The sequence below is a fragment of the Maniola jurtina genome, chromosome 2 (genome assembly GCF_905333055.1).
Source record: "Maniola jurtina chromosome 2, ilManJurt1.1, whole genome shotgun sequence".
NCBI classification, from domain to species: Eukaryota; Metazoa; Arthropoda; class Insecta; order Lepidoptera; family Nymphalidae; genus Maniola; species Maniola jurtina.
Genome location: NC_060030.1, coordinates 14,252,902 through 14,817,500, shown reverse-complemented (window position 1 = coordinate 14,817,500; position 564,599 = coordinate 14,252,902). Strand labels below are relative to the sequence as shown.

The 564,599-nt window shown below is 36.8% G+C and overlaps 23 protein-coding genes, 4 long non-coding RNA genes, 1 other non-coding gene and 1 pseudogene across 41 annotated transcripts in view; 16 read left to right on the top strand and 13 right to left on the bottom strand.

Annotated features, from left to right (window-relative positions):
• The window catches only part of LOC123878069 (solute carrier organic anion transporter family member 74D), an 87,547-nt gene extending 65,396 nt beyond the window's left edge, over window positions 1-22,151 (bottom strand). Inside the window, exon 1 of the mRNA XM_045925115.1 lies at window positions 21,731-22,151. The gene's annotated coding sequence lies outside the window, so the exon portion shown is untranslated. The remainder of the gene's footprint in view (window positions 1-21,730) is intronic.
• A 7,698-nt stretch (window positions 22,152-29,849) lies between these two features.
• LOC123871697 (deoxynucleoside kinase) lies at window positions 29,850-36,834 on the bottom strand. The gene is made up of 6 exons (XM_045915615.1): window positions 36,646-36,834; window positions 36,334-36,512; window positions 35,815-35,948; window positions 35,187-35,305; window positions 31,320-31,474; window positions 29,850-30,547 (listed from the first exon to the last, which is right to left on the bottom strand). The coding sequence occupies exons 1-6, from the start codon at window positions 36,680-36,682 to the stop codon at window positions 30,371-30,373; spliced, it is 801 nt and encodes a 266-aa protein (XP_045771571.1). The 5' UTR covers window positions 36,683-36,834; the 3' UTR covers window positions 29,850-30,370.
• A 563-nt stretch (window positions 36,835-37,397) lies between these two features.
• LOC123876242 (protein disulfide-isomerase A6 homolog) lies at window positions 37,398-47,984 on the top strand. Its single transcript, XM_045922436.1, has 8 exons — window positions 37,398-37,583; window positions 37,677-37,870; window positions 38,379-38,603; window positions 41,522-41,674; window positions 43,809-44,018; window positions 45,080-45,234; window positions 45,694-45,852; window positions 46,400-47,984. The coding sequence occupies exons 1-8, from the start codon at window positions 37,562-37,564 to the stop codon at window positions 46,554-46,556; spliced, it is 1,275 nt and encodes a 424-aa protein (XP_045778392.1). The 5' UTR covers window positions 37,398-37,561; the 3' UTR covers window positions 46,557-47,984.
• Window positions 42,416-43,526, bottom strand: LOC123876249. Its single transcript, XR_006798292.1, has 3 exons — window positions 43,361-43,526; window positions 42,689-43,052; window positions 42,416-42,622 (listed from the first exon to the last, which is right to left on the bottom strand). It is a non-coding gene; the product is annotated as an uncharacterized LOC123876249 (long non-coding RNA).
• A 7,318-nt stretch (window positions 47,985-55,302) lies between the features above and the next one.
• LOC123876215 (dolichyl-diphosphooligosaccharide--protein glycosyltransferase subunit 1) lies at window positions 55,303-57,241 on the top strand. Its single transcript, XM_045922399.1, has one exon. The coding sequence runs from the start codon at window positions 55,346-55,348 to the stop codon at window positions 56,753-56,755; it is 1,410 nt and encodes a 469-aa protein (XP_045778355.1). The 5' UTR covers window positions 55,303-55,345; the 3' UTR covers window positions 56,756-57,241.
• A 1,226-nt stretch (window positions 57,242-58,467) lies between these two features.
• Window positions 58,468-70,797, bottom strand: LOC123876181 (translation initiation factor eIF-2B subunit delta). 2 transcript variants are annotated; one of them, XM_045922352.1, is made up of 10 exons: window positions 70,763-70,797; window positions 64,325-65,314; window positions 63,690-63,860; window positions 63,045-63,181; window positions 62,493-62,592; window positions 61,866-62,045; window positions 61,425-61,552; window positions 60,649-60,826; window positions 59,802-59,982; window positions 58,468-58,758 (listed from the first exon to the last, which is right to left on the bottom strand). In XM_045922352.1, the coding sequence occupies exons 1-10, from the start codon at window positions 70,775-70,777 to the stop codon at window positions 58,553-58,555; spliced, it is 2,286 nt and encodes a 761-aa protein (XP_045778308.1). In that variant the 5' UTR covers window positions 70,778-70,797; the 3' UTR covers window positions 58,468-58,552. The 2 variants fall into 2 exon arrangements, with proteins under 2 accessions (XP_045778308.1, XP_045778317.1); XM_045922361.1 differs by having other exon boundaries at window positions 63,690-63,836.
• Window positions 70,798-72,343: 1,546 nt separating this feature from the next.
• On the bottom strand, window positions 72,344-74,671 carry LOC123876202 (N-acetylgalactosamine kinase). Of its 2 annotated transcripts, XM_045922380.1 has the most exons (3): window positions 74,585-74,671; window positions 74,301-74,441; window positions 72,344-74,189 (listed from the first exon to the last, which is right to left on the bottom strand). In XM_045922380.1, exon 3 carries the CDS (start codon window positions 74,122-74,124, stop codon window positions 72,667-72,669), a length of 1,458 nt encoding a protein of 485 aa, XP_045778336.1. In that variant the 5' UTR covers window positions 74,125-74,189; window positions 74,301-74,441; window positions 74,585-74,671; the 3' UTR covers window positions 72,344-72,666. The 2 variants fall into 2 exon arrangements, with proteins under 2 accessions (XP_045778336.1, XP_045778344.1); XM_045922388.1 differs by lacking the exon at window positions 74,585-74,671 and having other exon boundaries at window positions 74,309-74,571.
• A 1,743-nt stretch (window positions 74,672-76,414) lies between these two features.
• LOC123876224 (zinc finger protein 32-like) lies at window positions 76,415-83,702 on the top strand. Of its 3 annotated transcripts, XM_045922408.1 has the most exons (9): window positions 76,415-76,790; window positions 77,359-77,487; window positions 78,396-78,571; window positions 79,035-79,197; window positions 80,466-80,690; window positions 81,408-81,563; window positions 82,223-82,340; window positions 82,993-83,276; window positions 83,357-83,702. In XM_045922408.1, the coding sequence occupies exons 1-8, from the start codon at window positions 76,671-76,673 to the stop codon at window positions 83,265-83,267; spliced, it is 1,362 nt and encodes a 453-aa protein (XP_045778364.1). In that variant the 5' UTR covers window positions 76,415-76,670; the 3' UTR covers window positions 83,268-83,276; window positions 83,357-83,702. The 3 variants fall into 3 exon arrangements, with proteins under 3 accessions (XP_045778364.1, XP_045778372.1, XP_045778380.1); XM_045922416.1 differs by having other exon boundaries at window positions 76,419-76,790; window positions 80,466-80,546; window positions 82,993-83,702; XM_045922424.1 differs by lacking the exon at window positions 80,466-80,690 and having other exon boundaries at window positions 76,424-76,790; window positions 82,993-83,702.
• Window positions 83,703-85,057: 1,355 nt separating this feature from the next.
• On the bottom strand, window positions 85,058-90,386 carry LOC123871547 (oocyte zinc finger protein XlCOF6.1-like). 2 transcript variants are annotated; one of them, XM_045915423.1, is made up of 6 exons: window positions 90,338-90,386; window positions 89,463-89,727; window positions 89,256-89,322; window positions 88,506-88,617; window positions 87,307-87,540; window positions 85,058-86,592 (listed from the first exon to the last, which is right to left on the bottom strand). In XM_045915423.1, the coding sequence occupies exons 1-6, from the start codon at window positions 90,350-90,352 to the stop codon at window positions 86,116-86,118; spliced, it is 1,170 nt and encodes a 389-aa protein (XP_045771379.1). In that variant the 5' UTR covers window positions 90,353-90,386; the 3' UTR covers window positions 85,058-86,115. The 2 variants fall into 2 exon arrangements, with proteins under 2 accessions (XP_045771379.1, XP_045771370.1); XM_045915414.1 differs by lacking the exon at window positions 90,338-90,386 and adding an exon at window positions 90,093-90,314.
• Window positions 90,387-91,322: 936 nt separating this feature from the next.
• Window positions 91,323-112,707, bottom strand: LOC123871422 (probable peroxisomal acyl-coenzyme A oxidase 1). 6 transcript variants are annotated; one of them, XM_045915242.1, is made up of 15 exons: window positions 112,607-112,705; window positions 111,333-111,400; window positions 110,994-111,145; window positions 105,580-105,739; window positions 104,117-104,285; window positions 102,821-102,944; window positions 98,832-99,076; window positions 97,505-97,665; window positions 96,850-97,012; window positions 95,998-96,188; window positions 95,584-95,736; window positions 94,861-94,966; window positions 94,374-94,526; window positions 93,954-94,070; window positions 91,323-93,606 (listed from the first exon to the last, which is right to left on the bottom strand). In XM_045915242.1, the coding sequence occupies exons 3-15, from the start codon at window positions 111,109-111,111 to the stop codon at window positions 93,463-93,465; spliced, it is 2,004 nt and encodes a 667-aa protein (XP_045771198.1). In that variant the 5' UTR covers window positions 111,112-111,145; window positions 111,333-111,400; window positions 112,607-112,705; the 3' UTR covers window positions 91,323-93,462. The 6 variants fall into 6 exon arrangements, with proteins under 6 accessions (XP_045771198.1, XP_045771189.1, XP_045771226.1 ...); XM_045915233.1 differs by lacking the exon at window positions 111,333-111,400 and having other exon boundaries at window positions 112,607-112,707; XM_045915270.1 differs by lacking the exon at window positions 111,333-111,400 and having other exon boundaries at window positions 110,994-111,135; window positions 112,607-112,707.
• On the top strand, window positions 99,790-108,068 carry LOC123871639. The gene is made up of 3 exons (XR_006797307.1): window positions 99,790-99,816; window positions 107,409-107,466; window positions 108,035-108,068. It is a non-coding gene; the product is annotated as an uncharacterized LOC123871639 (long non-coding RNA).
• A 592-nt stretch (window positions 112,708-113,299) lies between the features above and the next one.
• LOC123871611 (60S ribosomal protein L19) lies at window positions 113,300-115,934 on the top strand. Its single transcript, XM_045915523.1, has 5 exons — window positions 113,300-113,403; window positions 113,601-113,707; window positions 114,459-114,622; window positions 114,936-115,126; window positions 115,746-115,934. The coding sequence occupies exons 1-5, from the start codon at window positions 113,399-113,401 to the stop codon at window positions 115,879-115,881; spliced, it is 603 nt and encodes a 200-aa protein (XP_045771479.1). The 5' UTR covers window positions 113,300-113,398; the 3' UTR covers window positions 115,882-115,934.
• Window positions 115,935-117,353: 1,419 nt separating this feature from the next.
• LOC123871419 (probable peroxisomal acyl-coenzyme A oxidase 1) lies at window positions 117,354-128,142 on the top strand. Its single transcript, XM_045915209.1, has 13 exons — window positions 117,354-117,640; window positions 120,347-120,506; window positions 120,693-120,861; window positions 121,589-121,712; window positions 121,963-122,207; window positions 122,709-122,869; window positions 123,042-123,204; window positions 124,071-124,261; window positions 125,288-125,443; window positions 125,795-125,900; window positions 126,213-126,365; window positions 127,343-127,459; window positions 127,919-128,142. Exons 1-13 carry the CDS (start codon window positions 117,523-117,525, stop codon window positions 128,060-128,062), a joined length of 2,007 nt encoding a protein of 668 aa, XP_045771165.1. The 5' UTR covers window positions 117,354-117,522; the 3' UTR covers window positions 128,063-128,142.
• A 1,609-nt stretch (window positions 128,143-129,751) lies between these two features.
• Window positions 129,752-138,344, top strand: LOC123871449 (probable peroxisomal acyl-coenzyme A oxidase 1). The gene is made up of 13 exons (XM_045915283.1): window positions 129,752-129,935; window positions 131,442-131,601; window positions 131,967-132,129; window positions 132,627-132,750; window positions 133,165-133,409; window positions 133,760-133,920; window positions 134,417-134,579; window positions 134,928-135,118; window positions 135,612-135,761; window positions 136,053-136,158; window positions 136,500-136,652; window positions 136,909-137,025; window positions 138,144-138,344. Exons 1-13 carry the CDS (start codon window positions 129,815-129,817, stop codon window positions 138,288-138,290), a joined length of 2,001 nt encoding a protein of 666 aa, XP_045771239.1. The 5' UTR covers window positions 129,752-129,814; the 3' UTR covers window positions 138,291-138,344.
• A 2,200-nt stretch (window positions 138,345-140,544) lies between these two features.
• LOC123871401 (probable peroxisomal acyl-coenzyme A oxidase 1) lies at window positions 140,545-157,273 on the top strand. The gene is made up of 13 exons (XM_045915185.1): window positions 140,545-140,783; window positions 142,793-142,949; window positions 143,621-143,789; window positions 144,667-144,790; window positions 145,715-145,959; window positions 146,700-146,863; window positions 147,155-147,317; window positions 147,837-148,027; window positions 148,395-148,544; window positions 148,746-148,851; window positions 155,308-155,460; window positions 156,236-156,352; window positions 157,064-157,273. The coding sequence occupies exons 1-13, from the start codon at window positions 140,648-140,650 to the stop codon at window positions 157,205-157,207; spliced, it is 2,019 nt and encodes a 672-aa protein (XP_045771141.1). The 5' UTR covers window positions 140,545-140,647; the 3' UTR covers window positions 157,208-157,273.
• Window positions 157,274-158,838: 1,565 nt separating this feature from the next.
• LOC123871620 (probable peroxisomal acyl-coenzyme A oxidase 1) lies at window positions 158,839-179,570 on the top strand. Its single transcript, XM_045915536.1, has 13 exons — window positions 158,839-159,025; window positions 172,071-172,230; window positions 172,560-172,722; window positions 173,221-173,344; window positions 173,749-173,993; window positions 174,343-174,503; window positions 174,986-175,148; window positions 175,495-175,685; window positions 176,349-176,498; window positions 176,727-176,832; window positions 177,819-177,971; window positions 178,211-178,327; window positions 179,398-179,570. Exons 1-13 carry the CDS (start codon window positions 158,905-158,907, stop codon window positions 179,542-179,544), a joined length of 2,001 nt encoding a protein of 666 aa, XP_045771492.1. The 5' UTR covers window positions 158,839-158,904; the 3' UTR covers window positions 179,545-179,570.
• An 805-nt stretch (window positions 179,571-180,375) lies between these two features.
• LOC123871383 (probable peroxisomal acyl-coenzyme A oxidase 1) lies at window positions 180,376-194,214 on the top strand. Of its 2 annotated transcripts, none has more exons than XM_045915179.1 (13): window positions 180,376-180,442; window positions 184,458-184,614; window positions 185,728-185,896; window positions 186,541-186,664; window positions 187,774-188,018; window positions 188,752-188,915; window positions 189,182-189,344; window positions 189,913-190,103; window positions 190,462-190,611; window positions 190,804-190,909; window positions 191,666-191,818; window positions 192,737-192,853; window positions 193,525-194,214. In XM_045915179.1, exons 2-13 carry the CDS (start codon window positions 184,583-184,585, stop codon window positions 193,666-193,668), a joined length of 1,758 nt encoding a protein of 585 aa, XP_045771135.1. In that variant the 5' UTR covers window positions 180,376-180,442; window positions 184,458-184,582; the 3' UTR covers window positions 193,669-194,214. The 2 variants fall into 2 exon arrangements, with proteins under 2 accessions (XP_045771135.1, XP_045771127.1); XM_045915171.1 differs by lacking the exon at window positions 180,376-180,442 and adding an exon at window positions 182,106-182,364.
• An 894-nt stretch (window positions 194,215-195,108) lies between these two features.
• Window positions 195,109-206,878, top strand: LOC123871629 (probable peroxisomal acyl-coenzyme A oxidase 1). Its single transcript, XM_045915549.1, has 15 exons — window positions 195,109-195,330; window positions 196,085-196,250; window positions 197,304-197,472; window positions 198,247-198,370; window positions 198,856-199,100; window positions 199,525-199,685; window positions 200,619-200,781; window positions 201,766-201,956; window positions 202,139-202,285; window positions 202,367-202,472; window positions 202,743-202,895; window positions 203,515-203,631; window positions 203,986-204,083; window positions 205,928-206,015; window positions 206,370-206,878. Exons 1-15 carry the CDS (start codon window positions 195,207-195,209, stop codon window positions 206,511-206,513), a joined length of 2,196 nt encoding a protein of 731 aa, XP_045771505.1. The 5' UTR covers window positions 195,109-195,206; the 3' UTR covers window positions 206,514-206,878.
• Window positions 206,879-209,314: 2,436 nt separating this feature from the next.
• Window positions 209,315-223,295, top strand: LOC123871411 (annotated as a pseudogene).
• Window positions 223,296-223,804: 509 nt separating this feature from the next.
• Window positions 223,805-226,304, bottom strand: LOC123872832 (cell wall protein IFF6-like). The gene is made up of 3 exons (XM_045917394.1): window positions 226,287-226,304; window positions 225,239-225,425; window positions 223,805-225,027 (listed from the first exon to the last, which is right to left on the bottom strand). Exons 1-3 carry the CDS (start codon window positions 226,302-226,304, stop codon window positions 223,805-223,807), a joined length of 1,428 nt encoding a protein of 475 aa, XP_045773350.1.
• Window positions 226,305-231,172: 4,868 nt separating this feature from the next.
• LOC123871537 (fibroin heavy chain-like) lies at window positions 231,173-232,944 on the bottom strand. Its single transcript, XM_045915392.1, has 2 exons — window positions 232,871-232,944; window positions 231,173-232,643 (listed from the first exon to the last, which is right to left on the bottom strand). Exons 1-2 carry the CDS (start codon window positions 232,938-232,940, stop codon window positions 231,256-231,258), a joined length of 1,458 nt encoding a protein of 485 aa, XP_045771348.1. The 5' UTR covers window positions 232,941-232,944; the 3' UTR covers window positions 231,173-231,255.
• Window positions 232,945-236,613: 3,669 nt separating this feature from the next.
• Window positions 236,614-236,693, bottom strand: Trnal-uag. Its single transcript has one exon. It is a non-coding gene; the product is annotated as a tRNA-Leu (tRNA).
• A 6,495-nt stretch (window positions 236,694-243,188) lies between these two features.
• On the bottom strand, window positions 243,189-553,986 carry LOC123871599 (syndecan). Of its 3 annotated transcripts, none has more exons than XM_045915500.1 (5): window positions 553,738-553,986; window positions 249,038-249,224; window positions 245,980-246,098; window positions 245,458-245,584; window positions 243,189-245,040 (listed from the first exon to the last, which is right to left on the bottom strand). In XM_045915500.1, the coding sequence occupies exons 1-5, from the start codon at window positions 553,801-553,803 to the stop codon at window positions 244,868-244,870; spliced, it is 672 nt and encodes a 223-aa protein (XP_045771456.1). In that variant the 5' UTR covers window positions 553,804-553,986; the 3' UTR covers window positions 243,189-244,867. The 3 variants fall into 3 exon arrangements, with proteins under 3 accessions (XP_045771456.1, XP_045771447.1, XP_045771466.1); XM_045915491.1 differs by having other exon boundaries at window positions 248,831-249,224; window positions 553,738-553,983; XM_045915510.1 differs by lacking the exons at window positions 249,038-249,224; window positions 553,738-553,986 and adding an exon at window positions 247,417-247,842.
• Window positions 284,471-300,843, top strand: LOC123871644. Its single transcript, XR_006797308.1, has 3 exons — window positions 284,471-284,608; window positions 291,086-291,090; window positions 300,833-300,843. It is a non-coding gene; the product is annotated as an uncharacterized LOC123871644 (long non-coding RNA).
• Window positions 298,749-310,818, bottom strand: LOC123871651. The gene is made up of 3 exons (XR_006797310.1): window positions 310,807-310,818; window positions 305,213-305,216; window positions 298,749-299,046 (listed from the first exon to the last, which is right to left on the bottom strand). It is a non-coding gene; the product is annotated as an uncharacterized LOC123871651 (long non-coding RNA).
• Window positions 383,515-389,683, top strand: LOC123871568 (lipase 3-like). Its single transcript, XM_045915444.1, has 5 exons — window positions 383,515-383,947; window positions 387,181-387,388; window positions 387,921-388,294; window positions 388,565-388,696; window positions 389,283-389,683. The coding sequence occupies exons 1-5, from the start codon at window positions 383,840-383,842 to the stop codon at window positions 389,649-389,651; spliced, it is 1,191 nt and encodes a 396-aa protein (XP_045771400.1). The 5' UTR covers window positions 383,515-383,839; the 3' UTR covers window positions 389,652-389,683.
• Window positions 392,471-399,511, top strand: LOC123871579 (lipase 3-like). The gene is made up of 5 exons (XM_045915453.1): window positions 392,471-392,689; window positions 395,836-396,043; window positions 397,090-397,463; window positions 398,318-398,440; window positions 398,942-399,511. The coding sequence occupies exons 2-5, from the start codon at window positions 395,848-395,850 to the stop codon at window positions 399,323-399,325; spliced, it is 1,077 nt and encodes a 358-aa protein (XP_045771409.1). The 5' UTR covers window positions 392,471-392,689; window positions 395,836-395,847; the 3' UTR covers window positions 399,326-399,511.
• Window positions 400,964-404,692, top strand: LOC123871560 (lipase 3-like). The gene is made up of 5 exons (XM_045915435.1): window positions 400,964-401,112; window positions 401,784-401,991; window positions 402,610-402,987; window positions 403,603-403,760; window positions 404,214-404,692. Exons 1-5 carry the CDS (start codon window positions 400,966-400,968, stop codon window positions 404,592-404,594), a joined length of 1,272 nt encoding a protein of 423 aa, XP_045771391.1. The 5' UTR covers window positions 400,964-400,965; the 3' UTR covers window positions 404,595-404,692.
• Window positions 553,987-556,418: 2,432 nt separating the features above from the next.
• Window positions 556,419-562,371, bottom strand: LOC123872826. The gene is made up of 7 exons (XM_045917380.1): window positions 561,927-562,371; window positions 560,125-560,373; window positions 559,544-559,693; window positions 559,465-559,490; window positions 558,876-558,933; window positions 557,684-557,810; window positions 556,419-556,807 (listed from the first exon to the last, which is right to left on the bottom strand). Exons 1-7 carry the CDS (start codon window positions 562,349-562,351, stop codon window positions 556,673-556,675), a joined length of 1,170 nt encoding a protein of 389 aa, XP_045773336.1. The 5' UTR covers window positions 562,352-562,371; the 3' UTR covers window positions 556,419-556,672.
• Window positions 562,372-564,599: the final 2,228 nt, after the last annotated feature.

Here is a 564,599-nt window from a genome sequence, read left to right as displayed (position 1 = left end):
TGATAAATGTTGCCAAATGTTGGTAAGGTTTTTAAAAAAATAGTTTAGACCTTCTCGAATGCTTTTAGGCATTCCAATCGCTGTTTTTATTTTGTGAAAAGTTGTCTACTTTACAAAGACTTCTCTCTAGGAGAATTTACCTTCACTCGTCCAGACCCAGATATTAGAAGAAAAACTCGTGGCTTGTCAAATCTCTTTCTGAATTTCAGAAACGTTTGAGACTTCGTGTTTCCATAGCGAACTTTTCTTTAGTAAATCGGTTAAACACTGCTACACTTTTTGCAAACAGACTTCGACAATCGATGGTTTCTTATATGGATGGTTTTTCCTCATAAGTATAACCCACCTGACAAGCCGGTTTTGTCTAAAGTCAACACAATATTATAGAGCCAATGAGAGCACCCAAAGATGCAGCACATCTAAATATAGATTCTACTGTGATCAATAATTCTTTCGTAAGCAATACTTTAGTCTAGCAATATAGATATAGACTGTATATACTATACGAAATAAATTATGGCAGCAATGGTTTTCATATACAACTTGCTTTACATTACATTTTACCAAAACATTAAAGACATGGATACACTAAACGCGCGCTGCTGTTCCTAGAAATTATACTTCATCTAGATGACACCTGCGATTTCGTCCGCGTAAACTTCGGTTTTTAACCCCCGACCCAAAAAGAGGGGTGTTATAAGTTTGACGTGTGTATCTGTCTGTGGCATCGTAGCTCCTAAACTAATGAACCGATTTTAAATTAGTTTTTTTTTTGTTTGAAAGGTGGCTCGATCAAGGGGGTTCTTAGCTAAGTATAATTCAAGAAAATCGGTTCAGCCGTTTGAAAGTTGTCAGCTCTTTTCTGGTTACTGTAACCTTCACTTGTCGGGGGTGTTATAAATTTTAAATTTACACTTGTTGAAAAATCATTAGTAGATATCCGTCTTCGGGAGGCAAGGTAACTCTGTACAAAATAGATAAAATGCGTCCAATCAGGATTTGAGTTTTTAAAAATACCGTGGGATCTCTTTGATTTTCTGGGATAAAAAGTAGTAGATTATACTATATTATATATAGATTGTACTGTATTATTATACCGTAGTAGTAGAACATATTCACAGTACATACAGATCGCGTGAAGGAGTCTACTACAGTAGAATCATATGCCACCGCGCCACTTCAACTTGCTTTACAATTCTTGTACAATAAAGGTAAAGCAACCACAGGCGCACGCTCAGTGATCTACTGCAGTTCAATTGATGTAACGTTTTATTTATTTATTTATTTTTTATTTGTACCAGAAAGTTGTAACAATATAAATAAAAGGAAAGAAAAAGTGGACAGGGAAGCACTTATCTCTATAAGAGATCTCTTCCAGTGACCCTTGGCAGTGCGAGAGGTTGTAAAGGGAGTAGAATGTTTTGTTTTGTGTGGGTCTGAGCCTTATAATCGCTGAGAGGAATCTAATTTTGCCGATAGCGTAGTTACCTGTTACCTAAGATGCCACTCCATCTACCTTATATGAAGTAAGATGTAGATACTTAAGTGATCTTGATCATTACTCAAAAACCGGTTAGTTAGGTATAAAACTAGGTAAAATCTAGGGTACTAGAATTAAATAGACGCCCTGATTTAAATACAGAGACAAAAAACTAGGACAAAAAGACTGTTGTGAGTTGTGAGAGATTTTTAGTGTACTAACTGTAAGTTAAAATTGCTAGTTGGGTTCACTGTAACCTACTTTGAAACAAGTTGTCCTTAAACGAACGAAATCGCTTTTAATATGTATGCTTATATTGCTTACTTAACTTATCGGCCATTTTTCCTTTTGCAGTGTAAATACAAGAGCGACGACGTGCAATAAAATGTGTTTTTGATGCATTTCAGGGAAAGGGCTTTTAGATTACGCGACAAGACTACGGTTCGGTCGCCACTCGCCGAACCGATATCGACCCGGTAATACACAAGGTTAACTTCTAGAAAAAGAAAGCTTGGGAATGAGTTGCCTTACGGCTTCGATAGTTCTAATAGTTAAGTTTAAGTGATTTTGTGAAGTGGTGATAGTAAAAAGAATACCCGGCTGAGTTTTTGTGGCCTCTTCTCAGACTTAGGTGCATTTAGAACCCTCGTAGCTTTAGTTTTAAGTTTACGTAATAAATTATCACCACTAAGTATCATCTTACAAATCCAATAACTGACGAATTTTGATTTGATTTTCTATATATTAACATTAATTTAGAGCCGTGGTTTAGCGCTAATATGAGAGTAGTATCTCTGGTATCCTCAATATCGGACTATTTCCTAGAACTAGGATTACGCTCCAAACATTCGACACCACACGGAGAGGGCAGAGTGAAAAACTTAAGAGAAGTTTCAATAGCGCGCTCCCCAGTGCTATCTATACAAATGTACCTAGCTTGGTTCCCATTTGAATACTAACCAATCAAAATCGACGAAATTTTGTAGACAGGTGAAAACTTATATAATACGTGTCATTCGAGCACCTTGGGGCCCCAACGTTCATCCGTTTTCAAATTATGTACCCTGCCCATTCCCGCTTCAGCTTTATAACCCGTTGAGCTAAGCTACGGATCTCCGTAGGAGAACCAGAGTGACCGAATCCAGAGGAAATCGTCACTTCGCGATTTTATACGTAGAAAAACTCCAAGAATAGCTCTCTCTAACACCCCCTATGCTTTCTTATGAGAATTAATGAGTAACTTTGTAAAATTGACTATTCATGGATCAAGGTAGGTACTACGAAGCCAATTAATTCAATTAAATTCATACATATAATTGAGGAAGGAAATTTTTACTCGACCTACTTTGACTTATCGTAATCCTGTGCCAAATTGTCCACTTCGCTTTTTGCATAGCAAATAATTATGCGATTTGCCTGTCAACAGCTTGTCAATAATAAAAGTACTTACATACTACCTTGTTCCATAAGTAATCGGTAAGTAACACGCCTATACTTATTACGCGTAACTAAGACGGGATTATAACTAACTAGACGATGCCTCTAACTTTGTCCGCGTTGATTTAGGTCTTTTATGGTTACCATCTCTGTCAAAGGAAGAATTCCCGCTCATAATCAATTTTATCTCTTATGATTCTATTAGCTGATCAGATTGTTTACTAGTGACAAAAACATAGTTAAATCAATAAATAATAACATATAAGAAATTAGTTTTAACTAACGTATAACTTAATGGGGAAATGCCTGCAAGTGGTGATCAGCAAACCATAACAAAATAGGTTCCCACAAGAACAATCCAACTTGCTCCCTTCAAGGAAAGTCTCTCTAAACTATAGACATAGACAAATGGAGGATGTGTAAAAAATCATAATGAACGCTAGCGATGCTACGAGTGGCAACGGAGCGATTTCAGCCATCTTTTTATTTATGGCGACTGAATTTTTTATTAGAGACCATTTACATGTACCGATACGGTGAGACAGCAATGGTCGGATTGAACACATTATGTTTTTCGTGGGCATTAGACAACTAAGTGCATAATATTATGTTGCCATTAAAATATTCTTTAGGTAAAAGTCAGAATGTTCTATCGATTTTTTTTGTCTCAAAGGCCAACAAAATGTTGAAAATTAATGCAGTTCTACAAAACAATCCGTAAGAAATGAATTGAATACGTGGGTAGATACTCAATTAATTTGATAATTTTTACTTAATAAATTAGAGTAAGAAGGACTAGGTATATTTTCTTGAACTTTTATTGCAACCTCTTTTTCCCCCGTTCCAAGTATTGACCACAGCGAGTTCTTGTTTGAAGCCCATATTTGACAAACTACTAGTTTTTACAAGGACCTAATTACACTTCTGATGTTTTAATTAACTAGCTAGGACATTCATTGAAGTGCTCGACCCTTAGTATATATTATAATATTATATAAGCCAGCTATAGAACGCCTTTGACCTTATGAGCCGTTATGCCAATCATTAGCAAATGTTCTATCTAACTTACGCGGCAAGACCATGAATTTGGCGTGAAGTTATCGTACACGAATCGTATTAGGTTTTCGCCTGAATGCTTTCGAACTTTCATAACGACAGCAATAAAGAGTAAAGCGATCATACCGTGCCTACTGTTTCTATTAAGTTTCTTGCCGGCTCTTCTCAGTAGAATCTTCTTTCTGAACAGGTGGTAAAGTCTTGGCTTATCATAAGAGCCACTTGTTGGTCTATGTGGAATAAAGCTATTTGAATTTTGAGTTATTTTCTCTTTGTTATCTATTAATGATTTTAGGCTTATTATGCGTGGTTTGAAGACAATGTAAGGTAAATAACGGGTACTTAGCACGATACATACAACGATTTTAAATATCGTTACTTCATCCCAGTTGCACCACGATCCATGCAACTGGATCGAAATATTGATAATGTAAAATTATTGTATTAATCGTGATATGTAAGCGTTATTTACCTTATATCTATTGATATTTGCGCTCTGTAGCTATCCTAGCTATTACTCTAGGCTCAGGCACTTTCTTGGCGAACTGTGGGTGAACTCGTTTGTCAAATGCACCTGCCGAGTGCCTAGGATTGTATATACTCGTAAGTACATAAACTGTAACACTATCACAGAGTACAGATTCCCACAGAAGCCATTCAACCCGCTCCCTACAAGGCAATACCTTCTAAACCAGACATGCTGAGAAATGTGAAAAAAAGTTATAAAGTCGGCCAACACGAGACCGATTCGAGCGTTCTTTTTTTTAAAGTGCGATAAGTTACTCTAAATATAAATTAGAAGTCTTCTACATTTACTGATTATTGTACTTTATTTTATTACTTGCCAAACAGCAACATTATTAGGTAGAGATATTTAGTCTGAGACGAGTAGATAGACTTGTGCTGTGGCCTATTCGTGGATTTTTAACAACCTAAATCCACGCAGACGAAGAAGTCCCATCATCCAGAAACCTACAGATCCTATCCTAACCTATCTAATGATTGATACCCGTCAGCAATAAAGTTACAAAACTGATAAACGATAGGGTGTGTTAGATATTAAATATTGATACATTTGTATTGAAAAATTGTATTGTAAGAAAATCAAAACATAATGTAAAATACCTACAGTATCACTGACGCACACATAAAAAAAAAATTTTAACGTACTTTTTGCTTGCGGTGTGTAATAAATTTGACACTACATACGAAACTTGACCAAGAATGTGTAAGCTTTTATGCGTGCCGTCATTCAGAGGTAATGTAAAGGCCTATTATGAAGTTTACCTACTTAAGAGGAGTTTACTCTTACAGTCGAATTTTTAACCAAATACGTTTTGACATTTACATACAAATCTTTGAAACCACACATTTTTACAGAAAATTTCATATTAGTAGTCCACCTATTTTTTTTTCTTTATTGTGTATGTAGTCTGAGGTCAAGATTAAAAAAAATTGTCATGTGATTACCCATTAAGCAAGTAGGTACCTACTTAGTTTAAAGTTTTCAAAAAACCTCAATTGCAGTTTTTTCAGTCCGCACAAGCGCACAAAATCCGCCTTTTTTTAAGAATTGTATGTACCTACCCAGTGACACTCGCATCATCAAGACGAATCTGATGACGTATCATTTATCAAAATCGGTTAAACCGTTGAGTAGTTACGAGCGGACATAGGAACGGACATACTATACATACAGGTCGTAAAAACATAACCCTCTTGTTAGGCTTCGCGCAGTCGAGTAATAAGCTATGGCTAGGACACCTAGTGTGATCTCACGTGCCGTCGGTTGATGTAAAGGGGCCCTTAAGGTATTTACGGCACCAGCAGGGCAGAATTATTGCCACCTTACCGGCGTATTAGACGAGTTATCTAGGGAGGCGAACACTAAACCACTTTTTGTACCAGACTCGGCATTACATAGTGAATGTGGTCAAAGACTTGCCTCGTTGCAGTTTTTGTTCAACGTGGAACTGTTGTGCGTTTAAAAAGGATATAAAGTATGAAACAAACGTATGGCTCAGGTACTGCTAGTACTAAAGCTGTAATTCCAAATTTTAACAGGGCTCTCTCCGTCACTCGTTTCCACTCGTTTCATACAATCGTAGTTCCAATTTCATTTGAATATTAAGCAACCAAAGTCCATGAAATTTTGCAGACATATTCTAGAAACTAATATCTGTGTCTGTGGTGTTTTAGATTTTTCTAAAAATATGTAGTTTTAAAATTACAGGGGCTCCAAGATTTGTATGAAAATTTTAAGACCGCGTAACTTTGAAACCGAATATTTTAACAGAAATCTGGAAAACCACAGACATAGATATTAGTTTCTAGAATATGTCTGCAAAATTTCATGGACTTAGATTGCTTAGTATTCAAATGAAACTGGAACTACGATTGTATGAAACGAGTGGAAACGAGTGACGGAGAGAGCCCTCTTAATAAGGATTATAGTTGAAAAAATAAGAACACAACTCTGCCCTGCCACAATGTTTTTTTTTTAATTTATAGCCAGTGTTACTCGGTATGTTGTAAGGATTCTAACGATACCCCAAACGAGTACATCCAAATCTGTTCAAGCATTTAGAAGTTATAATGGAATCAAGACAAAACAAAGAAACCAAAAACTAAAAACATAGGCCTTACATAGTGAAGCGGCCTTATTGCTCAGTGCAATCTCCACCAGGCAAACTTTGGTGTAAAGAGACACTAGGTAGTATTAGTTAGTATTGTGTAATAATATCATAAGTGTCATTTTAGTCGACTTCTGCATACTTGTTCCCTGATTTGTATGTAAAATGATTACATATCTTCGGAAAGACTTTCATTTCAAAACAGAGTTATTTCCATTTGAAATGTAATAGGTACTCTATTTTTGTGTCGGTTGGTTTGAAACAGAGTTATTTCCATTTGAAATGTAATCCCACCAAAAACATTTCATGTAAAAAGGTAGCCAAGACTCACAAGTTCATAATGTTTTCACTGTTAAAAAGTTATGAGATCTCTAGTAGAGCCAAGCCCCTAGCTGAGCTTAGATTTGTGCTGGCTATGGGACCTTTCCGAAGTCCAAAGTAATATAGCTCTTAAATGTTCTTGACTGTATCACATTTATAACAATAAATAACAAATCACTCTACTTACAAGCTCTGATTCTACAAACCCTACATTTTGGTAAAAAAAGGACGGCTTGGCCGTTTACAGTTCGTGGATTTTTTATCTGAAATGACATTTAAGCCCGGAATAGCTTCTGCGACCATCACGAAGTACAATACAATACAAGTACAATAACGACCGAAGTTATGACGGGTTGAAAATACGGCGAAACACTTCGAGAAAAAGGTACGTAGCGCCCCGGCCACCGCGTTTGGCTCGTCTTGGCGGGGGCACTGCCGTGCCCCCTGATAGGTACTCTATTTTTGTGTCGGTTGGTTTGAATTAGAAAACAATGACACATAAGCTACAACGGAAAGTATACAACATATTAACACGTATAATTAATTCACCCTCATCAAACATACGAAAATCTCCTTGAACTCAAAATGTTGCGCATTAGAAATTCATCCAAACGGAAACATTATATTGCTATTCTGATGGTAGTGGGTTTCGTAGAAATCGATTTCAAATTATTATTAGAAATTCATTATGAATAGAAATGTTTGTTTTTCACGGCCACAGCCTGAAAACTCGTTTTCCTGAATAAGTTACAATTTTTTTATGGCCTTGAATGGATGTTCGGAAAATTACTATGGTATATTGGTATATCCTGGTTGTTAGCCCGACAGATCGGAGACTCTAGTGTAGGTATTCAAGTTAACGTTAGGCAGCAGTGTCTCCGTCCCTCGCTCCACACAAACGTGGTTTGGTTCTCATTTGAATATTAACCCATAAAACTCGATAATTTTTAATTAATAAGGAAAGGGGTTACGACGCCGCAATGAGGAATACGACGCAGAAAGAGAGAGAAAATTGCTGAGATAAAATTCAGGCTCTAGCTTCTTGAACAATATCGATACTGACTAAAACAACAGAAACCAAACCGACCCACCTGATCTGATGATAAACACATTCAGCAAAAAACGAACCATTTGCTTAGCATACAATGAATTTTAAACGCACTATGAAAGTCAATACGTGTCAGTTAAGAGATCCACAACTCTGCGATTCAAATATTGAGCAATGACGCAGTGCGGTGCGCGCGGTTAATATTAATGCTGAATATAAAACAGCTGAAACTGTACCCACATCTCATCAGCATCTCATTTGGGTTAGCAACAATGTGGCACAAGTTTCTAGGGAAAAATAAAATAACATGCATTTTGCTCGGTATAATGCATACATTTTGAGAACTCACTCGCCAAAGCTCTGTGTCAACTGGCATGTCAAAAGTACGATTTACCCTTAAGAGGGCTCTCTTTGTCACTCGTTTCATACAATCGTAGTTCCAATTTCATTTGAATATTAAGCAACCAAAGTCCATGAAATTTTGCAGACATATTCTAGAAACTAATATCTACGTCTGTGGTTTTCCAGATTTCTGTTAAAATATTCGGTTTCAAAGTTACGCGGTCTTAAAAAATTTCATACAAATCTTTGAGCCCCTGTAATTTTAAAACTACATATTTTTAGAAAAATCTAAAACACCACAGACACAGATATTAGTTTCTAGAATATGTCTGCAAAATTTCATGGACTTTGGTTGCTTAATATTCAAATGAAATTGGAACTACGATTGTATGAAACGAGTGACGGAGAGAGCCCTGTTAACAGGGCTCTCTCCGTCACTCGTTTTCACTCGTTTCGTACAATCGTAGTTCCAATTTCATTTGAATATTAAGCAACCAAAGTCCATGAAATTTTGCAGACATATTCTAAAAACTAATATCTGTGTCTGTGGTGTTTTAGATTTTTCTAAAAATATGTAGTTTTAAAATTACAGGGGGTCCAAGGTTTGTATGTAAATTTTTAAGACCGCGTAACTTTGAAACCGAATATTTTAACAGAAATCTGGAAAACCACAGACATAGATATTAGTTTCTAGAATATGTCTGCAAAATTTCATGGACGTTGGTTGCTTAATATTCAAATGAAATTGGAACTACGATTGTATGAAACGAGTGACGGAGAGAGCCCTCTTAAAATAAGGACTAAAATCGTCCTTTCTTAAACGTGTCTCGTAATTCCACACGCCATTGGCGAAGCAAATTGCGCCCGTCTGATCGGCCGCACGCCATAAAGCAAAGAAGACAGTTGACACACACAGTAAATATGGCGAGTGAGTTTTCAAAATGTATGTACTATATCACGGCATAGACACGAACAATCTCACTAGAATCTATGGAAAGCGACGATGTGGTCGAAGGTGGTCTACAAGAGCTTTTCCTCGTGTTTAAAGATACTAGTATATAATAAGAAAAAGGGAAATACAAATTCCGAGAGGGTACTGCAAACTTTAGCCACATGTGTAACATTACAAGTTCAATTTTATATATTCACTTCGATAGTGAAAACTATTTCAAGTAGTAGAACTGTAATGAAATGATTATTATTTGTGATGTGGACATGGTACATTTGGAAGAATCGGAAGGATGTAGTTTAATAGGTCCTCATATCGTAAATAGGATGAAATAAAGGAACCTTAACGCTGTAAATGTTCATCTCAACATCGTTTAGAACAAAAACTCTATGGGCTCTATTTTTTTTAAGACAAGAAACTCTGGATTACAAAAATACTAGTGCAACTCCAGGTTAACGATCAGGAACTTGCTAACGACAAAGAAGAAGAATGAAGACACTAACTGTTTTTAATTCACAAACAAATAAATCGCTACAAAAGAGAAAATAAGAAACTTTCCGAGGACTGAATTCCTTGCGATTTAATTTAACCTCGAAACAGAAATCACAAGCCTACTCCGAAACGTGAATTACACTTTAAAGTCGCAATTTATTTCAAATATCCGTCTTAACAAGTTTATAAATCTCACAAGTAGGTGCTTGTACTAGTAGAAGTTCCGCGACATCAGTAGCTAAATATAACTAGCTGATGCCCGCGACTTCGTCCGCGTGGATTTAGGTTTTCAAAATCCCGTGGGAAATCTTTGATTTTCCGGGATAAAAAGTAGCCTATGTGCTAATCCAGCATATTAACTATCTCCATTCCGAATTTCAGTCAAATCCGTCAAGTAGTTTTTGCGTGAAGGAGTAACAAACATACACACACAGACACACACATACAGACAAACTTTCGCCTTTATAATAATACAAAGGTGCGTTTATTTGTTGGTTTAACCTTCAATCACGCCGGAACAGACTAACGGATCGACATCATTTTTGCAATAGTGACATAGGCTACTTTTTATCCCGGAAAAGAGTTCGTACAGGATTTTTATAAATCTAAATCCATGCGATCGAAGTCGCGGGCTCACCTAGTTGTGCATAAATTGTCACCTGCCTTAGATAAACCTTCTTAGAACCAATAAGAATATTAATTCCTATCCAATGTAGGAAGTTTTTTGCTTCCTCGTTTCTAATACTCGAAATCTTATTCCGGCATCTATCTTGCTTATGATCCTTCTGTCTTATACGCACTTCTAAGCCACTGGATCTCCTTCCAGCATCTGCCGACTTCTAGGAGAGGTAGACATCAATCAACCAATCTGGTAATCAATCAATCAAGACGTGTTCTGGAATGGAGACCGCGTACCAACAAGCGTAGAGTGGGATGACCTCCAACCTGTTGGACGGACGACCTTAGGAAGTTAGTGGGAAGTGGGTGGATGAGGAAGGCGGAGGGTCTTGTGTGGCGGCGCGCTCTTGGGAAAACCTTTTTCCAGCAGTGTGACATATTATATTTTATTGATCACTAAAATTGGTGTGAAATATTAAAAACTGGGGTTGGGAAAATGAGGCCCTCTAGAGGAAATTAAAAAGCTATGTGGTGCTATGCTTACTCTTGATTTTTTAACCCCCGACCCAAAAAGAGGGGTGTTATAAGTTTGACTTGTGTATCTGTGTATCTGTCTGTGACATCGTAGCTCCTAAACTAATGAACCGATTTTAATTTAGTTTTTTTTTTGTTTGAAAGGTGGCTCGATCGAGAGTGTTCTTAGCTATAATTCAAGAAAATCGGTTCAGACGTTTGAAAGTTATCAGCTCTTTTCTAGTTATTACTGTAACCTTCACTTGTCGGGGGTGTTATAAATTTTTTATTTACACTTGTTATGGAGACTATTCGGGTCTTAATCTTTATTCTAGAATATCTAGACTTTACGCTGCAAGCAGTGAAAGTCGATATCAGTACAGTTTTCGTTAAAATATTTGTTATTGACAGACAAACAGATAATACCTGAATAAACATAATATGGAAGATAAGCGCAGTCATTACGCTGTATGTAGAGTCGTAAAACAGGACCAACTTATGAGATCGGATGGATTTAATAACAATTTAATGGGTCATTTTGGATATAAAACATGCGTGTATTCGTCTTTTTACCCAGCGTACGTGATGGGGCACCAGAGTTGCGTTTAACGTTCCGATATATATGTTGTAGGGTTCCGTAAACAATAATAAAAATAGGCAAACTGAAAATCTTAATAGGCTCGCAACTCCTGCACCAAGAAGAAAGTACGAAAACCTCTTGTGGGAATAAGAGTAATGTTTCATAATAAAACTCCACATTCAATTTTAGATTTGCTTTTGCACAAGTTTAAATTGTATACTAAAAAGTAAAAAAACCTATTACACAATCAAAGATTATGTAAAAGAGCGTGAAATTGACTCGCATCTTGTTATAGTAATGCGCGAGATTGCAATTATATATACAGGCTACAATACTGTAAATTGAATATTGGAAACGCCGCCGAGTTTCTTGCTGGTTCTTCTTCGGCATTCCGAACCAGTGGTAAATGTAGTGACGATCAAAATCTATTTCAACAATCTTTATATTCCTATCTCAAATATGGATAATCCTCAATCCACCACCGAAGCTATCTACACTAAGTACCTATCTGGTTAAAATTGCCTACGAGCTCACCTGAAAAAAACATGCAAACCTGAATACGACATTTGGTAGAAACTTACCAACTTTAACTACTTAACTAAAAATTTGAATGCCTAGTATTTATTCGTCTATCTTCCATCTTATAATATTCATCATGATTAAAAGATTTCATTAACCCCCGACCCAAAAAGAGGGGTGTTATAAGTTTGACGTGTGTATCTGTGTATCTGTTTATTTGTGTATCTGTGTATCTGTCTGTGGCATCGTAGCTCCTAAACTAATGAACCGATTTTAATTTAGTTTTTTTTGTTTGAAAGGTGGTTTGATCGAGAGCGTTCTTATAGCTATAATCCAAGAAAAACGGTTCAGCCGTTTGAAAGTTACCTATCAGCTCTTTTCTAGTTACTGTACCTTCACTTGTCGGGGGTGTTATAAATTAATTTACACTTATACTTTTAAAGAAGGAACCGTCAAGTAAGCTAAACTCGCGCTTCACTGGTTTATTTTGCAATCAATTTAGGGTCGTAACTCGTAGATACATTACTCTCGATCGCAGGAGCAAAATATAACGGGCTATAATGACCGCAGTTACAAGGAACACCGCTCGTTAAATATCACGAAACAAAAAGTTTTTAATATTTATAGCCTTTTATGCCATTGTAATATTAATTTGAGAAGTGAATACAGTAGAAATCGGTCATGATGGTGTCCATTTATCATGTATCCAAATCAGTGGAGAAATAAATTTAATATTCACTATCACACAAACATTGGTTTATTTGAACTTACCTACACTGTTATCAGTTTCGACAGCCCCAATATTATTAAAGAGCAAATAATTGTGTAACATTTCTCCATTTAGGAACAAACATGATTGCCAAGTAGGTATGTACCTACAAAAGAAAAGAGCGCAATCTTTGAGCTACCTTTTAGTGTTCCTATAGTACTTAAAATCACACTCATATTATAAAGGCGAAAGTTTGTATGTGTGTGTATGTTTGTTACTCCTTCACGCAAAAACGGATTTGGCTGAAATTTGGAATGGAGATACGTAATATCCTGGATTAGCACATAGGCTACTTTTTATCCCGGAAAATCAAAGATTTCCCACGGGATTTCGAAAAACCTAAATCCACGAGGGCGAAGTCGCGGGCATCGGCTAGTTATAGAATAATTTCTGGTGTTCCTAGAGAAGGTATTTATTGATCTTTCAAGAGAAGAAGGGACTTGCCTGTTCAGAAGTGGGCTTCGGCTTAGCTGCCTTTAACGTTTTTTGAAGGATAGATTTGTATTTAGTGCCTCCTTTATCGGATTTGATAATGTAGAGTCACTCTTGTTAACTCAATTGCATGTAGACAGTAGTTATTCATAAAGGAAAACAAAAGTAATTGAAACAGATTGACATTCCATAAATGTAAATGACGAATTGATCACTGTCCTTTTGGAAAACCGTCCGCATCCAATGGAGCATATTGGCTCTGATTGGTTTAAGTGATTTTTTGTTTAAAGTCATGTCATGCATGTCATGCATGCCTAGAGGACGACCAACGAAGATAATGTTAATATTCTGGAGCCAATATTGGTATAATGAATCGGATGAAATTGGTTGATTGGCACCCAATCAAGTCGTTATCATCATCATCATCATCATCAGCCTGTGGAAGTCCACTGTTGAACATAAGCCTTCCCTATAGAGCGCCACCACACCCGGTCCTCAGCCTTCCTCATCCAGCCACTTCCCGCCAGCCGCTTTATATCGTCGGTCCATCGTGCTGGAGGGCATCCCACACTGCGTTTGCTTAAACGCGGTCTCCACTCAAGGACTTTCCGGCTCCAACGGCCATCGCCTCTACGACAGGCATGGCCAGCCCACTGCCACTTCAGCTTGCTAATAGTTTGGGCTATGTCAGTGACCTTGGTTCTCCTGCGGATCTCCTCGTTTCGGATCTTATCCCTCAGGGAAACTCCTAACATAGCCCTCTCCATAGCTCGCTGAGCAACTTTGAATTTGTGGACAAGGCCTTTTGTCAGTGTCCACGTTTCAGCACCATAGGTGAGGACGGGAAGGACAAGTCGTTATATTTAGACCTTATTAGAAAAAAAACCGGCCTAGTGCGAGTCAGACTCGCGCACCTCGAGTTCCGTACTCGGGTATTTTTTTCGACATTTTGCACGATAAATCAAAGACTTTTGCACGATTATGCATAAAAATAAATAAAAATCTGTTTTAGAATGTAAACGCGGCTGCCTGAACTGCAGACTCTCCTACCTACGAGTATTCGAATTCTGCTAAATCACGCTAGGCGTAGAAGAGCAGAGCTAGAGCCCAGCAATGCAATGGTTGCTTTTAGATAGATTTTATCTATACTAATATTATAAAGAGGAAACCTTTGTATTTTTGTATGTTTGTATTGAATAAGGCTCAAAACTACTGGACCGATTTCAAAATTTCTTTTACCATTACTTAGAGGGATTCTTCCGAATCCGTATAGGCTATATTTTTTCCCGGAAAATAGAAAAAAAAAATGTCCACCCGTGCGCAACCGGGGCGGGTCGCTAGTACAGGATATAATTATTAGGATGAAATAGAAAATCTGAATCATTTCAATCTTATTCCTTCTTAACAGGACTCTCTCCATCACTTACTCCATACAATCGTAGTTCCCATTTCATTTGAATATTAAGCAACCAAAGTCCATGAAATTTTGCAGACATATTCTAGAAACTAATATCTGTGTCTGTGGTGTTTTAGATTTTTCTAATAATATGTAGTTTTAAAATTACAGGGGCTCAAAGATTTGTATTTTTCTTTAAAAAAAGGCCCAACTTTGTGCTCGTTTTTCTAGACAATGGAGCAATTTAATGAAATTTGGAAAAACCACAGACCTAGAAAATTTAATGAATATTATGTAGTAAAAAAATTATCGTTATATATTTTATATTGTTATAATTGTGTGGGAACTACGAAAACCAGAAATTACACCCAGAAATCTTGAAAATTTCGTGCTGTCTCGATTTGTGCAAGCGGGGTGGTGAAGTGCGGGGGACGACACGTGAAACTGACAGAAACTGACAGTCTAAACACACGGGCCACATTTAGACTGCACCCAACTCCAAACTTGTCGATAGGTCTAACTAAATACACTGGTACATTTCAACTTGCGTTAGACGTATGCGTTACCTACTCAGACGTTGCCTGTAGATAAAAATATGTCTCATGTTTGCTGGCAATAGCGCATGCATCAAACCCTGCAAGTTGCACCTATTCCTCACGCAATACGCAATTCCTCACGCAATACGCATAGCTTTAATATTATAATTTTTGACAATGTATACTATATGTAATGCCATATCACAGGTCACTCTCTGATTTATTGCTAACAATTTACTTCCAAATGCAAAGAAATCTAAGTGTGTTGAATTCACACTGCCCAATACCAGGACCTTAAATGACATAATTTCATTGATAAATAATCATATGTTGAAAATAAAGGAGAACCCCGTGTTTCTCGGTATAATGTTAGATGCAAAGCTTCTATGGAACACCCACATATCAACACTTGATGGTAAACTCAGCTCTGCTGCTTACACTGTTAGAAAAATTCGACAGGTACTGACGTGGAAACTGCAAAAATTGTATATTTTGCCTATTTTCACTGTATTATGTCTTACGGACTCTTGCTATGAGATAAAGCGGTAGATATTGAAAAAAAAATGTATTACAGAAAAGGACAGGACGTGCAATTTATAATTTAAAACCGCGCGCTGCCATACAATAAAAATATAAGGAAATAAGTACCTTATCTATTATCTTATAGTAGCTTTTAAATATATTTACAACTAGCTAATGCCCACAGCTTCGCTCGCGTGGATTTAGGTTTTTAAAAATCCCGATCCTTTCATTTCCCAGAACAAAAGTTGCCTCTCCGTAATAGCCCGTCCCCGGGATTCAACTTGTTTCTGTATCACGTAAGAATATTTAAACGGATGATCCTTTTCAAATCCCGAGGGATCACCAGGATTTAGGAATGCAATTTCTTACAGCATCCTATACCTTCAATATCAATTAATAATCGACACTTTTTAAATCCCATTAGCTTTAGTAGTCAGGTCCCCTGCAACATCAGGATTGAGGAGTTGGAATCCAAATTTTTTATTGAACAATGTCGCAAACTTTCTTTATCGATTAAAAAAACTACCCAAAATTACGCAGTTAGGTTACCTGCCAAATTTCATGGTTTTGAGTCAACGGGTACCCTAGAGGTTTTCTTGACACACACGACAGACAGACAGATAGACAACAAAGTGATCCTATAAGAGTTCCGTTTTTCATTTTGAGGTACGAAACCCTAGAAAACGTAGGAACGGCATTCCGAACCAGTGGTAAATTTGTCTGACCATCCAAAAACACTTTGAAGTTTACCTAAAAGTTTACAGGAATAAAAATTTATCATTGTATTCCATTCCATTTCATTCTATTCCATTCTGTTCAAAGATAAATAGATAATAAAAATATTTGTCACCGAAACAATAATTTACGATACATCAACCAATATCAATTTTACTGATGACAATCTGACTATTACCAAAGTGAACGACTACTATAATATCTATTATATACGACTAACATAATATGTATTATAAATTGTGTGCCGTTTGCATTCTCACTAGGTTCTCATTAAGTTTGTTTTATTTGGTTAAACTTTCTGGCATTTATATTGTTATGACGTTTAATTGGCAAACAGTCTGTTTATTGGCTCAAACTCAAAAATTCAGCCAATCACAACAAAGAAAATATTGTAATAATGATTGATGCAGCTTTCTGTAATTGAAAACAAAATATTTGACATTAACTTGAATGTGACAGTGTTTTCCGAATAGGGTTGCCAGAGGCCCCGTATTTTACTGGTTACCCCGTATTTCGGGATACAGAAACCTGGCTGGCGAAATCAAACACTGACGTTATGTCCAGTAGAAAGAATATTTTCCTTTTGCGGCAATGCGTAGCCGAAACCCACTCGATATTGATCATGGTCGTAGCCAAGGCAGCGGGGCTTGGTTTGAGGATGTAAGCCTTTTTTTATACAAGTTAGCCCGTGACTTTAATCTTTTCTAGTGGTAAGTGATGATGCAGTCTAATTTCTTGGCCGTTAGGGCCATAGTAACCATATAACTAGCCATGACCGAAGCCTCCCATCAGACCAGAAATTTAGAAATGGCGACTGCGCCTGGGAATCCGTCAAAAACCTAAGCCTAAAATAATACTTACACTATTTCTTGCATTTGCTTACCAATTTTTTTTGGAAATATATCAAACATTTCGCGCTCACTTCACTCGCGCTTTGAATTTGTATTACTTGGTGTAAACTCCGCAATTTCGTTTGCATGAATTTAGATTTTAAAAAATTCCGTGGGGGATTTTCCGGGCTAAAAAGCCGCCTAAAAAAAATGTCTGGGATGCAAGTTACCTCTGAATATTAAGTACCAAAATTTTGGTAAAGAAGATGGGCCGTGAAAGGGTAGATAGGCAAATAGATATACTGTCGTATTCGTAATATTAGTATGGATAGGAAGCTTTAAAAATATAATCTTGCTATGGCTAAACTCGTTTCCCTTTCACTTTAATTTTTTCTGTATTGAACCAAAAACACTTACGCTCACTGCGCTCGCGCTTTTTTATTGTTGTATTTTATCTCACTGACAAATTGAAAGGTGAAATTTCACTAACCAGGTAATTAGCCCATAAAGTTGAGCGAATGTTTTTTTCCTCATGACAGGATTCAGTTCCGGCCCTGATAAAACCTCTCCCGCAATCGATTCCTGGCTACGGCCATAGTATTGATACTGTGAAGGTGGAATTACAAATTAAATGTAATTTTAAGTTAAAATGAAAAGATTGTATGCATGAAATGTATAACATTTTGCTTTACAAAACTTAAGAGTTTTTAAAAGCTATTTAAATAAATAAATCTTTTATTTAAAACCACATTGCAAACACAGTTCACTAATCAAGACACGGCAACATACGGAGAAAAAATACAAAACTTACAAATAAACTAAAATATCTAAATAGGCTTTCCATGCATTTCAGAGAGAACCACCACCTATTTCTTTAAATACTTCAAATTTTCAAATTTCTTCAAATCTAAACCCCGTATTTTTGATGGTGGTAGCCTGTAAATCAAAAAGAGGCAGGTGGCAACCCTACTACTTCCTAGACAGAATTTAAAAATTGTTTTCATTACTCGGTATGCCTACTGCCATAGTGTGACAGAAAGTGTGACGGTAGTTGTGACCTCTGATTGGCCGACTCTCTTTCACTATTTGCTAAAATTGATGATTGAAACAACAATTTTTTCTTTTTTGTAATCGAAAACAGAACACGGACGTCAAACAGGTTGACTAATTGCAATCATTTCTGACCGGCTAACATTGTTCCGCTAGTGGCTCAAACTCACTGTCGCAGCAAGAACATGGTAAATTCAGCCAATCACAGCAATTTCAATTGGTTATCACAAATGTACCGATCTAGGAACCGAGAATGCACGAACCAGGGCAAATAGAGATAAGAACAATAATATCATACGTAGGAAATCGACGGGGGATCGTTGACAACGATAGCCTTAATGATTTTGCCTTCAAATCGAAAGGTGCGAAGCTTTAGGTTGAAATCTATAGCGCGCACTTTAGTTTCAGTTAAACCGAGACAGATTTATGCCAGCGGTATAACGCTGTCTCGTTTTAACAGTGTCTTAAATCTGAGCAAAGTCAAAGTGCGCTCTATAAATCCCAGCCTTAGAGCCTTACGTAACTGAAATTCCAAGACCAATAAGTAGGCTTAGCGTCCTCGTTTCTAATAAGCACTGATGTGGAATTTCCTTCCGGCATCCGCCTCTCATGCAACTAATACCTAAATAATATCATAGTAGTACCTTTGAAAGTCATATTAACTCCTGTAGGCCTTCACTCGTTGTTGTAAATAAGTACCTACTTAAAGACTTAGCCATCCTATATTTTCTGAATGTGTAGTACCTACATTCTCAAAACAGCTCTTGGAAACTATCTAGGCTGTTTAACGTACTGATAGTAGAGTAGTTCTTCTCTTATTCTTTAGACTATAAAAGGTTCATCACTATCTATAATTGATGTGAAAATTTTGTTGGTTTATTGGTTTGTGCTTCAACCACACCGCAACCAAGCAACGGATCGGCGTGATTTTATGCATGGATGTAGTTTGAAGACCTGGAGAGTGCTAGGCTACTTTTTATCCCGGAAAATCGAAGCGTTAACACAGGATTTTAAAAATCCTAAATCCACGCGAAGTTACGGGCATCTGCTAGTAATACATATAAAGTACCGAGGTATCAAAAGATTCCTGAAACATTAATTGACCAAAACAGCCAACGCGTCACAGAAATATTATGTCAAAATAAAAATTATTCTAAAAAGCTACGTCTAAAAATTGTGATCTGAATGAAAAGCTAGCGTACAGTAGTCAGCAACTATACGCTTTCTGCTTAGGAAAGTGAAACAGCCGAGTGGAGTGAGGTTACGTAGGCGCGGAGTTCGCTAGTGCAGTCCACGCAACTCCACTCACTTTCGTTCGGCATAGATATAGGCAACTAGACACTCAAGTCGCCGAGTGCGAAAGTGTTTCTAGATTTAAATATTTAATACCTAGGCTATAACCCTGTTGAGTCGAGTGTTGCGTTTCAGACGCACTGCCAACTCGGAAGGGCTAGTTCAGACATAGTGAAGTCCGCGCGAAATCAAATCGCAGTGGTGGGCGATAAGGGGTATGGGTTTAATAAAACTGCTATACCCCTTTCAAGTTACCTCACTTCCATCTTAGGCTGAGATCTATAAAGCGCACTTTGACCTTGCTCAGACTTAAGACACTATTAAAACGAGACAGCGTTATAAGGCTGGTATATATCTGTCTCGTTTTAACTGAAACTTAAGTCTAAGCAAAGTCAAAGTGCACTCTATAGATTTCATTTTCAACCTTAGACTGCATCCTATGTGAGATAGAAATTAATTCTAGTATCGACTATTCTCACAAATTGGTCGATACTAGAGCTAATTTCTTAAACTGGACCCTTTCAAGTAAAGATCGTTATATAAACCTGTGAGGATGATACTGCCATTGCCGCAATTAAAATACCATAAGCCTACGTTGTCGTATTAGTTTACAAATTGCGAAAAACCAAATTAAATTTGAATTTCGCGGGCAGGCCCGTCGCTTCCACCTTAACATGTTTTTGAGTGCACAAAAGGTCCGCATTAGCACTGCGCTGCGCGACACGAAACGGCGCCGCGTCACTCAAGTGCGCGTTGCTCCATACAAAACTCATATTTAAACTATATTTGCAAGCGCAGCAATGCAGCTCAAGTGTGTTGAGACCTTTAGAGTTTAGGGAAATTCGAACTACAATGTGGAGGGTTGAAATTAGTGAACCTAAATCTTGTAATTAAGGAGTTTGAATATTTCAGTATATGTACTGCATATACATGTCCGCTATTTCCTTTTTTTTCAAAATAGCGGCCACACAGTACCAGTATTAATCAATAGCTGGCATCGATACAAACAAGTTTAGTATTGTACGAGACAAAATCTTCCAAAGTGCCATGTTTCTGAGAGATAAGCTATCAAAGTTACACTGTACTGTGTGACTTGACTGTTGTTCCCATAAATCTCTACAAGAGACCTATGTCCAGCAGTGGGCATCTATCGGTTGACGATAATGACTGATTAATAAAGGTTTTATGTGTGACTGCTATTTGAGCTTGGATTTGAGTAGCTCCAACAATACATGGCGCTGCAATTGCTTGTATACAGTATGGCATATTATTGTAAATTGAATACTTGAAAAGAGCAACCGCCGAGTTTCTTGCTGGTTCTTCTCGGTAGGAACGGCATTCCGAACCAGTGGTAGATTATTTTGACGAAACAAAAGCACAATTAAAAGTTTAATTGAATAAAAATATTTTGAATTTGAATTAGAATTTTTGAAAACTACCCATGTTATAAATTAGGTGTTTTTATTTGTTGGTTAGCCCTTTAATCAATCTGCAAGGGAGCAATTGATTGATTTGACTTTTTTTTAGAGATCTTGGGAGAGATATAGGCTACTTTCTATCCTAGGATATAGGATATTCTAGAATTTAAAAAAATCTTGATCCATGCGAACAAAGTCATACGCATCAGGTAGTTGGTAATAATTTAATTTTACAAATATGAATAGAACAAATAAATAAAAATATAATACAAATAGAAACATGTAATAAAATGTTATTTGTTTTGAAGAGCAACTAACTAATAATAATAATAAATAAAATTTATGATCAACAAACTAAAATAAATAAATTTTAGTACAATTTTTATTTTAGTACAAACAAGTTATTACTTATTTGTACTACTTAATACTATAAAATTATGGGAAAATGTAGCTACCTGTACATTTGTTAGCTTTTTGTTTAACTGATTTTGATGAAATTTGATACACACTTGCAAGTTGAAGACCGCAACACAAGCGGCAGGATTGTGCATCAATATCTTAAATAGCTAAAGATTTTACTGTTTTTATAACTGATTTTCTTTTATTATCAAACAAGTAAGTAAATATTAAGTAGGTACCCAATTAATTAATCGTAGATGAGACAAACATTTCAGGTATCGGCTCAAAACCTTTAATGCTTAATGCTCCAGCAATGTTTGCATTTAATGATAGCATTACATAATATTATGAAGCGAACTTACCTACAGAACTCGAGAGCTCAGCAATGTGTAGCAGAATATTATGCTCTATTTACTTTTACTTTCCTAGTCATATAGATAAGAGCTGTCTGTATCTTTGACCAAAGTGATGGTGTATCTTCGAAACGCGACTACACTTACACAAACTACGATAACAGTAACTAGAACAACACAATAACCAGTAAAACTGTTCTCAATATTCACTAAATTTGCTATTTGCGCTAAATTGCTGTTCACTACTTCACTAAGAGCAGAATTGAAGATTATTTCATTACCACAACAAGAACTCATTACAAACAACGATATAACATTTAGTTAGCAACAAAAGTTGACAAAAACGAATAAACTTAAATAGAATTGTGTATGTTTTATATTTAATTTAATAAAAAAATTGACCTAAATTTATTTTTATCGGCATGTAAAATTGAAAATTGTAAACATCTGTGAAAATGACAATGACATTTTTTGACTTTGACAGGTAATATCAAAATGAAAATTGCCAGTTTTACATATTTATTTGCAATTTTTAGTGGTAATTGGAAGCGTTACATTACAAATGGGTATCATTGATATAGCAGTGGAAGCTGTTAAAAAAATTATTTCAAAAGTATTTCGTAGCACCTGAGTGTTCCTCAAAGATCTCTGAATAATTTACAGAACAAAAGAAAAGCTAAATCACCGGAGATTTTTTAAATTGCACAAGTCTGTGCTATAACAATGTTACCTCACCTTATGGGGTAACTTTGTGAATTTGTTAAAAATTATTTTAAAAATTAATTATTACATCAAAATATTTTGTTTTACTATTTATTATTATCCATCTTCTTAAATTTTATAATCATTACCATTCATTAACGCTAATAAATTTAAAAACGCACATTACGTCACATTAAATTAACTGGCGTGCATAATGATGTGCCAACGATCTAACAGCGCATTCAACCGCAAAGATTTACGCAGACTATAATATTTTTTAAGGTTCTTTTGCAGAAACTTAGTAGTATTTAGCTCATCAGCTCGGTATTCAAAATAAAGGTAGGATTATAAATAAAATGCTATTATTACTTATGGTATTTTTTTATTATTCATCACATATTATTTAGTAAATGAAGTATGTAGTAAATGAAAACTGTCATACCATACAATATCTACAATTTCTTTACAATCTAAGGTTCACATAACTTGGTACGAAAAGAGATGACTCACATTGGACCAGCCAGCCTCCACAAAAAATAAGCCAACAGAAATATTATGTTTTTGTAGAACTTTAGATACACTTATGACGCCACTCTAAGAAACTTGTCAGAGCTACAAGTAGTTCCTTGCAGATAAAGACAGCACTTCTTTTAGATCTGTCTGATATTGAGATTTAAATTTTTATAGTATTTTACTAAAATTATTTTTATTTTCAAACATCTCGTTACTAACAATTCTTTTACATCTGTATATTAAAAAATATTAAGATTAATATTTTAACATCAACTTCAGAACAGTTTTGATTCAAAAGATTCGAAGGGAGTTTAGTACCCCCAGGTGCGATTTAATAATAACTAAATAAATATTTCTAGGAAGAATTCCTATCGTTAAAATTAGGGCAAAAAATATATTGATGACTCTCCTTGTATAGTGAAAAAATTTTTTGTAAGTGCAACACAGTTAAAATACACATAAAATAAATTGATCTGTGCTAATGGTTGTGATTGAGTTATACACCACACAGCTCTCATTTAATGGATCTCAAAAAAAATCGCAGTACTACTTTAACAATTTTGTCTAGCCTACATAATATGGAATTATGGCTCACATTTTATATTATATATTTATTTGCTGAAAGCTATGCGCAGTACTAGCGGAGAAGCGTAGGTGAGCGACGACCTTTATATGTATTTTAAATCAAAATATAGATGGCCAAAATCATTAAATATTTTAGCAAAATTAGATAGTAAAACCGATACTAAACTATAAATACATAATACGTGAATAATATAATTATTCAAAAGCAATCATTTAATTATAATCAAAGTATAATAGTAGCGTTTTACCTGAAAATAAAACGCATATTAAAATACTTACCTCACTGGAAGCTTTATATTGAGAGTAGCATTTCCGTTTCCGTCGATTTCATGCCAGTTTTCGTACTTTTATTGATGTCATATCCGGTTTTGTGGCGCCACCTGGCGGGGTCGCGCTCAAAGTTTTCGTAAATTGCTCAGCGCGGCCATGGCTTCATTGGCTCAATATCACCAGGCAGGAATTACTGAAAGCTTCCAGTGAGGTAAGTATTTTAATATGCGTTTTATTTTCAGGTAAAACGCTACTATTAAATAACTTGACCGTAACTGGAAGCTTTATATTGAGACCCTGTTTGTTTTCGCCTGGTGACGCCACATAATAGATATTAGAATTCTATGCCAATGTGATAACATTTGTACCATAATGAGTACTTATATGATATTATGTTCTTTTTCATAAACAAAATTTTGTTTATTTGAATACAAAATCAATAAAGAAAAGAATTTTAACTATCAGTCATAGAACTGAAGAATAGTTAGTTGAGCGATACCACCTGGACTAAGTACATTGCCTTCAATCACTTTACATTTAGAAAAATTTTGAATTGTATTAGCTGATTGCTAATTTTCATGGGCCATCTCATCATAAGAATGATTTTCCCTGAGTTAAGTGTATGCTACGAGAAGTAGCAGATATGCTTGCTTCTTTCAAAAAGGTTTTTACCCAGTCTGCTATACCTACTGTACGAGAGGCACGTTTAATCCGTTAACCATTATAAAATATAGAGCATTATATTTTGTAGCATATCATACTCTGTCGTTCAATAATTAATTACCAATTACACATATAAATCCAAAAAGAGGGTAAAGATAGCCGTTATGACTATTCCTATTACAAGCAATTTCTGATTGGTTGTCTATTTCAGATTTTGAGCTGAATTTAGGGCAAATGTCAGATTTTAATTTTATAATCATCAAATTTTATTAAATACACATCATTCGTTCTAAGGTACGATTTTGATGCAATATGAAGTTATCTGAATAGTAAGCAGTAATAAAAACGCAGATATTACAAATGATTAGTTAAGTAATAAGTTATTATTAGCACCCCAAACGGGTGGATTTCAAATCTCTCTGAAGAAATCGATTTTAAAACATGCTTGGACATGAGTACATAATTGAGTGAATTTGCTTTTATTCATTAATATAGCACATATAAAACACGCGCATTAACAAACATTACTTGACTTTTATTTCATACATCCAATAACAGATCCAATTACAGATTCGTGTAAGAGGAATGAAAATTCTAAATTATGTCATTTATATTATGTGCCAAAACTGGTGCTCATTGTGATACTTTAGGTTCGTATCAATATTTTTCTTTAAAGACCATGATGATCAACGTTTTCAAGCTTATTCAATAGTTTCAAGATAGATTTCCGCTTGAAATTAAGCAGTGATTTACTGCTTAGGTTTTATGTGTCTAATGTATAGGACCACTCATTATTTCTAGACTTCTTAAGACAATGACAGACCCATTGCGAGTCAATGAGGCTGTGTTTTATATAAACGGTCGAGGCCCGCCAAACACTTTCGATCGGAGTAAATTATATAAACTAAATCAACTATTCAAAAAATATTCCTTTTGACCAATTGAGATGGGTCAAGAGTCAAGACGAAGAATTGAAAATAATGGCGTAAACCAACTATGCCAATGGAAACTTTCATGAGATACAGCATCGTGAAACAGGACTTGATGGTCCATCAAATCTAAGAGTGCATAGTTGTGTACTTCGAATGCTTTCTCCGAGGTGAATAGATCGACCTCCAGGATTACCCACTTTGCAAATATTATTTCCACGCAAGCTCGTATTGCCACTCTGGGAGGTTGGCTATGACATTAGATACAAATTATTTACATGATTACTATACATACCGGATATAATATTGTAAGCTATGGTGTATTTGTCAAGCCATAATTCCAGTATCTGGAATGTTTTATTCAATAAGGATAACAACATCCTTAAACCTTGTAAATATGCTTTATTAACAAATGAATGAATGAAAGAATGAACATCATTCCTCTTTTTCTTAGTAAATGAGAGAGTAACGTCTCGTTGTTACTTTGAATGAGACTTGAACTAAGGCGTAAGAAGTGAGCCTTCTTGAAGCTTCTGAAGGGTAAATTAGACTATCATTTTGATAAGAGTAAAGCATTTGTTCCTTTCATGTCAAAGAGCATGATAGATGAAGATTGTTTATTAATGCTCCCAAGCCTGATCCAAAGCATCCGTTACTAGAACATGAACTAGTGGAGGTAGCTAATATTTCTCCTTTAGCCCTTATAATTTATTTATCGCATCTGCCAGCTTGGAGTGCAGCGTGGAGATCGCTTGATGGATAGACGACATTTAACGAGTCGCAGGGATCCATGCAGTGTAATTACGTGGCATGTGGTAGTCTCTTTATGAGACCTATGTCCAGCGTGGACGTCTAACGAATGATAATAGTGATCTACCAGTATTGGATAGATCTTGGATTATCCAGCGGTCATTGGTTTGTTAACTAGCGTTTCTAACTGTTCTTACATCCATCAGCCCTCTTTGGAGGCATTTTCTAGGGTCTCCATAGTATTTCTAAATAGTTAGACTCACTCTTTCGTGGTCAAAGAACCAATTCTCAAATTTTATATACCAAAAACAGTAAGTTCGACTGTAGTAGATATTAACTTAATGCATGTAAAAAATGTACATGTATTAAGTCTCTTGTACATTTAGCATGTAGTTACTTGCCTTAACTTGCTATGACAAGTTGATAAGTAAAATAGGACTCATATTTCACCATTCTCTTAATATCACCCATAGACACCGTGGTTAGTCCGAACGGCAGGTAGGTTATCATCTAATCTATCTAACTTTCCCGTATGGCCTCAATAAGAAGCACTGACACAAGACTGTTTCACTACATGAAAACAGACTTTGCATGTTTATCAAAATGAAATGTTCTGCCATAACATACATAGTTGTTTCGTACTTTAAGATGTGATCTTGGTCGGGATGACACTTCGGAGTTCGGTACCAGAAACAAGGTGAAAAGGAAGCTTGGCGTGCGGTGCAAGCTTCATGATTCATTTTACGCACTATTGCGTACAGTTCCTTGGGAAAAACAATAGGTGGCTTTTTAAATGTTGGTATGCGATACCATTGAAATAACCTTTGTATAACCTCTGGTGCCTCTATTTTCTTTCATTGCGAAAGACAGTGCACTAAATAACCTGCTTGGAACGAGGTCGGTTTAGTTTCTCTGATTTGTCTTGGAGAATTCGGGTGCAAATAATCATGCTGTGGCTTACTTACCTTTTTGGACCTCCAGTCCTGATTGAGGAACGATAAGAACTTTTTAGATGACCTTTGTAGATATTACCGGTATGTTCGTTTCCACCCCGCGAGGGTGTATGATATAGATCATGTTGGCATCCACCCCGCGAGGGTGGATGATATTGATCATACTGGTATTCACACCGTGAGGGTGTATGAGATTGCTCAAACTAGCATCCACCCCGCGAGGGTGGATGATATTGAGCATACTGGTATCCACCCCGCGAGGGTGTTATAATATTGCTCATGTTAGGATCAACCCTGCGAAGGTTGAATGATATTGATCATACTGGTATCCAACCCACGAGAGTGGATAATATTGATCATTGAATAGGCTCAATGCACGGCAAAGGTAGTCATGGCAGCTCTATGTATTGAAATGGTAACATTTGAAATGCATGGCCCCTACGAGGGGCGGGTGACCATTTTTCAGAAACACAATGTGCATGTCGAGTAGTTCCACGCGATGGAACGGCAACAATTATAATTTTCTGTGCTTGTGAAGCGGCGAACGCGTTCAATGTGTTTTCTATTTATTGCTGGGTCAAATAAATTTATCTTATCTTTATTCAAATACACTTTTGCAATTGCTTTTGAATCGTCAAAATAATTTACCATAGTGTATGCAAAATAGTTCCACGCGATGGAACGGTAACATTTTCAATGCCTTGCCCCCGCGAGAGGCAGCGGACTAATAATAATTGATTTTTGACTGAATAAATGTGTTCTTTTCGACCCAAAAAATATTAACAAACTCCACTCGTTTTTTCCCATATGGATGTAACCAAAAGACCCACCTGGCTCGTGATAATTTCGCAGCGCATCGCAATACCTTCTATGCTGTAGCTACCCACTAATTGTGGAAAGACCCGACGAAGTCTGATTATTGATTTTAGTCAATATTTTAGTTAATTTAATATTATTATTTAAGTTAATATTGATTTTCAGTTAATTTATATACGAATAAAAATAAAGTCAAGAAAGCACAATTTTTAGGAAAACCTAGGCTTATTTTTGTTTATGCAGTATGTGATAGCTGCATAAGCTTTATCTGCTAGAAATTGCAAGGTATCATACTTTTTTACCCCTTTGTTTGTTTCTAGGTCTATGAACCTTGAGTTTTATCAAAGACTTTTTAATGTACTGTGTAGGTACACGTAAAAACCAAGATGCGCTAGCTAAACCTGAAAAACCTGGAACCTGGTTAATTAAAGGTTAGAACCTGTTGAAAGTAAAATCTAAACACGAACTTTGTTATTCGATTTCATCCTGATGATCGTCAGGTGTGATATTTTTATTTTTATAAAGGTTACCTGTAATTTCATTACTATTCGATGTAACAATTTGAATTAACAATAACAATAACTAGAAAAGACATATCATAATCTTAAAAGAATTTCTCGTATAAATCCGAGAGGATTCATTTCAAAATGCAATCGGGGTCATAACTATCGTCATGTACCCTCTAAATAAAATGAGCATATTGTAACAGACTTAAAAGGTAAATTTTAGCTAAATAATATTAATTTCAAATATTTGAAATTCATTTCTAATAATCGGTTTCTAATTGTTACATCGTCTCAAGTACGAAAAGTTTTTAATAACTACCTTCTGGCAAATAAATATAAAGTACTGTGATCCGAACGGACAAACCGTTAAAAATATTGATCACGTACATATTATTATATTTTACATTTTACATAATGTAATATAAATTAAAAATAAGTACTTACTGCGAATTATTCACCAAATTCACTTTATAAAGTACCACACAATAAAATAAAATATCTTGCAACGTTTCGTGTTGACTGATTGCAAGTTGCTTCGACGGCAAACAAAACGCCAATGAAGCCATGGCCGCGCTGAGCAATTTACGAAAACTTTGAGCGCGACCCCGCCAGGTGGCGCCACAAAACCGGATATGACATCAATAAAAGTACGAAAACTGGCATGAAATCGACGGAAACGGAAATGCTACTCTCAATATAAAGCTTCCAGTTACGGTCAAGTTATTTAATATTATGGTATAAAATATCCCATACAAAATCATTTCCACACAAAACATAGGAATTATGAATATCTTACACATTTAATCATAAATGCAAATTTTATGGGAAAAGTAAATTTTAATATTATTCAATATTTGATAAAAAACAAAAGGCAGTATTAAATGTGAAATTAAAGGTACTTATTCTTTAAAAAAATAATTTTACACAAACATTTCTTTATCATTTCAGTAAAGATTTGTGTTGTGATACATATCATAGCAATGTTTCACTGTTTTAAAATAAAAACAAAATCACATACCAATTAACTATTTCAATCAGTTTGTTATGAAGTAACACGAAACTAAGTAGGTTTAATATGCCCAAATTAAAATAAAATTATTTTGAAAATCTGAACTTCATTATTTTAGTTATTAGAGTTATTAGAATCTCTTCTGTTTTACGAAACATGGTTTCAAAGTATTCTTTGAGATTAGGTCCTTCACAAAATGCTTATTATATGTATGATATAATTTATTTTTACAAAAATAAATAAACTTATTAGGCAGAATAATCTTTCAATTCAGTGGTGTGCACTCTACAAAATATATAATAAGGTACTGCCTTAAAACTAACTATACTTTAAAAAAAATTAAAGGTTGTGTATAATTCACAAAATGAATACACAGACACAATACATATTATATAAATATTATAATATAGACAAGACACACTTATGGTTTCTAACTAAACACGTATACACGCAACAGCCTGTATTGTGAGTCAAAACGCATAACCACTGCGCCAGATACAAAAACCAAACAAAAAATATATTTTTGTATTCTCCTTCATTGCTTCTGATCTGTTAGACGATATTCATATTTTCATATCTTGTCACGATAATTTTTCTAAAGTTTATAAGACTGTGTGCCATCTTGTCCCTTACTTAACCAATTGTCTATATTGTCGTATGTCTATGCGACCAGACAAACAAGGTCTAATATGACTGTCTCTCTGCCAGGCAGAATACTTAATCTAAGGGAATCTAAGGGCCAGAGACTCTGGCTTTGTCTAACCTAACAAGAACCTAACCTATAAACAGGGTTAACATCTTTTAAATAAATGTTTAAATTAAAAAAAAATCAAACATATTTTGTTTAGAAAAAAAGGCTTTTAACCCTGTCTATAAATATATGCACACCACTGAATATGTTAACAGTGTCAACATAAAGCGAAAAATGCAGTAAACTAAAAAATACTGATCTGTTATAGACTTATCTGGGGCACTATTTTGATAGCGGAGCCAGTGATGGGTTTCTTTGGACTGAGTTTGTTTGGAGACTGCATGACTACGTCAACAGCTCGTCTTAGTATTTGGTGCTCGCTTTTCTTGTACTCTTCTGTTATTTGGGTGAGGTCCAAATCTGCGTCTATCATTAACACCTGGAATTATAGAAAGAAAACTAGTTATTTTCACCTCACTAGCTCGAAAAGTGTGCCTTCATCAGGGTAATCGGACCAAAAATAATATTGGGGGTTTTCTGTCAAAAAAATTTCAGTACTAGACTAGTTAAAAGTGTTTCACCCTTGTGCCTTTGGGAAGCACATAAAGCCGTCGATCCTGCGCCTTATCTTTCCGGTCGTGTCGGATTTCAGTGCCATCAGTTTTGATTTTTTTATTACCATGAGAGTAAGGGAATAGAGAATACATTTGTGTTTGCATGCACTACAATACTTGTCGCATAGATGATAGCTAATCTGTAGTGTGTGATGATCAGCCGCAGTGGCCGCAACTCGATCGGGAAGACATTATTATGTATAGTACGCGACGGGTTGAGATGGCACCCGCGCTCACCCGCGGCGTGTTAGCGCGGGGTCCTGCGGGGCGTCCCCACCCCGATTGCCATTTCAATCTTCACACACTATACAGTACCACCTTTATAAGCCGCATCGGCAAATTCGTTTGCGCGGAAAACCGCTACGTAACGTAAACTAAAGCTGAATGTACACCAATGAAATACAGACTTGACGTTAAACCTTTAAACATAAGAACAACAGAGACACGTGCTATCTCGCTCAAATTTCGCGCATACAAAACATGGCGCGTAGGCAACAACCACTAGCGAATGGGCGCGCGCTATGATTGGGTGAGATATTTTCACGCCATTAAAAATTAGATTTCTGCGCAGGTACATCGTCATACAATAATACTTACAGGAGCAGGGCACTCAGCAAGTGTCCTGTTCACGAGCCAGTCTTCATGAAGCTTGTGCAGCTCCTCTATATAGCTCAGCGGCACACACTGCTCCTCCGAGCGCGCCCGCCGTTTAATCCTCTCATAAACCACTGACGGTGTTGTTTTGAGGTACACTGGAATAAAGTACATAACTTCATGATAAGTTATTGAGATAATCCAAAAGGCTAACTTATTGCAAAATTGTTGTTTTTGAAATGGCCAATCCAGTGATTTATTTGTTTGCAAGAAACAATGTTGCATACATTGTCATAAAAGATTGTTGGTTTCTACACTGCATGGTCTAGGAAAGTCATCAAAATTAACTGAATTTCTTTTCAACTGCAGTCAAATGAAGATAATTTATAACAAATTTTGACGTGACAACGTCTTATAATTCGATAGAGCCGGCTGCACGCACGAAAAACCGTGACTCATCTTCTTCTTCTTCTTCTCTCTGGGCTGGTTTCCGCACTTAAACGTTTCCGTCTGTTGTGCGTGCGTTGCCCCTCCCCGCCGAAGTCTTCACTCCAGCCATCCAAGCTCGCTCCAGAAGCCAAGTAGACCGCCCAGGTTGCCGAGGACTTCATGGAGTGAGGTTGGGGAACCCAAATGGCGTTCTCGTTGTTCTGCCACGACCATGCACTCCAGGAGCACGTGTGTCGGCGTCTCATCGACCTCCATGCAGGCCCTGCACAGAGGACTGTCGGTAACACCTATAACGAAAAGGTGTTTGTTTAGTGGGCTATGCCCTGTTATGAGTCCCACCACCTTCCTAAGTTTACCTTTGTCCAGGCGGAGTAGTTTGTTAGTTTGTCGTATATCTATGTTAGGGAAAGCCTCTTTGGCTTGCCTGCAGTCAGTTGCGTTTGCCCATAATTGGGAATGCTCCTTAAGTGTTAGTTCATGCAACCAAGTTTTATACTCACTGAAGGGTATGGGTACAATAGGCTGAGGCCCTGTCACCTTCAGCGTCGTGGCCTTGCGTGCTAATGCGTCCGCTGCCTCGTTTCCCTGGTCCCCATCATGTCCTTTGACCCACCGTAGGGTGATATCATTCGACATGGCGAGTGTTTCCAGAGCCTTATGGCAGTCTTGTATGAGTTCGGAGGTTGTCCAGAATTTAGCCAAAGCTTTGAGAACAGCTTGGCTATCTGAGTTAATGTTAATCTTAAAGTTTTTTACCTGTCGATTTGCCATTGCTATGGCTGCGGTTGTAATGCCTACACACTCTGCTTGGAAGACAGAGTTGTCCTTACCGAATGCGTGACTTATTTTCATGTTTAGTTCTTGGCAGTAGGCCCCTGCTCCTGTGCCAGTTTTTGTTTTGGATCCATCGGTGTACACTTCTATTGCATCCCGTGTTGACTTCGTATCTATGTTTATCTCTGGATATATTTTGTATGGTTTGTCCAGCATGTGTTGTTTCCTGGTTCTGTCACATTTCCACTCCAGGCGTGGTTCTTTGGTTATGCTTTGCACTAGAATTTTAGTGTGCCTTGTGTTCTGTTCTTTCCATAGACCTGAGGTTTTCAGTCTCAAGGCTGCGAGCGTTGCTTCTTCTCTGATTTGTAAGTGTAGGGGCGGGATCCCCAGTATGATTTCAAGTGCTGTTGTTGGTGTGGTACTCATGCAGCCTGTAATGGCGAGGCATGCTTGTCGTTGAAATTTCTGTAGTTCTTGCTGGGCGGTCGTAAGAAGAGTTCTCGGCCACCATATCAAAGCGGCGTATGTTAATGAGCTTCTTACTACCGCTAGGTATAACCACTTTATTATCTTTGGTTTAAGCCCCCATTTTTTCCCCAGCATGCGTTTACATTGGTTTAGTATCGTAAGCGATTTATTAATTTTATCTTCTGTATGCCTTTTCCAGCTGAGCTTGCTGTCCAGAGTCACACCAAGGTATTTTACCTCAGTTGACAGTTTGAGGCTTGTGTTGAACAGAGTTGGTGGTTTGGTTAGCTCTATTTTCCTTTTGTTGGTAAACAGAATCATCTCTGTTTTCTTTGGATTTACGGTGAGTTCATTTTCATTGCACCATCTTTCGATTACGCGCAATGCCCGTTGCATGACTTCATATAATGTGTTCTCTAGTTTTCCACTGATTAAGATGGTGAGATCATCAGCATAACCAATGGTGTAAAATCCGCTTGTGTTTAGTTTGTTTATCAAGTCGTCAACTACAAGGTTCCACAAGATTGGTGATAGGACACCTCCTTGAGGGCAGCCTCTCGCTACTATGCCTTTTGTGACTCCGTTGATATCTAGTTGTATGATTCTTAGTTCTAATAATGCTCTTATCCAGCTGCGTATAGTTCTTGGCGCCCCGTATCGTCCCAAGGCCCTGTCTATGCTATTAAAGGTTGTCTTGTCGAAAGCTCCTTCAATATCAATGAAGACACCCAGTGTTGATAGTTTGTTTTCTAGATCATGTTCAATTTTGCCAACAACGGAATGCAGAGCGGTTTCCGTTGACTTGCCAGTGCTGTAAGCATGTTGGTGTGAGTGTAGGGGTACATGTCTTAGGGTTCCATCCCTGAGGATACCGATCAACCAGTCTCTCGAGTGTTTTTAGTAGAAATGATGTAAGGCTGATAGGCCTGAAGGACTTTGGTAAAGTGTAGTCACTCTTTCCAGGTTTTGGTAGAAAGACTACCTTTACTTCTCTCCAGGCTGTTGGGATATATTTGTATGCTATACAGGCCTTATATATTATTTCCAGCCATGGTGTCAGTTGAAGTTTTCCCCATTGTAAAAGTGCAGGGAAAATTTTGTCGGTCCCCCCTGATTTAAAAGGGTGAAAGGTGTCAATAGCCCAGCTGATTCTATCTCGCGTGACTGTGTTGTTAGCAAGATCCCAATCCTCATCTGTGGGATGGTGTCCTAGGTTGTGTTCCCAGTCTGCTGAGTCTACTATTCTACAGCCAGGGAAATGCGTTTCAATGAGCGTTTCGCTTATTTCTTTGTCATCCTTCGTGTATGTTCCGTCAGCTTTCCTCAGCGAGCCGAGTGTGCGGGTGTTGTCGTCTGCTAGAATCTTACGTATGCGGGCTGCAGTGTCGTTCGACTCTATGCTTGTACAAAACTTTTGCCACGCGGTTTTGTCTTTTTCTCTGACGCGTTTGTTGTATTTGTATTGGGCTTCCTTGTAGTTGTCCCAATCTTGTTCTTGTCTGGTGTTTTTTGCTCTGTTGAAAAGATGTCTGAGGTTTTTCCTCATTCTTTCCAGATCTGGGCCCCACCAGCTGTTTTTTGGCAGTCGATTTGTGTTGATTTTCTTCAGAGGACAAGCTTGTTCATAACTTGTCTTAATGCACTCCGTTAGTTTGTTTACGTTTTGTTCGATGTTGTCGATATCGTCGATGTCGTTAGGTTTGTTTGTACCTATCTGATGCGTTAGCAAGGTTTTGTATTTTAGTCTGTTAGTTTTCCTTGGATTTCTCTTTGGTGCGTGTTGGGTTATCATCAGATCTAGCTCATAGCATATCCGCCTGTGGTCGGAGAGCGAAGGCTCGTCGCTGACATGCCAGTTCGTTACTTGGTCTGCAGCTCTGGTTGACGCTAAGGTTAGATCGATTATGGTTTGGTACCTACTCGACACGAAAGTCGGTTCCGTGACTCATGCGGCGTTACCTCGCTCTGAGGCGTTCCATGTAAGGCTTGAAGTGCAAGCGAGAGCGCGGAACGAGCGACAAAGAAGCACAATCGGCCTTTGTTGTCACGTTCAACTATCGTCAGTAAACCAACTTTACAGACAATAAATTTTTTATTATTATTTTATAGATCCAAAAAACCTTAATACATAAAAAGTTGCAGGCATCTTCTAGTTATTAGATACAGTAAACTTACCAATCAAATCAGCATCAATGGGTATTTCCCTCTGGATGAACCTGAACCATTCGTCCAACACTGCAAACTGTGCGGGATGTAAAGTACCCTGTCTCATCATGTGCTCCACAAAGCAATACCTGCAGAAAATAGACATGTATTGCATATTATCAGAAAATTCTAATACACAGCGGAAAACACATTGCTCATACATTTTGTACTAGATACATACATGCAAAATGTCAGAATTTTGCCATATCTGGGTTATGCTTATGATGTTGTAAGTATATAATTTCTGATAACATGCAGCTGGCCTAAACTGTTAATTTAAACTTTTCAATAGTGTAAACCCATAACATAAAAATCTAACCTAAACCTAAACAGTTTTGTCACAAACACAAAATATTAGAACAAAACTTTAAACACCTTTTTGTTGAAACTATTTTTTCTGATTTATTGCCATTTTGTATACTATAGCAGTGACTATAGGATGTATATTTGGCCTACTTATATAGGCTACTTTATTTACTAAAAGAAAATATCTTAGTTCCATAGGAAACCAATGGTTCAACATTATGCAATATGAAATTATTGCTATACTTTAACAGGATCTATGGACAACTATGAAAATAAATGAACATTGATATACCTTGCACTGTATAAAGACCTCTCCATCAGTTTCACAGGGGTGGTTGTCGGCCGTCGGTGCATATCCAACATTGTCATTGAAACATACGCTTGGAATGTCATTGCCCATTTTGATGGGTCTTTGTACATTAGGTCCTGAGAAAATGATTAATATGTATTAAAGCAATAAACAAGCTGGAAGGCAAGAAGTTTTGAATAGTTCGGTTTTGTATGTAACACACAACAAAATACAAACTGAAAGTTAATAAGTTAATCTGCTCAGTTTCATCATTGATCAATTAAACATCCACTGTTGGACATATTATGCATCATGTACAGATTTTGTGCAACAATCTTGCACCGCCTGAATCGGCCTGAAGTATAGAGTGATGCGCGAGGCGAACCCGCGATATAGATCCCGCGTGCCTTGTCTCGCCCCGTGAAGCCCTAAATGTAATTCTGCCAACGTTTGCAAGTGTCGATTTACGTGAGTATTATCTACACTCGTAGTAGTTGTTGTCTTTACCATGTATTTACTTACCAAAAGATTCCATCCCCTCAGATTGCGCCACTCCTCCACTGGCTCGGTCAGCAACGTTATATCTTCAAACTGTCGAAAATGTTCCAGAAATGTCGTTTTGCCGCTTCCAATGTTACCTTCCACGAGGACGGTGAACGGCTTTGAATTTAGTGCACTCATTTTATGAAATAGTCTTTCCACTGGAATTAAATTAAAAAAATGATGAACGTCTGACGCGTTTCGCTTGGAAGGTTTCCCGCCGAAATTGACCTGACTTGTCCACCAAAAATAATAAAAACATAACCTGCCATACAAAAAAGTAAATAGGCGCACCTTTATTACAGAAATTCAAGAGTTTACTTCTTATCATAGTTCATAATATTGGACATTTCACGCTAAATCAATTCTTTTTTATTTTCATATCACTTTTTCATTGCTTTTCCGCTTTTTCTCAAAAATATTGCGAAATATTAAAAAAAAAACTAATTTTTCTTTTTGTTTTTCGATGCTGGCGTACGGCTCTGGTTTCTAGCTTTAGTATTTTTTTTGAAAACCATAGACAAGCTGCATGCGATTGAGAACACTTCGATTCGGTAAGTTATCGATAACATACCGAATTGAGTACGTATTCTTAAATGTCTGAAGTCTGAAATCGGCCAGCTGAACGACCTAATGGCGGCGCCACATGCTTGCGACAAACAGCAAACAACAAGCGACAAACAAAGAAAATAATCACTACGTTTTGCTGACAAGCAAGGAACATATTTTACTCCAGGGTGCTGACAAGCGTGTGGACGGATGCTTGTTTGTGTATGCTTATTGCCAATATTGCCAAAACTTGGCGAACGCTTGCCTTTCGATCCGAATGGCAGGCAAGCCAAACTTGAGCCAAACACTGTTGACTATTGTAAAAAAAGTACTCTATCCGTGATATAAGGTGTTTGTTGATGCTTGCTGTGTGTGGTGTGCCACAAGCATGTGCATGCACCTGGTTGAGGTCATTAACACTTTTAAAGGTCAACGCTCAACCTACACCATTGCGCGCGAAAGATGAATCAACCAATGACGAAAATCCACGAAATCCATTGACAATTTTCTAGTATCTTGTCCATGATATTTTGGTAAAAGAATTGACGTGTTGTTTTCATTTTCATTATTCACGGCTTTTTATTGCGAACTAAACGTTTTATACTGAAATAAACGCGGTAATTTATTAGTACTAGCGTAGGATATTTGTTTAACTATAGAAATGTTGCATTTAAACTTAATAGGTAAGTTTGAAAACATGTAATATGTGTGAAATTTACCTTCACGGTTTTCAACCGGTGTTTTTAATTATTATACGGTTTTATGTGTTGTTTCAGGTATTATTTTATTAGTAACGAGTTCGTATGCTTTATACGACTCGTCCTCGGATGTTGTTGAGCTAACACCTAGCAATTTCGAAAGGCTGGTCACAAAATCTGACGAGGTATGGATCGTGGAGTTCTTTGCCCCTTGGTGTGGACACTGTAAAAACCTCGTTCCTGAGTATAAGAAAGCAGCCCGAGCATTAAAGGTACTCCTTTTTTTTAAAGCATTTTTACTTCAAACTTTTAATGTGATCGTGTTAAATAGTGTGGGTGGTTATGACTTAGAGCATAGTGTTTTTGGTATACGCGCTTTCTAAATGCAGTTAGATTCTTGGAAAATAATTTTGAGGTGATGCATAGGGATAAACACACTTTAAAATCATCATAATAAACATATGGACAGAATAGTTGGCCAGTATGAAAAATAGGCCAGAAAAATGAAAGCAACTTTATCTACTACAAAACCAATATTAACACTAAATGATCTCTGTCACTTTGTCAGTGTGGATTTAGGTTTTTATAAATCCTGTGTTAACTGTTTAATTTCCTGACCTAAAATGTAGCCTAGCCTATGTGTTAATTCAGGGTATAAATTATCTCCATTCCAAATTTCAAATCTCAAATTTGTTCAGTCACTGTGATGTGACTAGTAACAAACATCCAAACTTTCACATTAAAATATTATTAGTAAGATTTGTTTTTCGTATTCTCCAGGGCATAGCAAAAGTAGGAGCAATAGACGCAGACCAATACAAAGACTTCACACAGAAGTATGGAGTCACAGGTTTCCCCACAATCAAGGTGTTTACGGGGAGCAAAAGCAATGACTACCAGGGCCAGAGAACTGCGGAGGCATTTGTTGATGCAGCCCTCAAGGCAGCCAAGGAGAAAGCATACGAGAACCTTGGGAAGAAATCTAGTGGATCATCCTCTGATAAGGTAAACTTTATTAATAAAATGCTAGAGATTTTACATAACATTAAAATAGGCAGTTCATATTCTTATTATGAAAATAAGTTTTATGAATACCTTAAAAATTTTTTATCATCAGTGAAAAATACTGCAGTTTTTTAAAAAGTCTTGGACAATTATTTAGATACCATTAAAAAATATTTATTTATTTTAATTTTCAATTACTTTCAAATAATTGTAATGATTAATAAATTATGGTTTTATACATCTTGAAATATGTAGTATTATGAGGAATGACAGGTATGAAGTTATCTTTTTAAAGTAATTAAGAAAGTTTTTAAACAGAAATGAGATATTTTAAATCAATTAATAATAAATAAGATAAGATAATAAAGATTTATTTATTTATTATTATTTATTAATTTTTTTTAAGTTTTTAATGCAAAAAGTCCCTTAAAACCTTAATATACTATGCTGTCGCTCCACATGCAAAATTTTCTATGTATTTTAGAATTATCCTTTGAGATGTCACTTTGTTTGGTTTTAAAAGGCGCGTATGTACGCCGAAACGCGTTCTTTAGCGTGTGTGCTAGTTTAAGAGATAACCTTTGTTCCATGTTATTTTGATCCAAAAGTAAAGCAATTTATTTCAAAATTATTAAGTGTTAAAATTTCTCTGGAAAACTTGTGATTTTCCACATAGCGGAATTTTCATGCGCAGTGATGATACAGTAATCCCTTAACACCTCCTTAATATACAGAAAGCTAAGACAAATCTATATGGTCATTATATACCATGGAAACCAATTCAAAGAACACAAGGGATAGAGCAAATCCATACTCCTTACAACACTTCACCCATTAAGAAAATCAGGTTTAAAGCATTGCAAGCCCACCTGTTTCGTAGAAGAATCTTTGATGAGGAGGGATCTAATATTATTAAAGCTCCCCTAGAGAAAAGGGATTATGTTGAAATCTATTGATTAAATATGCATTTTTCAAAATGGTTTTATTACTCAACTAGCTTATGCCAGCGACTTCGTTCGCGTGGACGTGTAGTCCATTTTGAATCCCTATTTTACCTCCTTAGAAGTTGAATTTTCCAAAATCCTTTTGTAGCTGATGTTACCGTCAAAATATCTAGATAGCTGTAGAATGCCAAACAGCCCGATCTGTGAAGTAGTTCACAGATCAGTCAGACACCATTTCCTTTAATATATCTAAATATATAAAATACCCCTCCCTTGATCCACTGTTTTGTTCTGTTGATTCCATCTATACTTAATCTTATTATCATCTTGGGATAGGGGAACATACCATTCATACACTATGGACATTTTATAAATCAACAGAATAAGTACATTTTGTTAAATATTTGCCTTGAACTAATGCTGTGACCAGGAACTCTGGTATTAATTTACATCTATCTAATTGGGAACTTGTTTTAAATTAATTTTGGTTTTCTATTCATAGTTAAGATTGAGTATCGGCATTAACATTTTAAGAGCACTGATGGTGTATTAAATGTTTAAATTATTTCTCATTTTTATTAATTTCAAGTTTTAAGTAAAATCTCATAAAAAAAATTAAAAATCGGCCAAGTGCGAGTCAGACTGGCTCACAGAGGGTTCCATACTTGGGTATCAAATCCTATTATGCTTTAAAATAAAGTCTGTTTTAGAATATACAGGTAAAGCCCTTGCATTGGTAAAGTTATCTTACTTTGAAAATTGAAACACACTTTAATTTTTTTTTAATGATGTAACCACAAATTCACAGTTTTCGGATTTTTTCCTTTACTTGTGCTATAAGGCCTACCTACTCGTACCTGCCAAATTTCATGATTCTAAGTCAACGGGAAGTACCCTATAGTTTTTCTTAACAGACACGGCAGACGTACAGACAGACAGACCACAGAGTGAACAAAGGGTTCCCTTTTTCCTTTTGAGGGACGGAACCCTAAAAATGAGTATACCTAAAAAACTAAGTAGGCATTTGCGGTGTCGCCTACGAGCTACCCACACGTAAACTATCACTTTACTAGAGTTTCGAGAGCTGAATAAGTTATGGACACGTCAGTTTGACCTTTACGCACAAACTTGCGTAATTAAAGTCTGTGTTTTCAGTTCGCCCACACTTAGTTACTAAATCAGGTATAATATACGGGCTAGGCATGTTGTAGCCTCGCAAAAAGTTACAAGGTAATGGTAACAGGTTCTGTATCATATATGGAACTGTTTAGACTTTAGGTATCATAAAATTGTAATTGTAAAATTCAAAAATCGGTCAAGTGCGAATCGGACTCGCACATGAAAGGTTCCGTACCGTTTAAGGGTTCGGAAGCCTTTTTATTTTTTATTTTTTTAGAAGTCTTTATTGCACACACACATTACAGGAAAACAATACATACTTAGATACTTAAGAAACTATACAAAGCTGCAACGGCGGCCTTATTACACTTGTTATTTTAATTTTTTTTAATTTTCATGGCGGCCACTTTTTTAGCATTTGTTGGCAATAGAAATTCACATTTTATAATCAACTCTCTGACCCATAGAGTTGAAATGGCAAGTGAGAAGTCATTTTGTATGGACTATAAATAACTAGATGATGCCCGCGACTTCGTCCGCGTGGATTTAGATTGTTTAAAATACCGTGGGAACTCTTTGCATTTCCGGGATAAAAAGTTGCCTATGTCATTTTCCGGGACGCAAACTACCTCTGTACCAAATTCCATAAAATTGGATAAACGGATGAGCTTTTAAGAATCCCGAGAGAAATCTTTGATTTCCGGGATAAAAAAGTAGCCTATGTCCGTCCCCGGGATGTAAGCTAACCCTGTACTAAATTTCATCAAAATCGGTTAAACTGTTGGGCCGTGAAAAGGTAACAGACAGACAGACACACTTTTGCATTTATAATATTAGTATGGATATTTGTTCCAGTCGGATGTTGTTGAGCTAACTGACAGCAACTTCAAAGAACTGGTACTAGACAGTGAAGACATGTGGCTGGTGGAGTTCTTCGCGCCGTGGTGTGGACACTGCAAGAACCTCGAGCCGCACTGGGCCAAGGCCGCCACCGAGCTGAAAGGCAAGGTAAGTTACAAGGCTACATGTTGGGCCATCTTGACGGTCTTCCCGGCACATTGGTGAGCGCTATGGTCTTATTTGTTTTGGGCTCTTCTCAGACCTGGGCGCGTTTGGAACCCTCATAGCTTTAGTTTTAAGTTTACGTGATTAATTATCACCACTATATTATCATCTTACAAATCGAACTATTCTGATTATCAAAGGGCGTACAAGAGTACATACTTTGAATAAATGAATTTGTTTTGATTTATTAGTGAGAAGGTTCAGGTTCGATTCCCAGTAGGGGAAATTTGGGATTTTATAATATCAAAATTTTCTCAGGTCTAGTCTGGTAGGAGGCTTTGGCCGTGGCTAATTACTAACTTACTGGCAAAGCCATTCCGCAAAGCGATATAACGTTCTCGTACGATGCCGTGTAGAAACCAAATGGGTTTTTAAAAAAAAACTGCCAGACCCCTCCCAGGTTAGTCCGTTCCATCTTAGATTGATCTCACCAGGTGAGATTGCAGTCAAGGGCTAACTTTTTTTTAAATTCATCATAGGCAGCGCTTTACCACAATCACACCTGATGGAAAGTGATGATATGGCCTAAGATGGGACGCGTTTACCTAGAAGATGTCTATCTGTGTATAAAAAAAATACCTTTTGTCTTTTAAAACGTGTGTCCGCCATTTTGAAGTTGAAAATGGATATCATATTCATGACTCCAAAAAACCAGCACCCCAAAAACCTTGTAAATGACACCCATACTGTGAATTTATTTAATGTGTGTCCACTATTTCGAATTTGAAAATGGATACCATTTTTGTGATCAACACACTAATAAGTTAATCTAATTATAAAAACTCAACCATAAATTAGGGTCTCTAATTTCGAGGACAAAATATGTGGTAGTTTTAAGCTGGGTAGCGGTAGCTGTGCGTTTTGGATTTTTTCGGCATCCTGTTCATGTCACTGCAAAAAAAAATGCAAATTTTATGTGGAGATACTAAGTATAAAATATACATGTGCAAGTTTTACCAGTTTCTAAAGTAGTTATGATAAGAAGTTGTTATATACCCAACCGTTTCGCAAATGTAATCAATAAAAGTGCAATAAAATAAATTTGCATACAAATAATATATTGAAATTTAGCAGTTATAGGTTAAAATAATTTTATTTTCCTTTCACAATTTTCCGTCTTGCGCATAACCAACTCGATGTATCGTAAATATTTTAAACTAAAAATTGCGTCTTTGTTTTATATAACAAAGTAATATGTAAATGACATTCGTTTTTCTTGTCCTACTTTAGAATTTGGCTCACATTCAAGACTAAATATAATTTCATATTTGGCTAAATATAATTTCAAAAGGCCAACTAGGTTTCCCGAATTATAAAATAACTAGAGGATGCCCGCGACTTCGTCCGCGTGGATTTAGGTTTTTAAAGATCCCGTGGGAACTTGCCTATGTCAATCAAGTACAGGGACGCAAGCTACCTCGGTACCAAATTTCATACAAATCGATCAAGCGGATGAGTATTTAGAAATCCCGCGGGAACTGTTTGTTTTTCCGGGATAAAAAGTAGCCTATGTCCTTCCCCGGAATGTATCCTAAGTCTGTACAAAATTTCATTAAAATCGGTTCAGCGGTTGAGCCGTGAAAGCGTAGCAGACAGACAGACACACTTTCGCATTTATAATATTAGTACGGATGTTCAATCATTCAGCTACTTCTGGACATAGACCTTTCCGAGAGCGCGCCGCCACACGCGGCCTTCCTCATCCACCCCCTTTCCTGCGATTTTCTTAAGATAGCCAGTCCAGTGGGTCAGAGATCGTCGCTTGCTGGTACGCGGTCTCCACTCCAAAACACGTCTGCCCCAGTGACAGAGATGACCTCTGCTCACTGTTACTTTAGCTTGCTAATTGCACTTAAACGTATCGAAATTGCGATGCTCTGGCAGGGCGTCATGTACCTATACTTATTTAGCTTTAAGTTAACTAAAAAATGTACATGACAGCAATAAATAAATGAAATGAAATCGGATATTGGCACATTATCTATGTAATGCTAATATTAACTAATTCCGTACTCTGCTATGGCCACTTACTATGAGCAACTTGGGTTAACATTTGCGTAACCCCTTATATCTTTAGGTAAAACTTGGCGCCGTTGACGCGACGGTTCACCAAATGATGGCCTCGCGCTACCAAGTGCAAGGCTACCCCACCATCAAACTGTTCCCATCGGGCAAGAAGACCAGCGACAGTGTAGAGGACTACAACGGGGGCAGGACATCTAGCGACATCGTCGCTTGGGCTCTCGACAAGCTCGCCGAGAATGTGCCCGCGCCAGAGATTGTTCAGGTAAGCGAATGTATGAAGATTATCCAACTATTCCCTTTAGATAAGAAGACCAGCGACGATGTAGAGGACGACAACGGCGGTAGGACCTCGAACGACATCGTCACATGGGCTCTTGACAAGCTCGCCGAGAATGTGCCCGCGCCAGAGATTGTTCAGGTAAGCTAATGTATGAAGATTATCAAACTATTCCCTTTAGATAAGAAGACCAGCGACGATGTAGAGGACGACAACGGCGGCAGGACCTCGAACGACATCGTCACATGGGCTCTCGACAAGCTCGCCGAGAATGTGCCCGCGCCAGAGATTGTTCAGGTAAGCTAATGTATGAAGATTATCAAACTATTCCCTTTAGATAAGAAGACCAGCGACGATGTAGAGGTCGACAACGGCGGTAGGACCTCGAACGACATCGTCACATGGGCTCTTGACAAGCTCGCCGAGAATGTGCCCGCGCCAGAGATTGTTCAGGTAAGCTAATGTATGAAGATTATCAAACTATTCCCTTTAGATAAGAAGACCAGCGACGATGTAGAGGACGACAACGGCGGCAGGGCCTCGAACGACATCGTCACATGGGCTCTCGACAAGCTCGCCGAGAATGTGCCCGCGCCAGAGATTGTTCAGGTAAGCTAATGTATGAAGATTATCAAACTATTCCCTTTAGATAAGAAGACCAGCGACGATGTAGAGGTCGACAACGGCGGTAGGACCTCGAACGACATCGTCACATGGGCTCTTGACAAGCTCGCCGAAAATGTGCCTGTATGTTGTTTGTCGCAAGCATGTGGTGCCGCCATTATAATTCACGTAAGTTCTAGTCATTGATAATAATAGTTTATAATAATGAAGTAAGCCATATTATGTATTTAAGGACTAGAGAAAATCAACTCAACTTCTGGGGCTAAGGTTGGTAGATAATGAAGAATTGTTGTCACTGAATCCCCTCTACATTCAAAAAATGATACCTTGCGACTTTCGTAATAATAGTTTTCAAGGACCGTTTTAATAAAGAATAATCCAAGATTTAATCCATTATTTTATTTTTGATCGTCTAATTACAGGTGGTAAACGAAGAGACAATGAAAGCGTGCAGTGAGAAGCCGCTGTGCGTTGTATCAATATTGCCTCATATTCTGGATTGTGATGCAGCGTGCCGTAATGACTACATTTCCATACTGGCGCGCCTCGGGGAGAAATACAAAGCCAAGATGTGGGGGTGAGTAGCTCTTCTAGTATACAGGTTACCTTCCTGATGAGTTTCTTGCTGGTTCTTTTCAGTAGAATCTATTTTCCGAACTGGTGGTAGAGTCTTAACTCTTGACATGTCATGAGAGCCAAATAAACGCAAATGAAATAAAAAAATAAAGAACCTCTTGACTTATGAAATATTAATTTTTCAAAGATTTTTTTAAACATTAGGGCTTTTTTTATTATTATATTGGCTAAATAGCGCAAATGTGTGAGTGAGATAGTGTCTATAAAAGAAAAATGGTCGATTTATTTTTAATCAATTATAAGTAGCTGGGTAACGTATATTACTATCCAATGTGTAAGCGAGACAGAGCGCATTTCTTTCGAGTGTCCCATGAGCCCTAACTTTTTTTAACCTGGGTAGGTTAAAAAAGTTAGAGTTCGTTAGCTCTGAGTTCCACTGAAGTTTTCTTGATTGTTTCAGATGGGTGTGGTCGGAGGCCGGCCAGCAGCCCGCGTTAGAAGAAGCTCTGGAATTAGGAGGTTTCGGGTACCCCGCGATGGCCGTAGTCAACGCCAAGAAACTCAAGTTCTCCACCCTTCGGGGATCCTTCTCAGAGACTGGCATCAATGAATTCCTAAGGTAATACATACTACTAATATTGTAGTACCTCTCACTACCTGGTGTAGGCTATTCATAAGAGGTGGCGCCACTAGTAGTTTACTTCGCGTGGTAAGTATTTTCTAACGTGGTAACTTTCTAACGACGCGCGTGGGTTATCTCTAGTGTATGGGACGGATAGGTCTTGATATCTTGATATGAGATCACATTTGTTATTAAATTGTATCTGCTAAGTGGTATTTAATACCTCTATTGTTAATACTCATATTATGTGCTGTGATTATTGTAATATAAAGGTTGAAAATAGAGCGCACGTTGACTTTGCTTAGACTTAAGTTTCAATTAAACGAGACAGACCTATGCCAGCGGTATAACGCTGTCTCGTTTTAACAGTGTCTTAAATCTGAGCAAATTCAAAGTGCACTCTATAGATCGCAGCCTAAGAATACTAAAATCTAAAGTTGTGTCTCAAAAAGAAGGGAAATAAGTTGTCAAGCTCATATTGTACTATTGTACATACTAGTACACAAAAGTTAATTTCATTACTAATGGTACTCATTTTCCAAAGGGACCTGTCATTCGGTCGAGGCCAGACCGCCCCAGTCAAAGGCGCAGAGATGCCAATCATCCAAACCACGGAACCCTGGGACGGCAAAGACGGCGAGCTCCCTCCTGAAGAGGACATTGACCTCTCCGACATTGACCTGGAGAAGGATGAGCTGTAAGACTGCAAGTGAGAAAAGTGGAGTGAAAGAGTGAAGTGGTGTTAGTGTTTTGAAGTGTTTACTAATGTCACGTTCCTGTTTTCAATCTTTATGCAATCTGTCAATAAGTTACCTAAAATTATGCTATCTGTCAAAAAAACTATACAATTTTTGAGCAACATCGCTAATTGCTGAAATTGATTAGTATCAATCTATCTCTAATTTTCAACAAATTACTTAGCGATTATGTAACTTATCGTGTATCGACTACACATAGGTAGATTGAATATAGGAACGTGACATAAAATTATTCATGTCAAAAGTTGATAATAAAATCACAATTTTTCGATTATTATAATATAATAAGATGAAATCCATATTGTTAATTGTAAACTGATATAAAAGTTAGAAACCAAGCAGAATTTTGAACTGGGACAAACCAGAAAAAATGTACATGTAAATTATTTATTTAACTTCAGTAAATGCACAAGTTTTCCGTGTTTTTACTGAAAAAACACAGTGTACTTTCTGGAATATGTTTTATTATGCTATTTTATTTTATTTTTTTATGTAACTTTATTTATTTATTTCAAAACTTTTGATATATATTTCATCTTATTATAAAATCTTGTTCAACATAGGTTAAAAAAATAAAAAGATGTGTTAACTTAGTCAGATTCAGCTAGATTTCGTGTAATGTGGTACTTATTGAATTGATATGGTAAGGTTATAGTATAATTTACTTTTGGATGTACTTTCTTTTATTAAATGTTCAGACAAAGTAATAAGATATTGAATGTATTTATTAAACAGTTCATAGAAATATTGCTGTCAAAATATTCAAGCTATAAATTAAATATTTGAAATGTAAATCCAAGTACATCAATGTGGAATATATTTAATAATAATAAATATTATCTATTATATGAATATTAAAATAGAGGAGTTTTCATAAATATTTATTAGAATTTAGTTATAAAATCCAGAGATCACAGATGATATTCCAAGTTTAGTTTACAATTGTTCTCTTCTATGAAAATAAATGATACTGTACTGAATTAACATATCCATAACTAATTTCTTATTTACTTAGATATAATTATGCTTTATTTTTGTTATGCTATTGATAATAATCTGTAATATCCACACATTATTTAGTTACATACTTATAACCAAGTTAAACATTTTAATATTAAACTTTATAAGAATTGTTTCAAAATATTTAGGAAATCTTTTAAGTTGGATGAGTGTTTTAATTTAATTCCTAAATATGATGAAAGGCGAAAGCATAGCAACATCACTTTTTAGCCATACTTACCAACTGAAATATGATATTTTTTGTATGTATAAATCTTGGCTGCATATCTTCCATAAAATTAAAATTTTGAAGCATTTACTGCGGCAAACTGATGTTTTTTAATAAAATAAATGTCTAATTAAGTATATCTATGCAATCGTTTTATTTATACAGTTTCTTGAAATCTACCATCAGTGAAATATTTGTTGAAAATATTCAAGTTATCAAAAAAAAATTAGGGAAATGTCAGGGAAGTTTCAGTACAATTTTTATCAAAATCATTTTATCTTTGCATTGCCAGTGTTTATTGTATTATGGCACCAAAAGTACTGATTAACCAGAGAGAGTATGAAAATAGGAAAACAATAATTTTAGATATATGAAAATATTTATTGTAAAATTGAGCATTATTTTCTAAAAAAAAATACTAAGAATTATTACACTAAAGTTTTCGAGCCATGTTTACAAATCCTTCTGCTTTTACTGAATTTTAGGCCTATTGTATAAAACTTCACTCTGATTACTTGACATTATCAATTACTAAAATAAATAACCACCTAAGTATATATTTAAAAAGCAATTAACAATTCAAAGAAAATTATGATCAATATTGGCAATTTCACAGAAATCACTCACAGTTTAAACTATGTATTGATTTAAGTATTACATTACGATTATTTGTGCACTTTTATTACTTTCATATAGGAATGTTGCATAAAACCAGTCTTCATAGTTTAGGTAAAATTAAGGCAATGACATAGCATAAAATCTATCAATAGTAATTTTAGTATATAACCACATTTCCACTGACAACCATTCTAGCACATATTTATACATCTCTTAGGCTAATTCTTTAGAACAATTCTTAACTTATTCGTAACTTTTATTCTCAAATCTAGTGTGGCTTTCTTTGTTTTAACATTGTTGCTATTTGCCACATGTTTTTTTTTTCTAAAAAAGAATATTAGTCACGTTAGTCATGACTAATATTCCCCTTTCCCCCCAACTAAGCGTAAAGCTAGTGCTAGGAGTGGGTACGACAATAGTGCAACGGGTGAGATTTGAACCGCCAACCTTTCGAATTTTAGTCCACTCCTTAACTGTTGAGCTATTGAGGCTATAGTTATATTTAACTAAAATAAACTGGAGTAGGCATAAAAAACTAGCACAAAGATAAATATGTAGAGATTATACTACTTTAGTCTCATTCTCATCAATCACTTTATACAGCACCACAGGAAAAAGTTTATCAATTACTTAGTTATCTGATAAAAACTTATCAAATCATCAAAATTTTTCATCAATTCTTCAAAATGTAGATGGTTTATCTTAGTACCTAGTCACAATATTCCAGTAATATGGTCTACTATAAAATTCTTAGTAACAAAAGGATTTCCTTCATTTACTTCTATTTACTTTCCATTACACGGAGATTAATTTATTTTACTTACAATATTAATATATTTAAAATATATTGTAATATTAATATATTTAAAAATATTCAGTCAAAATCACACAATAATCATTATGTGCAAATTTTGTGCAAAAAGCTTGAACACTGATTTTTTGTGCACAAAACAAAATACACGAAACTGTATATTTGTATGGTACCATCAGTTCTATGGCAACCTTTTATTTCATATCTATTTTATTATATTTTATTATATTTTATTATATTTTATTTATTTTGAACAATACTCAAACACAGGATTATGGCTTTACTTTTACTTATGAATTAATCAATTTGTTCAAATGCATAGGAATAGTATTATCAAAATATATGTTCTAAATAGTATTTGTAACACTAAGACTTAAGGCATATTGGTCAAATGTGGATTTGCTTGAGCATAAGATTGTTGAGATACATTTTCATAAATATTAGTACTTCAGTTTTCCTTTGCCAACTTGAAAGATAAACAAATCTCAGAAACCACGGAGAAAGACGTAAACCACGCGATTTCGCGTTTGCCCAGCGCTTTAGACCTTCTCGCGTTAAGTTTTTCACTCATAATATTATGATTTCATTGTTAGTTTGCGGTAACCAGGCCATATGAGCTGCTTGTAGTGTGGCTCTTATGCATTTCACCAAGGAGCTAGTTGTTTATCTTTTAAGTCAGTTAAGCGAAATTATATTATTCTTGTATACAATATTCACAACCTAATCAGGTCATAACTCATAAATTCTTTTGATAACATAAAACAGCAGTAATTTAGGTAAAATTCCAGATGAAACTAAAGAATAAACATTACTAGTCATATTAATATCATTATTGCTTTATCTGTGTTTGCTAGATAAAATTTAACAGTTGTGACTAATTCAAATGTACACACTGCTTAATCTTAAATACATATTGAATGTATGACTGTGATTGTGTATATTGCTGTGTTAGTTTAAATTAGTCAAACTGTAAATTGTACGTATTTTGGAACATGTCTTAATTTACTTTTATACATTGGAAAATATTTCATCATTAAAAATCATTCATTCCTTTAACCAAGAATAAGTAAATGCTTAATTAAAAATTACAAATTTGCCTCTCATGGCTGCCAGATCAAATCTTAGATACAAAAGCCAAAATCTTTTGTTTTTAGGGTTCTGTATCTCCAGAGAAAAAAAAATCAGGATCACTTCGTTGTCTGTCTGTGGTGTAAAAAAACTAGCCAATGCAAACAAATTGAGTTGCAATATGGCCACATATTGTATGTTATTATATTACTATGTCAGAATCCTTTCCACAAGTTCCAACTGTGCACAGTTTCAACTCAATTAGATGAGTGATATGGGAACATACATAAGTAACAAACAGACAGATAGGTAAACACTAATTTTTAGGGTGCTGTACCTCAATGGGAAAAAAATGAACCGTTATAGAATCACTTCAATGTCTGTCTGTTATCAAAACACATAGCATACTTCCCGTTGATCTAGAATCATGGAGTAACAATGTATTCTAGCACAAGTAAAGGAAAAAATCTGCAAACCATAATTGGTGGTTTCTGATATAGTAGCAGCAATGTAAAAAAGGTTGCAAGGTAGTCTTTCATACAAATAGGCATTGCAATGCCAGGCATTAACTAATAACTACAAGCTTTCTATCACTTGAGAAAGGCACATCACGTAAAACCTATAAGGCAGATATACCTTTTACATACAAGATAATATGCATTTGATATTCAATATTATGTGATAAATAATACTTAAATAAAATTCGATTAAACTGGGGGAGGTAATCCCATCATATCATATTTTCTTGTCTTCTTACATAATATCGGGTAGCATATAGAGAAATAGTACATGCCTGCTATGGCTAGGATTATTGAGACAATGACAGTAACAATACCCCAGGCGGAAAGACCTAGGCCTCGGCGAGTTGACGTCGACGCAAGGGCGGAAGCGCCGGTTACTGATGATTTCTGTCTCGCTGGTTCCTTATACCCCCTACTTTCGTATTTACTGCCATAGCCACCTCTGTTGCGAAACCCTTCGCACGATATTACGAAAACATTGAGTACTGTAACAAAAAATGTCCTCAATTAAATGGTTGTTTTAATAAATCAAATGTTAATTAGTTTTGACAGACAATTTTACGGTGTTGATAAATTAATTACGCAAATTGAGTGCTGAGCTGATTATTATCAATATATAATGTGGCCATGAATCAAAAGTATTTCCTTTTAAGGAATTAGACAGGAAAAGGCAAAAGCTTACCAACTAGGACGAGCCCCAAACGAACGAGTAGCTTTAACATTTTGAAACCATCCGATACTGTTAGTAAAAATCGGTGTAACGATCACTCTCTAAATTGTTTTTTGAACTAATGAATGTAAAATAAAGTACATCAGTATACAAAAATTAATTAAAAGAAAATAAATCTTAAAACCAAAATTCACTCCTACCCCGGCTTCAACCAGACACCAACTGTCAAAATCAAAATTTAAAGTGTCAATATGTCAATCTCATTCCGTAAATTGTCTATGGTCTTATAGTCTATGATCCGCCAAATGCTTACATTACATGTGACAAACAGCAAGCATTCCGATTGGTAGGCAAGTCATCTTTGATGTAAGCCGATGCTTGCTGAATGTTGTTAGATAAGCATGAGGCGCGTGGAGTCCAAAAACACCCCCATGCATCGGCATCCTTTTAGACTATTTAAAGGCAACACAAAATGATAAACTAGATGTATATCTGTGGTATATCCGGTTTAGAATGCTGGCGTGGACTTCCGTTTCATGCGATGATGTTGATGTGTCAAATTTTTTTTTTTTTTTTTTTTTTTTTTAATGTCAGTCGTTGTAAATATTACAATAAAACTTAAAGCTAGCCTTATCTAATTACTGTACAAATCATGCCCGCGTGGAATGGTGCCAAGAATACTGGCTGCATTTCCGCGTTGGACAGCCAGGCTGATCCGTTGCGCAAAAAATGAGCCAGCCCTTCTGTCACCCGATGAGGCTATTAAACGCGGTGAAATGTCTCGTAAAAATTTCTTTGCACTAAGACTCCATGGCCCCAGGGTCTCCACGGCAAACGGAACAAAAATGTAACTCTCAATAAGAGAGGCATACTTGCGCCGCTTGCCGTTTTCAGCCATTTCTGCTGCGGCTCCCGGTCTTGATACTGTCTCCCTGATATGACACGGGGCCAATGTGTCAACGCACGTTGCGTCCCACATTAGCGCCCGTCCCCGTTCCCAGGGAACCAGCGTCAATCCATCAGGTCTCTTGCCATCATCCCGACTAATCCCTGCCGGCTCAATGAGCGCAGGAACGTCTATGGTGGCAAGAGCCCTTTTGATCGTGTCGTTAAGAGAGCCATGCCTAAATAGCCTACCAGCGCTCCTTTGGCAAGAGAGTCCGTGAATTCCAAATTTATCAACCTCTTTTCCACACGGACATCTGTGCTGATGGCACAGCGGTGTTCCCAATCTGAGACCTAAAGCCACACGAAAACTTTCATTATCTAAAAGGGTGCCGAGATTTTTGGATGGCAAGGCATGAAGCCAATACCCAGATTCCTTTTCCGATAATGCTAGGAGCCTGGCTTGATCTCTGTCACTTGTAAGATTTTGCAGCAAATTTGAATGTGTCAGCTGAACCAATGGCAAATCCCAAAGTTTTTGTGTAGAACGTTCCTTTGGAATATCGACATTGGGACATCTGACCTTCCAACTCTCTAGGGCCTCTGTGGCATAGGTCAATGATATTGAATTTGATTTGAGAATTTGAGAGCTAAGCTCTCTTATACTATGCACAGAGGACAGAAAAGCTGGAAGAGCTACACTGGAAATTTTCCTCACGCCGATGCCACCGTACTTGACCGGTAAAGTAGCTTGGTTCCAGGAGTGCTCATCAAAAGTTAAATTTAGAATTTGTTCTAGTGTACTTTTAAGGGTGGCATCCATATTATCGAGTAGTCCAGGAAATTTCCAAATTGGGCTCGCGCGAAGGATATAAATTAATTTAGGTACGAAAAGGCAATATTTTAGGATCGAAAATGCAATGTGAGAATTTAGAGCGCCCAATTTGTCGGTATTAGCCGAAAATGTTCTAATTTTTTGATCCAAAAGTGGTTGTATGGATTCATTATAAAGAGGAGCACCAAGGAGGCAAAGTGAATGTTTATCGAGTATCTTAATGCTAGGGGTAATTTCGTTAAATAAATCAGAGGCCAATCGTATTCTATCTTGCGACAGTTTTTCTGTGAAAAACAATTCGCATTTCGAAAAATTTAGTTCTAAACCAATTTTGCCAAACTGTTGCTTAATATGGTTAAGATCTTTTAGAACGTCATCCACGTTGCCCCCAATGGTTCCATCATCAAGATACCATATGTTAAATTTAGATGTTAAATTTGAAATATGGTTATGGATCCCTAAGCTGAACAGGGCCGGACCTAAAGGATCCCCCTGCTGAACGCCTACAGAAGACTTAATATCGCTATCTCCAAAAAATAATTTTGAAGCTGAGCTGTAACATTGCCAGACATATGGATAAATTTCAGGAAGTTGCGTTGAGACTTCGGTCAGCAAAGTTGCCCTGTCCAAAGAATTAAAGGCATTCTTTACATCTACTTTCAGCAGTACTTCAACCTCGCCATTCGCTAAGAATGTACGAGCCGAATGAACTGCTGCTTCACAACCTCCTTTACTGCCGAATCCAACTTGAATAGGTTGGAATTTATCCTTTAGGGTAGAGACTATGTGTTTACACGCTAATTTTGACGCCAAACGGCGAAACGTACAACCAACAGCGATGGGACGGATGCCGCCATCTTTCTTATTAAAAGCACAAAGCCTCGCACCATAAAGGAATGGTAAAAAGGATGAATTTACCTCGCCAGATAACATGAGATTACAAAGTCTGGTAATGTCGCTCAGTAGCGCCCTGCCGGCGTCCCCAGCAGTAACTCCCACAAGATCCTTAAGATGTTGTGGCGTTATGCCGTCCATGCCGCCAGCAGAGCCACTAGAAAACGACATTATCGCAGCGTAAGTATCTTCGTCCTTTATCTGTAAGTGAGAAGTGTTAGAAGGTGGGTCTGGCAGCAAAGAATCGATATTTGGTAAAGGATGCTTTTCACGTAAAGCTTCTAGCGTTATATCATTGAATGGAGCTAGTGTATCATTAGAAAACAAAATGCGGGCAGCGTTTTTAAGATCCCCATCCATAACTTTGTTTTCCACAATTTTCTTCAAATTATAATTTTGTGTACGAAAAGAGCAGTCAGGAATTGGAAAAACGCGATTAGCCAAACTATTTTTTTTTAATTTACTACATAACGACCCGCTTTCTGTTTTATTTACATAGAAATGTCTGTATGCGAAAAAAAAGAGGTTTTGCCAATCCAAAAGTGAATTTGATAGTACATTTTGGATAGTATGCGATAAGGATCTAGCTAACGATATCCTAGCTCCTCGGGGAATGCGTTTTACTAATGGGATATTTTGACTATATTTGGATAATACAATTTCAAATGGTACCTGGTTATCGCTTCCTGATTGGGTTTGATCGCACATTAAATTTGGGCATGTAAGAGGCCGTGTAGGCGGTCCGTGACAACGTGCGATGTGAATATTAAGGCCTTTGCGACCCTTAAACCGCCTGCCATCGCTACAGTGGGAGCATTCTAGGTATTCACCTTGAGAAGCACTGGGGTTCATACTTCAAAACACGTAAAAAGAAAAACACTAAAACACTACACAATAGCGTCTATAAGCGCGCGGAGCCCCGACTGCGGCAACCAGGAAGCCCGCAGAGCAGGCGCTGCCCGTTGAGGCCCCTGAAACAAAAAGTGCTGTTAGTATCGCATATCAAAGGTGAAAATAATACCACGGGGTATTTCGCGAATAAGAGCCAATTTGATGCCAATATTACTCCAAAATAACCGCGCCAAATATTAAATAAATAAAAATTTTGAAACGAGACAATTTTTCTCATTGACCAAATCAATTTTATGTGTCAAATAATGTCAAATCCATTCATATGTCATTTGTCAGTCACGGAACGGAAAATGATGCCGGCAATGGCGAAATTACAGTTTTGTGTTTTATTTCTAGTTTATATCGCTACACAATGCGGCAGTGTAAATGTGGATACAGTTTCTAGCGCAATAAATATAAAGAATGTTGACCGAACGATCGATATCTCATCTCAGCTCGTTAAAATCACATCAAAAGTAACCTTTGAGAACACAGGCAAGTCACCGGTTAAAACCTTCCTATTAGCAGTAGAGAGCTCGAGCAAAGCGAATTTAGCCTTTATAGGTGCCAAGGATGCCAATAGTAAAGATCTTCGTCTAGTGGAGACCACCGTGAAAGGTTATGAAGATGCCAAGTTTTGGCGTTTCGAGTTCAAAGATTCCATCAATGCGGGTGCCACGGCGTCGGTAGTTGTCGAAACTGTGTACACTAAAGCACTAAAACCGTATCCAACTTCGATAACACAGCAAGAAGAGCAGTTAGTTAAATACATCGGAAACTTATACTTCTACTCTCCATACCCTGTGACAACACAGAAAACCAATGTGATTCTTAACACGAAATCGGTAGAAAGCTTCACTAAAGTCAAACCATTCTCGCAGTTAGACGGCACAATTGCATATGGACCTTATTCCAATACTGCTGCGTTCACTGAGAAAGAACTGCTTGTGCATTATAAGAACAACTCTCCATTCCTGACTGTGACACGGTTAGAGCGACTGATCGAAGTTTCGCACTGGGGCAACATAGCTGTTGAGGAAACAATAGAAGTTGAACACACTGGTGCTAAGCTGAAAGGGCCGTTCTCCAGATATGACTACCAACAAGACCACCACAGCGGCCCAGCCAGTGTGCGATCGTACAAGACATTATTACCAGCATCAGCCTCAGATGTCTACTACAGAGATACCAACGGCAATATCTCTACCTCAAACATGAGAGTTAAGAAAGACTCTGTCGAATTAGATTTAAGACCAAGGTACCCCTTATTTGGTGGTTGGAGAACACACTACACTCTCGGATACAATGTCCCAAGTTATGAATACTTGTACTACTCTGGTAACTCATATTTATTGAAGATGCGAGTAGTTGACCATGTGTTTGACGATATGCAAATTGATGAACTGGTCACAAAGATTATTCTGCCTGAAGGATCGACAGATATTAAAGTAAACTTCCCATATGCAGTCACCAGGTTTCCAGACAGTTTACACTACACATATTTGGATACTAAAGGTCGTCCCGTCATAACTTTCAGTAAGAAAAACATTGTGGAAAATCACATACAAGACTTCCAACTTCGTTACACATTCCCTCGCATCTTGATGTTGCAGGAGCCACTATTGGTTGTTGGCTTCCTTTACATGCTGTTCTTGTGTGTTATTATTTATGTTAGATTAGATTTCTCTATTCATAAGTCTGAACACCCTCACAAGGATTAAGTTTAAATGTAATGGCTGGCTTATATTATTCCAGTCCAGTATCAACTAAATTGCAAAGTAACTCCAGTAGTTTCTTTAAGCTCTGGAATCTAATCCAGTGAACAACCCAGTAACTTTTCAATGTACCACAACTGGAATTTGATAAATGCCCAGTCCAGTGTGAACAATTCATAGGACTAATCACTTGTAATTAGACACATTACCATCCATTCCAGTCCAGCACTGGAAAGTAACCCACATTTGCTGGATTCAGTATGTATAAGTGGAATAATTTGAACCAGCCATCAGATCAATTCTGAAGCATGTATTTGTGATAGTTCACCATTTTACTTTTATCAAATAATTTAATCTCTTCAGTCATGTATGTTTGATTTGGATTCAAGAATAATGTGAAGTGATTCAGTGTGGATTTGCATTTATATTTTTTAACTAAACCTGCACTTATTATCTTTTAATGTTGAGAATAAAATTATCATATAATTTGAACAGTTTTTTTAATTTTATCCTGTTTATTTAGGAAAATGTAAGTAACATCATAAAATAAAAAGATAGTCTTATAAAATATGACTTTATTTAAATATAAGGAATTATAGTAAGAAAAACCTATATGCAATTATTTGAAAGAGATATAAAAGTTTGAGCATTTATTTAAAAAGTTCATTTGCTTACAGATAATTTATTAATCTTTGAAGATGTATTATTTTGAGGACAGTCTGTTATGAGAATATGAGAACTATTTTGTTTTATTACAGTCAAGTTACAAACATACACCTTTATACACTTTAATAGTATTTATTATATACAATTCAAAAGTATTTACTTTACATAAATAGGAAGTATATTTTTACAGTAATAGGGAGCTCCATTTTACATAGTAATCCAGAACAAACGCAATTATGTATTACTATTTTATACATAATATGAAAACTATAAGATCACTTAAATGGTCCTCCAATAAAAAAATCAATTATATTACAACACTCAAACTAAATTTTATTAGCAGTAGATAATTATGCAATTTAGAGTGTAAATAAGGCTTTTATAATAATAATATGAAGTACTGACTTTTGTAATGGAGTAGGCAATTTTTTATTGTTAGGTACTATTTATACAATTTAGTATGACATATAATTGGATGACAAATTTGTTGTGGATGTGACTGCACAATGGTACTGTATTTTCCTACAGCGCGGGCAGCGTAAGTTTGACTGACGAACCAATAGTGTGGCGGTATAGACACCAACTAGCGCGCCGCGCTAACTTTCGTAAATCCTGCATAGATCGATTAGTCGATCGATTAGAAGTCGGATGTCAAAGTTTTTATTATTATTGCTTTAAGTACGTATTTATAGTAAATCAGTCCAAAAATCTATACCCGGCTAGTTTGACTCTTAGAACAACATGAGCAATAGTGACGAGATAGAGTGACGTCATACGTCAAGTTCAAAAGCGGCAATGCAATACTCAGTATAGTCTAAGTACTCTAGGTTTGAAATCTATAGAGCGCACTTTGACTTTGCTTAGACTTTTGCAGTTAAACTTCTGCAGTTAAAACGAAACAGACTTATGCCAGCGGTATAACGCTGTCTCATTTTAACAGTGTCTTAAGTCTGAGCAAAGTCAAAATGCGCTCTATAGATTTCAGCCTAAGAGTAGCCGATTTTTAACAGACTTGCAAAATAGTCTGAGGTTCTCAATCTAGCCTGTTCTTATGTTAGCATTAATAAAAGTTTGTATGACAGATCATTGGATGATTATATCCTATTTACATTACTTTATGTATTGGGGTGAGTCAGTTCACAATCCGTACTCAGATAGTTTGAATCTTAAGACAACAGGCGCGCTGGTGCACGGCAATATGGCGAGCTCGGTAACCACAGCGGTGACCAGGCTGGGCGGCGTGACGTCATACGTCAGGTTCAACAGCGTCAGATTGGGGTTGGACCGCCAATCCTTCAACGGGGAATTGTCATCGGTTTTGTCTATTATGTCGTCTGGGTCGCCTGTGAAAAAAAAGCTTTTATACTTTTTGCCATATTTAGTAAATAATAATATATTACAAAACGTGGGACGTAAGTAGCACATTGCCCAATTGCACATTTGCGCAACTGCACAGCATGAGTTTGTGCATTGATAGATTTAGTAGATATATGATACTCGTATACTAAATCATATGAGACTTGACTTAGTATACAATGCACTTGCATAAGTCACGAGTATCGTATACTATTTTATAGCTCGTGTGATCTAAATCTGAGCAACGCTTATCTGTTGTGACTTAAATAGTCCATTTTTACACTGTAAAAATAATTACTATACCACTTTATCTTTCTCGGTATGCTTAGGCGCTAATTCACGCCGTGCAAGAATACATTACTGAACAGCATACTTTTTTTTTCTCGTCTGGCTTTACAAAGATTAGCCAATGTCAAGTTTGTGTTATTTACATGTTAGGGAAACTATATAAGTATGAACTTTGTCTGTGCCGGCGCTCGTCGACACACGCACGGCCTCCCCCTAGAGCGCTTCCCCAGTCAGTTCCAGCACCAAAAAACACCAGTAAAACACAAAAATCGGCCACTTTTAACAAAATAAACACTCCAAAAAGGCACAACACGCGCGCCAACAAACGCCAACACAGACGAAGTCCAACAGCATACTTTCAACTACATAAATCCTTTTCAAATCCAACTACATATTTAGAAACATAACTTTATGTTTATCCATATTTCATACTAAAAGTTAAATCAGTAAACCTAATTGGAATTATTAAAAAAAAAAAGGAAACCATTCTTTTTTCTGAAACTTATGCCCACAAAAATATTTTGGGAAAAATTGAACTGTATAAAAACACCAAGCTAATTATTCATCAGCTCTTAGGCTGAGATCTCTAGAGCGCACTTTGTCTTTGCTCAGACTTAAGGCACTGTTAAAACGAGACAGCGTTATACCACTGGCATAAATCTGTCTCGTTTTAACTGAGACTTAAGTCTAAGCAAAATCAAAGTGCGCTCTATAGATTTTAACCATAATCTATAACACTCACCGATCTCGTTATACACAAAGGCGTCAGTCTGCACGTTGTCCGAGAACTTGTGCGTCTCGCACGCGACTAGCAGCGGCACGTTGTGCGCGCGCGCCACGAGCGCGGCTTGCAGAGAGCCCACAGGCGCTAGTACGGCGCCGTTTGCGAGCAGGGATGCTGCTCCTATCAGCACTTTGGACATCTGTATAACAAGTAGTATTTATATTGCAAGTGCGTTAAGTGGAAAATTACAGTCTACCACCGGATCTAGTCATTATGTTCCAAGTGCGCAAAGAAGGAAATTATAGTCAATCCACTTTTAATACCCGAGTAGATATTTTAGCACAAATAGTTTAATCTACAACATAATATTTTTCATCTAAATATATAAAAGGAAAAGGTAATTGACTGACTGACTGATCAACACACAGCTCAGACTAGTAGACAGATTAGGCTGTTTAGCATGCAAATTGCCATTATTATACAGATATCCTCTAAGAAAGTCCTATTGAAAATTCAACCCCTAAAGAGATTTTAAATTTGTGTAGTCCACACGGACGAAGTCGCGAGCATAAGCTAGTCACACTAATATTATAAAGCAGAAAGTTTGTATGTGTGTGTGTATGTGAGTATGTTTGTTACTCCTTCACGCAAAAACTACTGGACGGATTGGGCTGAAATTTAGAATGGAGATAGATTATACCCTGGATAAGCACATAGGCTACTTTTTATCCCGGAAAATCAAAGAGTTCCCACGGGAATTTTAAAAACCCACATTCACGCGAACGAAGTCGCGGGTATCAGCTAGTAAACAATAAAAGCATGAATGCGCAGTAAAGCGCAGAGCCTCGTAGAGCGCAGTACTCACGTCCCGCATGAGGAAGCTGAGCGCGGTAATGTCAGCGTATGTGCACACCACCCCGCGCGACACGAGACGTCGCAGCATCTCCCTCGCGCCCCGCTGCACGCGCGTGCCCACCACCACTGCGCGGAACTGCACGCCCGCCTCGTGCGCCTCACACAGGATGCGCTCAATTAGAGACGAACTGCAGACAATATTGACGATTTCATATAATTCGCATCCATTCAAGTAAAGGAAAGTAAAGTTTGATCGTATTTAAAATTGAGTGATGAGATTTTCAAGAGAGTGCTTGAAGACACCTCCAATACACTCAGTGTGAAACATTAAGAGAAGCCAATTTTCTGGGCTTTCGCGTATGAATGAACCCTTAATACCGGAAAAATAATCATTTTTAAGATGGTATGTTATTCACTGTTATCAAACGGCATTTTATCGATTTTACAAAAAAAAAAGATTGTGCTAGAAATAAGAAAATACCGCAAGCTCTGATTTCAATTAAAAAATAACTAATGCTCAATTTGCATTGAAAGGGTATGGAAGCGAATTTCTAAAATATCACATAGCATATTGACTTCTATCTCCACACTATAAAGCACCAATTTCTACCGAGAAAGAAAATTCTTGCACATTCCCGCGAACTTTTCAGTTGGGGAAAAAACTTGTGTTTTATGTGGAGATTTTTTTTTTTGGATAAAAGTCAATATGCTATGTAGTATTTTAGAAATTCGCTTTGATTCCCTTTCAGTGTAAATTGAGTCATAACCTAAAATATAACTACAAACCATCCATAAGTGAGGATGTTATCCCCGGTTGAGATCTTGTTCCTGACGGCGATGCTAATGGCCTCGCCCGCCATGTCAATTTGTTCGCGGATGTAGCGGTCGATCTCCTCCTGTAGTCGCTTCTTTGCCTGACAACAAAACATTTCATCATCTATCCACGGAAAGAAGTTAGTATAGGGCTTTCTCTGTTACATAATCCCATACAAATGACAGTTAATGCACTTGCTTGTAAAGTGGGTCTTATTAGAACGATGTTGTAACTGTAAAGGAGATTATTACCGCACAAGTGCGATAAAAATGTTACCCTACAGTTGGCCAGTTTTTAAAAAAAACTTATGTTATTATTAGTAGGGGTATAACTGTTTATAGGGTATTTAAAGAATAAAAAATACTTTAATATGGCCGCGACCGCAATGAGCGCTAGATGTTTGTTTAACTTACATCGAACTCATCAACGTTGTTGGGCAGCTGAGTGAGATGGTGTCGGAAGTATTTGAGCGCGTTGGTCTGCGAGGCGGCGGGCGGTCGCATGCTCCACAGGAACTCCACACTGGCCGCTAGTTGCGACTCCAACCCTCGGGCAAACTCTGTCCGCGCCGGCAAGCTGTAGTCTCGCACCATCTGAATAAAATGAAACAATTTACATAATTTTAATGTTTGAACTATCGGGAATCATTCGGCTCTAATATTGGTATTCGGTAAATGATTCGGGATATCACTAATTGTGTGGCCAGCGGCAATCGTATCGCACCGCACATACGCACTAACTAATCCGAATTTAGTTAAAGAGATATTGTACAAAGCCCGCGGGAACTGTTTGTTTTTCTGTGATATATTTGATACACCACAGGGAGAACTATTCGCTATTAAAGTACATTTTTATTATTATTCCAGTACCCTTGGCTACGATCTCACCTGGTGGTAAGTGATGGTGCAGTCTGAGAAAGTAATGCAGGTAATGGAGAAGCAGATGAGATGGTAGCGGGCTAACTTAAAAGGGATGTGGTTGTTCACTAGACAATCAAATAATTGAGAACCTATTTTGAGGTAGTAAGAAATGCAACTAACCTTTTTCAATGCATCCAGTAAAGCTATGCACCTTGCATTGGAACCGGTCACTACGTGGGATGCCAATTGAATGCCAAGTTTTATTACAGCCGGGTGTAAGCTAAAAAATGACATTAGTAAGTATATTATGACTGAATTGTGAGAGTTCAATTAATTTTTTGGGGTTTTTTTAAAAATGTTTTATCACACAAAACTTTAACATACGAAGCAGCACTGTTTAGCGTCAGTTTAAATCCTATCTGAGACTTTTATATTAAAACTAGGTTTTGCATCTCTAAAAGTCAAAATACTGGTACACATAAGTAGAGACACTTTGATATCAATTCACATAATTTTAAACATTTAGATAAATATTAAACAATATTTAATAATTGTAAAAATAAATAATAGACAAAAATTAATGCAATACGCAGAACAATACTAATAAAATATTTGACAGATTAAGCTCCTTTCTCATTGGATTACCTAGGCAATCCTAGTTATATCATAGTTTTGAATTTTGACTATAACATAATGGAAAAAATATGTAATAATTGTAACTGTTGTTCATACTTTGAATTGATTTGCATTTGCTTGAGCGCTTGTTTGTCGTGTTCCATATACAAGTGCTGGAACCAGTTCATTTTCTGCATACCTTGCGACTTTGGTTTAATTTTGTCAACTACTGCTTTTGGTTTAGCAGATTTTTCCTGGAAACACGTAAAACTTGTAAATAGAAATTAAAGTTGCTCTTATTTCACTGCAGCTAAAACTGTAAATTAGACTATTACCACACATGTGCAGTAAAATTGTTACAGCACAATAAAAAATTGCTCATATTAAAAGTCAATATTTTTACTACATTATATGAGCGGAAATATTTCTATACAATAATGTATAAAATTACATTAATATGTGATCAAAATAGCCGCCGAATAGAACATCAGTTTAATACTTTGTGTTACAATATCATGAACCATAGATGTCAAACACATTGTACTTACTATGTGAAAAATCTACACCTATATTATAATCACCTAATATTATACCAGGGCATAGCCTAGGGCTCTGGTATTATAAGCCATAATATTCTACTTTACACTCTTGGGACATAAATGATACCAAGTATTGTACGTACACATAAATACGGAAAAACTTTCATAGATATAAAAACCCTGGAGAAGAAATTATGGAGGAAAAGCTAGTATGAAATATTACTTCTTTAGGTAAGGAAGGTTCTTTGCTTGATTTTTTGACTTCCACAGCTTTTTGCTGCTGTGCTGCTTGTTTGGCAGCACGCTGCGCTTCCTGCTTCGCGCGTCGTTCTGCTTTTAGATCTGCCTTGCTTTTTGTTGACTCTTCTGCCTTGCTTTTTGTTGAGTCTTCTTCCTTGAATCACATTGAAATAAAAAAAGATTTGTAAAAATGTAAATTTTTTATTTTTCATGAACAGTTTACTAAATAAATTTTGATTATCCAAACACTCTAAATACAGAAATTTATATCAAAATTTTTCAAATGATAATACTATGTACATATTCTTTTTTGAGTGACTACATAAAACATCTGATAAAATAATATAGATGTTAAAAGGGTTAACAGGGGTTTTTGGATTTAAGAACACAGTTCCAATAAGAGTTGTGATCTAGTGACTAAATTGTAGTTCAAGAACCTTATATCTCACTATTATAACTCTAATGGTTAAATTAGAGGTCTTTGAATCATCAAGTGAATCTATCAGTGGGTTGGAATGCACTTCCAACTAAGAACCAGTCTTTTTCATTTGTATTTTTTCAATGAAACTACTCTAGGCCTTAAAAACTACAATAACTAATATTTTAAATATTTATTACCTTTGTAGGTCCTATACTAATAGCTTTCACTTTATCAGTGACTGTCTGAACATCTTTAGCTACATTAACAATGTCTTTTAATGTTTCCACCATTTCCTTTACAGTTGCTTCACTAAGAGGCATAGTTTTAACATCTAATTCAGTCTGAGTTTTAGTGATATCAACATTTTTAAGTATAGTTTTAGGCTCACCAATAATTTCAGTTGTTTCTATACTTTCAATTTTTGATTTATCAATAGTTTTAGTTGTTTTACTTGCCTCAGTGCTAGGTTTATTCATTTCTTTAGGTTTTGCTTCAATATTCTGTGAGTCGCCACTATCTAGTGCTCCCTTTTTCTTAGCCTGTTTTGCTGCCTTTTTAGCAGCCCTTTCAGCTTTAATATGATCTTTAGATGCCTCTGTGTTTAGTTCAGGTTCAATTTTAACTGCTTTGTCAACTTCATCTCTACCTTTAACTATACTTTGCTCTTTACTAGATGAACTTGTTTTGTTTTGTGTTTCAGGTTTTTCACTTCCAAGATTTGTATTATTCTTTATATCATTACTTTCTGTTTTGGACTCTTTAGTGGTAGGGGAATTGACATTTATTTGTGGAGTAGCATTACTTTCTATTGGTTTTTTATTTGCCTTTTGCTTAGACGATTTCTTAGCTTGCCTCGCTGCCATAACTTCTTTCGATTTTTCTGTGTCTCCTTTAGAAGACATATTATAATCTTTTTTTGCCTTAGCACTACAAATAAAGCTATGTGGTATTTTTTCTTCTGTGGTTATTTTGTCTTCATTTGACTGTGCATATGGGCACAGACTTGGACTGATATTTTTTGGCACAATTCCTAAAATATTCAATATATTGGGTGTATTTTGATAATCTGTTTTGTTATTAACTTGGGTCAGATTTCTTGCAGCTTTTAACTTCTTACGCCTTAATCTCCTTTTTTGGGCGACAGTGATTGCTGTAGGCTTAACTTCTTTGCTGATCTGAATATGTTCCTTTAAGATTTACAAATGTTTGAATTAACCACATACAAAAAAGAAAAAGGATATTACATAGGATTGTAGGGTAATATCAAATAAGTATGCATGATTCTTTTTACAATTTGTATCATTTGTGATCCAAACTATATTATAAATTATTGGTTAGCAAACAATGGTGCTGATTCTGACCCCTCAATTTTACTTTACAAACTTTGTAACTTTAGGTGCCAGTCATGAGCCCATTGTTTAAATTTGTAGAGTGCACTAAAATTTTAATTCATTTATTTTCCATTCTTTTTTAGCAATACCAAAATGAAATAGATGCAGATACTCTAATTTTAGTTAAGAGAAAGACAACAGAATCATCGCCAATAAGCGATAACTTTTTAAGAAAGACAAAAACTGTTTATGATTTAACTTTTAATTTGGCAGCTCCTAAACCCGGAAAAACAGTATGGCAGGACTTGTACAATTAAATCAACTACTGCTGCGTTATAGTTTGTAGATTAATGGCTGTTAATTAGTTGAAATGCTTGAATCTGGTGGGTAGATTGAAGTATGAGTAATGCTTGCATCCAATAATATTTAAATGTTATAACCATCCAACTTTTATTTGAGCAGTATTGTTTTGTAACCAATGAAATGAGAAAGTGTATCTGTCTTTCTGTCTGTTACCGTATCACAGCTCAACCACTGAACTGAGCTTGATTATATTTGGCACAGGGATAGCTTGCATCTTGGAGGCAGACATCAAAAAGTCCCCATGAGACTTTAAAAAACTTATCCAACCAGCGAGTAATTATAACAGAAAAAAGCAAACAGTGAATTTCAGATACAGACTTTATACAGTGCATATCTCTGCATTCGAAAATAAAGTGAACCGAACTTGATAATCGTCCAAGGCAATAGACGCAGTCGCGGACAATAGCTAGTTAACATAAATTATATATATTGCAACATAACCTAAAATTGTGACACATCATAGCACGTAATGTTGATGACAATTTTATGTTTCTTTAGTCTGTGTAAACGAGTACATTACTCTATGTTTCTTCGTGAGTCTAAGACTTGTGTGTGTATGTGTCATGGCGTCTTTGTCCGATTGTGTAATTTGTAACTCTAAAGATATTAAATACAAATAGTTATGATCTCAAGTTGTTATTATTTATTACGGTCTACAACATTCCTCTGGAGCAGCAAGAATAGGTTATGGGCCCAGACACGTCTCAGCGGTGAGTTCATTGCTTGATTATTGCTTGCTCACATCGTCACAGGAGGAAAGACCAGGAAGACATTTTGTGTCTAGAAATAAAATTTGAGTGAAAACGGAATATTTGGCATCAAATCATGGAGAACTTGGCAACAAGAGGAATTCCCATGGGAATAAAACCATTTGATGGAACAAACAGTTACAGTAATTGGCTATTTAGAGTTAGGTTGGTGCTCGAACAACATGAGGTTATATCGGTGTTGAGCGACGCGGTGCCGTCGGATGCCGTGGGATTGGCGGAATTTAACAAAAATGATGTTAAAGCCAGGAATCTCATTGTGCAGTGCTTATCTGACAGCATTTTGACCATGATTAAAGACAAAAAGACAGCCAGGGAAATAATAGACACACTAAGTGCCACTTACGAAAAAAAAGGCATGAAATCATTAGTAACAGCTCAGAAAGCTTGGAGGAAGCTAGAGTTCTCTAAAGACAAACCTCTGAAGGATTTCATCCAGGATTTTGAGTCTTTGGCATCTGATGTCAGGGTTGCTGGAGGGAGATTGGAAGAGGATGAAATAGTCAGCCAACTCTTGGTAGCAATGCCTTCTGAATTTGACAGTGTGGTTTCTGCGATGGACATTCTTTGTAATAAGGATAAATCTGCGGTTACACTGGAGTATGTAAAGAACACTTTACTTGCTGAGGAGGAGCGGCGTACTAAGAGAGATATGGTTTCAGAAACACAGTCGCCAGGTGCTTTTGCGACAGGGCGGTCAGTTCCTGCCAGGGATAACTACCACAGGTCAAGGAAGAATATTAGGTGCTTTTTTTGTAAATCTGTTGGACACAAAAAGAAGGACTGCTTCAAATATAAGGCTCGGTCAAGTAACAAGACAGGTGCTGTTGCCAGAGAGAGTGGTTCTGCAGACTGTACCTTTATTACAAGTGAAAACAGTGCATTGAGTGCCGGTCAGTTATGTCATGAAATAGTATTCGTTATAGACAGTGGCGCTAGTTCTCATATTTTAAAAAGTGATTATAGAAGCTGTGTGTATGACATTACCAATGTGAATGTTGACATTAATGTAGCCAAAGCGGGTCAGTTTGTGACAGCGAATGAGAAGGGTACTCTTAAAGGTATGACAGAGCTGGGTAATACAATAACTATTAAGGATGTATTAATTTGTGACAATATTTTGTTCAATTTGTTATCAGTTAAAAAATTAGAAGAAAAAGGTTTCCAAATAATTTTTGAAAATTCTGTTGTAAAGATAATGCGAAATGGGGTAATAGTTGTATCTGGTCACACATTTGGAAATTTATATGTAATTAAATTGTCAGCTATATCAGAATGTGCAAATGTTAATGTGAGTAACAGTATTACAGATTTGTGGCATAGGAGAATGGGTCATTCTTGTAGATACCCGTCTAAGAGTTTATGCGAAATATGCTTACAGGGTAAACAAACTAAGTTACCATATCTTAAAAAGTTGCCGGAGGATAGAAAGGCAAAGAGAGTTTTGCAGTGTATTTCAACTGATGTTTGTGGTAAAATTAGTCCACCTACTCATGATGGATATAACTATTATGTGAGTTTTATTGATCACTTCACTAACTTTTGTGCTGTATATTTAATAAGAAACAAAAGTGAGGTTTTTGAAAAATTTAAGATCTATGTGTCATTAGTTGAGGCAAAGTTTAATTGTTCAATAGAAAATATAAGATGTGATCAGGGCGGTGAATATAGGTCAAAAGAGTTCATTGATTTTTGTAAAGAAAAGGGGATACGGATCAGTTACTCTATGGCTCGTAATCCACCTCAATCAGGTAAGGCGGAACGCTTTAATAGAACCATAGTAGAGATGGCTAGATGTCTTATTTTTGAGAGTGGTATGTCTAAGGAGATGTGGGGAGAAGCGGTTATGTCTTCAGTGTATTTAATAAATAGATTACCATCATCTGTGCTACCTAAACACACCACTCCTGCCGATCTCTGGTACGGTTTTAAACCTGATTTGACTAAAATTAAAGTTTTTGGTTGTCCTGCTTTTGTGTATATTCATAAAGAGGATAGGATTGGAAAGTTAGATGAAAGAACTAAGAAATTGTATATGATAGGTTATTGTGACAATGGCTATAGATTATGGAATCCAGAGACAAGAAAGGTAGAGACAGCGAGAAATGTTATATTTGATGAGTTTTGGAATAAAAGTTATAAAGTTGATAAACAGTGTAATAGTGATGATCAGTATAACATTATCGATGAACCTGTAAATGAATGTCGGGCTGGTGATGAGCCAAATAATTGTGATGATAGAAGTAATCTGCCTTCAGTATCATCAGATGTCATAATAAATAATGATTGTGAACCTACACCAGGAGCTAGTAGTGAGCATGCTGTGTATAAAAGATCTAGAGTGCGAAAATTGCCTAAATATTTAGAGGATTTTGAAGTAGATGTGCTGGCTCTAGCTACTTGTTTGGGTGTACCTGAGACATATGATGATGCAGTTAAGGAACCTGAGTGGCAAATAGCAATAAATGAAGAGTTAAAATCGTTAGAGTCTAATGGAACATGGGAAATTGTTGATGTGCCTAGTAATGAGGAGATTATAGATTCAAAGTGGGTTTTTACGGAGAAGTTAGTAGATGGTAGGTCTCGCAAAAAGGCTAGATTAGTTGCACGAGGGTATCAGCAGTCGAGTGTTGTTGATGAAGATATTTTTGCCCCCGTTGCACGCATGACAACTCTCCGAATCATGCTTACTATTGCAGTAGAAAGGGAATTGCATATTCAGCAATTAGATGTACGCTCAGCTTTCTTAAAGAGTAGATTGAAAGAACCTGTTTATATGGAAGTTCCTCAAGGCTTAAAGAGTAATAAAAGTTTCAATGGTAAAGCTTGCAAGGTATTAAAATCTTTGTATGGACTGAAACAGAGCCCAAAAAGCTGGAACGATCATATAAATCTAGAATTACTTAAAATAAACTTTGTTAGGTCAAAGATAGACCCGTGCTTGTATTTCAGGGGAAATACTTATATTTTAATATGGGTAGATGATTTCTTTATGATGTCTGACAGTGTAAAGGAGTTAAAAGAAATTAAATTACATTTAATGTCTAACATGGAGATTCATGTGTTAGGTACTGATTCAAAATTTCAATTTTTAGGTTTAGAGATTAATAAATGTGAAAATGGGAGCATTACTGTAAGTCAGAGTAACTTAATAAAGAAAATTTTGATAAAATTTAATATGTCTGACTGTAAGACAAGTAAAGTTCCTATGCAGCCTAAACTTAATTTAACTAAGAGTAATGAAACTGTAAATTGTAAGTTGCCTTATAAAGAATTGGTTGGAAGTTTAATGTATTTGATGATAGGATCAAGGCCAGATTTGTGTTTTGCGGTATCATATTTTGGTCGTTTTCAAAATTGTTATAACAATGTACATTGGTCTCATTTGAAAAATGTTTTAAAGTACTTAAAGTATACTGTTGATATGACTTTGAATTTTGTTAAGTCTGAATCTGAGTCTCTTAAAATTAAGGCTTATGTGGATTCTGATTTTGCATTTGATATCAATGATAGGAAGAGTATTTCAGGCTATGTTATAAAATTAAATAATAATGTTTTAAGTTGGCAATCTAAGAAACAATCTGTAGTTGCGCTTAGCAGTTGTGAGTCTGAATATTATGCACTTTCTAGTTGTTTAGTGGAAAGTCTTTTTATAAAGAGTATATTAAGTGAAGTTTTTCAGTATAAAGAAATGATTTATGTATTTGAAGATAACATGTCTACGATTAAAATGGCCAAGACATTTGAGACGAAAAGGTCTAAGCATGTAGACATTAAATTTCATTTTGTGAAAGATTTAACAGCTAAAGGATTAGTAGATATTTCTTATATTGAGTCAAATAAACAGTTGGCTGATATAATGACTAAGTCGTTAAGTGCAAATAAATTTAGATATTTTTGTAATGAGTTGAATCTCTTGTAAAATTGGAAGGGGGTGTTGATGACAATTTTATGTTTCTTTAGTCTGTGTAAACGAGTACATTACTCTATGTTTCTTCGTGAGTCTAAGACTTGTGTGTGTATGTGTCATGGCGTCTTTGTCCGATTGTGTAATTTGTAACTCTAAAGATATTAAATACAAATAGTTATGATCTCAAGTTGTTATTATTTATTACGGTCTACAACATTCCTCTGGAGCAGCAAGAATACATCATAGCACGTAACACTAAAATACCTTTGTTAAACCCATAGCCGCTTGTCCTTTGCAAGCTATAAAATGGGTAGAAGAAGAAATTTTAAATAAAATTTGCCAAATACATACTGATTTGATTTTAAGATATATGAAAACACTTACCTACCGAATATACTTTCTTTCTGAAGACAAATGGATCTCTACGAAATGGTATTTTGTTTTAATATTTTTATTAAACCCTACAGCTTTACAATTCCTTAAAAGTTTATCAGTAAATATTGGGAATTAAAAAAATTATCCAATTTTAAATTTTAAATTGATTGGATTTGACAGTTGACACTACAACTTGACAGCACCGACAGCACTTGACAGCGAAGGTCCCAACATAGAGTATGTATAGTAGAGTATGTAACTCGATGTATGGTCGCAAGACAGACTCATTTTTTCTGGTTGGTGCACAGACTAAATAATAAATTCAGTATCATCATTTATCAAATCAAATCAACCCGCCACCTATGACCTAACCACGCCAAACTCGCGGACGGCGTGCAACTGCTGATGGTATATTATATTGTACTTAGCGACTTCTTAATATGTTCCATATTCTAAGGGATGTACAAGCGGGTGTCCACTCCGGACGTCCGAAGCGGACACCCAGAGTCCGGAGTATTATAGGTAAATTGATAAACAAGTCATGTTTCATGCTTCTTGACGGGCGTCTCTATAAAAAGTTTATTTGCCAAGTTCCATGTCGTCCCCTTAAAGGGGCATCACCTCGGCGCTTCTAAAACCAATAGGTAGGCGTCGATGACCAGAAAAAAGTCCCTATCGATGTTTATTTTGTGCACAGCTGTACACTTACCCGCTGTACCCATAGCCTGCACCTTCCTTCGACGCGTATAGCCCGCAGCCAGCTTAAATAAAATTGAATTGAGTACATTGAATATGATACTCTCGATAGGTTTATAAAATAATGTCTAATCCTTGTCATTCAGCCATAGCTTCAGCTACCAACTATTTTTCAATTCATAGATGTCGCGTACACTCATGCGGGTGCAGAGATGAGCTGAGGCTGAGACCTCAAGCATAGTTCACTGTGCCTCAAGTATTTAATCTATTTAGAATACTCATTACTGAAAATTCCAAAACTCGAAAACTCCTCGAAAGATTCAAAAATCGATGATGGCACCACAGAGTAACTTTGCTTCGAAAAGTTTTTCGTTTGTTTGGTTTATTTAATGTAAAGCAGGTGATTCAAAAATAAATAATATATCAACTTTCTTAAATGAGTAATGACGTCAGGTAACTACTAATGAAATGAGAATACAGAACCGTTCTTCAATTTTATTGATAAACAGGTAGGTATGGCAAAATAAATTTTAATTTATCAATTAATAAATTATAATCTATAATAATTTAAATGCCTTAAATCACTATGAACCTAAACAAATGAAAAGTTATAATATGCGCCTAAGTAAGCAATCACTCTGAAATCTCTGTTTATATAATCATTTGTGGTTTTGAATTTAGATTTAGGACTAGGTAGGTAGTTACCTACTTAACTGATACAAAACTTATTTGAGAAAATAGTAAATAGATAAGTACGTATTTTAGTATTGACCTGACTATGCTTACTTAGGTAACAAATCAATACAGTAAACCTAAATAATTCATTTAATAATTAATATAAAATATATACCTACCTATTAAGTTAAGTACCTAGTGCCTACTTTTATCATTCAGCGTTGGCACTTTTTATGGTACATATATAAGTAAAATAATTGGTGCCTATAAATGCTTATCTACCAGTTGTAGATAATAAAATAATATTCATATTCGCGGACTTTAATATACCTATCTACTCAATGCTCGCCCAAATACGAAGACAAAAATAAATGAATTTGTATTGTAATGATAATAATTAATGACAAGAAATGCTTAATTTGTTATTGATTTACATAAATAACGGCACCATAATTAGGTGTAGTGGCAAATATATACGACTTTGCCTTATTCTTGTCGATATTACAGTGCTCGACGTAATATTCATTTTCCAACTTTTCTATGTAATTTTTAACTTTTTCATTAGGGCATAATGCAACGATGCAGCCTCCCCAGCCAGCACCCGTCAGCCTGGAGTGCACGTTTAGTTTGCTCGATATCTCTACCAATAGATCTAGTTTTTTGTGGGAACATTCATACAAAGATTTCAAACTTTCATGGCTGTTCGACATGAGTTTTCCCAAACGAGTTAGTATCTCGTTTTCGTCACCAGAAGAACGAATTTTATCATGAATAGAACCATTGCTCTTGCCATTCATATTGGATTGCAGACATATTTTGCGAAATTCTTCAACTCTCAAAGCCTCTTCATATACGTGCAAAGCTCTTTGTTTGAGTTTGAACTCGGTTATATGCCTCGTGTTTGAAGTCAGGTACAACTTATCAATTTCTTCTTCGGAAATCTCTAACATCTTACACACTTCATCTTTTGTATAGATTGATTTCGGCAACCGTTCATAAACTAGAGTTACCATTTCTTCTAAGGTTTTATCTAGTAATTTCTGTACTTGACTTAACGTGATTACACTATGATCTTTACTAGTCTCGGGAGATAAAGCTAATATTTTACTGGCTAGCCGACATTCTATTACTCTTCTATTGTAATCGTTAGTTGCAGCTTTATTAATCTCTGCCAAGCTGTGAGCAACAACAAATGATGCATCTTCTGGTAAAACAACTTTTGTAGCTTTCAGAGGATTCCACGTTATATATTGAGCGCAATATTTTTCTGCTAAAAATGCAATCGCCTGATCCATTCCGCCTCCCTGTGTTCCGATGTACCGTTCACATCTCGCACATAAAGATGCTATTTCGGTTCTATTTAATGTAGCATTTTGAGCATATAAAAAGGCAAGGCACGCTGCACTTACTAATGCTGAAGAACTGGACAAACCGGAAGCAGGAGGAATATTTCCATCTATATAAAGTCTAACACCGCTAGAAAATTCATTGTTTAAGTGTTCCAGTGCTCCTTTTAATCCACACAATACGTAATTATACCAAAAGGGTTTTCCATCTTTATCAGCTGTGATTGTAATGTCGTCATATGCTTTGATTTCTAATTCGAAACTCACGTATTTTGGATTTGCGTTTCTGATGCACACTTTATGTTCCTCAGTTAAACTTCCCGCCACTAATATATCTTGTTCCAGAGCCATTGGTAACACCGGATAGCCACAATAATCAATATGTTCACCGATTAAATTTACGCGACCGGGAACTCGAGCTACAAATGCTGGGTGGCAACCAAATTCATCGTAGAATTCTTTAATAATCTTTTGAATTCTTTCACTGGAAGTGACTTTTCTTATCGGCACTTGGTCAATGTTATTTCCGTTCATTTTTCAACTCTCACAATATATTGTAAACAAATGCAAAACTGCGCTGCACGACTGCGAAGTTGCGACTGAAAATTGTTCAATTGTTATTATTATCAGTGTTATGATTACAATAAACGAGGTTTCGTTACGCTTTGAAACGAAAGCAACAATGTAAAAACCAGCGTTTGTTTACTCACAATCTCACTATCATGAAAAATTATGTTTTCAATAGGTATTTAAACTAGTTTAAGATTTTGGTAAATGCTGTTCACCCGTAATTGTTTCAATGATCTTTGTATATTTATCACAAAACGCTTTAAATTGTGCTGCACTTAAAGCTGAAATAAATTACTGAACTTGAATAAACTTAAATATAACCTTAAAGTTAACAATGATTAATGCTATTAAGGTCGATAATCGACCACTGATCGTGATCAATGCTCGACGATCAAGACTCTACTATTCAATCAGAAAAAATTACAATGCCAAGCATAGGTGACGTTGTTGGTTGTTCCGCGTTGCTTCAGGCGTCCGCCCGGCTGCGCTGTGAAGTTTGCCGTTCTTCGTATTTGTGTCGACGTACAGTTAGATCATCTAATACGCTTAATAAAATTGATATGCTTGAGTTTCTTTATGATTCAAACCGGTTGATGATCAAAATATTTTCTAATTCTTACAATAATAATAATTTGTAGTAGGTAGGTGGCTAAATAGTCCACATACACAATTTTACATTTCTATTTATTTTACTATAATATACCACTAATAATAGCTATACCTATTTAACGTACCTACACATTTACGAGTCGTGATGGCCAAATGGACAGAATATCTGTACCAAGGGTACATGGGTTCAAATCCAAAGCAATTTATAGGTATACCTTGCTGTTTTTCGGAATAAACGACCATGAAATCAGTCTGATTTCTTATTGGAGAAAATTTTGGTATCTGTCGTAAAAAACTTATTCGCACTTGACTAGGAGTCGTACGTAGGTGAAAAGTGAGTTTCTTATCTTGTAATTAACTAGTTACATAGGTAGGTATATATTTTTATGAAAAAAAAAAGTTTAGTTGAAAGATTAATCAGCTTGTTACTTATTTTATTTTATTGAGTAACTACGTAAGTAAGTAATATAATACCATTAGAACATCAATGTATTAGGATGTTGATAGGCTCTTTTCTTTATCATTTATTTAAGTGCGTGATTTCGAAAGATTTAATTAACTACCTACTTATGTACCAACTGTATAAGTGGTAATATTGCGACGTTTGGTTTGTCAACTAATTGAAGGTTTTGTGATACTGATATGATAACCTATTTTATGAGTAGCTACTTACCTAGTTAATCCTCACACTTTCAAGTGCCCATTAAAATATGTAGGCATACCTACCTTATATTTTGATAATGAAATATGGTGCAGTTTTTCAAAATCCCATTGACTGAGATATGTCTGGTGAAATGAGAAGACTCCAAGTCTGTATTGGTGAATTTGTAAAAATTCCGAAATATTAGTAAGCTGAAATTAAGTTAAATTTCTAGAAAAGTCTAGGCACCTTACAGAAACCAATGTTTTGACTCTACTCAAGCTTTAGACCAGCATAGGTACAGAACATTTTCATATGGTTGTAACTACCTAGAAAGTACACGGTCAGTTAAATGCAAAAAATATGATAATTATTTTGGATCAAATTCTTCCTAAAAAAGTAGGTACCTAACTAGCCCAATTCGGGTAATTATTATATAAAAAATTTAGTAAGTTTTAAATAATAATCATTCAATTTTTAAATAATTAGCTGATGCCCGCAACTTCGTCCGCGTGGATTTACGTTTTTCAAAATCTCGCGAGAACTCTTCGATTTTCCGGAATAAAAAGTAGCCTATGTGTTAATCCAGGATAACTAACTAGTTATAATCTATCTCCATTTTAAATTGCAGCCAAATCCGTCCAGTAGTTTTTGCGTGATTGAGTAACAAACATCCAAACGTCCACACTTTTACATTTCATATTATTATTTATATTTATAGGTAACTAATATTATTATAATTATGAATATGATAACTATCCTTGTAGATCTCTGAGCGCATAGTACTCTGTATCTCTACGGAAAAAAGGCGGGACGAAACTAGGACAGAGTTTTCAAGTGGTTTTCAAAAAGGACCTTTGATTGTTTTTGAAAGTTTTTGGCAACTTTTTTTGTTATATCAAGGCAATATGCGGCCGAGGTCTGTCTAGGCAGGGTGAGGCAGGGCAGGGCTTGGCCGTCGTAATAAAATTCTCGGCGGTTGATTGGCTGCGGCTGCCATGCGGTGCGGCTGCACCTAGGTTGGCAATTGGCACTTGGCAGTAACCATAGACAAAATCAAAATGTCAATCGAAACAAAAGTCAAAAAAGAATTTGTGGAATTTGTATTTTTCTGGGAACGGGAATTTGTAACATGATTTTGTTGTTTGATAATAATTATTGATTGATTTTGAATGTGAATTTGTGACTATTGGTATTCATAACAAACCCTGAAAACTAATGTATATGTGAAATAGTGCTAGGTATCAGAAAATATATAAAAATGGCGCACATTTTAGACTTTAATAAAATATGTCGCGCTTGTTTATCCGACACAGGACCTCTCAAAGACTTGTTTACTGCCTGTTCTTCAGGCGTTTTCAAGTATTGTACTTCTGTCGAGGTAAGAAAGATGTTAAAGTAACAACTACTGTTGGTAATAACTACTTATGTATTGTATTTTCTATGTAGGAGCCTCTGGTGGCCTTGTGAATATAGATTACCTGCGAATTGTTTTTTTTATTTGTTCGGACCTCTTGTACGAATGTTTATCGCCGCTGAAATACGTTGCTTAGCTTTGTACTCCTTTCTAAAGAGTAATGGATATGAAGCATACAACATACAAACGATCATTGAAATCCCAAAAAATACAATGTAAAATTGGATTTTAATGAGTACTCAATGTCCAAAGACAACCATTAAAATTTCAGCTTCTACACATATGTATGCTAATGCGACCTCGCTTGTCTTGTGTTCAGAGTACACCATAAGAAAAATTTACTATTTTGCCATAGCTGACTTAAAAAGTAAACAAATGACAGCATATTTCTTGGAGAAACAAGGTTGTAATCAGAAAGTCCCATAAGCTGTATATTGTCACATGGGTTTCTGCAAGAGGCACTTTGATTACCTATTAACTTGGCTAAAGAAAAATAGATTGTATTGGTATGTAATCCAAAATTTTAATTAAGATTGCAGCCACAGATCCCCTTCCGAAGCTGATCTGCCAAACATGCCTAGACTTGTTGAACAAGCTGTATTACTTCAAGCAAGTGGTTGTGAGATCCAATGTCATATTAAAGCAGCAATGCAGATTACAGGTAACTTTCTAATACCCTAGACTGCAGCTCAGCCGTTTCTGAAAATGATTATAAAATCTTAACTAAGGATAGGAAAAAACCCTGCCATATTGCTAGAATCTTAGCTAGAAATGTATATTTTGATCCAATAGATTTTTATTATTAATATATTTTCGATGGATTTTGTAGAACAATATGGCTTTCCTATTTTTGGTTTGTATGCGTTGTTTATTTTTGGATGCTCATTTGTTTTTGAATGCATCACATATTACAGCCCTATGTATACTGCAGATATTGCAATTATTAATAACTTAAATAAAGTTATTTTGTAAATCCCCTAAAATGCCACTAACATATTTGATGCTTTATATGTTTGTTGTGTTTGGGAGATCATCCAATGCTGTGCCCTGGATTTCTACTTCAGCTGCACAAGCCAATGACTGGCAACATGCTGTAACTGGGCAGCAGACAGGAAGCTTCAGGATGTCTTGTACAAAATTGCTCAGCGCAAGTGTGACCATGATCGTGATCACACATTTTTAACCCCCGACCCAAAAAGAGGGGTGTTATAAGTTTGACGTGTGTATCTGTGTATCTGTCTGTGGCATCGTAGCGCCTAAACAAATGAACCGATTTTAATTTAGTTTTTTTTGTTTGAAAGGTGGCTTGATCGAGAGTGTTCTTAGCTATAATCCAAAAAAATTGGTTCAGCCGTTTAAGAGTTATCAGCTCTTTTCTAGTTTTCTTGTAGAAAAGAAGGTTACATAACCGTTAGGTTCATAATATTATGTCAATTGACAAATGTCAAGCTGTCAAGATGAACGTTGCCTAGATATACATAATTATTTATTTGAAAATGATTTGTCGGGGGTGTTGAAAATTTTTAATTTACACTTGTGTCTGATGAGCTTTATCCTGATTTGTTACAGAATTTACAAGCAAAAAATGATCAACCCACAAGTGAAGGCAATGATAATAATATGGTAGAGGTGAACATTACGGAACTGACTGATGAGCTTAAGATGCATGAGAACAACACCACTGGTGATTGTATGGAGAGCTCGGATAAAGCTGAGAAGCCTTCGGCTGATGCCATACTCATTAGGTAAGTGTTAAAAAGATAATCTAAATTCCAGCATCAACTTCTGTTGTGTTTAGGTAAATGTAACTACTTCAAAACTGAATTTTAAATGAAGGTTCAAATCTTCATTTAAACTATTGTTTACTTATCTATATACTTTTTATAAATAAAATTGAGTGTGTCTATGTGCATATATATATATACACATAGACACACTTAATTTTATATATCATATTAAGCGCATATGGTTTTTTAAACTGTACCATAACTGAATCAAAGTTTGTCTGTCTGTCTGTTTGAGCAGGCTAATCTTCGGAACGGCTGAACCTATTTAGACGGGAATTTCACAGACAAGTAGAGGATTAACCAAGGAGTAAAATAGGCTACTTTTTGATATGACTTTCAAAAATGGATGAGTTGTGTTTTCCACCTATGTACACTGATATCTCTGAGATTTCTGAACTGATTTGTGTGTTCTTTGTTACAGTCAGATTCTACAAAGGCGAAGACGGCGCGGGCCCGGACGTCCGCCCAAAGACCCGGACGGACCTAAGAGAAGACGCGAGCGTATGAAGTGCATGAAATGCGGCAAGAGCTTCCAGAAGTATGAAAACTTTGAAGCACATATGCGTGGACACTTTGGGAAGAAGGTAAAGAATTGAATAAGTTTTCAGTAAATTTCTAGAGCAGATGTAAAACTGAACTTATCTGATTGAGATCATATCAAATTGCACAATACATTTTTGCTCGACATTTCTTTTTTTTTACTTCGAGGCAAGGGTAAATTACACACCTCCAGACTAAGCTTGTATCTGGCATTTGGTTATTCATCTGCTTTAGAACCACTTTAGTATTGCTTATAACTTGTTGTGTCAATGTTGCTTGTATGGACTCATTTTAGTGTCTATTTATCCTTGCTCCTGGGGATTGTCATCTGTAAGGTAACCCCTTGAGAAACTTCGAGCATTCAATGTAATATTTTGACATTGATATCAAACAAAAAGGTTAGAATCATAAGTAATATGTCATTTTGATATTGGTCACAAATGAAAGAGGTGAATAGAATAATAATAATAATAGGTATAAATGGTATAAAAGCATATTAAGCACATTTTGACATTTGTATCAAGTGAAAGGGGTTAATAGAATATAAAAGGACTAGCGACCCGCCCCGGCTTCGCACGGGTGGACATTTATTTTTTCTATTTTCCAGGATAAAATATAGCCTATACGGATTCGGAAGAATCCCTCTAAGTAATGGTAAAAGAAATTTTGAAATCGGTCCAGTAGAATAGAATAGAATAGAATAGATTTTTATATAGAATAGAATAGATTTTTATTCAAATAAACTTTTACAAGTGCTTTTGAATCGTCAAATAATTTACCACTGGTTCGGAATGCAGTTCCTACCGAGAAGAACCAGCCAGTAGTTTTTGAGCCTATTCAATACAAACATACAAAAATACAAAGGTTTCCTCTTTATAATATTAGTATAGATAATTAAAATCTTCATCACTTTTACTACTAAACTTTGTGAAGTTAGGTATTGATGCACTGTTTGGAGAAAAATGGCAATTTTACTTCTTTATTTTACAAAAAGTTCTTTTGTAAAAATTTAATGCTCGAAATTTTTCAATCTGAAACCAAACGTATTGTCAGCCGCAGTTCATTTTTGTCTCTTAATTTTAAGCTTATAAATCCCACCTCAGCTCTTCTGCTAAACTCGTAGGTCGGCAAATGCCAAGTGACAACTACGCTCGCATGCAGATAATTATTTGATTGATGGGGTGATCGGTGATATGGCACAATCCCTGAGAGGGAACGGTCGAGCATCCGAGCGCAGTTTGTCGCTGGGGGGGTTTCGGCGGCTGGCCACACGTTTGTCGCTCGCGCGGCCTACAGCGTAGCTCCCTTGCAGCCGGACATCCAGTGCGCGCACTGCGACAAGACGTTCATGTCGCTGCGCAGCCTCAGCTCGCACGCGCGCATCCACTCCGCGGTACGCAAATACCAATGCCTCGCGTGCGGCAAGAGCTTCGCCTACCTCAACGTGCTCAAGAACCACGAGCTCATCCACGCGGGCGTGCGCAAGCACCAGTGTCACCTGTGTGACGCCAAGTTCGTGCAGGCGTACAACCTCAAGGTTTGTGTCGCGCGACGTTCCTGTCTCGCGCGGCCCACAACGCGCACCCTTCACGGGGGCGTGCGCATGCACCAGTATCATCTGCGTGACGCCAAGTTGGTGCAGGCCGCCCACCTCACGCGGCTGCACGGCCACAGCCACGCGGGCGTGCGAGTCACCAGTGCTACTATGCGACGTTCTAAGTTCAGCACAACCTCGCGCAATATTGCGCACTCTGGGCGAGACAATATAGGAAAGCGGGCTTCACCTAGGTGAGAACACTAACTCGAGGGATCATACCGACGGCTGCGGTTGTCCATCATCTCGCGAGCTAATACTGAGTGGCGTTTGACGCAGATGCTGCTCAAGCTGCAACAGGCTGTGTCTATACAGCGCGAACGCATTATGTCTGACGCAAAAGTAATCTTTGTCACCCTCAAGACTACAAGGTTAGTGAGCTTATTCAATGCATGGGTGCAGTGTATTTGTATCGCCAAATGACGTTAAGGTTAGTACCTATGTGAATTTCAATTAGTATTTATTTTAAAACAGATTTTTTTTTTGAAAATTTCTTAACAAAGCAAATCAACGTTTCATATTACTCTCGAGCATGCAGGTTTCCTCATGAGGTTTTCCTTCGCCATTTAAGCCTTTCACTCTTCAATAATAAATACGCCTAAACCTGGGTACCCATCTACCCGGGAGGTAGTCTCCCACTGTACCCGTGGTTGTCTGCAGGTGCACCTGGAGACTCACAGCGACCAGAAGAACTACAGCTGCTCGCAGTGCGGCAAGAAGTTCGCGCAGCCCGGCAACCTCAAGATACACCTCATACGGCACACGGGCATCAAGAACTATGCGTGCACCATGTGCGAGATGAGGTTTTATATCAAGGTTAGATGAACAGCCATACTAATATTATAAATGCGAAAGTGTCTGTCTGTCGCTTACGTTTTCATGATATTTGGTAACCGATTTTAATGATATTTGGTACAGAGTTAGCTTACAATCCGGAAATTGACTTCGGCAACTTTTTATCCCGGAAAATGAGTTCCTACGAGATTTTTAAAAAACTTAAATCCACGCGGACGGAGTCGCTGGCATCATCTAGTACTCTATAAGCTACAACACGAAAGGGAAAGATATTTACTGGAATTAAAATTTATGAGTAAATGGCTAGAAAGTCAATGCCAGATAGGTAAATATTGTATTGGAAAAAAATCAAGGTTAGTACAGGGCCACGAACAAGAAGAACTGTAACAAGCTGTAGGGTGATTTTTTTACAATCATTAGATGCATTTTGTTCAGCATTAGACTTAAGCTGCGATGAGATGGTACAAGGATGGATTTACGCTGTATTTATATCGTGAAGTTTTGTATGTGGATTGGAAAAAAACAGTGCAATTCAGATTTTTTCTTTAGCAACACCACATTCAAGGGGACAGTGTGACACTTCACAAGATGGCGGTGTTAGTTCCGATTTTGGCCACGCGCCAAAAGATCCTTGTCGCACTGTATACATGTAGCCTCTCAAAGATGTCATCACCCCACAGGCGGACCTGGTGAAGCACATGCGCTCTCATTCGGCGGAGAAGCCGTTCTCGTGCCAGATGTGCGACAAGACCTTCAAGAGCAGGAGCTTCCAGGCCATACACATGCGGACGCACACTGGTAAGTCGTGCTATCCTTTTCCACATAAACTCAAGAGAGTTTCAGGATGTCAAGTGGAATTATGTACAACTATTATTTGGTCCAAATAAAGAATTAAAAAAAATTGGAAATGTTGTGAAAGAGACAGCACTAATTGTTTTATCCCTGACAATTTACGTTTGCTTTATATTATTCAATCTTAATAATAATTTAAACGCGAGAGTTTGTTTGTATGGATGTTTGTCACGCAAAAACTGAGTACTATGCGCTCAGAGATCTATAAGGATGTTTATCCTAATCCAAATTATAATATTATAACTGTGAAAGTGTGGATGTTTGGATGTTTGTTTCTCTTTCACGCAAAAACTACTGCATGATTTGGCTAAAATTTGGAATGGAGATAGATTATACCCTGGATTAACATATATGCTACTTTTTATCCCGGAAAATCAATGAGTTTCCACGGGATTTTTAAAAACCTATATCCACGGGAACAAGTTTTTAATATGTCCATAAGTTGTGACGATATTATTAGTCAAAAAAGACTATCCTTTCTCAAAGAGAACATGTCAATTTATTTTAGTTGAGATTGTGTGCAACCAAATTACCATATTATAATTAATTAGGTCTTTAGGCATATTTTTATAAATATGACGTTTTTGTTCTTTTAAAGGTGAACGACCGTATGCCTGCGACTTATGCCCGAAAAAATTCATGGCAAGAAAAGACCTCCGCAACCACAGAATGATCCACACGGGGGAAAAACCTCACAAGTGCCAGCTGTGCAACCAGGCCTTCATACAGAAGTGCGCGCTTAACAGGCACATGAAGGGGCACGGGAAAAACAACGAGGACGCCCAGACTCTCATACGAGCACCCTTGCCGCCCGTCAATATCAACAACACTCCGCCGCTGGCTATGGCGTACGCGCAGTGGCATACTAATTAATTCATGTAAAATAGCTTAGATAAACAAAAACATTCGATATTATGTTGATAAAAACCCCTTCCGACGCGATGTCGTACCAATAGCAAGTACTGTGTGCATTTACAACACGCGACGCCACACCCGCAATCGCCGTAACTACACTCTTCGTGTACTATGTGTTTTATAACACTCGACACCACTCTTGCAATTTCCCTATTGACACCATACACGGCAGAGAAACCTCACAAATGCCAGCTATGCAACCAGGCCTTCATACAGAAGTGCGCGCTTAACAGGCACATGAAGGGGCACGGGAAGAACAACGAGGACGCCCAGACTCTTATACGGGCACCCTTGCCGCCCGTCAATGTCAACAACACTCCGCCGCTGGCTATGGCGTACGCGCAGTGGCATACCAATTAATTCATGTAAAATAGCTTAGATAAACAAAAACATTCGATAAAAATCCCTTCCGACGCGATGTCGTACCAATAGCAAGTACTGTGTGCATTTACAACACGCGACGCCACGCCCGCAATCGCCGTAACTACACTCTTCGTGTACTATGTGTTTTATAACACTCGACACCACTCTTGCAACTTCCCTATTGACACCATACACGGCAGAGAAACCTCACAAATGCCAGCTATACAACCAGGCCTTCATACAGAAGTGCGCGCTTAACAGGCACATGAAGGAGTACGGGAAGAACGACGAGAACGCCCAGACTCTCATATGAGCACCCTTGCCGCCCGTCAATGTCAACAACACTCCGCCGCTGGCTATGGCGTATGCGCAGTGGCATACCAATTAATTCGTGTAAAATTGCCGAGTAACGTACCTAGATACACAAACACATTCGATCTTATAATTTATTGTGTAATTTTTTCGATTTTTTAAAATTATAACTAGCTGATGGCCGCGACTTCGTCCGCGTGGATTTAGGTTTTTCAAAATCCCGTGGGAACTCTTTGATTTTCCGGGATAAAAAGTAGCCTATGTGTTAATCCTCCGCGTGGATTTAGGTTTTTCAAAATCCCGTGGGAACTCTTTGATTTTCCGGGATAAAAAGTAGCCTATGTGTTAATCCGGGGTATAATCTATCTCCATTCCAAATTTCATCCAAATCCGGTCAGCCGTTTTTGCGTGAATAACAAACATCCACACTTTCACATTTATAATATTAGTGGGATTTATAAATGAAATTAACGTAACGGAAAGGCTTGAACTATCAAAATAATTCACGTCTTAGGCCCAAGGAGTCATTAGTGCAGAAATATAAACTCAAAGCTGCCAATAGGTGGCGCTGTAGCACGTTTTATCGCGACTAAACAGCATGTAATGTGTGCGTATGAACTAAACGAATCTAGATAAATGAGACACACTATTTAACAAACGGGCAGAGTTTCACTTACAAAGTTACAACTCAAACGTCAATTTTTGGAATTGATACCCTTTAGGTATCAATAATTATGTAGTTAGCCAACGCCCGCAACTTCGTCCGTGTAGATTAAGATTTTCTAATTCCCTTGGATACTTTGATTTCCCGTGATAAAGTGTAGCCTATGTGTTAATCCAGGGTTATAATCTATCTTTGCTCCAAATATCAGCCAAATCCGTCCAGTAGTTTTTGGTGCATGAAAGAGTAACAAACAGATAAATAACACACTTTCGTCTTTATAATATTACTAGCGACCCGCCCCGGCTTCGCACGGGTGGACACTACCACGAAAAATCCTATCTATTTTCCGGGATAAAATATAGCCTATACGGATTCGGAAGAATCCCTCTAAGTAATGGTAAAAGAAATTTTGAAATCGGTCCAGTAGTTTTTGAGCCTATTCAATACAAACATACAAAAATACGAAGGTTTCCTCTTTATAATATAATTATAATATTATTATATTATGATCCTATCCCTAAAGAGTCTTTAAATGGACTACGCCAGTAGACTCGCTTCGTCGTCTATTCATTAAGCTTCGGGGGCTCGGATTTCGTACATCGATGTTCTGGATAGGGTTGCCAACATTTCTTCAGTGTAATATAGTATTTTTGAGACTAAGCTATAAAAAAATATAGTACACTTAAAAAATATATAGCATTTTACGCAAAACGTAGACGAAGATATATTTGTTACTTATTTATTTTTATAAAAACTATTTTTTTGATTGAGTAACAAACATCCAAACATCCACACTTTCACACTTATAATATTAAGTAGGATTAGTTATGCTAGTCTATGAAATATGGAAAAAATCTTCAAACATGTTTTAAAATTTGTAAATAAGATATTGTACAAAGTAGGCTAAGGAATCGTGTAAAATATACAAATATTAGGATAAAACGTACAACTTACGAGTATGTTAAGTCAAATCAGATCTTAGTATTAAGTCATAAGTATGTATGTTTATCTTTAAGGTCAATCGATCCGTCATTTTAGAGCAACTAATGTTACAGATCTCTTTAATTATTCCTAAAATAAATAAATTTCATATGTAAAAAGAAATCTAAACTTATTTACAAATATCTACTGTGTATGTCAAAATATGTTTTATCCAATTTCAAAAAAAAAAAATTTTACAAAATGTTACTAATTAATGCTTGTGATATATTAAGTTCGCTGAATAAATAAAACAATTTTATTCGAGATTTAATCCTGGATTTTTATTTCTTAAATTTTATGTGCCTGTCTAAAGTAAATACTATACGGACACAGCCGTGGTCGTACACTAATCATACCAGTCATACAAAAATAAACTGAAATAGTGCCAGGCGAAAGCCTCAAAGTGTGGAGTGCCTCGGTTGACTATTGAGGCACTGTTTCTATTTAAGCCACGGTAGCCTGTAGTGGATATGGGTAACAACATCTTTATTCATTAACTGCAGGAACGATTCTATAATGAACCTTCATATGTCGATTCAAAGTTCCTCGCTGTGCAAAACTATGCTCACACACAGAACACTTATGAGGTTTCTCTCCAGTGTGAATGCGATGATGCTCCGTCAACCTCTTCTTAGACGTAAAAGACTTCGAACAGTAACTACATACAAACGGGCGTTCTCCAGAATGCATTCTCTGATGTTCTATGTATGAAGTTCGCGAAGTATACGACTTGTTGCAATCTTCACACTTGAAAACTGTGCCTTTGCCGTCGTGGTTCAACAAATGTTTTGCCAAGTTGTATTTGTCAGTGAATGGGAAGCTGCATACTTGGCAGATGTATCGTTTGCCCGTGTGACACTTTTGTATGTGCGAATCCAGGGTCTTGTTTGTGTAGAACTTTTTCCCACATTGGTCGCACGTGCAGTGACGTTCCCGATTTTCTTTGTGTGTTTCCAGATGGGCCTAAAAATGAAACTTTCTGTGAATTAAGTTCTAAGCCCTAATTCACACGAGCGTTAAAAAAGCGTCGCGGTAAACCCCGGCGTTGCACTGGATATACAACAGTGCGCGATAAAAAAGCGTTGACGTGTGAACAGATACTTGGGAATGCATTTGTTCTATTTGAACGCTTTTTTAACGGACGGTTATAAAACTCTCGTACGAATGAGACCTAAATGAGGGCGGAACAGTACAGGGAACACAGTTGACAAGGAATTTTTGAATAGCTAAATTTTTGTATGAAACTTGTCATGAATTCCATCGGCCTATATGCTGGACATGGCTTTTTCGAGATTGTGCCACCAAATCATCAAATTACGAAACTTGTCAGATATACATTGACAAAATCACGCTTTGACGCTACATTGCATATAGATAAATTCCTCTTTCCGTGTAATTTCTCGTGCACACACAATATTTCACAACTTTTCGTAATTGTGCCCCATGTTACACTATATTAATTTATTGACACTTATATTTATGAACATATAAAATTTGACACTTATACAATAAATAACAGCTAAACTCAAGCGAACTTTTGGTCTGTGTATGCCTGACTAGTTTTAAACTGCTTGAGGCCCTTAGCCTTGAGCTTGTCACGACTCGGGACAAAAGTAACAGGACGAACGGGTCCGAAGCTTGTCGGGCATACGCCAACAAAACCGACGTTATAATCACCTTCAGCACCCCACTAGTAGTGCACCCCTTGCCGCACACATTGCATATAAATAAATTCCTCTTTCTGTGCGCTTTCTCATGCATGCGCAAAGATTCGCGGCTCTTGGCAATTTTGCCGCAAGTGCTACACTTCAGAGTTTTCAGACTGACGCGTTCGTGGCAGCTCGCGTTGTGTCGCCTCAGCCCGCTCCATGTTATGAAGGTTTTCTCACAAGGCGTACATTTTAGTGACTTCTGAAAGGATAAAATATTACAAGTGTAATTTAAAAATTTATAACACCCCTGACAAGTGAAGGTTACAGTAACTAGAAAAGAGCTGATAACTTCCAAACGGCTGAAACGATTTTCTTGGATTATAGCTAAGAACACTCTCGATTAAGCCACCTTTCAAACAAAAAAAAAACTAAATTAAAATCGGTTCATTCGTTTAGGCGTTACGATGCCACAGACAGATACACAGATACACACGTCAAACTTATAACACCTCTCTTTTTGGGTTGGGGGTTAAAAATACCGAACATATCCCATAATTTGTTTTTAGGGTTCTGTTTTTACCTCAAAACGAAACCCTTCTAGGATCACTTTATTGGCTGTTTGTCTGTCGTGTCTGTCAAGAAACCTATAGGGTACTTCCCGTTGACCTAGAAACATGAAATTTGGCAGGTAGGAAGGTCTTATAGCACAAGTACAGGAATAAGTCTGAAAACCGCGAATTTGTGGTTACGTCATTAAAAAAAAATTAAAATGTGTTTCAATTTTCAAAGTAAGATTACTATACCAAGTGGGGTATCATATGAAAGGGCTTTACCTGTACATTCTAAAACAGATTTTTATGTATAAAAGTTTTTGATTTATCGTGCAAAACGTTGGAAAAAATACGCGAGTACAGAACCCTCAGTATGTGAGTCTGACTCGTACTTGGCTGGTTTTTATTAACTATTTTCCGTACTACTCTATACTCAGCAACAAGTATGTACAGAAAACATAGGCTTGTTTGTGTTTGGTTGGTCACTCAAAATAGTAAACGCCCACTAACTTTTTGTCTTTGTCATGTTTATGGGATTGTGTAACAGAGAGAACCCTTTTTTAGAATTTTTTTATGTGTGCTCTAAAACTACACTTCATTAAAAATTATTTAGAAAGAGCCTTATTATTATATTAACTTCTCTCCGTAGATAGAGTATAGTATACATACTTACTTTCGTTTCATGTGCCAATTTGTGAACTTTGAATCTTTCCTGAGAAACAAAACATTTGCTACACAAGTCACATTTTATCTTTTTCCTTCCGCTTGCTGTTTTTACTATTGCACTGCAAATAAATGCTATAATAAATGTTGGTGCTCCATAAAATTGAATTTATCACACTAATATTATAAAGGCGAAAGTTTGTATGTGTGAGTGTGTGTGTATGTTTGTTACTCCTTCACGCAAAAACTACTGGACGGATTTGGCTGAAATTCGGAATGGAGATAGATAATATTCTGGATTAGCACATAGGCTACTTTTTATCCCGGAAAACCAAAGAGTTCCCACGGGATTTCGAAAAACCTAAATCCACGCGGACGAAGTCGCGGGCGTCGGCTGTCGGCTATTACCTAATAAATTGAAACACTAGGTGATGCCTGCGATTTCATCTGTGTTAATCTAAGTTTTCAAAATCCCAAAGGAACTCTGATTTTCTGGGATAGTCTATGTGTTTGTTCAGGAATTCAGGATACAAGCTATCTTTTTACCAAATGGATGATGCCCACAACTTGTTCATGTACATATATTAAGGATTCATAAAAATCCTGTGGGAACTCTTTTCTAGGGCCTTCTCTTCTCTGATATGCAAGCTATCTCTACCAAATTGTGTCAAATGAATGGACAGTGAAAAGCTAGTAGACAGACAAAAACACACACTTTCGCATTTATTATATTAGGTTTAGTATGGATTTAAGAGCTTACTTTTTATGTGATCTATTTTCTTTAACTTTAACATCCACTTCAATGGGAAGCTCTGTTGAATCAAAATCTGAAAAAACATTTTTTTTGTGAATAATAATTACATATTCAGAAAAGGGATTTGAATCAAAAAGGGTCACTGTATTGATCATTATATGCAACTTAAATGGATTAGCAGCTTTATATTAAGATTGAATGCAGCTCTTTTACCATCATAATTTGCATCAATGTCCTCGACTTTGACTATAACAGTTTCAAGTTTTACTTCAAACTTATGTGAAACATCTTTCTGTGTATCTATTTCTCTAGGGTCATTGTTCAGCCAATCAGGCTTTCTATTTTCTAGCGCAGCAGAATAATAGTTCAACAGAGTATTCTGGGATTGCAAACATGTCTTTTTGAATTCTGAAAACTTTTTAATTAGGTTGTAACAGGTTTTGCATATTGATCTTGGCAGATTGTCGTCTTTAACAACCTGAAAGAAGAACTTAAGTATTAGTGTTTGAATCACTGGTTTCTTCTTTTGCTTTCACTGGGGCTTATCTGACAGAATTAGTACATATAAGTAGTTTTAATTGCAGCCTGCAGTTTTAATTGCAGCCTGCAGGCTAAAACAAGACTATTAAATGATTCAGTACTTAATAAAGTTAACAGGAAGATAGAAATCCGAATCTATTGCTGTTTGAAAATATTTATAAAAGTTATATTTTAAATATGACTTAACCCGGCAGACTTTTCCGACACGTAGAACCTTAAAGAGATTTAAAAAGCCTTCTTTCGTGTTCTAATCTAATAATTACACAGCTCTACACTATAAAGTTACTTTTTGGAAATAATTACCTCAACATTAGTACAAAACCAATAAACATCGGGTGAAACATTCTCAAATAAATTATATATAATAGTATCTATAGCACTAAGGCAAGCACGACATAATTTTCTAAAATCAGGCATTATACCTATTTAATTAAAAAAATAAACAACAACCACATCAAATTAAAATCAAAATCACAAAATTATTTATATTGACAATGTCAATGGCCTTTTTTTATATCACACACTCACACACTCAAAATGGTACTCACAGAAACATGAAACATCAAAGTCACCAGTCACTGTCACTGAATGTGAATTGACGTGAATTTGACAACTAGATTCATAGACAATTATTGTTGTTTTTTCTGGCTTTACACAGATAAGCCAATGGCAGGTTTGTAGAGTTATAATAGTTGTAAACACAGACCCAGGAATGGGACTTCGTCTGTGTTGGTGCTAGCTGGTGGGCGTGCTCTGCCTTTTTGGAGTGTTTTTTTTTTGTTAAAACTGATTGGAAAGTGCTCTAAGGGGGTGCCGTGCGTGTGTCGGCGAGCGCTGGTACAGACGGGGTCCATACTTATATAGTTTAACTAACTTGTTACAAATAACTACAAACTTGACATTGGCTAATCTTTGTAAAGCCAGACGAGAGAGGAAAAAAAAAATAGAAAAGGGCGGGAAACTTCGCACTTGGCGGACGTATAATTTTCCCGACCAATCCTTTTCTAAACCGAATTCTCAATTCACTCAAAATCAAAGCAAGACAATTTCACGTCCGCCAAGTAGGTACGAAGTTTGCCACCCTTTTTTTTGTTGTTTTACTACCTATATCTTACGATTTACTTGCAAAAAAAAGAAAAAAAAAACACAGGCTTGTCATTTATAATAAATAAATAGGTCCGGACTCCAAAATCCGTATTTCATTTAAAGGGCATGAGACCGGCTTGCCCGCGAAATTCAAATTTATTTTGGTTTTTCGCAATTTGTAAACTAATACGACAACGTAGGCTTATGGCATTCTGATTCCGACAGTGGCAGTATCATCCTCAGTCCTTACAGGTTTATATAAAAATCTTTACTTGAAAAGGTCCAGTTTAAGAAATTAATTAAAGTATCGACTAATTTGTGAGAATAGTCGACACTTTAATTAATTTCGCCCTTAATCGATCTCTTTTAAAAAGGCTCAAAGCGTGCTTTTTCTGGAATCTGGAGACATCACTAATGGGAGGAGAGTAGATTAGATAAAACACAATATAACATAGTAAATAACAGTATATTTTATTCATTAAGTATATATTTTCACAAAATCTCGTAAATCCCAATAATAGTAATCAATATAAACTAATACTGTGCAATCTCATTCTACATGTGTAATGGAATGTATTACAACCACCACCTACAATATGGATACTCAATATGCATACAAAAATATGATTACACATTACGAGATCTTAATATAATGGTATTTTATTTTATCATTTGTGAATGAAATTATTTTTAACTTAGAAATTAAATGCCTAGTCATACAATGTAAATCGATATAAAAATTAATATTATGCTTGACAATCTCATAAACTTAGGATCAAAGGAGTAGGTAACCTAAAAATAAGTTTATGGGCCATCTAATGTTATTTTATTGCACTTATTAAAAAAGGTTTTTTTTTTCTCTCTCATCTGGCTTTACAAAGATTAGCCAATGTCAAGTTTGTAGTTATTTGTAACAAGTTAGTTAAACTATACAAGTATGTACCCCATCTGTGTCGGCGGTTTTACATAATAAATGATATCCATAGACTAATAACAGTTTTACATTAAATGGCCTTAAAGTACTTTGAAATAGAATCTCTAAACAAAGATAGGAAAGTAAAAGGCAACAATCAACGATTTACCTCTTAAGTACTTATCACATATTTGATGATAACTAATATTGTCAGAAATAAACTACACGATGTTAACACACTTATTATATACATTTTCAGTTCATTCATAATATTATAAGTCATTTTGTCATGTAAATATTTACTTAAGTACATACCTTATAATGCATAATTGTGGCCATCACTTATTTCTACCCGAAGTACCACATAAAAGAACAATTATAATAATTTTATTCACTGAACAAAAAAAAGTCAACATTATCAAAGTTGTAAGGTATCACAAAGATTTCTAATATTTTTTATATTCTGGTCTCGGTCATACCATCTTTTGATTTATTTTAAGTTTAGTGCAATATCTGATTTAGCACTAATAACATACTATATATAAGATATTGTATTTTTTAAACATTCTGCATTTTGAGTTTGGCATAATGCTTTTTGTTTTAATGTTCGCTCACTGAACATTTGCAGCTGTTAGGGGTCCACCAAACGATAGGTTTTTCTTTTTAAAAAGAATATTACTAGTTATTATTAGCATGGTTTTTCCCCCTACAATTAAGCGTAAAGCTTGTGCTAGGAGCAACGGGTGTGGTTTGAACCGCCGAACTGTCGGAATTCAGTTTGCTCCTCAACCATTGAGCTATTGAGGTTCAAAGGAATGTAATATGGATAATTCTCTACTTCCATCAATCGTCACTCACCCTATCGTCCAATGGACTCCTTATGTACATTAAGCTAAGAGATAGTAAATATCACAATATCTCTATCGTAATAAACTTTGATAATGTGTCAACTGCTCACAAATCCCTTCCAATAGGGTATTTTACACCAAGTGAGAAAAAAATCTAAAAATGTATGAACAACATAGCTAGTAAGTAGTTAGTTGAAAAGTGTTATTTAAGTTTATAAACATAAATAATGAATTTTAAAACTCATTATAAAGATTTCACTTTTTTATCTGTTCTACAAATATTTGAAACGCACCGCCGCCATGATAAATTGAGACTGTGACGTCATATGGATTTCAAGTGTAATGTATTTCACTAAAAAAAATGCAGGTGTCTACCAATCTATCAAAAAAAAAAAAAACTGTGTGACGTCATGACACCTCACGAACCTAAAAAAATGGCAGCCAGCGTTTGCGCGGGGAAATTTAAAATACAAAATCTAAATGCATTTTCATCACAGTTATCCATCGAATAAAAATTTCGCGAATTTTTTGTTTCCGTAGGAATTCCGAGCCAGTGGTTGATGCTTCTGACGGTTCAAAAGTACTTTTAAAAGTTTAATTGTATAAAAATATTTTGAATTTTGTTTTTTTTTTTTTTGAATTTTCGGTAGTTTTATTATCAACTTAGGATCAAATTAAGACACTTTCCAAAAAAGGGTAAATTACCCTATTGGAACAAACACCTTTCCACTAGATATGGTCTCATATTCACGATCACTCTGTCTGGAACTCCAGACATCTCTGTTGGTTGTATGTACTGGTGTAGAGGTGGAGTAGTATAGCTAGATCACAGCTTGCCCTGCATCAAAGGCTTGAGGTACTTGTGGAAGCTCTGGTTGACGGGCTCCGCGTTGAGGGGGCTCTTCATCGCTTCCTCCATTAGTCGCTCGTACGCGCGACCGTCGTATGCGCCTAATGCCGAGTTCAGGATCTGTTCAAATTATTAAAAATTGTAAAGCATTTATTGCATACTAGATGGTTTATTTAAAATCCCGCAGGAACTCTTTGATTTTTCGACGTCTATTTGTCAAGACTAGGGAAATCAAAACATAGTATAGGGTACTTCCCGTTGATAAGAAAAATCATGAATTTGGCAGGTAGCAATATGTCTACACAAGTCCGTCCCCGGGATGTAAACTAACTCTGTACCTTTCATCAAGATCGGTTTAACTGTTGGGCCGTGAAAAGCTAGCAGACAGACAGACAGACAGATACACTTTCGCATTTATCATATTATGTATGGATTCATAAATATTTTATATATTTTATATACATTACCTCGTCTCTGATGTCAAAGGCGTCGACGAGTCCCACAGCGTTGGGCCGCACCTTGACCAACAGGTCTTCGTACCAGTTCTGCAGCTGTTCGATGTCGCGCTCCGATATAGATGTGAACTGTGGGATAAAACATCACACTATACAAACATTCGGGAAACAACTCAAAAGTCTGCAAAATCTTGAAGAACTGCGCGAAGATAGCTAACTATGCTTGCTTATGGGTATGAGTATGCAAAGGTATGTGCGTATACCCATTGATATAAGCGCGCATACGCGTGTGTGTGTGTGTGCGTGTATGTACGGGTGTGAGACAGAGTGTGCGTGCGTGCGTGTGCGTGCGTGCATGCGCATGCGCGTTTTTGTGTGTGTCTGTGTGTGCGTGCGTGCGTGACTGAGTAAGTGAGTTAGGCGAGTACACACCCTCAGCAAGTCTCCGATGCGTTGCAAGGCCCAGTACACGACGTATAGATCGCAAAGTTGCAGCAACACTTGCCGCAAGGCCGGCGATACTGTCTTCACTTGCTTCTCGTTCTCCTTGTAGTAAGTCGACAAGAGCATTGCGCGGCAATGGGCCTGCAATATAGAAAAAAGTTTTACTGTTTTCATTTTTTTGTAATCTTAAGACCAGCACTTGCAGGCAAGTAATGATGCAGTCTAAGGTGCAGCACACTTTCCTAGAAGATGCCTATTCAGTCTTAATTTGAAGGAAAAGTTGGTTATAAGTGAAGGGACAGACAAGCTGGAAGGGCATTTTATATCCTAGCAGGAACTCAGGAACAAGGAAGCATAATCATTTCCTGCCCATGGAATGTATAAGTTCAGAAAGGTTTTTAGAAACTTTGTGCATGCAAAAATGTTCTATACATACAGCTACTAAATTATGTAAATAAAATTATTATAGGCATACCTCAGATGCTGAGGCGAGTTGAATAGATGTCATGTTCCACGCATCTTCATATGACATGCCGTTGTTCTGGCGCTTCTCAATCTGTGCCACGCATATTCCGATTTTTCTGTAAGATTAAAAAAAAAGTTAATCACTAAGACGATTCATAAAGGTCGAGTTATACGTAACGTACAAGGGATGGGATGGGAAGATTTCTTTATCTACTATTGGATAATTCAAAAATGGACGGGATGGGCTGTTCTAGTTATCCAATAGAAGTTAGAGAAATAGTCCCGCCCAGTGCACGTTACGTATAACTCGACCTTTACTTCAATAAATAAAAATATAACCTTCAGGTCCATGGGATTTTCTTAATCAAAAATTAATATTGGCAATTTCCAATGGGTTTGAATTGATTTTGTTTTTTTATGGAAAACTTCACAATATCAATTGTCTGGCAATACGCACTAGGCTAAAGCGGACAATGGACGAAAGCCTTGTCGGCAGACTGTTCCGCCGCTTGCTGCCACGCCTTTACCAGGTACCTAGTAATTTTTTTTAAATAAGAATATTAGCCATGCTAATCATGACTCCCCTTTCCCCTCCAATTAAGCGTAAGCTTGTGCCAGAAGTGGGTACGACAATAGTGCAACGGGTGGGGTTTGAACCGCCGACCTTTCGGAATTCAGTTTGCTCCTCAACCGTTGAGCTATCGAGGCTCAATGTAAACAAGCTAGTACGTACCCCGAAGCGACCATGTGGAAGCCCTTAACAATGCCCTCGATGGTGTTGTCCCAGGGCGGGGAGCGTCTCCCGGCGCGCAGCTCCCCGAGATACGCCACCGTGGGCGGCAAGCTGTTGCCCGCCGCCGCTTGCTGCCACGCCTTTACCAGGTATCTGATCAGTGTAAAATAAAAGTCAAATAACCCCGACACATGAAATGTATGGTATAATGAAAAAAACAGCCAAGTGCCAGTCAGACTCGCGCACCGAGGATTCCGTACTCGGGTATTTTTTCTGTCATTTTGCACGATAAATCAAAAACTATTATGGATCCTATAATGGATCCGTTTTTCCTTTTCAGGGACGAAACCCTAACAAGTAGGCAATGGCCGTGAGCGCAGTGAGCATACAATTTTTCTTAATTTCATACATTACCTGGCAGTCTGCAGCAACATGACGGTGTTCTCGCCCTCGTACGTGCAGGCGGCAGTCACCAGCCCGTAAGTGAGCGGCAGGTTGGACGACAGCATGTAGCCGTGGCCTCCGCAAGCAAGCCGACATCTCTCCACGCACTGCGCCGCGTCGTCCGTGCTCACTGCCTTCAGGCAACACGAGAGCGCGTGCAACTGACAATGGAAACAGTCGTGCTAAAATCGTGATTTAAAGCAATCGATATGGTTGTAAACTTAGAAAGATGGTGGGACTGAAACCAGTCATAGGTGTTACCGACAGTCCTCTGTGCAGGGCCTGCATGGAGGTCGATGAAACACTGACGCACGTGGTCCTAGAGTGCACAGGCGTGGCAGAACAACGAGAGCGCAATTTGGGATCCCCAACGTCTCTTCATGAAGCCCTCGGCAACCTGGGCGGTCTACTTCGGCGGGGAGGGACAACGCACGCACAACAGACGGAAACAGTGCGGCAACCAGTCCAGAGAGAAGAAAGAAAGAAAGAAGATGAGTGTCAATTTCAGTTTTTTGGGGTGCTGATAAGGAAAATAACCATTTTGAAATTTACGATCGCCGACTTTCTTTTAAATTTATATATAATAGATAAGGCTGTAATTTTCAATCTCGGAGTGCTTATTAAGAAAATTCTTCAAATCCAAAATGGCGAAATTTTTTTGTCAAAAGCTGAAGTTTCACCATAAAAGACTTGTCGCCTGTTAATAACATCATTGGTTTAATCATATAATAATAATATCTAAGCAGACCCTTTATCAGTTTCTGTACGTGGAGACCACGAAAAAATACCAGGAACCTATAAGAATGAAGGAGGTTTAGTCACCTCAGGCAGTCTCTCCATGTCCCCCGCCTCCAGCTCCGCAGTGACGTTGTTGTACATGAGCCACAGCCAGTCCGCGCTCATACGGAACGCGTGCACCGTCGCTATGCCCACTAGCAGCTTGTGTTGTTGGGTGAGGTAGTCGATGATTTGTGGTTCAGGCTCACTGGCAATAGACAAACATAAATATAGTACAATAACTAGGGAAATGACGATAAAGGGTAACAATAGATCTATAGAATATTCTATCTATTTATCCTTGCTCAGAGTTAAAATGGGACAGATTTATGCCTACCACAGTACGCTCTTCTTTCTTTATACTTTCTTTCTATCGTATCTTTTATACTGTTCGTAACTTTTGGATCCGCGGAAGACCTGCGCTGTGCCTGCGTTCCCGATACAGGAGCAGCAAATGCTGAGTGGAGTCCATTTTGGTACCACACACCACGCATCTTATTTCGAGCAATTATTATGATATTATTATTCTATCTGTACTTTTTGTGGCACCAAATAAACAGTTTTACTTTCTCTCTCTTTCTTTCTAATTGAGATTAGAAAGAAAGAGAGAGAAAGAAATGCCTAAGGACAGGTGCAGATCAGTATACTTAGTATAAGTTTTGCAGGCGTGCCATCCTGTGGGGAAGGGGAAGTGTCTCACTTAGGTTTGGGCTGCGACTGCCTGCGCACGGCGGAGTAGCGCACGGCGATGGTGACGGCCTTGGCCATGTACTTGCACACGTCATTGACCAGCATCACTCGCACGAACATCATCGTACCGTACGCCAGCTTCGAGCTCGGCGCGTTCACGTACGTACCGTCCTGTGGACAAAGGACATCGTGCGTACAGACTTGACTTACTGCAAGGGGGGATATGACTAACGCTATGTAGGGATTTATCCATTCTGTAAGGCTAGGCGTATGCTGAGACGCACTTGTACTAGCTAGGATGCGAATGTCAGCAAAGAGTATGTAATCACTGAATGTCAGTTGCGTCGCAGCATGCATAGGGGGCACATGTCTGCCTCAACTACCCTGCCCTGCACTGTGCCGTGCTGTGCTGTGCTGCGTCGCCTGCTTCTCAGCATATGCCTAGCCTAACGGAGCATTGTGGACTGGACAGAGACATGTTCACCTCAAGCTCCAAGACACGGATATGTGTAGACTCTGTTTTTAAGAGCGGCCATAAACCGGTAGATCATGACTGCTTTTATATATCTATACAAAAGCAGTCATGATCTACCTCTTCAAGCTGCGACTAATGGCTTATTCTTTCTTAATGTGTCAATCAGTCAGTCATTATATCTTTTCATATGTATAAATGAAATGACATAACATTTAGTCTATTTTGAAAAAAATGAGGATAACAAATTCAAGACCTTCGTTTAAAATGAATACTGAGGGATCATTGACTTGCCTTGAACTTGTATGCCTAATGTGGTTATGAATTTTATCATTTGCGAACCGAGTACGATAAAAAAAAATTGTGCGTGTTATCTTTTTGCGTAGTTGAAATAAAACTAAATGCGCGCGGGATTACATTTTTGGAAATTAGTTTTTTTAATCATATTGTTAATAAATAAGGCTTTTTTTCTAAGGCTCCGTCTTGCCTGAGAGCTTACCTGCACAAACCAGTTTGCGCAGTTAAGTGCGTGCGTGTCGACGGCAAGCCGTTACACTACGTACTTTAAACCATCTCGATAAAAGATGACGGCCTCAAAACAGGTGTTGTTTGATGTCCATTTTCAGCAGAAATGAATCTTACTTTCGTCCGAATAAGATCTGAGTTACTCTCAAATTCAGTTTAAGAAGATTCAGTTAGAAGAAGTTTTCAATTCAATTCAATTCAATTTTTTTTTTTCAATTCAATTCTTTTCAAATGCAAATTTTTTAAATGCAAAATTCAATTTTTGCATTTAAAAAACTTGAAAAAAATATGTAAAAGTGAGCTTGGACAAAGTTGACCATATTCTTGCAAAGATACTCACCTCCAAAACTTTAGAATTCTTCATCAGCATGTGATCCCTCGGTATCCTCACATGGTCGAAGCCAAGGAATCCGTTGTTGGTGCCGTTCATACCAAGCTTGGCGCCAATCTCGCCAACCTTGATGCCACGGAGCGGCATGTGAGTTTCTTCTTCGCGCAGTTGAACGATGAAGGCGTGGATGCCGTGGCATTTGCCCTTGGTGTACAGCTGGGCCATCACGATGCAATAGTTGGCCGTGTGTGCCACTAGGAAAAAAATTGTTCTTTAACTAGGTATTACTTTTCATTTTATGAAATTACTATATATAAATATTCTATATTAAGATTAACATTATGTTATCTATTTATCCCGCAGTATAATAAGCTCGGTACAAAACCACAGTCATTAATTTTAAAAATATGATATTTAAGTGGGTATTTTCCACAAAAAATATGCAAAATAACAAATAACAATTCTAAGTAGATAATTATTATTTCTTTTACTACCAATTGTGTTTACGAAATACTATAATAAGAAATCTTTATAAAACTAGATGATACCTGCGACTTCGTTCGCGTGGATTAAAGTTTTTAAGGCCTTTTAAGAATCCTGCGACCAACTGACTGATCTATCAACGCACAGCTCAAACTACTGGACGGATCGGACAGAAATTCGGCATGCAGATAGCTATTATGACGTAGACATCCGCTACGAAAGGATTTTTGAAAATTCAACCCCTAAGGGGGTAAAATAGGGTTTGAAATTTGTGTAGCCCAGGCGGACAAAGTCGCGGGAATAAGCTAGTAAAAGATAATTAAAAAACAGTTGCGTGACTAGATCTTATTTACTGCAGAAACTTTTGTTCAGAAGTAGGTCTTTGACTGATATCTACTACCCTGAGTGACCTTTGATCTTACATATCAGTCATTATTACATTACGATTTGTAAAATGAGAACAAATACGATTATAAAGCACTACTTAGCGACCTGCCCCAGCTTCGCACGGGTAGCTTATTAAAAATTTCGCAGGGGTTTCTAATTTAAAAAATATATAAAATATAGCCTGTCACTCAGGAATAATGTAGCTTTCTATAGTGCGTTTCATCGAATAGTACCTATGGCGTTATGTTGGCTCCCCTGTCTGTCCAAGTCATTGGCACCATATTTGCATAAGAAGGCGCAGATTTTATTTATTTCATTTGATTTTCCTGAATGAATGAAATGAAAATAAACAAAATCTGCGTCTTCTCATGCCAATATGGTGCCAATGACCACCCAACAGACAGGGGAGCCAACATAACTTCATAGGTACTATTCGAAGAAACGCACTATACTGATGAAAGAATTTCCAAAATCGGTTCAGTTGTTCCAGAAATTACTTCCTACAATACAAACTTACAAAATTTACCTCTTCTATAATATTAGTCTACATTAAAAACCATGGACTTGGAATAGCTAGAGGCTGCACGCTCTTTAAATATTATGAAAACCGTGTCTATTTTTTCCAACAAGTACTACAATGACGTCACGCAAGGAAAGAAGTTAGTATAGCGCTCTCTCTGTTACGTAATCTCATACAAATGATAGAGACAAAAATCTCAGTGGGTGCTAATCATTTTGAGTCACCAACCAATCACAAACTGAACTACGTTTTCTAATTGAATTTCGAATGTTTTTGAAAACATTTTCGAATGTTTTATTAGCACCTAGTACTATATGTATAGTAGAGTAGTAATAATAATAATTATTATCGTAAGACGAAGATAAATGAGCTACTTTGATTATTATAATCTAGACGAATAGGATTATTTTGATTAATGATTATAATTAAAATAGGTACCTATTGATTAAACTGCTGTGTAAAAAAGGTTTAAATAAGTCGAATCTACGTGAAATACTTCACGCAATCTGAAGAGACACGCATGCACATGCAAACTGTGGAATCAACTGCCATCGGCGGTGTTCCCACTAGATTACAACATGGGGTTATTCAAGGGGCGGACCAACCAATTGCTGAAAGGCCTGCAACGCATCGACGGTTCCTTTGGTGCTTTTTTTTTATCGCTGGGGAATGCATTTACGCATCCCTCCCCGGAAGCCAGCCAGCCAGCCAGCCAGCTGAGGGAGGGTATGTGGGACTCACCGGCCGAGAGCGGTTCATGCGGCCGGTGATTACCGCCGCCCATGAACATTTTTCCTTTGGTGCTGAAAATGTTCATGGGCGGCGGTAATCACTTAACATCAGGTGACCCGCCTGCACGTTTGCTCGCTATTTTTATTAAAAAAAGACAGCAGAGTCGAGACGCGGTGTATTTCTTGATAATTCAAATATGGTTTAAGCCATAGTCTACCACGCTGGCCAATGCTGATTGACAGACTTCAGACACATTTGAGAACATTATGGAGAACTCTCAGGCATGCCGATGCCCGCGACTTCGCCCGCGTGGATTTAGGTTTTTCAAAATCCCGCGGGAACTCTTTGATTTTCCGGGACAAAAAGTAGCCTATGTGCTAATATTACTCGTATCTATCTCCATTCCAAATTTCAGCCAAATCCGTCCAGTAGTTTTTGTGTGAAGGAGTAACAAACACACACACACACACACACACACACACACACACACACACACACACACACACACACACACACACACACACACACACACACACACACACACACACACACACACACACACACACACACACACACACACACACACACACACACACACACACACACACACACACACACACACACACACACACACACACACAAACTTTCACCTTTATAATATTAGTGTGAAGTGTGATAGTGTGAAGTGTGATGTGAAGTGTGATGGATGTTCCTAAATATAACATTAACATGCTATGTATCTAGTTAATAGGTTTATGAATACCTAGATCTACCTATACCTAGATACCTATATCTAGATATCTATCTGCATCCTAAATTTCATCCAAATCCGTTCAGTAGTTTTAGCGTGAAAGAGTAACAAACATACACACAGACATATACACAAACTTTCGCCTTTATAATATTAAATAATAATGTGTTAATAGGTATGAGAATCTTGCTTGTCGCAAAATCAGGTCTTTTTTAATTAGCAAGTCACGGTGACTACCTACGAATGAAGATATTTACGAATACATAGAAGGTACTTATATACATAGAAGGTAGTCCTTGGTAAACAATGTGTTTGTTTGTCACACTTGAACCTGCCGTTATGTAAACTTGCGAGTAACATACAGTGAATAGATTTGTACCTATTGTGATTTTTGAGGTCAGAAGTCAGAACGATGGATTGGTGTTGCCAAAGACTGTACCTATCTTTGAACGTTAATTTTAATAGGAAGAATAGGTAATTGCGTCATGTGTGAAAAAGACTGATATAAATAGAAGCGAAACGAGCGATAAATGTTAAAGAAACTGCGTGATCCGATATACCTAAATATAATAAGTAAAAAAGCCTTTATTATCTAATACGTATTCCAAAATACATTGATGATTATATCGCGTTACAATAATTTATTTATTTTACGTCATTTTTAACCCCTGACCGACCGAGAGAGTGGTTTTATAAGTTTGACCTGTGTATCTGTGTATCTGTCTGTGGCATCTTAGCTCCTAAACTAATGAACAATTTTAATTTTTTTTTTTTTGTTTGAAAGGTGGCTTGATCGAGAGTGTTCTTAGCTATAATCCAAGAAAATCGGTTCAGCCGTTTAAAGTTATCAGCTCTTTTCTAGTTACTGTAACCTTCACTTGTCGGGAGGGTGTTATAAATGTTTAATTTACACTTGTTATTCATAAATTCTTCATAACCAAAACAATATCAATTGACAGTATCAGTTCATTCATCGTCATATTAAAAATTAATGTTAGCGAACGAACGAGCAGGCGGGTCACCTGATGTTAAGTGATTACTATCGCCCATAAACATTAATATCAAAAATGTTAAAAATATTTTAGTCTGTGTTAATTATTATAGACACGATTATAATTTACTTACATCCTCCAGGCCACCACTTGTAGGAAGTGAGCGTGGGGCTGTGCAGCACGAACTCTTTAGTGGTAGGGTCGTAGGTTGCCGTGGTTTCCAGCCCTCGGATGAACGTGCCGTGGCCCAACTCCGTCTAGTATACACAAATACGAATAAATTATCACTCACATACTACGCATTGAATGCGAAACAGCGTTTGTTTGTTAGTTTGTCCTTCAATCACGTCGCAACGGAGCAACGGATCGATAATTTTTTGCATGGATACAGTGCAGTGGATGGATGTATCCATGCAAAAATCACATCAGGATACATATCAAACAGAGAAGATCTGGACTTGCATCCCGGACATGGATATAGGCTACTTTTTATCCTAGTAAATTCATTCCTATAGGATTTTTTACAACCTAAATCTACGCATACGAAGTCTCGATTATAAACTAGCATGATGCAAATTTTATTTACATCATTGCATCATATAAATAAATTTCAATAAATTATGACTCATATTATGCAATATAGGTACGTTGACGAGAGCGATAAAAAAGAAATCTTCATTGACATGCCAAACTAGGTACTCGGAGTACCAAAGTTAAAAAAAATATTTCACATAATCTGGCTAATTCTGTTGTACACAATCTTGACAGGTCTAAATCTAGTAAAGGTTCAGTGCCCATTATGTTCGATCACATACGTTCAATAGGATCCAGTACGCCTGTTGGTCAACAGTCCCCTGACCCATAATGGTGGATATAACAAGACGTAGTGCAGTGTAAATGTAGCATTCGGTTCTTCGGCGACCACGACGAGCGACTGCGACCAGCGACTACGCGACCATGGTCGCCTGTCGCAAGGCGACCCCTCACTTTCGGATGTCAGCGACCGCGACATCGCCAGTCTTCCCGCAGTTTTTATGTGTGACGGTTGTGTTCTATTGTAGTAGTATTGATATGTCGGACAATTTCTCCGGAGCGAAAAAAGTTATTCAACAGCTATTGGAGGATGAGGAAGATGATGATAATAATCTTATCATGTTATTATCTATGCCTCCGGAAAAAAGGATGAAGAATTTTCAAATCGCGAGAAGAAGAGTGTTGCTTTCAGATACTCATAAAACGACATTTAATTTATAAAGAAGAAAAGTTCCGAAAATATTGACTGCGTCGCGCGACGGCACTGGCTCCGGAGCGACCGGGTCGCGGGATTTGTTTAGTGCTCCATATAAATTAATACACTATTACATTGTTACCATCGCCAAGAATGGCCACTCCTAAATTACCACCCTTCACATTAAACTCGCAATTTTACCTGAGCATAAGTGCCAATAATGTCAAGGTTGAACGCCCTTCCGATCCAATACGCCTGTTGCTCAACAGTCCCCTGTCCCATGATTGTAGGTATGAACATCACATAATGCAGTGTTAGCGGGTTACCATCGCCGAGAATGGCCGCTCCTAAGTTACCACCCAGGACTGCTCTGTGGGAAAAATTATGAAGTTATTTTGACTGCGTATATTGTGTGTATTAAGTTTTTGGTGTGCTCTTTTCATCTTAACTGCATTATCCACGTCGGAAAAACTATCCATACTATTATAAATGCGAAAGTGTGTCTGTCTGTCTGTCTGCTACCTTTTCACGGCCCAACAGTTTAACCCATTCTGACAAAAGGTACAGAGTTAGCTTATATCCCAGGGACGGACATAGGCTACTTTTTATCCCGGAAAATCAAGGATTACCCACGGGATTCCTAAAGATCCATTCGCTTGACCGATTTGTATGAAAGGTACCAAGATAGCTTGCGTCCATGTAAATGACATAGGCAACTTTTTATTACGGAAAATCAAACAGTTCCCACGGGATCTTTAAAAACCTAAATCCACACGGACAAAGTCGCGGCCATCCTCTAGTACAGTATAAAGATCGCTTGGGTATCCACAGTTTTTCGGTTGCATTTTTATTATATTTAATTCACGAATTAATCGTAGAAAAATAGACATAGCGTCGGGATTTTTTAGATATATTTTAGAAGAACAACTCCTCAATACATTATTATTTATATGTATATGTAAATATTGTACACATTATACATAGATGTAGATTTTAATTAAATTCCGTGGGAGCCCTTTGATTTTCTTATTAACTTGGTGATGTACCTCAGTTATCTCTATGCCAAATTTCATCATAATAGGTTAAACGGATGGACTGTGAAAAGATAACACACAGACAGACGCACTTTGATAGATGATATGGATTAATTTAATATGGATGTAGTTACTGTAGTAATGATATTTTTCTATTACATTATAATTATTAAATAAAGGTTTTGAAAGAGTATACCTATAAAATACGTACGAGACAGGTCGAGCTAGCCTCGCACTAACCCGGTCGGGTGAGTGCGGGTGTGCGGAACGCCCCCCCCCCCCCCCCCCCATACCCCGATTGCCATCTCAACCTGTCGCGAACTATAGAAGTCTACTATTACGATTGATGCAGTGTTGAATAAAACTAATCACACTAATATTATAAAGGAGAAAGTTTGTATGTGTGTGTGTGTGTGTGCGTGTGTATGTTTGTTACTCTTTCACGCAAAAACTACTGGACGGATTGGGCTGAAATTTAAAATGGAGATAGATTATACCTTGGATTAGCACATAGGCTACTTTATATCCCGGAAAATCAAAAAGCTCCAATGAGAATTTTAAAAAACCTATATCCACGCGAACGAAGTCGCGGGTATCAGCTAGTAAACAATACAACAAGCAAAGGCTTACAAGTAATTTTCCATGCCAGCGTTTTCTTCCTCCTGCAGCTTGCGTATCATTTTGAACAGCAGGCATGCCTTTTTGACGGCCAGTTCATACTTCTCTTTGTGACTTAAATACACTGACGGTACTGGTTCTATATGTATACCTTCCTTGAGAGCCATTTCCTCTGGAACAAAGAGAAAACAATGTATTGACCACCGCGATTATGACCGCGTGGATTTATGTTTTCGAAATTCCGAGAAAACTTTTTGATTTCCCGGAATAATCCTTATTTTTAACCTTCGACCCAAAAAGAGGGGTGTTATAAGTTTGACGTGTGTATCTGTGTATGTCTGTGGCATCATAGCTCCTAAACTAATGAACCGATTTTAATTTAGTTTTTATTTGAAAGGTAGCTTGATCGAGAGTGTTTTTAGCTTGGATAACCCAAGAAAATCGGTTCAGCCGTTTGAAAGTTATCAGCTCTTTTCTAGTTACTGTAACCTTCACTTGTTGGGGGTGTTATACATTTTTAATTTACACTTGTTATTGACTTTTCGGAGTTTGTGAGGAGATCATCGTGAGGAAATTGGATTATGAATATATCTTGCGTTAACGCAGTGAAGGAAAACATCGTGATGAAACCTGCATGCTTGAGAGTTCTCGACAATGATCTCAAAGGTGTGTGATGTCTGCCAATCTGCACTTGGCCACCATGGCAGCCTATTTTTTTTTAATTATCAAAATAGGGAATGTTTAGCAAGTCTGCTTTTGACACAGCGAAAACCTCTAAGGTTTACATTATTGATTGATGATGATGATGATTACAGATAATAAAATAATATTACATTAGGTATTGCTTAGTTTTCTTTTGATTTTTCTACGGGGATAATATTATAGACCATTAGGTATTGATTGATTTACCTTTGATTTTGCTATGGGGATATTTTATAGCAGTAAAATGTAATGCAATACAGAGGAAAATGTGCATGAATTCTATTTTTCCTGTAAAACTATGAAATGCACTTTATTGCCAACTGATTCATAGGTATTGCACATTTATAGCTTACTAGCCGATGCCCGCGACTTCGCCCGCGTGGATTTAAGTTTTTTGAAATCCCATGGGAACTCTTTGATTTTCCGGGATAAAAAGTAACCTATGTGCTAATCCAGGATATTATCTACCCCCATTCCAAATTTCAGCCAAATCCGTCCAGTAGTTTTTGCGTGAAGGAGTAACAAACATACACACACACACACACACACACACACACACATACAAACTTTCGCCTTTATAATATTAGTGTGATAGGTAAACTAAACAATGTTAAGTACATAACATTATATTTATATTTTATTTCATACTAGACGATGCCTGCGACTTCATTCGTGTTTTTCTATTGCCGCTATAATAACAAATAAAAAAATTGCAAAATTGCATCAAAATTGCCACCATGAATATAAAAAAAAATTAGTATTATTTCTTGTAAGATGGTATGGATAACGGAACCCTTAATGTGCAAGTCCGACTCGCACTTGGCCGGTGTTTACAAAACGGATTGCGTCTAATGGTCTAAAGCAGATTACGATTGACAAGAGTGCGGACAGCGTTGTTTTTTAACCCCCGACCCAAAAAGAGGGGTGTTATAAGTTTGACGTGTGTATATACACAGATACACAATCTGTGTATCTGTCTGTGGCGTCGTAGCTCCTAAACTAAAGAACCGATTTATTTATTTATTTTTAGATTAATGTGGTAAAAAAACTTAATAAAAGGTTTAGAAGTTTAAAGTTTTTATTGACTGTTCATATTCAGATATTATGTTTCTCATTTATTATTTTTTTGATTCGCACAGGTAGCTTGTTACAATTTTCGTATGGATTTGAAAAAAAAATATAGCCTTTGTCACTCAGGTATAATGTATCTTTCTACTAATCCAGAGATTACTTCCTACAAACAAACTTACAAACTTTACCTTTTTATAATATTAGTATAGAAATAGATATGTCTAGAACTGTGCCAATTAATATAATAATTGCCTGATAACATATAATATGTAAAGTTCTTTTAGAGCATGATAAAAACTGAACTTTGAGTGATTGTGTATGAAAGTACTTATAACAAATAATATAGGATGTTGGCTATTTAAAACTTGGCTCTTATTTATGATAATCTTCAGAATGGAGATACAGTGACCTGATTATATCAAAACCCAAATATCCCAAGATTTTTCTTACCTAAAGTCTGTTTGTTTGTTAGGCTAATCTTTGAAATGGTTAAACTTATTTGGACATCACATTCAACAGATAGAGAGTACAAGTGATTTTGACTGCTTTTGTTTTTTGGGAAGAAAGGTTTCTCATGAGATTTTAAAAATAAAATTCTTTGAAGACTTATGGTAAAATATGAATGAATAAACTGGTTTATAAACACTAGCTTTTGCTCACGTCTTTGTCTATGATTATTTAATTTAGCACTCAGGAATAATGTAGCTATCTATCAGTGAAAGAATTTTTGAAATTGGATGATTAGTTTCAGAGATTACCTCCTTCCTCCAAACTTTGTCTTTTTTTATTAGTGTAGGTACACATAAATTTTTTGAAAAATCTCAAGCATACCATAAATTATGTTTAATTTTATTAAGTGTTCTTAATCATCCAATCCCCAATATATGTTCATAGAAATTAGTATATGATTTCAGTAATGGAAAAAATAACTATGTAAAAAAGTAGGTTAATACTAGAAGTTGTATCTGAACACATTACACAACCATTAATACATAGGTAATAGGTATATAATATTATGTATCTAGGTATACTCTGAACATTGAAAATTTTTTTAGTACTACACTAGCGGCACGCTATGATGGCCGGTTTGACACATTACAATAGTGATGTGGAATGTCAATTTATTCTCGAACAAAAAACAATTAAGTTTTGTTTTTGTACCTGATTAAATAGGTTTAATAAAACAAAAATGTATATGTTTATTTAATTTATTTGAACGAACTGAATATTTGAACGAAAATGAATATACATACTTTATATGCACACAAGAAACATATGAATACAAAAGATACCAAAAAAGGTGCCACAAAAGGCCATAATTAATCAGATTCGTCCATACTACTATTTTCACTGTCGTCACTGCTATCATCACATACATTAATAATTATATGTTCGTTTTCTATAATATTATCTATTTTCACATCTCTTTCATAATCTTCCCTTATTAATTTAACAGTTCTATTCACAACCTTTTCCCAGTCTCCTTTAGTCACATGTTCACAAGCTTCTTCTAATAATTTTAGCATTTTTTTTGTGGTAAATGGGGGTTCTGTATTGTGTCTTGCAGCATATCCCTTAATTTGAGCCCACACCAACTCAATCGCATTATACTCACAATGGTAAGGCGGTAACCGTATAACTCTGTGCCCATGTTCTAATGCTATTTCGTCAATGACGTATCGGATCTTGGTTGGTTTGTTTTCTTTTAAAAGACGTACTAATTCCGCTTTTAACATATTCATGTTTGCATCTACGCCATTTTTACGAAGCCATGCGACGATATCAGCTTTCTTTTGGGATTGGGCAGGTGGCTTGTCAATTTGCATCGAGTGGTATGGGGCGTTGTCCATAATTATAATAGATGGTTCAGGGAGGCTACACAACATTGAGGTAAACCATTCAGTAAACTTTTCTCCATTCATGTCTTCATGATAGTCTCCAGTGGTTTTTGACGCAAAAGCCATGAGAGAACCTTCGACAAACCCGTTGATGGTTCCGGCGTGACAAATTATAAGTCGCGATCCTTTTCCTACAGGAACTTTGGAAGTAGATGCTGCTGTGTCATCGTTCCAAGAACGGCCTACAGTATGGTTAGCATTAAGCCATGTTTCATCCAAGAACACAACATTTTGCCAATTTTTGATTTCTTTCACTTGCCGTAAAAAAGTATACCTTGCCATCGCTATATCAAATCTTTCCATCAATATTTTGCGTTTGTTACATTTTTTGTATCGAAATCCAATGGTCTTCAAAATCTTCGTTAAAGAACTTTCCCCACCGAAGAATAATCCAGCTTCCTTCAGTGAATGCACCAACTTTTTTCTTGTTGGATACTCCTTCTGTAAATAGTAGCCGTAAACATGTCTTCGGATAGCATCGGCATCAAAGCTATCGATGCCTACGACTGGTTTTGCTCGTTTTCTCTTTTTTGGTGTGTGAAGTTTATTTTCTTCTGTGCCAGTCTCGCCATATTTTTTTTTAGTTATCCGTCTAACAGTTCGTTGTCCAATATTAAGCGCATCAGCTACGCGTTCAACCACTGACGTTATAGGTAAAATTGGCCCTCCATTTTGAGCTTCACGATCGAAATAGTTACGAAGGCGTATTACGAACTCACGTGTCTGACTATTTAGAACAGTTCTCTGCGTACGTTCGGTCATATCGACGAAATCCACAACAAAGGGCTTGAACAGAGTCCAAATTAACGAGCAAGGGTCAACAGTAATGCAGTATCAATATTTGAAATCCAAAGCCAGGTCAAAACTATATCACAATCGCATTGCACTGACAGTTTATACTTTTCGAAGCAACGTCAATTCGAAACTGCTTTGTTTTGCATTGAGCATTGACGCGAGTTTGCCGGAGGTAGTAGTTGTGCTAGCCAGCGATCCTATGTGACGATCGTATTAGATTCCATTTTTAAAAATTTATTGATATTTTTTTGCGATTTCAGAGGTTTGTCCACATAGTGAAAATTGTTCATATTCACAAGTACATTCACCCCTTAAATGGTGCAAACTGATTTTTCTACACTTGTATACATTTAAGAAATCAATTTAATAAATAAATTTTGAGTCCTAAACCTAAAACTACATTCGATAAAATTTATGAATCTCTGCACATCACTATCGTCAATAAAGTAATACAATTATTTCCTTCAAAGTCGTTATCAATTAATACGGAACTTCATGAGCGGACAAACGTCAAACCGGCCATCATAGCGTGCCGCTAGTTTAAGTTACTAAGTTTATTTAGAACTAGCCGATGTCGCGACTTCGTTCGCGTGGATTTAGATTTTTTGAAATCCCATGGGAACTCCTTGATTTTCCAGGATAAAAACTGGCCTATGTGCTAATCCAGGATATAATCTATCCCAATTCCAAATTTAAGCCAAATCCGTCTAGTAGTTTTTGCGTGAAGGAATAGCAAATATACACACACATATACACACAAACTTTCGCATTTATAATATTAGTGATTATTATAAGTATAGATTGGTGTGATGTTGAACTTTTGGTAATTTGAAATAACTGTGTAAAATTGAGGAAATTATGCTACAATTACATCAGTAAGCAGCAAAAAATTCCAAGGTTTCTCTTGGCTTTACATAATGATGATTTCAAATTGAATAATATAGCATAATAATTAGTTACCTCTTTTTTTCCTCTCTTCAGTTTTGTCAGTACCTCCATCAATCCAATTTGTTAACTCAGTTATGTTGAAACTGCAGGAATCCCTTTCTCTTTGCAAATCCACATTTACTTTTGTCATTTTTACTAGATTATTGGGACTTTTCTAAACAAAACTATAATATTTATAGATAAAATATTAAAGTTATATTACAGTTAATAATTTATCCCGTAGCATAAAGTATTAAGCACACTTAAAACACTACTATACTACACTGTAGTCAAGCACTCACTGATTTTGTCATACTTTAATTGATGAGAAAACTTGCTATACAAGTGGAAGCTAAAGTGGAAGTTAGGTACCTCAAAACGAAACAGGCTTTATGACGTGCGTATTACGTATTGCCACAGAACATTATATGCTGCGACTGCTGCTCAAATACAAAATACAAATCAATTATCAAACTTAGTTAAGTAGGTCGTTTTAAGCAATTATCAAATTAATTAAGATTTTATCTCAAAGGACATTGAAATTCTTGATAACAATAAGACGATTGTAGTTTTACATCAGGGTTGCCAACCAAAAAAAAAGATTCCTCGTACATGTGTAGCTGAAAATCTCGTATATTGACTTTCAAACCTCGTACATTAAAATTTATTAAGGGCCAATATACCCCTGAGAATTACCGATAATTTTGCTTGACGGGTTTTCAGCCTTAATATGAAAATAATCGTTCGAAACTTTACAGATAGATTATTTAGTGAATTCTCGTAAATTAAAAATATATGGAAACAAATAAAATTACAGTTTTATTATCATCGTGAAATCTGCAACACATGAAATTAATAATATCAATAATGAGTTGTTAAAAATAATTCAGGAAGGAGATTTCACAGGTTTTGACTAAGACCATTCATGATGCGGATTAAATATTCTTTGGTAGTGAATCGAATTAATTATCTTGTCACAGCATAAATAATGATAACTTTATCATTTGCATGACTCTGTAAAATGAAGTACCTATACTATTGAAATTAACTTGCAAACATAACTACAGATGGCGATATAACAGTATTCAATACTGATGTTAAAGAAGGATGCTCATTATGAAATAATAATGAATCAATAGATGTCAGGCTAATATCGCTGAAACAAAAATATCTTTTTTGGTTGGATCGGAGCTTCCCAATATCGTGTTATTTTTTATACTCTACTCACTACTACATAATCCATTAAAAAAAATCGCATGGCCATAATGTTATCAAAATCTCGTACATAATTGTACGAGGTTGATAGCGTCCTCGTACCTCGTACGGAAGACCACAAATCTCGTATTTGTACGAGGAACCTCGTACGGTTGGCAACCCTGTTTTACATACGCATTAAAGGTTCCAATTCAATTCATTTTGTTAAATACCTAGATCATGTTTTAAAAAAAAATAGCTGTACCAGCTGTATGTAGGTCTGTGAGTGAATATTTTGTATAAGTACTTAATAAATGTAGGTACAATGTACATAATTAATACCTCTAATCTGTTTATCAACAACAAAGAAACTTCACAAAGATTCTTCTTCAACAAAGATTCTTCTATTATTAAGATTTCACTAAAAATTATTTTACAATCAATAAAATTACCTATTTATTTTAATAGGTACTTTCCGAATTACGAAATGAAAATTTCTTTCTGTGATCAAAATTCAAAATCATCAAAATATCAATTATCAACAACCGTAAATTATTGTATTGTCAACATTGTCAAGTGTCAACGTCAATTTATTGTCAAAGTCGCGATTAGTGGTATAAGTGCGTTACATTATGTTGGCTCTCCTGTCTGTTGCATGGTCATTGGCACCATATTGGCATGAGAAGACGCAGATTTTGTTTATTTTCATTTCATTCATTCAGGAAAATCACATTTGATTTTCCTGAATGAATGAAAATAAACAAAATCTGCGTCTTCTTATGGAAATATGGTGCCAATGACTTGGACAGACAGGGGAGCTAACATAACGCCATAGGTACTATTCGATATAAATTATAACAGGTAAAAACAAATTATTTAGTCCAGACCATGTCCAGACCATTGGTCACCACAGACTTCTCTTTGTCTGAGCCACAGATCAATAACATAGGTAGATCTCGACTCATAGTCCAGCAAGCCACAAGTCTCGGAGTCACGTAGAACTCTCAGATTAGGAGCATATTAGGAGGCTCTTTTCAGAGAGTGTAAAAGATGAGCCTTGAAAAGCAGATTGTTCAGATTATTTGTCTGTGTTTTTATAATCTATGCTCTATGGTTAGGTTAAAAAAGCTAGAACCCAGAGCTGGAAAGCCATTTGAAAAAAGCTCTATGGTCATTTTAGGTTATCATTCTGTCAAAAGACCGCCATATTTCTTTCTTATGTGCGTTGGACTCACCGTGTCACGATGAGGTTAGTTTTCTAAAATAAAAATAGTTTAAATGATGATTTAACCATAAAATATCATTTAATTAATTTAATCAAATGTTAAACTTTTAAATAACTATACATTTGTGTACTAGAAGTTGTATATTATCCTCGACAATTTGGTCAACACATTGGGTAGTAGTAAACCATGTGGTTTACTAAAGTTATTGTTGATTTTTCAGTTCGTTAAAGCTGCAGAAGAGGCTTGCAGCCTCTGTTATGCGATGTGGTAAAAAGAAAGTGTGGTTAGATCCAAATGAAATCAATGAAATCGCCAACACCAACTCCAGTAAGTATACTCCTGTTATTTCATACGTTATAGTATTACTAGATAAGCGTCATTTCTGCGAATAAATCAATATAAAAAGTAGTAATAGCCTAGTGGTTAAGTCGTCGGCCTCCTATTCGGGAAGTCTGGGGTTCAATCCTGGGCATCCACCTCTACTCTACGGAAGTATGTGCACTTTTAAGCAATTAAGTCACAAATGTCACCTGCTTAAACGCTCCATAATGATCTCAAAGTCTGCCAATTGCACTTGGCCAGCATAGTGGACTATGGTCTAAAAGCTTCTTATTCTGGTAGGAGATGTGCCCTGTAGTGAGCCGGCTATGAGTTGACATGGATGTGGTTTCCACTTTGAACCGTTCAGTCCTCATTCTGCACTTTTGTTGCTATTAACACTAATAAAATTATTGTTAAATTAACCATGCAGCTTAAATCATCATTATAATCAACCAATAGCAAATAAATTATCTTATCTTAGACATCTACTGCTGGACATTGGTCCACTTCCACATGCCACTGTCTTCTGTCACCTGAATCCAGTGGCCGTCCACCTAGGGAGGGGGTCTTCCAACCTTGGGACTCCGCCTATCAGTTTTTGAACTATGTGCCTTACCCATTATCGCTTCATCTTCTCAACCCCTTGAGCTATTTGCGCTACTCTACTCTAGTTCTATGGATCATTTCTAATTTTATCATGTAGAGAAACTCCAAACAGTCTCTCCATCACCCCTTAAATATTGCAATGACATTCCAGGACAGAACATCCGTAAGATGATCAAGGATGGTCTTGTCATCAAGAAGCCTGTTGCCGTGCACTCGCGCGCCCGCGTGCGCAAGAATACTGAGGCGAGAAGAAAAGGGCGTCACTGTGGCTTCGGTAAAAGAAGAGGTACAGCTAATGCCCGGATGCCGCAAAAAGTGAGTTGAATTATACACTTTTTAGGGTTTCTATCTCTTGTGTACGTCAATTTGAAGAAATTAAAACCTATAGGGTACTTCCTGTTGACCTAGAATCATGAAATTTAGCAGGTAGCAATGTTTTATATAACAAGTAAAGAAAAAGATTATATTAGAAAGAGATAGCCTTCAGCTTCAGCTTTGTACAGTATCATCTCTGTGTGAAAAATTTTGTCAGTTGCAAGTTTGAGACAACACTGAAACTAAAGCTCCAAATCTCTTTCTAAAGTGTAATCTTTCCTGCTGGGTACTTTATATGTGTATATCTTTCCAGGAACTATGGGTACAAAGGCAGAGGGTGCTCCGTAAGCTGCTACTGAAGTACCGCACAGCCAAGAAGATAGACCGGCATCTGTACCACGCCCTGTACATGAAGGCGAAGGGTAATGTGTTCAAGAACAAACGTGTCCTCATGGAGTACATCCACCGGAAGAAGGCGGAGAAGGCTAGGACTAAGATGTTAAGGTAAGCTGGACTACACTAGTACTGTTTCTGAGAACAACTAAAATTTAGAGTATTCACGTCATCTTTTCCTTACCAATGTAATTAGAAAAGGACAGACAAACCTATTTAATTTAGAACTGTCAAACCTCATGACTTTATGTGCCAGTTGTGAGCATAGTGTCCTTGTGTCTTATTTCTAAAACTAGGTCATAATATAGTGATTTATCTGTCCATTATCTAGCAAAAATAACATTTTAGTTACCTGACTACAGCAAAGTCAAAATGAAGGGTTATGATTATAGCAGTCGTACGTATGTATGTTTGTAGGTGTATATTTATGTGTGTTTCACCGTTAGCACCTAAACTACTGAGTGACAGAAAATTAATTTTATACTATTATCTATCGGCAGTTCGCGGGTAGAAATTAATGCTGTTTATGTTTATAACCCTTCAAGCGGTGAGATCACCTCCACGGGCTACTCAACAAAGATGTGAATACTCTAAAATTTAGTTGTAGGCCTGTTTACGGGCTCGCCTTTTTTAAACGACAAAGATGTGTCTCTCTACTACACTCTAAAATTTTGTAGTATTAGAATTTCCCACCAAAACCACTAATGAATTTTTTATTGTCTGAATGCAGCGACCAGGCGGAGGCGCGGCGCAACCGTGTGAAGGAGGCGCGCAAGCGGCGCGAGGAGCGCATCGCCGCCAAGAAGGAGGAGCTGCTGCAGACCTTCGCGCGCGAGGACGAGGCCGCCGTCACCGCCAAGAAGTGAACCATAGACTAATGTTATTAAAAAAAATGATTCAATAAACATATTGAGTCCAATTTTGAGTTTTTATTTTGTGATTCAATTTACATTGAAAGGGAATGGAAGCGAATTTCTAAAACATTATATAGCATATTGAATTTTATCATCACCACTTAAAACACAAATTTTTTGCCCTAACGAAAAATTCGCGAGAATTTTCTTTCTCGGTAGAATTTGGTGTGTTTTTTTTTACAATAGTATGGAGATAGAAATCAATATGCTGTGTGTTTTAGAAATTCTGTGTATGCTATATGTGTTTTAGAAATTCGCTTCCATTTCCTTTCAATCTAAATTAAGCCTTATTCTACAGCCCTATATCTAAGAGCAGTTAAATGGGAATTTTCGAAGTTTCTAAATACATACATTTTGCCGCCATACTAAAAACGTTCTTTTAAGAACGTAAGTTTTTAAATGCTCAAGAGTAGAAGTAAGGGAAAAGGAACCATATTTCTAAAGACTGCTGTAGTCCTCCATCTGTCCGTCCGTCCGTCTATCAGCCAGGCTCTATCAAGTGAACAATAATGGGTAGAGACCTGTTTTCACAGAATGTGTATTTTTAATGCCGCTATAAAAAATACTAAAAATTTAAAATTTATAACCAGGAAAATTTAAAAAATAGTTTTATTTCTTGTGCGATGGTACGGAATCCTTAGTGTGCGAGTCCGGCTCGCACTATTTTTATTATATTTTATTTTGATGTCAGCCATTTTATATATATTTTTATTATATTTTGCTGTCATAGCGCCAATTCTGTGAAGATTTCATCTCTCTAGTTATTACGGCTCACGAGATACAGCCCGCTGACAGACAGACGGACGGACAGGAGGCTTCCGAAGGATCCCGTTTGGTACGGAACCCTAAAAGTAAGAAGGAATCATGTGGGAATGAATTATTTATAAAATGAAACAATATCCTACTCGCGGCTTGCCAATGGTCGATAACTTTACCATACCTACCTACGGACTACATATGTACATACAGAGTGAGCATTATATTGGCGTCACTCAGAAAAGCAGGTATTATTTAAATATTTTTATCGAATTATTGGAATGTCCTCTCCAAAACCAACACAAAAAAACACAAGTTTAATGTGCAAGGTTATCCGAGAGTTTTAATCTAAACAAACTAATGCCAAAATAAATAATTTAATTAGAGCGTGATTGCTATCACAACATCTAATTATCCAGTTCACAACCCAAATACCGAAAATATGCGATATCGCTCCGAATCTCAGAAGGAGACTGAACTAAAACCTTCAATACACCCGTATATAAGCAAGTTCAATCTTGTTGGCCTCCTAGTAACAGATTGTATGACATCGAATGAGCCAAATATCGATTTTACCAAACTACCTTCATCAGCTAAATTAATAATTTTATATTTTTTTGACAACTCAAATCAACTTTTTAAAAATAACCTTACAATTAGGTAGATCCAAAGAGTAGTCGCGTGGTCGTCGCTACGTAGAATATTAGTAGGTAGTGGTAATGGTACGCTCTCAGCAGTCAGCTCTCAGTGCCCAACTAGTAATCTAGTCGCAGTCGGCGAATGAGACCGCGTATTCAAGTGAACGCTGCGTACCTAGATACTAATAAACATTAATAAATGGCAAAAATAAACGGAGATCTTAATAAGGAACGTGAGAGATGCAGTTTCAATATCAGCGAGTTGACGATCCTGATGGACGGTGGTCCAGAAAAGACGAAAGAAAGGAGAGAACGAGGTAATATTTTTAGGATTTTTAATACTTACTACTATTGACATGTATTGATGCTGTGTCCGAGTTCAAACTTCAAGATGTTATCTGTGTCAGTGGTGTCAACAACTTATTTTGAGGTCTGACACCGCGGCAATTTAAACTGATAACTTTCCATTAACTTTCTGTATTTCTTTTAAATATTGGGTTGTCCTAATCCTAAAAGGTTTTTTTAATATCATCTATGATTCGTATTTACAAATAATCGTTATAGATCGTTAAAAAGTAGATGGTATTATTTTGTAAGGCTTACCTATTCATCAAAATTGGTTCAAAAAAAAAATTCAAAGTAGGTGTGTGTACCTCGATAAGTAGGTAGAAAGTTTTTAGTTATTTTACACATCGTTTATTTTGAGAAAGTAGGTGGGTATTACAATTTTGTCTACATTTACATTACACTAAACTAGTTAGGAATATGAAATTTCGGTATATTATGTACCGTATTTAAACAACAAATACTGAAAACAACGATCTATAAAACAGTTCGTATGCTGTGACAAAAGCAAACGAACATTTATTGAGTTTTTCTATCACGGTTTATTGCAATGTTCTAGCTCGGAAAAGAATTAGGTAATATTTGATTCACCCAAAATATGGTTTACATAATTATGTACGGAACCCTAAAAGAGCGAGGCCCGACTCGCACTTGACCGGTTTTTTACAATGCCTTGACAGATTCTCATACTGATTAGATTTAGGTCAGCATGCAGTTATCATAATATTGTAAGTAGCTGGTAGGTACCTGAAGAACTATACTTACTGTCTTATACCTAGACTAGCTGATGCCCGCAGCTTCGCCCGCGTGGATTGGTCAGATCCCCTGCAGCATCAGGATTGAGGAGTTGGACTCCAAATTTTTTATGAAACAATGTCGCAAAGATCCTCTATCGATTAAAAAAGAAATGACGCAAATCGGTTCAGAAATCTCGGAGATTTCGGTTTACATAGGTAGAAAAACACAACTCCCTTTTTGAAAGTCGGTTAAAAGTAGCCTATGTTACTCCCTGGTCAATTCTCTACTTGTCTGTGAAAATCCAGTCAAAATCGGTTCAGCCGTTCCGAAGATTACCCTTTTCAAACAGACAGACAGACAGACAGACAGAAAGACAGACAGACAGACAGACAGACAGACAGACAGACAGACAGACAGACAGACAGACAGACAGACAGACAGACAGACAAAAATTTTAAAAACGTGTGATTCGGTGTTGGTATCGTTCAAATAACCATATGAGCTTAATATGAGGTAGTTATTTCGAAATTACAGACAGACACTCCAATTTTATTTATTAGTATAGATTAGTATAAATACCTACCTATCTATTATCTACCTAGGGTTTAATCGTTCATTATCTTACTAGCCGATGCCCGCGACTTCGCCCGCGTGGATTTAGGTTTTTCGAAATCCCGTGGGAACTCTTTGATTTTCCGGGATAAAAAGTAGCCTATGTGCTAATCCAGGATATTATCTATCTCCATTCCAAATTTCAGCCAAAACCGTCCCGTAGTTTTTACGTGAAGGAGTAACAAACATACACACACACACACATACACACATACAAACTTTCGCCTTTATAATATTAATTAATGTGATTACAAAACATGTTTTCTATTCCGAGTCGTAGATAGGTACGCCCTTGCCACAAAGCTGTGTTATTACATAGTTTTATAGATCGGTGGCTATTACCTACCTACAATGATATTCAAAACGGAAGCTAAGATCACACAGGTCAAAGAACTCACCGCAACTAAGCGGTCCGACCTACCAACAATGTACAATCCATGAACATTAATATCATAATAATTATTCTGTGTCTTTACTACAATGTGCTATAATGTAGCAAGTAGTAACTAGCTCGAAGTTTGAAATTTTATTACTAGAAGATGATAGTAGGTACCCGTAACCCGCGACTTTGTCCGTGTGGAATAAGATTTTTAAACTCCCGTGGAAACTTTAAATTTCCTTCCTTTTTCCTTAAATCTTTGATTTTCCAGGATAAAAACTACTAAACTAGCCTATGTTCATCTTCGGGATGCAAGCTATATCTGTGCCAAAGTTAGGCAAAATCGGGTAAACGGATGGGCAATGCATGTAAAATCCTTTGGAAACTGTTTCATTTTTTGGGTTAAAAAGTTCCTAAAATAATTACTCCCGATGAAAGAGACTATTATTATTGTCTGTCTTTCTTCGGGAGTAAGCTATCCCTGTACCAGATTTCTTTCTTTCTGAATTCGGTAGAACAGGTGGACCGTTAATAAAAGGTATCAGACAGGCACATTTTCAGTAACAAACGGCTCTGACCTTAAACTTGTGCAGTGGATGATTTATCGATCCAATTGGTCGGGAAAGTCGGGAGGGGGGGGAGGGGGTCTATATTGCCTACCTAACCACCTTCATTATTATCGACGATGGGCTTAGACCGGGATTAGGCATTTGGCCGCGGGTTGGTAGGCCTCACAAACTGTTGAGAACATTATAAAGAACTCCTAGTTGTATAGGTATCCATAGCCACGAATATGCTTTTTTCCGTACTAAGGATGAAAAGTTAGAGGTGCGATGCGTGTCCGCCATCGAACCCCAAAGCCCCCGAGTAGGAGGCAGAAGTCTTAACCACTAGGTTATCACCGCTTCAACCTATACCTACCTTACCTATTACCTATTTTTTTTTCTAGAGAATATAATGATAAGCAAAAAAAATTTTTATGACGGTATCCCGGAGGAGTATCTGAGCTATAAGGAAAAATATGAGCAAGCTGTTAAAAAGTCAGTTATTGTCTTTGGCCTGGTGCGGCGACTGCAGGAGGAGGGGAAAACTACTATTCACAATTACAGGTAATTACTAAAGCTGAAATCTATAGCGCGTAGACGTATACTTTGCAAAGGCTCAGATTTAAGTAAGAGACAGATTTATGTCATAAATCTCATATTTCATCTGCATACTTACTAGGTAATTTTACTAGGTAGTACTTACGAGCGAAGCGAGCTCAAGGTCCTTGATAGTAATTTCTTTCGTTAAAGGGACGTGTTGGCAAATCTCCTCCGTGCATCCGATGTGTCCACCGGATTTCCTCTGGCCTTGCATTACATCATGTTCATGCCAGCGATTATAAACCAGGGCACCAAGGAGCAGCAGGCGCAGTGGCTGCCCAGGGCGTGGGACTGTAACATCATCGGCAGCTATGCCCAAGTATGTACTAAAGACATGCGTTTCGAGCTTTAAGTAGGTATCTTCATCTTCATCGATTCATAGAAGAGAGTACCGTAACTGACCACAACGTGATAGACAACGCAAAACCTTATAATCCACGCGGACGAAGTTACGGAAATCAGCTTCTCTATAGACTGTCTTGGTGTACAATAAACAATATTTTACTTTTACAGACTGAGACTTGATTCAAAAACTTGAGGTTTTGCATCACAAAAATTAAGTAGGTAGGTAATATTTGTGTGATTTAAGAAAGGATCTGAGAATAATCCTTCCCCGAGTGAAGCTGGGGCGGGTCAGTTAGTTACCATAAGAACTTTTGACGACTTTTATAGACCTCTTCGAGGCAGAAGTGAGCGCTGTGGTCCCATAACATAACAGCTCATAAGTGAGCTCCCGGGTTTTATTAAAAGTTGAATCAATATAGGAACTCATAATTGCTAAATAGACTCAGGTCTGGTTTGATTTCGGCCGAGACTGGTTGCCATCCTGTCGGCAAAGTCGTGCCACCAAGCGATTTAGCATTCCAGTATGATGCTGCGTAGTACCGCATTCCAGTACCTATCTATGATACTGCGTAGTACCTCATGCCATATTGCCTTCCAGGTTAGCCCCACTCTATCTCAGACTATCTCCAACTTTGGACGATGACTACAACGTGCAGACTCCCGTTCCTTTTCTGATCATATAAATAATATAAATTTTTTAGACGGAGCTGGGTCACGGTACATTTATCCGCGGCTTGGAGACGACTGCAACTTACGATCCAATCAGCGAGGAGTTCGTGCTTAACAGCCCTACGCTCACTTCTTACAAGTGGTGGGGCGGTGGATGTGAGTCCTTATTTTGAAATTTATAAATACAACCCTCATCCTCCTCGCTTACCTACTAAGTAGGTACAAAGGGAACAAGATTTTCAAAAAGATTTGATATGACAATTTTCCGTTAAACTCTTCATCCTTGCATTTTTCTTTATGTGTCGTCGAAAATAGACTTATCTTAGAAGTAAATATCGCCTAAGAAAGTACCTAGGTAGCTTTTTTAGTAAGTTTATATATTTTAACAACTAACTTAATATTTCAGTGGGACAAACAGCGAACTATAGCATCGTAGTGGCACAACTGTACACCAAAGGAGAATGTCACGGAGTCCACTCGTTCATAGTTCAAGTTCGAGATGAAGAATCCCATATGCCTCTCCCTGGTATTAAGATTGGTGACATCGGTTCCAAGTTCGCTCTGAATGGAATAAACAACGGGTTTTTAGGGTTCGATCACTACAGGATACCCCGGAATCAGATGCTGATGAAACACGCACAGGTTTTAGAGGTACGATAAAGTAATATTTATATAATAATATCTATTCCTAGGCATTGCGGTCCCAAGATGCCGGAATGGCGACCTTGCACCAAAAAGTGCAGCGTTGGCAGTCCCTCCAAGGAGGATAAGAGCCCACGGCCGCGGTACGCCCTACAAGAATTATGTCCTGCAGTGGAGTCTATCAGCTGATGACGAAAACTGCCCTTCTGTTTCAGCTCGAGCAAGGTCTTTTATTCGTTGATAATTTTGCGCCTCAAGACGAAAGCTATAGCAGCTTTCGTCTTTCGTCTCACTTCAGATGAAACTGCCATGGGAAACTGCGATCGGTAGAGCCTCTAGGTACTTTGATTTCAGGTTTATGTTAGAGACATACGAGTATTTTAACAAAGCATGCGGTATCGTACAGAAATTTTAATCTTTTTCCTAATTAATCGTAGCATTGACCTTCTCCCTAATAGCACAAAGAGCTTGTGCTTCTACTTTAATTAATTAAATTAATCTGTTTTTAAGGATGGCACATACGTAAAATCACGTAACAGCAAACTGAACTATGGTGCCATGGTGTTCGTCAGAGTGGTCATAGCTTTTGACATGGTGAATTATTTAAGCAAAGCGGTCACAATAGCTGTCAGATATTCTGCGGTTCGCAGACAATGCCAGAGAAAAGCTGGGTGAGTTTTAATTTATATCAGAAATATAACTTTTTTGTAAGTTAGTAGTTAACTAAGTATTTGAAACTTTTTTTTAAAGAATGATACGCAAGTCCTGGTTAGACACTGGAAATATACTAGAACGAAAAAGAAAGACTATAAAAATAATATATCCCTCTTTGTTTTATTCCAGTGAACCAGAAAGTCAAATCCTAGACTATTTGACACAACAGCACAAACTATTTCCCGCTTTAGCCGCTTGTTACGCGATGAAGATAACTGCAAGCAAGCTGTGGGACACCTTCAATACTGTGAACGAAGAACTGCTCGCTGGTAATTTGGAGAGGCTACCCGAGGTAAGGCCACAAGAACTATTTGGTCAAAAACAAAGGATCCTTACCGGAACCTCAGAATACATAATACATGGTACAGGTACCGAAACCCTGAACACCTTGGTGGTCATTGTAAAATAGCAATTTGTGTAGCGTACCTAGTGTTTCGAAGCCCACGCTTTTTGATAAAGAAATAAAGTGTGAAAATGAATTCCACGAGAGAAAATCTATAATTTATGAAATGGAGCAGCAGAACCCACTATATGTTTGAGATACACACACACGGGGTGTGTGTGTGTGTGTGTACACAGATAAAAATCATCACAATAGTAATGGTTGTAATAATTCTACTTACATAGCATATTCTTCCAGATAACTAATGGCGCAAAGAACTCGTTGACATGAACATACGAGTAGGCATTGCACTAATTATCTATACATATAATAAAATTGTAGAAAAGTGGTGTCTGTACAATGGAAATATATAAAAAAAAGTAGCAGGGGTTGTTATTATATCGATGCCTAACCCGAAATTGTAATTAATATTTTTTTTGTCTGTTTGTCTGTGTGTTTGTGCACGCTAATATCAGAAACGGCTTATTCGATTTAGATACAATTTTCACTAATATATTGTAGTAAGCTTCACTTAACATTTAGTGTTTATTTCATGTCAATCGGTTCATAAATAAAAAAGTTATGTCAATTTAAAGAATCACGGCGAACATTTTTAACGTACATGCTGCCCGAAAAGTCACTATTCCACGCGAACGAAGTCGCGGGCACAGCTAGCTTGGAATATTTTTTCGAAGTTGTGGAGCAGAAGTCTTCAGCATCAATAGAAGCGCCCGTTGGCGTTTGTCAAATATGCTGTTACCACCAAATTTTTCCAGATCCATGCCCTGGCCTGCTGTCTGAAAGCCATAAGCACGTCAGACACGGCTAGCTTCATAGAGACATGTAGGCTGGCGTGTGGCGGCCACGGGTACATGCACTCCTCTAACCTGCCTTCTACGTATGGCAACGCTGTAGCTGCGTGCACCTATGAGGGAGATAATACTGTGCTGTTGCTGCAGACTGCCAGGTTTGTCTAAATACTTACCAGTTTCTTGAGGAAAATATTTAAAAAATACCTAACCGACCCCAAAGGGCAAATAGGATCACGTTTGATTTCTACCCACAAATCCTATCACTGGCTACCCTTAGATTTCAGGTACATACCTGTTTTTAACCGACTTCCAAAAAAGGAGGAGGTTCTCAAATCGTCGGGATCTTTTTTTTTTTTTTTTTTTTTTTTTTTTATATGTATGTTCCCCGATTACTCAAAGACCCCTGGACCGATTTGGAAAATTTTTTTTTTGTTTGAAAGGGTATACTGTGCAGGTGGTCCCATATAAATTTGGTGAAGATCTGATGAATGTCTTCGGAGATGGAGAACAGAACTCCTCAATGGATAGGAGCAAATTGCTCGCGATCAGTGTAATAGCTTAGTAAACAGTAGGGTTTTACTGTACAGTAGGGCCACTAAAAATTGTGAAATAAAAAAATTTCAAAAGAAAAATAAAACCGACTTCAAAAACGACAAACACTAAAAAGTAAAAAATAACTTTTGTTTAGCTACACGTGTAATGCACCTAGGTATGAAGTCGGGCGAGCTTCACTCTTGGATTTCTAATTTTGTTTTAATATGCTCGCTCGACTTCATACCTAGGTGCATTACACGTGTAGCTAAACAAAACTTATTTTTTACTTTTTAGTGTTTGTCGTTTTTGAAGTCGGTTTTATTTTTCTTTTGAAATTTTTTTATTTTGGTTCGTAGAGAGAATCCTCAAAAGTCTAAAGTAACCTCTTGGAACAGCAGGTTCTCAAACCAGAGCCCCAAATCTGATCATTTCAGATTCTGCTTCCTGCATATCATATCGTAATGAAGTTAAGCTGGCCAAGCATGAAAGTTGTATAGTTTTGCGATATTTTCATGTATTAGTGACTCAAACAACACATCTTTTAGGTTGCTTACTTCAGTTATTTTGTGCTTATTCAATCAACTTTCGAATTTGGTACTTAATTGATATCAATTTTCCTTGCTTAACCAATTTTTCAATTCCTTCAGGTTCTTAGCAAAAACGTGGCAAGAAATAGAGAATGACGGCGGAAAACTAACACCAACAGTAGAATACTTGAGAACTGCCAAAGTTAGGGGTTACTCTCATAAATGGGTGAACTCGGTCGAAAATATCGTTTATGGATTCCAAGTTGTTTGTATGAGGTTTGTTTTTTTTGCACGATATTTTATTAGCTCAATGGTGATAAGGGAGGATGGAAATTGGTGATAAGAAATTCGAATGGTTGTGTTTTGTAGACCTTTTATACGTGGGCGCTTGACGAATTTAACCTTGAAGCTAACACTTAGAGTGGAAACGATCCCTTTTAATCATACTTTATGTATAAGTTGAAAACAGAGGGCCGCGAACATTTATTTGTACAGGGAAAAGTTGTAGAATTCTCGGACGAATTAAGGAAATAAACTGTTATAAAATTTAATAACCTTATCTCAAAACTGTTCAAATATCAGGTAAGTGTGAGACAGTCTCAGAAACAATTCTGTTATTATTTGCAGGAAAATTGCCACATGCGTTCAAGACATGCAAAGGAGGGTTGCCTCCGGTCTAACATTCGAAGATGCATGGAACTTATCATCCGTCCAGTTGGTCGCTGCTGCGGAGGTAGTGTTTCAGGATATTTCAGATTCCTTTTTTTTTTTTTTTGGTTCGTTTGCTAGGTACATTCGTAATGATCCGAGAAAAAAATTGTCTCTTAGTTTTTGATAATTGAACCTTCTAAAGAATGGATGACTGTGATCTTGAAATTCTAAATGTTTGCTCACTTTTCCAAAAACATACTAGATTTTCTGGATATTTGACCAGGCTAATCTTTAAAATTATGGATTGATTGACTTTCATGGACTTGCAGGATCTTCCACGGTAAAACAGAATTTTTCAGTGTTCAGTTTTGAAACCATAATTTTCCTTTTCTAGGCACATTGTAGAGTAATAATACTGTCGACATTTAGCAGTGAAATCAGAGGAATGACGGAAACAACATCACCAGAATTAAAACAAGTATTAAATCAAGTTGTGGAACTGTATTCAGTGTACTGGGCATTGGAGAGACTCAGCGATTTACTACAGGTAAGACTTATCTTACGCAGACTAACCTATATACATAAAAGGCTAAATGCCCATTAAGGACATATCAAACCAAGAACAGTTTAAAGATTTTTATACAATCTTTGAGCCTGTGTAATTTTAAAACTTCATATTTTTACGAAAATTCAACAAGATACAGATACAGACATTAATTTGTAGAAGATGTACAAAATTTCATTACCTCCACCTTCCTAACACCAATACCTCTAGCGCTTCTAATGCACTCCTCCTAAACCTTTAAACCTTGAAATCACAAAGCTTAAAGGTGTGAGTATGTTTTCGAGAAAATCTGCTACAAAATCTCGCATGCAGATTTCCTTGAGAGAGAATTTCTAAACCTGAGCAAACTAAGATGGGTTTGCTAGATTCACAAAATAACTCTGTAAACTTTTGAAAACAATTAGGTATACACCTTCAAAGATTTGTTGGTATTGAAGGTGCTTTTGGTAAGTCTAAAGTGCGTTTATCTCGGAGCCTGTCTGTTATAAACATTACCACTTACACTTTTGAATTCAACTGCAAACACAAAAAAATCGGTACAGGCCATAGCTTCACTGAAAAGTGCAATCAGCCGCAGTGAATTTCATAAGCTTTCGTCGAGATTTGATTTGAAAATGATTCAAAAAAATATTAGATGTAAAAATAAGAGATTGGCTTCTTCTTCTTTGTCGTTACACTCTTGGCAGAGCGGTCGTGGTCATCATGAAGTGACGTTTTGGGGGGCAGATGTTACACGCCTCACGAGCATTCGCCACTTCTCCCTGCTGGTCGACATTCTGGTACACTCGTGCACGGCACCACCCACAGCGGACTTAATTTGGTCGGTCCATCGCGTAGGCGACCTTCCTCGCCCTCTGGTACCCTCCACCTTGCCCTGCACGACAAGACGCTCAATGGAGTCACTCTTTTTGGAGATTGGCTTAGATTTATATATAATGTCTAAAATTCATTTTTTTCAGTACACGACAATAAATCAAAAAGATGTGGATAGTTTGCGAGTGTGGTATGAAGAGTTACTCGCACAGCTGCGGCCGAACGCTGTGGGTTTGGTAGATGCGTTTGATCTCAAAGATGAGGTAAATATAAGGGTAAAACAGGGGTTTGAAAGTGTAGTCTACTAAGTAGTACTATAAGTAGTGTGGTAGAAGTCGCGGACATAAGCTAGTTATAAATCCATACTGCCATACTTAATAATGCAAAAGTGTGTCTGTCGGTCTGTCTGTCCGTCTGCTAGCTTTTCACGGCCCAACAGTTTAACCGATTTTGATGAAAGGTACTTACATACAGAGTTAGCTTACATCCCGGGGACGGACATTGGCTACTTTTTATACCGGAAAATCGAAGAGTGTCCACTGGATTCTCAAAGGCTCATCCGTTTAACCGATTTATATGAATTTTGGTACAGCTTGCGTTCCGGAAATTGACATAGGCAACTTTTTATCCCGGAAAGCAGAGTTCCCACGGATTTTAAAAGACCTTAATCCACGCGGACGAAGTCGCGGGCATCATCCAGTATAAAATACTTGTTTGTTTAGATGCTACAATCGACACTGGGTTCCTATGACGGACGTGCCTACGAGAGGCTGATGGAAGAAGCTCTCAAGAGCCCTCTCAACGCTGAACCGGTCAACCACACCTTCCACAAGTATCTGAAACCCTTCCTGCGGGGGAAACTGTGATATTAGATTAACATTAGTTTAAGTAATTAAAATAAATTAAATGTAAAGCTATGGTAGGTATAAGGTATAATAAAATAAATAATGTTATTAAAAAAAATGTTTTCTTCCAATATAATTATTTCTTAAGTCCCGTTTACACCAATTAAAAATTGCGTTTTCGATCACAATGGAACTTATTGATATCAAGGCTGAGATCTATAGTGACTTGACTTTGCTCAGACTTAAGTTTGAGTTAAAGCGAGACTTTATGTGAGACATATACATCTGTCTCTTTTTAACTTAAGTCTAAGCAAAGTCAGTGTGCTCTCTATAGATCTCACCGTAAAGGTGCCCACGCACTCGAACTGAACTGCAGCTGAACTGGGCGTCGCGTCAGCGCCCCGCACGATATTCTCTCGTACATAATATCGTGCGGGGCGCTGACACGACGCGCAGTTCAGCTGCAGTTCAGTTCAAGTGCGTGGGCACCTTAAGTGACATAAGACGTATCTAGTACGCGACGGGTGGAGATGGCAATGGGGGTGGGGACGTCCCGCACACCCGCACAGTCCCCTCACTAACCCGGAGCGGGATAGCGTGGGTGTGCACTGTGCAGGCCCCCGCCTCATACCCTGATTGCCATCTTAATTGTCGAAGACAAAGATTCTTATTTGTTCATGACATAATAAGTAATACGAATTAGCTCAGCGGAAGCTGAAGTGGCAACTGGTTCGGGGTTAGGAAACCCGATAGACGTTAAGGTCCCAAGGTGCTAGAAACGGCTGAACCGTACCGAAAAGTAACTAGCAGGGAGCCTCTGGATTCAGGCGGCGCGGCGGTGGTGGCTTAATATGGAAGTCGCTACAAGCAGTGACGGATTAAGACTACATGATGCCCTAAGCAATCCATGCCTGTGGGCCCCCCTATCCGTATGTCAACTAGAATCGCTCTTTAAACCTTTACCGCCTAAAAACATTAATATTTGTACGATAAGATGATGAGATGTAACGTACTTTAGAAATGGAGTAGGTGCGACAACAATAAAAACCAAAGCATAATTTATTTATTTATTGAAATGCGCCTTGCGGCTTTCGAAGGCATTTGAATAATGTCGAATGCACAAGCGGGCAGCGAGTGGGCAAGCTGGAGTGGGGTTATGACTCTAGATCGGACTCTATGTCAACTTAAAACGCGCGAATTTTCAAATTAGTCCTAGAAACTTTTTTTGGTGTGGTTTTTGGTGACGTGAGAGTGAGACGTGATGCCCTAAGGACGGATTGTTTTGTGCTACTTCTGGTGCCCCCTCAGACGTGATGCCCTAGGCATTGCTTTATTTGATTAAGGGTTAATCCGTCACTGGCCACAAGAGACCTATTTCGAACGGTGGACATCTATTGGCGATAATGATGATGATGATGATTACTTTTAGCTGCAAAGCCCGGTCTCCACCTAAGCGGAGCTGAGAGATGTGTACGGCCAACCAATCAGATTTTTAAAAGATGACGTGATAATTTTTTTGCGTCATCTATTGAATTGTGAATCTGATTGGTCGACTGAACACAATCTCTTCTCTCCGCTTAGGTGGTAACCGGGCCTAAACGAGATGCACAGCACAGTCAGACAAGATAATTTTTACCTATATTACAATGTGGAATCATTTAACAGTTCATTAATAATAATTAATTTACATGGGTTCTTCATGTAAGAAAGGTTAAACATGTAACCTATTTATTACGTTTTTTTTATTCGTGTCGTGAACAAGTATTTTTAACAATGAGTGCAAAAATTAATGAAGATTTGATAAGAGAAAGAAAAAATTGCACTTTCGATGTGCAAGAGTTGATACATATTATTGATGGTGGTGAAGAAAATACTATGCAGAGAAAGCAAGTCGGTTAGTACCTACCTACCTAGACTTTTTTTTTGCGTCGTCATCTTGCTGATTCCTTTAGTCTTAAAGATTTGTATCTGCAGTGATAATCATCAGTAGGTACTTGAAGACAAAAGTCTTAGAACAGGGGTGTTGCCAGGGATTAACAGGGCTCTCTCCATCACTTACTCCATACAATCATAGTTACAATTTCATTTGAATATTATGCAACCAAAGTCCATGAAATTTTGCAGACATATTCTAGAAACTTATATCTGTGTCTGTGGTGTTTTAGATTTTTCTAAAAATATGTAGTTTTAAAATTACAGGGGCTCAAAGATTTGTATGTGAATTTTTAAGACCGCGTAACTTGGAATGGAAACCACATATTTTAACAGAAATCTGGAAAACCACAGACATAGATATTAGTTTGTAGAATATGTCTGCACAATTTCATGGACTTTGCGAGAAAGCTCAGAATCACTCAGCGGGCTATAGCGAGAGCCATGCTTGGAGTTTCTCTACGTGATCAAATCAGGATCAGAGTAACCGACGTAGGTCAGCGGTTTGCAAAACTGAAGTGGCGATGGGCAGGGCTGAGGTCACATGGTTCGAAAAACCGATAGACGCTGTGATCCCAAGATGCTAAAATAGCAACTTCGCAGTGTCAAGCGCAGGGTTAGAAGACCTTGGTAATAAGGACTTCAAATACTTACGTATGTATGTGTACTAAGTAAGTACTTCAGCATTACTATATGATTGTAAAATATCATAAAATTTACCTTGGACTCATAATATTCAGCAAATAAATTAAAAGCACATTATTTTCATTTTGTTTTTCAATTTGTTAGCGCATTTACGTAGTTTTTTCTATAAAAGCCTGTTGAAAGCCTTGCATAAGCATAAAAGTTCATGTTAAGTAAGTATATAAGTAGGTAATATTGTTATATATTATACTCGTTCTTGAAATGCAGTGTTAACAGTCATGCATTATTATTATCTAATATGAAATTCAAATATCAAGTGTTCTACCTGCAGTCATCGACTTGAACCTTTTGTTTTAATTAATAAAATCATATTAAAAACTTATGTACCTATTGCTCGCGACAGGTCGAGATGGCCATTTTCTAGTGAGCCATCACATACTGGGTATATCCGGGTATACCGGGTAATCGATGTCGATAATTTTTTTGGTACCTACGCAATACCTTTTTCACCTACACAAAAAAAATCTTTGAAAAGAGCAACCGCCGATTTTCTTGCTGGTTCTTCTTGGTAGGAAAAGCATTCCGAACCAGTGGTAGATGCTTTTGACGATTGAAAAGAACTTGTAAAAGTCTAATTGAATAAAAATACTTTGAATTCTGAATTTTGAATTTTAGCCTCACCATTTTATTCACCTTGAATTAAAAAAAAAAGATGGGTGGGTGAAGAGTTTCCACGGCACTTATCTAAAATCTAAATCCACTATCCGGGCGAAATGGCTGGTTTAGATTATAACAATAGTATTATTTTTGTATTTGGTTGCAGAAAATTTTGTTTTAAACCAAAAGGAATTGTGGGATGATGTGCCTGAAGAATATTTGAGCCACAAGGAAAGATATGAAAACGCAATAAAAAAAGCCTCGTTTATCTTAAACTGGTTTCGTGAGTTCAATCGAAATAACATTGAAAACTCCGATCTTAGAGCGTAAGTTTATTATTAGATGAGCTTAACATGAGGTAGTTATTTCGAAATTACAGACAGACACTCCAATTTTATTTATTAGTATATGTAGATGTAGGTACTTACGCAAATAGAACTCTTCCTCTCCCGGTAGAGCTCTGCGTGAAACGCACTCGACGAGAAGGCCTAATTCGGACCTCAAAAACGGTCACCCATCTGAGTTACTGCCTGACTTGGTTAAACGTTACTTACTTAGCATTTGTTCCTATTGCCGTTTCGTAGATTATTTAATAAACCTTTTATTTGATACCAAAACCGTTCATATTTTTGATATTAGCTGTCCTAAGCGGGCTTAGGGTTACGAACTATATCTCATTTTCTTTTTGTAGCCCTTCGAAAATTTACTCGATTCAAGAGGGAATCTTTCGCAATATCAACCCGCTCCTCATACACATCGGGTTGTTTTGGACTCCCCTCAAGAATCAAGCCTCTGCCGAGCAACAGGCCGAGTGGTTGAAGCCAGACTCCAAAATGATTGGCACTTATGCCCAGGTACTTCAAAAACTAACAACCTAAACTAAAAACACAAAAGCACCCAAAAACTTACCTCCCTCCTACCGAGTTCCCTTCCCTCGCCATTTTACTATCGAACAACGAGGCATCACCACGATCTATATGGGACATAAGTAGTCGAAATCCCATGGACTCGAACGAAGCGATTTGCTTCCTCGATTCTAATACGCACTGCTAGAATATGGAATGCCCTTCTTCCTTCCGTTTTTCTCGCTAGCTATAAGTAAGTAAACGATTTGCAAGGGTGGATTTACACTAAAACGAGCTCGTTCTATCTCCACTCTATCAACCTTCTTTGGATAAACAGAAACAACCATTATTCTATCTCTGTTTATGCAAAGTGAATTTGGCAGAATGGGGATAGAGTATTGCATTTATTATCGAGTGAGCATTTGCCCATTTGGCCAAATCCACCTTTAGGTAAAGATGAATGTTAATGATGATTCTTGATACAATATTTTGTAATATCATTCTAGACAGAGCTGGGTCATGGTTCATATCTTAAGGGCATAGAAACCACAGCCACGTTCGACCCGCAAACCGACGAGTTCATACTAAACAGTCCTCAAATAACTTCTTACAAATGGTGGCCTGGCGGTTGTAAGTAGAATTTACTATTTAATCACTTCACAACCTTAAAATTCACTGCCCAGTAATGTAAGTGATTTTAGACAGAAGAGTTGATCAAAATTACCTTTAGCATTTTTAAAAGTCGGCGATCATTAGGGCAATCTGAACTTTTGGCCCAGCAACTCTCGCACAGATTATTCTGCCAGCTTATTTTCTTAGTAAAAATAATACACGTTTCTAGTAAGCAAATACGTTATCGGTGTAAACTCGAGTAAAGTTTCACTTACCAACCGACTAACCATCCAACCAATTCATGACTAAGGGCTCCGAATAGGTTCGAAATTAGCCTTCTCAGGTTCTTCAGGTCAGGTTCTTTCAGTTTTCTTATTATTATGGCTTGTTCACGATAATAGATGGTTCAAATTCTTCAAATATATTTTTCAGTGGGCAAAACTGCGAACTCCTGCTTGGTGATGGCCCAGCTCTATATAAACGGGACGTGTCATGGTTTACATTTATTCCTGGTACAGATTAGGGATTATGAAACTCATGAACCTTTGCCCGGGATCACGGTTGGCGAAATTGGACCCAAAATGGGCTTTAACACTGCAGACAATGGATTCCTTGGTTTTGACAATTACAGAATACCCAGGACGAATTTGCTGATGAGAAACGTGAAAGTTTTAAGAGTAAGTAGACTTTGTTATCCCATACTTCTGAGGGTTGCAAAATATGTTTTTTTAGTGCAAGATTTGCTTACGCTTATCGACAATCATAGAAAACAATCAGTCTAGTTTGATCTTGATTGAAACGCTGTTACCTAGATGATGCCTATTTACTCTGGCTTGGAAGGTGTACCAGAAACGTTGAATCAAGACGTTTCGTGAGAGTCGATTGGATGTTAACTACATAAGGATGCCAATCCTCATGGCTTCTTGCTTTTCTGTTGGAGAACGATGAAGGAGCGATAAGGTTGTGAAGTCACCAAAGTACCTGCATCCTGTAGAAGACTGTAAAGTAGGCAACATTTCAATTTCAGGATGGCACATACGTAAAACCGAAGCACTCCAAGCTCACTTATGAGTCAATGGTTTTAACACGAGTGACTCTTATAACAGACTTGGGGTTCCAGTTGTCCAGAGCAGCCACCATTGCAGTCCGCTACTCTGCCGTTAGACATCAGTCACAGATAAAATCCAAGTAGGTATACAAGGAATAGAGCTATGATAGCCAGGTAGTCCGGGAGTTCGAACTTGGGTACGACCCTCTAACTTTTCTTAGTTATTGTGCGGTTTTACCAATTAAATATCACTCGATTTAATTTGATGGCAAAGAAAAACATCGAGAGGAAACCTGCATGCTTGAAAGTCCTCCATAATGTTTTTAAAGGTGTGTGAAGTCTGCCAATCAGCCCTTGGCTAGCGTGGCGAACAGTGGCCTATACCCTTTTCATTTCGAGAGGAGATCTGTGCTCAGAGTAGTAGGCCAGTGATTGGTCTTATACCCTTCTCATTCCCAGAGGAAATCTGTGCTCAGTTAGTAGCGATAAGTAGATCATGACACGGCACCTCAGCTCAGACAGCGTCTGTCTTCTTCTATCTTGGGCTATTTTTTTTTACTAAAACTTGCCGTTCAAATAAAACAGCTGTAACAACAATTATAATAATATTATCTATCTCCTTTTCAATTTTTGCAGTGAACCCGAATGCCAAATATTGGACTTTGTGACTCAACAACACAAGCTATTCATATCAATCGCCTCGAGCCATGCGCTCCGGGTGATAGGACTTTGGATATGGAATACTCACAAGAAAGTCACCGCTGACATCCAGAAGGGAAACATGGATGAACTTCCTGAGGCAAGTGTGGTCACAAATGCAGCGAACTTTGCGACTTTTGAAAGCTTACATTAAGCTGAAAATTTTAAAGAAACTAACTTTGTTAACACGCTTTTTGGGTAAAAAAACTCACAAAAACTACTTACTCCAAAAATCTGAATTTTTAAAAATGACACCCTTTAATTTTCCGGGATGAAAAGTAATCTCACTCTCTAGGTCTTTAGCACGCTAAAATCACGACGATCCGTTTCTCCGTTGCGACGTGAATCTTGATCGAAGGACAAACTAACAAATCAATAAACAAACACACTTTTGGCTTTATGATAATGTGGGTAGGTAGTGATTTTATGAATGCGAAATTTTCACCAGCTCCACGCTCTTGCCTGCTGTCTGAAAGCCATCTGCAGTCGTGATGCCGTTTGTCTGGTAGAGCAGTGCAGGCTGTCTTGCGGCGGAAACGGTTACCTGATGTCTTCCAACCTACCTCAGATATATGCCAACACCACAGCTGCTATCATTTACGAGGGAGAGTATACGGTGTTATTACTGCAGACTGCCAGGTAATCTTATGGCATTTGCTTCTAAAAACCAGCGGCATTTGAGATACTGTTAGTTTAGTATATCAGTGCAGGCTAGCATGTGGCAGAAACGGTTTCCTGGTGTCTTCCAACCTGCCTCAGATAGATGGCACCACCACAACTACTATCATTTACAGAGTATACGGTGGTGGTGGTGGTGGTGGTGGTACGGTGGTGGTGGGACCTTTACTTTTGTGCATTAGTTATCTAGTCCTCATATACTTGCCATAGAATATAGGCTACATCATAGCTGCGAAGTATCGGAAATGTAGGGTCGTGAGATCAGAAAGAAATGGGCCCCGGTTTTTCGGCGAAATTTTCGATTTCCAAAATCGTTAAGTAGGTACTAAAAAAGGTTTAAACTTAAATGCGTAGGGCAATAATATTTTCAAAGAATCACTTCAGTGTTCTTTTCAAGTTCTTTCACAAATATACGTTTTTTCAAAACGAATCTTTTTGATTTCTATAATTTTAGGTATCTGGTAAAATCTTGGAAGAGTGCAACGGAACATAAACCTTTGCCACCCAATGTCGCTTATTTAGCCGATTTTATTGACAGAAGATATGGACAGTGGCAAAATTCACCGGAAGGAATCATTCACGGATTCAAAGCTGTTGCTGCTGGGTAAGAACTAACTAAGACGTAACAAGTTAATAAATAAGCATATTCATACATGCACCAATACTATAAACTAAGTATCTTCGTAACAATGTAGGAAAATTTTACAATTTTGGCAGCTCTTGACTTTTTTCAACTAGTGGATACAATATTCTATTTTTGCTAGACAATAATTTATTGGTATTATACTTTCTATAGTACTTCATTAAGGGCACAGTACTTCTTCATTGTCCAAAGCAAACCTTTCTAATTATTACTTTCCAGTAAGGTCTTTTATAATACTTTCTAATTATTCAGGAAAACGAAAACAGCCTACGATACCCTTCAACGATATTTAAAAAATGGCAGAGAACTTGAAGAAGCCTGGAACTTGACTTCTGTGCAGTTGATCATTGCTAGCGAGGTATTAAAAAAAATTAAATTTTATTGTCATTGGCTCCAATGTCGGCCTTAGGGGGTGGCAAGCAAGGTAACCACCTGGGGCCTGCTCTTGCAGGCCTACGACATCAACAACACAAGTAAAAAAGTCATAAGGAAGTCCGTACTCGCAAAGATCTAGAGCCCAGAGCCTCATAATGGCTAAGGTCACCCCTGGTTAACGCCGCCTAGTAAGAAAATGCTAAGTCAAAAAAGAAAATGCAAGCACACTCATCTTGTCTCTCCTTTTACTTTCTTGTGGAAGAGAAAAAAATTGTATAAGTCAAACATTTGAACCATAATACCTGCCTATATTTGTTATTCCAGGCTTATGCTCGTTCACTGTTATGTGATGTATTCTGGAGAGAAACCAAGCAACTGTCTACAATTGTGTCCAGAAACTTGGCTACAGTGTTGGAACAGCTGGCTGAATTGTATTTGGTTTATTGGGCTTTGGAGAAACATGGCGATTTGTTATTGGTGAGCATTTTAGGAAGTATGGCAGTTTAATATTTTTGGAGTTTTTATTTTGAAGGTTGAAATGAATTTTGAAAATAATTTTCAAAGTTTTCTCCCGAATACTTCGAGGTACATACAGGCACTTAACTCGACGATCCGACATGTTGGAAACAAGGATATTATATTAATTAAATTATTATTATCTGACCATCCTAACCAATTAGATACATTTACTTAGTAATAGCTACTCGAACTTTTAGCCAAAATTTGGTTTCAGTATTCAACAATATCAAGAGACGATATAGACGCACTTCAGGAGCGCTATGAGGAACTGCTCGCGTTGATCAGACCCAATGCAGTTGGACTTGTGGATGCTTTTGATATTAGAGACGAGGTAACAACGCAACTGAGTCTAATTCATCAAGGTTTTGTAGGTTAATTATTTATTTACAAGTAAGTAAGTACTAGGTGCATATAGTTACAAACTGAGAGGTGGAGTGTGTGGCTAATTTTTTGCTTGAATATTAATTTTGAGACGAAAAATACCATAATATGTATACCTAGCCACAATTTGAGAAAAAAATTTTTTTTACAACATATTTTATTCCTTTAGTATAATATTTCTACAATATTTACAATTTTGCTGTGTTAAAGTGTTTTACTTACACTTGAAGGAACCTCCGAATTTTTAAATTAAATAAACAAGTCAGAGGAATCAGGTTTGATCTGTGCCGGTTCCGCAATTTTTTTTTGAAAAATTTATTTCAGTAGGTCCGACGAAGGTACCTAGTCTACTTATTTTAGGAATACTATAACCTGATCTATTGTAATTAAATTATATTTTACATAGAACCATGCATAGAACCTTTAGAATATGCCCATCTCTCTGAATAAGTAGGTAGATACTTATAGTTAGGTAAATAATAATTGCAGTGCATTGTACCCACAACTGAGTGCAATTTTTGCAATATCCTGGTGCATTTACTTTTCTACATAACTCGCAGATTAGATTTATTAATGCCTGATATAAAATTATCGTCTTTGTAATATTATGGATTGATCCTTACTACTTGGTACCTACCTACTGAAATGTTATCTAATACTGACATAATATATTTATCTATCCTGATATTAATCACAATTGCATAGAAATGGTGATGTTAGATAACTTTCTCTGATAACATTTTCTTCAAACTCACACGCCTAATCGGTTTCTTTCCATCGATGTTTCTATCCGACGTATCAGAATAAGTGCCGATTTTTCAATCGTCAAGTAACTTTTATCAGGAGAATATTTTGAGGAGATGACAGTTTTTGAATAGAAAATCTGTCAAGACGTCAAATTTATTCCTCCTTAATAAATTCCAAACTTTCGCCTGGCGAAAATCAAACCCGCAACCTTCCGCTTATAAGACAACACAACTCAACACTACGCCAAGGTGTCAAGGCATTTGAAGTCGGGTTTTTTAAAAGACTTTTTACATAAATGTGTAAAATAGTTAATCCTTACAGGTTTTATGTTCAACGCTGGGAGCCTATGACGGCAGAGTGTACGAGAGACTGATGGAGGAAGCCTCCAAGAGTCCGCTCAATACTGAAGTGGTCAACGAGAGCTTCCACAAATATATGCGGCCTGTGTTAATGAAAAATAAACTGTAAAAACTATATAATAAATAATTTATTTGAATAATATAATAAACTGGTAATTATATATTATTTAGTTATCATTTTTATACACGAAGTTAAACAAAAAAAGACAAAAAAAAAATACCGACTTGGTCAGCGTCAGCGGCAACTTCAAAATACATACCTGCAATATACTTAAGTTTTTATTTGTAGGATCGGTTTGAAGTTTGAAAGTTATTTAAAAACTGTTTTATTTTTTCAGTGCTTTTAAACTCAGTTTACTTTTTAAAAAAAAATGATTCTTAATTTGAACTCATGTAGAATTACATGTAGATAGAAAAGTAAGAAAAGCCATTCAACTTTACACGAACCACCTTTACCTGTAACTTCACCTTCATTTACCTTAACCTTCACTTAAAAAGTGTGAGGTAAGTACTTTGCATAACATCGACTACTTTTAATATCTTCAATTACTTACAATAAAAAACCGGCCAAGTGCGAGTCAGACTCAGTCCGACAGGTTCCGTACTAAGGTATTATTCCGACATTTGCACGATTAATAAAATACTATTATGTATAAAAATAAATAAAAATCTGTTTTAGAATGTAAAGGTAAAGCCCTTTCATATGATATCTCACTTGGTATACCTAGCTATCTTACTTTGAAAATTGAAAATACTAATAATCCAGTCATCTAAACTCTCACATAACAACAAATATGGTGAAAATTCATTGCTATTCTTAGTTTGAATGCATTATATATGCAATCTATTGTGTAGATATAACAATTCCGCTCGTCACTGCATTATGTACAGCAAGCTGTCCAAAAGATCAACTCGCTTGATTGAATAAGTAGTGTAAGACCTGACTAGCTGGTTGGTGTGGTTATTCATACGGATACCAGTACACGAGGCAAACAATAATTATCGACAACTTTGCTATATCCAAGTCTAAAACCACTCTTAATTTAGGAAAGTAGGTACTTATATCTTTTAACAGGGCTCTCTCTGTCACTCGTTTCACACAATCGTATTTCCAATTTCATTTGAATATCAAGCAACCAAAGTCCATGAAATTTTGCAGACATATTCTAGAAACTAATATCTGTGTCTGTGGTGTTTTAGATTTTTCTAAAAATATGTAGTTTTAAAATTACAGGAGCTCAAAGATTTGTATGAAAATTTTTAAGACCGCGTAACTTTGAAACCGAATATTTTAACAGAAATCTGGAAAACCACAGACATAGATATTAGTTTGTAGAATATGTCTGCAAAATTTCATGGACTATGGTTGCTTAATATTCAAATGTAATTGGAACTACGATTGTCTGAAACGAGTAACGGAGAGAGCCCTCTTAAATAAATATGACTATACTATAACATCATCATCATTGTCAACCGGTACGCGGCCCCAGCTGGATTCTTGTAGACTTCCATATGCCTCGGTCGCTTGTGCCGCCTAGATCCAGCAGTTTCTGCAACTTGTTTGATGTCGTCTGCCCACCTTGTGGGAGGTCTGCTAACGCTGCACTTTCCGGTGCAATCTTCTTATTATACATAGTATATAAAAGAATAAACTGATTAACAGACATATCAAATTATTATTATATAGAAGCAGGTATACTTTGGAACGTAAGCTCTGAGTCCTCCGAGTTTACAGGAATTGGTAAAACAATGGAAGAATTTTAGCGAGCAACGTCGAAGCGGATCAACTAATCTGAAAATAATTGACCAATCAAATGTATCTTTTTGTAAAAATTAATGGTTTGTGTATAATTTATGCATTCTCAATCGGTTGAAACTTTGTACCAGTTGTTGCTGGCACTTGCGTGAAATTCTCTGATAGGACGTGCCAGTCCTAAATTGAAAGAGGCATTGCAACATCGTCAACAAATCGCTGCCTAACTACTGAGCACAGGTTTCCTCTCAGAATGAGAAGGGTTTGTATGGAGAACTTCAGGCATTCAGGTTTCCCCACAATGTTTTCCTTCTCTGTTAAAGCAAATGAATACTCCGAAAAGTTACAGGTGCGTGCCCGGGATCGAACCCCGAATCCTTGATTAGGAGCCCAACGTTTTAACACTAGGTTATCGCCGCTTGCAATTTGCAACGCATGATTGTAAATTACTAGGATAATGACGTAGCTAGGTTCGCCTTGCACAGTCTCTATATTATAGTTCTAAACCGAAACCCTAAAATTGACAAGACTTTACAATGTTTGTAACTATGACTGGAATCCTCATCAGCTCTTAATGTCTGATGTGCATTAGCATTGTTTGGTGAGCACACAAAACGTTCGCGCGGTTTCAGTACAAACAGCTCCACCGGCCGGTGTGACTGTGCATTTTCGCGCACAATACCTACCTAGACTTGTTTATATTTTCTGTGGCCATGAAGGCAAATAAAACCAAATACGATGTCAACCCGGACCTAGCTAAAGAGAGGCTAAAATGCAATTTTAACATCGAGGAAGTTACGTTCATAATAGATGGAGGAAAGGAAAAAACTTTGCAGAGGAAAAAAATTGGTATGTTTTATTCGCGAAACTTTGTGTCGTGTTTAGAAAAAAATGTTAGGTATCATTTACAAAGAAATAATCATTTGCCAAGAACATTAATACCGAAGTAGGTACACGAAGACTTCTAGTTTCCTCTCGACATCTTTTCAAATTACTTTCTTTACTATTTTCACACTTACCTTTATATTCGTACCTAGGTAAAGTAATTTTGGAAATGCTAAACTGAAAGTTTAGGAAAGAGACCACACTGCATACACCTTTAAGAGGGGTCTCTCCGTCACTTACACATAGATATTAGTTTCTAGAATATGTCTGCAAAATTTCATGGATTTTGGTTGCTTGATATTCAAATGAAATTGGAACTACGATTGTATGAAGCGAGTGACGGAGAATGTAAGAACATTATGGAGAATTCTCAGGCATCGATGTTTTCCTGTCCAATTCATAACTCCGAAAAGTTAGAGGTGCGTACCCGGCATCGAACCCCTGTCCCCGACATACCTACCAGTTAATTACGATAAATAAAATAATTTACAATACATATACATAATATGTAGCTAACACACACTAGACAGGTATGTAAATATTTCGCACTTAGGAGGTACCTATACCTAATACATAATGGAAAAATTGCTATGACCGATCGATTCGATTATCGAAGTCGAACAGGAATGAATCACATAGGTGTTGAAATAATACCTATATCTGCCTAGGTCTTAAGGAACTACGTTACAGAATATATTACAAATAGTACCAACTGTCTTCGAAACGCATAACGAAGGAATTACCGACCAAGATTTACCGATCGATATTCCGGCTAGAATAAATATATATATAGTTCCTGCTTTCTATTTGGCTTCAAAATTTGAGACTCTGGAATGCAATTATAAGGTAAATACCTTATACCTAGGTATATAACATGATACACAACGTACCTACAATTTCGACTGCATTATCACTTACTATCAGATAGTCTACTATGTTGAGTGGTGCTGGTAAAGACTACGTAAGGAAGATAGCACAGCAGTGGCTATTTAATATTTTATGCATAAATATGCAAAAGAAATATGTAGGTAGCACAGTAGGTAGATAAGTCTGCGAAAGGTTGAGATGGCAATCGGGGTATGAGGCGGGGGGACGCCGTGCACACCCGCACGTCACCTGCATCGGGTAGCGCTGGGACTAAGGGGGTGTGTGGGGTGTTCCTTCTCCGATTGCCATATACTAACGTGGTCTATTCTTCGTTACAGAAAAACAAGATAGGTAGGTACCTACCTACTTAATACCTACCAAGGTGGGAAACGGAATATTGTAGGAATGGTAAAACCGATTCAAATTCCAATTCAAAAGATTTTTATTCAAATACTTACTTAAAAACTATTACAAGTGCTTTTGAATCGTCAAAATAATTTACCACTGGTTCGGAATGCCGTTCCTACCGAGAAGAACCAGCAAGAAACTCGGCGGTTGCTCTTTTCAAGTATTCAATTTACCAGTAATATGCAGTATACAATAATAATAATTCAAAAATAGAGGTGTCTGTCTCTATTATTAGCATGCTTATTACTTAGTTAGGTCAAGTTTTTATAAAGTCTGTTAAAATGTAAATTCCTTGAGTAGGTATTCTTTTTGCAAGTCAAAAATTCGTCAATTTCCATTTTACTTCAGTAATTGTGTAGGTATAGTCTGAAACTGAACCAATCAACTGAACCCACTTGAACTCTGAGTGGTCAAGAAATGGAATAATGCCCATTCAATTCAATGACACGGCTACAGTCATAATATATCTACCTACATATTTAACCATTGTCGTAGGTAATCAATTTTAATAGGTTATACCTATGGTGTCAATTTATCATTCCTCCAATTAGGTAGGTACTTTACTCATCACTTCGTTGTAGGACAGACAGACAGACAACGAAATGGTCCTGTAAGAGTTTCTTTTTTTCTGGAGATACGAAACCCTAAAAATGTAAATCCAAAGCCTATAATAATACAAATGACTCTTTATGTGGCAGAGGACATCGCCCTCAACAATGGGGACTCACTGGACGAAGTCCCCGAAGAGTGCCTCAGCATCAAGGAGAGATACGAGAATGCCGTGAGGAAGTCCTGCATCTACTCCAACAAGGTCCGGCGCGAGATGCTGGAAATTACGGGAATCGAAAATTATGCGTACGTTATAAAATGACTTATGTTAGAATTTATCAGCAATAGACAGAGAAATGCCCGTTTAAATTAAAGAGCTATTATAACATTGTTTTTTTTTTTTTTTAATATCATAAAGTGCTGAGGACAGTAGGTACTTTACTAACATTACAATCGAGCCTACGAATAGCGCTAATAAGCAATATTATATTAACCTAAACTTATAAAAGTACTTATATCTAAGAATCGGTCCATTAACTTATCTTAGTTTACAGTTAGTTTTCATTGAAAGACACTTTGTTCTTGTGTTCTTTGAAAGATAACATTGATAACGGATGGGTATACCACGATGAATTTGATGATTTTATATCATATTTTGACCCAGTTATATGAGTCGTGGTCAACCACTACTGATTATTATTTTTTAACTCAGAATACAAAAACCTCTATAAGAAAACTAGAAAAGTGCTGATAACTTTCAAACGGCTAAACCGATTTTCTTCGATTATAGCTAAGAACACTCTCGATTTAAGCCACCTTTCAAAGAAAAAAAAACTAAATTAAAATCGGTTCATTCGTTTAGGAGCTACGATGCCACAGACACAGATACACACGTCAAACTTATAACACCCCTCTTTTTGGGTCGGGGGTTAAAAATGAACTGTTTTTTGTTAACTGTTACTATTATTAAATTTAAGGTCTCCAGTCCTTCGGCGCACCGCAGATGCATTCTTCAAGGACATCTCGCCGTTCATGCTGCACCTGGGCATGTTCGTGCCAGCGCTCATGGGGCAGAGCACGCCGGACCAGTTGGCAGAATGGTTGCCCAAAGCCCTGGACATGCAGATCATCGGAGCCTATGCACAGGTACTTTGTGTACCAGGGACACTATTTTTAAACCCCGACCCAAAAAAAGAGGTGTGTTATAAGTTTGACGTGTCTATCTGTTTGATTGTCTATCTGTCTCTAGCATCATAGCTCCTAAACAAATGAACCGATTTTGATTTAGTTTTTCTGTTTGACAGGTAGCTTGATTGAGAGTGTTCTTAGCTATAATTCAAGAACGTTCAGGCGTTTGAAGATAATAATATCTTCAAACTACATAGCTGATAACAGCTCTTTTCTAGTTTTCTTATTAGACCGGTAATTTTACTATCCGGCCAGTTACATAAATTAGTATCCAACTAAATTTTAGTTAGAACTAATTCTAATAAGGCGACTACCATGCCAGTGCGTAATATTTTTACGCTATTTCTCCTTTTTGTCTGTCTGTATCTAAGGTTTTGATAGCTATATAATAACTAGCTGATACCCGCGACTTCGTTCGCATGGATGTAGGGTTTTTTAAATTCCCGTGGGAACTCTTTGATTTTCCGGGATAAAAAGTAGCCTATGTGCTAATCCAGGGTATAATCTATCTCCATTTTAAATTTTAGCACAATCCGTCCAGTAGTTTTTGCGTGAAGGAGTTACAAACATATATACACACACACACACACACATACAAACTTTCTCCTTTATAATATTAGTGTAATATAGCGCCTGTGTAAAGACGCCTCTATAGGTAAATTCAGTAAGGAGTTGCGATGACTGCAAACTATAATGCTTGAGTATTGTTTATTACTCAGAGTCTAAGCTAATATAGAGTCGTTTGATAATAATAATAATTTCCCAAGAAAACTTATCGCTGGTGCACTTGCAGAGTGCTTTACTAGATTTCAAAAAATACAACGTTTGATTACAGACAGAACTCGGGCATGGAACATTCATTAGGGGTCTGGAGACTACAGCAACGTATGACCCCGAAAAGGAAGAGTTTGTGCTTCACAGTCCCACACTGACTTCCTACAAGTGGTGGGCAGGAGGGCGTGAGTACAATCCTTTATTGTTGCTAACATAAATTAACTTTTTGGTAATATTATTACTTCAAAACCTCGTGAGGTAACCTGCATGCGCACCAGTTAATAAATGGTCTCAAAAGTTTGTGAAATCTGCCAATCCACATTTGACTACTGTAATGAACTATGACCTACATACACCCTTCTTATTTTGAGGCTGACTATGGATTGATGAATAGGAATGTTCTCAAAAGTGTGTTAAGTCTGTCAATCTGCACGTATCCAGAGTACTAAGACCAAACCTTTTTCTTTCTGAGAGAAGACGAGTTTCAATAGTGACCCGGCAGCGATGGGTTGTTGTGCTTAATGATGACGATCATGATTACTAATAAAAAGGACAGTTGAATCCAAAAAGGGATGGTTAATAAATCTGAAAGACTAATTTTCTATGCGTCACGAAAAGTGAAAAAGAAAACGGTTATGTGCAGGTTTGTGTAGTGAGGGTCCAAAACTATGCTCTTGAAGGACTCCGCAGAATGCAGTTCAAAAAAGGCTACTTCATAAAATGTACCGATACACAATTTCAACATTCGTGACAATACTTAGTATCTTAATCTTATATATAAAAATCAATGTTTGTATGTTTGTGTTCTATAGGCGGCTAAACCGCTGATCAGATTGTTATGAAACTTTGGTAGGGTGTTCTGAGGGCGCCGGAGATAGTTCCTGCATCAAAAAAACTATACATATATATATGAATAAATAAAAAACATGTTTGTTTACGACATTGCAACGCATGCCGGGTACAGCTAGTTTAGAATAGGAATAAGAAATATTGCTAGTAGGGAAATCTTGAATCTGCCACTCAGATTAGACACCGTAGATTCGTTAGTTATTTTTTTTTAATATGAGACCCATTAAACAAATTAAAATCTTTTAATTGCATTGTTTCAGTTGGTACAACAGCAAATCATTGCGTAGTGATGGCACAACTATACACCAAAGGCGAATGCCACGGAACCCATTTATTCATCGTCCAAATTCGGGATCTGGATACGCACATGCCCCTCAATGGTATAAAAGTTGGCGAAATAGGACCTAGAATGGGGTTTAGCAGTGCGGACAATGGCTTCCTAGGCTTTAATCAGTTTAGGATACCAAGAGAGAATATGCTGATGAAACATGCCAAAGTTGAAAAGGTACTTTTATACCTTCACTAAATAAAATTGTAAAACGTGAATTTCATTTTAAATGCCAGATTTTGAATGGTTTTGTGAGAACCCCAGACGTGAAACATTTTTAGACATTCTTCTTCATCTTTAAAAAAAACTTTTAAAAAATCTGAATAAAAAAAAGCAACTTTATTTATTCCCTGATCTAATTGAAGTTGTTAGTTAACTCACGATCTTTATCTTCAACCCATGCACCTTCTTCTTTTATTGTGCTCATTATCATCATCATCGTCAACCATTAGATGTCCTTTGATGTGATATAGTTCTCTTGTAAGAATTTTCATACGCCAAGGTCTTGCGCTGCCTGAACAGCGGTTCCTTTCAACCCGTTTGATGTCGTCAGTCCACCTAGGCTACCGACACTGGCACCGGCACTGGTAGATGCTTTTGACGATTCAAAAAAACTTGTAAAAGTCTAATTGGATAAAAATATTTTGAATTTGAATTTGAATTTGACTGCGCATTGCGGTTCGAGGTCACTATTCCAGCAGATTGGGATCCCAACGTCTATCAGTTTTTCAAACTATGTGTCCTGCCCATTACCATTTCAGCTTCACAACTCGCTGAGCTATGCTGGTTACTTTGGTTTTCCTACGGATCTCTTGATCACGTAGAGAGACTCCCAGTATATCTCTCTACATTGACTGCTGAGTGCTCCTTGTCGCTCATTAACATTAATTGATTCATTAAAATTATTATTATTTCAGGATGGCACCTACGTTAAATCAGCTAGGCATGGGAAACTGACATATGGGACAATGGTATTCGTGAGAGTAACCCTCGTGAGCGAAATGTCTTTCAACATCTCAAAGGCTGCGACTATAGCAGTTCGGTACTCTGCTGTAAGGAGACAATCTGAACTTAGACCCAAGCAAGTATTTTGCCCTACACTATACTTAGTGGTCTATATTTCGCCTTCGCCATACAATTCTAACGATATTTAAACGGAGTTTGGAAGTGAAGTATGTAAGTTTGTATATTAAGTTTGTGAGGTAATGATCCCATTATTGAATTCTTTCACCGATAGATAACTTCATTATCTCTAGGTATAGGCTACAAAATAAGCGGTCGAAGTCGCTGTAAATTTTTGTAGAAACACGTCGTTTTACTCCATTTAAAAAAATCATAATGATTTTCCAAATGATGTAATATTCTTCTCCAGTGAGCCAGAGCCTCAAATCTTGGACTACCCGACACAGCAGCACAAGCTATTCATATGCATAGCGACAGCACACGCGTTCCAGCTTACCGCCAGCTGGCTTTGGAACACCTACGAAGTTGTTATGGCTGACATGAAAAAAGGAAACGTTGATGCATTGCCTGAGGTATCATTATCATTTTTACTAGTTTTTGATTTTTCTTACTATCTTTACAATGCTTTTACGTCTTGAACTGGTAAAACCTAGCAGTCTTTACAAATCTGGGTCTCTTACTAATTAGTCTTGAAGAATATTCAATTGGTGTAGGACAATTTTCCAGAAAATTTTATTGTAGAGCTAAGCCAAAACGAGAGGAGGTGGGGGAAGGGGATGTTTCCGGGACCTGGGAAGTGGTATCCCAAGGCCAAGACCAAAGGCGTCGGACTACTGCATTTCTACTTATACTGTAACAATGCCAAGATCTAGTCCTGTCTGGCTTTTTTTGTTCGTATGGAATTCCTCATGGATACCATCGCGCCTGGAGAGGCACTGAGGTTATGTCGGACTCTTATCGACTAAAACCCAATCAAATCTCAAGCCGGTCCAACGGTCAGCGTCCAACGTGGTCTCCATTTTAGAACACGGCTGCTCCATCAGCCGTCGGTACTGCGACAGACCCTAACGTGTAGTTTTTCATGATTTCAGCTTCACGCATTATCAAGTTGTCTAAAAGCTGTGAGCACATCAGATGCACTGTCACATATAGAGCAGTGTAGATTCGCGTGCGGTGGTCACGGGTACATGCTGTCTTCGAACCTGCCCTTCCTCTACTCCTTCGTCGCAGCCACCAGGACCTATGAAGGCGATTATACTGTACTACTTCTGCAGACTGCGAGGTAATCTGAAACGAAAACCGTTTCAAATTCCTACTCTATATAGTTTTTTCTTCTATGAAAGCCCTAACTTCACATCATACGAGTAGATACATCCTTACTTGGTAGTATTTGATGAAAGTGGGTTAGCTTGGAAAAAAATAAACTCCTATTGGTTTTCAACAATAAATCGCTTGGCGAGTCTTTGCCGGTAGATTGGCCTAGCAATGAAACGGTTGAAACCTCCCGTAAGACTAAAGTTATGGTTCAATAACTTCTGATGAGTTGAGTCCATGTAAAATTTACTAAACCAGAAACTTTCCGAGGGTTAAATGTTTAGATACTATTTTTAGACTAGATTTTCTGTCTTATAACTTGCCGTAATTTTCAGGTTTTTAGTAAAAGCCTGGGAGCAAGCGGAAGCTGGCAAAGGTGTAACCCAAACGGTGTCTTACTTGAATCAGTCCGCAAATAGCAAAAGAGTGAATTGGGACAACACTCACGAGGGCATCATTAAATCCTTTCAGGCAATTGCTGCAGGGTATGTAGCTTTTTAGAAAATCCTTGAATCTAATCGTTAAGATCAGCAAGAAGTACTTAGCTCGTACCTTCTTTCAAAACAATTAAACCAAGTACGTAAATCAATTACTAATTACTATTATTACTTGCAGAAGTAGGAAATATTTAATTCGAAACCAAGGCGGATAAAAGTTTAACTTAGAGATATTTCTTTTGATTTCAGTAAAATAGCTCAATGTGTGAAAAGTATACGAGATCGAATAAAATCAGGAATGGACTATGAAGATGCGTGGCTCATGACGACTGTTCAGCTAGTTGGTGCGGCTGAGGTAAGAACACTCATTATAAGTTACCAACAGTACCACACCATGACCAGTTCCAGGGAGGCGCTGGATTCAGGCGGCGTAAGACCGTGGAGTGAGGAAGTCTCTACAAGAGCCGTATGCTCAACTGTGGACGTCTATTGGTTGATAATGAATCAGTACAGAGTTTATTTACAGAAAGGGATGCTTTTTTACATCTTTATGTAAAATATGCCGTATCGAGTTCTCAAAATAAATGTTCGTCTCAAAGACATAATAATGTAATGTTCGCCCGTCCGTATTCTAAGGTTGGGTACAGGAGGTGTAGAAAAATGAGTGAACGAGTCGATGGTTGTAATAGGACTGACTTTTATTTCATGCCACATTGGTATATATGAATGTGCTTATAAACTATTGTTACACTGTACACCTCCCATGGGGTGGTAAAAAAATTATTAATGTTATATTACATAATTTTTTTTCTTAATAGCTAAATATAAAATACAAAAACATTTTTTTTTTAAATCGTAGGGAAACAATATATTTCTTACATCTAATTACAATATTGTTATATTTTCTTACAAATACATACAGTTAATCAGTTAAGTATAGTTTAGTTCTATTTTTATGAATAACATCTATTTTTCCATTAGTATATTCTATTTTTACATTCGGTGACAAGTCTTCAATTACTTTATATGGTCCTAAATATAAATCTGATAGTTTATTGCCTGTTTCATTTTTAATTAAAATTAAATCGTTAGGCTTATATTTTATAGGATTAACATATTTGTCGTATCTAAATTTTTGTCTATATTTACTATTTATTAAATTGTTACGCGCCTCTGTTTGTGAAACTTGTAAGCGATATCTCAATTCTTGAGGATAGTTATCGTGATTGTAAAGAGGTTCTATTTTCGTTGAAAGATTGCTTGGTAGGTTACACTTTTTACCATATACTAGTTCAAAAGGTGTAAACTTTGTTGATGAATGTACAGTTGTGTTATACGCAAAACACCAAAAAGGAAGCCATGTACTCCATAAATCTGGTCTACCTTCGGTCTGAATTCTTAGAAAACTCCCTAAACTCTTATGTGAGTTTTCTAAGGCACCTATACTTTCATGGTGGTATGCTGTTGAATTTAGTTTAGAAATATTGAGTAACTTACAAACCTCTTGAAATGTTTCCGATAAAAATTCAGATCCTCGATCTGTTCCCACAATCGTTGGTATTCCATGAACAAGGATAAAGTTATTTACAAAAACACGCGCTACTTCTGTGGCTGTTTTTGTAATCAATGGGAATGCGCATACATATTTTGTTAGTTCGCATTGTAGCGTTAAAATGTATGTGTAATTATTAATATCTCTATCTAAGGGTCCAACTATATCTAAAAATATTTTTTCAAAAGCTGAATGAGCTGTTGAAGTAATTACCATGGGTTCTTTCACCGTGGTGGTATATTTTTGTTTTTGGCATTTAGGACATTTTTTTACAAAATTAATTATGTCTTTTTCCAGTCCTGGCCAGAAATAATATTTCTTTATGTTATTTAACATTCGTCTAATGCCCGCGTGGCCACTTGTGGGCAGAAGATGAAAGTCGTTTAATATAACTTTTCTATCATCCATGTTATCTATTCTATTTACGTCCTCTAAAATACATAAACGAGGTCCTTTCCATTTAATTGTATTCTTTATCTCCTCTACTAACTTCTTAACAAATATATTATTGTTATTACTTTTAATAAAATATATTTCTTCTACATTTATTCGTTCACAAAACTCACCTAGCTCTCTCACAAATGCGGCTCGCGTCAATTGCGATTGAGAAGCAGGGTTTATAAATATCGTCATTTGACCTCTGTCATATGAAAAAATATTATTTTCGCAATTAATTTTATTTTCTTGTCGCAATTTATTTAAAATTTTCGCGTCTATAAATCTTAACTCAACTGCGTTCTTTGGTTTAATATGACTGTCTACGACTATTGGCTGATCAGACCTGTTGTCGGTAGAGATCATATTATCCGAAGAAGCACTTGTATCTAACCGTTTCCTCTGTGCACGCGTCATCACATTTACACTATCACACATCTCTTTCAAATCTTTAGAACTCATAATCACTCGAGATAATGCGTCTGCAGCCACATTATCTTTACCTTTCACATACTCTATCAGATAGTCATACTCTTCCAAGGTTAATCTAAATTTAAGCAACCTACTCGAAGGGTCCTTCATACTAAACAAATAAATTAAAGGTTTGTGGTCGGTAAGAATTTTAAAAGTCCGACCGTACAAGTAAGGTCTAAAGTATTTTATTGCCCAGACCACAGCTAAAAGCTCCTTTTCAATAGTTGGATAATTCTGCTCAGCTTTGTTGAGACTTCTACTTGCGTAAGCTACTGGACGTCCATCCGAGTTTGATAAAATTGCACCTATCGCGTAACCTGATGCGTCTGTGTGAACAATAAACTGATTGCTTTTCGAAAAGTCAGGGTATTGTAGAACTGGTGGTGTCATCATACATTCCTTTAAAATATCGAAAGATTTTTGACAATTACTATCCCATATAAATTGAACCTTTTTTCTGCATAAAAGATTTAAGTTGTAAGCTTTTTCGGCAAAATTAGGTATAAACTTTCTATAATAACTAGCTAATGCGACGAATCGTCTTACTTCGTCAGCAGTTTTTGGGATGGGGTAATCTTTTATGATACTAACTTTCTGAGGGTCGGGTACGATGCCATCGCCTGACACTACGTGTCCCAAATAAAACAATTCCTTTTTGAGAAAATCACTTTTTGCTGGATTTAATTTTAAGTTAACGTGACGAATTCTTTCAAACACTTCAATTAAATTTTTGTTGTGATCTGATAAGTTTCGTCCAAAAATAATTAAATCGTCAAGGTAACAAAGACATTTTTCATAGGATAAACCAGCCATTGCCATATTCATCATTCGTGAAAATGAGCTTGGGCTTGTTTTAAGACCCATAGGCATTCTGGTCATTTGATATTGGCCTGAACTAAAAGCTGTGTATTTTCTGCTAGCTGGATCGAGCTCAACATTATAAAAACCTTGATTCAAGTCTAAGTGGGTAAAGTATATACATCCTGATAATGAGTCTAATATGTCTGTTATATTCGGTAGGGGAAATTTGTCATCAATAATACAGTTATTTAATTTTCTATAGTCAATAACTAATCTCCATTTTTTCTCCGTACTTGAGTTCGATTTTTTCGGAACTAATAGAACAGGGCTAGACCATTCACTGTTACATGGTTCTATTATGCCTTGTTTAAGCATCTTATCGATTTGTTTATCCATTTCATTCTTTTGTGAATGCGGAAGTCTATAAGGCTTGGAATACACTGGTGTCGTATTGGGCTTTAAAGAAATTGAATGTTTATAAAGCTTAGTAGTGGTAAATTGGTCACCTTCAAGGTAAAATATGTCGTTATATTTTGCACATATATTTTCAATACTAGATTGCTCCTCCAAATTTAAATGGTTTAAATTTAGTAATTTGAATAAACGTTTCACTCTATTTGAGTCTCTACAGGGATTTTCAAATAAACAAACATCATAATCACTAGCCTTGTGTATAATAGGCTTTATATCCTGTAAATAAAAATCGGTTTCAGTAGTATTCAAAACTTTTATAGGTATTTTTCCGTCCTTAGGCATAACTAGCATGCTCGCGATAAAAATTCCATCTTTAATTTCGGATGCACAGACTACGCTCTCTTCAGTCATACTAGTAGTAATGTAATGCGTAGATTCAGACCTAGCTGGTATAGTCAAAAAGTTAGGTTTCTCAACTTCAATATTATTTAACAATGGTAGTATGAATTTTATTCCATTAAAGTTCAATGTTAAAATGCAATTTTCTAAGTCAATATGAGCTCCGTACAAAGAAAGAAAATCTAGACCTAAAATTCCATTGGCCATACACGGTAAAGAATCAAATACATAGAACTCATGCGGTAATTGTACACCACTTGGAGCAGATAGTGTTAAATAAACAGAGCCTTTCGCTTGGATTTGACCCCCCACGCCGTTGATTAGAATACGGCGGTCGGCTATGGGTGTATTGTTACATACTATTGTTTTGCAAACCGCTGAAATGCTTGCGCCGGTATCTAATAACCAGAAGCATCTTGTATTGTTCAAATATAATTCTACGTATTTTACATTTTTCTGTAAGGTTAATATAAAGGGTTTATTCTCGAAAAAACTGATTTTGGTTTTCAGGGGAGGATTTAATCTGACAATCCGATTCTGATCCGCCCAACATATGCATGACATTTCTAGTCTGTTTAGCTCCTCGATTTCTATAATAATAATTATTATTATTAGAAAACTTACCTCCGCGACCTCGTGTCATCCCACGAGCGCCGTTCTGTTTTCCTCTCGAAGAAGAGTAGTAGTGCGCTGAAACCTGATGCCCTAATGCTCGCCCTCTGCCAGGTACATAATATGATGGCCGTGAACCTGTATACTTACTTGTATTCGATCTACCTGAGTAATTATTAAAATTCCTAGTCTGGTAGTATGTACGCTGTTTCATGGTTAATAAATCACCTGCTGAAGGGGAAGGGTTCGAGATTTCTTCATCAAGGGCACCCTGAATTGCATCCTTAAGCGAATCGTAGTTCCTAGCTGTAATTACTGTGCTAAGTGTACGATTACGCAACCCGTCGGCAAACTTTTTAGTGACAAATTTTTCATTTAACGGCTTAAGTACCGCATAAGCATTTGAATCACCTTTTGACTGCGATATTGTAAGGTCAACAAAAAGTTCTGACATTTCTTTCCCATAATCTTGTACAGATCTATTATTTTGCCTTAACTGTTGTATTTTATTTTGGATAGCTATAGGCGATTTTTGTGGCAGTAACACACGCCGCATATCGCTAACCAAGTCATTGATGGCTGTGTAATTTGGCTGTAATTGCAATTTAGCATTTTGTGACAGTCTACTTTTTAAGATGAATTGAATGAGATTATTTTTACAGTCGGGACTTGTAAGCAAAGAATCATAGTACTTAAATAATATTATCGATTAATTGCTTCACAGATATTTCAGAGTCATCGATGACTGGCAGTAATTGTAATGCTACTTTTAATTCGAATTTTGCCATTTTGTTATAATTTTCACAAGACTCGGTATTACACAATTTTAAAATAGTATCATATAAATTGAAAAAATCATTACTTAACTTGTCAAATCGTAAGCATTCATCACCCTTAAAAGATACTGGTATTGAAGCTAATTCTTCTAAAATCGAATTAAAATTACTTACTAAATTGTCCGCTTCACTTAACTTTTTAGATATAATTTCACCTTTTCTCCGACTTGGGCCGATTTTCACTAAATATACCTTTATCTTGGAAAGTTCGTTATATAAGTTCAATAAATCGTCATACATCACTGTCCATCTTGCACTTTGCACTAATTGTAATAGTTTTTTCTTGAATAATAAAATATCACGATCCACAAGGTTTAGCACGGCAGTTCTCACACGAACGCTCCAATGCTGGTCCTCGTCCTGAAGATCGGCGCGACCGTCGAAGCACGTGCTGGGTTATTTGGCTTCTCATCCAATTTTCGTGGCATTTTTTGTAAAATTTGAAGAATATGTAAAGTACTCCCAGTAACAAAATTGTGCATATAATAATCACAATTACATTGATTGACGAAATATGCCAATGTAATTGTTCTATATTGGCATTGTTTTGACCATTTTGATTGATAAAAATGTCTTCTTTCTCCACCTTTGAGTTGCACATTATACAGGTGTTTTTATATTTTATAAGTATTTATTTATTTGAGTCCGTTTGGCAGGGTCGCCATCTAAGGTTGGGTACAGGAGGTGTAGAAAAATGAGTGAACGAGTCGATGGTTGTAATAGGACTGACTTTTATTCATGCCACATTGGTATACATGAATGTGCTTATAAACTATTGTTACACTGTACAATAAACTGTTATAAAATTAAATAACCTTATTTCAAAACTGTTCAAATATCAGGTATGAGACAGGCTGAAACAATGCTGTTATTTATTTGCAGGAAAATTGCCATATGCGTCCAAGACATGCAAAGGAGGGTTGCCTCCGGTATGACATTCGAAGATGCATGGAACTTATCATCCGTCCAGTTGGTCGCTGCTGCGGAGGTAGTGTTTCAGGATATTTCAGTTTCCTTTTTTTTTTTGGTTCGTTTGCTAGGTATATTCGTAATGATCCGGGGAAAAAATTGTCTTTTAGTTTTTGAAAATTGAACCTAATTGATGACTGTGATTTCGAAATTCTAAACGTTAAACACTTTTCCAAAAACATACTAAATTTTCTGGATATTTGACCAGGCTAATCTTTAAAATTATGGATTGACTGACTTTTATGGACATGCAGGATCTTCCACGGTAAAACAGAATTTTTCAGTGTTCAGTTTTGAAACCATAATTTTCCTTTTCTAGGCACATTGTAGAGTAATAATACTGTCGACATTTAGCAGTGAAATCAGAGGAATGACGAAAACAACATCACCAGAACTAAAACAAGTATTAAATCAAGTTGTGGAACTGTATTCAGTGTACTGGGCATTGGAGACACTCAGCGATTTACTACAGGTAAGACTTATCTTACGCAGATTTACCTATATACATAAAAGGCTAAATGCCCGTTAAGGACATATCAAACCAAGAACAGTTTAAAGATTTTTATACAATCTTTGAGCCTGTGTAATTTTAAAACTTCATATTTTTACGGAAATTCAATAAGATACAGATACAGACATTAATTTGTAGAAGATGTAAGTACAAAATTTCATTACCTCCACCTTCCTGACACCAATACCTCTAGCGCTTCTAATGCACTCCTCAGTAAACCTTTAAACCTTGAAATCACAAAGTTTAAAGGTGTGAGTATGTTTTCGAGAAAATCTGCTACAAAATCTCGCATGCAGATTTCCTTGAGAGAAAATTTCTAAACCTGAGCAAAGTAAGATGGGTTTGCTAGATTGTAATATAGTTAGTCAAAACATTCACTTGGGTACCTACTGAACCACATCTCAGTTCGAAACTGAATCACAAAATAACTCTGTAAACTTTTGAAAACAATTAGGTATACACCTTCAAAGATTTGTTGGTATTGAAGGTGCTTTTGGTAAGTCTGAAGTGCGTTTATCTCGGAGCCTGTCTGTTATAAACATTACCACTTACATTTTTGAATTCAACTGCAAACACAAAAAAATCGGTACAGGCCATAGCTTCACTGGAAAGTGCAATCAGCCACAGTGAATTTCATAAGGTTTCATCGAGTTTTGATTTGAAAATGGTTCAAACTAAGTATGATGTGAGAGATTGGCTTAGATTTATATATAATGTCTAAAATTCATTTTTTCAGTACACGACAATAAATCAAGAAGATGTGGATAGTTTGCGAGTGTGGTATGAAGAGTTACTCGCACAGCTGCGGCCGAACGCTGTGGGTTTGGTTGATGCGTTTGATCTCAAAGATGAGGTAAATATAGGGGTAAAACAGGGGTTTGAAAGTGTAGTCTACGTTTCGTGGACTACACTTTCAACACAGACATAAGCTAGTTATAAATCCATACTGCCATACTTAATAATGCGAAAGTGTGTCTGTCGGTCTGTCTGTCTGTCTATCTGTCCGTCTGTCTGTCTGTCTGCTAGCTTTTTACAGCCCAACAGTTTAACCGATTTTGATGAAAGGTACTTACATACAGAGTTAGCTTACATCCCGGGGACGGACATTGGCTACTTTTTATACCGGAAAATCGAAGTGTTCGCACGGGATGCTCAAAGACCCAACCGTTTAACCGATTTATATGAGTTTTTGTACAGAGGTAACTTGCGTCCCGGTAATTATTGACATAGGCAACTTTTTATCCCGGAAAGCAGAGTTCCCACGGGATTTTTAAAAGACCTTAATCCACGCGGACGAAGTCGCGGGTATCATCACACTACTAATATTATAAAGGTGAAAGTTTGTATGTGTGTGTGTGTGTGTATGCTTGTTACTCTTTCACACAAAAACTACTGGACAGATTGGGCTGAAATTTAGAATGGAGATAGATTATACCCTGGATTAGCACATAGGCTACTTTTTCTCCCGGAAAATCAAAGAGTTCCCACGGGATTTTTAAAAGACCTAAATCCACGCGGACGAAGTTGCGGACATATATCTAGTATAAAATACTTGTTTGTTTAGATGCTACAATCGACACTGGGTTCCTATGACGGACGTGCCTACGAGAGGCTGATGGAAGAAGCTCTCAAGAGCCCACTCAACGCTGAACCGGTCAACCACACTTTCCACAAGTATCTGAAACCCTTCCTGCGGGGGAAACTGTGATATTAGATTAACATTACTTTAAGTAATTAAAATAAATTAAATGTAAAGCTATGGTAGGTATAAGGTACAATAAAATAAATACAAATATAAAAAAAAATTGTTTTCTTCGAATATAAAATAGTTTCTTAAGTCCCGTTTACACCAATCAAAAATTGCGTTTTCGGTCACAATGGGGCTTATTGATATCAAGGCTGAGATTTATAGAGTGACTTTGACTTTGCTCAGACTTAAGATTGAGTTAAAGCGAGACAAATTTATGTGAGAGATGTACATCTGTCTCTTTTTAACTTTTGTCTTAAGTCTAAGCAAAGTCAGTGTGCGCTCTATAGATCTCACCGTAAAGGTGAACTGCGCGTCGCGTCAGCGCCACGCACGATATTCTCTCGTATATAATATTGTGCGGGGCGCTGACGCGACGCGCAGTTCAGCTGCAGTTCAGTTCGAGTGCGTGGGCACCTTAAGTGACTAGTACGCGACAGGTGGAAATGGCAATGGGGGTGGGGACGTCCCGCACACCCGCACAGTCCCCTCGCTAACCCGGTGCGGGATAGCGTGGGTGTGCACTATGCAGGCCCCCGCCTCATACCCTGATTGCCATCTTAATTGTCGAGGACAAAGATTCTTATTTGCTCATGACATAATAAGTAATACGAATTGGCTGAACCGTACCGAAAAGTAACTATAGCAGGGAGCCGCTGGATTCAGGCGGCGCGGCAGTGGTGGCTTAATATGGAAGTCGCTACAAGAGACCTATTTCCAACGGTGGACATCTATTGGCGATAATGATGATGATGATGATTACTTTTAGCTGTAAGGCCCGGTCTCCACCTAAGCGGAGCGGAGAGATGTGTACGGCCAACCAATCAGATTTTTAAAAGATGACGTGATAATTTTTTTGCGTCATCTATTGAATTGTGAATCTGATTGGTCGACTGAACACATCTCTCCTCTCCGCGTAGGCGTCAAATTTGGTACGGTAGCATCATTCACTCTGGTAGCCTGCATGATAATAATCGAACTTTTGCCCTACATTTGTCACTAAGTACGTAGTGAGTGCTTACGTTATATTATGCGAATTCTTAAAGGGAAGCCGATTGGAATCGGGTTACATGGACATTTCGCCACTGCTAGTGATACAGGATAAGAACTCGGTCTCTAAAAACTCGTTACTCAATGTACGCACAAAGGAGTGACAGGCAGTTAGATTGCATGATACCTCACAACAATGCCGCGTGTACGTAACTATAATCACTACCTACCCTCCATTAAAATATATTATTAAGACTTTTTATTTTTATTGGTACACTATGATTGATTATAACGCTGTTGTATTGGTACGGTTTTGCATGTCCGACCATCAGCGCACCATATTAACACATTTAAATTAAATTCTTAGGAACGGGAGAAGTCAACCCACTGTAATACAGTGTTTACTAGCACAGGGGTTGTCAAACCTATATTTTAAGAACTAAGAATGAATAAATGATATTATTATTATTATTATTAGGTGGTAACCGGGCCTAAACGTGATGCACAGCACAGTCAGACAAGGGAATTTTTATATTATAATGTGAATAATCATTTAACAGTTCATTAATAATAATTAATTTACATGGGTTCGTCATGTAAGAAAGGTTAAACATGTAACCTATTTATTACGTTTTTTTTATTCGTGTCGTGAACAAGTATTTTTAACAATGAGTGCAAAAATTAATGAAGATTTGATAAGAGAAAGAAAAAATTGCACTTTCGATGTGCAAGAGTTGATACATATTATTGATGGTGGTGAAGAAAATACTATGCAGAGAAAGCAAGTCGGTTAGTACCTACCTACCTAGACTTTTTTCTTTGCGTCGTCATCTTGCTGATCCCTTTAGGCTTATAGACTTGTATCTACAGTGATAATTCTATAAGTCCTCCAGTACTTGAAGACATAAGTCTTAGAACAGTGCGTGTTGCCAGGGATTAAATAAAATTATGGATCCGAGACATAATCGCTTTCTTGTGAGCCCCATAGCTTGTCAGGAGGTAGCGCGCCGTGTACCGGGCGCGCTTCTGAGACGGATCTGGTAGCAGCCAGCCTAGCGATGGGACCCCTCCGCTTGGCGGCGAGTCAAGAGCTGGCCGGGAATACTACCTTAGTGTACCCGCGCAACCGCCAGTCCGTTGTGGAACAAACACAGGTTTTAGTGGGTGCAAGTCCCACATAACCTCTCCGTTTCCCCTGACGGAAGGGTATGCGTTAGGCATTTCGTGTGTAAAAAAAAATCTAGCTTATGGGGCTCACGAAAAAACTCAGAATCACTCAGCGAGCTATAGCGAGAGCTATGCTTGGAGTTTCTCTACGTCATCAAATCAGGATCAGAGTAACCGACGTAGGTCAGCGGTTTGCAAAACTGAAGTGGCGATGGGCAGGGCTGAGGTCACATGGTTCGAAAAACCGATAGACGTTGTGATCCCAAGATGCTAAAATGGCAACTTCGCAGTGTCCAGCGCAGGGTTAGAAGACCTTGGTAATTAGGACTTCAAATACTTACGTATGTGTACTAAGTAAGTACTTCAGCATTATTATATGATTGTAAAATATCATAACATTTAGGTACCTTAGACTCATATAATTCAGCAACTAAATTAATAGTTTCACTTTGCTTTTTAACCCCCGACCCAAAAAGAGGGGTGTTATAAGTTTGACGTGTGTATCTGTGTATCTGTGTATCTGTCTGTGGCATCGTAGCTCCTAAACTAATGAACCGATTTGAATTTAATTTTTTTTGTTTGAAAGGTGGTTTGATCGAGAGTGTTCTTAGCTATATTCCATGAAAATCGGTTCAGCCGTTTGAAAGTTATCAGCTTTTTTTTAGTTACTGTAACCTTCACTTGTCGGGGGTGATATAAATTTTTAATTTACACTTGTCAATTTGTTAGTGCATTTACGTAGTGTAACGCCACGCCGCCTCAGCCAATCGCAACGCGCCAACGCCAACCAGACTATCCGAGTCAAGCCAAGCTGGCCAATCACCGCCTGTTACAGCCGATAACCGCCAAGACGGCCAATCATAGCCTACTGCCGCCATGACAGCCAATCAACGCCAGCGCCATTGACAGCCGAACGCAACTCCGCCACCACTGCCGAATGCCTTCGGTGGGGATAACGCCATATAAAGCTATGCGAGCTCACTTTTAGGATTATTGTTCTATCGTACGCATTGTAAGCTGAAACTATGACCATTTGTGTAAACAAGTGTAAATTATATAAATAGTAACAAAGTAACAATAGTAATAAAGCAATGAGTGATTTGTATTAGTGTGTTTAGTGAAGTGACATAATAAATTTGGGCGATTATACTGATTTGCTCTTTTTATTTAAACCCACTGTTTCATCTCAGAAGTGGGATTAATAAAGAAAGTTATGATGCATAATCGCGCCAATTAACGAGTCGGCAAAGACATGCCATCTACTTTGTTCATCCGCAAGGATGAAACGAATCATCGTGTAAAAATCAAGCGACAATGAAGATCGTCCACTTCTGGGGCCCGGAAGGTCCTTAGAAGAGTTTTGAACCGGAGGTACATTCATCTGCAGCGTGCATGGTTTCTACGCCCGATGGCAACCTACCCTCAACTTCTACGCGTAATAACTGAGGTATGATCCATCCATTATTCCATTTCTAATCCCGTTTTTAATGATATTGATGCATAGTGTAATGAGGTTGATTGTGTTTGTAACCTCTACTGATGAGATGACCGTGAAAGGTTAATATTGCTAACACCCTGTTTGAGGTTATGAAATTAGTATTAGAGCACGCGGGTTATGATAGGTGGTCATTATACGCTCGCGGATAGTGAATGGTTTGAGTGATAGCTGAAGATAAATATAACTATAATTTGTGGCATATCTGACCGTCAAATAAAGGTTTAGGTTTAAAGATGTTTAATTCTCATAAAAACAAAAAAGTCATTTACATAAGAACTTAATTCTAAGAAAATAAAGTTTACAATATTCGCCATTTAATTAAGTACTCATTCAGCGCATTTGTTGAAGTAATTCGCATTACTCATAGTGTGAGCAGCTAATTCAGTTTTAAATGGATTGAATGAGTGTACATTTTTTTTATGTGTGCAGGTATTTTGATGTACAGTTTAGCTCCTTCATAGGTAAGGGTTTTTCTGCCATAAATTGTTCTAGTTTTGGGTAAGGCAAGGTAACTAGCTCGACGAGTTTTAGTTTTAATTTTTGTAAACGTGATATTTGTGTGTATTGTTTTATTTACAGTTTTCCTAACAAAAATACACGTGTTGTATATATATAACTGATGAAATAATGGCGGTGAATACTAATGCTAAAATTGCAACCGATTGATTTAGTCAACTTTTTATCGAATCAGGTAAAAACCCGTTCAACCATCCACTTTTCACGTTGCATCTCGCCGAGATACCCGCAATTTGAATTCGCAGTTTAATTCTAGAAAACGTACTTAGTGGGTTAGTAGTAGTGCTTTCCAGTATGTGGAAATTATGACCAAGTGCTACCGGTACGAAAAAGTTAACAAGTAATTCAATAAGTTAAATAATAAAAAATAAAAACTCCCGACTGCAGTTTGCGCTGCATATTTTTCGGCTCTTACATTAAATCGTATAAAATCCACCACATTGATTGTTTAAAGAATTTTATATATCCATTGACACACACGCCATCAAGACGAATGACGTATCATTTATCAAAATCGGTTAAAATTGTTGAGTGGTTATGAACTGACATAAATACATACTGATCAGGAATTAATTTAAAAAAAAAGATCTAGTATATCGGATGGTAACAATAGTTCTCAGACTACCCGCAAATTTCAACCAGAAGTTTTCAAGAAACAAGCTTTGACGCTATTAGTGTTTTTATTTGCACAAGGCTCAGTTATAGTATAAGGTTCTATAAACCTTTAAGGTTATTTTTTTCGCGTCGTCGGTGATATTCCCGCTGCAGTCATACAGACAACACGGGGTACGTGTGGGGTACCTGTAAATTATTTTTAAGGGTACAATAATATCATTTACTTCAGAATCGGTTGATGAACACTTTCAGTGTGCTCAAATCCAGTTTTGCATATAGCATGGCGATCGCAATTTGAATGTAAAATCGAATTGTTTTATGATGTTCACTTTTGAGTTTCTTGTGAAATTGATTTTCATGTGGTTATATGATTGTTATGTAATATGAATATAGATCTTCATAATTGGGGCAGACGTACTTTATGAATCGACTGGGAGCTACTTGTAGTCAAACAATAATATTGTGTTTATCTTTCTTTTCTCGGAATTTTTGGTGAGTTCGTGAAGTGCAAACGTCATCGCCTACGATGGTCACCACTGATGCTTTGCTGTGTGCTGTGTGCCTGATGCCGAGCGCGTCACTGCGAGGCACCACATCGTGGCGCGCTAACGATGCAGGGTTGCAGCCAATGGGTATCTATAAGCCGCCGCATTGTTGCCTATTTGGGGTGACATAAGCGCTGTTAAGCGTTTATGCTGTATGGTATGACTGTTCTTTTATTTTTACTAAAAGTTAGTGTTTATGAAGTCTGTACGTGTTGTAACTTGTAGTTTAAATCACATTCTTTGAATGATTGAGAGCATAGTAAGTAGATCTTACTCACGGCTTTGGAACTGTCTCGTATACTATACAAGCCAGTGGCGCAGCGTATAAAAGAGTAAATACAAATAGGTAGTGTAATGTAGGCAGAATTGGGCACTTGGAGGAAACGTAATAATAACTATTACCAGTTAGATATCCTTATGATTTTGATAATGCTTGTGTCATTTTAGAAAAAAAGTAGTGCTTGTAGGCAGCATGTATGTTACGTACTTTTGCCAACTTTCAATCGAGTCAATTTCATCATTCTACCTTAAGATTGTCGGTCCAATCATAATGTAAGTAGAAAGTTCAAGTGGCACTTTTAATTATAACCATGATATAGCTTTGTGCCGTTCATTGTTAGTCAGGTGGACCGGACGTACCGTAAGAATTTTCACTAAGCCGACTAGACTGACGTTTTACATAATATCTTGAGTTCAGTTGGTGTTAGTATGCCTGCCTGGTTATGTAGCTTACATAGTAGGGAATAGGAATGGAATAGAAAACTGTTATTTGACTGATGATCCTGTATTACCTAAATTCAATCGTGAACTGTTTTCGGAATTACATAGATGCCGAAGTGAAGACAGTAGCCAAGTCTTACTTTCTGCAGCCAAGTCTTACTTTCTGCAGCCAAGTCTTACTTTCTGCAGCCAAGTCTTACTTTCTGCAGCCAAGTCTTACTTTCTGCAGCCAAGTCTTACTTTCTGCAGCCAAGTCTTACTTTCTGCAGCCAAGTCTTACTTTCTGCAGCCAAGTCTTACTTTCTGCAGCCAAGTCTTACTTTCTGCAGCCAAGTCTTACTTTCTGCAGCCAAGTCTTACTTTCTGCAGCCAAGTCTTACTTTCTGCTGCCAGGTCTTACTTTCAGCTGCCAGGTCTTACTTTCTGCAGCCAGGTCTTACTTTCTGCAGCCAGGTCTTACTTTCTGCAGCCAGGTTTTACTTTCGGCAGCCAGGTTTTACTTTCGGTAGCCAAGTTTTACTTTCGGTAGCCAAGTTTTACTTTCGGTAGCCAAGTTTTACTTTCGGTAGCCAAGTTTTACTTTCGGTAGCCAAGTTTTACTTTCGGTAGCCAAGTTTTACTTTCGGTAGCCAAGTTTTACTTTCGGTAGCCAAGTTTTACTTTCGGTAGCCAAGTTTTACTTTCGGTAGCCAAGTTTTACTTTCGGTAGCCAAGTTTTACTTTCGGTAGCCAAGTTTTACTTTCGGTAGCCAAGTTTTACTTTCGGTAGCCAAGTTTTACTTTCGGTAGCCAAGTTTTACTTTCGGTAGCCAAGTTTTACTTTCGGTAGCCAAGTTTTACTTTCGGTAGCCAAGTTTTACTTTCGGTAGCCAAGTTTTACTTTCGGTAGCCAAGTTTTACTTTCGGTAGCCAAGTTTTACTTTCGGTAGCCAAGTTTTACTTTCGGTAGCCAAGTTTTACTTTCGGTAGCCAAGTTTTACTTTCGGTAGCCAAGTTTTACTTTCGGTAGCCAAGTTTTACTTTCAATAGCCAAGTTTTACTTTCGGTAGCCAAGTTTTACTTTCGATAGGAGTACTTTCATCTCGTTGCTCGTTGAGAGATCTCCCTGCAAGGATTTAAGTGAGATTCCTTTTCAAGTTAGAGTAATAGCATTCACAGCTTCACGAGAAGCTATTTACAAGCTATTTTCCTTTCTACAAGCCAGTCTGTTGACGGTTTTTCTTTCAAAAATGTCTCTAAAGTAAAACGTGGAAAAATAGTACAACTGAAAACGATAATAATTTATAAATTAAATAATGTTCTTTTGTTTCGTCTTGGTTTTAAAGTAGATAAGATTGCAGTTTAGATCACAGACCAATGGCATTGGATTAGAATTTTGTAGAGTTCATACTGACCACATTTTGTAAAACCATTTTGTAAGACAGCGAAAGGATATCGCTCATCAGTAGTGTAGGTACAATTTGATTATTACAGATGCTTTTGCAAAATTTGTTATTAGCCGAAAACGATCAGTTTCGTAGAATATTATACATAATTTGCCTTATTTGGACATCCTAGTAAACTTATAAAGTGAGCATAAGAATGCTTTTACTAGTAGACATTTTAGAGTTTCCGAGTGTCGACTGATTAATAGTTAGGTATGTTTTGACCTCCATGATACTACCACGAGCCAAGTGCCTAGTCAAGCCAAGCCAAGCACTAACCAGACCATGTTAAACGCGTTGTGCCACAGGTCCTAGCGAAACTGCGAATAAAATGATTGGACAAACTGTTAACTGATATTATTTGGACTACTGACAATACTCTCAATGAATGTGATATCCATAATTTGGTATTTACCTAGGTCACGATGCCATGTTACTATTAATGTAAAATTAGCGAACTCGGGATGGTTATGCGTAACAAGGCAAATGCTCGGTAAAGAATAGCAAGCGATAGGATAAAGCTAACTAGATAATGTAACTGGCAAAATTAATATTTCATTTAATTATAACAAAGGAATTTAGTTATTTAGTGGCAAGTTCCCACAAGCATTGCGATAGAAGTAAACACTGATAGCATTTACTCAGGTTCATTTTCGTAACCAAGCTGGTAGGCATTAAGAGAACTCGAAGTGTTAAGGGGTTTCGAGGCTACGAAGCTTGTACATGCCTGAGCAGACTCTTTAAAGCCATATCACAGCGCCTACGGCTCTTATATCCAACAGTGCTAACTGTTCCGATAAATAACTTGAAACCGAAGACCTTGTTGAGCTATTGTCTACCAGAAAGCTAACCAAGCATTTTCCCATTGCGGGAGCAATTCATTGTTTCAGGACGGCCGAATGTAACGCCACGCCGCCTCAGCCAATCGCAACGCGCCAACGCCAACCAGACTATCCGAGTCAAGCCAAGCTGGCCAATCACCGCCTGTTACAGCCGATAACCGCCAAGACGGCCAATCATAGCCTACTGCCGCCATGACAGCCAATCAACGCCAGCGCCATTGACAGCCGAACGCAACTCCGCCACCACTGCCGAATGCCTTCGGTGGGGATAACGCCATATAAAGCTATGCGAGCTCACTTTTAGGATTATTGTTCTATCGTACGCATTGTAAGCTGAAACTATGTCCATTTGTGTAAACAAGTGTAAATTATATAAATAGTAACAAAGTAACAATAGTAATAAAGCAATGAGTGATTTGTATTAGTGTGTTTAGTGAAGTGACATAATAAATTTGGGCGATTATACTGATTTGCTCTTTTTATTTAAACCCACTGTTTCAGTAGTTTTTTTTTAATAAAAGCCTTGCCATAATATATTATGTTCGACGCTCGGCGTGGAGAGGGCTGGTTCCGAATGAATCCACATTCCACAATCCAATGAGGTTTTAACAATTTAATATGATCACCAACATTTTGTAACAATAATAGTAAGAGTTGTAGAGGCACTAGCGAGTAATCATTTTAGAGGCTACGCGTGCAACGACGTAGCGTAATTCGTTAGTTGCATCTAGCCCGTTGTATTGTGTGGTAGTCTACAAGTATTGTAACTTTAAATAGTGAATTATAATATATATATTTTTTTAGTGTTCATTTCTTTTGTTTTTATTACTACCCTGGTAGAGAACACGGCGCTACTATATATCCAGCAACATCATATATATATACATCAAATATCTGTACAAATATACCTGTACATTGGTGACTCGGACTTTGAACTACCAGGGTAGCGCGTGTTAATTTTCTTAATTAAAATAAAGTAAAGTAACGTAAGCTAGGGCAACTCAAATTAACACGTAGGAAGTGAAAAACTAAAAAACTTTAAAAATGGCGCAACCTACGACAGTAGTGAAGGATGAAGACACGTATTTAGCGTCGATATCTATCACGTCGAAGATCCCGGAGTTTTGGACCGACCAACCTAGGGTCTGGTTTATCCAGCTGGAAGCAATACTGGCACCACAAAAACAAGGAGACGCATCCAGGTATAATATAGTGGTATCCAAGCTGGGTAAGGATGTCATACAACAAGTGACGGACATCCTCATCAATCCTCCGGAAGAGCGTAAGTACGAGGTACTTAAAGAAAGGTTGCTGAACATATATGAAGAGTCGGAGAACCGCCAGATACAGAAGCTCATCGGGGAGATGGAACTGGGTGATCAGAAACCCAGCCACCTCCTCCGAAAGATGCAGGATCTGGCCAGGGGTAAAATTAATAATGAGACCCTAAGTGTTTTATGGCAGAATCTGCTACCAGCAGCAGCACGAGGCGTTCTGGCTGCGACAGAAGCCAAAGATCTAGACAGACTAGCTGTGATTGCTGACAAAGTAATGGAAACTATGAAGTCCCAACCAGTAGCAGAAGTGGCAGTTAAGGAGGCGGTACCCGGAACTTCGTCGATGGCAGCTGAAATAGCCAGGATCCATGCGAGGTTGGACCAGCTGGACAGGTCCAGACACAGTTGGCGAGGTAGGCGAGGTCGCGGAGGTTTCCGTGGTCGTTCGCGTTCCCGAGGACGAGAGGAAAACAGATCCAGACGTACCCCGGATAGCCCGGACTGGCTCTGCGTGCATCATTTTAGATACAGGCAGAGAGCTAATCGCTGCGAACAGCCGTGCACCTGGAATACGAAGCAGGAAAACTAGTAAAGATGCAGGTGGAACCGGTGGGTACCTGCGTCGAATTAGGGAACCACCGTTTATGTATTACGGATAAAGACAATGGCTTACGTTATTTAATAGACACAGGTGCGAACATTTCAGTGTTGCCTAAAAGTTATAAATCAGTGTGTGACAGTGCAATGAATAATAAATACAAACTTTATGCCGCGAATGGTAGTGAAATACAAACTTTCGGAACAAAGACTCTAGTGTTAAATTTAAGATTGCGTCGTGCGTTTAAGTGGACTTTTGTAATAGCCGACGTTAAACAACCCATTTTAGGTGCGGATTTTTTAGCTAAGTATAATTTGTTAGTAGACTTAAGAAACAGACGATTGTTAGATCAGGAGACTAACATGTATGTAATTTCCACTATAGTAAACTCGGAGCATTCATCTATTTTTACTATAGCCGAATCGCATCCATGTTATTCTCTTCTAAGTAGGTTTCCAGAATTGACAATGCCAGCGACGTTCAAAGAACCACCACGTCACAGCGTAAGACACCACATCGAGACTTCAGGACCTCCGGTGCATGCGCGCCCAAGGCCACTGCCGCCGGACCGATTTAAAAAGGTAAGAGAAGAATTTCGCCTTATGCAGGAAATGGGTATTTGCCGCCCGTCAAAGAGTGCGTGGGCGAGTCCTCTACACGTTGTACCTAAAAAAGATGGTAATATAAGGCCGTGTGGAGACTATAGAGCGCTGAATGCAATTACGAAGCCTGATAGATACCCAATTCCTCACATAAAGGATTTTACGTTTATTTTAGCCGATAAGAAAGTATTTAGTAGGATTGATATTAACCGAGCGTATCACTTTATTCCGATAGCAGAGGATGACGTGGAGAAAACAGCTATCATTACACCTTTTGGTTTATTTGAATGGCCATGTATGTCTTTCGGTTTAAGAAACGCAGCACAAACATTTCAACGTTTCATGAATAATTATGTTTTACAGGATTTAGAGGCAAATTTTCAACAAAATAACCCGGATAGTGCGAATTATAAAACTGAATTTGTTTTTTCATATTTAGATGATTTAATAATAGCTAGCGAAAATAGTTCGCTCCACGAAAAACATTTAGAGGCCGTTTTTGAAAGACTACAACAAGTTGGGTTAACTATTAATTTAGCAAAGTGTGCGTTTTCACAAGATAAAGTTGAGTTTTTGGGTCATGAGGTCTCAGCCAGTGGCTTAAGGCCGTTGCCAAGCAAGGTCCAAGCAATTGTAGACTTTCCCAGACCGAAAACGGTAGAGGAACTTCGTAGATTTCTAGGCATGGTAAATTTCTATAGAAGTCATTTGCGTCAGGCAGCCGAATATCAAGCTGAATTAAATAAGTATCTTCACGGAGCAAAGAAACGTGACAAAAGTAGTATAGTGTGGACAGAAAGTGCTGTTCAAGCTTTCGAACAATGCAAGTTGAATTTACAGAACGCTGCTTTGTTAGCGTATCCGATAACAGGTCAAGTGCTTGCTATAATGGCAGACGCGTCAAATACTTGTGTTGGAGGCACATTGCAACAAAGAGTAAATAACGAATGGGTTCCATTAGGTTATTTTTCGAAAAAATTGACTGACACGCAACAAAAGTACAGTACCTACGACAGGGAGTTACTTTCGCTTTATTTGTCAGTGCAATATTTTAGGAACATGTTCGAAGGTAGAGATCTCGTTTTGTATACAGATCATAAGCCGTTAACGTTTGCGTTTAAAAAGCTAAGTAGTAGTAAAGAAACGCCGCGAAGGACCCGTCAGTTATTATTTATTAGTGAGTTCACGACGGATATACGCTATACAAAAGGCGAAGAGAACGCGCCCGCGGACGCGTTATCGCGAGTTGAAACAATTTCGTGCCCGTCTGTACTTGACTTCACAGAAGTGGCTATTGCGCAAGCGAACGACAAAGAGCTCACAGAATTGTTAGGAACAAAAAACGGTAATACGAGACTAATAAAAATTGACTTGCCGAGTGTAAATAAGCCCATTGTTTGTAACTTGCGAGGCGATAAGGCTAGGCCTTACTTACCAAAACAGTTTAGGCGTATCGCATACGAAACAATACATAACCTAAGCCATCCTGGCATTAGAACAACAAGGAAAATGGTAACTGATAATTATTTTTGGCCTGGGATGAATAAAGATGTAGGTATTTGGGCTAGGTCGTGCATAGAGTGTCAAAAAGCAAAGGTTCACAGACACACTATGTCACCTTTAGGGCAATTTGCAAAAGTAGATAGAATGTGTCATTTACACATTGACATTACAGGTCCATTCACTATTTCAGAAGAAGGGTACAGGTATTGTCTTACAATGATCGATAGGGAAACAGGTTGGCCGGAAGCATTTCCAATTAAAGATATTTGTGCGAAGACAGTAGCCAAACTCGTGTATGAAGGATGGATTACTAGACATGGGTGTTTTATTAATTTGAGCTCAGATCAAGGAAAGCAATTTGAAAGCAGTCTCTTTAGACAGTTAATGAAATATTTAGGGGTTCATAAGTTTAGGACGACACCGTACCATCCACAAAGTAATGGCATGATCGAACGATGGCATCGTAGTTTTAAGGCCGCCTTAATGGCGAGATTAAAGGACAATAGATCGTGGGTTGAAGAAATGCACACCATTATGATGGGACTACGTGCAGCACCACGCAGTGACACAGGGGTAAGTGCCGCGGAATTAACCTTTGGGCGAACTCTGAGGCTCCCTGGAGAATTTTTCGAACCATCGGATAGTAAGATAACGGACGGTGAGGAGTACCTAAAGCAGTTGAAACAGGTAATTAGTAATTTAAGACCGAAACCTGAGACACAGAGAGACTCTCGAACAATTTTTGTGCACCCTGCCTTAAAAGACTGTAAAAAAGTTTTTGTTAGAAACGATGTAATGCGTAAGTGTCTACAACCACCGTATGACGGTCCCTATGACGTCATAAAGCGGTTGGAAAAAGCATACTTAGTACAGTTACCCAATAGACAAGCACTTATTTCAATTGACAGGTTAAAACCGGCTTTTGTCCTGGATATCAAAAATCCACGACAGACGCCGGATGAAACGACATGTAAGAAAAAATGTAGATTTAGTGACGATGATGTTTTGCCGACTCATACAATCCGTACTACTCGGAGTGGGAGAGTCAGCAAAACGCCCGTTAGGTATCAGTAGAATAATTTGAGTATCAACTAGCAATTAAGCAATAAGTATTGTAAAATGGCCCCGATCCGCATATATTATTTTTTATTTTATTCATGTATTATTTTTTATTAGAAGTCATAACTAAACCTTATTATTGAGAGTGTTAGAGTGGTTGACGATTGTTATAATTTATTGGATAGTGTGTAAACGTAAAATGTAATGTAACAAACATTCGAAGCGTTGAGTGCAACGTAGGCTGGATGGCGCGGGCATAGCAACAATTGTAAGTGGACTTGCCACAGCGACCCCGTCGCCACCCGCTCAAGTTCTAGTGACCTCATCTCAAGTATAATGTGTTAAGAGATGTACCATGCATCGAATCAAAGGAACACTGTAACTGGGTGACGTGTTTAAATTATGATTTGTTGGGTAAGCGGATCGGAAACATTGTTAGGGTTGTCGAAAAATAAAGAACGAATATTGTGAAATAAAATTAAGGTTGCGGAAATTTGTATTTGTTTAATTTTTATTAAGATAAAAATTTGGGGTGGTGTGATGTAGAGGCACTAGCGAGTAATCATTTTAGAGGCTACGCGTGCAACGACGTAGCGTAATTCGTTAGTTGCATCTAGCCCGTTGTATTGTGTGGTAGTCTACAAGTATTGTAACTTTAAATAGTGAATTATAATATATATATTTTTTTAGTGTTCATTTCTTTTGTTTTTATTACTACCCTGGTAGAGAACACGGCGCTACTATATATCCAGCAACATCATATATATATACATCAAATATCTGTACAAATATACCTGTACAAGAGTTATTATTAGGTAATATGATCGAGCACAATAATTGAACGTCTTTCTCGTCACGAATCGAAGCCAAGGGCAATGGGTAACGTATTACATATAGGTATATACCTACTCGTTCTTGAAATGCAGGGTTAACAGTCATGCATTATTTCTATCTAATATGAAATTCAAATATCAAGTGTTCTACCTGCAGTCATCGACTTGAACCTTTTGTTTTAATTAATAAAATCATATTAAAAACTTATGTACCTATTGCTCGCGACAGGTCGAGATGGCCATTTTCTAGTGAGGTGACATCACATACCGGGTATATCCGGGTATACCGGGTAATCGATGTCGATAATTTTTTTGGTACGCAACACCCTTTTCACACACACAAAAAAAATCTTTGAAAAGAGCAACCGCCGAGTTTCTTGCTGGTTCTTCGCGGTAGGAAAGGCATTCTGAACCAGTGGTAGATGCTTTTGACGATTGAAAAGAACTTGTAAAAGTCTAATTGAATAAAAATATTTTGAATTTTAGCCTCACCATTTTATTCACCTTGAATTTAAAAAAAAAGATGGGTGGGTGAAGAGTTTCCACGGCACTTATCTAAAATCTAAATCCACTATCCGGGCGAAATGGCTGGTTTAGATTATTTAACATAGTATTATTTTTGTATTTGGTTGCAGAAAATTTTGTTTTAAACCAAAAGGAATTGTGGGACGATGTGCCTGAAGAATATTTGAGCCACAAGGAAAGATATGAAAACGCAATAAAAAAAGCCTCGTTTATCTTAAACTGGTTTCGTGAGTTCAATCGAAATAACATTGAAAACTCCGATCTTAGAGCGTAAGTTTATTATTAGATAAGCTTTTAACATGAGGTACTTATTTCGAAATTACAGACAGACACTCCAATTCTGTTTATTAGTATATGTAGATGTAGGTACTTACGCAAATAGAACTCTTCCTCTCCCGGTAGAGCTCTGCGTGAAACGACTTAACGAGAAGGCCTAATTCGGACCTCTAAAATCGGTCACCCATCTGAATTACTGCCTGACTTGGTTAAACGTTACTTACTTAGCATTTGTTCCTATTGCCGTATCGTAGAATATTGAATAAATCTTTTATTTGATACCAAAACCGTTCGTATAAACTTTATCTCATTTTCATTTATAGCCCTTCAAAAATTTACTCGATTCAAGAGGGAATCTTTCGCAATATCAACCCGCTCCTCATACACATCGGGTTGTTTTGGACTCCCCTCAAGAATCAAGCCTCTGCCGAGCAACAGGCCGAGTGGTTGAAGCCAGACTCCAAAATGATTGGCACTTATGCCCAGGTACTTCAAAAAGGTTGTTACCTAAACTAAAAACACAAAAGCACCCAAAAACTTACCTCCCTCCTACCGAGTTCCCCCCTCGCCATTTTACTATAGAACTGCGAGGCATCACCATGATCTATATGGGACATATAAGTAGTCGAAATCCCACGGACTCGAACGAAGCGATTTGTTTCCTCGATTCTAATACGCACTGCTAGAATATGGAATGCCCTTCTTCCTTCCGTTTTTCTCGATAGCTATAAGTAAGTAAACGATTTGCAAGGGTGGATTTACACTAAAACGAGCTCGTTCTATCTCCACTCTATCAACCTTCTTTGGATAAACAGAAACAACCATTATTCTATCTCTGTTTATGCAAAGTGAATTTGGCAGAATGGGGATAGAGTATTGCATTTATTATCGAGTGAGCATTTGCCCATTTGGCCAAATCCACCTTTAGGTAAAGATGAATGTTAATGATGATTCTTGATACAATATTTTGTAATATCATTCTAGACAGAGCTGGGTCATGGTTCATATCTTAAGGGCATAGAAACAACAGCCACGTTCGACCCGCAAACCGACGAGTTCATACTAAACAGTCCTCAAATAACTTCTTACAAGTGGTGGCCTGGCGGTTGTAAGTAGAATTTACTTCACAACCTTAAAATTTACAGCCCAGTAATGTAAGTAACTAAATTTAGAAATTTAGTAGAGTTGATCTAAATTACCTCTTTAAAAATCGGCAATCATTAGGGCAACGTGAACTTTTGGCCCAGCAACTCTCGCACAGATTTTTCTGTCAGCTTATTTTCTTGATAAAAATAATACACGTTTCTAGCAAGCAAATACGTTATCGGTGTAAACTCGAGTAAAGTTTCACTTACCAACCGACTAACCATCCAACCAATTCATGACTAAGGGCTCCGAATAGGTTCGAAATTAGCCTTCTCAGGTTCTTCAGGTCAGGTTCTTTCAGTTTTCTTATTATTATGGCTTGTTCACGATAATAGATGGTTCAAATTCTTAAAATATATTTTTCAGTGGGCAAAACTGCGAACTCCTGCTTGGTAATGGCCCAGCTCTATATAAACGGAACGTGTCATGGTTTACATTTATTCCTGGTACAGATTAGGGATTATGAAACTCATGAACCTTTGCCCGGGATCGCGGTTGGTGAAATTGGACCCAAAATGGGCTTTAACACTGCGGACAATGGATTCCTTGGTTTTGACAATTACAGAATACCCAGGACGAATTTGCTGATGAGAAACGTGCAAGTTTTAAGAGTAAGTAGATTTTGTTATCCCATACTTCTGAGGGTTGCAAAATATGTTTTTTAGTGCAAGATTTGCTTACGCTTATCGACAATCATAGAAAACAATCAGTCTAGTTTGATCTTGATTGAAACGCTGTTGTCTAGATGATGCCTATTTACTCTGGCTTGGAAGGTGTACCAGAAACGTTGAATCAAAACGTTTCGTGAGAGTCGATTGGATGTTAACTACATAAGGATGCCAATCCTCATGGCTTCTTGCTTTTCTGTTGGAGAATGGTGAAGGAGTGACAAGGTTGCGAAGTCACCAAAGTACCTGCATCCTGTAGAAGACCGATAAGTAGGCAACATTTCAATTTCAGGATGGCACATACGTAAAACCGAAGCACTCCAAGCTCACTTATGAGTCAATGGTTTTAACACGAGTGACGCTTATAACAGACTTGGGGTTCCAGTTGTCCAGAGCAGCCACCATTGCAGTCCGCTACTCTGCCGTTAGACATCAGTCACAGATAAAATCCAAGTAGGTATACTAGGAATAGAGCTATGATAGCCAGGTAGTCCGGAGGTTCGATCTCGGGTACGACCCTCTAACTTTTCTTAGTTATTGTGCGGTTTTACCAATTAAATATCACTTGATTTAATGGTGAAGGAAAACATCGAGAGGAAACCTGCATGCTTGAAAGTCCTCCATAATGTTTTTAAAGGTGTGTGAAATCTGCCAATCAGCCCTTGGCGAACAGTGGCCTATTCCCTTTTTATTTCGAGAGGAGATCTGTGCTCAGTAGTAGGCCAGTGATTGGTCTTATACCCTTCTCATTCCCAGAGGAAATCTGTGCTCAGCTAGTAGCGATGAGTAGATCATGACACGGCACCTCAGCTCATTAAATAGCGTCTGTCTTCTTCTATCTTGGGCTTTTTTTTTCACTAAAACTTGCCGTTCAAATAAAACAGCTGTAACAACAATTATAATAATATTATCTATGTCCTTTCCAATTTTTGCAGCGAGCCCGAATGCCAAATATTGGACTTTGTGACTCAACAACACAAGCTATTCATATCAATCGCCTCGAGCCATGCGCTCCGGGTGATAGGACTTTGGATGTGGAATACTCACAAGAAAGTCACCGCTGACATCCAGAAGGGAAACATGGATGAACTTCCTGAGGCAAGTGTGGTTACATATGCAGCGAATTTTTCGACTTTTGAGCTGTAAATTGTAAAGAAAGTAACTTTGTTAATTGTATAACATGCTTTTTGGGTCGTTAATAAAAACTTACATACCTAGTTATTTAAAATCAATGTTAACGGTAGAAAAAAATCACAAAACTACTTACCGACTCTCTTTAATTTTCTGGGATGAAAAGTAATCTCACTTTCTAGGTCTTCAGCACGCAAAAATCATTACAATCCGTTTCTTCTTGATCGAAGGACAAAGTAACAAATCAATAACGCTTTTGCATTTATAATAATGTGGGTAGGTGCGGATTTCATGAATGCGAAATTTTTACCAGCTCCACGCTCTTGCCTGCTGTCTGAAAGCCATCTGCAGTCGTGATGCCGTTTGTCTGGTAGAGCAGTGCAGGCTGTCTTGTGGCGGAAACGGTTACCTGATGTCTTCCAACCTACCTCAGATATATGCCAACACCACAGCTGCTATCATTTACGAGGGAGAGTATACGGTGTTATTACTGCAGACTGCCAGGTAATCTTATTGCATTTGCTTCTAAAAACCAGCGGCATTTGAGATATTGTTAGTTTAGTAGATCAGTGCAGGCTAGCATGTGACAGAAACGGTTTCCTGGTGTCTTCCAACCTGCCTCAGATGTCAAAGCCGCAGCTGCTATCATTTATGAGGGAGAGTTTGTCCTACGTCCTACCCTCCGAGGGAGAGTACACAGTGTTATTACTGTACACTGCCAAGTAATTTTATGGCATTTGCTTCTAAAAACAACTGCAGTCGAGATACTGCCAATCTCACCGACCAGTGCAGTCTAGCTTGCGGCAGGAAGGGTTTCCTGATGTCCTCTAACCTGCCTAAGATATTTGCCAACACTACAGCTGCTATCATTTACGAGGCAGAATTACGGTGCAGTATTGCTGACTGCTAGGTAACCTTTACCATTCTTGCAAACTTATCTTGCCGTGAAACTTGCCAAAGATTGACGGCTATACCACAAGCTTCACATACGAAGGAGATATATGATGCTGTTGCTGTGGACTACCGGGCAATTTTATGAATGACGTCTCGATTCGAAAAACTAGCTGCAGTTGAAATTTTCCAGTTTGATCGATCAATGCAGACTAGCTTGCGGCAAAATATACGGATATAGGTACTTATCTACTATCGTTTTTTTCATACTTAAAGGTATCTGATTAAGTCTTGGAAAAGTGCAACGGAACATAAAGCTTTGCCACCCAATGTCGCTTATTTAGCCGATTTTATTGAGAGGAGATATGGACAGTGGCAAAATTCACCGGAAGGAATCATTCGAGGATTCAAAGCTGTTGCCGCTGGGTAAGAACTAAGACCTAATAAGTTAACAAATAAGCAAATTCATACATGCACCATAATATAAGCTAAGTATCTTCGTAACAATATAAGAGAATTTTACAATTTTGGCAGCACTTGTTTTTTTTTAACTATTATTCCTAATAATAATTATTGGTATTATACATTCTATATTACTTCATTAAGGGCACAGTACTTCTTCATTGTCCAAAGCAAACCTTTCTAATTATTCAGGAAAACGAAAACAGCCTACGATACCCTTCAACGATATTTAAAAAATGGCAGAGAACGTGAGGAAGCCTGGAACTTGACTTCTGTGCAGTTGATCATTGCTAGCGAGGTATTAAAACAAAACAGAAATTTTATTGACATTGGCTCCAATGTCGGCCTTAGGGGGTATCAAGCAAGGTAACCACCTGGGGCTTCGCTCTTGCAGGCCTACGACATCAACAACACAAGTAAAAAAGTCATAAGGAAGTCCGTACTCGCAAAGATCTAGAGCCCAGAGCCTCATAATGGTTAAGCGGCAGATATTGGAAAAATTTTCGTATTACAAAAAAGGGCAATACGCGCAATCTATAATTTAAAACCGCGCGATTCCCTACGAGAGAAATTTAAGGAAATAGGTATTTTTACAGTAGCTTCTCAATATATTTACGCTAATATAATTATTTTTGTACGACAAAACATTCATAGTTACAAAAAAATCGGTGATTTCCACGACCGGCAAACTAGAAACCGTAATAGGCTCGCATATCCTACGCTCCGCCTCAGGAAAGTGGGAAAATCGTTTGTGGGAATGAGTGTAATATTTTATAATAAAATTCCACAATCAATTTTAGACTTGCCTTTACACAAGTTTAAAAAATCTATTAAAAGTATGCTCCTGAAAAAAGCTTATTATACAATCGAAGATTATGTAAATGACAAAAAAGCTTGGATTTGATTCGCTCCAGCAATATACGGCGCTGCAATTGCTTGTATACAGTATGGCATATTATTGTAAATTGTACATTTGAAAAGAGCAACCGCCGAGTTTCTTGCTGGTTCTTCTCGATAGGAACAGCATTCCGAACCAGTGGTAGATTATTTTAACGATTCAAAAGCACTTGTAAAAGTTTAATTGAATAAAAATAATTTGAATTTGAATTTGAATTTGAATTTAAGGTCACCCCTGGTTAACGCCACCTAGTAAGAAAATGCTAAGTCAAAAAAGAAGATGCAGCACACTCATCTTGTCTCTCCTTTTACTTTTTTGTGCAAGAGAAAAAAATTGTATAAGTCAAGCAATTGAACCATAATACCTGCCTATATTTTTTATTCCAGGCTTATGCTCGTTCACTGTTATGTGATGTATTCTGGAGAGAAACCAAGCAATTGTCTACAACTGTGTCCAGAAACTTGGCTACAGTATTGGAACAGCTGGCTGAATTGTATTTGGTTTATTGGGCTTTGGAGAAACATGGCGATTTATTATTGGTGAGCATTTTAAGAAGTATGGCAGTTTAATATTTTTGGAGTTTTTATTTTGAAGGTTTTAAAAATAATTTTCAAAATTTTTGCCCGAATACTTCGAGGTACAGGCACTTAGCTCGACAATCGACACGTTGGAAATAGGGATATTATTTACTTTAATTATATTATCTGACCATCCTAACCAATTAGATACATTTACTTAGTAATAGCTACTCGAACTTTTAGCTAAAAGTTGGTTTCAGTATTCAACAATATCAAGAGACGATATAGACGCACTTCAAGAGCGCTATGAGGAACTGCTCGCGTTGATCAGACCCAATGCAGTTGGACTTGTGGATGCTTTTGATATTAGAGACGAGGTAACAACGCAACTGAGTCTAATTCATCAAGGTTTTGTAGGTTATTTATTTATAAGTAAGTAAGTACTAGGTGCATATAGTTACAAACTGAGAAGTGGAGTATGTGGCTAATTTTTTGCTTGAATATTAATTTTTGAGACGAAATTACTTACCATCTCATATACCATATACCTACCTAGCCACAATTTGAGAAAAAAAATCCAAATTTTTACAATATATATTTTATTCCGTTAGTTTCTACAATACCTAAGTATTTACAATTTTGCTATGTTAAAGTTTCTTACCTACACTTGAAGGAAACTCCGTACAATAAATGAAATAATTTTTTTTTTTAAATTTATTTCAGTAGGTATTAGGTACCTACCTAGTCTACATATTATAGGAAAACTATAACGTGATCTATTGTAATTAAATTATATTTTACATAGAACCATGCATAGAACCTTTAGAATATGCTTATGTAAATAATAATTGCAGTGCACTGCACCTACAAAGTACAAACGAATGTAATTTTTGCAATATCCTGGTGCATTTACTTTTCTACATAACTCGCAGATTAGATTTACTAATGCCTGATATAAAATTATCGTCTTTGTAATATTATGGATTGATCCTTGCTATATAGTACCTACCTACTGAAATGTTATCTAATACTGACAATTGACATAATATATTTATCTATCCTGATATTAATCACAATTGAATAGAAATGTTGATGTTAGATAACTTTCTCTGATAATATTTTCTTTAAACTCACACTCCTAATCGGTTTCTTTCCATCGATGTTTCTATCCGACGTATCAGAATAAGTGCCGATTTTTCAATCGTCAAGTAACTTTTATCAGGAGAATATTTTGAGGAGATGACAGTTTTTGAATAGAAAATCTGTCAAGACGTCAAATTTATTCCTCCTTAATAAATTCCAAACTTTCGCCTGGCGAAAATCAAACCCGCAACCTTCCGCTTATAAGACAACACAACTCAACACTACGCCAAGGTGTCAAGGCATTTGAAATCGGGTTTTTTAAAAGACTTTTTACATAAATGTGTAAAATAGTTAATCCTTACAGGTTTTATGTTCAACGCTGGGAGCCTATGACGGCAGAGTGTACGAGAGACTGATGGAGGAAGCTTCCAAGAGTCCGCTCAATACAGAAGTGGTCAACGAGAGCTTCCACAAATATATGCGGCCTGTGTTAATGAAAAATAAACTGTAAAAACTATGTAATAAATAATTTATACTGAGTTATCATTTTTATACACGAAGTTAAACAAAAAAAGACAAAAAAAAAATACCGACTTGGTCAGCGTCAGCGCCAACTTCAAAATACATACCTGCAATATACTTAAGTTTTTATTTGTAGGATCGGTTCAAAGTAAAGTTTGAAAGTTATTTAAAAACTGTTTCATTTTTTCAGTGCTTTTAAACTCAGTTTACTTTTTAAAAAAAAATGATTCTTAATTTGAACTCATGTAGAATTCAAAGTAAGAAAAGCCATTCAACTTTACACGAACCACCTTTACCTGTAACTTCACCTTCATTTACCTTAACCTTCACTTAAAAAGTGTGAGGTAAGTACTTTGCATAACATCGACTACTTTTAATATCTTCAATTACTTACAATAAAAAACCGGCCAAGTGCGAGTCAGACTCAGTCAGACAGGTTCCGTACTAAGGTATTATTCCGACATTTGCACGATAAATAAAATACTATGATGTATAAAAATAAATAAAAATCTGTTTTAGAATGTAAAGGTAAAGCCCTTTCATATGATATCTATCTCACTTGGTATACCTAGCTATCTTACTTTGAAAATTGAAAATACTAATAATCCAGTCATCTAAACTCTCACATAACAACAAATATGGTGGAACTTCATTGCTATTCTTAGTTTGAATGCGTTATATATGCAATCTATTGTGTAGATATAACAATTCCGCTCGTCACTGCATTATGTACAGCAAGCTGTCCAAAAGAGCAACTCGCTTGATTGAATAAGTAGTGTAAGACCTGACTAGCTGGCTGGTGTGGTTATTCATACGTCAGTCCACGAGGCACACAATAATTATCGACAACTTTGCTGTATCCAAGTCTAAATCCACTCTTAATTTAGGTAAGTAGGTACTTATATCTTTTAACAGGGCTCTCTCTGTCACTCGTTTCATACAATCGTATTTCCAATTTCATTTGAATATCAAGCAACCAAAGTCCATGAAATTTTGCAGACATATTCTAGAAACTAATATCTGTGTCTGTGGTGTTTTAGATTTTTCTAAAAATATGTAGTTTAAAAATTACAGGAGCTCAAAGATTTGTATGAAAATTTTTAAGACCGCGTAACTTTGAAACCGAATATTTTAACAGAAATCTGGAAAACCATAGACATAGATATTAGTTTGTAGAATATGTCTGCAAAATTTCATGGACTTTGGTTGCTTAATATTCAAATGAAATTGGAACTACGATTGTCTGAAACGAGTAACGGAGAGAGCCCTCTTAAATAAATATGACTATACTATAACATTATCATCATTGTCAACCGGTACGCGGCCCCAGCTGGATTCTTGTAGACTTCCATATGCCTCGGTCGCTTGTGCCGCCTAGATCCAGCAGTTCCTGCAACTTGTTTGATGTCGTCTGCCCACCTTGTGGGAGGTCTGCCAACGCTGCACTTTCCGGTGCAACCTTCTTATTATACTTATTAAGTATATAAAAGAATAAACTGATTGACAGACATATCAAATTATTATTATATAGAAGCAGGTATACTTTGGAACGTAAGCTCTGAGTCCGCCGAGTTTACAGGAATTGGTAAAACAATCGGAAGAATTTTAGCGAGCAACGTCGAAGCGGATCAACTAATCTGAAAATAATTGACCAATCAAATGTATCTTTTTGTAAAAAATAATGGTTTGTGTATATTTTATGCGTTCTCAATCGGTTGAAACTTTGTACCAGTTGTTGCTGGCACTTGCGTGAAATTCTCTGATAGGACGTGCCAGTCCTAAATTGAAAGAGGCATTGCAACATCGTCAACCAATCGCCGCCTAACTACTGAGTATGAGGTTGCCTCTCAGAATGAGAAGGGTTTGTATGAAGAACTTCAGGCATTCAGGTTTCCCCAAGATGTTTTCCTTCTCCGTTAAAGCAAATGAATACTCCGAAAAGTTACAGGTGCGTGCCCGGGATCGAACCCCGAATTCTTGATTAAGAGCCCAACGTTTTAAGAGGGCTCTCTCCGTCACTCGTTTCATACAATCGTAGTTCCAATTTCATTTGAATATTAAGCAACCAAAGTCCATGAAATTTTGCAGACATATTCTAGAAACTAATATCTATGTCTGTGGTTTTCCAGATTTCTGTTAAAATATTCGGTTTCAAAGTTACGCGGTCTTAAAAATTTTCATACAAATCTTTGAGCCCCTGTAATTTTAAAACTACATATTTTTAGAAAAATCTAAAACACCACAGACACAGATATTAATTTCTAGAATATGTCTGCAAAATTTCATGGACTTTGGTTGTTTAATAATCAAATGAAATTGGAACTACGATTGTATGAAACGAGTGACGGAGAGAGCCCTGTTAACACTACGTTATCACCGCTTGCGATTCGCAACGCATGATTGTAAATTACTAGGATAATGACGTAGCTAGGTTCGCCTCGCACAGTCTCTATATTATAGTTCTAAACCGAAACCCTAAAATTGACAAGACTTTACAATGTTTGTAACTGTGACTGGAATCTTCATCAGCTCTTAATGTCTAAGTGCATTAGCATTGTTTGGTGAGCACACAAAACGTTCGCGCGGTTTCAGTACAAACAGCTCCACCGGCCGGTGTGACTGTGCATTTTCGCGCACAATACCTACCTAGACTTGTTTATATTTTCTGTGGCCATGAAGGCAAATAAAACCAAATACGATGTCAACCCGGACCTAGCTAAAGAGAGGCTAAAATGCAATTTCAACATCGAGGAAGTTACGTTCATAATAGATGGAGGAAAGGAAAAAACTTTGCAGAGGAAAAAAATTGGTATGTTTTATTCGCGAAACTTTGTGGCGTGTTTAGAAAAAAATGTTAGGTATCATTTACAAAGAACATTAATAAGTAATAATTATTTGCCAAGAACATTAATACCGAAGTAGGTAGGTACTCGAAGACTTCTAGTTTCCTCTCGACATCTTTTCAAATGACTTTCTTTACTATTTTCACAGACTTACCTTTATATTCGTACCTAGTTAAAGTAATTTTGGAAATGCTAAACTGAAAGTTTAGGAAAGAGACCACACAGCACTATGGAAAACTCTCAGGCATCGATGTTTTCCTTCACCGCTAAAGCAAAGTTAATTACAATAAATAAAATAATTTACAATACATATACATATTATGTATCTAACACACACTAGACAGGTATGTAAATATTTCGCACTTAGGTAGGTACCTATACTTAATACATAATGGAAAAATTGCTATGTCCGATCGATTCGATTATCGAAGTGGAACAGGAATGAATCACATAGGTGTTGAAATAATACCTATATCTACCTAGGTCTTAAGGAACTACGTTACAGAATATATTACACAAGTGTAAATTAAAAATTTATAACACCCCCGACAAGTGAAGGTTACAGTACGTAACTAGAAAAAAGCTGATAACTTTCAAATGGCTGAACCGATTTTCTAGGATGATAGCTAAGAACACTCTCGATCAAGCAACCTTTCAAACAAAAAAAAACTAAATTAAAATCGGTTCATTCGTTTAGGCGCTACGATGCCACAGACAGATACACAGATACACACGTCAAACTTATAACACCCCTCTTTTTGGGTCGGGGATTAAAAAATACCAACTGCCTTCGAAACGCATAACGAAGGAATTACCGACCAAGATTTACCGATCGATATTCCGGCTAGAATAAATATATAGTTCCTGCTTTCTATTTGGCTTCAAAATTTGAGACTCTGACACAATGCAATTATAAGGTATCTAGTATCTACCTTATACCTAGGTATATATAACGTGATACACAACGTACAATACCTACCTACAATTTCGACTGCATTATCACTCACTATCAGATAGATCGAGTGGTGCTGGTCAAGACTACGAAAGGAAGATAGCACAGCAGTGGCTATTTAATATTTTGTGCATAAATATGCAAAAGAAATATGTAGGTAGCATAGTAGGTAGATAAGTCTGCGACAGGTTGAGATGGCAATCGGGGTATGAGGTGGGGGGACGCCGTGCACACCCGCACGTCACCTGCATCGGGTAGCGCTGGGACTAAGAGGGTGTGTGGGGTGTTCCTTCTCCGATTGCCATATACTAACTTGGTCGATTCTTCGTTACAGAAAAACAAGATAGGTAGGTACCTACCTACTTAATACCTACCAAGGTGGGAAACGGAATATTGTAGGAATGGTAAAACCGATTCAAATTCCAATTCAAAAGATTTTTATTCAAATACTTACTTAAAAACTATTACAAGTGCTTTTGAATCGTCAAAATAATTTACCATTGGTTCGGAATGCCGTTCCTACCGAGAAGAACCAGCAAGAAACTCGGCGGTTGCTCTTTTCAAGTATTCAATTTACCAGTAATATGCCAGTAGTATACAATAATAATAATTCAAAAATAGAGGTGTCTGTCTCTGTTATTAGCATGCTTATTACCTACTTAGTTAGGTCAAGTTTTTATAAAGTCTGTTAAAATGTAAATTCCTTGAGTAAGTATTCTTTTTGTAAGTCAAAAATTCGTCAATTTCCATTTTACTTCAGTAATTGTGTAGGTATAGTTTGAAACTGAACCAATCAACTGAACTCACTTGAACTCTGAGTGGTCAAGAAATGGAATAATGCCCATTCAATTCAATGACGCTACAGCCATAATATATCTACCTACATATTTAACCATTGTCGTAGGTATAATCAATTTTAATAGGTTATATGGTGTCAATTTATCAATCCTCCAATTAAGTAGGTACTTTACTCATCACTTCGTTGTAGGACAGACAGACAGACAGACAACGAAATGGTCCTGTAAGAGTTTTTTTTTCTGGAGATATAGAACCCTAAAAATGTAAATCCAAAGCCTATAATAATACAAATGACTCTTTATGTGGCAGAGGACATCGCCCTCAACAATGGGGACTCACTGGACGAAGTCCCCGAAGAGTGCCTCAGCATCAAGGAGAGATACGAGAATGCCGTGAGGAAGTCCTGCATCTACTCCAACAAAGTCCGGCGCGAGATGCTGGAAATTACGGGAATCGAAAATTATGCGTACGTTATAAACCAAAAAAAAATTTCCAAATCGGTCCAGGGGGCTTTGAGTAATCGGGGAACATAGATAAAAAAAAAAAAAAAAAAATAAAAAAAAAAAGATCCCGACGAATTGAGAACCTCCTCCTTTTTTGGAAGTCGGTTAATGACTTCCTCTAGAATTTATCAGCAACAGACAGAGAAGTCCCCGTTTAAACTAAAGAGCTATTATAACATTGATTTACGGATAGGTATATTATGTATAGGTACCACGGTTAATTTGATGGTTTTATTTGTCGATATTTTGACCCAGTTATATGAGTTGTGGTCAACCAGTATCATTAGTTAACAGAACTGATTATTTATAACTCAAAATTTAAAAAACCCCCGACACAAAAAACTCTATAAGAAAACTAGAAAAGAGCTGATAACTTTCAAACGGCTGAACTGATTTTCGTCGATTATAGCTAAGAACCCTCTCGATTCAAGCCACCTTTCAAGGAAAAAAAAGTAAATTAAATCAGTTCATTCGTTTAGGAGCTACGATGCCACAGACAGATACACAGATACACAGACACACAGATACACAGATACACACGTCAAACTTATAACACCCCTCTTTTTTGGTCGGAGGTTAAAAATGACTTACTCTAGAATTTATCAGCAACAGACAGAGAAGTGCCCGTTTAAACTAAAGAGCTATTATAACATTGATAACGGATAGGTATATACAACGATTAATTTGATGGTTTTATTTGTCGATATTTTGACCCAGTTATATGAGTCGTGGTCAACCACTAAATCATCAGAAAAACCTCTATAAGAAAACTAGAAAAGAGCTGATAACTTTCAAACGGCTGAACTGATTTTCTTCGATTATAGCTTAGTTAACTATAATCGACTTAAAAAATAAATAAAGGATAAAGGTGGCTTGAATCGAGAGTGTTCTTACACTCTCGATTCAAGCCACCTTTCAAGGAAAAAAAGTAAATTAAATCGGTTCATTCGTTTAGGAGCTACGATGCCACAGACAGATACACAGATACACACGTCAAACTTATAACACTCCTCTTTTTGGGTCGGGGGTTAAAAATGAACTGTTTTTTGTTAACTGTTACTATTATTAAATTTAAGGTCTCCAGTCCTTCGGCGCACCGCAGATGCATTCTTCAAGGACATCTCGCCGTTCATGCTGCACCTGGGCATGTTCGTGCCAGCGCTCATGGGGCAGAGCACGCCGGACCAGTTGGCAGAATGGTTGCCCAAAGCCCTGGACATGCAGATCATCGGAGCCTATGCACAGGTACTTTGTGTACCAGTGACACTATTTTTAAACCCCGACCCAAAAAAAAGAGGTGTGTTATAAGTTTGACGTGTCTATCTGTGTGTTTGTGTATCTGTCTGTAGCATCGTAGCTCCTAAACGAATGAACCGATTTTAATTTAGTTTTTTTTTGTTTGTCAGGTAGCTTGATTGAGAGTGTTCTTAGCTATAATCCAAGAAAATCTTTTCAGCCGTTTGCAGATTATTATCAGTTCTTTTCTAGTTTTCTTATTAGATCGGTAATTTTACTATCCGGCCAGTTACATAAATTAGTATCCAACTAAATTCTAATTAGAACAAATTCTAATAAGGTGACGACGCACTGGCATGGTAGTGGTATATTAGGTATTTTAAATTTTTAATTTATTGCTCCTTTTTGTCTGTCTGTGCCTAAGGTTTTGATAGCTAAATATAGTGCCTGTGTAAAGACGCCTCTACAGGTAAATTCAGTAAGGACTTGCGATGTCTGCAAACTATAATGTCTGAGTATATTGTTTATTACTCGGAGTCTAAGCTAATATACAGTCGTTTGATAATAATAATAATTTCCCGAGAAAACTTACCGCGCCGGTGCACTTGCAGAGTGCTTTTCTAGATTCCAAAAAATACAACGTTTGATTACAGACAGAACTCGGACATGGAACATTCATTAGGGGTCTGGAGACTACAGCAACGTATGACCCCGAAAAGGAAGAGTTTGTGCTTCACAGCCCCACACTGACTTCCTACAAGTGGTGGGCAGGAGGGCGTAAGTACAATCCAACATAAATTAACATTTTGGTAATATTATTATTTCAAAACCTCAGGAGGAAACCCTGCATGCGCACCAGTTAATAAATGGTCTCAAAAGTTTGTGAAACCTGCCAATCCACATTTGACCACTGTAATGAACTATGACCTACATACACCCTTCTTATTTTGAGGCTGACTATAGATTAACTGTCAATCTGCACGTATTCAGAGTACTAAGACCATTGAACCTTTTTCTTTCTGAGAGAAAACGAGTTTCAATAGTGACCCGGCAGCGATGGGTTGTTGTGCTTAGTGATGACGATCATGATTACTTATAAAAAGGAAAGTTGAATCCAAAAAGGGATGGTTAATAAATCTGAAAGACTAATTTTCTATGCGTCACGAAAGGTGAAAAAGAAAACGATTATGTGCAGGTTTGTGTAGTGAGGGTCCAAAACTATGCGCTTGAAGGACTCCGCAAAATGCACTTCAAAATTTAGGGCTACTTCTTAAAATCTACCGTTACACAATTTCAACATTCGTGACAATACTTAGTATCTTAATCTTATATATAAAAATCAATGTTTGTATGTTTGTGTTCTATAGGCGGCTAAACCGCTGATCAGATTGTTATGAAACTTTGGTAGGGTGTTCTGAGGGCGCCGGAGATAGTTCCTGCATCAAAAAAACTATATATATAAATAAAAAAAAATCATGCTTGTTTACGGCATTGCAACGCATGCCGGGTACAGCTAGTTTAGAATAAGAATAAGAAATGTTTATTTTGCTAGTAGGGAAATCTTGAATCTGCCACTCAGATTAGACACCGTAGATTCGTTAGTAGATAGATAGATTTCGGTAGTAGAGTGGAGACCGCGTACCGGTAAGCGCAGTGTGGGACGACCTCCAGCCCGCTGGACCGATGACCTGAAGAAGGTGGCGGGGAGCGGGTGGATGAGGAAGGCGGAGGACCGTGTTTGGTGGCGCGCTCTTGGAAAGGCCTATGTCCAGCAGTGGACACTTACAGGCTGATGGATGGATGATGATGGATGAGATTCGTTAGTTAATTTTTTTTAATATGAGACCCATTAAACAAATTAAAATCTTTTAATTACATTGTTTCAGTTGGTACAACAGCAAATCATTGCGTAGTGATGGCACAACTATACACCAAGGGAGAATGCCATGGAACCCATTTATTCATCGTCCAAATTCGGGATCTGGATACGCACATGCCCCTCACTGGTATAAAAGTTGGTGAAATAGGACCTAGAATGGGGTTTAGCAGTGCGGACAATGGCTTCCTAGGCTTTAATCAGTTTAGGATACCGAGAGAGAATATGCTGATGAAACATGCCAAAGTTGAAAAGGTACCTAACTGCCTACTTTTATATCTTCACTAAAATAAAATTGTAAAACATGAATTTGAAGAGTTGTAAAATTGAAGAATTGTAAAACATGAGAAACCCAGACGTGAAACTGTACGAAAACATTTTTGAACATTCTTCTTTATCTTTTAGAGCAACTTTATTACTAACAGTAGGTAAGCATTCAATTTGCCGATTCCCTGATCTAATTGATCGATTAATTTTATCTTCAACCCACGCACCTTCTTCTTTTATTGTGCTCATTATCATCATCATCGTCAACCATTAGATGTCCAGTGTCCACGGTTGAACATAGTTCTCTTGGATTTCCATACGCCAAGGTCTTGCACTGCCTGAACAGCGGTTCCTTACGACCCGTTTGATGTCGCCTGCCCACCTAGTCTACCGACATTGGCACCGGCACTGGTAGATGCTTTTGACGATTCAAAAAAACTTGTAAAAGTCTATTTGGATAAAAATATTTTGAATTTGACTGCGCCTTGCGGTTCGAGGTCACTATTCCAGCAGATTGGGATCCCAATATCTATCAGTTTTTCAAACTATGTGCTACCATTACCATTACCATTTCAGCTTCACAACTCGTTGAGCTATGCTGGTTACTTTGGTTTTCCTACGGATCTCTTGATCACGTAAAGAGACTCCTAGCATAGCTTTCTACATTGACTGCTGAGTATTCCTTGTTGCTCAGTAATTCATTAAATTATTATTATTTCAGGATGGCACCTACGTGAAATCAGCAAGGCATGGGAAACTGACATATGGGACAATGGTATTCGTGAGAGTAACCCTCGTGAGCGAAATGTCTTTCAACATCTCAAAGGCTGCGACTATAGCAGTTCGGTACTCTGCTGTAAGGCGACAATCTGAACTTAGACCCAAGTAAGTATTTTGCCCTATACTTAATCTATTTCTCCATCACCGTACATTCTAACGATATTTAAACGGAGTTTGGGGGTGAAGTATGTAAGTTTTGATATAAAGTTTGTGAGGTAATCTTCGGAACTAATGATCCCATTATTTTTTTTGCCCTCATAGATATAATTTCATCATCATTAGCTATAGGGATCATTAAGCGGTCATGTAATAAACATGTTTTACTCCCTTTGACCAAAAAAAAAATCATAATGATTTTCCATCTTTTCCAGTGAGCCAGAGCCTCAAATCTTGGACTATCCGACACAGCAGCATAAGCTATTCATATGCATAGCGACAGCACACGCGTTCCAGCTTACCGCCAGCTGGCTTTGGAACACCTACGAAGTTGTTATGGCTGACATGAAAAAAGGGAACGTTGATGCATTGCCTGAGGTATCATTTTCATTTTTAGTGGCTTTTGATTCTTCTTACTATCTTGACAATGCTTTTACGTCAAACTGGTAAAACCTAACAGTCTTTACAAATCTGGTTATCTTACTAATTAGTCCTGAAGAATATTCAATTGGTGTAGTCTAGAAAATTTTAATGTAGAGCTAAGCTAAAACAAGAGGAGGTGGGGGGAGGGGGTAATTCCGGGACCTATATCGGAAGCGGTATCCCAACTCCCAAGACCAAGACCAAAGGCGTCGGACTACTGCATTTCTCCTTGTACTATGACCATACCAAGATCGGGACCTGTCTGACCTTTTTTTTCGTAGGGAAATCCTTATGGATACCACCGCGCCCGGAGGCACGGATGTTATGTCGGACTCTCACCGACGAAACCCAATCCAATCACAAACCCATAGATATCAGTAGATAACTTTACTATTACTTGCTCAAGGCGGTGGTATCAGAACGTCCAACGTGGTCTCCATTGTAGAACACGCCTGTCCCATCAGCCGTCGACACTGCGACAGACAGCTGACAGACCCTAACGTGTAGTTTTTCATGATTTCAGCTTCACGCATTATCAAGTTGTCTTAAAGCTGTGAGCACATCAGATGCACTGTCACATATAGAGCAGTGTAGATTCGCGTGTGGTGGTCACGGGTACATGCTGTCTTCGAACCTGCCCTTCCTCTACTCCTTCGTCGCAGCCACCAGGACCTATGAAGGCGATTATACTGTTCTACTTCTGCAGACTGCGAGGTAATCTGAAACAAAAACCATTTCAAATTTCTACTCTCTATTTTAGCCCTAACCTTACATCATACGAGTAGATACATCCTTACTTGTTAATATTTGATAAAAGCGGGTTAGCTTGGAAAAAAATAAACTCATACCCCTACTGGTTCTCAACAATAAATCGCTTGGCGAGTCTTTGCCGGTAGATTGGCCTAGCAATGAAACGGTTGAAACCTCCCGTAAGACTAAAGTTATGGTTCAATAACTTCTGATAAGTTGAGTCCATGTAAAATTTACTAAACCAGAAACTTTCCGAGGGTTAAATGTTTAGATACTATTTTTAGACTAGATTTTCTGTCTTATAACTTGCCGTAATTTTCAGGTTTTTAGTAAAAGCCTGGGAGCAAGCGGAAGCTGGCAAAGGTGTCACCCAAACGGTGTCTTACTTGAATCGGTCCGCAAATAGCAAAAGAGTGAATTGGGACAACACTCACGAGGGCATCATTAAATCCTTTCAGGCAATTGCTGCAGGGTATGTTGCTTTTTTGGAAAATTTTTGAGTCTATCGTTAAGATCAGCAAGAAGTACTTCTTTCAAAACAATTAAACCAAGTTAGTCGATTACTAATTAGGTATTATTATTATTTACAGAAGTAGGAAACATTTAATTCGAAACCAAGGTGGAAAAAAGCTGTTTAACTTAGAAATATTTCTTTTGGTTTCAGCAAAATAGCTCAATGTGTGAAAAGTATACGAGATCGAATAAAATCTGGAATGGACTATGAAGATGCGTGGCTCATGACAACTGTTCAGCTAGTTGGTGCGGCTGAGGTAAGAACTCTCATTAAAGTTACCAACAGTACCACACCATGACAAGTTCCAGGGAGGCGCTGGATTCAGGCGGCGTAAGACCGTGGAGTGAGGAAGTCTCTACAAGAGTCGTGTGCCCAACTGTGGACACTGGACGTCTATCGGTTGATAATGTCTAAATCAGTACAGAGTTTACTTACAGAAAGGGATGCTTTTTAAAAAATTTAAATTGCTTTGTAAAATATGCCGTATAGAGTTCTCAAAATATGTTTGTTTCAAAGACATAATAATGTAATGTTCGCCCGTCCATATAAAATGATTTACGGCAACTTCAATGTGACGTTAACTATAAAAGTGAAGTACATTATAATCTCGTCTTTTTTCTTTTGCTCGGTAAAATGTAAGTTTTCAACATTTTCGTAATGTATCTAGTTCAAGTTTAAATTCTTTAGTCGCAAAAAATGATTTTAAATCTTTATTGCTAACCCCCGACCCAAAAAGAGGGGTGTTATAAGTTTGACGTGTGTATCTGTGTGTCTGTGTATCTGTGTATCTGTGCATCTGTCTGTGGCATCGTAGCTCCTAAACTAATGAACCGATTTTAATTTAGATTTTTTTGTTTGAAAGGTAGCTTAATCGAGAGTGTTCTTAGCTATAATAATAATCCAAGAAAATCGGTTCAACCGTTTGAAAGTTATCAGCTCTTTTCTAGTTACTTTAAGCTTCACTTGTCGGGGGTATTGTAAATTTTTAATTTACACTTGTACAACTTCACAGGCACACTGTCGGGCCGTCTTACTTGGTACATACTGGAACGAAATGAAAAGGATAACTAAAACGTCGAGTGAGAACGTGAGGAAGGTGCTGCATCAGTTAGCAGTGTTGTATCTCATGTATTGGGCACTCGAAAAGACAGGCGATCTGTTGAAGGTATTTTTGTTGGTTATATATCCTAGTTTAACAAAAAAAAGGTCACAACTATTTGCTATACTTTGCTATAAGTATTACACGTCTAAGTGACACACTTTGCAATTCTGGCAAGCAAGAATCTCCTTTCTTTCTTCCAATTTATTGGGGGGAGAGAAAGAGATTTGTTGCTGAAAATATTATATGTGAAGAATGGAAGGAGAATGAAGGAAAACATTTTCAGCTAATAAATGTAGCTTCACTAAGTACCTAGTTTGCTGCGCTATTTTTGGAATTACTATTAATCTATACTAATATATAGAATAAGTTTCTTACTAACATACATTACATTATAATTTAGTTACTAACATAGGTTAAGATGTTTACTAACATAATATTGTGGGCCTTTGTTGCTTGAATAAATAAAGATATTATTATTATTATTGTCTACACTAACCATTCCTGTGCAGGTAGTTTTTTCGAGGTTTTCTATAGTGATGAAGCAATTAAGAGGGCTCTCTCCGTCACTCGTTTCCACTCGTTTCATACAATCGTAGTTCCAATTTCATTTGAATATTAAGCAACCTAAGTCCATGAAATTTTGCAGACATATTCTACAAACTAATATCTATGTCTGTGGTTTTCCAGATTTCTGTTAAAATATTCGGTTTCAAAGTTACGCGGTCTTAAAATTTTCATACAAATCTTGGAGCCCCTGTAATTTTAAAACTACATATTTTTAGAAAAATCTAAAACACCACAGACACAGATATTAGTTTCTAGAATATGTCTGCAAAATTTCATGGACTTTGGTTGCTTAATATTCAAATGAAATTGGAACTACGATTGTATGAAACGAGTGGAAACGAGTGACGGAGAGAGGCCAATATTTTGACAATGTTCGATAGATAGCGAATCAAAGATTTTTGTTCCATGTTACAGTATGCGTCAGTTTCTAAAAAAGATCTTGATGAGCTGCAAAGGCGTTACGAGGAACTTCTAGCTGAATTGCGACCGAATGCCGTGGGACTCGTCGATGCCTTCGACCTAAGGGATGAGGTCAGAGCCATTATTGTTACCTATTGTAATAGCTCTATCATTAGATATACCTAAGTTAGAACATATATTTATTAGTAAGTATTCTAGTAATGTCATTACTATTGCAGTCTGCAGAAAACTGCAACTTCTTCTACCTATTCAGTATTATTTAAGAATTGCACTTCTTTGTTGTTTTGTTCATAAAAAATAATTCCATAATCAAGAATGATACTAATAGTATCGAATGTATGATTAATGATAACTTCATTATGAGATAAGATTTCGTATTGTTAGATAGGTATATAATTAAGTGGATATTTAAAACAAGTTGTAATGAGTTTTCTTAAGTTTCTTCAAATTTTCACTGGTTTCTGTAGAAGGACTGGAGCAAGGCATAAAGTCTTTTAAAAACGCGTTCTTATCTAATAAAAATATGACGTGTTTCTTTACTATCGATAAACACATTTTTAAATCTACTTATGTTTTGTCTAGTTTTGTCCCTGACTTTGTTTTTTGCAAATCTCTTTGTTATTCCGAAGAAAAAAATACCGATAGTAATAGAATTGTGATCTGCGATGTAAGCTGATTCTATGCCAAATTACTTTCAAATCGATTAGGGCGTAAAGAAGTTATAAATAACACTTTGGCATATACAAATTTTTAGTATTGATAATAATTTATCTTTGTTGCAGATCCTACATTCCTCTCTGGGATCTTACGACGGCCGTGTCTACGAGCGCCTGATGGAAGAAGCCCAGAAAAGCCCGTTGAACGCTGAACCAGTCAACCCAAGCTTCCATAAATACATCAAGCCGCTCATGCTTGGAAAGTTATGATTTTAACGATCTAGTCTAGGTATATTGTGTAATTTCTAGTTTTTTTAGACGTGTTTTGGGGTAATTTTGTAAAATGGAAATATTTATGATGTGAACGATTTTAACAAAGAGGCAGGTATTGATAAGCCATGCTCTTGTGAAATGGTGCTAAAAATACTGGTTGCATTTTTACACAGAATAGATACGAGTAGGTAGTTAGGCTAACCAAAAATTGTCGGTTGTCGGTTTTCGGTTTTTCCCCGTATATGTGCTATAAGACCTACCTATCTGCCAGATTTCATGATTCTAGGTCAACGGGAAGTATCGTAATAGGTTTTTTGACAGACACGACAAATAGACAACAAGTGATCCTATAAGGGTTCATTATTTCTTTTGAGGTACGGAATCCTAATAATGTAAAAAAGTGATTCAAAACTGGACTGGTGAGCTCATACTCTTGGTAAAGAAAGCAGGATTTATCATCATTTATTATTAGTAGATAATAGATAGATAGATAACTAGATAAAAGTATTTTTTCCACAATTTTATTTACACAAAAAACACACAAGGAACAACAGAAGGAAGAAAACAGAAAAAACAATTGTGTGCAAAGGCGGCCTTATTGCTTAGAGCAATCTAAAATAATAATAATAGGGATAAAAATGTGCTATTGTAAATAAATTGAATTTCTGTGATAAGATAAATTATATTTTTAGTAAGGTATATGATCGTTGGACCTGATAAATAAATTGAGTGATTAAAAAACTGTGGCTGATGTTTTATTTGATAGTTAAACTGCTACAATAATAATATTATTATGTATAATACTATAAATGCTTCAACGCTTTAGCTATAAATTATATTGTTTTAGAACTACACATAAAAGATAACTTACTGCCAGAAAACCTTAATTTTTTCCACTTAAACACTAAAATGCTTATATATGTATGTATGCATGTATGTGTGTTCGTAGAACCACTCCACTAAGTGGACAGACGACATCAAACATGCCGCAGGACGTGGACATGACAGTCGATGAATACAAGCGGCATAAAACCGTGGAATTGAAATCCGAACAATAGACCTGTGTCTAGCATTGTACGTTGATCGGCTGAGATGTTGTCGATGACGAAAAAAACCCGACGGAGGGTAACAAACATTACCTTACTTCGGGAAATGCTTCCGTCCCCATTGATGACACTGGAAATTGGAATAACTCGTTATGGCAACATGCTCAACACAGTTCCTTGAAGTTGTATTCTCTGCGCTGCGCTGCGGCGGTTCCAAAATAGCAAAGTTGGGGAAATTAAATCTGAGGTCAACAGAATCAACAGGCACTCACCCAAGTATATCAGTAGAAAAGAAGAGACTTGCACGTAGGTCTGTACAAGATAGTGCTAATTCCATATTTGCGAATGCCTATATTGTAAACGTTTTAAGTGTTCCTTATCAAGTAGTTACTACATTATCACGACACGTGTTACGTATCTTGATTTATTATATCATACAAAATACTCGGGTACGAATAGTATTGCATGAGCTCTTGAGCAGTGAAAGTGATGGCGAATAAGAAAGTGAACGAGGATTTGCTAAAAGAAAGGGCTAAGTGTAATTTTAATGTGGAGGAATTGACTAATTTGTTGGACGATGGAGCGGATTGTACAAAATGGAGAAGAACTTTGGGTACGTACTATGAGTTCGATGTACGATGAAGTCAACAACATTTTGGAGGACGTCGTAAGGTGAAACTAAACTACAAGAGAAACTAGTTTGATCAAGGAATCCGTGGTGTAGATTTTAGAGAAAAGAGTTGATTTGGAATTTAGATATTTAATTTTTATCTATGTATATCTATGTAGAAAAGATATTAATATCATCTGAATTTTCTTGAGTTTTGAAACCATGTAAATTAGCGTTTGATTGTTGCATTTGAATGTCTAGGCAATCACCCGTAACGGGAATGTTAATAGTTTAAAAATACGGAACCCTAAAAACCGGTCAAGTGAGACTCGGACTTGCACACGAAGGGTTCCGGACCATCGCACAAGATAATATACCTATAACCTAACACCTATAATGTAGAATTCTGAAAGTTAATAATGGTCTGCGCCATCTATATGTGATTTAGTGAATTAAATTTTTCGTGAATACGTTTTAATTTTTTTTGTGTGATATAACCACAAATTCACGATTTTCTGATTTTTTCCTTTACTTGCGCTTTACTGACAAATTTCATGATTCTAGGTCAACGGGAAGTCGGGAAGTATCCTATAGGTTTTCTTGACAGACACGACAAATGGACGGACAGCAGACAGACAGACAGACAAAAAAGTGATCCTATAAGCGTTCCGTTTTTCCTTTTGAGGTACGGAACTCTAAAAATAGACGATAGCGTCTTATTTATTTGAAATCTATTATTTAATAAATTATGTTTCAGAACAAAACGTTTTAAGCGTAAAAGGATTATTAGACGTAGTACCAGAAGAGTATTTGAGCCATAAAGAGAAATATGAGAATAGTGTACGAAAAAGTTTGATGATGATCAAAGCGCTTAAAGTTTATAATAAAGAGAGCGCTAGCAGATCCTTTGAGGAGAATATGAGGTATTTTTTACTTTTTGTACTTTACCCTTAATCTTAACTTTATCCTAACTTTTGTTAGGATAAAGTTTGGTATGGAGAAATACTGGCGAATGGGACTTCGAATTGAATTGAACCACTTTCTTTTATGCCAAGTAGAAGAATTTTGCAAGTTCCAGTTAGTACATATACTTCCAGAGAGTATTTTCAGGTTTTCATTCCTTAATAATGTAATTAATGGAACGAAAAAACTGGAAATTTCCAACATATTCAAAGTTTTTTTTTTTTTATTCACTATAGGCAAGCGCTCGACCACAATCACACCTGATGTAAAGTGATGATGTGGTCTAAGATGTGACCCGTTTACCTAGAAGATACCTTGTATTAATTTACCGAAGCGTAGGTACCTGACGCGTCCGTAAATTAATACGAGGTAGGACCGTGAAAAATCTGTGAACCGCGCGAGATATTCTTGGGTAAGAAACTTTTCCTCAGTTCAGTATCCATTCAAATCGAAGAGTCCTATTCACCAGCTGACAAAATTTCTGTATGCTCTTCTTCAGCCTTTGATAGCAGGTGGAACTAGTTTTTTTTATCCGACTGCGGCAAAGCCAAAAGTAAAGGTTATGATTTTAGCAGTCTATGTATATATGTATATATGTATGTTTGTATCCAGATTCTGTGTGTTCCACCGTAGTGCCTAAACTACTGGGCTGATTTTGATAAATGAGGTGTTAATTAATTTGTTGTAAAGGTCCGGGTGACATAGAATATATTTTATACGAAAAAAATTGAGCTAACGGATGTGACCATAGACCTATGATTTTTCGCTTATTTGATGTGACATCAAAAAAAAGTGGAGGTCGCCAAAATTTGTTTTTTGCTATTTGCATCGAGTGGAATGTCAAATGAAAGAGAAGAAAATTCTGAACTCATGAACATAAATGTACAACAACATAAAAATATAACCAAGCGACAGAAGAACAATTTTACTCTAATATTTCAGCGTTTATTAAGACGATCGCTGTCGGGTTCTCAACTTTATCTTTTTAAATAGGAGTACCTAATATATTTCAGGTTAGATTTTCGCAACTCTTTATGGGCAGCCGTTACAAAAGACATTACTCCCCTTTTACTACATCTACACATGTTTATGGCCGCGATTATTGGGCAGGGAAACGACGAGCAAAGGGAGTATTGGGAGAAAAAAGCTGCCAATTCTGAAATTATTGGCACGTATGCTCAGGTAAGTACAAGCCGGCAAAAATATAACGGTCTATAGAAGGATTTTCAAAAATATAGTTCGGTTGTTGAGGGTGCAGAGTGTGGTGCAGAGTACACCTTTTGCAAAACTTGTAAAAAGTCTAGTTGATTGCACTACACAGTTGCAAGGTTTATACTCAAGTCAGTCGGTAACATGATCTATGTTCTAATTTATCTACAATAGGATTATATTCAGGCTTCTGTACGTAGGTTATATCACCTAAGCGTCTGTCCATTCATCTGTGTGTGTTGCAGACTTTATTTCATAAACCGTATTAGGTAGAGTTGAAATTTTTAGTATAGGTAGGTATATATCTATGGCCACTATAACAACAAATAATAGAAATTTGAAAATGACGGTCATACAAATTAAAAATTTCCGTACCTCAAAAGGAAAAACGAAACCCTTATAAGATCACTTTGTTGTCTGTCTGTCTGTCTATCTGTCTGTCTGTCCGTCCGTCCCTCCGACCGTCCGTCTGTCGGTCCATCGGAAAAAATACCCAAGTACGGAACCCTCGGTGCGCGAGTCTGACTCTCACTTGGCCGGTTTTTTGCATGCGCTGCCACGAAAGAATGATTTTAAAAGATTTTGTTACTGGAATGTTCTTCGGAAACCAGTTTTTTTACTTTCTCATTACATTTTTTAAACTAACTTCATAATAGTAGGTACCTAGGTAAGTACTTGTTTATCGTGTTTATCAATTATTTACGAGATAGTCTCTTTAATTAGTATTTTTTTGTTATTTCATTTCAGACGGAACTTGGTCACGGCACCTTTATCCGTGGTTTGGAAACACGAGCGACTTATGACGTGGACACAGAAGAATTTGTTCTACACAGCCCAACTCTCACTGCTTATAAATGGTGGCCTGGAGGAAGTGAGTACCTAACTACTACAAAATTGCCCAAAATTTTCACAAAATTGAAAAAACTGCTTTTCAGCTGGTGTTAATCGTACCAAGAGCTTTCAAGAGAATTCATCTCTGAAATTAATTTAATTAAGTAGATAGATAGTATAGACACTTTTTAAAGAATCAGAGCCATGAATAAATATTCCCTTTTTCAATTCCGAAATCAATAGTCCAATCAATTTCCCCAAGTATTATAAAATGTATTATAAATGCGAAAGTGTGTTTGTTTGTTGGTTTATTGGTTTGTTGGTTCGTTGGCTTTTCCTTCAATTACGACGAACGGATCGACATGATTTTTTTGCATGGAGAGTAACATAGGCTAAGTACTTTTATCACGGAAAATCAAAGGGTTCCCAAGGGGTTTTTAAAAACCTAAATCCAAGGAGTCGAAGTCGCGGGCATTAGCTAGTGTCTAATATTTTCATGCACGGAGAATTATTTTTTTCATTCAGTGGGGCACACAGCAAACTATTGCGTGGTCATGGCCCAGCTCTACATAAAAGGCAATAACTATGGCATCCAGCCATTCATGGTGCAAATAAGAGATGAGGAAACCCACATGCCTCTACCAGGAGTCAAAGTGGGTGAGGTTGGACCAAAAATGGGCTTTAATACAGCTAACAATGGATTCCTTGGTTTTGATAATGTGCGGATACCTAGGAATTGGATGTTGATGAAAAATGCACAAGTCTTAAAGGTTTGTTAACTTTTAAAAAACTGATGTAAAAATGAAGTTTGATCGGGTAGTCTTCATATTTCTTTCGTGATTCTTGTTGGTAAAAGCTTAGGTCAATTTAAGATTGATAGCCATGTTGTCTTTTTTGGTTTAATTTTTTCCGAGTATTAATTTGAACGTAGGTACATATAATAGAAAATCACTGAAACGATTGTCTTGTCTTCAGTTTGAAAGATCAGACTCTAACTTTGCTGAAAATTTATCCCACCAGGGAAACAACTTGATCTGAATGTCATATCATGTATTACATCAAGGGCACAAACTAGTGCTGTTAATCGAAAAGTACCAAATTCCCGAATTGTTCGTGACAAAAATATCCGTAGAATCTGTTTTTTTGCGTAGATTGACGAGGCAACCATAAATCAGCCAGTTTGAAATATTTTAGGACGGTACATTCAAAGCCTCTCCGAATAGCAAGTTGGTGTATGGAACTATGGTGAACGTCAGAGTGATTATCGTGAACAACTTGAGCAAAAACCTAGCCCAAGCCGCGACCATCGCTGTGCGCTACTCCGCCATCAGACGACAGTCGCAGCCAAAGCCCGGGTAACTATTGCTGAAACTAAAGCTTAAACAAGTGTGAATTAGAAATTTATAACAACCCCGACCAGTGAAGGTTACAGTAACTAGAAAAGAAAAGTTTCAAACGGCTGAACCGATTTTCTTGGATTATAGCTAAGAACACTCGATCAAGCAACCTTTCAAACAAAAAAAACTAAATTAAAATCGGTTTAGTAGTTTAGGAGCTACGATGCCACAGACAGATACACAGATACACACGTCAAACTTAAAACAACCCTCCTTTTGGGTCGGGGGTTAACAAATACCTAGCCATGGCAAGTTAGACATTTACTGCAATAGCACCTGATGGAAACAAGGATTATAGGCAGTTTTATAAACTCCGAACTAATCTAATCAAACCTGATTGTTTTCAAGATAATGTTCTTTCATTCCAAAACGCTGTCATTTGGTGATACAGATTTTCCTAGTAATTCTATCTTTGAATTGAACTGTGAAGTAAGTATACTAATTTATCACATGTAACTTAGTATTCCTTTTGCGAGCATGTAAATCAATTTATTGAAGAAACTAAATATTCAGTTCTTTAATGAGGCTAAACCATCAACAACTGAAGTTGTACATTATTTCCTTTTTTTCTTCTTTTTCTGTTTTTAACCCCCTACCCAAAAAGAGGCGTGTTATAAGTTTGACGTGTGTATCCGTGTATCTGTCTGTGGCATCGTAGCTCCTAAACTAATGAACCGATTTTAATTTGGTTTTTTTTATTTGAAAGGTGGCTTGGTCGAGTGTGTTCTTAGCTATAATCCAAGAAAATCGGTTCAGCCGTTTGAAAGTTATCAGCTCTTTACTAGTTACTGCAACCTTCACTTGTCGGGGGTGTTATAAATTTTTAATTTACACTTGTATTAAAGAGAATTCTTATTCACAGATAAAAGTTTTGCTAATATTTTCTTGCAGTGCACCTGAGCCCCAAATCATTGACTATGTGACGCAGCAGCACAAGTTGTTAATAGCAATAGCAACGAGCCACGCGTACCACTTCACCGCCCGCTGGCTCTGGGATCGCTTTACCAAAATCAACGAAGAGCTCAGACGGGGAGAATTCAAGAACTTGCCAGAGGTAAAGATCACATGAATATTTTCAAAGAAAATCACATTAAACAAACCAAGAAGGTTATCTCTATCTAAGGGTAGAGTTTTTCTTTAAGGAAGGTAATATCCAACACTAGCTTCTCCTTTCAGCAAAGGTTGCTTGGTAGAGATTGCTCCAAGCAATAAGGCCGCCTTTGCACACAATTGTTTTTTCTGTTTTCTTCTTTCTATGTTGTGTTCCTTTACATGTGTTTTTGTGTGCAATAAAGTGTTCTATCTATTTATCTCTTCCAGACAACTAATGGTGTACAAAAGACTGAGTCTAAGACGGATAGAAATATTGAATAACAAACTGAATTTATGCTATAATGCTAGTTAGGTATATCATTCGAACCCGTTCAAACAGGATACAAAACATAATCTACTGCTTAATAGACACACATAATAAATAATATCACGAATTCCTTCGAAGCTACATCTATTCTGCCAATATTAACACACATACATCATATTTATGCAGAACATTTTAATTTAAAAGTATGTATTATAAAAAGATAAATTAACAGACTGACATAATATTTAACGTACGTCTTAAACCGTTAGGTCTACAAACTTGGGATGGTCTGTCATGTAGGTTTTCTCAATAATGCAGAATTAAAAAAGATTTTAGAAATTCCACTCGAACAAAACTGGGGCTGCGACGTTTCTGGATCAGAAAAGATTCCTAGGCATGAAGGATATTGAAGCGTAAAAGCAATGCTTACCCTAGTTGTAATGAATCAGTACTTATTTTTTTATCATGACCTTCCAGTAATTAGGTTTCTACCAAAATGCTTATATTTTATAGCTTCTAACCCTGTGCGCTTAGCGGGAGGGCGACAGAGATAGTGAATCCCTTGATTTTTACTCTCAACTCTCGCTCTCGTACAACCCACGTCCTACCTTACCAACCTTATCAGTGAAACTGTATACCTATTGTAAATTATACTTCTAAATCAGCCTTGCCTTCCAGCTCCATATCTTAGCTTGTTCCATGAAAGTCATCAGTACTGCAGACTGCAGTGCCCTAATTGAGAAGTGTCGTTTAGCTTGCGGAGGCCATGGATACATGATGTCATCAAACTTACCACACCTGTATGGAATATCCGTTGCCACTGTTACTTATGAGGGAGAGAACACAGTTCTACTTCTGCAGGTTGCTAGGTAAGCTAATGCTACATTTTCGAAGAGGAAGCTAATGCTTCATTTTTGTACTTTGTACTACATGCTATTTGTGCTACATTTTTGTAATTTCTCCTCCACCTGGTTTTTATTTTCTGGTTTCTCTATGGGCACTATAGAACAAGTTTTATTTTATAATTAGTTAGCTGTATTTTATGTTACAGATCCTTGGCGAAAACCTGGGACCAAATCTACAAAGGTCACATTTCAGTAAGTCCATCGATGCTGTACCTCGCTGACAAAACACCATTGCCAGAGTGGGATAATTCTCTTCAGGGAATACTCAAAAATTTTGAAAGAGTTGCTAAAGGGTTAGTAATTTTACTTACATCGTTTTAGCCTGTGCACATTTTTTATTGCAGATTTATTACAATGCCTTTTTAAATACACAGGAAAGTGTCCACAAGCATCTCTAGTCTCGACAAATACAGGAAATCAGGGTTGTCGCCAGAAGATGCTTGGAACAAGGCTTCCGTCCAACTTATAGCGGCTGCAGAGGTAATTGCCAAACAAAACTTGTAGTTAACTAAGTAAAAACATACTGTAGCATCTAAAAAGCATCATGTAAAAGCATCTGTGAACTCAACAAAGTCTTCGCTGCTCCTTTCCCTGAGATTATGTTTTATCCTTAGCAAAAGCCTTAAATAATATAATAATATAATTAGGTCAATGCAAGAGTTCACCTTTATTTCTTTTCTGCAGTGTTATTTTTATCTAATTTGATATAAGTATTTCATTAATTTAATCGTTTGTTTTTTATTTCTCAAGGCACATGCAAGAGTCATTCTTCTGTCGGTTTACAAAACAGAAATAGAAAGAAGAGCATCGACTCTATCAGCCCCGTTGGCAACGGTTTTGCATCAACTTCTGGAAATGTATTATATTTACTGGACTTTAGAGAGGATTGGAGACTTTCTATTGGTAAGTAAACTGTGGAACTGATTAGCTTACTTATATGTTTGTTTTCCATGAGTTTCGATATTTTAAAGCTTGTCTTCACACAGATTCAGTGGTTATAGAAAATAATCGACCAGCTCTTTATTACAAAACCGCCTATTGAAGTTTCTGGAACTGTATGTTTTAAATGCTTGTTCATTTACTGTTGTGGTTATTGATAAACCTGACCTTAGTATAATATAGTATTGGTATTGGGTAGTAACAAAACAGTAGTTCAGCATTTATACTCACCAAGCAAGCCCGGATCCTGGCTTAGAATCCCGCTTGACTCAATTTAGGTCTAGGTATTTGTATAGCAAGGGACATAAGTCAGAGGAAGATGTTAAAGGAGGTCTTTACCAGAAGCTTTTAGGATGTACATCAAATTAAGAGACATTAGTACAAACAAAAAATAATAGATTTTGCAAGGAAGGCTCGTATCGTAAGGAAGGAATACAACGGAACACTTTACTTTATGTGGCATTGCAACGCATGCCGGGTACAGCTAGCACTCTATATACATGAAATACTATTTAATATATGTATGTGGGGTTTATTAGTGATAAGATAAGATTAAGATTTAAATAAATGAAACTTTTCACAGTACACAAAGTTGACGGCGAGTGACGTAAGAGATTTGCAGCATCGATACGAAGATCTACTGGAGAAGATCAGACCGAATGCAGTTGGCTTAGTGGATGCATTTGACTTCAGAGATGAGGTATGTTTTATGAACTTTTGAACGATTTTTGTAAATACATAACAAGGTGTGACACTTCAATTGATAAGCCATCAACAAAATTGGTTGCCATAAGGCCTGGGTCATCAAACAGATTAAAAAAAATTAAAAATGGTCGAATTGGTTTGATTATATATGTAGTATGAGTGTATAAAAGGCAGTGAAAATATTACGGACACTTTTTTACTAGTTTTGAAATACATCTGCACTCATAGCCCAAGCATAATATAATCAGTGGCTTTCTTCTAGTGTCTTGTTATTTTGTGTAAGTGAAATTGTTATTTGGGGTTGCAGGAAAATTCATGTCTAATGGTAAGATGTATTTGTCTTCTCCAGATCTTGAACTCTACGCTGGGGGCGTACGACGGGCGTGCATACGAAAGGCTCATGGAAGAAGCCCTGAAGAGTCCCCTCAATGCAGAGCCTGTTAATCAGTCCTTTGAGAAATACCTTAAGCCATTTATGCAAGGCAAATTATAAGATGTTTGTGCTCTTTTAGTATTGCTATTTTTATTGTAAATAACCTTTATTCATGCTACATCGTCAAATTTGCGTGAGGTTTGAAGGTTATTTTAAGGTTTGATCATCCAACATGATGGGTGTCGGTGTAGGGATGTCAGTCTACATTTGTAGAACTGCCAAATGTCATCATGTAAATTGGATGATATGTATCATCCAATCATAGATAGGTGCCGAATGTCATCATGATGAGTTATCATTAATCATTCATCAAAATATTTTGAAGTGGTTGTATCTAGTCTAGGTCTACCATCTGAAATTACAAACGGTACCTCGTTGATTGAACCATACAGGGAATTTGAAATAAAAGTTTATGTTTTCACGAAAATCTCTTTTATTTATCATTCTTAAGTTATTAAATAAATAAAATAATTAATGCAATAAATACCTAAAGACCAGCAAATGAGGTGAAGAGAACAATGATTTGTACGTAGGTACACTCGGAAAAATCATTCGCTTGACAGAGCATACTAATGCGCGCGTATGTATAACACACAAAGATACGACGCGATGCTATCCGATAATAGATACACTCACACTTACTACACTCACTCACACTTCTAGATAACCTTACCAGTCGTATAGGGTTGCAAATTTCACTTGCGTTAACATAATTCTGATGGCCGAGTGGTAATAGTGTTGAAGTTCTTAAACATGCCGTGAGTTCTAATCCTAGTGGGGGATTGCTTTTTTATTTTTGTAATTATTTATTTTGTCTTCTTTATACAGTTAAAATTATTATACTTTCAAACAATATAATTATAAGCAAGAAAAAACAAAAATAATAAAACTTTTCTATTTTAGAAGTTATTTATTTGTCTTTTGTGCAGTTCATAATTTATTATAATAAGCAAGAAATAAATAAGACGCTTGTCAAACAATTAACACATCAAGTTAACAGAAGGTATATAAAAGAGGAAAAAAATTGACATACTTTATCTACTCCTATTACTCCTATAGTAATTTAAAACCAATACCGATGTGAAGTATGCTAAAAGTCAGTCAAGTATGAACGTAATGTTTTATTTACGTTTTGGGTTACTTTTAGGTTTGTGAGATGAATCAACATGTTAATTACTTAGTTAGAAATCAAAATCAATTATAACTTCTAACTGCAATAACAATAATATCACTCACAAATAGAATTAAATTAATTACCTATATTTATTTAATAATGTATAAAGGTAGGCCACCCTCGTAAGCTATTACTTTTTGTAATCGACTCGTCATGTTAGTAACCATATTCCAGCAAGTCTACCTATGCTGCCCCGCAGAGACTCCCAGGTTGAAGTTACCAGTTATTCAAAGTATATATCGTTTGCCTGTAGTTCTATTATTGTATTTTACGTTCATCCTTGTCCGACTCAAAAGATTTTTCATTGGTAAAAATAACAACGTAATTACATTAGTCTAGGTAATATTTAGGTCTAGGTATTTGTATAGCAAGGGACATAAGTCAGAGGAAGATGTTAAAGGAGGTCTTTACCAGAAGCTTTTAGGATGTACATCAAATTAAGAGACATTAGTACAAACAAAAAATAATAGATTTTGCAAGGAAGGCTCGTATCGTAAGGAAGGAATACAACGGAACACTTTACTTTATGTGGCATTGCAACGCATGCCGGGTACAGCTAGCACTCTATATACATGAAATACTATTTAATATATGTATGTGGGGTTTATTAGTGATAAGATAAGATTAAGATTTAAATAAATGAAACTTTTCACAGTACACAAAGTTGACGGCGAGTGACGTAAGAGATTTGCAGCATCGATACGAAGATCTACTGGAGAAGATCAGACCGAATGCAGTTGGCTTAGTGGATGCATTTGACTTCAGAGATGAGGTATGTTTTATGAACTTTTGAACGATTTTTGTAAATACATAACAAGGTGTGACACTTCAATTGATAAGCCATCAACAAAATTGGTTGCCATAAGGCCTGGGTCATCAAACAGATTAAAAAAAATTAAAAATGGTCGAATTGGTTTGATTATATATGTAGTATGAGTGTATAAAAGGCAGTGAAAATATTACGGACACTTTTTTACTAGTTTTGAAATACATCTGCACTCATAGCCCAAGCATAATATAATCAGTGGCTTTCTTCTAGTGTCTTGTTATTTTGTGTAAGTGAAATTGTTATTTGGGGTTGCAGGAAAATTCATGTCTAATGGTAAGATGTATTTGTCTTCTCCAGATCTTGAACTCTACGCTGGGGGCGTACGACGGGCGTGCATACGAAAGGCTCATGGAAGAAGCCCTGAAGAGTCCCCTCAATGCAGAGCCTGTTAATCAGTCCTTTGAGAAATACCTTAAGCCATTTATGCAAGGCAAATTATAAGATGTTTGTGCTCTTTTAGTATTGCTATTTTTATTGTAAATAACCTTTATTCATGCTACATCGTCAAATTTGCGTGAGGTTTGAAGGTTATTTTAAGGTTTGATCATCCAACATGATGGGTGTCGGTGTAGGGATGTCAGTCTACATTTGTAGAACTGCCAAATGTCATCATGTAAATTGGATGATATGTATCATCCAATCATAGATAGGTGCCGAATGTCATCATGATGAGTTATCATTAATCATTCATCAAAATATTTTGAAGTGGTTGTATCTAGTCTAGGTCTACCATCTGAAATTACAAACGGTACCTCGTTGATTGAACCATACAGGGAATTTGAAATAAAAGTTTATGTTTTCACGAAAATCTCTTTTATTTATCATTCTTAAGTTATTAAATAAATAAAATAATTAATGCAATAAATACCTAAAGACCAGCAAATGAGGTGAAGAGAACAATGATTTGTACGTAGGTACACTCGGAAAAATCATTCGCTTGACAGAGCATACTAATGCGCGCGTATGTATAACACACAAAGATACGACGCGATGCTATCCGATAATAGATACACTCACACTTACTACACTCACTCACACTTCTAGATAACCTTACCAGTCGTATAGGGTTGCAAATTTCACTTGCGTTAACATAATTCTGATGGCCGAGTGGTAATAGTGTTGAAGTTCTTAAACATGCCGTGAGTTCTAATCCTAGTGGGGGATTGCTTTTTTATTTTTGTAATTATTTATTTCGTCTTCTTTATACAGTTAAAATTATTATACTTTCAAACAATATAATTATAAGCAAGAAAAAACAAAAATAATAAAACTTTTCTATTTTAGAAGTTATTTATTTGTCTTTTGTGCAGTTCATAATTTATTATAATAAGCAAGAAATAAATAAGACGCTTGTCAAACAATTAACACATCAAGTTAACAGAAGGTATATAAAAGAGGAAAAAAATTGACATACTTTATCTACTCCTATTACTCCTATAGTAATTTAAAACCAATACCGATGTGAAGTATGCTAAAAGTCAGTCAAGTATGAACGTAATGTTTTATTTACGTTTTGGGTTACTTTTAGGTTTGTGAGATGAATCAACATGTTAATTACTTAGTTAGAAATCAAAATCAATTATAACTTCTAACTGCAATAACAATAATATCACTCACAAATAGAATTAAATTAATTACCTATATTTATTTAATAATGTATAAAGGTAGGCCACCCTCGTAAGCTATTACTTTTTGTAATCGACTCGTCATGTTAGTAACCATATTCCAGCAAGTCTACCTATGCTGCCCCGCAGAGACTCCCAGGTTGAAGTTACCAGTTATTCAAAGTATATATCGTTTGCCTGTAGTTCTATTATTGTATTTTACGTTCATCCTTGTCCGACTCAAAAGATTTTTCATTGGTAAAAATAACAACGTAATTACATTAGTCACAGTTTATATATTCCATTGCAAAATGAAAGTCTATGTTCCCGGTGCAAACCATTCGTAATATTTTCTTCGTAATGTATTCCGGCAGCACGCAAATGGTTCCGCACAGTTTGCAGAGCCACATTGTGCTTGGTCGCTGTCAATCAAGTTTTTATAAAGGAATCCACGCTATGCATTGCAACGATGTCTTGGTGGTGATGTGACTCCATCTTATAAGCTGATGGTTTGGGCCCAGGTCAACAATTGTCTACATGCCCCGTTTCTCCGTAGTGACAGACCCACAAGCGCACGGTATTCATCTGTAAATGATTATACCCTGGATTAATACATAGGTTACTTTTTATCCCAGAAAATTAATGAGTTCCCACGAGATTTTTAATAACTTATATACACGGGAACGAAGTTGCGGGCATTGGCTAGTATTTAGTAGATTGGTTAGTTGGTTACATTGTTATATTATAATGCGTCTGATTAAAAGTATTAAATGGATTAAAAAAAATTACGCTAACATTTAGAAAATACTAAATACACATAAGTAAAAAGCATAAACATAATTTCAATACGATTAGGTTATATTTGTTTACTTACCGATATCATCGATTTCGGTTATCGAAATATTCCGCTCAAATAACAATCTCTGCTTTTTAAACAAAGATAAATAAGTGTTCCACGGTGGTGAGAAGTTCGGTAGTTATTCAGTGTGAAAAATAACACAATACACCATAAATGAATTCACTACTAGGATCTATTAATCCGCGTGCTTAAGTTCTATTCGACAATAATTTATAAAATAGGTAGGGTAGATTTAAAAAAAAATATATTGTTTTGTGAGCTCGAAACATTTCAGCAATGAAGTATAACTATAATAGACCTTAACTGACTTGTTTTAAAGCTTAAATTCGTCCACATATCTACAGCCAGCACTGCAAATTAAAGTCGTTATTAAGTCGTTATAAGAATTTTAGACGTTATCTCAAGGTGGTTTAAGGCCATTTTACTCTGACATTATTGTGCTTCGATGATCGGATTCTATCAGCGTGGGTAAGCGGCAATATTACGCCTAGTGCCTGCTGTGGGGAAATCAGCGAAATATGTAATTTGTAATTATTGCAAGTAGGTATGGTGAAAAAAGATCGACAATGCATTAAAGAGAGATAGGTGTAAAATAATAAGTAAACGAGTTATGCACACACATAATGCTTCGTTGTGTTGCCGGGTTACCGATTTGTTTTGCTTTGTGTACAAGATAGTGCTAATTCCATAACAATATAATAGCTATGTTTACAACAGGCAAATGCCTATGTTGTAAACGTTTTAAGTGTTCAAGTAGTTACCGCACTATCACAATACGTGGTACGTATCTCGATTTGTTTATTATATCATACAAAATACTAGGGTACGAATAGTATTGCACGAGCTCTTGAGCAGTTGAGTGATGGCGAATAAGAAAGTGAACGAGGATTTGCTAAAAGAAAGGGCCTAAGTGTAATTTTAATGTAGAGGAATTGACTAATTTGTTGGACGACGGAGCGGATTATACAAAATGGAGAAGAACTTTGGGTACGTACTTACTATGAGTTCGATGTCATTGAACAATACTTTCGATGTACGAAATTTTGAGGTCAACGAGATTTTAGAGGACGCCGTAAGGTGAAAATCAAACTACAAGGGAAATTAGTTTGATCAAGCAATCCTTGGTGAAGATTTTAAAGAAAAGAGTTGATTTAGAATTTAGATATTTAATTTTTATCTATTTATAGTTAGTTACCTATCTAGAAGAGGAGATCCAAGAAGAGTCTAGGAAAGAGACCCCGCGGACGTAGCCCGAGACGTTGGTCAGACCAAATAAAAGAAGCGGTCAACACACCCATCTGTGATGCAATCCATGCGGCAAAAAACAGAGTGCAATGGAAAAACATCGTAGCAAGGATTGCGTCAAAGGGGAGCCACGATCCTCAAAATTGAGGAAGCGACGCAGGAAGAAGACCTATCAAGAAAAGATATTGATATTATCTGAATTTCCTCATGAGTTTTGAAACAACGTAAATTAGCGTTTGATTGTTGCTTTGGAAATGAATGTCTCTAAGACGGAGGTTAGACGCTCAATCTGGCGTCAGTTCAGTCCGTGACCTTGATCGTGATGAGACTGATGCCAGATGGATAGACTGTCGAAGCACATTACACGCTTATTCAGATTGACCATCAGTCCATCCGAAAACTTCGACGCGTTAACACTCATAACGCCATAAATATGAGATAAGAGACACAGGAGAAGAAGAAGACTATGCTAATTATTTATTACTAGAGGATGCCCGCGGCTTCGCCCGCCTGGATTTCGGTTTTTAAATCCCGCAGGAACTCTTTGATTTTCCGGGATAAAAAGTAGCCTATGTCCTTCCCCGGGATGTAGACCATATCTGTACCAAATTTCATCAAAATCGGTTCAGCGGTTGGGCCGTGAAAACGTAGCAGACAGACAGACAGACACACTTTCGCATTTATAATATTAGTATGGATATGGATTATCGAATGCTAATTTTATTATTATCGAATGCAGGTATTCAAATGTCCAGCTCTTCAGAACATAAACTTCTTCTGCTCCAACTCTTGACCTTTTCGAACTTACCTAAAATTTTTAGGGTTCCGTACCTCAAAAGAAAAAACGGAACCCTTATAGGATCACTTTGTTGTCTGTCAGTCTGTCTGTCCGTCGTGTCTGTCAGAAACCTATAGGGTACTTTCCGTTGAATCATGTTTGGCAGGTAGGTAGGTCTTTAATAAAGCACAAGTAAAGGAATAAATCTGAAAACCGTGAATTTGTAGTTACATCACGTGTTTTAATTTTCAAAGTAAGATAACTACCCTATACCAAGTGGGGTATCATATGAAAGGGCTTTACTTGTAGGTACATTCTAAAACAGATTGAAACCCTCGGTGCGCGAGTCTGACTCGCACTTGGCCGGTTTTTTTTAATTCACAACGATAATAATTAGATCTTAGAGTGTAGGGGGCTCGGCGCAGGCGGCGACAAGTCTGCGTCGTACGACTCCATCGCTGTCTAAGCGCAGACTGACATGAGACATCAGACTGATAGCTATTAAATACACGTTCAGTCTGGCGTCAGTCTAACCAGACTGACAAAAATTATTAAAATATTTAAATATCCGTCAGTCCGGACCATCGGACCATCAGTCTACGCGTATACAATTAGTTTCCCGTCATTCTGACATCAGTCACGGACTGAACTGACACCAGATTGAGCGTCTAATCTCCGTCTATGCAATCACCGGTAGTGGGAATTTAGGTTACACACATAGTTATTTAAAAATAAATGTTTGAAAAAAGAAAAAGAAAAAATCTTCACTCATATTTATACGTCAATACTGTTTTGTTAACGTTGTTTATTTATGTTGTGAGAAAAAATTAAAACTAAATTTTACGAAGGAACTCGTGTCGTTTAATTACATCGATGTTTAATTATTTTATCATCGACGCACCGAGGATTCCTTTACTGGTGACCTCTATATACGAACATGAGTAAGGACGTACGAGGCACGTCGGCAGCATCGCCGCCCGGCGATAGCGAGGGGAACAAGTCGACAAATCACAACAATGTTTTTAAAGTTGGAGTGCGAGTCCCTAGCTCACTCATCAGCGACCTCACTGAGGGAATAGCTGAGCTACGGAAGCAGGTTCAACAAATGGCGACGCAGAGGAACAGCAGATCACGTTCTCGCACACCCCAAGGCACGCGTAATTCCTCAAGGCAACGAACACAATCCAACTAAAGGAAGTTTCCGCTGTGTTGGTATCATAGCAAGTATGGAGATAAAGCCCGCACATGCGTATTTAGGATTCCTTTAGGAATGTACTCAAATAGTTTAGAAAAACCGGTCAAGTGCGCATCGGAGTCGTACATGAAGCGTTCCGTACCATCGTACAAATTATACCTAACACCTATATGAAGAATTCTGAAACTCAATAACGGTCTGCGCCATCTTTATGTGATTTAGTGATTTAAATATTTCGTGAACACGTTTTTTTTTGTGTGATATAACCACAAATTCACGGTTATCGGATTTTTCCCTTTACATGCGCTTTATGACCTACATACCTGCCAAATTTCATGATTCTAGGTCAACGGGAAGTATCCTATAGGTTTTCTTGACAGACACGACAGACGGCCGGACAGCATACAGACAGACAGACAACAAAGTGATCCTACAAGGGTTGCGTTTTTCCTTTGAGGTACGGAACTCTAAAAATAGATGATAGCATCTAATTTATTTGAAATCTATTATTTAGTAAATTATGTTTCAGAACAAAACGTTTTAAGCGTAAAAGGATTATTAGACGCAGTACCAGAAGATTACTTGAGCCATAAAGGGAAATATGAAAATAGTGTACGAAAGAGTGTGATGATGTTCAAAGCGCTTGAAATGTATGATAAAGAGAGCGCTAGCAGATCGTTTGAAGAGAACATCAGGTATTTGTTTTCTAATTTAAACTTTTATAAGGATAAAATTTGCAGAAATGGAGAAATACTGGTAAATGGGACTTCATAATATACTTCCAGAGTATATTAACTGGAATTTGGAAATGGAAATGAAACAAATTCAAAGTAATTTCAAGGAGGTATGCACCACCATGCATGTCAGGTATTGTAGGCATGTAGGTACCTACATCAGGTACGCCTCGGTAAAATGATACGAGGAAATATATCATGCAAAAAACTGTAAACCGCACGAGATATTCGTGATCAGTATCCATTCAAATCCGAGAGTCCTCTTCACCAGCTGTATGCTCTTCTTCAGGTCTTGATAGCAGGTGGAACTAGTATTTTTTAAATAGGAGTATATTTCAGGTTAGATTTTCGCAACTCTCTATGGACAGCCGTTTCAAAAGACCATTCTCCCCTTTTAATACATCTACAAATGTTTATGGTCGCGATTATTGAGCAGGGAAACGACGAGCAAAGGGAGTATTGGACGAAAAGAGCTGCTAATTTTGAAGTTATTGGCACGTATGCTCAGGTAAGTACAAGCCAGCAAAAATATTATAACGGGATATAAATAGATTTTCAAAAATATAATTTGATTGTTGAGGGTGCAGAGTAAGGGTGCCTTGCAAAACCGTTAGTAAAAAATTAACTGCACCAGTTGCAACGTTTACTCAAGTCAGTCGGTAACGGATGGGCAACCTTAATTTAGTTAGGTATTCTAATTTATCCATAACAGGATTATTTTTAGGTTTCCTTACGTAGGGACAGGGTATTACCTGTGGTATTACTAACTGTCCGCTGTCTGTCTGTCCGTCTGCCCGTCTGTCGTGTCTGTCAAGAAAACCTATAGTACTTCGCGTTGACCACCTACTCGTAGAATCATGAAATTTGTTTGATAGGTAGGTAGGTCTTATAGCACAAGTAGGGGAAAAAATCTAAAAACCATGAATTTCTGGTTATAAAAATTAAAATGTGTTCACGAAAAATTTAATTCACTTAATCACATATAGAAGGCGCAGACCGTTATTAACTTGCAGAGATCTAAATTAGGATGTTAGGTAGGTATATCTTGTAGAATGGTACAGAACCCTTCGTGTGCGAGTCCGACTCGCACTTGACCGCTTTTTTTTGCACGCACTGCCACGAAGCAGATTCATTCTAAAATGATTTTAAAAGACCTTGTTAAGTTTTTCGGAAACCAGTTTTTTTTCTCATTACATTTTTGAAACTAACTTCATAATAAGTTGTTTATCTTGTCTATCAATTATTTATTATTTACGAGATAGTCTCTTTAATTAGTATTTTCTTGTCTGGTTATTTAATTTCAGACGGAACTTGGTCACGGTACCTTTGTTCGTGGTTTGGAGACACGAGCAACTTATGACGTTGACACAGAAGAATTTGTTCTGCACAGCCCAACTCTTACTGCTTATAAATGGTGGCCTGGAGGAAGTGAGTACCATCTAATAGAGATAAAACACTTTTTCAACCACTCGCTCCAGAATGCCTTATTACTGACCTTTTATTCTAAAGGTAATATACGTCATTATTTTTTTCATTTAGTGGGAAACACAGCAAACCATTGCGTGGTCATGGCCCAGCTCTACATAAAAGGCAAGAACTATGGCATCCAGCCATTCATGGTGCAAATAAGAGATGGGGAAACCCACATGCCTCTTACAGGAGTCAAAGTGGGCGAGATTGGACCCAAAATGGGCTTTAATACAGTTAATAATGGATTCCTGGGTTTTGATAATGTTCGGATACCTAGGGATTGGATGTTGATGAAAAATACACAAGTCTTAAAGGTTTGCTTTACAATTTTTTTAGTGGGATATCTAATTAATGAAAGAGGAAAAAAAAATTCATAAATATAAATATACTTAGTACAATGTCAAAATTTAACCGAGCACAGAAAAACAATTTTATTATATTATGTATCTATCGCTATCTATTGGAAGTTTGCGGGTAGTATTCGGGTTTAATGATTAACTTCATCTTATGATTAATTAATATCTTCGACATCTTCTGTCTATAATATTATGTACAAAAACTACCTAAATTTATTGATGTAATTTGGTTGAATGATTTCCGAGTATTAATTTGAATGTACATAATACATAAAACTTCTTCAGTTTAAAAAGTCAGGCTTGCAAAAAATTGATCCACTGACACCAGAGGAACACCTACACCAAGGGTACTAGTGTTCTGCCAAATTCAAAAATTATCAAAGTAGTATCTAACCTGCCCGGCTTGCCTATTCCATAGACAAAATATGGGTATGAATGTAATACTAAATGGGTTGTATTATGACTAAGAGTTTACTTTCTACTAAGCTATTATACTGATCGCGATCGTTTTGCTGTTACCCTGTGAAGAGATCTATCCTCTATTTCCGAAACTATTCGTTAGATCTTCACCAAACTTACATGGTACTAACCCGACAGTAGGTACAACCATTGTAAAAAAAGGAATTGTGAAAATTGGTTCAAAGACGGAGTTATGTAGTAAAATCAATAAAAGTTTGATCCCGTATCCCGAAGAATCCATTATCTTTTTCGGGATAAAAACTACCCTATATTTTAACACAGAGTATCAGCTGCCACATAGTGGTTTTCGCGTGATGCGCGTACAGACAGACAGACAAAAATCATAAGGTTTATATAAATAATAATGTTTCCTCCGATTAAAATTTCCAAAATATATTTAATGTACAGAAATCGTCCAGTTACAGTTTTATTATAAGTATAGAAGATATAGATAATAGCTCTGTGACTAAAATATCCCTGGAATCTGCTTTTTTTACCTAGATCGACAAGGCCGTTAAATAAAACAGCCCGTTTGAAATATGTTTTAGGACGGTACATTCAAAGCCTCGCCGAATAGCAAGTTGCTGTACGGAACTATGGTTTACGTCAGAGTGATTATTGTGAACAACGTGAGCATAAACCTAGCCCAAGCCGCGACCATCGCCGTGCGGTACTCCGCCATCAGACGACAGTCGCAGCCAAAGCCCGGGTAACTATTAGTGAAACTAACTTAAGCTTAAACTTAAGCAGTCTGTGGGCACTGCTGGCAGAAGTGAAAACTTAAAACTATTAAATAACAGCTTTTTTGGAGTATGAAATGAATTGTGCCTTACTAAGCACGATTATTAATTCAAGAACTAATTCTAATGCCTATCAAAAATTAAACTTGTAAATTTAAACCATTAACACGCTCCGAGCACTACATTAACATGAGCATGTTGGTGATGCGATCTTGAAGTTTACCCTTCACAAAATAGCCCAAGACGCTTAAAAAACTTTTCACTTAAAAATGAAATATTTAGGCAGGTACGTATTTTAGATTTCACATCATTAAAATTAACTCGTACTAAAATCGTGATTTTTTATATCTGAATATCATATACCTACCTAAGTTAAGTATTATATATTATTTCAATCGATTGCAAGTTAGACATTTGCTGCAATTTTAGCACCCGATGAATATAAGGAGTAGGTATAGGTACAATTGGCAGTTATATAAACTCTAAACTAATCTAATCAAACCTGATTGTTTTCTAGATAATATTATGTTTGATTCCAACACGTTGTCATTTGGTGATATAGATTTTTCTATTAATTTGAATTTTAATTAATTTTAATTTAATTTTAATCTTTGAATTAAGTATACACGAATTTATCACATGTAGGTACCTTCTAAGTATTTCTTTTGCGTGCATGCCAAGGAATTTATTGAAGAAACTAAATATTCAGTTCTTTAATGAGGCTGAACCATCAACGACTGAAGCTGTGCATTTTTTCCTATTTTTCTTCTTATTTTGTTTTATTAAAGACAATAATTATTATCCACAGACAAAAGTTTTGCTAATATTTTATTGCAGTGCACCTGAGCCCCAAATCATTGACTATGTGACGCAGCAGCACAAGTTGTTAATAGCAATAGCAACGAGCCACGCGTTCCACTTCACCGTCCGTTGGCTCTGGGATCGCTTTACCAAAACCAGCGAAGAGCTCAGACGGGGAGAATTCAAGAACTTACCTGAAGTATGAATATTTTTAGCCCCCGACCCAAAAAGAGGGGTGTTATAAGTTTGACGTGTGTATCTGTGTATCCGTCTGTGGCATCGTAGCTCCTAAACTAATGAACCGATTTTAATTTAGTTTTTTTTGTTTGAAAGGTGGCTTGATCGAGAGTGTTCTTAGCTATAATCCAAGAAAATCGGTTCAGCCGTTTGAAAGTTATCAGCTCTTTTCTAGTTACTGTAACCTTTACTTGTCGGGGGTGTTATAAATTTTTAATTTACACTTGTTAAAACATCACATTAAACAAACGAACAAGGTTAACTCTTTCAGACAAGCAATCGTGTACAAAAGGCTATGACCATAGATGGATAGAAGAAATATTGAATAACAAACTAAATTATGCTGTGATGCTTTATAGAAACCAATAAGAAGTTTGGATTTGGTTAATTAAGTTTAATAATGCCAAGTTAGCCCCCCTCTATCTTAGACTGCATTTTCATTTATCAGATGAATTCACAATCACTACTACTTTATCACATAATATAATTTTTCCTCTAGGTAAAAAGAAAAAACATATATTCAATATACGCCATCCAAATGGTCATTAGTGGGCATTGTGCCCAATACACTGGCACTATTACCCCGCTGAATGGCAAGGCTTAGCCAAATAAGTGCGAGCTCTTGGATCACCAGACGCGTGAATCAGCTTTTGGGCTACTTGTCATTGAAATAAAAAGGTTTCGGCTAAATAATGTTATGTACCTACCGACAGCACTATTTCATTAATAAAGCAAACGTCGAGACTGAACATAATATCAGACGTCAATGTGCATCTTAATTGCTTTTTAATAAAGATTTGATAAAGCAAAAAACTTTCGAATTATAAAAGTAGGTGTTAATTGAAGAATGAACATTAAAACATCCGTTTTTGTAAGTAATACTCCAATCTATCTATGAAGATCAAGAACATCATATTTCAGAATTAAGTCCTAAATGATAAAAGAGATGATGAGTTATCATAAATATAGAGATTATAATGCTAGTTAGGTATATTAATGGAACCCGTTCAAACAGGATTCAAAACATAATCAACTGCTTAATAAACACACATAATAAACAATATCACGAATTCCTTAGAAGCTACATATATTCTGCCAATATTAACACACATACATCATATTTATGCAAAACATTTTAATTTAAAAATATTATATGAAGATAAATTAACAGACTGAAATAATATTGAACGTCCGTCTTAAATCGTTGGATCTACAAACTTGGGATGACCCATGATGGATGGGATTGATGTAGGTAGGTTTTCTCAATAATGCAGAATTAAAAAAGATTTTCAGAAATTTCACTCAAACAAAGCTGAGGCTGGTCAATTATATCCTTGACTGAGACGATTCTGGTCGAGAAAAGATTTCTAAACATGCAGGTCATAGAAGCACAAAAGCAATGCTTACCCTAGTTGTAATAAATCAGTATTTTTTATTCATCATGACCTTCCAGGAATTGGGTTTCTACCAAATGCTTATATTTTATAGCTTTTAACCCTATATATGCCACTAGGTTGTATGGAGTTGTGCTTTGCGGGAGGGTGACAGAGACAGTGAATGCCTTGATTTTTACGTCAATTGTCGCCCGCCTACAACCCAAGCCCTACCTAACCAATCTTTTCAGTGAAATTGTATACTTATTATAAATTATACTTTTAAAGTAGCCTTGCCTTCCAGATCCACGTCCTAGCTTGCTCCATGAAAGTCATCAGTACTGCAGACTGCACTGCACTAATTGAGAAGTGTCGTTTAGCTTGCGGAGGCCATGGATACATGATGTCATCAAACTTACCACTCCTGTATATCATTTCCGTCGCCACTGTTACTTATGAGGGAGAGAACACAGTTCTACTTCTGCAGGTTGCTAGGTAAGCATTAGCTTCCTCTTCGAAAATGTGATTCGATTGTAGGTATTCATCTACTTTTTTTGCTCATCTACATTTTTTGTTTTTATAATATTTTGTATTCCTACTTTTAATCGTTCTCTCGTTTACCTCGTTTCACACATTTTCAATAATCGCGTGAAGTTCGCAAAATGTTTGAACATTTTTGTAATTTCTCCTCCAACGTGGTTTTTATCTTCTGGTTTCTCTATGGGCACTATAAAACAAAGTTTATTTTATAATTAGCCGAATTTATGTTACAGATCCTTAGTGAAAACCTGGGACCAAATCTACAAAGGTCACATTTCAGTAAGTCCATCGATGGTGTACCTCGCTGACAAAACACCAGTGCCAGAGTGGGATAATTCTCTTCAGGGAATACTCAAAAGTTTTGAAAGAGTTGCTAAAGGGTTAGTAATTTTACTTACATCGTTTTAGCCTGTGCACTTTTTTTTTATTGCAGATTTATAACAATGTCTTTTTAATTGCACAGGAAAGTGTCCACAAGCATCTCTAGTCTCGACAAATACAGGAAATCAGGGTTGTCTCCAGAAGATGCTTGGAACAAGGCTTCCGTCCAACTTATAGCGGCTGCGGAGGTAATTGCCAAACAAAACTTGTAACTGTATATGTGAACTCAATAAAGACTTCACTGCTTCTTTTCCTGAGATTATGTTTTTATCAATTGAAATGTAGATTGTAGATCCTAAGCCTCTTGAATTTAAAAAAGTAGAAAAAAAACATAATTAGGTCAATACAAGAGTTCACCTTTGTTTCTTTTCTGCAGTTAAATTTTTATCTAATTTGATATACCTAGGTATTTCATTAATTTAATCGTTTGTTTTTGTTTCTCAAGGCACATGCTAGAGTCACTCTTCTCTCGGTTTACAAAACAGAAATAGAAAGGAGAGCATCGACTCTATCAGCCCCGTTGGCAACGGTTTTGCATCAACTTCTAGAAATGTATTATATTTACTGGACTTAAGAGAGGATTGGAGACTTTCTATTGGTAAGTGAACTGTGGAACTGATTAGCTTACTTGTATATTTTGTTTTCTTAACACATAGGTCCCGATATTTTAAACCTTGCCTACAAACAGATTCAGTGGTTATAGAAAATAGATAGAGTCCTTTTAAATTCTTAGAAATGCGTTGGGGATTGCAGTTGCAGCATTTCTTAGTAAGCAATTGGTAAGTAAATAAAATTGTTTAGCAGCCTGGAGAAGTTAAGTGCTGTACAGTAAACAGTACAGGGTACAATTTAATTGATGTCTTTCTGCCCTGTGATATAAATTCTCTAAGCATTTCGTCTAAAAATGTTTCAAAGTAACAGTAAAAATAAAATCCTGTTTAAAGATATTAGAACATCTAAATCAATTAAGACAACGGATACATAATTATTCATTATAAATCTGTCGATGTTATTTAATAATGGCAATTAATATGCAAACTCGTGAGAAACTAGTCCTTTTTTTGCAAACCTGCTATTAATTTCTTTTGGAGCACATAAATAGTCATTTCGAATAATGGCGTCCAAAAGAAATTAATATGTATGCGGTTGTAAAATTGTTTTATTTATGTGTTCATTAGTTTTGCTTTGATTCTGTTTATTAAAACACGAGTTGATTAGTTTCATTGAACTCTCTATGAAGTCTTGATTTCTGATTTATTTCTTTATCATATTTCAATCCCTTTTCAATATAAAGTTGTTCATCATCTCATTATATAAATCTATATCATTAACCAATAAGAAAACGTGAAACGTTGATCTGTATCGTTTCCAGTGTCCATGTCCTGATGTTTTATAGCCTCTAAATAATTCATCTTTGAGCAACTTATTTTTTGCTCTCAATTTTGCTTTTCATGATAGTCTAGATGGGGTGGTCAAAGATGATTTTTGAGACCATAACAATATTATTTTACCTCTGAACTATCTTTTTGATCGTTTCTGGTTTCAAGACTCCCGGTTTGGTTGGATCATATGAGTAGGTACAGACTAGTAGGGTTCATTTGGGTAATGACTTATTGTTCATTACTGGTTACCAGAAAAGCCATACCGTTAGGTAATTTATTGAACGTCTACGCACATATATCTGCTTTAGGCTAGCAATAGCACGTATGAACATAACTCGGTCATATTTTTTGCTCTATTATTATAACATTGCGGTCAGTCATAAAATTTTATTACTCGTGTTTACAAACAAAAAAAAATCGATTGTCCGATGTGGGTCGCTATTATACTATGTGATTTGCAATGATTGAAATCGATAAGACTATAGATTACAATTTGAATTTAGAGCTTGAGCATACTCTTTTTAACCCCCGACCCAAAAAGAGGGGTGTTATAAGTTTGACGTGTGTATCTGTGTGTCTGTGTATCTGTGTATCTGTGTATCTGTGTATCTGTGTATCTGTCTGTGGCATCGTAGCGCCTAAACGAATGAACCGATTTTAATTTACTTTTTTTTGTTGGAAAGGTGGCTCGATCGAGAGTGTTCTTAGCTATAATCCAAAAAAATTGGTTCAGCCGTTTAAGAGTTATCAGCTCTTTTCTAGTTTTCTTGCAGAAAAGAAGGTTAGATAACCGTTAGGTTCTTAATATTATGTCAATTGACAAATTTATGTCAAGCTGTCAAGATGCCTTCACTTGTCGGGGGTGTTATAAATTTTTAATTTACACTTGTTGCAAAGAAGAAAAAGCAACTTCATACGTTAAAATTCTCAGGGTCTGCACAAGGAACAATAGTTTTTTAATGCTAAACTCTAAAGTGATAAAAATGTGACATTTACCAAATTTAAGACAAAAAGGACTAATATAGAATTTATTTATGAAAAAAGTCTCCAATACTTTAAACAGTGTAATCAATAGTAATAATAAACAATCTTTGTAAAAAGGCTTGTATATTATAATTGAAGTCTTCATAATATAGAAATAAAAATTGAAGATCTTTCACGGTTTTGTTTTAATTATTAATTTCCGTATACAACTAAATAAACTGATAAAAATGTTAAACATTTTTGGTGAAAATATGATAGTTTGGCATTTATATGCAGTTGTATTTTTAATACTTAGTATACGCAGGCCTTTATGAATACTTAAGAATAATGGTACCGCTTACATCCTGACCTCTGATATAAGGTCTTTGATACAGTTATCCAGATAGGAGGTCAATGGTCCATTGAATTAGCAAAAAATGGACTCCAGCTGACTTCATTAGTCATTGGCGACCATAACCGGAACGGGTCGAAGTTTGTTTGTAGCTAATAACCGTTCATGAGAGTTAATAGCTATGTTAGACTAATATATGTTTAAGCAAAAAATATAAATGATCCCATTTATGCTCATTATTTTTGTGTATGATTTGTTTTTTTTTCAATACTTTTTTATCGATTGTCGAAAAGTTTGAGAAGATATGAATGGAAATTCTAAACGTGACTGACTTTTGTTTTGTGTTAGCTGATCAGTGATCACTAATTTTATTATTGATAAGTGTAGATGAGACTTTATAGCTTGGTAGAGCTTAGGGCCTAATTCGTACGAGAGCTTTTTTAACGTTCGTTAAAAAGCGTTCAAATACAACAAATGCATTCCCAAGTATCTGTTCACACGTCAACGCTTTTTTAACGCGCACTTTGTATTTTCAGCGCAACGCCGGGTTTTAGCGCAACGCTTTTTAGGGTTCCGTATCTCAAAAGGAAAAACGGAACCCTTATAGGATCACTTTGTTGTCTGTCTGTCTGTCTGTCCGTCCGTCCGTGAATATTCATCACACTAATAATGTGTGTGTGTGTGTGTGTGTGTGTATGTTTGTTACTCCTTCACGCAAAAACTACTGGACGGATTTGGCTGAAATTCAGAATGGAGATAGATAATATCCTGGATTAGCACATATGCTACTTTTTATCCCGGAAAATCAAAGAGTTCCCACGGGATTTCGAAAAACCTAAATCTGCGCGGGCGAAGTCGCGGGCATCGGCTAGTATGAAATAAACGTAACTTTTTCACAGTACACAAAGTTGACGGCGAGTGACGTAAGAGATTTGCAGCATCGATACGAAGACCTGCTGGAGAAGATCAGACCGAATGCAGTTGGCTTAGTGGATGCATTTGACTTCAGAGATGAGGTATGTTTTATGAACTTTTCATGATTTTTGAACGGTTTTTGTAAATACATAACAAGATGTGACACTTCAATTATTGATGAGCCATCAACAAAATTGGTTGCGATAAGGCCTGGGTCATCAAACAGACTTTAAAAAATTAAAAATGGTCGAATTGGTTTGATTATATATGTAGTATGAGTGTATAAAAGGCAGTGAAAATATAACGGACACTTTTTTATTAGTTTTAAAATATATCTGCACTCATAGCCCAAGCATTTAATAATTAATTAGTGGAAACTGACTGTCAGTTAATTGTGGCTTTCTTCTAGTGTCTTTTTTATAGACTAAGTGACATTTTTTTTTAAAGAATATTAACCAATGCTAATCATGACTAATAGTCCCCTTTCCCTTCCAAATAAACGTAAAGCTTGTGCTAGGAGTGGGTACGACAATAGTGCAACGGGTGGGGTTTGAACCGCCGACCTTTCGGAATTCAGTCCGCTTCTCAACCGTTGAGCTATCGAGGCTCAACGATTATTATGGGGAGGTTGCAGGAAAATTCATGTACAATGGTAAGATGTATTTGTTTTCTCCAGATCTTGAACTCTACCTTGGGGGCGTACGACGGGCGTGCATACGAAAGGCTCATGGAAGAAGCCCTGAAGAGTCCACTTAATGCAGAGCCTGTTAATCAGTCCTTTGAGAAATACCTTAAGCCGTTTATGCAAGGCAAATTATAAAATTTTTGTGCTTTTTTTATTGTTATTTTTATTGTAAATAACCTTTATTTACCTACATCGTCCAATTTGCGTCAGACTTGAAGGTTATTTTAAGGTTTGATCTACGAAGGTCTAGTTGAAGTGAGAGTGAGAGTGAAGAGTCTAAGAAGGATCTACTTGAGGTCTACGAAGTTTATATATTTGCCGAACTGCCGAATGTCATCATGTAAATTGGACGATAAGTATACGATGATATTGTGTTACCATTATTTATTCATCAAAATATTTTATAGTGGTTGTACCTACCTACCATCTGAAACTACAAGTGATACTTCGTTGATTAAATTTACAGGGAATTTGAAATAAAAGTTTATGTTTTCACGAAAATCTCTTTTATTTAATTTTTCATTCTTAAGTTATTAAATAAATAAGATAAATAATGCAATAAATACCTAAAGATATACCAGCAAATACATCAAGACAAGTTTTACAGAATTATCAGTGTTCAAAAGTCGTCTTGATGTTATTTGTTTTTGGCTTTATCCCATCTTATGCGCTAGCATTGGCCTGTGCGGCTCCGTATCCATAGGAGTTGGCAGCAGAGTTGATCACCCTGTATCCAGAGTTAAGTCCCTGAGACCTAGCCGAAGCCGATCCTTGGCCAGACGTTTGAGTTATGACGCTTGGTCCTGCGCTGTAGGCGTATGGGAATCCGTCAGTTCTGAACACAGCATAACTTGGCGCAGAATTTGCGCTGGCGATAGCGGCTCCATGACCATTGGAGTTTGATACCGACGAAAGAGAGCCCTGTTCGTTGATATCAGCATGAGAGTTGGCGTTTCCAAATCCATTGGAATTGGCATAAGATTTTATGTTACCTAAGCCATTGTTAATGGTTGACTGCGCAGAACCAAGTTGATTACCCGCGCTGTATCTGAAAGCACCGTAACCAAGGCCATTGGAGTTAGCTGCTGAGTTGACGTATCCACTGTTTAAGTTAGCGTTGGCATTAGAGGACCCATAGCCTTGTGCATCAGCGGTAGTCACGACGCCGTCAGTGTGAGCGGTTGACTTGGCGGAACCTCCGTTGGCTTGGCTGTAAACTTGAGCTTGTCCGGGAATGGGAAGATTGTAAGCAGTGCCGAATCGCCAGCCTTGTCTTTCCAGTTCATTGGCTCTAGCAGAGCTAACGACAAAGCCTGGGAGGCTGTTGATGTTAGCCTTAGATGAGGCGATGCCTTGAGAGTTAGTTGACACAACTGCTGAATTCAGAGCATTGTTGGCCGCTGAACTGGCATAACCACCGTTTGTTTGAGATGCAGCAGATGTCAAACCGAGATCATTCTGAGAAGTTGAAGAAGCTGAGCCATATCCTTGTGTTTTCGCGACAGTAATAGCAGATGATGGGGCAGCGTTTCCAGGATATTCATATACTATTTCAGCAGGGGTTTCAAAGACTTGTTGGTAAGAGACGACCGTTGGATCAGCCACGGTGTAGTAGGTTGGTGTGTTTCGTGCCTCAGCTATCGCTTTAGCTTCTTCATACGAGCGAGCTTCTGGTCCATCGTATACTTCCGCCTTAGCTACAGCTTGTCCGGGGTAGGGTTCGCCATAGGCGTTCCTTCCTAACTGATTCTGATTATCAGTAGATGCGCTTCCGTAGGCTTGAAGAACGCCTCCATCGCTAGTCGCAGAGCCTACCACTTGGCCGTCAGGATTGGTCGTGTAACCTTGACCGACTGAGTAGCCACGTCCGTTGCGGAAGATGTAACCTGAAAAAAATAAGATTGTTGTAATACTTGAACTTGATTTCTGATTCTGAGATTTTCTGAAACGAAAATCTGCCATCAAAGTCGTCATAAATTCCAAAGAATGTGTAAAAAATCAATACCAGTAAATAAAAGTACATAAATGTTTATTTAAAAGTTTATTTAAATGTAAATAATTTAATTTTAAAAAAACTTACAAAACTATAATTCTTACCATTTGAAAATGTGGGATTGGCATTGCAAAGGGCGAAGCATGCCAAGGCTACGAACAATTTGGTGGCCATGATGTGACAGACTCGAAAGCTCAGGACTGAGTGGATGTGGAGAGAGCATTTCTCCGAGTTTATATACCAAGCCCACATCACCACTCGCCCGAAGTGGCCTACTGTTGTGAACTTCACCTACAAAAGTTGTATCCGTAAATTATTTTGATGGGTTACGTTAGATTAATTATTATTGGCGGACCTGATTAGTGATTAGAGACATCGCGAACCTTTCGCGAACGATTTAGACTTTTTATGATGACTTTGATGTCGAAATGGCTGTATGACCAGATAATTAGATCCAAGTGCAATGACCTTAGTTTCGATATTAATAATTTGCTGTCAGCACCTTGGATAGTTGTATGTTTTTGTATAATGAAAAAACCAAAAAACTTACCTTACATACCAAAAGAATACTTTGGTGCAGTGGTGAGCTTTGTGGTCTGTTAAATAGGAGGGCCGGAATTCAATTCTCGGAAGGGACAATTTAGGAATTTATAATTTCTAAATTGGTTTCTCACCTGCTAGTGAGTACTAGCAGGTGAGATCGCAGTCAAGGGCTAATTTATAATGGAATTAAAAAACCATTATATTTCTGTTTCGTTTGATAATAAACTTTATTCTATAACTAGATATACGTACTTGCGCTTGGTAATCATGTCTTGTAACAAGAGTAAATTAAAAATTTATAACACCCCCGACAAGTGAAGGTTACAGTAACTAGAAAAGAGCTGATAACTTTCAAACGGCTGAACTGATTTTCTTGGATTATAGCTAAGAACACTCTCGATCAAGCCACCTTTCAAACAAAAAAAAACTAAAATACACACGTCAAACTTATAACACCTCTCTTTTTGAGTCGGGGGTTAAAAAGCAATGATGGGACCAATCCCATCTAATTTGGAGCGCGCTTGCTTATTAAACGTGCCCTGCGAAGATTTAGGAAAATACTAAGAATCTACTAGGTACCTACCTAGTAGATTCTAAGTACCTACTTACTCGTTTTATCAAATACATATTTAGTCAACTTTTATGAATTAGGTGCAAAATCTACGAGCTATAATAAAAAAATAAAGTAAATACATATGGCTCTATGCATCGTAAAACTCACACCTATGCGTGAACGGTGGTTTCACGTGGTACGATGTTTGAATGAATATGAAAGCCGAATTATCCGTATGATAAATGTTTTCATGTAACCATAAACTTGGCTGGAAAGATACAAACTGCAACGGTAATGACGCCAACGCAGATCCTAGACGCAGCGATATAAATGGTCTACTAGATGGGGCCTTCATAGTAGGAACCTTCTGTTCTTGCAAGCCATGAATGCGCGTGAACTTTACTTGTATATGTCGCAGCGAAATGGCATGAACCGGGAGTTGGCCATATCCCTCAGGGACATGGCTAACTAACACTAGATTTGTTTAGTGAAATGATCAAATTGAGTTGCCGTTTTAACATCTCCCGTGAATTGACTATATCCCTGAAGGTTATGGCCAACTCCCGGCTTATACCATTTCGCTGCGACACATACATGCACTTTGCATAGAGTGTGTGCCTCTTGGATCAATCAGTCCCGGACAAGTGCTCACAAACGCACATATGTTAGCAAATCATTAATTCAAAATAGGTAACATTGTACACTTTTTGATTGTAACTCGTTGAATTTGTAAAATAATGATGTAGGGGGATGTTAACTTAAAACTAAAGCTATAAGGGTTCCAAACGCACCCAGGTCTGAGAACAACAAACTCAGCCGGGTATGGTTTTTATTTATAGGTAATAACAAATATGATATCGTGAATATGAATAATAATTAAGAGTTATCACGCAAGTTTAATTTTATAAACAGAATGCACCTAAAGCAGATTACGATTGACAGGAGTGCAGACACCGTTGTTAGTTGGAACATGTTGTTACTATGAAGCGCCGTATCTAGTCAAACATTTATATCACATTTTGGCGATGATAATTCTTAAACGGTAGTTTTTATTCAAAAACTGTCTATAAAATCTGTGTCTGTGTATAAAGTAATGGTTTTAAAATACTAAAGAGGTATATGTATTAACATAATGTAATATATGGTTGCTCTGTAGAGGCGATCTATTATGGCCTCTATCGACTATATATTATTGTCATACGTTACTGGCAAGTTGAACATTATTTCAAAAACCAACTCAAAGTTCCGCTGGTTCTTTGAGACGTCGTCGGGAGCTGTAATTCCCTTTCTGATTTCAGAAGACAGTATAGTATACCTTCAGATTTAGTATGTGTACAAATTTTTTTTATTTTTTTATTTCTCGTTTAAAGAGCTGGGTCACTAGTGTGACCATGTGGCTCTGGTAGGTCCATACTATCTTATTCTAACACTTAAAACTATATGTACATACTATTAACTATTACCTCTAAGTCTTATATTTCTACGGGCTATCCTGTACAAGTGTTTTGCTGCATCGGACGTTTTTTGTGGCACTAAAAAAGCCTGTTATAATATGATATATGTAATTTTAATGTAATCTTATGAGAGTAGTTCTTTTGGACTTTGTGTTTACAGCGTTTCAGACATATTATTTACTAGGGGATGCCCACGTGCATTTCGATTTTTTTTTAATCCCGTGGGAACTCTTTGATTTTCCGGGATAAAAAGTAGCCTATGTCCTTCCCCGGGATGTATCCCAAGTCTGTACTGAATTTCATTAAAATAGGTCTAGCGGTTGGGCCGTGAAAACGTAGCAGACAGACAGATAGACACACACTTTCGCATTTATAATATTAGTATGGATTGTACCTACCTAATGATAATGCAGTAAATATCAAATATTGATTAATTATTATTTGGGGACACCCACGGTTACAGCTTGACGAACCAACTGCGTGGCTGAATACCCCCGCCGCCGCTTAGTCTCGTTTTGTAGAATAGAACAGAATTTTTTATTCAGAACCGAATAAACTTCGACAAGTGCTTTTGAATCGTCTGAATAATTTTTCACTGGATCGGAATGCCGTTCTTACGGAGAAGAACCAGCAAGAAACTCGGCGGTTGCTATTGCACCTACTACTTGCTAGTTGCTTTAGCACCAAATAGATCGATAAATCGTGTCGCCGACTGCACAAGTTCAATATAAACTTGCCCTTGTTTCGCGCGCTTTGTTTCATTTTCAAAGTGCAGTTTCATTGAGAGATACATATATCGCCCAGCTAACCACCTGTGCTAACTTTTTGTTTGTTAAACGATTATTTATGACTATTACAAGTGTAAGTAAATTAAAAATTATCAACACCCCCGACAAATCATTATCAAATAAATAATTATTTATATCTAGGCAACGTCCATCTTGACAGCTTGACATTTATCAATTGACATTTGAATATTATGAACCTAAGGGTTATCTAACCTTCTTTTCTACAAGAAAACTAGAAAATAGCTGATAACTTTTAAACGGCTGAACCAATTTTTTTAGATTATAGCTAAGAACACTCTCGATCAAGCCACCTTTCAAACAAAAAAAACTAAATTAAAATCGGTTCATTCGTTTAGGCGCTACGATGCCACAGACAGATACACAGATACACACGTCAAACTTATAACACCCCTCTTTTTGGGTCGGGGGTTAAAAATTAAATTAGGTAGGTATACATACCAGTTTTTTTAATTTATTTTCTTCTACGGTATACTAATGGCCTGCCGATTGACGGGTTTTTTTTCCTAGATTTGTCAACTGCTTTCTATGTCACTTCTAATACAATGTTATCTATAAATAAACAGTGAAAGTCTTTCTTCAATATAATGAATAGAATTTGTCATATAATTGAAAGGTACCTAAGTTCGGTTACCATAAACAAATCAATCACAATTTTGCTAATTAACAGTAGTTTTAATTTCTTTTCTCCTTTCCAGTTTTTTATTTGTTAAGTCCTACGCTTGTTGGTTCCTAGGTTTGTTAGTGTTACTTTTGAGAGTTTAATATTAATACGAATATTGGAAGTTATCTTCTGTTTACAAGTCCACTGCTGGACCTAGTCCTAGACAAAGACTTTTCACAAAACACATGCTTGCTGCTTGTATCACTTAGGTACTTGTATATCTAGCAGTCCTTAGTCAGTCCACCAAGTAAGGGTCTCAACATTGGATTTTTTAATGTGGGGTCAATATTTCGGCACCTTGGGACCCTAATGCCTACTTGTTCTTACTCTTAGGTACCACCAGGAGTCTTATGTCTACAGTCTACTAGTTCAATATTCACTTCAGGTTCATGACATATTGAGTTTTGTTGGTTACTCTGGTTCTCCTACGGATATCCTCATTTGGTCACGTGAAGCTACACTTACTCAACCTCTTTCTCCATTGCCCGCTGACCATAAGCTTTCTTACCAGGAGAATGGGGTGGAATAGAATGGAAATATTTTTTATTCAAATAAACTTTTACAAGTACCTACCTACTTTTAATCGTCAAATGCATCTACCACTGGTTCGGAATGAATTTCCTACTGAGCAGAACCAGCAAGAAATGCGGCGGATAGGTTAATATAGCACTCTCTCTGTTACATATTCCCATACAAATGATAGAGCCAAACAGAGAGAGCGGTGAGAGAGTATTATTTGAGGTGGTAGTCCGTACAATAAGAATCTTCTGTTCACTCTCCTAGGGTCAATTTTCCAGTCGGGTCTATTAAGGCCAAACGCGTTTGCTAAAATACAGAAATAGGTACATATCTATACAAATTAAAGTGAGATATGCGAATTTATTGACCATAGATCGTAAACATGAAGTGAGAAAGTTGTCAAATTTATCACGTTTAACAAAACAATAATTTTTTTTCCAATTTTTTAAATTTCGAATTTATATGAACGTACTTAGGTAAGACTTAGTATTCCGAAGTTGGATGAAGTTACGCTGACAATGCCGTGACTTCGTCCGCGCTTTATAGCATAGGTTACGTGTAAATGAATTTTCAGAACCGGATCATTATAGTTTCGGAGGTTACAACCGATATCTAGGTATAAATATGTCTGTAAGACACTCATAATGTAAAGATTCTCAGGTAGGTATATCTTTTTTATTTTTTCTTATTTATTATTATTACTAAGCATACAAAATGTTTGGGAAAACCACATAAATATTTAACTAAACCAGAAATGTCATAAACTAAAAATTTGCGTGGGTGGTGGATCTGACTCCTAAGTAGTTCTGAATACGAATTTTTGATTAAATAAAGTAGCTATATTAACAAATCAAATTTTATTAATTTGTAATAGATCAAATCTCAGGCTATAATTATTGGCAGTCGGAATCTTATCTCAAAAATTGACTGGTTCACGCTTCCGCCCATCGAGTACAATGGTATTGTCATCCCATATTGTGATTCCGTTCAAAATCTGGGGATACATATGGATTGCAATTTAGGTTGGACGAATCACTTAAGAGGGCTCTCTCCGTCACACGTTTCATACAATCGTAGTTCTAATTTCATTTGAATATTAAGCAACCAAAGTCCATAAAATTTTGCTGACATATTCTAGAAACTAAGCTAACTAAGCTTCGCGTTTCCAAATGTTTAAAATCAGGTTTAGTCAAGTTACCTTCCGACCAAATGGAGGTAATTTTGGACTATTTCTTATAGGTGATCAAAGTGTAACCGTTGATAAAAATTAGGTAACTTTAACGGCCTTTGGTGCAACCTATTTAACAATTTTGTCGTTCTCAGAACTAAATTCAAGATTGGATTGTGTGGAGTAATAATAATCAGTTACAAAATAAAAATGTGTTTTTAGAAACGTCTCCTTTATTCATTTTCCTTAATACGTAAAAATAAATTAACTTACAAAATAAAATAAATTAATTCAATAAATACTTAAATAATTTTAGTTTTTTTTTTGCAAATACATCAAGACAAGTTAAGGCATTTGTGTGATTTGAAACTTGAAAGTCGTCTTGATGTTATTTGTGACTTAGGCACACTCAATTTAGGCTCTAGCATTGGCTTGTGCGGTTCCATGTCCAAAAGAGTTAGCAGCAGAGTTAACCGTCCTGTATCCAGAGTTCAGACCCTGAGTCCTAGCGGAAGCTGATCCTTGACCAGACGTCTGAGTGTTCACGCTTGTTTGTGGGTTGAAGGAGTATGGAAGTCCTCGGAAGGCATAAGATGGTGCAGAATTCGCACTTGAGGCAGCGGTTCCTTGGCCGTTGGAGTTTGAAACCGATAAAAGAGAGCCTTGTTCGTTGACATCAGCATGTGAATTGGCATTCCCATATCCGTTAGAGTTGGCTGAAGATTTAATGTTGCCTAAACCATTGTTAACAGTTGAGTGAGCAGATCCATATCCATTGCCGGCAGCATATTTTGTAGCTCCATAACGAATGCCGTTGGAGTTGGCTGCTGAGTTGACGGATGCACCGTGTAAATTAGCATTGGCGTTGGCAGACCCGTAGCCTTGCGCATCAGCGGTAGTCACAACGCCGTCTGTGTGAGCGGTCGACTTGGCAGAACCTCCGTTGGCTTGGCTGGAAACTTGGGCTTGTCCTGGAGTTGGAACGTTATAGGCTGTTCCGAATCGCCAGCCAGTTCTCTGCAGGTTGCTAGTTTCTACAGGGCTAATAATCACTCCTTGAACAGCGTTGATGTCAGCCTTAGATGAGGCAATACCTTGAGAAGTAGCTGATACAACCGCGGAATCCAGAACATTGTTGGCAGATGAACTTGCGTAACCACCATTTGTTTTAGTGGCAGCCGATGTCAAACCTAGAGCACTTTCTGATTTTGAAGAAGCCGATCCATATCCATGTGTTTTTGCTGCGGTATTAACAGCTCCGTAGCCATTGTTGACGTTGGAAGAGGCAGTCCCAAAACCAGATCCGAAAGTTTTAGCATTCGATGAGGTGATTCCATATGTACCAACACCTTGGGTCTTAGCAGTAGACTCCGCTGAACCAGGACCTTCGGCCCGAGCAGAAGTGATAGACGACTCAGAATTATCGTTTATAACAGCAGATGATTGTGCGATGGTTCCAGGATATTCGTATCTTATTTCAGCAGGCGTTTCAAACTTTTGATTGTAAGAGATGATGGTCGCTGGCTCAGGCAGGGCGTAATAGGTTGGTGTGTTTTGTGCCTCAGCTTTAGCTTCTCCGTTGGCAGGACCCCCCGGTCCATTGTATACTTCCGCCTTAGCTACAGCCTCCCCGGGAACGCCAAAAGCGTTCTTTCCTAGTTGACTGTATCCATCATTGGTTGCGGTTCCATATGCCTGAAGAACACCCCCATTAATAGTTGCTGAACCTGTCGCCCGACCGCCGGCATTGTTAGTGTAACCTTGACCGACCGAATAACCGCGTCCGGTACGGAATATGTAACCTGAAAGTAATTTTAATTTTTGTAAATATTCGGAATTAAGTTAAGTTAAAAATAAGTTAAGCTAAGTTTAATGTAACGTTGTCATTTTAGCAAGTTTATTGCGAAATTAACAGGAAAGGGACATGGTTAGAAAAACTTAAAGACATTAAAAAGGTTGGTGCTAGGCTACCTAAATATATTACCTATATTTTAATTGTTAGAGGAATGGACAAAAATATTCAACTTACTCTTTAAAAATACAGGACTGGCATTGCAAAGGGCGAAGCATGCCAAGGCTACGATCAAATTGGTGGCCATGATGTGAAAGATTTGAAAGCTCTAAACTGAATGGATGTGGAGAGAGCATTTCTCCGAGCTTATATACCAACACTGCAGCATTCACCTGAAGTGACCTACTGATGTCAATTTTATCTAAGAAACATTTATTCGTAGATAATATTGGTGAGTTAATTTATCATGTTCATTATTTATTCCTTCCTATTCCTGCTTAGCGATTGTCAAAAATTGTCTATGTATGAGCGAATTGAATTGAACAGTTGAAGTTTTATGTATTTTGGATGCAGGACTCAATGTAATAAATCATCCACACCTGTTTTTTAATTGTATTTGTAGGAATAGTTTACTCGTCAATAAAAGTCATCAGTTTTCTCTGATTCGCAACAAGCATTATACCTAATTATAATAATTCTACCGTTTATTTCCGATAGAAAAAAATAGATAAATTAAGTAAATTAACTACTTTGATCCATAATAATGTCAGTTTTATGTTTCACGAGAACATATAATGTTTTACGAGTCTTATTTGACTAAAAGGATAGTTTAAATCAGGTTTTTGATAATCCTAGTGCATAAAATATATAAATTATTAATCAAGCGTGGGACATTTGTTTTTAACTAATTAATATATACTTAACAAGAAAAGAAGCTGTAGATTAAGCCACATTTTTTAAAGTTTGATTTATTCGTTTTTTATTAACGCATTTTATCTACATTAAATTTATAATTTATGTTTTTAAATAATTTGGTCGGATGTCATGTGGAGAAATTGCTAAAACGAGATATAAAACTGCAAATTAAATGGATTCTACTGTCATGAAAAACAAAAAATACGGATTTCGAAAATAACGTTAGAATTTGAGAGATAGCGAAATCAGGAATTAGACACCTATGACCTAGATACGTCGTAAAAAATGGAAATCTATACCTAACTTTAATAAAAGTTTAGCTGACGAATCCTTAGAATTTAATGGAAGGAACCATTTATATATAACACTACGAAAAAGTTCAAAACACGGCGTTTATGAACAACAAAGAAGGATTTAAGGGGTAGAAAGAGCCTTCAAGATTTATGATTTTTTTTTTTCAAAATCGGTTATGTTGCATATAAATGTAGGTAATTAATAGGATTTCTTTCCAGTACACTTAGATACATGATCAATTTGAATATTCTAATTTAGTACACTTTCTCTGTCAACGGTTGCATGATTTCAGCAAACTTTTTCTTTCTAACGATCGCAAAAACTGTCCTGTCTGTCAAGTGCAAGTCCAAATTGATTGTCGCCGTGAATGTTTTTTATGATCCCCAATAAAAAATGTAGACTAACTTTGACGTAGAGACTATTCTATTCGGCGGGTTAAGGTTTATTTCAACGTTTTCATAGTTTTCATCATTATCTGCAGCCTCTGAATATATAGCCAAATATATTGGTATACAAATTGTGTCTAGTAACCTTAGCAGTAGATTTTACATCTCACCAATCTTGATAGAAATTGAGCTTTGGATCGCTAAAACGTTGTACAGTTCACTTACGGCCTACGGGTATCTTGTTTAAAGCTAAAGATTGCTCAGACATTTTTATACCCAGCGCTACAAGCAGAACTTTGTGAAATTAAAATCGATGGTAACACCCTACCCACTGAATATGACACCTCAACCAATTTACCACCAAGTACCAATGAAGCCACCAAGCCTCCTTAGCTTGACCTCAAGGCCGTATCTCGACAGAGTTTAATTTAGATTGCCGAGAAGATTAGTTAGAGAAGATAAGTTAGATTGTCGAGCGTACAATATCGAGAAGGCAGCGGAATTGTAATTCAGCTGTCTTCTGGATAGTCCGCGAAACTATTGCATCAAAACCTGTCGCAGTTATGACCTTTTTCTATAAACACGCAACACACACCTAACGCATGTGCATAAGTGTGCCACACGAATATGATCATTATATAAATTATCACCACCGTGAGGTGGGCGGCCGATCCTTTTGCGTCCAGTGAGCGGTTGTCATTCTAACACATTTCTAACACTAGAGCTCTAGCGTCCATTTTCAAACTTATTGGTGGCTGAGAAGTTAGTCGCAAAATGTTTTCCATCACTTCTTTTCCGGTACCTAGTGTCTGTAGATTGGTACATAGCTGCGTAGAACCGCTCTCATCTCTCGCCGCTTACCTACTCTCAGCCGGAATCGAACTGTTATTTATAGTACACAGCAATAATTACTAGTTGTTCATTATTATAATTACACGTTCAAGTAATAATATGTTGTTAAAATAAATCTTCGAAGCGTAAACTGTAGTTTTGTCGGGTGTAGTAGGTCATAGTTTAAGGCTTAAGGCTTGGTACATTGACATACGAATTACGATTATTGTAAGACTAGAGCACATACAAAACGCTATTGCAATTTTATGCGTAACGCATGATGACATACGTAACAGGACGTCACACTATACTCGCGCGTACACGTGTACGATTTACACTGCAGAGACGCACGATGCACGATGCCTACTAGCGCATTGCATACCAAAAGATATTATATAACTATCATATTCGTACATATATGTGACTCCGTTGACCGTCTTGTAGTGCAGAGCAAGGTGGAAAGTACCAGAGGGCGAGGAAGGTCACCTATGGATGGAACGACCAAATTTAGCCCGCTGTGGGCGGTGCCGTGCACGAGTGTATCAGGCTCTCGGCCAGCAGGGAAAAGTGACGAATGCTCGTGAGGCGTATAACATCTGTCCCCAAAAACATCACCTCGCGACGACCACGACCGCTCTGCCAAGAGTGTTACGACGAAGAAGAAGAAATTCGTAGGTATATATTAAATAGATTACGGTAAAAAGATACCTATTTCTCCAAACAGTACTTGATTAACAATTTTTACGAGCCGTATCAAGCATGTTCCATCGCGCATTGTGTGTGTCCACAACCTTAGATTTAAATTCGCACATCTGTTTCAACCCGTAGCAAAATTTTCAGAAGGTCAATTTCAATAAATTATAGCCCGATCAACCTCTCCGCTGTAACTAATCTATGTCTTATTTATGTTAATAGTTCCGCGAGCGGACTCTGATCCGAGATCAAGTTTGCGACGGCGATTAATCACAATGTTTCGGTACAACGGTCTCGCCTACTAACGTACTGATTGGATTTAAAATAATAATATATCAATATAGAAAATTAGGATACCTACTACCTACTTACGTATAATATAATATTCTTAATTATGTAGATTTACCAACTTTACCTAGCTTTAGCCTAGTTGTAGAGCTTAGCAGGCGGGTACATTGATCTAAGTCAATACTTGGATTGGTGACCAACTTTAGAGGTCCGAATTTTTCCTTACAGAAAATAAACTGTACTATCTAAGTAATCATCATTGATATAGAATTGCAGGTATGACAGATCACGAACAAAATGACGTCGCCAGATGTTCATATACATTTATATACACACTTATACACATAAAGCAAAAATTAATAATCAAAATTATTTTTAAAATGAGAACAAAAATATTCATTCTAAAATAAAACTTAACACCTAAGCAATAAGTCTTAAAAATTTGAAGTAAGGTCAATGCTTTTATTTTTCAGGCCGTGTTTTTGAAGTATATTTTGAAGTACCAAAAAAATTAAGAACAAAATTATTGTAATCAATTTAAAAAAAAAAAAAAGAAAAAAATGCAAAAGTATTTGACAGCGGTGGGATTCGAACCCACGCCCTTTCGGACTGGTGCCTAAAACCAGCGCCTTAGACCACTCGGCCACGCTGCCTGTTGCAATGCATGTTGAAATTCCCTATTATAATATACTTACATTTAACGCGTACATTTAGCTAGGTCGGTACATTTTTTTTGTTCCTATGAAAAACGAGTATTGATGGTAAGAGCACTAGGTAGAGAATTGACTGGTTTCGAAGAACAAATCTAGAAAACGAGTTCCTTCAATATACAATGAGGTACAGACAGCGTCCCAAGCGAAAAAACTGTGAACTAAAATCCACTAAGTCTTGGTCTAAAGAACAAAAGTTAAAAAAGTTACGCTTACGGGGTAGTAGATTAGCTCGAGGCTTGCTCGAGGTTAGGAGAAAGGGTCTTTCTTTTGGTGCTATTCTCTGTTGTGGTCCACTATAATAGTCTATGGATTTGCCTCCTTCGATTTTTAAATTAAATTGTTGAGTTCAGTATTTCACTCGGATTCAGTATTTCCCAGTTTAGTTCGTTGAACAAATTTTTTTTACGACCATAATGACTACATATAGTTAGATGGTTCATTTTTTGTTCATTTCTATTTTTCATTCCGCATCCTTCACTCGAAATATTTTGAATGTGATATAAAAATAAAATGAATCTATATTGAATTATGTGTAAATATTGTACTTTTTGTAATTTTGAATTAAAAAAATACAATAGATAGGTACGTACTTAAAATCAGGTAGGTACAAGGTAGGTACTTAATTTTAAACACTTCTGCGGTGAAATGAGTGCAGCTAATATATTATTGTAGTGGTTAAGATGTTGGACTTTTATTCGGGGGATCGGGGGTTTGATACCTCAAACTTTTCGGAGTTGTCATGTGCGTTTTAAGCAATTAAGTATCTCTTAATTTGATGATGAAGAAAAGCATAGTGAGGAAACCTGCGTGCCTGAGACTTGAGAGATCTCAATAATCAAAGGTGTGCGAAGTCTGCCAAAAATTAGACTGCATACCACTTACCACCAGGTGAGATTGCAACTTGTAATGGAATTGATATTGGACTGAAACTGGAATTGATAACTTGTAATGGAATAAAAAAATAACCTCGTCAATCCATTATGCAGCGGTAATAGTCTGATGGTAGATTCATCTGTTATTGCTCTAAATTAAAGTAGTCGCATTGAGGAAATAAAAGACAGTTGTTCATAATGACCTGTATATTTACCTAAGTGTAAAGGAGCATTATTTACAAGGTGGACATCGATATATTTATGCCTACCCTAACTCTAAACCTTACTATAAAAATAAGTAAAAATATTAGAAGGTAAAAAAAAATCATGACAGATAAGGACTTATTTCACTCAAAATACCTTTTCTTTAAAATATGAACGGGGCATTTGACTTTGAATTCGGTTTATATAAGTAGGTACAATTTTTTTTTAATTAAGGCAAAGGATAACAAACATCAACAGTCCGCGGTTACAGTCTTGGGCTGATTTTTAAAATTAGATGTTATACATTTTTTCTTAACTTTACGGCCCTGGATTCTAGTACTTTTAAAATTATCCGCGTTATAGTTATTTTTAATTAATAGTTTAAAAGTTAGGTAGGTATCTAAAGTTAAATAAGTCCTGTTTACAAGAAATTAGAAGCTGGATTCAAATAATTAATAGTATCATAGATACCTTATTTTGTTAAGATTAAACAGTAAAATATATCACTTAAAAAGCTGCTTTCGTAAGTCATAGTTTTTCTAAAATTTAGGCATATTATATTTAATTTAAAAATCGCATGTATTAATTAACGTGAAAATTGAAACTTTGAAATTGATTTTTGTTAAATTGTAGCTGCAACAAATTGCTACAATTGAAAATTAATTTAATAAGATTCACGAGTCTGCGAAGGACAAAGACTTACCTAAGTATTAACTATATAAATTAAATTAATGTTCTCACGCATTACGTTTTATTGTTAGTTACGGTGTTATTAATGAATTGCGTGGCGTTAAATGCAAGCAATTATCCATTATTTATGCTTGTTTACTTGCAGCACGTAAATGCATTAACAATATTAGGTATTAAATTAACAGATTAAAATTATTAACTTTATTATCATCAACAGTTTACAAATACAAAACGCGCACTAATCAATTAAAGATGATATTATTTATATTATATCATATTGTTTAATTTATATCTACAATATAATATGCCTTCAGAAAAAAATATAAAGGTATTTTTAATGAATTAAACGTTATAGGTACTCGAAAATCGAAGTAGGTACTTGTTGTTTTTATGTTAAGTAATAGATTTTGTTTATAACTGCACAATTCAGGCCACGCTCATTTTGCATGAGTTTTCGTACGAAATTTGATCGTGCGAACACGTACGGAAAGGCAAATTCGCAATCGAAGAATTCCCATAGTAGGTACTTGAAGAAGTACTTATAGGAGTGCTCACACTTCGATTGTTCGTGCCTTATCGTACGGGTTCGCACGACTGATTTTTTTTATATAACACATGTAGTGAGCGCGGTCTTAAGCAACTGCACAATATACATATAATCCGATATACGAGTACGTATACCCCGATTAAATTAAGAATGTACCTATATAATAAACATGGAAAGGACTTTATTGTATATCCTTGCTATGCTTCACTTCTAAGTTATAACATTCTTATTTCAACGTGTTATAAATGCTAAAAAGTACTAAATATAGTTGGCATGAAATTAAAAAGATCAAATGGTAATATGAGAGCTCGTCCTAACTTCATGCATACACCTATAGTGATATCAGAAGGTTAATTTTTTGTTAATTTGATTGTCATTCGGCACCCGTCACTCGAAATGAAACGTCTGAACACAAAATGAATCAAAAATGAACACGGAATGAAAACCAATCACTCGAGTTAACGTTAACAAATCAATTGTCTGATATCATTTACAAATGGCATTATGAAAAGTTAATATGTCTGAAGTTAGCAGGAGTAGTCAAGGCATTAATATTTGAATGAGTTTTATTATTTGGTTAGGTATTGTATTAACGTATAAATTAGTTAATTTAGATCTAAAAGAATTTACAATTACAATGTACAATTTCTTAGACTAAGTGAGCGTCGAAGCTAGTTTATTTTATTTTAGTTTTATTTTATGTCATAGGCTCATAGGTATATGTTTCCCAGGGGAATGTATTTTTACAATATTTTTCAAAAACTACCTGCATTTAAGACCGCTATCATAATTCATGATTTTATTTTAAAACATTCAATATTATTTAAAAAAAAATCAACTAATAGATAGGCCTTTCTTATTTAACTTATAATACGTCATTTACATGTTCAGCTTCCATAACTTCAGCTTACAGCTGCAGTAGGTACTTAAGTCTGATTGATATACTTATTAGAATTCAAACTATCGTGAGTGATACTTACTCAAAATATTCAAAGCATGCTATAGCCATTAGCGAGCATTCACACCTAACGTCATCGAGTGTTACTGTTGTTCCATACATATTCAACTTTTCTTTCACACCAAACTGACAATACGCCACGCGTAGTCACCAACTCTACGCCAATATGCCATCGCGGAGGAAGATTGGTTCCGTAGCTAGGTACAGCATATTCTCAGCATAGTATAACGAAAATGCAATCTGAGTTTAGAGGCTCACATGAGCGTCATACATGTGTTTTACACCGTGTATTCTATGGTGAGCGTGCGCACGGTCGGCGGCTGACATAACGTTAAGTGTGAACGCTCATTATTATCATAAAATGTGGATAGTTTTGAGAAATACTGAAAATTGAATAATTTATTTCTAAACTATTGATAAACGCTCTCTTTCAAAGGTATCGTGCTCTGATATTGACAAATATTTTACACAGTCATGATAAAAAATTACTTTATAATTATTATAGGTAGGTATATATTCACCTAAATTACTAGTACATTACTTTTTATATTAAGTATTTATTATCTATGAAAATTCATACACAATAATATTAATATTAACAATCATTTCGTACATGACCATTAATTAATATAATTTAAATAAATTAATTGACTTAAATTGCCATATTTTATTCAACATAATTTATTTTAAGTGTAAAAATATTGCAGAAAAACTGAGCACAATTAATTATTATTAAGAGAGACATAAGTAAATTATCTAATCAAAAACATAAACATTGGAATAAAAATTCGTTGCCTAGCTGAAAATAATAATATATTAGTTTTAAAATAAAACCAAAATAAACACGAAAAACAGAATAATTGTTTCATAGCCCAACTGACAATTATTATAATTGTCCTATCAGTAAAATTACTTACATTATATAAAAATAAGTAAAAAATAAAACCCCAAATTAGTTACAATTATTATTATAGAAAAATAATAAAGTCTTACACGCTAAAGGAACACAGAGCTAAGTTTCATTAATCTTCACTATTAAGCCAGTCAGTATGTGGTACTTATGTACTGTAAGGTCTCTTGCAAATTATTCACGAGCGCGTTTGTATACTCAAATAAAAATAAATATGTAGGTTTTTTTAAATATTAGTATATTTTTATATTTTTACTGTAAAATAAAAAAAACTTTAGATTGGATTACATTTATATACTAAAAAAAATATAAATGCCTACCTATACTATACTTAATACCTACTGATTATTATTATTATTATTTATCATCGTTTACACATGAAATGTTGAAAATAATACTTAATAATAATATTGCTAGGTTGACGATCCAAAAGAATTAAGTAGTAAAACCGGGTTTACAATTTTTTTAGTAAAGGGACCTAGCTAACAAAATGCGGTCTTTTATATTTTTACAACTGACTTCCAAAAAGGAGCTGGTTCTCAATACGGCCCGTTTTTTTTAATGTAAGTACACCGATTTTTTCGAGGTTTCTGGATCGATTTGCAATTTTTTTTTTCATAAGGCCATTATTACATAATACCATACATACATCTGCATTAAATTAGTAAAGATTATTGAAATTTAACTAAAGAGTTAATATTAGATAGTAGGTATTTGATTCGATAAAATGATCCTATACGTCGTATTCTGTAGAATAAAATTTCAATGTCCACTAATTCTGGAAACAAGGTAAAAGCTTATATTATATACCTATCCTTTCCTCTCCTTATATTTGTTACTAATATATGGAATATGTATATAATAATAGTTATGTTATATAATAATAATAATAATAATAAATGCAGGATGCAAAAAGCGGTCTTGCTAGACTCGGCTAGGATAGTCCGCCGCTTTCTCAACCTGTCGCCCTGACCCCCGGCCGTTTGGTCTCCCCTGCCGGGGCGTAATCCTCCGCCCGGTACAAATATGTATTTATGTAAATGTGTATGTAGGTTTATTTATTTTTATGTATGTAAGTATATTATATTCTCTTTGGCTTTTATATATATATCTATTTTGTAACCGGGCGTGAGAGTTAGTTATATAGATAATAATAATAATAATAATATAAGTCTTTTATTACTGAAAATAAAATTTACATTTTAAAATACAATATTTTGTAAGTTATACATGCTTTTTAGGTAGTTATGTTATATATTATTATTAAAATTTAAAACGTTGTAAAAGTAGTGCTTAACCATGTTTGTTTAATTTAATTATTATTATTTTACTTTGCGCACTTGTATTCTTTCTTATATTAATATTGTGAATTTCACAAGATCTGCTACTGTTGCAGCTGCCATATTAAACGTAAGGGCCTTTAAGCCTTTTTTTTCAGTTTTTTAAATTTCTATAAGTTCAATTTACTTCAAAACAGAAGATTTTTTAATGAAAGATTCAAGTGATGCAGTGGATAAAATTACAAGTTTTTTAACTTCGTCCGATACTTTAAATCAGGCATAAATCATGCCAAGTATTGACGGTCCTTTATCGCCAAAATCTCGAAGTATTTGGCGCGAGAAATGTTTATCTTTTAGTATGTGAGTATCTACTCTAGTTTTCTCACAAATGGACGCCTACGGCTCAGGCTTTTAAACGTCAACACGTTTACAGTAACCTACCTATTTACTGCTCTCGCATGTTTTGCTGCACGATTAGAAGTTTTTTACCAGTATTAGAACGAGGAACATAGGTAGGTACGTAATATTAGCTTTTACACAATAAGATAGGTATAGACAATGAAGACATGGACGTATCCATAGACTATCTGTTATGATATAATTATAATCTATGCGATGAGAATAAAACTAACATGATTGGCAAATATACAATCGAAGAAAGCGGATGGCACATTTATTTTTTTACAGAAAATCATTTTACAAGATCTCCCATTCAGATTCAACTATAGAAGTGATAGGTACTTCAACACTCAAAACACATTGGTCTCGATATAGCAGAAGAATACACTTAGACACTTCATTTACTTCACCCCATTACAAAATTTGGTCTTGAGAATTGATAATTATTTTGATATTCAATGCATATAAATTATTATCATACATACGTATGTCGAACATACAACATCATAGTACATCGCTTGTACATGAGAAATACAATCAGTACTGTTAACATGTTGATATATTTTTATTTATTGATTTCGTTCCGGAACAAATTTAGCCACAATATGGGAATGTTAAAATTGACGGTATTCGTCAAAGTAAAGAACGTTACGTCAATTTCAAAATGGCCGCTATACTTTTTTTTCATGGCCGTTAGAATTTTGACATTTATCGTAACATTTTTCAGATAAAACGGTTTCGTACGAAGTCTTGCACGAAAACATTTGTTTACTAAAATATTCGAGCATTTACAATAGAACATTTTCAAGCAATCAATGGATTACTATTTTTCTAACCAATAACAGCTTTCAGCGTCTCATCTCTCTCGCGCCTTTTGCAACGATAATATTATTATGTCGATAAAAAATCGTGAGAAAGTGTTTCCACACTAATTGTGCTTGCGCTGCTGGTGTTAAATAATAAAAAATGTTAAATATTAATCCTCGAATTCTTCTTCATAACAACTGTTTTCTTGCAAGATCTAAGCTTTGAGTGTATGTTTTTGAAAAATCAAACTCGTCACTGGATAAGGTAAAGCTGCCAATACGTATGCAGAAAGCTATTCACAACATTGAGGTTTATCTTTAACTTCAAAGACCATTTGCCCTGCATACACTGTCTCCACGAGGCAAAAATGTAACAGTGCCCTTTCCTTGTCTTATCAACGATGCGTCCCTTTCAAAGTCAGTATTTTGGTCAGAGTCGAAGAAGGCGTTGCAGGCAACTGAGTGGATGACAAGCGTAGACGGCTAACTCTGGTGTGGTCTCTTGTCACGACTTTTGCAACATCTTCTGGAAGGCATGCTCGCGGGAATGCGTAGACCTACCGTCGTGATTCGATAGCTAAAATGTGACAATCACAATCACCTTTGATTGGCTAACTGGCTTAAACACCATGGTTTTAAGGCTGAGAACAGAGAACTTTGACTTTGCTCATTCTTAAGACACTGTTAAAACGAAACAGCGTTATATCGTGTGTCTCATTTTAACTGAAACTGAAATCTGAGCAAAGTCAAAGCACGCTCAATAGACCTCAGCCTTAAACCTACTGCCATTGGTGGTTTGACAACCACAGTGTGATCAATCACCTCTGATTGGCTAACTGGCGCTTAAATGCACGTGTGCAGCAAGAATGCTATAGGTAAGTTCAGCCAATGCTCGCTAGAATGCATACGTAACGCCTGATTTGACTGCTACAGTGCGACGACGCACATTCACCTTTTATTGGTTAACCTGTATACCATAAATTCAGCCAATGCTTGCGATAATGCATACTTAGAGATACCGCCTAGTTTGACAGCTGCATGCGATCGTAACCATCTTTGATTGGCTAACGGACCTAAATGCATGTTGTGCTGCCGTAATTTCAGCCACACACTTAGATATATGGCCTAGTTTGACAGCTACGTACGATCGTAATCATCTCTGATTTGCCAACTGGCTCAAATGGGTGTTTTGCTGCCATAATTTTAGCCACACACTTAGATATAGCGCCTACTTTGACATCTACATACGATCGTAATCACCTCTGATTGGCCGACTGGCTTAAATGCATGTTGTGCTGCCATATTTTCAGCCAATCACAATCGTGATAGCAGTAACGCTTCACAACTTCCGTGGCGGAGTTAAACAAAAAGATACACTCAACGCAATCTATCGAACTGTATGGTGTGTGAACTTAATAGACTTGTGGCAGAGTTTGTTCGGTGTGTTCTCACGCATAGAACTCGCGGTTGTTGTGGCCCTTGCCGTAGGAGGCGGCGGCGGGGCTGCGCTTGGGCTCGTCCAGCGCGTACGAGCCCTCGTCCTTCTTGCGCATGCGGTACACGATGAACATCACCACCAGGATCGCGCAGAGCAGTCCTACTACCGCTCCGCCGATCACAGCTGGAATAAGAAAAAAATCTTATCAATGTTTCAGCTCTCACTCGGTCACGTTACTCGAGAAATATACCTTTAGCAGGTCCCTTCAACAGCTCTCCCGTATTTCATAAGAGGGAAAGTTAGGAGAAAATAGTTTATAGTTGCCTGTCGGCATACAACATAATATGGGTAGTCATGATGCGAAAGTGTGTTTGTTTGTTGGTTTATCCTTGAATCACGCCGCAACGGAGCAACGGACTGGAGCGATTTCATAGATTTAGTTAAAGACAGTTGAAGAGGGCATAGATTACTTTTATCCATAAACCTAAATCCATGCGGACGAAGTCGCGGCTATCGGCTAGTTCCTAATACGGCAGGACAGTAGTCTTCTTGGTTATAGAAGGCTCGCGCATAGTAGAAGGATGGATATAGGATACTGACCGGCAAGTATGCCAGGTTGCGCGAAGAAGCTGGTGGCGCGGTCTTCCGGCTTGGCGTTCATGATGAACACGCCGTTGTCCGCAGGCTGCGACTTTGGTTCTATATTCGAACCCGATTGCTCCTGATCCTGGAATTGAGAAAAAAATCTATGTACTAGGATTCGCATTTTTTGTTTTTGGTTTCAGTGTTACTAGAGTCGACTCTAGCCCATGTAGGGCCCAGGTGCAATCAATACCCTGGTGACCTGTCATTAGTTCGACAATAGCCCCGAGAGCGACGTTTACTCTTTATAGACATCGCGAGCGGCGCGGGCGCAGCGAAAAAGCAGCAGAATATTTATAAAAACTTCATTAAATTATTCATGAAGTAATTCTTCTGCTCCAAGAGTCTTTTAGTGCCTTACCATCTGATGTTCAAAATAATTCCTCTATTTGCCACCTTAATATTGGTCGTATCAACAATCCACAACAAAATTAGAAAAGAAGATACAGGAAGAGAAACAAGAAACAAAATTCCACTTACAATAACAGGTGGGTTAATTTCTTCCCCTGATATACTGATATCAGTCTGGTCTGGTCGAGGCGGTTCCTCCCCTGGACCGCGTATGTCTGGTGCTCCCTCTGAAGGCTTCAATATACGAGCTGGAATGATTAAGTTGATTAGTGCTTTAACTACTGGGACATGATCGTGTAAAGGTTCCTAATTGCTCCTCAGTTTATGTGATTTTATTTCTAGCTAGGTTTCCTCAGTTTATGTGATCTAGTCATACATTATTTACTAGCAAGGAGTTATAGCTGTTATTTCTTATAGTAGGATGATTAGATTTTGTTTAATCTACCTATTTTATTTTTTATACCTTCCATGCGATGCAGATGTGCGCTTATAATCTCGAATAGGTTAAGAACCTTCTATATACATAAATAGAGAGGTGTAAAAAAGTTAGGTATGACTGATAATTTCTAACACAAAGGCGCTTTAATACGAAGTTGTTTCTATCAAGGTTTCTGTAGACACGCAATTTTAAAGATATTTTTTAAATAACTTATTAATTCATTAAGTTTATTATGGGATTTCAAAATAATTGATAGTCAACAATCCATCGTCTAACAATTTAAATAACAATTGGAAGTTTTGCTTATAATTATTACTGATGTTAAGTTAAGTAAAGTTCATGAAATTAATGAGGTCTTTAAAACTGATTCAGTAAAAGAAAGTCAGTTTCGAGTGAAAGGAAAGACTATAATTGTCTAATTAGTAAAGGTGTGTTAGTTAGATAACGAAGAGTAGTTAATATCGTATAATTATAAGGTGTGTTAATCAGATGACGAAGACTTTTTAATACCAGATAATTTTGATTTAATAAATAGGTTTGATAAATGTAAGGAAGTAGAAATAGCAAGACGATTATAAATATAAGAAAAAAAGTGATACAATGACAAATGGAGAGAAATATGTATTTGAAGAACATGCAAAACTGGATTGGAATAAGTATGAAAAATTGGGCTTGAAAAATAGAATGATAGAATACCAATTAACGTCATCTTTGAAATGAAACTATTCTTATATTTAATTTTTTCGTTTATAGTATTGTTTTTAATAAAATATGATTCACCTATGTTATGAATCATCTAGTGCGGTTTTAGGTTAATCGTTGGTTTTTACCTACATCGTTAGAAAAATATATACTTAATATATATAACTATAACATTAGGTATAATAATATTATATACAAATTTTTGAACTTTGACTTATTATTATTTCCCAAATTCAAAAATGTAGAAACAATTATTTGAGAATATTTCAGCTAAAATATAAATGAAATCAAATTTTTTAATCTAATTGCAATTTTTGAATAGTTTTATTTCAATTTTACTTCTAGTTGTCGCGAAAACTGTTGGGATGACATACTAATGATCTCATGCATAAAAGAATATGCTAATTGTTCACATCGAAACTTACCGGATTCCTTGAAACCAATAGAACTATGATTGTCATTTATATCTTTTAATAAATAATTTATGCAGTAATAGTTATTTCACATTTTTAGACAGTAAACAACAAGAATGAAGAACAGCTCGAGCAAATAACCGTCAAGACGAATGTTCAGGAAACTATTGCGGGATTAACAAACATAATTACGTTTGCAAGCAAAGTAGGTACTGCTGATAATAAATAATTAAATACACAAATCAAGGTTGCGACGTTACAGCAGCGCGTCCATACAACAACGAGACGAAAACTTTGTGTACACGACGATGGAATTCTAAGAAATGAATAAATTATTACCTACATAGACATAGTATTGTCTAGTGTCCTAATTGAATATAGCTCTAATTACAATAAACTCAATGGCATTCTTAAGATATATTAGTATATTGATTAGCTATTGTATCGTGTAATAAAATTTAACTATCATGATAATATATGATGCTACTAAATAGGGATGTATTTAATTAGTCTTTTATTTAATTGATTTGAGGAAAGAATAAAGCTTATTGATAACTATTTACTTAACAGAAGTAAATAAAATAAGTTTATGATGGTGACTCAGTTAAATAGAAAGATAAATACCTCTTAAGACAAAAATAAAAACTTATGCAAATTTAGAGACGCAGTTAGTACGATAAAGTAATATGGTATTGAAATATGTATACTAATAAAAAGTAATACGAATAAGCCTAATAGAGGAAATTAAAAATATGGTTATTTGAATAATATCATAAAGTTAAATGTGTAATCATATGCCTTCAGAGTTTTAAATTATTACAATTTACTTTCTGGACAATCATTTAAAGTTAAACCATAAAATTGACATGAATTGAAATTAATAGATAAGTTTAAAAATATCACAGATTATGATTGCACAAGTAATATTGTAACTAAAAGTCAAATATAAACTTGGTCTGTTGCACGAAATAGTCCATGAGAAAAACATTACTACAAAAACCAGGCAAGGCCAAGACTTCAGGCGTGAAGGTGCTTCTATGGGCCACAAATTATGGTTATTGTGGATTTATATCAAGTAACTTCAGCGACACGGCATCAAAAATTAAACAATTCTGACAAACCTAATTTGGTTAATAGGTACTTTCTCGTCTAGCACAAATCCTAATAAGGATACCTAAATTCAGAGTATTCAGCACAGGTTTTTTACTGAAAATGATAAACCGTCTTATTACGCCCTAAAATGATGACTCTGGTCCTATTTTTCGTCACTGGCCATTTCATGTTATTGATGAGTATATCAATGCTTTAATCTTTCTATTCTTTAAATTATTTCTTCCTCTTTCATTTATTTAAGTCATTCGTGCAACAAACCAAAGTCAAATAAAATAATTGGCAACAAAACTGGCATGCTTCAGCCTCTACTCACGACTGACTACATCGAACGTATCTACTGGTTCAGGTTCGGGTGGCGGTTCCGTTTTCGGAACCGGGTTGCTCTCCGACTCATTGTACTGAGTTTCGAACTCATCGTTGTCAACATCCGACTCATTGTAGTCGAGACCCGGTTCCGCTTCTTGTTTTGGGGGGCGGGGTTTGAAGTCTTCGTCATCCGGCGGCGCGTCCGGTGCGTCACCTGAGCCGGCGCGGCCGTCCTCGTCGTCCGGGCCGGGTCCGGGTCCCCAGCCGGAGCCGGAGCTCTCGTCGATCTCTAGACCGGAGCCATCATCGTCTATGAAGAGGTTGTCCTTGTCGGACGCGAGCGGGTCGTCCTGTTGGTGCGGCGCGCCTTCGGTCGGCGGAACGCCTGAAACTGCTCCCTCCTGGAATTGACAAGTTTCATATTTTAATACACACCTACTTCAAGTTTTTTGAAATTATATTACACATCTATGATTATAGGATATAGTTTGTTTAATCTTGATCTAATATAGACAGGCAACGCAATACCCTACGACAAGCGACTTGTGATGATTTTAAATGAAACTCTTGTAAGTATGATCAGATACACATTACCAACACCTGGCAATACGTCACGTCGTATGATCCAGCATCACGTAGCATGGTGTAAGATTGGGTGTTGCTATTATGGTTCTGATATGACAGTCCATTTTGTTAAGATTTATTAACGTGGAAGTGGACTTAGTGTAACCCATAGATTGATTTCGTTCCTTTGATACAGTAATAGTATACAGCTAAGCAAATACCTATAGTATTATTTATCCACTGCATTAAGTTAATCTTTTATATTGCAGATACAGACACTTTCACCTAGTGTTACGTTGCTGTATTATGATGAACAAAGAGTGATTCCTTTACGAATTACAAACAAGTGTTTTTTATTTATAGACTAGCACTTGGCTACAATCAAACTTGCTGGCAAGTGGCATATCTGGCAATTTAACGTGGTGGTGGTCTTAAGAATCGTAGTGGCGGAAATCTACATATTTTTTACTTATTAGAAAGGTTTGCATATTTAGTTTTTTAACCTATTGTGATGTATTTATGATGTGAATGGAGTGTTAACTATGATATTGGTAAGTTTGAAAGGGGCGTGTATAGCCTGCAAAACTGTGTTAGATTTATTATTTTGTGTTTATCCTGTGTGTGTTACCGGGACATAAACTGTGTATATATTTAATATTTGATAATAAAGACATTTTTCAAACAAACAAACAAAACTTATTAGAAACTAGAACGTTTACCGGTAAAGATATCAGATTTCAATTTACACCTAGCTAAACTAAAACACTTGGCCTTGATTTCGATCGGACCCAGATTTATTCGTACGCAAAAAGATTGAATAACTACTGCAACGTAGCCATACGCGGTCGACCTATTTCCAGAAAATTCAACGAGGCATCAAATATGCACTTTCAACAGCACTATACCACATGCTCTGCATTGAATATCACTTTAGTGAATACTAAACACTATATCACGAAAATTAAGGCACAGTAATTGTTCACTTCTCACTTTAAACCACGGATTAGCCGTCATGAAAAGCGCGTCTACATCATCATGAATTGTGAAAACGTATTGAATGGGCACCAATGACGTTTTTATTCAAAGTCCACTCACCTTAACGTCTCAGGAACCTTCGATGTAAGTTATGCTTAGGTTTAACGTTTTGTTATGGGTGGTTAATAGCTTTTCTAAGCTTTGGCAGTGTCCTTTTGGTTAGCGTAAGTTGTGTAGTGACGGTAGGCGATCAATAGGCTTTTTTCGTGGGGTGGGGTAAGACAGGGAGGACCGCTGGTTCCCGCCGCTTGCCGACAGATGCCGGTTTGCGGGTGTGGGGTTGAAGGCTTTCAGGAAACGTTTTCAGGCTCCTTCGTAAGGCGGCGCTAGTAACGCCGCTTTCAGTTCAGATACCCTATATATATACATTTACTCTTTGGTTCAGAGATTGCTCATTGTTATTTGTTATGGATATGTATCTTCTACTCACTGTGCAGTGTGCACTCATGAGCTTTTATAAAATATTGCAAGTCGTTCATAAGATTGCGTAAATAGCCGACGGGAATAATCGCTCCGAATCTCGGAAGGAGACTAAATTAAAAATCTTCGAAACACCTTTATTTATGCAAGTTCACTCTTGTTGGCCTCCTAGCAACATATCGTATGACATCGAATGAGCCAAATGTCGATTTTTTTTAACTACCTTCATTAGATAAATTAACAATTTTATATTAATATTGACAAATCAAATCAATTTTTAACCCCCGACCCAAAAAGAGGGGTGTTATAAGTTTGACGTGTGTATCTGTGTATCTGTCTGTGGCATCGTAGCTCCTAAACTAATGAACCGATTTTAATTTAGGTTTTTATGTTTGAAAGGTGGCTTGGTCGAGAGTGTTCATAGCTATAATTCAAGAAAATCTGTTCAGCCGTTTGAAAGTTATCATCTCTTTTCTAGTTACTGTAACCTTCTCTTATCGGAGGTGTTATTAATTTTTAACTAACACTTGTTAAAAATAACCTTATACTACAATCAAACAAACTGGTATTAAAATCAGTTCAAATGCAACGGGATCCATTAGGCCAACGTAAGTATTATCCGTGGGGCCGGACTAGACTAAATAAATACTCAAGTAATAACTTAGTATTTGGACAAAAAGCAATTTGTTTTCGCATTATTCCATGAAGCCCGGGGTTTAATTCCAGTAAACCGCAGACCGTAGGTATTATTTTATGATTACCTAGGTACCTTGAATGATTTATTTTTTATGCTAATAGCTCTAGGCAAGTAGCCACGGAACAGAAAAGTTTTTTCTGTTCCGTGCAAGTAGCGCTGAATAACAGTTGGGTATTTTTTAATTCAGTCATATTATAACAACAATTTAGGTTATGAGTTTTTATAAGCTTTACCATATTATAGCAAAATTAAATTAATAAAACTTAATTTTTTAAAGTTTAATACATTTTTTTTTAATTTCTATTTTTAACCCCCGACCCAAAAAGAGGGGTGTTATAAGTTTGACGTGTGTATCTGTGTATCTGTCTGTGGCATCGTAGCGCCTAAACGAATGAACCGATTTTAATTTACTTTTTTTTAATTGAAAGGTGGCTTGATCGAGAGTGTTCTTAGCTATAATCCAAAAAAATTGGTTCAGCCGTTTAAAAGTTATCAGCTATTTTCTAGTTTTCTTGTAGAAAAGAAGGTTAGATAATCCTTAGGTTCATAATATTCAAGTGTCAATTGACAAATGTCAAGCTGTCAAGATGGACGTTGCCTAGATATACATAATTATTTATTTGAAAATGATTTGTCGGGGGTGTTGAAAATTTTTAATTTACACTTGTAACTTTATTAACATACCCGCACAGCCCTCGCGCTAACCCTGTACGGGATAGCGCGGGTGACGTGCGCTGATACCCCGATTGCCATCTCGACCTGTCGCGAATTCTAGGTATCCCGTATCCATCACCAGGGTTATTTAAGTTATCTCTGAACAATATTATCAATGTTGATTATCTAATGGGCCGTGAAAAGGTAACAGATAGACACACGCTTTCGCATCAATACCTACTTAGGTACCCTATATTATAAATGCGAAAGAGTGTTTGTTTCTTGGTTTGTTCTTCAATCACGTCACAACGGAGCAAGAGGTCGATGTGATTTTTTCACATGGGTATAGTTAAAGACGTGGTGATAACATACGCTACCTTTTGTCCCGAAAAATCGAAGAGTTCCCCGGTATTTAAAAAATCTGTATCGACACGGACCAAGTCGCGGGGACCAGCGAGTTTATAATATCAATAAAGATAACAAATAAACAGGATAAAAAATATTTATTTTAATTTGAATCCTATAATCATAACTTTAATTGTCATTTTCCTGTAGCAGCAAAGGACCAATATTTATTTTTGCCAGCGAATTTTTTTATTATATCCCTATTTGATCCCTACGCGTAGATTATAAAAGCTTAATTACTCATTAACAATTCAGCCCGTGAAAGCTATATTTATTCTAATATTCTAATAACATATTCCGAAGCCATTATGAGCACGTTTCGCCCGGCAATAGCTAATATTATTTACCCTTGGGATATAAAGCTTTGGCTTGTATTCAGAGAATTCGTTACTTATTTCGATGAATTCTATTTGCGATTTTTTACCAAAACTTGAAGCGTAATTTTGACTTTTAATGTTGTATATTGAGAGGTTTATTGCCCTTTTTGAGTGGGTAAACATAAATGTCAAGTTACAACAAAAACATCCTCGATAAGCTTTCACAGGGGTTGATGGCAGACAAATTAAAGAAAATAAACAAGTGTATATTAAAAATTTATAACACCCCCGACAAGTGAAGGTTACAGTAACTAGAAAAGAGCTGATTACTTTCAAACGGCAGAACCAATTTTCTTGGGTTATAGCTAAGAACACTTTCGATCAAGCCACCTCGCAAACAAAAAACACTAAATTAAAATCGGTTCACTAGTTTAGGAGCTACGATGCCACAGACAGATACACAGATACACACGTCAAACTTATAACACCCCTCTTTTTGGGTCGGGGGTTAAAAAAAAACTCACGATAGTTTATGGACCGCTATTTAAACGTCTATTTGTAATAAGAATTAATTAATCTTCTTAATTTCAAAACTTAAACAAAAAAATTGGCCCGGGATAGAAAAGTATTTGGAGCTTTGGAGCTTTTGTGCTGACAATTTGGAGGTTTAGCATCCTCTTAAAGCCGCTCAAAAAGTTAAACAAAGCTCTTTGTGGAACCTTTAAATATGCGATGAATTTCGAAGTAGGCGCAAAAGGCAACTGTTTAAAATGTACAAAGTTTAATGGGAATCCTCCGCGCTGAGGGAATATTAAGAGGGTAATGCGTGGGTGTAAACCACTGTTGTGACTACGCACTTAAGTGCTCCAGGGGTCCAGGCTTCCTAGACCTGTTTTAACTTTGAGGGGGTACTAGGTAGGTCACGTTTAGAATTGATTAGGTACAGATCGCTTCAGAATACCTAGTGTTGTTCCATGCGATGTACGAGTATTTCGAAGTAGGCTCAAAAAGCAATGGTTAAAAAACCTGCCAAGTGCGAGTGAGACTCGCGCACCGAGGGTTCCGTACTCGGGTATTTTTTCCAACATTTTGAACGATAAATCAAAAACTATTATGCATAAAAATAAATAAAAATCTGTTTTAGAATGTGCAGACAAAGCCCTTTCAAGCCCTTTCATATTATGATACCCCACTTGGTATAGTTAATAGTTATCTTACTTTGAAAATTTAAACACAATTAATTTTTGACGTGACAACGTCTTATAATTCGATACAGCCGGCTGCACGCACGAAAAAACATGACTCATGCGGCGTTACCTCGCCGCAGGCGTGGTAACGCGAGGTAACGCCGCGATCGGCCTTTGTTATCACGTTCAACTATCGTCAGTAAACCGACTTTACAGACAACCAATTTTTTTTTAATGATGTAACTACAAATTCACGGTTCTCGGATTTATTCCTTTACTTGTGCTATAAGACCTACCTAACTGCTGAATTTCATGATTCTAGGTCAACGGGAAATACCCTTCTTGACAGACACGACGGACGGACGGACAGACGGACAGACAGACAACAAAGTGATCCTATAAGGGTTTTGTTTTTCCTTTTGAGATACGGAACCCTAAAAATGTATAAAATATCGATCAAGTGCGAGTCGGACTCGCACAAGAATGGTTACATACCATCGTAGAAGAAATAACACTTTTTAATTTCTTTAAGTTTCATGGCGGCCATTTTGAAATTTTTATTATTTGTTGTTATAGCGGCAAACATTCAGTGAAAATTTCAACTCTCTACCTATTAGGGTTCACGAGATACAGCCCGCTGGTAGACAGACGGACAAACGGACGGCGGGATAGTGTAGACTTAGTAATAGGATATTCGGGTATGGAACCCTAAAAATGGAAATCCTCCCGGCCGCTGAGGGAATATCTTAATACATACTGCGTGGGTGTAAACTTTACTGTAAACCCTTTGTGGTGACTACTTAAGTGCTCTAGGCTTCTTAGACCTGTTTTAGCTGTTAGGGAATACTAGGTAGATCACGTCTAAAATTGATTAGGTACAGGTCGCTACAAAATTCTTTGTGTTGCTTTCAACCCGAATCTTATTTAGGTTATTTGAGACAGAAATAAACTAACTATATTTAGAGCCTTGATAGCTCAATGGTTGAGGAGCGGACTGAAATCCGAAAGGTCGGCGGTTCAAACCCCACCCGTTGCACTATTGTCGTACCCACTCCTGGCACAAGCTTTACGCTTAATTGGAGGTGAAAGGGGAGTATTAGTCATGATATTAGCATGGCTAATATTCTTTTAAAAAAACAAACAAAAATAAACAAAACTATATTTGTTTTACTCGAAGATGGCAATCGGGGTAAGACGCGGGGGGACGCCCCGCACACCCGTACGTCACCCGCGCTCACCTGCAGCGGGTTAGCGCGGGGGCTGTGCGCGTGTGCGGGGTGTCCCCCCCGGTTGCCATCTCAACCTGTCGCATATTACTATAGATTCAAAACCTAGTTAAGTAAGTAGGTATGATACAGAATACACAAGATATTAGCCAACAGAGACAGTGGGATTTAGATGTATGTCAGTGTATGAAACATTATACATTCCCTGTATAATCAACCCTCAGTTGTAGTACCTACAGAACGTCAAACGCAGGGATATAATATTCATTTTCCTGAATAGTAATTACCTACGCTTTCAAGTATACGAGAAACCGAGTGAACCGTTGTCGTTAATAAAAAGTACCTCGGTATACAAAAACCTGCCAAGAACGAGTCGGACTTTCGCACCGATGGTTCCGTACTGGTTCCTACCATGCGAAAGTTTTAGTAGAGCCACCCACTAGGTGGACAGACGACATCAAACTAATCGCAGGGAGCTGGATTAAGGCGGCCTGTCATGGCAGTCCCTACAAGAGAGCTATGTCCAACCGTGAATGACCATTAGTTGATGATGAAGATGATAAAGAAAAAAAAAAGATGGATGAGACTCGCAATTACGCGTTCTGCCACGCTATGCCTAAATACAGTTTAATTTGATCACACTAATATTATAAAGGAGAAAGTTTGTATGTGTGTGTGTGTGTGTGTGTGTGTGTGTATGTTTGTTACTCCTTCACGCAAAAACTACTGGACGGATTGGGGGGAAATTTAGAATGGAGATAGATTATACCTTGGATTAGCACATAGGCTACTTTTTATCCCGGAAAATCAAAGAGTTCCCACGGAATTCTTAAAAAACCTACATCCACGCGAACGAAGTCGCAGGTATCAGCTAGTTTGTTATGAAAAATGCTGCGCCTCGCCTCCCCTCCACTTTGCAGATGCGCGTTACACCTAAGTTTATTATTATAGCTAAAAGAAGTGCAAATGTCATTTATAGTTACTTGAATATTATAAAAATAATCGTAATGCAAGCAGCAAATATATCCGCTGAAAACAAAAGAGACACTAAAAGCTGTTGGCCTTCTGATAGTTATGATTGCAACGCTTCTTTTCTCATTTGCCGGCGACATTAACTGCAGTCTCTGGAATGTACAGCCGCAATTTGTCCGCGGCCTGGATTCATATTGGAGAAGAAAAGAATATTTCGTGACAACAATACAAATTCTCTTGCAACGAGTTATAAAGCTTGGAACGTTGTTTACGTCTACAATTGCTTTTTAACGTGTTTTTTTGCTTACCTACTTGACTGATATTTTTAACCCCCGACCCAAAAAGAGGGGTGTTATAAGTTTGACGTGTGTATCTGTGTATCTGTCTGTGGCATCGTAGCGCCTAAACGAATGAACTGATTTTAATTTAGTTTTTTTTTGTTTGAAAGGTGGCTTGATCGAGAGTGTTCTTAGCTATAATCCAAGGAAATCGGTTCAGCCGTTTGAAATTTATCAGCTATTTTCTAGTTACTGTCACCTTCACTTGTCGGGGGTGTTATAAATTTTTAATTTACACTTGTACTTAATTAGTTTTCATCGCATGATACCTATTGCACTATAGGTCAATTAGATATATTTTAGGTCTAAGAAAAGAGACGCGTTTTGCTCGGTTTTTGCCTGCCGGTTGGACCTCAGAGACTGGAGAAGAGACTCCGGCTCAATAGACCCTCCGCTAGGGTTTACGCGAGTAGTAGGTAGAATCCAAGTAATTAAGTGATTGTGTGAACAGACATTAAATGAACGGGGTGTAATTATCGAATTTCGTGTTTGTTTCTTGAGCACCAAGACACCCCGGCCTAACAGTGCGGAGTACTAGCTGTCATGGCGTGGACAGCGAGCTATCTGCTAGCTGTCCACGCAGGTTTGAGGTCCAGATTGCAGGTTTGAGGCGGATAGCCGTGCGTGTGTTGTGTGGGAACGGTGTCGTGTGAATGAGCTATGACCTTCAATCACGCCGCTACAATGCAACAGATTTCTTTCTTTCTTTCTTCTTTCTAGATCCGCATCCAATTTTTCGCATGGACCGCGTACAAAGATATTGCAGATCTGGAGAGAGAAATCCCTAAGCTACTTTTCACCTGGCAAAACAGAGAGTAACCACAGGTATTATTAAAAATATCTACGCTAACGAGGTCGCGGGCTTTAGCTAGTAAATAAAATAAATATATACTTTAATTCAATTTAATGAATACGTTTCTAAAGAGTGAGAGACTATGAACGAAGTTTACCTACTGAACGTTTTTTAATTTTCTATGAATTAAAGTTTCAGTCGCTGAATGCAATATTTAGGAAAATAGTCGGCCATCCAACATCCTCATTCCTCTCCAAAAGAGGTCAAGACGGTTCCGCTAAAGACTAACATTCACACTATTTTTGAAACAAGACTGAAAATATTTAATAAAATATCTATTTCACACAATATAGGTACTTAACACTGGTTTAATATTAATATAATTATTGAGAGCAAAATTTTTAGACTACATGATAAGGTAAAAACTAAAAATAGATTTGGGAGATTTGGGATTATAGAAAAGAAGATAAACATAATAAAAAACCGACCAGGTGCGAGTCAGACTCGCGCCCGATGGTTCCGTACCAATTACAGAATTAAAACGATAAGAACTATTACTTTTGTTAACGAACCGCAAAATTACCTATGTTTGTAGAGGTTTAGGTGACAGACAGACAGACGGACGAGTGGGCGGAGAAATTCGCACCAAAAGGGTTCTATTTTTACCATTTTGGTACGGAACCCTAAAATGTATTAATAAATTGCAGCAAATAAACAATATACTTAAAATGTTTAAATCCTAGGCCTCAAAACCCGACTTTGATATTGAAAGGACTTTGATAATCGCCCAAAGTTTCAGACTTAGTTTGTATAATAATTAATAAGTTCCAAGACTGACAAGGCCTTTCAGTTATTAGGATAAAAGTTAGCGATCAGTATAATATAATACGCAGTACCATTGAGTTGCTACGATATTATAGAGTGGACGATGCTATGCAAAACGGCCCCACCATGACCGGTGAACTGGTGTCGTGGTTTTTGTCAAATAGTACCTTTCGCGCTGGATCTACTGAAACTCGATTTTTTACCCCCGACCCAAAAAGAGGGGTGTTATAAGTTTGACGTGTGTATCTGTGTATCTGTCTGTGGCATCGTAGCTCCTAAACGAATGAACCGATTTTAATTTAGTTTTTTTTTTGTTTGAAAGGTGGCTTGATCGAGAGTGTTCTTAGCTATAATCGAAAAAAATCGGTTCAGCCATTTGAAAGTTTCTAGTTTCTAGTCTCTTTTCTAGTTTCCTTATAGAGGTTTTTGTGTCAGGAGTTTTTCAAATTTTGTGTTATCAATAATATTGCTATCTCTAACGCTTAATAGGTGCAGGGATCTAATTCTAGTGCTATGAGTAGGTGTCTATTAGATGACAGTGTTGCTATTAGTTTTGCCACAGTCACTGCTGTGGCTAACAAATTTCCTACTGTCTAATACTAGGTACTTATAGCACAAGAAAAGGAAAAAATCCGAAACCCGTGAATTTGTGGTTACATCACAAAAAATAAAAATTAAATGTATTTCAATTTTCAAAGTAATATAACTATACCAAGTGGGATAGGTATCATATGAAAGGTTTACCTGTACATTCTAAAACAGATTTTTATTTATTTTTATGCATAATAAATAGTTTATGATTTATCATGCAATATGTCGGATAAAATACCCGAGTAAGGGAATCTTGGTGCGCGAGGCTTACTCGCACTTGGTAATTTTTTTTTGGCAGGGCAGTGGTGTTTTTCAATTTTTGTAAGAACGACTTGTTTGACGCTTGTTTTATATTTTTTGCTCCTCTGGGTGTACTAAACTCAATGCACAATACAATTAAAATGAAAGTAAATTATAAACGCCGTCTCTAGCGAAACGATCGGCTGGAAAAAATAATTTATTCATTAGGAGGGAAAATGGAAACTGAAGATATTTCTATCTTTTCTGTAACTTGTTAGAATTTTGTTATCATTTTCTCTCGTTTTTATTTCTTCGATCGTGATTGGTTTTATCTAATTTCCCCGGCATGGAATCAATAATTCCCTAATAGCCCCTAGGGGTCTTCAGCGTTCCTCAAACGGAAGCCGGTCGTCATCGCATTATGGAGTCTTGGCAATTAATTTTTTTTATGTACGTAAAATGAATTGAAGCTTGGTAACAAATTTCGTTTGATACATTTTCTTTTAATTTGTTTATCACACTAATCACACTAATTATATTATAAAGGCGAAAGTTTGTGTGTGTGTGTGTGTGTGTGTGTGTGTGTGTGTGTGTGTGTGTGTGTGTGTGTGTGTGTGTGTGTGTGTGTGTGTGTGTGTGTGTGTGTGTGTGTGTGTGTGTGTGTGTGTGTGTGTGTGTGTGTGTGTATGTTTGTTACTCCTTCACGCAAAAACTACTGGACAGATTGGGCTGAAATTTAGAATGGAAATAGATTATACCCTGGATTAGCACATAGGCTACTTTTTATCCCGGAAAATCAAAGAATTCCCACGGGATTTTTAAAAAATCTACATCCACGCGAATGAAGTTGCGGACATCAGCTAGTTCATTATAATATTATGTGTTACCGTCAATCTTTATAATCCGGTATTGTATAGAATACCTAACCATTCTATAGAATACCTAAAGAAGTGAGGCAAAGTACGAATTATTTTTTATTTCATACTTTGCCTAGGCCTTTCTAAATAACATATGAATGAATGTGAGAATGTGTGAAAGTCGGGATGAAAAATGTCTTCAGTTATAAATATTTATATAAGTAATACAATTGCGATTACATTTGTCTGTCTGTCATCTAGTTCAATCTGATATTGTACTTATGTAATTTTATTTGATCTTACTAAGATCTAACTTTTAAACGCAATTTCAAACTTCTAAAGCACTTAGCCGCGCGGATAAATAGTTTTCTCTCCTTAACAGATGGCGAAATTTAATTAACTGGATTAATTAATAACAAGGAAACGCCTGACGACGGTCGTAAATACTTGTCTGTTGGAGCGTTTTAATTTTTTTTTTACATTTTTTTCGCTGAAGAGGGTAGAATGATTTACGACGCGATCTCATAGTCATAAATCAACGCTTTAAGGCTCGATAAATGGTACAGTAGCGAAAGAGAAACTGTTTATACCACTCATACCACTGTAATTATTTCAAAGAGAGAGAGATAATTGCGAAAATTTCATATTTATATCGTCGCTCGTCTCCAACCAAGAGACATCCACAGCTGGGCATACCTAGATCTCTTGTATAGGGACTTTCACAAACCACGGTCTTTGGTCGCCTGAATCCAGAGGCTCCTTGCAACTCGTATGATGTCATCTATGCATTTAGTGGGGTCTGCCTGCCAATGCTGGGCTGTCCAATACGAGGTCGTCATTCTAGCACCTTCAACATCTATTGGTTTTTCGAAGTATGTTCCTCTCATTGCCACTTCAGCTTCACAACCGTTGAGCTATGTCAATTACTTTAGTTTTTCTAAGGGGTCTTCTCATTTCTTATCTGATCACACACAGAAATTCCAAGGGTAGCTCCATTGTCCGCTGAGTTACGCAAGCTTTCAAGAGAGGCCCATAGTTACTGACCATGGCTATATGTCATACTAGCTGCCGCCCGCGACTTCGTCCGCGTGGATTTAGGTTTTTGGAAATCCCGTGGGAACTATGATTTTCCGGGATAAAAAGTGGCCTATGTGCTAATCCAGGGTACTATCTATCTCCATTCCGAATTTCAGTCCAATCCGTCCAGTGGTTTTTGCGTGAAGGAGTAACAAACATACACACACGCACACACACACACACACACACACACACACACACACACACACACACACACACACACACATACAAACTTTCGCCTTTATAATATTAGTGTGATAAGTTACTAATAAAAGTTATTATTTATCAAAACATACTATACAATTTTTGACAAAGTAATCAGAAACACGCACATAACTGTATGCATTTAAACTTATCGGCGTCAAGCGTGTAGTTCGTTTGATAATATCGACTGCAAGCGTACATTCTGCCTAATTGAGCCCTAAGTAACTGTTTAATTAATTTCAGGCGTTAGACTATGTAATTTGAATTTATCGCTTGAAAGACATTTCAGTTCCTACCACAGGTTTCCACTTACCCCAACTGTCAGCAAACCTCATACGGGACAATACGGCCAAACTTGTTGCTTTGTTTGGGTCCAAGTGTGTCTTGATCAAAGGAACGTTTGCGTACAATACGTACCTGCTGATGAACTAAACCTATTCAAGTTCCACGTACAGACAGCTACGAGTGGTTTAGACAGTGTGAGGCGTAACCCTGTGACCACTATTGTTCTGTGAATGTTACCATACCTACTCAGTTTGACCCAGTTTTGCTTCTGTTAATTATTACCTGAAACAAGAATATCGTATGTTAATAGATCACAGAAATAGAGAATCAGAGACATTGTAAGTGATTTTGATTTGGTCGTATAGATCATCATCATCATTATCGCAACCCGTCACTTTCTCTCAGAATGAGAAGGGTTTAGGGCATAGTCTACCAAACTGGTCAAATGTGGATTGACAGACACCTTTGAGAACATTATGGAAAACTGGTATGGTATATAATCTCCCTCTATTTGGCGGATTATAGCAATTCAATCTTATGTATCATGAACTTTCGAAAAGTTGTCTCTGTAAGGAGATGATGACTGCTTCCATCTATTTTTTTACGAAGCAGTTACAGAACCCCAAATATAGTTCCAAAATTCTAAAAGTTCCAAAATTCACGAAATATGTCGTTACGTCACACTGTTTACTCTTACTCCCCATTTGGTAACACGAGTGAACTAATAAAACTGAGTTTTCCTGTTTTCTCAGTAAATTCTTGTGATACATGGAAAATGTCGCATAAAAATCCATATTGATGTTTGCTTTTGGCAAAAACGGCACAAAAGGATCCGCGGGGCCTTGAAGACTTCGTTAGATCACAACTGCTTTGTGATGTTTTATGACCCTTATCGCAGGGTTTCACTAGCGACTTTTTGTTTTGTCGCTTTGCTATGATACAAGGGAAAAATCTGTTTGCGATTTTTTGTCTTATATTGCCTTCTTATGACGAGAAAAATCATGTCAGACAAAGCTTTTACACACACAAAGTTTTTTTACAGTGTGTTATGTTCCGTTAAATCACCTCAACTTGAATAGTGTTGTCATTCAGTTTAATTGCGCAAGGTCTCAATCAATCAATCAATTTATTTATTTGCTGATACAGGTTTTACAGGTTTAATTATAGAAATAGTCCAGCTGTATCACGCCAGGCTGGCATGCAAATACATGTCTCTAAACTGTGTCTGTCAGCAATATTGCTCTCTTCATTATACTTTCACGGTACTGATGTAACATAAGTAAAATATACCTATAGATACAAGAGGTAGTTAAAATGTTTGTCAAAGACCACTTTTTGGAATCTGGATTTACTTATTAGGACTTGAGGTGTGAGCTCTACCATAACTCATAAGTAAGTATAGCTCGGATGATACTGGTTCTGGTAAACACTAAAGACAAAACTTACGATAGTATGTCCTGTCTCAACTCACATCGATTATATTTTGAAAATAGTGTATTTATGTAGTGAGTGAATCATTATATTTTCTTTTACGAAATGGGGTAATAGCGACTTTTTGTTGTGTTACATGTCGTTAATGGAGACATGCTTATTCCTTTTCTCTCTTATTTATGTAAATTTCTTGGATGTTGTTGTGTAAAGGGATTGTTATTGTAATGAAATTACGATAAAAGTGTGAGTTTTTCCATTACGAACAAAAGGATTCAGTCAATTTGTTTTCCAAATATAACTCGTAAAAAACTTAGTGTTTTGTACGTATAATTACTCTGAATATTTATTGTTTTGTTGCGACGCATTTAGGTAAGATAATCTAGTTCTATAGGTTAACGGCTGAAATTAATAATCAATCTATCCGTAATCTGTCGGTAAGTTACTAAACGATGTCGACAAATAGTATTTGCCGAAAAATACTATACAATTTCTGAAAAATAACAACGTTAGTATAGTTACAGATAGGATTGATTTTATTAATAATTCGGCTGCTAAAGGAGAAACTTACTGACTAACATATCAGCACAAACCACTGTGGTTCTAGAAACTTGATTTTACAAGTAGATTTTCTTCATAACGTAGACTCCTACTAATGAAATTAAAACGGTTTTTTTTTAAATCATGTCGCGGGGATAAGCTTTGAGTAGTATGTATATAAATTATATTTCTTGTTATGAAATAGCGTACATGAGCTGATATAAATAGGATTTTAATATTATGTAAGGAACGGGAAGATACATGGCACTTTGGAGGGTACATATCTCTTTACTGTCGCCTAGCGGAAGCCCCGCAAGCTATAAAATAAAATATTTTCGCTAACTTTATATCTTCTTCAACATAGTGGCTGAGTTATTAGATGTACCTACCTAAGGATAGTGAATATAGTGACTAGTATTATAGATTCAGTTTAAGGGGTTATCTGTTGATAACGCATATCTATTTCAATTATTGCTAGTTGTTTGGCTAGCAATAATGGAAAACTAAGATGTTGCTTAAATGATTGAGATTTAATCTAAAGATATGAAAAGAAAAGTTCCGACTCTCTGGCTGACTCATCAATGCCAAGCCCTACGATCTAGATAGCTGAAATTTTGCACTCAGGTTCCCTTTATAATGTAGACAAGGAATAAGGCCAGATTTTTCGAAATTTCCACGGAACTCATACCAATATTATTATAAATGCAAAAGTGTCTCCGTCTGTTCGTTTTCACGACCCATCGTTTTAAATTATTTTGATGAATTTGGTACAGAGATAGCTTGCACCCGGGGAAGGACCTAGGCTACTTTTTGTTCCGGCAAATAGTATAAGAGTATAATATAATATAATATAATATAAGAGTTCCCATGAAATTAGAAAAAAAAACAAATCCACGACGGCAAAATCCGGGCTTCATACATAGGCTACGTTTTATTCCGGAAATAAAACCCTAAACTTACGCGAATATTAGGATATTATGATGCCCGCAACTTCGTATGTAATCTGTATACCGTACCTACTGATGATATAAATTGTACTATAGATTTCACAAAAACCTAAGTCCACGCGGACGAAGTAGCGAGCATCATCTACTTTCATTTATTATTTTCATTGGATTACATGAAATGAATATTTTTCATTTTCATTATAGGAGCAGATATTTCCGTGCGCTCTTAGGCGCACTGAATCTAATAATTCTCTGTAAGCAGGTAATAGTCATCCTTCCGAGTGCTCGTTACACGTAACAGCGCGCAAGCGACGAGGCGGGGAATGTTATCAGCCGGCAAACCTTCACGTTTAGGCGTTCTTCCTGCTCAGCTATATTGGGATTCCTTTGCGCCGGTAAAAGAATATTAAAATTTGTGCAGAAATGCCTTTTGATATCCAGGTCACATGTACAAAATACTGACGTGAGATGCGAGCATTCTTCGGAAATGATATCTTTTCCAGCCTTCCGCCTAAATGTATTTTCAATCTTTCATGCTAATAAGTATAATAGAGAAAGAGCCAGCGCGTGCCACACCTTCCTTATTTTATAAATGCTGAAAGTTTCTCTGGGTATTGCCTCTAGCACAAGGAGGTACGATCAGTAACTATAAAGGTTGGATCACGGTGGCTTTGGGAAATACATAACAGATAATAAAGGTGTAAAAAAACCTTACGTCAAAGTATGAGGTCTAACTTTTTTATATTTTCTTCGGAATAGTATTAGAAATCAAATCATGCTTTATCCGAGTGTCCTGGCAACCCCCTGCCAGACACCCTAAAGTTTAAAAGTTAAGTTTAAAGGTGTCTGGCAGAGTTTACCCACGATAAGTGTCTGACAGTGCATGTTAAATAGGATTTTAATTTAAGAAAATTAAAATTCCCAAAAATTAGAAAGGCCCGTATCCAAAGCCGTAATTTCAAAATTGTTTGGTAGAATTTATAGCGGCAATTTAGAATAAATCATTGGAGCTTAGTATAATGACAGTTTATTCCGTTAATGGGTCTATTTGCGGGGCTCTCCTTCCTGTAGTTATCACCCCGTGGCAGCGGGGTTGGGGTTTAACCAGAAACATATATGGTAGCATAGAGAAAATGTACGAGTACAAATGTGATCTTGTCATGTACTATTATTTTTACTATGGCAGACTTCACACACCTTTAAAAGCATTATGGAGCTCTCTCAAAATTGCAGGTGTTCTAAGGATGTCTCCGTTCACTCTTAATTGCTAAAACTGCATATAAAAAATTGGAGGTGCGCGCCCGGGATAAAACCCCAGATTCTCCGAATAAGAGGTTGAAATCTTTACCACTACACTATATGGCATTAAATTGTTCTTATGTTTTTACTTAGAAAAGAATAGGTAGGTACATACTGTAAGAGTTTCCTTTAGCCTTCTTCTACACGATTTGGCAAAATCAGAATTTCAATCCGGCGGTGAGTGGCAATTACAGAATACAAAAGGGTTCAAAACAAAACCCCATAATGGATAACGAAACGCTAAATATTTTAATAGCGCTAATCGGTAAATCATCGTTCAAAATGAATCTAATCTCATAATGTAAAGTAAACCAAAAGACTCTCAAAAACAAAAACGCCGCTGGGGATTATGTAAATACGTCGTGGTTGGCGAAAGTGGAATAATAATGGCGACCGAGCGTCGTATCCGGCTCGAAGGACCGCTGCCTGCGCTGCTTTTGTCTTTTAAGCTCTTCGACCGTTAAAGTAAACGATATGCAGTCCCATACAAAATCTGATTGACTAGGTTCATCAACGTCATTAACATAATATCGCCTGGGTCACTACTGAGCACGGGTCTCCTCTCAAAATGAGAAGGGTTGGGCCTTAATTTACCATGTTGCTTGGCCAAGTGCTGATTGGCGGACTTCACAAACCTTTGAAAGAAGAAAGTAAGCAGTTAAAAGGATCACTATTTTTTTTTCTCTCGTCTAGCTTTACAAAGATTTGCCAATGTCAAGTTTGTAGTTATTTGTAACAAGTTAGATAAAATAAACAAGTATGGACACCGTCTGTGCCGGCGCTCGTCGACATACGCACGATGACCCCCTTAGAGCGCTTTCCAGTCAGTTTTAACAAAAAAAACACTCCAAAAAGGCAGAGCACGCCCGCCAGCTAACACCGACACAGACAAAGTCCAGGATCACTATCACTATCACAGCTAAATTAAGACACACGGCCGTGTGTTAAGCTAAGTCGAATAAGAAAAAAAAAACTTATAAGAACGGTGACAGACGGGCAAAGTATTTTACACGAATCATCTCAAGCTACTTTCGATCCCTCCAATAATTCAGAAACCATAGGTTTTACGGCTAACGACTAACAGTCCATCAACTTGTAAAGTGACGGGAAACTACGGAAACTTACACTGCGCGAGGCCCGATATGAACTTGACCACTTTTTTTTTAACCCCCGACCCAAAAAGAGGGGTGTTATGAGTTTGACGTGTATATCTGTGTATCTGTCTGTGGCATTATAGCTCCGTATATCGGTGTATCTGTCTATCTGTGTATCTGTCTGTGGCATCGTAGCTCCTAAACGAATGAACCGGTTTTAATTTAGTTTTTTTGTTTGAAAGTTGGCTTGATCGAGAGTGTTCTTATAGCTATAATCAAAGGAAATCGGTTTAGCCGTTTGAAAGTTATCAGCTCTATTCTAGTTTTCTTATAGAGGTTTTTCTGTCGAGGGTTTTTTAAATTTTAAGTTATAAATAAAAAGATAGATAATATCCCCCAACATAATGTTACCCTTTATCATTGGCTGGCATTTTGCAAAATAGCGTCGTGACCAAAATCACGGTAAAGCGACCGTACAGAAAGTGCCCATCAAATAAAGTGACCTCAGCGAAACTTCACTTCGAAATGCCATTGTAACGTTTCCTTTCCCGTCCTTCTACTCCATGTGGGGTGGAATTTCCGAACCATTACTTTACACACGAACAGTATGCGAGAAAGGCATCCCTGGTAGCATAACTGGTGGTTGAGTGGGTGAGACGCCAAATAGCTCCATAAATCTTAGAGTGAGTGATTACGCCACCAAACTGGTTTCGCAACCAAGCTCCATTATGACATTAGGACACCTGATGAGATACCCTCCATAAAGCCTAATACATTTTATTGGTAGCGCGACTGGTTGCGTCGCCAAAAGTGTTCTAACGAAATAGTGCCCTTAGACTCTTAGAGTCAGTTTGAGGTACATAATATTATCATGTCAGTCGGTTCTTTTCTTTTAAATAGATAGATAATATCCCCCAAAATAATGTTATCCTTCATTATTGGCTGGCATTTTGCAGAATAGCATCTTGACCCATATCACATGAAAGTGCCCATCAAATAAAGTGACCTCGGCGAAACTTCACTTCGAAATTCCATTGTAACGTTTCCTTTCACGTCCTTCTGGTTCATGTGGCGTGCAATTTCCAAACTATTATTTTATTCAAATTCTGGCCATTGTCGAAAGAGCCGTTGTTATCCTGAAAAGGGTGAGCGAGATAGTTGCCTTTCCTGTTTCTGTTTCAGTCAGGCCGCTTTGCATGAGAATCATATCAAAAGAGAAGATTAAGAGCCTTAGCGGACTGTCTTTGTTGCAAGGGCAGTGTAGGCATTAGACTGGACACAGAAATCGTTTCAATGAAATACCTAATTGAATTTTCATTTTTCATGATCCATCAAAAGTCCATCGTCGTCGTCTACTCACTACTCACTCAGCATGGATCTCTTCTCAGAATGAGAAGGGTTTTAGTCATAGTCCACCACACTGGTCAAGTACGTGTGGATTGGCAGACTTCTCAAACCTTTGAGAACATTTTGGAGAGCTCTCAGATGTTTTCAAACTTTAAACTTTAAGGGCATCTGGTAGGGGGTGCCACGACAGCTGTGTGTGTCTGGCAATACATGACGTGATTTCTAATACTGTTCCGAAGAAAATATAAAAAAAATACAATTATAATTTGACGTAATATTTTTACACTTTTATTACCCGTTACCTCCCAAAGCCACCATGATTCATACTTTATAGTCGCTGATCGTTCCTCCCTGTGTTGAGGACAACACGCAGAGAAACTTTCAGCTTTTTTTAAATAACGAAGGTCTGGCACGCGCTGGCTCTTCGTCTATCATGATTTCACATCAATGACATCTGGTTAAACAATATTTTTTGGATCAAAGGAAATTTTTAAAGATATTATATTAATCGATATAGATTCTGAAATGTAATTTCGAGTTTCACTGTTGCATTTAACACATTATTTCATGCATTTAAACCCGCAATCTTTGTATTCTAATCCGCATTGTCTTATGTCTACAAAGCCTTTAAGATCCTACGCGCTTTGTGCCTTGTTTGCATATTATTCTGCAAATACGCAATAAGCCGGAGGGAGGTCCTTCTGTAGGATTTTCTTTGCGGTTTTTAAGAATAATGCGGTTTGTGCCTCTGTAATAAATTGCTATTCTTTCCTTCCTTCGAGTCGCCTTGTGTTCGTTAAGTTTGTATGTACCTACTCATATGCAAAAGAAAGTTCTTAGTGCGTAATAAATTGAGCTTTTTGAACAATTCGGAAACCTAAATTACCCCACGTTGTACTTAGGTAGTATGATTTAAGTGATAGGACACTTCTATAAAAAATACTTGTCAAGTTTTCTTGTTGTAATTTGTTCTTTTGCGGTATGCAATAATTTATAAAACCACTATAATAATAAAAATTCCAACGTGTGTTTGTTAGTTGATTTGTCTTTCAAACAAGCCGCAAAAGAGTTAATGTTTAATGTTTTCAAAGCTTTTATTTAGCTTTATTACATTGATACAGATAAAAATCCCATGAATGGTATATACCTACTACTTTTTTCCTACGGCGTTTTTAAAAACCCAAATTCACGCTAATGAAGTTTGTTTGATTGGTATCAAAACAGTTCAAAACGTTGGGTCTAGAATTTTGTATGTAGGTTTTCTCTAAGACATGGACAGTAGACACCCACTTACAAATTATACATGTTCGAAGCCTGGGTGTATCGAAAAATGGCAAATTATTTTGAGGACTACTGGTTGCTTCGTAAATTGTTTCTATGATGATCCAATAGGTAAGTAGTTGTTTTGGCCTGAATTAAAAGGATAAAAGGTAGTACATCTCTGTCTGCTTTTATTATATGTTTAAATAATTCTAAACGCTAGCTCTCGTCTCTTGTACCACACAGTAAAGTGAAGTCAGTAATTAGGAATATAAACGTTGCACACCTGCGGACTGGCAAACAAATGGCTGCGACACCAACAACTGACGTTTGGTAATTAATTAACACGATACCTTTATTAACCCATCTTTATGCTAACACAGAGGTCCGCAACCTTTTTGCTTTATTAAACCCTTTAAATACTAAGTAATATGGCAACTTACAGTCTGCCTGGAGGAGATATCGTGCGCCTGTGACATAGACTAGGTAGATCTACGCTAACACAGAGGTTGACAGCCTTTTTGGTTTATTCAACCCTTTAAGTACTAATATGCCGGCTTAGCTTGCCTGCAGGCGCCATTGTACCCGTTCGACATTAAAAAAACCTTTTAAACCAACTTGTACAATGAAAGAAAAATAATATAACATCAATACATAGAAAAGTTTTTTATTTGATACAAGTTATCTTTTGACTGCAATCGCACCTTATGGTAAGTGATGATGCAGTCTTGGAAGGGTAATGGCAGTATCATTAAACCCATATCCCTTGCTCGGTTTCAATAGAGCATCAAGCCGAAACGCTAAATTTACCGGTAGGGTGGTACGAAGCCTCCAGACAATACATCAAGTACAACAATGAACGTTTTAAACATACGCCGATTTATTTGCGTATATTCGAATTGATCACTTGATCAACTAGTTCGGCAGAATCGACTGTCGCGATAGGGCGAGACCCGTTCTATAAAACGGTCGCGTCGTTCTACGATTAAATTAAACATTTTGAATTGAAATTCTTTAGAAGTGTAATTACAGGGATAATTAATTGGACAAAGTAGGTACTCATAGCGACCATTATTATCTTTGATTTTAACACAGAGGTTGACAACCCTTTTGGTCGTCCTTTTGATACTAACCAAATATTTCAAATAGAAATTCAATGGAATTTTAGTTACAGGGATAATTGGACAACGCTGTCATTGTCATAAACAACATTTTGTCTTTGATATCATAAATGTTTGAGCCTTTATGTGAAGAACAATTTAATTAATAGCACCAGAGGGATAATTTGTACTTTCAGTTACATGTTTATGATTTTGATAGTTCAATTTGGTCTGTTAGAAAATAAAACAATAAAAATTACGTTCGTAATAAAGTTCCCAGACTATTTTGTGGACCAGGTATTGAATATTTTGAGTTGCGATAAAGCAGTTACTTATAGTAGTTAGACAAAGCTTGTCAGTAGAGTAGCCAAGTAAGGTTGCCTCGCGAGGCACTGGTGCAACTCGAATGGTATGTACATACGTCGATCGTGGTAGAACAACGGCACCCCTGTACTAAGTGCCCTGCCGGGCTAAACAAATCCTCATGCGGCTAATTTTATTGATTCAAGTTTTGGTGACATTGCTACAATTTTTTAAATTACAAAAAGGCTTCTGCTTGGCGACATCATGACGATGTCTATTAATTCTTGCCTTGAAGGTGTTTAAGATATACGTGACAAAAAATACGGATACCGGAAGGGCCTTTCAAACCTTAGCAGCTCGTATGAGAAACGTTGATTCTAAGTCAAAAAATCTGTCTTACACAGGCATTTTTCTGTAAAAAAAATTGTGAGTTATCGTGAACAACTCGATATAAACGAAGCATTGTATGGTGAAAGCTGTGTTCCCTGTCTTACTCGTTCATATGAGCAAGAATGTGCTGCCAGGCCAATGAGGCGTGTTTCACGGTCGCATTTGGTGCACTTTTTTCAAATTAATTCCTCATTGCAAAGTTCGATAAAAACTCTCCCTTCAAAAATTTTTCCGAAAACAATATTAAGTGAGAAATAAATGGGTACACTATAATGTATCTCCAGCAATGTACAATACAATCTGGTGAGGCGAAATCGGCGTTTTATTTCAATGCCCACTCACAAAAAGCACAACGAGATTGCTTATGAAAGTCGAGCCTTTCAATATGATTTGAATAATACAAATAGTTTCGGAATCGCCCATCGTTCGTGGAGTGAATGCTAAAGAACCTTATTACAATTGGACCTCCCACGTCCTTTCGCTTGAAAAGGTCCTTTTATTTTTTGTGTTTATACGTGTATTCTTATTATGTGCGAAAATATTGGGAAAGATTTTATTTAGGAGTTATGGGCGTAAATCAATTAGGTGCTGTACCCCTGACTAAATTATACAATGCGACATGAGTATTTTGACGTAGGTAGTACCATCTAGACCTTGTGTACTCTCATGTAGGTAGATCTTGTATGCGTAGAAACATTTCACTATGGTAATAAATAGAAAATGCTTTATCTTGAGAACCATGATACATATACATAACATGTAAGGTTACTTTTAAAAATTGATTTTAATTGTCAAAAATAACATGAAATTAATGAATTATCTGATGAAGGTAGTTTGATATAATCGATATTTGGCTCATTCGATGTTATACAATCTGTTACTAGGAGGGGTTACGGGTGTTTTGAGGGTTTTAGTTTAGCCTCCATTTGAGATTCGGAGCGATATCGCATATTTTCGGTATTTGGATTGTAAACTGGATAATTAGATGTTGTGATAGCAATCACGCTCTAATTAAATGATTTATTTTGGCATTAGTTTTTTAGATTAAAACTCTCGGATAAACTCTACACATTGAATTTATGTTTTTTGTGTTGGTTATGGGAGGACATTCCAATAATTCGATAAAAATATTTAAATAATACCTGCGTTTCTGAGTGACGCCAATATACAAGTTAAGAAGTCCACCTCCTATTCGGCAGGACGAAGGTTCGATCCCGGGCACGCACCTATAGCTTTATGGAGCTATGTGCATTTTAAGCAATAACTTAAATATCACTTTTTTTACCTAATGGTGAAGAAATGATCATGAGAAAAACTGTATGCCTGAGAGGCACCCGACCATTCCCACAGGATTTTAAAAAACCATAATTAACGCGGACGAAGTCGCGGGCATCAGTTAGTTTTTATTAAGGGTAACTAAAGTACTGCGCTATTATTAACCCCCGACCCAAAAAGAGGGGTGTTATAAGTTTGACGTGTGCATCTGTGTATCTGTATGTGGCATAGTAGCTCCAAAAGTAATGAACCGATTTTAATTTAGTATTTATTTGTTTGAAAGGTGGCTTGATCGAGTGTTCTTAGCTAGAGGTTTGAAGTTATCAGCTCTTTTCTAGTTACTGTAACCTTCACGTGTCGGGGGTGTTATAAATTTTTAATTTACACGTGTTTAAACAAAACTCAGTAGGGGTTGAGGAATTAAAATTAAAATTTTGTTCAAAACAATAAGAGACGCCATTCGGCGCGCACGTGAGGTGATTCAGGCACATTCAGGTGTAATTTAGACACCATTAGGTCGCGCGTCGCGGCACGGACCGGTGTAGCTGATTTAGTGGCGCTACGTGCTAGCTTCTATTGTTTTAGACTTAGCTTTAAGAGGGGTCTCTCCGTCGCTCGTTTCATACAAACGTAGTTCGTCTCTCATTGCAATACTTACCAATCATACTCAATGGAATTTTGTGTTCCGGGAACTATGCCTGTGGTTTTCCAGATTTCTGTTAAAATATTCGGTTTCAAAGTTACGCGGTCTTAAAAATATTCATACAAATCTTTGAGCCCCTGTAATTTTAAAACTACATATTTTTAGAAAAATCTAAAACACCACAGACACAGATATTAGTTTCTAGAATATGTCTGCAAAATTTCATGGACTTTGGTTGCTTAATATTCAAATGAAATTGGAACTACGATTGTATGAAACGAGTGACGGAGAGAGCCCTGTTAAGAGCCCGCTCCTGACACCTTTAGTAGATATTTGTATCAACCAGTACAAGCTTTTACCCATTGAAAATACATTTCACGAGTTATCTTGGACTCATGTAGATCGATTTTTATCACAGATTACGGAATGTTTAAGAGCCGATTTTTCAATCATCAAATAACTTTTATTAACCCCCGACCCAAAAAGAGGGGTGTTATAAGTTTGACGTGTGTATCTGTGTATCTGTGTGTCTGTGTGTCTGTGTATCTGTGTATCTGTGTATCTGTGTATCTGTCTGTGGCATCGTAGCGCCAAAACGAATGAACCGATTTTAATTTACTTTTTTTTGTTTGAAAGGTGGCTTGATCGAGAGTGTTCTTAGCTATAATTCAAAAAAATTGGTTCAGCCGTTTAAAAGTTATCAGCTATTTTCTAGTTTTCTTGTAGAAAAGAAGGTTAGATAACCCTTAGGTTCATAATATTCAAGTGTCAATTGACAAATGTCAAGCTGTCAAGATGGACGTTGCCTAGATATACATAATTATTTATTTGAAAATGATTTGTCGGGGGTGTTGAAAATTTTTAATTTACACTTGTGGTTCGACTGGGTATGGAGGTGGACTTTGAATTAAGCTCACTTCACATAAAATAGAACGGAATCGAAAGATTTGTAAATTATGAGAAAGCGCTTTTGACATGAGACACATATCTCGAGCGAATATGGCGAGACCTTCCTCAAAATTTACGCACTATACACATATTATTATTACGTAGACATTTTACTCCAACATAATAAAGCTCGTTTTAGAACTGCACCAACTGTTTATTTTCAGCCAACACCGCAGTAAAAGCAGTGACGTGACATTGCATCCGTAATGGCGACCACCCCAGTTTCGGTTCCAGTTTGTTTTACACGGTTAATTTCAGGCACTTTGAATTAAGCTCACTTCACATAGTAACGACCTCTATGTACCTACTACGCAATATACTCTATCCAGAGAGAGAAGTTAATATAGGGCTCTCTCTGTTACGCAATCCCATACAAATGACAAAGACAAAAAGTGGGTGTTAACCATTTTAAGTGACCAACCAATCACAAAAGAACCTATGTTTTCCGTAATACTCTATTAGAGAATCTATGTTTTCAAAAGACATTCGTAATTCAATTCGAAAACACAGGTTCGTTTGTGATTAGTTGGTTACTCAAAACACCCACTGACTTTTTGTTTTTGTAATTTGTCGCAACAAAGAGAGCCCTATTCTTTATTTTGAATTAGTCTTTTATTTTATTTTTATTCAGATTCAAGTTAGCTCTTGATGGTAAGTGATGATCCCAGCCGTAGGTTGCGCCCTGCGCCTGCCCAGTACTTAGGTTTCAATATTCATTCTTCTTTTGAAGGTACCAATATTAAATATCTAGCGGGAAAAACTGAAGCCGGAATGCCGTTCCATATTCTAGCAGTGCGTATTAGAAACGAGGAAGCAAATCGCTTCGTTCGAGTCCGTAGAATTTCACTTGAAATATTTACAACCTTCATGTAGGTCGAAGTTCATGTAAAACGATAGCTGCAAGTTTGCTGGCACAGCAGGGCGGTCGAAATCGCATCACTGCTTTTACTGCTGTGGAAATTTCTACGGACTCCATGGCAGAGCTCTAAAGCGATCTTTATATTGTTTTATGAGCGAAAGTTAAGAACACGCCCGCAACGTTCCTATAGTTTTTGTTGTAATAGTCAACTCGCCTTTTAATGCAGTTTACTGTGAGTTCTAAACAGTTTTATAGTGTAAGACCCTTGTGTTCTGTGAATTGCAATGAAGTTCTATGAAACATTGATAACCTATTAGTCTTTAAGACGTCCGCCTTTTATCGGTCGGGGGTTCGATCTCGGACATCTTAACTTTTCGGAGTTATGTATGTCTTAAGCAATTAAATATCACTTGCTTGAACGGTGAAGGAAAATAACGTGCTGAAATCTGCATGCCTGAGCTATAATGTTCTCAAAGGAGCGTGAGATCTGCCAATCCGCACATGCATAGCATGGCTGACTATGGTCAAACCCTTCTCAATGTGAGGGTAGATCTGTGCTCAGTAGTGTTTGTCTTTCAAGGAACAAGGAACAAGAAGTCTTAGAGCAATTACGCACTGCATCTGATCCGAATCCGTCAAAATACGTTCCGAAGTAGTTATGGAACTATTTGTATGGTGCCTACGCACTAGCTCCGACTTCCGTCATCCGAGTTCTCTCCGTCATCCGTGAGAATATCTCGGATGTGTCTCGGATTCAAATCGAACATAATATGACGTAGATACGTCAAAGAGGTCCACTGAATTAGCTTGGATTTGTATCAGGGATCGGATTAGTACGTAAGCAATATTGACCTGCGATTGGCTCCAGCAATGCGCAGGACTTCAATTGCTTTTATACATGGCATAATATTGTATATCAAATCTTTGAAAAGAGCAACCGCCGAGTTTCTTGCTGGTTCTTCTCGGTAGGAAAGGCATTCGGAACCAGTGGTAGATGCTTTTGACGATTCGAAAGAACTTGTAAAAGTCTAATTGAATAAAAACATTTTGAATTTGAAATTGAATTTTGAATATCAGAGTTCGGTCTGAGTTTTTTATATACGAGTGCGTAACCGCTTCTATTCTACCTAGGTGTAGGTATCTATAAGAAGAGGATGATGTAACGTTAGTGCCTTCGTCCCCGCGCATGATAAGGACACTTTATTAGGCCCGCAGATTATCCCCCGCAATTGGCTACAGAGTATAATCGCGGCAGAAAATGTCCTTTCTTTTTACTTTGTCGCGTATAAGAAAATCTGTTTTCCTTTTATCCCGGGCGGAAATCTTCAGATGTTTTTTGTCAAAGCCCAAAATGTGGTTGAACATGATTTAATTGAATGAATAAGTGAATGAAAAATTAATAAGGCATATGCGGTATCAGTCTAGAGGTTAAAACATCGGTCTCCTATTTGGAGGGTCGGAGGTTCGAACCCCGGTATAAACCTGTAACTTTTCGGAGTCATGTGTGTTTTAATCAATTAGTTGCAAGTGATATCACTTGCTTTAAGGGCGAAGGAAAACATGGTGAGGAAACCTTCATGCCGGAGAGTTCTCCATAATGTTCTCAAAGGTCTGTGAAATGTGACAACCTGCTCTTGGCCAGCGTGGTGGACTATCGCCTAACCTAGTCATTCTGAAAGGAGATCCGTGTTCAGTAGGGATCCAACGATGGGTTGATGGTGATGACAATAGGTTGAGATTTGGGAAAAAGAAAAACGAAAGCGAGCTAAATAAAAAAGGCGAGTTTCTAAGGAAAGCCGTGTCGCTATGCAGTCCAAATACAAAAGGAACGAAAACGCAGAATCAAACGACTAAATAGTTACTTGGGAAACTGATAGATTTTGGCATGAAAACGCAAAAACTAGCGAGAAAATGTTTACTGATAAACAATGTGCCCTTAGTAACTTAGTCCTACAAAAACTTCATTGGGTCTTCTTTAAAAATTCGTATATTACATTTACTTAACAACTTGGAATTTCTGAAGTTAGCGGTTCTGCAATTAGCACTTCAAAGCGGATCGGGAGATGGGCTTTAGGATTTTGATTTACAATTCAAAAAGGGAAGTTTGAGATGCGTCAACTCTACTTCAACCGGATATCTTGAAAAAGTTGGTGATTATAATAAATAACAAGTGTAAATTAAAAATTTATAACACCCCCGACGATCCAAAGTATCTGAGTTTTCCAAAACATCATTTTCAAATAAATAATTATGTATTTAGGCAACGTCCATCTTGACAGCTTGACATTTGTCTATTGACATAATATTATGAACCTAACGGTTATCTAACCTTCTTTTCTACAAGAAAACTAGAAAAGAGCTGATAACTCTTAAACGGCTGAACCAATTTTTTTGGATTATAGCTAAGAACACTCTCGATCAAGCCACCTTTCAAACAAAAAAAACTAAATTAAAATCGGTTCATTCATTTAGGCGCTACGATGCCACAGACAGATACACAGATACACAGATACACAGATACACAGATACACAGACACACAGATACACAGATACACACGTCAAACTTATAACACCCCTCTTTTTGGGTCGGGGGTTAATAATAAATGAAAAGGATTGAATTTGAATTTTATTTTATTTTATTCAGATACAGGTTAGTCCTTGATAGCAATCTCACCTGGTGGTAAGTGATGATGCAGTCGAAGATGGAAGCGGGCTAACCTGGAAGGGGAATGGCAGTTCTTAACCCATAGCCATGCCTAAGAGTCCTCCATAATGTTTTCAAAGGTGTGTAAAGTCTGCCGATCCGCATTTGGTCAGTGCGGTGGACACTTCTCGTTTTAAGAGGTGTCCAGTTCTCAGTAGTGGGCTGGTGATGGGTTGATCATACGATGAAGTAGCTATAGTTTCTTGATGGTAAGTGTAATTTTCAATACCTGATTAAAGCTAGGGCGGGATAGATATAATGACGAAAATTGTAATGACCCTAAATAAGGTAAACACGGATACAGTGAAACAAAAATATGATAAAAACAAAGGAAGAAATACAATGTTTTTCTGTTATTTCAATATTTCCTCAGCAACGTCGGCAGGTGGCGCGGAAACCTTACACAAATAATCTGATCGTGGAAAACATTCATATGTCTTAAACGGTGAGCGGATTTCTTGCTAGCAATGTTTTCTACTTGTTATTGTTAGATACTTACCTATTTGTTTACACGGCTTTGTCCGGTTTTAAATAAATAAAAATAATTTTCAATTAAACTACTTTTAAACTATTACAAGTATTTTGAATCGTCACATGCATCTACCACTGGTTCGGAATGCCTTTCCTACCGGCAAGAAATTCGGCAGTTTAGACCTAGAAAGCTGATTTTTTTTACGAAACGTATGCCATTATTTCTTGTCTACTTTTTAAAGGGAGGATACTCGTAAACGTAGACAATGAATAAGAATTTTCGCGATTCCCATGGAATGGGGAATAAAGAGGATTTACATTTTCGAAACCAGGCTCAAGCCTGGAGATGTTATCGTAAGCTTGTTGCATACAAATAATTCTGCAAAAAGAGGTTCTCCAACGGCTAATAAACGTAAAAGTACTGAAAATGACGTGTACAACAAAACAAAATACATATATATATATATATATATATATATATATATATATATATATATATATATATATATATATATATATATATATATACAACTTTGAATTAGGATTAACCCATAATTAATATATTTTTGCATATTTAAATAATTGATCACTCGATCACAGCTGAATAAACTGTTGTGGTACGTAATTTTTTACACAAACTGAAAAGCCAGTTTTACAAAAAAAGTTCATAAAACTTTTGATGTACGAATAGATTCTTCCAAAAATTATACTTGCAAAAGTATCGTTTACGAAAAAAGTATTCAGAGGAAAATCAAGAAACATTCGCGCGAACAAAAGGCTCGAATAATAAAATACAGCAAGAAATAACCTTCATAAAACGATGAATGCGAATTCAATTTAGTTAACAAAGAAAAATAGCCGGTGAATTCGGTACAAAGTTGTGAATTTCACTTGGGATAAACAGTTTTGCGAGTCCTGGCGGGCGGAGCGCACTTTGTTAGGGCCCTGTTTAGATGCGTATCGTGATCAGGCAACGTTATTGTTGGCCGATAAAATGTGCTAGTGAGGTTTTTTCGTGTAAACATCATGCCTAAAGGTGGTGTTTTTTGTATAGAAGCATGCGTTATTTTGCGGAAGTCCATGATATACAAGGAACAATAAGCTTAATCCATACTAATATTATAAATGCGAAAGTGTGTCTGTCTGTCTGTTTGCTACCTTTTCACGGCCCAACAGTTTAACGAATTCTGATGTTTCTTACAGAGTTACCTTATATCCCGGAAAATCAAAGAGTTCCCACGGGATTCCTAAAAACCCATCCGCTTAATTGATTTGTATGAAATTCGGTACCCAGGTAGCTTGCGTCCATGTAATTGACATAGGAAACATTTTATCTCGGAAAATTAAACAGTGCCCACGGGATCTTTAGAAACCTAAATCCACGCGGACGAAGTCTCTAGTTTGCTATAATCCACTAAACCAGAAAAATCGCATACTGCATGTCGCCCCATACAGATTTGTCTGATTTAACGGATTTGGTTCCTTGTGGTGTTTATTAATTGATTGGGTTTTTTTGTAAGGTTGACTCGCGATTGACTAAAAGTATGCCTGTGGTAAGCAAGGATAAGGCTGGAATACAGTTGCCTAGAAAATGCTTATCCTAGCTTAAGACCCACTTACCTGCCAAATACCTGGGTCAACAGGAAATATCCTATAGGTTTTCTTGACAGACACGACGGACAGACGGACAGACAGACACATTTATAATATTAATATGGATATACAGAGCGTACAGTACATACGAAAAATGTACGAAAGGTACAGAAATCGTCCAGTTACAGTTTTATAATTAGTATTATAGTAGTTTATAGATGACCATAACCATTAACCGTTCCCTAACTTTGGTAATTAATTTACGTCAGACAAGATGCTCCCGCGCTAATAACAATTTCAATAGTACGGTATAACAATCAATGAGCGTTATTGGTAACAGTTTGTTACTATTATTGGTCACATTCAGCAGCGACTGCAACTAGGTTTGGCATCGCAATTTATTGTCAATTAAGTCGATATTATCATTAATTACTGGCCGGAATAATCGAGATGCCAGTGAATTATTAGCGGTTATAATTCTCTATTCATTGTTCTGATCCATTCGGTTAGACGTAATTTAGGTAACTCACTGATATTGGGCGATGTCATTTCGATGCTGTCTTAGTAAATTGGGTTCATTACAATTTAGTAGAGTAGGTTAGAGTAGGTAGCAGGTTTCTACATATAATGGTACTAAATTTTCACCGTACACTGTTTTAAATAGTAGCTAAAATTGAAACACATTTTAATTTTTTTTAATGATGGAACCACAAATTCGCGGTTTTCAGATTTATTCCTTTACTTGTGCTATAAGACCTACCTACCTGCCAAATTTCATGATTCTAGGTCAACGGGAAGTACCATTTAGGTTTTCTTGACACACACGTTGGACGGACGGACGGACGGACGGATGGACGAACAGACAGACAGACAGCTAACAAAGTGATCCTATAAGGGTTCCGTTTTTCCTTTTTAGGTACGGAACCCTAAAAATTACAATATATCTACAACAGATAAAGTATGCATAGATCGAAGTTTTACCTCGTCTATTAAATTGACGTATCCACTCCATCCGGATTTGCAGCTTAACAAAGCACAATATCCTGAAAGTCGAACGTCTAAGTTCTAACACTACCAATTTAGCTGTGAAAGGATAATAGTTATGGAATCACTTTGACAGCTTAGCCTAAATATTTTACTTGGAAAATGGGACTAAAGTTATGCCCAATGTTCCTCCGTCGAGCCAGGGCCGGCTTTACCTAGGGTGCAGGATTTTAAGGAGCGCTGAGGTCCGCTTGTAAGGCATGCAAAGACCATGCATCATTCTGTCTTTAAATTAAATATTTTATTGAATTAAAGACAAAGTTGTATTTTTTTATTCTTGTAAGCGCTTCGTTTCTAAAAATACTCGCTTATCCCGTGGGTCCAGAGGGCCTATTGAGAGCGAAGTAAACGGAATATTACTCCCCAACATAAATAGTCACTACCCATATTATAAATACTGAAGTATGTTTATTTGTTGGTTTGTCCTTCAATCACGTCACAAAGGAGCAATAGATCGACGCGATTCTTGCATGGGTATAGTTTGAGGCCTGGAGAGTGATATATGCTACTTTTAATCCCGTAAAATCAAAAAGTTGCCACGGGATTTAAAAAACCTAAATCCACGCGGGCTAAGTCAGAGGCATCGGCTAGTCATGTATAATTTTAGAGCTTTGATAGCTCAACGGTTGAGGAGCGGACTGAATTCCGAAAGGTCGGCGGTTCAAACCCCACCTGTTGCACTATTGTCGCACCCACTCCTGGCACAAGCTTTACGCGGAAATGGGAGGATTAGTCATGATTAGCAAGGATTGATTTCTTTAAAAAAAAATTGCACCCGAATATCCTATTTTGATAGCTCGCCTATAATAGGGCACCAGGGTAAAGAAAGAAAGAAAAAAAGAAAACTTTTTTTATTTGATCACTGTAACACTACAATGTTTCTTAAAACTAATTGAGTTATTCTACATAATATTGTACTTATGAGCTAAAATGTACTAAAATTAATGTGTCACATGTGTCCAAATATAGGTCTCCCACTCAGCATAATGCTGCAGCAAGCTGCACCGCTGGTTTTCAGGTACTGATTGCTCCCGGCTCTAGATGGGCTAGAGCCGGCCCTGCATCAAGCCTGAGTTCTGACACAATGGCCCGCAAAACAATCTTCAGTCCCGAACGAGGCCGCGCCTGCCATTGTGTTTGCAAGCTCGGGTAGGAATGAGAAGCTTCAGGGATTTTTAATATCGTTCCCATTTGATGCGATCGCTGAAAAATATTTTTGTATTCAATTGATTGGACGGGGATTTGAGTTGACCTGCTTTTTTGATTTGAATCAGCTTATTGTCCGAATTCACTTGAATTTGACATTAAAATTTATACTTGTCTATAGTACGCGACAGGTTGAAATGGCAACCGGGGTGGGGACGCCCCGCACACCCGCACAACCCCCGCGCTAACCCGCTACTGGTGACGTGCGGGTGTGCGGCGCGTCCCCCACCTCATACCTCGATTGCCATCTTAACCTGTCGTATACTATACTTTAGTGGTGTTTTTAACTCTCACACATATTTGACAAGCTACTAACAGTGAACTATGCTACTAATTATTACCCTCGTAGATCTCCAGTGATGTCGAAGCAGGTGGTCCCGTGTTCGCGTGCCGGGCTGCCCAAAAATGAGATTGGGTTTTCGTCAAGAAAATTTCAGTAGTAGCCTGGCATCGAAATACTCAGTAGCAGCCCGGAATTGGGATGTTCGCGTTGTAGGTATTGTTCGCGCTCAGGAGAGCATGTAAAGCAATTGGTTCTGCGCCTGATCTGACCCATCTGGTTATATTGAATTGCTGAATCATCGGACTATGAGAGTGATTAATGTATGGAAGCAATGTGCGTGCTCGACCGTACCAATAGGAAGATTTTCCTCAGAACGGTGTTGTGCTCGGGACCCAGTTGTATCTTGAAACTTGTACTTATAATAGTCTACTGGGATTAAAACTTCGTTAGCGTGATTCAGGCTTACGTTAGCGTGATTTGAAGATACCCGTGCTGCCATCTAGGTATTGAAATTGCTGTGAGTTTCATTCTGCCTTAGGTGTGCATCGTTTCAGCATGTGGAGACTGCCAACCACAGTGTATTTAAAATGGACTGTACACGTGGTTGCGCTCTCACTGTCTTGTGCATAAAACATTTGCTGTGTTGATCTCCGTAGTGAACTGTGGAACCATCTCCAAAAATTATATTCAGAAATGTGCCCAAAATAACGAGGAAGGAATTAAAAGTTTTGGATTATCCCTTTGCATATGAAACACATCTCTCCTAAGCCCTCATGAATACAAAGCTTTCTCCCCATTCGAGCCTTGAGATTGTTTGCGGGGCTGTTGTGTCAATACTAGCCCCAATTTACAAGGACCTTACGAAAACCACGCTGTGATATGTACACATATTTTGATATAAGCGTTTATAGCTCAATGGTTTTTAGGTGCAAGCCAAAGGCCACAGACGATAGCGTCAACGATGGTTCAAGCTTACTTACTTGAACTATTGTCAGAGTGAATAACTCATGCTAGAATGATTTTCGCGCTCTTTTTGTGTCTGTGTTTTTTGTCAACTTCAAGATTCAACCATTCAAATTACTGTTTGACCGGACTATGGATATTTAGCAAAGTGCAATTTATGATGCAAGATATGACTGGTCTTATGAGAAACTAGCAGTTGCTCGCGACTTCGTTCTTATCGTGGAACAACACCGACGGGTCTCCTCTCAGAATAAGAAAGGTTTAGGCCATAGTCTGCCATGCTGGTCCAGTGCGGATTGGCAGACTTCACACATCTTTGATAACATTATAGAGAACAAATTCCTGACTCCCTCGAATAGACGGCCCACGTCTCAACAACCGCTTTCTTATTTACCTACTGAGAGGAAATTCTGATATGTGTAAGAAATAAGTACAAACAAAACGAAAGGCAAAGATGTATCTGAACATGCAAGCCGCGGCTCTACTAACACACAGATGATTTACTTTATAAATAAGATAACGATATGCAATAATTACAAGTGCATGCTAATTGAATCTACATGTATACAGTACGGAGTAAATACGTATCTGCCTGAGCTTCGATTAACGCAAGTCGGGTGAAACAAACTAGCTGACACGCTTCACGGCTCGCTACAGCGCGGTGACTGAGGACTTAGCCAATTAATCTGAGTTAACTTAAGTAAATGTTTAGCAAGGCGATACTAAGCGCAACACACACCGGTAGAGTACGGCGTGTTTTTTGATAACAACTTAAACTAAGGGCCGGCGCACATATGGCGGAGCGCAGCGCAGAGCATTTTTCACAGTCAAAATAGTACCGATATTGTCCCCATTGAAATAATATCTAAAATCAATGGTGCATCCGTACGGATACTCGCGCATCCGCGCGCAGTCCCGCGCGTGCTCGCGTATTCTCTGGTACAAAGCATAATGTGTCACGCGATTAGAAAACTTCGCGGGCATGCTCTGCGCTGCGTTCCGCCATATATGCGCCAGCCCTAAGCTTTATTTTATCATCATCATCATCAACCAATAGATGCCCACGGCTGGACATACATCTCTTGTAGGGACTTCCACACACCAGGGTCTTGCGCCACCTGAATCCAGCAACCCCCTGCGACTGGCTTGGTGACATTAGTTAATAATGGGAGGTCATCCAATGTTGCGCTTCTGGTGCGAGATCACCATTCAAGCACTTTGGGACACCAACGTCTACCAGTTTCTCAAACAACGTGGCCTGCCCATTGCCACTTCAGTTCCGCAACCCGCTGTGCTGTGTCGGTTACTCTAGTTTTCCTACGGATCTCATTTCTGATTTGATCACGTAGAGAAACTCCAAGCATAGCTCTCTCCATCGCCCGCTGAGTGACTCTGAGCCTTGTAAATAAGATAACGATATGCAATTACAAGTGTATGTAAATTGAAACTGCATGTATACAGTATGAAGTAAACACCTGCCTGTGCAATCCCAGCTTCAATTAACGCAAGTCGGGTGAAACAAACTAACTGACGCCCGCTTCACGGTTCGCTGCAGCACGGCGACTGAGGACTTAGCCAATTAATCTAAATTAACGTAAGTAAATGCTCCAGCGCACAGATGTCTGCAGACAATGCCAGTCGGACAAGACTCTGATGAACATATTTTGCTACTAGCCAGCTCTGATGCATAAACGTAGCATATACCCAAGGAAACAAACTACATTTTGAGGAAGCTACTCTAATTCCAGTCAGGAAAGTGCTACTGTACCTGGCAGCCACAGGTAACTCTAAAATTGGTGATCATTACAGTGGACCAGAGACAATTAAAGTGATACAGGGAATAGGCTATTTGACAATTTTTTTGAAATTGTTTAAATTCTTTATTACACAATAAGCACACTATATTAATATTTTTCGGTAAATCTACTGTGTTAAGAATTAAAATCAATGATAAAGTTTAAGTTTTGAAGACATTTTTGTAATGGCCCTAGTCACATGACGTGTGACGTCACACGCTAGTAAAGAACTTATCACTTTGTTGGTGTGATTAGGATGTATACTGTATGCCATGCCAAATGACAGCTTTCTAGGACTTTCTATGAATCTCAGAGCTAAGCCACTGACAAATAGATGGACGGACAGACGGACGTGGTGAAATTGTAAAGGTTCCTTGTTGAGTATGGAAACCTAATATAGAACTTGTAAAATTGTTGCAACGTAATAGGTATGATCAGATTTTTTTCTATCTCGTCTGGCTTTACAAAGATAAGCCAATGTCAAGTTTGTAACAAGTTAGGGAAACTATGTATGTATGTATGTAACTATGTAAGTATGGACTTCGTCTGTGCCGGCGCGGCGCTCGCCGACACACGCACGGCATCTTTTTAGAGCGCTTTCCAGTCAGTTTTAACAAAAAAAAAACACTCCAAAAAGGCAGAGTACGCCTGCTAACGAAGTCCGATCAGGTTTTAAGATTCGAAGGTATTAATTAATTATTTTTGTCTGCAGTCCCCAGTCTCAGTATCCAATACAAACTCAGGCGTGAGTAAACAAATGCAGGAGATGATTACACTGTGCCCGCATTTAATCGCGTCTTCAGCAAACCTGCAACACCTGTTGACGGCATATTGCTTGTGTAACTAACAACGGAGAAAGACAAACACCAATATTGCTCTGAATATTAAGTATATTGAAGCAATTTCCACGTAACGTATAAGAAAAGTTTAACTTTTTTAGAATCTGTTCCAAAAATATCACACTATAATATTGTAAAGGTGAAAGCGTGTGTGTTTGTGTGTATGTTTGTTACTCTTTCACGCAAAAACTACCGGACGGATCGGTTCAAATTTCAAATGGAGATAGGTTATACCCCCTTTTTTTTTTTGTTTTTTTTTTTTTTTGTTGACTCTGGGGAATGCTAGCCAGCCGTGAGGCAGCCAGCCAGCTGAGGGAGGGTATGTGGGACTCGCCGGCCGAGAGGCGACCGGAATACCCACTAAACCCCAGCGGCGCTACTGCGCGTCGCCTGGCGACTGGGTCACGGGAACGCCGAAGCAAACAGCCTGGATTAACCCATAGGCTACTTTTATCCCGGAAAATCAAAGTCTGTTCTCCACTCCATTACCCCACCGACCTTTAGGTCTTCCTCGGTCTCTGTGACCCTCTGGATTTTAACAACAACTAATATTTAAACATCTGCGTGTTTAAACACCTCTCTCATTTTCCGTGAGCAGTTAAAAGTGAATAATTAATTTGCAGCAGTGGCAACACATAACAAACACCTTTCCGCATTGTTCTATCCTAATTAGAATTACAGATGGCGCGCGGCGCCGAGTTCCCAACACGAGTGCATGTGGTTTATGAATTTAAATAATGTACCTATCATACTAACTCTGATGTAGAGGCTATACCTAAGTTAACGAGGTAAACTACGCATTAGGGTCTATAATTCTACAAGGACGGACTGAATTTTAGTCTGCAAGCCGACACTGAAGAAGGCGATACGTACTTATTTGTACCTGCTTTGAATGGATTTCAAAAAGAGGAGTTTTTAATCCTACGAAAGAATTATTACTTCGTACATCCATATCCTATATACAACATTCGGGAACTCTTTTAAAACTTATCTTAAATAATATACGAAAAGAAAAGTTTTGACTCGCTATCAAATCTAAGTCCAAACCCTTGGACCTAGAAAGCTGAATTTTTCCACAAAAAGATTCACCTTATAATGTATGTATTTATGTCTGTTTAGGTAATAGGAGGTCGAAGTCTGGACCACTTGACTATCACCACTTTTGTCAATTTACTATGCCGTTTGGACATTTGACTCAAAATATGAAAGTTTCAAGAGGCAACCCTAAACAGAAATGAACTAGTGCTAGTTTTATTGAAGTCGACATGATTGCCGTCCTGATTGCACCGCCACCTCCAGACGTGTTTGCTTTATTAAGTGGATGTGTTTAATGTTTCACTTCTCTGGATGCGTTTGAATATTCTAGCGTCTGAATTTAAATTTTACTTGAAGACTAAACCATACTAAAATTATTATTGCACTAGTGTGTCTCTATGTTTGTCTGTTACCTTTTCACGGCTGGCCCATCCTTTTTACCGATATTGACGTTTGGTACATCATCCACAGGTCCTCCCGAGGGCTAGGGTTCGTGGGAAGGGCAATTCTCTTTCCGCGTTCCCCATCCTCTCCTATCTCATAGCTCCTCGGGCTATGCCCCATGGGTGCATCTATTGCGCCCTCTGCTTGAGACACTCAGAGGGACGCGTGGGCAACACGCCCTCCCTGCCAGGTCAATTAGCCATGACTAACAATATCCCATGAAGCGATATTGTTAACCACATTACCACAGTACACCGGCCCAAGCGCTGCTGTTACTTGCACACTCAGGCACACGAGAAGGCTACCTGGCTTGTGCTTGATTTAACCTTTGTAGACATAATATAATATAGAAAAGTTGGGGTTCAGTACACACACACAGTTTTAGTTAAGAATATATTTATCAGCTACATTGATTAACATATCCTATCCTTTTCCAATACCGTCCGATAGCGGAGAAAAAATTTGCTTTAAATCCATCGTACAATAAACGTATATTTCGTCGGCGCGCCTCAAAGCCATAAAGGCTTGAAAAAGGCCTTTGTGTGTAAGAAGGCTGAATCAGTATCGGCTATCAGTGCGATGCAGCGATATAAATGTTCCACTAGATACGGCGCTTCCTGGAAACAACATGTACCAACGAACATCGGTGTCCGCACTCCTGTCAATCGTAATCCATTTTATACTGGCTTCCCACGATGCGTGATTCTGCGGATTTCCACGCACAGTCGATGCCCACGGACAGCAATGACATGGCTGACTATCTGCGCTAACAAGGACGATTCTTTTATCGAGTTGCATCGGTGCAGGCTGATCCGTGTCCGTCCACAATATCACGCACCGTGGGAAGCCGGCAGTCCGTTTATAAAAATTAAACTTGCGCCACAACTCGAAATTCGATATTATTCATGTAATCATATTTGAGTATTTATAGGTAGCTTAGTAGTACCTATATAGGTTTAGTCTGTGCTAACTTATTTATGATAGTAGAATCGTACGATTAACAGGAGTGCGGACACTGATGTTCGTTGGAACAAGTTGTAACTATTATGAGCCTTATCTAGTGGAACTTTTATATCGCTGATGTAAACCGATGACGGGATCTCCTTGAAAAGCACTGTGCCTTTCAGCGGACTTGTTTACTTACTGGGATCGGAAAGATTGGACTTTGTAAAGGAAACATGTTAGTCTAAAATTGTTGGCTGCTATTTGGTAAGAAAATATATCACACTAATATTATAAAGGCGAAAGTTTGTGTGTGTGTGTGTGCGTGTGTGTATGTTTGTTACTCCTTCACGCAAAAACTACTGAACGGATTTAGCTGAAATTTAGAATGGAGATAGATAATATCCTGGATTAGCACATAGGCTACTTTTTATCCTGGAAAATCAAAGAGTTCCCACGGGATTTCGAAAAATCTAAATCCACGCAGACGAAGTCGTGGGCTTCGGCTAGTTATGAAATATTTTGTGCCAATATTAAAGAGATATAAGATATATTTTTAAAAAACTAGTTCCATTTATCGTTAATAGTTATAAATAGTATTTAAAGTTTTACTTAGTAGACTTTCGATCAAAGTTTTGGTAACATTATTATTTGAATATTTTTTTTATTATTTATCGCTTCACCACAATCACACGTATGGAAAGTTATGAATAATGATGTAGTAAGAACGCGTTTGTTTAGAAGAAGAAGAAATAGAATGAAAATTGCATCCATTGATGAGATGCAATTTTCTGAAAATTCTACTTTTTACATGACTGCCAAAAAAGGATAGATAGATAGATAGAACACTTTATTGCAAACAAAAACACATGTAAAGGATCACAACACAGAAAGAAGAAAACAGAAAAAACAATTGTGTGCAAAGGCGGCCTTATTGCTTGGAGCAATCTCTACCAGGCAACCTTTGCTGAAAGGAGAAGTGCTAGTGTTGGATAGTATCAAAAAAAGGAGTGTACCTTCAGGTTGTAAGTACTCGTACGTATGTGAGTTTATTCAACCATAAGTTCTAAATGCATGAACAGATTTGGATGTACGAGTATGTGGTATCGTTAGAATCCCTACATTATTCATGCTATTTTTTTTAAATAAACATGGCGGCTGAACAGCGCCATTTTCAAATGTGAAAAAGACTTTTTAGTTTCGTTTTTAGCAGGGTAATTTTTTTTTTTTAATTGCGTCTTGTATAATGAAGGATCTAATTCAATGTCTCGTGGGATAATTTTGTTAAAATATACCTATTTCCGTTTTCAAATTTCAGCGAAAGATATAGTCGTTAAATGACACAAAAAAACCGATAGATACAGTAAAAGAAACATATTCCACAACCCTTTGTTATAAAATGAAGCTAGACGCTCGAATAGTCAAAATATTGAAAGGAAGCTAACATTCAGAACATTCGAGATGGCAATACGTGCTGCAATGACTACGATCCGAGATGCACTCAGTTTGAGGAATATTGAAAACAGTTTCCATTAGGTTAAGCACATTTACTTGGAATATGGCTATATCGTTTCAATACAAACCTCTACAGTAGAGATGGGTGATTACTTGCAAAATTGAATACCAGAGCTTCGAAGTACAAGTACAATAAAAGGCCGCGCCCGAAATATTCATATTCAAAATATTTTTATTCGATTAAACTTTTACAAATACTTTTGAATCGTCAAATGCATCTACCACTGGTTCGGAATGCCTTTCCTACCGAGAAGAACCAGCAAGAAACTCGGCGGTTGCTCTTTTCAAAGATTTGATATAATTATGCCATGTATAAAAGTAATTGAAGTCCTGCGCATTGCTGAAGCAAGCTGCAGGTCAATTCCAAGCTCTTTTATCATTTGCACAATCTTCGATTGAATAATGTGGTTTTTTCACGAGCATAATTTTAATAGAATTTTTTCAACTTGGCGATTGGCGATCAATCACTTACGCAGGCGAAATTGCTCTGCTTAGATACAGCCCCGATGCAGTGTCGCCGGCTTATCAGTCTTTTATCGAGTATACTTTGGAGCGTATAAATCGTTTCAACGAATTATTTTCATTTGATTTTCATTTCATTCATTCATGAAAATCAAATGAAAATAAACAAAATCTGCGTCTTCTCATGCCAATATGGTGCCAATGACTTAGACAGACAGGGGAGCCAACATAATTCCACAGGAACTATTCTTTGAAACGATCCATAATCAAAACTTCACAACCTTGTTTCTTCTTCACCGTTCTACCGCAGAATAGACCAGCGAGAAACCGTTATGTGGTCGACATTCAATCTACTCGTACGAAACGTTTTTGTTCAACTTTTTTATACCAGCTCATGATAAGTCTCCCATAAGCTCATAGATAAATAGGTCAGTAGAAAGTAGCCCCTAAGCGAAATCCCATCATCCACTTACATCGATGATCGAGCTGAAAACCGATACTGATTCACCCTCCTTAACTCACAAAGGGCTTTATCTCTTTGAGGCCGCCGACAAAATATAAGTTTATGATTGGATGAACGCAACGCAAATTTTCGGTTTTCGCTGTCAATATTGTGTATATAAAGTACTAGCTGATGCTCGCAGCTTCGCCCGCGTGGATTGGTCAGATCCCCTGCAGCATCAGGATTGAGGAGTTGGAATCCAAATTTTTTATGAAACAATGTCGCAAAGATCCTCTATCGATTAAAAAAGAAATGACGCAAATCGGTTCAGAAATCTCGGAGATTTCGGTGTACATAGGTAGAAAAACACAACTCCCTTCTTGAAAGTCGGTTAAAAAAGTAGCCTATGTTACACCCTGGTCAATCCTCTACTTGTATGTGAAAATCCCGTTAAAATCAGTTCAGCCGTTCCGAAGATTAGCCTTTTCAAACAGACAGACAGACAGACAGACAGACAGACAGACAGACAAAAATTTTAAAAACGTGTGATTCAGTTATGGTATCTTTCAAAAAACCATATGACCTTAATATGTGGTAGTTATTTCGAAATTACAGACAGACACTCCAATTTTATTTATTAGTATAGATTATTAAAGGAAAGTACTTAGGGCCACTTAAAATTTTCATTAATCTATAGTGCAAGTAACAAATTCCAGCTTTTTGTCATCGAAACTCCACAAGAGACATGTCCAGTGTATTATGTACAATATTTTCCAAGATCAACATAATTTTATAATACAAAGTGTTATTTATTGACGAAAAGATGACTAGTAGAGTAGACTAGCAGAATAGCAACTTACACTATAAACCCATTTCTCTGACCTCTTTCTAAAAACTGCGTTTTCGAAATCTTATTATTTTTATCCCCACAACTTATAGGTCCAACTTTCGTCAGCCTTTAATTTAATTTGATAGAATGTTTGTAATCATTCTGTCGTTTATCTGTAAGCCATTCCGTGATTAATGATTTTTTTTTGCGAAATGTTGTCCGAGAAAAATAAGAGCCATTGAAATTTGAAGAAGAGTAAAATGTTCGTGACTAACGCGAGGTTCAAAGGCTCTGGTGCTGTGAAATAAAATACAGGAAAGTAAAAAGATCGAGCCAACGATGACGGTTCCAATAAATCAAATGAATACGCGTAATGAAAACTGAAGTGCAGGACGTCACACTGAATGCGTGCGGACGCGTGTACGATTTTATGCGATGCGATGCGATTGCTATGCGAGAAAATGTAAGAGCAACGCATACAGACTGAGTAGAGTATTCGAACATACCTACAGTTGTAATTGGTATAGTTACTGAAAACAATAAGCAGAAGACGTGGTTAAGTGATCATACATTCACGCGCCGCCGCTCTGTGCCAAAGTAAACAAAGCTTAGTTTGAGTGGATATCAAGAAAGAAGCCGCCCCTTGGCACTCTACTGTAGCGATGTGCGGAACGTCTTTAAGGCACGTCATAGCAAAGCGCGAAGGAAAAGGCAAAAAAAACTATGCGCAAGCAAGTTCTAGGCTTAGGTCTAGTTTCTAGGGTTATTTTCTTCTCTCTTTATTATTCTCGTTATTTTCTTCTCTTTATGATTTCTTTCTAGTTTTTCTATTTATTGTAAGATAAACTTGCATTTATAGACAATCATGCCCGAAGGAAAACATATCTAGGTTGGAGCACTTTGTATAATCCTCGTTCAAATTTTAGGTTCCGTGTTTGACAAGTTGACGTCGCGCTTTCTGTGTGAGCAGTCCTTTATACTCAGTAGAATATTTTTCATTGGATACACGGGTTTGTGAAATCGTGACCTAGTAACGCTGAGTTTGCTTCAATGTCCATAGAAAATCAGTTTCATTCGTGTATCTCATATAAATTGTTACTCGTAACACAATAATTTTATATTTTAGATTAATTAATATTTCAAATCATATTACATAAAACATTATGGCTAAGTAATTTTTATGTAATCATTATAAACAACAGCTGTAAACTGTTGTTCACAATCTCTAAACTAATATAATTTCATAATGCTCCCTTCGGAAAAATAAAGCCCTTCTAGACCCTTTCAACCTAAGTTCAAAGATTATGTAGGTGCATGAGAGTTAAGCACAGAATTGTAAATGTAGTCGATTCCAACGCAGCTTACTTTTGAAAAAGTATTATGTAAAAATATCTACACATATGAACGAATGGACGGTATGAATACTTTTCGACTGAAACTATTAGGCCTTTATTTTATCATCATCATCAGCTTGTGGACGTCCACTGTTAAACACAGGCCTTTTCTAAAGAGCACCACCACACCCAGTCGTCAGCCTTCCTCATCCAGCCACTTCCCCCCATCCGCTTTATATCGTCGCTCCATCGTGCTGGAGGACGTCCCACACTACGCTTGCTTAAACGCGGTCTCCACTCTAGGACTTTCAGGCTCCAACTGCCATCGCCTGTACGACAGGCATGACCTGCCCATTGGCACTTCAGCTTGCTAATAGTTTGGGCTATGTCAGTGACCTTGGTTCTCCTGCGGATCATCTCATTTCGGATCTTATCCCTCAGGGAAACTCCTAGAATAGTTTATTTTAAACATGTAATAAATTATATTTTCTTTGTATAATTTATGACAAAAAATAAAAAGCCGTCCATCCAAGGCGCGCACCGCAAATTAGGTAAATATTATCCAACAAAAAAGATCCATTACGTACGGCATAATGAAATTATAAGGCTTTCATGGTTTATTATAATGGAATATGTAATGTGGTGTTCTGAGAAAGTTATTAACAAGTAATTTAAAAAAGTTTTCGAAAAATGCCGACTGCGGTTCGCTCTACATTTTTTCCAGCCCGCACATAAAAGCTGCCATTTGGATTTTAAACAATTTAATGTACCCAGTGACATTCGTGCTATAAAGACAAATCCATTTATGGAGTAGGTATGAGCGGACATGAGAACATATACATACATACAGATCAAACACATAACCCTCCTTTTGGGCTTCGCCGCAGTTGGGTAAAAAAAGATCCATTACGTACGGACAATGAAATTATGGCTTTCGTGGTTTAATATAATGGAATATGTAATGTGGTGTTCCGAGAAAGTTATTAAAAACTTACGCTACTTCAAAACTTTTCTATTTAAACTTTTTAAAGACATTTTAATTAATGTAAAATTGTAAAGCTAAGTTGCCTCGGTAGGCGTTCTTGTGAACTTGTAATGATTCTGACTTCTGAGATGCTAAGTGGGTTTGTTATTTTTGCATTTTTGTGAGGTAGACACTTAAAATGTGCTTCAAATTATTGTAATAACCGAATCCAGAAAGTTGTTGATTATCTTCTCAAAAGTTCATCTATATGGTCAGTGGTACAACTATAAATTCCCTTCACTTATGAATGTATAAAAAAATGATTTGAAAAGAAAAAACCCTTTCGAAAACTGTTTTCATAGAATCCATTAAATGAATAGGAAATATTATATGACTCTGGAAAGATAAATAAAAGTAAGTGCTTAACGGAGAAACTTTCCCATACTGAGGAATAATATCGAAACTTTGGCATTGAATCAAGCATTAGGGCGGGAAACGAAGGCAGCGGCTTTTGGCAAAATTATCATTTATATAGCCGGGCGGACATTTCCAAAATAATAAGGCGTGACCGATGAATAATACCTACTTACCTATAATAACATCTATATATAACTATCGTTACTTTGTGGCTAGAGCAAGGATGTGACCTGTAGCTCGCTCCAGCAATGCGCTGGACTTCAATTACTTTTATACGTGGCATAATATTGTTTATCAAATCTTTGAAAAGAGCAAACGCTGAGTTTCTTGCTGGTTCTTCCCGGTAGGAAAGGCATTACGAACCAGTGTTTGATGCTTTTGACGATTCAAAAGTAGGTTCTAGTAAAAGTGTAATTGAATAAAAATATTTTGAATATTTTTGACTGTGCGACACAGACCGTCCGAGTCTTAATAATAATTACAAAACGAATCTCGCAATAAGGCGGACTAGAAAAAACGTAGAGACAAGAATATTGCGTCACGGAATCCTTTGTACAAAGAACCTTTCAAAGTAAATTGCGTTCCGGACCGGCTACTTTAAATATGGCGTTTTAGGAGCCTACAGCGGGACCGACTTAAAAAGTTTTATTAAAATCGTTCGGAAAATAAGTGGTGAAAGACTAAAAGCCTCCCTTTTAAAATTATCGACCTGTTTTCTCTTACAAAAGTAAAATTTATTTTTCTTGACTCTTGGGCTTCTTCTCATACCAGAGCGCATTTGAACCATCGTAACTTATCTTACGAATACAATAATATAAATAAATACTTTGAATTTGAGTTTGAGAGACCGACTCGTACTTAACAGGGCTCTCTCCGTCACTTGCTTCCACTCGTTTCATACAATCGTAGTTCCAATTTCATTTGAATACTAAGCGACCAAAGTCCATGAAATTTTGCAGACATATTCTAGAAACTAATATCTGTGTCTGTGGTGTTTTAGATTTTTCTAAAAATATGTAGTTTTAAAATTACAGGGGCTCAAAGATTTGTATGAAATTTTTTAAGACCACGTAACTTTGAAACCGAATATTTTAACAGAAATCTGGAAAACCACAGACATAGATATTAGTTTCTAGAATATGTCTGCAAAATTTCATGGACTTTGGTTGTTTAATATTCAAATGAAATTGGAACTACGATTGTATGAAACGAGTGACGGAGAGATCCCTCTTAATAGAGATATATTATCTTCTAGTCGCATACGGTACCTATACTTACTTATCAGGCCAAACTTCTTCAAAGGCGCTTTCTGATCACTAGCAACAAGTTTCAAACGTTATCGAGAAGCCGAGAGTATAGAGGCACTGCTTTCAAATTTAAGAGACTCCCACCATCTTCTCATTTATCATCTAAACGTAATATAAACCCTATGGCTTTGCACATAAAATCCATTATGCAATGAAAACGGTGAAGAGGTGGACAACTAGGTCGGTATTGGTTTCGCTACTTTAGAAAATTGCTGGTAAAGTGCATTGAAAGGAAACAGGTATCTAATATAAATAGTATTGAATGGAAAGAAATTTATGCAAAGAGTTATCTTGAGACTTGGGGTAGAAAATTGTATGTAGGACTGGTAAACTGTACTCAAATAATACCAGCAGGTTGGGGTTTTTAAAGGAAGCTTTTTGAGCTTACTCCTGAATACTGAAAAGCAAAGCTTTGTATTAATTTGACTTGATCGTATGTTGTTAGGGCGCCTTCAAATTAGCCGCAAAGGCAGCGCGGCTCTTTTGTTCTCTCTTCTGAAAGCTAAAAAAGAAGAGATTTTTTAACTTTTCATAACAGGTTCTTCTGAAAGTTTTAAAAATATCTTGCCGATTATTCCAAATCAAGTTTGTTGTTTCTGGCGTACCAAATGGATTAAAAAAATCTCAATCGTCTTAAATCTACATAGGTCCTTTGAGTTGAACACAAAAACAACATTTTCAAGAGTATTTTCCGTTGAAATTGAAACGGAACTTCGTTCCAGTTTCGTACTTAAGTTAAAGGAAACTGCTTTCAATATTCCTCAAATCGAGTGCATCTCGGGTCAGAGCAGGGTTATCGCCTTTGTGAGAAATATATTTACGGATTTTTTCGATAAAATGCTCTTAGGAAATAACTTTTGGGATATCTTTCTTTTACTTGGGATTTTAGCTCTGCTAGAATTTATTTCGCTGATGTCTTGCTGTTTAGATGTATTTGCAAGAGACTGCATCATCACCTACCAACAGATGAGATCGCGGGCAAGGGCTGACTTTGTATCAGAATATTTAAAAAAATACCTTTTTTTTTTATTCACTATAGGTAAGCGCTTGACCACAATCACACCTGATAGAAAGTGATGATGTGGTCTAAGATGGGACCTACTCAGATATGCGTTACAAAGGCAAACTTAATATCAAGAGGTATTCTTTCGTAGGAAAGTTGTGGTATCGAAACAGCGATGTGTTTGATGATGACGTTGTATGTGTTTTGCGAAGGTTTTCCGTATTTAATTATTTTCTGCCGATAGTAATGAAAATTCGAGTGAACACAAATCCTGATTAAATTGTCAAACTCAGGTATGAAAGCAATTCCAACTATCAATAAAATTGCGGCAAAGAACAGTTTTTTACTGTGATTGAAATTAAATAATTCTATTGTGAAAAGGATTATTGTTTATTTTTCATACAAGCACTAGTATTCATGGTACTAATACTATACGAAGTTAAAATCTTAATTTGGTTTTATAACTCGTTAAATTAAAGAGTTGTCTTTGACATTACAAAGTGGATTTTAAATTTAAAACACTACTGCCCAACAAGTGTAAATTAAAAATTTATAAGTAACACCCCCGACAAGTGAAGGTTACAGTAATTAGAAAAGAGCTGATAACTTTCAAACGGCTGAACCGATTTTCTTGGATTATAGCTAAGAACACTCTCGGTCAAGCCACCTTTCAAACAAAAAAAACTAAATTCGAATCGGTTCATTAGTTTAGGAGCTACGATGCCACAGACAGATACACAGATACACGCGTGAAACTTATAACACCCCTCTTTTTGGGTCGGGGGTAAAAAAAGGAGTGTATCTAGTGTTTTCAGGGTTTATGTATGTAATATGTATATGAGGTTTTTACAGCACCATAACTTTTAAATGCCTAAACAGATTTGGAAGTATGCTGTATCGTTAGAAACCTCACCCGAGTCACAAGCAAAAAAAGTTTTTGATAAATTCAATAAATGGCGGCTGTCTTATGCCATTTTTCCAAGGGTAAAATTTTACTTTTTGAACGCTTTTTAATAGGACAGTCGCGTCTTCAATTTTTTTAACGTATTTAGGTACTATTTACACAAGATTATAGAAAGCACCCTGGATTATAGTTTGGTGGCAACCCTAGAGCGAACCCGTTCTACTTCTAACTGCATTTGATATTGCCTTCACGAATATTGGGAACGCTTATTTCGTTTGCATGTTTGGAAAAATGCGTATATCGAACTGAAATAATCATGTTGCCGAACACTACCCGAGCTGAATTCTAATATTGGAAACTTTATTAAAAATGCATATTTTATTAGCTAGGTTGGTATGATTTCGTGAAAGAGGTTAACCACCGAATCAAGTTCGTATGGGCAACGTTTAGGAAGTTCCGTGATATTAGTATCTGCAATTTGTCTTTTACCGGCCAAAATTAATGCTCAATCTATCTTTAACTTGGCGAAAAGTTACTTGGCAACGCTGTTATTTGTCAAAAAGACTTTCGACGAATAACAACATTGCTAAGTAACTTATCGACAGATTACAGATAGATTGATTTTAATTTTGGCCGTAAGTCAGCTAAGGAAATTAAAGTCAACCTTCAGAGAGAGCCAGCGAACGTCAGACCTTCGCTGTTTTATAAAAGCTGAAAGATTCTCTACGTATTGACCAGACACCCTTAAAGTTTAAAAGTAGGTGTGTGACAGGGGGTTGCCAAGATGCTTTACACAAGAGCTTTTATAACGTCAGTTAAAAAGACTGTCGTGTAAATGAGGCCTTACAATTTGACGTATTTTTATACACCTTTTTTATCTGTAAAACGTTGCCTTTGTCCCGCTCGATTCACGTATAGCGCAGTACTTGTCTGATTAAATCTGTTCGTTTGTATGAAGTGTCGGAGGTGTGATGATAGTGGTGTCGCTTTCGACATCAATGGGTGATAGAATGTAGCTTTATTAGCAGTATAAATATGTCAACAAAAACATCCCCCGAATATCACAACATAAGCCTCTGATATGGCAATTTTATGATTCATATATCGCGGCGTGTTCGCGCCGATCCTCGTACATCGGCAGTCGGCACATAGTGGGATATTTTATTCATGCCGCTCAAAGTATTCATCACTTCAACAGAAAATCCCGCAGTTAACAACACTTGTTGTACTATCTGTTTGTTTAAAAATGAATAATATTACAATGAGGAAATTACCTACATATTATATTCATTTTTAGGATTTTTTCTACTCGGGAGGCCTGTGGGTCAACTACTCAAAGAAAGCCATAGACACCCTAAGGGTGCAGTATAACAACGGGTTCAGGATGCTGTTGGGCTTGCCGCGGTTTTGTTCAGCGTCAGGTATGTTCGCAGAGGAGCGGACTGATGACTTCTTTGCCATAATGCGGAAGAAGTCATCATCACTGCTGACAAGACTGCGCTCAGGTACCAACCGCATCCTGAACATGTTTGCAGATAAGTTGGACTCACCAATACTTGAACACATGATTCAAGTGTTGGTGAGGCAACAATAATTGTAAATTGTTCTTTCCACTACAACATTATATTACTAACATTAGTTTTTAAGCATCAATATTGTCTACTAACAAAGTGAGTCCTGGTTGCTCTTAATAAAGATTTATTATTATTATTATTATTATTATTTTAGGGTTCCGTACCTCAAAAGCATTAACGGAACCCTTATAGGATTACTTTGTTGTCTGTCTGTCTGTCTGTCCGTCGGGTCTGTCAAGAAACCTATAGTGTACTTCCCGTTAACCTAGAATCATGAAATTTGGCAGGTAGGTAGGTCTTATAGTACAAGTACAGGAATAAATCTTAAAAGCGTGAATTTGTGGTTATATCATGTAAAAAAAAATTAAAATGTGTTTCAATTTTCAAAGTAAGATAACTATACCAAGAGGGGTATCATAATATGAAAGGGCTTTACCTGTACATCCTATAACAGATTTTTATTTATGTTTATGCATAATAGTTTTTGATTTATCGTGCAAAATGTTGGAAAAATACGCAAGTACGGAACCCTCAGTGCGCGAGTCTGACTCGCACTTGGCCGGTTTTAATAAACCCTTGCATTTTCCTTTCATGGATGAATATACGAATTTATGAATAGTTAGCTAACTGCCTAACATCATTAGAGTAAACTTCGAAAATTGGTTTTAGTTTAATTAACAAAAGTGATTCTTACCATTTTACTTCTTCTATAGTACGGAATCCTTGGTGTACAACTCTGACTCACATTTGGCTGGTTTTTTATACAAGAAACCAAAAGCTTAGTTGTAACATAACAACGCACCTAGTGTTTATGTAAGACCTAGGACCTGGATACGTTACATAGTTTGCTATAAATCAAATGTAAAGTATGGTGCAACATGCAGCATGCGATATGCACCGCCCGCCCTCCTACTGCTAAACATGCAGGAAATGTTTTTTTAAACTTGCTCTGTTCACACTCGGCTAAATATGAGATCATGAGATAGCAAAATGATAGGCTCCTTTCTAAATATTTTTCCGTTGGGTTACGAGTCCCAAAATCGTGGCCGGGTTGACGGGATTGCCGAAGTTGGAACGACAGTTTTATAGCTCAGTAGAACCGCTGATTTACATTTATAACTTCTTAAAAACTCCTACAAACTAGGTCAAGCGGTGGACGTTGCTGAATTTATAATGGTATTAAAATTGTTACAGAAATCTTGTTTGATCTATGACATGGAGTGCCCCATGGATTGATTAATTATATCATCACCATCACAATCAACCAATAGACGTCATAGGTCTCTCGGAAGAACTTCCACATGCCACGGTCTTCCTGATTCCAGCGGCTTCTTGCGACTGGTTTGACGTCGTATGAGGAATTTATATTATGCCTTTATCGCCCTGTACAAACTTACTTGATGGTTGTTTTGATTTGGTACATTTAATAGTCTGGAATATTCCATGGATCTTACCTGAAATTAGAAAAGAACTTATGAATATCATTGTTTCATAGAAAATTGATCACACTAATATTATAAAGGCGAAAGTTTGTATGTGTGTGTGTGTGTGTGTGTGTGTGTGTGTGTGTGTGTGTGTGTGTATGTGTGTGTGTATGTTTGTTACTCCTTCACGCTAAAACTACTGGACGGATTGGGCTGAAATTTAGAATGGAGATAGATTATACTCTGGATTAACACATAGGCTACTTTTTATCCCGGAAAACCAAAAGGTTCTCACGGGATTTCGAAAAACCTAAATCCACGCGGACGAAGTCGCGGGCGTCAGCTAGTAAGGGATAAAAGCGAAGATATCCTACTGGTTAAGATGTCGGTTCAGGAGGTCCAAAGGCTAGGTTTGTCTAATTTTTTGGAGTTATCCACAATGTTGTCAAAGGTTGTTTAACTATGAAGTCTGCCAAATATCTGCACTTGGCAAACTAGTGAGACTCATTTATACATCGATGGACACATCTATATTGGATTTCCTCTGGATTCCGCCAATCCACTAATAACCGGCCAAGTGCCAGTCAAACTCGCGCACTGAGGGTTCCGTACTCGGGTATTTTTTCCAACATTTTGCACAATAAATCAAAAAATATTATAAGTACATAAAAAAAAAAAATATCTGTTTTAGAATGTACAAGTGATGTACCCTTTCATATGATACCCCACTTGGTATAGTTATCTTACTTTGAAAATTGAAACACATTTTAATTTTTTTTAAATGATGTAACCATAAATTCGCAGTTTCCAGATTTATTCCTGTCCTTGTGCTATAAGACCTACCTACCAACCAAATTTCATGATTCTAGGTCAACGGGAAGTACCCTATAGGTTTCTTGACAGACAGACAGACAGACAGACAGACAACAAAGTGTGTATAAGGGTTCCATTTTTCCTTTTGAGGTATTATTCGTATTAAGCCATTTTTCCAATTTACACATAATATGTCAACAGTATATTCTCTCATCAATATTTTCATACTGAATGTGGAACAAAGGATACAACAGAACAATTAGAGCGCGAATAAGTCAGTGAGCGGCTTTTAAATTGGATTAAAGTTGTTAATAAAAGGTTCCTCTTGGAACCAGCTCGTAAACGTTTACGCCATAAAATCCAGCGCTTTTAAGCCAACGAGAGCATAGAGTTTTTATTGTTACCATCCATGACATAATTCTAGATTAAGTGCACTGGCTGACTGGCCTTGGTACTTGGTATTAGTTTCATGGTAGGGGATTCGTTCTAAGGGGATAGACAAACGGGCTGCAATTCGACTACAAAATTGTAATTAAAATGCAGTTGACACCACTGATGTTGCGGAGGTTGCTACTGTATTTGTAACTGTATTTGCAACACATGTAAAGACATGTTTTAGCGTTGACCCGGTTCAAATCACTAATCCAAAACGAAATATCTGTGGTGTATTAATGTACCCCTTGCATCTATCTGCCCCAGTTCCACCTACGGGCATAGTTTTTACAGGTACCTACATAATATTATACCGTTTTATGAAATCAACATTTTGATATTGAATAATTGCAATTCATGTTAGCGTTTCTCAGTATTTACCTGTGTGGTATAAAAAACTGAATATTTGGATCAAAAAGTAAAATTTTTGAAACTTAAGTCAGTTTCGCCCATCGGTGAAATACAAAAAAAACCACAACATTGGTAAAATTATAAGATACAAGGACTTCATTACCATGGATTTGGGTTTAAAAAAAAAGTCATGTCATTCTCCGGGTCTCTAAATAATAAAATATTCTATATTCTTTTAAAAAATCACATCGATCCGTTGCTTTATTGCGGCGTGATTGACAAAACAACAAACAAACACACCTTCATACTATGATTAGTGATAATATGAACAATTTTGTGCAATATTTACAAGTTTTTAAAAACTGATAGCCGTATTTCATGCTGAAAATGAAACTAGATGAGAAATTTTTGGTAATTGGTTTCCACCAAAGGGTTCCGTCACAGTTAATAAAAAAAGCGTAACAGAGCTGCCAGCGGTTTTAAAATTGGATTCACGTTGGTTATAGAAAGTTCGTTTATCCTGCTCCTTGTAAAAGTTTTATGGGATAAAATCCAGTGGTATTTTACGGTAGCGCAGTTTTTATAGGTGCTGTCTATAAGTCTAGATTAAGAGCTTCGTTCCAGCTAGGTTCTAGCTTAGTCTAGCTACTGGCATTGGTTAATGCTTTTGATCTAGCTATACAAACTACATGGACAAATATTGGTTTAGGGTGATAAAATAAAAATACGAGGTCTAGGTAATAAAATATTATAAAAATAGGCGTAAAAATTGAGAACTGGAATATAAATATGCTTTATTATTGTTCTCTACATGAAATGATAATTAACCTACTCGTTTATTGAGATATCGCTAAAAAGTCGATATTATTGCTCTTTGCATGGGTTTGTTCATTCTCCAAACGTTGATTGTAAGTCTGCCTTGAAATGAGACAGCCTTTAAGATCACCGTATAAGGTAAAAACTAGGATATCCCCGTTTTTGAGAGGAGACCCGTGCTCCGTAGTGGATCGGTGATATGTTGATCATGATGATGATTATGAGGAGTTTACACATAGGAACACAAGTGTAAATCAAAAATTTATAACACCCCCGACAAGTGAAGTCACAGTAACTAGAAAAGAGCTGATAACTTTCAAATAGCTGAACCGATTTTCTTGGATTATAACTAAAAACACTCTCACTCAAGCCACCTTTCAAACAAAAAAAAAACTAAATTAAAATCGGTTCATTAGTTTAGGAGCTGCGATGCCACAGACAGATACATAGATACGCAGATACACACGTCAAACTTATAACAGCCCTATTTTTTTTTTGTCGGGGCCGGGGGTTAAAAATTATAAACAAGAACTATGTCACAATTAATAAAAGTGTGATAAAGCTTCAAGCAGTTTCCAATAAGATCAAGGTTGATAGTAAAAAGTTCGTTTATCTATCGGATCGTAAAAACTGTATGGCATAAAATCTAGTGGCGTTTTAAGTCCACGAGAGCGTCCATTTTATAGGGCAGTTATAATAGCTATGTCTAATGTAGGATGGTGATTATAATCGTCGTTATTAGCTTGGTATAAAAGTAAATTTTTTATATCAAAATAACTATAATACGCGACAGGTGGAGATGGCAATCGGGGTATGAGTCGGGAGGCGCTCTGCACACCCACACGTCACCAACGCTATCCCGTACCGGGTTTGAGCGGGGGCTCTGCGGCTGTGCGGACCCGATCGCCATGTCGCGAACTGTAGATAAAATTAACTTAACCAATCGGGGATTAGTTTAGATTTTGAGAAAATTATGGAAAATTTTAAGCAAAATTTTAAACGTGAAAGATAGCTCGTAAGGAAATCTACAGATTTCCTTACGAGCTATCTTTCACGTTAGAGCAAGTGATGTATAATTGCTTATAAAGCATACAACTCCGAAAAGTTAGGGGGTGTGAATCCCGGACTCCACGACTTAACCACAATGCTACCATCGCTTTTGATACCCAAATGTTTAGGTTGTTTAGTACCAGGGTTGAACCCATTACCCAGATCACAAATTGAGAATTTTCAGCAACAAAACTTCAAGCATTATACTTACAAGTATCAATGATCAACCCATTTCCGCCCCACTACTGAGTACGGGTCTCCTCTCAGAATGAGAAGGGCTTAGGCCACAGTCTGCCACGCTGGCCCAATGCGGATTGGCAGACTTCACACACCTTTGAGGACATGGAGAACTCTCAGGCATGCAGGTTTCCTCACCATGTTTTCCTTCACCGTTAAAGCAAGTGATATTTAATTGCTTAAAACGCACATAACTGAAAAGTTAGTGGTGCGGCCCGGGATCGAACCCCCGATCTCCGATTGGGAGGCGGACGTTCTAAACACTAGGCTATCACAGCTTCAAGTATCATATTATCATTTTTAACCCCCGACCCAAAAAGAGGGGTGTTATAAGTTTGCCGTGTGTATCTGTGTATCTGTGTGTCTGTGTATCTGTGTATCTGTCTGTGGCACCGTAGCGCCTAAACTAATGAACCGATTTTTTTGTTTTTTTTTTGTTTGAAAGGTGGCTTAATCGAGAGTGTTCTTAGCTATAATCCAAGAAAATCGGTTCAGCCGTTTGAAAGTTATCAGCTCTTTTCTAGGTACTGTAACCTTCACTTGTCGGGGGTGTTATAAATTTTTAATTTACACTTGTTTATAGAAAACTTGTCTAAATATCTCTTCAATTTAATATTGTCGTTTTCCATCGTTTGTTGTTCTTATAAAAACGTCTCTCAACTGTTCCGGGGCGGCGTTCCGGAGTTGATTCAATTACGTGTTTCCGGTAGAATGCGCCGGCAACTGCAGAACGAGCAAACGCATCCATAACAACAGCAAATTGTAATTTAAAGAGTGAGCTTCAGCTGATGTTCTACTTACCTAGTCAGTAATTAAAGAATCTTGTACTGAAAACTTGTCATATAATTTCACTATCAAGAATCTTTTTCAGTTCACACTGTGAGTCACTCAAAACTCACAATGGCGGCTGACGAAAATGAGTGACGACATTAGGAATAAGAGTCGCAGGGAACCGCTGGATCCAAGCGGCGAGTACTTTAAAAATTTACCCAAAGAGCGTTTTGAAGCTGATTCATTGACTGAATTGGTTCCATCAGAACTCGGTCTAATATTGTCATCATGCTTTAGTACTAACATTCCTCTTTTTGCTTCGGAGAAAAGTAATAACAGTTCATCAAAAGAGTCTCAGATCGGGTTGTTATTCTAAGGTTCCGGAGTTTTTGTTGAATTTTGAAAAGCAAATTATTGTAAATTAAAGCTCGCAAGAGAGTAAGCTACCTATTAATACAATAATACAAGTGTAAATAAAAAAATAATATTGAAGGTTACAGTAACTAGAAAAGAGCTGATAACTTTCAAACGGCTGAACCGATTTTCTTGGATTATAGCTAAGAACACTCTCGGCCAAGCCACCTTTCAAACAAAAAAAAAACTAAATTAAAATCGGTTCATTAGTTTAGGAGCTACTAAACTTACACAGATACACACATCAAACTTATAACACCCCTCTTTTTGGGTAGGGGGTTAAAAATAATGATATGCCAAAATCTTGTCTTGAAACCATTCTTCGAACTATGTATTTGTCATCGCGCGTACCTTATAGAAACAGTTCAGCTGAAGAGCGTTCCAGAGTTGATTTAATTACGTGTTTCCAGCAGAATGCGCCGGCAACTGGAGAACGTGCAAAACGCATCCATAATAAAAGCGAATTGTAATTTAAAGCTCGCGAGAGAGTTATTTCACGCAAGCCTCGACAGCACAGGTGACTGTCTGTTAATTTTCCTACTACATTTTGAATGTCGTTATGAACTAACTTTTTCCTGAGATTAAGGTTTTAAATAATCCCGCAGGAACCTCTTGTCTAAGCTTTTTGTCTTACTAGAAGTCCTAAGTCTCTCCTTCAGCATACAAATACTCCTCTTTTAACGCTTATGACTTTGTCTTGTCTGTCTGTCTATCCATGTCCATCTAGAACGATTTCTAGAAAGTATGAAAGCTACTAGCTGTTTCTAACATGGTAATTGAAATTCTCAACTTAAGGGTATTTCTGATACGACCTAACTAGGGCAATCTTTAATAAAGTTTAAGTTCCAATTAAGTGTAGTTTTGATTTCGTTTCTTTTAACTCTGCAGACCTGCTTCAGTTATTTTGAAACCTGTCGAAGCCATCAATATCAGCTATCAAAGTTTTCTCAAGTCTACGAAAGTTTATCGATTGCAGTCAATTCAAGTCTGCCTGAGTATGTTTTGATTTATTTTGAAACTGTTGAACGTCTACAATCTCGACTTATGTAAATGAAACATGGAAACGATATTCCGTACGCGAAGTCAATTGCATTTGAACATGGAGATACATGATACTAGAGCGCGTATTTCTCTTGAATTGACCTAACAGGCGTGTCTACACTCTACTAGGACACCAGTAAGTAGTGCTATGTGATTCAGTAAATTGGGGCTGAATCTGCTTTTACTGTGTTTTTCTTCTTCTTTCTTCCTGGTTTTCTTTTCCGAACTTTACCGGACCGAACTCTTACGGTATGGTAGTGTAAAAAGAGTGAAATATAACGGTGATGATACTTTGGCTATATGGGCGGGTCAGTTTTGTGTGGCACGCCGTGTCCATACAACGCTGAAGAGCCGTGGCTCGTCATCTCACAAAACCATTCTATAGAATAGAATAGAATAGAAAAGATTTTTATTCAAATAAACTTTTACAAGTGCTTTTGAATCGTCACAATAAGTTACCACTGGTTCGGAATGCCGTTTCTACCGAGAAGATTGTTGTCTTGCCTTGCGATTATCCACAAGCGAGCTACCAAAATCACGGTAAAGATTACACGTCTATCAACACGCAAAAGTCAAGACGTTAGGTGCAAGCGTCATCATCATTACTGTTGACCCATTGCCGGCTCATTACTGAGAACGGGTCTCCTTTCAGAATGAGAATGGATAGTTTACCACATTGTCCAAGTGCGGATTGAGTTCCAAGCGCAGGTACGTCTTTGTAATTATGATAGGCGGGGGTGCTTCTATCACCCCAGTTTGCTCCTCCATTATATATTATAATCTCGCTGCATTTTAATATGAAATATTTACTTTCCAAGATTCAAAGTTACATATTTCATGTGTGTACCGAGGGACTGTCGGAGCTATCGCAAACTTTGCCACTTCATCAATAACAGAGTGCGAGTTTTCTCCGGCGAGTCTCAAGTTAATTGTTGTTGAAGTTTGCAAGAGTAATACAGTTTATATTAAACCTCGGTTGTTTACGCCACGCGTAGGTATGTAATGTAGGAATTATACATACATCTCATACAATAACAAGTGTAAATTAAAAATTTATAACACCCCCGACAAGTGAAGGTTACAGTAACTAGAAAAGAGCTGATAATTTTCAAACGGCTGAACCGATTTTCTTGGATTATAGTTAAGAACACTCTCGATCAAGCCACCTTTCAAACAAAAACAAACTAAATTAAAATCGGTTCATTAGTTTAGAAGCTACGATGCCACAGACAGATACACAAATACACACGTTAAACGTATAACACCCCTTTTTTTGGGTCGGGGGTTAAACAGAAAAGCGCTGACTCAGTTACTGACTGACTTATCAACCCTAAGCCGAAAACTTTGGATCCGAAAGCTCAAATCTTGCTCAGGTTCGCTTTATTATAGAGGTTTTAGCGGCTGCTAGTAATTTGTTATCCTAAATGCGAAATATGTCTTCCTGTCTGTCTGTCTGGTACAGCTGGTAGCATTTCATCGACTGTTGATCTGATTCTTGACCAGGTTTGGCAATCTCTCTTGCAATTTACATATGGACCATTTTTATATCATGAACAAAAATATATCACAACTTTCGATTTCAATATCAGGTTTCAATTCGTTGTTACATGCATGCGTTCGCGCATCGTTCATTCGATTGAGTTGACATTTTGTACAGTTGTTTTGAAAACTTGCGTGAAGATTTTTACCAAATTACCATCAATGTATATTAAGTATATGCGTGCAAGATCCGTTTCGGTTTTCGACTTCGGTTTTCCCTGCTAGCTATTCTATTGGTACCTTCAAAATATGAGTGAATAGGCACCTTCTAGGCAGGCGCGCTTCACCTTAGGCTGCATCATTTTTTACGTTTTGTGTGAGTGCAGTCAAGCGCAAGCCTATATGGTTCAAAAAAGAGTTGCATTGTAATGCAATAAGATATATAAAAAAGAGTAGGATACAAAATATATAAAAATGCAATCATGAACCATTGCCGTAGGTAGGAACAATAAATTTTAATGCCTGAGATAATACCGTATCTAATTACGCCGGAACTTTTTTGTTCCCTTTTAACGAAATAAGAATTTATTTTTAACCCCCGACCCAAAAAGAGGGGTGTTATAAGTTTGACGTGTGTATCTGTGTATCTGTGTATCTGTGTATCTGTGTATCTGTGTATCTGTGTATCTGTGTATCTGTGTATCTGTGTATCTGTGTATCTGTGTATCTGTCTGTGGCCTCGTAGCGCCTAAACGAATGAACCGATTTTAATTTAGTTTTTTTTGTTTGAAAGGTGGCTTGATCGAGAGTGTTCTTAGCTATAATCCAAGAAAATTGGTTCAGCCGTTTGGAAGTTATCAGCTCTTTTCTGGTTTTCTTATTACTTTTATCCCAGGGCCACCAGAGGTTACGTATTTTCTGACATAGGAAATATGTACGATTGAGTAGTGTTAGTAAGTACTAAGAAGGCATGCCTAGCCTACCTGCTAGCTTGCTTAGACGGCCAATTTTCAGGTATCTGATAATCAAGGTACATAAAAACATTACTTACCTCACGTAAATTCTCCAAGCTGATTTTTACGTATATTTTAGGCAATATCCTTAAAAATAAGTCGCCAATACTCCCAGACACTTCCCGCGTCGGCCGTATTGCTTTGCAGACGCTTTAAAGCTCCCAAAATAAGTAATTACTTAACTGCACGTAAATTCTGATACTCCATTTTTTTATATATGTCCACCAGACAACTATTTTAAAACCTTTTACAAGAAGACAGACCGATCCAGAGGGCCAATCATCCCCTAAATTCAATTTTAATGCCTCTGTGGGTTTGAGCGCGAGGGCATTATCTACGCGCATGAGACTGAGTGAGACATGTATTAGAATACTAGCCGATGCCCGCGACTTCGCCCGCGTGGATTTAGGTTTTTCGAAATCCCGTGGGAACTCTTTGATTTTCCGGGATAAAAAGTAGCCTATGTGCTAATCCAGAATATTATCTATCTTCATTCCAAATTTCAACCAAATTCGTCCAGTAGTTTTTGCGTGAAGGAGTAACAAACATACACACACACACACACACACACACACACACACACACACACATACAAACTTTCGCCTTTATAATATTAGTGTGAGGTATATTGACTTCTCTCTCACTCTCTTATAGTTTACTTATGTCAATTAATTATTAATATTTAAAAAAATCTGCTAAAAATTAAAAAAATTGGAGAATTTACGTGAGGTAAGTAATGTTTTTATGTACCTTGATTACCTGATACCTGAAAATTGGCCGTCTAAGCAAGCTAGCAGGTCTGTAGGTATGCGTTCTTAGTACATACTAACACTACTCAATCGTCCACATTTCGTTCGTCAGAAAATACGTGACGGCTGGTGGCCCTGGGATCTTTCACTATTGTAACAGAGGTTCATAATATTATGTCAATTGACAAATGTCAAGCTGTCAAGATGGACGTTGCCTAGATACATAATTATTTATTTGAAAATGATGTTTTGGAAAACTCCGATACTTTGGATCGTAGGCGCGGAGTTTCTAATTTATTAAATATTATAATCACAGTTAAACGGGAAAACATCAATTCAATTATAATATCCAACAGTCAACCAAAGGCCACGAACAATCAATCAAAACCCAAACCATAGTCAAACTATTTTTAGGGTTCAGTAGATATCTTTAGAGAAAAAAAAGATGCTGCAGTCTCGACTGTTGTAGTCGCGCGGCTTAGGTTCCCGCTTCGTAGTCACTTTGTCGCGCAGGTTTGGATGATGTATTAGGCGCACCTTCTTTTATTTTATCTGCTTCAGCTCTACTTATCTACTTCTACAAAATACGGTTGAAATTTATCATCATCAGGATCAACCCATCGCCGGCTCACTATTGAGCACGGGTCTCCTCTCAGAATGAGAAACTACCACACTGGCCAAACAGGTGTGTCTAAGACTGAACCCGAACTAACAAATCTATCTTTCGAAGAACTCTGCATCAAGCAGCGTCTGTCCTCTGCTGTACGTGCTCGCATTCTCACTTTCTTTGGTCACATATTAATATATAGACGCTGTCCCAGTGTCCCTATTGAACGACTAGTAGTTCAAGGAAGAGTAGAGGGGACATGAATTATATCATGAACCTATGTCTTTTTGCACACACAGGAGTAATCTGACACCACAGTAGTAATATTGCTTCTTAGTTAACCCGCCAAGTTAGCCCGCTTTCATCTTAGACTGCATTATCATAATAATAATAATATAATATAATAATAATTACAACATAACATAACATAAACATAATAATTATTTTTATTCATTAGAATGCAAAATTACATTAAGACTAATTATCATAACATTAATTAACTTAATGAATTACATTAAGATAGCAAAGCACAGTTTGAGAGCCATATACATTCTACCAATAAAATGGTGTATGTATATTTGGGTCTTTTAATAACTAAATTATATTATTTACATAAAATTAAAAAATCTTCATTAAGAATTCATTAAAAATAAAAGTCAAACTTAGGTACTATCAAAAACTATGATCAAAAACGAAACAATAAAAATAAAGCTCATAATTACTAATAATACAAATTCATAACATGTCAATAGAATAGGTTACTTGTTATTGTCACTGCGGAATTCAGAAATGTCATAGTAGCATTTATTTAAAAGCATAAGGTGAGATCGCAGTTAAAGACTAACATACATCAGAATAAAAATAAAAAACTTCTTCATCAGACGAACTACTTGGTCCATTCTCCCAATTTTCGTCAGACTTCGCGCACAAGAGTACCTACCTACCTATCAATAACAAACTGCAATATGGCTTCCGCAGCGGCCGGATACGCAACGGTCGGGTTGCGTTGCGTGCGCAGCACGTAAGCGTGCCCGTATGCGTAACCCGGTGTGTCAGGGGTTCACGCGCGTCACTACGCACGTGGCACGTGTATATGCTGCATACGCAATTAGTGTGGATCGGCCTTAAAGAGAAAAATCCGAAAACTGTCAATTGAAGTTACATAAAAAAAACTTGTACGGAACCCTTCATGTCGAGTCAGACTCGCACTTGACCGGTTTTTGAAAGTTATGACAAATAAAAATTAGACATGCAATAACAAACAAAATGAAAAATAAGCCACTTTATTCCTTATTTCAACGGGTGAAAGTCGATTTAAATTTAATCATGTATCTTAAAAAAGCGAAATATTATACGGCTACATAAAATGGGTACATTTTTAAAGCAACGACATGTTAGAAACAGATATTTCGTCTTGGTCGTTTTAAACTGTAAGTGATTTTTTTTTTTTATGAGTCATTCAGATTATTCTTGATTTATTGATGTTCGGTCAAAAATATTTCATGGAACGTATATTAACATAACATTGATGTTACTTTTCTACCGCCTTGTTTAGAATTGGCCTTTGCACAACACGTTTTCTAAACGTGACGTTGACGCGCGTTTGTTGCGGTACAGTCGCCATACGCACGATAGTCAGACGCAACCTGTAGACCTTTGCACACCTGTATTTTGCGTTTGAATCGATACAGACGCGCGTGTGTAGCGATACAGACGCGCCGGTGTCGCGCGTTTGAATCAATACAAACGCAATGCTAACGCGCGTGTGTATTGATACAAACGACAACAAACTGCTCTGTAGGATAAAAGCTCGCCGTCGACGCACGTTTCTAAAACGCGCGTCAACGGGGCACGAATTTAAACGATAATTTAATCAAATCATGACATGAGGTAGCGCTTACGGTAAATTAGTGAACGAATAAAGACAATTTGATATAATAGCATGCTGAAAATAATAGGTTGGGGAAAAAGTTTCTTCGCATTTTTTAAGAAAATTCAAAAGATATTAGTATCTATAATATAAAAATGAATCGCAAAATGTGTTGGTAAGCGCATAACTCAACAACGCCTGGACCAATTTGGCCAAATCTTTTTTTAAAATGTTCGTTGAAGTTCAAGGATGGTTTTTGCGGCGAGAAAAATTAGAATTATTGCTGGAAAAACCCTAAAAATAGCCCTTTTCTTTTTCCCATACAAATGATTTCTAACTAAAACGTAGTCAATTTGAGCTTTATTGCTATGGTATAAAGTTCATATTAAATTACAAGCACTCAATGTTGTCTAAGCAATGTACCACATTACAAATCTTTTTGACAGGACGAAGTCTGTCGGGTCAGCTAGTAGTTATATAGATATAGTATAGTTAGTATAGATTAGTACAGTTGTATAGATATAGTAGGTATAGTTTATTATAGTATAGTTTATTTACATTTAACTAAAGTATGTAGGTACCATTTTGTTCGATAACTTTTTGCCATCTGGTAGGTAGGGACATTATCCCATTGCTATAGAAATTTTGGGACTTCTGATAAAAATACCACGACAAGTGGTTTTGGCAGTCCTCTAGTGATGTTAACCTGACACTGCCTAAAGAATTTTGAAGAGACTGAAACAGGTGGAAATCTGAAAGTGCAAAGTCAGGACTATACGGCGGATGCATTAACACCTCCCAGCCAAACTCTCTTAATTTCTGCTGAGTGGCTAAAGATGTGTGAGGTCTAGCGTTATCATGATGAAAAACCACACCCCTTCTGTTGATTAATTCCGGCCGCTTTCTCTCAACTTCTTGCTTTAATCTCATCAGTTGTTCGCAGTAGAGTTCAGAATAGATAGTCCTGCCTGCTGATAACAGCTCATAATGAATAATGCTTTTCCAATCCCACCACACACACAGCATCACCTTGTTGCGAGTTAACCCGGGTTTCGCCAGTCTGTGAAGCCTGACCGGCCTTTGACCACGACCTTTTTCGCACATTCTTGTCGTACGTTATCCACTTTCATCACCAGTTATCAGCTTCTTCAAAAATGGTGCGGTTTCATTACGTCGTAATTAAGAGTCACAAATGAGTACACGGTTCATCTTTCAGTGAGCTCGTGAGATACCCAAATATCGAGCTTTATGTACCTAGTTTTTTCAAATGCGCCAAAACTGTTTTGTGGTCAATTCCCAGTTTTTCAAAAATGGCATCCATTTTATCCGTAATAGGGCGACCAGAGTGACGTGAATCTTTGACATCAAAATTTCCGGATTGAAAATGCTTAAACCAAATTTGTGCTACTCTCACAGACACTGCACTAGGTCCATAAATATCGCAATTTTTTTTCGCGGCTTGCATTGCATTTTTCCGGCAACATCGAAAGAATAATGTTTCCCATAATTTGAACTAGAGGATGCCCGCGACTTCGTCTGCGTGAATTTAGGTTTTTAAAGATCCCGTGGGAACTGTTTGATTTTTCGGGATAAAAAGTTTTCTATGCCAATTACAGGGACGCAAGCTATCTCGGTACCAAATTTCATACAAATCGATCAAGCGGGTGACTATTTAGGAATCCCGAGGAAACTGTTTATTTTTCCGGGATAAAAAGTAGCCTATGTCCTTCCCCGGAATGTATGCTAAGTCTGTACAAAATTTCATTAAAATCGGTTCAGCGGTTGAGCCGTGAAAGCGTAGCAGACAGACAGACAGATAGACAGAAAGACAGACACACTTTCGCATTTATAATATTAGTATGGATTTGGAATTATGTTCTTAAAAATTTACACTTTCAATGATACCAAAACCAGCCAAGAAGGCAAGGTAAGGTATGGATTATGAAAGTGCATGGTGATTAATTAGGTGAATTAATGCTTCTCAGTCTTCGCAATTCTGCTAGAGCTGATCTGTCATGTGGATTATTAAATAGCTTTTTTTGGCTCAGTTCACTTATAGCTACACCCTGCAAGCTTTTTACTCGGCTTAAGCATACGTAAGCCTGGCCTTTAGCAAAAGTACTTTTGCCTAAATATACCACAGCTTTTTCTACTGTCGTCCCTTGTAATTTATGGACAGTGACAGCCCAACTTAAAATTATGGGAAACATTATTCTTTCGATGTTTCCATAGCCTCTAAGGCCTTGAAAAATTAAACTTTGAGGCTGAATTGAAACCCACCCGTTTTGGTCTTTAAAACTCCCTCCGATAGATTTATCATCAAATTTTATAAATATCTTTTTCGGGAGTTCCCCTTCTTCTAACTGCTCTCTGCGAAGTCCATTCCATTCCAATTTTTTTATAACGCCCATGCTACCATTGACCAACCCTTCCGAAACCTTTAAATTCATTCGTAACATGACTCTAGCACCGATTGAAATTTTTATTGAATTTAGCAACCCTCCCGTACAGTTTGGATCTTGCGGAACAGAAGCTTGATTGGGCTTTTGACCATAAGTGGCAGGTTCTTTAGATTCATCGAGAGCATTTAACGTATAGATTTTTACTTTTTTGGCCATAAGTTCTACCATTTTGTCATTATAGTCATTAACTAGTTTCACCGTGGGAAAAATACGCACAGCTTCACCGTCGGCAAAATCACCCGTCAAAGGTACACGACTTCTTTCCAGCAAAATTTCATACTGCTCCATACTCAACTCACCTACTCGAAGATTGTTAAGAAGGTCTATAAATTGGCTATCGTTCTGTTGTCGGACGTTGGTTTGTAACTCGCAAAGCCCAAAATAATACCACAAATGCGGCTCTCCTTGAAATATAACTGGTTGTCTGAAGCACCAACTGCCCTTAACAGGTGATAACTGCATAATATCTCCGAAAACTAAGATATTTACTCCACCAAAAATGTCTTGACAGTTTTTTAATTCTTGTAAACGGAGATGAATAGATCGCAAAACTTCGTAAGAAACCATTGATATTTCATCTATTATAAGCCAACGGATGTGACGCCACTTTTTTCTCATGTCCTCCAGCCGCTGTCCTGTCATCTGTCTATAGACTGTTGCTCTACCTTTCTCGATACCTAATGCAAATGCACTATGAATGGTTTTTCCATTGACAAGACGCGCTGCAACTCCCGTTGGTGCGGTTACTTCAACAAAAGTTGCATTTAACAACTGCTCCGTTGTTGGAGCATAACATCGGTGAATATGATATACTATAGTTTTCAACACAAAAGATTTTCCGCTGCCAGCTCCTCCTGTCACGAATAATTTTAAAGGAACATTTGTGTAAGGTTGATTTATTATCTCATGTCGAATTTGTTTTGTCACTTCATCAAATATTTTTTTTTGCTCTACATTCATACTGCTGACCATAGCGTGAAATTCTTCGTCTGTGATATTGACATGCATTGCTTCTCCATAGTCTTCTATTTCGATATCAACATCAGCCATTCTTGGGTCGTATCCATCAACAATCGCCCCTACATCATGGTGTTCTGTATTGAATTCCTGCTCATTGACAACATTAAATGCTGCAGGTTCGGCTAGTGCTAGCACTTGACCAATAACTTGCTGAAGCTCTCGTTCAAAGTATTGAAATTGCTCAACAGAATCTCTGTGAAAGGGACGTAATCGATTTCGTTGTGACATAAAAGCTTCTTCACACGTTTCATAGCCCTCTAGCAAATCGTTTTCATTTCTAAATGGCACATGGGCAACAAGATAGCTATAAAAATATCCTTCTCTGTCTCCCATTTGAGTATAATAACGAGTCTTCAGAATGGCTGGTTTTCTTCGCTTTCTCATAATATTTCCATTTAAAAGTCTGATGGTCATTTGTCCAGTTTCGGCATTCTCTTCTAGTTGTTCGTAGGCTTCCGCGTCACCGTCTTCTTCGTCGCTAACAAGTCGAGTTGCGTGTTCATAATTTATCGCAAATTCTGCCAAACTAAGGTGCTCTAGATTAGTTGGCCTTTGAATATACCTGTCAAATATATTTTGGTACGTTTGACCTTGGTCGCTGTCATACCGTAGAATTCTATATCGTTCATGAGGTCGGCATGTGTTGACGAAAACTACTTTCCGTGAACTGTCTCTTAATTTCAGGTGGCATAATCTATAGGCGCATTCACAAGCTGACACTCTACGATGGTTTAAAATTGCCATAGAAACGGCAAATAATTGCCTACCAATATCCCCATGACAGGCTCGCACTCTACTAACCGCATCTTTTACTGCTTGACCTACATCCTGTGGCTCATGTTTGGAAGTATATTTGGCGATATAATACGATACAGCTGTCACATTTCCACAGGGTTGGATGTCCATGTTCGCTTTCCAGAGTTTCAGTATTTGTGGATTGTAATTATTTACATACTGTTCTTCAGGATTTCTTCGCAAATTACAAAATCGTCCATTATTACGCAAAGTTTCATCAGGTCCTAAAAAAACTGTTTGGTCGCTTACTGGTCTTGGAAAATTAAATCTACAGTGATGATCGTTTCTGTTCTTATAACAGGTTGTCGAATGGGAGTGTACTTGAACACGTTTAACTATTTCATTTAACTCATCATCTTCATTATGTAAAGAACATGAAACAATTTCACTGATCAAAGATCTGCCTTCAGGAGTGTCAAAATTTGGTACATTTTCAATCCAGCATAACATATGTAAGTGTGGACTTCCACGATTCTGAAACTCAATCCTCCACCAGTAATCTATAAGCTTTCCTCCTAAAACTTGGTCATTGTTCTTTAAAAATCTCATGAATGCATTAACACGTATCATAAATTGACGACTTAAAGTGACAGGATGACCGTCTACCAATTTTTGTCTGTCGTTAAAACTTAAATCACGAGGATTTTCATTGGGTCTTCCTGCAGCAATTAGAAGTGCTTTCAGTATATCATCCCAATTTAAATCATTACAGCTTAAAGTAAGGAACCACGTAGGAGGACCCAAATTTTTAACCATTGCAATTAGGTTCGAACAGGCACTTTGCCAGTATGCATTTGATCCTCGCATATTCCGCATATTAAGATGAATATTTTCCACTAAATTTTCAGGGCGATTTTCGCCCTGGCGAAGTCTCAATACCACGCCAACATTTTGTTTAGCTCTATAAAACTCCATGACGGACAATGCGTAGAAAAGATAGTCATTGCGTTGAAATCTTGTATCAAGTCCCATTATTCTAGCCTGACAATAATCCAATGGTGTAATCGGGTGAGAACGATTTTCTTGTAACCCATTTCGGCCACGAGGAAATAAGTGGAACCAAGACAATTCTTCTGCTCTCCTTTCCCTCGCGATTTGTAAAGGTGGTTCAGTTTTTCTACGCAACTGATGAACTGGCAATTGAGTACAGTTATCGTTCTCGATAACTGTGGATAATTCAGGAATGGGTTCGTCTATAACACGTAAAACTGATGAGGTAATAACAATATCGTCATTATTCAACACATTTATGGATGATTCTGATGACCTGTTGGTATTTTCCATAGTGACATTGTTGTTTTGTGGTTCACTTTGATTTTGATTTAATGGATGACAAGCAGGGGTAATTTTAGTTATACTGTATTGGTCATCATCCAGTCTATTTTGCTGTGATTTGGGTATATTTGATTTTAAAACTGTCCACAGTGAAGTAATATCGGGGAAAGATATCAAGCAAGCTGCGCCATCTTGAGCTGCACGACCTTTTGGTCCTCTTGAGTGAGAGTCGAACAAGTAATACAAATTATTATCAGTTTTCCAGATTGCCACTGATATGCCGTTACATGTAACAATACCTCCCTGATCAGCACCAGAATCTGTAAAAAACTCCACTAAGCCATTCTTCAGGTCTGGAAATCCAGCATCTTGATTATTTATGCTCAGATGGCCGCAAATTGAAGAAGATTCATGGTGAATTTGTATTAAACATGAATGATTTAATACCTCAAAATTAACTTGTAACTCTTGAACTCGTAAATACTCTATGTAAGCCTCGGCCAAATCTGGTACCCTTCGAGAATGTATACTATTTATATACAAACGATCACCGGAAATTAAAATTGAATCAATTATATTTGAAGACCATGTCTCAGTTTGTTTAATTTTTGTAACTGCAATAGCTACGGCAGCGTTTGCAGTACACTGTTTACCTCGAGAGAAATCACGAAATTTACTATGACTTTGATGAAAAGAGCCTCTTAGTATACGCCGATTATTACCCATATCTTGGAAAAAAATAATACTATCGTTTGTGCTAACCTGCTGTATTGTGTCATTTTGTAGAACTTGGCAAATTTGATTAACATTGTAATTATCATTATTAAAGTTTAATGTAACATTTCTATACAGAGGATTATTAGCGATAAGCCAATCTAATGCAGCTCGTAGCTTTTGAATATTTACAGAATAACGACGTAATCTTTGAACTGACTCCAATTGTTCACAAACAATCACTATACCTGCACTACTCATTCGTAGTGGAAGCTGCTCAGCTATTTCTTCAACATCCTGGCCAAAAAGAACAGCTTGACCATGGAAACCATGCTGTCCGAAACGACCATTGAGTTTAACTATTTTTACAAATGGAATTATCCTACTTAATAAACGTATTTCCAAATCGGATAAGGTCTTTATTTCTGGGGGAATTTCATCTAATGACATACCATTCCAGTAAGCTTGCGTAGGTGTTCTTCCCCTACGAAGTGTTCTGAGGCATCGATGACAGGTAGAGATAACATCATATTGAGTCATTAGCTCATTTGGTAGTATATCTCCTGGTAAATTGCTTACTACAACTGACTGTATTTGCTTGCGATAGCAAAGTTTTTTACAAATCAAACAAACTGTATCAGCAAATGTGTGTATAGAATTATCAAAATCTACCCTGAGTTTGGCTCTAGAATGAGCCATAGCCTTAGCATTTCTAGCACGTCTCGCAGCATTTTCCTCAGGAGTCTCATTTAATATAGCCTGAGCCGTAGTCTCTGCATCCGTGGCAAGCCTGGAGGAACGTTGTTCTGGAGACTCGTTCAAACGAGACTCAGCAGTACACTGCGCATTTCTGGCACGTCTCACAGCACTTTCCTCGGGAGTCTCATTTAATATAGACTGAGCCGTAGCCTCTGCATCCCTGGCAAGCCTGGAGGAACGTTGTTCTGGAGACTCGTTCAAACGAGACTCAGCAGTACACTGCGCATTTCTGGCACGTCTCACAGCACTTTCCTCGGGAGTCTCATTTAATATAGACTGAGCCGTAGCCTCTGCATCCCTGGCAAGCCTGGAGGAACGTTGTTCTGGAGACTCGTTCAAACGAGACTCAGCAGTACACTGCGCATTTCTGGCACGTCTCACAGCACTTTCCTCGGGAGTCTCATTTAATATAGACTGAGCCGTAGCCTCTGCATCCCTGGCAAGCCTGGAGGAACGTTGTTCTGGAGACTCGTTCAAACGAGACTCAGCAGTACACTGCGCATTTCTGGCACGTCTCACAGCACTTTCCTCGGGAGTCTCATTTAATATAGACTGAGCCGTAGCCTCTGCATCCCTGGCAAGCCTGGAGGAACGTTGTTCTGGAGACTCGTTCAAACGAGACTCAGCAGTACACTGCGCATTTCTGGCACGTCTCACAGCACTTTCCTCGGGAGTCTCATTTAATATAGACTGAGCCGTAGCCTCTGCATCCCTGGCAAGCCTGGAGGAACGTTGTTCTGGAGACTCGTTCAAACGAGACTCAGCAGTACACTGCGCATTTCTGGCACGTCTCACAGCACTTTCCTCGGGAGTCTCATTTAATATAGACTGAGCCGTAGCCTCTGCATCCCTGGCAAGCCTGGAGGAATGTTGTTCTGGAGACTCGTTCAAACGAGACTCAGCAGTACACTGCGCATTTCTGGCACGTCTCACAGCACTTTCCTCGAGCGTCTCATTTAATATAGAATGAGCCGTAGCCTCTGCATCCCTGGCAAGCCTGGAGGAACGTTGTTCTGGAGACTCGTTCAAACGAGACTCAGCAGTACACTGCGCATTTCTGGCACGTCTCACAGCACTTTCCTTGAGCGTCTCATTTAATATAGAATGAGCCGTAGCCTCTGCATCCCTGGCAAGCCTGGAGGAACGTTGTTCTGGAGACTCGTTCAAACGAGACTCAGCAGTACACTGCGCATTTCTGGCACGTCTCACAGCACTTTCCTCGAGCGTCTCATTTAATATAGAATGAGCCGTAGCCTCTGCATCCCTGGCAAGCCTGGAGGAACGTTGCTCTAGAGTTTCGTTTGATCGTGACATCCTGGTAGATCTGGCATTTTTTGCCTGACGTAAATTACGTTCAAAAATAGTTTCTTTTGATATTTTCAAAGTCTTTGTCGACGCATCTTTCTCTAAACGACGCTGCCTGTCTTGCGAACTTTCTTGACAGCGCAATTCAGCCTTTCGAGCAGCTTGTGATGTCAAAAACTGACATTTTTCATGAGTGTTTTCCTCAGGCTGTGTTAATTTGCGCCTTTTGGCTTCATTTTGAGCTCTTTTAGTTTTTCTCCCCAATCCCATTTTAATAAGGCTTTAGAATGATTACAACAATTAACACCTAAAAATAAAATCACTAAAACTCAAGAAAATCTATCTAATTCTGCTAAACCATTTTACTTAGGTATTGCAATATCAATAATAACTAACTTAATTAATTAGTGCAAAACGAAACAACATGAGATAAGTAATTATTAGGCAATACCTTTAACAAAAACGATAAAATATTTTGTTAACGTATGTAAACTTAGGTAGGTAATGTAGGAATTCACGAAATATGACCTTAACACAAAACAATCAGTCTGCTTAATAAGACATAGGAAGTGTACGATGTAGTGGCTTGCGTAACTTTTGAGCTGGATGATGAGAGCCCAGGATGAATAACCCCAAGGATTTTCTGTCCCTAACTTGGTTCTTAAATCCTTGTACTTAATTGAGCTAAAGAAACACTTTCATGCACATCGAGATGTTTTTTCTCTTTTGATTTTACTTAGGTATTACAATATCAATAATAACTAACTTAATTAATTAGTGCAAAACGAAACAACATGAGATAAGTAATTATTAGGCAATACCTTTAACAAAAACGATAAAATATTTTGTTAACGTATGTAAACTTAGGTAGGTAATGTAGGAATTCACGAAATATGACCTTAACACAAAACAATCAGTCTGCTTAATAAGACATAGGAAGTGTACGATGTAGTGGCTTGCGTAACTTTTGAGCTGGATGATGAGAGCCCAGGATGAATAACCCCAAGGATTTTCTGTCCCCAACTTGGTTCTTAAATCCTTGTACTTAGTTGAGCTTAAGAAACACTTTCATGCACATCGAGATGTTTTTTCTCTTTAGATGCGCCTTAAATTTGCGTTTAAAGTTGAAACTAAAGTCACCATATCTGTAACACTAAACTTTTTACTGTCTATTTTTTATACAAAAATCCACAGAATATCGCATTCAATTGCATCGAGATATGACGATAAATTTATTTATTTACAAGACCTATAACACTATTTACACTTATAGATTGTTTTGTATTTGAAAAATTTAATATAGGTACACATTGCAATAAGTAAACTAAACCGCTTTGAGTAGATTGCGGATGAAATGATATTAAACAATAACACAAACAGTTTAAGTTCCTTCCTGTGCTGTGATAGATTATTTTTTACGATTCAACAGCACTTGTAAAAGTTTAACTGAATAAAAATATTTTGAATTTGAATTTGTCCAATAGTAATCGTCTAAACTCTGAACAATGGTCAAAAATCAGAAATTATTGCCGAGATGAGATTATTATAGTATATTCAATTAAATCCATAATTATTTACGTTCCTAGAGAAGTCCATACTTTTTCTAAACCTTAAATCGATTTTATTTCACAATTGAAATTCAATCCCATCCCATGTTGACCGTATAAACTGAAGTTAAATAATATTATACTAAGAGAAGCCACTGACAGAATGTGATGTTACATAAAGGTAATAGTTAGAAAAAAACCGGCTAAGTGAGAGTCAGACTCGCGCACTGAGGGTTCCGTATTCGGATATTTTTTCAAAAATTTTGCACGATAAATCAAAAAATAGTACCTATACTTACATAAAAATATATAAAAATCTGTTTTAGAATGTACAGGTAAAGGTCTTTCATAATATGATACCCCAATTAGTATAGTTATCTTAGTTTGAAAATTCAAATATATTTTAATTTTTTTTAAATGATGTAAGCACAAATTCGCGATTTTCAGATTTATTCCTGTACTTATGTTATAAGACCTACCTACCTGCCAAATTTCATAACTCTAGATTAACGGGAAGTACCCTATAGGTTTTCTTAACAGACACGACGGACAAACGACAAAGTGATCCTATAAGGGTTCCGTTTTTCCTTTTGAGGTACGGAACCTTAAAAACACATCTTGTGAATTAAAACCTGATGATTTCACGCCTATAAATCGATATGGGCATAATTATATCGATCAATTACGTAGTCTCAATTTTTCTTCCCTAATACTTTTTGACAATTAAAAAAAGATTGACAAATGGCATTCAAAGAGTATAAACATTATAAAAGTGAGACCTGTCAACTGTCACGTAGAAATAACGATTTTCAAAGAAAATATTTCGCATTCGCATATTAATCAACCAGTTCAGAAATTGCTCAGATTTCATTGTTTTTATATTTCTCTTTAATGATGGACCGCCCGGAGTCCTGCTAGCCGGACGTTACGTCTTTCCATAATCACGCAATATTTTTTCAGACACAGCACCGTAATTATAGGTAAGTATATAATACAAAATTTAAATTCACACGAAACAATAGAATATTAATTCATTCTCTTACACACGGTAAGAGAACCGACCCTCAACACAATTAGTGTAACTACTATCTAGTTATATAAAAAGTTTAAAAAGCGTGAAATAAAAATTAAATTAAAAATTTAAAAAACCCCCGACACAAAACCCTCTAAAAAGTAAAAAATAATAGGTAAGTATATATGGGCCCTTTAAGAATAGTATAAATAGTAAAGTTTTTATCCAAGCGCTCGTTGCGTCGGGGGACCGCTAAAGTTAACAAAAACTATTCTTTCCACAACAGATGACTTTCGTAGTTTATGTTACCTTTAGCGGTCCCCTGGCGCAACGAGCGCTTGGATAAAAACTTTACTATTTATACTATTCTTAAAGGGCCCATATATACTTACCTATTATTTTTTACTTTTTAGAGGGTTTTGTGTCGGGGGTTTTTTAAATTTTTAATTTAATTTTTATATACCGTTTCATTCCGTGTTTTTATGGTGTACATTACTTCTCGTTTGTGGGAAGTGGATTTGCATACGAACCTTTTTCGTGTTTGTTCAATTGTGGGGTTTAAATTTTTGTGTACCATCTGGGGTTACACGTTGTTTTCCTTTGTAAAGAGCTTCGAAATTGCAAATTCGTATCTTTATGGTATCCAATACAAACTTGAATTTTTCGATTTTAATACTTGAACAATTACAAAAAAATAAATTTAACTCAAGTACAAGTAACTAGGTAATTTTTGAAACAACCATATGTAACAAACAAATAAATAGTAAAGTTTATTGTAAAAATTATTTCAAGGATATTGATATAATTGATTTTATCTTCAAGGCGGACTAAACAGTCCAAGGGTTGTTCCCGTCAATGGTAAACGGAACAAAGGCAGTAAAATATCTTAGGGGTTATAGTATGACTCCTGGCAATAATACGGATTCATGGCACTCTATAATATTATGTAGTGATGATAAGACAACGTATAATAAGCAATATAATACATATATTCAAAAGAGGACACGCGGCGATCCCCGGTGGGAACAGAAGCTAGTAACAAACGCTTGTTCGCTCATAATTTAATTTCACTACTGCAACTGAAATTTAATCTTGGATGAAATTCCCAGCGCTACTCCATGCAACTTAGCGACTAGCTATCAAAACGAACAAAATAAGATTTGTTTGAAAGAACGGAAGTATTTTTTAAATAATCCGGTGCTTCGGAGATTCATCGGAAAAGATTTTAGTTCTTGGATGAAGATTGAAGGCATTTCACTTTTTTCTTGAAGTTAAACTTTACATTGAATATAGTTAAAATTTACTTAGGGTAAAATTTTGCGATATTAAATAGATCAGTGGAATACCTAGATGCCAAACTATAAGGCACCCCACCCAAAGGCACAGAGAGTTTAAGGATAAAATACGTGATAATTTTAACACTTTACCTTACATTAATCTGATTGGTCTGTTGAATATCTTCGCTCAGCTCTGCTTCAGTGGACAGCACCCTTAAACTTAAACTTGTTAAAGCTTGTAGAAAAAACTGCGCCGCTTCATAATAATTTAATCTTACCAAAACTTTATACTTTTTATGCATTACGAATTTGCTATTAAAAATGCACATGATAATATTTGCTTGTTAAATCGCTTATAATTATTATTAGGAAAATGAATTCTGCAATGCTTGAATAATCTGTGTTTTGCTGAACACTTGGGTCTTGGCCACAGAAGCGAAGAGTAGTGCAAGACTACTCTTCGCTTCAGTGGACAAGAACCCTTAAACTTGAACTTGTCAAAGCTTTTCGAACAAACCGCGCCGCTTCGTTACAATTTAATCTTATATTGGACGAAACTCTCCGCCCGAGTTTCATGCAGCTTACGAAATTTGCTATTAAAAATGCACATAATAATATTTGTTTGAATTTTTAAAATGAATTCTGCAAGGCTCTACGCTCGAGTCGAGCTCTTTTAATGAACTAACTTGTTTTCGCCGACGAAAATGTTCTACTATCTGAATCAGGTTCTTGAAAATAATAATGAAAATGATTATTTTCCTTTTCTGCTACATTCCTCAAATAATTTGAATTTAGGATTTAGATTTTGGATACCTCTTCAATCTTCATGCTTCACAAACAGAAACAGATTCGCTCCAGTAGGCAGGTAATTAGTATTTAGATGTTAAACATAGCTGACGACACATATAAATCCATTGTGAACAGGAGTTGTAAGTTCTACTCAAGCGCTCGGTCTATCATAACTACATTTCACTACTGCGAATGACTACAATTTAATCTTGGATGAAATTCTCCGCGCTGTTTTGTTAAGCTTAGAGACTTGCAATGCAAATGCATGAAATAAGATTTGTTTAGTCTACGCGGGCTGTATTAAATCAAATTATGGAGGCTTGACTAGATTTTTTTAGAACTTGTATTTGAAATATAGATCTTGTTCAGTTAGTATTTCTTTATTTTTCAAGCTAGTTTCTTTATTAGTATTATTTTATCGAAATAAGAATGAACAGACATGTTCTAGAAATCTCTGGTTCTGGTTTGCAAAATTTCACAGGCCCCAGGAATTTTATCTTTGACCCCATAAAGATTTGCATGTAAATAGATATAGGTAGGTACCTACGTCATTCTTTGTTGTGAATATGCCTATTCTTTTTCCTTTACATCCTCTCCTATTGCCAAGGGTTACTGGTAGAGATAAGTGCTTCCCTTGTCCACTTTTTATCTTTTTTCTTCTGGTTGTTAAATTTTTTTGGTACGAATAAGTTTAAAAAATATAGATTTACTTATTAAGCTTTAATTCTGAAATATCCGAAAGGGAAAAAATAAATATAATATCTAATTAGATACCCAATACCCATATATAGCATATATTTGTATACATATTATATTTTGTGATATAATATGTATAACTATCAAAGAATATCAAAACTAGGAAAGAAATTCCTTTTTCTTCATTTTTAATTTACCGCAACTTACTAGATCTTAATCCTGGATAAAATCTAAAGCTCATTTTATTAAGCTTGGACTCTCTTATTAAAATGCATAAAAATAAGATTTGTTTTAAATTACTCGCGTGTTTTCAGTAAACTAAGCGAAGTTTTACTAGAGTTAGTTTTAATAAACTTATATTAAAACCTCTGTTTAAATTAATTTTCGTAAAGCTTTTTTTAAGATTAATTAAATTAAATACGAAAAAATTATGCAATAAATATTATTTGACAGTTTTCCGTCTGTAATTAGAATATTAGGTATTCGTATTACATCACAATAGCGTCTGTGGTTGCTAGAATTGATCCGCGTCATGTAATCTGGCAATTAGGTAATAAGCTGCATGTAAATGTATTTACTAGGGACTTCGTCTGTGTTGGTATTAGCTGGCGGGCGTGCTTTGCTTTTTTGGAGTGTTTTTTTTTTGTTAAAACTGACTGGAAAGCGCTCTAAGGGGGTGCCGTGCGTGTGTCGGCGAGCGCCGGCACAGACGGGGTCCATACTTGTATAGTTTAACTAACTTGTTACAAATAACTACAAACTTGACATTGGCTAATCTTTGTAAAGCCAGACGAGAGAGAAAAAAAATGTATTTACTACATGATGTTCGAGACTTTGTCCAGTGGGGTTTAGTTTTTATCCCGTCTATGATTTTCCAGGGTAAAAAGTAGCTTATGTCAGTCACTATGTACTCGTATATCCATGCAAAAATCACGTCGATCCGTTACTTCGTTGCAGCTGGGTGTAAAGATAGACAAACAAACACACTTTCGCATTTTATAATCCGGGTAGTAATATATTACATTTCAAATTTTACCATGTTCTAAAGAAACACTATACAAACAAGGTTTGATATTATATCAAAGCAGCACAATTCTAAAGCAACCACAAGATTTCACGAGGCTAAAACCGCAGCCTCAAACCGTTTCCGTCTAACTAGAACATTAGGTATTCGTATTACATAACAATAGCGTCTCCAAATCAATTGTGGTTGCCAGATGATCCGCGACATGTAATCTGGTATTTAGATAATAAGCTGCATTCAATCTTATACTAATATTAGAAGAGGTCCAGACATTTGACGGCCTAGGGAGATGCAGTGTTGAACGCTTTGATCTTATAAGTGGAAGGGTGCAGGATTCGATTCCCGGAAGCGGCAATTTAGAAATTTCTAATTTGGTTTTGGTCTGGTCTGGTGAGAGGCTTCAGCGTTGGTTAGTTACCTTTTATCCAAAATGGGTCCCTACCATTGTACACTTTTTAACTGTCAATTTGATAAATATAACTGTTAGCGTGATGGTGCGGAAGGGTCTGAAAACCCACCGCATTATTATTCCAGGAGAACTCCTACTATTATGTGATTAATGACAAGGGCTCACGACCTCCAGCATAGAGGAATACGGCTATAAAGAAGAACAGTGATAATTAATTTTACTGAAGCTACGAGGATTCCAAACGCACCCTGGTCTGAGAAGAATGTCCAATGTCCATACTAAGTAACAACTTACAGCAGTAAAACAATCCAGTCAAAGACACGTTTCCAACTATGAAATCAGAGTTTCAGTTAACAAATAACACGAAACAAGGGAATCTGAAATAAAAAGCTCGCCGCCGGCTGAACTTCATAAAAGCATTCAAGCACAAAGTACGTAGTCTCGAGAGTTGCACCTCTAGAGGCCACTTAGCGCCGTGTCTAGCGAGTGTGGAAATAAAACAAATACTTACTCCCAACAATCTTACTTTTATGAAAGTTTGACGACCTTTCGCAAACGCTTTGCTTTCTCCTTACTTGTTTTTAGAGCTAGATCAATCATGAGTCATGACGTAGCATCGTATGGAGCTATGTAAGGTCTTGCCGTGCTACGGTGTGGCGTCGTGGCGTTCTACGGCGTAGAGTCCTGTCGTACTTTGGCGTGACGTCGTGGCGGGCTACAGCCAAGCGTCTCGTATCGTGCTACGATGCGACATTGCAGTGTTCTATGGAGTGGCTCCTGGGCGTACTACGGCGTAGAGACGTGGCGTACTACATCATGGCGTTCGATCTGTTCTACGGCGTGGCGTCATATCGTACTACGGCGTGGCGCCACACCGTGCTCTCCTACGGCGTAGCAACGTGTCATGCGACGGCGTAACGGCCGGGCTACAGCACAGCGTCGAATTGTGCTACGATGTCACTTGTGATGTTTAATTGCGTGACATCTTGTCAGTCTACGGCACTATAAAAATAAAAAAAAACAGACCTACGCCAAGTTAAAAGAGCCCGAATTACAAAGGATCGAATCCGGGGGAAATGCTTGTATTTCAGAGTAAAGTAGAATTCCTTATGGGGTAAGTCAGACTCCTTAGGTACATGTACCTATCTGTTACAATTAAATAAGTATTTCGTACCCGTCACAAAGATCACGTCCGTCGACCCTAGTAATAAATTCAACTTGATCAAACCTTAGCCCAAGGATAAAGGGCTTAAATGTTTGACTTGTGAGGAAGGATTTTAGGGTCATGAAGGTCTTGAGAAGGGCCGTGAATTAACATCACCTATACATATAGGATTACGTATCAGTTAATTTAGAATCTTCCTGTAGTAATAATTATATCAAGCGAGATTTGTAGAGGCAAAATGAAGGAAAATTCTAAAATTAATGTTTGTAAACTTTCAGAAAATATTTTTTTTGCAAGAGAATTTGTAAAATAATACTCAAATGTATTATGTAAGTATTGATCGGACAAAAAAAAATTCATCCATGTGAAAATCGTTTTTTTTAGTATTCTAGTGGCATTTTTCGCTTTTTCTGGAATAGAAAGAGATGTTTGTCTCCTGGATGCAAGCTATTTCTTGTTGTTCTTGTTATTCTTGTTAACTTGGTAGTTAACAAGAATAACAAGTTAATCAATTAAATGTATGGGCCGTGAAAGCTAACAGACATAGGTACAGACACACTTTCGTATTTATGATAATCGTATGAATTTAACTGAGGCATAGAAATTGTAAAAAAAAATTCGTGTCCGTTGAAAATATTGCGCTCTGAGATAAACCATAACGTAACGTTTTTACTGTGTATTTCATGTTGTAACATTTGGGACAAAATTCCCGATAGCCGAAGGCAAATTTCGAGTGATATATTCCTAAATTTTTAATTTTCAAGCTCGATGGTTCGCATCGATATTAACGCACCGTCCGTCCGTCCGTTCGCTTTATAAATTTCACTCTAGTTACTCTCCAAAATTCGAAATTATTTGCGTAGATAGGTAGCTACTATGACTATAAAATTACTAAATAGGCGTTTCGCTATATTACAGGTCAGGCTTTTATAACGTCCATATTTAAAATTATAAATGCGAAAGTGTCTATCTGAAAGTTTTCACGGTTCATACATTTAACCGATTTTGAAAAAGAACAATTATCGTCTTTTATCCCGGAAAATCAAAGAGTTCTCACGGGTTTTTAACAAATATAATCATTGTAAACCACGTGAGCATCATCCATTTGATACAGAGACAGAGTCTTTGCCGCGCATGCCATGCATACTTGTTTAAATGTGTCTTACTCTAAGAAAGCGCGATATACCTACATACTTGTTGAAAAGTTTTAGGAACATATCTTCGCACAAATACGTCAGGAGCAGCAGATTGAATTAACTACCTTTATCACAAACTCCACAAACGCCAGATCTAGTTAAATATTAAACCATTGTGTTTAATGTTTAATTCTGTCCCCAACTCTGTAATATACGGTTTCGTTTGTAACTTCTATTCGTAGACCGACGACATTGTACTATAGAAAACGCGCGGCCTTACATCACCACACATTATCTTACTGGGATAGATTGATCAAGCGATCAATTCGAAAATGCGGAAATATATCGAGGTACGCTTGAATTGTAGACGTGTCATCATCCTTTAAAAATATCGCATTGCGTTCAAAGACCTCTAGATAATGTAGTAGGTATGCTGTATGATTGCGTCTTAATAAAATAATGTGTCTCTGGTCTTTACTAGAGACAAATTATTTTAATTATTTTTCTATCAGTGTTCACGAGCGGCGGGCGACGTCAATTATATGGAGAGAATTACTTTGTATTGATATTCACAAGGGCACCTCATCTTTTTAATTTCTAGCCCTAGAATGTGAGAATAAGAAACTTCGAAAATACAGCTATCTTAATAAATGCATCTTTTTATTTGAGAGGTTTTTTTGTATGATACAAGAGCGCAATGGCGCGTCCAAGCAGGTTGAGCCCTATATTGCTACTTAAAGCTTCTACTCATCGCTTACATCCTTTGTTTGACTCCACATTTAGGTATGTGAATTAAAACTGTCTAGGATTCTAAGCGGCTGAAGATGCAAGTAAAACTAGTATGAAGTAGTTATAACAATAGCAGCGGTACTTCGAGCCAAATTTCGACCACGGCGATCAATACACACAGACTAGCCATCTACACAGGACATATTATAGTGCACAAGTGCGTACGTAAACACAGGTGCATTTTCTATTTTCTCACTCTCATAGACCGAAGGGACGGCAATCCGACATGACCGGAGGGCGAACAGGCGCAGGACCAATGGCTTTACTTGCTTTCATTCCCGAGGTCAGGGTATTTTAACAAATATATCCTAACTATGAGGTGCCACTTTTTATAAAAAATAGCGAGCAAACGAGCAGGTAGGTCACCTGAACTTAAGTGATTACCGCCGCCGATGAACATACTGACAATTTTTTGGAAGAAGAGACTATAATTTATCAAGCTTTTTTATCACACTTAATATTATAAAGGTGAAAGTTTGTGTGTGTGTGTGTGTGTGTATGTTTGTTACTCCTTCACGCAAAAACTACTGGACGGATTTGGCTGAAATTCGGAATGGAGATAGATAATATCCTGGATTAGCACATAGGCTACTTGTCATCCCGGAAAACCAAAGAGTTCCCACGGGATTTCGAAAAACCTAAATCCACGCGGACGAAGTCGCGGGCGTCAGCTAGTGTAATAATAGTAATAATAGTAGACTAGAAACGACATAATATTTCAGCGAGCTTTGAGCTATTTGCAACAGTTAACACCTGGACGCGTCCGCTTCGGTTCAATTACTGCTGGCGCGGCAAATGAACGTGAACCGTCGTGATATTTTTAATTAAGGAAGCGAAGGATGCGACAATGCGAAATTGCCAATCCTCAAATGCGACGCATTTGAGGATTGGCAATTTAAAACAAAGGCAAACAAATTCCAAGTAATGGTATACTTAAGACTTTTAACCCCCGACCCAAAAAGAAGGGTGTTATAAGTTGGACGGGTGTATCTGTGTATCTGTCTGTGGCATCGTAGCCCCTAAACTAATGAACCGATTTTAATTATTTTTTTTGGAGAGTGTTCTTGGCTATAATCCAAGAAAATCGGTTCAGCCGTTTGAAAGTTATCAGCTCTTTTCTAGTTACTGTAACCTTCACTTGTCGGGGGTGTTATAAATTTTTAATTTGCACTTGTTTCTTTCAAAATTTTACTTTGGGATCTTTTAGTGAGATGCTGGAACGGCACCTCACATCGCAAGCGCAACATTAGAAGATCCACCACTAAGTTTACAGAGGACATCAAAGAAGTCGCAGGGAACCACTGGATTCAGGTGGTGTGGGACCGTGGCGTGCGGAAGTCCCTACAAGAGGCCTACATCTATTGGTTTATAATAACGGACTAAGTCGCAGGCAAATGCTAGTATTTAAATAACTATTGTGTATCGCTGACCTGTTAGGTCTATTTCGATGACACGTTTGTAGCCAGAAAACGTTCACTCGGACAACGCGTCTAAATCAAAATTCCAATTAAAATTCGTCCGACAGCCTTGTTCAAAACAATACCATTTTTTACTGACAATTTGTCGAATAGATAAAATCTTCCTCGCTGTGTAACTTTTTAGGGTTCCGCACGCGAAGGTTGCTAACCGATGAACTCATCATCATCGAAACCGATCATGACAAAATTTCGTACAGAGATATAGAGAGAGAGCCAGCGCGTGCCAGACCTCCGTTATTTTATAAAAGCTGAAAGTTTCTTTGAATATTGTCCCCAATACAGGGAGGTATGATCAGCTACTATGTATGAAGTTTGGATCATGGTGGATTTGGGAGATAAGTAGCAGGGGGTTGCCACGACACAAAGTGTCTGGCAATGAATGACGTGATTTCTAATACTATTCCGAAGAAAATAGGAAAAAATGAGACTTTATACTTTGACGTAAGGTTTTTTACACCTTTATAGGTTATAATACGTTATCTCCCAAAGCCATGATCCAAACTTCATATTCACTGATCGTTCCTCCCGGTGTTGGGGGATAAACTTTCAGCTTTTATAAAATAATAAAGGTCTGCCACGCGCTGGCTCTTAGTCCAATAGCTTACATGCACATATAGAATACTTTTATGCGAAAAAGTCGAGGAGTTCCTTCGACAATTTTTATAACCTAAATCCACGAAGATGAAGTCGCGGGCAAAGTAATCTTGTATCCATTCATCAGTTTCTGATTAATTTTAATAAATTAGTAGTCTATTTCTATAAGCCGGATTATACGGGGAGGGAATCAAGTTGGAGTGAATTTTAATTATAATAAAGGGATATCAAATAAGCTGGAGTATTTTGATCGTAAATCATTTATTATTTAATCATTTTAGGGTATGAAAATTCAATCCCCGATACCTAAAATTTGGTATTTAGGATGTTGTGAACCAAATTGCGCACCCCATGTTTCCTATTTTGAAAGTGGTATTGTTTGTTATCTTTTCACGATTCAAGGTTAAAATCAATAACTTAATGAACCCAAAAAATAAAAACCCCTTTATTTACCTTAGGCGCAACGCACACCATTAGAACCAAGGCGCAGCATCTTTCTTGATAAAAGCTTAAACTAAGCTTAATTACTTTATTTGGCATACTTAGTGGCAAAGATAGGCGCATGTCCTTCGTGTTTTGTTCACCATTACATCATTATCTTGGCAATTCCATAATTGACAGTCAAAAAGTCATTTATTCAAATTGAGTATTGTAATACTCAATTTGAATAAATGATTTGAATTTGAAAAGCTTTGACTCAACTCCACTGCATCTGTTTGAGTTTAACTTTATTTTTCACGCCAAATGTAATCAACTTTGATACATTAAAAGAGTATTTTCAGAGTATGATAAGTTCGCAATAGGTCACTATAAAGTGTAGATAGAAGTAGGTAGAGAATTCGACCACGGGTCGCTGCTCTACGAGGCCGCATGCCGGCAGACTTCAATAATGGCGCTGTAATCGCTAGTGGCATAATTACCCACATTTTTAGTTCTCTTGTAAGGTACTGTTGTGCCGAACTTACCGTGGAATTTTCATAAAGTCCCGATGTCTATAGATTTTGAACTATGTGCCCTGCCCATTGCCCCTCGCTATCACGCTATCACACTAATGTTAGTAGCGTTTTAGATTTACTGGCTCGTCCGTATTACGGCTCATTACAGACAAGATCTGGTGGGAGGCTTCCGCTGTGGCTACTGGCTAGTTACCACCCTACTGGCAAAGTGCCGCCAAGCGATTGAGTGTTTCCGGTACGATGCCGTGTAGAAACCAAAGAGGTAAAGGTTTAAATTAAACAACATTTGCTGTCATGAACCACGAATAAAAAAAGGTTTAAAAATACGAATACCTGTTGACACAAATACCACTTTCAGCCCGAGATAAGCCCATGCGATGCATATTCATTTCATCGGCACGTGTACAATAAAAATATCCGCATTGTTCCCGTCGGTGCAACAATGAGGTGACCCTGTTTTATAATTATAGCATACTCCATCTGATGTGCCCTCCTCCTCTCCACAGACGACATGTTACCTACCTGAAACAAGAGGAAACATAATTTTAAAAACCGGCCAAGTGCGAGTCAGACTCGCGCACCGAGGGTTCTGCACTCGGGTATTTTTTCCGACATTTTGCACGACAAATCAAAAACTGTTATGCATAAAAATAAATAATAATCTGTTTTAGAATGTACAGGTAATCCCTTTCATACGACATTTGCTATAGTTATCTTACTATGAAAATTGAAAATACTAATGATTTATTTGTTCATGAACACATTTTAATTTGTTTTTGTGATGTAACCACAAATTCACGGTTTTCGGATTTTTTTCCCTTACATGTGCTAAGAACTACCTACATGATTCTAGGTCAATGGTAAGTTCCTTATAGGTTTTCTTGACAGACAGGACAGACAGACAGACAACAAATTTTTCCTTTTAAAGTACGGAACCCTAAAAAGGAAATAATAACTTGAGTTACTTATCATCATAATATATGTATGTATCTGATGATGAAGAGTGGTGATAACCGAATGGTGAAGACGTTGGCCTACTATACGTGAGGTCGGGGGTCCGATTCCGGGCACGCATTCACGTGGCTTTATTTTTGAAATTTCCGTGGAATCTCTTTGATTTTTCGGGATAAAAAGTGGTCTATGTCACTCTCCAGGTCTATAATTATATCCATGCAAAAAAACACACCGCCGCGCCGTTCGGTTACGGCGTTATTGAAGAATAAATCAACAAAAAAACATACTTTTGCATTCATAATATGGCTAGTGATCAAATGTGATAGACAATCTTTGTGATATTTTTTATTATCGTTGTGTATAGATAGAAGTGTCCCAAATTATCACATAATCGCCCAATAAATCCGCCAAATGCGGAGCACATTTCTCCTATAACAGTAAGTAGTGCCACAAAAGGCCCATATACAAAATTTATTGTTCTATTTCCAGTCAAGCAAACTGTAAATCTTTGCTGTCGCCGCCATCAACCGCACTCGCTTTGCGGTCACGAAACCGGCGGTCGCTTTCAAGCGGATGCCGGAGAAGTACAGTCAGCAACAAAGCTAGGCTTGCACCCGCCAGTACAAGCGACTATGGATGAGTACAAAGCTAGCTTTGTTGCTGACTGTACAGACAAACACTCTGCACACGTATTGTGGATTGTGGATAATGTATGTGAAAACAGAATTTAAGGGTTAAATGTTAAACTTTGTTCAACTAGGTTCACCAAACTATACACTACATTGAATTCTACCAAAAATATTAACAACTAGCCGATGCTTGCGACTTCGCCCGCGTTGATTTAGGTTTTTCGAAATCCCGTGGGAACTCTTTGATTTTCCGCTATAAAATGTAGCCTATGTGCTAATCCCAGGATATTATCTATCTCCATTCTAAATTTCAGCCAAATCAGTCTAGTAGTTTTTGCGTGAAGGAGTAACAAACATACACACACACACAAACTTTCGCCTTTATTATATTAGTGTGATAGTGTGGCTGTTTATTCATCACTTCAAGATCACTACCCAGTACCCATGTTAAAAACGCAAAAGTGTGTTTGTTTGCTGGTTTGTCCGTCAATTGCGCAGCAACGAAGAAATTATTTGACATCATTTTTTGCATGCATCGCGTCAAAAAAACGTGAAGAGTAAAACAGTTCCCCATTTATCCCGAAAAGTCAAAGAGATCCTACGGGATTTTTAAAAATCTAAATCCACGCAGATGCAAGTCGCGGATATCAACTTAGCCATTAATTTATCCGTTCAAATATCATAGGATTAAAACTTATCGAAAACTAGCTTTTGTCCTAGACTTTGTGTGTGTATTGTTTTTCAATCCTTTATGGATTCCAAATTCTTTATACTCCCGAGATAAAAATATACTATTTGGTATTTAAGCTTTGAGTCAAAAATTGAAATTGGTAGAGTTTAGTTAAATGGCCAAGAAACAATTAGACAAACTTTTAATATGGCCTACAAAAAACCTACAAAGTTTCTGTCGGTATAAATACCAGATCGGACAGATTTTTGTTTTGTGGTTTTATGTTAATTCTTGGGTGGTCGAGGCAAAGGTATTTTGCAAACTATAAGCCTTAGGGGACCATGGGAAGGCTTGTGTCTGTTATGCTAAAGAGGATCCAGGAACTGGCAGTTTGCCAAGGAATAACCGTAACCGAGTAGAGTGACTCTGCACTGCTCACTTGCATTAGGACATATTTTTAACCCCCGACCCAAAAAGAGGGGTGTCATAAGTTTGACGTGTGTATCTGTGTATCTGTCTGTGGCATCGTAGCTCCTAAACTAATGAACCGATTTTAATTTCGTTTTTTTTGTTTGAAAGGTGGCTTGATCGAAAGTGTTCTTAGCTATAATCCAAGAAAATCGATTCAGCAGTTTGAAAGTTATCAGCTCATTTCTAGTTACTGTAACCTTCACTCGTCGGGGGTGTTATAAATTTTTAACTTACACTTGTATATTAAGTTTCTCATATGAATGAACTAATTTTCTTTTTGAGAGTTTAAACTCTTCAAACCTAATTTCGCTTATTTAGCGGCTCTAATCAAACATTTACCCTGCACTGTAAATAACGTTGTTCAATACAAATTAAGGGTGCTACACACTTGCAACATGTACGTTACGGTGAATCAAAGCACTTACACTATTGACTCAAGCTTTACTGAACTTTACGCGTACGTAATAGAGTTCAAAATTGTCTATGTGTAGTTGTTACAGCCTCATTCACGATTGCACGGGCGGAATTAGTGACGGAGAACTTACGCGTTTGTGGTTTACGAATATTGCTTAAGTGTGGAAATCGACGAGCAAAATAGAGTTATTCGATTAGATTGCTATTAGACCATTTAAGAGTACCTTATTAGAGTGTAAGGTACAAATTATTTAACGAAAAGTTTGCATAAGGTGCATTTGCGATTTTTCTGACGCTGAGTTTAGTAAAAATGGGTCGATGTAAACAAAGGAAAAGAAGTGCGGCTTAAGATTGAAGAAAAATTACAATCGCCATCTTGAATTTGAAAATGTTCTCATAATCAACACCCCAAAATGTCTTTATAAATCCCAGGGGACGTCTACGACATATCACATAATAGTCATCTGAACACCAAACAGCCCGATCCACTCAGCAAGAAGTTTGAGCTGTGCGTTGATAGATCAGTTAGTCGGCTTTTCCTTTTATATATTTATAGATTAGGGTGTAAAGGCGGCCTTATCAGTTGGTGATCTCTTACAACCAAGCAACCTATATACAAGAAAGAGTTAGTGTAGTACCTAACCGTGCTACGCGAATATGATCATTAAGGTGCTAAACGACTTACGGCCTTTGACTGTATTTTACGCTTTTGGTAATAGGCGGTGATTATCCATTGTTTAGTATTTAGTTTAAAAGCGTCTCCATTGACGTGCCGTCTAACTTAGTTCTAAAATATCGCTCTATGTTCATCACGCTGAAAGCCTGTCCGCCATGATCCTTGTCTGAAGTTTAATGGGTTGTCATGCGATGCGTCTTTATATGCTTTTAGCTTGTTTTGCGTAAATATGATAAATGATCCATTACGCTTTTGAAGAGAAACTTCTTTATCGGCGCGGCGTTAGGTTGGCAAACGTACGTGTCATCCTCATCATGATCAATTGTGGTCGATCGTTTTTGATGTGGTTTATCATTTAGGGGTAGGTCATAGGTTCAATTCCCAGCTAGATTTATTATTCTTTTTAGGGAATTTAGATACCCGCTAGATACTTTTTCAAAACCTAGTTAAGTACTTTTTTCCATTGTCTGATTGTTCTGATGGGAAGTTTTGACCAGCGCTAGTGACCAGTCTACCAGCAAAGCAGTATACCTAACCTCAAAGTCCATGAGTACGACTCTCGCATCTAGATATATTACGGTGCAAATTCTAGGTTATGTTTATAATAACTGACATAGGAATATAGCTCTTATTCGCCAGTTAATAAGAGTCATCAGTTCGGGTGTAATCTGGATGCCCATCACGTACCTCAATTGTGCCCTAACGAGCGCTAAACGGTGCAGAGTGAGCTCGGCGCGGTACTAGGTAATCAGGCGCGGTGTATTGTCTGAATTTATACTCTTTGTGTAGTGAAGGAGTGTTTTGGAGTTCCCTAGTTCAGAATTTGAATGAAAACTTTGCAGCCTACTATAATCTTCTCGCCTACTTGCAGCAACGCGTTGAACAACGTTGATCCAAGTCAGTAACTGGATGGGTGATCAATTTTGGAGGTTGGCGCTGTTTCACCACCGTGCTTCGGAGAGCATGTAAAGCCGTCGGTCCTGCACCTTATCTTTATCCGGTCATGTCGGGTTTCCGTCCCATCGAGCTATGAGACTGAGGGAATAGAGAGTGCAACTGTGTTTGCGCACACACTTGAGCACTATAATATCTCCCGCGCAGTTGGCTAATCTCTATGGCGATTGGCCGAAACTTAGGAATGACATTATTACTTGGCATCATTGAAGACTGGCAGCCAGACAAAAAGTTCCCTAACAAAGAAACCGCTCCATACATATCCCTAAAAGACATATTATTAAAATTCATATTATGGCGGTAATTTATCGTTGTCGCTACCGCATTATGGGTCTCGGATATGAGCCATACACTAGGTACATGTGACAAACTTCGTCATCATACCTGCTATAATATTACCATAACATTTATCATTATCTATATCATATACATACTATCATACTCATATAATAAAGGCGAAAGTGTGTGTGTGGGTGTGTGTGTGTGTGTGTATGGGTGTGTGTTTGTGTGTTACACTTCCACGCAAAAACTACTGGTCAAATTTGGCTGTGGAATGGAGATAAATTATACGTTGGATAACATATAGGCTAATTTTTATCCCGGAGAGCTTATAGAATTTCCTAGCAATTCATCACTCAAGAGCCACAGAGCAGTTAGCCGTTGTTAGTCATAAGTTTTAATGCTCTGGTGCCCTAGTGTTAAAACTGGTCAAGTCCGAATTGGACTCGCACACGAAAGGTTCCATACCATCATACAAGATATTAGGTATAAAAAATTTGTACTTTTTAATTGATTTTTTTATTATTTGTTGTTATAACGGCAATAGAAATAGGTACACAACGTGAACTCTCTGCCTATTTCGGTTCATGAGATACGGCTCGCAGACATACTGACAAACCGATGGGCAGACGGACTGGCAGTGGAGGCACAGTGATAGGGTCCCGGAAAATTACGCTTGAATACGTACTACTAGACGGGCGCGTTCAGTATCATAGGCTGCATCATCAGTCATCACCTACTATTTGGTGTGATTGTACTCGAGCGCAAGTCAATATAGTTTAAAAAATCATTGGGCTACACCAGTCATCCTGCTTTACGCGCTTAACCAGACGTTTAGTAACTTGGTTAAACATCTTTAGACTTAAAGCGGTAATATTTTTAATGGTTGTTTGTTAAAAGTTCGCGTCAACAAGATTTTCCGGCCATTCATCACTTGGGGCCGGGGACCCAATTAACGACGGCACAAGTTTTAATGGTTGCACCAAGCGTGGGCAACTTTGTTTAATTCAATAACTTGCGTTTGGACTACCCCCGGTTATTATAAACTTAAAGTAGATGGTTGCCTACTAGGTATGTACATCAAAAGTTCGGGAGTGGCTTTTCATCTTAATAATGTAGATAACGGGTACATACTACGATTAAATGGATGATTTTGACTTGTCGATATTTCGCCCCAGCTGCATGAGTAGTGGCCACAAGGTTACTACCAATTACGGTTGACGAGATATAGCACTGACAGACAGACGGACAGATGGATGGACGGACGGATAGCGGAGACTTAATTTACTATATCAAAATTTCTGAAATAGTCTTTCAGTTCAAATTACACTTCTAAAAACAAAATAAATTAATAAAATATCTTTCTGGGAAACTATGCTTGTGTTTTAAAGTATCAAGAGTCAAAAGTTAGTGAAGTAAGTATAGAAAATGTTTGAACTTTTGATTAACTTATACAGTGGTTTAATTTTATAAAGTTATAAAGAAGTTTTCAGCTTAAATTGCTTAAAAGTAAACGCTTATCTTACGAAGTTTCTTTTTGGTCTACTGCTGATGAATTTACCTAAGTACCTATCTACTTCTTAGTAGAACTAAAACTATGATAAGTATTATGAACTCCTTATTATGTACTAGAATTTAGATGATACCCGCAACATCGTTCGCACGTATTTATGTCTTTTTACAAACCCCTGGGGACTCTTTGATTTTTCGGGATAAAACGTAGGCTATGTCCGTCCCCGGGATGTCAAAATTTCATCAAAATCGGTTAAACTGTTGGGCCGTCAAAAGTTAGCAGACAGACACACTTTCACAATTATAGTATGGATATGGATATCATTAGTATGTACATATCCACAAACTGCCCTAGATCTAAGTTCCTTCCTTATTTATAGATTTTATCTGCAAGTTGCAATCCCGTGAGAATCCTTTGATTTATTGGGATAAAAAGTAGCCTTTGTCACTCTCCAGGTTTGTAACTTTAACCGTGCAAAAAATTACGTCGATTCGTAGTTTCAATCCGGCGTGATATTTACTAAACTTTAAAGGTATCTGGCATGGGGTTACCACTCTATACTAAGTGTCTGGCAATGCATGACGTGATTTCTTATACTGTTTCGAAGAAAATATAAAAAAATTACACTTTAAACGTAAGAAATTTACACCTTTGTTATCTTTAATCTGCTAAAACCACCATGATCCAAACTTCATAGTCGCTGATCGTTCCTGCCAGTGTTGGGCACCATACGCATAGAAACTTTCAGCTTTAACAAGTGTAAATTAAAATTTATAACACCCCCGACAAGTGAAGATTACAGTAACTAGAAAAGAGCTGATAACTTTCAAACGGCTGAACCGATTTTCTTCGATTATAGCTAAGAACACTCTCGATCAAGCCACCTTTCAAACAAAAAAAAAACAAAATTAAAATCGTTTCATTCATTTAGGAGCTACGATGCCACAGACAGATACACAGATACACACGTCAAACCTTCAAACTTATAACACTCGTCTTTTAGGGTCGGGGTTAGTAAAATAACGAAGGTCTGGCCTTCGCTGGCTCTTAATCCATAAGCAAAGTATAAAGTAGTTCAAAAAAGCTTTGGAGAGCAGTTAATATTATAACACAATGAATACAAGTTTCCCAGTCGACTGTGGTTCAACTCGCATAATTTCTGTGCACTTAGTTTATTGCAACATGGACAAAGTCGGTTGCGGCGCGGCGCGGTGGTTACTTTTAACGAGTTGAAAGTTTCATCATGATGTTCTACTACTTCTAGTATACTTGGTAGGTATATGTACTATGGTTCCATCTCACTCACACTAATATTATAAAGGCGATAGTTTGTTTGTTACTCTTTCACGCAAAAACTACTTCTTAAATGGATTTGGCTGTTTAGAATGGTGACAGATTATACCCTGGATTAACACATAAGCTACTTTTCATCCCGGAAAGTTAAAGAGCTCCTACAGGATTAAAAAAATCTACATCCACGCGAATGAAGTCGCGGGCATCAACAAGTCATAAATATGCGGCGATAGCTTAGTAGTTATGATGTCAGGCTCCTATTCGGGACGACGGGGGTTCGATCCCAGGCACGCATATCTAACTTTTCAAAGGTATGCGCGATTTAAATGATAAAAAAAAAAAAAAAATTGTACCACTTGCTTTAACATCTTAGACTACACATCACTTACCACCAGGTGAGATTGCAGTCAAGGGCTAACTTGCATATGAATAAAAAAAACGGCGAAGAAAAACATCGTGAGGAAACCTGCATACCTGAGACTTCTCCATAATGTTCTCAAAGGTGTGTGAAGTCTGCACTGGGCCAGCGTGGCAGACTATGGCCTAAGCCCGAACAAAACATAGAAGCAATATTTTAACTCAAAATTTAAAAAACCCCCGACACAAAAACCTCTGTAAAACTAGAAAAGAGCTGATAACTTTCAAACGGCTGAACCGATTTTCTTCGATTATAGCTAAGAACACTCTCGATCAAGCCACCTTTCAAACAAAAAAACTAAAATAAAATCGGTTCATTTCTTTAGGAGCTACGATGCTACAGACAGATACACAGATACACACGTCAAACTTATAACACCCCTCTTTTTGGGTCGGGGGTCAAACATAAGATAATGGAAAAATAATCTCAAGCATTGATATTCCATCCACGTAAAACAACTTTGTTTAACCCCACTGTGAACCGTCTACGTTCATTAGTTCTTTTCTTGTCGGTCTGTTTATTAACTCTGTAGTCATTCTGTAGCCTTTGACGCAACACTATTTATCTAGCGCTTAATTAAACTGTGGACTCGAGTTTTTATTGAAATGAAAACTATTTGCAAAAGGTTCCTTTGCCGTGTAATTTTATGCTTCCTTGAACTTGAAACGATTTGGAAAATGAGTTTCATAAAAAAATCTACTCTTATAATATTGAAGATGCTAATTAAGAATTGTTGTTTAACCTTTTTAAAAGTTTAACCGAATAATTACGACATTTGAATTTTAGGTAGGTATAGGTATGTGATCTCTTCACAAATATCTATATAATTAAAAAAAAACTGAAAGTTTGTGTGTATGTTTGTTACTCTTTCACGCAAAAACTACTGAACGGGTTTGGCTGTTTGGAATAATAGAGATAGATTATACCCTGGCTACCCATAGGCTAATTTTCATTCCGGAAAATCACAGAGTACCCACGGGATTTAAAAAACCTATCACGCGAATGAAGTCGCGGGCATCAGCTATAGTGATAAAATAAAACCAACATAAACAAAATGTTGGAAGCCATATTTTTGGGCTGTCCCCAAATGTTGTAACCATCATAAATCGCATTTCATTTATATCGGGATCTGCTCTCTACGTGACTAACGTACAGGATATCCATGTTATTTATAACCTCCATCGAAAAAGTTAGGTGTTGTTATTAAATGCAACGAGTATTATGGGTGTCTGTTTCAACTTTTAACTTTGACCGACTTCTAGAAAAAGGAAGGTTTCAAATTATTCAGTACGTAATTTGTTTTTACATGTACTCATATTATGTATAGTATATGCGACAGGTTATGCGACCCGGTGCGGGATAGTGCGGGTGACGTGCGGGTGTTGCAAGTATTTCTTATTCATGGTTTGCAAGAACAAGAACCATTTGCCGTGAAATGAAGACAAAAGTTCCCAATCCAGAATATTTGAAACTTCCATCATTTATTCATAAGTGTAGCTTGTACTTCAAAACATTTCCCGTTCTTGGCGCGACTTCCATCTTCAATTCGAGCAGGCAGGTGTCAGCTACGCAGACATTTTTGGAGGGAAAATTGTAACAAAAAAAAAGTATTTTGACGCCAGAAAACTTGAGCAAACACGCGCACTTAATTTGACACGTGATTGAAGTTTATTTGGTTAAATGTAGACTTCCACCCTCAGAATGATACCCAACATAGCTTAGAGTTTTAGCTTGTGGACGAGGCCAACTGTCAGTGTCCACGTTTCTGCTTTATACGTCATCACAGGTAGGACACAGTCATTGAAGACCTTAGTCTTTAAAAGGCTTTGCGGTATTGACGTTTCGAAGACCTGACGTAGCTTCGAAAATGCTGCCCAGCCCGGAATGAGGAAATTCGCAGAAGAATAAAAGCAACCGACATAGCTCAAAGGATTAGCAAGCTGAAGTGGCAATGGGCAGGTAATGTCTGTTGTAGAACTGACGGCCGACGGATGTGTTCTGGAGTGGAGATCGCGTACTGGTAAGCGCAGTGTGGGACGACTTTCAGCCCGCTGGACCGATGATCTGAAGAAGGTGGCAGGGAGCGGGTGGATGAGGAAGGCGGAGGACCGGGTTTGGTGGCGCGCTCTTGGAAAGGCCTATATCCAGCAGTGGACGCATACAGGCTGATGGAATGGAATGGGAAAGATTTCCAAGTGTCGCGACCGAAGCGACAGACACGCGCGACGGACGGACGCGCCGTGGCAGATGCGACAGTACTAAATACATTCTTTGGAAATGTAGACGCCAATACCGAACTAGTAGCTACTTACCGCTATATATTTTTAAAGTGTTTATAATGCGTCCAAACTATCGAAGAGAAAACGTTTCCGCCATGTTGTGACGTCATAGCTAGAAATATATTTTAGGGCATTCATTGAGCCCAACAAAACCCATATGTCACTATCAAAATAAATGTTTCTAGCTAAGACACAACGAGTAAGACAACATGGCGGAAACAATTTTCCGTTTGGACGCGTTATAGTATGTCACGTCGCGGTTTTGGCTATGACCCATTGCAACTGCGATACGCAAGTGTGTCGCGTGATTTTATGCAGTATCGCGCGATATTCTAGATCACCTTAAAAATGATTTTCATACAATTCTATACAAAGCAGACCCCAAATCGAGTGTAGCCCGTCACAGTCGCGTAGCTCAGTCTACTTAGCGAGTCTTTCCGCCCTGCATTTTCCGTCGCTGCAATCGCACTTCATATGACCAAGCCTTACAACTCTTAATTTGCTTTAAAACTATTGTAAAATTAAATTCTCCCTAAATGCAGGTGGCGCAAACTGCAGGCAAACGTAAAAGCCAAATTGAATAATAATGCTCTCTCAAGCGACAATAAGGACAGCTAAAAGTCGTCAGCACTTAACCTGGCTGAGTCGGCAATTACTCCAACTTCAGCCATCTTGGATACCGGCTTTATAGGAATTCTCGAAAACTTTGGCGGAATTCCCGGCCAAACTTGGCGCTTTTAATTCGTACCATAAAACAGGGGAATATGGAAATTAAATTAGGGCAAAGAAAACGCTGATAAAATTTGATGATAATGGATTTATTTAGCGGGTTTTAGGCGTGTATAGAGAGTCGTAACTGGTGGTTTTGTTTCTAAAGAAGGTGATATAGACATAATTGTTACTTTAAAATCAGTTTCAAATTTTAAAACGTCTAATAAGAAAATTATCTTTTATTATCTGCTCTTTTCACTCCATTATAAGGATTCAAAACTCTTAAAATTTCGAATTGACATTGTTAAAAAGTTGCCTCAGTAATCCCACGATGAGCAGAATTCCGGCTCGCCCATTCTTCCGCTCCACTTTTAATTTCGTTGCTGCTGAATTTCCACCGGAACTTTTTCTAACAATATTCTGAACTCCGGTGTTTTTGTTCCGGGAAGCTGCAGTTATGAACTGGTATTGCAATCTGGGAACAACAAACTTGTTTTTGCTATGGACCTACTTACCTATTGCAGGTTAAAGAAGAATTTATTTCCCTTAAAGAATACAAAACTCACTTACAGAAAAATCATATTTAAAATAGGAATTCGTTTGTTCGGCAATTATTACATTACACTTTACAAAGCATTTAGTTTAACAATTTAGTAGTACATTTTCTAATCCACCCTCACAAATCCACTATATTTATATAACTTAGTCTTTAGAGAATTTAAATGCGAAATTGTTACGTTACTTACACACCTACCTATCACACCTTATACCTGTCACATTTACCAATCACATTTTTAATAAAACCATATAAAAGTAAGTTTTTCATTTCGTGGTCATAGACCTGTTCGTGGTTTACAAGAACCACTTGCCGTGAAATTAAACAAAATCATAAATGGTCAATATTGGAATCAACTTCAGTGGGTGCTTTTATAATTTTTATTGTAACCGATAAAAAAAGTGCAATGGTACCTACCTATGAAATATATAATAGTGGAATAAATGCTCTGACTTTAACTTTGAGCAGTTTGCCAAAGCTGTAGCGCCTGGTTAAACTGATTGCTGACTGATAGTGGTGATTTAGTTTGAAAATTTACATCTGAAGCCTCTACTATTAACTTTCATGTTAATTAAATCCCATTCACTAAAGTTAATACCTACGTGATAGCACATAAGTACGAACTACGAGCATCCTGTATAAGCGTAGAATACATATACAGAGTGTTCGTAATTTACATTCACAAAGCAAAGCTAAATTGGATTGTCGGGGCGCAAAGCGATTCATTTCAATCGCCCTCTGCCTATTGTACTCGTAGGTATCGTTTTTTTTCTTCTTTTTCCGAGATCAATCAGTGTTGGAAACAAATTATACTGGTTTGAATTGAGAAAACTAGGACAGAATGCATTTGTTTAGCATTTTAATTCCAGTCGGAGGGTTGTTAGTCCAGCTAATCTAGCTCGTTAAAGTAGGGTAAATAAAACAGGTTCTAAGTTCGATTCCTAACTGCACCTTATTTAAGAAGTCTGGTATTCTGGTTTCTAAGCAAAAACAGCTAGTATATATGTAAATGCTCCTGCTATAATAGCTGCATCTTGTTAAATTTCTTTTTAACCCCCGACCCAAAAAGAGGGGTGTTATAAGTTTGACGTGTGTATCTGTGTTTTCTTTTTAACCCCCGACCCAAAAAGAGGGGTGTTATAAGTTTGACGTGTGTATCTGGGTATCTGTCTGTGGCATCGTAGCGCCTAAACGAATGAACCGATTTTAATTTACATACTTTTTTTTGTTTGAAAGGTGGCTTGATCGAGAGTGTTCTTAGCTATAATCCAAAAAAATTGTTTCAGCCGTTTAAGAGTTATCAGCTCTTTTTTAGTTTTCTTGTAGAAAAGAAGGTTAGATAACCGTTAGGTTCATAATATTATGTCAATTGACAAATGTCAAGCTGTCAAGATGGACGTTGCCTTGATACATAATTATTTATTTGAAAACATGAAAATGATGTTTTGGAAAACCCAGATACATTGGATCGTAGGCGCGCAATAGTCCAAGAAAATCGGTTCAGCCGTTTGAAAGTTATCAGGTCTTTTCTAGTTACTGTAACCTTCACTTGTCGGGGGTGTTATAAATTTTTAATTTACACTTGTTTCACATCGATGCTTGTTTCCAAGTAACAAAACAATTCAATAAGTCAAAATATTCATTAGCAGAAACGACGAAAAATCCTAAACATTACCTTTTTTCGATCTGTGTTCGAAAACTTTAAGCGTAGCCAATAAACGGAAGCTATAGAAAATACAGCTATATTACCCTCTTACTTTTAATCTAGGGTTACCATATTTCATAGAAGCTCGGGACGTGTTCTGAATTTGTATGGTATCTATTCTCATGAATATTTACTAAGTAGGCCATCCCTATTCAATGTTAAATAACTAGATAAGGCGCTTACATAGTGGAACGGCGCCTCTTTTAATTAATTTATCGTATTATTTGTTAACCCAACTGTTGGCTCAATTAAGTCAAAGTAAAATAAGTACATTCAGATATATAAGAACTAAGGTAAAAGACTGCTCTTTTCTTATTTGTAGCACTTAAAAGGCCGTTATTAAATTTTTTAAATCGATTTGATAAAATTTAGAATAGTCTAGATCTAAAGTATGGCATATTTCTAGTGCTTCTCTTTGAATAACTGGTTGGGAGTTTGAGTTTATGCCTCGCAGCCATATAATTATAGCCATATAAGGATTAATTCAGCATTGTAGCATACTGATATGAAGTTCTTGTATTTATCCTACCTAAACAAAATGTTTGGTGTTGCTTCTCTAATGGCACTTAGTAACAACCCGCGCCCACTGCGAGCCCTTCAGCGGCTCCAAATATAAATTCCTTTAATGACACACTTGCCGCTGGTTCCAATCATTTCCATAACTCCCCGTTCTCTTGTTACGCCGTTTAACTTAATTGGCCAATGATTGACGACTTTTTCCCATCATATATAAGTTACTGTAAAAGCTCGATCTACTGTGAATCCTAATATTTTTCTGAATAAACCTAAGATTTACAAAAATCATAGTGGTAAAAGTCGGAACTGTTTTGTGATAAGCGTATACATATCCATCATTGGAATGTTAGTCATGATTAAAATGAGTAATATTCTTTAAAAAAAAAATGCTGAAGTGGCAATGAGAAGGGCACATAGTTCGAAAAACGAATAACTTTGGATTCAAAGCTCTGGAATGGCGACCATCAAATGAGTCGCACAGAGCCGCTGGATTCAGGCGGCGCAAGACCGTGGCATGTGGAAGTCCCTACAAGAGACCTATATCCAGTACTGGACGTCCATCGGTGGATAATGATGATGATAATGTCTTACTTGATAACACGGTACCACTTCAGGCAAATGCAATTTATAAAGGTCTGATGCCCGCGGCTTTGCCCGCGTGGATTTAGGTGTTTAAAAATCCTGTGGAAACTCTTTGATTTTCCGGGACGAAAAGTAGCCTATTTCTATCCCCGGGATGCAAAATAACGATGGGCCGTAAAAAGTTAGCTAACTGATACACTTCTATATCTTTTCTGTCTTTGGATATGGATTGATTCCATATCAATGAAACTCATTAGTCGACACGCGGAAGCAGAAAGGCTCAATATCCAATATACTCATACGTATCCTCGCCCGTGATGCAATTTAACTTATTTCGAGCGATTCCACCTTCCGACTTTTAATTAAATTCGATTTGATTACTCTCCCATCCCGCGCTTCGTAATTAGATTTTGAGCGCCGCTTTGTTTTGTGTGTAATAACTTTAGTTTGTAGTATGCGTGTCGTTATACTTACGGTATATTAGTTCTGCTACTTTCACTAGTCCCATCGGAAAAACAGATAGACCGTGAAAAACTGACTGACAGATAAACGCACTTTCGCATTTATAATATTAAGTATGGACAGATAATAATTATTCATTGCATTTTCGAAGCCGCAAATAAATTACAAGGCTACTTAATGATAAATGCACACTTCCGGTTAGCGGGATCATAATTATCAATTACATTCGAAACGCTCAATAAAATCAATACAAATTCGCGCAGAGCCATTAGCGATTAACCGTTGGCCTCATCAATATTAGGTAATGCCCGATGAATCTGTAATGACGTTATCCATCATTGCAAATGATTATTTGTGTATGATGACGGCGTACAGTCGCCCGCAAAATTTTGCAAATAATAAGTTACAAAGCCCAAGACTTCTATAGGAAGATTGGAAGCGGATCGCTATTTTTTGAAACACGCTCGTAGGTGTCAAAAGGTGCGTAAAAACAAATCATCACTTTCCATCAGGTGTGATTGTGGTCAAGCGCTTGCCTATAGTGATAAAAAAAAACCCCGCGTCAATATTTATGTTATGTACGCGCATGCGTGTACAAAACAAACTGTTCCCCAAAGCTCTCCAGAAGCGCGATTTTCGATAGCCTAGTGCTTAAGACATCGGCCTCCTACTTAAGTTTTTGAAAATCCCGTTGAAACTTTTTGATTTTTAGAGATAAAAATAGCCTATCTTATTACTCTCCAGGTTTTTAACTATTCAATGCAAAAATCACGTCTATACCTTCCAAGTAGGTATAGACGTGATTTTTGCATTGTAGGTACGGAGACTTTATATTAGAGATTAGTGATAGACCAACAAACAAACGCTTTCTTATTTATAATATTCGAGATAGTGATTCAATCAAACCCGCTTAATCTGACACTAGGTATAAGTGTCATCAAGAGTTGAGAATCCAGTTGCAATTTGCAACGTTGTTGTTTGAATTATTTGGCAGAGCATCAAAGAAAGACGGCACTGAATGAATCACTGTTTTTGATTTACAAATGCCTTCTTTAACCTAGATACTTATCTTTTTACTTGAACACAATTTCTTCATGTTGAATTCATATATAATATTTAAAGATTTTTTAAATAAATTTGGTTGTCCTGAAAATCCATGCAGTTAACAGATGTTTAACAAAGCTATTTAATCATCATTTATCATTACCAAGCATATATCTAGTACATTTCTTTTTTACAGCGAACCGTCAAAAAGGCAAAACGCTGTACAAGCGCTGAATAAGCGCTGAATAAACGATTTAAACGTTGGAAGCTCGCCCGCTTTATCTCTGTCAATTACCGCTTACGTATGTACGAGCATATCGTTTAAGGCTCCAATAAATGGCGTCCAATCAATAAGTTAAACCCTTGTCGGAAAACAATTTGCAAAAGCGGAAATGGCGAAACATTCTGAAACTACTAAATCTTATAGGTAGTGACACCTATTGGAAAAGGAATATAATATAACAAACAATTAGATAGATAGATAGATAGTTAGAAACTATTTATTGCACACAAAAACACATTTAAAGGATAATAACACAGTAAGAAGAAAACAGAAAAAAAACAATTGTGTGCAAAGGCACAACCAGGTATTGCTTGGACCAATCAATCAATTAGATAAGATAAATGAAGAAATTAAATACAAAAATATTATATACCTACTACCTAGGTCTTCTACCGACCTTCTACCGCGACTTCGCCCGCGTGGATTTAGGTTTTTCGAAATCCCGTGGGAACTCTGTGATTTTCCGGGATAAAAAGTAGCCTATGTGCTAATCCAGGATATTATCTATCTCCATTCCAAATTTCAGCCCAATCCTTCTAGTAGTTTTTGCGTTAGGAGTGACAAACACACACACACATACACACAAACTTTCGCCTTTATAATATTAGTGTGAAGTGTGATAGTGTGAAGTGTGATTAGTGTGATTCAATCGCATCAAATATGCTAAAGGTATTGGTTCAAATCGATTTGTATAGGAACTATTTTTATAACATTGAGGAACCAAATCTTCCATAAAAATAGTATATCAAAGGTAGCATAATGTAATAGCTGTATTTTACGTAGAAATAGGTATAAGCACGCACTCACTTTGATGTTTGTAGTAATATGGACGTTTACCCTCCAGAGATCGTTGCCCTTATGTATTTGTGTATAGCATACCTACATAATATTACAGACCCATGTCAAGGTGTCCAGAACAAAATGTTTGTAAGCAAATATAATTATATTATTACTAGTTCACCCGCCCCGGCTTTGCACGGAGACCCTACCTTTTCTATAGACACACGTGTAAATTAAAAATTTATAACACCCCCGACAAGTGAAGGTTACAGTAACTAGAAAAGAGCTGATAACTTTCAAACGGCTGAACCGATTTTCTTGAATTATAGCTAAGAACACTTTCGATCAAGACATCTTTCAAACAAAAAAAACTAAATTAAAATCGGTTCATTACTTTAAGAGCTACGGTGCCTCAGACAGATACACAACTTATAAAACCCCTCTTTTTGGGTCGGGGGTTAAAAATAATATGGATATGAATTTGTTATATCTACAAGTACCTATAGAATCTACCTACTTATTAAATGTTGTGAATAAAATGAAACCCGTATCGAATTGCACTGCGAAATTTAGGCATGTATTTTTTTTTTAAATCGGAATTAAACCTGTTACTAATAGGGAAGAAATGAAAATGCATTGTATGTTATGTATTGTGGTTGTGAGTCTACGTTTAACTAAGCTATTGTACTGATCGCGATCGATTTACTGTTACCCGTTGAGAATAACATAATTGAGAAGTACCATGTCATCATATGTCAGTTTAAAAAAGTTAAACATTCAAAAGTATAAAGACCTTTTAAAAATACGAATGTCCTAAAAAAATCTATATACATGGTATCTCTCTTATTATGGCAAAAGAAAGCTTTTGTCGAAAAAGCGTTATCAGTGAAGGAATAAATAGACGTGCCCTAATCAGTGGAAGCGATAGAGCTGATAACTGCGCATTAACGGAATTACTCCTTCAGGACATTATAGGGAAAGAGGGTAAGAGCTATCAGGAAGGTACGACCTTGATATATTCCACTTTCTAATCTATACTCTTCTAATGTATGTAGTAAATTAATTTAGGAGTTAAGTATATGACATCCTGTGCGAAGCTTTGATTTTCAGTGATTTTTAACCCCCGACCCAAAAAGAGGGGTGTTATAAGTTTGACGTGTGTATCTGTGTATCTGTGTATCTGTCTGTGGCATCGTAGCGCCTAAACGAATGAACCGATTTTAGTTTAGTTTTTTTTGTTTGAAAGGTGGCTTGATCGAGAGTGTTCTTAGCTATCATCCAAGAAAATCGGTTCAGCCGTTTGAAAGTTATCAGCTTTTTTCTGTAACCTTCACTTGTCGGGGGTGTTATAAATTTTTAATTTACACTTGTCAGTGATTTTATTCTAACTGACTTTCATACACACTTTTATCCACTACTTTACATCGTTAAGGGTGCTATTTCCTAAAATCCTACGTTATAAAAGAACTGTTGAAATTTAAAGTTTTTAACCAATGGCGGTTCAGATTGTTCGTTGATAGAACAGTCAGTCAGTCAGTAATTCAGCCGCAGTCAGGACATGTCTTTTTAAAAGTTGACAGATATCGCAAACAAAATGAACGTGTATTTTTTACTCAAAACACTCTCTAACAGTCCGATTTGAAACCGTTGACCTACATAGCCTCTGGCCTCTCATTTCGGACATGTCAAGAGCATTCCGTCTATTAACTTTTAATTAGTCTGAGAAAGTGGTTTACTAATTTAAAGGGTTTCCGGGTGCCAGACCTCGAATCGCCCAAATGCCAAAGACCTCAAGACCCGTAAGGGAAAATTCCGCGGCTATTATGAATTACTAGTCATTTTACTAGATGTTAAATTGCTTTTGCTATATTAATAATAATTTAATATTATAGAGGATAGCTTTTGCATCGTTGTTTTGGTCCAGCGAATGGTTCCGTCCAAATATATCGGCGGTCTGTAATGTCCTCATAGCCTCATAAGACAAGGGGTCTATACGTTGCTGGTGTTTTGCCAGGAAAAAACCAGTCAAGTGCGAGTTGGGCTCGCTCATGAAGGATTCCGTACCATCGTACATAATATATAACAACATTTCGTACATATCTATAAAGATAATATAACACTATGTAGTTTTTAACTATTTTTTTAATTTGCGTGGCGGTCATTTTGATATTTTTATTATTTGTTGTCAAAACAGCAATAGAAACACACGCTCTGAAAATTTCAACTCTGCCTACGAGTATTACGATTCATGAGATATGGCCCGCTGACAGACAGACCGACGGACGGACATCAGAGGCTTAATAGGTACGTAATAGGGTCTCTTGGTACCTTTTAGGTACCAAGAGACCCTATTACGTACCTATTATACATATTATAACAGAACCCTAAAACAAAGTCAATTATTATCTCCGTTAGATATTATAATCACCTAATATTTACTTTACGTTATTGTTGTATCACAAAACCCTATTTACTCGTAAATGAGCTTTAATTACCTCATAAAACGCTTACAATATTAAACAACGAAATTCCAAAGCCTTTTATGATGGTACAATAGAATCGGGTTAAAAATTATAAGGGCTCCATCCAAAAGGGATGCGGGTAGGCAATATTAGGAGTCAAGTATTAAGTTACCGAATGAAAACGAAAAATTACCTTCTGCCCTCTGATTCACCCGCTTGGCGCAAAATCCGGGTCCAAGTTTAATTAGGTATTTTTTACCGACTTCAAATAGGAGGTTTTCAATTCGTTGGAATCTTTTTTATAGGGTTCCGTACCTCAAAAGGAAAACGAAATCCCTATACGATCACTTTGTTGTCTGTCTGTCTGTCCGTCCATCGTGTCTGTCAAGAAAACCTATAGGGTACTACCCGTTGACCTAGAATTTGGCAGGTAGGTAGGTCTTACAGCACAAGTTTAAGGTCCATTTTACACGGCATACACAAGGTATTACATGTCCGTAACCTCTGGCAAGCTGCGGTTAGGACCGATTTTATTAATTTTATTATACACTAGCTGATACCCGCGACTTCGTTCGCGTGGATGTAGGTTTTTTAAAATTCTCATGGGAACTCTTTGATTTTTCGGGATAAAAAGTAGCCTATGTGCTAATCCAGGGTATAACCTATCTCCATTCTAAATTTCAGCCCAATCCGTCCAGTAGTTTTTGCGTGAAGGAGTAACAAACATACACACACACACACACACACACACACACACACACCCTACAAACAGCTGATCGCGGAAATGTACTAGTAACCAACTTCTGCAAATTCGAGGGGCCATCAACATGTCTCAAGTACCTAGCAGAAATAGAGAAATAATCTATGGCACTAACTGTTTGGTACTTCACGTAGGTATCTACTCTACCTATCACGCTGGACACGTATTTTTAATCAAGACATTTTCTTTCACTACGTAATTCCCTTCTGTCCCATAAGCATCCTAAAATTCCAGTTCGTACCCGAACCGATATTACGAGTCCCTCAAGTGAATTTTAACATGAAAGAGTATATTAAGTTTAATGAAAAAACGTAACGAAATTTTCTAATGTCATTTTGTTCAGACATTTTTGTAAATGTACAGTGTGAAAGGAACTAATTTTTTCAAATTCTTTTTAACTGAAAATTTTCTAGCGCGCTCTTCAGTGCTCCATTTGAACGTATATTTTAAAATATCTAAACTTTATATTATGTACTCTGTTAAGTCTATGTATCTGTCTCACTCTTATTATCTTTCTCTCATGGGCGTGTTAAATAGTGCTCCCGTGTTTCAATTCAAAAATCATGGAAAATATCGAAGTTGGGACGTCCAGAAACAGATTAGTGGGAAGTGGTGAGTCTCCCCAAGCCCACAGGCACAAAAGACATCCAGATAAAGAATTTCCCATGCATCGTTTTAGAAACAAATATATGACTTGATGGTGTACCAGATTTCGGTTAAAATGTATACTTTCAAAGTTACACGGGCTTAAAGATTTGTACGAGTCTTTAAAGCCGTGAACTATGCCTTTCCGTTTGAAATGACTTTATAACGTTCATTTGAAAAGTTACTTTAAACTTTAAAGAGCTTCAGAATTAACTTTTTACGAAACATTTCGTCACTGGAATCAGCTAGAAATGTGAAAGAACTATTTAATCCCACAATACTGAAAAATTTAAGTAGCACAAACATTAACGCATCATGCGTCAACGCCGTGCGAAACACATTTTTCAAAATGTGGCTAGTGACGTCATAAACATTTAATGGGCATATTATACATGACAGTTACAGCCGCTGTGCGATGAATGCAATTTACATATTTCCAATTGGCTGCATTGGCTGGCAAGGCAGCCAATTACATCAATTACAATATACTGACTGACAAAATATATGAAATTAATCTTAATATAAGTTTCGATAGCACCTAAAGTGCTAGGTACTTCAAAGAGAAGAATTAAAGAAATCCTTTGAAAGTGTAGGTACCTACTCCATTTATAACTCCACGAGATACTAACGCCAACGAAAGTATGAAAAACCAATTCAATCTCTAAGCAGCTTCCGAGACTTCTCACTCCATAACGGCGAAGACTAGGAATCGTAAAAAGAATATAAAAGTTTTATTGGTCCACCCTCGGGCGATATCAGAAAACAGCAGCTGTCTACCGAAGCTATAAATGCAGACAATATTGGAATTAATATAAAGCTGGTCACGAAAACCTCTTTGTGTTCAGATGAAGCCTGAAGGCTGTATTTGTTTACCTACTAGAAAAAAAGAAAGAAAGAAGAAAGAAAGAAAACTTTTTTTAGAACAGGCTAGCTTCTTTCCAACGACTTCTACACGTATGTTGGACCTGCGATTGCCGACTTGTTTTTAAAGCAACGTGATTTTCGCATAATATAGAAGTCAATGGATTTTCGCCATTATGGTGCTGATAGCAGCCGTAAGCGTCATGTGAGCGTACTCGGAACTGAATGTTTGTAATGAGACATCTGTCAACATAGTGTCAATGCGAAGACAATTTGACATAAGTGTCAATTCCCAGTACGCTTGGTGAGCATCGAATCAACACAAAGAATAACTGTCATTCTGTATAGTACACTGTAAACCTCTTCCAGCATCCTACCTACTATGTTCATTTCAGTGCTCATGAAGAAGAAACAGCAGCTCGATTGCGGTAGAGTGACAGCTACAATGTCACGATAGCAAACACTTCTGATTGGTTGAGGCTCGCTCACTATTGGCTACAATGCATTGTTGCAACATGACTAGCCTAAATTTAGCCAATAACAGCAATTGCAATTTAAATGCAGGTTTCACGATAGGTATGCGATTGTCAATGGTGCATTAACTGCATTAATGGTATTTGAAAACGCAAAATTTCGAGTGATATTTCGCATCCGTTTGCCGTTTAGAGCCCAACAGTTTTTATAGATGGCAATTTCAGTATTGCGGCGGGGAGCAAGGTTCGTACAATCGAACAGATCAAATTGTGCAGTCGAATGGACAATGCTCGCGGTTACACTGTCCGATGCAATCGGCTGTGATTTATTCCAACGAGACAACAGCTAACTGCTATGTTTCGCTTTTTGATTCCTTTTTCAACGATTGTCGGAGATAGATCCCTTGGAAATATCATTTTAAATAGAAAAACCGGCCAAGCGAGTCGGACTCACGAAGCGAGGGTTCTGTACTCTGGTGTTTTTTTCGACATTTTGCATGATCAAAAACTATTATGCATACAAATAAATAAAAATCTAAAATGTACCTACAAGTAAAGCCCTTTCATATTACGATACCCCACTCGGTATAGTTATCTTACTTTAAATATTGAAAATACTTATTTTTATTTGTTCATAAACATATTTTAATGTTTTTTGTGATGTAACCTTGTGGTTACATCATACATTCACGGTTTACAGAATATTATACTTACCTACCTACCAAATTTCATGATTTTAAGTCAAAAGTATTAGATTTTCTTATATCATGCCTATTTTTAACTCAAACTACTAATATTCTAGAAGACCAGTTGTGCCTTTTAGAACTCTGAAGAGTTAGAACTCAGAGCCATGAAGCCAGTTAAGTTCTAGCGTATCTATAGATGGCGCTAAAACTACTTACATCGCCTCTGCAGCTACTCTAATGCGCGTCATGTAGCTACAATCAGTCTTACTCGAACTGAATAACGCGAGTTATTTACATCGGACGCGTCTGGAATCGCGACTAACGTTAAATTCCAATTTAGTTGCAACTAGGAGGTAGACTTATAGCACGACATCAGTTGAGACTCGAATATCAGAGGTGAATTTTCGCACCGTTCATTATTTTTTGCTCTCACCCGTGTACAAAATAAATACATAATATAAAAGCCGAAAAGAAATATAATTTTTACAATATAATAACCCGCTGCGGCAGACGTGTTCTGGAGTGGAGACGGCGTATCAGCAAGCGCAGTGTGGGACGACCTCCGACCCGCTGGACTGACGACTTTAAGAGGATAGCGGGAAGTGGGTGGATGAGGAAGGCGGAGGATCGTGTGTGGTGGCGCGCTCTCGGGAAGGCCTATGTCCAGCAGTGGACGCAAACAGGCTTGAATATAATAACATAATATTATTATTTTGGAATGTTCTTGGTAGAGCCAAAGTTCACTACAGTTAGGGAACTTCTAACAAAATGTCGAGGCATCGACGTCACAGGCAGGCGTCAAATGGTGGTCAAATGTTGGTACATTTGATGCAGATAGCCCCTATTATAGCCCTATTTTTCTATGATTTCACGTTATCACAACTCAATGTTTGACATATCGTCGATTCAGGGTCAAACCGAGAGTTCAGTGGTAGAGCTTGGAGGCTCAAAGTTCAACTTTATATCTTTTTATATGAATTTTGGTGAGAAGTAGCTTGCGTCCCGGAAATTGACATGGGCAACTTTTTATCCCGGAAAGCAGAGTTCCCACGGGATTTTTAAAAACCTAAATCCACGCGGACGAAGTCGGGGGTACCTTAAAAAATAACCATTACAGTAAATAATAAAGAGGTATCGAGAAAAGTAATTTTCCAATTAATTGAACATGGTTAAATTGGGCGAGCGAGGGAAATCAGTCATATCAATTTCGCATCAGGTGACCGACTGTGACTTCGACCGGGTCCGACCAATTTCATCGCCATTATGTTAATGGAAATATTATGCGATATTATTCATTTATTTACCATTTTTTATGTGTCGGTTGTGATGATGAGCTATCTTTTTAACCCCCGACCCAAAAAGAGGGGTGTTATAAGTTTGACGTGTTTCTCTGTGTATCTGTGTATCTGTCTGTGACATCGTAGCGCCTAAACGAATGAACCGATTTTAATTTAGTTTTTTTTTGTTTGAAAGGTGGCTTGGTCGAGAGTGTTCTTAGCTATAATCCAAGAAAATCGGTTCAGCCGTTCAAAAGTTATCAGCTTTTTTCTAGTTTTCTTGTTACTTTTAGAGTAAGATTCCAAGGCCACCAGAGGTCACGTATTTTCTGACAAAGGAAATATGGACGATTGAGTAGTGTTAGTATGTACTAAGAACGCATGCCTACCAGCTAGCTTGCTTAGATGGCCAATTTTCAGGTATCAGATAATCATTTTTTAATTTATAGACTAGCGCGTGGCTGCAATCAGACCTGCTAGCAAGTGATGATGCAGCCTAAGATGCTCCGCGCTTGTCTAGAAGTTGCCTATTCACTCTATATTAAAAGTTGTTTGTCTTGTTTGTAAGAAGCCTCCTTTATATATGAAAATCCTCTCCCACTGCCAAGGGTCACTGGTAGATATCTCTTATAGAGAGAGATAAGTGCTTCCCTGTTCACGTTTTCTTTCTTTTTCTCTTTATTGTTACAAATAATAAATAAATAAAAATAAAATAAACGACAATAAAGTCGCTTAAGCAACTTATGCTGACTTCAGCTCACAAGTCAGAAGTTTCTTGTGAGGTCCTGAAACCTGCGTGATTATTGACTATGAAGCGGGAACGTAAGCCGGTATTAATTAATGTCGCCATGCACACCTACGCGACTAGAACGCGATTCAACCGCGTCTGCTGAGTGGGACGTACGCGTCTAGTGACGTGAAACTACATCACCAATGCTCTAACGTTTGCGATTGGCATTGAAGTCGCGTAGGTGTGCACGTAAATATTAGATTCGCGTCGTGGTTGCTCCCGTATCCAGTGTTCATGACGCGCAGATGTGGCCGCAGCCTTAGCATTTTCATAGACACGCGTGCGTTCAATTTTCCATCCATCATTAACGATTCGTTACTTAACTAGTAATAGCAATTTTTTTTGGATTCCTAATTTTTCACGGCTTGCGTGTGAACATAGCTACTCATAGAAATATTTTCACACGTTTACGCAACTCAAATCACGATCCAGAAAACGTCGAAGTGTGAACTAAGCGTTCATTTCATTATGATTACGAGATGCCAGTGAGTTCATCTACGTGGATATAAGGCCGATTCACACCAATTGCGTATGCAGTACGTACACACGTGCGTAGTGACGCGCGTGAACTCATAGACGTAACTGCACGCATTACGTCTACGACCTACGTGAACGTTCACGCCACGCAAGCGGTATGCCATGTTTCATACAGTCCCATACATTACAACGCAATGGTACGCGCTAGGTCTACACTTACGCGGCCTGTGTGAACGAACTCTTAGGGTTTTGGAAATCCCGTGAGAACTCTTTAATTTTCTGGGATAAAATTTAGTATACTTTATATGCGTATCAAATAGTTATACAAAATCCTTCGGGAACTCTTTAGTTTTCCGAGATAAAAAGTAGTCTATGTCACTCTCCATTTCACGTCGATCCGTTGATTGAAGAACACACCAACAAAGTAACACACTTTCGCATTAGCGATATTTTATGCATAGTGATATGAGTAGGTCTGGATATACCTACCCGAATTACTAATAAGAATGAGGAAAATGTCTTACGAAATATTATTCGCTCTAATAATCTTGTTATATTTTGTCAAATATAATAAAACTTGCAAACCTAGTACCTATCCATATCATACAAAAATAATAAAACTCGTTTCTGAGAAAATAATTACTCTATTATACGGACGGATGAGAAGTGATTCCAGGAATAGTTCGGTTTTGTGATAAAAAGCAAATCTTTTGAATTTTTCCCACGAAGCGAAGAGGCGGATACATTTCGATTTTCTTGTGTGGTTTATTGAACGATACATCTTTTATACCTACTACTAGATGATGCCCGCGACTTCGTCTGCGTGGATTTAGGTTCTTTAGAACTTCCGTAGGAACTTTTTAATTTACTGGGATAAAAAGTAGCCTATGTGTTAATCTAGGTTATAATCTATCTCCATTCCTTATTTCATTACATTATTAACTATATCCAGTAGTTTTTGCGTGAAAGAGTAACAAACATCCACACATTATAATATTACTTAGTGTGATTCTGTGTGTGGTGACACAGCTTTCAAAAATAAACGTTTTTGACGTGACAACGTCTTATAATTCGATAGAGCCGGCTGCACGCACGAAAAAACATGACTCATGCGGCGTTACCTCGCTCTGAGGCGTTCCATGTAAGGCTTGAAGTGCAAGCGAGAGCGCGGAACGAACGACAAAGAAGCACAATCGGCCTTTGTTGTCACGTTCACCTATCGTCAGTAAACCGACTTTACAGACAACCAATTTTTTTTTTAAATTAAGGTGCTACTACAAAACTGACTAGCTTCACTAGTCAGTTTTGTTTCGTTTTTGTTTTTACTTTATTATTTGTGTTATCTACCTATTTCTGTTCTTTTTCTATGTACCTTCTTTTCCCGACTATTGTGTGTTTTAATTCTGTGTTAACTTTTCTTTGGAGACTGTTGTGGTGTGTGTGCTTTGTATTTGTTTTGTTTATTGTTTATTGTTAATACTGTGTGTCTTCAAAAAAATAAAAAAATAAAAAAATAAATAAATAAATACTCTACAGACACAAATGCTACTGAAGGTTGTCGTATGGTGTAAACTGGCACTTACTGTATCGATTGGACTTGGCAGGCTACACACGTTTTACGACGCCACAAGTTAATTGCTGCAGCGGGCGTCGCGTTATTTATTTAACACCGCGCTGCCATGCTTTAAAATGTGTAAAATGTACGATATTTACCATAATATTTTGCTCAAAGCGCTACTTCGGGTTCGGTCCCTATATCACCTCTGACCTCTGACCTTTCTTTCCATTTGACCGGATAGAAAATTGGGCGGGTTAGCTCGTTGACAATTGCAAATTAACTTGTAGGTACTCTTTGATAATAATTTACTCCTTATTGTAGGGCGACAATCTATCTAGAGTTATTTTGTTTTTTTTAGGGTTCCGTACCTCAAAAGGAAATACGGAACCCTTATAGGATCACTTTGTTGTCTGTCTGTCTGTCTGTCAAGAAACCTATAGGGCACTTCCCGTTGACCTAGAATCATGAAATTTGGCAGGTAGGTAGGTCTTATAGCACAAGTACAGGAATAAATCTGAAAATCGCGAATTTGTGGTCACATCATTAAAAAAAAATTAAAATGTGTTCCAATTTTCAAAGTAAGATAACTATACCAAGTGGGGTATCATATGGGGCTTTACCTGTACATTCTAAATGCATCCAGCAAGAACCAAAAACGTGCTGGATCCAGCTGGATTGCTGGATTGCGGATGTACAGCATTGCAATCTCTAATTCGCTTGTATGTAGAGTGTGTGGTGTAAGGTTGCCACTACCGTATGATGATGCGAACGCTGCCCGCCTCGCCATGTCAACTAGAGCAAGCACTACACTTGCAGACCTTATACTTTGAATGTCAATAAGAATAAGCACACCTTCTGCAGATTCTAAGTTAAAACAGTGTTCCTAAAACTGACTGGAACGGAAGCTGTCACTGCTTGTCACTTCCACACGATTGGCTCCGATTCAATTTACTTCGGTTCTTCCCCTACAATTTAACTTCGATTAAGCCGAGCTTGGGGAGAAAGTAAAAAACGTACACGTTTGATGTCCTCCACGGGGTACGGAAAGTATTCCCTGTGAGGGAAACTTTTTTGATTACAGCACGATTTACTTGCCGAGATGGATTGGTTCCAAAAATATTGGGCGAATAAAATTGGCTACACTTATTGCCTTGCTTGAAATGCTTGGAAAGGAAGCGTTCCACTTAATTTTGATGAATGAGTCTATTAGCTATACAGTGGCGTATACCTAGTAGTGGTAGGTAACGCCCTTGGCGAACGTGTTTAGGGCCACTTGGCCTATATTTTCCGGTTGTAGCAGTTAATACTATAATTGGACAGCTTCCATAACATTAATTTATACGTAACCATAACGTAACATTTTATTGTTAACCCCCGACCCAAAAAGCGGGGTGTTATAAGTTTGACGTAGTACCTGTGTATCTGTCTGTGGCATCGTAGCTCCTAAACGAATGAACCGATTTTAATTAAGTTTTTTGTTTAAAAGGTGGCTTGGTTGAGAGTGTTCTTAGCTTTAATCGAAGAAAATCGGTTCAGCCGTTTGAAACTTACCAGCTCTTTTCTAGGTACTGTAACCTTTTCTTGTCGGGGGTGTTATAAATTATTAATTTACACTTGTTCAATAATCCTTTCTTACCGCCTACGTCATAATAGCTATCTGCATGCCAAGTCTGATCCGTCCAGTAGTAATACGTGGTACGTTGATAAATCAGTCGCTCTGACTGACCGTCAGTCACCTTTACCTTTTATATACATATTAAGAATACAATAAAATATTAATATATATGTATATTACTATCAGTTTTGATTTACTGATGTCTATTTTAAAGATATCGATTGTGGCAATTTTGTTTATTGGCGGCAATGAAACTTTATATGGGGTCTTGTAAATCAGGAATCGTTGCTTAAAATGTTATAATTTTATCATATACCTAATAAATAAATATTAGAAGTAGATTATAAAATATAGTAAGTGAAAGATGATTAATATCGAAAGATAAGATAATGGAAATTTTCCCAAGACTTTAAATTAAATAATAATATTTCGGTAATACTAAAATATGCCTATGTTTGTAATCTACGCGCACCGCCATTATTGCGTGTAAAAAAACATGAATATCGTCAATATTATGCTAAAATTGCGAAATTGATAAGAGGAGGTACAGATAGAGGGGTAATAAAAATGTCAAATTAATACGTTTTTAATCCCCTGGTTTACCGTTTTATCTTCTAACCCCCACCGTGCCTTTGTGTAGTACGGCTTTAGCATTTTATAACGTAAAATTGATGCTATATATTTCAGGCAGCTAAAGGAGAATATTTTATTATATTTACGATCTGCTTGAAGCAGGTCCGTTTTTGTGGCATTTAGTTAGGGTTCCTTACCTCAAAAGGAATATTTTGTAATCTCATTGGTCTGATAACCATGTCTCAGCTTCAGTACGTTTTTAGTTTTCACTGAAGTCGAGCTGATCGGAGACGTGTGTTTCCGACCAATCAGATTATCTAGAAATGGCGTGATAACATTATCACGTCATTCTACGATAACCTGTTTGGTCTATTGAACCCCTCTCCGCTCCACTCCGCTTCATTGGAAACGCATCCTTATACTCGCATTCAGTATCTTGCCACGTAGTTTCCGTGAATAAGCAGCCGTCACGCGTTGTCTGCGTTTCAATATTAGCCACTACTGTACCCCATACACGAGTGGAGTCGAGTCGCCTGTTTTTGATAACAACTCAACTTTATGTAAGTCCATACTGATGAAATTAATAGTTTCAATAAAGATGTCTCGCCTCGGTTGCACTCTATTCTGACGATGTGCGTTGCGCCTTAAGTAATTGTTGTCAACAATCTAAAGCCATTCCAGGAATAAATTTAGGGAGCCAAATTGATCCAACTAGGACGGTTCAAATAAATTTCTTAGAACAGAAAGAAAATCTCGAAGCATTATTTGCTAAAGCGAGAGCTCCTAAGCTAACCCTAATCCAAAAAGCTACCCGAATCCCTTAAATCCCACTTCATCTCAAGAGAATTAATTCTAGATTATTGTTCTCAAACATCACAGCTACAAGAAAGACTAGGTCTTAGGTATCTCTATCTATACTATGTGAAATGAACCTAGTTGTTTTCTAAAAGGAATTAGAATCCATACTATTAAATGTGTCTGTCTTTCTGCCTGTTACCTTTTCACGGCCCATCTATACCGTGTTTGACAAAATTCCATTCCGGACATAGGCTACTTTTTATTCCGGGAAATCTAGGTTAACTCTCTACCAAATTTCATCAAAATCGGTTAAACTGTTGGGCCGGGAAACGCTAACAGGCAGAGGGAGAGACAGACAAACACAATTTCTCATTTATAATATTGGTATGGAATGGATAAATTATATAGGTATGAAGAATTCATTAAAATGGGACAAAATCATATTGTATCTGTGTTGTTAAAAGATGAAGGTTTAGAATTCTAATTCAATTTAAAATATTTCTAGTCTGATACTGAAAATGCCGAAGTTGAGATTTCTGTACTGAAACCTGCTAACAACAGATTTGAATAATTTACTTTGAATAAATAATTAATTTCAATTAATTATACACTACGGATTAGACCCGTCTTGTTTTGAGAGGAGACCCGTGCCTATTATAGTACCCGGCAGGAAATATTGTACACCGACCATTGGAAAGAGATAGCGGTTTCGTATAGCGTTGTCTCTCTCGTTGAGACCGACAAAACGTCATAAGGGAGTGACAGAGCTCGCTCTACGATGCCAAAGTCTCTTTCTAAAGGTCGATGTTCAATATTTTCTGGGATGAGATGATGATTATGATGATTCAGTACAATAATTACAAACATTTTTAGGCATGCGCGATCTAACCTTCTTATCATTGCTTTCCATAAGACATGATTCTCGTCAAGCGAAATGATTCGAGTCAAACTTTGAATCTGGCCCACTGCTTAGCACGGGTCGCCTCTCAAAATGACAAACGCCAGAGTCCACCACGCTGGCCAACACGCCTTTGACAACATTATGGAGAACTCTCAGGCATGCAGGCTTCCTCACGAAGTTTTCTTTCATCGTTAAAACAAGTGATACCTTCTTTATTGTTTAAAAAGTTAGAGGTGCGTACCCGGGATCGAACCCTCGACACTCGGAATAGGAGACAAACGTCATAACTGCTAGACTATCACCGCGTTAACAATAGTTCTATTTAGGTCGTAGTATTCACGATTTTTCCTAATCCCTCTCGAGCAATTACCCAGTTGACCGATTATAGAACATCGATACATCGAGTGTCCGTACGGAACTACAAACATCACTCGATTGCGATTGGAAACTCGATTCGTTTGTGCCCACAATTTCGTTCAGGCCACCGGACGATTACGTGTGGTACAATTTGAAATTGAGTGTCCGTAGGGAAACTATTGCATTTGGGCACTTAAATGGGACTCTCTATTTGAAACTGAGATGTTTATACTGAGGCCTGGCCCACACAGCAATTCGCGCAATTTATTATTCAGATTTTTTTTTTCGAAATTTCGATTCTTAGATTTTTTTACAGTTATCATCATATTTTAGTGTTAATAATCGGGACCGACGGTTTAGCGTACTCTCCGAGGCACGGAGGAAACGAAAAAGCCAAACATGGACCTCCAAAGTCGGTCATCCATCCAGTTAACGACTTGAGTCAACGTTGCTTAACAATCGCAATTGATTGGTATGCATGCGTTGTCACAACTAGGCCACACGTCCCTCCATACTTGGACGAATTAATCACATACAACTCCATACAACACAGTATATTCGCCCCAATTTAACATCGCACCGCGTGAAATTTGTATCAAATTACCGATTTTTCCCCGCGTGAATTTTCTATCGCAAATGCGGGCTAGCTCTAAGGGTTTATTGCACTAAACCTTTTCTATCACCATCCAATTCAAAGACTATGTTAGTTTTTCATTTCTTCTCAAGATTCATTTTCCTCGAAATACTGGGCCAATTCTGATTTGATTTTTCGTATTACAAATAGCTGTTCCCCATAATAGTGATTTCAGGTCGACAATATTATTCCTCACGGCCTTATTGTTGAAATCCCATTGTTTATTAACGTATTTTTCATAAAAACCTGTGAAGAGGATTACATAATACGTAAATAGCAGGTTTAAACAGGAAACCTTCTAAAGGGATAAGCTACGAAGGTTATATTAATTACCTTAAAGTAGATTAACGAAAGTTTGTACTGTACACCCATTATTCGCGATTAGACCACGTACCTACTGAAGCCTTAGTATAAGATTTTACTCACCAAAGTCGATAGAATTCGAGCGTCGATACTCTTAAAGTAAATGCACCTGTTTGTCAATACATCTAGGCCAGAGTATTCATTCATTCACGTGGAAAAGTTTTTCTTATAGTGAGATAGGCTTGCGCATGAAAATCATGCCAAAAACAGATCAACTATGCGGTCTAGGATGGAGTGCGCTTTCCTAGAAGATGCCTATTCAGTCTTGCCTTGTAGGTATTTAAGTATACTTGGCAGGATTAAAACCGGTAGGACTGAATTTTTGACTTTAAACCAAGGAATTTTAGATCCACCTTACACTGACATTATTGTGTTTGAACTCTCGAATTGTATCAACGTAGCTACGTAGGTGAATCTAAATTCTCATACTAAGCTCACTGAAGGGCCATCGGTTCGAATTAGTGGGGCCACTAAACAGTTGCCAAGTTGGTTCAGCTGCCAAATGCGCAGGTGAATGAATTGCTTTTGAAACTGCGAAGGACTCCGCTCGAAGCCCGTGCTCTGGTCATTTTAATTATCATCACTGTCCAAGGACTATTTCAGTTGCAGGCATTAGGATTAATGAGTACAGGATTTTGTCTACTTGCTTATTTAGTAACTAGCGACCGCTTGCTACTTCGCTCATGGAGGAGTTTCGAAGAATTTGAACAGCAAAGGAAATCTCTGTGCAAAATTTCACCTTTCTAGGTATAAAAGTTTGGGCTGGGTGATGGTAAGTCAGCGAATGAGTGAATTAAGACTTTTCTTTTTATTGTATGTATCAGGGTTTGCTACCATATATCTTAAAATTGTGGTCAAATAATGCCGCTAAGAATATTTCCATTGCTGTACCGAATTAAGACAACGATCGAAGGGTTATCGGTTCAAATTAGTGGCACCACTAAATAGTTGCCAAGTCAGTTCAGCTGCCAAATGCGCAGGTGAATGAATTTCTTTTGAAACTACGAAGGACTGCGCTCAAAACCCAGGTGCTGGTCACTTAATTAATTATTCAGTACAAGAACTCCTTCAGTTGTATTTGAATTAATGAGTAGATGCTCAAAGAACTCTTTGAAAGAACTAATTATTTTTTTACTTGCTTAATTAATATTACAAATGGCAATATTTAAAACTTCATAATTAATATTTTTCCGTAAGAACGTCGTCAATCGAAAAGTCCCTGGTTGGTCCCAAAGGAAGGATCGTAGCCCCTTTCTTCGACGACTGCTTAAATAGTTAATTAAAAAAAAAAAACGCTTTTTTACTTCCTACCTGTTATGCGGTGAATATATTAACTAGTTACAGACAGGTACCAGGATATTTTGGAAAAGATTCGTATATGACAATAATGAATTAAGACTGCACCTGTATATTTGCGTTCACACGTCTTGTGCACTCATATCTTTTGCGTAGTTGGCTAATCTTCGTTTAGAATGGTCGACGCGGCGAAAATTCGGTCAAGACAGCATTATTTTGTATAATAGGTATTAATTTTCACGTTTAGTCAGACGATAGACCGCGATGGAAAGACCATCAGTACAAATTAGTGGGGCCACTAAACAGTTGCCAAGTCGGTTCGGCTGCCAAATGCGAAGGTGAATAAATTGCTTTTGAAACTACGAAGGACCGCTCTCAGAGCTCGGGTGCTGGTCATTTAATTAATTACTGTATACTACAAAGTCCTTCATTTGTTGTTCTCATTTGAGTTTGCGATTGAGTTTTAATTGTGTTCGTGTACTGAGACTGGAAGCTCGAGTGTAGGTAAATTGTCTATTGAGGTTACAAAATAATGTCATAGGTGTGATGAACCGGCTCGATTGTCATCTCAACTTGTCGCGGACTATACCTATTTGAAAGAAAATAACAAAACACGTATGAAGAATAACTTCAGTTTTTTATCCATCCGCCCGTCCCAGATGTGTCTGTCTGTCTGTCTGCTAGTTTTTCACGGCGCATTCTTCCAACCGATTTTTATGTTTGGTACAGAGCTATCGTATATCCCTGGGATGGACATAATTTTTTTGTCTACTTGGCTATTTTTGTCCCAAAAAATTTCAAGGAGTTCTCACGAAATTTTTAATCCACGTGGACATCGTTGCGGGCATTATCTATTTGGTACAAAAATAACTTGCATCCTGGGTATGAATACAGGCTACTTTTTAACCGAAAAAATCAAGGATCAACGGGATCTTGCGGGATTTAAATAAACCTAAATCCACGCGGATCCACAGAGTAAGTATGAGTGGATAGTAAAAATAAAAACTAATTTGAAGTTCCACATTACATATTATTGTTTAACACTATCAGAATATTGTAATTTCGGCGTAAATTATATCCAACAGGACCCGGACTTCCCAACGACGTTACTCCACAGCTGATTAACAAAATTATTTCCGTTCAAAATTTTCCATATCGGTGCATGAATATTCAGCGATGCTCATTTCGCAGTGCGATGTAAAAATAATAGTCCAAGAGATGGTGCGAAATTTCGAGGAGTTTACGCTAAAAGTTTAAAGTATTAGATAAATCTACCTCTGTCTTACCCAAGCATAAAATCTAAATCCACACCTACTGAGGATTTGGGAGTCAATGGATTATAAAAAATGTTTTCAAAAAAGTGTTAGGGACGTACTTGATAAAAGTTGTTTTTCGCATCCATAAAGTGTTTTAAAATAGTAAGCGAATAAGGCGATAAAGTTTTAAAAAATTATATCAACTACAGACCGGCTGGCGTCTTGGTCTCTTACCTATTTGTTTCTTTTTTTGTTATGATTTTAACGTACAAATGTTACAAAACGATAGAAATAAAATGTGTGAAGATCCTCCGTGTGCAAAAAGGCACTACGCTATTGCTACGTTAACGTACGCAACGTGTATGAATAGCGTTCATTAGCACTGAGGAATCTTTACATTGAGTACCTAATTATTACAACATTTGAGCTTTTATCAAGCATCTCTTCAGAATTTTCCACGAGCTTTTCCACTACAATTTCATTGTCGACGGACAAAAGATGGGAGATAGCCAATTTCATTATTATCATAGCACGTTGTAATAAAATTGAACGGGTTAATCATGCAGTGTTGATTGTTGTATCGAATTTAAATTGTAAAAGAAAATCGTCAATTTATTTCATTTTAAAACAAACTTAATTGCATTATATTTTTGGAATTGTTTTCTTTGCTTGTAGACGACTCTCTTTGTTTGTTAAAAAGGTCAGCGCTTCACTATGATTTAACAAACTGGTAAGATGATGACGATGATGAAATGATGTTTCACTATCAATGCAGTACCTCAAGTGATGTGAGTGGATAGAAAGGCGAACCACCGTGTTCGGTGGGGCTTTCTCGAAAACGTCTCTGTCTGTGGATGCATGTATGCTGAATACTGATGGATGGATGGACTACAGAAGTTTGGATAATTTTTTCCTACACATCTATTAGACTACCTATAGTATTGTAAATGTAAATATTTATCTGTTGATTTGTTGGTTAGTTCTACAATCATGGATGGCACAATAACGCAATGGATCGATTTATTTTATGTAAGGTTACTAATATGATTAGTTAGAGATCTGGAGAGTGATATAGGCTACATTGTATTTGGAAAAATTGATGTTCCCCAGGTTTTTTAAAATCTAAATAAACGCAGACGAAATAGCGCGCACCATCTGGCAATGTTGAAGTTATATCTAATGCCTACTGTTCCAAAAAATATAAATAGTCATTAGACTTTATGCTTTGACGTGGGATTTTTTTACACCTTTGTTACCTGTGTTCTCCCAAAGCCACCATGATCCAAACTTCAGTCGCTGATCGTTCCTCCCTGAGTTGGTTACCAAATTTCAGCTTTTATAAAATAACGAAGGTCTGGCCCTCGCTGGCTCTCTCTATATTGTATTTATGGTGGAATGAATAAGCAACATCATCTGTATATCTACAATATACTTTTGAGACAGTAAGTAAATATATACGAGTAGTATATTGCAACATACTATGCTCAAAGTATTTATAGTATGGGGGAGCTTAGTACCAGATGCGACCGCTAAGATACAGTAACAGCATTTAGAAGCACTCTGTATGCCGCCTACCGCCATATATCAGGGGGTGCTTAGCGTCACGCGACGTCGAGTGACAAAATATGGATGGCGCGTCATCTGTCTGGATCCGGTCGCGTAGAACTGTGACGCTGTGTCTTTTTTTTTATAAACCCTACTAAGTATAATAAACCACGGGAGAACTGGTCGATTGCCTGTCAGAAGTCGTATGAAGTAACCAGCCGATGCCCGCGACTTCGCCCGCGTTCATTTAGGTTTCGAAATCCCGTGGGAACTCCTTGATTTTCCGGGATAAAAAGTAGCCGTCAGAATCGGTTAAACTGTTGGGCCGTGAAAGGGTAGCAGACAGACAGACAGATAGACAGACAGACACTTTCGCATTTATAATATTAGTATGGATTATTTTAGTTTTAAAAGTTTCCTAAGTTCCGTCCTTATCGATATAGGTTACATTAGCTAGCTCAATGAATACCAATACCGGCAATACCTCCCCAGACCCCAGAGGTCGTTCCAATACACTAGCCACATAAATACTTCGTGACCTGAATGAAAGAGTTCTGTATAGCCTTTCGCTTATTAGCGTCCCTATTCTTATTTATTAGACCATTAGCAACTCGGAACGTTTGCTTCTACAAATTTATTATAAAGGTTAACATTTTGTATCATTGGTATGCTGAGGGAGTTTGCGAATTATTTATGTTCTGCTTACCTTTCACTATGTGTTACATTATATAGCATATTGAGCTTGGGAGGTATTCGAGCACTGACCTCTTCTAATACAAGTAGGACACGCTGGACCTGCGATTGATTGCTGACCTGTTTTTACCTGACTACGGCAAAGCCAAAAGAAAGGGTTCTGATTTTTAGCAGTGTATGTATGTATGTAACATGTAGGTTTGTATTTATGTGTGTTCCACCGTAGTGCCTAAACTACTGAACCGATTTTGATGAATGAGGTGTCAATCGGTTGGTTTTTATGGACAGATACACAGATAGGTACATATGTCAAACTTATAACACCCCTCTTTTTGGATCGGGGGTTAATAAAATGAGTTAAGTATATAAATAAGTGAGTAGTATAATATGAGTAACATAAAACGAGTTTTATGACATCACAAAAACACAATAATACATTTAACATGGAAATAGGAATAGCTTAGCTTTGTTCTGTGATTTGTAACCGCTGAAAATACTACTAACGTCAACAGAAGACGGTGTTTCGGTATACGAATAGTTTCAGCAAGACAAAATGGTCGGGTGCGGAAAGCGGATTACGGAAAGGAGTTATCCTTTAACTCACCCGCGAAATAGGTCTTCCATGCAAAGTTGAAAAGGATTTTTGGGTAGATCCTCGCAAATAGCCAAGATTTATTTTCGGATATTTATATTTGAAAGGTATGCGCTTAGTGAAGATAGGCTTTTCTGGCATGTTTAGCTGTGGGAGCGCGGGTGGATTTTTAAGAACCTTAGTCTTAAATCCTCGGGAACGAAGTCGCGGGCATCAGGTAGCATGAAATATACCGTGGTCCAGTCTCTCAATAAGTATAAATCCTCAAAATAATAAACGTTCAGCGATTTCATAATTATGTATATTACAAACAAAAACAATAATAAATAAATGAAATAGTGATAATCTATCTAATAAGCTCTTCTCACAACCGTCCATGCAAAATTCTTAAACTTAAAGAGGTAGTAAAGAAACCAAAAGTAAAGAACACCGGCTAGCAATACAGCAACTGACAGAAGATAGGATTGATTAACCAAGGTAATCATAAGAGAAGATGTTAGAAAAAGCTCCATACTGAATGCATGGAAAACTAAATACCAGATGAGGTATCTCATAATTGGATGCCGTCTTTTCAGGAAACTTACTAAAAGAACAGATGTCGCCACGAACAATTGCACATAGAGTAACCCAAGAACGAATTCAACGATCACGCTCGTAATGTCCTCTAACTCAGCAGAATTACTTGCTGTTAACAAAAGAAGACCTGCAGAAAAGACTACCATTGGTAGTACAGCTGACACAGCTATCATGACGAAAGTCTTTACCAGCTGTGCGCAATGGGAGCACGGGATTTCCTCTGAATCTTCAATTATTATTGTCATGGTTCTTTCGTTATCTTTTGCACTAATGTTGAGGGCTATGACTCTCTTCTGTACTGAGGATTGAGCACGGTGTATTACAACGATACTGCGTACTTAGAGTTGAAGACGGGAGTTGCGAAGTAGAGAAATACATATGGACCTAATATGTTTTCTTCAAGTTTTCTTGTTGTGACTTTTAATGTTTATCGGATTCAAATATCCCATTAAGGAACTATTATAATCTGTGGAAATATCAACTCGACATTGGGTTTCTTGGGTTTGTATCGAAACATGTTTCATATAAGGTTTGAAATAAGTATGACGTATTTGGGAAAGATCAAACTCATCGAACTCCAAAATCTATGAATCTAACTTATATATAAACTTCTTAAATAACTCTCTTATATATAAAATATTGACACATGAACATGCACATGAACAGTGTGCAAAATTGAAAACACCACAGGTTCAGTTAACGAAGCTGTGTGTTTCTATTATAATGCTTCAAACACTGCTAAATTATTGGCAACAATGTTAATACTTAATATACCGTCTGAACTGAGGTACGGTGCGCAGTGCGTGTACCTACGTGTAGATCGTTAGCTAGATACATAAAGAAAACCGCGTTACATGTTTTATTTACCTATATGAGTATAAAAGGTTTCGATATTAGCATAATTTTCGCACTTTGGCTCAAGGTCTACATGAGTACCCTATGACTTATTAGGGAGGGTTTAAAATGCAAATGAAAATAGCAGGCTCGCCTCCATCTAAACCTTTTAAAGTGGGCAAGTATCAAGGTACTTATTTGAATATTTCTGGGAGCTCATTAAATATACAAACACACTCGAGCGAATGTGAGAAGTAGGATAAGTAGTGATATCCTAGGGGTTAACACTACAGCCTCTTATTCGGCTATCTGGGTTTCGATCCCTTGTGTTTTCGGAGTATGTGCGATTTAAACTTTTAAATATCACTTGCTTAGCGATGAAGAAAAACATGTGCTTGCTGCTGAGTTTTCTTATTATTATTATATTATTGTTCTCAAAGGTGTATGAAGTCTATCAATCTGTCCCCACTTGGCTACCGTGGCGGGCTACGGCTCATAGCTTTTTTATGACCTAAAAGCCTAAGACGCAGTTGAACATGCTAAGTACTAAATTAAAAATATTTTTATTCAATTAAACTTTTACAAGTGTTTTTGAATCGTCAAATTAATCTACCACTGGTTTGGAATGCCGTTCCTACCGAGAAGAACCAGCAAGAAACTCGGCGGTTGCTCTTTTCAAGTATTCAATTTATTCAATGATCAGCGGTATCTTGCAGTCTTAATTTTTGTGAATTTTCATTTTGTATCTGTATCATTAATTCACTTCTTCCAACTTTTATTATGTATATTATAGACATTACCGAAATAATGTAACTAATTACTACTATAATATTTTGTTTTACGCAAAATAGCCTGTAAAATGTAATGTAAATAGTTTATTGATGTGATGCGGACTGAAAGAGGCGGTCGCCGCAAATTAATTTGTTTCCACAGCGCCCCCGCCGCTAGCCAAATTTTGTCACCGATTAATTAATTAATATTATCTACCTATAGATAAATAAACGCATCCCATATGGGTATCACACTATCCAATCCTTAACGACTCCATGTATTACGCACTAGAACACACATTTCGAACAAAATTGCGTTCAAAGTTCAGACCTTGACGATACCTTCACTTGGCGATTTACACTTTAGTGGAGTCAATGAAGCCTTTTCCTTGGAAGTCCACAGAGACAGCTCCGATTGATCCCGTTGATCGTTATTGTATTTTTCAGAAAAATTACGTAATTGTTTATAACATTTATAAATTACTAGCTGATGCCCGCAGCTTCGCCCGCGTGGATTGGTCAGATCCCCTGCAGCATCAGAATTGAGGAGTTGGAATCCCAAATTTTTTATGAAACAATGTCCCAAAGTTCCTCTATCGATTAAAAAAAAAATGATGCAAATCGGTTCAGAAATCTCGGAGATTTCGGTATACATAGGTAGAAAAACACAACTCCCTTTTTGAAAGTCGGTTAAAAAAGTAGCCTATGTTACGCCCTGGTCAATCCTCTACTTGTCTGTGAAAGTCCCGTCAAAATCGGTTCAGCCGTTCCGAAGATTAGCCTTTTCAAACAGACAGACAGACAGACAGACAGACAGACAGCAAAAATTTTAAAAACGTGTGATTCAGTTATGGTATCGTTTAAATAACCATATGAGGTCAATATGAGGTAGTTATTTCGAAATTACAGACAGACACTCCAATTTTATTTATTAGTATATAGATTAAAATCGGAGCTATTTTTGAGGACTTCCGAATATTCCGAAGATACGTGTTCACTTACTCGCCTACTTATTCTAATTTAAAACACTTATACAACTATAGGACATGATTCATATTACATATAATCCTAAGAAGCTAAGTAAATTAAGCAATAAAACTTATCATGAAAACGAACAAGCGTAATACTTTCGTAAAATCTTTCCACTGCAGGGCACCGACCTCTTTCACTATAGAAATTAACATAATTTCAACAAAACAGAAGAGAATAATATCATTTTACAACTGCTAGACAACAATGCAATCCGCCTTCTATAAAACTGAAGTTCTTTGCCCTCTATTATCACTGTAGAATAATGTGGCCATGGGACACGATTTTTACAGGAAAATCTACTTGGTAGATATCTGTATCAATTTGATTAGAGATAAAATCACAGAATGCTTATGAGGGCTCTCTCCGTCACTCGTTTCATACAATCGTAGTTCCAATTTCATTTGAATACTAAGCAACCAAAGTCCATGAAATTTTGCAGACATATTCTAGAAACTAATATCTATGAAACGAGAGACAGAGAGAGCCCTGTTAACAGTGCCTTCTAGGTACAGAAGGATCACTCTACATTAAAAAAAAATAGCAACTCTTGTTACGTCGCAATAAAGTGCAATTCAGCATGCATACCACTGCGGCCTAAAATCTAACAAACTCCTCTCTTTCTATTGCGTAAACTTTTATCGCCTTTCATTTATTAACGCCTGACCCAAAAAGAGGGATGTTGTAAATTTGACGTGTCTGTGTGACTGTATATCTGTCTGTGGCATCGTAACTCCTAAACTAATGTACCGATTTTATTTTAGTTTTTTTATTTTGAAAGGTGGCTTGATCGAGAGTGTTCTTAGCTATAATCCAAGAAAATCGGTTCAGTTGTTTGAAAGTTATCAGCTCTTTTCTAGTTACTGTAGCCTTCACTTGTCGGGGGTGTTATAAATTTTAATTTACACTTGTTAGATGTAATGGTCATTCTATACGCATGGTGCACGTAATAGAGATAAGCAAGGACGAACTTTCTTCACTAACCGATTGTCTGAGATGGGGAGAAAATGATATTAATTGCAACATGTCTCCGGGCAGCCATATTGTTTGAAACTTGTATTACCTACACCTAAGACATTTCTATACTAGTTAATTATTATATTATTACTAGCCGATGCCCGCGACTTCGTCCGCGTGGATTTTGGTTTTTCGAAATCCCGTGGGAACTCTTTGATTTTCCGGGATAAAAAGTAGCCTATGTGCTAATCCAGGATATTATCTATCTCCATTCCGAATTTCAGTCAAATCCGTCCAGTGGTTTTTGCGTGAAGGAGTAACACACATACACACACACACACACACACACACACACACACACACACACACACACACATACAAACTTTCGCCTTTATAATATTAGTGTGATCATGCGGAAAGATTTGTTTCTTTGCAACACTTTGTAATCGATAACTCTGAAACTACTGAACTGATTTTAATGATTCTTTCACCATTAGAAAGCTATTTTATCCAGAAATACGTCTCATAGGCTACAATGTAATATATGAAGGTTTATAAATTTTATCCGAGTGAAGCCGGACGAATCAGCTAGATGTCTATATTATTGAGAATTCTGTTCGCGCAAAACGTACTGTTGTCATTGAACTTATAATATATCTACCTCAGTGACTGTAGTATGGTGCATAAGATGCATTATTAGAAAAAAAAGCTATGCATATTGCATATATTATAATGCGTAGTGCAGTTCTTATCACATAAGATTAGATATAATATAATATCAATGACGTCACAGTTAAAATCATTAATATTATAATGCACCTGTTCAATGATCGTCGAAAATATCAAAATCTTCCCGATCATTTTTTTATCTTGTTTGATATAAAATGAAAGGTACGGTCACATAAAATGTTGATATGGAGTAAACACAATATGATCGATTTTTAATTATCTAATGATAAATTAATACTAAATACGCTATAAGCTCTTAAGCCATGCTTAGTAATATCAATGAAGTCACTGAATTTTGCTATATAAATGATACAACTTTTGTGTTGTAATGTAGAAGAATAATACTTTTGGCTTAACTTATGAAAATTCAGGCACATAGTTCGAAGGACCAATAGATGTTTGAGACTCAAGAACGAGTGATGACCTCGTGCTAGAAACCGTAATGTTGACAGATAACAACAACAGACAGAATGATAGACAGACAAACAGACGATATTTAACGATTCACAGGACCCCGCTGGACATAAGCGGCCAGGATTTAAAAAAGTCTACTAGAGACCTTTGCCCATAGAATGGAAGGACTATGACTACTGCTACGTGACTTCATTCACGTGGTTTAGGTATTTTAATAATCACGTAGGAATTCTAAGACTGAGATTCTAAGGAGCGCACTTTGACTTTGCTCAGACTTAAGACACTGTTAAAACGAGACAACGTTATACCGCTGGCATAAATCTGTCTCGTTTTAACTGAAACTTAAGTCTAAGCAAAGTTAAAGAGCGCTGTGTAGATTTCAGCCTTAAAGTACCTATAGTAAAAAGCTAGCAGACAGACACATTTTCGCACTTATTTTATTAGTAATATACATATAATGAAAACATGAAAAATAGAAAAGCCTGTGTCGAAGCTGCACATTTAGGGAATCTGCAACTCATGTAAGCTAAGGGCATGTGTTAATATTTTAAGAATCCCTGGTACCCAAGCTGTTAATTTTATGGACCAATTATTTTAAAAAACCGAACAAATTCACACGCTGTTCCAGATTGAAGTACAATCAGGGTTGAGCGGTCGAGAGCTAAGAGGCGAGGCGTGACTCTACATCGCTATATCTATTTGCTTTTTAGAGTTCCGTGGGCAAAAGGTGCCATCGTGACCCTGTTACTAAGCCTCCGCTGCCGTCCGTCTGTCCATCTGTCAGCGGGTTGTATCTCATTAACTGTAATAGGTAGAGAATTGAAGTTTTCTATTGCCGCTATAAGAAAAAAATTATATTATATTATCTGCCCTCAATGACGTCACTTCGTGATGACCATGGCCACTCTGCCAAAAGAGTTACGAAGACAGCATCTTACCTGAAACAAGTGTAAATTAAAAATTTTCAACACCCCCGACAAATCATTTTCAAATAAATAATTATGTAGGCAACGTCCATCTTGACAGCTTGACATTTGTCAATTGACATAATATTATGAACCTAACGGTTATGTAACCTTCTTTTCTACAAGAAAACTAGAAAAGAGCTGATAACTCTTAAACGGCTGCACCAATTTTTTTGGATGATAGCTAAGAACACTCTCGATCAAGCCACCTTTCAAACAAAAAAAACTAAATTAAAATCGGTTCATTCGTTTAGGCGCTACGATGCCACAGACAGATACACAGATACACAGATACACAGATACACAGATACACAGACACACAGATACACAGATACACACGTCAAACTTATAACACCCCTCTTTTTGGGTCGGAGGTTAAAAAGGAAAAGATATAAATAGGTATATTGTGACCAAAACGCAGTACCTACGTAGTAGTACGTACGTAGTAAACGTAGTAGTGGGTAGGTAGTAACTTAATTGAGTTTCGTAGTCGACAGTCTATCTGTCAGTCTGTCAGCGGGCTGTATCTCCTGAACCGTACTAGGTAGAGACTTGAAATTTTACACCAAGTCTATTTCTATTGCCGCTATGGCAACAAACTAATAAAAATTTCAAAATGGCCATAATAAAAATTAAAAAAAAAGTCTTATGCGATGGTACGGACGGGACCCTTCGAGTGCGAGTCCGACTAGCACGTGATCGGTATTTGTATTTTGGTAAAAGTTTGATACCGTCTATCACATCCTCACCGTATACCAATGATTTACCTATGTAGGATACCTATGTAACGCGAACCAGCAGTAGGTACCCAATACCTCGCATTTTAGGTACCTACCGAAACCGTTCATCTCTGTGCGGGTTCAAAACACAAAGAAAGATCTGGAAACTTTCCAATACACGTGCGTCTCAACTCCCAACTTCGCCCGTTACATGGCTCAACTTTATTTGTTTGGTGTAGTACTTAGCGCTTTGCGCCATTAAAAAGTTTTAATTCATTTTGAAGCGACGTTTCAAGAGTGAAATTTTCAAGGTGTATTAAGAGGAGTCTCTCTCGATTTACATTTAAATATTAATTGAGGTAAACCTAGATAGGACCAATTTCAATAAAGAGGTTAGACACCGCTTTCAACTCGGCTGGGCAGCGTCGAAAAGCTTCGAGATGTCTTCTCGTCCAAAAAGACCAGTCTTCGAACAGTGCGTGTTGCAAGTGATGACATATGGATCCATGACATGGTCGCTAACTATGGGCCTTATAGGAAAGCTCAGTCACTCAGCGGGCGATGGAGAGCGCCTTGGAGTTTCTCTACGTGATTAAATCAGCTAAATGAGAAGATCCGTAGGAGAACCAGAGTTACGGACTCAACGGGTTACGAAAGTAAAATGGCAATTGGCAGGGCACATAGTTTAAAAATCATGACTTTGATTGGTTAAAATTAAAACAATGATAAACTTCGTTTAGGTATAAGTATAGGGCGGGCTCGAGAGCGAAAGCCAAACTCCTCTTAATGAGAATAAAGGTTTTGTGGTTCACGGACGGCTTTCTCAGAATTTTCCGCTTTCATTTTTGGCTCATCAACCTGATGGAATAATAAATGATGTTAATTAAAATTTTCGTAACAAAGAGTAAGTATATGGTTAATTGAGTGTACAAATTTTTTTTTACCTACTTTTTGTAGAGTGTCTAATTTTTGACTGGCTGAATTTTTACCCGACTGCGGCAAAGCCAAAAGGATGAGTTATGATTTAAGCAGTCTATGTATTATTGTATGTATGTGTGAATGCATGTTTGTATCCAGATTCTGTGTGTTCCGCCGTAGTGCCTAAACTACTAAGCCGATTTTGATGAATCAGGTGTCAATCGATTCGTCGTAAAGGTCTGGGTGACATAAGCTATATTTATTACGAAAAAAAATGTGCCTAACGGATGTTACATCAAAAAAAGTGGAGGTATATTTTTTTAAAATTATAATACTTGTTTTCAAATAGGTTTAATTCATCCAGAATCAGGCATAATACAAGCAACAGATTTCGATTCATCTTCACCGCAGCAAAGGCATCGTGGTCGGCGGTTGGTTGCTTTCATTCTTTGATTTCCAGTTTAACAGGAGTTTATTCGTAGTACGCTCTCATTTGAATACTAACCAATCAAACTCAATATTTGTTAGATGCGTTTTAGGAACTTATGTTTGTGTCTGTTGTGTTGCAGTTTCAAAATTAAACGGGCGCTTTAGTATAAACCATACCCAGATACAAGTTAAATTAACAGTATGTATTTAAAACGGCTCTGATCTACACTGACATAGATCGCGTTGTTGTGGGTCATGAGAATCACGAAAAAACCGGCCAAGTGCGAGTCAGACTCGCGACTGAGGGTTCCGCACTCGGGTATTTTTTCCAACATTTTGCACGATAAATCAAAAACTATTATATAAAGCCCTTTCATATGATACTCCACTTGGTATAGTTATCTTACTTTAAAAATTGAAACACATTTTAAATTTTTTTTACATGATTTAACCACAAATTCGCGCTTTTCAGATTTATTCCTGTATTTGTACTATAAGACCTTCCTACCTGCCAAATTTCATGACTCTAGGTCAACGGGAAGTATCCTATAGGTTTCTTGACAGACAGAAAGACAGACAGAGAGACAACAAAGTGATCCTATAACGGTTCCGTTTTTCCTTTTGAGGTACGGAACCCTAAAAAATTGAAATGTTTTTGTACGACAGACGAACCTATTATTAACTCTTTTCAATGTTTTTCTAAGATTGATTTAGAATCAAATATTTATATATACAAAGGTGGTTAATATTTATATTATGAGTGCCAAACTACGTTAATATGGAGAGCACTGGGGAGCGCTTTAGGGAAACTTCTCTTAGTGGATAACGGATTTAGAATTTTGCTTTGCACAAAGCACAACGATGTTTCATTTAACTTTTTGGTGGAAGTATTTCATAGTTATTTATGAGTTTTTGGTGTGGTCTTGTTTGGAAAATGGTGGAGCTTAGTATTTAACAAAAACTACTTTAAATTTCGTGTCGGATTTCGGATAAATATTTGGTTTGTTGAAAGTTATGGGCAAAATAGTGCAAATTATATAACTCTTATTTCCCTCATTATCAAATATTATTTTATCAAAATTATAGCTGTCTGAGCTTGTAAAATTTTGCGGTTGAATGAACTTCTGGTTTATTCCAAAAAGTACGTAGGTATAATATTAGTATACGTAGTTTTACGTAGATCAAGCAAAAAAAATGGTTTGAGTATAGATACTCAATACCATGAAGCAGTTATAGCCTAGTGGTTAAAAAGTCGACTTAGTTTTTGGGTTCAACTGCCGGGTTTGCTTTGGATTCGATCTGTGGCATGCACTTTTTGGTGCTACGTGCGTTTTAAGCAATTAAATATCATTTTAACACTGAAAATCTGCACTCTGAGAGTTCGCCATAAGCCTGTGGATTCGCAGACTTCATACACCTTTTTTTATGTTATTATGACTAACATTCCCCTTTCCCCTCCAACTAAGCGTAAAGCTTGTGCTAGGAGTGGGTACGACAATAGTGCAACGGGTGGGGTTTCAGCCGCCGACCTTTCGGATTTCCGGAGTCCGCTCCTATAACAGTTGAGCTATTGAGGCTTTGAGAACATCAAAGGTGTGTGAAGTCTGCCAGTCCGCATAGGCCAGCGTCATGGACCATGGCCAGACCCTTTTCTTTCTAAGAGGAGACCCATGCTCAGTAGTGAACTGTAGTTCGTCTGAGAGTTCGCCATAATGATCTCAAAGAGCTGTGTGAAGTCTGCTTATTTGCATAAGCCAGCGTGTTACACTGAGCCCAAACCCTTCTCATTCTAAGAGGAGATCCGTACACAGATGGGGTGAGGATGATCGAAAAGACGTAGAAAATTCGCTTGCTGCTACGAGAAAAGTGCGTCGTAGCATATAAATTATTTATGACATAACCATAAAACTAATCAGTAGTGATTAACCATAACAGGTGATATAGATTAAATCAAGCAGGAAACGATTATCTTAAAAATTCTAATCAGGTGTTTATGATAATAAAAATGCCTAGATAACGCATTTTAACGTTTCAAAGACACAAACAAATTTAGATTATGCGTAAATTAACCTAAATTACTTCAATAATATCTTTAACAATACTATTAGGGTTTATTATAAACTGATTGAGTTGGATACTGCAAGCGACGAAATCAAACAGCAATATTGTTTTATGATTTAATTTTTTTACTATTGTTTTTATTGGTAAGTAATACTTAATTATTGTACTTACCTATTATTTTTTTAAGATTGTAGTTAAACAACCCTAACAGTTATCGTCCAGTCTGTTTGTCCATCTTTCAAAAAAAAAAATATATTTGCGTCTGTCCGTATGTCACATTTTTTAAAAATAAACTATAGTGCATCTGAATCATGACTACTAACATTCCCCTTTCCCCTCCAACTAAGCGTAAAGCTAAACCGCCGACCTTTCGGATTTCAGTCCGCTCCTATAACCGTTGAGCTATTGAGGCTTTAACTTAATATATTAATTAATGTTATAAATGCGAAAGCTTCTGTTAGCTTTTCACGGCCCATCCGTTTTTTAGGGTTCCATACCCTATGGGTACCAACGGGCCACTATAACTAAGCCTCCGCTGTCTGTCCGTCTGTCTGTCTGTCAGCAGATTGTAATTCGCAAACCGAAACTTTCACATATGTGTATTTCTGTTGCCGCTATAACTACCAATAATAAGAATTTCAAAATGGCCGCCATGAAAATAAAATAAAAATTAATAAGTGGTACTTCTTATGCGATGGTACGGAACCCGTCGTGTACGAGTCCGACTCGCACTTATCTTTATTTCTATTTAGGCACTGTAAAACCAACTTCAATTTGCTATAAGTACAAAATCCTTGTTAGGGTGGATTCAATCAAAATTTTCGTTTGAAATATTAACTCCAATATCATTTAACTGCTATAAAAACCGCTTCTGATAACTTAGGCTTTAGATCTAATTTAAGATTGTAATTTACTTTGCAAATATCCCATAAGTTTCAAAGTGAAATTGAAAAAGATTGAACCGCGAAGTGTAAATAAAGGGCGACTTCTTTCCTTTTCTAGGAAATTGACGATTGTAAAAGTAATGAAGGTAAAAATGTCGATGAAGACGAAAAGTGATTGGAGTTGGAATTTAAATTGAACTCTCCCGTAATGAAAATTTGCAATGAGCAGATAATATACCTACTATAAAACTGTTAGTCTGGCTGCTAGCTTTTTAAGGCTCATCCATTTAACTGATTTTGATGAAATTGGCCATCTAAATCTAACTTGCAGCCTGGGAAAAGCTACTTTTGTCCCGGAAAATCAAAGAGTTCTCACTGGATTCTTAAAAACTTAAATGCATGTGGGTGACCTCGCGGGCCTCATTTATTTGGCAGAGAGGTAGCTTGCATCCTGGAGACGGGCATAGGCCACTTATACTTTTTTATCCCGAAAAATCAAAAAAAATCCCACTGAATTCAGCTTTTATTACAAATATTTACGTTAGTAGGGTTTATCTGCCTGCTAAAAATAATTAACATCAATTAAGTAATCATTTTGATTTGGATTAATACTAATATGATAAGAATCTTCTTGTAATCTGCTTATAATCCGATTTTCCAAATTTTATGCATCACAGATGCAAACAAAACTTAGTGATTGATGACTTCTCCCTACCAGTATTTTAATTGGCCATTTTAATCCATAATGATGATCTTTATAATAACAGATATTAGTACATATCTATATATCTAAAGGAAAGACTGATTGACTGACTGACTGATCTATCAACGCACAGCTCAAACTACTGGATGGATCAGGCTTTGGCATGCAGATAGCTATTATGACGTAGATTTTTGAAAATACAACCCCTAATGGTGTAAAATACGCGTTTTCAATTTGCACAGTCCACGCAGACGAAGTCGCCGAGCTAAGCTAGTAATGATATATTTTGGAATGTTCTGAAATCAACTATAGAAACTATTGTGAATCACAAAACAGGAAATATAAACTAAGATAAGATAAAAATAGGTATACTTATTGTTTATAAAGACTGTGATTTATTTATTAGTACCACGAAAACACGGTTAAAATAGTGTTCTTTCGATTACTTACTTCGACACCAAAATAAATTCCAAGTGTTTTTTCCTAATTTTCAATATTGGCCAAAAAGTTACTGTAGTTTTATCTTGCCGTTCAACATAATTTTCATAAGAACATTATCTTGCATGGGATAAAAATACATTCAGTCAAGCTTAGTGACTAGTCGACGAATGTCTATTTGTGCTAGTAGATAAAAAAAATCTAATAAATATACAAACTAACAAATCAAAATTACACGCATTAACGTTGTAATCCGTGGATTAAGATATTAAGCAGATTATAAATAACGATTTCGAGAGGAAGCCGTTGTCATTTGTCAAAAAATTACCATGTTGGGAATAGTCACAGCTGTGATCCTGATAGCCTGCGTGCAGGCCTTACCTTCAACTGTGGATTCGACAGATAGACAAGTAGTAACAACCAAGCGTTTTGACATAGTGAGTAGTTGTGACTTTTTATATTGTGCCATACTGGCTGACGCTAGCCACTTCGTCCGCGTGGATTTAGGTTTTTCAAAATCCCGTAGGAACTCTTTGATTTTCCGGGATAAAAAGTAGCCAATGTGTTAATCCAGGGCATAATCTATCTCCACTCCGAATTTCAGGCAAATCCTTTCCGTAGCTTTTGCTTGAAAGACTAACAAACTTAACACATATTAGTATACACACAAATTTTCGCCTTTATATTAGTGTTAAAGTTTTATTAGTGTGACGTTATAGTCATATCATCATCTCAACGACGATACATTATTGTACATCAAGATACAAAACGATAAAATAATTGTGAAGTTTGGTGCTTTCTAGCTTCAATCGATCTCTACTAGGCATGAGGCAACCAAGTTTCAGCCCGGCTAGCATGGGCAGTAGATAAAAATTATATCCCCCGATTATATCCACTGATGTCATACAAATCAGTGGATATAATCGGGGATATAATTTTTATCTACTGCCCATGCTAGCCGGGCAGTGGATATAAAGATACCTATAATGACATGAACAGTGACGATGTTTCGTAAGCCGTAGAAACTTATTTTAGCATAAATTCTAACCAATATAAATGTGACGTGTATTATAAAAAACTAAATAGCAAACTGGAAAATACATTAAAACAAAATAGTCTTGATTGTATGCGTAACTACGTGTTAGTTTCAAAATAATGTAACTTTGTGAAGTTTATTGAAATCGGGCCAGTAAACTTGACAAAGTAGGTCTGTCCGTGGGTAGTCTCAACCATTCGCCACTGTATCTGATAAATCAAACTCAAAGGTTATACTGATAACGTATTACGAAATTGATAAAGGCTAACTTATCGAATGGATTACAACAAATTGCAATGCTGAATAACAAAGAACTATAACATTATGATTTTTGAAAGAATAAAAATAATGTTCAATATCAAGGATATTTTGCAATATCAAGTCTATGTATTTGTAGTTATTTTAACTACCGGAAAGCAAAGTGAACGGAAGCCTGAAAGAAACTCCTAGTTATTCTTTTTCAAAAAGATTTAACATTTTTAAAAACAAATTCTTATAGCAATTAATGTCTACATCAATTACCAAAAACGTTCATCGATCATGCCTAAGATAATTTTGCTAATAAAACTAATTTATATTTAAAACATTTTCAAAATTTACTTAAACTTAATCTATTTACAATGAGTCGCATAGTGAATGTAAGATTTAGACACAACTAAATTAATTAACAATTTATCAATAAATTGAAGATAAATATAGCTAATAATAAAAAGGATAAACTTTATCATCTGCGAACTTGATATGATTTTGTTGTTGCAAACCAAAAAATAGTATTGTTATCTAATGATAGCGTTCATATTTTAAAATAGAAAAGGCTACAAAAGGTTGGTTTTAACGAGATAAATATTCTAACGTTGATGTTTATTTATTGGAAATCAACGACTTGGAAATATTATGTAAGCACATAGATTTTAGTGATATAGAAACTGATTACTGACTTGATTTTGTAACGAAAAATGTATCAAATACAAGTGTAAATTAAAATTTATAACACCCCCGACATGTGAAGGTTACAGTTACTAGAAACTTTCAAACGGCTGAACCGATTTTCTTGGATTATAGCTAAGAACAATTTCGATCAAGCCACCACAAAAAAAAACTAAATTAAAATCGGTTCATTAGTTTAGGAGCTATAATGCCACAGACATCTGTCTGTGGCATCATAGAACACAGATAAACAGATACACACGTTAAACTTATAATACCCCTCTTTTTGGGTCGGGGGTTAAAAATAAAAACACTTGCGAGCAATCTACTGCGTTTCATTAAAACAGATTATCATTTTTAGAATCTATAATAATGGAACGCAACGGTAATAATAATCGGAGAAGATCATTTTTAAAGATGATACCGCCTTTACACACTAATTTTTCTAAAATTTGTTTATTTTCTTTGTAGGAACGTTTTGCAATAAATAATTTATCCGTCTAATCGACTAACATCCAAACTGTATAAACTCTTGCCAACATTTTAGCATTGAGCTAAAGCGTTGGTTTAGTTAAATAGATCAAACTTAGCTTAACAGGGCTCTCTCCGTCACTCGCTTCATACAATCGTAGTTCCAATTTCATTTGAATATTAAGCAACCAAAGTCCATGAAATTTTGCACACATATTCTAGAAACTAATATCTGTGTCTGTGATGTTTTAGATTTTTCTAAAAATATGTAGTTTTAAAATTACAGGGGCTCAAAGATTTGTATGTAAATTTTTAAGACCGCGTAACTTTGAAACTGAATATTTTAACAGAAATCTGGAAAACCACAGACATAGACATTAGTTTCTAGAATATGTCTGCAAAATTTCATGGACTTTGGTTGCTTCATATTCAAATGAAATTGGAACTACGTTTGTATGAAGCGAGTGACGGAGAGAGCCCTCTTAAGCCGTAAGCCGGTTCTTTCAGACAGACGCTCCGCTGACGAGCCAAGCCGATTGTCGGTTTGGCAGATCATTCGAAGCGCATGTCTGTTTTTTATTCTTTCCACTTGAAATGAAATCTTTGCTACAAAATCAACGCATTTGCTGTTTCTTTAAAATAAATGTAAAAATTAAAAACTATTGGATTATAGTAGTTAAATGGATTTGAAAATCATGCTATGTAAGGTGCCTGGTCTGCTGATTATTATTATTTATGTTACAGTAAACAGATCCTCATTGAAAAAGTTATTTTGGAGCTTGAGCTTGCAGTACCTATTGGTCAAATATTGTACAGGATTCAAAATTTACAAAGTTGATAAACTATTGAACTCTCTCTAACAATATCAATTTTTATTTTTACTGCAATCTCACCTGGTGGTAAGTGATGATGCAGTCTAAGATGGGAGCGGGCTAACCTGAAAGGTGTATAGCAGTTTTATTACACCCATGGCTACCCCCCTTTGGTTTCTACACAGCATCGTACCGAAACACTGAATCGCTTGGCGGCATGTTTTTGCCGGTAGGTGGTATCTAGGCACGGTCGAAGCCTCCCACAAGACCAGATAAGAGAAAATTCCAAATTTTCCTTGCTGGAAATCGAACCCGCGACCTCCCGCTAATAAAACCGCAGCGTTCTTCGCCACTGCGCTGGGAAGGTCGTCAAAATTTGCTCAAAATTTTATGAGTAATTTTAGATTTTTATTTTTTTTTACAGGAAAAGAGAATAGCACGAGATGGTTACTACAGTGAGAGCCACAGCGTCACAACCAGTGATGGTTATATTTTGGAAATGAATAGAATCCCATTCAGCCGGTACGAAAAAAGTGACAGCTCTCCAAAACGTAAACCCGTAGTCTTCCTAATGCATGGACTACACAATTCTGCGATAGCTTTCATCACTTTAGGTGCAGAATATAGTATAGGTAAGTTAGTAGGTACTTTGTTACCTAGCTAGACACAAGATACGTAAAAAGAATATGTTCATCTGTACAAAATGACCTGTAATTTGACCTATTCCTTGAAAGAGGTTAATCTATACATAATTATAGACAAATACCCTAATAATCTCTACCAATATTATAAATGCAAAAGTATGTTTGTTTGTAGTTTGCTGGTTTATTGGTTTGTCCTTCAATCACGTTGCAACAGAAGAACAGATTGACGTGATTTTTAGTATAAGGTCCTGGGAAACTTTTTATCCCGGAAAATCAATGAGTTTCCACGGGATTTTTACCGTAAAGTCCACGCGAACGAAGTCGCGGGCATCACCTAGTATAATATAAAATAAGCAGAATTTCTGAACTTCTTTTCTTAATCAAGGGTGTTTATAATAGAACCATACTCTACAATCAAAGATGTAAGAGCATTAAAAGCTTGTTAAAATGCTTGGAACATCACCTCATTAGGCTGCTGTGCTTTGCACAAATTTCAACAAAATGTGTATCTTTACTTCAGCTTACACCCTCGCTGACGCCGGCTACGACGTATGGATGGGCAACGCACGAGGCGTTATCAACTCCCGACGCCACGTTACCCTTGATCCTGATAACTATTATGACAGAAGGGAGTTCTTCGATTACACCTTTGAAGATATCGCTCTCAAGGACCTGCCTGCTATGCTGAGTTATGTCCTCGAGTACACGGAGAACGAACAGCTGAATTACATCGGTCATTCGCAAGGCGGGACAGCCTTCCTGGTCCTTAATTCAGTTAAGCCTGAGTACAATAAGATATTCAAGTCGGTAAACTTGCTCGCTGCAGTGGGATACCAAACTTATTTCCCTAATAAAGCTTTGAGTATTGCTGCCCAAAGAACTGATAATATTTACGTAAGTATTGAAATCTTTATAGGTATTCTATGTGACGCATGGATAAAAAGAGTTGGAGTTAATACATGGGGACTAGCATGGAAGCTGTTATTAGAATATAATTTATATATAGATAATTTGCTATATGCTGAATTTATGGTACTTAAACAAATATTGATATTATAACGTTGATTTCATGAGTAGAGCTTTCAATTCCTGATATAGAAATAATGTTTCATACGGATGAAGACTTTCACTGATTTAGTATTAAGCGCACTTTTGCTTTTTCAGTCACTTGCTGTAAGACTCGGTTCCAAGGAACTCGGACCTACACAAATAAATGATAGAAAAAACATAGATGAACTCAATGAAAACTATCCAGACGTAAAGGAATTTGCTCTTACGTCACTAGAAGAATATCTGGTGAGTACCTTCCTCCATCCTAAAAATAATAAACTTGTCTTTAAACGACTAAATTATATACTCTTCTCCTTTTGTATTGGACGGTAAAATAATATGATTAAAATAAAATTACAAGTATATACAAGTGTAAATAAAAAATTCATAACACCCCCGACAAGTGAAGGTTACAGTAACTAGAAAAGAGCTGATAACTTTCAAACAGCTGAACCGATTTTCTCGGATTATAGCTAAGAACACTCTCGATCAAGCCACCTTTCAAACAAAAAAAACTAAATTAAAATCGGTTTATTAGTTTAGGAGCTACGATGCCACAGACAGATACACAGATACGTCAAACTTATAAAACCCCTCTTTTTGGGTCGGGGGTTAAAAATAATGAAACAATGCAAAGCAGCATTCTACTAAATAATCGCGGCAAATCTTTCGTAGTTTACAATCAAATATCAAAAACGCTTAGAATAAAATTATCGGCTATAAAATAAAATGATTAATTAACTTTAATGCATATAATATGTACTTGCCTGAACGACTCTTTAATAGCATCTTATAGTAAAAAGTAATTAATTTCTTTATTTTAATATTACAGGATATACCTTGGGAAATATTAGCCGGAGCTTCCATCAAACAATACGCACACTTCGGACAAAACATCAGAGACAGAAGATTCAGAAGTTGGAACTACGGTGTACTTGGAAACATATTAACGTACGGTCGCTTATCTCCACCAGCTTATAATCTAAGAGCAATCAATGCCGACATCACTATGCACTACACAGTTAGTGATATTTTATTGGATGAAAGAGATGTTTTAAACATGGCCAGAGTAATCCCAAATGCAAAAGTTCGTCGTGTCGCTCGCGATAGCTTCACTCACACTGATTTCGTGATTGCCCCTGATTCTAAAACATTAGTTACAGATTATATTATTGAAGAATTGAACAAAAAGAATGAATAAAATCATGATTAGTATCGAAAAACATCTATGATAATATCGAAATTCGTAATTAAATCTTGTTATACGTTTGTATCTTGATGAAATTTGATGTAAATTGATAATAATCGTAGAAAAATCGGTGATTAAATGATGAGATTATACTTATTTGGTTTACTACTAGGTTTTATTAGAATAATCGTAATTTATTTTAATCATTCGCATCAAGAAAAGGTAAAATATTGAAATGTCACTTATTTGGATGGAAATGAATCTTTTTGATAAAATTGATTTTGGAAAATTAAACTATTTTTCTATAATTTCTGTTGTCTCATTTGTTTTTGTTACGGATGTACAAAATAATTAAAGTAGGTAGGTACTAGGTACTTCCTAATTCCATGGTTTCTATTGACTCGCACATCGCGTACCAAGTTAAAACATTTTTTTTTTAATTTGCTTGGCGGCCATTTTGAAATACTTATCAACTATTTTTTTGTTATATGGACAATAGATTCAGACTATATAAATTTTAACTCTCTGCCTTTTATGGTTCATGAGATACAGCCCGCTGACAGATGGACGGACAGAAAATAACTTAAAATGAATTCGTTTATATCGTTATCGTGTAGTTGCTACCGCTGTTTGTTATCACAATAATAATAATTAGCGAACAGTAGCGATTTCAAATGATTATTTTTTATCATCATTATAAAAAAATTGTTAATTTTATTAGGAATGTAGATACAAGATAATTTTCCAATTAGTCTGCAAAAGATATAATGTTACCTACATTAAATATGTAAGTATCCAAATGAGATAATATTTGAACAGATTATAAATAATGATATTAACATTATTTAGCAGGTAAAAACTGAAAAATATTTCCGCAAAATCATCAGTATCAGATAATAAATCAATCATCAATATCGAATTTTAACATATTCTAGAAACTAATATCTATGTCTGTGGTTTTCCAGATTTCTGTGAAAATATTCGGTTTCAAAGTTACGCGGTCTTAAAAATTTTCATACAAATCTTTGAGCCCCTGTAATTTTAAAACTACATATTTTTAGAAAAATCTAAAACACCACAGACACAGATATTAGTTTCTAGAATATGTCTGCAAAATTTCATGGACTTTGGTTGCTTAATATTCAAATGAAATTGGAACTACGATTGTATGAAACGAGTGACGGAGAGAGCCCTGTTAAGAAATTTGTTGTGGCCTTCTTCAAAGATCTGGGCGCGGTTGAAAAGTAGTTTTGAATTGTCAAAAGAATCTATCACTGGTTCGAAATGCCATTCCTAACGAGAAGAATCAGCAAGAAGCTCGGCGGTTGCACTTTTCAAATGTTCAATGGCTTTAGTACACGTTAACGAAAATTACACTTAGCTCACTACAAAGAAAAGTCTTAAATGAACTATCCAAAAGAACTTGTGAAAGTATGTTTGTAAGCGTTCTTGAGAAGGTACTGTAAAAGCAAAAAACTCTTTGAAAAAAGATCTAGATTCGAGTGTAATAAATAAAAGATGATATTATTTACGAGTTTGTTGTACTGTAGCAAAATGTTATTTTTTTATAAATGAGCATTCCAGTCACGTAGGTTATAAAAACTGATCACGTACGTCCTGCCGTCTTACAATGAACTTTAGATTAAACGACAATGGGAATTTTATCGAGACTCTCCTAGACTATATACCAAGGTATATTCTAGGTCTCCTAGACTACATATTGGATATCAGGATATAACAACAGAGTCATCATCAACGACAATCGATTGACATCCACTGCTGGACATAGGTCATAGGTCATAAAAAAACAGCCAAGTGCGAGTCGGACTCGCACACGAACGGTTCCGCACCATCGTACAAGACACAATACAGTATTATATCGGCACGCCATTATAGCTGCAATAGAAATACACATTCTGTGAAAATTTCAACTCTCTACCTACGACGGTTTACGAGATACAGCCCGTTGACAGACAGACAGACGGATCGACAGCGGGATCTAAGTAATAGGGTTCCGTTGCAACCTAATAGTAATGGCCTTTTCACTACACGTATAAAAATCACAATTTTATTTCAAAACGACTGATTGAGATAAGAGAGCCGGAAAACTTTAATACCAAAGCTACGTTGAATTACGAAAAGTTGGTAGCAAATATTTAAAGAACAATGCCCATTAGCGTGGCTATGTCATAATGTAGCAAAAACGAGTGTCAACGGAAGGTTATGGAATTTCATCTTAGGACTCGTTTCCACTGAAGTGGAGACGAGCGGTGAGGAAATGAGATATGGAAGACCAGTCGGTAAGTAAAATGGATTTTTTTTTGCTCTGATTCAGTGAAAACAGTGTCAGCTTAGAGTTTTTTAAGCTTTAACTACGCAACGCCATACTAACACTGTGTTTAGCGTAAGCAGTGTAACCCGAGGAAGGTACGGTTTTTCCAGTAGTAGAATAGATACAATAGAAGAGAAATATTTTATAGAAAAGAATACTTTTAAATCGCTAAATGCATCTAAGTAGTAGCAGGCAACTAACGCTCTCTCCATAAAACAAAAATTAAACAAACGAAGCGAAAACTAAGCGAAAATATGACAAATGACGCAATTGACGGGTCGTACTACGGAACAAAAATTTTGCGGATTGCATCTCATTTTTGCATGAATGATGACCAGTGTCATACTAATTCTGACAGCTTCGTAGAATAAATTCTTCCGAATGATCCATCTAGTGCATTGGTGATGATATTGCATGGTGATGGTGATATGTTGCATATTGCAACTTACACCAAGGCCGCTCTTGTTTACGTTCGTCTTCACTAGGGTGGAAAGGCACCCTTATGATGATATCTCGGGGGTGGAATTCTAGCAAAAAGGGGAGGCTTTTTAAAGTGTTGCAAAGTTCTTATTATATGGTCGTGTTGAAAGCCTCGTAACCGCTATCAGGGACATTAAATGGATAAATACAAGCGCTCGGCGCCCGCGGACGAAGATCCTAATGAAGGAAGTCGTGTTAAAAGGAAATCGTTTGTTTTGTTGGTGGCCGCTGCTTTAAAGTTTGTAATTTTTGTTTTATTTTACACACAGGGAACAACAAGTGCGGTCAAAGTTGCTGCCAATTTTTTTTAACCCCCGACCCAAAAAAAGGGGTATTATAAGTTTGACGTGTGTATCTATGTATCTGTGTATCTGTCTGTGGCGTCGTAGCTCTTAAACTAATGAACCGATTTTAATTTAGTTTTTTTAATTTGAAAGGTGGCTTGATCGAGAGTGTTCTTAGCTATAATCCAAGAAAATCGGTTCAGCTGTTTGAAAGTTATCAGCTCTTTTCTAGTTACTGTAACCTTCACTTGTCGGGGGTGTTATAAATTTTTGATTTACACTTTTTATGCTCTGTATTTTGGGATACGACGCACAATAACTATCTATCACTACTCTGAGAACCAAAGTGGCAGATACAACTCAACGAATTAGTCAGCTGAAGTGGCAATGGGCAGGTCAAATTAAATCGGAACGGAAGGATATAACACAATTATTGTCCTAAGAAAACTCCTAACAGTTTTCCAATCCTCATTTGTAGTTAATGAAGGGGTCATAGCCTGCAGCAATGAAAATTACAACGCAGATAGAGAGGAATTCATTTGCACCACTATAAAATATCATGTGTGTCGTTCTGTTGCCTTTGCGTTAGCGCATTGTTCGTCCAAATAAGATGAAACTCCAAGCGCTAGTCTATTATTTAAAAAAAAATTGTACAGTTGTTGTCGGCACTTACGTAAAAGTTTCTGACATAGTATTATCAACGTACAGTAAAAGGCATTGTTACACATGTCGGGCATTAGCTAATGTGTTTATAAAACGTTATAACACGAGTTATTAAATAGAAACTTCGTTACAATTCAAGATAATAGTCTGATTAAAGAAACGTGTGGGATCAAGAATAATCTACAAATAATAGTAATCTTCAATAGCTAAAAAGGCGACCGGATTACGAAAAGTTAAGTTTTGAAAGGTTTATTAGAATCTAATATCGTTATCTTCTGCTCTATTCCTTGTGCCGTAATTTGGTTACGTAAGCAGTTTTAACGAAACTTGACATAATGCACAGAACATTTGTTTTATCCCAGAAAACAAAGTGTTCTTTCTCACAGGATTTTTTAAATAATCAGGTGTACCAATTTTGCAGAAAAAAGCTAGTTTTAATTATTATTTTTTAAATTATATTTTAATAAATTTATTTATGAAAAATATTTACACATATACATATATAATAGTAGATTATCTTGGGGATAATGTAATGTCACGGGCACCTGGATAAATCCCAAGCATAACGAGGGATTTTAGAGTAACTCCCGAGCGTAGCGAGGGTGTTGCATCTAGAATCCTGAGTGAAGCGCGGGGTTTAGGGGCGCCCAAGACTAAGACAGCATTATCCCCATGTTAAATACTCTACTATTTCACACCACTCACGTGGTGACGACGGACGGCAGTGGTGTGAAAATAAAATACCACTGCATTCGACATTACGCAGTACGACACATATCACATCAGGTTGCATAATAATGTGATAATACAGTGGTGTATTCTAGTGGTATTAATACTCAAATTCTGCAAATCATCGTTCATTGCAATTGCAGTTTCAGCAGTATTGATATCCTATCTACGACTACTATTTGTTATGAACTGCTAAAATACACATTGTAATCTTAGTTTGCGTTATAGAATTTTCTGCTAAGTTTCAAGATAATATATAAATAATAATAATCAAACAAAGAAAAGTTTATTGTTTCAAAAACAATGTTAAATCTGTACTGCAAGCTTATAGCCGTTATTTTACTTTTATATTCTTACCTAGCTAAAAGTAAACAATATTTTGAAAAACAATTTTGTGGTGTATCGTGAGGTATCGTAGACAAAATGATGTATGTAATAGCCTAGTTCTTCGGGGGGTCCGAGATTCAATCCCGAGTCAACTCTAACTTTTCGGAAATATGTGTGTTTTGAACAATCATTATGTTTTAATGGTGAAGGAGAATATCGGGTGGAACCGTTTTTACTGAGAGTTCGCCATAATGCTCAAAATCTGCCAATCCGCACTTGGCCAGCGTGATAGAGACTATACCCAAGCCTTCCTCACTCTGAGAGGAGACCCGTGCTCTGTAGTGAGCCGGTGATGGGTTGATGATGATGTGATGATGTAGACAGAAACATCACTACATACATTCTCATTTACACGCACTACATAATTTTAAATTTATCGGACTGTATCCGCTTTGATTAATAAATAAGCCTGGAATAAGCACCAGTAGTTTAATTTATGATGGATCAATACCCATAAAGATAACTTTCTCGTTATAAATATGAGATCGAATACTTTATCGTTGTCATTAGACAAGTTACAATGTTAAGAATAATTTCGATAGTGGCCGTACTAATTTGCGTCCAGGCTTTGCCGGGCCCTCCGACCCCTGGACCCGGAGAGAGGCCGGGAGGTCCACCCATTTTTGATACCGTAAGTTTATTAAACAACACAATTAAAAAAAACCGGAAAGTGCAAATCGGAGTCGCGCATCGATGGTTCCGTACCTATCATGAAAGGATAGGTGCACTAATTTTGTTGCTTAAATTAAGTATCTCCAACTGCAAATGTAATTGTAATTGGAATAATATATTATTTTATATGATATAACTACCATTTAACGATTTAACGATTTTTGGATTTTTCGTTTACCTACTTGTTCTATGAGATCGAAAAAGTTCGGAACTAGTCGATGGATAATGGAAATCACTTACGATAGTTTAAACACTAAAATAGATGGGTACAACTGTAGGTACAAGTATACGGCATCGATTTTATCATTCTGTTTGCCCTACACTCTGTTTGTCGAGGCGTGGCGTGGTGTTGACTTTAGGACCTTTCGATTTCAACACCCATTCGCAAACATTGACAAAATTGTTTACACAGTCAAATCAAAATTCTTTATTTTGTAGAAACATTTAAAGTAAGGTAACATCTATTTTAAAGAGATACAGAAGATAATTTCGCCTTAAAAATAGGTAAAAAAAGAAATACAAATTTCAAATTCAGTCACAAAACAAATTTTACAATATCACAAGCGCAATTTGATTTGTGAAAAAACTTTCAAGTCTTTTTTATTTTAAGTATAGAAATAGTTAACACTTTAAAACCTTTCATTTTTAGGAAGGAAGATTGATGCGAGATGGTTACTACTCGGAAACGCACGATGTCATAACCAGCGATGGCTATATATTGGAAATCAACAGAATTCCCAACTCTCGTTACAAGAAAGGACCTATTAAACCAAAATCTAAACCCGTAGTCTTCTTAATGCACGGATTACAGGCTTCAGCTATATCCTATATCTTTGCGGGGCCCAATATCAGCTTAGGTTAGTATTCATTAATTATTTATTAATCTGCCTGTAGATTTTCTGCATGCCTAAAATTTTTCTCTAAAATGTTCTCAAAGGTGAGTGAATGCTGCCGATCAGCATTTTTTCAGCATCGTGGATCCTTTTCATTCTAAGAGGAGCCCCATTATTCAATTAGTAGGCCAGCGATCGTGTGAAAATATTTTATTGAAAACTAGCTGATCCTACATAAGGGTTACCATCCTTGAAAATCATTTCATACTGGGTAGACCCCGAGTATAAAAGGAACTAAAACAACCTAAATGCAAAGTTTCAAGTTTCTAGGTTTCAGTTTTACGTAAATATTGTGTCAGTCTGACCTTTTGGAAATCATACAACCTGCAAAGTGAAATAAAATAATACCTTTATCATGATTAAGGTTCAGACGGATAATAAAATCGCGATATATAATCATGATACCGTAATATTGATGTGTAAACGTGATAATAAAATCAAATTGATAAATATTTAGATTGCTATTAACTTAATGAACCTTTTTCCTATGGTGGGTTTGTTTATAAACTAACTTTATTTCTCTTAGGCCAACTTCTGACTCTTAGGGCATATCAATCCTCTACCACTAGTTTGGAAAGCAAATTCTATTGAGAGGATTCAGCCCAAAACTCAGAAAGCCCAAAATGCCAAACTTTTATCATATATGTTGCCTGTATAAATGTTATACATCATGAGTATTGCTATCTTATGGATAGCTGATTGCAAAGTAAATTAATTCCCCGCAACTTTGCCATTACAAAGTTGCCTAAAAATTTTAATCTTTTTAACCCCCGATCCAAAAAGAGGGGTGTTATAAGTTTGACGTATGTATCTGGCTGTGGCATCGTAGCTCCTAAACTAATGAACCGATTTTAATTTAGTCTTTTTTGTTTGAAAGGTGCCTTGATCGAGAGTGTTCTTAGCTATAATCCAAAAAAATCGGTTCGGCCATTTGAAAGTTATCTCTTTTCTAGTTACTGTAACCTTCACTTGTCGGGGGTGTTATAAATTTTTAATTTATTCCATTTCAGCTTATCAACTCGCCGATGCCGGCTACGACGTATGGATGGGCAACTCACGAGGCACCGTCAACTCTCGCCGTCACATCAGACTTAACCCTGACGACCGCAGAGACAAAAAGGAATTCTTCGACTACACCTTCGAAGATATCGCAGTAAAGGATCTTCCTACAATGATCGACTACGTTCTTGAAGTGACTAAACAGCCACAGCTCAACTACGTCGGCCATTCGCAAGGTGGAACCAACTTCCTCGTTCTCAACTCTCTCCTGCCGGAATATAACAGGAAGTTTAAATCTGCACATTTGTTAGCGGGAGTGGGCTACCAAAGACATTTCCCTAACATAGTTCTCGGTGGAGCCGCCATAACTACTGACCTTATACACGTGAGTTCTTCTTTACTAATACAAGTGTAAATTAAATATTTATAGCACCCCCGACCCAGTGAAGGTTACAGTAACTAGAAAAGAGCTGATCACTTTCAAACGGCTGAACCGATTTTCTTGGGTTATAACTAAGAACACTTTCGATCAAGCCACCTTTCAAACAAAGAAAACTATATTAAAATCGGTTCATTAGTTTAGGAGCTACGATACCACAAACAGATACACAGATACACACGTCAAACTTATAACACCCCTCTTTATGGGTCGGGGGTTAAAACTGCAATGATTTGCCTGTATAAGCGCATCACCTATAAAAACCATAGGACCGATTGAAATGAAGCTTTGAGATTTAATGAATTATTATTATCAGAATCGCTCCAACTTTGATCATAATTTCTCTAGAACCCAAAATCGAACTATGATCTAAACCCGAACTATGATCTATGATCGAACTATGGTCTATGATATTTTCATTTGAAAATAGAACCCTTTTCAGTACTCGGCTGACGATAGCTACTATCCCTTTCATACTGCTTCCTGTAAAAAGACAGCACTTATTTTGGTTGTTTTGTGAGTAATCGAAGTAGAACCGTATATTTTGTTGATGTTATATATTTATAGTAAAAAATATGAAAATAAGTCAAAAGAAGCCCTCTTCATGCTTGTGAAAGTTCTATTAAAATCGGTTGAGCTGTTTGATGACTAATGTCGATAAAAAGACGGACAAAAATTGTGAAGACATTAAATTACAATTAGACAATGAGACAATTATGTATTAAGTAGACTCTACAATAATTTCATTTATTGGTGAACATAGAATTAGGTGTATAGTGAAATATTTAACAAAATTTCAGGCTTTTGCAGTACAAATAGGAATGATAGAAATCTTTGGGCCCAGCGCGAACGCAGAAGTACACTGCGATGAAAGCAACAAGCTATCGGTAGAATGTACCCTTGAACAGGTTAAAGATACTATGGTAAGTATTTTATTTGATACTAGATTATGCCCGCCACTTCGTCTGCGTGGATTTAGATTTTTGAAAATCCCGTGGAAACTCTTTGCTTTTCCGGGATAAAAAGTTGCTTATGTCAATTTCCGGGATGCAAGCTACCTTTATAGCAAATTCCATGTAAATCGGTTTAACGGAGGGACCTTTGAGAATCCCGTGGGAATTTTTTGATTTTCCGGGATAAAAAGTAGCCTATGTCCGTCCCCGGGATGTAAGCTAACTCTGTACCAATTTTCATCAAAATCGGTTAAACTGTTGGGCCGTGAAAAGCTAGCAGATAGACAGACAGACAGAGACACTTTCGCATTTTTAATATCAGTATGGATGATTTGATAACAAATTCAAAATATTTATTTCACAAAGTTTGGTACTAAGTACACTTCTTGTAAATCAAATAGGTGAATTAATTCTATATCCTTAGAAGGTTTGTCCTAATACAATGAAACAATTAGTCTTTTCCTTTTACAGCTACAAATATTCGGCGATTTTGACATCATAGCCGGAGCATCAATCAAGCAATACGCGCACTACGGACAAAACATCAGAGACAGATCCTTCAGAAGGTGGAATTATTATCCTATGAGGAACTTAATGGTATACGGCAGCGTGGCCCCACCAAGATATGACTTGAGTTTGATAACCGCAGATGTCACTATGCATTATACTGTTGGTGATGTGTTATTACATGAACGCGATGTTTTAAGTATGGCCGCAGATATGCCCAACGCCAAAGTCCGCAGAGTAGCTCGCTCCGATTTCTCTCATACTGATTTTGTATCTGCTGCCGACGCTAGAGAACAAGTACTAGATTATGTTGTTAAAAGGATTAACGAAGAAAATAAGAAAAAATAGGCAATCGCATCTATCAGAAAGGATATGATATTCGACATACGGGTCGCGACAATAGTATTTTTGTAAAGCATTAATTAGTTACCTCACAGTAAAGAATGTATTAAACAGATTAATTCCGATTTGTAAGTACATGATAATATTAAAACTTTCCATAGGATTTATCACAAAAATTGGACGCAATTGTGTTACATACAGCCTGAATGTTATTAATTAAAACAACCTGAATATTATACTGATTATTATATTTTAAAAATATAATGTTTTTTTCCTTTATCCCCTAATGAGATGAGTTTTAATGAAGCCAATACACTACGATAATGATTGGAAATCATCCTGAGAGTATACCTTTAATTAATGAAATGAAAATGTATTATTATTCTGATTAAACATGTTATTTCCATGGACTTATGACAAACTTAAATAACAACACTCGATAAAGTTAAATCATAAACGTAATTAATGAACTTACTGTCGGTGTAATTAAACCCTGAAAAACAATAATAGCAAAACCTGTGAAAGAAAAGTTCAAACCGGATAGTAAAATGATCATTGATATTGATACAATAATATTTTCAGGTTATATTCTGAAGTAAGAATTTAGTAGGTACGATTTACAATACAAACACGTATCTTGTCTGGGCTATCATAGATAAAGCGTGTTTATTATACAAGAAATTAATATAGTTTCGACGCATAAAAAGGATTAACATAATCCACGCAATAATTTATTAAATAAGGTAAAATCTAACACATCAACAAGTAAAAAAACTCTTTACGGTGTCAATAAGCAAATGTGAGTCTGTCTGTCTACTAGCTTTTCACAAAATATACAGAGATAGTTTACATCCCGAGGAAGGACATGCTACTTCTTATCCAGGAAATAACTCACACGGGATTTTTGAATCCTGCTTGTATCCTATGAGGCTTTCTAAAGCCGTTTCTGTCTACTACTACTAGGAAGTCTACCAACACTGTTCTTTTTGATGCGAGGTGACTTCAACGTTTATTGAATCTTCGGTAACGTGAAGAATCTCTGGCAGAGATTCTATGTTGATATTTAGTGGTAGGAGTCAAATGGCCACGTTATTCCTATGTGTTTCCATTTACATTCTATCTACACAAGATTATAGTAGAGTACTGAGTAATTAAGGCAAATCAATATCAAGCACAACAATATCACAAGAGTCAATGTGATATTGTTGTGCTTGGATCTTAGGTGGTAACTATTGTTTATGATCACGGTAGGTAGGAGATCACGGAGCTTTGAGAATAGAGTTATAGTTTGGTTATAGTAGGTAGGTCATTCTTAAATTCCTTAGTAGGATATGTCGGGATATCATCTTAAATACATTTTACATGTTTTTAAGAAGAACAAATCTTTATTCATTTAAATAAAAACGTGAAAGCCAAGCCTATTTTATCGAAATTTAATCTTATCAATGGAGATGAAAATAATCATATGCTATCACACAAATAGCTAAACCTATCTACCCTTTCGTAATCGGGTGCGACCGAATGAAGCAATAAATCAAATTAATCAAAAAAGGATTATTTGCAGTTATGATAGATACTGATATCAATACCTAATTTTATTTATAGATTTAAAACCTAGATAAACTAGATAAGTTTACATTATAAATATGAGTTCAGCAAGTTTACTTGTCATTAGTCAAACTGCAATGCTGAGAATTACTACTATTGTGATCGGCTTAGTATGTGTCCAGGCTTTACCTTCCAACGTGGAATGGACAAACAAACAAACAAAGACACCCCCGCGATTCAACACTGTAAGTATTATTGATGGGTTCAATGATACCATGATAATAAATAATGAATACTAAGTAATGGCAATTACAGAAAATGTTATTATACAAACAACAAGTCCTTCCTGTGATTCGAGCGAGAACAATTTCTATGTTTTTATATTTCATAATTTTTATTCTATTGACAGTCTATCTCGCAGTCTTTTTGAAAAAGCCTTCCAAATATTATGTTGAAATAATATGTATTTTATTATCAAGACCATAATTATTTCAAAATAGAAAGAAAAGTGTATTTGCTTTCGTTTGATAAAATTTCAGTTTCGATTGATTTAATTGTGCATAATACTAATTTGAGTTTATGAAAAACAATGACTATTCAAGACAACTTGAATGAATTTGATGATTGTATTTGGAAAACAGCCTTCCAATGAGAATTAATATCTACGTCAAACCAGAATTTATTCAGAACATCGTTCAATTTTTTTTAAATGTTTTTTAGACTTACTTAGGTTAATAATAATTAATTAACATCGTCATTATTTTGCCCAAGTGCTATAATAGCCATTTATAACCAGTTTTAGGGCTAATTTTCTTGACCTTAAGTAAAGGTAATGATAGAAGTCGCCTCTTCATCGTATTTTCCTCCTATTCTATCCTCCAAACTTCATTTTTTATCAAAAACATTTTATTTTTAGGAGTTAAGGATAGCCATTGACGGCTACTACTCAGAAAGCCACGATGTTACAACGAGTGATGGCTACATATTGGAAATCAATAGGATTCCCAATCCTCGCTTCAAAATTGGACCCATCAGGCCGAGGTCTAAGCCCGTTGTATTCCTAATGCACGGATTACAGAGTTCAGCACTAGCCTATGTTGCTGCGGGACCGCGCCTAAGCATAGGTAACTATGAATGAATTAATGAATGTATATTTTACTGTACACCGAGAAAACACAACAACAAAAACATAAAATATAGAGATAGTACATCCATGTGGATTTAGATTTTTAACACTTCCCCGGAGTTCTGATTTACAAGCTATCTTTAAATCAGTTAAAATCGGTCAAACGATAGGCTGTGAAAATGTAACAGACGGACAGACGCATTTATAATATTAGTATGGATAACTATGTAGGTACATATCAAATCCTTCTACCACTCGTAGGTATCAATTGATGATAAATAAATGGGAGTCGCGCGGAGGAAGCTAAACACAAATTTGGACCTCCCAGTCGGTCACACATCCAGTTACTGACTTGGGTCAACATTGCTCAACCAGAACAAATCATTGATAGCGCTGTCCCTAATGCCCGGTTTCAACGGCCCAACAACGTTGTTATCTGTCAAAATTTTTATGGTTTGATTACAGAAAATTTAATATTGAAACAACCACCACCTTCTATTTACGATAATTTTATACCACAACAGATCATTACTTTATAATATGTATCGTAATTGTAATCTTTCAATGAAAATAAGCGTGTCATTATAATATCTTAGAGTAAACTCTCTTGTTCCAGCGTACATCCTTGCTGATGCTGGTTATGACGTTTGGATGGGCAATGCACGAGGTATAATCAACTCTCGCCGCCACATGTGGCTCAACCCTGACGATGAAGAAGAAAGAATTAGATTTTTCGACTTCACTTTCGAGGATGTCGCAACAAAAGACCTTCCTCCTATGATTGACTATATTCTACGAACTACTCAGCAACAACAGCTCAACTACATTGGTCATTCGCAAGGAGGAACTGCTTTCCTCGTCCTCAATTCCATGATGCCGGCGTATAACCAGAAGTTCATATCAGCACATTTACTGGCCGGCGTTGGTCACCAAAGTTACTTTCCTAGTGATGTTTTGAGCACAGCCGCAATGAGTACCGACCTGATATTTGTAAGTAGCACTACACATATTATAAATGCGAAACGTGTTTGTTTGTCGGTTTATTGGTTGTAGCCTATGTGCTAATCCAGGGTATAATCTATCTCCATTCTAAATTTCAGCCCAATTCGTCCAGAAGCTTTTGCGTGAAGGAGGAACAAACATACACACACACACACACACACACACACACACACATGCAAACTTTCTCCTTTATAATATTAGTGTGATTATTTTGTCCTTCAATCACGCCGCAACAAAGCAACGGATTGACTTGTTTTTTGACAGTGATATAGTTGAAGACCTTGATAGTGACATAGGTTACTTTTATCCCGGAAAATCAAAGAGAATTTCTCAATTTCTCACACAAGAAATCTAAATACACGCGGACAAAGTCGCGAGCATCAGCTAGTCAGCCAGCATGTAATAAATCTAATCACCTTTGATGTTTTTAGAGATAGCTTATCAAATTTATGATACTGTAATAAATATGCTTAACATTCTGCAACCATTATCTAAAGAATTAAAAATAGATTAAATCTGCTTTGTTCTGGCATAAAAATGTCGAGCTTAGTGATGCAGATAATTTTACAAAATTAAGTAAAAGTGAAATAAATTTTATTGCAGACAGTCGCTGTGAACACTGGATCCGTGGAGCTCTTAGGACCCAATAACAACAACAATAATGAAATAGCAGTTGAAGTAGCAGCCAATGCAATAGGGTGCACGGGGGAGCTAGATAAATTTTCCTCCATATTCTGTAAAGTTAAAGCAGTTATGGACGTTATGGTTAGTACATAAATTATTCTAAAACATGTTTTAACAATTTAAGATTCCTTATATTTGATGAACATTATGCTGAAGTTTAGGTTGGAGTGCGTTTGCCTAGAAGGTGCCTTTTCACACCATTGAAATAGTAATGCAATCGAGAAAATATGCAAATTGATTGAGAGATACACTAGTTTTTGTTATGTCACATGTTACTGTATAAAAATTTTACTGCTGAATTTTAGACTGAATTGGTGGTATAATAAAGAAGTGGTAGAGTCACAAGTTGTCCCATATGCAATAAAATAAATTGAATTTCAAATGGAAAACATGTTAGCGGTATACGACAAAAAAAAATGTTAAGGAGTTTATTTAAAAGAATAAAATAAAATATTATCAAGGAGTTCATTAATAAAAGAAGAAAATCAAAGTAAAAGAAAAACTTACTAATAAAATATTTTGTTTTTATTACAGAGGGGGGTATTAGCACCCTTAGAAACAGTAGCTGGAGCTTCCATCAAGCAATACGCACATTTTGGACAAAACATCCGAGACAAAGCCTTCAGACGTTGGAATTACAATCCTCTGAAGAACTTGTGGTTATATGGCAGTTTGAATCCACCTAATTATGACATTACTTTAATCACCGCAGATGTTACCATGCATTACACTGTCGGTGATACATTATTACATGAAAATGATGTTTTGAATATGGCTAAAGTTATACCCAACGCTAAAGCTAGAAGGGTAGCAAGAGATTCATTCAGTCATTTCGACTTCGTAATCGCATCTGACTCGAGAGAGCTAGTTACTGATTACATTGTTGAAAGATTAAATGAAAAGAATGTGATATGATAATTTAAGTTAGCTTTTAAATTGGGTGCAAAGAGTGATTCGATTTTACACAATCTCTAAGCTAAATTGACAACTTTAGTCTAAAAGTAGTGCTGTCCATTTCTATGTGGAACTGTGTGAAAGGAATAGAGCACTACGCCTTTCAATTCAGTATGGTTTAATGTTGTGTACAACCGAATCTGCAGCAATATTACTATTATGAGATATAGACATAAGTTAGATGACTCAAATGAAATTGAATTTAAGGGCGATAAAATGAGATTTTTGTACATAGTAATTTTAGTTAAGCTTAAAAATGTGCAAGACAGGAAATGGCACGAACTTAAGTTAGGAGAAAAATCTAAGCTGGATCTTAATATGTTAATTAAGTTATATTAACTTTTAATAAAATAATGTGAAAATAAATAAGTTTTTTATTTTCTTCATTCCCAAATCGAATTATTATACTTTTATTTACTTAAATATCATCGTCATCGTCATCAACCGATAGACGTCCACTGCTGGGCATAGGTCTCTTGTAGGGATTTCCACCTTCCGATATGAGGTCGTCATTCGAACACTTTGGGAGCTCAACGTCAATCGGTTTTTCGTTTTCATCGAACTATGTGCCCTGCCCATTGACGCTTCAGCTTAACAATCCGTTGAGCTATGTTGGTTATTGATATTTGGTTATTGGTATGTTGGTTATTGGTATTTTGCTTAATGGTAGTCACTCTAGTTTTTCTACGGATCTGCAGATATATTTTAGGCGTTATGCAGATATTTGCAACTAGCTTCTCCTTTCAGCAAATGTTGCCTGGCAGAGATTGCTCTAAGCAATAAGGCCGCCCTTGCACACAAGTTTTTTCTGTTTTTTTCTGTCTGTGTTGTGTTCCTTTACATGTGTTTTTGTGTGCAATAAAGACTTCTATCTATCTATCTATATTTACCGCATCGCGAGTAGGTGTCAGGGGCATAATGTTAAAGGGGATTCCTATTGAATTTACGAGGCCTACAATTTCAAATGAAATATCACGCATTTGGGATGAGGTCGCTCGTCATTTATCTGACTTGACAGTGCTCCATTAAATATATTCAGTGATTTATAGGCGTGTCCGCTGACCCTTTCCCCAAAATTCAATACCGCACTTTGATATTCAATACAACTAAATGACTAAGACAGTTTTGCGGTCGTCATAACTCTTCTCCTAAATTTTGCTTTACAGGCGTAATGCTCGGGTCATATTTTGACAGCCCAGTAATCAAGTCTGCGCTGTGCCAGAGTGAACTAGAGTGAGGGAACTCTCGGTTTAATCCTGATTCAACGATTCAACGGTCAAACATTAGGCTATATTATGGGGGACGTGAAATCAAAGAAAAATACTCGTTCATAGCCCACCTAGCGTCAAATGTAGTTAGCATTTGATCCCATCCAGTGACGCCGAAGCCTCAACGTTTTCTGTCGTGAACTGTAGCTGTACTTATACAATGTGCAAAGTCATATTCTTCATTTCAGCCATTTATATACTTTCAGCAAAACGATATCTCAGAAGCATTCAAAAATTTAGAAACTACAAAAACTTCACCAATAAATATACCACGTAAGTCGACTTGAAGGTAAGTGATCAGCCGTAAGTCGAAGGCATTGGTCTGGAAGATATTTCTCAAACAAAAATGGTTCTTTCCCATAAGAAAGCAGAAGCAATTTAAAATAACCGTCTAATTTAAAAAGACATAATTTGGTAAACAAATATTTAAAGAACAATAACCATTACGGCTCAGCAGCGTCGTAATGGAGCAATAAAGACTGACAACAGAAGGTAATGAGACACCAAATTACTGAGAGCTCTTGGGAAGAAATCGTATCAAAGAATAACAAGTATTTTTAAAGTATTGCAAAGGTCTTGTTACTTGGTCACGCTGGAAGACTCGTAGACGCTACTAGAGTAGAAACATTAAGCGGATAACCCCTCAGAAGATTTGTATCTGAATGGACCAAATAGAAAAAATACCTAATAGTAGTAATAAAAATACTAAGTACGTAGGAAAGATTTTCTACTATTGTGCTAATGCATTGTAGAGTAGGGTTGCCAACCGTATTACAATCCATATCTATTCTAATTTTATAAATGCGAGAGTTTGTCTGTCTGTCTGCTAGCTTTTACCGGCCCAACAGTTTAAACGATTTTGATGGGTACAGAGTTAGTTTGGGTACATACCGGAACGGACATAATCCCGGAAAATGAAAGAATTCCCACGTGATTCTCAAAAGCCTATCCATTGAACCGATTTATATGAAAGGTAAAGATTTATCTTTACGCCAACTTAATAGCAAACTATAAGAAAAAGAAGCCCTGTGATAAGTTTTTGTACTAGAAAGGTGAGAGAGTGTTACTTGTATGAATATATTCCTGACTTCAATAAAAAAATGCTTTCGCAAAGTTCTATCCATCACAAGAATCTTAATGTTTAGTCTCAGATTCTTGGTGTACAATAAATAACATTCGCTCATTTTCTCAAACTAAAACTTTAATGCTAGAAAATTAAGCAATAAACCTCCAGCCACACTGGCGAGTGATTTATTACAGAAACAGGCACCCGCAGCTAACAGAAACGCGTCGAGCTTGGACGCTTTGAAACAATCATCGCACGTGTGAATGCACCCCACTTCCCGAGTGCTTTTCAAACTGTTGGAAATTCCACTCAATTTTCCGCTTTTTCTGTATTTATTGCCTTGTAATGAAATATGAAATATAAAGACTCTTCACTAAATGTAATTATAGTCTTGAAGGATCTAGTAATGTCTGAACCTTGTGTTAATCACAGCAAAAAGTGTTTCTACTGCCAAAAAAATAATAATTGACCCACTATTTAAAGGCTCCGTAGCAAAACGAAATATCCTTATGGTGTCGTCCAATCCGTCTGTCTGCACATATAGACAGGAGCAATAAACCTCCAGCCACACTGGCGAGTGATTTGTTACGGAAACAGGCATCCCAGCAAACAGCAACGCGTCGAGCTTGGACGCTTCTAAACAATCATCGCACGTGTGAATGCACCCCTTCCCGATTGCTTTTCAAACTGTTAGAAATTTTATTCAATTTTCCGCTTTTTATACCCAACTGGCGGCAGGCTTAGAGTTAAAATTTTCATTTTTTAAGTTTGTTTATGTAATCTTAATGTAGGTGAAGAGTATGTTCTTTTTGAGAATAAATCATTTAAACCGATGTGTAGGTATTTCTGTTGCATGCCGCTATAACAATAAATAATAAAAAATTCAAAATGGCTGCCACGAAGGTGAAAAAAATTAAAAAATGTTATTTCTTACGATGGTACGGAACCCATCCTGTGCGAATCCAACTCGCACTTGACCGGTTTTTAAGTACCAATAGCGTACGAACACCTTAACATGCCGGAGGTGTTCCTCTAGAGACATTTCGAGTTACATTCTAAGGAAATGGAAAATGGAAATGTGCTTTGGTGCTTTGTATCAAATGGATCCCAGGCAGTGTGACCCAAATACAATGTCCCATTTATGTCACATGAACAGCAAAAATATGCGTTCGCCCTGACCTAAGACCTCGGATCCAACGAGTTCGGACCACATGTTTTCTCCCTTGTTAAATGTTAAGTGGTCCAAGACACCGCTTTACAAATTCCAGCAATTATAAACTTTTGGCAAAAAGTTTTTACAGGGAAAACCATCATTTCTCGTATTGGAATTCTTGAGCCTAGAATTCAATTCGTTAACGTTTCCAAGCTTGGGTATCCTATCTCTTTGTTTGGAGCTAACGAGGTATGTCAGAATGTACAGTGAGATCAAAACATACGTTGTGTCGATTGTTGACAGCAAAACAAAATAAATAGGAGCAGGCATCTAATAGTCTAGGTAGTAATTTCTATGATACATAGTTAGGTACTTATATAATATATAAAATAAATGATTAAACTTTAGTTAAACTAATCATAAATTTTTAGATAGCTATAGATAACCATCTAAGATATAATACCAAACACCTGAATGAAATAAAGTAGGTATTCAATTATATTCAAAGATAATAATCTAATCGTCCACAATGTGAACTCAATTCGTCGTCTCACGGACGCGTCATTATCACATAAATTATATTATTAGACAAGACTGTCTTGACTGAGGGGTGATGGGAAATTTTGAAAAGGAATTTATCATATGAAAAAGTATAACGCCTTTACCCTTTACGTATACCTTGTACAGAAAACCAACGCTGCACTGAATTTGGATCGTCTCTGTCAAAATAGTTACTTTACATCGGGATTCGGCAAATGATTCTAATATCGCCATTCGCCAATTGTTTGGCCGGTGTCAATCGTATCATTTCGCACACAGAGCCTAGATTCCTCCAACATCGATGGTTCCGCTCATTCGTGACCCAAATGTTAGTTTGTATAATAATGGATATCAGTTTTTAAAAATCCCGCGGGAACCCTTTACGGTATCAGAGAATGTCGCGTCCATCGGCCGGCTGATTTGTCAAGCTTATTTAGAAATTGGCCGTATCCCAAATAGTGTGGCCAGTTGATTTGCCGAATGCCAAATGCGTTGCTTGAACTGAAATCATTTGCCGAATTTCGACAGTGGAGAAGACGATACCTTACAATTTTTGTCAAATACCTTTTTAAAATTTCCTACTATCTCTTCAGCTATAAGACACGGATATCGGAAGTCCAGAGTTCGTTAACAGCCACAATCCCAGCTGCAAGCCTAGCACGTGAGTGGAATAGGTAATACCTAATACAGGACAAAGTTATCGATATTAGGTACATGTATGTCGCTACAACGTGTAATCAAAACGAAAGACCTTTTTAACCGACATCACAATTTTGCTTTTGATTTTGTATTAAATCAATATTATGGGGCTAATATATTGTACATAAGTAGTTAGAAAAGCCCCTAATTAAATGAAAGAAAAAAGGAGATTCTGCATTCAAACCCTATGTATGAAAGTCTTTACGTATGTATGAACGTTCGCGATTTTTTCAAAACCAATTAGCAGTGAACCGATTTTGCTGTTTTTTCATAAACGTAATCTATATAATACTTTCTTGAAGGTTTAAGTATGTATTATATTACCTAGCTATCTTTTCACGAATTATTACGCAAAAATTGTTTTTTTTTTTTCTCCTTTATTTATTTAAGGGCTACACAAAAATTGTTGTTTTTGAGTGTTTTTAAATCGGTTAACTTTTTTTCTTAATTTGTCTACTATTAGTTTAACAAAGAAAATATAAGTATAGGTACCAATTTCTGTGTTAAACAAAGAAATGGGTACCTATATTTTTCTAGGTTTTAAGTTAAACTTACACTTTATGAAATCACAATTAAACGACAAACTAAAAGTTTTGGCAAAAGCTATGAACGGTTATCGAATGAAACGAGTCAAAATCGAGTGCAATCGACATGAAATCGATTTAACAATCGAAACCGTTGAATGGGGCGTTAATTTTACCTACAAGAGCACTTTTGTCTATGGACCTGCAATTACATGACGGCAAATGAGTTGAATCGAACATAAATTAATTTAAAATTATTACGCGGACCACTTATTATTACAGTTTTTTTTAAACTTAGCGTTTTTTTTTTATACTAACTTAACACAATCCAATGCCAGTAACCATTTGCCTTATCTTGTAGTTTTAGTGATTTAGTATTTTTCAAACCCAAAGGGTCAATGCCTTTCCTCCCTATGACGCGGCATTGACTTCGAGTGACCTATTTACAGAACGTTCGTTGACCTCTAGCGTCAGTCAGATGTTTTATTTGAAATAGGTATATTGCAAACTTTTAAAAAATACAGCATTTTAAAATTGTTTTTCGTAGTTTTTTTTTATAATATCTTATCAGTGATCATCAGTAATATCATCTGTCTTCGTTTTTGCTAGCGTTTTTGTTACACCCCGTATAAAAGTGTTAATACGAAGTACCTAGGACCTAGGTATTTCGTAATTTATTTCATCTCAGTTGCAATATCGGCACATAAGCGAAATCAGATGAAATCAATCCAAGCAAAGTGCACCGTTCCCACAAACGATGTTGATACGCGCCTCACGTACTTGATCATAGGGGCAGCGATATAGCGCTACACAAATTTATGATATCAGCGCCACAGACTAAGAATAGCAGTCTTATAGATCGCTAAATCCATTTTTACCTGCAACTGAAGTGAACAACTTTAGATACAGAGAATAACCTTTATTACGTGCTCATGTTATTTATACCCCTGAAAAAGGCCCGGCTAAAAGTAGTACGATTGTTCGTTTCTAATAATATCATACTTTTAGGGTTAGCCGCTTTTTAACAAAAGGACAGCACAAGCGATTTCCCTACGGAGTTGAATCCGACTAAACACGTATGTTACCTTAATTGACGGTTTTATATTCACTTCCTGTTTTGAAAATAAAGTGCCTACTAAACTTTGCTTAAAAACTTCATCGATATACGATGAAATTTTTGCACTCAACAATAACATTCTTTTAAGTTTACATTATACTTATCCAAAAAAAAATATCATAATCCACTTAGCTTCTATCCACACATTATGATTGGGAAAGTATATTCTGTCTATGTATGTCTGTCAGTTTGTCAGCTCATTCAGTTGAAAAACAAAGTGTTATAGAAGGATATTTAAATAACCTAAACATTCGGACCTAACATCCGGACGAACTTGCTGTAAAAAGCTAGTATTCCATAATAACATCCCATACCTAATTTTCTAGACTGTGGATTTTCCCTTCCACCCTCATAATAAATTCCTCGTCCCATTTCCGTTACCGCTAGGGAACAACATGGCTACAGCTGATACGATTCAAAGTGTAGGTTTTTATGAGTTACATAAGAAGCTAAATAAGCCTTCAGCTTACATAAAGTGCGACGCAGCGACAGGCAACACCTATACGGCAGGACGTCACACGCGTTCGAGTGTAGGTTTTTTAACCCCCGACCCAAAAAGAGGGGGGGTTATAAGTTTGATATGTGTATCTGTGTATCTGTCTGTGGCATCGTAGCTCCTAAACTAAAGAACCGATTTTAATTTAATTTTTACGTGGATATGGACTATAAGTACATGCCGTCAAAACAGACCTTAAACCTGCGCAGTGAGTAGTTTATCGATTTATTTAGTGATATGAAATGAGACGCGATGAACCTGCATGCGGAATTTTCTATTTCGTTTTTTCAAACAAAAAATCGCGTGCTCGTTGAAACAAAAGGGATTTAACAAGAGCAAATTAGAGTGCGCCGAATGCGTGCACAACGAGCGTAAAACTAGGGGCTTAGTCACTTCCATGCCCACTGAGTTTAATGATTCTAACAAAACTAATTATATTGCGCCGCTGCGCCCTGTTTCCTTTTATTTTTAACCCCCGACCCAAAAAGAGGGGTGTTACAAGTCTGATGTGTGTATCTGTGTTCTGTCTGTAGCATCGTAGCTCCTAAACTAATGAACCGATTTTAATTTAGTTTTTTTTTTACTAAATCTTTAAATCGCCTGATTGGGTTAGATACCTACCTAGTGAGAATGGGAGAAAATTGTGCTATGGAAATAACAATACTTGGATAGTCCAATAGTAAAACGCCCTCTTGAAGGCCCAAGGGTATTTCTGGATGGACGAACCGTATAAACAGCAATAGAATGTTTTCTTTATTCAAATACACTTTTACAAGTGCACCAGTGGATCTACTACGGTTCAGAATGCCGTTCCTACTGAGAAGAAACAGCTAGAGCTTGGCAGGACCATCAAGAAACCCGGTCGGTTACCTGATAGCCACCGGACTCATTCGGCTTTGGTAGGTTCTATATTGCTGCCTCACTGAGTGACATCAAAACGCAAGCTTGGACTCTATGATTGACTGAATCTGTAAATAAATAGGCGAATTTCCTTAAAATTCTATATCATAGAAGGAAGACTGCAACGAGATATCAGGGTTGTCACTTATCGTTCAGTTTAAGAAAAATCAAAGTTAAAGTCAAAATCATTTATTCAAAGTAGGTACAATTGACTTTGACTTTGACTATTAGATTTCTAAATAAATAAGAGAATTACCTGCGTATATCCGAACAGTGGCAACCCTATTCTCACGTGTCTCGATCCCGCAATCTCGCGCGTCTGAGCGGAATGCCGATAAAACGGCTCATCTGTATAGAGCCTCTTCAGAAATAGCACCCGCGTACATAAATAAACGACGACATTTTTTACATGTAACCTAAGTATCTTTTTGTTGTGAAGTTACAATAATATGATAGTTCAGAATAATCATCATCATTGTAATCAACCCATCGCCAGCCTTCTCATTTTTTTTTATTATAAAATAGCGAGCAGGCATCACCTGATGTTAAGCGAGTCCCGCCGCCCATGAACATTTGCAGCACCAGAGGTACCGTCGATGCGTTGTCGGCCTTTCAGAAATTTGTTGGACTGCCCCTTGAATATCCCCACGTTGTAATTCTGTGAGGAGACCCGAGCACTACTGAGCACGGGTCAGAATGAGAAGAATTCGGCCATAGTCTACCATTTAGTCAAGTGCAGATTGGCAGACTTCATACACCTTTAAGAATATTATAAGGAACTCTCGGGCAATGCTGGTTTCCTCGCCAAGTTTTCCTTCATCTTAAATCAAGTTATATTTCATTTTAAAAACGCACATATGTACCGAAGGAAAAACATCGTGTGGATGCTTGAGAGTTCTCCATAATATTCTCAAAGGTGTGCGAAGTCTGCCAATCCACACTTAGCCAACGTGGCGGACTATGGTTTAAACCCTTCTCATCCTGAGAGCAGTCCTGTTCTCCGCAGTGAGGCGATGGGTTGATCATCATAAAACTAAGGTTAATTTAAGTTGCTATCAAGGTAGATCAAGCTCCACTACACTCTAGCGGTGTGCGTCGCGCCTATGAACCGCAATTAATTACCTTTAATGAGGCAAACACAATTGTTTGCGACCACGTGTGTGAGCTCTAACCGTTTCGCGGCTGGCTAATTGCTTTTCGGGACGCACTACGAATACTGGACTATTTACTTTATCACTTTACGCAAAACATTCGATCCTAAAGTATAGTTAACTACAGCGACTTCGTCCACGTGAATTAGTTTTTTAAAATCCTTCATTAGGGCCAGCGCATATAGTCGGAATGAAATAGAGACGAGCTTACAATAATATGCACTGAAAACAAGTGTAAATTAAAAATTTATAACATCTCCACACACCAGTGAAGATTACAGTAACTAGAAAAGAGCTGATAACTTTCAAACGGCTGAATCGATTTTCTTGGATTATAGCTAAGAACACTTTCGATCAAGCCACCTTTCAAACAAAAAAACTAAATTAAAATTGGGTTATTAGTTTAGGTGCTACGATGCCACAGACAGATACACACGTCAAACTTATAACACTCCTCTTTTTGGGTCGCGGGTTAACAAAACACGGCATGCGGCGCACTAGCCCCCTGATTGTGTAGGGAAAACACATTCATCGTAATCGTAAACGGTTAGGTATAAGGGTTCCTTTTTTACTTTTGAGGTACTTTTACCCTAAAACCCAATGATTTAAAATAGAAAATATTTTTATTTAAGCAAACTTTTTAACCCCCGACCAAAAAAGAGGGGTGTTATACCTAAGTTTGACGTGTGTAGCTGAGTATCTGTGTATCTGTCTGTGTCATCGTAGCTCCTAAACTAATGAAGCGATTATAATTTAGTTTTTTTTTTTTTTGTTTGAAAGGTGGCTTGATCGAAAGTGTTCTTAGCTATAATCTAAGAAAATCGGTTCAGCTGTTTGAAAGTTATCAGCTCTTTTCTAGTTATTACTGTAACCTTCACTTGTCGGGGGTGTTATAAATTTTTAATTTAGGTACACTTGTTACAAGTGCTTTTGAATCGTCAAAATAACCTTAAATCGTTAAAATTGTTATCTTTATATCATAAAATTATAGTCACATAAGAAACATCTCTACGCGCCATAGATAGGTACTTTGCATCCTGGAGACTTAATAAATATATTGTAGTATTTTATATCGTGTAAAGAAGAGGGTTTTTATAAAATGTAAAATTACTCACAACAAATTAACAGGACATAGTTTGTCTGTTAAACATGGAGCCCTTCTGGACCCTATTGGATTTTTAAAGCGAAGTCGCGAGTAAAAGCGACAGGTGGAGAATAGAGATGCTAATTGGCTGTGTTCACATTACCTGAAACAAAATAGAATTAATTAAGAAACATAAACTACAAAAAACAAATAAGATGACTTTGACAATAATAAGTAAAATATACCTACTAAAAGGAAGAGGAAAATTGTTCGCTTTCTAAGAAAACCCTAAAATGCCAGAATTGAAAAAACCGTAATGATAAGCGAAAAAAACTGAATAAATTATGGGCCAATTAATTCCTCCGAAAAAAATTCTTATAAATCAAAATACCTAGATTTATACAGACCAAGAAAATATTGATGCAAACTTTTCATCAATTTCTAAGAGATTTTGTTTTTACCATTAACTACCTACAGGATAACTTTCTTAGCAAGAACTTTTGAAAAAAAACAAGCTTAACAATTAACCATTTTTAAACATAACTCAAAAAATGTCTTCTCGTTAGAGGCGTCTTGACCCAATTAACAAAAATGTAGCGAATCACATTAACCTGCCTTGTTAAAAGAAAAATCGGTCTTCCATATTCCTTCCCTCATTAAAAATACTCTAAAATAAAAAAAATCTTAATTAAGCGCAATACCGAACCGTATTTAAACAATGATCAAATAACTGGATAGTACTCGTCCGGGAGCCAAATTGCGCGGAAACGCGGTTGATAACAAAAAGGAGGCAACAATATCTAATACATTTACAACGAAGCAAGCCAGGGCGTGCCCCGTCAGAAGCACGAGCCCATTATGCTCCCCGCCAAGGAGATGGTGCAAGTGACAAAAAATACGACAAAATCTGAAGAAAAACGCTGTCATAACCGCTGGTGTTAAGTACCTTACAGCGTTATTATAACAGCTAAGCATACAAAAGCACCTCTGTTTTTAACCCCCGACCCAAAAAGAGGGGTGTTATAAGTTTGACGTGTGTATCTGTGTATCTGTGTATCTGTGTATCTGTGTATCTGTGTATCTGTGTGTCTGTGTATCTGTGTATCTGTGTATCTGTGTATCTGTGTATATGTGTATCTGTGTATCTGTCTGTGGCCTCGTAGCGCCTAAACGAATGAACCGATTTTAATTTAGTTTTTTTTGTTTGAAAGGTGGCTTGATCGAGAGTGTTCTTAGCTATAATCCAAAAAAATTGGTTCAGCCGTTTGGAAGTTATCAGCTCTTTTCTGGTTTTCTTATTACTTTTATCCCAGGACCACCAGAGGTTACGTATTTTCTGACACAGGAAATATGTACGATTGAGTAGTGTTAGTAAGTACTAAGAAAGCATGCCTAGCCTACGTGCTAGCTTGCTTAGACGGCCAATTTTCAGGTATCTGATAATCAAGGTACATAAAAACATTACTTACCTCACGTGAATTCGCCAAACTGATTTTTACGTATATTTTAGGCAATATCCTTAAAAATATGTCGCCGATACTCCCAGACACTTCCCGCGTCGGCCGTATTGCTTTGCAGACGCTTTAAGGCTCCCAAAATAAGTAATTACTTTTAACCCCCGACCCAAAAAGAGGGGTGTTATAAGTTTGACGTGTGTATCTGTGTATCTGTGTATCTGTGTATCTGTGTATCTGTGTATCTGTGTGTCTGTGTATCTGTGTATCTGTGTATCTGTGTATCTGTGTATATGTGTATCTGTGTATCTGTCTGTGGCCTCGTAGCGCCTAAACGAATGAACCGATTTTAATTTAGTTTTTTTTGTTTGAAAGGTGGCTTGATCGAGAGTGTTCTTAGCTATAATCCAAAAAAATTGGTTCAGCCGTTTGGAAGTTATCAGCTCTTTTCTGGTTTTCTTATTACTTTTATCCCAGGACCACCAGAGGTTACGTATTTTCTGACACAGGAAATATGTACGATTGAGTAGTGTTAGTAAGTACTAAGAAAGCATGCCTAGCCTACGTGCTAGCTTGCTTAGACGGCCAATTTTCAGGTATCTGATAATCAAGGTACATAAAAACATTACTTACCTCACGTGAATTCGCCAAACTGATTTTTACGTATATTTTAGGCAATATCCTTAAAAATATGTCGCCGATACTCCCAGACACTTCCCGCGTCGGCCGTATTGCTTTGCAGACGCTTTAAGGCTCCCAAAATAAGTAATTACTTAACTGCACGTAAATTCTGATGCTCCATTTTTATATATGTCCACCAGACAACTATTTTAAAACCTTTTACAAGAAGACAGACCGATCCAGAGGGCCAATCATCCCCTAAATTCAATTTTAATGCCTCTGTGGGTTTGAGCGCGAGGGCATCATTATCTACGCGCATGAGACTGAGTAAGACATGTATTAGGATATATTGACTTCTCTCTCACTCTCTTATAGTTTACTTATGTCAATTAATTATTAATATTAAAAAAAATCTGCTAAAAATTAAAAAAATTGGAGAATTTACGTGAGGTAAGTAATGTTTTTATGTACCTTGATTACCTGATACCTGAAAATTGGCCATCTAAGCAAGCTAGCAGGTCTGTAGGCATGCGTTCTTAGTACATAGTAACACTACTCAATCGTCCACATTTCGTTCGTCAGAAAATACGTGACGGCTGGTGGCCCTGGGATCTTTCACTATTGTAACAGAGGTTCATAATATTATGTCAATTGGCAAATGTCAAGTTGTCAAGATGGACGTTGCCTAGATACATAATTATTTATTTGAAAATAATGTTTTGGAAAACTCCGATACTTTGGATCGTAGGCGCGGAGTTTCTAATTTATAAAATATTATAATCACAGTTATACGAGAAATCATCAATTCAATTATAATATCCAACAGTCAACCAAAGGCCACGAACAATCAACCCAAACCCAAACCATAGTCAAACTATTTTTAGGGTTCAGTAGGTATCTGTAGAAAAAAAAAGATGTTGTAGGTAGCCTCGACTGTTGTAGTCGCGTAGGTGTGCATGGCACCATTAAATATCGTAGGAGGCGATGACCCTCCGCGCGGCTGAGGTTCCCGCATCGTAGTCGCTTTGTCGCGCAGGTTTGGATGATGCATTAGGCGCACCTTCTTTTTATTTTATCTGCTTGAACTCAGCTTATTTACTTTGACAAAATACGTTTAAAATTCATCATCATCAGGATCAACCCGTCGCCGGCTCACTACTGAGCACAAGTCTCCTCTCAGAATGGAAAGCTACCACACTGGCCAAGCACGTATTGGCACACCTCACGCACCTTTGAGGGAGCATTATGGCTAACTCTCAAGCATGCAGGTTTCCTGACGGTGTTTTCCTTCACCACTTCGTTGTCTGTCTGTGTGTCATCTTTCAAGAGTATCAAAACTTATAAATTGGGTACTTCCCGTTTACGTAGAATCATGAAAGGCAGGTAGCAATATTTTATAGCCCAAGCACTCTACTCCTGTGGCCCAAGTAAAGAGAAAAATCTGACAACTGAATTGTCATTACATAAAAAAAAACTTGTACGGAACTCTTCATGTGTGAGGCAGACTCGCACTTGACCGGTTTTTGAAAGTTATGTCAAATAAAAATTTGACATGCAATAACAAACAAAATGAAATACACGCCACTTTATTCCTTATTTCATCGGGTGAAAGTCGATTTCAATTTAATCGTAGGTATATCTTGAAAAGCGAACTATTATACGACTACGTAAAATGGGTACATTTTTAAAGCAACGACATGTTAGAAACAGATATTTCGTTTTGGTCGTGTTAAACTATGTGAGTCATTCAGATAATTCTTGATTTATACTAGCGGCACGCTATGATGGCCGGTTTGACACATTACAATAGTGATGTGGAATGTCAATTTACTCTCGAACAAAAAACAATTAAGTTTTGTTTTTGTACCTGATTAAATAGGTTTAATAAAACAAAAATGTATATGTTTATTTAATTTATTTGAACGAACTGAATATTTGAACGAAAATGAATATACATACTTTATATGCACACAAGAAACATATGAATACAAAAGATACCAAAAAAGGTGCCACAAAAGGCCATAATTAATCAGATTCGTCCATACTACTATTTTCACTGTCGTCACTGCTATCATCACATACATTAATAATTATATGTTCGTTTTCTATAATATTATCTATTTTCACATCTCTTTCATAATCTTCCCTTATTAATTTAACAGTTCTATTCACAACCTTTTCCCAGTCTCCTTTAGTCACATGTTCACAAGCTTCTTCTAATAATTTTAGCATTTTTTTTGTGGTAAATGGGGGTTCTGTATTGTGTCTTGTCGATTTCAGAGGTTTGTCCACATAGTGAAAATTGTTCATATTCACAAGTACATTCACCCCTTAAATGGTGCAAACTGATTTTTCTACACTTGTATACATTTAAGAAATCAATTTAATAAATAAATTTTGAGTCCTAAACCTAAAACTACATTCGATAAAATTTATGAATCTCTGCACATCACTATCGTCAATAAAGTAATACAATTATTTCCTTCAAAGTCGTTATCAATTAATACGGAACTTCATGAGCGGACAAACGTCAAACCGGCCATCATAGCGTGCCGCTAGTTTAGTGATGTTCGGTCAAAAATATTTCATGGAACGTATAATTAACATAACATTGATGTTACTTTTGAAGAGATATTAGCTGCCTTATTGGATTTATATTATTATAGAAATTGGGTTTTAGAATGGCACAAATAAACGGTAATTTATGAATAAAGTTTAAAAAGCGTGAAATAAATTTAGTCTACTAGCTAGAGACCTGTGACACACAGACAGACAGACGGACAGATAGATAGATAGATAGACAGTAGAGTGGCATTAATAGGGCTCCGTTTTTACCCATTGGGTACGGAACCCTAACAAAAAAATGGCCATAATGTACGGTCAAAGACCGTAAGTCGTTCAGCACCTTAATGCACACATGCGTTAAGTGTGTGTTGGCGTGGTTATGGGAAAAGGTCATAATTGCGAAGGGTTTTTGATGCAATAGTTTCACGGAATCGCTACTCGAATTCTGAGGCTGACCGTACCTACCTGTAAGTAGGTATATGTGTTATTCCTTTCATTTACTAAAACTGTTACATATACTTACTTCCACCATCATCATCTTCTCAACCTATCGTCGCACCTACCCGGAACTGAACACGCATCCTCTTTCAAAATAGAAAGTTTTGGGTCGTTGTACACCACGCTGGCTAAGTTCGGAATAGCAAACTTCACACACCTTCGCTCTGGTGCTCTCGCCCAAATTACCTAAATAAATAATACCTACCTAAATAATTAATTATTATTAGCTATTCACAAACAACATATAACGACCAAATGAAACCAACAAAATTATTGTCAAATTCATTTTATCGTCACTAATTTGTTTTGTTAAATAACAATTCCTATGTTTGCAGTAATTACAAATAATTGCTGATCGACGCTAGCCAGGCGTTGCGTGGTTATAATATTATTAGAATAAAAGATTTGATGATTTTTACTACAGTTCCTCATATTATTATATACATTTAATAGGAAAACTGACTGACTGACTATACATATAGCAACTACCAGCATATGCTATCTAGTGCTAATACTAGGTAGGTACGTAAGTATTGTTATATTCAGAATATAGGTACCGACCTAGGTTTTGTATTTAGAAAAGAATAAAGGGGATTTTTATAACGAAAAAATATCTCAATATGACGGGAAAAAGAATGATCAGGAAATACCTTAAATCTCCATTTGGACCGAGCTGTAAATAAAAGCTAGTTGTACTAAAAAGGAAAATTAATTAAAAAAAAGAGAGAACGCCTCACAAGGAAAAGTTTTTAAAAAATATTTAAGAGGTAAGTAAAGTTTAAAAGTTCATAAAAGTTTTTTCCAAATTGAATACGAATTAATTCATGAAAACCCGTTTTTGGAACTTTAGCGAAGTCGCTTACAGGAAATTTTCTTGTAGTTAATAAAATTACACCTATTTCATTAGAGGTAGGTATGTAGAACCTGGTCCTTCTTAAAAAGCAGTATTCTTATTTCGTATACGAAAGGAAAATGATATTATACAACTTATATAATACAACTAATATAACTTTATTTTATGTAGGACGAATTGTGCTACTTTACGAATATGACATGTCAGGGCTATATTTTGCCGCCAAGCGATTTAGCGTTTCGGTACGTTGCCGTGTAGAAACTAAAGTGGTATGGGTTTAATAAAAACTGCCATACCCCTTCCAGGTTAGCCCGCTTACATCTTAGACTGCATCATCACTTACCACCAGGTGAGATTGCAGTCAAACATTAACTTGTATCTGAATAAAATAAATAAATAAAAAGTTTACCCCGCTAGCCAAGTGCGGATTGGCAGACTTTACACACGTTTGGGATTATTACTCTCAGGCGTGTAGGTTTCCTCACGATGTTTTCGTTCACTGCTAAAGCAAGTATTGGCGTCACTCAGAAAACCAAGTATCATTTAAATATTTTGTATCGAATAATTCGAATGTCCTCCCAAAACCTACACAAAAAACACAGGTTCAATGTGTAGAGGTTATTCGAGAGTTTTCATCAACAAAACACTAGTGGCAAAATAAATAATTTAATTAGAGATTGCTATCACAACATCTAACTATCCAGTTAACAACACAGGTGCGTGGCCAGGATCAAACCCTCAACCTTCCAAGTATGAGGACGTCAAGGCTATCACGGCTGTGTGAGCAAGTGATTTAATTATTGCTGGACTAGCTGACGCCCGCGACCTCGTCCGCGTGGATTTAGGTTTTTCGAAATCCCGAGGGAACTCTTTGATTTTCCGGTATAAAAAGTAGCCTATGTGCTAATCCAGGATATTATCTATCTCCATTCTGAGTTTCAGCCAAATCCGTCCAGTGGTTTTAGCGTGAAGGAGTAACAAACACACACACACACATAAACTTTCGCCTTTATAATATTAGTGTGATAGAACGATTAAACGCACATAACTCTGAAAAGTTAGAGGTGCGTCAGGGGTTAAACACAAAATATTTTAGTCATGTTTGGCAAAGCACATATTGTGCTCTCGCCAAGGACACACAAGTGCGGTGCGCCACGCTCAAACAGTCTCATTAGCGAGCTAAGTGCTTGCGCTGACAGACGTGAGCATTCTTTACTTAATTGCACTACTTTACTGCCAAGCTGGAACTTGGTAGCGAGTAAAACATGCTGGCTCCAACTTTGGAACAAATGTGCCTTGTTCTTCAATTAACTTGAAGTCAGAACATTTATTACATAATATTGTGTTGTACGCTTCATTTCTAAGTATCAAATAACAGATCAAATTGGATTAAAAACTAGCATAAGTCATATTGATAAAAAAACAACGATTTCGTTGGTATATTGCGATTCTGAATAATCGATACTTTCTGATACTACTTACAATAATTTAGGGGTTTCCAACAATAGAGAAGTCTCATGTGGTCTCACTAAATCACAAACGTGACGTCTATCAAACTTGATCAATCTTTACATTCTACGTAGAATGCAAAACAATAAATTAAGATTTCTGTGCGTAGAAATAGAAACCGCACATATCTAATTTACAAATCTAATACAGAAATCTAAGTAAGAAAATTAAGATTTCTATGGTTCTATGTAACTTAGGCGAAGTACCTACGGGGTTCAAACATCGCTAAAATTTCTAACTCCGAGCTAGTACTTAGAATTTCTTGACAGAAAAATCCAATCCCTAACTATTTTTTGCCCGACCCGGGAATCAAACCCAGGATCTCATCATCCGCAGTGTAACATGCTAACCACTGGACCAACGAGGCAGCGCATTGGATTAATACATAACTAAATAGGTTAATAACACTTTTTTCGAGAAAGAGGAAAAAGGAAGATTTAGTTCCGACACGCAACCGAGAAATCTTGCGTCTAATATGCTTCTAGTAGGGTGACAAGATAGTAAAGTTTTTTAGGATTTTTTACACCCTTTCACTTTTTTTTCGGGAAGACTAAATTGTCTAGAGATAATAAAAAGATTCCGACGAATTGAGAACCTCCTCCTTTTTTCGAAGTCGGTTGAAAAGAGGATGGAGTTATGGGAAAACATATTTGGCTCCGATCAATTCGAAAGGAAAATACCCTGTTGTCCAACAGGGTATTTTCCTAAATTTAATAGTCTCTAAATTGACTGTTGGTCAGACTTAATTAAGTACCAGCTTCATAAGATCTTGATCACTAAAACTGATGTAAGACCAAGACCATGTTTAACACTGAGCCTGAGACCTTTTTTCACATGCGATTGTGTATCTTGTGTCCTCCCAATGGGAGATCTTCCATCCCTGTACTATTTGGTGCGAGGTCGCACTTAAATCACTTTGGAATTCAGCATTAAGTAAGAAAGTAATGGTAACCCTACCTAGCATTAGTAACCCGCGGCGCGCGCTTACAGGCCTTTGTTACCCCACCTTTATTGTTGGACAAGTTTCTTTGGGATTCTCACTTTAATTTGTTTTCCTTTTATTTGTGGCTTGTCTGTCTCCTGTAATAGCTTTTGTTCTCGCGGGACCCGAACTTTATTCTGTAATGAATGACCCGTTTTTTTTAAACATCTTTTTAATGGCTTACCGAAATTTGTAAGCAATTTTTAAATTAATTAAGGTTTTTAAATTTATTTTGTTTTTATTCAAATACAAGTTAGCCCTTCACTGTAATCACACCTGGTGGTAAGTGATGATGCTGTCTAAGATGGAAGCGGGTTTACCTGGAAGGGGTATGGCAGTCTTTTAATCCAGAAAATCAAAGAGTCCCCACGAGATTTGCAAACTTTAACACACGTGGACGAATTTGCGGATATTTCTTCCGCAAACCCTACAATTAAATATATATTTCATTGTGGAATTCGCCGAAGAAATGTTTTAATGAAAAATAATTCATAGTAAAACCATTCTACAACATAATATACGATGTCCATAGAATATGGCTGTAACATCTCTCCATCGGGTTCCACAAGTAGCGTTCCGAGGTCAGAGCTCAGCGCCACGCGCAACTTGGCTAATGAATTGGAAACGCATCTGACACACTGGTGCTGTTGTTTGTGAAATTTGCTTATAAAAACAGTCGCTTACTGCTATCCTTTGCACCTAGAGCATTATAAAATGTAAATAAATGTAGTCATGTCACATTTAATGAAAATATTACAATAAAACTTAAAGCTAGCCTTATCTAATTACTATACAAATCATGCCCGCGTGGAATGGTGCCAAGAATACTGGCTGCATTTCCGCGTTGGACAGCCAGGCTGATCCGTTGCGCAAAAAATGAGCCAGCCCTTCTGTCACCCGTTGAGGCTATTAAACGCGGTGAAATGTCTCGTAAAAATTTCTTTGCACTAAGACTCCATGGCCCCAGGGTCTCCACGGCAAACGGAACAAAAATGTAACTCTCAATAAGAGAGGCATACTTGCGCCGCTTGCCGTTTTCAGCCATTTCTGCTGCGGCTCCCCGTCAATAAATGTTATGACAAAAAAAAATTGGTTGTCTGTAAAGTCGGTTTACTGACGATAGTTGAACGTCAACAAAGGCCGATCGCGGCGTTACCTCGCGTTAACGCGTAGGTAACGCGTCATGTTTTTTTGTGCGTGCAGCCGGCTGTATCGAATTATAAGACGTTGTCACGTCAAAATAATTTATTGGTGGTCTAGAACATATTGTACGATATTCATAGGATTTGTAAAGTCTCTCTGAGAAGTTCCACAAGTAGCATTCCGAGGTCAGAGCTCAGCGCTCGGCGTAACTTGACTAATGAGTTGGAAACTCATCTGACACACTTGCGTTTTACGGAGGTTGCCTATAACAACAGTCGTTTACTGCTATCATTCGCGCTTAAAACACATACCTGTAAAATATAACTAAATGTTATTAAGTATAAACAAGTGTAAATTAAAAATTTAAAACACCCACGATAAATAAAGGTTACAGTAATAACTAGAAAAGAGCTGATAACTTTCAAACGGCTGAACCGATTTTCTTGAATTATAGCTAAGAACACCCTCGATGAAGTCACCTTTCAAACAAAAAAAAAAAAAAAAACTAAATTAAAATCGGTTCATTAGTTTAGCAGCTACGATGCCACAGACAGATACACAGATACACACGTTAAACTTATAACACCCCTCTTTTTGGGTCGGGGGTTAAAAATAATTTATTGGTGGTCTACAAACCATATTCATAGAATTTGTAAAGTCTCTCCGTCAAGTTCCACAAGTAGTATTCCGAGGTCAGAGCTCAGCGCTCCGCACAACTTGGCTAATGAGTTGGAAACACATCTGACACACTGGCGCTGTGTTGTTTGCGGAACTTGCTCATAACAAGAATTGCTTTCCACTTGCCTTCCGCTGGAGGAGTTTATTATTGAAAGTTATATTGATCTAGTTATACAAATTTTGGAAATCCATATTCATAATTCCTATATATTTATTTTTATTAGTTTTGTACATCCATCCATACTATCCATACTAATATTATAAATGCGAAAGTGTTTCTGTCTGTCTGTCTATTTGTCTGTCTGCTACCTTTTCACGGCCCAACAGTTTAACCGATTCTGACGAAATTTGGTACAGGGTTAGCTTATATCCCGGGGACGGACATAGGCTATTTTATATCCCGGAAAATCAAAGAGTTCCCAGGGGATTTCTAAAAACCCATCCGTTTAACCGATTTGTATGAAATTGCGTACCGAGGTAGCTTGCGTCCCTGTAATTGACATAGGCATTGACTTTTTATCTCGGAAAATTAAACAGTTCCCACGGGATCTTTAAAAACCTAAATCCACGCGAACGAAGTCGCGGGCATCCTCTAGTATAATATAATACTCTGTTACAAACTAATAATAAAATTAAAAAGACAAGGGTAAAGTTTGTCTCTCTAATAGTAATTTCTTTCAGCTTCTTTCAAAAGTGAGTAAGGAGAAAATTTACTATTATTTATTTGCCTATAGGCACAGAGTATTTTCTATTACCTACTAGTATCTACCTTGCCCTATCTATCCTATTTTCCTAGACCTTTTTGGTCTCTGAATAATTATTATGAGAAGACTGAATTTTAATTATCAGTGATCTATGACAGTCTATTTGGGCTGCAAATTGGAAACCGGTCTCAGTTTTTATGTAATGCTTTGATCTACAAAGTTTGGTATAAAATGTTCACTTTTCATTAAGTCTGTAAATTAATTAATAAAGATAAATAAAAATTACAGTAAGTATTCTAATTTGATTTCTGATTTTATTAGGATGATTTATAATTTTGCTTAGCATAATAAATTAATATGACGATATGATATGATATGATATATTATGAATTATATGATATTTTGGAATGCTATGTTCCAAAAATGCCAGTATTTATCAATCACACATACATATACATGAGAAGGTTATTCATTAATTCACGATGCTTACGTATGATTTATGTATTAGATTGACCGGTTATTGATGGGTTAGTATTTACATAAGACGGGCGGCAGATAAACTGAGAGTTCAGTGGGTCAAGACTCGAGATTGAAAACAACTTTAACTGCAGTCAGTTTAGCGTTATTTATTGATGCGTTATTGATTTTAATTACGTCTACGTCTACTGTTTGTGTGATATAGATATCAATCAATAAGCGTTTGGAACCCTCGTAGCTTTAGATTTAAGTTTACGTAAATAATTATCATTAATTACAAATTCCATTATTCATATCATAATCCATACTAATATTATAAAATAAATGTAATAGTGTGTGTCTGTCTGTCTGCTACCTTTTTACGGCCCAACAGTTTAACCGATTCTGACGAAATTTGGTAGAGGGTAAGTCGCGGGCATCCTCTAGTGTCATATAAAATGAGAAAATCTTTTAAAACCTAAATCCACGCCGACTAAGTCGCTAGAAAAAGTCAGTTTTGTACACGTGTAGTGCAAATGTATGTAGTAACAAGCAGTAGTACCTAATACAAATGGAAAATTTAATTTAATTTATACCTATTAAAAATAAGTTAATTCCCAGAATTTGCATCATTAAAGTATATCTAGTTAAGAGTAATCTTGGTGACCGGGTCAGTGTGATAATAAGATCAAAGTGAACTAGACAAATTTAACGACGAAGTTGTGATAAATATGTTATTGATAGGTATAATTGTGCACGTTTTCCTATAAAAAATTGTGATGATTAAGTTATTACTGAGAACGAGTCGACAAAATAATATGAAAAATCCCCCAGATATTAATGTCTAGTTTCTGACTGTAACTTTATTTATCCGCTTTTAGTAGTAGTTAAAACATCCTAAAGAATTTATAAAGGCATATAAAGGCTTTATTCATTACTAAGTTATGCCCGCGACTTCGTCTGCGTGGACTACACAAATCTCAAATCCCACCTTAGGGGTTGAATTTTCAGATGTCTACGTTATAATAGCTATTTGCATGCCAAATTTCAGCCCAATCCGTCCAGTAGTTTAAGCTGAGCGTTGATAGATCAGTCAGTCAGTCAGCTTTTCCTTTAATTCATTACTTTACCTGAAAACAGTAAAGGCATTCACGACCCTTTTTGTGTGAATATAATCAAATATTCTAGCAAAAGTTTCCCAGACTGGCAAAACTTACGTGGACAAGTCATGGGTATCATCTAGTGCTACATAATAATCAGCTATACATATAATAAAATTGTAGAAAACTGGTGTCTGTACAATGGAAATATATAAAAAAAAGTAGCAGGGGTTGTTATTATATCGATGCCGAACCCGAAATTGTAATTAATTTTTTTTTGTCTGTTTGTCTGTTTGTCTGTGTGTTTGTGCACGCTAATATCACAAACGGCTTATTCTATTTAGATACGGTTTTCACTAATATATTGTAGTAAGCTTCACTTAACATTTAGTGTTTATTTCATGTCAATCGGTTCATAAATAAAAAAGTTATGTCAATTTAAAGAATCACGGCGAACATTTTTATTAGCTACCTAAACGACGGTATATGTAATTCAAAATATGCTGCCCGAAAAGTCACTATTCCACGCGAACGAAGTCGCGGGCACAGCTAGTAATAAATAATCGTGTAAAGTATTCTTGAAACAACAGCAATCGCTTTATTTTAAAAACGTCTTTGTCCACACTAGAGTCCGTCTCGGTTAGTAAAAGGCCATTAACTGCTGCAAATATTGTTTCAGGTGTGCGCGGTGCAGCGGAAAGCGCTGTGTGCTTTTTCTTACAAAAAAAAAACGTTTAATTTGCAGCCGCTTTCCCGCTTTTCCGCTCCAACGCTGTTTTACATACGCTTTTATACTCTTTGAATTGAGCGGATAAATCTTCTTCCCGGCAACTTTTCTCACATAAATCCGCAAAGGAAAAATTTTATGAAAATCATATTAAAGCCATTAAAAATATGTTTTTCAAAGTAGGTAAAAAAGCGGTCAGGTGCGAGTCGGACTCGCAGACGAAAGGTTCCGTGCCATGGTAAAAGATATAACACTTTTTACTTTTTTTTTTATGTAATCACAAATTCACGGTTTTCAGATTTTTCCCTTTACTTGTGGTAGAAGACATTGCTGCCACATTTCATGATTCTAGGGCAACGGAAAGTACCCTATAGGTTTGTTTCCTTGATGGGTCTTGACAGACACGAGAGACAGACTGATAGACTGACTGACTGACAGACTGATGACTGTGTGCCTAGTGGGAGATTTTTAACCTATTCGATCGCCTAAAAGTTAACTGCGTTTTGTATGGAATTGAAACAGCGCCATCTAATGACAAGAAGATGGCGCTGTTTCAATTCCATACAAAACGCAGTTAACTTTTACGCGATCGAAAAGGTAAAAATCTCCCACTAGGCACACTGATGAGATTGACTGATTGATAGACAGACAGACAGTCAGATGACGAAGTGATTCTATAAGGGTTCCTTTTTTCTCTGAGATACGGAACCCAAAAAACGTTTTAGCTAGATAAAAATTGTCTGCTTTATTTTTCACACGCTACTGTTTTCTACAAAGTTTATAAATCCGCAAAGGAAACTGTTATGAAAGGCATAATAAGATTATGTTTTTTTATTTAATTTATTTCATAACCTGTTTTAGTAACATAAAAACATTTTGCTCTAACCTACTCTATTAGTGTATGAATAAAAAGTTGAAGCAAATAGTTCTGAAAGTATTTTTTCTGGAATAAGAGCCTTGTGCTTAAATGATAAGGCATTAGTAAAAAGTCTTTGTTTTTTTTAATAGTAAAGTTTCTATGTAAATAGATTCATCATCATTATAAACAACCCACCGTTGGCCCACTGCTAAGCGCAAGTCTTCTCTCACAAGTATAAATTAATTTATAACACCCCCGACAGGTGAAGGTTACAGTAACTAGAAAAGAGCTGATAACTTTCAAACGGCTGAACCGATTTTCTTGGATTATAGCTAAGAACACTCTCGATCAAGCCACCTTTCAAACAAAAAAAGCTAAATTTAAATCGGTTCACTAGTTTAGGAGCTACGATGCCACAGACGGATACACAGATACACACGTCAAACTTATAACATCCGTCTTTTTGGGTCGGGGGTTAAAAATGAGAAGGGCTTGGGCTTATAGCCCATCACACTAACCAAGTGCGATTGGCAGACTTCGACAATGTTATGGAGAACTCTAAGGCATGCAGGTTGCTTCGCGATGTTTTCCTTCACCTTTAAAGCAGTGATATTTGATTGTATATAACGCACATAGATTTAGAAATGCGATGCGTTAGAAGTGAATGACGAAAACCTCAAATCCATACTTAATATTATAAACTAGCCGATGCCCGCGACTTCGCCCGCGTGGATTTAGGTTTTTCGAAATCCCGTGGGAACTGTTTGATTTTCCGGGATAAAAAGTAGCCTATGTGCTAATCCAGGACATTATCTATCTCCATTCTAAATTTCAGCCAAATCCGTCCAGTAGTTTTTGCGTGAAGGAGTAACAAACATACACACACACACACACACACACACACATACAAACTTTCGCCTTTATAATATTAGTGTGATGCGAAAGTGTGTCTGTCTGTCTGTCTATCTGCTACGTTTACGTCTGCACAGCCTAAGCGCTGTACCGATTTTAATGAAATTTGGTACAGACTTGAGATACATCCCGGGGAAGGACATAGGCTACTTTTTATCCTGGAAAATCAAAGAGTTCCTACGGGATTTTAAAAAACCGAAAACCACGCGGGTGAAGCCGAGGGCATCCTATAGTAGGTAGATAAAGCATCACCAAATGAGTAGGATATCACCGCTTTACGTTGATGCAGTGATTTTAATCAGTAAAATCACAACAGCTAAGTAGAGAAAGATCGCAGATAGAACATAGTTTTTTTCTGTTTTCTTCTTACTGTGTTGTTATCCTTATATGTGTTTTTGTGTGCAATAAAGAGTTTCTATCTATCTATCTATAGTTTTCAGTTTCCGCCATTCTATTGCAGTTGGTATAATTTATGGCCGTGTACCGACCTCCGCATGACATCAATCATAGACGTCCGATCGCCACGACACTTGACGAGCATTTGAGGATTCAAGCGAAATTTAGTGCGGCGGGAATTCACCCTCAATTTTACGGCCATTTTTAACCGACTTCAAAAAAAGGAGGAGGTTCTCAATTCGTCAGAATCTTTTATTTTGGCCATTCAAAGAGGTAACGCAGCTAGCGCTCTTAGAACCTTGTCTCATTATAACGGTTTAAATGATACTTTATGATTTGTAATTTTATATATATATTTTTTTTTTTTTTTTATTCACTATAGGCAAGCGCTTGACCACAATCACACCTGATGGAAAGTGATGATATGGTCTAAGATGGGACGCGTTTACCTAGAAGGTGCCTATTCACTCTTGTTTTAAAGATACCCGGATTGTAATTGGTAGGAAACACAGATCGCGGGAGAGTATTCCAAACCTTAGCCATGCGTATGAGGAATGAACATTCCTTAATTATATTAATTTATTTTAAAATTTTGTTCTTATAATATTATTATACCTTTAATTATAATATTATTTTACAAGCTCAATTATTATTACAAATCACGACACACAATTTAAAGCAATATGAATATTTGAAAATGAATAAGTAAGAGACGAAAAAAATAAAGTAAAATTATAAATAAAATAAGTATACGCAAGTGGAACTACGAAAGCAGAAGAAAAGCTTCTCTTTCTTCTATTCCCGACTTGAAAATAAGGAGCTTTCAAACTTCATGCGAATTTGAAGTCGATTAAAATAACGTTACATTGATAAAAAAACGTGCGGTGAAGACTGTTATAGAGGAAGTCTGTAGCCTGAAACATTGAATATCGTTCAGAAGGGCGTCAGCTGTCGCCACGAGCACACGCGCCATGATTGATGTCATGCGGAAACTTCCGCGGATGCACCCGCGCTTTATTGGAACTCTGAGGTTGAAATCTATAGAGCGCACTTTGACTTTGTTTAGACTTAAGTTTCAGTTAAAACGAGACAGGTATATCGCTGTTTCGTTTTAACACTATCTTAAGTCTGAGCAAAGTCGAAGTGTGCTCTTTAGATCTCAGCCTTAAGGGGCATGAGACCGGCCTGCCCGCGAAATTCAAATTTAATTTGGTTGTATTTTTTAAACTAATACGACAACGTAGGCTTATGGTTATTTTATTTGCGACAATGGCAATATCATCCTCACAGGTTTATATAAAAATCTTTACTTGAAAAGGTCCAGTTTAAGAAATAAATTGAAGTATCGACTATTCTCTACTTTAATTTATTTCTTAAACTGGACCTTTTGCATTTAGTAGCACTATTGCTAATTTCAAATCATTTTCATATGGAGAATTTATTATTTTTCTTCACAGCTGCACAGCAAAAATTGAGAATTGATAAATTCCGTGAAAAGTTCACGGAATTTATCAGCTTTCAATTTTTGCACTTGAAATCGGTTGGTTGATTAGTTTAACTAGGAATCAGGATCACGATCAATAGCGCTGATATTTTGCAGTGGTTCTTTACAGAAGGTAAATTTTCGCACTTAAGTGATTGTCATTGCTTAAAGCTTTCTGTAAAACGTAGCAAAAAATCTTTTGTTAAATTAAGTAATTTAACATCTAGTGATGTTTAATTTTCAGCGATGCGATTCTCGCTCGCGCGCTCTTTAACGACTATGGCTAAACCCTTCTCATTCTGAGAGGAGTCTCGTGCTCAGTAGTGAGCCGGCAATGTGGGATGATCATGATTCATTTTGTATTCGTACATAGCATAAAAAAATACCTTATTAATAAAAGGTCTACATAAAGTATCGTACCTACAAGATAACACAGTATAAACACATACCTACCGTAAAAGAGGGTAGGCTACGTCCGCTAAACGTCGCGCCGCATTGAATCACGTTCAAAAGGTCGTCAGCTGTCACGGCGATCGGACGTATGATTAATGCCGAGCAGAAAATTTCGGGGAATTTTCGCCCGTAAATTATTATTATTTTAACTCTGTAAACAGTGTGGGTTTCAGAAGGTTAGACTGTCGATGAACTTTTGCCTTTGTTTACGATAGCGTGACTTGTGAATTTTAAAACATATGTGTTATTTCTTTTACGTCTCATTGATTTATTTGAGACTTTTGGACTGATTTTAATGATTTTTGTATTATTCATGTAGAAAAATGTTTTTTCGAGAATTTGGCAAGCAAGTGAGGCCCCGATTATTGTCCGTAACATCTAATATTATTCGTGGAACCTTTAAGAATTAACTTCTTATACAACATAGGGTGAAATAGGGGTTTGAAATTTGGGTAGTCCATGCAGATGAAGTCGGGGGCATAAGCTAGTCTTTAAACTAAAACGAGAGCAGAAATCTACAAAGAACTACAAATATTTGAAGTGAACGTTATTACTCTCAGTTTTGTTACTTATCTCGATAGAAACGTAATATTTTCATTGTAACAGTTCGGAGTCGACTTATTGGCGATATTATTTTTCTTTTATATTGTGTTCTGATAGTGGAAGGTTATTAAATTGATGTTTTTTCTACGTAACTCATGTTTATACTTACATGTTCATTGTTCAACCTTCGCGGGGTTGTGTCTACAACGTGTAGGCGGATCGATTTCATCCAATTAATTAACTAGTTATTAGCTTATTATGTTACATGGTGCCCCGTTAACCTAGTAGTCGTCTAATCATCCAATCCAATCTACACAACGTTTCTGATATGAACCGCTAAGGTGTGGGATGACCTTCCAGCGTTCGTGTTTCTCAATACCTACTGTAAAAGAAGGTAGGCCACATTCAAACGCCGCGCCGCAAAAATCACGTTCAAAAGGTCGACGCATGATTAATGTCGAGCAGAATATTTTGGAAAACTCAACGTTTCTGATACGAATCGCTAAGGTGTGCAATGACCTTCAAGCGTCCATATTTCCTGCTAAGTAGGTACCTAAATACCTTCCTAACCTAACTACCTTCAAGACAAGACTGAATATAGGCATATTCTAGGCAAGCGCGCTCCACCTTAGACCTCATCATTGCGTTTTGTAGCAAGCAGAGAGTATATATATATATAAACATAAAATCCATAGTTTAAAATTTCTTTTTAGATTCATAAACGTATTACTTAATGGTTAGACCTAACCCCGACTGTATGGAGTGAAGTCTCATATAAAATTATAACGCGGTTAAAGCTACGAAGATCTCGTAGCTGCAGACAGTATCGTACAGTAAAGGTTGGTAAATAGTATTAGATTTCTCATTAGACCTAATCCCGTAGACTCTACGGAGTTAGATCTCATGTCAAACTATGCCGTAGCTACAGCTACGAAGTCTTATAACAGCAGACAGTATCGCACAGTAAAGTAGATTTGTCATTAAAGACCTAATCCCGAAGAGTCTAAGGAGTTAGATCTCAAGTCAAACAATGACGTAGCTACAGCTACAAAGTCTCATAGCAGCAGACAGTATCGCACAGTAAAGGTTGGTAGGTAAATAGTATTAGATTTCTCATTAGACCTAATCCCGTAGACTCTACGGAGTTAGATCTCATGTCAAACTATGACGTAGCTACAGCTACGAAGTCTCGTAGCAGCAGACCGCATCGTACAGTAAACGTTAATAAATAATATTAGATTTCTCATTAGACCTAATCCCTTAGACTCTACGGAGTTAGATCTCATGTCAAACTATGCCGTAGCTACAGCTACAAAGTCTTATAACAGCAGACAGTATCGCACAGTAAAGGTTGGTAGATAGTATTAGATTTGTCATTAAAGACCTAATCCCGTAGAGTCTAAGGAGTTAGATCTCATGTCAAACTATGACGTAGCTACAGCTACGAAGTCTCGTAGCAGCCGACAGTATCGCACAGTAAAGGTTGGTAGATAGTATTAGATTTGTCATTAAAGACCTAATCCCGTAGACTCTACGGAGTTAGATCTCATGTCAAACTATGACGTAGCTACAGCTACGAAGTCTCAGAGCAGCAGACAGTATCGTACAGTAAACGTTAATAAATTATATTAGATTTCTCATTATACCTATTCCAGTAGACTCTACGGAGTTAGATCTCATGTCAAACTATGGCGTAGCTACAGCTACAAAGTCTCGTAGCAGCAGACAGTATCGCACAGTAAAGGCACGGTAATATTATGTATTAATATTACCGTGGTGAAGGTTGGTAAATAGTATTAGGAAGAAACAGTTAAAAATTATTTTGCTATAATCCGCCAACAGAAAAAATCTGTATGGTCAAACATGCAGTTACAAGCTAAGCACCGCTTACCTCCCCAACCAAGCAATAAAGCCAAGTTCCCAAGCAAGCACTGCCACCACCATTCACATGCAACACCACACAAGACTTTTCCACTACTCTCGACGCACGTTTCGCCCCGACACCGGAGCATCCTCAGGATCACTTGACAATACAGCATTGTAAAGTCAAAATCTCCTGAGGATGCTCCGGTGTCGGGGCGAAACGTGCGTCGAGAGTAGTGGAAAAGTCTTGTGTGGTGTTGCATGTGAATGGTGGTGGCAGTGCTTGCTTGGGAACTTGGCTTTATTGCTTGGTTGGGGAGGTAAGCGGTGCTTAGCTTGTAACTGCATGTTTGACCATACAGATTTTTTCTGTTGGCGGATTATAGCAAAATAATTTTTAACTGTTTCTTGCTAAACATGAACTTCCGCAAAGTAACGCCTGATTCTATCCAAATAGTATTAGATTTGTCATTAAAGACCTAATCCCGTAGACTCTACGGAGTTGATCTCATGTCAAACTATGACGTAGCTACAGCTACGAAGTCTCGTAGCAGCAGACAGTATCGTAAAGTGAACGTAAAAGTCTAATACCGTGCCGTCACATGGATTGATTTACGAGATGTTAGCTGTATCTTTAGACTTGTGGTGAGATTGCTTTTGTTTACTGAATAATGGTTCACTGCGCTTAGAAAAGTTACTTCGGTTTTTTATTCCGATATAAGTTAGCCCTTGACTGCACTCTCACCTGGTGGAAAGTGATGATGGTACAGTCTAAGATGGAAGCGAACTAACTTGGAAGGGGTATGACAGTGTTATTAACCCCATCTCCCTGGTCGGTTAGTATGCGGCGTTGTATCGGGATACTAAATCGGCACGGCATTGCCACTAGGTCGGTAACTAGCCACGGCCGAAGCCTCACACCAGACCAGACCAGAAATTTAGAAATTATAAAATTCCGAACCCCTGCCGGGATTAGAACCTGGGACCTCCTACTAATAAGACCAAGCGCTTACCACTGAGCCAGGGAGGCCGTCAAAAAAGTAGCTGCGTTACAGAAAATCTTGACTTTATAGGGTTCCGTACCTCAAAAGGAAAAACGGAAAACTTATAGGATCACTTTGTTGTCTGTCTGTCGTGTTTGTCAGGAAAATTTATAGAGTACTTCCCGTTTCCGTAGGCAGGTCTTATAGCACAAGCAAAGGAAAAAATCCGAAAAACGTGAATTTGTGGTGTCACATCACAAAAAAAATATGAGTACATGAACAAATAATAAGTATTTTCAATTTTCAAAGTATGATAACTATACCAAGTGGGGTATCATATTATGAAAGAGCTTTACCTGTACATTCCAAAACAGACTTATTTATTTTTACGCAAAATAGTTTTTGATGAATCGTGCAAAATGTCGGAAAAATTACCTGAGTACGGAACCTTCATGCGCGAGTCTGGCTCGCACTTGGCCGGGTTTTTAAACAGATCCCGACTTTTCTTAAAAGTTAATATTATTAAAATAGGTCGTACGCTACGGGCTGCGATGCATCGTAAAAGTTAGCTTTGACATTTTTTGCCCCATTGAAAGTTTGTGATCCTAACTTTTTAATGGACTACTAAACGGCAAAGGAAGAGGTTCAGTTTATTTTCAAACTGAATTTACAAACAACCGCCGGTAGATTTAGAAAAATCAGTACGCTACATTTAATAAGTAGTTAAGATAAGATAAGTAGTTAAGTTTTTTTTTTCTCTCTCATCTGGCTTTACAAAGATTAGCCAATGTCAAGTTTGTAGTTATTTACAAGTTAGAAAAACTATATAAGTATGATACCTCGCTTGGTATAGTTATCTTACTTTGAAAATTGAAACACATTTAAATTTTTTTTAATGGTTACATAACACAAATTCGCGGTTATCAAATTTATTCCTGTACTTGTGCTATAAGACCTACCTACTTACCAAATTTCATGATTCTAGGTCAACGGGAAGTATCCTATAAGTTTCTTGACAGACACGACGGACAGACAGACAGACCCTAAAAGCTTGTGATAGTTTAAGAAATAAAGGATTTCTTTCTAATATAATATGTACCTAGTCCTAGTTGTTACTCCAATGACTCCCAAATGTCTCTGTCATACACTTTTAGACCTTCGGAAAGCTCCTAAGGGTCATGAAAAAGCACTTCGCCCGTCTGTAGCCCGTTAAACGATATGACCTGTCAGGTGATACCTTTTATTATTGCGTTACTTCACTTTATAATTCATCAACTTGATCTCTTAATAGAACTGCGATAGTAAAACGGGCATTCTCCAGAGTTTATTTTATTTCAAATTAGGTACTGAAAAGGGATCGCTAGAAATACTGCTGAAACCTAATTTTTGGAGTTCGGTACCTCAAAAGGAAAAACGGAACCCTTATAGGATCAATTTGTTGTCTGTCTGTCTGGCTGCGTCTGTCTATCCTTCCGTCTGTCTGTCTGTTCGTCCGTCTGTCGTGTCTGTCAAGAAAACCTATGGGGTACTTCCCGTTGACCTAGAATCATGAAATTTGGTAGGTAGGTAAGTCTTATATCTTAGGTATATGAAAACCGTAAAGTGGTTACATCATTTACTTGCTTTACTTGCAACGTTTTACATAAAAGTGGTAGGTAATATATCTTGTACGGTGATACGAAATACTTTGTGTGCGAGTCAGACTCGCACTTGACCGGTTTTTATATCTATCACACTATCATTATAAACGTGAAAGTTTGTGTGTATGTATGTGTGTGAGTATGTTTGTTACTCTTTCACGCAAAAACTGCTGAACGGATTTGGGCGAAAATGGAGATAGATAATATCCTGGATAAGCACATATGCTACTGTTTATCCCGGAAAATCAAAGAGTTTCTATAGAATTTTGAAAAACCAAAATCTACGCGGACGAAGTCGCGGGCATCAGCTAGTACTAGATACCTTGAAGCATGCATCTCAATTTAGATATATTTTCTAAGTTGGCTCAAAGTATGAGCAACCCTAAATTTACCTAGACTGCGAAATCGGAAGGCGCAGAGTTTCCAGACGGCTTTGTAAAAGGCTAGTAACCCTGGAATCCGTATTTATTCGCAGTGGAAATTATGTAGACACAAGACCGAGACAGGCGACACGCAAAACCATTTACTCTGAGAGCTGGCGGACGATTACTCAAAGTTCATGATCATGTTCTACGGAGCACTACCCAATGGAGGAAGCGCCGGGACATAGGTATAAACATGTGATGTGTGATACAATTTACAAAATAAACGTCTTTTCTGTGCCTTTCTTTTCTTTCACTACTAGCACAGGTGTCCTCTTGGAATGAGACCACAGGCCACCGCCACGCTGGCCAAGTGCGAATTAGCAAACTTCACACACTTTTGAGAACATTATAGAGAATTCTCAGGCTCTCTCAGGTTTTTTCACGATGTTTTCTTTCACCGTTAAAGCAAGATTTAATAGCTTAAACGCACATTAGAGGTGCGAGCCTGATATCGGACTCCCGACTTCCCGAATACAAGGCAGACATCGTAAGCACTAGACTATCACCAGCTACAATTAAGTACAATAATAGAATAACATTGTTATTTCGTCGAATTCTTAGGTTATTATTTATTGTAGTATAAGTGTACTTATTAAGTGTTTATATTAAATTTAATTTATTAATATTAAATAATAACTAAGCGTGCCTAAAAAACCATAGTCATGTTGTGCGACCATATAGGATTACAATAAGGTCAAAATGTATCAATTTAAGAATTAAGTTAAAGTTATTATTGTAATCTGTTTTGGTTGACAATAAATAAATAAAATAAATAAAAATAAACAACAACTTTACTCAGACTTTATTCAGAGTTAAAACAAGACAGTTTTGGGACTGACTCTATCTTATTTTAACTCCACTAAGAGTGATTACGCACTAATCCGATCTCTGATCCAAATCCAAGCTATTCAGTGGACATCTTTGATATGTACATATCAAAGATGTCCACTGAATAGGTCATACGTCCGATTTTAATCCGAGGCACATCCAAGACACTCCGAGATACTGTCACGGATGACGGAGAGATATTATTTTCACGGACTCGAATCGGATGTGTGCGTAATCGCTCCAAGTCTGAGCAAAGCCAAAGTACGCGCTAGAGATCTCAGCCTTAGTGAATACCCGACTATACAAATTAGCAGATAACGCTAACTTCGGTGAGCAAGTTTAATTTACTCAAAAACTTACACCCGACGCTCAGATAGATAACATTATAAAACACAAGTGTAAATTAAAAATTTTCAACACCCCCGACAAATCATTTTCAAATAAATAATTATGTATATCTAGGCAACGTCCATCTTGACAGCTTGACATTTGTCAATTGTCACTTGAATATTATGAACCTAAGGGTTATCTAACCTTCTTTTCTACAAGAAAACTAGAAAAGAGCTGATAACTTTTAAACGGCTGAACCGATTTTCTTGGATTATAGCTAAGAACACTCTCGATCAAGCCACCTTTCAAACAAAAAAAAGTAAATTAAAATCGGTTCATTCGTTTAGGCGCTACGATGCCACAGACAGATACACAGATACACAGATACACAGATACACAGATACACAGACACACAGATACACAGATACACAGACACACAGATACACAGATACACACGTCAAACTTATAACACCCCTCTTTTTGGGTCGGGGGTTAAAAAGTGAGCATTATTGCTAGCAGAATACCGCTACAACAATAAATATTAACTTCCAACTTTGTAGTTTGTAGTTTATTTTACATTTTCAGCGTTAAGGCGAACTACGCGTTAACAGACTCGTTAATCCAGATTTCAGATAGGAGTCCCGAATAAGTAATTTTGTAGTCGGTCTACTTCAACTGCATGCATAACTTAGGCACACATGTAGGACGTCGGAGCGAACTAACTTTTCCGTTAACCACTTCGGCAGTGCTGCCATACAAACTTTGACTACATGACTGGGTCCTTATTTGTATGATCGCTTAGTACTGGATTACTACTGTTAATTAAATGGTATGAAAACATTTACAAAAATTGAGATTTTTCTAGTCTAGATATTACATCTAATACTTATCTCTACTGCTTTATGCCCAAAAAAAAAAATGTTTGAGGGTTCATGTATGTATGTATTATGTACCCACTAGATGCTCGTGACTTCGTCCGCGTAGATTGAGTTTTTTTTTAATCCCGTAGGAACTCTTTGCTTTTCCGGGACAAAAAGTAGCCTATGTCACTCTCCAGGTTTTTAACTATACTCAAGCAAAAAATTACGTCGATCCTTCACTCCGTTGCGCCGTGATTGAAGGACTAACCAACAAACCAATAAACGAACAAACAAACACGCTTTCGATTTATAATATGTGTTGTGATGTGAGTTTTTACTCCACCATAACTCCTAAATGCCGAAACAGATTTGGGTGTATGGGGTTACATCATCCCGACTCCCGAATAAAAAGGTATGAGCTTTGCCTATCTGGAGTTTTATAATATCTTTGATAATATCTGCTTCTGGAATGATCTTCTGGAACAGTTAATTAGTTGGATTGGGTATTGGGGATTGGGATTGGACATTGAAGTCAAGAGTGAATAGCCATCTTGTAGGCAAGCGCGCTCTACCTTAGGCTACATCATCTAGCTAGCAGGTCTGATTGCAGCCAAGCGGTAAACTATAAATCAAAAAAAATTAACACACTTCCTCGTAGTCCTGTGCTACGGAGAAATGAAGAAACTTATTTATTCGTAGACGGCGCTCAAACTAATCTATTCATGCCTCGTAGTTGCTGAAACGCTGAATGAAATTACGTATTCCGGGGTGTTATCTGGAATTTGGATTAATGCCTCAGTTAACGCGAGGCCGCCTACTTCCCAATTCTAAAGTTTCCTATCGCCCAGGCTTGAGAAGCATTGAGCCATAATTATATTATTATTGTGAAGACCTTTCTGGCACAGTGATGAGCACCGTGGTCTTTTGAGTAGGCGGACCCTGGGGTTTGATTTCTGGCTGGGTGAATATAGGAAGGCTTAAGAAAAGTAACTCCAATTTACATACCAATCTCTGTAAGCAAGTGTAAATTATAAATTTATAACACCCCCGACAAGTGAAGGTTACAGTAACTAGAAAAGAGCTGATAACTTTCAAACTACTGAACCGATTTTCTTGGATTATAGATAAGAACACTCTCGATCAGCCTTTCAAACAAAAAAAAAAAAACTAAATAAAAATCGATTCATTAGTTTAGGAGCTACGATGCCACAGACAGATACACAGACAGTTTGACACACGTCAAACTTATAACTTTTTGGGTCAAAATCAATATTACAGTATCTAAGTTATGACATCAAACGAGTCAGTCGCTGGATTCAGGTGGTGCAAGACAATGGCATGTGGAAGTCCATACAACAGACCTAAGTCCAGCAGTGGATGTCTAAATGATGATGATGATGTAAGAGTAAGTATAGAGCACGACAAGTCGAGATGGAAATTGGAGTACGAGGCGGGAGGACACCCCGCAAGCCCGCACGTCACCCGCGCTATCCCGCACCGAGTTAGCACAAGGGCTGTGAGCCCGTTGCCATCTCGAACTGTCGCGTACTATACGAGATCTCTCCACGCTCTAGATAAAGTAGGTGCTAAATAATTTAATTTAAAAATTTTACCACGTTATCTTATTAAAGGAGACAAAGTAAAATCCACGAGAAAACCTCTTACGTAACGGGGTAGGTACCAGGAAATGCATTTCACTAGCATTTTTCCCCTTTTTAGGGTTCCGTTTCTAAAGGATAAAACGGAGCCCTATTAATGTCACTGCTGATCAGGAATTCAACTTAATTTCTTTACAGGGCAGCCGGAAAAAAAATCCTATCCTAGCATGTGTTGTCCGTATCTAGAACTATTTGCGTACAAATATATTTTTTATTCTTTTTCTTATGAAAAATTTTCAAAAGAAAAATAAAACCGACTTCAAAAACCAAAAACACTAAAAAGTAGAAAATAATTTTTGTTTAGCTACACATGTAATGTACCTAGGTATGAAGTCGAGCGAGCATATTAAAACAAAATTAGAAATCCAAGAGTGAAGCTCGCCCGACTTCATACCTAGGTACATTACATGTGTAGCTAAACAAAAATTATTTTCTACTTTTTAGTGTTTTTGGTTTTTGAAGTCGGTTTTATTTTTCTTTTGAAAATTTTTTATTTCACAATTTTTAGTGGCCCCACTGTACTATAAAATGCTATGCCCAGTTAAAACCCTACTGTTTACTAAGCTATTACAGTGATCGCGAGCAATTTGCTCTTATCCATTGAGGAGTTCTGTTCTCCATCTCCGAAGATATTCATCAGATCTTCACCAAATTTATATGGGACCACCTGCACGGTATACCCTTTCAAACAAAAAAAAATTTTCCAAATCGGTCCAGGGGTCTTTGAGTAATCGGGGAACATACATATATATAAAAAAAAAAAAAAAAAAAAAGATCCCGACGAATTGAGAACCTCCTCCTTTTTTGGAAGTCGGTTAAAAACATAAAGAAATGGGGGTCTGTCAAAGTTGTCTGTTTTAGATCATCCTTGTGACGGAGTCTATCTCAAAAACTAAACTAGTAAGGAATATGAAACTTCATGTAGGTATATTATGAAAATAAGTATAATATACTTTATTTATAAAACAAATACTGATATTCATAAAGTAGTTTAAAAGCTGTGACCAAAACATAATTATTTACGGAACCCTAAAAAAGCGAGGCCCGACTCGCACTTAACTGACTTTTTTAGAGCACGTAACGAGATGTGACACTGTTCCTAACGTGACCTCTTTTGAAGAGGCAAAAAGTCCAAACCAGGACTTTTGCCTTTGACAATGCTATGTTGTTGCGTTTTCATCAGCGTTATAGTAAAATTTCGTAGAAGAGAAAAAAAATTGCGAGCTGGGTTTTAGGGTTTCGTACCGGAGACCCTATTAAAGCCTTCACTGTCCGTCGGTCTGCCTGTCTGTCTATCTGTCAGCGGACTGTATCTCATGAACCGTAATAGGTAAAGAGTTGAAATTTTTACAACAATGTAATAGCAAATAATAAAAAGTGCAATGCGTGCAAATTAAAGTAGATCGGAAATACATAATTGGAAAGAGTTTCCTATAAAATACAAAAAAATACATATGGCATAAATGTCTTGTAGGGACACGCTTGCACAATCTAGCGCCGCCTGAATCCAGAATCCTAGGACTTGTTTGATGTCGTCTGACCATCGATGCGTCTGACCAACTTCTTTCAACGGGTTTCGAAACTGAAGTGGCAATGGGCAGGACACATAGTTTGAAAAGCCGATAGATGTTTGAATCCCAAGGTACTGTAATAGCAACCACGCACCGGAACACACAGCGTTCATCGCAATCGTATAGTCAAGTGAACATCTATCAGAAAAATAAAAAACCGGCCAAGTGCAAGTCAGACTCGCGCACTGAGGGTTCCGTACTCAGGTATTTTTTCTAACATTTTGCACAATAAATTAAAAACTATTATACATAAAAATAAATAAAAATCTGTTTTAGAATATACAAGTAAAGCCCTTTCATATGATACCTCATATGAAATACCTTGGTATAGTTATCTTACTTTGAATTGAAACACATTTAATTTTTTTTTTAAATGATGTAACCACAAATTCGCGGTTTTCAGATTTATTCCTGTACTAGCCGATGCCCGCGACTACGCCCGCGTGGATTTAGGTTTTTCGAAATCCCGTGGGATTCTCTTTGATTTTTCGGGATAAAAAGTAGCCTATGTGCTAATCCAGGATATTATCTAACTCCATTCCAAATTTCAGCCAAATCCGTCCAGTAGTTTTTGCGTGAAAGAGTAACAAACATACACACACACACACACACACACACACACAGATACAAACTTTCGCTTTTATAATATTAGTGTGATTTGTGCTATAAGATCTACCTACCCGCCAAATTTCATGATTCTAGGACAACGGTAAAGTACCCTATAAGTTTCTTGACAGACACGACGGACGGACGGACGGACAGACAGACAAACAGACAACAAAGTGATCCTATAAAAGGGTTCCGTTTTTCCTTTTGAGGTACAGAACCCTAAAAATGCTAGTAACAGATAAAATTTATACAGTAAAAATAAAGAAATACATTTATTTCCTCTTCCAAGAAAGGCACCGGTGTCACGGACGTGACCGCTATTCAGTTTTCCTCGAGGAAAAATCTTAGCTCGGATATTTCCCCCTAACGATACAGATTTCAGGTAAAGCTTAGGTATAAGACAATAATCTCACGTACCTACTTGTTGATTCGTAGAAAACACGTACGAAACGAACTCTTTTTATAGTCAGCTGTAACAATTTTTATGAGAAGATTTTGAATTTGATCCTTGCCAATAAAAAAGTTGACGCTTGTGTTTTTATTATGTCAGGCGACTTTCAAGGGTAATTCGTAATTTCACAACAGCTGTAAAAAGGGATATTTTTCAGAGGAACTTATAATAGTTTTCTTTGAGATTTACTTTGGCTCTCTTACGGATCTCGTCATTTCCGATTTAGAGAGAGAAAGTCCAAGCATAGCTCTGTCCATCGCTAAGTGTCTCCGAGTTTTTTCTAATAAGACCCGTAGTTAGTAACCATGTCGGTTGCATATTATGCCATCATTGACAACACAGACTGGTCGAGATTTTGGTCTTTTCCCGAACGCTGCCTAGACAAATTGGATTAGGCGGCTAACCTCTTTCTCAAAACAAGACCTACCTAGCTGGATTGTGTGATGGTCCTAGGTACACATACTCGTCTACGAATTCGAGTGCAGAGCTCAGTTATTAGATACTGTGTGGGGCGGGACATGAGCAATAGAAATGATTTTCGTCATTACTTATGTTCATTTTTAGGTCCAGCTATTGAGAAACTGCTAAGTTCATTGAGCATTGCATTGGTCTTCCAGAGTCTCTGATATACGAAGGTGAGTGATGTACTCAGCACTGATGTTATACTAAAATGTAAAAGCTCAAAGACGTCTATCAAAGTAGCGGTAAACAAGAATACATGTTCCTGATAAAATTCCAAATATTCTAGCTATTTCCGTGTAATTTATAACTTTCGCCTGGAACTGTCATCTAACAGCTGTACACATTCGTCGTACATATTCCAACTTTGATACAGACTCAACTTTTGATGAACGCGAAACCCAAAACCCATTTCAAAGTTAGAACATTTCTAATTACTAATATTTTCTATTTGGAAATTTCCATTGGAGATAACAAAACTAGTAGTCTGACGAAAGCAAAAGGCTTTTATTTTATACTAGCTTTATGCTTGCAACTTTGTCCGCGCGGACTACACAGATTTCAAAGCCATATTTTACTCCCTTAGGGATTGAATTTTTAAAAATCCTTTAGCGGATGTCTACGTCATCAAAGCTATCTGCATGCCAAATTTCAGCCCGATCCGTGCAGTAGTTTGAGCTGCACGTTGATAGATCAGTCAGTCAGTCAGTCAGCTTTTCTTTTTTAACCCCCGACCCAAAAAGAGGGGTGTTATAAGTTTGACGTGTGTATCTGTGTACCTGTCTGTGGCATCGTAGCACCTAAACTAATGAACCGATTTTAATTTAGTTTTTTTTTTATTTGAAAGGTGGCTTGATCGAGAGTGTTCTTAGCTGCTCTTTTTTAGTTATTACTGTAACCATCACTTGTCGGGGGTGTTATAAATTTTTAATTTACACTTGTATGTTCATGCTCCATAACAAAAAGTGATTACTTACTAACCGTACTAACTTAGGAAAATAATGTAATGACTAACAAAACTAATCTTCTATGCCACGGGAAAAGTAGGTAGCTGATCTTTATTCCGCGGAGCAGCGTCCATACTCCAGATAGCCTTAAATGGTTGCCAACCTCCGATAGAAGACGAAACTACTAGGAGAAGAAGGATATGAAAACGCCCTGACGCTATTTATTTCCAAATCACCATTCCCTTGTAATGCGCCGTCACATTTGTCTTTATTCATGGCACATAAAATTCATTGGCACACGTAGGCGTGGAATATAACGCGGCACGTAAAAACGAAACATCAAATGTGTGAACGTAAACGCCTTTAGTGCCGAACATGGAATAATAATGCTTAATTTTGCTTGAAAATGTATCTCGATAGACTATACGTACGTTGTTTACGATAAAAAGATAGATATCATGTCTTAAGAGGGTTCTCTCCGTCACTCGTTTCCGCTCGTTTCATACAATCGTAGTTCCAATTTCATTTGAATATTAAGCAACCAAAGTCCATGAAATTTTGCAGACATATTCTAGAAACTAATATCTATGTCTGTGGTTTTCCAGATTTCTGTTAAAATATTCGGTTTCAAAGTTACACGGTCTTAAAAATTTACATACAAATCTTTGAGCCCCTGTAATTTTAAAACTACACATTTTTAGAAAAATCTAAAACACCACAGACACACATATTAGTTTCTAGAATATGTCTGCAAAATTTCATGGACTTTGCTTGCTTAATATTCAAATGAAATTGGAACTACGATTGTATGAAACGAGTGGAAACGAGTGACGGAGAGAGCCCTGTTAAGTTCTAACACGGCGTCAGCCACCACACCACAGCAGTTTTAACATTTTTTTCTTAGTGAGCAAATGAGCAGGTGAGTCACCTGATGTTAAGTGATTACCGCCGCCCATGAACATCTGTAGTACCATAGGAACCGCCAATGCGTTCAAAACTCTTCAGAGCACTCTCCGATAAAGGCGATAGAATACGTAAAGAGAGCTTACGTCTCTGCGTTCAAAACTATTTAGTTAATTTTGAGATCTGTTACGGTTATAAAAGAAATATGTAGAACATGAACACAAATACATTTTATCCCCTTTATTTATCATGAATTTTTAACCCCCGACCCAAATAGAAGGGTGTTATAAGTTTGACGTGTGTATCTGTGTATCTGTCTGTGGCATTGTAGCTCCTAAACTAATGACCCGTTTTTAATTTAGTGTTTTTGTTTGAGAGGTGGCTTGATCGAGAGTGTTCTTAGCTATAATCCAAGAAAATCGGTTCAGCCGTTTGAAAGTTATCAGCTCTTTTCTAGTTACTGTAACCTTCACTTGTCGGGGGTGTTATAAATTTTGACGTGACAACGTCTTATAATTCGATATAGTCATGATATAGCCGGCTGCACGCACGAAAAAGCATGACTCATGCGGCGTTACCTCGCTCTGAGGCGTTTCATGTAAGGCTTGAAGTGCAAGCGAGAGCGCGGAACGGTGTTATAAATTTTTAATTTACACCTGTTCTATAAGTACAATCCAGTAATCCGAACATTCCGATAATCTGGCACCCTTTGGTTAACAGTGTCGGACTAGTGAGATTCTACTGTATAACAAAATTTTCAGGGATATACCTAGTTAAGAGTGGAAAGGCAGTGAGAATGAACGGCTCGCCGGCTGCCATTAATCATGCATTACTACTCACTCGTCTGCACCTGGGCTCGTCTTTTACGCGAAATTAAGTAGTTTTCTCACCCGTATCCCAACTTTAATGGAATTATTATTTAATGCGCTAGAAAATTCCTTGAAAGCCATTTGAATAAGGTTTTTATACAGTCTATATAATGGTTCAGCGAGCAGGGTTATATGAGACGATTCACATAAATACTTAAATTATTTAGTTTTTAACCCTGGACCCAAAAAGAGGGATGTTATAAGTTTGACGTGTGTATCTGTGTATTATATTGCATCGTAGCTCCTAAACTAATGACCGATTTTAATTTAGTTTTTTGTTTGAAAGGTGGCTTGATCGAGAGTGTTCTTAGCTATAATCCAAGAAAATCGGTTCAGTCGTTTGAAAGTTATCAGCTCTTTTCAAGTTATTGTAACCTTCACTTGTCGGGGGTGTTATAAATTTTTAATTTACACTAGTGTTATTATAATTTATTTGTTTTGTAAGTAGGTAGATACACAAAATTTCAGAAAAAAAAAACACAAATATACTCGTATTATGTATACAAGAAGCGACTAAACACGTGAGTAAAGCAATAATCTATATACATAAAAAGAAAAGTAGACTGACTGACTGATTTATCAACGCACAGCTCAAACTACTGGACTGAACGGGCTGTTTGGCATGCACATAGGCTATTAGGACGTAGACATCCGCTAAGAACGAATTTTTTTAAATTAAACATCCGAGGAAGTAAAATAGGGGTTTGAAATTTGTATAATCGACGCGGACGAAGTCGGTGGCATAAGCTAGTGATCTATATTTATAATGGAAGTAGTTTGAATGCTAAAATAGAAAGTTATGGTACGAAAAGGCCCAGACCTGCGTCAAACCGTTGTTCTAGGTAAATGTCTTCAGAACAAAAATAGAAGCATATTTATTTTTGCCAACAGTAAATATTTTGATTTTGTTTGTGTTCCACCGTAAAGACTCCGTCAACGCATTTATTGTTAGACGTTGACTCGTTTCATCCGGACGTGTGCCAGACTTTTACGAGAGTACGAACATGAGAGGAATGTGACGACTTGGCTTTAAAAACTGTGAATCAATAAAGTTTATGAATTTACGTTACATGTTGATTTTTAGCGTGATTTACGTCGTACCTTACTAGCTAAACATTTTTTGGAAATTCTCTTAAAGTCCAGTTCCAGAACTTTTTTATTTTATTTTTATTTACAGACTAGCGCTTGGCTGCATCAGACCTGCTAGCAAGTGATGATGCGGCCTAAGATGGACCGCGCTTGCCTAGAAGTTGCCTATTCACTCTTGACTGAAAAGTACCCACGACCCATATTAAAAGTGGAAGGGAAAACTGATGCCGCAAGAAGGGCGTTCCGTAACCTAGCGATTCGGATTAGAAACGAGGAAGCAAATCGCATGTGTTCGAGGAATTTCAACTACGTATGCAGACCTTGACGATGCCTTGTAGTACACACGTACAAGAGTTCTTTGAACTGGTTCCTCCTTCACCTTTCTACAGACAGACTGGCAACTTTGCGCCGATGTTCCAAACTGAAGTTAAGAATTCATCACAAACTCATGAAGTCCGAGCGAATTCAGAGGAGGTTAGCTATTTCATTATTATTTGTACAAAAATAAAGTCTTGCAATTCATTTTTTTTAATATTAAACATTATTAACTGAATTTTTAGTCTTAATATAACGTATGTAGTAGTTAACGCAGATAAGAAATGACTATTAAGAGGAAAACCATCTCGAATGACTTAGACGATTTCACCTTCAAACTAGCAATTTTGACATGTCATGACCCTCTATTGACAATTAATCAAGCAGACATTTCAATCTGCGAAATTTACGCGGACTTTTAGTATTTTGACGTAGGAGGGTAAAAGATCCAGTACATGAACGAATAAGGATTACCCTGACTTTCACCTAAAATTAAGATATATGAGAATTGTTCTATATATAATTTTTATTTTTTGTGTATCTGTACACAGTATATCAAAAAATCAAATAAAATGCGTGGTATTAATTATTATAAATTATTTTATTTAACAAAAGGATAAATTGCCAGTAAATGAACTGGAAATTTCAGTGAATGAACGAACTCTATCTAGTGCATAAACTCTCGATTCCTATTAATAAATTCTTAAGTATATTTTCGGCTTGGAATTTTAAAAAAAATGTCAGATTTTCAGTTTTTGACTTATTGTATATTTTTTTCTACATTTTGCGCGATAAATCAAAAACTCTTTTACATAATAATAATAAATAAAACCTGTTTTAGAATGTATAATAGAGCCCTTTCATATGATATTATCCCCTTTGGTATAGTTATCTTAGTTTGAAAGTCACCTAAATTTTCTGGAAAACAGTCCAAATGACTACAGAGAAAATGAAACTTAACGCCCTTGTTGCATCCAAGTCGCTGGAAGTGCAACATCAGCTACTGAATGTGTTAAGAGTAGTGAGAATAATATACCGTAACACAAGTGTCTGATGTTATCAGATTTGTTCCTTTGAGCCGAGAAGCCACATGTTCTGATGCTTTTTAGACAATCTAAGATCTCTCATTAAGTGATCCAAATAATTTTGATTGAATGGTCTAAGTTGAGATGTAAAAAAGTCACTACATCGTCACTACCTTCTGAAAGTTCTTGAAATGGTAGATTAGAGGTACTGGGTTGGGGCTGAGGTACAGATTTATCACCAGAAGTCAGAATCGTTCAAATTGCAGACTGCAAGTTACAATAGAGCCGCTTGGAACAATTTTTTTGCTGTTTCTTCTGGTAATATTCACAACGCAGAAATAATAATCATCATGGTGTTTAGATGGTTCGCGCCAAATAATAAAATTTTTTTTTTAGTAAAAGTAGTTAACTATTCTTATTTGCTCATAAACGCAACGAGGAAATACAGCTTCCACATATAAAAATTGGAGTCCAGGCCTTGCTGTTAGCTGCTAATGGGTTCTCAAAGTAGCCCGAGTATGCTTGTTTTACTGGGCACAAAAGGAAAGAATGAAAGGAGCTTACCCAGTACATCTTAAAAGATCCGTTATAGATACATGCATCCTGCCATGCCTTACCTATGCCAGCCAAACATGGGTCCAGACAAAGAATATAAAAAGAAATAGTAACTTGCTAAAGGGCGATGGCAAGTTGCATAAATTAAGCAAAAAATATTCAAAGTGAGAATTGAAGACATAAGAAAAAAGACAAAGCCTACAGACACCTTGAGACATGCCCTAAAACTGCAATGCAAATGGTCATATTGTATCGATTTTTACAGATGAAAGAAGGACAGGTAGGTAGACCGAAGACGCGTTGGTCTAATGCTATTGTGCAAATCGCGAGAGAAAATTAGCTTGATAGTACCAAAGACAGAGAGAAATGGGGATACCCAAGAGGGATCCATATCCAAGAAAGAAGAATACCAGAATAAATATAAAAAAAATTCAAAAGAAAAATAAAACCGATTTCAAAATCACAAACACTAAAAAGTAAAAAATAATTTAAGTTATTGTGGTTTTTGAAGTCGGTTTTATTTTTCTTTTGAAAATTTTTTATTTCAAAATTTTTAGTGGCACCACTGTACTATAATAATATGCCATGCCCAGCTAAAACCCTACTGTTTACTAAGCAATTACACTGATCGCGAGCAATTTGCTCTTATCCATTGAGGAGTTCTGTTCTCCATCTCAGAAGATATTCATCAGAACTTCATCAAATTTATATGGGACCACCTGCAAAGTATACCTAGCTTTTCAAAAAAAAATAATTTCCAAATCGGTCCAGGCGTCTTTGAGCAATCGGTGAACATACATTAAAAAAAAATTGAATTTGCTCTTATCCATTGAGGAGTTCTGTTCTCCATCTTCAAAGATATTCATCAGATCTTTACCAAATTTATATGGGACCACTTGCAAAGTATACCCTATCAAACAAAAAAAAAATCCAAATCAGTCCAGGCGTCTTTGAGTAATCGGGGAACATACATAAAAAAAAAGATACCGACGAATTCAGAACCTCTTCCTTTTTTTAAAGTCGGTTAAAAATATACTAAGATTTACTAACATGGTGTTATACCACAGAGTAGCAAACAGAGGCAAAGCTTCTAAGAAGCGAGCAAATTTTATAACTATTTTGGTAGGGTTGGCACTGGAGGATACAATTTAATTAACAATAGTTATTTGTTCAACAAGATGGTAAAGTTTGTTTTTGTTGTGATTGCCTAGTTTAAATATCGATCAATAGATCTAAATATCGATTTTGAACGAAATCAGTCAATTTAGAAAGAATTATAAATGGTGCCAACTTTTTTAAATTTTGGTTACAGTTTCCTATTTTGTGATCCCAGGGAGCTCTAAATATCGATTTTGAACGAAATCGGCCAATTAACAAAGAATTTCAAAATGGCGTCGACTTTTTTAAATTTTGGTAACAGTTTCTTATTTTGTGATCCCAGGGAGCTCTAAATATCGATTTTGAACGAAATCGGTCAATTAACAAAGCATTTCAAAATGGCGTCGACTTTTTTAAATTTTGGTAACAGTTTCTTATTTCGTGATCCCAGGGAGCTCTAAATATCGATTTTGAACGAAATCGGTCAATTAACAAAGAATTTCAAAATGGCGTCGACTTTTTTAAATTTTGGTAACAGTTTCTTATTTCGTGATCCCAGGGAGCTCTAAATATCGATTTTGAACGAAATCGGTCAATTAACAAAGCATTTCAAAATGGCGTCGACTTTTTTAAATTTTGGTAACAGTTTCTTATTTCGTGATCCCAGGGAGCTCTAAATATCGATTTTGAACGAAATCGGTCAATTAACAAAGAATTTCAAAATGGCGTCGACTTTTTTAAATTTTGGTAACAGTTTCTTATTTTGTGATCCCAGGGAGCTCTAAATATCGATTTTGAACGAAATCGGTCAATTAACAAAGCATTTCAAAATGGCGTCGACTTTTTTAAATTTTGGTAACAGTTTCTTATTTCGTGATCCCAGGGAGCTCTAAATATCGATTTTGAACGAAATCGGTCAATTAACAAAGAATTTCAAAATGGCGTCGACTTTTTTAAATTTTGGTAACAGTTTCTTATTTTGTGATCCCCAGGGAGCTCTAAATATCGATTTTGAACGAAATCGGTCAATTAACAAAGAATTTCAAAATGGCGTCGACTTTTTAAATTTTGGTAACAGTTTCTTATTTCGTGATCCCAGGGAGCTCTAAATATCGATTTTGAACGAAATCGGTCAATTAACAAAGAATTTCAAAATGGCGTCGACTTTTTTAAATTTTGGTAACAGTTTCTTATTTTGTGATCCCCAGGGAGCTCTAAATATCGATTTTGAACGAAATCGGTCAATTAACAAAGAATTTCAAAATGGCGTCGACTTTTTAAATTTTGGTAACAGTTTCTTATTTCGTGATCCCAGGGAGCTCTAAATATCGATTTTGAACGAAATCGGTCAATTAACAAAGAATTTCAAAATGGCGTCGACTTTTTTAAATTTTGGTAACAGTTTCTTATTTTGTGATCCCAGGGAGCTCTAAATATCGATTTTGAACGAAATCGGTCAATTAACAAAGAATTTCAAAATGGCGTCGATTTTTTTAAATTTTGGTAACAATTTCCTGTTTTGTGATCCTAGGGATCCTCAGATATTGATTTTGAACAAAATCTATGACAGTTCAAGAAAATAGATTTTAAACACTATTTAAATTATTATCATTAACATTAAATTAAATGAAAACACGACGCGCGACGTGTACTGCAGCCCCTGAACTTGAGCACAGGCCGAGCCGGTATAAACCGATTTCTCTCCGTACGCGACGTAGCGCCTGTGCTCACGCACACACGCGCCTCAAGCTTGTAGTAGTGTACCTATCGTAGCGCGCTTGTATGAAGCTTTGACTCTGTTCGCTACTCATGTGGTTATACAACGCAATACCACACTCACAAACACTCGTACAAACATACAACACACTCACACACACACATGGACGCACGCACACGCACTTTTGAACGCTTTGAACGGAACACGGTTTTGAAATTGAAATTGAAAAAAGTGTAAGAATTTGTAAGAAAATATTTAAAAAAGGTATATCAGCCGGTTTTTTATTCCAGCTCTTAATACATGTAAAAACGTCCAATCTGTTCATTTACTCGAGCCTTTACCCTAGTACCTAATTATATCGACCGCCCCATATCAAAACAAAGTAAATGTCATTTTTCCGAAAATCGTTTTATGTCATAAGCCTAACTTTCATAGTATGTCCCGTTGTATTGTAAGGACACCCACATTAAAGTAAAATTAAAAGCTAGTAAGTCGCTTTGACCATTTTAAAACATAGTAAGTCTTTGAACTGGCTAGGTTTTTATAGATTAATGCGCCTTACTAAGTTTTTAAAAGGAATTAGATTAAATAAAATAAATATCACCCATTATCTAAATACCATGTCAAAACAGTAAATACTTAATAATGCATTAAAACTTAAAAGTAAGATAGGAAAAGTCAATGACCTCTACATGTCAACTGTTAAAATATGGTTTGCAAGGGAAATACTTTGCATACTTACATAATGTTTTTAGGGTTCCATATCTCAAAAGGAAACACGGGACCCTTATAGGATCACTTTGTTGTCTGTCTTTCTGTCCGTCTGTCCGTCTGTCGTGTCTGTCAACAAAACCGATAGGGTATTTCCCGTTAACCTAGAATTATGGGCAGGTAGATAGAATAAATCCGAGAACAAATTTCGTGATTCTAGATCAACGGGAAGTACTGTATAGGTTTTCTTGACGGACGGACGGACAAATGGACAGACAGCAAAGTGGTCCTTTAAGAGCTCCGTTTTTCATTTTGAGGTACAGAACCCTAAAAAAGAAAATGATGCACATGTAATGAATAAATGTGTTGGCCAGTCTTCACACTAAAATATTTAAACCCCTTTAATTTAAAAACTGTCATAGCCTAGTGGTTAGAACGTCCGCCTCCTAATCGAAGGTCGGGGGTTCGATCCCGGAATCACGCACTACTAACTTTTCAGTTATGTGCGTTTTAAGCAATTTAATATCACTTGCTTTAACGGCGAAGGAAAACATCGTGAGGAAACCTGCATACCTGCAAGTTTTCCATGTTCTCAAAGGTGTGTGAAGTATGCCATTCCGCATTGGACCAGAAAGAACTACGGCCTAAACTTCTTTTGAATTTAAACCACTTACTAGGTTTTGATCTGAGAAAGAAATTTGACATTAATTGACAAAATTGAGAGACCTAAGCTTGTATAAGAACACAGAAGTGTCATAATTCGTGTTCACTTTGCCTAACGTCTCTCAGAGAGCAGAGAGAGATTTAAACTGTTTCTTATAATCACTGGCCATATTTCAAATGCGAAAGTGTGTTTGTTGGTTTAATATTCAATCACGCTGCAACGGAGCAACCAGTCGACGTGGTTTTTTGCATGGATACATTTAAAGACCTTGAGAGTGACATCTCTCTCCGCATCGTATTCTTTATTGCTGAGGGTTGTGACCTCTTTCCATTATTCCTACATCTAATGGTAGGTTTTCTTGGGATAATAATGCAGTGGGTTCAAAGAGCCTACGGAACTCGACTAGAAAAACGAGATTTTGACACTTAGGTTTAACGGTTATGAATTAGTTATTAATATCAGTGATAAAATTGATTAGGGCTGTCAGGTAAAATGACATTTATCTCGGAAAATCAAAGAGTGTCCACGAGATTTTTTTCCAAGTTTGCGCTACTAACTACATATATTATGAAGAGGAAAGGTTTGTTTGTTTGTTATCGATAAACTCTGAAACTACTGAACTACTTGCACTAAAGACATAATCATCAACATCAACCGACAGACGTCCACAGTGAACATAGGTCTTTAATAGGGTCTTCCACATGCTACGGGTTTGCGCCGCCTGAATCTTTGCGCTTGCGCTTGACGACAATCATATTTTAAAGAAAGCAATGATGAGGTCCAAGTTGGAGCACGCTTACCTAGAAGATGCCTATTCACTCTTGGCTTGCAGGTATCTAAGGTATATATGGCAGGAAACACGGCCGCCGAAATGGCGTTCCAACCTTTAGGCTCTCCCCATTGCCCGCAGCATGAATCTGAGCTTTCTTATGAGACCCATGGTTATATTATGTACATATAATATCTCATAAGAAAGCTCTAACACACAATCCAGCTAAGTAAGTCCAATTTCGAAAAAAGCTAGCTAGCCGACAAATCTAACTCAGGCAGCCTTCGGGAACCTTCGAGATGTCTCTGTCCAAAATTCCTCAATGCTTGAAGAACAGTCTTTGAATAGTGCATATTGTCAGTGATGAAATATGGATCCGAAATATAGGTCTTTTTTTTTGTACACAGGAAATGCCTGACGCATACCCCTCCGTCATGTGGGGCTTGCACCAAACTTGCACTACTACGAAATCCATTTCGGAACACGGTGCCCGAAACGAGGCGCGCTATCTCCTAACATAGGTATAATACCTATTTAGAACACTTACTATCTGTCATCATAATCTATGACAACCTCCGAGTATTTACCTGGTAAAACCGTAACTTTAGAATAAAATTTAGTATATAAGCAGGCTTCATTTAGAAATGAAAAAATCCCTATTTTATTTTTCAACGATTATAAACACAACTTTCATTCAAAAATAATAAGCTTAAATTCATTTTAAATAATATTTTGCGACGAAATGACGCGCACAGTCCTTCCGCCATGACAGTCCAGTGGACACTGAATTCCATAGAGCGCCTGCAAGAAAATAAATAGCACAGGAAGTTTTTTGGTTAGTTTTAGATTATTTAAGAAACGAAAAACATTTAGTATAAAACTAACAGTTAAAATTGATTGCTAAACCTAAACATATCATTTTCTGGAGGTTGGCTTCAAAGTATCAAGATGTTAAAGAAAACTTTTACAGAACAAGTTGCGAACAGCAATGTTTTCAACTTGGTTTTTTTTTTATTGGGATAATGTATACTAAATAAAAAGAGGCCCTTATAATCTTCACAAACTGAAGTTTTTAATTGCATGTATTTAATAGCTGTTAATGCTTTAGAAAAATAAACAATTTACTTCAAAATACAGCATTTTTGCGATTTGTCACATAGCAATTACCTTAAACCAGTTGACACTGGTGCTAAAAGCAAGCTTAATAAAATTAATGAATAGAGTGCTTAGCTGTGGATTCAAACAAATAAATTCAGCCAAACCCGCCTTTACAGTCGTTCGTTTTGAAATATACGCAAGTGTAAAACAAAGGTTCATTTTAAGTAATGCTCGTTTCTTAATGTAAATTTCAGTTAAGACTTTACAGATGAAGCGTTTTTGCGACGGTTATTTGATCGCTCTGTGTTGTTCTATAAACAAAACTGGTCCATCGTACCAAACTCGTATGTACTGAGATGCTAGTACTTGCCCTTATTCGCTTAGCATCAAAACATGAATCAGTTCTAACTACATTTATGTTAATACAATGATATAAATGAATGTAAAAATTGGTACAACTTAAAATTGTAGAACTGAATGAAACTTTTGAGTTAACAACAACTGTGCGTAAAGCCAAAATTACGAGTATATGGAGATGTTATCACAATGTTTTCCAGTAAGTTTCTTATTTGTACTAAATGACCGATTCACGCAAGATAATTTTAGTTTCAGAGCTCAAATTCGTATAAGCTACTACTATTCAGTTTGTCCTAGTCCTAGATGATACAGTTTCCATTTTAAGTTGTATCCTTCACATATTATATGAGCTTGAATAGCTTAATTAACCTTTAAATAAAAAAACGCGCACATTGTATTATGTCGGTACGTTGCACACAAGCGTACAAATACAAGCTTACAACGCCCTATCTGTATTAAGCCTAATGCTATTTTCTTAATGTGAATTTCAGTTAAGGCTCTTTAAGGACGTTATTAAAGAGAGAGAATAAAATAAATTAGACGCAAGGCTTCGCCATTTTTTACAGACTTTAAAGGATCATCATCATTCCTTTTTTGGAATTTTAAGAAGAACTGCCGATCATTTAAGTGCCCTATCATGTCGATTTATGTATCTTAGAGACTAATGTTAATTTCATCCATGCCTGAGAGTTTTTCAAAATATTATCGGCGGTTTGAGAAGTCTGCCAATCCGCACTTGCTCAGCGTGGTGGTCACAACTCTTATCATTCTGAGAGAAGCGCTATGTTCAGTAGTATACTGGCGATAGGGTGAAATGAAAATGATGATGAATGATGACATATCAAAGAACAAAGCAAACAAGTGTAAATTAAAAAAATTTAACACCCCCCACAAGTGAAGGTTACAGTAACTAGAAAAGAGCTGATAACTTTCAGACGGCTGAACCAATTTTCTTGGATTATAGCAAAGAACACTCTCGATCAAGCCACCTTGCAAACAAAAAAAACTAAATTAAAATCGGTTCATTAGTTTAGGAGCTACGATGCCACCGACAGATACACAGATACACTAACACCGCTCTTTTTGGGTCAGGGTTTAAAAACCACGCACTGGGTATAAAAACTTGACTTTAGATTTTGCATGTAAGTTTTCTCTATAATCTATTATTGGCGTCACTCAGAAAAGCAGGTATTATTTAAATATTTTTATCGAATTATTGGAATGTCCTCTCCAAAACCAACACAAAAAAACACAAGTTTAATGTGCAAGGTTATCCGAGAGTTTTAATCTAAACAAACTAATGCCAAAATAAATAATTTAATTAGAGCGTGATTGCTATCACAACATCTAATTATCCAGTTCACAACCCAAATACCGAAAATATGCGATATCGCTCCGAATCTCAGAAGGAGACTGCACTACAACCTTTGAAACACCCGTATTTATGCAAGTTCAATCTTGTTGGCCTCCTAGTAACAGATTGTATGACATCGAATGAGCCAAATATCGATTTTACCAAACTACCTTCATCAGCTAAATTAATAATTTTATATTATTTTTGACAACTCAAATCAACTTTTTAAAAATAACCTTACACTATACTAATAAATAAAATTGGAGTGTCTGTCTGTAATTTCGAAATAACTACCTCATATTAAGCTCATATGGTTATTTGAACGATACCAACACTGAATCACACGTTTTTAAAATTTTTGTCTGTCTGTCTGTCTGTCTGTCTGTCTGTCTGTCTGTTTGAAAAGGCTAATCTTCGGAACGGCTGAACCGATTTTGACGGGGTTTTCACAGACAAGTAGAGGATTGACCAGGGAGTAACATAGGCTACTTTTTTAACCGACTTTCAAAAAGGGAGTTGTGTTTTTCTACCTATGTACAGCGAAATCTCCGAGATTTCTGAACCGATTTGCGTAATTTTTTTTTTAATCGATAGAGGAACTTGGCGACATTGTTTCATAAAAAATTTGGAGTCCAACTCCTCAATCCTGATGCTGCAGGGGATCTGACCAATCCACGCGGGCGAAGCTGCGGGCATCAGCTAGTTAAGTATAAAGATAGATAAAAATTATTATTGAGGGCGACAAAAATTCACTAAATACCGGTTTGAGCGGCATTAAACAAATAATTTGGATTATTTGTCTGCTGTTTAATTCTAAAATCAGCAAAATAACAAGAAATTCGCGCCGGATTAATTGCAGCTCAACAAAAGTTTATTTCGCTTAAAGTGTAAAAACTTTCGCTCGGAACTAAATATTGAACAGTTGTGACTGAACAGGGAACATCTGTGCAGTAAAGTTTCTTCGCATACAATTTTGAATTAAATTGTAGATATTTATTTAAAAATTAATTAAATTACATTTGTTATTTTAAACGGTTAGGGTCTCACCACAAAAACCTTTCATTAATAGACATTATTAGCTTGCAACCCGGACAGGGACATAAACTAAGTACTTTTCATCCATTGATGTTTTTATCCCAGAAAAATAATCTGGGTAATAAATAAAATATTTACGCAAATACATGTGCTGAAATCTTCGAGAAATCGGTATTTTATTTTGGAAACACAACATTCCCCACATTCACAACATTTGGACCCACGTACTACTATTACAATTACATTAAATCAAAAAAGTTTTTAAGTAAAATTGTTTAGTAACATAACTGTCCTTTTTTGCAGTTGGTTAGCAATAAAACCATTTCTAGAATGCCGAAATTGTCACCAAACTTTTTATCCCTGTAAGCCCCGTGCAGTGGAGTGTGTCGTAAAGAAAATTATGTTTTCACTGTTTCCCGGTCCCTCCGCGCACCCAGGGTGTGTTCATGCAGACGAAGCATGAAATAACTTTTCCTATTTCCTTTTGTTTTACATGCTCCGTTTTCATATGTGCGTTATCCAGCTGAATAAATTTTTACCTCGACTACCTTATATCCTCGGTTTCGTCTGCGTGCAATGCGGAATTTGGAAAGCCCTGCTTGGGATTTACAATAGAGATCTATCGGTGATATGTTAGCAACGTTGTTTTTTATAAAAAAAAGTATACCTATTAAGATGTTCTTTTTTGACAAATATGAATGAATGAATGGATGAATATACTTTGATTGTACACCACAAAATTCGTACAGAAAAACACATACAAAGCAAAACAAAATACAGGCAGGTAGGTACAATTTAGCGGCTTTTTCGCTACCTAGCGCTTCCAGGCAATCAAATATCAATTTTTATGTTAGGCATTCTATCAACTTTTTATTCGATAGCGATAATGAGCCGCGGATTCAAGACAGCGTGGCCAGCGCCTTTGGTGTAAAAACGCATTAAATGCTATGTTTATTAGTTTCATAGAATTCAAAGCTGTATCAAAGGAACAAAGGCTGTATCTAGACGATTTGTCAAGGTGCTTAGACCGGAACTATACAGTGTACTTAGTATGAGATTTGAACTTAGTAGAGAGATGAACGTTGATAGGATTCGAGTATCGAAACACAATAACGTCAGAGTAAAATGGACTTAAAACCCCTTGACTTAAAATAAAAAATTGAATACCACCGATTATATAATTTCGAAACGCAACCGCTTGAAGCGCTCAATGTAAATGTATGAGTTGAGACTTGAGATGTATGAGTTTTAGGGCAAGGTCGTTAAGGTCCATTTTACTGTAATGCTGAAGTGTTTGAACACTCGAATTCTATCTACGTTCTGTGAGCTATAAAACTCATACTAAGCTTACAGAACTTACGAGTGGGTTATATACGAGTATATTAAACTACCTAAGGCTCCGCGCAAACGGGTCACCGATTACAGCTACCGGTGGCTGTCGGGCGCCACGTTCTTTGCTACCGTTCAAAAAAAGGTTGTCGGTGGCTGCCACGAGTGGCCGTTGGTCGCTAGAATTTGTATTACTCTCCTGCTGTTAGTAGCGAGTAGCCGCCACCGGTGGCGTGACTGAGTCACGAGTGGACGAGTTAAAAAAGAAATCCAAATCGGTCCAGGCGTCTTTGAGTAATCGTGGAACATACATAAATAATTAAAAAATAAAGATTCCGAGGAATTGAGAACCTCCTCCTTTTTTCGAAGTCGGTTAAAAACACGTAAACGGCTTGACGCCCGCCACCGGTGGGTGTGTTCGAACACACCCACCGGTGGCCCATTTGCGCGGAGCCTTATAGTGGACGGTAACGTTGATCCACTGAAAATTTATAAGGACGATATATTTTGCCGGGATTTTCTAATAGATAAGGCGTTATCTAAGGTCTTTGGGGATCCGCGTTATAGAGGATGGATAAAGTAAATAATTTTATCGCGGGTTTCGGTCAGTAAATAGCGATTTATAGAAGGGAGGGCTTTTTGGTTGTTTTATTGGAATTGTTTACGAATAAAAAATACTCGTATCTTTATTGATTCCTGTTACAGTATTTTGTTTAAGGGTAATTTGTTTTGCTTTCCTAGCATTCGGGAGTGCTCTGAACACCGTACTCATAAAAATATTAGTAGAAAGGAATATATATTTTTTTAAATTAAAATAAATAAATATCTAGATAAAAATAGATTTTATAAAATTTAATGATGAGCAGCGGTAATTTCAGATTCGATAATAAATCTTTGAGAAACTTATGATTAATTTCTGTAACTAATATACAGACCGGAAAAATAGAAGATTGCTGTACAAGGGCATAAAACAAGTCATTATATTCGAGACTTTCATCTACATGAGCCGAAGGCAACGGGATATGTGGCTATGGATATGGCTAGAGCACATATTATAGTGAAAAAAAGACTTTTTCATAGAAGTGAACAATACCTATATATTTTTTGGAAAAGTCCCAAAATAGTACCTATATATTTGTTTCATCAAATCCACGCGAACGATGCACTAAAGATTACTATCAGTGCCTTATCAGCTCCTTAATTAATTACTCCCGGCCTTATGGGCAAATAAAACTGCTTTATATGGACCCTAAAGCCGAATGCGAGCGTTAATTGTATTACGCGCGACTGACATAATAAATAGCTATAGCCGTTGTATATAGTCAGTATTCTCCAGCATTCAGCTACTAGATATTCTCTTATAGTAGTACACTAGCTGATCCGCCCTGGCTTTGCTTGGATGGAATTTCTAAAAACTCCTTAGTGTGGCACTAAGAATTAAAGTAAAGTATAAATAAAGGGGTTATTACACACACACAGATACACAGATGCACAGATAGATAGAGAAGAGAGGGATATAGAACTTAGTTATAGGTTGGAATCCACCGATACCAGAATGATGCATCAGAGTTATTACACCTACACGATCGACCTCGCAAAGATACATTGATCAATTACGACTACGGCGTAGACCCTGCGCCTACGCTCGATATTTTTAACGTCAAGATCACACGTCAAGATCATAACGACGTTTATGTTAAAACTTTTTGTCTCGTCTACTAAAGCGTCCATTAGACGCATCAATATGAATCCTACTGATATTGTATATTCAAAATTGTTTCTTGGTTTGTCCTGCAATCACGCAGGAAAAGGATTTTTTGTATGAATATAGTTTAAGACATGGAGAGTGACATAAACTAATTTTTGACCCCGAAAATCCAAAAGTTCCCACGGGATAAACACATAGGTTAACTTAAAGTTTAAACTCACGCGTTCGAAGTTTCTAGTATTTTATTATATTCTAGTATGGATTAGGTATATATAAGTTTTTAATTCAAAAAATTAATAACATAACCTTTGATCGCTGAGATAGCACGGTTAACGCTTAACTACGGGTTACAGAGCGCTCATATATCATGTGAGACGTGCTTAATAGCTATATTGGGTTCCTAACGTAACAACTTTGATAGATCGCTGCGATGAGTGTTCCTTTATTTAAGGAAAATCTTACGCTATATAGAACAATTAGATAAAGTAGGTCAGATCACGCAGATAAGAGGGAGGGCTGCCACCCTTAATCATCACATCACTATAAATCAGTACCCATATTATATAATCCATACTAATATTATAAATGCGAAAGTGTGTCTGTTCTTCTGTCTCCTACCTTTTCACGGGCAAAAAAAGTCTAATAAAGACAATGTGCGCATGCATGCTCGCGGACCACTTTAGTGGTCCGCGAGCGTGCATTATGCACAGATGAGAGAGCGAGTGGTATTATAAACACAGATAGACTGTAAAAAATCCCAGCAAACTGTAAAAGTTTATATGAGGATGGCGAGTTTACAGTATATTAACCTATATACTATAAGCTAAGCAAAGACCAACAGAGCCTCAATAGCTCAACGGTTATAGGAGCGGACTGAAAACCGAAAGGTCGGAGGTTCAAACCTCGCCCGTTGCACTATTGTCGTACCTACTCCTAGCACTAGCTTAACGCTTAGTTGGAGGGGGAAGGGGAATGTTAGTCATGATTAAAATGACTAATATTCTTTTTAAAAAAAAAAAACAAAAAACCAACACTAAATATTTACTACCTAGATTTGACGCTCAAATTGACAAAGGATCTCGTTATAAAAGTAACATTAATACACAATTTCGTAGTTTATCAGTACATCCCGACACGCTTTGTTTCACAATATGTGGAACAGTAAAATTTTCAGTTTTTCAAAGAGATTTTCATTTTCCATTTCCGTTTGATACTGTCCGATATGAGTGACTACTTTTATCCTCTACCTGAAATACACAGTAAAAATACACCTATAGGTATACACTTTTTGAAATATGGAAAAAAGTTATGTAGCAGGACACTATATAGTCGCAAATTTTGCATATAGGCTCTACTTATATCATAAATCCCTTACTAAAAAACATTTCAAGTGCGAATCGGACTCGCACCCGAAGGGTTCCGTACCATAGTGCAAGATACGAGTATACCTAACACTTTTATGTAGAACACTGCAAGTCAATGACGCTCAGTGCCATCTACACGTGGGTTAGTAAACTTTATTTTTGCGAACATATTTTTTTTTTGTGGTGTAACCGTAAATTCATGGTTTTCAGATTTTTTCCTTTGCTTGTGCTATAAGACTTACCTACCTGCCCTGATTTTCTGGACAGACACGAAAGACAGAAGACAACGAAGTGATTTTTTAAGTTCCTTTTTCCTTTTAAATACCATAAAAATCTACATACACGTGTGCGAAATTGCGATAAGTAGGTGCCTAGCTAATTCTAGATTAGATACCTATATCTGCAGTCAAAGCTGTAATAAGGTTTCATCGGTCAATAACACGCGACATCATTATACAACAATGTTTTAGTTATCAATGTATCGAACTCCGTTTGCATTATCAAAACCATTTATTTAAATATCTTGACTGTAATCAGACCTTGGCTGTAATCAGACCTGCTGGGCAAGTGATCAGATGCTAAGATGGAACGCTCTTGCCTAGAAGATGCCTGCCCATATTCACTCTTGACTTGAAGATACCAATACCATATACCCATATTACAATTGGAAGGTAAAACTGATGCCAGAAGGGCGTTCAGTATCCTAGCGGTTCGAATTAGAAACGTGGAAGCAAATCGCTTTGTACGTCTCCGCGGAATTTTGACTGTACGCGTACAGACCTTGGCGATGCCCTGCGGTTGATTTGTTTATAACACTTTATTTCACATTTTTATAAAGAAAAGGTGCACAACACTAATATTATAAAGGCAAAAGTTTGTATGTATGTATGTGTGTATGGTTGTTACTCTTTCACGCAAAAACTACGAAATGGATTTGGTTAAAAATTCAGATTCGAGATAAATTATACCCTGGATTAACACATAGGCTACTTTTTATCCCGAAAAATCCAAGAGTTTCCATGGGCTTTTGAAAAACCTAAATCCAGGCGGACGAAGTTGCGGGCGTCACCTAGTAAAAGATAATTAAGTAGACTGATTGGTTTCATGACCTACAACTTTTAAACGATTTTAGGTCTCACTTAACACGTTTTAGACAAAGTCTAGTATTAAAGGCTTGCCGGCGATTTAGTTCGCTTTTTATGTCCTAAGTCTGGCGAGCTGCCAGTTATCATGAGCTTATGCAAGCTTAGATGCGCGTTGTTATCATTTAGCCTGATTGTGTTCTACTTTAGACGTGCTTTAGCGGCCAAAGCTTCGGACGCTTAACTAAAGTTTACGCTACTGTAAATAATTTGTATATAATATATGATAACCTAGAAAGTTTAATTAGTTCATTAGCTATTATTATTTTATTAAATTTCACTTGCTTTAACGATGAAGGATAACATCGTGAAGAAAGAGTTCACATAGGCATGCATGCACAGAATGATTGTCCATAAGGCATCATGTCAAATGTGTAGAATAACCCTGGCCTGGCATGGGGTCGGTTGTGACTTGTGACAGAAGTGTTTTTTAAATCTGTTCCTGTGAGTAAACTATGTATGCCTGGAATAAAATTTTAGTATTTATATGGAGACATACTCGTATGTACGTATAGATTCTAAAGTTTCTCCTTTCTTTTTCTTTTTTTTTATATTAAGTCCACAGTACCTTTCATTCAGCTAAATGGCATACAAGAGGATTTATGGGCCTCATGAAAGCCTCAACCCAGTCCCCCCTAAATTAATTCTAATTTTATAACGGAAATTGAAGTATTAAAATTAATCGCTTCAGAATTATATGAAACCAAACAGCACGACTCAAATATTCGTTGAAAGTAAACTTGAGACCGTTCCCCATCAATAATTAATTCCAAGAGTTCGTCACGTTACAGTTTATACAAGCATCCACGAGTTCGTGAAATGTGGAAAATTAGAAATGGCTCCCCTTATTTTAAAGGGCATTTACATAACACATAGTAACGCTGTAACTTACCTCTCTTTAGTGCGCTTTCAATACAGTCACAAATATATTATAATTTATGAATATTGCTTTAAGCTTTTTAATAACGATCGATACTGTTACGTGTTTACAGAGTGTAAAAAATACTGAACAAGATTTTAAAAACCGATCAAGTGCGTTCGTTCAAGGTTTACCTAGACTTTTATGTAGTACGCTGCAAGTTAATGACGGATCTTTTATGGAAGTAAATTTTTTTTTCGTGAATTTTTCTTTTTTTTTAATGATGTAACCACGAATTCACGGTTTTCGGATTATTTCCTTTATTTGTGCTATAAGACTTACCTTCTTGCCAAATTTCATGATTCTAGGTCAACGGAGAGTACCCAATAGATTTTCTTGACAAACACGATTAATAGACGGACAGACCATAAAGTGATCCCATTATATAAGGTCCCTTTTTTTGAGGTACGGAGTTTTTAAAAGAAAAATAAAACCCCTTTTTGGACTCTATTTGAAGGATAAACTAACACACAAACTCATTTGCATTCATAATGTTAAAAGTGTTTTTTTTTAAGTAAATAGTATTAATTGAAGTCGTTTGAAAGTTGTCGTTTCATATTCCTATGTACAGGTGCCCTTACAGTTTTGCGACCATTCTAGATTTATTTGCCTTATGAATATTGAAGTCCGTTTCGGGATGGGGAGCGCTCAGAAATCTTACTTTGTTATTCTTGCGTGAGACAGTGATAATGAACCCTTGCTGCGTAAATAGGTGCTCGACAGAATTGCTTCTATAAATAATATATGAGAGCCATAAGTAGGCTGAACTGTCGTTCGGGACGTTGTCCTTGCTACTAAATTCACGTATGCTTTATACAGGGTGTGACTAGAACGCTAGCAAAAATAAAGACAGGTAATAAAAGTGATGATGACTGATAAGATACCATAAAAAATCTTCGAAAAAAAAATTAAAAATCCTTTACTTTTTAAAAGTTCACAATATATTATGTAAGTATATAAACATTTGACTGACTCTAGAGGTCAATGAGGTTTCCGTAAATAGGCCACTCGAAGTCAATGCCGCGTCGTAGGTGGGGCATTAACCCAAGTTTATGTCTCATTTTTGGTTGCTTGGTATTCATTGGGTGATAAGAATCTCGTTTAGGGTGCGAGCGATTTTTAAAACGTATGCCATACATTCACAGATTATGGGGAATCATCTTGTATAGACTTTCTCAAGCCGCGATCTTGCACTGCTTGGATCCAACGGTCTTTTCAACTCGTTTGATGTCGTTGGTTTACCTAATAAGGGGTTTACCACCGCTGTGTTTTTCAGTGCGAGGTCGTCATTCCAGCAGCTCGAAACCATAACATCTATCAGTCCATCGAACTACATAATTATGTACCCTGCCCATTGCCAATTCCTCAATTCAAGCTGCAACCTGATTTTTTCAGTTTAACTCAGAATTATAGGAGCTCTATAATAATTTTAATCATTTATTTAGAATTCTTTGTTGTACACACAAACATATACATATACAGATCACACGGAAGAAACTATAGGTACAAGAGGGTGCAAAGGCGGCTTTATTGCTAAAGCAATCTCTTATCTACGAACTAGAAAAACGTTCACTCTACAAATTACAGATGTGCAATAAGTATACCAAACATAACAAATACATACAAGAGTACATCCTTCATTTCAATAGTCAAAAGCAATCAGTAATATTGAACAAGGCTTACGCTGCATATATACGGCGAGCGAAATAACATGGCCATATCCCACTGAGGGAATGAAAAATGAGATGCTGGCCCATTTGCATGTCACAACTGGGTGAAATAACAATCAATTTACTATGATTTAATGAAGTAAAATATGTGAAAGAATATAATATTTGAACTCGAGATGAGTACTTAATTATAAATAACTGATGCCCGAGACTTCGTTCGCGTGGTTTTTTTTTTATCCCATGGGAACTCTTTGATATTCCGGGATAAAAAGTAGTCTACATCCATTCAAGTGTGACGAAGAAGAAGAAGAAGAAGAAGATGCCCGCAACTTCATCCATGTGAATTTAGGTTTTTTTTTAATTCCGTGGGAACTCCTTGATTTCCGGTACCAAAAGTAGCTAATGTCATTTCCCGGGATGCAAGTTATGTCTATATGAAATAGGCCATTTTTGGCCAAGCAACACAGTAGGTACGACTTTGAAGTATGCTACAGGGCTGCATGCTATTATTTAAAACGTAACAAGAATCGTCATCAGACTGTCGTAGTGTCATATTTGAATTCAACTGCACTATGTTGTCTCGGCATATAATGACTGAATGTTTTTAACCCCAGACCCAAAAAGAGGGGTGTTATAAGTTTGACGTGTGTATCTGTGTGTCTGTGTATCTGTGTATCTGTCTGTGGCATCGTAGCGCCTAAACGAATGAACCGTTTTTAATTTAGTTTTTTTTGTTTGAAAGGTGGCTTGATCGAGAGTGTTCTTCGCTATAATCTAAAAAAATTGGTTCAGCCGTTTAAGAGTTATCAGCTCTTTTCTAGTTTTCTTGTAGAAAAGAAGGTTAGATAACCGTTAGGTTCATAATATTATGTCAATAGACAAATGTCAAGCTGTCAAGATGGACGTTGCCTAAATACATAATTATTTATTTGAAAATGATGTTTTGGAAAACTCAGATACTTTGGATCGTCGGGGGTGTTATAAATTTTTAATTTACACTTGTTATTTGTAAAATGCTGCACTGTCGCATATTTTTGCTCCGGTGTAAAAGAGCCCTAATGGCAAGAAATCTAAACACAAAGCCTTACCCTAAAATACTTGCAAGAGGAGATTAAGGGTAAGATCGATTTAACCCTCATCCAAGTTTAACCCAAGGAATGTGATTTGAAACTTTAACCCTTAAATATTATAAGGATAGGTTATTATAGGCACAGTACTATCTTTACTCTGTCATATAGGCTTATATTTTATAGGTATCCTTATATAGGTATACCCACCTAATATCACAGAAATATCGTTTAGTAGTCAAGAGCCGAAACGGTGCTAATAATCACTTACTAGGGATCTCGTTAGAATTAACGAGTATTTCGTTGTACCTACGATGTTCCAATTATTCAGACTAGTAGTTCCCCACAACTTCGTCCACGCGGCATATCTAAGACTTCCCGTAGTAAGTCCTATGTACGTTTTAAATGTAATGACCTTAGTTATAAGCTAAGCTGAGTCATAGTTCCATCGTAAAAACCATTGAACTTAGGAGGAATCGGGGTAAAGACCATCGGCATATTTGAAATGTCAAACTTATTTATTGTCTTACTCTTCTGCTTTTTATAAAGGTAGCTTTTCTTTATGTAAAATACAAAATAAGCGAAAAAAAACGTTTATTGAGTTCCAGCGGGGCGATTCGCTAACTCAGTGAACAGACATGATAGTCACCCAGCGCATTTGATTTGTTAGTTGGTTCTGCTTTGCTGCGTCATTATGTGAGATTAAAACAATTCCTTGTAGAAAATCTTCAATGGACTAAAAATAAATGTCAAATGAGCTCGGTAACTATCATTCAGTGTTGAACACTGAGTAAGCGAATCGATCTACGATGGTATCAAAAAGATGTGTGTGTGTTACTAATTTCCATTCAATGTGACATTGGTGAAGTGCAATTGTGCTTAGGAGCTCTTATACCAAGAGTCATATACCAAAAGTCTATTCAGATTTCTATGATTGGTCAATAAACAGACATACAAACAATTAAAACGGTATTTGTGTTTTGGTATCTATACATACAAATTATTATGTGCAGGAAATTCCATTTCGAAATCACATACAGACAAATTTTGTAACCTGTAGTCTAGCTATAAGTACATACCTATAATAGAGACAGGTATTAGGTACATTTTGCTCTATGATGAGGTAACATTCCTGTGGGATTGAATACATGAATACAATTATCAGTTGAACTTACCTAGGCCGTACTAATCCATAGATTCAGCAGGTAAATTGAAAATTTGTCTTCTTGGGTAGGTCTTGTAATAAGTAATACAGATGTCATGTTACATACCTGAAACGAGAGAGAACAAGTGTAAATTAACAAGTGTAAATTAAAAATTTATAACACCCCCGACGATCCAAAGTATTTGAGTTTTCCAAAACATAATTTTCAAATAAATAATTATGTATTTAAGCAACGTCCATCTTGACAGCTTGACATTTGTCTATTGACATAATATTATGAACCTAACGGTTATATCTAACCTTCTTTTCTACAAGAAAACTAGAAAAGAGCTGATAACTCTTAAACGGCTGAACCAATTTTTTTAGATTATAGCTAAGAACACTCTCGATTAAGCCACCTTTCAAACAAAAAAAACTAAATTAAAATCGGTTCATTCGTTTAGGCGCTACGATGCCACAGACAGATACACAGATACACAGATACACAGATACACAGATACACAGACACACAGATACACAGATACACAGACACACAGATACACAGATACACACGTCAAACTTATAACACCCCTCTTTTTGGGTCGGGGGTTAAAAATGTATAACAGAACCGACAAGTGAAGGTTACAGTAACTAGAAAAGAGCTGATAACTTTCAAACGGCTGAACTGATTTTCTTGGATTATAGCTATGAACACTCTCGATTAAGCCACCTTTCAAATAAAGAAAACTAAATTAAAATCGGTTCATTAGTTTAGGAGCTACGATGCCACAGACAGATACACAGATACATAGATACACAGGTCAAACTTATAACACCCCTCTTTTTGGGTCGGGGGTTAAAAAGAGCGTGTCAACACTCAAAATACTCAAAACCCGGGATAAAAAGTAGCCTGTGTATCTATCTCCATTCTAAATTTCAGCCAAATCCGTCGTAGTTTTTGCGTGAAAGAGTAACAAACATACACACATACACTTTCGCCTTTATAATATTAGTGTGATTAATGTGCGACCAGCTTTATCTCTTGCGTGCAACATAATATTCGCCTGCGCATGATATAATCGATTAATAATAATTGAATGCGGCGATTTTTTTCCGATTAGCGGTCGTTGTACAGTTTAGTGACACTGGCGGTGTTACACGCGATCTTACACACGTTACGACGTATTGTGCGAAGTTACGACTTGCGAGTGGAATAAACTGCGGATGTTATTACATGAGTACGTGGAATTATTTAATCTGTACACATGAGAGGATAAACCCACTGGCTGATATATTAACGTACAGTTTAAACTGTTGGTGGTATCTAGAAACTTGAAATGTTGCAATCTTACAATGTAGACCTCTAATCAGGGAAAGATTAAGAAAGACACGGTTGAACTTCCAAAAAACCCAGACTCGCGCATCGAGGGTTTCGTATTCGGGTATTTTTTGCGCCATTTTGCAAGATAAATCAAAAACTATTATGCATAAAAATTTAAGGAAAAATCTGTTCGAGAATGTAGGTACAGGTAAATAAATCCCTTTCATATTATACCCCTCTTGGTATATTAATCTTACTTTAAAAGTTGAAAATACTAATTATGTTTTCATGAACACATTTAAATATTTTTTTTTTGATGTAACCACCAATTCACGGTTTTCCGATTTTTTCCTTTACTTGTGCAATAAGACGTTACCTGCGGAATGTCATGATTCTAGGTAAACGAAAGTACCCTGTAGGTTTCCTTACAGACACGACGGACGGACAGACAGACAAACAGTTAGACAGCAATGTGATCCTATAAGGGTTCCATTTTTCCCTTTGAGGTGCGGAACCCAAAAACTCACATACATACATGAACTCTGTAAATATTACATTCCTTTTTTGGGCAGTGATGAAAAAACTTGGCATGGTACAACGAAAGTCGCGTCTAAAATCAATTACCTAATAGGTCTTTCAATAATAAAGCAAAGATAACAGGGTTAACTTTAAAATATTCACACAATACCTAGCTGTAAACTATAAACAAGAGTTAGCAGGCAATTCGCAATAACTTTTCCGCCAACATGGAGTTTACTTTAAATAAAGAAGTCGGAATTTATGTGTCACATAGGGGGTGTTAACGAATATTTAATGTACATTTTTCACTCGGTTTGTTGTCATAATATTTATAATACATAGTTTTTCTTAACTTGTATAAAGATAAGCAAACTGTAGAAATCTTCTTGGAAAAACGCGTAAGCGACACGATTTGCTCGGCGCTTTAGACCTTCTGGATTTTTTAACTTTTCGAAGTTACAGGCGCTTTAAGCAATTAAAGCCACGTATTCACGGTAAACTATTGTTTAAATCATTATAAACCAAAGAGATTTTTAAAAAACCGGCCAAGTGCGAGTCAGGCTCGCGCACCGAGGGTTCCGTACTCAGGTATTTTTTACGACATTTTGCACATAAATCAAAACTATTATGCATAAAAATAAATGTAATCTGTTTTAGAATGTACAGGTAAAGCCTTTTCATATGACACCCCACTTGGTATAGTTATCTCACTTTGAAAATTGATAATACTACTCCACGCGTATCTATAGTACTCACCTACAAAGTTCCGGCCATCATCTAGCTAGCCATCATATACCTAAGCTATATCGATCTATAAGATAGTGTAGATTTTTTGTTGAATTTGTGTTGTTATGCAGCACGACATTAATCATTGATGTTGTAACCGCCCCTATTTGTTCTATGACAATCATCTTAGAGTCATTAACCAATATGTGGCCGTCATTTAAATATTTTGTAATGCTTTATACATCTACATTAATAAAAATAGTATATAATATATCAACATTTACCATTTAGGTCAATTGATTCCTATCTAGATCGCCTGCAGAACTATTAGCACCGCATTCCAGCCCCCGCTATTTTGAATATGGCAATATTGCATTCCAAGAATACTCAACAAACCTCGAATACTGACGCTCGAAGGTGGCCATTGTATTTTGAAATTTCAGTTAAATTTAAAGTACCTACCGGAGTAGATATTAGATAATATAGATTTTTGTGGAATGGAAAATATATCATGCTAAAAAAATTAAAGTGTGTCCGTCTGTCTGTCTATCTGTGTGCTTGATATTGACGGCCTCCCAGTTTCATCGATTACACAGATAGTTTCCATCACAGGTACTCGGAAAATCGATGAGTTCCCACGAGAATTTAAAAAATTCTGAATCCACGCAGGCGAGGTCGCGGGCATCATTTAGTAATACATAAATCTACACTATTATAGGTATAAAGAGGTAAAGTTTGTAAGTTTGTTTGTGGGGGGGGTAATCTCTGGAACTACTGAACCGATTTTGAAAATTCTTTCACCAGTGGAAAGCTACATTATTCCTGAGTAATATAGGCTATATTTTTTTCAAAAAAATTAGAAATCCCTAGGAAATCTTTAATAAGCTACCCGTGTGAAGCCGGGGCGGATCACTAGTGAAAGATAAAGGAGCTTGATTTTGACCCAACCAGCAAGTCACTAATCTACAGTTAAGTATTATATTATGTACAAATGGAAAATAATTGTTAGTTAAGTGAGAAGTTAAATAAAAGTATACTAAACGGTTTAATTGGAGTTTATCTTTAAAACGAGCTATGATATTATGTTTTCTCGGAACATTGAATCATAGAAGCATGGAATTAAAAAGCAACATTAATTAGACCTGAACAGAAACTGATCTCAGCCACTATATAATTAGAAATCGAAATTGAACATAAACTAACAACTTAATAACTAGAAATCTTCATCCAAATCGATTCGCCTGTGCCCACGCTTGTACGTACATTCTATGGGTGATTTTCGTAATGATATAAGTATTATGGATCGTTGAGATAAACATCGTAAAAGAGTTGGAGCGATCTACGCTTAGCATGCAATATTTAAATCATAAACAGTCAGTGCTGTAAGTTTTGTAATGTAATTATGAAATATGTACTGAAATTAAAAAATTGAAAAATAAATATTTTATCTAAACTTTTGTTTAATTTTGCAATGTCTTTGTATTGAAGAATAAGAATTGTAATCTAAATCTAAATATTTAATTTAAGTAACACACAAAAAAAAAAATTTTTTTTTATTTTTTTTTTTTGTTTTTTTTTTATTTTTTTTTTTTTAAATATTACAATAAAACTTAAAGCTAGCCTTATATAATTACTATACAAATCATGCCCGCGTGGAATGGTGCCAAGAATACTGGCTGCATTTCCGCGCTGGACAGCCAGGCTGATCCGTTGCGCAAATCCCTTTCGTATTTATAATATTAGTATTGATATGGATGGCCGGCCTTATAGCCACGAGGAAATTGGAAGATGAGATAATTACATAAAATCCACGTGTAAGGTTGCAGCCGTCAACTGATTTTATCTATACTAATAAATAAAATTGGAGTGTCTGTCTGTAATTTCGAAATAATTACCTCATATTAAGCTCATATGGTTATTTGAACGATACCAACACTGAATCACACGTTTTTAAAATTTTTGTCTGTCTGTCTGTCTGTCTGTCTGTCTGTCTGTTTGAAAAGGCTAATCTTGGGAACGGCTTGACCGATTTTGACGGGGTTTTCACAGACAAGTAGAGAATTGACCAGGGAGTAACATAGGCTACTTTTTTAACCGACTTTCAAAAAGGGAGTTGTGTTTTTCTACCTACGTACACCGAAATCTCCGAGATTTGTGAACCGATTTGCGTCATTTCTTTTTTAATCGATAGAGGAACTTCGCGACATTGTTTCATAAAAAATTGGAGTCCAACTCCTCAATACTGATGCTGCAGGGGATCTGACCAATCCACGCGGGCGAAGCTGCGGGCATCAGCTAGTTAGTCATATTTTTACACAGATGTTTTAACCCTCGACCCAAAAAGAGGGGTGTTATAAGTTTGACGTATGTATCTGTGTATCTGTCTGTGGCATCGTAGCTCCTAAACGAATGAACAGATTTTAATTTAGTATTTTTTTTGTTTGAAGGTGGCTTGATCGCGAATGTTCTTAGCTATAATCGAAGAAAATCGGTTCAGCCGTTTGAAAGTTATTATCAGCTCTTTTCTGGTTTTCTTATAAAGGTTTTTGTGTCGGGGTATTTTTAAATTTTGAGTTATTACCTATCGAGACAACCTTATAGTTACACAGAAGAGGATAGATCCCTCACGTTCATTAGAATCGTTTTCTCCGTGACGGACTGTTTTTACGTGCCTCCAGCTCCCGTTGTAGAGACACGGAACCAATTTGGTTCCGACACCGAATTGAGATTGGAGTTAGTAAAGTGGATCGAAACTAATTAGTCCTGGAATGCCTTGAACTTCAAAAAAACCGGTCAAGTGCGAGTTAGACTCGCACACAGAGGGTTCTATGCCTTTTACAGTAGTAGATTATGCACTTTTTATTTTATTTTTAATTCACATGGCAACCATTTTGAAATATTTATTATTTGTTGTCGTAGCGACAGTAAAAATATACATGTGTGAAATATATATGTGTGAAAATTTCAACTCTCTACCATATTCATTTACAGTTCATAAAACACGGCCCGCTGACAGACAGACGTACGGACTAACGGACGGACTGATTGCGAAAGCTTAGTAATAAGATCCTGTTAAGGTCCCGTTGGCTTATTTCGGGTTCGGAATCTATCATCACTAGAGAAACGCCAGCTTTAATGAAGACATATTGAATTTTCGGAACTTGATCAGTCTTTCATTTCATGGAATAAGAAAGGCAAGTCAAAAAAAATCCGGGAAGAAAAGTATTAATCTCCTCTGAAATCTGAAAGCCTTACTTATCTCTGTACCTTTCTATACCCATCAAAAAAAGTTAGTAGACAGACAGACAACTTTCGCATGTATGTTATTAGTACGGATTATTTGAGTAGATAGGAATTGGCTTATCTGGATCAGGGATCATTCATTCATTCGAATGATCCCTAATCCAGATAATCCAATTCCTACATTTTGAATACTGAAAATGGTAGTATTCGAATGCTTGAATAGTGAATGATACCATATTTAAATACTGAATAATGGGTATATTTGAATACTTGAATACTGAATAATGGATATATTTGAATACTTGAATACTGAATAATGGATATATTTGAATACTGAATAATGGATATAATCGAGTACTTGAATACTGATACTTCATCGAATGGATGAATACTGAATAGATACTTCATTCGAATGCATGCATACTGAATAGTTACTTCATTCGAATGAATGAAAACTGAATAGATACTTCATTCGAATGCATGAATATTGAATAGATACTACATTCGAATGCATGAATACTGAATAGATACTTCATTCGAATGCATGAATACTGAATAGATACTTCATTCAAATGGATGAATACTGAATAGATACTTCATTCGAATGCATGAATGCTGAATAGATACTTCATTCGAATGCATGAATACTGAATAGATACTTCATTCAAATGGATGAATACTGAATAGATACTTCATTCGAATGCATGAATGCTGAATAGATACTTCATTTGAATGCATGAATACTGAATAGATACTTCATTCGGATGGATGAATACTGAATAGATACTTCATTCGAATGCATGAATACTGAATAGATACTTCATTCAAATAGATGAATACTGAATAGCTACTTCACTCTGAATGCATGAATACTAATGACTATTATAAGTACTGAACAATGGGTAATGGTGGAAAATATACTCGAGGGCATGACATACTGAATGTCTACTAGGTTAGGTATATTTAAAATACTGTGTATTGCATATACTCTTATGCTAGACTATACACTTGTATACTAAAAATGTGAATTAATAAAACGAATTATGAATATTTCGCTTATTCGCATTCATCTATTAAATCAACAAATTTTTGTTTTTCAACTCTTAATATTCGTGCCGATAGTTGTTGGCCATGATATCGAACTTTGAAATAAATACCTGAATTACTTTTATTTAAGGGTATTAAAATGGCATCGTATTGTTCATATCCAATAATTTTAACTAAATGAAGACCGTGTAATCTTTTTTCAGTTATAATTATTTCTACACAATCTCCAATATTTAAAGACATGGTGACTTTTTTCCTTATGAATAAATAAATAGTTCACTTTAGTCGCGTGTTATCATCCAATGTAATCTACTCAACTGATATGGAACAGAAAATTGTCTCTAATATAGAATATAGATAAAACTTTGATGGTTTTGGTGATGATAGAAAATAAAACGTTTAATCATGTTGACCGTATGCCGTGTAATAAAAGGCAATGCATTAATACAATGTAATGTGCAACTTAAGCAGTTTTAGGGCAAGCTGGTGTTACACCGAGCTTACGGTTGGAGACACACCAAGTCAACACTACAATCCTTTAGTTTTATTTCCCTCAAAATGAAATTCAAGTTCAATAATAAAGTTTATTTATTTGCATTCGAATAAGTTTACATAATGATTGAGTAAACAATTTGTATCATTAGTTATAAACACAAAAACGCATTTCACTCTTATTTTTTAATCGCTAGTAACATCAATAATAGTTGGATTGATAAGACTAATATTATTCTATAAGTTTAAATAAAATAACTATTTAAACAGACACGTTTTATCAGTTTAATCAGTATATTAAAGATTATGAACAAGAGCAGTGTCTTAAATTGGTTTATTAATCATTTGCCTTTTGAACTCCATGTACCCGGATATAACTATTGTGGACCAGGTACAAAATCGTACAAAAAGAAAGGCATTAACCAGTTGGACGAATATTGTAAAGAACACGACATAGCCTATCAGCAATCATCTGATTTGAGTGATCGGCATAAAGCTGATATAAAACAGATGAACATGGCGCGGAACCGCATAACAGCATCAGATGCCAGCTTAGAAGAAAAGATAGCAGCACATATAGTTAATAAAGCGATGATAGCGAAAGTTAAATATGGAGCCGGTTTAGGAATTAACAAAGCAGCAAAAGATATAAGTGGTGGTGGATTAAAGAAACAATTGAAATATATCATATCTCACACAAATAAACATCTTAAAAAATTAAAACCAAAGGGTAAAAATATGGCGATAAAGATGGCAATGGCAGCTGCTAAGGAACTAGCAACAAACACTACAGTAAAGATTCCTCGTATTATTCCTATTCCGAAAACGGGAGGGTTTCTACCATTGATACCTATTCTTGCTGGGCTATCTGCCGTGGGTAGTTTAGCTGGTGGTGCATCGGGTATAGCTAAAGCTATTAATGATTATAAAGCAGCTGAAAAACGTTTGAATGAGTTAAAAAGGCACAATGAAAAAATAGAATCATTATCTATTGGAAAAGGATTAAGCGTTAAACCTTTTAAGGAAGGTTTCGGAATTTATGTATCTAGTAAAAAAAACTAAATAGTCGGCTACCCAATAGAGCTCTTACTAATATAGATATTATGAATTATTCAAGCAGTATTCCTTATTTTCGAGGAGTATTTATGAGAGATGAGCTACCTAAACATCCTCATAAGAAAGAATGTGGTATCGTTAATTTAGATAGCTCAAAAAATCCTGGCAGTCATTGGGTAGCTTATGCAAAATACAATAATCATATCGAGTACTTTGACAGTTATGGTAATTTAAAACCACCAAAAGAATTAATTCAATATGTTGGTTCCGAAATGTATTATAATTATGAAAACATTCAGCGTAATCATCCATATAATTGTGGACACTTGTGTTTAAAGTTTTTGAACAAATTTTGGCATGATAAGAAAATAAATAAATAGATCGTAAGCACTTCGTATTGTTTAGTGTGTTATCATGTCTATTGCAATAACCATCACGGGCAAAAGACCATTACTTGAATCAAGTTTTCAACCTCCTCTTAACATAGACGATAAATATGAGTGTGGCTTAATTTATTTTTCAGCTCTCAATTCAATCCCCAACATTAATGAGAGCAATAATGTATTTGCTTATGGCAATGGTAAAAAATTAAAAATACCGTGTGGTGCTTATGGCCTATATGATATAGCTGATTACATTCGAAGTCAAGTCACAGATTGTGATATAATAATTAAACCAAATAACAACACATTAAAATGTTTAATATTTTGTTCTAATACGATGAACTTTGATGAAGATAATAGCATAGGATCGATATTGGGTTTTCCAAATGTTAAATTAGAAGCAAATAAATGGCACGAATCTCAGAACCCAGTCAACATTCTTCCTTTGTCCGTGATAAGAGTCGAATGTGATCTAATAAAGGGGTCATATACTAACGGATTTCCATCTCATATTTTATATGAATTTGTGCCGAACGTTCCACCTGGGTATAGATTTATAGAAGTACCGAAAAGTATTATTTACTTTCCTGTGAATAAAAATATCATATCATCAATAAATATAAAAATTCTTGACGAACAAGGTCGGTACATTGATTTCAGAGAAGAGTGTTTCAACCTACGTCTCCATTTGAGAAAACAGGATGATTGTGTTTAATAAAAATTCAAATACTTTAACAAAACGTATTACTACTCCTCGAGTTGAGCAACGTTACAGACGTATTAAATCCTATAAAACACTTACAAGAAGTAATAAAGAGTTTCTTCGCTCGTTAGGATTTAAATTAAGATGAATATACTCCAGGTTACTGATATTCCACAATTTGATAACTCTATTGAAAGTTATGAAATTCACACATATAGCCCTTATAATAATAGTTTTAAAGAAAATGATGAGATTCGGATCCCTATACACCAACAAGATATTTACATATTGCCATCTGCCAGTTTTATTTATATCGAAGGAAAAGCAACGATTATTGGTAAAGACCATAAACCCATTAATACACCCGTTGAGTTTACTAACAATGCAATGATGTTTTTGTTTCAAGACATTAGATATGAGATAAATGGCGTTGAAATAGATCGTATTAAGAATCCTGGAATAACAACAACAATAAAATCGTTTATATCTATGAATACCGGTCAAAGTAAAGTCGCAGCAATATGGGGCTGGAACATGAATGGATTCAAAAGTAATGACGGTTCCTTTAGTCTAATTATTCCATTAAATAAAATAATGGGATTTGCTGAAGACTATAATAAAATAATTATAAATTGTAAACATGAACTGGTTTTAAATCGAAGCAATTCTAATTTAAACAGCGTGAAATTAGATGATGCTCACGACATACAAATTAATATAGAAAGAATACAATGGCGTGTTCCGCAGGTGAAAGTATCAGATCGCGAAAGACTAACGTTGCTGAAAATATTAGAAAAAGACAAACCTATTCAGTTAGCTTTCAGAAACTGGGATTTATATGAATATGCATTTTTGCCTAGAACTACAAAACATTCTTGGGCAGTCAAAACTGTTTCACAGTTGGAAAAGCCTCGGTATGTTATATTAGGACTACAAACTAACAGAAAAAACAAAAAGTCTTTAGATAGTTCTTTGTTTGACCATTGCAAAGTAAGTAATGTAACATTATTTCTAAATTCACAATATTATCCTTATGAATCACTAAATCTTAAATTTGATGAAAATAAATATAGTATATTATATGAAATGTATACAAAGTTTCGTCAGTCTTACTACAACGTTCCTGTGGACCCACTGCTTGATATGTTAAATTTTAAAGATAAAGCACCGCTTTTTATTATTGATTGTTCAAGACAAAACGAAAATTTAAAAAGTGGACCCGTGGATGTGCGATTAGAAATAGAATGTTCGCAAGATATCCCTGAAAATACAACTGCTTACTGTCTTATTATTAACGACCGGTTAATAGAATATAAGCCGTTGAGTAATATAGTGCGAAAAATATCATGAATGCCATAATAGTAGATGTCCAAGGATTTAAAACTGATGAAAATGAGTTTATTTTAAAAGAAATTGCTATTCATTGTAATAACCGCATACAAACTTTCCTGATCAAATCACCATATCCATTTTATGATTTGACTAAAACTGAAAGACGGCATGTTAGTTGGATTGAAAGAAATAGAGGAATTCTTTGGAATGAGGGATACATACCGTATTCGAACTGTAAACATATTATTCAGAAGATTTTACAAAATAAAACAATTTATGTCAAAGGTCTTGAAAAACGGTTATGGTTAATGCAAATGTTACAAAATAGCACAATTTATAATTTAGAAGATAAAGAGTGCCCAAATTTGTTAAGTTTACATGAAAAATATAATATGGCAAGTGATTCATATAGTTGTATTTTTCATACTAAAATATGCGCATTAAAAAATGTACTATGTTTAAGAAAATGGTGTTTAGAGAATAAAATTTTGTACTGAAGTTCGGTTGTTTTATTATCCGTATATATTATACTACCTCCGTAGTCACTCAGTGAATTTGAATGAAGTATCTATTCAGCATTCATGCATTCGAATGAAGTATCTATTCAGTATTCATGCATTCGAATGAAGTATCTATTCAGTATTCATGCATTCGAATGTAGTATCTATTCAATATTCATGCATTCGAATGAAGTATCTATTCAGTTTTCATTCATTCGAATGAAGTAACTATTCAGTATGCATGCATTCGATTGAAGTATCTATTCAGTATTCATCCATTCGATGAAGTATCAGTATTCAAGTACTCGATTATATCCATTATACAGTATTCAAGTATTCAAATATATCCATTATTCAGTATTCAAGTATTCAAATATATCCATTATTCAGTATTTAAGTATTCAAATATACCCATTATTCAGTATTCAAGTATTCAAATATACCCATTATTCAGTATTTAAATATGGTATCATTCACTATTCAAGCATTCGAATACTACCATTTTCAGTATTCAAAATGTAGGAATTGGATTATCTGGATTAGGGATCATTCGAATGAATGAATGATCCCTGATCCAGATAAGCCAATTCCTATCTACTAGTATAATATATACGGATAATAAAACAACCGAACTTCAGTACAAAATTTTATTCTCTAAACACCATTTTCTTAAACATAGTACATTTTTTAATGCGCATATTTTAGTATGAAAAATACAACTATATGAATCACTTGCCATATTATATTTTTCATGTAAACTTAACAAATTTGGGCACTCTTTATCTTCTAAATTATAAATTGTGCTATTTTGTAACATTTGCATTAACCATAACCGTTTTTCAAGACCTTTGACATAAATTGTTTTATTTTGTAAAATCTTCTGAATAATATGTTTACAGTTCGAATACGGTATGTATCCCTCATTCCAAAGAATTCCTCTATTTCTTTCAATCCAACTAACATGCCGTCTTTCAGTTTTAGTCAAATCATAAAATGGATATGGTGATTTGATCAGGAAAGTTTGTATGCGGTTATTACAATGAATAGCAATTTCTTTTAAAATAAACTCATTTTCATCAGTTTTAAATCCTTGGACATCTACTATTATGGCATTCATGATATTTTTCGCACTATATTACTCAACGGCTTATATTCTATTAACCGGTCGTTAATAATAAGACAGTAAGCAGTTGTATTTTCAGGGATATCTTGCGAACATTCTATTTCTAATCGCACATCCACGGGTCCACTTTTTAAATTTTCGTTTTGTCTTGAACAATCAATAATAAAAAGCGGTGCTTTATCTTTAAAATTTAACATATCAAGCAGTGGGTCCACAGGAACGTTGTAGTAAGACTGACGAAACTTTGTATACATTTCATATAATATACTATATTTATTTTCATCAAATTTAAGATTTAGTGATTCATAAGGATAATATTGTGAATTTAGAAATAATGTTACATTACTTACTTTGCAATGGTCAAACAAAGAACTATCTAAAGACTTTTTGTTTTTTCTGTTAGTTTGTAGTCCTAATATAACATACCGAGGCTTTTCCAACTGTGAAACAGTTTTGACTGCCCAAGAATGTTTTGTAGTTCTAGGCAAAAATGCATATTCATATAAATCCCAGTTTCTGAAAGCTAACTGAATAGGTTTGTCTTTTTCTAATATTTTCAGCAACGTTAGTCTTTCGCGATCTGATACTTTCACCTGCGGAACACGCCATTGTATTCTTTCTATATTAATTTGTATGTCGTGAGCATCATCTAATTTCACGCTGTTTAAATTAGAATTGCTTCGATTTAAAACCAGTTCATGTTTACAATTTATAATTATTTTATTATAGTCTTCAGCAAATCCCATTATTTTATTTAATGGAATAATTAGACTAAAGGAACCGTCATTACTTTTGAATCCATTCATGTTCCAGCCCCATATTGCTGCGACTTTACTTTGACCGGTATTCATAGATATAAACGATTTTATTGTTGTTGTTATTCCAGGATTCTTAATACGATCTATTTCAACGCCATTTATCTCATATCTAATGTCTTGAAACAAAAACATCATTGCATTGTTAGTAAACTCAACGGGTGTATTAATGGGTTTATGGTCTTTACCAATAATCGTTGCTTTTCCTTCGATATAAATAAAACTGGCAGATGGCAATATGTAAATATCTTGTTGGTGTATAGGGATCCGAATCTCATCATTTTCTTTAAAACTATTATTATAAGGGCTATATGTGTGAATTTCATAACTTTCAATAGAGTTATCAAATTGTGGAATATCAGTAACCTGGAGTATATTCATCTTAATTTAAATCCTAACGAGCGAAGAAACTCTTTATTACTTCTTGTAAGTGTTTTATAGGATTTAATACGTCTGTAACGTTGCTCAACTCGAGGAGTAGTAATACGTTTTGTTAAAGTATTTGAATTTTTATTAAACACAATCATCCTGTTTTCTCAAATGGAGACGTAGGTTGAAACACTCTTCTCTGAAATCAATGTACCGACCTTGTTCGTCAAGAATTTTTATATTTATTGATGATATGATATTTTTATTCACAGGAAAGTAAATAATACTTTTCGGTACTTCTATAAATCTATACCCAGGTGGAACGTTCGGCACAAATTCATATAAAATATGAGATGGAAATCCGTTAGTATATGACCCCTTTATTAGATCACATTCGACTCTTATCACGGACAAAGGAAGAATGTTGACTGGGTTCTGAGATTCGTGCCATTTATTTGCTTCTAATTTAACATTTGGAAAACCCAATATCGATCCTATGCTATTATCTTCATCAAAGTTCATCGTATTAGAACAAAATATTAAACATTTTAATGTGTTGTTATTTGGTTTAATTATTATATCACAATCTGTGACTTGACTTCGAATGTAATCAGCTATATCATATAGGCCATAAGCACCACACGGTATTTTTAATTTTTTACCATTGCCATAAGCAAATACATTATTGCTCTCATTAATGTTGGGGATTGAATTGAGAGCTGAAAAATAAATTAAGCCACACTCATATTTATCGTCTATGTTAAGAGGAGGTTGAAAACTTGATTCAAGTAATGGTCTTTTGCCCGTGATGGTTATTGCAATAGACATGATAACACACTAAACAATACGAAGTGCTTACGATCTATTTATTTATTTTCTTATCATGCCAAAATTTGTTCAAAAACTTTAAACACAAGTGTCCACAATTATATGGATGATTACGCTGAATGTTTTCATAATTATAATACATTTCGGAACCAACATATTGAATTAATTCTTTTGGTGGTTTTAAATTACCATAACTGTCAAAGTACTCGATATGATTATTGTATTTTGCATAAGCTACCCAATGACTGCCAGGATTTTTTGAGCTATCTAAATTAACGATACCACATTCTTTCTTATGAGGATGTTTAGGTAGCTCATCTCTCATAAATACTCCTCGAAAATAAGGAATACTGCTTGAATAATTCATAATATCTATATTAGTAAGAGCTCTATTGGGTAGCCGACTATTTAGTTTTTTTTACTAGATACATAAATTCCGAAACCTTCCTTAAAAGGTTTAACGCTTAATCCTTTTCCAATAGATAATGATTCTATTTTTTCATTGTGCCTTTTTAACTCATTCAAACGTTTTTCAGCTGCTTTATAATCATTAATAGCTTTAGCTATACCCGATGCACCACCAGCTAAACTACCCACGGCAGATAGCCCAGCAAGAATAGGTATCAATGGTAGAAACCCTCCCGTTTTCGGAATAGGAATAATACGAGGAATCTTTACTGTAGTGTTTGTTGCTAGTTCCTTAGCAGCTGCCATTGCCATCTTTATCGCCATATTTTTACCCTTTGGTTTTAATTTTTTAAGATGTTTATTTGTGTGAGATATGATATATTTCAATTGTTTCTTTAATCCACCACCACTTATATCTTTTGCTGCTTTGTTAATTCCTAAACCGGCTCCATATTTAACTTTCGCTATCATCGCTTTATTAACTATATGTGCTGCTATCTTTTCTTCTAAGCTGGCATCTGATGCTGTTATGCGGTTCCGCGCCATGTTCATCTGTTTTATATCAGCTTTATGCCGATCACTCAAATCAGATGATTGCTGATAGGCTATGTCGTGTTCTTTACAATATTCGTCCAACTGGTTAATGCCTTTCTTTTTGTACGATTTTGTACCTGGTCCACAATAGTTATATCCGGGTACATGGAGTTCAAAAGGCAAATGATTAATAAACCAATTTAAGACACTGCTCTTGTTCATAATCTTTAATATACTGATTAAACTGATAAAACGTGTCTGTTTAAATAGTTATTTTATTTAAACTTATAGAATAATATTAGTCTTATCAATCCAACTATTATTGATGTTACTAGCGATTAAAAAATAAGAGTGAAATGCGTTTTTGTGTTTATAACTAATGATACAAATTGTTTACTCAATCATTATGTAAACTTATTCGAATGCAAATAAATAAACTTTATTATTGAACTTGAATTTCATTTTGAGGGAAATAAAACTAAAGGATTGTAGTGTTGACTTGGTGTGTCTCCAACCGTAAGCTCGGTGTAACACCAGCTTGCCCTAAAACTGCTTAAGTTGCACATTACATTGTATTAATGCATTGCCTTTTATTACACGGCATACGGTCAACATGATTAAACGTTTTATTTTCTATCATCACCAAAACCATCAAAGTTTTATCTATATTCTATATTAGAGACAATTTTCTGTTCCATATCAGTTGAGTAGATTACATTGGATGATAACACGCGACTAAAGTGAACTATTTATTTATTCATAAGGAAAAAAGTCACCATGTCTTTAAATATTGGAGATTGTGTAGAAATAATTATAACTGAAAAAAGATTACACGGTCTTCATTTAGTTAAAATTATTGGATATGAACAATACGATGCCATTTTAATACCCTTAAATAAAAGTAATTCAGGTATTTATTTCAAAGTTCGATATCATGGCCAACAACTATCGGCACGAATATTAAGAGTTGAAAAACAAAAATTTGTTGATTTAATAGATGAATGCGAATAAGCGAAATATTCATAATTCGTTTTATTAATTCACATTTTTAGTATACAAGTGTATAGTCTAGCATAAGAGTATATGCAATACACAGTATTTTAAATATACCTAACCTAGTAGACATTCAGTATGTCATGCCCTCGAGTATATTTTCCACCATTACCCATTGTTCAGTACTTATAATAGTCATTAGTATTCATGCATTCAGAGTGAAGTAGCTATTCAGTATTCATCTATTTGAATGAAGTATCTATTCAGTATTCATGCATTCGAATGAAGTATCTATTCAGTATTCATCCATCCGAATGAAGTATCTATTCAGTATTCATGCATTCAAATGAAGTATCTATTCAGCATTCATGCATTCGAATGAAGTATCTATTCAGTATTCATCCATTTGAATGAAGTATCTATTCAGTATTCATGCATTCGAATGAAGTATCTATTCAGCATTCATGCATTCGAATGAAGTATCTATTCAGTATTCATCCATTTGAATGAAGTATCTATTCAGTATTCATGCATTCGAATGAAGTATCTATTCAGTATTCATGCATTCGAATGTAGTATCTATTCAATATTCATGCATTCGAATGAAGTATCTATTCAGTTTTCATTCATTCGAATGAAGTAACTATTCAGTATGCATGCATTCGAATGAAGTATCTATTCAGTATTCATCCATTCGATGAAGTATCAGTATTCAAGTACTCGATTATATCCATTATTCAGTATTCAAATATATCCATTATTCAGTATTCAAGTATTCAAATATATCCATTATTCAGTATTCAAGTATTCAAATATACCCATTATTCAGTATTTAAATATGGTATCATTCACTATTCAAGCATTCGAATACTACCATTTTCAGTATTCAAAATGTAGGAATTGGATTATCTGGATTAGGGATCATTCGAATGAATGAATGATCCCTGATCCAGATAAGCCAATTCCTATCTACTTATTTGAAATTAAACAATTAAGTAAATGCTTTGCAATAAGAATAACTCGATTTAATCTGAGATAAAATTTTCCAACATTATTTTAGCTTGATTAAAAACATTTTCTTGTAACCATTTTCACATCTTGGCCTGGAATTAATTTCATTTCACCGCTGGATCGGAATTGGAATTAGTAGAGTGGATGGAAAGTAATAAATCAGAAATGCCTGAGGCAGCTTGTCAAAATATCTAAAATTTCCAAGTATACCTACTTATTTTTAACCCCCGACCCAAAAAGAGGGTGTTATAAGTTTGACATGTGTATCTGTGTATCTGTCTGTGGCATCGTAGCTTCTAAACTAATGAACCGATTTTAATTTTTTTTTTTTTTTGTTTGAAAGGTGGCTTGATCGAGAGTGTTCTTAGCTATAATGCAAGCAAATCGGCTTAGATCGGCTTCTATAAACACTGGAGTATTTTATAAGTCCATGTATACACTACCAAACTTCTGATAGGTATCCTTTCTATTTGAATCAGTTTGCGACTCCAACTCAGATATTATTGACATTTTGACAACCTGTCTCGAACATTCAGGATTTATTTTAGCCATAACCCATTTCACTAATTACTTTCAGTAGCTACCGAAGGCGGCTCAACCTGTCTGGGCATGCTAGACCTATGAATAATAATTTCTAGCTTTTCTAGTCACATCACCCTCCCACTAACAGAAAAATAATGTCTGTATGAAGCTATTCATAATACATAAAAATTATAACAACGCAAACAATTTACGCAACTCCTCTGCTTCTCATTCTTCATTTCCGAGTGTCATTATTCCTGTCCATTAATCACAAAGTAGTAGGGATTTTCTTGGGATAATAACGCAGTGGGCTCCCAGATTCTTCCGCATAAGTTATATTATACGCATCACGCATACCTACGTCAATTTTTTGATTCATAATTTATTTATTAATCTGTATTGCGCACACACAATGTACACAGGAAAGCAATACACTATAGACAAGAAACTTAAACAACCTTTGCTGGAAAGATTTAAGTTAAGAGTTAATCAGACAGACCCTTTTATTATTTGGATTTTGCATAAAAATGTGTCTGAATGCAGATTGCAGATGTTACAAAATGTTCTTTTTATCACTTTGAAAATTACATAAACCTGTTGAAAGTATGTACGACTGTAAGACTGAATCGTCTGTTGAAGTGGCCAATGATTCAGGTCGCCTCGTCGATCTACGACTAATACCGATTCCTATTCAATGACGGAACAAAATTAATTTCACCCAAAATTTCAGAGAAGGAATTAGCAAATGGACGTGAAAACGTTTTGCCGTGATGAAAACGATTTGATGAAGCATGAGAAAAGTCGATTTTGTGGAAACGTCATTATAGCCTTTGCCTTCGGGTTGTCCTGCGCAAATTGTTTGCCTGTATTTTGGTCACATTAAGGTCGGTCGCTCATAAATTTTGGACTAGACTTTACAGACTGTCAGAACGTCTTCGCATAGGAATGCTTGTGAGTGGGATAGAAAGTTTTTTGACAGACAAATTCTGACAATATGCGGCCGGCCTTACTCTATTGAGATATGATCTAATAAATTTTCTTTCTTTCAGATTGAGTTGCAGTGATGGTGATGACTGTAAGTGCATGGTGATCAAGCCATCGTCGGATCACAGCTGAGCACAGTCTCCTCTCAGAAGAGGACCTGATATTGAAGTCTATGCTTTAGAACTGCTAAAGGTTGCCTGGTAGAGATTGCTCCAAGCAATAAGGTCGCCTTTGCACACAATTGTTTTTTTCTGTTTTCTTCTTTCTGTGTTGTATTTACATGTGTTTCTGTGTGCATTAAAGTGTTCTATCTATCTATCTATCTAACTGCTGTAGTATTGGACTGTTTATAGATTGGTTTAGTATGTTATATGACCCAAGCGCGTGATACAAGTTTTCAAGTTAACGCACGTTGTATTGCGCCGTGCACGTGGCAACGGAGTTAAGTTATTGTTGGCAACTATAGTTGTTAAAGTATGGAACTAACTCCGGCTTCCCTCGGGTGAAATTTCTGAAAGTCCTTTATAAGGCTACTTTATAAGGCTACGGTTTCCTAGAAGAGTGGTGCCCCACATAACGTCACTGAAACATTATTTATAGGAACAAGATGATGTAGTTTCCTTGAGACCTCGTGCGCCTCAGACGGTGTGTAGGAACTCTATAATTGGTCCTGAGCCACAAAGCGATGCATCGAACACCGTGGAATTTAGTCAGTAAGAGTCCGACATAACCTACGTACTTCCTCAGGCGCGGTGGTAGGTATCCATGAAGATTTCCTCAAAAAAAAAAGACGATACCGTGTCACGAGAGACGCTCATGGCGTCAATGGCTGACCTCTCCCTGCCAGCCGTGCTCAAAGCCATGGTGGACAGCCATAAGTCTCGGAAGGCGATAGAATTCTTCTGCAAGGAGTTATTAGAAGGAATCGACGGAGCCCATGAGCGAATATGATCGGACTCTCATGCCATTTACCTCAACGCTTATGTCATGTTTGTTAACTTAAGTTACACTTACAAAGGCCACGGCACAGGGTAAGGATATGATGTGGAAGGAAACACAGCAATCGTGCGGTAAGTGCGAGATGAAGGAGCGACTTGATTTGCCTACGGGGTTAGGCTGCTTTTCCACCAGAGATGTGCTATGCTTCGTTGCTATGGATGCGTTTGATATCCACCAATCATATTCATTGTTGCACATAGCGTAGCACTGGTAGAAACCGTCACATATTTCGTAGCGTAGATTTCACATCTTCGTAGCATAGCTGCATAGCACATCTCTGGTGGAAAGGCACCCGGGCCTTGTCTTGAAAGGTCGTCGTAGTCCCTCGTCATAGGAGGACATAGGCGTCGGACTACTGTGTCTCTCTTTATAGTGTGGGTACAGCATAATATTTATTTACAGTTTGTTAAAAACATAGGTATTTACTACATAATTAATTAATGATGTTAAACAAATTACCACTGCCGTCATTATGAGAGTACAAAAGCATTAGTTCATATCGACACAATCAGCTACAATTAACACTGAACAAACAAAGCCTCGGCATTCAAAATGAAGTTATTTTCTAACAGTGGATTAATTAATAGTACTCGCAAACACGAAGAAGAATCAAACCAGTAGTACCGATTACCCTCTTGCTTTTACTATATTTATAACATTTAAAAGTCCTGTTCAGTGTTTCATACCCGAAGGGTGCCTAAGCCTCCGTCCGTCTGTTCGTCCGTCTGTTGGTCCGTCTGTATCTCATGAACCAGGAACGACCCTCCACCTCCTATAGCCCCACCAACCTCTCATTTATGGACTATGGACCAAATCGTAAGAGGGCGTCCGTTCGGTCTTCGCTCTTGGTGTTTTTCCGGAACACCTTCTTGACTACTTACAAATTGTTGCAGGGGGTAATATATGGCTATTTTATGAACCTTAATAGGTAGAGTTGAAATTTTAACAGTATATAATATACTAGCTGACGCCCGCGACTTCGTCCGCGTGGATTTAGGTTTTCCGAAATCCCGTAGGAACTCTTTGGTTTTCCGGGATAAAAAGTAGCCTATGTGCTAATCCAGGGTATAATCTATCTCCTTTCTATATTTCAGCCCAATCCGTTCAGTAGTTTTTGCGTGAAGGAGTAACAAACATAAACACACACACACACACACACACACACACACACACACACACACACACACACACACACACACACACACACACAAACTTTCACCTTAATAATATTAGTGTGATTTCTATAGACGCTATTTATTGTTGTTAACAACTATTTAAAAAAATGTCCAAAGGGCCGCCATGCAAAATAAAAAAATAAAAAGTACATAACCGTATATCTTGTACCACTGTAAAGTATCCTTGACCGCTCTGGTTCTTTTTTATGTTTTTTATGAATAAAATATTATTAATTTTAAAATCTTTTGGATATGGTAGAGTAAGGAATGCACCTATGAACTGCACACCACAGCTTTGAATTAAGTAATTAATTAATACATTAATGATTAATAGACTAATACATTAGGTACCTAATTAATACATTTAGGTAACAACATAGGTCAACCTTCAAACCATAACTAATTCGACGTGACCCCATAATGGTATTAAACTATCAACACGTTTCTATCACGTTTGTTAATGAGATTACAATGGTCAACCACCAATACGGAGCGGCTACTTGACCTATAATCACATTACATTTTATTAACCCCCGACCCAAAAAGAGGGGTGTTATAAGTTTGACGTGTGTATCTGTGTATCTGTGTGTCTGTGTATCTGTGTATCTGTCTGTGGCATCGTAGCGCCTAAACGAATGAACCGATTTTAATTTACTTTTTTTTGTTTGAAAGGTGGCTTGATCGAGAGTGTTCTTAGCTGTAATCCAAGAAAATTGGTTCAGCCGTTTAAAAGTTATCAGCTCTTTTCTAGTTTTCTTGTAGAAAAGAAGGCTAGATAACCGTTAGGTTCATAATATTATGTCAATTGACAAATCTCAAGCTGTCAAGATCGACGTTGCCTAGATACATGATTATTTATTTAAAAAATTATGTTTTGGAAAGCTCTGATACTTTGGACTAGTTACTGTAACCTTCACTTGTCGGGGGTGTTATAAATTTTTAATTTACACTTGTTGATTTTTTGGAGAACTGAGCAAGCTAATTTTTAATCATGCTAAATTAGTTTGTGCTAATCTTTGTACAAAAATTGAAGACGACGATTTTGCTCGTCTTCTTCATTGCCTATTCCGTGGGAATTTCAAAAACTCCAGCCTTATTTCTTGTCTACATCATAAAGGGAATTTCTCTGCAAATCAGCTCTCTAGATCAAAAAGCATTGACTGGCTGTTGACGGTTTAGTCGATGTGTCAGGTCTTTTCGGAACATCTTTGAACAAGGTCTAAGTGCTCTTTATCCTGAGAAATCAAATAATTCCCACGCCATTTTTAAAAACCCAAACATAATATTTAACCGACTTCAAAAAAGGAGGAGGTTCTCAATTCGTCGGGTTCAAAATCTTTTTTTTTTTAACATACATCTCTACGTCTAGTCAAATATAATATTTTGCTTTTATTTGGAAAACTATTATTAGCAAAAACATTTTTTTAATTTATTTTATGAATAGGATCTCTTGTTTTCCCTTAGAACTGAGCAACCATACATAGGAGCAGCAGAGTTGAGTCTGTTGTTTAATATTAAGAACCAAATCAGGACATGAAATCACCATGATCCCGAACGAACAAGAGGAAGCGTAAAAAAATTTGAATGATCGGAAAATGGAATTCGATTAAAAACTCCTCAATGCCGTTCCGAAACACGTTTGCAAGTGGACACAGCGAGCTCATGGCGTGCCACAAAAAGTCCTGAAACGCAGCGGGAAAATTGCAATTTTACACAGACTGACAAAATATAATTGCAAACATAAAAAACCGGCCAAGTGCGAGTCAGACTCGCGCACTGAGGGTTCCGTACTCGGGTATTTTTTCCAACATTTTGCACGATAAAGCAACAACTATACATACATAAAAATCTGTTTTAGAATGCAGGTAAAGCCCTTTCATATGATACCCCACTTGGTATAGTTATCTTACTTTGAAAATTGAAACACATTTTAAATTTTTTTAAACGATGTAACCACAAATTCGCGGTTTTCAGATCAGACAGCAAAGTGATCCTATAAGGGTTCCGTTTTTCCTTTTGAGGTACGGAACCCTAAAAAGCCTATATCCAACATACAAACTAATGGATGAATTGTTGTTCTTTTAACTTGATACATAAGTTAACCCTGGGCTGCGATGTCACCTGACGGTAAGTGATGATGTTAGATGGAAGCGAGCTAACTTGGAAGGGGGAATGGCAGTTTCATTAAACCTATATCCCTGATCGGTTTTTACACTAAATCGCTTGGCGGCACCGCTTTGCCTGCAGTGTGATAACTAGCCACGGCCAAAGCCTCCCACCAGACGAAAGAAAGAAAGGAAGAAAGAAAGAAAAAGAAAAGTTTATTTTTGAAAGCTGTGCCACAAATTACCAGTTATACCTACGGGTTAGGTTATCCCGTCGCCTCTACTGCTTGAACATTAATAAAGGTGGGCATAATAGGCTTGCACCCATCCCAGGTGAAAAGGTAGCTTTATATTTCCTTTGACAGGAGAGTTTTGCCTTTTGTCAGAGTAAATCAACGGCAGTAGGTAGACGGTAGGTATAAATAGATCATTGTGGCGGTTGCTCGTAAATTAATTGATTTCAGGCTGTCAATGCGATCCAACCGCGGCGTGGTCGTATTGGAGACAATTTGTTTGATGGAAAAGCGTCAATTATTTCGAATTTCAGGCAAGGAGTGTTGCGAGTGGAGCCGGTTTGTGTTATCATCATATTATCAACTATAGTGCGTGACAGATCGAGATGGCAATTGGGGTGGGGCACCTCGCTCACCCGCACAGCCCGCGCGCTAACCCGGTGCGGGATAACGCGGGCGACGTGCGGGTGTGCGGGTTATCCCCCCGCCTCATACTCCGCCTGCCATCTCGACCTGTCGCGTACAATAATCTAATGGACAGCTAGCTCATACTCAAATCGCAATTTAAAATACCGGCCAAGTGCGAGTCAGACTCGCGCACTGAGGGTTTCGTACTCGGGTATTTTTTCCAACATTTTGCACGATAAATCAAAAACTATTATGCATAAAAATAAATAATAAATTCTGTTTTAGAATGTACTGGTAAAGCCCTTTCAAATGATACCCCACTTGGTATAGTTATCTTACTTTAAAAATTGAAACACATTTTAATTTTTTTTTACATGATATAACCACAAATTCGCGCTTTTCAGATTTATTCCTGTACTTGTGCTATGAGACCTACCTACCTACAAAATTTCATGATTCTAGGTGAACGGGAAGTACCCTATAGGTTTCTTGACAGACAGACAGACAGACAGACAGATAGACAGACAGACGGACGGACGGACGGACGGACAGACAGACAATAAAGTGATCCTATAATGGTTTCGTTTTTGCTTTTGAGGTACGGAACCCTAAAAATGATCTAAGAGAAAACTCAATACAATAATAGGCAACGCAATGGAAAAATATCATCATAACAACAACAACTGGAATTGATTTGTATTCCAACAATTCAAACCTACGCCAAAATTCTATCAAAGTCGATATGTTGGACTGTTCTATAATTACAATTTCATTAGATTTTTTTTATGAATACCCATTCATATTTAAATTTATGCTAGCTCCATATTCCACAAAGTTTTCTTCGTATTCCTGAAAAAGACACAATATTTAGGACGCTTGTACTTAATGAATCCGTTTTTCCTAGAAACGTGAATTGGAATGGAAATTCTTGGAAAAACACCCACATGCATTTGGAATTTTTATGCATTGCTTGTTGTTTTTGTCAAATTACTAAAATTAGAACTTTTCCACGAAAATTTTATCACGCGTTATCGCTATAGAACTATTTAAAATAACGTTCAAAATGTATTAACCCCCGACCCAAAAAGAGGGGTGTTATAAGTTTGACGTGTGTATCTGTCTGTGGCATCGTAGCTCTTAAACTGATGAACCGATTTTAATTTAGTTTTTTTTTGTTTGAAAGGTGGCTTGATCGAGTGTTCTTAGCTATAATCCAAGAAAATCGGTTCAGCCGTTTGAAATTTATCAGCTCTTTTCTAGTTACTGTAACCTTCACTTATCGGGAGTGTTATAAATTTTTAATTTACACTTGTGAAACATAAACATATGGAAGTATGACACAATAATAAAAAACCGGTCAAAGACGAGTCGGACTGGCACACAAAGGCTCTCTAAACTTACCGTACCTTTACTACACAAAACCGAAAACCAAAAACCGAATTAATTTTATTTCACTAACACAAAAATCTTAAATCCGCTCTTTTCCGCACCACCTTACCTATATGAGAAAATTCCTAATCCGGAAAATCCAATATGGCGGATCCAATATACTGACCTCAAGTAGACAAGCTTATATGTTCGTAATACTGCAAATATAGCGTCAGTAAAAATATATTTTTGTTTTCGGTAAGTAAAAGATCTGGGACAGAATAAACTTTGGCTTTATTTAGAAGATTTTAGTATAACGAGTATGTTTCTGGTATTAGGTTTGTAATTTACTTTTAAACACAAGGCAAATTATTAAAAAAAAACTGTAAAGGAACTCTGATTCTGACTTCTTCTTAAAGATTATGAAACAATGAAAGATCTTTTAAGAACTGGTACTGGTAAGTAGGTACCTACTTGGTTAATGTACTATACATAATATGTATGTATATTGTATATGGTTATTTGGTAGGATTTTTTTATTCAACTAATAGTTAGTGAGTTAGTTAGGTGGTGGTGGTTCAGAATGAGAACTGTTTAGGACTTAGTTCACCACGCTGGCCTAGTGCAAATAAGAAGACTTCCACCTTTGAGAACATTATGGAGGACTCTTAGGCATGCAGATTTCCTCACGATGTTTTCCTTCACAGTTTAAGGCTCTTGAGGACACAGACTATAATGTGTTTTAAAGTTAACTATATCATTATACACGCGAACATAGTCACGGGTATCAGCATACCCGTGACTTTGTCCGCGTGGATGTAGATTTTGAAAAATCCCGTAGGAACTTTTTAATTTTCCGGGATAAAAAGTAGCCTATGTGTTAATGGTAATCTATGTCCATAGTAAACAGGCAAATCCGTCCAGTTGTTTTTGCGTGATAGGTACCTGCCTGTAATGCTTTTCACCTTTGTAATATTAGTGTGATAGTATGATAAAATTAATAGAGTCGATTTTTTTAGAAGTGAGTAATCTTATTACACGGAACGTACACCTTTAGGCTACAATTCAACCTATTAGAGCGGTTGTTGAAGGCGCTCTAGGGGAAGGATTAGAAAGGGGTTGAATACAAAAGACTTAGGGGGATTGAAGTGCATCCGCTTTGCCCCAACTTAGGTTGGATGTAAGAGTACCTACCATGGTGAAAAGAGTGAACAGAGAGTGAGATAGAATCGTCAACGAATGTCTCACATAGATAGTGATTTAAAAAGTTTCAAAAAACCCCCGACTGCGGTTTGCTGCATCTTTTTCAGCCCGCACATCAACCCGCTCAAAATCCACCATTTTGACTTTTTAAGAATTCCATGGCCATAAGAATTTTTATACCCATTTGCCATTGACACTCACGCCATCAGGACGAATCTAATGACGTATTATTTATCAAAATCGGTTGAGCCGTTGAGTGGTTACGAGCGGACATAGGAACGGACACGCATCCAACACACAACCATCTTTTCCGGCTTCGCGGCAGTCGAGTAAAAATGATATTTATTTGAACTCTCGTTGATTTTTGTAATCAAGTAAAAAATGTCAGAACTGGAAAAGAAATTTAATTAAAAAAAAATAGATTAAAATGCCTAACTCCCGGCTCCAACAACCATCATAGGACGACAAGCATGGCCTGCCAACTGTCACTTCAGGGTAATATTTTGGGCTGTGTCAGTGACCTTGTTACTCTTGCGGATTTTCACTTTCCAGATCTTGTTCTTCAGAAAAACGTCTAATAGGTTCCTCTTTCGCTCCACTTACACAGTTTCCACTGATGCGGTGTGGAGATTTCGAGCACTGTGACTGGCCAATTTACGGTCCGTTTCGCTCCATTCCGCTCAGTTCTATGTCAGTCGAAAAGCAATCTTACTCTGCCCGGCTAGCATGGGCAGTAGATAAAAATTATATCCCCCGATTATATCCACTGATGTCATAGAAATCAGTGGATATAATTTTTATCTACTGCCCATGCTAGCCGGACTGTACTATAGTAACTTCCTCCGGCAAGATACGTGTTGAAGTTTAGAGAACTAGTGACCGAGTCGCCCCACAAGTTTAACTGGTTTACGATTCCACAAAGCAGTCTCAAGTGCAGTTCAAGTACATTGTTTCACACAGTTTGATAACCATAACATGCAACGCTCTCTATTATGCAACCCACGATCTTGTGGCATAAAGAATACGTGATAGTTTCCCTTGATACTTCCCGATATTTTAGTGGAGGCCACACCTCATAACGGCGGTTTTATAACGACAGTAACGACTAACGACACGTCATCATTACCAATACGATACGTCACAAATTGTGACGTATCGTATGGGTAATGATGACGTATTGGTATAAAGATTCTTATATTGTGACTCACAATATAAGAATCTTTTAATATTAAATTAAGATTTTAGTAGGATTATTAGATTAGGATTACTAAGATTTGATTAAAAAAATTAACTGACTTCAACAAAAAAGGAGGGAGTTTTCAATGCTTATTTTTTAAATTTCTTAATCATTCCCAACCTCTAAAGTTTCTAGATTCATTGTTGGTTTGAGTTGTACGTTGATGTCAGTCAGTATGTTTATTCTTTTAGATATTATGTAGATTTCATTACAAAGTTTGTCGTGCAGCGTAAAAATGATACTTAGTTGCACTATTTAATAGTTTGTTGACGTTACTAAAATCTAATGAATTCACTTCAATTTATTTATTCAATGAACACCCCCTTTCAAAGTGATAACAACTGAAAGAAAAGAAAATTTTGGACATAATATTTTTAAGGAAATACCTATTGATAATTTTTTAGACTTTATTAATATGAGAATAGATGTCAATTAATAGAAAGCTTCTTTCCGTTTATCTAACCTAAAACGGCCACCCCTTGGGTGTAAACTCGGAAACGACAAACGGCTAAAATGTAAAACAGGTCGTGAAATGTAAAAATAGTAAAGCCATGGGGTTCGATCAATAAACGAACGTGCCCACGAGGTTTATTTACTTGACTCGATACTCAACTATCTCTATGGCTGAACACTAACCACGCCGATAAGAGCTCGATAAATAGAGCATGGAGGCTTATATATTAATAACACAAGTTTAATCTATGGTTGTAAATCCATACTAATAATATAAATGCGTAAGTGTGTCTGTCTGCTAGCTTTTCGCGGCCCAACAGATACCGATTTTGATGTTTGGTAGAGAGTTAGCATACATCCCGGGGAGAGACATGGCTACTTTTTATCGCAGAAAATCAAAGAATTCGGATCACGGGATTTTTATAAAACCTAAATCCACGCAAACAGAAAAAAATCATGGTTGAGAGTTGAGATCTACCAAAAAAATTTGTATGAAGAAATTCAGAGAATAATTGACTCTTATGTAGAGACACCTTCTTAATTTAAAGCTCGAATGTTTTTTTAAATTCCAATACAAGTGAGCCATTGGCTGACCTCACCTGGTGGTAAGTGATGATGTAGTTCAAGATCCATCTTGAACTTGCGGGCTAACTTGGAAGGGGTATGGTCTATGGCAGTTTAGTTTCTACACGGCATCGTACTGGAATGCTAAATCACTTGACGGCACGGCTTTGCCGGTACGGTGGTAACTAGCCACGGCCGTAGCCTCCCGCCAGAAAATGTACAAATATAATATAAAAATTATACACGGACAGTTTTAATTTTAAATATTGAAAATATAATACGTGAATAATATGTACGTAAATACCTACTTAATACTCTTAAAAATAAAATAAAAATGTTATCAAACCGAACAAAATATAATTCGTTTAAAAGGGCTCACGATGAAAAAGGCTTTGACCCGAATGGGATAAAAGGGATAAAGGAGGAATTATAATTTTCACGAAGGTGAATCTCTAAAAGATACATTAAAAAAATTATTTGCTAAAAGAAATTTTACTGCTAATACGAATATCGTTGGATTACTGAAATGGTACAGCTGCAGAGTTTAGAAAATTACCTACTATAATATATCTTTGCTATTAGTTTCGTAAAAACCGTAATAGGTAGAGTTGAAACTTTCACAAACTATGTATATACATATGTATCTCTATTGCCGCTATAACAACAAATAATAAAAATTTCAAAATAGCTGCCATTAAAATAAAAAAAATAAAAAAGTGTTATTTCTTGTACCTACAATGGACGGTACGGAACCCTTCGTGTGCAAAACCAATTCGCACTTAGCCGTTTTTTTCCTTTAATCTTTGCAAGAGGATAGCGAGAAATCTTAATATCATCCCGAAGGATTTCTCGCTATCCTCGCTATCACGATAGGCGAAATTGACCCAAATCAATAGACAAAGTAGCTAAGTGATGTTAATTTAATTAGAGAAGAGATTAAAAAAGAGAGAAATGTTCAAAATCGAATTGGGGCTGCCGATGGAAGCCATAATCAGGTGACATCGTAATTTAATCCTTAGAGCAACGAACTCCGTGGCTGTTTGTTCTACTTTGGAAGTTTTCGTAAGTTGAGTGGACAGAGGTCATGGTTATCATTATTTTCATCATAACCTATATTGTGGTAATAAATAGAATAAGGTACTCAAATAAATTAATTGCAAGCTTTTTTCCAGAACAGGGCGCGTTCATAAGTTTTAATGGATTTGGTTTTCACGAACAAATAGTCCCTTGGTGAAAGGTTACATTCCAAATTTTTTTAAATAGATGTTTTAAAAAAATTGGCTTAAGCTTGACTGTAATTACATCAAGCAAGAGATAATGCAGCCTAAGGTGCCTGCCTATCAGGTGCCTATTCACTCTTATTTTGAAGGTTCAACGGAAACCGGAGGCATTCCATATTGTAGCAGTGTGCTGTATTCCAACAAAAAAATCACGAGTTCACTATAATCAATTGTAGTTTCAATGTTCAATGAGGGGAAATGTACCAGGACATAATGAATGATAGTGTGTGGTTTACAAGATCACTGATCAACCCAGCGTAGCGCGTCGTGTAGTGGCAATGGTAATAAATCGATCCAATAGTAAACTCGGTCACGATTCACTGAAACGGAAGATGGGCTATTTAGGCGGACTCACATAATATTACATGGCCAGTTTTTAACCCCCGACCCAAAAAGAGGGGTGTTGTAAGTTTGACGTGTGTATCTGTGTCAGTCTGTGGCATCGTAGCTCCTAAACTAATGAACCGATTTTAATTTAGTTTTTTTTGTTTGAAAGGTGGCTTGATCGAGAGTGTTCTTAGCTATAATCCAAGAAAATCGGTTCAGCCGTTTGAAAGTTATCAGCTCTTTTCTAGTTACTGTAACCTTCACTTGTTGGGGGTGTTATAAATTTTTAATTTACACTTGTTTGCATACAGTTTACATATATGGAAAATTTACTATTTCTCATAATAAGTATATGAATTTGTTTCTAACTGACAAAATAGGCAACTGCACGTCATTAATCAATAGGTAATCTGATTGGTCTACTGAACTCATCTCCACCTAAGTGGATACCGGGCCTTTTTATTCAGGTATTTTTTCCGACATTCTGCACGATAAATCAAAAACTATTATGCATAAATATAAATAAAAATCTGTTTTAAAATTTACAGGTAAAGCCTTTTCATATGATACCCCACTTGGTATAGTTATCTTACTTTGAAAATTGAAACACATAAAAAAAAACTCACGGTTTATGGACGGATGGACGGTCAGACAGATAGACAGACAGACAACAAGGTGATCCTATAAAGATTCCGTTTTTCTTTTTGAGGTACGGAAAGTCTTTCCTTGAAACGCTTAAGTCTGTAATTTATACCACTTATATGGATCAATAACAAGTACCTAATTAGTATATACTGGTAATTCAGCCTAAATACACCATCTCCCAATGTCGAATGTGACTAGGATCGCAATAGGATCGATTTATCACTATTGCTACTACATCACACGCCGTGTTAGGCGGGGCACGTAAATCGCCCACTAATCACTCATTATGGCCTGGTATTGTTGGCATAATTAAATTTGAAGCACCTTTGAAGGCATATCAGGGTAAACATGTTGTTCTATAAGGTTCTTTAAACTAAAAACTAACTAACAGAAAACAAAGTTGTTAACTAAATCGATTTTTAGGCTCACTTGGATAAGGACGTAAAACTACGTTGGAATTCATAGTCAAGATGTGCGCTTCCAATAATCGTATTGGTCCGCTGAACATACCGGCTGGCCAGTTACAGAAAAGCTGCATTTCAATCATTGTCATTGGCTGATTTTTTTTTATTCAGATACAAGTTAACCCTTGACTGCAATCTCACCTTGTGGTTTGGATTAATTAATTAAAATTATTTTGCTGAATTGGTGCTTTAAAAAACGAAACCAAGGTTACGATAAACTAAAACTATCCATACAAAATATAAATAAAAACTGGTCAAGTGCGTAACAGAACTTACACATAAGGTAGGGTTCCGTAATCAAACTGTAGTTGCTAAAAACCTTGACAGCGGTCATTATTTTATAAACAGTACGTAAACGGATTTCCCAATTTTTTTTCCTGAGTTTTTTTTTTCAAAATTCAAATAGATATACACCGCTTTGATATACATAGATAGAAGGATACCAACAGACAGACTTGACGAAACTAAGTGCCCTATCTCACTAGGACACCAGTGGTAGCGCTACCAACAAAGTGTATACAGCTCTATGGAGGACTAGCTGGGTGATTCGCTAACTCAGTCTCTAACACTGAATGATAGCCACCGAGCTCATTTTTTCTACGAAACAGTACTTTAATATGACTCATTGAAGCAGCAATGTAGAACCAACAAACCTCGGTGGCTATCATTCAGTGTTAGACTCTGAGTTAGCGAATCACCCCGCTGGTGTCCACTTGATTGCGCTACCATCACTGGTGAGTGCTGTCCTAGTGAGATAGAGCCTTAATGGTTCCTTGTTTCACTGCAGAACTCTAAAAACGTACCTACAGTAAACATTGAAATGGGTTTGTTTTTTTGCGGGCAGTAGAGGACAGAGGTACATGTTCTTGTAACCTCAGATAAAGTTGTTTTTACTTGGAGATACTTTTTAAACTCTGACCTTACGCTTTAACAGATTTCGCACCTATTTATTTGTGTACTGACTCGCAATCAGTGGTTAAATTAGAGGTTTGAGACGAAAGCTAATAGTGAATTTTAAAAACCAAGTTCACTAAAAGGGCAACTTTTTGTTTTTATAACTCGTTTTGATACTAGATTTATTTACGCACTAACTGATGCCTACGACGTCACTTGCGTGGACGTTTCTGAAATTAACACGTACAGACAGACAAACTCAGCGAAGGAGAGTTTTATAAAGTGTACTTAGATACGAGATAACCACTGGCTGAATGTAGGTTATCTTTTGTTTACAAAACCGAAAACATTTAAACAAGGATAGGCCAACATAAATTGCTTTAGAACTTGTAGGGGCCACAAAAAACAAGGAATAGGGGTCTATTCAGACGTGCTCTATGAAAACCGGCGAAAATGTGCGTTTCCACATTTGGCACTACGCCCGTTACGAGAAAACTAGACAATTAATTTTGAATTTTATTTCATGAGTCATAAAGATTATTTTCGTTTGTATGCAATGCTTGTAGTATTCTGGCTACAAGTTGGCTGGTACAGTCAGCTACAAATATATGAAGTGCAAGGGAAATTACGGATTATGTCAACATAAACATAGTAGCTTAGATTAAATCTATACTGAGTTTCTTGGCGACTTCTTTTCTGTATAATCTGCAGTCCACCATAATTTATATGTATATGCCCACGACTTCATCCATGTGGATTTATATTTTTAGGAATACCGTGGTAAATATTCGATTTTCCGGGACAAAAATAGCCTATGACTTTCTCATTTACAGAGATACGAGCTATTTATGCACCGAATTTCGTCAAAATCAGTTAAACGGCGAGGCCGTGAAAAGCTAGATAAAGTAGGTAAGGTATGTTTGTGACAAGAGTCAAAGTCACATAAACATCTGACAGAAAAGTATCGTTTTGACTTATTTTGTTTTCAGCAGAACCTAAAACAATAAAGTACGTAATTGGATATTGCATTGTAGAATTTACCGTATTCAGTGTTAAAATATAAATTGCATATACAACAAATATTCATCCAAATACATAATCATTGGGCGAGCTGATATTTCCACGGACACATTTTGGCGCCCATATGCTCATCAAAAAGAAAAGTAATTCTGACTCATTCACTGATCGACTCATCAACGCCCAGCGCACAGCCCAAACTATTGGACTAAAACCTGAAATTTTGTACAGAGCTTCCCTTTATAATGCAGACAAGGAAATAAGTATTTTTCGGAATTCCCACGGAATCAAAGTTGTGCGCGATCGCTATTCTTGTGATAAAAATAAAGATTGTCGCACTGATTGTGCTTGGGGCTTGGGGTGAAATTGAAATAATTTATTGTACACCATAATACAAAGAAACTGTGATGCGTACATAATATTTTTCAAGTTGCTGACTGTACTTCAAATTCTGAGGCCATCGTTAACTGAGTAGGTACCTAGTGCTACGAGCTATGTAAAATAATTTTCCGTTTCTTAATGATACAATAATTCGCCAATTCATTTCATATTTCAATGAATAAATTTATTAAATTAATCCGTATTAACAATAATCGATACCCAATTACTTAAAAGCTATTGAAATTATTTCGTTTTATTTGAGTCTTTAAATTTTTATTGTTATCACTCGGAGGTTGTGATATTAGAACGAACGCACTATAGGTATTAGGAAGGTCTACCGGCTTACTTAATTCCAAGTATTTTGACCTAAATTCTAAATCGTCGAAGGTTTCCCTGGTGACCCTTTAAGGCTACTTAAAGACTGATAGACTATACCTTTGACCTAGCTAGGTATATTATGATATTTTTATATATACTCTCCGGTTTAAGGTCGATGAATGGTTACACCATGCCCAAGCTGAGTCGGGCCTTGGACGGGGAACCATCAACAGTTGATGCTGCCCTATGCGTATATATGGTGTAACATAAATGCACCGTTTATATAAAAGTAGGCACAACTGCAAACGGTCTATTGAGTCCAATATTATCTTTCCCTAATTGAAATAAGACAAAACAATCGAAGTAAAGTACCATTATGAAGTGTCTTGAATAAAATGAATCCTATAATTTGAATGCCTTTTACCCTAAGCCGGCCGACAGAGAATCGCAATTAAAAGGCGAATGAATTGCTCTTAATCGAATGATCGGCAATTATTTGATATTACGACGAGTTATTTGAATCGAGATGAGCTTCGGTATCGATTCTATGGATATTAGCATTGCTCTAATGGACTTGGGTTTAAGACGGTACTTACATTAAGTGCATTTTATGCTCTATTGCGATAAAATTGACAAAATCGAATGTTACTCGAAAGTAAGCTTTTGAAAGTTCTTCAGATTGAAAATTGTCGTTCAAGCTCCTAACAAAAGCTTACTTAGACGGAAAAGTAGAATACAACTTACAAGAGAATAATAGAAAGTAGGCTGCAAGAAAAACCGGTCAAGTGCGAGTCGGGCCTCGCTCATTTTGGGTCCCGCACATAATTATGAACATCGTATTTTAGGTACCTAAATGAAAAATTATTTATTTTCCAAACCAGAACATTGCAATAAACCGTGAAAGAAAAACCCAAAAAATGTTCGTTTGTTTTTGTCACAGCTTACAAACTATTTTATAAATCGTTGTTTTCAGTATTATTGTGGTGTAAATACAGTATATGGTACATGATTTACCGAAATTTCATATTCCTAACTAGTTTAGTTTTTAAGATAGCCCTCGTCATAAAAATAGTCTAAAACTGACAACTTTGAGGCCCCCCATTTAAACTGAATGCGGACGAACTCGTGGGCAAAAGCTAGTCGTTCATATTTCACGTATTAACGTATTAACTTTGAAACATTTATTAGTTTCTAAAGCGACAATAGCGAACGTGGCGCGACTACGACTGCTCTCAGAAGATAATAGTCGGCCATTTTGTCTGTCACTTCCTTGTTCTATCCCGGTAAATTCCCCGCACGTTATTGAGAAGACGTTTTATTTTTACGATGACAGGATAGAGAGATATGCAGAAAGTTTTGTATTCGAAATTAGGAAAAAATTATTAGATATGGTAGACCAACCACAGTGTGCGGAGTAAAGTTTTATACACGATAACTAATAGAACAGAATATACCTAGATACTTATACAATGGGGCGCCAGCCAGGTAACCTCCCAGTGTGCCTGGATGCTGCTGGTCCCTTTTGGATGCGTCCGAGGGGAAGAGCAGTGTTCGGGCCGGTGCGCCCCGGTAACATAACTAATAATTTCTCTTCGGAGATATTGTTGGCTATGGCTAATGACCTGGCAGGGGGGGGAGGTTTCTCCGCGTGTCCCTCTGACTAGCAGAGGGCACAGTGGAAGAAGCGGAGGATGGGACGCGGGCGACGTGCGCGTCCCAAGGTCGGGGGACGCACTTCGTTGGTGCGTCCCGGAGGTGCGTCGATGGGGACCGAGCAGGTCCCCGGTGGAGGGTCTGCCTTGGCAGACGTCGCTGGCTGGGTCGCGGTTGTTTGCTTCGGCCGTTCCCGTGACCCAGTCGCCAGGCGACGCGCAGTAGCGCCGCTGGGGTTTAGTGGGTATTCCGGTCGCCTCTCGGCCGGCGAGTCCCACATAACCTCCCTCCGGGGGGGATGCGTAAATGCATTCCCCAGCGTCAACAAAAAAAAAAAAAAAAAAAAAAAAAAAAAAAGATACTTATACAATGGAATCGTACTGCATTGTTAACAAAAAGATAAGTGGATTATAAGTAGAGTTAGTAATATAATAGTGTAAGTACAGTTTACAAATGCAAAAACCACTGAATAAATATAGGGCGAGCCGTTATTTAAAATCTAGCCCCCTATAGTGCTTTTGTTAGATAGTTAAGTAGGTACCCTACTGATATAGAAAAGCTCTCAGGTGAAAGATCAATCATTCGGATTTTTTAAATACGGAACTCTAAAAATTCACCAGGATCAGTTGATTTAAAAAAAAAACATATAATTACATAGATGATGCCTGCGACTTCGTCAGCTTGGATTTGGGTTTTTTTAAATCTTGTAGAAAATCTTCGAAATGCAAACTGTCTCTAAACCAAACATCAAAATTGGGCCGTGAAAATCTTACAGACAGACACACTTGCCACCATTCAGAATATTAGTACGGATAGAATAATAAATACTTAATAGGTTACATAGATACATAGATTAGATAGATACTTAATAGGTACATAGATTACAATCTTGATTTGTAGTACAGTTATAGTGAACTAAATCAAAAATTTACACACTGGCATCGCTCCCCACATGGCACTTCTTTTTAAAACTTTAATAGTGAGAGCTGTAAAATCAACTATTCTAATAAATATTAATAACTATAATGCTTATCGCTTTCAGCAGCACATAGTATGTTAATTACGCGGTCGACGGCTCAACGGCTCCCCGAGGCGGGAGGGATGAATATATTAAGCACATTAAAGAGCAACTCGGGTCAATATTGCTTAACCTTACCCTCCTCCATATGATACTTTAATTAAAGTTTGGCACTAAATTATGTAGACGATTACTAGAATACTAGGTTGGACTATTTTTTTTTTAGGTTTCCTTACGTCCGAATGAAAAACGGAACGAGAATGGCCATAGATCCATACTAATATTATAAATGCGAAAGTGTGTCTGTCTGTCTGTAACCTTTTCACGGCCTAATAGTTTAATCCATTTTAATGAAAGATACAGAGCTAGCTTACATCCCGGGGACGGACATAGGCTACTTTTTATCCCGGAAAGTCAAAGAGTTCCCACGGGATTCTAAAAAGGTCATCCGTTTGTCCGATTTTTATGGAATTTGGTACAGAGGTAGTTTGCGTTTCGGAAATTGACATAGGCAACTTTTCATCCCGGAAAAGCAAAGAGTTCCCACGGGATAAAAAAACTATATCCACGCAGACGAAGTCGCGGGCGTCATCTAGTATATTATAATAATCTATTTACATATTACACTAGATATGAGCATCTGCTGAGTTTCTTGCCGGCTTCTCTCAGTAGAATCTTCATTCCGAAGTGGTCAAAGACATAGCATAATAGACACTAGTTATCCTACATGAAAAACTTAAAAATAAAGAGTTTTGCTTTAAAAACACGTTATCAATCGCATATTTAGCGTACATGTAAATGAATATGTAGTTTGATAGCAAAACCTATCCCTATAGAAAGTCAGGGTAAACGATAACCCCGGGTAATGGCATGTCATTACCTGCCCGGGCTTTGTGGCGGTAAGAGACAATAACTTTAATAGCCTCACTATAAATCTCGTTCTATCCCTCCTGGCACCTGGCTATTTGCTGCCGAAGAGGTCCTATTTGCTAACTATTATGACTAACTATTTCAGGACAGCCCAGTTTTAGAAGGACAAACCTTGACTGCGGTTTGAAATGGATGTTTTTCAGCCCGCATAAAGCGCATAAAATCCACCATTTGGATTTTTAACAGGGCTCCTACGTCACTTACTCCATACAATCGTAGTCCCGATTTCAAAGTCCATGAAATTTTGCAGACATATTCTAGAAACTAATATCTGTGCCTGTGGTGTTTTGGGTATTTCTAAAAATATGTAGTTTTAAAAATACAGGGGCTCAAAGATTTGTATGTGAATTTTTAAGACCGCGTAACTTTGAAACCGAATATTTTAACGGAAATCTGGAAAACCACAGGCATAGATATTAGTTCCCGGACGTTTCTACAAAATTCCATTGAGTATGATTGGTTAGTATTCAAATGAGAGACGAACTACGTTTGTATGGAGCGAGTGACGTAGAGACACCTCAGTGACACTCGAGAAGAAAGTAATGACGTATCATTTATCAAAATCGCTTGAACCGTTGCACGTTGAGTAGTTACAACCGGACATACACTGTGTTAATTGTACAGTACTGTAAAAACATTATCCTCCTTTTGGGCTTCGCCGCAGTTAGATAAAAAATAATAAGGTAACGACCTAACGAGTAGGTATTACGCATTAGATGACGCTCAATCCTATTTTCTCCGTGATAAATCAAGTAATTGACGTTTATTGGAGATCGGGATAAAGGGATTAGGAAAATATTATTATTAGCTCGCGGTTGTCGTTTTTTATGGATAAAAATAGAGTTACTATTACTAGATAATGGAGGCAAAAAGTTTGAGAATGTTATATTATTTTTTATTGGTTTGGAAGGTAGGTTTACGGTGGCCAAGTGCGGATTGGCAGACTTCTGCACACACTTTTGAGAACATTATGGAGAAATTTGAGGCATGCAGGTTTCCTCACGATGTTTTCTTTCACTGTTACAGTGAGAAATACAATCTTTTGTTGCTTATTAGTAAGCAGTTTTACAAACCTAAAAAAAGTATTCAAGATTTTCAGAAAATCTACTTCACACGGACGAATCCGAGGTAATAACCTAGTTATAATAAAAGAATTGAGGAAGCAATTACTCAAGTGAAGTAAACATAAATACAATTGCATTTAATAAATAAATTATTTAAAAATTGCGTGACTATTTAATCTTCGCTGGGCAACGATAACGACAAAACACGTCTCGTAACATGCGCGTTTTTGTCACGATTAAATACATTTAGACCCATTACGCACAGTCGACTAGTCGCCCGGCCACTCGGTCGACTATATCTGTAATTTTAATAACTCGGTCGACATCGTTATAATCTGTAATTTCTTATTTTTTAAAGAATATTAGTTAATTTTAACATGATGACTAATATTCCCTTTTTCCCCTCCCACTAAGCGCAAAGCTTGTGCTAGGAGTAGGTTCGACAAAAGTGCGAAGGGTGGGGTTTGAACCAGCGACTTTCGAATGTCAGTTAGCGACTTTCGAATGTCAGTTCACTGCTTTAACCGTTGAGCTATGGAGGCTCCGAATTTATATGGAAGCTGCCGTGTCTATGCGCATGAAGTTGCGGCGACTGCGTGCGTATACACCCGACAACTAACATACAATTTACAGATTCTAACGATCGCCGTCGACTGAGTTGCCGGGCGACTAGTCAGTCGTGCGTAATGGGTCTTAACTCTTAACTGTTTCTACCATAGAGTTGACGTAATATTAATGATTAGAGGCTTCACCTTGCACCATTCATCATCATGATCAACCCATCACCGCCCGCTCACTACTTACCCACCTCCCACTGTCTATTTGTTCGTTTTGTCCCTAGCATTAAGGAAGAGATCGCATTTTAGCGATAAGACTGCTTCTTTGTTTTGTAACCTGTCATATTTTGTGTTTTGTGATGCAATAAAGTATATACATACAAACATACGTACATTCTAAGCACAGGTTTCCTGTCAGATTTTGTTTAAATAAAAATAGCGTGGAAACGAGCAGACGGGGATGTTAAGTGATTACCACCGCCCATGAACATTTCCAGCATCAGAGGAACCGCAAATGCGTTGCCGACCTTTCAGGAATTTGTTGGTACGGCCCTTGAATAGCCCCATGTTGTAATCTAGTGGGGTCACCGCCGAAGGGAGTTGATTCCACAGAATGAGAAGGGTATAGTCCTCCACACTAGCCAAGTGCAGATTGGCAGACTTCTACTCACAGTTCACAGCTTTGACAACACCCGGCCTACGTAAGACACTTGGGGCAAATGTGACGTAAAACATAATTATGTTCGCGAGTGTTATAACTGGTCAGTTATGTTAGGCTAGAGTTCAAAAGGCTCTTTATTTTTGCATGAGGTTTGCTTCTCTAGCAATATGATATCTCTCTGGATTTAACGATTGATTTCAATATAATTTGACCAAGCGTTAAATTATATAACACCTCGTTTCTTATAATATATTGTAATTTATAATAAATACAGGCGAAAGTGTTTTAATAAAGTCAAGTTGGTAGTTACACTTTTTACGTCCTAAGTTACTTCCGCGATTTCGTCTAGATACGTGGTATTTTTCTTTTCCTGTGGCACTGAAAGATAATATTTCTCCCAAAGAAAGTATCCTATGTTGGCATCGGCCAAAAGCTCAAACAACTCCATCAATATTTACAACTCATTTATTACCTTATCATTCTATTTTACAATCTTACTTCTCTTATCATTTATTAATATTACATTAAATTAACATTTCGTCGAACATTTGCACTATAAAAAACATATTCTGTTCCCTCTTGTCTTCTTACTCGAATGTCAACCCCGAATCGAACTTCGAATACAATATTATGACATTATAGTTTTTTTTTTATATTTTTATTATTGTCTATGCAATCTATTTCAAAGAGGTTTTACTAATGACATCAATTTTATATTATTGACTAACGTAAGTTATACAGACATACAATTCATACATCATGCGCTACTCATAAGCTCTTAATTCATATTATTAAACATAGAATTATATCACATATTAATAATAAGCATATGACCCTAACAGCTCGGCCGTCCTGTTAAAAGCGAGTCCCTTCGCGATTTAATCTTTTTAAACTAAAAATTACCATAAAAATATAGAATTATATCACATATTAATAAATAAATCTCAATAATAAGCAAATGACCCTAACAGCTCGGCCTTCCTGTTAATCGCGAGTCCCTCCGCGATTTAATCTTTTTAAACTAAAAATTACCATAAAAGTATTCAATCTTTCTAAATTCATTTTAAAAGCAAAAAAAAACGACATAAAATTGTATACATTGCCGAAACATGAATACACAGTAATTAAAACAATATTCTTGAGTGTATAATATAAAAAACAATAATCGTTACTTATAAAATAATAATTTCAATAATTAATTTTAGTATTTTCATATAAGTATTCACATAGTACAGAAATAGCACGTAGGCTATTAACTGATTACAGGATTGTTATGCCAACGCTTTTAATGAGATGGACCTAATTATAACTTCAATGCTATAACCGATCTTTCTGACAGGCAATTCAAAAGTAAAATAAAAGAAATTTTAATTAAAAAAAGTTATTATAAGATTAATGATTATATAGATGATAAAAACGCATGGAAAATGTAGCCCTGCACAAGCTATTCAACGAGCTAAGCTAAAAATTATGTACCTACTTGTGTACCCGTAATATTAGTTTACTATTGTTACTATTGTTATTTTGATATTATTTAGATCCTACATATTTGGTAGACTTATTTTTTCAATGTATTGTGACTTTCGTAAGTGCTTTTATAAGTCTGAAACGAAGAATAAATAAATACAAATACAAATACAAATTCATCTAAATGCCCAGAGCATTCCTGCACATTACCCTGATATGTTGTCCTCTTTCGATAGTAAAAATATACACGTGATTTTAGCTACCTTCAACATCTTACTCTCTACCATGATTTCATTTGATTCGCAATGGCCAAATTGGGCGCACTGGTGGAGGTGTAGCTATTTACATAAGATCACACATTCCTTTTACAATTTCAAATTCCTTGCGACCATCATCTACTGCTGAACATATTTTCATAGAGATAATCTTTGGGCATGAAAAACTCCTTCTTGGTGTCTACTGTAGTCCAAATCTAGCGGTTGACTATTTTTCGTCATTTGAAGTCCTGGTAGAGCAGTTCACCCCACTTTATAACCACACTATCGTCATGGGAGATTTCAATACCTGCCTGCTCAAAAATGATAACAGAGCATCGCGTCTGAAATCTCTCATAAGTGGCTATAACTTACATATACTCCCTCTTTCAGCGATTTACGTTTTTCCGAACTGCGTACCTCCTGCGTATACTCCTCGATTTATTTCTTGTATCATTTTTGGTCATGTTGAAAAGCATGACCAGTGCAAAGCTTCTGCCTTTTCGTACCACGACTTACTCTTTTTGTCTTACAAATTACAACTTTCTAAAGTTAAACCGAAGATAGTTCCCCAGCGCAATTTTGGTAGAATGGGCTTAATCGATTGCGCGAGGATGCTGCTAAAATTAGTTAAATGTAGTCTCGGAGGTTGATAGCGTTAATGAAATGGTATGTGTATTTAGCCCCTCAAACACATACATCTTTAACCATTCCATTGATTCCAAAGTTTTCCAAGAGCGTGGACAATCAACAGATTACGGTACTGACATTGCTTGATTTTAGTAATGCCTTCCATACTATAGACTTTGATATTCTACTTGCTGTATTAAGTTCTCTTAACATACTCGTATCTCCTGAGGTAATTGGCTGGTTTCGAAGCTACTTGCATGGACGCAGATAACATGAACGAGTTCAAGATTCATTTTCTAGTTGGTCTGTTGTAAGGGCTGGCGTCTCGCAAGGTGCCGTGTTGTCTCCTCTCGTTTTCCATTTTCATTCATTCGATTTGCTCTCACATTACTTCTCTCTATTGCCTGCATGCCGACGATTTACAAATCTATTTACAGTGTAAATTACAGATCTACCCAACACTATTAATTTGATAAATGTAAATCTTTCACAAATTTTAAAATGGAGCAACTCGTTTGGACTAACAGTGAATCCAAAGAAGACTCAGGTTATCATCATCGGAAGTTCAAAATTAATGTCACGAGTAACACAAACACAGCTGCCGACTGCCATGTTCGATGGGTTTCATAAACCGTTCCATAGAGCGACAAAGTCAAAAATCTGGGAAAAATTTTAGACACCACAAATGATTGAGCTGAGCAGGAAGATATTTGGTGCAGTCGGCTCCCTCCGAAGATTGCGTATTGTTCTTCCTATACCTACTACGGTTGCGTTAGCTCAGTCTCTTCTTCTACCAATCCTCGATTACGCTAATACCTGTTATCTTAGCCTAACTGAGGATCACCTGAACAAACCTATGTATAAGCTTAAAAATCTGTATAAAAGGTTCATATTTGGGCTACGAAAGTATGACCCCATTTACGAGTTCCGCCGTAAGCTCAAGTGGCTCCCGATTCGACTTCGTAGGAATGCCCATATTCTTCATCCTTTTTACTCTATACTATTCAATCCCTCCACTCCTCTTTATCTTAAAGATCGATTTGAGTACTTATGTAATATAAACTCCTTTTCTCTTCGTTTTCAAAATAATCTACGGTTGAAAATATCTACATACTCCTCTTCCTATTATGCTAAATCTTTTACCTGTCTGAATCACTGTCTATATTCAAAACGAAACTGAAACTATTCTTTTTATCTTCAATCTGATGAGTTTATTTGTTTATTTCTACTTTTTATTCCTCGTATCTGTCGTCTATTCCTATTCTTATTCACTTTCATTATGTACTTATCAATCGCTTTATCGTTAACATTAACTGCAGATACTTGTTTTATGTAGAAGAGAGTGATTTCATTGTTGATTTCATTCCTGTAACAATTTGACACCAACCCACTCCAATATAGAATTAGTACAACTGTGTAGGCAAAAGCTTATTTCAACCTATTTTCCTCAAATTGTCGATTTTCAGTTCTAAACCACTTTAAAACTGATTCAGTCTTAGAAAATGGCAATACAGTATTACAGTGCATCATTTATGTAGTTATTCGCTTATCTGTCAGTTATTATGCGTTTAGTGTTAGAAATATTATCATTTTTTTTCTTAATATGAGTGCCAATAAGCTACTCAATTGAACTATGATCTAGCCTAATATTATGACTATGTAGTTTACTTTTAATCTAAGCTTATAAATTATCTTAAATACTACATCTTAGTCATTCTTGAATAGACATACACTTTGTTCACATGTTCTTTTATCACAAAATATTTATTTCACTATGATAAAATTGTTTCAAAGATTCACTGTAACAGACTCATTTACGATTTCTATAAGAAGCTTAGCATCGTCTTCGTGACTAGAAAAGGATTCTGCAAGTTTTTTTTTCCAACCCTTTATTTTCAAGCACTCATTACCTCTTTGCTTATTTTATGAACATGCTGTCCTTGGTCTCCTTTTATATCAATCTTCAAGTTGCAGTTTAGCTTTCATGTTGAACTCGTACATCTCAACGTAACGTCCATAGAATTTCCAAAGTCATTGACGCCCTTATCCTCGTGCACCAGGTTTTAACTTCGATCTATCCTTAGGTCTTGACCTCGACTTTTCAACCCTTAGTTCTTGAATTCAACCATCATCATTCTTCCTTCGGCCTTAGCCTCGGCCTTCATAAATCCTCCCTTCGGCATGAGCTCAGCCTTCATAAATCCGTCCTTCAGCCTATCCTCGGCCTTCATAAATCTTTCCATCAGCTTATCCTCGACCTTCATAAATCCTTCCTTCGGCCTATCCTCGGCCTTCGTAAATCCTTCCTGCGGCCTATCCTCGGCCTTCATAAATCCTCCCTTCGGCATGAGCTCAGCCTTCATAAATCCTTCCTTCGGCCTATCCTCAGCCTTCATAAATCCTTCCTTCGGCCTATCCTCAGCCTTCATAAATCCTTCCTTCGGCCTATCCTCGGCCTTCATAAATCCTTCCTTCGGCCTATCCTCGGCCTTCATAAATCCTTCCTTTGGCCTATCCTCGGCCTTCATCCAACCTTTGGTCTTGACCTCGACCAATAGCTATTCCTAGGCCTTGACCTCGACCATCATCCAACCATTGGCCTTGACCTCGACCAATAGCTATTCCTAGGCCTTGACCTCGACCATCATCCAACCATTGGTCTTGACCTCAACCAACAGCAATTCCTAGGCCTTGACCTCGACCTTTATCCATCCTTTGGTCTTGTCCTCGACCATCCTCAATCCCTAGGTCTTGTCCTTGACCTTTATCCATCCTTAACCCTTGTCCTTGGGTATAATTTTCATCCATGTCACTTAAACTCAGAAAAAATACTAGCTTAGAAAAATATTCACTAACTATATATTTTTAATTCAATTAGCTTAGCTATAGTCATTCCAATTAGGTAGATTATCATCATCATCATCATTATCATCATCATGATCATAATATTCATCATCATCATCTTCTTCATCGTCATCATCATGATCATCATATTCGTCATCATCACCACCATCATCATCATCGTCATATTCATCATCATCATAATCATCGTCATATTCGTTATTATATCACTAACTATATTTTAATTCAATTAGCTTAGCTATAGTCATTCCAATTAGGTAGATTATCATCATTATCATCATCGTGATCATAATATTCGTCATCATCATCATCTTCTTCATCGTCGTCATCATGATCATCATATTCGTCATCATCACCACCATCATCATTATCGTCATATGCATCATCATCATAATCATCGTAATATTCGTTAATATCATAATCATGATCGTCATACTCATTATCATCATCATCATCGTCATATTATCTCGTTACTATCATCATTAGAATCATCATCATCATGATCATCATACTCGTCATCATTATTATCATCATCATCATGGTCGTCATACTCTTCATCATCATCATCATCATAATACTCATCATCATTATTATTATCATCATCATAATCATCATACTCGTCATCGTTATCATCATCATCATGATCATCGTATTCATCATCATCATCATCATACTCGTCATCATTTACATCATCATCATCATCGTCTTACTCATCATCATTATCATCATCATCATGATCGTCATACTCATCATCATCATCATCATACTCGTCATCGTTATCATCATCATCATCATCATCGTCGTATTCATCATCATCATCATCATACTCGTCATCATTATCATCATCATCGTCGTACTCATCATCATCACCATCATCATCATACTCGTCATCATTATCATCATCACGATCGTCGTATTCATCAGCATCATCATACTCGTCATCATTTACATCATCATCATCATCGTCTTACTCATCATCACTATCATCATCATCATGATCGTCATACTCATTATCATCATCATCATCATACTCGTCGTCGTTATCATCATCATCATTATCATCGTCGTATTCATCATCATCATCATCATACTCGTCATCATTATCATCATCATCGTCGTACTCATCATCATCACCATCATCATCATACTCGTCATCATTATCATCATCACGATCGTCGTATTCATCAGCATCATCATCATACTCGTCATCATTACCATCATCATCATCGTCGTACTCATCATGATCGTCATACTCATCATCATCATATCATCATCGTACTCATCATCATCATCATCGTACTCATCATCATCATCATCATAATGATCGTCGTACACATCATCATCATCGTCATCATCAGAAACCCATCGCTGGTCCACTACTAAGCACAGGTCTCCTTTCGGAGCCAGGATTTAGGCTATAGTCCACCACACTGGGCAAGACCACCCATATTGGTAGATTGGGTAGGCACCACATAGTGTATCTACCAGAGATCAGCTAGTAGAAAGTATATGTATCTACTTATCGTATTATACATAACCTCATAACCTATGTTACTTCTGCATAAAATAGCTTTTCAATGATGGAAGAATTATTAAAGTCGGTTCATTTAGTCAGAGTTTATCAATTAATACGAACAAGCACATATTCTTTCCTCTCAATAATATTAATATAATAAGTAAAGATTAACAAAATTAATATTTTCCTTCCATGCGTAATGCGCAACATTCGTATTAAATATTATGTAGGTAATATCATTGCTATTTCATTTACTTTTCGACCTTAAAATTATTTCACTAAAATCAGAATCAACATAAACAACCCTTAACCCTTTTTCTATCAATTTGTATACCACCGAACTGAACCGAAATTATACAGTGCTTATTAAATCATACATTGTAAATTACATTGTACTACATTGTAAAAATAATTTTAGTCATTTCCATTGATCGATGTTCTTTTGGTTTTTTTTCCCCCCAGTCTTTTTGTGCGCAGTTTAATCACCCACTTTTTTTTTTTTTTTAAAACATTTTGATCTTTACACTCATTCATATTTTTACGTCCTAACTTTATAATTCCTCTAATTCTTGTCAAAGCAAAAAAAAATGTTTTATACTCACAAATTGGAGGCACTTTGTAGGCGTGAAAGGAAATTTTTTATATCCTTGTAAGATCCCCTTCTGAACTGTTAGCATCGGCCAAAAGCTCAAACAACTCCATCAATATTTACAACTCATTTATTACCTTATCATTCTATTTTACAATCTTACTTCTCTTATCATTTATTAATATTACATTAAATTAACATTTCGTCGAACATTTGCACTATAAAAAACATATTCTGTTCCCTCTTGTCTTCTTACTCGAATGTCAACCCCGAATCGAACTTCGAATACAATATTATGACATTATAGTTTTTTTTATATATTTTTATTATTGTCTATGCAATCTATTTCAAAGAGGTTTTACTAATGACATCAATTTTATATTATTGACTAACGTAAGTTATACAGACATACAATTCATACATCATGCGCTACTCATAAGCTCTTAATTCATATTATTAAACATAGAATTATATCACATATTAATAATAAGCATATGACCCTAACACCTATGTCATTTTCCAGAATACAATATGTTACCACTGTAATCTGTAAATACAGAACGGACAGATGGATGTAACTATAAGGGTTCCTGGAACCCTTAAAGTCACATTATTAGTTTTACCAGCCGAAAAAAAAAGTTTACGTACCTGAATAGTAATAAAGCAATAAGATCACTTCGTTGTCTGTCTGTCTATCTGTCGTGTCTGTCAAGAATCCTATAGGGTACTTCCCGTTGACCTAGAATCGTGTTTGACAGTTTGAATGTACAATAATAGCACAAAGAAAGGAAAAAACCCGAAAACCGTGAATTTGTGGTTCCATCACAAAAAAATTAAGGATTGGTGTTCCCGAAATAATAAGTTTACTAAATCACAACAAGATGGCGCTGTCCGGCATTAACTTGCAATTTTTTATACATTGGTTTGAGATTTCTCGCACGATTGTGCGGAACCCTTCGCGTGCGAGTGCGACTCGCACTTTACCGGTTTTCATTATGTTTATCAGGACAAATACAATGAAAATGTCTTTAAAAAAACTTTTTCTTTTTTTTCCTATGACCACTCTATGAAGTAAAAGAATGTCACAAGAAAATAAATTACTAGCACATAATAAGAAATACATCCCCTAATCAGTCTCTATCCATTTTCTCATTTTGGTTGAGCCCAGCTCAAGCGACGCGATGCGCCCCATTGTTTCTATTCCCATAAGGATTTACCGTTATCAATGTAGTGTGGACATGAAAGTAAATTTATTTACTATCCGTTTTTAGTAAATAGAATTTTCTTTTTAAATCAGAAAATACGACTGTTATGCCATACTGAATTTTTTTTTTTCAAAAAATTATACACAATTTCATTCGGGATGATGTAAGGATGCTAACGATATCTCATACACCAAAATCTGTTCAGGCACTTAAAAGTTATTGTGAAATAAAGAAACTCACATACGACAACCCTGAAAAATTACACCCCTTTTTTTGGGTAGTTTTTAGTTACTGCAAAAATTTAAACATCTAATGAGGTACATAATACCTATGTAAACTATAACATAACAATGTAAGTTATAAGTATAACGGGCCAATACCTCATCTAAACAAAAGTTTTCGCTTTGTAACCTGGCGCCCCAAAACCGGTTTTCTAATTTAACTTGCCAGAATATTCGGGATAAAGGTGGAACAGCTCCACCAACTTTGAACTCCTGAATTGCAAAACTAATGTAGGGCCTGGAGCGGACAACAAAAAAGGTCCTCCGACCTTCCCACTATAAAGTTTGCGTTGGTCGAGCTTGTTTTGAAACTGTTTAAGGGTGCGCCGCAAACTATCGACTTTTTTGCTAAAATTATTAAGTAAGATCAATAATATGCGTTTGCATGGCGTGTTATTTAAAATAGGAAAAACCTGATGATTCTTTCGATCCACGTGGATTTAGGTTTTAAAATCCCGTAGGAAATCGTTGATTTTCCGGGATAAAAATTAACTATATACATATTCGGGATGCAACCTATCTCTGAATCAAATGGAGTGGTGATAGCCTAGTGGTTAAGACGGCAGGCTCCTATTCGGGATGTCGGATATTCAATCCCGGGATGCGTTTTTAACCCCCGACCCAAATAAAGGGGTGTTATAAGTTCGACGTGTATCTGTCTGTGGCATCGTAGTGAATTTAGTTTTTTTTTGTTTGAAAGGTGGCTTGATCGAGAGTGTTCTTAGCTATAATCCAAGAAAATCGGTTCAGCCGTTTGAAAGTTATCAGCTCTTTTCTAGTCATTACTGTAACCTTCACTTGTCGGGGGTGTTATAAATTTTTAATTTACACTTGTTAGCAATTAAATATCACTGTTTTAACAGTGAACGGAAACGTCGGCATTCAGCTGAGAGTTACCATAATATTCTCAAAGGTCTGTGAAGTCTGCCAATCCGCACTTGGCCAGTCGTGGTGGATTATGTCCAAACCCTTCTCATTTTGAGAGGTGCTCAGTAGTGGGCCGGCGATGGGTTGATGATGATGGATCTTCCACTGATATAATCCACCGCTAGTATTAATTATCGTTTATCCTAGTTACACTGATACCTACCAAACCTACCAAATAATCGAAGATAGAATTTTTTAACTGATCATATTTGTCTTTGACTGTTTGAAAAGAAGACTCCATAATGTACCTACCCTGAATTTTCTTTTTTACAACAAGCGAAAACATACACAGTTTTTCTCACAGCGAAACTAGGAAGCAGAATTTATGAACTACCATTTCCCGATGTCAAATCGGAAAATGTGTAAAAATAACGAACGGTCAGACCTGAGTTTTTTTGCACTTTTTGTCGAACAACGCGTGTTCTCTATGCAGAGAGTCGCGATAACGATATACTTTTCACCTGTGTGTGAGCAGGATGCAACATCCTATCCACCATCGATTAGCCAACTAGAGTTTGAATGTATACGAAAAGGTATTTGACGCGGAAGCGCTTAATCAGGAAACTGGCACATTTTGGTTAGAATTTTCTCCGTGGCCAGGTATTAAACACCTTCGTTGAATTTTCATTAAAACCGTTTTTGAAAATGATCTATCGTTTTTAATGTTTAAACTATCGTGAGCTAATCAGGCTTACATCGACTAAATCCATGAGTACAACTGGTACAGTGTATACCTACTTAAAATGATCGATCTACTTTAAAACTTTTTGCCATTTCCAGCAGAAAATGAACATAAGACTTTTAAAGAGAAAGCGCCATCCTGCTACAATGTTACATTTTATGATGTCAAAGGCATCTACGTTATCTAGAAAATGAGCATAACTTTTAGTAGGTACGTGTTCACATCAGCTCGCAGATGTAGCTACTTGCAAAGTATCAAACGTGAGTCAAATAAGTAAGTAGCAAAGAAATTTTCACTTATGTCACTCTATTTTTAAAATTAATTAAACTCCATAAGTTACTAGATGATGTTTACAAGTTCGTCCGCATGGTTCTATTTTTTCTTTAATCCCGTGGGAACTCGTTGATTTTCTGAAATAAAAAGTAGCAATCCGTCTCCAGGGTGCAAGCAATCTTAATCTAAATGGCCGACATGGGCCGACTAATGGGCCGACACATACACACAAACTTTCGCTTTATAATAATATTACTTATACTTAGTACTAGATGATGCCCACGACTTCGTCCACGCGGATTTAGGTTTTTTAAATATCCGTGGGAACTCTACTTTCCGGAATAAAAAGTTTCACCGGGATGTAAGCTAACTCTGTATCAAATTTCATCAAAATCGGTTAAACTGTTGGGCCATGAAAAGCTAGCAGACAAACAGACATGCACACTTTCGCATTTTTAATATTAGTATGGATGGATAACGGAAACGTTTAAAATACGAGTATGAACCCGTGTGTTAACGCAGCCATTGTAAGCGGCCTCTTTTGAACCGGCAGGCTGAGAGGAAAAAAGTGATTAATCGACACTCGACACATCACCCATATTTTGAGGAGCAAAACTGTATTTTCTTCATCGATAGATTTCTAACTATGACCAACCCTAACATAGGTTGAAAAATCAAAATAATATGGTCTTTGCGGAAGTCCATAATACACAAGGGACCAAAAGTCAAATAGACAAATATGTATGGTAGAACAGGGAGCATGCGATATGCAGACTGTTAGACATGCCAGAAAAGCCAGCCACCAAGTAAGCAATACGCATCACCATCATGTAACACGGTACAAATCCTCCAAAACAACTCGACGCACGTTTTTCGCGGCTTTTCCTGCATGTTTAGCAGTGGGAGGGCGGGCGGTGCATATCGCATCACATGCTGCATGTTGCACCATACAGATTTGTCTGTTTCAGCGTATTATGGCAAATTAAGCTTTTGGTTCCTTGTGAAACACAAGTAAAATAATGGTTGCTTAATATTATGGACGTTAATTGTCGTACATATTGTTACCTCACTTACGCATAAAATGTAAATGCTTGACTGTTTTGAATTTGATGAAAATACAGCTTGTGGAAATAATCCAATCAGGATTCAGGAACCATCTTACCTGAAAAGAAAAATTACACCTTGAAATAACAGTCGCAGATAATATTGTTATGAGGGATATAAAATACTAGCTGACGCCCGCGACTTCGTCCGCGTGGATTTAGGTTTTTCAAAACTCGTAGGAACTCTTCGATTTTCCGGGATAAAAAGTAGCCTATGTGCTAATCCAGGATATTATCTATCTCCATTCCTCAGCCAAATTCATTCAGTAGTTATTGCGTGAAAGAGTAACAAACACAAACACACACACACAAACTTTCGTCTTTATAATATTATTAGTGTGAAGTGTGATAAAATTATCATTCTTAGAGGAGACCCGGGCTCAGTATGGGTCGATAATAAATGATTAATTAGTTGGTGGTGATGATGAATAAATTAGGCAGGTAATTACAATAACATTAAAATATTTATACCTATTTGAAATAAAAAATTAAAACTCTTTGAGAGTATTTTTCATCAAATAAAATAGGGATAACGCATATCGTTTCAGAAATATTCGAGTAATTGTTTTCATTGTGAGTACCTACATTCATAATTCTCAATAGCTAATGCCCGCGATTTCGGTTTTTAAAAATCCCGTGGGAACTTTTTGGTTTGGTTTGCCGAGATAAAAAGGAGTCCATGTCATTCTCCAGCCCAACTATGCCCATGCAAAAAATCATGCCGATTACGCCGTTCAAATTCAAATTCAAAATATTTTTATTCAATTAGACTTTTACAAGTTCTTTTGAATCGTCAAAAGCATCTACCACTGGTTCGGAATGCCTTTCCTACCGAGAAGAACCAGCAAGAAACTCGGCGGTTGCACGTTGCGACGTGATTGAAGGACAAACCAACACATTTACATTTAAAATATCAATAGTGATGTAAGTTTACACAAGTTAATGTTCAAAGCCTTTATTCTAAACTCATAATACGCAATAGATGTAGGTCATTCACATAATAAAATATTCAGTGTATGAATGAGAGCAGATGATCTAGTAACCTAATTTATTTAAATATTCCAACGTGGAGCGTTTTTATTTCTGTTTATAATGATCATGTTTCATTTCTTTCGTTTCCTCTCAAACTGATTGAGGTGAAATTGAAATAGAGATATCAAATAGCTTGCGAAGCATAAAAATAATTGTATGGAAACTTTTCCAATAATTTCTTTACCCTTAAGGTAAATCTTTTATTTCCTCTTCAGATACTTGGGTCAAGTCTAATAGGAAAATACTCGGTTGGGTGTCTTTAGGCATCGCTGGATGGACAAGATAGATGTAAGTATATACACTTACACATACATATTATACATAATAATATGTATACTTGCAAGCCCTCAGACCCCGACCTTTATGTTACAGGTACTATGCAATAGACAATCATTCCAAACAAATAAAATTGCGGATGCTAGTCTTTTTAGGGTTCCATACTTCAAAAGAAAAAAGGAACCCTTGTAGGATCACTTCGTTATCTGTCTGTCTGTCCGTCTGTCGTGTCTGTCAAGAAAACCTATAGGGTACTTCCCGTTGACCTAGATCGCATTCTTCCGGGATTTTGTGATATCCATAGGGAATTCACGAAATTACTGATATCCACTTTGCACACGACATGCAGTGTCAAGCTTAACAGGGCTCGCTCCGTCACTCGTTTCATTCAATCGTAGTTCCAATTTCATTTGAATATTAAGCAACCAAAGTCCATGAAATTTTGCAGACATATTCTAGAAACTAATATCTATGTCTGTGGTTTTCCAGATTTCTGTTAAAATATTCGGTTTCAAAGTTACGCGGTCTTAAAAATTTTCATACAAATCTTTGAGCCCCTGTAATTTTAAAACTACATTTTTTTAGAAAAATCTAAAACACCACAGACACAGATATTAGTTTCTAGAATATGTCTGCAAAATTTCATGGACTTTGGTTGCTTAATTTTCAAATGAAATTGGAACTACGATTGTATGAAACGAGTGACGGAGAGAGCCCTCTTAAACGTAAACGCACCTGTGTATTATCAGTGAGTATCGGTGCTTTCTAGAATCAATCTACAATTTACACGTATTACTTAATTACTTTGTATAAATTACCTCTTTCTTATTACTAACTATTACAAAGTATTCAGGCTCACTAATAGGAAACTGAAATTGCATGAACAAAATGCATCGAATGCATTTTTCTGCATTGTTACTTCGCCGGAAAAATGTCGAGCTGCCATCACAGCGCGGCAGTAATTTCTTTCATCATTATAAGTACAATCACTCGATTGTCAATATATTGCATTGATACTAATAAATCCCAGAGAAAACACGCACGTGAAAAATGCGCCCAAAAAAAAAACGTGACTATCGTACATTGCTCCGTTATAATGTTGGGATAGCACGAATTACGCCGAAAAAAACCGGTCAAGTGTGAGTCGTACTCCCACATGAAGGGTTCCGTAACATCGTACAAGAAATACCACTTTTTAGTAGGGTTCCATCCTTCAAAAGGATAAGAACCCTTTTATAAATCACTTTGTTGTATGTCTGTTATGTCTGTCAAGAAACCTATAGGGTCATGTATAGGTTTAGGGTACTTCCCGTTGACCCATAAGTCATAGAGAGTCAAAGTCAAGTAAAGGGAAGAATCCGAAAACCGTTAAGTGCTTATATTAAGACAAAAAATATTAAAAAAAATGTTTTTGTAGTTGGTACAGAACCCTTCGTGTGAGAGTTCGATTCGCAATTGACAGGTTTTTTTTGTGATGTAAGTCATTGATATTAAACATGATTCTAGGTCATCGGGAAGTACCCTATAGATTTTGATTCTCTTTAGTTGACAGATAGGATAGACAGTCATAGGTACCTACAAAATACAGATAGATATAAAAACAGACATACAGATACACATACAGACAGACAACGAAGCAATCCTATAAGGGTTCCTTTTTTCCTTTTAAAGTACGGAACCTTAAAAAAGTGAGATATCACACATCGTTACAAACGAAAATCACAGCGAATTAAGAAAAAACGCGCTACCAAAAGACATTAATTAAACGCGGTAGTGCAGTTTTTGTATCGTTAACGTAACTACAAAGTTTCGATTATCACGCTCTCTCATAAATCTCGTGGACAGACGCTTTACCGGTGTACAATCACGCACGAAACCGCAACTGCAAAGGAATCTAATGTTGCATGAGGTGACAATAAACCCGGTGTCCACCAAAGCGGAGATGGGCCGAGATGTGTTCAGTAATCCAATCAGATTATAGATATGTAGATGACGTGATAATAATCTTTAGGGTTTCACACCTCAAAAGGAAAAAAGGAATTATAGGGCAACTTCGTTGTCTGTCCGTCTGTCAAGACAAGGGAATCAAAACCTATAAGTTACTTCCTGCTGGCTGTGAATCATGAAAGGCATTATAGCACAAGTAAAGGGGAAAATCCGAAAACCGTGAATTTGTGGTTTCTTGATTTTCAGCAGAAGCCATTTCGGAAGTTATAGTTATTGTGTTTGAATGGTCTGACTGGCTTCGGCCGTGGCTAGTTACCACCTTCTCGGCAAATACGTACCGTAAAGCAATTTGGCGTTTCGATCCGATGATGTGGCTAATTCTGTTGCACACTGTCTCTAAACTAAATTGACAGAGCTAAATCTAATGCTATCCTTATTCCCAGGGAGCGTTGTGTAAGGGATAGCAATAGCATTTTAGTTTAGTTAAGACATTATATACCACAGAATTATTAACCTACATGAAATAAACACATTAATTAATTTTTAACTTTCATAACAAGTTGTCTACCGATTGCCTAGCAATTCAAGTAGTCCAATAAATGCAATTGTTTAATGTAAGCTGTCGCAACTAGGCCATGCCGCCCTCGAGGCGAATCGTGGGCTAAACTTGTCATAAATTAACATAAGAATTTTCATAACTGCAGCTCGTGGATTGTTAAGAGAAATATTCCCTTAAAGCAACTGGAATGATGACTATGTCAAAAATAAATTATTTCTTAGGAACTATTCAATAGAAGATCGTAAAAAATTCGTGAAATCCCCGTCCGCTGTGAGTTTTAAGTTTGCTGACCATTTTCAATTGTCGATTTAACTCAAAAGTACGTCAAATTACGTTTATGTTTATGACGTCACACCTGTGTATTTCATACAAGCTCCCTTACTAAGCAAGCGTTTTGAAATTTGATAAAAAGACGCTGATTTGACTAGTAGTCATCATCCCTATACCAATATCTATCCAAAGTTGGTACAAAGATATTTTATTCCTAGGGCCAGTTGCATTACAGGTGGTTACCGTTAACGGTTGTACGTAAGTCAGGGTTTTGATCAGGGACTTAGTGCAACCTACTTTTCGAAATCGTACACAAGTACGCGCGCAGTCAGATAACGTTCTGTTGGGCAGTTTCACTGCGCTATGTGTACTTCAAGTTAAAATTTCTATTCTACCATTAAGGTAAATCTCTGGATTCCAAACAATTTACTGCGATTTCCAACCTCCTTTCGGCATACCGAATCTAAACAATTTATTACTGGTAAAAACAATTGAGGGTAATTAAGGCGAATGGCCGCCGGTTGACATTTAATTTCCATCAAACGGAGGGAACGCAATTTATGAAACTGTATTTCGATTACTGAGGATTACGCTGAGGCTTGGCTGTATATTTGATTTAAGATAGTTTATACTGTATTTTATAGTATTTTAGGCAGTTATTTAGAATTCAGCAATTTTTAATGCTTGCGCATACATGGCAAAAAGCTAGAAGAAAGCTGTTGATTTGGCCAAAAGGGTTGTAGTGCTGAAGTATGAAAAATCTAGTGAGTTGATTTTCCTTAAGCAACACTTAAAGCTAATCATATCATACCAAAACTATAAATGCGAAAGTGTGTTTGTTTGTCCTTCAATCAAGCCACAACGGAACCACGGACGGAGTGACATAGGTTACTTTTTATCCCGGAAAATCAAAATATTTCCACGGGATTGAAAAAACCTAGATCCACGCGGACGAAGTCGCGGGCCTCAACTTGTTGTATATCAGTAACAAAAGCGTTTACGCATAAAATCCGAAATCCAAATTTGGATAAGGCTAATTTATAACGTTGCGCGTTGCGTGATTAGTAATTAAATCTTGGCTCACAGAAACGCGCGTCATGGCCCTAATTATGCGTTGATTATGATGGTGCCAAGCAGAAGCTGTGGCGAAAAAAATATGAAGAAAATAATGTACACAATATCAGAATTCAGCACAGGAATTCAGTAATCCGTAAGGAAATCAAAGAACCCGTTCAAGTACCTACTGTTAGCTGGCTAAATAGACAATGAGCGAAACTTTTTTTTATTCAGATACAAGTCAGCACTTGACTGCAATCTCACCTGGTGATAATTCAAGTAAAGAACATACTTTAACTAAACGTTACAGTCTTTACCATTATATCAAATGCCTCAAAACGCTTGTAAATCATATCTTACACCATATCCATAATGTCCAAAGTGACAAATTAGACATCGCTTGTTTGTAAGAGCAAGAAAATAGATAATATTTCGTTGCAACATCTGTTTTACAAATTATATTTGCGTATGATATTATGGTAAAATACAAATTACTTAAATGCAGTTCCTTGCAGAACCAGTTGCTACAAAATTAGCATAATATACGAAGTTGGTGACTTGTGTGTTAGCCTGAATATTAGATTGCCGTCGATTCTGTCGTTTTTCTACAAACTAGAGTAGCTGCATCCTTTTCTTTTTAATATTGCTAAATAAGGACGAAACAATAATTTTAAGGCATAGGGACTCTTTTAGTAACTTATCCATGAAACATAATACCATCAATTATCATTATCACTACACATAGATTGAATAATTTTAGTTTCGGCGGTTTGCAACGTCGTCGTATCTGGCTTTACATAAAAATGCATTATAGGATAATTATCTTCCACTCATGTCAGTCATCAGTATCACTGAATGACATCGTTGTTCATTACATCATTGAGTACAGCCTTGCTATAAGTACGTACCCACTTAACTCAATGAGACAAATAAAACTAGATTTCCATTTATGTAAAGGGAATGCATTGTTCTTTTTTTAACCGACTTCCAAAAAAGGAGGAGGTTCTCAATTCGTCGGGATCTTTTTTTTTTTTTTTTATGTATGTTCCCCGATTACTCAAAGACCCCTGGACCGATTTGGAAATTTTTTTTTTTGTTTGAAAGGGTATACTGTGCAGGTGGTCCCATATAAATTTGGTGAAGATCTGATGAATATCTTCGGAGATGGAGAACAGAACTCCTCAATGGATAAGAGCAAATTGCTCGCGATCACTGTAATAGCTTAGTAAACAGTAGGGTTTTAACTGGGTATAGCATATTATAGTACAGTGGGGCCACTAAAAATTGTGAAATAAAAAATTTTCAAAAGAAAAATAAAACCGACTTCAAAAACCAAAAACACTAAAAAGTAGAAAATAATTTTTGTTTAGCTACACATGTAATGTACCTAGGTATGAAGTCGGGCGAGCTTCACTCTTGGATTTCTAATTTTGTTTTAATATGCTCGCTCGACTTCATACCTAGGTACATTACATGTGTAGCTAAACAAAAATTATTTTCTACTTTTTAGTGTTTTTGGTTTTTGAAGTCGGTTTTATTTTTCTTTTGAAAAAATTTTTACAATGCATCCTCAAAGTAGGGTGCATTGCTTTAAGAATGCAATGCATAACTAATGTTGTTATAATGCTTTTAATTCTTGCACGGAACACGTTTTGCGTGCCAATTTTTTTTTTTGTTCAAATTAAGTAAGTATTTTATTATTTTCTGTTTCCCTAAAGAGAACTTAAGGCTGGGGACAAATCTAGTGGAAATACGCAAGCTGAAAACGCTGATTTTTGTACGCGTATGTACCAGGAATACGCGGAATTCCGTCATAAGGATCTCTTGTTTTAACTCTATAGATATTATTATCTCTACTATTGATCTCGGTCTGAGATCAGCTACAGAGCGTCCTTTGACTTTTCTCAGACCTAACTTTTAGCTGAACTGTAAATGATTAGAGCAATAACGCTGTCCCGTTTTAACTCTTAATAGAGTAGAAACAAAATCAAATTACACTAATCTCAGTCAGTTAGATTTACCTAGACCTAGAGAATACCTACTTTGACTTGGCTCAAACTTAGGTAAGTTTCAGTTAAAATTTAACAGATTTTTATCAAAGCTAAACGCTGTCGTCATGTCTGTCAAAGTAAAATTTTGGTCCATAAATCTCAGCTTTAGGCCTTAACCTAAGACGTATTGATTTACATAACTAGAGTAGGCGGAATTTCTTTAAATAAATAAAAATAATTCTTCGGAATTATTCAGAATTCTTTACTGTCGGTAAATTGTTATTTATTTAATTTATTTACAAGCATTACATTATATTATGTATGAAGATAGTACAAATGTCTAGGTTTAGAATGATTTGTCTATTTGTCACGCAGGTAATGGTCTGTGACATGCAATTAATGTGTTTGTCTGCCATTTCCATTGTTTTTATATTATAATGGTAATCTTTGTTTACACGCGGTTGTTAAGGTTAACTCCCACGGATTGCTAATTATTTATTTTTAACTATCTACGTAAAAGGATCAAAAATTTCCATCCACCAAAAGTCTCTTTACATCACTGACTTTGTTTGCGAACTTAAATTAAAATTATCCCATAAATGGGAAATTAGTAATTTAGTCTACATCACGCAATATTTTAAGTCTTTGGGTACTTTTTTACTTTAGGTCAAATCAATATCTATGTAGGTATATAAAAGGAAAAGCTGACTGACTGACTGATTGATCTATCAACTCACAGCTCAAAGTACTGGACCGATGGGGCTGAAATCTAACATGCAAAATAGCTATTTATGACGTAAAAATCTGCTAAGAAAGGATTTTTGAAAATTCAGCCCCCAAGGGGGTAAAATAGGGGTTTGATATTTGTGTTAACCGTGCGGACGAAGTCGCGGGAATAAGCTATTCTCTTATATACGAATATTTCAGCTACAAAAAAATGGTTACAATGTTACATAGCAAAAATATAAGACACGAAGTTTTAGCGTTCAGTGACCGTTCAACCGTTTTCATTTCAATGAAAGTGAATTTAACTTGTGAAGTGATCGCGAGCCGTTTGATTAAGTTTCTTGAATATCTACATTTGCAATTCCTTGAATTTCATGTTTAATTCATCGATTTTATTCATTTACGTATTTCAGAAATGGAAAGTGAACTTATAGCTAAGGAGCTGGTAGCAACTTCGCTTTAATATACCTACATGATTATCTCGTCATTGCAATTTGTAGAATATTTAAAACGTAAACAAGGAATGAACATGGCGGCAAGGTAAGATTAGGTATCGCTGGTATTGCTACAAAAAAAATCACTATGGGCGATTGCTCAAATGATTTGCTTCGTCTTTGTTATTTAGTTATTATGTTTTAATTTGAGTAGATATGCTTACTATAAAAAATCTTTTGCCAGACGTCGTGATCTTGAAATTCTGAACTACCAAAGTCAAATTGACCAAAAAAAATCTACTCATTGTCAAATAATTACATACACATGAATCACACTATCACACTAATATTATAAAGGCAAAAGTTTGTATGTATGTGTGTATTTGTTATTCTTTCACGCAAAAACTAATGGACAGATTTGGCTGAAATTTGGAATGGAGATAGATATATCTAGGATTAGCACATAGGCTACTTCTTATCCCGGAAAATCAAAGAGTTCCCACGGGATTCCGAAAAACTTAAATCGACAATCGATAACCGGACGAAGTCGCGGGCATCATCTAGTGAAATGAATAAATGAGAAGTGGGTAGTAGATGGCAAAAGTGCCAGTCTGTATTTTTTCACTAAAAACGCAGGAACAATGAACAGAAGTTGGCCTTCGTTTGTTTTTACTGTCAAAGCTTAATTAATGTGGACGTCTGGCACGTGAGTCAATGATTGAATTTTCTACAAAGACTTTTATTATTACTTCCTTCATCAATGATTTTTTATGCCATCGGCTCCCAATCTATCAATATTTGCGGCAACATCGTGCGTTCAGCGTGATTACCATATTTATTGCTCACGACAATGTTATGTAAGAATACCCTTGTTAGGGTTCCGTACCTCAAAAGGAAAAACGGAACCTTTATAGGATCACTTTGTTGCCTGTCCGTCGTGTAAACCTATAGGGTACTTCCCGTTGACCTAGAATCATGTTTGGCAGATAGGTAGGTCTTATAGCACAAGCGGTAAAGGAAAAAATCCGGAAATCGTGAATTTATTTTATATCACACGCAAAAAATTAAAACGTGTTCATGAAAAAATAATGCTATTTTCAATTTTCAAAGAAAGATACTCGTAACTAATGTAACTATATCAAGTGGGGAACCATATGAAAGGGCTTTCCCTGTACATTCTAAAACAGATTTTTATTTATTTTTATGCATAACAGTTTTTGATTTATCGTGCAAAATGTCGGAAAAAATACCCGAGTACAGAACCCTCGGTGCGCGAGACTGACTCGCACTTGGCCGTTTTTTTATTAAAAGCGGATGACGTCGAGCGAGATTTGCAATTCAATATTTAATTTCCTTTCTATATAGAGTAACTATTCACTGCGCTAATTTATCGCTATAATAGGGATGTTGGCAACTAATCAAATTAGCAACTCTTTATAAAACGTCAAAAGCGCTTAGTAAGGGAGCTTGTTTGAAATTGTGAAAAGTGACGATATTTGCCGGACTTTTAATGGTTCCGTTAGGATGCCAACGGGACCCTAATTTAATTACCAAGCCTCCGCTGTCCGTCCGTCTGCCCGTCGCCTCCGTCTGTCAGCAGACTGCATCTCATGAACGTAAAAAGTAAAGAGTTGAAATATTCAGAGTGTTCAGCACTGCAACACAAGTTTTGCAAAAGCCTCTCTTCCTAAAACGTTAACTCTTCTCTCTTGTATATCCTTCTCTTTCATGAGATCTAAGGGCATTGGGAGACGCCGCATCTCAGGTCACGTGGCCGAGTAAGACCACGGTTTTACTTCTACTATACGTAGTCGAAGTTCCTCGAACACGTACGAAGCGATTTGCTTCCTCTTTTCTAATCCGAACCGCCAGGATGTGGAACGCCCTTCCGGCATCCACCTATAATATGGGTACCTTCAACTTTCATAGGCAACTTCTAGGCAAGCGCGCTCCATCTTAGGCTGCATCATCACTTGCTAGCGAGTCTGATTGCAGCCAAGTGCTAGTCTATATAATTAAAAAAAAAAAAAATTGTAGGGATAGAAATCCACATAACCGGAGCGGGTATCTTAAGAAAATTTCCCCCTCGAAAAAAAAGGTTGCACGTACTAATTTTTTTGTGCTACGTACGATAGGCTTGCGCTTGACGATAATCAGGCGTAATGTAAAGCAATGATGAGGTTTGGATTGGAGTGCGCTTGCCTACAAGGTATGTACAATATTACATTGATCAGTATTCACTTCTGTACCTACTCTACATCAGCAAATTACTCGTACGAGTAGCAAATCGCACGAATATGAATACCGTTTACCGAAATCATTCATTTGCCTATCTCTGAAACTGAATTGATATTTAAGCGACAGCTAGACGTTTCCCCGGAATCGATCGGAAATGTCGTCTGCAAAATTAATGGGTTCAGGCAAGGCTGTCGTGCGACACATGGAAATGTCCTTACTCGTACCTTTTAAAACAGTCACATAAAAGCAAGGTAGCTTAAGAGGGGTCTCTCCGTCACTCGCTCCATACAAACGTAGTTCCAATTTCATTTGAATATAAAGCAACCAAAGTCCATGAAATGCAGACATATTCTAGAAACTAATATCTATGCCTGTGGTTTTCCACATTTCCGTTAAAATATTCGGTTTCAAAGTTACGCGGTCTTAAAAATTCACATACAAATCTTTGAGGTGAAGCTCGTTCGCAAAGCACAAAATAAGAAGGTATTGTGGGAAGCAAGCGCGTAGCGGCACAGACCATCATATATCTAGCTACCCTGGATACCGTTCATCGTCGAACTAGGAGACTCATGGCGAAGACTCTCTTTTTCTGGCGAAACTTCAAAGTCGCGATCAGCGCCGTAAAATTGCCGGCTGATCAGTATTTAACCCCCGACCCAAAAAGAGGGGTGTTATAAGTTTGACGTGTGTATCTGTGTATCTGTCTGTGGCACCGTAGCGCCTAAACTAATGAACCGATTTTAATTTAGTTTTTTTTATTTGAAAGGTGGCTTGATCGAGAGTGTTCTTAGCTATAATCCAAGAAAATCGGTTCAGTCGTTTAAAAGTTATCAGCTCTTTTCTAGTTACTGTAACCTTCACTTGTCGGGGGTGTTATAAATTTTTAATTTACACTTGTTTATAGGATTATATTATTTCGGAGAGTGTGCACAGGAATTTTTCGGTCTCGTCGTTTCCATCCTTATGTCGTCTAAATTCCGTTCGCCGAAAACGTTCTTTCGGACTTACTTTCATCCGAAAAAAGATCTAAGTTAGATACTCTCAAGTCCACTTAGAAGTTTTATTAAAGCCCAATTTTGTAGATAAAATTCAGATTTCAGTCTGCCATTGCGAACTTCGTCTCTTGAAATGCAAAACACTATCAAAACTTCAATAGGTAGCCAGATTTAGTAAAAGGCGTAAAGGATAAAATCAATGCAGTTCGGCCGGGATCCGGGATCCGTGATTAATATTGCAGACTACAGTTTCCGATCGGATCGACTCACTAGATATATTGTGGAGTTCAACTTTTATAGCCTCTATGTTCTATTTCCTCTCATTTTTAGTTCGATTATACTAATTTTTAACCCCCGACACAAAAAAAGGGGTGTTATAAGTTTGAAGTGTGTATCTGTGTATCTGTCTATGGCAACGTAGCTCCTAAACGAATGTTTATTAATTAACTATTTTCTCATTCAAGAAACGAACAATTGATGTATGGTGCCACAAGAGATGTAAATATACTTATATACTTAACTTAACTACTTAATACTTTAACTTTTATACTTAATTGACACTTACTTTGACTTAATTAGCTGACACAATGCTCTCTCCACTTATAGTTTGCTGCATCAATAAGACTTATCAAAGAAAAACGCGCTCAGCGCCCTCTCGGCAGTCAAAATAATGATAATTTAATGTATGACGAGCGATTACTCGCATAGCCCAGCGATAAAAGTATCCCAACCACACACTCGCTTCTCGTTGCTCGCCAACTCGTTTCTAGTTTTTACCCGACTACGGCAAAGCCGAAAGGAAAGGTTATTAGCTTAACTCGTTAATGTCTCGTTATTCGTCAGTACTCGGTAGTCTGAAAACTGCCTAACTTCGATGCTTTAAAAAAAAATAGCATTTAGGACCATTAAATGAAAAGATTACAGTTTCCGATGTACGCGAACATAGATTATGGATTTTACTTATCACGCGCGCCAACCGACTGTTTCCTGGCCTCAATTCCATGAATATTTTTATTTATGACGGATTTGGGTTCTAATCTTCTTCATGTAGATTGGGTAGCTTCCGGTTGGAATAAAAAAGCGCAATTAGATTTTAAAAAATTCAGTAGAACTCATACAAAAATTAAGGACCTAGTTAGGTACTTACTTAATTTAACTTCATTTTGTTTTTTTTTTAGTCTCATTCCTCGTGAACCTTCCATGCTCCGGCTTTTATAATAACTTGTAGTAGTATAATAGTAGTAGGTACATTATATCAATAACAAGTGTAAATTATAAAATTAATAACACCCCCGACAAGTGAAGGTTACAGTGATAACTAGAAAAGAGCTGATATCTTTCAAACGGCTGAACCGATTTTCTTGGATTATAGCTAAGAACACTCTTGATTAAGCCGCCTTTCAAACAAAAAAAAAAACTAAATTAAAATCGGTTCATTAGTTTAGGAGCTACGATGCCACAGACATACACACGTCAAACTTATAACACCTCACTTTTTGGGTCGGAGGTTAAAAAAAGGATTGTACCTATTGCTTAAGCTCTCATTTGCTATAACTATAAAAGAAAACATCGGTAGGAAACCTGCATGCCTAAAAGCTCCCTATAATGTTCTCAAAGGTTTGTGAATGCTGCCAATTCGCACTTGGCCAGCGTGGTTAACTAGGTATATGGCCTAAACCCTTCTCATTCTGAAAGGAGACCTGTGCTTAGTGGTAGGCCAACGATGGTTAAGATGATGACAGCGAAAATTGTTCATTTCATTTATGATATTAAAAAATATCGTCGGTCGATAGTGCTGGAGGGCGTCCTACACTACGCTTGCTTATACGCGGTCTCCACTCAAGGACTTTTCGGCTCCAACGTCCATCTCCTCTACGACAGACATGGTCTGGCCACTGCCACTTCAGCTTGCCAATAGTTTGGCCTGTGTCAGTGGCACGATGGACCGACGATATAAAATGGCTGGCGGGAGGTAACTGGATGAGGAAGGCTGAGGACCGGGTGATGATAATGTTTAAACAAGTGTAAATTAAAAATTTATAACACCCCCGACAAGTGAAGGTTACAGTAACTAGAAAAGAGCTGATAACTTTCAAACGGCTGAACCGATTTTCTTGGATTATAGCTAAGAACACTCTCGATCAAGCCACCTTTCAAACAAAAAAAACTAAATTAAAATCGGTTCATTACTTTAGGAGCTACGATGCCTCAGACAGATACACAGATACACAGACACACAGATACACACGTCAAACTTATAACACCCCTCTTTTTTGGTCGGGGGTTAAACATAAAACAAAGTAAACACGAGTAATTGTAAATTATTAAAATTTCAGTATTTTACCGCTTTATTTTACGACATATCGTAAATATTATTGTTGATATAAAATTCCTGAATTCAGGGATTCAGGTCACTTCACTTTACGACGCAAATGATATGGTATTTTTGAAAATGAAGGCCGTTTATTGTTATTTCGTGAGACTATGTGTTTCGTTTGATTCAACACAATATGCAGCTACAAATCATAACCCAGTAAATTTAAGGTCTGACTATTTTAGTATATACTAATTTTAGGTGGTTAAAGTTAAGTTACAATATGACTGTGATCGCCACGATTGAAAAGTAGCCTGTGTCACTCAACTCTTCAGACACAATATGAGTACTCTATCCCGATGCAAAAAAAAAACGTAAATACGTTGCTCCGTTGCGACGTCATTGATGGACAAACCACCAAACAAACGCACCTTCACATTATTATATTATGGGTAGTGATATTGTGTCAAACAGGCATGCCTACAACATGACGAATGTATAGATATTTTATTAGTACACCCCTTCCACTTTCTTTAATTTTTATTATCTCCTCACCCTAAGGTTGCCTGGAAGAGATCGCTATTTTAGCGATAAGGCCGCCTCTTGTACATAAATCTTTATTGTTATTTATATATTACTGTCTTGTTGGTGTACAATAAAGAATATTTTACTTTACTTTTACCCAAAAGCCCAGCGATGGTACCTATTTCAACCTACAATCTTTCAAATTATAGTTTGTCCCGTAAACTGTTGAGTTATTGCAGCTTACTTCAATATTAATTCAAAGATTAGATCATTGGTCCTTGAAATCAAATTTATGACTACAAGGAAACCTGTTGTTTTCTTACATAGATGAGCATTGTTTATCATGCATATTTATTAATCACCTCAGTTGTGAATTTTAAGATGAACATTATTCTGTTTTATTTCTTCAAGTTTGTTAGTTATACGTTTTAACCAATTAAAATATCACTTGTAAAGGAAAACAGTGAGGAAACCAGCATGCCTGAGAGTTCTCCATAATGTTCTCTGCGTATACTTACAGCAATCAGCGTATAAATTCAAAATTCAAAATATTTTTATTCAATTAGACTTTTACAAGTACTTTTGAATCTTTGAATATATAATAAGTATACAAATATAAAAGCGTCTGCGTTTTTTTAAAGAATATTAGTCATTTTAATCATGACTAAAATTCCCCTTTCCCCTCCAACTAAGCGTTAAGCTTTTGCTAGGAGTGGGTACGACAATAGTGCAACAATATTATAATTTGAACACGTGAAGTACCTATCTACATAAATTGATAATAATGATAGTAATAATATTATTGAACGCAATTAACCACTTTAGTAATCAGCTGATAATAATGATAAAATGTAACAACATAGATTATTCCCATATGAATGAAGTTTACACATTCTTTGTAGAATTGGATAGTGTGCTCAGAGTTTTTTTTTTGAGAATCCAGAATGAATCAAAATCAAAGGTATCAAACTGAGCGCGCGCGTACACGTTTACGATTTTGTATTACATTCCATTCCATTCGCCTGCATGCGTCTACTACTGGACATAGGTCTTTCCAAGAGCGCGCCACCAAACACGGTCCTCTGCTTTCCTCATCCACCCTTTCCCCGCCACCTTCGTCAGCTCATCAGTCCAGCGAGCTGGAGTATTACATATAACAGGTTAGTATTAAAGGTATATTCTGTGGCAAAGGCAGCAGCGTGGTTTCGCAGTGCATAGTTGTCGCACAGTTACGCTTAGGCCTAGCCAGCATATCGATTTTTATTCTCGCGACTTTTTATCGCGCGATTTATTTTCTGCGTACGGAATATCACGCACGCACTGCGAATGCGGTGAGCGACATACAACTAACTCTATACTGCACAAAATATTCGCGCGACACCGCACTGCGTGCACACTGCTTTCCTGTGCGAATTTTATATCACAAGTGAGTATTATCTCCAGCATAATATGATTGCAAGTGTTACTACAGAATTGCGAAAAAAAATCACGCAATTTTTATTCGCTGTGCGGGCTAATGAAATGAAATGAAATGAAATGATTCTTTATTTTGCGAAATGTGAGTAACAATGTTATGGCTAGTTCTTAGTGTCTTTTTTATTTGCTTGCCAAACGGGGTAGAGTCGCAGACCTAGCATATTATGAGAAAATAGATAAGTTTTAATGTTGAGACTGAGACTTTGGACTCGTAAGACGTAGGTAACACTTAGGTTGTGATTAAGTGAACCTGAATCATCACACCCTTAGGCAAAAGATAATATTATAATACAATAACATTTCGGTTTATTGTTAAATTCTCCCACACTAAGTAGAGATGTCCGGCGATAAAGTCACCCTTTGTCTTATGTTTATTTATTTATTTATTAGCAACTATATAGTAGGTACTATAAACTTTATAGTAGGTACCTCAGCTCTTTTTCGTAAATTCAGAGGTGATTGGCCTGTATTCTAACCCGTTACCAGGAAGGTGCATATCCGGTCTACGCTTAATTTACCATGACTGATTAAGTTCCAGAAGAGTTTGATTTATTTGACCCGAATTTTGTTGAAATCGTAAAATCAGCTCTAAAGTTATTTGAGAGAGTAAAAAGCATGACACTGACGTAGCAGAAATCTGCTAAAATTGTATGGTCTGATCATATTTTCCCGTCCATACTCCATACTGAACAACCGCAGTGCCTCTGAACATTTAGTCGTTATAGATTTAATGGACCTTGCGTCTCAACAATCAATGAATTGACAATCGCCCTCCCCCAAAATAGCAGAGCTGAGTGCTGTTAGTAGGATATCCGATTCTATCATAGCAATTTTGGGACCAACCATTTGACCTGTGATAGAGACATGAAAACAAGGTCCACACGATATTTCTCTGAACATATTTTAATAATAAGATTTAGTTTGGCAGTTATAAATTGAGGAAACTGAAGACTTATTTTAAAAGCTTGTCAAAGTTGTTTTCATTTTCAAAATATTCTCTATCTCTGTCTCCCTTGCTCTTTCTCTCTCTTTGCTGTTACTCATGCCTGTCCTTCGCCACTTTACGCCAATCGGATCTTCTGAGGGTATGCAGGTTTGCATGTTTCATTCGTTCAGCGACATCTGAAGCGTTCAAAATGGCGTTTTCTTATTAGACGACCACCGTTTCCATTCTTACAGTATAATCCAAGCCAGCGTCAGAATTATTAAATAAATGTTTAATTAACTGTAATTAGTTATTATCAAAGAAACGTGCCACTGTAGTACCTATAGTGTTTTGTCCGTGAGGTAGTTTTGACCACGTCACCATAATATTTCCCATATTCGCCGAAATTCTCTAGGTATTCATAACATTTTTTTATCAATTCCCAATTCTCACTCTTGAGGCAATCGGCTGGAGTGCTACTCTTAATTCGATGACGCTCCACATAAAGTACTCCTACATATTTTATTGGTACGTAAATATTGTAGGTACCAACTGGTACCAACATTCAGTCGTCTTAAAATATTCAATGTAAAGAGTAGACGGCATCCACTTGAAACGAAGTTACATCTAAAAATACTTTGTTATTCGTACTGCAGTAGGTAGGTACCTCTCGCAAGTTTAAATACGATCTTCTTCGAAGTGAACTAATATAATGGGCTTGAGGCGACGCAGACGACGATGAGACCTGCAGATTTAGCACGAGATTGTACATCTCGAATACTTTGATAGATTTCGAAAATCGCAACATTGACGCGGACGTCGAAGTAAAATACATAGATTAAAACTGCCTTGTTGAGGCTTGAATTTTTCCGTAGATCAAGCCTCAAACTGCGAAATATAAATTGTTGGTAAGTAACCTACGGGATATATTTGCTTGTTGCTTGCAAATTGGCTAAAGCTTCATTTTACCCTGATATTTTTTCTATACTAAGAATCCATGAGAGGGTTCTCTTCTAAGGCTATAAGCAAATAAATTAAAAAATGAGAGTTGTCTGGAAAAGGTAACTTTCAGTGATAAGGCTGCTTTTAAGCACTTTATTTTTCTTATTTTAGCGTTTACTTTAAACTATCGTGAGTGATTACAATATTTGATGACTTAACGAACTTACTCGTACCTGTGAAGTTCTATCACAATTATATGAGTCGCTTCATTCAAAGATATAATAATTTTACGAACTTATTAATTTACATCTTCGAATGAAGCGATGAAATATAATTTGTGTGGCAATAAAACTTTCTCTATCTTTATCTATCTATCATTGCCGTCGAGATGTGAAAACTTGTGCTAAGGGTATCGCTTCGAATGGAAGTAAGTATTAAAATAGAAATCCGTTCCGAATGCATGACTTGTGACGTGGAAAGGTGGAAGAGTTTTATAAAGTTTATAACTAGTCAGCTGCACATAATGAATAATCGATATTTGAAACAAGTAATCCATATTAATATCACAGAATACATAAGCAATAAACTAATAACTTAATATTATTATAAGTGCAAATTGTGTCTTAACTTTGCACAACCCATCCGTTTAATTGATTTTAACGAAATGGTACAGAGATAAGTAACTGGCATCTAAAAACTATTTTTTACTTGAATTTGTTATCTCTTTTTTGTGTGTGGGAACTGTTTTATCTCTGGTAACATTATGCAACGTCCGAATTCCACTGAATTAGAAAATCATTCTGTTATTTCGTATTGAGCAAAAAAGTCTCTATACATACATTATAATATACATACATATCTACATTGTCATCATAGTATATCATAGTATCATCATAGCATATCGTAGTTCTGGCAGCGCTTCATTCACACTTCCATACTAATCACACTAATATTATAAAGGAGAAAGTTTGTATGTGTGTGTGTGTGTGTGTGTATGTTTGTTACTCCTTCACGCAAAAACTACTGGACAGATTGGGCTGAAATTTAGAATGGAGATAGATTATACCCTGGATTAGCACATAGGCTACTTTTTATCCCAGAAAATCAAAGATTTCCCACGGGAATTTTAAAAACCTACATCCACGCGAACGAAGTCGCGGGTATCAGCTAGTATTATAAATGTGTGTCTGTCTGTCTGTCTGCTACCTTTTCACGGCCCAACAGTTTAACCGATTCTGACGAAATTTGGTACAGGCTTAGCTTATATCCCGGGGACGGACATAGGTTACTTTTTATCCCGGAAAATCAAAGAGTTCCCACGAGATCTTAAAAACCTAAATCCACGCGGACGAAGTCGCGGGCATCCTCTAGTAAAATATAATTTAAAGATTTTATTTCCTCCGCAAACCACGTCCGTGGCGTCTTGGTCTAGACTCTAGCTAAAAGTTTCGCGCAAGTTCGAAATTCGTACACTTGTATCGGAATCTGAGCATTGCGTGTCTACAGGGCGATGTCGCGGACACTGAGCGACACCGACACTTCTGTCTGCAACTAGGTCTCACAGTGGACACACGTAGACACGTAGCCTGAGATCTACAGGATGTTTGGTAATTAGTATATAATGACGACACGTACCCATGCTACTTTGATCTGATAAACACAATGCTGAACTATAATGACGAAATAAGATTATAAAAATTTCCATACAAAATTAAAAAAAAAAATTATGTCAAAGTTTTTCATGACCCTAACGTGCCCTAACGCACTGAGATCGTTGGCCATCTTTAGATAGGCCAAGGCCAACGATCTCAGTGCGTTAGGGCACATAAGAGCCATGAAAACTTGGTCATTAAAAAAAATATATTTTGTATGGAAATTTTATTTCATCATTTTACTTCAGCATTGTATTTATGAGATCAAAGTAGCATGGGTACGTGTCGTCATTATATACTAATTACCAAACACCCTGTATAGAGTGCACTTTGGCTTTGCTCAGACTTAAGACACTGTTAAAATGAGGCAGAGCTATATCGCTGACATAAATCTGTCTCGTTTTAACTGTAGATTAAGTCTGCGCAAAGTCAAAGTAGGCTCAGCCTGAGTTTGTAGGGTTCCGTACCTCAAAAGGAAAAACGGAACCCTTATAGGATAACTTTGTTGTCTGTCTGTCCGTTCGTCCGTCCGTCGCGTCTGTCAAGAAACCTATAGGGTACTTCCCGTTGACCTAGAATCATGTTTGGCAGGTAGGTAGGTCTTATAATACAAGTACAGGAATAAATCTGAAAATCGCGAATTTGTGGTTACATCATAAAAAAAAATTAAAATGCGTTTCAATTTTCAAAGTAAGATAACTATACCAAGTGGGGTATCATAATTATGAAAGAACTTTATCTGTACATTCTAAAACAGTTTTTTATCATCTATTTTTATGCGTAATAGTTTTTAATTTATCGTACAAAATGTTGGAAAAAATACCCGAGTGCGGAACCCTCGGTGCACGAGTCTGACTCGCACTTGGCCGGTTTTTTAGTGTATAGTGCCGTAGTGTGTCTTTAGCTTAAAGTGTATTACTTTGCTTGTTAAATAATTACTTCCATGTTGCTCCATCGCGTTGTGTAGCTATTAGCGATGCAAAGTTGCAGCAATCTATCAGCATCCATCAGGCGACGATCGCAAAACATTTGACATGTCTGCGCGGCGCACAGGCCCAATTTGTTGTGCTGATGCAAATTGCTTTCATCCACGGTAACTGTTCCCATTATAACGTTAGCCGGAAAACTTGACACCTTTTTAACCCCCGACCCAAAAAGAGGGGTGTTATAAGTTTGACGTGTGTATCTGTGTATCTGTGTGTCTGTGTGTCTGTGTATCTGTGTATCGGTGTATCTGTGTATCTGTCTGTGGCATCGTAGCGCCTAAACGACTGAGCCGATTTTAATTTACTTTTTTTTGTTTGAAAGGTGGCTTGATCGAGAGTGTTCTTAGCTATAATCCAAAAAAATTGGTTCAGCCGTTTAAAAGTTATCAGCTATTTTCTAGTTTTCTTGTAGAAAAGAAGGTTAGATAACCCTTAGGTTCATAATATTCAAGTGTCAATTGACGAATGTCAATCTGTCAAGATGGACGTTGCCTAGATATACATAATTATTTATTTGAAAATGATTTGTCGGTGGTGTTGAAATTTTTTAATTTACACTTGTCACTATAGTCTCTAAAGTATAATAGTTACCGTTCTTTTTCTAAAAAATGGCAAAACCTAGTATTGTTATCGTCGTCGTCAGGAACTGAAACTTATTTCTAAAAAAAAGTTTACTACGTAGCTTTTAACCCAAATTAAAAACTGAAAACCTAAGTCCTATGCAGCTGAAAATAGATGTTTAAAAATCGTGTGCTACGTAGAAAAAACAGCCAAGTGCGAGTTAGACTCGCGCACTGAGGGTTCCGTACTCAGGGATTTTTCCAACATTTTGCACGATAAATCAAAACGGCGCCGAACAGTTTTGGCTGTGCAAGCGAGCTTCTAAAGTTGTCCACCGCGTCAGTACCCTGTACTACAACAACGTTTAACTAGACGCATCCGCTCCTGTACATAGAATGAGAGTTTTATTTACAAGGACTTCTTGATGTCAGCGTAATTGAACATAAGAATCAACTGTCTCAACACACGATTTAATTAGGACTTTGTGGCTAAAACCATAGCCAATCCAACATGATTTTTGTTTTCCCTTCTTTAGGTACCTAGTAATTTTTAGTTCAATCTCCGCAGCAAATGATTTCAATATGAATTCAGCCTAGGAGCCCAACTATAGAAAGATCTGAATAGATACTTACTTGTAAAATTAATTAGGAATCGTGTGCTATCTAGAAAAACGGGGCGGAACAATGGAAGCGAGCTTCGAAAGTTGCCCGTCGCGTCAGTACCCTGTACTACAACGCTTAACTAGACGCATCCGTCTTCTACACAGAATGAGCGTTTTATTTACAAGGACTTCTTGATTTCAACGTAATTGAACACAAGACACGTAATTGAACCCGTAAATTGTCTCAACGCGAGATTTCATTAGACACTTCGTCGCTAAAACCGATTAACAGGGCTCTCTCCGTTACTCGCTTCATACAATCGTAGTTCCAATTTCATTTGAATATTAAGCAACCAAGTCCATGAAATTATGCAGACATATTCTAGAAACTAATATCTATGCCTGTGGTTTTCCAGATTTCCGTTATAATATTTGGTTTCAAAGTTATGCGGTCTTAAAAATTCACATACAAATCTTTGAGCCTCTGTAATTTTAAAACTACATATTTTTAGAAAAATCTAAAACACCACAGGCACAGATATTACTTTCTAGAATATTTCTGCAAAATTTCATGGACTTTGGTTGCTTAATATTCAAATGAAATTGGAACTACGATTGTATGGAGTAAGTGACGGAGAGAGCCCTGTTAATTCCCCTTTGCGAGGCGTTACCGAGAATGGAATTAAAAACTGTAGAGCTTAATGGATATTTTCTTTTTGCAGGAAATAGTTACTTAAATGTCTGTTCAAACAGGCCACACAATATGTGTTAAGTATCTTGACCAAGTTTTGGCCATGGTGACAGGGAGCCTACTACTTAGGTAGGTACACCGAATCACTAGGTAGTAACTTTAATGTGAGAAATGCAAAAGTTGGTTTGTTCTTCAATTACGCCGCAACGGAGCAACGGATCGACGTGATTTTTGCATGGATAAATAGAACTTAAAGACCTGTAGAGTGAAATGGTCACTAACTATTGGGCTTTATAAAAAAGCTCAGTCACTAAGGAGGCGATGGAGAGAGCTATGCCCGAAGTTTTTCTACACGATCAAACAGAAATGAAGAGATCCGTAGAAGAACCAGAGTAACCGACGTAGTCCAACAGAAGTAGTCTAGTTGCGTAGAAGCGGCAATGTGCGGGAAACATAGTTAAGAACTGATATACGAGTCCCAAGATGCTGGAATGGCAACTTCGCTTCGGAAAGGGCAGGCCAGTTTCAGTACGAGGTCGCTATTCTAGCAGTTTGGGACCCCAACATCTGTTGGCTCTCCGAACTTTGTACCCTGTCCATTCCCACTTCAGCTTCGCAACTCGCTGAGCTGACAGGTAGATAAACATAATGGTGGTTTAATATTATGCTCGGTGTACATTTGAGAGTCTTTTGTCAATGACTTCATTCTCTTGACCCATATAACGTGCATTAATTTGGAAGCGCTTTCAGACCTAAATAAAACAAGGCTAAGGTGGCTTCTGAATTATTTATTTACCTTTATATCCCAAGCATCGTAGTATAAATGGCACTCTTTGTTTTGGGACCACTCTATCCCTTCGTATATTCTAGCAACGATGGTTTCACTGATTGTAATAGTTTTATAACATAATATTATGTTAACTTTACACAATGTTAATGTTAATTTTTGTATATTCAATTTTACATGTTATAGACAAATATATGTACACCTACTATACATATAGTAGGTACGCAAAAGGTGGAGGTGGAGCGTCCCCACCCCATTGCCATGTCGACCTGTCGCGGACTATAAGTAGTAGTTTATTTATCTCTAGCTATCAAGGTTCGAACTTTCATGGAACCTATTAAGTAATTTTTTTAGTCAATTAATTCTAACTAATTTGTAAGCGTAATTTCTGACAGACAAGCCCTGTGAGAAGCTACCTAGTCAATCCTGCAGATGCTTACCAGATGTCATACGCTAGTTATTGTAATGATTTATTGTTTTAAGTCTTTAGTCCCTAAAATACGAAAGTAAAATAATTAATAGAAAAGCTTTTTTGCTTTGTAAAGGAGAAAAGTATTAATCCGTGATATATTTTATGCTTGATTTATTAGTCTACCTACAGACAAACGATGTTATTTTAACAGATGCGTTGATGCCATGTTAAGCTTGAAGACTTATTGAAATGATTGAAATCAAAATTATGCTCTTCATGTCCAAATTTTTAAAGTTCCGTACATGAGGGACTCTATTATGCTGTCTGTCTGTATGTCTGTTAGCAGCTCGTAAACCGTAATGGATAAAGAGTTGAAATTTTCAGTGTGTATTTCTATTGCCTCTATACTTAGGGCGGATTTCACCATTCGCTACAGAAACCTAGTTTAATAAAACTAAGTTTAGCTTAACTGAGTTTAAACAAACAATTTGAACTCAGTTTAAGTCAAACCGATTTCACCAGCTCTATACTAATCGCGTTTGGTAAAACTAAGTTTTAGTTGCAAGAACAAAGCGCATTGTCATTGTGCTATACCTGCTCTTTGTTCTTTTTCTTTTCTGGTCGGTGTTGTATGGTGTTTGTCATTGTGTTTCTTTTTAAAGTTTTTATTATTTAAGTATTTGAAATTGATATCAATATAAGTTTTTTTGTTATAGTATTTTGTTTTATTAATTTTGTCGTTATTTTGTATTGTTAGTTGTTGTTGTTTTTACTTTGCTACTAGTTATGTCAAAAAGAAAAAACTCGCTGGCGCCATTTTTGCCGCCAGCGAAAAATTGGCTCTTGCTGAAGTCGTCGAAAGACACTTCAACATTGTCGAAAATAAAAAAACCAACGCGGCTTCATTGGCTGAAAAGCGTGAAGAGTCGATGTGCTTCTTCTCTTGCCATCCATCTTGGACGACGAACAACATATTACATCAGCATCACTATCATCAAAAGCTAATGCCAATCCTCTTTTCATATTGATAATCAGCAAAGATTAGTTTACATTAGTATGAAAATATACACTTGAAAGCTCTCTAAACTCGGTTTAACTGAGCTAAACGTCGAAAATTGGTGGTTTAGAATTTAAAACGAGTTTAGCTTTAACTGCGTTTAATTGACGTCGGTGAAATGCAAACTATGGCCCTAAACTCAGTTATGTGCGTAAACTGAGTTTAGCGTGAACTAATCGCGTTTAGTTTTGTCGGTGAAATTGGCCCTTAGAAGAACAGATAATAAAAACAACATGGTGACATTCAAAACGGCCGCCATGCAAATTAAAAAGTACAGTACGTACAGTAACTATATGATTGTACGGAACCCTTCGTTTGGGAGTCCGACTGACCGGTTTTTTTTTCTTCATCAAAGTACTTAATAGCCCGCTGACGGACAGACGGACGCGGACTGACAGACAGCGGAGGCTTAGTAATAGAGGCAATTGGCACCCTTGGGATACGGAACCCTTAAAATGAGGAACAATGCTTTGAACATCTAAAAACAATCAGGTAATAGAGACCCAAAATCCCACCATAAAATTTTGTTTTATTAGCGAAATATGGGCGGCTAAATCACGGTGCTCACATAAAGTAGGCCTCTTATCAAACGCGATAAAAAACGTCCGTCACAAAATGTAATAATGCTTCACATAAATCCGCATACTTGCGTTGCGGGACTCTGCGATAATAATTTACTGCCAATTGATGTCTTCTTAATAAAAGTCCCGAGTAAGAATATTTTTTTCTCATAAACTTCCTGCAATTTTAATTATTAGATATGTGATCAAAAAACATATTTTTATTTGCGAAAGTTATATTATGTGGGTTGCGTATCCATACTATTATAATATTATTATTAAGTAAGTAGGTACTAAATATCCTTCAGGCTCAAAATGTTGATGGAGTTAAATAGGGCGATTCAACAAATTCTTGAAAAAGCGACAACGCGTTGTCGGTTCCTCTGGTGTGCTGCAAAGGTTCACCCGCTTGCTCGTTTGCTCGTCATCATTATCAGCCTGTGGACATCCACTGTTGCACATAGGCCTTCCTTAAGGAACGCCACCACACACGGTCCTCAGCCTTTCTAATCCAGCCACTTCCCGCCAGCCTCTTTAAACATCGTCGGTCCATCGTGCTTGGAGGGCGTCCCACACTATGCTTGCTTATCCGCGATCTTTGGACTTGGCTGTCTGCCTGTCAAGAAATCTACAGGATACTTTCCGCTGACCTAGAATCATGAAATTTGGCATAGGATGTCTTATAGCACATAAGTGAAGGGAAACATCCAAAACCGTGAATTTGTGGTTTTCAGATTTATTCCTGTATCTGTGCTATAAGACCTACCTACTTGCCAAATTTCATGATTCTAGGGCAACGAGAAGTACCCTATAGGTTTCTTGACAGACAGACAACAAAGTGATCCTATAAGGGTTCCGTTTTTCCTTTTGAGGTACGGAACCCTAAAAATGATATTTTTGTACGGTTGTAGGGATACGGAACCCATCGAATGCGAATCTATCTCGCACCGACCAGTTTTTTAAATGCGATAGTGTGTCCTTACTGTAAACTTACCTAGTAGAGCTTGCATGATAAGAGCGGATATGGAATAGGCAAGCTCGAGAAACAAAGGAATAAAGATTTCATTCAGGTCCGATCAGTCATTCCTAGTTCCTACTAAGTATAATCCATACTTAATATTATAAATGGGAAAGTGTGTCTGTCTGTCTGCTACCTTTTCACGGCCCAACAGTTTAACCGATTCTGACGAAATTTGGTACAAGGTTAGCTTATATCCCGGGGACGGACATAGGCTACTTTTTATCCCGGAAAATCAAAGAGTTCCCACGGGATTCCTAAAAACCCATCCGCTTAACCGATTTGTATGTTTGGTACCGAGGTAGTTTGCGTCCCTGTAATTGACATAGGCATTTTATCCCGGAAAATCAAACAGTTCCCACGCGAGCTTTAAAAACATAAATCCACGCGGACGAAGTCGCGGGCATCCTCTAGTTATTCATATATTTTTTTACTACATTTAAGTAGTCCTCGATCTGAGACAAACTACGGCAAAAGCCAATGTTTACATTAATTTACATCTTCGTCCACTTCCCAAGCTGGAATTCCCAGCTGGAATCTTTGCAAAGCTTTTACCGGCCAGCTCCTCGCTCGACACTCGACATCCTTGAGAATTTGTGACAGACGCAAACCTCAAGACCTCAAGATCGTCGTAAATATTTGTTCTGTACCTCTTAGCGCAGAAGAAGTCTTTCTTAAGACCTCACCGCTTTGAGCGAAAAACTGAAGATATATTTATGTGGATAGGTACCTAGTGTTTAAATTCGCGCCAACTAATAATATTCAAATAGCGCATGAATAATTAGATGTGTAGGTATTTTAGTTTTAGGAAATGCATTACGAACCACTGGTAGATGCATTTGATGCATGTGTTGTGTGTGATGCAATCAAAGTGACAAGGTCAATCCTTTTCCTCTTAAAGAACTTGCGATTTGTACAATCATGCAAAAAAAATCTTAACTTGTAGGTAGGTGCGACGATTACTGAGAAATGTAATTTCCAAACTTTTCCTTAAAAAGAAATATTTAAGCATTAAGTACAAAGTTTCAAGTCCACCTCCGTGAAGGTTATTGAGTAGGTAGCTATACTCGTAAATATAAGTTGTACTTAACTAATATTTATTTTCCATCAGCGCGTACAAATATTTGCCGACGTATCTACCTACCCACGCTTTCGCAACGTTTTCAACTTCGTCCAATTAACACTTCAGCTATAGTTTGTCACTTTAATTAATATTATACTTTGGCTTTGGTTGCGGTGGCTAAATCTACTCATGTCTGTATACGTATGTTATTTTAATTATACTAGGTAAGATATCTACTTATTTCTTTAGGGTGCAATTGCAACAAGTGTAAATTAAAAATTTATAACACCCCCGACAAGTGAAGGTTACAGCAACTAGAATAGAGCTGATAACTTTCAAACGGCTGAACCGATTTTTTTGGATTATAGCTAAGAACACTCTCGATCAAGCCACCTTTCAAACAAAAAAAAACTAAATTAAAATCGGTTCATTAGTTTAGGAGCTACGATGCCACAGACAGATACACAGATACACACGTCAAACTTATAACACCCTTCTTTTTGGGTCGGGCGTTAAAAAAAGAACTCTGGTTTAAATCCACAACTTCATCATCGTCCACAACATTTACCTACTAAAGATATGTCTCTCTTAGATATTTCCATGCTCAACAGTCTGGTGCCGCTGAGTCCATCACTTTCTGCAATTCACTTTTTTTTATATATAAAAACTAGCAGGCCTAACGAGCAGGCGGGTCACATAATGTTAAGTGATTACCGCCGCTCATGAACATTTGCAGCACCAGAGGTACCACCGATGCGTTGCCGGCCTTTCAGGAATTTGTTGGTCCACCCCTTGAATAACACCACTTATCGCCTACTCCTATTGACGGGGCTACCAACACAGCGCTTTTTGATGTAGGGTCGCCAACTGTTGGATCACTGAAGGGTCAGGTTGAGGATGCTCCAGTACCATGAGTATTGTAATGTTTTGACTTTTGGAGGACCTGTGTGGTTTTGTGATGGAATTTGCACCATGCAGATTTGTCTGTTTTTAGCAGATTAGCATGATTCGCTGACCTAGAAACAATTTTCATATGTTGTAAGTAGTAGGTACATAATAACTAATAACATAAATCTTTGTAGACTCATTGATAGGTTAGTAACTGTAATGCCATTTAAATCATTTCACAGATAGCTCCCAAAAAGGGATAGCTCCCAAATAGGTATAAGTATTATGTAGATTTTATAGCACGAATTCAAGAGCAAACCCAGTTTCACCGGTTTAAAGATATTGTTTACACCGGCTCGTTCTGGTTGGAGCATAAACAAAAACCACGTCGACAATGGCGCGGGTCGGTCGGCCTATTTCACACGTTGCCCCTGAGTGACGGATGCAGACAAGTAAGTATCTGGGAGATGGTAATACAGGTAAATAAATAAAAATAAATAAAAATTTATTCAGCTCAACAAAATCACAAAAAAAGAGTAAAAATAAAAATACATTTCATACAAATTATCAATTAAACTTAAGAATAGAAAATACTAAGACCAGTATTGTGTCTGTGGGCTAAAAGGGCTCTGCCTCAGCAAGATGCTGCAGTATTTGCCTACCGCAGCGCTGATTTTTAGGTACGTAAAGACTTCTTCTTCTTTTCTTGTTTAGTGGCTTTTTGTAGTGCCAGAACAGCACAATGCAATTCACCAGTGTCAGATTGGTCGGTAAAAATTCTGTAACTAATTTGAAACTCACTATTTTTTTAACGATTGTAGAGAGCTTCCATGCCCTTTCGATACTATAAATGCGAACATGTGTTTATTTGTTGGTTTATTGGTTTGTCCTTCAATCACTTCGCAACGAAGTAACAGATCGATGTGATATTTTGCATGGGCAGGTATAGACTTAGAGAGTTTATGAATAACGGGCAAGCGAAACTCCTGATGTTAAAATATAGTTACCGGCGTGCTGCGGTTATGAACATTTGCAGTACCAATTCCAAAGGAACAGCCAATGCGTTACAGACTAATTGAAAATTGATCTACCCCTTGAAAACCCCGTAATCTGGAAGTTTATTACACAGAATGTGGAAACACCGCCGCGCCGTAGTAAGTTGGTTCCACAATTTGTATGTACGTGCGAAGAATTTCCTAACAGGATTGGATATCGTGGTCGTAAATGAACTTTCTTGACTTCTACACTTTATTCAGCTTTTACAATATTATGATGTACCTACTAGAGGATGCACGCGGCTTCGCTCGCGTGGATTTCGGTTTTTTTGAATCGATTTTCCGGGATAAAAAGTAGCTTATACCCTTCCCCGGGATGCACCCCAAGCCTGTACCAAATTTCATCAAAATCGGTTCAGCGGTTGGGCCGTGAAAACGTAGCAGTCTGACAGACAGACAAACTCTCGCATTTATAATATAAGTATGGATTTAGTTTTCACACAGCTACCTACCACAGTCCTTCCAGCCCCGGATACGCTGCAGGCTCCGCGCTTGCTTTTATTTCTATTGAAGTCGCATTCTTTTTGTCCTCAGTTGGTTCCGACAAATTTTGTTATTGCTAAGAAGTTGGTTTGTTGGAAATTAAGCACTCAGCCAATTAGTTCTTTGAAGCAGCGCCTTGCACAAAACCAATTTACAAAGATTTTCTAGGTTTGCAGTTTTTGTGCCTTTCGGATTCTTAATGACAAAGATTAGGCCTATGACTATGGGCCTGTTTTAAATAGGTTAACGCCCAATTTACATCTTCATCATCATACGAACAGGTCATTCTAACACTTAACTAGAATGAAAGACATCCTCTACATGATTCCAGTATTTCATAGGCAGTTACTGGATGGTATTTTTTTTCTTTCATTTAAAGTTCCAATTCATTAAAAGCACCCAGATTATTGTTAAGGTTAGAAGCATTGGCATTGAAGTCACAGAATATTATAGCATTAACTTATGCCAGCAGGTCGCTATTTATTATGAAAAAAATTAAGGCATATAAAAACTAGTTTCTAAGCAACAAATTCCGCGGAAGTCTTAAAAAAATTGTCTTGGGTGTACTTAAGGATGTGAAGGGAAAGTATTCATAAGGCGGAGATATGACTGAAGGTTGACCAGACCAGACCAGAGACAATTTAGAAATTATACAAATTGCCTCTGCGTGGAAGATATTGTAGAGGAGAAAATAGAGCACAAATACAACCAACTATGTAACAACTGGATTTGACCCGTACCGGAGATAAGGAAAAAGAAAGAAATATATATACACATAAAAGACATTCAGATGAATCTTTGAAGATTAAAGAAAAAAATATTTTATTAAAAGAAACGACTGAACAGGCTTTGCCTTCATATTTCATAACAACATAAGAATAATTCATCTACGACTGAAGGGGATAAAAATTAAAACTAACAACCAACTATGCGGGGATATTTTTAAAAAGTAGCAATGGATGATGATTTTGATTTTTACAGCGGTCTCCTTAAGTAGGTGCCACATGAAGAGGGCATTTATCAAAATGTGCCTAATTAACTCTCTTAATCTTAATGTTCTTGTGCGTACAACAAAATAGGTCTTGAGGTCAAGTCTCAAGGCGCAATATTATGACAAGTATAGTTATTTCTCGATAGTATTTCCTAAACCAATATACTTAACTATACTTCATTACATTTCATAGAATAAAACAGAATAGGAAGATTTTAGAATAGAAAGATTTTTGTTCAAATACTTTTAAATACTTTGGAATCGTAAAAAATAATTATTGTAACTATCAGCTACTTTTCTTTATTATTTTGTTTATCCAAAACAAATTATTGCGTAAATTCCTACTTGCAGTCTTGCTTGCAGTCTAAGCTTGCATTAATTTCATTTCAAGGTTAATGCCCCAAATTCATACCTACTTAAGGAGCATGAGACGGGTCTGCCCGCGAAATTCAAAATTAATTTGGTTTTTCGCAATTTGTAAACTAATACAACAAAGTAGGCTTATAGCAATTTAATTGCGGCAATGACACTATCATCTCCACATGTTTGTATAAAAATCTTTACTTGAAAGGGTCCAGTTTAAGAAATTAGTTATAGTATCGACTAATTTGTGAGTAACTCACCTCAAACTCATTATTTTGACTAATTTCTTAAACTGAACACTTTCAAGTAAAGATTTTTATGTAAACCTGTGAAGATGATACTGCCATTTGCGGAATTACTACCTACTAAAGATTTAAAACAAACATGAATAGATGAATCAACGAAAACTTAACACCATAGCCTTTTGTACTTTCGTAGTGATTCATTCGGCATTCGGCAATGTCGGCAATAAACTCGACGACGGCCACGCGCCCTAAAATGAAACATAAATAGTATCTACGACTTGCACACAGCTGTGGTTCTTGTTGCTTGACAGGCTGGCTGGTGTTCACTCGGCTTTCTCCCAAACGTGGGCGATACGCTACTACTGTTCAGTATTGATGGTACGGGCAATGTGATTAATTGTGCATTTAAAATAATACCCAAATCTGTGGGCATTACGACAATCTACATGCATTTCTTGACAGACGGGTGTACACTCGACTTTCTCCCAAACGTGGGCGATACGCTACTACTATCGAGTATTGATGATACGGGCAATGTGATAAATTGTGCATTTAAAATAATGCCTAAATCTCTGCGCACTACGAGAATCCACATGCAATTTTTGACAGATGGGTCTCTCGGCTTTCTCTCAAACGTGGGCGATACGGGGTTACTTCCGAGTTTCGATGTAGGTAAATTGTGCATTTTAAATAATACCCAACATGATCCAGATTCTCCGCGCCCTAAAACAAAACCTAAAACACAAATAAAACCTACCTCATGCACACAGCTGTTTCTTAACAGTCTCTTTCTTCCTGCAAACGTGGGCGATGAGCGGTTACTATCAAGTTTTGGTGCTTCAGGCAAAGTGAGTAATAAGGGATCTCCCTTATTGTGAATCTGTATATGAATAGTGCCTAGATAAATGAAACTAGTAGCAGATAATCGGCTTTAAAAATTGACCTTAATGTATTTGATAAATAATTTAAGGTCGCGGTGAGGTTTTTTACTATGAATGAGTAAAAAAGTTATAGTACAATTTAATTGGGTTAGTCAAGGTTATTTTTATGATACCTAGTAAAAGAGCGCGGTATCAAATTTGGACATCAATCATATTAGCTGGTGGACTCTCGAAAATATAACCGAAGCATTTTGAATATTCAAAATGCCTAGACTATATTATAGACTCTGACAATAAATTCAGACAATAAATCAGTGTCCTAACACTGGAATTCATAATCAAGATAGGGGCTTCTTTAGGGGATCATTGCACGTCGTATTGAATGGTCCCCTAAAGAAGCCCCTGTCTTGACTATGAATATAAGTGTTTTGACGCTTGATTCAACTCGTTCATAATATTTATTATCCGGGAATTATTTATAATGCCTTCATTACTCATTTGGCCCACAACATCGACACCTCGTTCCCATTCATGATCTTAGCGATAAAGATACGAGTAGATATAATGTGTAGGTGGGAGATATACAAGTATCTACAGTTTACACACGATACCACGCCGTCGAAACCAAAAAAACAACATCAAATCGATGGGAAAGGATCACGATAACGAATGTTTACCTGACGATTACTGAATACTGACTCGTTCAAGGTAACGATAACATAATGGACACAGCGATGCGTGCAACTGCAGCTCCATAATAGCATTTACAATCACGGCCTTATAGAAGAATTTAGAGCGACGACACTATGCATGAGACAGTCGTACAACTCGTGTTGACATTGAAAGTTACGCAAGATTCATATTTGATACACACGTCGTTTTGTTTGGGGCTAGACATGAGACAATACCGGTCCGACTGGCGAGTAGTGCCTATTGCGGATTGCCTACTCACAAAAAGCCGGAATGCCGCGTTTAAAGACGGTCCCCCTTACCTCTGTCGCTCGAACATATCCTGCGAGGGCTATACAAGACAGCCATACGTATATGCTCAAATGCATCACAACTTCGGTGACAGCCTCCTCGCACTAATATGTACCACAACACTGTAACACAGCACAAAACAATATGTTATGTTATTGCACTAGCACTGTACACACGAGCACAACAGCGCGGCGAGCGACATGCGTCGTCGATTTGAGTTTGTAGTAAACTGAGAGCTTGGCGCTCGCTTCACTACGTCGTCGCGGCCGCAATTCGACTCGCTGCTACTTCATTGATGTGGATTTGCTTTCGGTCGTCGCCCGATGGTCGATGAAGCTCTATTTCGCGTCACGCACTCCGATTTATTACGTTTACTCTCACCGGAATAATGTAGTTGGGTTCACGCTGTACAAAACACGGGCTTCCATAGTTCGGGAGTAAGTAAGGAGTCACTTACTCGTAGATACTAGGTACATCCGGCACGAAGGACCAAAAATAATTGTAGAATAGGTACCTAAACATGTTTCAACAAATAAATAGCACAATAGGTACCTACTAATTGTTTCTGAAACAGAAATTTGGTTAGTCTTATTAAATAATTATTATTGGAAATAATTTACGCAACAATATCTAAGGACTAACTTACAAAGTCTACTAAATATTAGGTACAGTCGGGTATTTTAATGAAATCTGTGGAAATCATTAGAAATGTCTCTTTGAAACATAAGCTAGAAGGCACCAACTTATCTAGGTACCTAACTACCACCGAGGCATAAAATAACATAAATACATAACTAATAATATATATGTATGTAGGTAAACCTACCCAACCACCTAGGTCTAGGAACTTAAGTAGGTAGGTAGGTTTAAGATTTGCACAGATACCTAACTATACCTATGGAACAGATTTTGTTTTGGCAAATGCCCACTGGCAAGTTTTCTTGTTAAAGTCTATTGTGTATTAACAAAAATATCATTTTCTATAAGTACCTACATACTTAAGTAAGTTCTTAGTACCTCTACCAAGCTTTCCACTACCTACTACACAAAATCGTCTTCTAAGTAGTAACTTTTGTATGTATCTACAGTAGTAGATACATACAAAACTTGAACAAGTTGACTTACTGCAAAAACTGACATCTGCAAGAAATTGCGGAAGTTAGGTAGGTCCCTACATCTACTTGCCTGTGGACATTTGACCTAAGCAATAAGCTTTGTGACTGAATATTGCACTTGCGCTATGCAACAAGCAATAGCTAGGTAGGTATGCATGCATTAACTTCAGCTATTTTATGAGATGGGTACTTACCTACTTGTAATTACCTAGGTACACACTACTCACACATATGAATTAATTGTAGATCATCGGGATTCTATAGTAGGTACTACTACTAGGTAGGTACAAAAACTAACTAGGTAGGTACTATGTTCCTATCTACAAAAAAATCATTAATAAAATAACATAACTTACTTTTACGCTTCCGTGTTTGACCTACCTGCACATGTCTACGATTTTGAGTAAAGTTTTAGAAAAACTAAAACTCCACAATCCACGCAAGACAACAAAAAATAATAAAAATACAAACAAGAAATTGAGTACTCTATGTTACTGTACTGTACCTAATTATTTTAATTCAAGTAAAACCCCTTCGATTTTAAATACCTTGAAATAACGATAGGTACCCACTTAGTAAAAAACAAAAAATCTTTAAAACATGACCGGCCATTTTCAAATTTTTTATTACCCACAGCAATCATAGACAACAACATCCAAGACAGATCATTACAGATACGGTAAATCATAGACAAACCTGTCAAAAATCATATGAATATTTTTAAAATAAATATATAGATACATAGATATTAAGATATAATTAAAATTTATTTTCGTCTTAATTTTATAATTTTGCAGAATAATAATTAAATTATAACTTAGTATGACATAACGAGTAGCGACATCTTCAATGTCGGAGTTGTACCATTTCTGAGTAGTTTTACATCATAGTTTAAAAACATTCCGACAGATGGCACTATTACATATCAGGGCCACAGACCACGAATATTGCATTTGATTCTGTAAATAATTTTTAATTTACTTTTCTAATATCATTTTTTCTAATCTGTTTACTATTGTAGCTACCTCTTACTACCTACCTATTATTTTATTAAAAAAAATTGCTAGCATCGGAGTAAAAAACTCTAGAACCGTTAAATTGTACCAGGTGGCAGGTCGAGGTGGAGATGATTTTAATAGTAAAAACATAAAATAAAACTGTCTATGATTAATAAAACACACGTATTGCCTGTACAATATATTTGATGTCACAAACTCACAACACTAAGTACTAAACAAAATAAAAGCGATTGACATCTTAACACTGTACCAATTACCATATATTTTATGATCATTTTACAGTAGAATAAGTTTAATAAAAACAGGACTTTTTGGATGTCTGACGTCCATTAGAAGATAGGGTTAGTTAATTCTGTCAATCATGATTGATGGAACAGAGAATTGTCTAGATATTTGCAAATTATTGTTTACAAATATAAGTCATCCTGTTAAACCTGCCCGGCTAGCATGGGCAGAAGATAAAAATTATATCCCCTGATTATATCCACTGATGTCATAGAAATCAGTGGATATAATCGGGGATATAATTTTTATCTACTGCCCATGCTAGCCGGGCTGGGGGACATTAGGTTAGGTAAGGCACGTCGAATTGAACTTAAATGAGGCGACTGATTTGACAAGAGATTCGACTCGGCGCACTGCAGCGTAAATATATAGGCAGTGAAATTATGATTTGATTCGACAGGGCTCGGCGAGCCCAGTGGACGCCAGCCCTTATACAGCAGGATATCCGTCAGTCACACTCGCAACTGTGGCAGAGACAGCAAAACCTATCATCTAATGGACATTTAGGATAAATTGGTGTTTATAATCTACTTTTCAGGGTTCATTCCAGCCATTTGCTCTTTGTGGCGACGGATAGCATCCTCGTGGCGTTTAATCTGCTCTTGGTGAAAGGCAATCTCTTTGTCTAAATGCCCCCTCAAGTTGGCCAACTGTTCTTTTTGCTGTAAATAAAAAAAAAACATTAACATGGGCTAATATTATTTATTTGGTTGTTCATAAATCTTTGAACCAAAACCGATGAAGTGTGTGTTGAGCTACAATTATAAATCATCAGGTGGGTCACAATATACTAGCTATTTTTCCTAACAACTTCATCTGAGTGATTTTCAATGAAAATATGACTCAAGTTAATTTTATAGGCTGTCGTTATTAATAAATCGCTATGAATGACAGTTGTGAGTTGTACCACTTTACGGAAGATTTATTTGTTATATTGATTGATAATCTTGCCATCATTATTATCAAACCAACCCTAGCCTGCAGTGCTACTGAGCAAAGGTCTCCTCTCAGAAAGAGAAGGGTTTAGGCTATAATTCTCTACTACACTGCCCAAGTGCAGCTTGGCTGACTTCACACAATTTTGAGAACATTATGGAGAACTCTCAGGCATGCAGGTTTCCTCACAATGTTTTCCTCCACTGCTAAACAAGTGATATTTAAATGGTTAAAAAGCAAGTAACTCTGAAAAGTTAAAGAGGCATGCCCGGGATCAAACCCTCAACCCCATGAATAGAAACCCAACATCTTAAGCACCACTAGGCTATCACCACTTAATCTTGCCCTAGTAGTTCATCATCATGAATGATATACATCCACAGATGGACATAGGTTTCTTTTAGGTCCTTTCACACACACCACTGTCTTGCACCGTCTGAATGGGAGCTGCTGGTCCCTGCAACTTGTTTGATGTTGTCTGTCTCCCTAGTTGAGGGTCTTCCAATGCTGCGCCTTCCAGTGCGAAATCACCATTCTAGCTCCTTGGATGGCTTAGCCATAATGGTTAATGAATAGCTACTAACTGAATGTTCGACTTATACCTTTTTGTAGAAGTATTCATCTTCCCTAGCAGCCTCCATCTTGCCAAACGCACCACCAGCTTCACGGATGGCACCACCGCCACCTCCACCCTTTCCAGCGCCAGAGCCTGGCTCACCAGCATACATTCTGGAAACATGCATCCAGCACTTTATTATCAAATACTAAGCTGGGCTTCAAGCCATACAAAAGCTTTAGTTTTGGTTTTGGATTAGGATTTTACCTGGATCAATAATATCTTACATTCATAAATTTTGAGCCAATCTATTATTATTAAAACTGGAACCAAATCCAACAGAGCTAATTCTACATTTGAAGTCAATGATGTGTTATACTTATAGCCTATAGGGTAGATAGTCCTTTTCCTAATGAATGTATGATAACAAAGTCAAAGTCAAAATCATTCATTCAAAGTAGGTACAATTGTACTCCTTTTGATAGTCGAAATTGTTAAATTTATATGATATAGTGGTGATAATTAATTACGTAAATATACATAATATAAACAAAATTTGCAATTGCCTTTCAAATTTGTTTTAAAAGACATGTGTATTGACCTTAAATAATATCAATGGAAATCGCAATGCACAAAGTAATAAGATTTTAAATAATACAATGCATGCATAAAATATGAGAAATACAAGGTTTATGTACTACTTTCCTATTTTATATAGCTAGCAACACATTCATGGATATTTAAAAGTCTATAGTACATTTATTGATATTGTCCCCTGTGCACTAATATAACCTAAGCCTCAAATTATCCTGCATTCATTGTAGTCACTGTATCATGCAAAAACTTACACCACAATAATATCACATGACATGTAACTACTGAATTTAATTATTACCTGGTTGATGTCTAAATTCAAGTAGGTTTGTTGTTTTTCCAATCTAATATGTATGCTATGCTTATGCCAACTGCAATGACTTAGCTGATAAGCTAATTTCGCCTAAGAACGGAGTCGATAGGGGTTAATTTTGATTGTGAATTACAACGAATACAGAAATCACCAAGGGCACCTCGCCAAATCTAATTTAATAAATGAATGATATTTACAAACATATTTACACTGTAGGGTATGTTTTAGTAAGCAGCTAGGTTTCAAAATTTCTTTTATTTTTAAATCTAAGAAGGTAGGATGAGTAGCTGATAGGTTAGGATTGCGTAACAACCGGCTCGGAATATCTTACCTAACTGAAATTGCACGTAATACGGGAGTTCTTGTCCTTGCTAAGAAATTCATGATTGCTTACAAAATTTTCTGTACTATTAATTGTAAATGAATAAAACTTTGCAGATTTTTCACAAAGATTTTTATCTTTCAACTTCAAATTTCAATTTCAAAATGACATTGACAATTGATTGACAATTAGTGAAATTGACATAATATCCACAGACTAAAAACATAGCATGTGATTGGGATAGTTCTAGATAATTTTAAATAAAAAGTTAATTAAAAATAAAATTACACTCTTCAAAGTACTAAAAATTATTCTTATCTAAATTAAAAGGTTAAAAAGCTGCAGCCTGTGAGGGGCAGCTTATCCTCACTTAGTTTGTGAAAATGCCCATAGATGGCGCTGCTCTTTAGATAAAACCCAAAACCTAACCGAAAATCTATCCACAACTGTCGGAAAATAAAATACAAATGAATGATGAATCAAACTTTTGAAATAAGTTTCCATTATTGCTGTTCAGACCAAACTTTTTTTTGTATGATCATTATTATATTTCTTATCTTGTTCTTATCAATCAATCTGACTGAGTGGAGTTTATTACACCGTAATTGCACGACTTGTACTATCCTACATTTACCATGAAGATAAACTGCCTGCATAAAATTAGGCTTTTTACTTACGCCATTTCTCGGTTTTTCATCCAAAGAATATGTTTCAGTTTTTGTTCTGCAATAATCTTATTTAGTTCGGCAGTTTCTCGCATAGCCCTAAAGACTTGGCGTTCTTCTTTCAAGGATTCTATTTTTAGTTGTTTTTCTGTGACTGAATACCTGAAAAAATTGTAGAGTATAATTAAAACCTTCAAAGCAACAGTGAATAGATTTTATTATATTAGACTAGCTGATGCCCGCGACTTCGTCCGCGAGGATTAAGGATTTAAAAAATCCTGTGGGAACTCTTTTTTTTCCGGGATTAGTCTATGTCACTCTCCAGGTTTTTAACTAAGTATACTTACCCGTGCAGAAAATCACGTCAATCCTTTGCGTCGTGATTGAAGGACAAACCAACAAATAAACACATTCACATTACAATATGGGTAGTAAATGGCACCTAAGGATACCCACGTTCACGATTTGTGAAGTCTGCTAAATCACACTTGACCAGCGTGGTAGACTATGGCTGAACTTTCCCATTCTGAGAGGAGATCCGTGCTCAGTAGCGAGCTGGTGATGCATTGATCATGATGATGATTATGACTCACTTTAAAAACTCTTGCTTTTCTGTATCAACTGGCACACTCGCCCCACTATCCTCTAAAAGTGTAGGTTCAGTCATGGAACTGGCAGATTTCTTGTTAATTATATTCTCCTGATTCTCCACGGGATCTTCAGCGCCCATAATTTCAGTTGACTCGGAAACACATGACGAGGATGCTCTTGTATCGTTGACTTTTTCCTGTAAGCTCTCTTGGTATAGATTGGTGTTACTGCAGCTTGGTTGGCTAGTATCTCTGTGAAATGAATGTTTATGAAAATATAGTTTTTAGAGATCCGTACCTCAAAAGGAAAAACGGAACCCATATAGGATCACTTTGTTGTCTGTCTGGCTGTCTGTCCGTCTGTCCGTCGTGTCTGTCAAGAAACCTATAGGGTAGGTACTTCCCGTTGACCTAGAATTATGAAATTTGGCAGGTTGGTAGGTCTTATAGTACAAGCAAAGGAAAATTTCAATTTTCAAAGTAAGATAACTGTGGGGTAAAGGGGGGGAGTATGAGTATCGGCCATTTCAAAATATTTATTATTTGTTGATATAGGCTATAGCGGCAATAGATATACACGTTGACGAGATACAACGCGCTGACAGACAGACGGACGGACGGACGGACAGCGGAGGCTTAGTCCCGTCCCGTTGGCATTCTTCGAGTGTGGAACCATAATAATAGGTAGTCATGCCATAGATATACCTACTAAATATCACGTGGTTTTGTAACGGTTATGAAGGTATAAAATATAACCGCGGTCGAAAGCTTCTACCAGACGACCGCAAAGACAATGTAATTTCAGTGTTAAGAGTCTGCTCTGCATGATCTCTCCAAGTCGAGCGTGAGTACCTACAGTCCTACATGCTACACGAATCAACATTTAACTTGCGGGAGATCCCTAATCGGTATTTTATAGGATATATTTCGGAGAGTGTGCACAGGAACTTTTCGATCTTGTCCCCCCTTCACCATTTTACCACCGAACCGCAAGACGTCGGGCGAGTTTCCATCCTTATGTCGTCGACATTCCATCTACACGCACAAAACGTTTTGCGTCTTCATTCCTCATACGCATGGCTAAGGTTTGGAATACTCTTCCGCGATCTGTGTTTCCTACCAATTACAATCCGGGTATCTTTAAAACAAGAGTGAATAGGCACCTTCTAGGTAAAGGCGTCCCATCTTAGACCACATCATCACTTTCCATCAGGTGTGATTGTGGTCAAGCGCTTACCTATGATGAATAAAAAAATAAATAAAAAAAAAAGATACTCAAGAGTGAGATGGACGGTGTTTTAACAATGCAAATTATTTATTATCATTTTGAAAATTAAATAAAATTATTATTTTGAAAACTAACCAACACTTTTAAACAAATCTGACATACATACTTACGAGTATTTGAAATTATTTTAATTAAAGTTTGTTTTCTAAAAGCTGTTAGTTTTTCAATTTTGTTGTTTTTACATAGTGTATTTTTACATATTCATATAAATATTTTAGATAGTAAGTCATAACTTTTGAAATACATGTTATTTTATTTGATTTATTGGTGTCGCGCGTCAAAAATGAAGAGAGAAATAGTTAATAGGCTTAAAATTTCAAACCACAGTCTTAAGATTTATTTTATTTTACTCGGCAATCTTGATACTGCAATCTCACCTGGTGATAATTTAGTGATGATGCAGTCTAAGATAGAAGCGGGCTAACCTAGAAAGGGTATGGCAGTTTTCATTACACCCATGATACTCTATACACTAAAGTTAAACTATAAGATAACTTAATAACAAAAAATAGCTCACTCATCAATGCTTTCAGTCTTAATTTCAATGTTAGTTGTCATAGTTGTTTCGTTCGACTCCTTCTCGTCCTTAAGTACTCCATCCTTAATTAAATCTAGTAAGTTACACACTTCAAAGGACTGCCTCGAATATTTATTTACCACGCCTGCGTTATGGACAATTTCATCGCGAGCGATGCGTCTCATGTTCTGCCATTGGGTTTTAACCTTCTTGATGGACAGTCCAGTGAATTTGTTACCGAACTTCACAGCTAGTTTACGTAGGATATCGTTCCACGCTACATCTTTTTCCTCGGAATGGTTAGGTCCATTGTTAGGTTTAGTGATAACCACTTCCTTGTGCTCTTTGATTAGTTCCAGCAGGTATTGTTTTTCTTCGGGCGACCAATTCGGAGTCCTAGCACGCTTGCTCGCTATTCTAACCATTTTTCGCGACACCTCCCGCGGATCGTGCCTAATTTTTTGCAACGTTTTATTACAAACGATGCACTCAACGTCCAAATATATCGGTTTCCACATTTAAAAACAAACGAACAGCGAAACGATTGAAATCTGACAGCGAATGCGCTAACTGCAACTCGGCTGCCTCGGCTGTTTAAAAACTTTTCTCGCAATGAGGTTCCTTCCGTATTTAGCGAATTTAACTTTTCGAACTAATGAAAATACATGAAATAATTTCAGTTAGGCTACGACTTTATTTTTTCAGTTTATTAGATATTGCCTGTGACATCGTCTGCTTGGATTTAGGCCTTTTAAAAATTCTGTGGGAACTTCCATTTTCCGGGAAAAAGTAGGTGTATGTGTCCGAGATAAAAGCTATTTCTGTAAAAAAAAGGTAATAACCCTGACTTCGAAAACGTGGATTTAGGTTTTTCGAAAATCCCATGGGAACCAACTCTTTGATTTTACGGGATAAAAGTATTCTTCACTCTCCACTGTACCTTTCGTAAAAAATAGTTAAACGGATAAGCCGTGAAAAGCTAGCAGACAGACAGACAGATACACACTTTCGCATTTATAGTATGGAAGTATGGCTATTGGCTATGGATTTTGTTTGATTTCTTAATAGCATACCTACATAATAATTTTATAGTTCATAATAAATTAATTAAGTATGTATTTTAGAACTGGCCACTCCTTGCGCACGGTTTGGTATTTTGGTATTTAAATACTTTTTAGTTTAAACCTCTAGCTATTTTTAGTTTCTTTTCTGTTTTTGGAGAGACCTGTAGTGACATTAAGTTGTAATTAACGTCATAACAATAATTAATTCACAGAATTAATTAAAATTGTGTAAATTAAAATGTAGAACGAGTTAAGTGAAATATTTGTTTGGTTGCAACATTGAAAATGCACTTATGTAAGTAAATATTTTATAAGACAACTGATAAGATAATACTAACGGCTTTTTTAACTATGAGAACGTAATTATTACATCTTTTTGGGCATTTCACTTAGGTAGACATGATTAGCTACTCGAATATACAATTTTATTAACTACAATTTAACCAGTGGGTGTTAGTGGGTTTTACCTAAAACTTATTGTACCTTAAGTCAACCTACTCAATCCGTATCCATGGGCACTTTATACTATTCAGTGATTATAATGTAGTAGTGATATGTATTTAGCCATAGAATAGTAATAATAGGTACTTATATATTATAGGTACAATTGGCCCCAACTTTGCTCGTGCATATTATACTTAGTACAATTACAATAATTAGTTAAAGATACGGAGAGCCACGCGGAGGCTACTTTTATCCCGAAAAATCAAACAAATTTCCACGGGATTTTTCAAAACCTAAATTCGCGCGAACGAAATCAATAAGCAAGCCGAGGAACACAATAGCAAACAATAATTTTACACTCTTCATTTTTGCTAAATTTAGTTTTATTATAGTGTCATATTACTACCGAAATAGCTAGAAATAAATTGAATATTGTTACTACTAAAAATAAAATCTAGAAACAGGTTTATTGATTTAGCTAACTAACTACATAATTATACCAAACTACCTGTCACGCCCTGGCTTCATTCGAGTGGAATTTTTGAAAATCCCTTGAGGATTTTTGGAAATAACACCTATTTCCAAAAATCCTGAAATACTCGCGTACTGAGATGTTTCTTCCTTGTAAGTGTAAAAAAGTATTTTGAATTGAATTGAATTGAATATAAGTAGAGAGCTTGTAGAGAGTGGACACAGAATGTGTATTTCTAGTGTCGCTATAACAACAAATAACAAAAAATTCTACATAGCGGTCGCAAAAATTAAAAAAAAAATGTAATAAATACGTATTTTTTAATTTAAAACGAAAGCCCAAATACCAATTGCCGAAGGATATATTACTTAATCTGAATTTTCAAAAACCGTATAGTATTTATTTTTTCTTAACCGAAATCCATAATACCAAGCTTCCATGGATAGCCCAACTTGAAAAATGACAGACTTTCATACAATCTTTCTTCACCTATTTAACCCTCTTAGAGTTAGAATTTTCAAAATTCCTTTTTTAACCCCCGACCCAAAAAGAGGGGTGTTATAAGTTTGACGTGTGTATTTGTGTATCTGTCTGTGGCATCGTAGCTCCTAAACTAATGAACCGATTTTAATTTAGTTTTTTTTTTGTTTGAAAGGTGGCTTGATCGAGAGTATTCTTAGCTATAATCCAAGA

Coding starts and splice junctions, on each gene's coding strand:
- LOC123871697 (XM_045915615.1), bottom strand. CDS start 36,682: ATGATAAGAAGTAAACTCTTGAATTTCTGTAATAAAG. Junction 36,513..36,645: donor CTTGAATTTCTGTAATAAAG/GTGCGCCTATTT, acceptor ATTTAATTCCAG/TGGAAAGACTATTTCATAAA. Junction 31,475..35,186: donor CATTGATGCTGATTTGATTG/GTAAGTTTACTG, acceptor ACTTTATTCCAG/TGTACCTCAAAACAACACCG.
- LOC123871611 (XM_045915523.1), top strand. Junction 114,623..114,935: donor ATGCCCGGATGCCGCAAAAA/GTGAGTTGAATT, acceptor ATATCTTTCCAG/GAACTATGGGTACAAAGGCA. Junction 115,127..115,745: donor GCTAGGACTAAGATGTTAAG/GTAAGCTGGACT, acceptor GTCTGAATGCAG/CGACCAGGCGGAGGCGCGGC.
- LOC123876181 (XM_045922352.1), bottom strand. Junction 62,046..62,492: donor TACTGGATGCATTGAAAAAG/GTTAGTTGCATT, acceptor CATTTTATTCAG/ATGGTGCGAGACTACAGCTT. Junction 61,553..61,865: donor ACAACGTTGATGAGTTCGAT/GTAAGTTAAACA, acceptor TTTTGTTGTCAG/GCAAAGAAGCGACTACAGGA.
- LOC123871422 (XM_045915233.1), bottom strand. CDS start 111,111: ATGACAAAAGTAAATGTGGATTTGCAAAGAGAAAGGGATTCCTGCAGT. Junction 102,945..104,116: donor TTATTGGCACTTATGCTCAG/GTAAAATTGCGA, acceptor TGTGTATACTAG/ACGGAGTTGGGCCACGGCAC. Junction 99,077..102,820: donor CAAGTGGTGGCCTGGAGGAT/GTAAGTAAATTA, acceptor TTTTTTTCCTAG/TGGCACACACGGCCAACTAT.
- LOC123876215 (XM_045922399.1), top strand. CDS start 55,346: ATGATGCCGGCAATGGCGAAATTACAGTTTTGTGTTTTATTTCTAGTT.
- LOC123871620 (XM_045915536.1), top strand. CDS start 158,905: ATGAGTGCAAAAATTAATGAAGATTTGATAAGAGAAAGAAAAAATTGC. Junction 172,723..173,220: donor TGATTGGCACTTATGCCCAG/GTACTTCAAAAA, acceptor ATATCATTCTAG/ACAGAGCTGGGTCATGGTTC. Junction 174,504..174,985: donor CAGTCACAGATAAAATCCAA/GTAGGTATACTA, acceptor CAATTTTTGCAG/CGAGCCCGAATGCCAAATAT.
- LOC123871419 (XM_045915209.1), top strand. CDS start 117,523: ATGGCAAAAATAAACGGAGATCTTAATAAGGAACGTGAGAGATGCAGT. Junction 120,507..120,692: donor ACTACTATTCACAATTACAG/GTAATTACTAAA, acceptor CTTTCGTTAAAG/GGACGTGTTGGCAAATCTCC. Junction 126,366..127,342: donor GACTCAGCGATTTACTACAG/GTAAGACTTATC, acceptor CATTTTTTTCAG/TACACGACAATAAATCAAAA.
- LOC123871568 (XM_045915444.1), top strand. CDS start 383,840: ATGTTGGGAATAGTCACAGCTGTGATCCTGATAGCCTGCGTGCAGGCC. Junction 383,948..387,180: donor CAACCAAGCGTTTTGACATA/GTGAGTAGTTGT, acceptor TTTTTTTTACAG/GAAAAGAGAATAGCACGAGA. Junction 387,389..387,920: donor AGGTGCAGAATATAGTATAG/GTAAGTTAGTAG, acceptor TCTTTACTTCAG/CTTACACCCTCGCTGACGCC.
- LOC123871401 (XM_045915185.1), top strand. CDS start 140,648: ATGAAGGCAAATAAAACCAAATACGATGTCAACCCGGACCTAGCTAAA. Junction 147,318..147,836: donor ACGTTGATGCATTGCCTGAG/GTATCATTATCA, acceptor TCATGATTTCAG/CTTCACGCATTATCAAGTTG. Junction 156,353..157,063: donor CGTTTGATCTCAAAGATGAG/GTAAATATAGGG, acceptor TTGTTTGTTTAG/ATGCTACAATCGACACTGGG.
- LOC123871560 (XM_045915435.1), top strand. CDS start 400,966: ATGAGTTCAGCAAGTTTACTTGTCATTAGTCAAACTGCAATGCTGAGA. Junction 402,988..403,602: donor TACCGACCTGATATTTGTAA/GTAGCACTACAC, acceptor TATTGCAGACAG/TCGCTGTGAACACTGGATCC. Junction 403,761..404,213: donor AAGCAGTTATGGACGTTATG/GTTAGTACATAA, acceptor TTTTTATTACAG/AGGGGGGTATTAGCACCCTT.
- LOC123876224 (XM_045922408.1), top strand. CDS start 76,671: ATGGCGCACATTTTAGACTTTAATAAAATATGTCGCGCTTGTTTATCC. Junction 80,691..81,407: donor TGCAGGCGTACAACCTCAAG/GTTTGTGTCGCG, acceptor GGTTGTCTGCAG/GTGCACCTGGAGACTCACAG. Junction 81,564..82,222: donor AGATGAGGTTTTATATCAAG/GTTAGATGAACA, acceptor ATCACCCCACAG/GCGGACCTGGTGAAGCACAT.
- LOC123871629 (XM_045915549.1), top strand. CDS start 195,207: ATGGCGAATAAGAAAGTGAACGAGGATTTGCTAAAAGAAAGGGCTAAG. Junction 196,251..197,303: donor TCCTTTGAGGAGAATATGAG/GTATTTTTTACT, acceptor AATATATTTCAG/GTTAGATTTTCGCAACTCTT. Junction 203,632..203,985: donor CATTTGACTTCAGAGATGAG/GTATGTTTTATG, acceptor TGTCTTCTCCAG/ATCTTGAACTCTACGCTGGG.
- LOC123872832 (XM_045917394.1), bottom strand. Junction 225,028..225,238: donor CAATCCCACATTTTCAAATG/GTAAGAATTATA, acceptor TATTTTTTTCAG/GTTACATCTTCCGCAACGGA.
- LOC123871537 (XM_045915392.1), bottom strand. CDS start 232,940: ATGGCCACCAATTTGATCGTAGCCTTGGCATGCTTCGCCCTTTGCAAT. Junction 232,644..232,870: donor CAGTCCTGTATTTTTAAAGA/GTAAGTTGAATA, acceptor AATTACTTTCAG/GTTACATATTCCGTACCGGA.
- LOC123872826 (XM_045917380.1), bottom strand. CDS start 562,351: ATGGTTAGAATAGCGAGCAAGCGTGCTAGGACTCCGAATTGGTCGCCC. Junction 558,934..559,464: donor ACAAGTCGTGCAATTACGGT/GTAATAAACTCC, acceptor AAATTTTGTAAG/CAATCATGAATTTCTTAGCA. Junction 556,808..557,683: donor ATGAATACTTCTACAAAAAG/GTATAAGTCGAA, acceptor TTTTATTTACAG/CAAAAAGAACAGTTGGCCAA.
- LOC123876202 (XM_045922380.1), bottom strand. CDS start 74,124: ATGAACGGAAATAACATTGACCAAGTGCCGATAAGAAAAGTCACTTCC.
- LOC123876242 (XM_045922436.1), top strand. CDS start 37,562: ATGTTGCATTTAAACTTAATAG. Junction 37,871..38,378: donor AAGCAGCCCGAGCATTAAAG/GTACTCCTTTTT, acceptor CGTATTCTCCAG/GGCATAGCAAAAGTAGGAGC. Junction 45,853..46,399: donor GGCATCAATGAATTCCTAAG/GTAATACATACT, acceptor CATTTTCCAAAG/GGACCTGTCATTCGGTCGAG.
- LOC123871383 (XM_045915171.1), top strand. CDS start 182,229: ATGAAGGCAAATAAAACCAAATACGATGTCAACCCGGACCTAGCTAAA. Junction 188,019..188,751: donor AACATGCCAAAGTTGAAAAG/GTACCTAACTGC, acceptor TTATTATTTCAG/GATGGCACCTACGTGAAATC. Junction 190,910..191,665: donor AGCTAGTTGGTGCGGCTGAG/GTAAGAACTCTC, acceptor ACAACTTCACAG/GCACACTGTCGGGCCGTCTT.
- LOC123871449 (XM_045915283.1), top strand. CDS start 129,815: ATGAGTGCAAAAATTAATGAAGATTTGATAAGAGAAAGAAAAAATTGC. Junction 135,119..135,611: donor TTATTACTGCAGACTGCCAG/GTAATCTTATGG, acceptor CTATAATTTTAG/GTATCTGGTAAAATCTTGGA. Junction 136,653..136,908: donor AACATGGCGATTTGTTATTG/GTGAGCATTTTA, acceptor ATTTGGTTTCAG/TATTCAACAATATCAAGAGA.
- LOC123871599 (XM_045915491.1), bottom strand. CDS start 553,803: ATGCATTTGAGCATATACGTATGGCTGTCTTGTATAGCCCTCGCAGGA. Junction 245,585..245,979: donor AAATTAACCCACCTGTTATT/GTAAGTGGAATT, acceptor TCTCAATTCCAG/GATCAGGAGCAATCGGGTTC. Junction 245,041..245,457: donor GCAACCTGGCATACTTGCCG/GTCAGTATCCTA, acceptor TTCTTATTCCAG/CTGTGATCGGCGGAGCGGTA.
- LOC123871547 (XM_045915414.1), bottom strand. CDS start 90,206: ATGCCTGATTTTAGAAAATTATGTCGTGCTTGCCTTAGTGCTATAGAT. Junction 89,728..90,092: donor GGTTTTGTACTAATGTTGAG/GTAATTATTTCC, acceptor TTCTTCTTTCAG/GTTGTTAAAGACGACAATCT. Junction 86,593..87,306: donor CTACTAGTGGGGTGCTGAAG/GTGATTATAACG, acceptor TTTCATTTTTAG/GCCCATCTGGAAACACACAA.
- LOC123871579 (XM_045915453.1), top strand. CDS start 395,848: ATGCGAGATGGTTACTACTCGGAAACGCACGATGTCATAACCAGCGAT. Junction 396,044..397,089: donor GGGGCCCAATATCAGCTTAG/GTTAGTATTCAT, acceptor ATTCCATTTCAG/CTTATCAACTCGCCGATGCC. Junction 397,464..398,317: donor TAACTACTGACCTTATACAC/GTGAGTTCTTCT, acceptor ACAAAATTTCAG/GCTTTTGCAGTACAAATAGG.